Raw genomic sequence first — 538,575 nt, 5'->3', positions numbered from 1 at the left:
GTCATTAACAAGTATTACACGACATCTGCAACAGCTCCATGGTCACTAGCCGCATTCTTGGTTGACGGTAAAAGTGATGTATACGACTACTTTACCTCGAATTCGCGAGCCCGATACACGACGCCCAACGCGTCATCAGGAGACATCAGCCGATAACTGTGCAGGAGTGTGCTGTGCCGAACACCAGTGTGCGTTGCCCGCCACGGGAATTGGTTGTATCCTTTGTGGATCTCGTCGGCGAGTTTATCTGCTTTTGTTTGGCTGGCTGGAGTGTTGGACCAAAACCCCCCAATTGGTGTGTTGATATCCCTGCAGCGTGAGGTATCGCGTCTATTGTTGATTGGCTCTACTTCCGCAGTTGCTGTGTTCTGCGAAAAGTCCCAAGTGCCAAGGGTTCATGGCGGCCTCAATGTCAAACCTCTGCTAAGGACTAACTCTGGCTCAATGATCACTAATCAAATGGCACAAGAACATCTTCTAGTAGTGGGATCCTTATTATTATTCTGACTGTATTGATGAGCTTACTGCACCAAGATATTGATTCAAGTTGTGCATTACATATGAAACAAGCCAGCTTGGTAAGATCCAAACAATAATGCTGAAAAATCATGTGCACATGAGTGTGTTTTGTCAATAGACTCAAGGTAATTAATTAAAGGCTCCCAGATGCAGGGCTCATTGGTTTCACGAATGCTGTATAGCCCATTCTATTGCCGATGCGACGGCCTTCAAGTCAACGGGCGTGGTGGGCATGCGATGTCCACCATTGAGCTGCACGACCTTTGTCCTCTTCTTCTCGCAGAGTTTCACAGCTATCTCGCCCTGGCGACAAAGAGGATCGGCCCGGGCAATGACATGAACCGTCGGGATCGATACTCGTTCCTTGACCGTCAAGGGATGGAATAATCGCGGGAAATCATCTTCCGTCCCATTGTCCTTCCATGCGTGGCTCACGCCGTCTGTCTGGCCCGGCGTGTGACGTGAGATATCCTGCACAAGATTGACAAGCTCATCGACCAATGCTACTCTCTGGCTAGGGAGCACGAGCAACGCACGATGCTTTGGAGCCGACTTCGGCTTCTTGGACTTTTGTGGTTTGCCATTGCTCTTGCCATTCATTTCCGGGACTTCGGCAACCTCGTCATCACCGACACCATTGGCACCGTTGGTCACTTGGTTTGGCTCGCTTTCCGGCTTCTTGTAGTAACGGCTGTATTTGTGAACCGCATCGGCATTGAACTGGGCATCGGGTGAGATGACGAGGTTAGAACAGAGAAAGACCCCGAATTTGAAGCGAGGCGGTTGTCCAGGGCGGTTGATCTCGTCGTGCAACAAGATCGAAAGAGCCAGGGATGCACCCTGGCTGAAACCCACAACGCCATCGAAGGGGCCCTCGTCCTCGATTGTCTCGAGAATCAGATCGTGGGCCTCCTGGCACTGGGGCGAGGACAGACCCTCATACCAGCAGAAGAATGGCCCCTTCACAAAGTCGGGGAGATCTAGCAACGACCCGGTCAGCACGTCAACCCCGTACGCTGTTGCCACTAGCGAGTTCAGCTGGAACAGAGTGGAGTGGATCGACAATTGCTTACCCCGAGCACCCACACAAGGGACAGGGCCATTGATGTACACGAATTCGTGATTACTGCCCAGCAGAGCTGCCAAGCCCGCCATTTGTCTCTCAAAGATGGCCCCCGAAGTGCCCCTAAATGGATTAACGAAGCCCGCATGAGTAGCGATCCTGAAAGTATCGGTCTTGGCTTACGTACCATGGGTGAAGTGCCAGAATCTTCATCGTCTCGGCCAGTGATACGGAAGTGCATGCGTGAAGGACACTATCCCAGCTTCATGCCCAAGGTGAGGTTGAGATGCTGAGCAGAAGCAGAATTTGACAGACGTGACGAGACTCTTCGTATGGTCAGAAGTTTGATGCGCATACCGGTTTGGTATACGATTAATGAATCAGCGACCTACGTTGCCGTCTCCGACTCGGGACATTTTCCAATTCAAGTTTCCACGCCAAAACAAAACATGCCGTCTAGGCGCCAAGGGCTGTGACAGGCACCAGGGATAGGTAACGCGAGGAGACTTCCGTGAACTACGGCAACATACCCGTAATATCGGCCGAGATGCCTGCGCAGTATCATCGTTCCATAGTCTCTAGTCTAGTCTAGACCACCCCGGCGGCCGTTGAGACCAAACGGCCAGCCACCAAAAGTACCTCCCATGCGGCCCTCACCTACCTATCCCGGGTCAATCTTATCCGCGCAGACACACTCAAGCAGAATAAAGACAGTACTCTGGTCCAGGGACCAGGATCTCATGATGGCCTAGCCTTTTATGGGCTGATTATTCCCCGTTTGTCACCTTGCCGCTGAGCTCGAACACCGGTACAATTCTTAGCTAGCCTTGCTACCCCGAGGTGACATCGTTCGTGGGGGGCTGGGTATTGGATGTCAGCTGAAGAAGGGCCAGGGCTCTTGCTCTCATCGATGCGGTGGACTTTACAATAACCATGTGCTTTTGGTGACCGATAACATCTATTTGGTAGTTTACTGTGATGAAGATAGAGAGAAAGTGATAAGAGCTGGAGGAGACTATCTTGGCCCCTTACATATCCATTCATTCTTGCATTAGGTCCCGCGGGCATCGCGGATGGATAGTGACGACTGAGGATTGCGAGCAAGGGCCATGTGCGATGTGCTCGGGCCAGGGGTCGGCAGTCGATGCAACCCTGTAAGCTGCAACCGCGCGGATACCTTGATTGATCAGATGGAAAATGCGGCACAGCTCGTAGGCATTGTCGGGGAAGCAAGCGGAGGCCAACATGCCGTACTGTGGGAGACATATTGGCTTTCTCACGGTTTTGAAATCATGGGCCATTGCAGGCCAAACTGGCTTCAGGGAATATCTCGACCAGGGCTCCAAATGACTTTCGAGCAACGTACGCAAGTGTGCTAATCTTAGGATGCTAGGCGGGCGAGCTGGTGTGTAGCAACGCGCTGCTTACTCTCGACTTTCGCACTGTCACATCGCATAATATTACCGAAAGCACGATGCTATCCTGCACTCGTGCCAAGTAACACCAGCCATATCTCTTGTCCGATAGCTGCGGGACAGCAGGGGATTGAACCAGGGGTCGAATCCTTCCTTTCTCCTCGGCCACTAGCAGTTCTTTGAGCGCGCCTGGGTGTGCTGTTGATGGCAAGGTTTGGTTCCGGATCTGAGCGACCCGCATCAGCATCAGAGGCTTTTTGCCATCTTGCACGACCCAAAATGCCATCTGCTCATCTAGCTAGACCGCGCGGATATCTTCCTTCTCGAAATGGCATGCACACCGATGCACACGTTGCTCGTGTTTGGTAAGAGGGGGGGACCGTGTTACTCATGGTTCGCCATGTCCGGGGCCCCGGGCAAAGACCAGTGGGCCAATTGCCGCAGTGGCTGTGCCTCACTCCTGCTGTGAATGGCTCATTATACGTATTATTGGACGCAATAAGCTTATTGTCTTGCCTGTGGGCCGACTCGATTCAAGGTACATTGGCTCTGAGCGAAGCAAGAGTGCTCTGTTTGTCCCGTTTCCAGTCGATGCTCCCACTTTTCTCCAAGAGAAAATGGAGCCCGGAATCTTGATTTCGCCAACTGCCTGGCTGGTCCTGGTCCAGTTGCACAGCTGTGACCCCAGGAATGGGTACCTAAGTGCTGTGAACCACACCCTAATCGACTGCACAGACTGTTGTCTGCATAGGCGTTCCCCGGGTATTGGAGATAGCAAACAGAGCGAGAGGCCGGAGAACATGCCCCTTCCAATCATACCGATGCGTCTACTGTACCACGTGGATCAGGTTATGTTACCTCTGTGCGTCGTATATCTTTAAGAGAGGCTATTGCCTCCGCAGGTCTTGCGAGGCCCCGCGCTTCTTAGGTCCCAGCTGGACGGTTCAATACACTCAGCTTAACGCGCGGATAGGACGAAGCATGGCCAGAGAATGGCCAACACTCTCTTCAGACACTGGCCACCACAGACTTCGGAGTTCCGCCTCGCATGCGAAGAATGCCACAAACGCAAGATCAGATGCGAACCCGCCTCCGACGGCAATAGGGTGTCGTGCGAGGCATGCCAGACCAACCAGCGGTTGTGCCTCTTTTCGCTAAGGAGCAAAACCGGACGACCGAGAAAGGCCGGCCCCGAAGCTGGCGGCAGTAGTCGACAACGGCAGAGGCCATTAAGTGGTCCCAGCGCGGGCACCAGCGCCGTTGTCAAGAATGCCGAACCACCAGACGCCTTTCAGCCGCTGCCACCAACTCCGAAAACAACTACGACCGCTCGGCCAGAGCTATTGATTGGTTGCCTTAATGATGGGGATCAGCCTCCGGTAACTAATGAGGAGGGGCAGCCACCACCATGGGTGCCCCGACCGCAAACTGCATTGGCACTGTCCCTGCATAGCCCTCCAGCGACCAGCGACGAGCCGGTGTTCCAAGACTTCGACATGCAGGATGACGATCTTTTCACTGACATGCTCAACTCGGCCTACACCCTCTCAACCCTGCACGAGTCATCCTGCGAGCCCGGCTACACTACCGAGCCCACCACGACTGCCGCCAGCAGCAGCAACAGCAGCAGCATGCTGCAGGCCCAGATTGCATCGTACGCGTCACCGCAGCCCGGGAATTTGGAACTTGGCGACAGTATGAGGGGGATGAATCAGGACATTGACCCACAGTTGATGGCTCAAGCAGGCGGCACAGACTTCTCAGACGCACTGCGGCTATGCAGTGAGATCTACGAGCGATGCCAGAGCAGACCCCTCGATTTACTGGCCGAGAGCGACAAGGATCAGGTTGACTACACCCTGGGCACGATTGAGGAGCTCGGACGCGAGTTAGTGGCCGAACAGCAGCGTCAGAGTGATCTGTCTTCGCCCATCAGCGCCACGGCCCATGGACGGCAGTCTCACTACAAGTCGCAGATCCTGCACATTGTCGTGGCCGAGGCCATTGAGATCGCATCAAGCCTAGTTGAGTGCACTCTGCAGCGCCACTGTGCCAGCGCCGTCCTGACCCCTCAGGACTATTTCGGTGCGACCGAGCCCGACTCTGCCAATCAGAACCCTGCTCTCGCAAGGAATACGGGCATTGCGAGCCCGCGGGTCACTCCGGGGCAGCGCAACACGCAGCTCGATGGCTGCGTGGCGCTTTTCCGTTTAGATTACTCACTGTCTCAACTGCGTCTGTTTATTTCAGGACAAGACGCCTGCCACAAGTCAAAGCCCTGTTCAGGCGGTAGTGTTCACGGTTTGGATGGCGTTCAGGTCTCTTGTCAGTGCCACGGGTCGACCATGCTCCGGGTTGGGCAGGTGCGCGAAAGAGTCTGGACTTTGATCGAGAAGTTGCGCGGGGATTGGAGATGATTCTTTTGATGACTTCGAGATAAGAGCTAACTGTCGCTACTCGGTTTTGCAACAATTACAAACTCTCCTGCATTTGGCCTTTCTTATAGGAGAAAATTGAGTCTCTTTTGGCAATCTTATTAAGTCTAAGTACACAGATGAAAGTTCTTTAGCTCGGCATCTCTCTGGTCTGCATTACATGTGAAGCTCCGTGACAATTCCCGCCGAGGCACAATCAGAATGATGCCAAATTTCACGTGGTTGATTTGTAGACCAAGTGGTGTTTCACTAATGAAGGCCGTTAGGCCCAGAAGTCTGTCATCATACTGTAACAATAGTTCTGCTGGACCGAAAGGAGACAATCCAGCGATTGAATGGCCTGTCTATTCCATGTTCTTCGAGCCGATTAATCGAGTCCATCAGAGTCAGTAGAAATGACCAACCCCTCCGGCCCATTTTCTCCTCAGCCCTTGACTCCTTGGTAAAACCGCCGAACTGCGGGGAGTTGCAAGGGTTGGGCTTAAGGTCGCGTCTGCATGACGAAAAGGCGCCGTAGCCGCGATCATACCAGGACAACAAGGGTATCTCGAACGATCCGGTCGCCGTTACATTCGGTTTCTTTTGGCGTCCATGCCAAGTCAACGGGAGGGACGGAACACGCGGTCTGGAGCTGGGGTATTGCGGCCGGACCCGATCGCCTCGTTGAGACTTCGGTTACATCATGCAGTATGTGAGTTGATGCCTCTGACCGACGTACTTACAAGTAGCAGCTGTATGCAGCCAATTGATCGAACTGCCCCCTATCAACCAAAGAGAGGCATCCATCAAAAAACGTCGGCGTAGGATCTACCCAAGTGAAGCGCGTCCACACCAAACCATACGCAAGACAACATGTATCTCAAACACGCCATTGCTGCTGCCGCGCTCGTCCTCACTGCGAGTGCGCAGAACTACCTCACCGACCTCCCATCTTGCTCTCTTCTATGTTTGCACGATGGCATTCTTAAGGCCACCAATTGTGAAGTTCTCGACTACGCATGCCACTGCACTGATGAGAACTACCCCAAGATCCAGGCCGCGTCGATCGACTGCCTCAAGGAAACCTGTGGCAGCGAAGAAGCTCTGAGTAAGTCACGATGACACTACCCAACTCCCTTTGTGAATTATGTGTCACGTAGCTGAACATGAATGCACAGATGTTGTTGTTCCTGCTACCAAAGCCGTGTGTGCCGTGGCCCGCGCCGCGGCGAGCGCCTCGGCTGCCATCTCGAGGGCCAATGCCACCGCTACCAAGTCTACTGCCGGAGGCTCTGCCACCGCGCCGCCTGCATCTATTACTGGCGACGGAAAGGGTAGCAAGACTCCTACTGTCAGTGGAACGCCTGGCCCAACGACGAGCGCGGCGGTCGTCAGTGGCAATGGTGCAGTGGCCAAGAGCGCCTCCCTGGGTCTGGCTTCACTGCTCTTCCTTGCTGCCTTCATTGTTTAGAAGGGAAAAAAGGAGCATTATTTGGAATATTTGAGGTCTCTCAGAACCGATGGGGAACGAAATTGCACCCTCAATCTGGAGTGATCCATTAATGTCAATCTATACGCTTTCTGGAAATACTGTCGGGTCTTATGTATTACTTAGAAAGATGAATGAGTCTCTGTTTCATCACATGTGGGAGAGTCAAAGTTTTGAGTGAAGTCCCAGATGCAATACGAAGATATTTGAGTTAGTATTGCGCCACCGCATCATATGGGGCACGCACAAAACACCAGCCCGGGGCTGATATTTATGCTTTAGACAGATTTCTTGTTATGATTAATAAGATTGTCTTTATTTAGCTGCTTGACTTTGGCCATGGCATCGACTGTTCCTATGATACCGCTTATTGCCGCTGTCATATCATAGGCCCTAGCATGAGGTCGACACACAAGCCGAGCTGAAGAAAATGGTGAACCTTCGGGTTATGAGTCCCATGCAGGCCCAGACGAGTGCCCGGATCGATATTCTTGTCAAGGCCCTCGTTGCTTGATTCTATAGTCGCTCATTCTTTGAAAGTCAATAGACACGATGTGATAGTGTGGTCGTAATGTATGCTTGTTACCTCTGAGCAGCGCAGGCCGCTTTCGGCACGAAGCAGGACGTCATAAAGGGCTGCTTCAGAAGTATTGACAATCAGTTGAACTTATGTTGTTCCTAATTCTGGGCTGTCTTAATCGAACGACGCGATCAGGTTTCATCTGAATAATCACGCCGAACGTGCAGAAAGTCGCCGCCTGCATGTGCATGGACCAATGGGTGACGGCAGGTCGCCCATACACACCCTACCCGCAGGCACCAGAGTGATGTAGTGAGTCGGTCAGCTTATGTAAAGCTGGAGGCGGGAGACATTCAACGACTGTCACCAGCGTCCTCGCCTTCTTCTCTACAGCTCATGAACTACTAATTGCAGCATTCGATTGGCCCAGTGTCACTGATACAGGCTCGCCATGAACGCGCATCACTCCACGACCACATTTACCCAAACCGACGAAGAGGAGGATGCTAGAATTCTGCGAGAGAACCTAGCCAGAGAGGCATTTCGAGAATGGCCGAACGACGCTGGTGTAAGTAAAGCATCTGTTTGGGTTGGATCTAGCCCCCTCTTCTCACTCTTCATACTGAAATAAGGTCATGCATACATAGTTCGACGGGTTGACAGAGCATCGCGGCCCCATTGAGCTACAGGTGGAAGGCAACATTCCGGCCTGGGCGACGGGCTCCCTTTACCGGACGGGACCCGGGGCGTGCAAGATTGAAGACACCAAATCCGGAACCATTCACGTCTCGCACTGGTTCGACGGGCTTGCTCACACTCACCGCTTCGACATTATGCCCGCTGCGGATGGAAATGGGGTGCGCGTGATGTATTCGTCCCGCCGGCAGTCTGAAGCATTCGAGAAGGAAATCAGAGCCATGGGTGTGATACGTGCCTTGACCTTTGGCCAGCGAAGCGACCCATGCGTGGGCATCTACTCCAAGTTCATGTCCATGTTTCGCCGGCCGGAGCACCTGGACAACATCTGCGTCACAGTCAATGCCAACATGCCTGGCTTCCCAAGTGTGGTGGCCGCTGATGCCAGTTCCGAGGGCCACCGAGCTGGGCCAAAGAATGTCTTCTTGGCCACGGACACGTCCTGGTTCTCCGAGATAGACCCCAAGACTATGGAGCCCATGGCGGCGGTCAGTCAGAAGCAGCTGCATCCCGACCTCAGAGGACCAGTTGGTCCGGCCCATGTGCTGCAGGACCCAGAGACTGGCGACTTCTTCAGCTTCAATGCCGACTATGGCATGCAAGCGACTTATCGCGTATTCCAGATCACAGCAAGAGGAGAGGTCAAGATCCTGGCCACATTCGCTTCAAAGGCTGGCTACATTCACAGCTTTTTTCTGAGTAGGAGCTATGTCATCGTATGTGTACCAGTGGCGCATTACAAACTCGGCGGAATCCAGATCCTCTGGGAGGGCAGCGCCTTGGAAGCGTGGAAACCGTTCGATCCGAGCGAGCCGTGCAGGTGGTTTGTCGTCGACCGAGTGAACGGAGAAGGGGTCGTAGCAGAATTCACCTCGCCGGCCGGCTTCTTCTTTCATTCGGCCAATGCCTTTGAGGACACAGATGGGGACATCCTCTGCGACCTGATCGCGTATCCCAATAGCAACATCGTATCTGGGATGTACTACGACGTGCTGCTCAATCGTAACGAGGCCGCCAAGGCGTTTTGGACCGAAGGCCAAAAACAAGCTCCGTGCCACCCAAGCTTGGTCAGGTACCGTTTCTCCGGCCGAGACTTCGGGAAGCACAGTGGAAAAGGTGAGCTGCCGTCACCAGCACTGGAACTGCAGATCCCGGCGCCCCACGCGGGCGACATGCCGACCATCAACCCGGCTTTCGCATGTCGTCAGCATCGCTATGTGTACTGCCTGACAAGTCGAGGCCTCAGTACCATATTCGACAGTATCGCCAGGGTCGACACCCAGACGCGCGAGGTGCTCATGTGGAAGGGTCCGATAGGCCATACCCCGAGCGAGGCGCTCTTCGTGTCGCGAAAGGAGAAAGGCGGTGCTGTGGCGCCTGCTGATGAGCTCGACGGTGTGTTGCTCACCGTAGTCTTGGACGGCGAGAACAGGAAGAGCTACCTTCTGTGCCTAGATCCGAAGACTATGACAGAAATGGGCAGAGCGGAATGTGAGTTTGCGGTGGGACTAGGGTTCCATGGCCAGCATGTCGTCGACATTTGATGGCAATAATATGCGTCAGAAACCTGGCCTTTTGCAATGATTCTATCTTCCCTTCTCCGGAACGGCTGTAGGCGATAAAGAATAGTTCCAGTCTCTCCACTTGTATGCCATTCTCTTTGGTACATAGTCGGGTATGTTCTAGGCTGGTCGAATGGAGTGTACATGATGCATCCTCTGATTGTTGTATATCAACCATTGTATGTAGACTGATCACTCCATACTCGAGACCGTTCCATACAGCAAAGACCCTTCTACTGGTGATCGGTAGAAGAAGCAATAACCTCCCAATCATCCAATAATTTCTTCGCTTCCGCCATTTTCTCACGAATTGCTTTCACAATGTCGCTTCCCAGGACCAAGCGAAGAGGAATATCCTTTTCCTCAGCAACACCGCTCTTGGTGAACACGTCGACGATGACTTTGGCCCCCTTGACTACGTCTCCTAGCTGCTGGTTGTCCACCATATCCAAAGCCTTGTTACTTTCATGGGCAGGAGTTCCGTCATACACCTCTAGAGTCTTGCTCGCCTGAATTCGGTGTACCGATTCAGCACTAGTATTAAGCAACCCCGTGCGAAAGTACCCAGGCTCGATGGAGCAGACCGTGATACCAAACGGTGCCAATTCCGCGGCCATTCCGTCGCTGAAGACTGATACCGCCGCTTTGGTCGCGCAGTAGGCTGCGACGCCGGGGAGAGACGAGTACCCAGCAAGGCTGCCAAAGTTGGCTAGGACCACTGGGTGGCGACCTTGAGCTTTGGCCGCAGCATCCCGCAAGTACGGGATGGCGGTGCGAGACACGCTCGCAGCGCCAATCATGTTGGTAGTAAACTGCGCGGCGATGTCGGCGGTGCTGGACTCCTCGACAGCCCCATTGAGGACGTAGCCGGCGCAGTTCACGAGGTGGGTGATGCGGCCGTAGACTGCGTGGGAAGCGGCGAAGGCCTTTTCGACCGCGTCGTCGCCGGCCGAGACGTCGAGGTCCAAGATGGTGGCACCGGCGGCCTGGAGGGATGACAGGCGCGAGGCGCGTCGGGCCGTGGCAATGACCTTGTAGCCACGCCCTAGTACTTCCTTGGCGATAGCTTCGCCAAAGCCGGAGGTGCAGCCGGTGATAAGCCAGACAGGTTGAGACATTCTTGTTGACTATGAAGGATGTGGACTCTGATGCGGTTCTGTCGTCTTGTAAGTTATTGGATTTTAGATTCCAGTGTTTACTGAATTAGCATCTGTGATATTGCAAAGGCTATTGAACGTGCGACGAAAGCTGATCGCATATTTATAGCCATTTTAGACATAATAAGGTCAGAGAAGGTCTCAATATTGGACGAGTTAATGCCGATGGCATTATCTCGCTTTTCGTTTAATCAGCTCTATGCCCGAAAGATGTCGTTTTCCAGGCGATGTAAATGGACTGCCACACGGCGCTAAACACCGAAGGGAAGGCGAAAGTTGATCTGAGTGATCAACGTAATATCGGCGTTAAGGTACGGGGATCTGCAGTGGGCTGACCTGCGGACAACCCCGGCCTGTCAAACCTGACTGTAGGAGGCGGCACCAATACAACCTGGCACTAACATGTTACCCCAGTCTCTGTGAAGATGCGCCTCTATCACGCACGTATTCTTGGACAAGTCAGTACCTTAGAGAAGTCGAAGTCACACAAATCTGAGTCTCTCGTACCCAGGGTCCATCAAGGTTGTTGATCGGTCATCCCATTAGAATGTAGTACATGAGCCTATCTAGTCAATGTACCGCAAGTGTTCAATCCCCTCGGCATCCGCCCTCCTCTTCATCAAGATATCACCACCCAAAATCGTACCCCCGACCTTGGGCACGGCAATGATCTCCGCCGCCACCAGGTCTTGCGCCAACTTAACCAGCATGCCATCGCAGCCCTTCGCCGCCAAGATATCCACGCCGACGGGGAAGTACTCGTTGTGTGCCGTGATCGCGCTGCGGCTCGCCACCTGGCCCAGAGGGAAGACAAAATCCGGGCACTCGGACATGACGCTGATGCGGCCCGATGACCAGCCAAAAGGCGGCCTCGGCGCGTTGATGTACTGGTTACGCGGGTTCTGACCTCCGTTAGAGGCTGGATAGAGCATGATGCCAGATGAGCACTGCGCCGGGTCGTCCACGGGCGGGAGGACCTTGTCGTTGAACCAATTCATGAAGATTGTCTTGTTGCGAATGGCGTCGTCGTGTGCCGAAGCGGGCAGGCTGTCGCCGTAGGCCCAGCGAGCAAGAGGCGCCGGGTCTACGAAGGGAAGACGTCCATCGTGGGCGGCTGTGATTAGGGTTGGGCTTAGTAATTGGGGCGCGTCTAAAGGGGGTTTTACTGCGAACTCACCAGCATAGTCCTTGTAGAAGGGTTCGCGCACGAGATCAATCTGCTCCTTGGCGATCAACACCGCATACGTGGTGTTCTGAAGCTGCATGAGGGTCGCGGATCCGGCCTCAGCGGGCTTGCTAGACATCCACTCGTCCGCCAAAGAGATTGTCTGGATCGAGCCGCCCACGAATGTGGCCAGGGCATTGGCAAAGCCGTTGAGAATCTTGGCGGATGCGGCTGAGCTATTGCTGGAGGGGAAACCAGCGGTGATGATCTTCTTGGGGTAGCTGGGAGTTTTCCTCACAAGTGACTTGTAGTTGCTTCCATAAAGAACTGCCTGGGCAGTATCCCACAGCATGGGGTCGCGTATCAGGTATCCAACTGTGTCAAGTGTCGGGGACAGCGGCATGGCGTGATCGAGCGACACCAGACCATGGGACGGCCGGTTACCGAACAGGCCTTGCACACCTGCCGGTCCGCGGATACTGCCACCCGTGTCGCTGCCCACCGCGATGTCCAGCCAGTCGTACGATGCAATGCTAGCGCCGGCCCCCGAGGACGACGAGGACGGGTCTTGGTACCCATCACCTCTGGGGTTGAACGGCGAGTGGTAGTCGACCCAGTCCGCGGTCGCAGTCTCGCCGTTCGCAAACTGCGAAGGCTTCTGGAGTCCTACTATCTGAGCACCGGCATCGATCAGCCGCTGCATGGCTGTGCCGGTCTCGTTACTGGGAGGGTAGAGATTGTACCAAGCGCGGTTGCCATTGGAACCCTTGGTACCGGCCAGCCGGAAGATATCCTTGACAGCGATGCGCACGCCAGCAAGGGGCTTCTCAGCTGTAGGAGTATAGTAAATCCTTGAAGGCACACCGATCGTGACGGAGGCCGAGCCGGAGATTTTAGCGGATAGCGGGTGGAACGTGCCTTTAGGGGTCTGGATCAGGGACTCGGTGAAGGAGCCGGAAAAGTCATCGTAGAGTCTGTAGACGGGGTAGACGAGCCCGGAGGCCGAGTCAAGGAAGTACGGACCCGAGGGGATGGTCTTGGCCTCGAGGGGTAGAATCAGTGTTGATCCTCCTTCAGTGATGTTCCTCTTGCTGATGCAGGATCCGCCAGCGCCGGATAAGAAGACAGCACCGAGAAATCCGGACTGGAAGACATCATCGACTCCTGTCCAGTTGGCGAAGAGGCTAGGCAGAGCCGATCTGGCCACTGCATCCTGCACAACCGTGACTGGAACAAAGCCGTAGATCTTGGGCACCGTAGAAAGCGCCGAGGGTGCGACGGTGATGTTACCAGACGAGAATGGTGAGATATAGTAGTCGATGCTGTTCAGCGTGACTGACAGGCCGGTTGACACGAGACTTGCCGTTGACGCATGGATGAGACTGAAGAACACGCCCAGCTTGCGGCTGGACCGAGTGCTGCTGAAGAACATGTCCGGCGGCAACTTTGGAAAGACTGTACCAATCAACGCAAGTAGGGTGGAAATAGAGTAGATTAATCTGTATGCTGCTACCAAGCCGGCTCTATGCAAGCTTTAAACAAGGCCAGCTGTAAACTCAACCCGGTACCAAGGAACCGGGACGTCCGGTCCAGTATCTCTTGATAGCTTCGCCAAGACTATTTACGTGCGCAATAGAGCCAAGGCTTATCTCCTACATCGCACCAAGCTTCCCCGTTGTAACTGCGTATCACGTCCGACATTACACTGGTCCCGCTCAAAATCGTCATGGCTGGATGTTGGTCCGACCTCACCACCTCTCTTATTGGTTCAGGTTTGAGGGGAACCGCATCGAGAGTGCGGGATTGATAAGCTGCTGACATCTCCAGATTAGAGCCCCTGGTGAAGATAAGGAACTGTGGGTAGGCTAGACTGGTCAGGGAAGGCAGCCCAACCCACCCTTGTCACTGTTCCTGGCTATTGAATGGCGAATTGCGGGATCGATCCTAGCGTCTGCGTGTTGGCCGTGTTCTTATCAGCATTTGCCCGTTAGTATCGGAGAACAGAGCGGGGTGATGCATCAGGCAAAGCTGGAGTAGATATATCTGAGCATTTGCGTTAAATCAACAGGCTAGACTCGCCACTTGAAGGCGCAGATGGTGGCTAATGAGGAAGATCTTATCCCAATAGAAAGTATTGTTCGCTTAACGTTTCTCTCAGTCTGGAGACGCGGTAATTAGCATCTAAGTACAAGGCTTGAATTAAAAAATCGAACTCAAAGAAGGCGTTTAGCTCCTGGAGCATACCTTTCACATAAAGAGTACAGTTTCTATAACTTCACTTACGATAAATAGAACTCTTTCTCAGCTAGCATCTATGGACTATAAATACAACTCATTCAGCATTCAAGTTGACCAGTCTTAGGTCTAGAAACCTACGGAGAGCTAATATGCAGGTGAAGTCGAAATACAAGGCAACAAGTCCAATAACAAGCCCTCCTCTGACAACGGGTTTCAGCACGACGAGCAACTGATCTACTATCACGAGAAACCCGATATATGCATGAACAATATGACTCAACGCCTATCACCTTGAGTGGCCATGTCACACCCGCGTTCATTTGTTCATGTGCTATGCGCGAAGCGGGAATGTTACACTACCCACCGAAACTCGTCACCTTTGACACCAAGGAGCAGCCGAGAGGGCCATCAGTGACTTTCTACCAAAGTTCAATTCGTCCCGGATTCAAGTCTCTATTTATCTGCATGTTTGTTCATGGTGCCACGTCCTCAAGAAATTTGGTTCTGGTCTAGAAGCACAAAGTATCTCGTCACCCAGACTCATTTGGATTTCTTCACCCAGCGCGGATTGTGACTATTATTGAGTTGCCTCAGGAGGTCACGCTGGCTGCCTCATCAATGAACTCCATGAGCTGTCGAACCCCAGCGTCCGTCAGAAATGGGCTATGGCTCAAGGAGAGATGAATAGTCTTGGCCTTGCATGCCTCGGCAAGTGCTTTCTGTCCAGCCGGAGGGACTAGCTGATCTTCGTCGCACACTACATAGAACAGCGGAGCCTTGACTTCGGGAGCTGAGTACATATTTGGCGTTCGGAAACTCTCAATGCTTTGTCTAACAAGTGCAGACGTGCACGCCGCTTTTGTTACGCTGTCGACGTCAGAATAGAGCTTGTCGAAGCCGTCCTGATTTGGGAAGCCAAATGTCCCCTACCAGGTGGTCGTCAGTACGGATTGTTTTCTATTTAGAAGAGGACTATATCGCCGGGTGCTCTTAGATTTAGACTCACGTCAGAATCCCACCAGGGCTCTGGGCCTCCCCCCACCATGTCGAATATGCACATGCCTCGTTGTGGCAAGGCGGATGAAGCAATGTGCACGACGCTCTTGACTCCGCCCTTCAGTCCTTTGGCAGCCCGCTCCTGGACAGTGTTTCCCTCTACGGCATCAGTGCCTGGAATGCCGCCGTAGCTGTGGCAGACGAGCACGATATCTTCGCCAGATTCAAGAAACGGTCTCATGGCATCACGAATGACTTTCGTATCGTCCTGGCAAGTCTTTCCTGCCGATGAGCCTTTCAAGTCCAGTGTCGCGTTCACCGGGCTGACGACGGTATGGCCCTTCGCTTGGATCGAGCGCAAGAGGCTCAGATAGTGGAGAGGTTGGTGCCATGCGCCATGGGCGAAGACTATGACCGGTTTCACCATTCTTGATCAGAGTGATGTTGATGTTGACGATTTCTGCAGCGACGAGCGAACAGTGGTTGAGGGCCGCGGGGAATGAATGCGGCTATTATACATCATGAAGACCAGCTCATGTAGCAGCCAGTTCCATCCTTCTCCTGTGGTCTTGGCTAATGAGCTCTGAATTGTATGTCCAGACCTTGTGAAGCCACTAAGCCACTCTGTTCTAGTCAACTTATTGGTTGCTGTTGAAGCTGACAGTAAGCTCTAGCTGAATCCTCTACTAGTTGATGCATGAGACCGAACCTCGGACTTAGGTCCCCAGCCGCTCGCTACTGACTCATTATCGAACTGTGCCTTGGTTCTAAGTGCTATCGTCATTGGACTAGGATGCTGGCCGTGAAGCATCTGTAGGCTCCTGATACCTGAGTTCGAGGCTTTGATATATAGCTCCTCTCCAAATACTGTCTTTGCTTGCTCGTAGGTATCCTTATGTGTTATCTGAGGCCGACAAATCCCAGGCAATCAACGCGCGCAACCTGGAAAGCATCAGTGAACTGTGTCCCGCTCTAGCGCTTTTTAGCGTAGCAACGGCGCAGCATGGCGCACTGAAAGCGGGGGCGGTGATCAATTCGCTCCCAAGGCCCGTTCCCTGCACGCGGAGCTTCTCATCCTGGCTGCCGACATGAAGTGAGCTCGTCGATCTCGTATGGCGTATGGACCAGATAATCCTAGATGATAAGATCGCACCGGAAATCGCGGCGCGGATGCGCACAGTGCAAGACGCGACGGGTCAAGGTATGTCTATCTCTAGCGCTGCCGGTCTGCGCTGGACTTTGACGCGGGTCACCTCCAATGCCGCATGCATTGATCGCCAGCTGAACGGCATTTAGTGCGACGAGACACTTCCATCTTGCCTTCGCTGCATGCGTCGCGGCGACAGATGTTCATACATAGATGAGTACGGCCTCCCTACGCCCGTTCCGCAATCTCCGGCCGCCTCCGCGCCACAGACCGGGCCATCCCCGGAGCCCCCGGCACCTTCGCCACCTTCGTCGGATCGCCTGGACGACATCGAGCTCACGCACATCTTCCTTACCAAGACCTACAAGACCCTCTGGTACCGCGAACCAGTGCCGTCATTATGGAAGGGCGTCGCCTTCGAGGAGGCTCTGAAGGAGCCCGCACTCCTCGGCGGTATCCTCGCCATCTCGGCCATGCACGTCATCGCCACCAGCGACCGGCCCGAGAAGCGGTACCAGGTCATGGCGCTTCGCAACCAGGCCGTCGCGCTGGAGGGATTCGTCAAACTCCTGCCTAGAATCACAGAGGAGACGGCCGACGCCGCCTTCCTCCTGTCGGTCCTCGTCACCCACTGGGCCTTCGCCTCGAGGAGTCTCCCGGCCGAGCTGGGCATCTTCTCTACCACGCACGACTACTCAGCGTGGACGTTCCACGAGGCCAGGCATGACAAGGTCTCCGAGGTGCAAGACTTTGTCGACATCATCCGCAAGACCCAGCCCGTTCGGCAGCTCGTCTTCCATGGCAGGCCATGGCTCCTGGGTGGCAAGCTTGCGGAGATGATGAAGATTCCCAAAAGCCACGAGCTCCCGGTCCTTCCGCCGTTTGTGGACCAAGCACTAGACAAGTTACTGCTACGCGCGGAGCAGGAGAGTTGCGTGCTCTTACCCCTGGAGAAGAACGGGCGGCCCCTCCTCTCTCTGAAGCTCATATACAGGATCTCTATGCGCGCCGAGTGGGCAGAAGGCCTCATGGGCTGGATTACTTGTTTGCCTCCGGAGTTCGTCGCCCAGCTCGAGACTGGGGAGAACATGGCTATGATCATGTTGAGCTACTGGGCGGTGTGTATGTCTGTCCTTGATGAGCGCTGGTGGGCTACCGGGTGGGGCCATGCACTGGTCTCGGAGATCGCCATCAGAGTTGGCCCCGAGTGGGCTGAGCTGGCGGACTGGCCTGTCAAGAACTACCACTGGTTGAAGCAGGGTGTGGATTAACAAGCTGCTCGAGATGAAGACCGAGGAAGTCACTGTATTGTATGTACTTTGATGGCTGCTGTAGATCTGTGTTTCTTAGAAAGCCCAACTTGCTTGGTAGCACTGAGATCAAGATCCTGTTGAGTCATTAAGTCATGCGACGGAGTCTGAACCGTGATAGAAAGGAGAATGCTTGATGAGACGAGCAGGGTTGTGTTCTAGGCAGGCATCAGTTGTCAGTAGGATCCCGCGTTTTCCCGGTCGAATTGCTGACAACGGACAATACAAATACCCCGCATCTCCGCGCCGCACAGGTGTCTGTCTACATGAATATTTCGGAAGAGCTCGCCTTTTTCATACTTATGTAGCTGCTGTGGACAATACCTTCTTACTGAAAGTCAGTCTAAATCATAAAAAAAAGGGCTCAGGACTATGGATCAGGACCTCGCGACCCCCGAGGAGGTGCAGAGCCTCGTGGCGGAGCTGACAGCCGCCGCTCAAAATTACTCCTCCGCACCTGGATACGAAGGGCACATGGCCAGAGCCGAAATCATATCTAGAGCTGAGAACCTGAAAAGAGCTTTGATCGGTCCATTCCAGGCCCCTACCTATCATGGATTGAATGTAGGCATTCGCCCCAGAACCTCCTGATGCTGTCAAAGTCTAATACTGACAGCAAATGCAGATCGCAGAGCTTGTGGCTATCCGGACCTTCATGAAGCTTGGCGTGCTCCAGGCTATCCCTCATGAGGGATCTATACTTCTGGACGAGCTCTCAGAAGCGACAGGAGTACAAGAATCTCTACTTGGTATGATGCCTGATCCTTTTTGCTTGCTTGGGCAATGCAGCTCTAACTTTACGATCTAGAGCGGATGGGACGGTTGTTAGGTAAGCTCATGTAGAACTAGCAATATGACTGTTTACTCACAGGAGACCTTTCGACTAGTTGTTGCTGGTTTCCTCGGCCAGACTCGATCTGACGGTCGTGACTTTGCACACACAAAGTTCTCTCGAGGTTACATCACCACCTCTCCCAGTCCCGGTCATCTTTTCCAGGTCATGTAAGTTACCAAACGGCTCTTGTGGACATGCATACTCACTTCAAACAGGTACGACGAGTGGTTCAAAAACATGCACAACTTCGATGAATATGTCGTTACTCATGGCCCGCGAGAGCCCCATGACCCGCTCTCTAATCCTTACACATCATACCACAAGCAGGAAGGTACCCCTGTCTGGTCCATAATGGAGCAGAACCCGGAAAACATGCGGGCTTTCCAGATCAGCATGGCAGGGCTCGACCCGGAGATACCAGTGACGGGACATTTTAATTTCTCGACGCTTCGAAACAACTCTGAGGAGTCTGAGAATGGGATCGTCGAGCTTGTTGACGTCGGAGGAGGCCACGGTGTGGTCCTGAAGAAGATCCTGGACGCGCATCCTGAGCTTTCACCAAAGCATTGCATCCTGCAGGATCGTCCAGAGGTGATTGAGCTAGCCAAATCAAGTGGAATATTGCCAAAGGAGACGACGATGATGGCTCATGACTTTATGACCACCCAGCCGGTCAAAGGTATGACATTTCTTGCCCACCAATACACCTGGCACGAACTGATCACTTCGTTGAACAGGAGCCAAGGCATACTTCATGCGTATGATCCTTCACGACTACGGTGACAAGGTTGCTACGCAGATCTTGTCGCGCTTGGTAGAGTCAATGTCGGCCGAGTCGCGCGTGCTTATCTGCGAGATGGTACTTCCTCCGCGGGTGGACCAAGGCACGTTTCCATATGCTGTGCTGGATCAGATCGTGATGACCATGGGCGGGAAGGAGAGGAAGGAGTCAGACTTTGCTAACATTCTTGATGCTTCGGGACTCGAGCTGGTTCATATCTGGAGGGTGTTTGGGGTGCCCGGGGCTTGCATTGAAGCTCGGCTCAAGACGTGATGCGATGAAGACATTCATGTCACAGCAAATTTAAGGTTTCATCGTCCATGGATTCTTGTACCTGTATGATTGAAGAAATCACTACTCCTTTACACACATTTGTACATTAAAAGTCCTCACTCAATAGGCTAGACGAGGTCTGTTGGTGTTGTCGGTTTTGAGAAAGTAGGCCTCAACCAACTTACGACTTCTGCCACTCTTTATTTAGTCGCGGGACAGGACATAAGCTTTCCCGCGGTGCGATATCCTGTGTAAGTGGCCTTGTGTAAAGATGTCTTTTTTCTGTGTTGGTATTGTAGTATCTACCAGCGGCTTAGAGTGGCTGGCTCCTACACTTGTTATCGCTTATCTTATACCCTTCTTTGAGGGTATGGTAGCTTGAATTGCAACAGTATTGAATGGAAAGAAATTCCACTATAACAAACTAAGCGAGCGAGTGACCCTTGACTCATCAGCATCCTCTTGTGCTCTCTGATCCTCAGACAAAAAAAACAAAACTTGCTCCACCCAGTAGTGTCCTCCTCCAAAGGCAGCCAAGATTCGTCTCAAGTCATTCGTTAAATGCAAATACAAATACATAGACAATGTTAACCATCGGCTCTCAAAACCTCGTCTCGATATCAAGAGGCAGCAGCAGCAGCAGCAGCAGCGAGTAAGTTCCGCTCCACAAGGATTTCAAGGGCATTTCTCGATACCCTCGGCCTTGGCGGCCTTCTTGCAGGTCTCGTCTTTGCAAGGCTTTGCCAGGCAAATCTTGAAGTTCTGCACGGCAGACTGGTCCTTGTTCTTGCCGCCGCCCTTCTCGACGGGTGCATAGATCTTGAAGGGGTGCTTCTCTTTGCGGTCGCAGCCGCCGCGCATCTCGAATATGTACGTGCCCGTGATCTTGACCAGCTGGGGCGATACCTGCAGGCCGCAAGTGAGGCCGCCGGGCGGGCACTGGTTGGTGTCGGTAAAGGTGGTCGAGTCCGAGGTCGACCAGCTGTAAGAGAAGCCGGCGTCAATGCCGAGGCTGTTGATCTTGCCAAGGTCGATTCCAGCGCTGCCACCGCCGCTTACTGTCTTGGTGACACCACTGTTTAGTGCCGGTGCGGGTTAGCTATTAATTTTCTTCACCTCGTACTTTCCCGATAGGCGCGTCCCTGTTCTCAGACTTACACGGTGTGCGAAGCACTCTTGCTGATGGAGCATCCCGACTTCTTGAGGGAGGTGCACTCATATCCGCCGACGCGCTGCCACTTGTCGTAGTAGGGCTTGCTTTGTTTGAGGTCTTTGTATTCTTCCCACTTGTAGCAGGAAGGGATGGTCATTTGCCTCTTGGCCATTTCGCTCTCGGAGGGGCTTACTGCAGGGGCAGCGACGGTGGAACCGGCGAGGAGACTGAAGATGAGGCATTTGATAGTGGAAGGCATTTTCAAAGTTTTAGGGGATGCAAAGATCTTGGGGTGGAAGCTGTGGCCTGAATCGCGGCTGCTGAGCTGACTGCTGTAGTGATGAAGGTGTTGCTGGTTCTTGGAGTGGTCGAGGGTTGATGCTCTGAAGACATTTTCAGATTGTTTGACCAAGGGAATCTACATCCCTTATATACACATCTCTTCAGTACTCAGACTCCCTTTTTAGGTGTTGATTACAGAAATGTCTCCAACTTCCGATGACCATGCTCGCGATCGCCAGTGTGGAGAGACTGCAGGACGGTCGTGTTGGAGGTCAAGATTCGGATTTAGGGTTTATGAATGACTTTGGTGATCATCGAGAGGCACTCCTGGCTTCCACATGTTGATGATAGGCTGCTCACCTAGCCAGGGCATGGACTTGACCCATCTGGTGCAGTTGGAACATGCGATCAACAGCGTATTGGATCTAATCTTAGACATTTATTTTGAGTTCTGATATCATTTCAACGTCCCTAATCACAAAAGTGTGTGCACCGTAATAGCTGGGGAGCTGATTGATGGTTGGTGACGGTCCGGCGATCAGTTTGTATGATCAGTGAAACATCAGTCAATACAATTAGGTTGTCCTGTACGCGATGTTGAAGCTCATTGGCCCGCCAGCCGTGCCTCCTTGAAATACCCATTGGAACATGACGCTGTAGTCGGGTCGGGAGCACGCGACTCGCGCCAACTAGTCCCACAAACTACAGAGGAGAACTGCGCCGTAGGGAGTGGGTTGTCAAGATGCGCTGAACGCAGATGAGGGTGAATGTGATCGCGTGCGCATCTGGGCAGCGATCCACAGTGCACCAGGATCAGCGTAGTATCCGGGCGGCTTTAGGTATGCTTAAAGCGCGCTTAAAGATAGAAAAGACTCCACATGTTCGTCATTTCACATGATGCAGGGAGATATTGCCTGCGAGAGAGCACCTGACGAGCGAAAGAAGAGAGTTAATCAAGCATTCGAAACACTTGCCCCCGCTCATCACAGCTGTCAGGACTGCATCGCGAATCGGAGGCAGCGTTCTACCGGGTCGATCAACCTTGGAAGTCTTCAATCCTCTTGCCCTCGTCCCCACAAAGGTTGACATATATGTTGGGGGTGGGCCCTTGAGCTATATTTAGACGATCAGTCCAGGGACTTCCAAGTCCCAAGCTGTTCTGTGCCGCAGATAGCTTCATCCCAAAGCCAAACCATCGCTGATGTGACTATGATCTCATCAAGATTTGCTGGGTCAGGTTAATCTACACGGAATATTCTAGGTGTGCTCCATGTGTCGGCACGAGCTTACCCTCTGTGACAAGTGCCACTGCCATCTCCGAGAACACCATGCTTCTTGATCCAGAGCTGCCCACTCGCTTCTCTGTCACTAGTATCACAGCCGTAATATCCTGGAAACCAAGTCTAATAAATATTGTGTCGGCCCTGTCTCAGCTTACTCAGTCTTGGTAAATTAGAGGCCCTCAGTTTGTCTTTGTGGAAAGGTTGTCAACAACATTGAAGGTGCAACAACATGCTCGCCGCAGTTGGTGTGTAATCAGGTTCACCAGTGGTGAGTCTTGGCATAATTCTATTTTTACAGCAAATTGTTGTGCTTTCTGCAAGATCAATGGTCTTGTTTCAGAGAGCTTCGATCGCAGTGCATCAGATCAATCATGCTATCCACCGCACTTTCCCAGTCGATCCCTTCCATCTCCTTCTTGATTCTTGCTCGGCTCTCTAATAACCTGGCGACGACATCATTCCAGGAAAACTTCCGACCTTCTTCAACGCCGCTCACCTGCGTCGTCTGGCGCCCCACCGCCGGCGTCGCCGTGATGTCCAACAGCTTGCCGCCCTGCTTTCTCACCACGCCGTCGACAATCACCGTTCCAACGTCTCGCTCACTCGAGTGTAGCACTATTGCTGCGACAGGATCGTCCAGTGCGGCAGCACACATGCTCGGCGTGTCCGTGTCGAAGATGACCATGTCCGCCTTGTACCCTTCCTTGATTTGCCCGACTTGATCACCCATCCCAATGGCCCTAGCACCCAGCGCCGTCCCCAGGTTGAAAACCTTTTCGACATCAACTCCAGTGCCAAGACTCCATTGCCCCTTTTCTTTGAGCAGGCGTCCTGCCCTGTCGCACCGGGCCCACTGCAACAGCAACCTCATCTGTCCTGGCATGAAGCTGCTGCCCCAAGAATGACAGTCCACGCCGAGGCTCGCTAGCTCGTAATAATCGTCCTCCAGCGCGACAGGCGGCTGTCCCATCTGCAGCTCGGTCAACGGCGTGGTGCACACTGCCGCTCCCGCCTTCCTCAGCAGCTCCACGTCGCCATCGTGCGGGAAAGTCGCATGACTGAGCAGGATATCAGGGCCAAGCAGGCCATGCTGGTACAAGATCTGTGCAGCGGAGGGTCCGTTGTGTAGCATGACCCCGCCGCAAGAGTGCGTCGTGATCACTGCCGTGCCTGCGCTGCGGATTCGCTTGTACAGCTTCTGGAGCGGCTCGGAGGGGCCGAAGATGGCGTCGACGGCAAAGCCAGGGCGGACGCGGCCGTTGTCGCCAAGATCTGAGCACGGTGCAAATAGTTGCTCATATGTGTCCATAACCCAGGGTGAAGTCGAGTCGTCGGCGTACTTGAGCGGGTTCCACGAGGTGACGATGCGAGGGTGGCAGTATGCGTAGGTGGCGCGTAGGCCTGACGTTGCCAGGGCCCGGAGAATTGTTTTCGCTGTATACCTTGCTAAGTGACGGCGAGTAACATATTGAGAGGGTATTTGACTCACGGTAATCCGGCCCTTGGTTCAGACTGGAATGGTCCACCACGGTTGTGGTCCCGCAGTCGATGGACTCCATGGCACCACTTAACTCGCCCCAGAACGCATCTTCGAGAGTGTAGAGCGCTGACGTCAAGTTGCCCGTTGGCATGTACGGAACGAGGGTGTCATTGGCGTGTTGGCCCTTGAGCGCCGTCTGCCAGATGTGCTGATGGCCGTTGACGAAACCTGGGCATAGTAGCTTGCCAATGCAGTCAATTACCTCCGTGCCGACGGGCACAGACAGGTCCTCGCTGATCTTGACGATGGTGTTTCCTTTGATAAGAACATCGGCTCTCAGCGGTCTGACATGCATGTCTTCATCGTGGGCTAAGACAGTGCCGCCGCGCAAAAGGATACCAGATTCTTGTTTAGTCGCCATGGTCGCAGAATACGTTGGAGACCCTTCTCACACTACCCACCTTCTCTCCATAGGACTGCATCAGCGTTTCTTATTGCATTTTGAGTCCATTGATTACGAAGCCGGCATTCGGAGTTTGCCTTATTTCCTGTCTGGGGGAGATTTGTGGGGTGAGTAGCAGTGGGGGTCCCGGTTCGGGGCAACTCATCAGTAATAAGAGTAAACTATCCGTACGGCCGAGCAATCTCTACCCAGGTCTGTGTGCTCGGAAGGAACTGACAAGACTTGCTTGTAGGGGTTGACGTACATACAGTCAGAGATACGTTCGGGCCGAGCAAGTGTCTCGCATTGGCCCGATACAACCCTCTCTTATTCATGATTCAGAGGTGCGGACTGCAATCGTGTTGCAGTGTGTGAGCATGGATCTGATATCATCTTGTCCGTTGATATCCTAGTCTAGTTCCTCTCCCAGCCTTGCGCGATGAGGTATCTGATATCATGCCAAAACTTGTAGCCTCTCTGGTGACGCCAAAGCTAGGGGTGACGTCACATGCTCGGATACATACCATCTATCTTTGGCCCTTTTCTCGCCTTGCCTTGTTCTTCTGGTAAGCCTCTAGAATGACCTTCTTTATCACAGGTTCTGCGGCTTTGAAATTCGCGATGCACACTTTGATCAACGTTTCGACCTGGTCCGGAGTCCAGATGAGGTTGTACGAGCTCGAAAACGTCGAGTTGGCTGGATTGAACCCCGGAACCGCATCCTCATTCTTCAGCAGCGGCATGTACACAACCGTAGACTCTTGATGAACGACAGGCGCCGGAGGGGTCGTAGTAGTCTTGCCATACGAGTCGATAACCGTCTCTGGCCTGTCGCAAAGCTTGCCGTCAAAGACCTGTGCGTATGGGGTTTCATCCGGCTGCCTCCTCGTGAACTTGATGCCTTTGCGACTGCCTATCTGGTCGATCCTCCCCTGTTGGTCCTTCTCCACGTCGCTGGACGCGTCCATGGTGATCAGGACGTCCACGTTCCTGCTCGGGTGGAGGAGCGTGTACGTCGGGCAGTTGTTGTCCATGCCGCTATCGACCAGGTGGATCCTGGGCGAGTTCTGAATCCCGGGAGCCCTGTCCTCCGTCAGGTGGAAGAGATAGTTGTGCTCATTGCAGGCGTGCAAGGGATGATGACCCTCGAACACGGCTGTGCCGTGTGCTCCCCACAGACGGGATATTCCCTTGGCAAGATCGTGTACCTGGGCGCCGAGAAAGTTTCCCGGCAGGTTCCTCTTGATCGTCGCGATGTACGAGCTCATGTGTCCGGCCGGAGCACTCACAGTGAGACCCAGTAGCAAGGCCAAGGACTGCTCGGGCAGTCCCGTGGTCGACTTGCCCGCCGCAAATGGCCTTCCAAATCCCCACGTCGGCACCCACGCCTCGAGCTCGTCGGATCCGATTTCAAACGGCGTCATCTCAAACCATTGCCACCATGCATGCGACTCAGCATGCTCTTTCTCGTCGATCACGTCGCTCTTGAAGGGGTGTTCCTTGTCGGTCCACTCCTTCCACGGCCGCTCGTGCCGGATCGCCGTGAGAATGGGCAGCGGCTCCGCGCCGTTGGCGATGTGCTGCTTGGCGTTGGTGAATTTGAACCACTCCGGCTTGAAGCCGACGACGCTAGGCTCGGTGCTGGCCGTGGGGCGCTGCTCTTTGTCATGCAGAAAGATGTGTCCCGTGGTCAGGACGGAGTAGTAGTCCATGGGCACTACGCTGAGGCCAGACTCTGATTTGATCTCGAGCGGCCCGAGGAGGAGGTCCATGCCTCCCGAGGCTGACAGCATTGCTCTGATGGCATCGTCCGAGAGAGGGTGATGAGGCGAGAATCTGCGTTTGCAGTGCTCTATCACTTCGTCGAAATTGAGGTTGCCAAACGTGTAGTACGATGCGATTGACCAGCAGGAGCCGGACACGCCGGCGATGTACATCAGTAGGTCCCATAGGCCACTCTCCTTCATCGCGGCTGAGTAAGCAAGAAGTCCCAGCATGGCTCTATAGCCTCCTCCGCTGCCACCGAGGCCAATACAGGGCACGTCGTCCAGGTGCACCGTAGCTGGATCCAGCCCGAGATACTTGGCAAAGTGGTCTCTCATCCGGGCTTTTCGCTTTGCAACGAACTCGACCTCTTCCACGCACAGTCCCAGACCTGTTCGCACCTCGGCGACTCGGTCAATCTCGGGATGCTTGCTCGTATCTTTCATTTCTGCTCTGGCACGGTCGTCCGTCTTGAAGTACTCTTTGATGATGCGCAAGTCGCCCTTGGCACGAGCCGACACCGGGTTCATCTTGTGGAGAAACCAGCGGAAGCCCGTCTTGGCATTCCGCACCGCGCCCTCTTCGGCATCGCGATCTTCCGGTGCCTGCATGGGTGCATGGAATCCTTGATCTTAGGCCCGGGGCACTGACTTTTGTATCGTGGAGAAGACTACACAGAGATCCTCCTTGGTGAACGCATATCCGATAGCAAGCGAGGGGGAACGAACCCATGAGTGTGATTTTATGTATTTCAATGATGGCAAAGGACGATCTTGGGCCAGCTCAAAGCAGGTACCGACTCAGCTTGATCGCAAGAGCATCGTGGCGCCACGGCTCGTGCTCATTGGCTAGACTGGTTTGTTACCATCAACCGCTCCGAAGCTACTGCCACTTGGTAGCTCAGGAACCGCTTCTCGCCTGTTTGGAAACAGAAGAACAGCCCTGCGCATTGTAAAATCTTGTAATCACCTTGCCAGTACACGACAATCTGAGTAAAGAGCCGTCATTCTTCATGGGCAAATAACTGTGGTGCAAAGTCATGTTCCTCCTAGCCGCTGCTATGGTGATTATTCGATGCTATGGGTTAACCCCCTAGAATACTTGCAGGGATCATGAGGGCAGATGAAGAACCAGGAACTTGCCGATTGTCTTCTATCTATAGGCGCACTGGATGGCGATCGCGTTGACTCCGACGTAGTCTCTATAGTTCTCAATGCCAACAGAAGATGCGCTCCTCCTCTCGGCCGCCGTCACTGCAGCGCGATTCAAACTGTTGCGCACACACCAAAGCTTAACTCCCAAGCCTTGCGAAATGCTATATTCAATTTCACCCAGAGTAGCCATCCACATGTCAGCGTCCTCCATCAAAGTCCCCGGACCGATTTGGAAGCCGTCTCTCGTCATTTTCTCGGCATGCCATGTAAGCCCCTCGACGACGGTGTGGGAGTGTGTCGCGATGACAAGGGTCTTGAAGCCATCCCCTTGCCAGGAACGATAGCGGAGAGCGGCGAGGATGGCGCGCAGATGGGCTCGAACAACTGTTGGCGGCGCCAGCTGACCGAACGGGCCCTTCTCTTCGACGGGGCCGCTGATGGTGCGCAGAGCTTCGGGGATAAACTGTTGGGTCGAAAGACCAGTGAGGGCGGCGGGACCGTAGATGAAGGCCCAGGCTGCAGGTCTAGGTTTGTCCACAGTGCTCGGTGAGAAGAACCCGGAGGTGTAGACCAGGCATGTGTCCGTGGTACCCTCGCGAGGGACGAAGCGGATGTCGCGGCCGCAGCTGAATGGGAACTCCAGCATGGTGGGGGGGAATTCGTCCCCGGGAGGAGCCTGCGAGTGGTACGGTGCAGCCCAGAACTTGCCTACGTTGGGTCTTGGCAGATACTTGCTCTCTTCCAGGGTCTCCGAAGTGTTGCCAGGCAGAACCGTAGGAATTATTGGCGTACACTCGACCACTGTTGCGTCGCAGCGGTAATTGACCGGCAAATACTTCACCATCGTGTCAATGTTGCAAGGTAAGGTATGTCCGGTCCGCCACGGTGTAGGTGGCGACCAGTTCGGCACTGCGGCGCTGGCTATGTGTTGCGAATAGTTTCGCTGAGAAGATGCTGTTTGTTTCTGCGAATGTCGTGGTAGAGTTCTGATAAGAGGGTCTAAGGCCTGCTCAGTCTTGTGGTAAGAAGAGTGAAAAGGACCACGCGGGATGATACGAATGTCCAGAGTTCAAACTCCAAAGTAGAAAATAGACGGCTCTTTGAGCCGTGAATCACATCACCTGCTATGGGCCAGATGCTGGAAGAGGTTCGATGCTGGAAGAGGTTCAGTGGTAGCGTCATGTCCATGACACTCCCTGGAGTCCGATTTGGCAAGAGTGCGACTTCTTCAACGCCGACGGCTCCATGGTTTCGGGACTGTTGTGCTTTTCTCTGCAGGCACCATCTGCGCTGTGCAAGAATAGAGGGCAAGCGGCCAGCCAGCCTTGGATCAAGAAGGAACTGTCCAAGAGCTCAGCCCTGAGGCCTTGCAGGACCTGTCAACCGTCCGAGCACACTTGGCTGAGCAGGCAGGATCAAACCTGGCTGGCTACAGGACTTATGAGCTTCTGCATTGAGCTCGAGCGACAGGGACTGATTCGTGCAGCAGGGTTTACTCGTCATGATGCCAGATGCAGAGGCGAGGATCGTGTGAGTTTGGGTGCCTCGATCTGCGAATAGCTTCATTTCCCAAGTCGACCATCGTGGAGCCAGCTCTGAGGTTCCCGACGTTCACTCCAGTGCTGGCTGGTTCAGGTGTGGCAGCGAGCTCAAATTAGAGGGGCTCGGTGGCTGGCTTTAGCGTCCTAACGGGCAGCTCCGTGCTGTGGGAACCCTGTAGCGACCCCCGGGGCCACTAGGTACTCCGTAGATGGGGCCACTAGACGGAGATCCACGCGGGAACCAAGATTAGGGCTCTCTGAGCAAAAACACGAACCTTGACCCGACACGACAAAAAGGTGTCACCTTGCATGTGGTTGGATCGAAATCCCGATGGCCTGCAGCCCGTCTGTGGAAATCAAATTGCAGTGGAACGCCACAGGGAGAGGCCCAGACGGATAGCGGCCGCAGCTGAGGGCTGATGATGTGTGTGCTGCCGTGGGATGACATCATGAAACGCCTCGCCCATTTCGCTGCTTCGCCGTTTCGCTGTTTCGCAGCACATCCATCCACCAACCAACCGTGTCTGCCCACGCTGGTCCCATGACCGTCATTTACGTCTGTCCCAAAACTTGGATTGGCAGGTCTTGGCCCCCCCCATTGGACCCATTGGTCTGCTTTGTGTCCGGAGCTCACGCTCCTTGCCTCCTCACCCTCCTGTGCTTTGGATCTCCTTGGAGGCTACATTCTCTCGGGTTCGGCACTCTGTCGCTACACTACCAGCGACTACCACGTCGGATCGGCACTCGAATGCATGGGCTGCATCGCAGAATCCGACCTCACCCCACCGACCTTGGGGCAGGTGGTGTTCTCTCCAGCCACAGGGGCGACGAAGGAAGGGCACAGGGCACCCGGCGAGCAAGGCCATTGGGCCGCGGTGTGGCTCTTTCTACAAGTACGCATTCCCCGTGGCCAGGATCGAGAGGATTCTCTTGTCGCTGCTGTGTGGAGATCGAGACGCCTGGTCGCAAAGAGTTGACATGACGTTAGTGGCTCCATCTCCCTTGGCCATTGCGAAACACCGCAGGGCTGTCATGTGGTGTTGCTCCCGTGCAGGTTCATCTCTCGTTTCCCTCTTGCTTTCTTTTTGATGCCACCGCGTTTGATGCTCCATTCTCGCCGCCTCCTCATTGGCTGGGACATTGCAGGAATGCACATACCCTGGTCCTGCCTGAGTGTGCTTCGGAGCGAGAAAAGGGAACAAGGCCTTGGAGAAGAGAAGAGAGGCAGGGGATCGCGATCTCCAGCAAGGGGGTCCCCTCTCTCGCCCCAAATACATGCCCGACGCTGCAAGAACCGGCACATGGGTGCGCGTGCGTGCCGTGCATGATGCCGCTGACCTCACCTATGAGAGCATCGCCGGGCGGTTTGACGTGGATGCCATGCAATGGTGATGCTGGGCCGTACTTCCAACCTCCCAGCATCAGACACAGTTTCCTGCACTTTTCTTTCTTTTCCCCTTCCGAGGCAGACGGCCTGCCCCCGGTCCAGTCATTGCTTCTGTCCAGCTGCCCTACCTACCTTGCCTACCTGCATGTCTCTCGTCAAGCAGACAAAGGCAAGATCAAACCATTTAAACCCCTCCCTCCCACCCAGAGCTTGTCTCCCGCACCCATCCTGACCATCGTGTTTCCTCTCCGTCGTCCATCCAAGACACCAATACCACACACACACACACACCTCGTCGCCCTGCGAAAGCATCTTTACACAGCTCTCAAGACATCACCAACCCTTGCAAAGACCTAGACGCCTCCATCTTTATTCGCTCCTCTTGTTCTCTACAGTGCAGTCAGTCAACATGCCTCTGACCGCCCACCGCCGCACCGGGCTCTCGCCCTTCTTCCTCGTCACCAACCTGCTCATCTGGATCTCGGCCGTCATCGTTATGGGCATCGTCTCGTATTGGATCTCCCAGGGCGCTGGAGGTGACCACATCATCTACGAGGAAGTCATTGTACGTGCTTGCTGTCTACCCTCTCTGGCCCATGTGATCGGTGTCCCTATGGTTCCTCTCGAATACTGACCATTCCCGCACTGCTGCAGTCTGTCCTGACGGTTGCCTTCTTCCTCGTCTCGTTCATCCTGGGCACCTACCCCGGCTACATCCTCATGTTCAACCTCATCTTCTCGTACCTATGGCTCGTGGCCGTCGCGTTCACTGCTAGCGACTTTTCCAACTCGAAGAGCAACCTGGCACTGACGGTGGAGGCCTTTAGCTTCATTGCCTTGTGAGTGATGATTTGACACTGGCATCTTTGGCCCCGGTGCGCACTGACACGATGATTCAGCTTCCTGCTCTTCTTCAACGTCGCTTATGACTGGTACATGGGCTACCACGGCGGCGCCGCTGGCACCCGCACCACCACGACCTCGCGTGTCTAAGCCTTTCCACTCGGGCAGCAGCGTGATTTTCACGACTGAGAGGGTACACCAGTACGACAACTAATGTTATGGCAATGGCAAACGGCTTCCAATGATTCAATACCCCACTTGTTTTGATACCACGGGACAGGCAGGTGGACGGAGCGCATGACTTCTGACGAGGATTTGATGACTGGTCCGCGGTGATGCTGTAATACTCGAGGGGGGTTGGGCAAGATGGGCATCTCTCGCTGGACAGGACAAAGTGCAAGACTGAGACCAGATGAAATTTGAAAGCTTTTCTTTGGTTACAAGAGCATCTCTCTCCCTTGCAACCCTGTTTTCCCATTGACTCCCGCTGTTGTGTTTCCAGATGTCGTGATATGTCTGCCTGGAGAGTGAAGGTAATCAGCATGTGCCAACCTTCTGGCAAGCTGCAGGATACCACACCCTCCTTTCGTCGTCAGAAACTGCGGGGATGGTGGGGGAGCTGTTCCCGCAGCGAAGCTACGCCTTGGCGAAGACACACATGCATTGACGGATGCCGTCATGCTGCCCTAACTGCCGGCCGACCCCGCAATGCCCTCGAGGAATTGCAGGCCATGATCACGGAAGGCCGGAAGGGCGCAAGACCCACGCCAGATCTTCATTGACATATGTCCAACTTGGTCACTAAAAGGCCATATCTGTTGACTCGAGCTGATCCTCTTTATCACACTTGCTCTACGAGTCACGTTAGAGCGCGCCCTTTTCGTGTCTGCCAAGTCGTGAGATTGGTAATCCATCGCGTCACTGCTCAAGATTGCCGGGTGGTGGTGTTTCAATCCCATCAGACAGTACCAAATGATGCTATAAATTTGATCTTCATCTTCATCCACGCATCTTATCGGCTCAAATCAAGGCCTATACACACTAACTTTAATCAATTTGATTGCCATCATCCCTTGAAGCGCTACCAGCTTACACTCAAGACAAGTCAGCACACTGATCCGGATCACACATCACACTTTCCTCCCCAGCATGGCGGATATCAAGCCCTTCAAGATCGCCGTTCCAGACGCGCAGCTCGACCGCTTGAAGCAAAAGCTCAGCCTCGCCGAGTTCCCCGATGAAGCCGACTTCTCCGACGACTGGCACTACGGCGTCCCCCTCGCCGACATCAAACGCCTCGCCGCGCGATGGCGCGACGGCTTCGACTGGCGCAAGGCCGAGGCCGAGCTCAACCAGCTCCCGCACTTCATCACGTCCATCCCCGTCTCCGGCCACGGCGACCTGCAGATCCACTTCGTCCACCAGCGGGGCTCCCGCGAGGAGGGCAGCATCCCCCTGCTCTTCTGCCACGGCTGGCCGGGGAGCTACCACGAGGCCACGAAGATCCTGCCCCTCCTGACGAACCCGTCCGCACCCGGCCAGCCGTCCTTCCACGTCGTGGCCCCCTCGTTGCCCAACTTTGGGTTCTCGCAGCGCGCGGCGCGCAGGGGCTTCGGCATCCCGCAGTACGCAGAGGTCTGCCACAACCTCATGCGCAAGCTCGGGTACGAGCGGTACGTGACGCAGGGCGGCGACTGGGGCACCCCCGTGACGCGCATGCTGGGCCTGCTGTACCCCAAGAGCGTGGCGGCCTCGCACCTGAACTTTGTGCGCGTCGAGTCGCCGCCCAAGTTCACCAAGGCGCCCGGGTCCAGCATCGCCGACAAGCTGGTGCCGCACACGGCGCAGGAGGAGGAAGGGCTCGAGCGCACGCGCTGGTTCGCCGAGGAAGGCTTCGGGTACAACCTGCTGCAGAGCACGCGGCCCCTGACCATCGGGTACGCGCTTCGCGACTCGCCCGTCGCGCTGCTGGCGTGGGTGTACGAGAAGCTGAGGGACTGGACGGACCGGTATCCCTGGACCGACGACGAGGTGCTGACCTGGGTGGGCATCTACGCCTTCAGCACGGCCGGGCCCGACGCCGCGTCGCAGATCTACTGGGAGAACAAGCACACTGCCCAGGAGCTGACGGCCAGGACCAAGGAGTGGATTGGGGATGTGCCGCTGGGGCTGAGCTACTTCCCCCGGGACCTGATCGTGCCGCCGAGCAGCTGGGGCAGGACGCTGGGCCCGGTCGTGTTCGAGAGGAGGCATGCTGCCGGTGGGCACTTCGCGGCATGGGAGAGGCCGGAGGAGTTGGTGGGCGACTTGCGAGAGATGTTTGGTGCTGGAGGAGGCGCCGAGGGAGTTGGGAGGGAGTTCGGGGCTATTTGATCCTCGATTGAACAATTATTTCAAGTGTTTCTCCATTGTCTAAGGCATTTCAAGAAGTTCTCACGGCCATATAACCTAGCATAAGAGACCCCAGCGTCACCCAAGCGCCGGTAATAGTGAATGCACTCTGGATGTCCTTCTCAAACACCGACCAACATACTCCAAACACCATGCTCCCTATACCGATGACGAAAACAATTATGAAGTAGATAGATCTCCAGTGCCAGTCCTCCTCGAAATAAATACCCCAGCCTAAAGTCGGCTCGTCATCAGACGCTGCGAGACTGCCACAAGTGCGCTTTGGGAGTTGTCGGAATATCGACATTTGCCCTTCTCTGAGGCAACCCGGTTTTTTGAAATAGTGCGTCAAATAGTTCTCTCCCCAGATGGGTACTTTGGTCGGCGCTTTTTCCGGCGATGGTCCGCAGCGGTATTCAATGTGGATGCGGTTGAGGTCGGGGAGGCAGACGCATGGCCCGGGTTGACAAGTCCGGTTGTGCGGATGGACTTCGACGTTCGAGCTAAAGTCGAGTTCAAACTGTTGTCACACCGTCAATGCCTGACGTCAAACAAGGGGAATGTGTTATTTGGAAAGGGAGGTACATACTCGACTCAAGAGTAGTTTCGAGACTTGTCGCGGGCCATTTGCATGGTGAGGGTCAAGATGAAGCGGGAGGGATAGGTCCTCGGTTGCACTGGCCTTCCGGGTCGATTTCAGCATAGTCAGAGACTGATTAAAGACGTTCGTGACTCGTTTCATAAACGACTGTGGCTGGTTGTGCTGAGAGGCTTGTGGATCACTGCTGTTCATTCCGTATAGCTCGGTTTGCAAGTCTTTCAAGGAGCCGGGATCAAGCTCAGTGTAGTCATCGTACAGTCTTGCGCCACATCTCTGCTGTACGGTCAACCGTGAAACCACAAGGAGAACGGAGGAAACATACACATGTCCATCGTACCCGGCTTTTCCCGGGTGGAATTGGCGGTTCCATAGAGGTCAAGTGGCAGAGATCAAATACCCGGTCAACCAGCTCTGGCAGAGAACCTGGAAAGACACTCGCAAAGTATGTATCGGGCAGAGACGGCCGGCCCGTAAGGTCGTCCTCAGACTTGATTAGCTGATGAGGCATGACAAATGTCCTTAGTTTCTTTCGCAGATTCTGAATGGGATACCCGGAGATCAAGAACTCTTTTATCTTGTCTGCCGGTGGTGGTTGGATCATCTCATCATCTGCCGGCTCCAAATCCTCCTGGGATACGTCGCCGACATCTTGCACAGGTTCTGTTCCTCCAGTGAGTGGAATACTTGATGGTCTTGGACGGCTGATCTCAAGCCTTTCGTTGAAATCCTGCTTCGCTTCATCAGTGTCTACTTTGCTTGAGCGTGTCGTCTCTGATGAGGAAGGTCCCAATGTTTCTGGCTTGGGTTCGAACTTGTACCGGATTTCTTGTGAGATGGAATGCGCATTCTGTTGGAGAAAATCTGCCGTGTCGTGATACATCGGAACGTCCGTGGCTGCGCGCAGGTCCTTCGAGAATTCTTGAAGTAGTCTCCTGAAGACCGTTTCAAACTTTGAACCTCCAATCTCCTGGCTTTCTATTGCGGCTTGAAAGAGAGGTCGAAGTTCTTGATCGTCAAGAAATATCCCCACCATTTCCTCACGGGCTCTGTTTCTGATTGTGATAGACAATGTGGTCAACGCCGGCACCTTTGGCAGAACCCCGGTAGCAAAGATTGAGCCGGAATGTGTCTGATCCACGGATGGCTCGGCGTCAAAATCGTCGAGTTCAGAACCAAGTTTCTTTTTGGCACCCGTCTCGCATTGGAGGGCTGGCAGGTCTGAGTCTTGCTCCGCAAAAGGTTCTGAGTGCCGGGTGATCTTCATCTCAATCTCAGCCGCTCTGTTAGGGTCTCCAGCTGACCTACACGACGTTGCGAGAGCTTGCGCTATCGGCAACCAGATTGTGGTGCCGTCTAAGGCAGTATGCTTCCTAATCCACCTCGCGGTGAGCCACGCGTGTTCTAGTATGTTCATCGCCTGCAGGTGCTGTCCTGTACCTTCATATGACAATGCAAGCTCATGCATAGCCCTCAGTTGATAGGGGTGCTGCTCTTTCAATGAGGGGTCGAGTCTATCTACCTGCTGCTTCAACAGGTGGATGGAACGGCCGACCTGTCCACGAGCCCTGTAGGCAGTTGCGAGCTCGCACTGGGCTGACAGAAAAAAAGGATGATCCGAAGCCAGGGTTCGTTCTTGAATAGCCGTAACATACTCCAGGAGCTCGACTGCTCGGGCGATTTGACCATTGGACCGGTATCCTACCGCCAGCTCGTAAAGCGACCTCAGTCGGGGACTGTCGCTCGTGGCCGGGATTCTCGCTTCGAGCGCCACTACACTCTCCAGTGTTTCTATTGACTTTCTGATCTGTCCATTCGCCCTGTATGCTACTGCACGCAATCGTGTTGACTTTAACCGGGTGGGGTGGTGTTCTGGCAGAGACTTTTCTTCGAGTTGTATAAGATCATCCAATAGTCTGATTGCCTTCTTGACTTGATCATCGCAAATGTACGCCCTCGCCAGTTCACGCTGAGGTTCTTGTCGATCAGGATGGTCTTCACCGTATTGAGTTTTGCTCCATTCAAAACATTCTTCCAGCCAGCGCACCGACTCTCTCTCCCACCCATCAAAGGCCAGGCCGAGGCCGACCCAGTAAGCTAGTTCAGACCTCTCCTTCAGCTCTGGCCCTCCACCTGCCCTCAGCAAGCGCAATGCATGGGGTATATATGCTTTCCGCCTCTCATAGTCAGCATAATCAGCTGTCGGGAACACCTTGGCAAGGTGCCGAATCGCTCGCTCTGTGACTCCACCCGCACCATTCTCGTGTTCTTCCTCTCGTTTCACCCACGCCTTTGTTGCAATGTGGACAAGTGGATGCATATGCAGCATGTCCATCTCGTCTTTTGAGAGAAAAGAGTATGCACGTAATGTCCCGATCGCGTTGATCATCTGCAGTTCGGAGCTTGGCCGGGGGAGAAGCGACTGAGGAATCGAACCTGCCTCGATTTGCGATATGAATCTTAGCAGCTCAGCCGCATGGCTATCGGTCTCTTGTATTTGTTCGAAGCTCATATGCATTGTGGAGGCTACTGCGTTGTGTGAGCCCTGGTACCGTGTCTTGTCAGGCAACCCAAGACTGAGTAAGTCAATCCGATCATCTTCGGTGTTGTGAAATAGCCTCAAGTACTCTCTGGTTGTGATACGATTCCTCGCCATGTAAGATATTGCCTGTGTGATTGCCAGAGGATGAAAGACAAGACGGCGCAACAGCTCTTCCGCTATTCTTTCGTCACTCATTGGATGTTGTCGAGTCAAAGATGTTTCTAGCAGCCATTTCGCCTCTTCCAAGGCCATTTCGGTTAGACTGACAACCTCCTCGGCCACTGTGTGCGCCACGTCATATGAACGCGAGGTGAAAAGAGTCCGGCCCTGGTCGCTCGTTGGCAAGAAGCTGTCAAGATGATCAGGCATCCCGTATGTACTAGAGACGATCCGCATGTCGTCCGCGTTGTCGACAATCAGAAGCCATCGGCCCGCCGCCTCGGAGCTTAGATGGTCTTTAACCGAGTCCCTGATATCCTGTCCCTCGCCCGTCCGGAGTCCGAATTTGTTAGCAATCTCGCCAAACGCAATTCCGAAAGCAGCTTCGCTCAGTGCAGACACCCAGAAAATAGAGAAGTCGGGCAAGTTCCCTTTCACCCAGTATGCAAGCTCGAGAGCGGCTTGGCTCTTGCCTATGCCACCAAGTCCCACAAGGGCAACTGTTTGGATGCCTTGGAAAAAAAGCAAGTCTCTCAGTCTCATGAGGATGTCTTCTCTTCCGACAAATCGCTTATTTCTTGGAAACGGGAGATGGTAAACTGGGTGCCGAGCGACTGGTTGAGTAGCGGTAAGGTGACCAGCCTGGGGATGTGACGATGATTTTACTGAAGGGGAGAATAGCATTAGTGCTAATGTCAAAGCAGTCGTGGGGAGCCGACCTAGCAACTATGTTCACCACTTTGACCTCGCTGAGGCCAGTCTTTTGTTGTAAAATATAATGAGACTCCTCACTTACCTTCCATCAACACTGCTCCGAGAGACCTTAGACTGTTTGCTCGAGTTCCCAACGGAGAGGACCACACCACCTTCTCGTACAAGGCTTGGATGTTCTTTCGTACAATGTCGAGATTGTGAATATCGATTGGGCTAAAGCCAAATTTGCAGATCGTGTTGTGATTCCCATCGAGCTCTACCACACGCTCACGACCATCAGGCAGCCCAAGTCGAGCGCTTGAAAAGAATTCGCTTCGGAGGTCGCTTACACCATCTTGGGACCCCAAGAACGACACAACCTCACATCTAGGTGTCAAAATTTGATTGTCCCAATGCTCTTCCACATATCCCGAAAATAGTGTTTCGAGCGCCAATCTCTTATCGAACAGTGTTTCCGTCCTAGAGTGGGGTGTGGCAAAAAAGACTAAACCTGTCGTCGCTTCTTTGATAGATGAAAACTTCGGTTCTCTGCTGGCTCTAATCAGAGCTTTTTTGACCAGCAAGCCACCTATATGGTGTCCCAAGAATAGCAGGGGACGTGTGTCGAAGTCGGCTCTTGCAAGGATGATCTCTTCTAGCAATGTGATCGCATCCTGCGCGAATTTCATGCGGCCTTTTCCAGGCCCAACCCTGGCATCATACTCGTAAAGGAGTATTCGCGCATCGGGAGTGCACACTGGAAGATCATCACGGAGCCAGAATCGGTCATTGGGACGATCTGTCGGGCGCCAGGTATCCCAAGCGTGCTCTAGAAGTGCTTTGCCTTGGGTGTTCAGACCAGGCACGGCGATAATGCTGCACCCACTGTCAGTGAGTGCAATGGACTATGGATTGTGCACGTACTCGACCCTGCACGATCCGCCGGGTTTATGAGGGTCTGGGAATAGCTGTCGCAGTGGCTGAATCCCTGTTGTCAGCTTCAGAATCATGTCATATGCATTCTTCGACTAACCATGATGTCCAAATATTTGCCGGTAATGGCTCCAGCAACAAGTTATCGCGAGTGCTGGGCGACAGCAGTCAAGAGCGTTGTCATGATGACAGAGGAAGCCTAGGCACCAGACTGCCTGCGGCCGGAATCATGTAGAGGCTGCGTCTCTCCCAACCGCAATACTGTTTCGCCGTTTACTGATGGCCCTCGACTGCAGCCGTCGGTGACGCGACGCGCGCAAACATCCATCATGAAAGAGAGGTCATCATAGCTATGCTGTCTGACAGGGCCGATCACCTCGACCGGCTCGGTCCAATAACAGCCCAACCAAAGCGCCGAGTTCAGGACAGGGATGTCCGACAAGGCAGACTTAGCATCTGGTTTATCTCAAGTTTTCGCACCGATGGAGTGCACATGGGTCTCTTCTCGTAGCCTCTGGTGGAATTATTCATTTGAATACATGATATATACATTTGAATGAGAGACATATACATTCAAATACATGACATGGCTGGCATGCAATCACACACATCCTGGAACATTCTGCACATTTTTGTGTACCATGATCCTCAGGCTACTCGACAAGCACGGCAAAGGCCCTCTGATATGGTTCAGCCTGATGTGACGTGGCAGTCGCCTAGCAGAGGGAAGTGCAGTTTTCATGATACATATTGGCAGGATGTGCCCACTCTTTCGCTACACGCTATGCCAAGAAGTCGTTGTCCAACGGCTACATCCTAGGTACCCTCTACATGCATATGGTGCTGGTACCGGTACATGTGGTGTAGCGGGAGCAACTACAAGGAGTGCTGCCAGAAAGTGGTGCCAGATTTTGGATTTTGCTGCCGGATCTTGTCGCCAGATTTGCTCGCCTTTCCTGCCAGAATTTGTCGTCAAATCCTGCCGCCCCACCACCTCAACAATGAAGCTGCACAGTACCTCCGCCCTGCTTCTATTGGATATTGGTGGCCGAAGTCAGACTGGAAGTCTGTCAGCCTGCAAGAAACGTATCCGGTGCCAGTTCCAAGTCAGGATATAAAATGGCCTACATATGCATGCTAGAGAATCCACGCTCAACTTCTTCCTTCCCAACTCTACATTGCGGTTTGTTCAGACCTAATTCTTCGACCACGCCAAATCAAATTGTCACCTCGCTTGCTTCCCCTTACAAGTGCCATGGCTCCAAAACCCGCATCCATTCCCCAGGAGGAGTGGGAACGCCACAAACAAACCATCGCCAGGCTCTATCGCACAAGCACACTCAGAAGTGTAATTTCAGAAATGCAAAGGGAACATGGCTTCCAGGCCACGTAAGTTCACCTCCATTCCGTGTGTGAGGGGCCGAATGAACTAATTAATGTAGCCCATGGCAATTCGAAAAACAGCTCAAACTATGGAATATCCGCAAGAACACGACCCGAAAGGAATGGGAAAACTTCTTTGATCCATCTCAAACTCCTCAGAACAGCATTGTTCAGCCATCAGTGACGCCTGCAGGTCATAGCAAATCCATGGCCTCGATTCAACGGTCTCAACGATACCTTCGACAACTTCGAAAGCAGGATAAACTGCATGTGGGTTCAAGTCAACGACCAACGCTGCATAGCAACACCAACACCATCCAGCAAAAGTGCGATGACGGAACAAACACCAATCTTGAAACGGGACTGGCAGAACTAAGTACTATCATATCTGCCAGCAGTGTGGACGTTTCTCGCGAGCCTGATTCAATGAGTGTATCGCCTTACATAATCGACACATGGGAGCCTAGTCAGAATGATCACCTGGGACCTGACATGGACTGGGTCGGCCAATTCAGCCTCAACATGTCTACGCCTAGATTGGCCCCGTCGCCGATATACGGACCCTCCCTTGCAATGGATTCCGCCTTCATGCAAAGACAAATCCTGACGCCCGAAAACGCACCATTTGCCAGGAGCCCGAAGTACTACCATGGAATGCAAGTGAACTGGGGCTCGCACTTTCTAGAGTTCGAGAAGTTTTTGCTATCAAAAGGAGTCAACTTCGGCCCCTCTGCGAATGCTATTTTGACTAGGGCTACAGAGTCCACCCGTAGTGGCGCTACAGTGGACCTTTTCACGAACTTCGTTACCTCACGGCTCGAAAGGGGGACTCTGCAAGCTTCGAAGCTTTCAGATACCCAACAGTCATTCTTGAGAGTCATAAGTCTCTTGCCAGGCCAGGGCACGGCGCCTGGTCTAGTCCATCAATATTCCCGAACTCAGCTCATCCGGGCCCTGCTTTTCTCGTTCTTGAATGGGTTTGCCGGTCTTGGAGAATTACGCGGCGAAAATATCATCGAGCTGCTGGGACAGCTGGGGGCATTGACTCCATCATTGTTGAAGGTCCTCAAAGAGGGGCCACCACATACCACGAAGATATTTCTCGACAGCATGTTGATCGCAGCAATCAACACCAAGAACCGGCATCTTTTGGAGCAATTGCTTGAAAGCCCAAGGGTAAACGTCAATGGTATTGTTATTGATTTGGAAGGGGAATCGTTGACACCAATCGAGCGAGCTGCGGTGTATGCAGATCTCGATATCATCCGGCTCTTGGTGGAGGCTGGGGCGGATGTGAATGCAACCCACCGCAACTACAACCATGGAGGCGGCGCATTAATGAGGTTGCTAAAAGCTCAACAAAAAGACCAAGCTGGTGCGCACCATGCAGGGTCAGTGCCTATGCATACGCTCTTCAAGGTTGTGGAAATCCTACGAGTGGCTGGTGCTAAGATATGGCCAGTGCACGTGAAAGTTGCCTCGCAACTTTGTGACAATGCAGTTGCCAATTACATCGCACTGAATGTCACAGCTGCCGAGCATGGATTGTTCTTCGGTGACCGCCATATGAAGCACCTAGAGACTCTTGTTGAGGTTCTGGGAGAGCACCACGGGTTACTTGCCATTCAACATCTCATAACAACTTGCGAAAGAAGCAATTGCAATACCTGTCGCTTCGCACGCGGCAAATGGACATTTCAACGACTGGCAAGGTTTGCGGCCCGCCGGGGTTACGCAGACTTGCTGCAATTTCTGTCTGGCTTTATCGCTCTGTCAGCAGATACTCTGTGCGCGGCTATCAAATCTGGCTCGAGACGCACCATAGATCTGGTGCTCTCACAGAATCCGACGCTCGATTCAAGAGCTCGGTACACAGAGCAGTATCCTATCACTCCACTCTCATGTGCTGTGAGAGCCGGCAATATTGACCTGATCGATTTGTTGCACAAGGCTGGCGCTCTGGGACGGCTTGAGGAAGGTCTTCGGTTCGGAGCCTTGATCAGGGCGGCTGCGAAATGGGGAGACTACGGATATCTGAGCATGCTTCTGGACCGACTTGACGACTGGTTCAACCTTGATGGAGTTCCTATTGAAGTGGCACTTGCTGCTGCGAGAAGTGGTCACAAGTCTATTGCACGACTTCTTTTGCAATACTCGCCGTCCAGAAGGTCTTACAGGAGTGATGGCGACCGCAGTGTTGAGAACGTTTCCATGCTCTATTTTGCACTGCAGCACCAGGATATCGAACTGGTCGAATTTATGGTGCATGACACGATTGAGCTGGTTGGAAAACATCACCTCAACGCAGCCTTTGAATGGGGCGATTACTCAGTGATCTCGAGCCTCTTTCGCCTTGCTTATGGTGACCAGTACTACAGAAGCTTCACATGCGGATCGGAGCAAGCTTGGGAATCTCTTTCCATCAGTTGCATGGAGGATCAAGACATAGCGACCTTCCACAAGATTGTCAACTCTTCACTGGAACGGCCTCCATCTCTGGTCGGTTGTTTTATTAAAGCAGTCCAGGCGGGTCATTACGATATGGTCAACTATCTGCTTGATATTGGTGAAAGTCCCTATGAAAGCGATATTCTGGCAGCCATCATTCAATATCATCCGAGTATGCTGGAGTTGGTCGCTGACAAGCAGAGGAAACGACAATACCTTAGACAGTGTATTGGAGCTCGAGTCATCCAAGATGTCATGGCCGCGACAGGAAATGACCCTAGCGCACAGAGCCGCGCACTCAATACCCTACTAGGGACTGGGGTTGTGAACTTGGTAGTTCCTGAGACGATACCGGTAGGGTCGAATTTCATGTGTCTCACACCACTCGGATTAGCGATTGTTCGACTATCACAAAAGGTCGATGGCAGCCTGTGGATGGTGGAAGCACTTCTCAGCGCGGGAGCTGACCCGAATTCTTTTGCATATCAAGAGTCTTCGCCTTTTCAGCCACCTAAGCAATTCACCGGGCTTTTGCTAGGCATTCAGGCTGGCGAGAAGGCCCTTGTCCAAGCGTTGCTCGACCGGGGGGCGAATGTCAACCAAGAGCCACACCTTAGCATCTCAAAAGCGCCGCTACAATATGCAGCTGAGTTGGGAGACATTGAGATGGTTCGCCTTTTACTTCGAAGGGGCGCAGATGCTAATGGACGCCCTGCGGCGAGGGGAGGTGGTACGGCACTGCAGTTCGCCTGTGTCGCAGGAAATTGCAACATAGCTGCCATGCTATTGGAAGACGGGGCGGACTTGGGGGCGCGACCCTCGCAAATCCATGGACGGTGGCCGCTGGAAGCAGCGGCTGAGCACGGCCGTCTGGAGATGATACAACTTCTATGGGATGCAAAGGAACAGACTATTGGAGAGGTGGAAGGATTTCAACGGCGGCAATGTCTAAAGGCCATGGCTTTCGCCCATCAAAGCGGCCACATGGCTTGCAGGGATCTCGTATCGGAGTTATCAGGCATACCCATTGAGGCTCTCGACAGTGAACGTGTTGGCGCCCAGTGGCTGGCTTTCATCGACCTGGAAAGAGAGGCTTTTGAACAAGCCTGGCCATCTGCCGTAGGGGAACTTCGGTTCAAACCCCACAGGACCGGAATCCTCAGCGGAAGAAGACCGCAGAGTTGGTGGTCTGGAATTGACCGTCATAATTGGGACAAATATTTCTCTGGTAGGGATGACGATTCATCCAGTGAGGATGAAGATTCCTTCAGTGAGGACGAGGATTTTTTCAGGGACGACCATGAGTTCTCTAGTGATGTCGACGACTATGGTGGATCTTCAGACTGAATGATATAGCAATGGAATGGGTGGGAGTAAACGGGAGACGCCCGGTCCGGTCTTTTGTCGTTGTTGAAGTCAGCTAGTATCAATGTGCCTAATTGTTTGCAAAACGCTAGGATTTTATCGTCAGTCTGTTTTTTATTAATGCATGCGATGCTCCAGGGCACCTTCGGACGCTCCGATAGACTCCCACAAAGGCTGTGGGCGCGTACAAATCATGAGACCATACAACTTTCCAAGCACGTCGCCCTTATCACAAGCGTGATGGTTTCAGCCACCCTCCCCAGCTCTGAGCATCCCCTTCTCGACAGCCAACCGAGTCATCTCCGAGTCTGTATTGGAATTTCGACCTGTATCTAACCAAGATGGACACGTCCATGATTCGCTGCCCAGACATAAGGCCTGTCGCGCCCCAATCTACAATGACAGCCGAGACCAGTCTGATGGGCTGTCGGGGTTGCCCAAGACGATCGGCAGCTAATGTCGAATGACAGTAGTGCACAACAAGTTTCTGCATCCAAGCACTTCTGAGTGTGGCGTCGGAGTTGCGAACTCGGTGAGTTGGACTTTCACAGTAAAGGAGAAGGGAGCGCGGGTCAGGTAATTAACCATTAGCGCCGCCTTGTGCTGGTCTCGCCTCATCCAAGGTTCGTGCTGTCCTCCCCAAGGAAAAACAAGACGACAAAGTCCCACTTTTCTGGGTGAATGGGACGACGTCACCTTTGAGTGGGCGAGAACAAGTCGTCTCGTGTCATCTGCATCCTTCCATCCTTCATCCTCCGTGGTCCTCTTCATCATTATCATCACAACGATCCGTCGGGTTCATCAACAGCGCCGGCTCTCCATCATTGCCACCATCCAGGGACTCGCCTCTCGTTCGCATCGCATACGTCTTGTCTGCCTGCCATCGGGTGGCCGCATTGGCATTGGACACGGGCAAACACACATCCCCAGTCGTCATCCGATTACCTGTCCTTGTCGCCTTTCCACGTGTGCAACCCAGATCGCCCAGCCAGACAGAGTTGTGAGGAAGGCAAACAGTCCCTCACCCGAGAAACTGCCGATAGTCTCGGCTCCAGTGCAGTGCACGTACGGGTCCGGAACTAAGAAAGTCCAGTCTTAGTCGGGATTGATCAGATTGCGGCTTTTGGCCAGAGACGCGCGCGCCCAGTTCCGAGACGCGTCTGGCACATTCCCCGCAAGAACCTTGCACCCGCTGCCAAGCCAAGCACGTCCATTTGTGTGCAGTGAGCAGGGTGTGTGGACCGACCAGGCCAGTTGCAGAATACACACACACCTTGCCCGTCGGTCGCGATACCAAACAAGATCGCCAGCTGCCTCGCCAGTGTCGCCCCCTGCAGCAGTGTGAGTTGCCATCGCCGCAGCTACACCAGCGCACAAGCAGTCATGGACGCCCCGGAGCAGAAGCGCAGCGTCTATGACGACTACGAGGCCGACGATGGCTCACCGCGTCCCGCCAAGGTGCCGCGCACTTCCGGCTTCTTCGGCACCGCTCTGAGAGGTAAGGCAGCACGACTCTGTTTGCGATTCACTCAATTGCCCTTTGTGCGATGAGTCGCCTCAATTGCGCATTCATCCGTTGGATCCTATCTCCAGGGTAGGCGCGTAAGCACAGTTAGTGACTGCGCTGTCCTCTCAGCCGCACCTGTTGTGTTGCGCATGCATTACCCCCCCAATGAACTCACACCACATAACACACCCCATCTCGATCCGTGCGCGATTTCTTCATTACATCACCATATCCATCAGAAACCGCCCTTTGCTGACGTGCACACGAAAATGAAAGGCGTGGGCCATCTCCTGTCCACCCCGCAGAGGGCCCTCAACGACATTGCGGCGCGCGCATCCAGCATGTCACCATCGCGGCAGGTCGCCTCTAAGCAAGAAGACGGCGCGACGGCGGCCCAGGACGCGGCGCAGCAGCCCGAGCCTTCGCCCGTCAAGAAGCTCTTCGCGGCCGCCGTCCCTTCCTTCTCGCCCGCGGCCGCCGGTGCCGCGTCCTCGTCGGCCGCTGCTAAGCCCAGCCCCAGGGCGCGCACGCCCAAGCAGGTCGCCATCGCCAGCCCCGTCAGCCAGCAGCCGCCCAAGAGCAGCGCGCGCAAGGGCGGCAAGACGCCCACCGCTCAGGCCAAGACTTCGCCCGCCAAGTCCGCCGGCGGCGGCACGCACCCCATCGCCTACATGTCCGAGGTCGAGGACGGCGCGTCGTCGTCGTCGGTCTCGCCGGGCAAGCAGCCGCCTGCCCGCAAGAGCCTGTCCGCCGAGCAGGTCTTTTCCATTGCGCGCATTCAGAATCACCGCACCGAGGCCGGCCTCGAGCCCGAAGTCCACGTCATCTGGGAGGGGCCCGACGCCGGCAGCCCCAGCTGGGAGCCCGAGGCTGTCATCCAGCAGGACGCGCCCGACGCGCTCCTGGAGTACTGGGCGAGCATGGAAGGTGGCCGCGGCGCGTATCCCCCCTACGCCGGTCCGGACCCCACCGATGTCGTCTTTGCCATCATCGGCCACGAGTGGGTGAAGCGCCAGGGCACCAAGCGCAAGCGCGGCGTCGCGACGGCCAAGGGCAGAGGCAAGCGAGCGGCCAAGGAGCTGTGCCTGCGGGTGCAGTGGCTCGGTTTCCCCGAGTCCGAGGCGACGCTCGAGGCCGAGGAGCGGTTCCGCAAGGACCAGCCCAAGCTCGTGCAGCTCTACTGGAGCAAGGTTGGCGGTCGTCCGCTGCAGCCCGACGCGTGAGGTGGTGGTCGGTTGTGAATAAGCTGTCGATTCAGGAAATGGACCGGAATGGAACGGGACGGAACGGAAGGGTTTACTGCATTTTGGCAACGCTTACTGGGTTCATTGTTTTTTTTTATTGCGGTGGGCCACCTCTCCATGGTGCCACCAGTGTATCGCTTAGAACTTCATGTATTTACTTGGGGCTTTGATTTACCTTTCAACGGCAATACATCAGCATTTTCTGCCTTGTCCAAGAAGCGCGCCCTAAGATTATTTGCCTGCTAGTCGTAACACAGAGTTTGCGCTATATCGACCTTGAGCAATGCACACGCTACCTGGACAACAATGGATGGATTCCCTTGATCCTTGAATGCAGTGATGGACAGCAAACAAAACCTTGGTTATCACTACTCTCACTACTCACACTCCATTGAGTTGCCCGCAGGTGAGAGCACGTCGAGCATGCGGCGGGCGAGGTCGAGGTAGGCGCGTCGGGATTGGTGAGGACACAAGTGTAGAAGGGCCGGAAGCCGTAATCATCCCACGTTATTCGAGTTTGGGTAGAATTGAGGCTCGCAAGCGGGTTCAGCAGTGGTTGCATCGCAAAGAGGCGTCGACCTGCTACCCAGCTTCATCATTCTCGTCGTCTCGCTTCCGCAAGAGTGTACGCTTTGAAGCAGTCATACATGAACAAACGACAATGCTGACACTCTCGTGTTCATCCTTTGCCTCTCCGGTCACACTAACAAGTAGAGAAAGCAAGCAGAGAAAGCCACAATATCTTCAGTCTGAGAGGGTAAAGCTAAAAATCATTTCATCTAATCGTGCTATTAAGTGACGTTCCTTCGTCATAACAATCTCCATGAACCACCTTGGTGAAATACACGACTTCTCTGCCAGCCTCTAACCCTCAACTAATCCCTGATAACAACAGCCTGTTTAACAAACAGTCCCTCAACCGCGCACTTGACCAGGAACCGCGCGGCGCTGGCAACGCTCACGCTATCCGTCATGCGCAGCCCCGCGCCGGAGCTGCCCAGCGTTTCAACATCCTTTGCCTCGGTCGCCTTCTTGGGGTCGTCGAATTCCAGCCTGGAGCCGCGCACGAGCGTCCAGTCGAGGTTGGTAGAGCGGATCTCCTGGTCCAGCAGGCTGTGGTCCTCGAGCGCGTACTTGATGTTGGTCCACCCCATGAAGGCCTTGGAGACCCACGGCATGGGCGCCCACGAGTCGCCGACGCCGGCCGTGGACAGGACGACGATGCGGTGGATGCCGGCCTGCTCCAGCACCTCGCAGACGTTGGCGCACGAGTCAGCCAGCAGGCGGGGAGGCGAGACGGGCTGTGCGAAGGGGCTGTCCGTCTTGCGCGCACAGTTGAGTGTGAAGATGGCAGCTGAGGGTGTCAGGGACGGTGCGGCGGTGAGGGTTTTCCTGATGTCCGCTTTTGACAGCGGCGAGCCGGTAACGAGCGTGAGACCGGGATGAGGAGAGAGAGTACCGGGAGTGCGGACGAGCGCGACTGCCGTGTGGCCTTGGGAGAGAAGTTCTGATACGACATGCTTGCCGGTGCGGCCAGTGGCGCCCAGGAGGAGGAAATGCATGGCAAATTGGGTTTGGCGAGGTTAAGCGGAGGAATAGATGTCGTCTTCTTGCAATGTTGTAGGGACTAAGTGAGAGAGTGAGAAGCTTGCGAGAATAATGGGAAGGTAGAGCCAAGTATGATCCACGACCGCAACGAGGTCCATGAAGAAGGTATTTATCAGATGCCGGTGGCTCTTCGGGCACCCTAAAGAGCGAAAAGCGCGAGAACTGCTGACATATCTATCCGTCTTTCCTTCGAGAAAAAAAACAGATTACAAACAATCTTATCGACGGAGGGCTCGTGTATGTCGTCGTCGGCATTCTTGCGGTTTTCTTCAGGCTGAGACGAGTCCCTGACTCCCATCTCGAGATGCTGATTGGGCCGTTCGCTCCTCTTTCCTAAAAGGGAAGCCCCACCCACTCCCAGTCGGAACCTTTGCAGGGAAGTGGCTACGGCGATTGGACCCATCCGGAAAGCATGACTCTCCTCGCCTGGAGCTCTTTCTTTAGATAATGAAAGTGATGTAAGCACACCACGTCACGTCTGCATAAGCAGGGCTCAGATGTATGCACGCACTGAATTGCACCTTCAATCCTGCATGCAGCCTCTCGTTCTTTTACAAGAACTGCGCTCGGGTCTGGGAGAGGAGAGCAATCGAACTTTTGGATCGAAGGCCAAGTTCAGAACTAATCTGCATGCGACTTTCAAGTCCTCAAGGGTCATTTCAACAGGATCCTGCTCGACAATATTTCTCAAGCCCACGCCACTACCGCTTGTTGCTCGGTATAATTGGAACCAAGATATGAGATGCATGCTCGCCGCCTGTCCAGAGCCGATGATAACCTTCATTCACTTGTAGGCTTTCATGGCGAGTGAAGATCTTGCGCCCCTTTGTCTGGCTTGTTTGTCTCTGGGAGGAAGAGTTAGCCGAGTTGCAACGCGCGCGCTTTAGTGCATACCATCAAGACATACGGCAATATCGGTTCCTTGAACGACGAATCGGAGCTTCTCGCCAGATCGATAACACATCGAGCTAGCCCAAAGCTCAATGTCCAGCTGGTACACCTTCCGCGGTGATAGCTTTTCTTCGTGCGTATGCGCCGCGACAGGCTGACCAGGTGAAGATTGAGCGGGATCGATCTTGCGGCGCGAAGCTCGAAGCCACCCGAGAGACACCGGCCCGTCCGAGTACCTTGTTTAAGGTCAGTATTTTCAATCCCATGAGACAGAACTTTAAATGGAAGGACAAACTGTGCGTAAAAGGCTTGGCCCACAAGGCGGTCTTGGCTGTCCAGCTTGTAAATAGCCACAAAGACGTCCATGTCATCGCCCTCGCTGGTTTCCATAAACAGAGTAGCAGAAATGTGTCCGGTGATCTCTGTATCGCTGGAGAACTCTCTGTCGAACACAGCGCGAGTCGCCGTCGGACCGCCCGACAAGGAGTGATACTCAACGCAAGACGCCTCCGTGGCAGTTGCGTCTGATATGGCCGACGACCTGCCATCGAGGTACCAAGGCGTGTGTATTTGCCTTCTCAGCGGCCACTCCATCTCGTCTCTCCACTGTCCTTCGTACCAGCGATCACTGATCTCGAGCCTGACGGGAGGCCAAGACTCTACCTCGTTGTCGGCCCGGCCCTTTAGGAACTTGTCGTAGAACTGGCGTTGCTTCTCTACAATATCAGGGCGGTAGTAGAACTCCCACTTCCTGCGTCGGTGCACGATCAACCACTTCTCGCGGCTGGCGATCTTCTTGTATCCTTCCAGAGTCCCGCGCGTGTGCAGGCCCTGGTCCGAAAAGCTGGCGATGACCAGGGCAGGAACCTGGATCTTCTCCAGCTTGGCCCTCTTCGACTCCCATAGCTCGTCCCACAGCGGATGGTCGAGAGACTCCTCCATGAGATCCTCCACAGAGCTGACAGCGGCGCCCCAGCGCTCAGCGATGTAGGGGAAGAAGCTCGTGTCGGGGATCCCCCCGTGGCGAAGAACTTCTCGGTAAAAGTCGGACCAGCCTTCGACGGGCACGATGCACTTCAGGCTCGGCGGGTTCAGAGCTGCTACGTGCCACTGGCTGACCGCGAGGTACGACACGCCGCTCAGCCCGACGTTTCCATTGCTCCAGGGTCTCGCAGCGATCCACTCGATGGTGTCATAGAAGCTTTCGGCTTCCTCTAGACCCGAGGAGAATGTGGCTACACCTTCCCCGTGCCAAGTCCCGGCTACGTCGGCGATGACCACAGCATAGCCCCTTTGAGTCCAGTAGATGGGGTCCGGCGCCTCGAAGCATGTGTAGTCCGAGTACCACTCGCGGTTTGCCCCTGACTGTGGGTATATCTTCCATAACGGTGCTGGGTTGTGCTTTCCGTATGGCTGCCATAACCGGAGTGTCAACACCTGGTGATAAAGGACATGGAGTTAGCCATACTTACCGTCCATGAAATAATCACTGGCACTGCCTCAGACTCGTTCTCCGGTCGATAGACGTCAGCAAATGCGTGATAACCTGTTCGGAGAGGCACGGCCACATGTGTCTCAATGATCATTCCATCCACAGACCGTCTCAAGTACTCCTGAGGCACTGCGCCGCGCGAAGACGGGTGGCTCAACGGCGAAGTCAAGGTATGGCGCAGCCGTGTCTCGGACATGATGCTGGTGATACCCGCTAGTTATAAACCAGAAATGCCAAGATTGAGCTTTGGACGAGGCCAGTGTAGTGGGATGACAACATATAGGCGGCCAAGCAGTCTTGGTTTGTCATGTCCACCAACATCGGTAGCATATTCCCCTAAAGTTCCCCATAGCCTACGCAATAGTCAACTTCATTGCTTCCCCGCATTCAGATTTGGTTCGGCACTTGTGAGAGAGTATGAACCCCACAGGCCGCGCACCATTTTATTCAATGCTCGAACTGGGATTATTTTTCAAGATGCGCAAGCCAAAAAGTGAGAAGCTGACCAAGGGCATCTAGCTACCATTCATTCTATTATAGGAGTCACTTATTGCCACTATGATCAGCAGCACTGGTAGAGAACGTCGGTTGTGTTCGTAATCAACCATACAAAATGTTTCCGACTCGTTGAAACTTAACAAGCAGGTGATGTAGTATCCTAACCATTGAGTTTACTACTGAGAACAAAGCCTGGCCTCCGTTGTCTGTCCATTCAGATGAGCAGCGAGGACAGTCTTCGCTTCGCTGATCACATCATACGAGAACATGACTTTGATAATGTCATCCTGGTTCTCCAATTTGGTGCCTTCGGGCAAATACTTGAGAGCAGTATCGCGGACACTCTGGGGCATTGGGGGTGCAGAGTTGGACAATGTCTGAATTGCCGAACCACGACCTTTTCTGATCATCTCATAGAGGTCGAGGCGTGCATCCAGAGTAGCTTTGTCATGGACCTGATCCAATAGAATGCCGAGCACTGCGGCATCTTCGATAGCTTGGCCACCACCTTGTGCTTGGACTGTTGAGAAGCATTGTCAGCATAGTGCTTTCAGATGCGTTGTGAGCCATACTCACAGGTAAGCATGGGATGAGCGGCATCGCCAATGAGAACCAGGGAATCCTTGCGCCATGAAGGCAGTGGGCCTCTAGCAACCAGCTTCCAGAATCGGACGTCTCTTGCCTTCCTGTCTGAGGTTGTCAGCAGATATTCCACAGCCAGCGGGCAATATATGATGATGGTGCTCACGCAAGAACTGCTTGTAAAGCTGGGCTGTACTCATTCTTCGCATAGTCCATCACCATCGTCGGCTCAATACCGGCCTGGTAGTCTGTATTGTGGTGATATCAGCATTCCGATTCTTTCCCCAGCGCCACAGTTCGGAGCTACAGACCTTCGGTAATATTCTCGCTCGCAAAGGACTGCGACAGATACAGAAAGTTCTGCACCTCGTTACTGAATCGATGTCAGCGGGTATTTGTGATAGGTAATATGAGAGAGTAAACGTTGCGCATACTTCCTGCAGGGGTACCACACCAAGCCTCCCCCTCGAGCTCCAATGAAGTATCTCTGGGTAGAGTCTTCCACCAGGGGTGCGGTCTCCGGGTCTGCAAGCAGCTCCTCTGTCGGCACTAGCCACCTCATTGATGCCCAACCGGTGTCATTGACATCGGACTTGTCTGTGATTACAACGTGCTCTCTGGCCGTCGAGTGTACGCCATTCGCAGCAATGATCAGGTCTGCCTGCCGGACGGTGCCATCTGCAGTTGTAACTTTGGCGTGCTCTGCATCCTACTCGTGGCTCATCAGAATTGAAACATGAAAAAGGCCGGCAAGACTAAGACGCACATAATCAACCACCGGGGCCCGAACATGCAGCTTGCAAGGTTGACCCGAGCCACTCTCGCCAGTTGCCAGCGCCTTAAGCTGGTCGTGGAGATCGACGCGGTGCACGGAATAGATGGGGGCGCCGTAATTCTCTTCAATGTGGACATAGTAGTTGGGCACCACCATCTGCATTGAAGTTCCATTCAGGATACTTCCAGTCTTGATGCCGACCATGCGCGAGTGCGCAATATCGAAACCCCAGCTCTGGAGGACCGGCGATGCATTTGGTGCTATGGAGATGGCGGCCCCGGTTTCTTGCAGTAGGGCGGATTGCTCCAGAATCTTGAGACGAAAGTAGTGTTAGCAGGTCATCATCGCACGGGCTCGTTGGTTATGGGGCGGAACAGACTGTGACTTTGTGTCCTGCTCTACGCAGGGCGATGCCAGCACTGAGGCCGGCGATGCCGGCGCCGACTATGATGATATCCATTCTGCCGCTAGTGGTTACACTCAATATTGCGTCTGGAACCGACTTGTGATTAATGTGTCTTTTATAATGGCGACTCGGCGACTTTATATGACCATGACGTGAGATGGATCGTTGGATTGGCCTATTCTCGGGTTATTATCCACGCCTGATGGTGTGCTCGGCGTCTAATCAGTCAACAATCATCGCTTGCTCTCCAATGAGACTAGCTGGTGCCTGAATTCTCTAATTCAGCTCGAACTTGCATTGAAAACAGCAAATTTTTTATTTAGCTACCGGTGTTTATCTATTGAGTAAGGGACCGAAAGAGAGCAAGTCGTTTCAGCCTGATCCTTTTGAAGATCAAGACAATTCTCCGATACGAAGTACCCGAACAAATCGCACAATGTAAAAATGCGAACTGGCATATATAACTATGGAATCAAGAGAACGTCCATGTTCCCTAGGGTCTCAGTCCTGGGTAACTTATGCCTTCCAGGCACACAGACAAGAGGGGTTAATCCTTAAAGTCGTGGCCCATTTCAGTCACTGTATTATCCAAAAAGCCACTGTTACAAAGTCTAGAATGCTTTTTTCCTGACGATGAAGAGTAGGCGAGATGTGAAACCTCGACCGATGGCCCAATGCGGGGGAGACTGACACGGGGAGGACTCATCAGGCTAGGATCCTGCTCGCATAAGCTATCCGAATGATGATGATACGCTTTGCAGGGATGGCCCTGTCGATTAGCGCCAAAAGACCAGGCAGCAGGTGCCGGCACTAAGCCTGGTCGGGTACTGTGAGCGAACCGACCAATCAGACCCTGTGTTAGTTTGATGGAAGCGCGATCCGTCAAAGCTTCGTTGATGTGAGCTTTGTCACGACTGCGTCGTCCGTCGAGACAAGTCCTTCTATAAAGTTGAGCTTGGGGTGATCTCGGTCACTCGAATATCTTGCAACGCCAGACTCTCCTCGTCAACTCTTCACACCCTCGCACCAAGCTTGAGAAGTCAAGTCCTGTTCCCAGCATTGGTTGCATATGTCGAAGCTCATCATCACCCTCACCAGCAAACCCAGATTCCTGTCCACAGTCGCGCAGCGCTCCAAAATGCCGGCCTTCACTCTCTACGGTGGTCGCGGCTCGTCCAACACGGACCGTGTGCGCCTGACCCTCGCCGAGGGCGGCTTCACCGACTTTGACCTCGAGATCCTCGACATGCGCAATGGCGAGCAAAAGGTGCGTGATCCGCATGCTCTCTTCTATCTCTCAGCTCAGTCAGAGATGGCAACAACATGCAGCTAATGCACCATCAGTCTCCAGAGAACATGAAGCGCCACCCCTGGGGCAAGATCCCCTCTCTCATCTTCCCAGACGGCTTCACTCTCTACGAGAGCCGCGCCATCTGCACGTACCTCGCCAGGAAGTACTCCTTCCCGCTGCTGCCGCCGGTCGCGGACCTCGAGGCCACGGCGCTCTTCGAGCAGGCCCAGTCCGAGGAGATGCTCTACTTTGCCGACCCGGCGGGCAAGATCAGCTTCGAGAAGTTCGCCAAGAAGTTTATCGGCCTGCCCACTGACGAGGGCGTCGTGGCGGGCGCGGTCAAGGCGCTCGAGGGCTTCTTCGACGTGGCCGAGCGCATGCTGCAGGGCAGGGACTACATGGCTGGGAAGGAGTTCACCCTGGTGGATATCTATTACATCCCGCTGATCCAGAGGCTGTTTGCGTGCGGCTATGGAGAAATGGTGACGGGTCGCAAGGCAGTGAGCGCGTGGTGGGCGCGCATCACCGGTCGGCCTGCTATTGCGAAGCTGTTGGCTGCCGATAGGGAGGCCATGGCTGCGGCTCAGGCTGCGGGCGCGAAAAAATAGGGAAGTCAGAATAAGATGGCGACGAATTGAATAAGGAAATGAGATGAGCCATTACTCACCTCGTGTAATAACAAGGCGACGCGAACAAATGGGGATAGCGATGTGCACTGTGTACTGCATTTCAGGGTCGCCGCAGCCAGAGGTACATATATTACCAAGCACTATCGGCTGGGTTGCAAGATCAGTGAGGTACAGACGTATAACAGACGTATTCAGATGCAGAATCATCCAGTTGACGATCCTGGACTGCTCTTGGCACCACTCCATGCCGTTCTGTAAGACTTGACTCTCTCGTGGATGTCATCAGCCACCGCCTGCAGTCGACCATTTTCGATCTCCAGCTCGGAATCAGACGCAGAATCCAATGCACCCAAGAGCACAACTCTTAGTACTCGATGAAATAAGCGCAGGAAAGCGACTGAAAGAAGATCGGTATCAGCATGTTGTGCATCCACCTCACTGAGCCAGGATTCTAGGGAGTCGAGCAAAGACGCCTTCTCGGGAAGTAGTTGTACGGCAGCTCGGCCTGACTTGATTTGCGACAGGTTGTCGAGGAACTCGAGCGTCAAGGAGGAGATCCTGGCCAGCTCCGTGCGCATGTCGGGGACGATGGTCCGGAAGTTGCTGGGTAAGGCCGACTGCACAGGAGCATCTGCGAATTTGCATGGCGCAGCAAAGAATTTGATGACGAAGGCGTCGAGCAGCGGTAGCTGGTCATGATTTGCTGGGACAAACTTGTTTGGGTCTGCGGTAACGATGGAGGGCCTCGCGCGGTACTCGTGCTGGATGGCGAGGCCTTGAATGATGTGCTGGGCCATGGTGGTGAAGTTCCACCGGACTTGTTCGATGCTGATGAAAATCTGGCAGCAAAGCAGCGCTGACTTGAGCCCCTTTGAGCCTAGGGGCGATGCCAGGTTGGATGCGAGACCCTTGAGAGCAGCACAGTACTGCTGGAGGCCATAGTCGTAGCCGGAGTCGGGGGGCTGCTGTTGCAGGCTTGAAACGGAATCTTCGGAAACCACGATGTCCCCCGTGATCTCGAGGTGTTCCCGCAAGGCCCTCAGAGATGAAACCGCAAGCCGTATAGGCTCATCGGTCAAGCTAGCTCGTAGGATCTGCTTGGCGGCGTCTTCGCAGCCTATGTTGACGTCGAATATGGTCTTGGTGGAGAAGTACCGGTTGAGCAGGTCGATATCCTGGGGGGTGATCTCTGTGGCACTAGGTGGCGTGACGAACTCTGGCCCGCTTGGACCGGGTCGTGAGCCGGCGATGTCTGACCTGATGCCGGCACCACCGGCAGCGGCAGAAACACTGCCCCTAGATGGGCGGGCAGAGACCAGTCTGAAGGGAGAGTCATAGCCATCGCAAGTACGGCCAGTGGAGACGCATTTCTGGCAGGAGGGCTTGGCCTCGTCGCACTTGACTTTCCTTATCCTGCTCGGAGGGCATAGCGAGTAAGTACGTGGTCTCATTCATTCTCAACTTGAGCCAAAACGGTCTAGGGCGCTCACCGGCACGTCGCACAACCAGTCTTCACCTTGGTCCGGGTTGGGGGGTGCCGCTGGCGAGCAGCAATGCTTCCGGGCATCGTGGTCCTGCACGCGCGCTCGCGCGTGTTGGGTGGCCTTGGGTGACGTGGGCGCCCGGTTCTGTCGCGCGCACGCAATAATCTGCAGATCTTCAGCAAGAAGTTGGTCCCCGATCAATTGATGCGAACATGAAGCGGTGCAATTAGGCGCGCCGGGTGTCTCCGTGTCGAGTCCACCGGCGCTCGCTCATTTCGGCGTTCCGTGTGCTGGACGTTGCAGAATCCGCGATTGCAGTGGCTGAGCAGGGTCGCGCCAGTCGACATTTTGCACGGCGGTATGCGTGGGGGCGGGGCGCCACAATTAGTCAGACCACCTCACCGGCAGTTTGAGTCAAGCTGCCCCTGCCAAATTACGTAGGTAACTCCGCAGGCTGAGTCGCTCGCAGCCCTACAGATGGAATCGCCTCATGAGGGCCCTCTCCGGTCTATTACTACACACGCGTACACGGGGTTTTGGAGGAAATTCCCCACTGATCAGTGGGGAGAAAGAGATGCTAAGCTCGCCGATACCAGCACAAAGCCTTCTCAGGCGCGAGATCAGATCCACAGGGATGCGGCTAGAGGCCCTCGGGAGAGAAGCAGGCGTTTGTTGGTTCGAGATAGCTGGAAGCCAATCCAATCACTCAAAGATCCCAAGAGAAGTTGATGGGCTTACTCCGACATACGATACGTACACAAACAAGCTAACCACCAGACACTACTAGAGACGAGAGCCGCGGTTTTCAGTGACAGTATTGCAGAAGTCGCTTTCAGATCTATATAGGTCTCGTCTATGATGCCGCTATGTGTACAAGGATTCAACATGGTATCTATCCAGACAAAAGAAAAAAAAATAGTATGCAGATCCTCCGTTTCAATAGACTCAAAGAAATGCTCCCACAAGCTCCAGTCTGTTGACATGCAAGCAAATCACAAAGGAATACTCAAGTGCAACCACCTGTATCCTTACTACTAACCAGCACCCTCGATCTCGCTCAGTCAGTCGAGGACTCGGAAGTCATCTTCTCCCTGGCATCCTGGTCCTTGAAGAAGAACCCGGGATGGCTGACGTTGAAGCAGAACACCGCCACTGCCATGACGCTGCGAAAGCACACTTGTTAGCGTTGACCACAGTATGCATCAAGCGAGACAGGATTATGATTCGTCCTTACCTAGACTCGAGCCCAATAAACAAACCCTCATTCCGGAACGTCGCGCTAAAGTACCCGCCTTGGAGCTCGATGATCCGGTAGACGCAGCGGATCAGGATCAGCACGACCGACAGGAACAAGAAGCGCAAAAAGACCGACGTCCTGCGCGAGACGCGCCCGCCGCTGCGCCTCTGCGCGCGCCTGTACCTGAACAGGTAGTCGATGAAGATGATGGTAAAAGTGCCCAGGGCGATGACCTGGAAGATGAGGCCCGCCAACGAGATGTGCTCGCCGGACTCGACACCAGACCGCGTGGAGGCGACGACGGACAGCGCGCCGCCGACGGCCTGCAGGATGAGTGAGATGATGTCGCAGGGGATGAAGATGATGTACAGCAGCTTGGGCTTGATGCGCGAGAGGGAGGCGTCGAGGTGGTTGATGCTGCGAGGGGGAGGTGTCAGTGTATATCGCGAGGGGGGAGAAGAAGAAGAAGAAGAAGCAGTGCAGGGCCTACATTTGCGCAAAGATGACATAGATGGCCGCGCAGTAGAAGACGGGCGCAATGGTGATGCAGACTAAGAAAAGGGGAACACCACGGTCAGCACCGCCCACGCAATTATCACCACATTCGCCCGCCAGGGAAAAACTTACTGACTTGCATCATGAAGCCATCGAAGCTAAACGGGTTGTCGTGCAGCATGATGCGCCCCCCGTACCCGACGATCTCGAGGATGCTCCCGGCCGCCATGGCCGCCAGGAAACCCCACGTCTTGGTCCATACTCCCTGCACCACGTGGATGAGCAGGCTCGAGCCAAAGGCGGCGATGAAGACGGCATTGGCCGCAATCGACGGCTGCGCGCGCAGGATACTCCATTCGACCGGGCACGTGGCGAGTGTGCAGTTCTGGTCCGAGCCGAAGACGACGATCCCGTCGGGGTACAGGCTCGGGTCGTAGCCGGGCGGCGCCGTCATTTCCGCCATTGTTTATTGTGCTTTCCTTTGTGATTTACTTGGTCCTCTCTCTCTGATGGCACGCCTAGCTGAAGAGTGAACAGGAATGAGGGATTATCGTGTGCGTGCGGCAAGGGAGCAGGGAGCTGAGTCAGTCACTGGGGTAGCGAGCAACTTGCTACGGATTCGAGTGAGGGCGAAACCGAAAGAGATGAGACTGGTGATAAGTTGTACAAAGTTATATGGATATATAATATCTAAAGACTCAACTCGCACGATATAACTACGGAGAAGGGAAGGCCTACCAATTATTTATCTCGTCCCCTGCCCAGCCCTGTGCCGGGAAAGTCGGTGCGGGAGCGCCGGCAGTGACCGACAGGACGAAAAAAGCTTACGTGTTTGAGTCGCCGAGTGGGGAAAGTTAATACGGAGCGACCAGTGAGCTGGGTTGAGGCTGTGTCCACAGTCCGTGCCGCGGGCTTGGTTCTAGGTAGGTATCATCTTTCGTCAACTGGTGTCATAGCTGAAGATAAAGCAGCCGCACCAGCAGACCCCTTGAGAAGGGGGCCCAGTGAAAGTGTACATGGTGAAAGGTCTTGGCACATGGGCAATTTTACTTCCGTCTTACGCATGCAGCACCCACTGGCATCGTTGCCCTGGCCCCGACACTCCCTGTCGGAGACATCTGCTAGGTATTTAGCGCGTGGGGACGAATGTAATAGACTCGGGCTAATCATGCATGGCACTCCGGGCGCGAGGCTAGTAGAGGCGAGTTGGGTTAGGCGAACACTGCACTCGCTTCGAGATGGATACGGAGCCCTCAAGACGTCCTCCTACCTATGCCTCAAGCAACGCCTTGAAGGAACATCCTGGGGGGAAGCGCGGGCTTTGGTTGGCTGTCGATTGGCTCCTCTTATTACAGCGCTATCCTTCTATCGAAATTATCCGTCCTCCTTCGTTGGTACTCCAGGAAGGCCTTGATGAACTGCACGCTCCGGTTCGTCGGCGCGATGCAAGGCAGGCCCAGGGCGAGCAGGTCCCTCATCACAAGCAGCGTGCCGCCGGGGACGTGTTCCAGCTTGGACTCCTGCCTCCTCGCCACCAGGAGGGCCTCAAAAATTTCCGACAGGTCCTTGCTGTCCCATCCGCCCTCTCGCCTGTCCATCGTCCTCAGGACGTCCACCACTTTCTGCAAGAGGTTCGTGTCCTCCGTAAGCCAGCCCACATACGCCAGGGGTGGTATGATCAACCCGTCTAGTGTGAATACGGGATGCTCCGAGGGCGGAATGGACTGCATCAGCAACTGCACGCAATCAAATATCGCCTCGAGGTCCTCCGGTGCAATCCCGTCGGCCAACCCAAACACCCAGCTGTCGCCCTTGAAAGTAGAGGTCCACACCTTCTGCAGGACCAGCATCCTCAGGTACTCCGTGTTCTCTACTGCGTTGCCCGTCGCATTCAGCATATGGCTGCTGGCGAACGCGTCCAGCTTGGTGCTCCAGTCCCAGAACCTCTGGCACAGGCGTTTCCAGTTGGCTGTGTGGTGATCCTCGATCTGCAGGGCGATGGATCTCCTGAACTGCAACCCCGCCGAGCGATTCCTTGGCAGTCCCGACTCCGAGGTATTCTCGATGGCGATCTGGTCGTACCACGTCTCATATGCGGTCTCGATCGCCCGCAGCTCGTCCTCAGCGTCGCTAAGTGATGCAAAAGAGTCACTTTCCACATGGCTCCCCAGCAGAGGTGTCGTCCCAAAGAGCGCCAGGTGCGACACAACATTCTCGTCAAGCGCTCCCGATAGGTTCGTCCCAAGCCGTGAGAAGAGCTCGATCACTGCCAGCATCTGGTCCGGTTGGATACCGTGGTCGCGCACAAGCTCGTGCCATTTCCGCCTGTCAACCGGGACCTTACTGCTGGAGAGCTTGATGGCGTCCAGAAACGACACGAGCACCTGGGACCCGGCGCGCAGGTGGCGCACCGCCGAATCGTACTGGCCCCGCGTGAAGTCGATGCAGACAAAGACGAGGCAGCACACCAGAACCGTCTGGAGGTCCTTGGGCTTGGGGTCCGTCATGAGCGGCCGGATCTCCTGGATGGCGAGGTTGTAGTGCTGCAGTACAAGCGACTTTCCGCCTGCGCAGGAACCTGACGGCGGCGGCGGCGGCAACGATGATGATGACGACTTCGGCAGCATGCTGTCGACTAGGAAGGACTCGTGCGCCGCGCCGAGGGCGATGAGCGTGTGGTGCACGGCGCCAAGGTGGTGGCCGAGGAGGGGGACGTCGTGCAGCCAGAAGGCGCGCAGGGCCTTGGAGCCGCCCGCCATCTGCCACAGCGTGCACTGCAGCGCGTGGTGGAGGGACCGCTTATCTGCTGGGGACAGGAGGGCTTGGCTGCCGCCGTACTCGAGCGCCGGGGACAGCACGCTGCATGAGGGCGTGGCGCTTGATGCAGCGGTAGACGCACTCGAGCTCGCACTCGCGCTGGCGCTCACGGCGGAGATTTGCCTCCTGGGCGGCACCGGGTCCAAGTAGCCATCACACTTCCACTGGTCCTTCTGACACCGCAGGCATACCGGCTTGGCCTCGTCACACTTGAGATGGCGTTTTCTGATCTGGTCAGCATTTCTTGCCTGGAACAAAGCCCCTGCGCAAGGAGCTAACCACCTACTTGCTGTGCGAAAAAAGAAAACAAATCAGCACACAATGTCTCTCGTTCTGGCAATGGACTGGAACCGAAGGCTCGAATACGACACGACGTATCGCAGGTCGGCACGACTGCGTGCGATGGGAAGCTTGGGCAATGTAGCTTACCAAGTCAGACAGCCAGTCCTTACCCTGGAGGCGCTAGCACGGGTCCGCTTCTGCGGGCGTGGCTCGCCGCCATCACTTCTGTCCATGGCGGGTCGGGCTCGCCAGCTCTTCAGGGTGTGTTGGGGGTTTGGACGATTACGGGTCTTGGCCAGGCGGGCTGGACTTGAAGGTACGGAAACGGTCAAAGCGGAGAGCGATATGCTTATTTGCTTGTTTCCTTGCTTGCTGGCTTGCTTGCTGGCCTAAGTGAGTGGCGGCTGGCAGCGGGTAGCAAGCTGGATGGCCGTCTGCATGTGGAAAGCGAGGGAGAAAGCTTATAACAAGGGTGAGAGTGAAGCTCGAAACACACCAGTTGACACGACGGGGGGTTCGCACCGTCGGACGGCGACGTAATCCACACCTCCACCGTTGGGACGCTTCTCATTGGCGTCACCGTAATAGACTAACCGCATCTCGCCGTTCTCCACCCAGAGCCCAGACAACCAGGCCCGCATCTTCCTATTGGTGGGGAGACAAATATGCTAAAGCCAACGTCGAGGAGGGGCGCTGGCTCAGCCTCATCCCCGATCTGGCTGTTTTTTCCACCGATGATGTGTCCCTTGCAGCGTCGACCGTTCCGGTTCCCATCGCTGCGACGGGCCGCGTACACATCAATGCGTTGCAGTCTCTTGGCAAATGAACCAACGCGCGGCTCAGAGAAGGAGACAAGGAAAAGAAAGACCTCAACGCCGACACGTGGGCACGGGGTTAGGTCCGCTCGGTGTATTTGCTCTGCTTCCAGATGCCAAGACTCGACCCGGCGAGCGATCGGGCCCGAGCTGGACGTCCAGACGGGAAATAAGGTCACGCAACTGTTCTTTGTCACCAGCTACTTTTGCTGTTGTTGTCATTAGTTGGCGTGATTGTCACCTCTCAGCATAGAATCATCTGTTTTGAATCATGTCAAACGTGCTCGAAAGGTTCAGTCACTGCACAGGCGACACAGCTGCTGGGCAGAACCAAGAGTGGAATGTTAGGCTCTGAGATTCCAATATTGAATGCTTCACTCTGTAAAACCTATGCTCTCCTGTTCAACTGGCCGCGGAGACAGATGCAATCAATACGCTATGGCCAAAGAGCGAATACACTTATGCAATCACAGCGAGTGTCGGTCTTGCACAGCCACATTATTTACTGCGCGTGTGGGCTTATGTCAATGAAGTTTGTGCTTCAGATTGACTGCCGCTATTGTCAAGTCCTTTGTGAGAAGAACAGCTATAACATACAGGGCTCAATGTAGTACTTGAACTTCCCATATAAAATACTACATTTGGTTGATAGTTGCTTCGCTCGTATGAGAACTTGTTTTCTTTATATGCAGTCTGAACTTACTGCTTTGATAATCAAGGGGAACACCTAGAGTGCTACTCTTCAATGTTCCGGGCAAGCTTCACTCACTTTCCTGTCAAAGCTGCTGTGCGCTTTGCTTGCTTTGATGGTTTCTTATCGCAACTGTGAATAGCCAATTGCCCAGCTCCTTGGAGCACACGGGCCACCAAAGCTTGAATCACTGCCCACGTCAGGCAACATTGAATTCAGCGACGCGTCTTCGCTACCTACTTGATAAACAATCTCTCACGCGATAGTCCTCTTCCAGGCACTTTCAATTCGCACAAATGCACGTCGCCAGGCAGCATTCATCCTCGAACCCCAAGTCCCATCGCCGCTGCCAATCCACCATCACCAACCACACAGCTTACAAAGACCTGGTTTCAATAAGATGCAGTTCGGCGCATATTATTGCAAGCTGACAACATAGCAATATACCAGTCTCAACATGGCGTCCAGTATTGCCAGGTTTGCAGCAACCCCGGAGCTGTTGATGTGTCTGGCAGACCAGGTTCTGTCCTCCCCCAAGAACGAACTCGATCTCTGGCTGAAAACTAACAGTGGAAGCAGATCCACAACCGAAAGACCCTCCTCAGTCTCTCACAAACAAGCAGACTCTTCAACACCGTATTCGCGGTCTTCTTGTACAAGGAGCTCACTCTCAAGGTCCCCAACACCGGGAAATTCTACACCCTCCTCACGCCATCCAACCTCGAGCATGTGCGGAGCCTGATTACACACCCCGTCGAGCTGTACAGCGGCGGGGTGGAATCTGGAAAGCGCAACAGTCTCCTGCAACTGCTTCTCCCTCATCTCCCACAACTTACTACTCTAAGGTATGTTTCCAGGCTGTGTCCACCTTATCTGCTCCTCACTTTAGTCTGACTGGACTTCTTTTTCTAGGTGGGAGGGTCTGAACCTGACGGCAGATACTGTACGCATGATACACCGTCATTGTCCCCAGCTGGAATCTCTTCATGTCAAATATACCGGAAAAGAGATCGGCCGGTTCAAGATGCCCTCAAGGCCATTCAATGGTTTTAACCATTGGGCGTGGTCGGACTCGTCCAGCAACCATATTCAAGAACACCATCCGGTGTTTCATAATCCAGGCTTTGAGTCTTTTACAGGGCTGAAAGAACTATGCCTTTACGGGCTCTTTGGGGATCTGGAATCCTGGTGTCACAAGATCGTGGCGATTGCTGTCAGCTGCCCCCAGCTCGAGACGCTGGGGCTGTCGCACAGCTGCGACACCCAGAAACTCACGGGCTATTATGACACGATGGAGCCGGTCGGTTTCTTCGACGACATATGTAGCCAATACGGAGAGACAGGAGCGGCACCACTACGCCTCAAGACACTTCACATTGGCGACGGAGGTTTGCTCAGAGGAGGCATCGAAATTATGAACAAGCTGACAGACGTTGCCTTCCTCGAGGAGCTAGGAGCCTACGACGACTCCGAGGCTTGGTGCAACGATCAAACCGTTGAGGCTTTCACCAAGACGAAGCTGCCACGGCTTCGTCGCCTCATCATGAAGTGGATGCCCCTTGAGCTGATTACCCACCTCAAGTCTGACAGGGCGGAGGACTTCTCACAGCAACTGGCCCTCCTCGCTTTGGATTTCCCTCAGGGGGCGCTGGGAGGGGTCAACCCCGCCAAGCTCAGAATGACCTCTGTCATGCTCCTTCCCAGTCCTGCTGTCCCCGATGACATGGCCTCGCGGCTGGGTGAGCTTGCCGACAGGTGTGGAGACGTACTCGAGGGGATAGCCTTCTATGTAGGCAATAGTCCATGCCCAGCACGCGTGACCAAGCTCGTCCTGGATAACCTCGTGGAGGTCGCGACCAGGCTGGTCAAGCTGACCCAGATCTACATCTGCTTCCCAGATGGAAGAGACCAGAAATACAGCCCCAGCGACACGTATCTCGAATTTGACTCTGCGTACTGCGCGGACCTGGCGTGTCGGTTAGTCAGGGCGGCGCCGCGCCTTCGCTACCTCTGTATCCGAGGGGTCTTCTGGGAGGCGCAAAAGAGTGTCGACGGTACGGTGAAGCTGATCGAGCTCGAGAGGCAAGATTGGAGGCATGTCGAGCTGTTCAAGATGGCGACAGAGGGTGAGGGACTGGTATGGGATGATCGTGATATCCAGAAATACTAGGGGCTTAAGGAACTGCTACCGCCATGACGCGGATCCTTTAATTGGCATGCATGTATTTTAGTTGAGGTTGAGGAAAATGACAGACCTGATCCCCATTTTTGTCGGCCCAAGGGCGGTTGGAGGGGTGGATGAGTCTTCTTTTGACCGCCACTGAGGCGGGAGTGGTCGATACTTGATTTTGTTGGATTTGATAGATGAGAGCTTCAATCTGTTTCCAAGGCAATGAAAGGTGAACACATGGAATGCTGACCGAGAAGGAGCACGAGAAAGACAATTTCCTGTTTGATGTGTACCTTCCGATCGGAGGAGAGTGTGGCAAATGATATCACAAATGAATTTGGTCCCAGGATGACGACCTTCTGAAATGATTGGGGGAAGATCACGTTGAACAATCTGCTTGCTACTGCCAGGTTACACAATAACGCGTTTCGCCCAGAGACCTGAATCAAGTGTTCGAGTTGTCTTGAGCATGCATCTCTGGGGGCTCATGATAACTTCTCCACCCTGCAAGGTGAGTGAGTCTTCTCTACATGGATCACAATTCAAGCATATGTGTGTCCAGCACAAGCTATATAGTACACTGCACACGTTTCTCCTTCGTCCTGCCATCTGCTAGTAACATCGACCATATCACGATCAATGAGGTCCCACTGTGCCTCTCCTCTCGCCTTCTCCTCATACCCAACTTGCCTCCCAGGCGAAATCTCGGTCAAATGACCCGCCCACTTACTCATAATCACAGATCCCTTCCAAGAAGCTAATTTCTGGCAACCCTCCCACGCCAGATTCCCAGCCCGACGTACCAGGCACAAGCGCGCCCAGCGCGGCTGTCGAGCATCGTCCCCCAGAAAGCCAGCGCCAGCACGGCAGGCAACCATCTGGTAGGTTGGATTACAATTTTAATGTTGACAAGATATCAAGCTGGTCAATGCCCAGGCTAGCCAAGATGCCTTCCAGTGCGGCAAAATTCGCCGCTCTTCCAGAGCTGTTGATGCCTTTGGGTGAGGTGAGTAGCCTTCCTTTTTTACTCGGCCTAGTTTGAAACTCACACCCCGCCAGGCGTGCAACCGAGCGACTATCCTCGAACTCTCAACAGTAAACGAACTACGAACTTTTCTGTCAGATTTTCACACCTTTTCTCTACCGCCAGGTGGTCATCATACTCGATAGCAGAGAGCAAATCGACATCCCGACCACACGGTGTCTAAAACATGCAAGAAGCCTGGTCATAGATGATGGGGAGTGTGTTGCAGATGACGATCCTCATGATAAAAACAATCATGCCGTCCAACGCATTCTGCATCTCATGCCACGCCTACGAAAGTTGAGGTTTGTTTTGCCCCCTTGTTATCCTGGGCGATGGCCGTGCGTGGGACAGAGCCCAGACCTAACACAACACATCATCAATTCCAGATCGAGCGGATTGAAAATTAGCAGTGACACGGTGAAAATGCTGCATCATCATTGCCCCGACTTGAGGGCTCTCTACGTCGAATACCCTCCGACAAGAAGGCATCCGACCGGAAATGAACATGCCAACAAGCTTCACAATGCTCACCCAACGTGTCGAACCCTTGACTTCGAGCTCTTTGTGAACCTGACTGAGCTCAGCCTACTGAGGCTCTCTGGCGACTTGCGTCTATGGCGGCAGAAAATCTTGAAGATTATACTCCACTCCCCCAACCTTACAAAACTCGGTCTGTCAATTGGCTATGCCACAACGGTCCACCTGGGAGACAATACATCGCCATCATCTGAGGCGCGTATTGAGACCGGATTCTTTGACGATCTTTGTGGTGACTATCACGCCTCCGGCACCAGACGGCTGCACCTGAAGACATTTCATTTCGGCAGTGGAATACCGATCCGAGATGCCATGTCTTTAGGTAACCTGACTGATCCTACGTTTCTGGAAGAGATAATAGTTGATCAGGGGAGGCTTGATGTCTCGGCTCTCTTGCAAAATGTTATCTTGCGAGAGATGACTCCACGTTTGCGACGCCTTCTCATTGTCAACTCTTGCGAACACAAAGCCAAGAAGGAGATTCTGAGGCTTCTAGAAGCTGGAGGACTATTACCTCAGCTCGCGCTCTACCTCTACACTGGCCTAACCCGAGATATTATTGAATTTCCTGGACGACAAGACGGCAGTGTACTTCGCTCAAGAATGGTAAAGGTAGAAGTCGATGGCCTGCCTGATGGCTTGGATGGCATTGCTGCAGACCTGGATGGGCAGGTCCCTGAGGGCCTTTGCCTGCTTGCCATACTAGACCGAGACCCAGCACCAGCACTCGAATCGGTCACAGGATTTATCAACAAGTTTTCAGAGGTTGCACAACAATTTCCAAAACTGAACCAAGTCCTTATTGAATTATCGTTTGGAAGTGAGACACCGAGTCTCTCACGCCATGATCTGACTCGCACAGCGGAGCTACTAGCTAGCAACGTGCCGCAACTTTGCTACATCCATCTATGTGGCGTGTTCTGGAAGGTATGCACAAGCCTTGACGAAGGACCAGAAGTTGTCGAGCTGGACTTCAGTGATCTAGAGGAGATCGAGCTGTTCAAGATGATATGTGACGGTCTACACTAATCCCACACGATAGATTGTTAGTCGTGGCTATAGCACTCAGGTTAACGGACAGTCACACACTTCGACAAGAAAGGGTGCAGCCCGCGACTTCTATAGCTGCCAAACAACACTCTGGCGTTAGCTACACGAATTGCATGCGTTGTCTTCATTACATGGCCTTCAAGTCCCAGAACTAGAGTTCGCTAATAGAGAAATCTCTTGTCTAATTGCCTTCTACCCATCTCTCTCGATTCCGGCACGAGCCATCGCAAGTAGCAACTCCCCTCATATCCACGCCGTTAATCTCAGTAATATCCGGTCCTTGCAGAATGTCGACAATGTTCGCAACGTGAGCGAGAGACTCGTCGCCTTGCACGCGCTGAATATCCAGCCATGGAGAGTCGAGACTCTCGAGGCGGCGCCTGAAGGCATCCCTCATTAAGGCCCTATGCGATGGGCCCTCCTCGGCACTGGCGGAGCGTGAGCTGCGGCTCTCCGAATAAGACTCCACGGACCGTCCACCGCCGAGACAGCCCAGGGCACACATAGGCAAAGCCTTCGAAAGGTAGTCCCTAGCTACGGCTCGAAGGCGAAGCGGGAGCTTGGCTCGACGCCGAGGAATGCCGTCTTCGTCATCGGTCCGGCAGTCAGGGCTGGCCTGCCACGACGAGTGCGAGTACTCGCTTGCAGAAGTAGAACAGCAGCCGCAGTCTTCGCTCATGAGGCGTGGAAAGAAACACGCGTGTAGATGAGGGGCTGTGTGGATTTGCTCCCAGTCGAGCAGGGCGACTGCCACCCCGTGCTCGTCGACCAAGATGTTCTGCGTGTCAATGTCCCAGTGCTCAATGATAGATGTCACTGGCTCCCTATCGTTCTCTATGTGGTTCTTCCAGGCCTGAATGACCTTCCGCAGTGAAGACCGTGCGGAAGCGATGTCATCCTTGTCGACGACGCTGAAGCGGGTGGCCTCCATGTCCACCACTCTCTCGCGATAGCTGCTTAGCTCGGCGCGGTAATAGTCGACTCTGGACTGCGCGTCGTCAATTGCCTCCTGCAAGGCCGAGGAGACCCTCCCGTGTCGCCTACCGAACAGCAGACGCAGGCCTGAGATGAGGGAGAAGTGTGACTCCTCCCGGGACTCAAGTAGATCGTCAAGCTGGGTCTTGGCCTCATCGAGGTCAGCTCGCACGGAATGTCTCGTATCCTTGAGCTCGGCGTCCCACACGCGGATGAGGGCGTTGGTGAAGTCGCGAATTGTGGAGTATGCTTGACGAGGGTACTCGTACTCGAGGCGCCAGTCTCCGAGGAGGCACTGCAAGACGGGCGGGCCGAAGCGGAAAGACTGCGGAACCTGGCAAAGTCCGGCCTCGATGCCATAATAGTCAAAGTAGATGCTGCCGATGCCCTTGAACTCGAGCTGGCCCAGCTCGTCGAGCCAGTCGGCCAGCTGCTCAGCGAGCCGACATTTCTGGACAGCATCCATCCTCTGTTCGATCTTCTCGTACGGCGTTCCGGGCATCTTCTCCATCACGAGCCACTCGAATCCGACGGCATTGTCGGGAGAAGAGTCGAAGATCACGACGCGCGGTACTGGGATCCTCGTGTGCAGACGGACAAAGTGCATGGTGGCAACTTCGGCTTCTGTCTTGTACCAGGGCATGACTGGCATCGTCACTCGAAAGAGGTACTTATCCGGATGCCTTGCGTCGCCGATGGAGTACAGCTTGTTCCAGTTACCATGCTGGAACTCCTTGATGCGGAAGCTGGGAGCGCTGAGGCCGAGCAGGCCCAAGTACGGCGCAAGGACGGCGCGGATTGCTCGAGGCTTTATACCGGGTCCCGTCCAGGAGGCTTCCGGGAGGTCGCCGGGCTCCGCCGACCACTTGGTTCCATCACGCTTGAGGACTGCGGGAGGCGCGTTGCTCGGATGCACAGACACGGGACAGGGGCAGCGGCTCGATGAGATGGGCTGACCAGGATTTAGTGGCTTGAAGGTCGGCTTGTAGGTCGGGTTGAGCGGCGCTCTAGCGCCGGGGTTGAGGAGTGGGGTGGTGATGTTCGCAGCCATCTCGGGTCTCGGGGGTGTAGCGAGAAGGGAATCGGGACTGCCGGGCTGGCACATGCGGAATTGAAAAGGTCTGGATTCTGAAACCTGTCTGCAAAACTGTGAGAAGGCGCCCTTTTATTGCCCGGGAGAGCATTCGGCCAGTTCATGTTTTGCAGTGGCGAACAAGGGTGCTATTTCCAGCATCGGTAACTCCTCCAGCGGGTTTTTTTCAGTGAAGGAGGATGAGCCGTGTAGGGGTCAATTGCTTTGTACTGCTACTCGTTCCACGCGTGAATAGTGGCAGGTCATATTCTCACCCGTTGGTGAACAAAGGATGGGGGCACTGTATCACCATATCCACGTGTGTCACGCCTCGTAGGTTATTCACATCTCACAGTGAATGCTTCGGGCTCACCAAGCCTCCATCGAATGTTGACAACAACTTTTTCGCTTGAAATGCAAGCAATGCCAAGGATCCGTTGACCTTCAGTAGCTTTGTGTTTTCTGAACCTGCCTTGCTGCAAGGTGGTTCGTCCGTCGTGTATTGTGCCGGACGCTCCACTGGGGACGGACTATGGGCCATTTTACTCAATGACGTTTCTTTGTGTGTGGGAGGTGACTGGTTGGGTAACTCTGAGGGAGATACATCTAGGCTCTTCGCGGTATCTTGCTCGAGGTTGTTGCGATCCTCCTCCACGCCACCCCGTGCCTTCGTATGCCACATCGAGAGTTTGACGACCAATCCGATCCATCGCTGGACCAAAACTAGGCCTGGTATCAGCTTCACGCTCATGGAAGTCTTCTTGCCGTCGTTTGGAGATCAGATTGATGAAATAGAGCACGGAATTAAGGTCTACCTATTACTGCTGGACCTCATAGTGCTCATCTTGCTTCAGAACAAGCTCAAATGATCTCAGGAATTACCTCCGCAACCCCCCTTGCCGTCAGATTGGTCCTGCTTGCGCTACTTCGGGTCCTGGCGTTTCTTAAACACTTTAGCCCATCCCACGTTCGCTTCCTCATATTCAGCTTGGGCGAGTTGGAAAACTTCCTTGTTGCAGCTGAGGTCGATGTTGAGGCGCGGGGACGGGTTGCACGGGTCGCGCAAAAGGACCTCCGGTTTCCCTAAGATATTGTAGCAGTAGCCCACCCTGTCCTAGTGACTCTAGTGAAAAATTTGTTAGTGCCGAGAGGTTACCGAAGAAGAAGCGGATGGGAGGGAGAATTGGGTGGGGGTGAGAGGAAGTGATAACCTTCGTATTTTCTCTGTTCACTTCCTTCCCACAGTGGAACTATTGCATGCGAGGAACACCTTGTTTGTTCAGTTCCAAACTTGCATATCGAATCCGGAGACTGACTGTCGTTCTCTGAAGACTTGTTCTCCCTCTGGGCAGAATGTTGGCCCTTTTGAGGCTGCTCGCTCTTATCAGTCATTGTATTAAGTGTGAAGTGAGATAACTGTCTAAGGGCGACCGCTTGTGCTTCACAATGCTCCGGGATAAAGCGACATGAAAGATGTAAGGTATCACAATTTTTGGTCTTGGCCGCAAGGCCGCTTTATTTATGCCAAATTGGCGGCCATGACGAGGTAGTTAGTGACAGGTGATGTGAACCCTGATACTCCATGCAAGTTCATGTCCTCAATGATAAGGTATGGCGTTTCTTTGTGTTTGTCTCAGAGACTTGACACTCCTTTGTTGAAATAGCATCATCTGATCATCTACTCATCTGAGCTACAGTTCTAGGATTTCTGTGCTCGAAGGCGGAGGAGACCAAGCAAAAATGAATCTCTGTTTCGAGCCCGTGAGACTATTCTCGGCCCCATCACTCCCTAAAACCTACTCGCCATCTAGTACTATTCAGAAGATTCTTTTCTTCAACGATGTGGTTAGACAGTGTCGGCTGCATTTAGTCACATCGATCGCTTTCAGATAACACACTCAAAGCATTGGAGTGGCATGGACAACAGGAGATGTACCCAAGGACGAACATACCCCGGTGACATCTCGCTGATTGGTGGGCAAGGTGGAACACTAGGCCGCCGATGGTGACTCGCAGCTTGGAACCGATCAGAACCCCAAGAACTTAGACAAGCATGCTCCAGTCTAAGCTGACTGGGTTGTTATTTGGAAAGAGTGCCCATGACATTGAAGCGGCTCAGAAGGCTGTACGGCTGGAGGAAGATATGGGTCCACACGTGGTCTGTAGGTTCTGGTAGGGAGGCGTATAGACACAGCAGGGAAGTAAACTCTCAAGATATCTCTACTCAAATTGATTATGCTTCTTATTCTCTTTAGGACAGCAAGTCGTCAAAGTGCTATTCATTTATTTTAAGACCGCAGTATGATTCTCAGCCTAGTCAAAGCCGAGAGCTGTTAAGCGAAACCATATTATGAAATTGGCTTTTCACAAGGCATCCCAGGCAGACCAAAGCCCATTCTTCTCTAAGGCATAAAGCTATGTCGAATTGCAGGCACTCTGAAGCAGGACGTCCTCCATCAATCAATTGAAGCCGCTGCCGGACGCGAAAGGCACTATTATCGATGCCGTGAAGCGCATGTGATTCATGAAAGGAGGGAAATAATCGACATCATACAAAGTAATGTCCACCAAAGCAAATCTATTAGATCCTAGATAATGCCTATGGCAGCCAAGATATAGAAGAATATGTTGCCAGTATATACAGAATAGAAAGGTATTAGGACCGTGTTTTAGCTCCCCATTTGATATTCCTACTCCTCCGGAAGCACTCCGTTGTAGCTTTTGCTCATATCCAGGCCTCGAGCTTCCTATATCCGTCCTTAGGCCTTGATGGCAATAAGCTTGACCGACTCACATCCCAAGATGGCAGAGCTCGCGATGATGAACTGCTTGTTGAGAGAACAGTACTGGAAGGAGGTCTGCTGGGGGGTAGTGCAGGTGAACTCGAGGGTGGTAGCCGAGATACCACAAGAGAGCGGGTTCCAGGCCGAGGTTAGGGTCGCGGGAACGGTGTCGAAATACACGCTAGACGTAGGGTTGCGGCCGGTGTTGGCAACGAGGCTGTCGGTACTGCGGATCCACTTTGTGCCATCAAGCTTGAAGACGTAGGCGGTACTGGCGCTCTGCACGGTGACTATTGAGATTTTGTAAGCATTTTGGATCGGAGAGAAGCGGCGGGGAAATAGAAAGGCTTACCAGGGTTGCCGGAGGCGAGGTACTTGCCATCTTGGCCGGCACCGACCATCTTGAGCTTCTGTTAAATGCCCTTTGTCAGCATTGCGATAAGATATGGACGTGCATGGGGTACTTACGAAGAGGGAGGGAATAGGGTAGACAGTCGCCGCGGCGGCAATGATGGAGGTCTGAGACGCGGTCTCCGTGATAGTCTGGGAGATCGTAGTCGTAACAGTCTGAACCGAACCGATGGTGGCCTGACCGGTGGCAGTCGAGGTGGAAGTCACGACGATAGTGGGAGTCTCGGCAGTGATGGTGGTCGCTGTGACGCCAATGCAAGAGCAGGCTGAGGCGTAGGCACCCAGGGTGCTACAGGCGGTGGCATATGTGGGCTGTACCAAGGCCGCGACGGTGACCTGACGCTTCTCCTGGGGAGCAGTGCGGATGACAAGATCGGTAATGTCGAGAGTGGCCTCGGTACCGCGCTTTTGGAGGATCGGCGCAGCGGTGACAGTGGCGGTAACGGTCTTGGTCTGAACGAAGAGAGTCGTAGACGCCGTGGCAGTGGTGAGCAAGGTATCTACCTGGGTGCTTAGGCTAGTCGACGTCAGGGTGACGGGGGTGATAGTTTCCCAGACAGTCGAAGTGCTAGAGGTATCCATCTTGGTCAGCAAAGGTCGTGTAAAACGACAGAGCATAGATCTTCATACTAGACAGCTGGAGTGACAGTCTTGAGCTGGAAGGACAAGCAATCCGAGACAGTAGGGCGATTAGGGAACGAACCCGCGACGATCTAGCTAGTGTCAGTACTGATACTTTCGGAGATAATCGGAAGAGAGTTGTGCTTACAGCGCGCAGGCAGTTATTTATCGTACACTTAGGGTCAACAACCGCAGCAGGACTGGCCGCAGCACGGCCGAGAACCAGGCCAAGAGCTACAGCAAGGGGGTTGGAGATCCTCATGTTGTCAGGCACAAGAATATCACCTCTCGTTATTGGGCAGTCGCTGAGAGTGGAAGTTGAGAAAGAATTGAAGATGAACTAAAGGGCGAAGCTTATAGCGATGATGAAGACTGGATATTCTCGTCTGTGTCAGAAACTCGCGGACTGCTCGTCCTTTTATATGTCTTCTGGAGACCATTCTTGGGAGACTGGCCCATGGAGTTGGGAGATGCCGTGACCGCAATTCAGAGAAGCCATACGTGGTCGCCGACTAGTGATATCATCGCCGAGGACGAAAGCTGAGCGCAAAGGCCTGTTTTGGGCAATGAAGAAGGGAACCGGGTTTCTGGGACCGGCCACGGGCTGAGCTGAATAGAGTCTACCGTGGGGCCTGGTGCCAATCAGGGTCGACTCTTTCGAGCACTATCGAAAATGAGCGTGCCACGTCCAGGTAGGCCTGAGCCCAGAGCGGCTCTGGAGGTATTTTGTCTGGTCATCACGGCGATCGTAGCCAGGGGGGGAAATCCAAATTGGGTTTTAGTGCGGTGAGGCGGCCGGCAACTGGCAGCGCTAGAGAGACAACATCCTGGACTGAGCCCGGTCCCGGATCTTGACGTGAAATTGCAGTCACGATCAGGGGTTTCGAACTTTGGCTATACAAGGCCTTCTGCACCTCTTTATCGCCAGTGCTGTTCTCCTGCCCCAGCAAAAGTCTCGTAACAGTAGCAGAAATTATCAGCATGGGATTTCTGACTGATCCATGGATGATGAGCGGTTCCAAAGCCATGTTCGGTAAGCAATGTAGTAAGATTTGCTTGTGTGACGTTCCCGGTAAACGGCATGCACTAGGGTTGGTGGCGGCGGTAATCTTTTCAATCGCTTCTTGAACGCGGTTTTCAGCTCTCCCAACCCTGTCGGTGACAGCACAGCCCTGCCCATCTTGCTTTTCTTTCTCATTGATATGCTAACCGAACGAGTCCAAACCTTGCCTTCTTGGTGGCGCAGCGGTCAAAGGTAATAAGTAGATTGAATCAGCAAGCCTAATCAGGCGCTGGCAGAGGACATCTGGATTGAGCGTTGCTCTTCAGAGGCGTGACAGACTTGAATCCGAACTATTGATTTTCTGGATCTAAAAAAAATTGAATGATCTTCAGATTGGTAAATTGTGCGTCTCGATGATTTCACGAAAGGCGATCTTCGGTGAGAGTTTGGTACATCTAAATCACGAAAGAAGGTTCATTAGAACGAAGGGTGAGTCGCAAAGCACTGAATAACCCGATCCCAAGGTCGGAGGTCCAACAGCCAACGCTTTCTGAATGAAGTCTAGTTTTCCAAAAGTCCCCACGTACATGAAGGCCTTACGAATATTTTGCGGAATTTCTATTGCTAAACTCAACCTGGGCCACTCCTGCATCTGGAGTGTTGAGATACTGCAAAATCGGACTACTTTTGTTGGAAGTAATTGTGCTTGCTTGGTGTGTCCTCAGTTCAGTTGGTGGGCACAGACACGCATTGTCCTTTTCCACACCGCCACACCGCCACACCGCATTTGGCACGGTAAAATTCCACGTACGTCAGGAGCAATACAAAAAATGACTAATTCAAATCACCACTACCAACATTATGAGGCTGGAGATGAGGGTCTTCCTAGGTTTCTTAAAATACCTCTAGAGATGTTGAATCAAAATGAATTCCAATCCAGAGACGCTTTCTGAATCTGAATCGTGAAGTGTCCATGAGGGCCTGTCTGAGCCTCCTTTCCCCGATCCGACCACCGCGCCTTTACCGTGATCCAGCCAGCCTTCTATCAAGACCCTGTTGAGCAATCTGGATACCCAGGCATGTATTAACGGCGTTGCTTTTTGTCAAGAGGAGGTCTTCTAACAAGGACAGAGGGATGGGCTAGGAGGGTGAAGGTCAAGGACTTGACGGCGATATGGCCTTGGGTCTTGCTTGACAGCTATGTTGAGCCCCAAATCAACTCTCCCCGGCCCTAAAAGACCGCTGCTTCTCACTGGTTACATAAGAGTAGTTTTATCATAGGTGTCGATTGTGTTGTGTTGATATTTTATATGCTGTGTTATCGTAACAGACATTTCAGCTTCAGTTATCAGTGGCTTTTGGTAACAACAGGTTCAAGGGTGGCATGACGAAAAGGCAGAGATGTTAGCTTTGTGCAATTGAGCTTAGCGCAACACATATGCAGTGAAGAAAGCTACCAGCTTGATAATTTCATCTGAGATCTCAATAAGACAACGTGGTGATCCTTTTGAAGAGGGATTATCATCTCCCGACGTCCAAGTAGGATGCTGTGTTGGTTTCAAAAAACTATCTGTTCTTTGCCATTAATAGCTATAGATCCCTTCTCTTTCTAAATTGCTCGAGAATCAAGTGTTCTGTGAGACTTTGAGTCCCAATGGCAGGCATTCTCATGACTTGGATTGTCTCCGATACGGGAATCTCCTCCAGAAGACATCCAGAACGGCCCGAAGTTGTGAACATGATCTTCATCGTTGAGTTCCTGAGTACTTCGACGAAAGCCCGCAGATATTTGTCCGCTCTCTGACTGTCCAGCCAATGAATCCCATCAATCACACAAAATGCTGTCCCCGGAACCAAGCTCAGCAAGTCTGCCAATACTTCCATGGAGACATCCCAGGACTGGAATGTTCCATTGAGCTGTTCGAATCGCGGTCTACTCAGATCGAAATTGGTATCAAACTTGGGGAGGAGTACCTCGACTGTTTGTCGTATCAGGGCAGATGCTAAAGCCACAGCGGCTTGCTCCTCTGGGAAACTCGCTGGGTAGTACTGGAGTTGCACGCTTCTGAGGAGTTCGCAGAAATACGATATGACCGGGACCTCGGCGAGCGAAGCTGAAGCAACTAACCTTGCTGCTACCATTGATATAGACCTCTCAGAGTCCGTGACATCGGTTCCGGGCCCCTCTATCCAGAGAAATTGCGCCTTTGAATCGCCTCGCGACCACTCCATTATGGCTGAGACATGCTCAGTGGCAAGATACAGCTGGCTATTTATATCGAATGAAAGACGCAGCCTCTCACGGTCAAAGAGACTCTCCAAGTATGCCGAGTTCAATGCAAGGCCGTCCACCGTCATCGAGGTGCACAATGAACGATTCGTGGGGCCGACGAGCCTCGTTGGATAGAAATTTTCCGGGCAGCGGTGCTTCGAATGCGAATCTGCCAGAAATTAGCATACTTTGTGATAGGTCTGTGGCAGTTCAGCTTCACCATTCATGGATATTCTGTCATGAACAGACCCTGTTCCCACATGCTGGAGCATGAACTGAGTATAGTCAAGCAATCTTTCGAAACGTTTCCCTTGTTCCCTCAAGTCCTTTCTAGCCTCCCTGAGCTCGTGTTCTAGCTTCCTGTCATAATATTCTTTTTCTCGTAGATGTCGAGCCTCACCCTCAAACCCCATTCTCAGATCCCTTCCCATTTCCTCGACTGACAGCCTGGTCGCTCTGAGTTCAGCTCGGGAGCTTTGAGCTGCAGAGTTTCGTAGTGCAGCAGACTTTGATTTGATCAAAACGATGTCTTCTTCAAATCGCTTTGCCACATTTTCATTGAATGAATTAAGTATCCTTACTATGCGTTTCTTCATGAGCCAATCCAGGACAGTAGAGAAGAATAAGAAGATGTGGCTGTATAAGTCGGCTACTTGCGCCTGAATGCTGTCGATCGGAAACAGCTGGAGCTCAGTGCTAGCCTCCTCAATATTCTCACTAATCAAGCAAAGAGAATCGACCAGGCTATCAGCTATCCTTTCATGATTGACACTCGCCTAGCAGTTGCAAAGGATTGGTTGGTCAGCTGAGTCACAGCTTTCAGTAGAGCAGCCTAGCTTACCTGCACCAGGGATGTGAGAGCACCAGTGAACAATGAAACGTACTCATTTCCTTCTGGGAGGAGTTTCAACAACGAGCGGTGGCCGTTCAGCGTGTTGCAGAATCTGTGGAATTTGGTAGCTAGGCTCCCGCCAATGCCGCGTGTGCGTTTGCCTTGCCAGCTTGAGAGCATGTCTTTTATCATTTGCGAGACGCTCTCGATGGACGGCTCGTACTTTCCCAGATCTGCCTTCTCTTCTTTTGTTGATTGATGATAGTGCTCGAGCCACTTGTTTCGTAACTTTGTGGCCTCCACAGAGAGGATAGTAATAGTGGGTTCACTTCACAGATCAGCTTGAAGCACAATTTTTGCAGGCCGTTGGGATTACCTGGCTATGGCTGCTTGTTGTGGCTCAAAGAACCTCCTCCACGGCTGTGCAATATCCTCTCTGGCAGTACCATCAACACGGCTGTTCAAGACTTCACCAAGGACAATGCCATGACTATCAAGGGACGACCTTGCTGGGGCCTCCATACTGTAAGCCCGTACCAAACTCTTGGTTTCTCGTGTTTTTGTTTGGTCCGTCATCATGAAGTTGTTTACTGCCGTTTCTGTTGCGTTGTATTTGGATGAGAGACATGACTCTCGATGTGCCAGAAAAGAATGGCCTACTTCATATCTGTGTTTGACAAGGAGGGGGTGGTTGAGGTGGCAATGCTCCCGTTCCGACCAGGCGTTACACCTGGGATATTCATTGGCTAAAGTTAATGAATACTCGCTTAACAAGTCGAAATCATTGGCTAGTACACCAGTTGGATGTGAACTTCAATTTCAAATGTGCATTTCTTGTTCGACAGGGCCACAAACACTTAAGTAGTTGTGCCTGAGGCACAAGGTCTGTCCAAGCCGCACCTCCCAACACTGGCTTCTCTCGCTTGTCTTCATGAGTTTATTCATATGGATACCCTTTCCAGAGTGGCGAAGATTCAATATGACGCCAAAGACCAACCTTGAGAAACAAGCTGCAATGATGAAACCCGAGGGAGCCACTCCGCTGCCGAAAGCTATCCACAGTTTGAGCCCAGAAAGCTGCGGCGATGTACCTTCAAAGAAGCCCCCTCGAGTCAGGTACCGAACTGACCTGCGCCACCGAGACTCCAAGAAACTGCTTACTCGGATGTTCTCGGACTCTCCTGGGAGTCTACAAGGTGAAGACCAAGGTGATGAGCCAACATTCGACCTAGTGACGACCTACTATACAGCGGTCCAGGCCCCTCAACCTGATCTGGGACTTCAAGCTAATGTTCTTCTGGAATCTCCAACCTACCAATTGAACATCTATTCCCCAGCAATCATCCACGCCCTGCGAAGTATCGTCGAATACTATCCTGCTCAGGATCTAACAGCCGAGGTACTCGAGATACAATGGCCTTATTCGATTTTGGCCCATCATTACGACGAGTTATCTGCGTATCGCGACGGCCATAAAGACAAAAGCCCAGAGACCGTATGTAGGCGAAAGCGAAATACTGTGGAAGACCTCGCACTGCTGCTCGAGTTTTTGGACGAGAATATCATGAAGGAGGTGAGGGCCGAACAGGAACGAAATCGGAGAGGTGCTTACACTTGGGAGCATGCATGGGTTATGCATAGGCCAGGAGCCACAATGTTGGTCAAATCGAGGGAGGAGACTGACTTCGCCATCAGAGTGGTGAGGTCCATAGAGCGGGGGCCACATGCTTGGACTCTACGATCGTGGTCACTGGACTATGATGGCATACACCTCGGCCGTACCGAGACTGTGAGCACTGTGCCAAGGTTTGGTGGCGAGGGGGGTATGGGGAAAATCTTCTTCATTGATGAGAATGCTGAGGAAGACGAGATCAAGAGCCTTGATGAGGAACTACAACATCACCTGGAAGAGGGTAAAAAGTTCTGGAATCTTATGCACAAGCAGTGCCAGTACTATAAAGGAGAGAGCGCACAATTTCCCTTTAACGAAGTAAGGCCTTCACCGCTCTTGTCATTGCTTACGCAGAGATTAGCTGATGATTGCAGATGGATGGACTCGTAATGTCTGATTTGAAAACCTACTACGAGCAAGAGCCCGACAAAGCACCTGACCTCCTCGGTCACGATGACCTGCGTAACTGGACGTCAAACTGTGATTGTCTGGCTTGCAGAAACCAACATAGCGATCTCCGGGTAAAGGATGGTGTTATGTTCGATGAGTACCAAAAGTTGACGATCGAGGTGAATTCCAGGTTGACTCCGCACCAATACCTGGTGTGTCCACGAGTCATTAAGGCTTACGTCTTCCGTACCCGGAGATGGGGTATGATTGCAGCCGTACAATAGTTTATCGAAGAGTCTGCTTACTGTCTTTAGAACCGCTCCATATACGCCACTTTCGGAAGCCTCAATGGAATCAGGACCTGATGAACAGCCTAGTGATGGATGAGGGCAAGAAGACGACTCTCAAGGCACTCTCAAAAAGCTATGCTCGCTTGAACAAGCGAGACGAACGACTCGAGCAAGATCTCTGGTCAGCTGATTTCGTCAAAGGGAAAGGAGCTGGTCTCGTGTTCCTGCTTCACGGACGACCCGGCGTCGGGAAAACTTGCACGGCAGGTGTGTATTCTTCGCAAATATCACGTTGAGGGAAGACACGCTGACGGGAAAAACAAAGAATGCATTGCACAGTTCACCAAGAGCCCGCTTATGGTCATCACCCCGAGTGATATCGGCACGGAGCTTGGATTCGTCGAGTGGATTTTGGCTCGGCATTTTCGTACCGCCAAGAGCTGGGGCGCAGTTTTGCTTATTGACGAGGCCGACGTGTTCATGGAGCAACGTACCACGACAGATTTGGCGAGAAATGGCCTGGTAGCTGGCAAGTCTTAACTCATCCGACGCCCATATAGCAGTGCGGCTGATAGTGTTCTGCATGTGGATAGGATTTCTCCGAGCGTTGGAAAGCTATGATGGCATTTTGTTCCTCACGACCAACCGGGTTGGTTCATTCGATGACGCGTTCATCTCGCGTGTCCACATCCAGATCTATTATCCGGATTTCGATGATGACCAGAGAAAACAAGTCTGGAAAACGTTCATGGACAAGTTGTCCAAGGAGCGCGGAAGCACGATGAGGCTGAACATTGACGCGAAAGAGTACATTGCTAGTAAGCCAGTGGCCGAGCTAAAGTGGAACGGGCGAGAGATCCGAAACGGTATGTCATATATTGTTTGCGCTCATGTCGGAATCGCTGACCATTGTTACCTTTGCAGCCTTCCAGACTGCCGTCGCCCTAGCCGAGTACGACAACGAGAAGGACGAGGAGGGTCGGGTCTTAATTACGGATAGCCACTTTAAAGCCGTGACAGAGCTCTCCCGCGACTTCAAAAACTACCTGCACGAGCTGAAGAAGGGTGATGAAAGCAAGCGGGCGGAACGGAGGATGGAGAGGCTGGATACATACGGGACTCTTGTCAAAGGCAAGTGAGTGTGGTTTGGACCGCATGTTGGTCAGCATATGCCTAATCTTCAACAGGATAGATTCCTTTGAGTTTCTTCTCTCCTTGAATATCATTCTTTTCTTGGCTTCATTTTCCTCGAGTCATTCCATAAGTAATAAACTTTCATTTTCTTTCTTCTCTTTCTTCTTTTTGTAATGACTTCCTAGGACCCAAGTTTGAAGGTTCATCATGATAAGCTTGAAAAAGACTGCGACTGTAACGACGAATCGCAACTCTTCCACTGCAATACACACTCGATCATCTCAAATGCGAAGAGGTATCAGTATTCAATACGCTGATTAATGCAAAGGCTGTCACTAAAAAAAGACATCCCATCTCTGTCTATCGATGAAAAAGGCCACTGGGAGGAACAATCCTCACATCGCCCTCTAACCCAAAACCGAATCTCGTGTACGAGAGGTCACCGCCGTCGACCGCATCAGGCCCCTTGTTCCCATCAGGCACAACGCTGCTCCGTCCGCTCCTCTCCCCGCCCTTCCAGTACACCTCCTCCGCCCGATCTCCGCCGCGGTCGAGGTTCTCATCCAGCCCGTCCAGGTAGCCGTAACCGATCCTCGCGGCGCGGTCCCCGCGCGAGACCTCGACCTCCTCCCTCCGCCCGTCCGGCCAGGCCAGCTTGTCGAGCGCGGGGCCCCTCGTAGCGGCGACGATGCTGCTGAACTTGGTGTCCCGCACGACGCCCCCGTTCTCCCGCAGCGCGTACCAGCCGGCAAGGACGCACCCGAGGGCCACCGAGACGGCGATGCCGTACACGATCCACAGGTCCCGGCGGTGGTAGCTGTACACGTTGACCGTCCTGCTCCGCTCGCACTCGTAGCCGAGCTCGGGCTGGTCCCCCCGGAGCGTGCCGCTCTGCGTCTTGGGGTCGGCGGCCCAGACCACGGCGGCGAACTGGGGGTTGCCAAACATGGACAAAATCAGGTCCTCGTAGAGGCCCTGGACGAGATCCATGACGTTGGGGTAGGGGAAGTAGCTGTTGCGCTTGTCGAGCAGCTTGGTCTGGATGGCGTGGGTGTTCTGGATGATCTTGTTGAGGTCGCCATCGATCTCGACGGTGCCGTTGATCAGGTCGCGCAGCAGGTAGCCCATCGAGTGGTAGGCGGCGACGCGCCGGTAGCGGAGCACGTCGGGCAGCGGCAGGACGTAGTTGCTCTCGGGCACGGCGGTGGTGTTATCGCCGGTGCCGTCGCGGGCGTCCTTGCCGGGCACGTAGGTGGTGTTGATGACGGGCGCCAGGAAGGCGCGGTTCGTGATGAGGGCGGTCTGGATGCCGTCGGTGTAGTTGAAGCGCGCCGTGTAGGCCGTCTCGTAGTGCTCGCAGGCGAACATCTTGGGGACGAAGGCCTCGCCCCACCCGGGCTGGGTCTTGTCCTGCGGCGTGTCGGGCGAGTCGGTGCCGTGGGCGTAGGTGGCGTGCGCGACCCAGATGACGGGCTCGGTGCGCAGGGCGCCGAAGCTGCGCGGCCAGGGCGGGTCGGTGGTGGGCACGCCGCCGGTTCCCGTGTCCTTCATCTGCATGGGCGAGTAGTCGCCGCCGGAGGCGTGGACGTAGTAGGCGTATTTTCCCTTGGGCAGCAGGATGTCCATGTCGATGGGCGACGCGATGCTCCCGGACTCCTGCTGCAGCTTGGCAGGCTTGGCGCCGACGCCCGACGCCAGCTCGGTGCACTTGTAACCCGGGGCCGTGAAGCTGACGTCAAAGGTGCAGTTCCATCCGGAGCCGCAGGTGTCGAGGGAGGCGTTCTTGCGGGTGACGACCTGCTCGAGGTAGGCGCCGATGGTGGCCTGCTGGGTCCAGGCGGGCGAGGGCCCCGTGTAGTAGTCGAACCACCCTTTGGGCGGGGGGTCGGCATCGGCGGGCCGGGTGGTGTTCCAGATGGAGACGGAGATCTCGTAGAGGCGGTCGATGCGGAAACCGTTGCGCCAGTCGGTGGTGGCCTCAAAGTCAAAGTTGAGGGTGCGCACGCCGGGGCACTTGCCAACCTCGTTGATGGTGCGGGACTCGACGAGGAGGGTGTTGGCCGTCAAGATGACGACGAGGGGGGCGAGCCTTTTTTTGTTTGGTATCAGTCCTGGCCAAGCAGTTGCTATTTGAGACTAGGTACATATATATATATGAATATGACTGAAAGGAACATGAACTCACCAGACGAAAAAGGCAAGCGCGGCAGCCGTCTTGGCTTCGCCGAGAAACTCCCAGTTGAACATGCTCAGGATGTCCTCGGTGGCGGAGAAGAGCGCATCGACGGCGGCGACACTCATGAGGCGCGTGCGCACTGTGGTCCAGACGCGCTGCTTGAGGGCCGAGATGGCGGCGGCGGCGAGGCCGGCCTTGGAGGCGTAGGCCAGGACGGTGCCGTAGCGCAGCATGGTGATCTGGTTGTCGGTGCCCGAGGGCCGGCCGTCGAGGACGGTGTAGAAGATGTGGTGGCCGATGGCGCAGAGCAGGCCGAAGAGGAAGAAGAGGTACATGTTCCACGAGTCGTGCCAGCGCCAGCGCCAACCCGGGGCGCAACAGGAGAGGCAGCCATGGAATGCGCGACGAGGACGCTTTGGTCCTCGCTGCTGATGCTGTGCCTGTTGGTACTGCTGCTGTTGCTGCTCAAAGGTGTGGTTGTTTTCGTTGTAGTAGTAGGGCGAGGGCGCCGAGCCGGGCGTGTACATGAAACCCGGCGAGTCCTGGGCGTACTCTAGCAGGCCGGCGTGGGAGTCCTGGCGACGGAAATGCGCGACCCGGCCCGACGGGTCCTGGTCATACGCCGCTGATGCGTCAATGTACTGGTAACCGGCGTGGTGATGCGGATTGGTCATGGGCTCGACGTAGTGCTGCTGCTGCTGCTGCTGCTGCTGTGCTGCACCAGGGCCGACAGGGTAAGAGGCCAGATGCACGCCGTCGGTGTCCTCCGCGGCCGACTTGGCAGCAGGAGTAGGGTAGGCGACGTCGTAAGCGTATTGCGAGTACGAGTACTGATTCTTGGAATCGACCATACCGGCAGGGTCTGGGGCCGGCTCGTAGTACCAGCTCTGGGATTTGGACATGCCTGAGACGCTGGAGGGATTGCGTGACGGTTCCGTGCAAGAGTCGGGCGATGGGCCGCGAGGACTCGCGTCGACTCCAGGATCCTGGCTTTGCCGATGGAGGCCATCGTGGCCCTGGTTGTGCTGCAGATAAGAAGCAGCTGGAGCCATGATGGACAAGTCGAAACGTCGCCCGGTCTCTCTTTTCAGAACTGGCCTGCACCTCCCCTACTTGAGCCGGCTCTGGTCTGTTGGACTGAGACCTCGAGACGAGCCCGAACTGTCTGTCGTTGGAGCCAGATGGAGATGCGGCCACGAACAGTGCGGGTTGGCGGCGCGTGCGCTCGCTCGGCAGCCGAAATGCAAACAGCACTCAATCCTCCAGCTCTACTTTTTTCCCTGTTTTCCCCTGTCGCCTTTGGAGATTGATGTCACCTCGTTGATGTGGGGTGGTTACACTGAGGGGGCATATTGTTGTTGTTCGTTGTTCTTGTTGCCGCACAGTCGACGCCGTCCGTCCAGGACTGGAGGTGGTGAATATCTGGAGCGAAGGGAAATCGTCGTGACGGGGAGGGGGGAGAAGACCAGAAGAAAGAAAAGAAGAAACCAAGCTGGACAATCCTTGTCAGATCCAATTCCTCCATCATGACAAAATGGCATGCATGCACATCAATTTGAAATACCCTGCAATCGGCCCCCTGCAATCCGACCACACCACGCTACACCCCGCTTACCGTAACCGTTCTTCTTGCTTCTTGGCTTCCCTTCCACCTCGTCGCTATTCTTTATCACTGGGCTGGGCTGGCTGGCAAGCTGGCCTGTGGATGCTGGAGGGCGCCCCGAAAACGGGTCTCTGGATGCAGATCCGTCTGACAGGCTCGCCGCGGCGGACCCCTTGATTTGCCGTTTGCTCTCTGCCAAGACCGATAATGCATACACACATGCATACACACATGCATGCGCAAGCACAAGCACAAGCAACAGCAGACGGGACGGCGGCGTTTGGCGGACGGCAGTGTTGGCTCATGGCGATATGGCCGTGCCGAAAGCAGCTGCTCCGTAGTCAATAAATCTGACAGATCAACTGCCAGACAGAGGCTGCCCAAGACCGAGAGAGGAGAGCTCGATGGCGCGGAAACGAGAACGCTCTGGAGATGAGGTCCACGGGTACGTTTGGCGTTTGCGCTGGCGACAAGCAACCCGTATAGGTAGTTAGTTAATGATCCATGGATCCATGGTTGAGATGATGATGGGCGCCCCCCTGCCGGTTCGCCCCAGCTGTCACTGTCAGACCGCTACCTAGCCGTTTAGGTTGGATTCTCTGGGTTGGATTCTCAGGGCTGGATCCATGGATCAATAACAGGTAGCTACATGATGTTCTTTCTATTCCTGGGACAGCCAGCCCCGGAAGGTCCTGAACTTCCCCGTCAGCTCGGACTGCACGGAGCTGGAGGAGCACCTGGGCAGCCCTAGAGGGGGCCAGTCCAGGCCCTAAAAACGGAGAGGCCATCCGCTGTTGCACCGCCCCCAACCCACTACCTCTAGGTACCTGCCCCGAGCCTCTAGCCCGACCCTCAGCGGCCGCTATCCCCGCAAAGCTGACGCGCGACAGTCACCCTCTCTCTGTCTGGTTTGACACTTCATCCATGACATAGGTACATGACATGACATGACATTCGATGTTCATTGACGACGACCTTTCCACCCCGCTCGAAGCGAAGCCTTCGGCTCCGACCCGTTCAGCTGAAGATACTCATCTTGGTCCAGACCTGGACAAGGCGGATTCTTCCCTCCCAGGCTGTCCAAGCGAACAGCGGTCCAACCAAGCCACCTCCCAAACCCCATGCATGGACACACGGACAACTGGTTTGGATTGCCTGGAGAGCTGGATATGCACTGTACTCCGTAGGTGTCTCTCATAAACTACCTACGGAGTACCTACAGAGTACCTACCTGCTGCACCTAGGTCAGCGGTGGGTGCTGCCCCTTCCCTCGCTTTTCTGGTGAGATCAACTCGGACTCTGCGTACACCAGCCACCAGCCACCATCCAGCGTCAGCTTTAGATCCCCAAGTCCACGTCGCCCACCCACAGACTCGGCATCAAGCGCGATTGCTTCATCTCGAACGCATGGCAGAATGCTTCCCATCCATAGCATTCAGATGGAATACTTCACTATCTTATAGCGTTCGTCATCCGAGAGGTTCCTGCTAATGTGGCTTGCTGTATCATGAAAGACCAAACCTGCCACCGATTCGCGTCTTCCAGTTGCTGGCAGGGCTGAAAATAGCCGCCGTATCAAAGCGCTCGAGGCGCTTTTGCCCTGGCAAAGGGCCCTAATCTCTCCGTGTAACCGCTCATTTCAAACAAGAGGCGCAGCAGTCTGGCCGTGGTTGGTCAGATGGGTTGCAGGGACAGCATGATAGCAGCACCCTTGACCGGATGTGGAATTGGGCTCATCCCCAAGTCCGTTATTAATACTGCCCTCCCCTAAGGACGCCTGCCCCGACTGTAGACCAGCCCAGTCGCCCCAACCAGAAGACGGTGCAGGCTCGCGGCATTGGGCCGGGAGAATGGTCGCCAGGGGCCAAGGGCCGAGGATACTGCCCTGCTTGTCGTGGGGGCGATGGCAGCAGCCGCTATAGAAGCGTTGAACCTGCCCAGTCTATTAGCTGCATCTGTAGACGCATTTTCCGCCTTCCACTTCTCACACCTGGAGCAGGCCGCTTGGAGAGGAGCTTGATACTGATGGATGCGCCCCCGCCAGACCAGTTTTACAGGCGTGCAAAGGCAGCTGGTAAGAGAGAGATCATGACTTCCCGCATGTCGCCACGTCTTTCTGAAGACGCATCTATCCTAGTTGCCGTTGTGAACGACCGATTATACATCGAGGGTGGAGAGATCGTCGTAGCGGGGGAAGAGAATCCGAGACCAGGTAAACAGATCGCTAGCTTTTTCTCATGCTGTCTTTACTAAAGGTTACTCTTTGATGTAGTAAACGCAACCCTCTCTATATCTCTAGCCACCCCCTGGAAGCCCTCGACTCTTATTTTGAGACACATTGCCAAAAGGTCAGTCCCGGCGGTCAACAGCCCTCAATTATGGGTTCACTCAGAATCGAACACACTGCTCAGTTGGGGAGGAGAGGGTCCAGAAGGTGACGTAGCTGGAGCAAAGGCAAAGAAGCTCTGGGCGCTGAATCCAGACGCCAACGGCGAGGGGGCATGGAAGGAGCAGGACCCCGCCAACCCGAGCGACTTTGCCTCGATACGCCGCGTTGTGTATGGCTCCTCGACGACCTGCGCGAATGTCGCCCTCCACCAGGGAGGATTTGGTACCTATACGACCGACAGCTATTTCCAAGGCACGAGTCGCTATCCGGTCTCCGGACTAGCTCTATTCGACATGGCTTCGAAGACTTGGTCGAATAGAACGGACCCTATCCCTCCTCAGGTGGGCCAGTTCTGGGGTTCAGCTGTGTGCATGCCCCCTGGGGTTGCTTCGAAACACCTCGCCTTCTTCATGGGCGGGCAGAGGCAGCTGGATACTGCAAACTTTGCGTCGTTCAGCAACGTCACCTTCTACGACCCGCAAGCGGACAAGTGGCGCTGGCAGATGGCCTCGGGGTCGATTCCACCACCCCGGTCCATGTTTTGTTCTGTCGGTGTGGCTAGTCGGAACGGAACTTATGAGATGTAAGTCAAGTACTCGTACATGGCATCAGACGATGTACCGAATTAACCTGGCTCCTAGCTTCATGTATGGGGGCATCAATGAGTCTGCCCGGAAGGAAGGCGCATATGGAGACATCTACGTGCTAACCATCCCGGGATTTCGATGGTTCAAGGCCAATGTTGACAGTCCCGGGCGATGGCTCCACGGTTGCGCGGTGGCTGGGAATCGTCAGATGATTTCTGTCGGCGGGCTGGAGACACCCGGTCCCTTCTGGACCGGTGCTGGTCCGGACCCATGGTCTCAGGGCATCGGCGTGCTCGATCTATCGACTCTAGCCTGGAGCGATGGGTATGATCCTCAAGCTGCGGCTTATGAGAGTCCGATTGACGTAAACCAGTGGTATTCGAGCGGGTGAGCCGGCCTTCCAAGAGTATTGACCCAATTGACAGAATTTCTGAGACTAAATAATTGCAGCGGGCTTGACACAGTGTCTTGGGACTCGAAAGAAGTCCGAGATCTATTTCTTACCAACTTGGCGCCAGACAGAAGTTCCCACCCATCAAACAGTTCGGCATCAACAAACAACCCCCTCAAGTCACAAGAAAAAAGGCCTGTCGCTACAATAGTAGGCGGCATAATCGGAGGTGTCGCCACCCTGGCTTTGGTTGGAGTTCTGCTATGGTGGTATTTGAGACGGCAGCGCCAAGCACGAGCCGCTCTGGCTCTTGAAGAACAATGCGTTAGCCTCCCCAACGAGCTGGAAACCAAAGATGAGGTCCATTACCTGGATGATGGAAACAAGTCTCCCTTCGCAGAGCTGTCCAGTGCCACCCGGCAAGAACTACACGCCGAGTGTAGACATGAACTACCTAGCAAGAGCAATAGTCACGAGATGCTCGGCGAATGGCATAGGGCGGAGCTGCCGTAAGCTAAGAGGCTATTGTCATTGTTCTCAGCGAGATGTTCATCTTCAAGCAATTAGCGATAAATCAGGTTTAAGCCCGGGGCTGAGTTGGTTCCCCCTAGTACAAAAAGGAAATTTCATGTTGATAACAAGCGCCTAGAACTTTGATTAACACGGATGCGCCATTATCTATTCTATAGCGCCTGTCAGAAATGCAACCATCTATGTGATAGACCCATCAAATAAGTCTGAAATCATTGGTGAATTTTCTTAGACATGTTGATAAAGCCTTGACCATGGTTTGGGTAGTACCGCTCTGTCTCCTCAAAACCGAGTGACCTGTAAAGTGAGATGGCTGCGGTCATTGACTCGAGCGTGTCGAGGAGTGCCTCGTTGTAACCTTGGTCCTTCGCGGCTCGGAGAGCTTCAACCACCAACCGCCTCGCAATATTCCGTCCTCTGGCAGAGGGATAGACGTAGAGCCGCTTCAACTCGCAGTATTTAGCATCGGCCCGTCTTTTGGTTCGGAACTCCGGCTGCAAATCGAGCGGTCTCATAGCAATGCAGCCAAGCACTTCCTGTGAGCAAGGATCGCACGCGAGCAAGAGGGCGCCTTTGGGAGCGGCATATTTGCCGGGCAAGGTGCTGATCTCGGTCCCAAAATCTTGGAAGGCCAGGTCCATGTTCAGCCACTCCGTGTATGCGCGGAAGCAACTCGTGGCCGCATCAATGTCCGATACTGAGATGGCCTGTCGAATCACCAAGTCTTGGGGGGGAGGGTTCGGCATGGTCTTCTGTGGTGACGCTACAGCGTTATCAAGGGTGTCTCAGCTAACATGGCACTCTCTTAAAATGAAACTGTGAGAGTTCACTGTACACAGTCTGAATATGACTGAGAAGCTGAGGGCCGTTGTCGGCGTGAGCTGGAAACGGCCGAAGATGACTCAGCAATGGACTTCTAGAATTACTAGAATTCCGGGCGGTCACTCGGGGCAGAATCAAAAGGCCGATCAGGGGCCGGATGACCACTGCTCCTTCAAGCTCTATCCTGCGAACAGGTCTCGGCCGTTGTTGTGATTGCTGACGAGGCCAATGGCAACGGGGCCAGGCATTCATCCGAATTCCAGTACCGGCTTTGGCTTGCTCCGCTGCCCGGTACCTCCAGACCTCCCTGACACCATGTCGGTTCTCACCACCTCTGACGTCGAACTTCCGCCCTCAGTGGGAAAGGCAAAATCTGTAGCGTAAGTGCAGTGCTTCATTAGCATGGCCGGTACTGATCTAACACTCAGTCAAGTTGTCGCAAATGCCATTCTCGAAAAGTCAAATGCCCAGGAGGCCAGCCCTGCATGACCTGTGTACAAATGGCCTGTCAAGACGAGTGTGTCTACCCCAAACGTGATAGACAGATCAGAGTCAGTGAAAGGTTTGCTTGGCTTCTCTCCCTAAACGGTGTAGTTGTAGAGTCTCATGTTGACAGCCCATAGCTATCTCAACTCTATCGTGCAACAGAATCACGCTCTGCGAACGACCATTCGCTCGTTACAGGCCAGGGAGACTGCCCCCCTATTATTTCATACCGTCTCAAAACCCGAGGAGCATGCAACCACCCCAGATGAAGACTCAAGCCAAAACCCGGTCCTCGGCGATAATCCGTGGTTCGTTCAGCAGGTTTCATTCAGTGTTCCTCTTCGAGTCGGCGAAGGAGCAGACACAGCATTCGCTACCCGATTTCGTCAATCGGTCTTGAACGTTCCTACCAGACATCCTCCTCGCATTCAATACCCTACTGAGACGCAAATCGCAATCCTATCTGAGACTGGGGTCTCAACCCCAAGTGCGACAAGAGCACATTTCCTTGTGCAAGCGGCGTTGGCCAACATTGACAACGGCTACCACATTGTGCGCAGCCGCTCTGTCTGGGCTCTCCTGGACCGGTTCCTCGAAGGAAATAAAACTTTAGATTCCCTTTCGCAGAGCAAGATCTTTGCACTATTTGCTATGGGTGAGCTATACTCAAGTCACTGCCGAGCATCGGACGCCCATCCGCCCGGCCTTCAGTACTTTAGTCTCGCCTTCAAGTCATATGGATGTCTCCTCGAACGTCCGTCCGTGGACAGTATTGAGGTTACGCTGCTTCTGGTAAGCTTTTGTTCGCGCCTTCTAGAAGCTTCGACTGATCAAATCCTGTAGTCCTTGTATTCTCTCTGCATCAATAGGTGGCATTCGGCATATTTTCTAGCGAGCTCCGCACTTCGTCATTGTGCTGTAATGGGCCTGCATTTCAACATCCCAGAGGCAAGCATTCCGGACGCTGCGACTAGGGAACACCTGCGTCGGGTATGGTGGACCTCATACATACTGGAAATCATCTGCGCCGTCAACGCGGGGCAGATGCTTCGGATAGAAGATGACGAGGTTTTGGTAGATCCTCCAACCAACGCTGGTCTTGCCGAGGCGGATCAAGCCGACTTTGCAGATCCCGGTTGTATGTGTGCGACGATCCGATTAGTAAAACTATTAAGGGGAATCAGAAGCTCTCTTTATGGTCGGGGAAGACACGACGAGCCCTTTTTACGGCGGGTCCAGGCTGCGCTGCGAGACCTCAAGCACTGGCATCAAAGTCTACCAGAGAACCTGCTAGTGGACACTACATCGAGCCATTGTCGGCGCGAGGATGTCAAGTCTTTACATTTACTTTTTAACCAAGTAAGCAATTCCCCGATTAGATTCAGGCGGGCTGAGGATGTTCTAACACTGGTAGTGCGTGATCATCACCACTCGTCCAGTTCTCCTGGACATGGTCCGACTGCGCCAAAGAGGAAGTCCTGTTGGACAAGTAAAGATGAGCACGGGTACTTCAGATGCTTTAGGTGCACTGTCACAAGCGTGCGTAAGCTCAGCAAGACACACTTACTCAATCCTAACGCAGTCGTGGATTGACGGGTCATTCAAGACATTCGACTATACTCAGACCCAGTATCTGTTTTCCGTAGCCACGATACACGCCGTATCTAACTTTCTGCATGGCCCCGGTGGTTCAAAAGACCAAGATGCTTTCGAGTTCGCTCAGCAGTTGATGCAGGAACTGGTCAGATCTGGAAGCGTAGTGGCGGCAGAGTTCTCACAACATCTTGAAGCGATCAAGGGAGACATGCAGGGTGTCCTGTCACAGGCTTCCAACGCAGACTCTAGACCGACCGACGTTCAGCATGCGTCCAGGCTTCCCGCAAATTCCATACGCACAGACGTTGACTCTTTCACTGCCCAAATCTCGGATGCAGTTCTAAATGAACCTAATCTGGAGGCTTTCTTATCGCAACGTGGACCTGGGTCAGACGAAGGCAAGTACTTGGATTCATCGCAGCTGGAAGATCTTTACTGGCCGATAATGGACTTTACTTGATCAAGCATGCCATGAACAACATTCATTACATTTTGTGATGAAGCTCACGACTGAGGCCCATGGAATTCAATCTATAGGATATCATAGGAAACAATACTCGTTTTATTTATACTAGCTTCCTATCCCTCAACGACCTTCCATGTCAACTTACCATCGTTACCACTAACTTCGACAACTTTTTGCACACCCGGCACGATATCAAACCCATTGTCACTCAACTTAAGGCCAGGAACCTCGTCGAACACAAAGCCTTTGACGGGCTTCTTGGCCGAAATCTCCACCTTGCCGCTCTTAACTTCCGACACCTCCAGTCCTCTATCGGACAAGTCGAGGTACTTGATCGGGTCCGGCCAGGACATATCCTCGTGCAGGACAGTCTTCCCATCCTCGCCCAGAAGCGTAGCATGGATGACTATGGCGGACGACTCACTCTTGCCGTTTTCAGCAGGTACGTCGAGCTTCTGCTTGGCCACGACGTCCGTCGTAGCATTGGCCAGGATGTTAATCTCCTTGGTCAACGGCTCCAGCAAGTCCCTCCCGGTGTCAACGCTGATGAACCTGACCACGATGGTACCCTTTCTGCCTTGAGGCCTCGAGTTGGCAGTCCAGACATCATACACCACGTCCTCGTTGGCGAGCCGAGGATTGACATGGGCGGTGTTTCTCTTCCACGTCTCGTCCATTGGCCGCGTCGTGCAGTCAAAGAACTTGCGGCTCACGCCAACCGCAATCGGGGCCATGAGTCGCTTCACAGCGTAATGTGACGGCTTCGGCACGAGGTTGTAATCAGCCAGTGACCAACTGATCCCAGGCCAGCTATCATTCAGCATCCACACAAGCACGCCTCCGCATTGTCTCTGGCCTGGGACCCCCCACATCTTGCGCCACATCTTGTACGCCCAGGTCACACCATCCGACTGCATTACCTGCGTCAGGTGCGCCAAGGCGGCCAAGTCAAACTTGAGGCGGAAATTCACGCCTGTATAGCCTAGGAGATGGCGTTCGTGACCAATGTCCTTGTTGTGAAAGTCCATCGTGCGCGATCCAACATGGCGCTGCGTCGGGTCCGTGATGAACTTTTCGAGCGTGTGCATGTGCGGGTAGGCCTCGAGCCCGAACTCGGACACAAAGCGGCCCCCTAATTGCGGCAGGTGCTGGTAAGGGGCTATCACCCCGTGCCAGATATTCCACTGATGCACGTCGCCTACCGTCGGATCGACAACCTGGGTAGTAGAAAGGCCGTTGCCCCAGGGGCAGCTGGGGCGGTATATTGTGCCCTTGGTCTCTTCATCAATGACTTTAGGGAGCAGATGTTCGTAGATGTAGCGTGCAGGAAAGTTTGTCTTGAGCCATGACTCCGGGTCCTTGTCATTGAACGTGTACTCGAGATTGTATCTCTCGATGAGCTGGTAGTCTTCGTTGTTGCCGGCCCAGATGATCAGCGACGGGTGGTGTCTGAGGCGACGTACATTCTGCCGGGCCTCAAGTTCGATACTCTTCAGGAACTCAGGGTAGGTCGGGTAGCTGGCACAGGCAAAGCCGAAGTCTTGCATAGACAGTACTCCAAATTCGTCGCAGGCAGCAAAGAACGCGTTGGACTCGTAGATACCACCACCCCAGACCCGGATTAGTGTCTGATTGCCTTCGGCCGCCAGTTTAACCCACTCGCGGTACTTGTCGTCGGTAATGCGAGTAGGGAAGCTGTCGCCAGGGATCCAGCAAGAGCCACCAGCGAAAATATCGACTTTGTTGACTCGGAAGTAGAATGAGGTCCCGCACTTGTCTTCCTCCTGGATCAACTCCGCCTTACGGAAGCCGATGCGCTTCTCTACTGCGTCAAGGGTCTGTGTGCCCTCTTGAGATTGGAGCGTTACTTTCAAGGTGTACAGCGGCTGCTCGCCGTAATTTCGCGGCCACCAGAGCTTAAAATGATCGAGACTGAACGACACGTCGTAAATTGATTCGTCCGGGTCTGGTCCAGGAGTAGCAGACTCCAGCTTCTTGCTGTAGACAACCTTGCCATCAAGCGCGAGCTCAATTTCTGCGGCCCCAGCTTGTTTCCCAGCTGTTGCGATGGCTATCTTGATATCGGCGGTCTTGAGATCCTTGCCGAGAGTATAATCAATTGCAACGTCCTCGATACGAGTGGAGTAGACCTCTAGTGACACGGGCTTCCAGATACCGCAACCCAGTGTGATCGGGCCCCAATCCCAGCCCCAGTGGTACTGCGCTTTGCGCACGGGGCCTCTGCTAAGCTCGGTCTGATGCACAATCCATCTGTGCTCCGGGTGATCCTTGAGTAGTTGCAAGCCTTTCTGGCGTGCCGACTCGAACCGGACCTCCAGGGTGTTCTTGTCGCCGACAAGGTGGCCGTCCACGTTGATGCGGTGGGACACAAACATATTGTCCGATTTCAGGACCTCTTTGCCGTTGATAAGAACAGTAGCAAATGTGTCGAGACCCTCGAATATGAGATCAGTGGTCCTACCCTCGTCGCCATAGCCAGCTGGAGCGGCGAAGGTGGTGTGGTAGATCCAGCCACACTCGCCGATCCACCGGGCGTCCAGCTCGTTGAGGTCCAGGTACGGATCAGCAATCTTTCCGTTTTCCAAGAGGTCCAGATAAACCTCGGAAGGGAGTTGACGCGCCGGTAGGACACCGAGATCGCGCGTCTCGGGAATATGGTCGGAGTTGACTGGGGAGAACTCCCAGCCGGAGCGAAGAGTGGTCACCGCCTTGGCCATTGTCGACAGCCGGAGCAACAACAGGAAGCAAATGAAAGGGAGGGAAACAGAAAGAAACTTCGAGTTCGAGCTCGACGAAGCAAATAAAGGCTAGCGGTGATGAATTAAGAATAGGTACTGAGGCAGAAACGCGGGGTTCGAAAGATCGACGGACTGGAAGTCGCTCCTCACTCTCACCCCGATTTGCGGACCCGGCATGGGCGTCGCCTTTGCGGGCCACAACGCCGAGAGCGGAAAAGCTCCACTCGTGGATGTCAAAACCTGCGGATAAAGGGACCATGGGCGGAAAAGAATTCACCATGGGCGCAGTGACTGGCTTTATACAACAGTCTGATCTTTGTGTATTCTATCGGCAAACACGCCGACCTACCCACCAGAGAGTGCAGGACTAGGAACAAACCACATAAATAAAAAAGCAAGAGAAATAAACTCCAACAAGTGTGAATACTCGTAACAGCACAACCTAACGTATCCGAAATATACCCAGCTCGGTCTCCAAGTCTATGTGGCGCTTCTGAATGAACCCGACACCGACTCTGGCATAAGCAACATCCCCAGAGACAGGCATGCAGCGACAGACGAGTAACACCCAGTATATCTGGGGCTGTTCCAGGGTCAGAGGTGCCTCGCTGTTCCCGAGCACCACACATCTGAGGGGCTCCTCGAACTCTTTGCTAGGCTCATCTATAGCCAGCTCCCAATCCCTAGCGCCCGCGAGATTCCAAACTGGCGCTTCTAACTCTAGCGAAACGTCGGAACCAATTTGACTATCTGATCTCTGCTTCTCCGTGTCGTCCCGGTCAGCATTCTTGACAAACGGAGATTTGACATCCTTGAACCAATCAACCTTGCCAAAAGGGATGTCCAGGTAGTCAATGGCACCCTCGTACGCCATCCATGACCAAGAAGGTACGGGCATGCCACGGAAATCGGTGATAGGTTTAAGTCTATCGCCAGCCCGTCTCCATAGCAAAGACCTATGCAGGTACTCGTCGAATATACCCACGCCGCCCGTGGTGTCAAATGCAGTGATGAGTCTGCTCTCGAGGCCTCGAATGGCAATGGGCCGGTCAGACGGAAATGACAAGCCCAGTCGAGAGTATCGCTGGTACAAGTCCTGAAAAATCTCGATCTTCTGCCCCTTGACATATTTGTCGACAGACTGTGGGAAGTTGGGGTCGCCGAGAAAGGATGCCTTGCGACTGTAAATGTCGCCAACCTCGTTAAATTTGGGCCCCATGTACTCGATGCTGGGAGATGTCTGTACTTACTTTTTCATTCTGGTCATGGTCTCGCATCGGACGCCACCTCCGCACTCCCAGTATGACTGCCTTTCGGCAAAGTAGATGGTCCGCCGCGATAAAGCGCGCTCCTGCAGAACCCAACCCCGCTGGTTGAGCTCGCTCTGGTCCACATCCCGAAAGAAGTCGTCGATGGCCTCGCACGCAAAGTAATTCGGGCCGCCACTGTTGGGTCCAGGCAGTGTCGCAATTCGTCTTGCGGGCCGCTTTTTGAGAAAGCCGTCGGCGCTGCCAGTCGAGCAGCTCGCTGCGATCGTGCAGTACGCGGAGCTGAAAACTTGTTCCATGAGCCTGGACTCTCGGTTCCAGTCGTCGGCATCGTCTTGAACGATACAAACAGAGTCAATCCACAGGAAATAGAGGCCTAGGCCACGGGCGATGCGTACGGCGTTCTGGAATGTTGTCGGGAGATCCGTTACTGGGAATCCTTCTCTCAATTGCTCGATATTGGAATTCAGAGTGCGGAACTCAGTCACTGTTGGTGATGGGTTCCATCTGTGTGATAGCGCAATATACTCGAGTGGCTGGACCGGACCCTCCTGGTGCGTCACGAGTCTCACACTGTCATTGGTTTCGTCTCGAAGATCCAACAGGCGTGTTGGCACAAAATTTCCTGTGTCACGATAACATTGGTGGTGCTTGTCGCAGTCTTGCATCCATGCCCGCATAATACTCAAGTGCACCTCGCTCCCAGCATTGGATAACTCTGGAAGCCCTATCTGAACATGCTGCAGCGAAATATCATGGTCTCCTAAGCGTGTCAACGGGGTATACCGCAGATAGCAAGGCACTCAGCGCTTGAAGAACTTACCAGGCAATCTGTAAAGATTGATGACAGGCTTCTTCCGGTCACTCTCAAGAGTGAGGTAAGAGCCTGATCGTATGAATCGAATATGGCGTTTGTCTTGATCACCAACTCGCCCCTCGAGTCCTCCGAGAAGTAGGGTACAGAGACCACAGCCTTGACCAACGCTCTCTGCTAATTCAGCCCGTGAGTATTGAAAACCGCAAACAGGTGACCAAAGTGGTAGATTGTGGCATCGCCCACAGAGCCTGGAGGGATTGGCCCAGGATCCGGAATGGGGACGGACATCCAAGCCTATAAAGACTAATTTTGCAAGTTTCTCATCGGGTGTGTAATCCCACAGATCGTTCAGCTGAATCGATATTAACGCAAAGCACCGGGACCTGGAGCAATCGAGTCTTTCTATGCTTACTGGCTGAGCAAAAGCCCATGTCAGGGGGTCATCCATTACCATGACATGGGAGGTGAAACTCACTGACTGTGAGTTTCTGTCAGCCACAATCAACGCCAAACAAAATTACTCACACATGTTGGAACAGAGGCTTGGGGGACGAACAAACTATTCCAATTTTTTATCAGTCTCCAGCAGCCCCAAAGCAGTAAAGATCTGGAATTTCACCTTCTTGAAATTGGTATCCAGAGCATGGTTAGTTGAGGCGCGGTCGCATCTCACCGGATTTATATGCATCCACTCACGGTATACTTGCCATACAGTGCCATCAGATTTATCGTCCTCGAGTGTTTAACAGTGGGGACTTACATCCTTGAGAAACAGACATTGTAAGCCTGTGAATGGATTTCATCTTCAGCCCGGAGAACCCACATTGCGCTATGGCACACAATGTCAGCAACGTTCATGATAGTTGGAAGTGCATAGAATTGAAAATAAAAAGAATACCCATACTTTCAAAGTGCGAACAGCAAGATTCATGCCTGTGCCCTTAGGAGAGGATGGATGGAGTGCAGTGCGCGACTGGTCCAAGTATTCTCGTGCAATAGGATCGATGAGTTCGTGCTCAAGGTCGGCAAAAATACTGTCCAAGGCACGCCTTATGGGTCGTGCATAGCGGCGACCGGGCCTGGTGGGATTCATCTGGAGATCTTGATCAGTTGTTGTCGGTGCCCGATGAATAGTCGCTGGACGGATGAGCACTTTGGGCACTGCCGTACTCTGACCCTCGTCCCCTGCAGCTCCCAACTGAGCTGCTGGGTTGGGCGCTTGCTGTACTGAACCAAACGGTCCCGAAGGGCTGCTGCCACTCTCTGCCTGGTGACGCATACATCGACAATTCGAGGCTTCCTTGGCTGCAGGTCTCTCATAATTTTCGCTGCTTAGGTCGATAACTAACATGTCGTTAGAAATCAAATCGACAAACCTACGAATAGCTGTGTTATTCGAGCAACGAGCATCTCCTCTAATTTTGGCGATAATCTTGTCCACTCTCGGATGACGTTCGATGATCTGTGAGGGCTGTCTTGACGGTTGAAGCTTCGGATCTGTTCTAGTAGTGTAGAACTTATCCTTCTCCGACTGCTCTTGAGGGCTTGTGGTGAACTCCGTCAGACCTGACACCCCATAGAGAAGCCAGATGACGAATTCCAGATAGATGCATCCCAAGGACCAGACGTCAAAACGCCACGATCTAGCTTTATTCGTATCAATCTCGGGCGCTGCGTATCTTCGAGTTGAAACCATTGTGTCGGTCGTGCCGCGCTGCTGAGTGAGTTCAGCATGGGACTTGGCTAAGCCGACGTCGATGATGACGAGTCTGATAACTGCGTCGGGTTCCGTCTTGTCTCCAGCAGGGAGGCCATCGTCTGCACTGAAACACACAATGTTTTCAGGCTTCAGGTCACCATGTCGCAGGTTGACATCCGAAAGCTCGTTGATGGCGTCGGCCAAACAGACCAGTTGTCTAAAGACACTCACAAAGTAGCCTCGAGTCCTTGGCACTGTCTCTTGGCGGGTCCAAAAGTCCCACAGATTCCCATGTTCAGCCCAGGGAAACAAGAACGAGTGGTTAGTCCCGCTCTCGTCGAAGATGTAAGCGATGGCTTTGACCAAGTGCACACTTGAAAGGCGCTTGATTTCCTCGAGTGCTGAGGCCTCCTTGCCGGCGTCGTCAGCCTTCTCGGACATCAACTTCTTGAAAGCAACTCGGGGGTTGCCCTTCTGGTCTCTCGCAGTTTGCTAGAACCACGTCAGTTTTGTTGAAACGTTTCAGCTGCCGTTGCATTCATATGTAGGGATATTCTCACAATAGTCGCTGGGAAACAGTCCCGATGGATGGTTCTCTCCTCTACACAGCTGTAATTTGTATCGCCGTCCTTTAGTTTCCGGCGGACCTCGGTGAATGGCAGAGGTGTTTTCCCTAGTATTTGGTATCGAAATTGATTCTCGACGAATATTTGCGGTAAGAATAGCCACTGGTAATCACAGAACATCTCGGCGTCGCGGCGTCGCCTCCAGACTTTGTCACAGAACTTTTTTTCCAGGGCGTTGGAGTTGCCAGCCACAGGACGATATGGTTTGACAACAAAATCTCTTCCCAGCCCATTGATCTTAACGGGAAGATAGCCGTCGTCGATCTTCTCCTCATAGAATAACTCGATCAAGTCAGGCTCTTCCAGCATGATAAGTGTGGCGAAGATCGCGAGCGCATGCTCTGTGACGTAATTGGCGATTTTCCCTTCAAGCCCGCGACAACATTCTGCACCCTCAATGATTGCACGCACAACGCCGACATTCAGGTGGGCCTTCAGTTCAGAGTGTGCTATGAAACGTTCTTGGGGCTTCTCTGGTTCTCTTTCCCGAACTCCAGTGAATATTGTGCGAAGTTTATTGAGTTCGCCAGCCATGGTAGGGCCCTTCCCAGTCTTCTTCTGCTTGGTACGTGCCTTCTTTTCGAGAAACGATGGCGGTTCAGTATTGGATTCAAAAGTCTGGAAGGGATGGTACTCTTCATGACATCCTTCGGGCTGTTCGCAAGTGCTCTGAAAGATGTGGCCTGCAAGATCAAGCTGCTCGTTGTTGCCCGACTTGAGACACAAGGGGCGGAATACCCTTTGAATGATATGCAATTGTCTCTCCAAGAACTGCCTCAAAGTCTGCGGCGATTTGAACAAGGATCAGGACTCCGCATACCGCATTTCCTGCAGAAGAAACAACACACACCTTGAACACAAAGCCGGACCAATAACAAATGCTTCGCTTTCTTCTCATCGGGAACGAATATGCCTGTATCTAACCGGCCGTATCATAAAAAGGCGCAAGGCAGAATTGTATGTTCTGACGTGGACTCATGTGGGGGGCGTTGGCCGAAACAGGCCTTCTTATTTGGCAAAGCAGAGCATAAACCCGCCTCGGAATGCAGGATCGTGCCGCCATGAAGCCCCTCATCTAGGGGAAAGTATGACTGGACCGGATGGCAGCTGTAAGCTCCGAAGCATGGAGATATGCAGAACCACAAGAAGCAAGTCACTAAGACTCATGGAGCGTCTCCGTGGTGGGGACCCAACGCAGTCTCAGCAGTGTGACGCCACAAGCGACAAGCCAGCACCCATGACACAGCAGTTCGCGAGTGGCAAAAAGATGTGCAGCACAAAATCCTTCTGGTGTAGCATCAAACCACCATGTGCACACCGAAATTAGTCTCCTCCCTTCCGATTGTAGCAAATTCTCTGTCATGCTCGTCCGATACCGTCGACTATCGGGCTCTGATTCATTTGTCTCATCGACCGGTCGAAGGAAAACTCATCCACTGATTTCTTGACAGAGGTTTCTCTCGCTGCATGCTCAACACATTCCTCTTTGTCCGTCGTTGTACCTGCAAAAGCACGGCCAGACGGTGGAGAAGCGGGTACATGGTCACGCATGAGCGGAGGAACCCTACACATACATGTATGCATGTCTGCCCAAACATGCATTTTCGCTCAGAGTGGTGTCCATCAGGCGTGGGCTGCCATCAAATCAGTTTGAACGGGCTCCACAGCTAAGCTCGGTGGCCGTCAGAACATCGAAGTACGTACAATCGCGGTCGATTTGTTTCACCAATGGTCGGTTGAGCACACTGGCCCAGTCCCTGATTTGATGATGACGTGCAGCTGCGGGCACAGCTCATGCACTGTCGCTCTCCGAGCATGGGCTAGACGGATGATACGCGTGTCCGAGCGAACATTGAAGAAAACTTGAGTGGAACAGGAGCTTGAGCTTCCCATGTCCGGGTACCGAAGACTTCTTTCTGACCGGAAGATACCTTGGAAATGGGGGTTTGTGAAGCCAACAACCCTACCCACTTGATTGCGTCGTGACCCAATGGTTCGCGGCGTCCTTATCAGCTTTATCATTCACTCACCTCACCCCTGCAATGAGGAAAGTCGATACCACAGCTAACCGTCATCATGTGGGAGACTGGACTTCTGAATAATTCTATCCTGTACGGCGACTTTTTCTAATGCGTGCGTCGAGCACAGCCTCCAATTTATTGCTATGTTGCAAAGACCCTTGGAAGGATTCAAGGCATGCTACTAGTTCTGTCACGACGAAGGGGCTCAGAGGCACCCCCGATGCGTCAATCGGTAAGACGGAATGGTGGAGTAATGGGGGCCGGAGTGACGACTGACCACGGATATTTTGTTCCAAGGTGACCTGAGATAGATGACATCTGCCGTATGCCCCTCTGGGAATCCTTGATTGGATCAATCTACAACGGAAACTGACCTGTGAGATGGTGACCTGAAAGCCGGAATGCGATTGAATGCTTGTTTAGGTGCTTCTCTCTCGAGAAACTGGTCCCCACTCAATAGATGGCAGATGGGCATGGCGTCAGAAAGAACAAGATTCGGAATTGCCGACCTTTCCCAGATGACAATGCCGCTGTGTATCATCTACAGCATCAGACGGCAGTTCAAGGCATGGTCTCGTTGTAAGATATACCGGCTTTTGTCGCAGCCTTCTCTTTCTGGGTGTGAAAGAATCACACAAGACCGTTAGCCAACCAGCAGGAATGGAATGCAGCCGGCAGTACGGTTCTGCCTAAGTGGCGCCTGCATGGGGAGCAGCTTATCACATCGCCAAGAGGCTGATTGGTACGCGAACTGCCATACATGCCCGGATTCAGAGAGGAATGGATGGTCAGAGAGAGGCTGTGCGGGGTATGAGCATCAGCTGCTACCTGCGCAGTCCCAACATATATCTCAGTCTGGACTCGCATTGCGGCCCTTGCCAGATCCACGGGATGTCCCAACAGAACCTTCTACCTCATTCCATCATGGGCCTTCACGAGAGCACAGCTTCCATTCCTGAGCATAGTCTCTTGGATGACCTCATCAAGGCCAAAAAGAGATGTTTGATCACCGAGCACGAGTACATCCCCCCAGATGCGATACGTGTCTACATCACGCCTGAAAGGGTTAAGAAGGAGCTGCCAAACACCTGGGGTCGATGGCTGCTGCCGTGCTGGGATTGGAACCTTGAGGACACAGTCCAGCAAGCGAGCAAGGTCATCGCAATCCTGGTTCTTCTTGACAGGCTGGATTGTATTGACACGCTGCTGGCCGACGGGCTATGTGACAACGATCTTCCTTTATCAAAGAAAGGTGATGTCATTTACTCCGCATGCAACGACAAAGGGCCAATTTGGGCATTCAAGAGATGTCAGGGAATCAACTTTCCAAATAGGTTTCTACGGAATCAGTGGATGGTCTGGGTGCCGCAGGTGGGCGTCAACCCCGATCAGACTATTAAGCTCCCCATTTCTGGGCCACATGGCCTGCCCTTTGACTGCACCGAGGCGGATGCGACGAAGTACAGCATCGTTTACAAGGCAGAACTCTGGCCGTCACATCAGGTGGAACACAATGACGACAGGGTGAGTTCATATTGACTTGATTTGGTCACACCTACTCACATGGAGACAGGAGGTCAAGTCCCCTGCAATGAAGGTACGCCCTGCCTGCTTTGCCATCAAACAATTCAAGGATGGGAAGACAGGACAGAAGAAACCGTTTGAGGACGAACTGCGCAACCTGATTAAGTTCACGAACTCCAACAATGATCACCTGATCAAAGTATCGGCTACGGTTGAGAAAGCGTACTGCATATTCTTCCCATGGGCTCAGGGCGGAAACCTCCACGACTTTTGGGAGAAACATGGTCCATTAAACCTGCCACGGTCAACGGATGTTTTCTTGTGGGCGCTGGAACAGCTGACAGGTCTGTCGCACGCATTAGAAGCAATTCACACTCAGAACTGTCGACATGGAGATCTAAAGCCGTCCAATATCCTCCATTTTATGGAGGGGCCTTCCCTCGGTACCTTGAAGATCGCCGATTTCGGCGTCTCCAGGATTCACAAGAATGCAACCGGCTTGAGGCACGAAGCAACTGATACCAAGGCTTCGACCAAAATTTACGAAGCTCCGGAGGCGATCGAGCGTATTCGCAGCCTAGCACCTCGGTCGCGGAAATATGACTGCTGGTCAATGGGCTGCGTCATGCTGGAATGCGTCATATGGCTTCTCTACGACTTCAAAGCCGTGGCTAGCTGCCAGATAGCACGAGGGGGTTACCAAACCTACTACCAAGAGCTTGACGACGCCAATCGAACCAGGAATGACATCGAAGATCGCGTTCAGGTCCATCCCGTGGTGTTGCATACAATTCAGGCTCTATCACACCACCCCAGATTCCCTCATTCCCCTCTACAGACTATCATCAGAATTGTGGAACGCAAGTTGCTTAAGGTCAAGCCTGAGGAGCGCGTGTCGGCGGAATTATTGCACGGGAAGCTAGTGGCCATATCTGCAGACGCCCGGCGAGATTCGTCTTCTTTCGAACGACCAGTACCTCCAACATTGGATGTACCTGATATATTCTGCTACGAAGCATCTTCGGAACAGAGGCCCAAGCCGACGTATGAAGTTACACGGGGGAGTAGCGGATGATGAGGGTGGGCCTAAGTCTAACAAACCACGTGAGGCTGTCAGAAAAACATGCCATTTGCCAAGGAGGGAGTTCTCTAAACAATATCATGACTTGTTTTGCCATTTTGTTTTGTTTTGCCACATGGATTCCGGAGTTTTGGACTGATTTGGGACATCGATACCCCAAAGGAAGTCAGGAAGGAGGTTGAACACCGCTCAACTTGGAGCATAGGGAGTTTTCAGTGTTCACCATTGATTGCCGGGGTGCACCACGTCTACCAAGCTGATTTGTTCCCACTGTATGTATGATCATCTCTATCTCATCAATATTGCAATATGCAACTATCACAATGGAGCTGAAGTGTTGAAGAGACTGCATTGCTCGGCCAGACACGTTTTCCGAAGATTAAGGGACTAGGCGCTATCCTCCTAGATGTAGTGATATCACGGCTAATGCGCTATCGGGAAACCCTTTGGGTAGTTTCGGCAGACTTTGGTCTCCACCTATCTTCCCTAGTCGGGAAACTTCATGCCTTCATATCGTGATATTGAGATAAGGCGTTCTAGTGCTATTGGAAATGCGGTCGTTTTAGGGTAAAATACGGACTGCCCTCAGGCGATGCGCATCCTCTCTCACTGGGTACCAACGGCTATTCCCGGCGAGCGATCTCGTTCTCGGTGTCAATAATGGAGCCTTTCAGATATTTTCAACTCTGGTGGGTCCATAATGATATACAAGAGAATGGCTTTATAAGTGACGCCTGTGGCTGTTTCAAGAGAGGTGTTCAAGATGATAGCGTTCAAAGCCATCGTACACTCAAAGTGGCCTCTTGCCGAGCATTATGGCGTCCTCTCGTTCGTCCTCACCTCCTCCCTGGCTGCCCGATGGCTTCAGGAACAAGGAATACATAACAGAAACACCTTCCGACTCGTCCATATTCGAACAATCCCGGCCCATCGACACTGAAAAGAACGAGGCCCCGATAGAAGCCGGAACAAAAAGAGGCTCGGCCGTTGAAATCGACTCGCCCCCGCCGGACGGTGGCAGGGCAGCTTGGCTGCAGGCCTTGTCTGCCCATCTAGTCATCATCAATACATGGGGGACAATCAACTCCTTTGGCATCTTCCAATCATACTACATAGAGTCTCTGCCCAACTCTGCTTCTGACATTAGTTGGATTGGCTCGATGCAAGTCTTCATCTTGTTTGTGGTCGGCATCTTTACCGGCCGCTTGACGGACGCGGGATACTTCCGCACTGTCCTGGCTGTAGGCTCGGCGTTTGTAGTGCTTGGGAGCCTGATGGCATCCTTCTCCACCGCGTACTGGCAGCTGTTCCTCTCCCAGGGCATCTGCATTGGCCTTGGCATGGGTGGCCTCTTTTGTCCTGTGATGGCTGTTTTGTCGACTTACTTTAGTCGCAAAAGAAATCTGGCTATTGGCATCGCCATCAGCGGCTCGGCCACCGGAGGCATGATCTACCCAGTTATGGCACGCCAGCTCCTCTCTAAGATTGGATTTGCGTGGACTATGAGGTCGATGGCTGTGGTACAACTGACTACGCTGCTTGTCGCGAACATTTTGATGCGTTCCAGGATTCGCCCACGGCGTTCCGGACCATTGGTCGAATTGTCAGCGTTCAAGGAAACGCCATATACTTTGTTTACCATCGGCATGTTCTTTGTAAGTCATAGTGTCTCTATCCAGTGCCGGGCTATTTCATTTCTCACGCTGTCTAGAACTTTTGGGGCGTTTACTTCGCCTTTTATTAGTAAGCAGCCGATATTCTCCTTTCATGACTGCGCGGCTTACAGACGGTAGCATTGGCACTTTCAGCCGAGACGTCTTGTCTTTCCAGTACAACACTTCGGTTGATCTTCTTATGATCATGAATGGTGTAGGAGCGATCGGACGCGTTGTTCCAGGGTTTCTTGCCGATATCTATCTAGGCCCTCTCAACGTCGTCACACCAGCAGCGCTCATTTGCATGGTTCTCCTGTACTGCTGGAATGCCATCAACAGTCGAGCCGCATTGTACTGCTGGGCTGTACTCTACGGTGCGTATAATGTGACATACAACGAAAGCTTGATCACCAGATGCTAACGTTCTATACTTTACAAACAGGCATATTTGGCGCAACCGTTCAGGGCCTTTTTCCCGCCGCGCTATCTTCGCTGACAACGGATCTCCGAAAGGCTGGGACGAGAATGGGCATGGTGTACTCAATCATCAGTTTTGCAAATCTAACTGGCCCTCCCATCGCAGGCATGCTCATAAAGCAAGGGAATGGCGAGTATAAGTATGCCTTTGCATTCGGCGGCACATGTATGTGCCTTGGGACGCTCTTCCTGATTGCATGTCGAGTCTTCAAGGGAGGATTTGGCTTAGCAAAAGTTTAAGATCTTTATAAAGCATGCTTTTAAACAATTTTGTTACGCTGGGGGGCAACAGAAGGTCCCCTACAAAAAGAGCTGGAGGCGAATTGATCTTGGCCATTGTGGATAGTGTGTCATTGGATAACACTCAATCACAGTCTTAGCCAGCACAATGTTCTCTCTGTCTGATGCACTAGTGGGTCGTTTCTTTTGCAGATATTTGAATGAACGTCGTCAATCATGATAGAGATGTGGCGTGGAAACAAAGTCTCGGGAAACTCTGCGCCCATCGGGAAACTGATATCTTCGTCCCCACTGAACAAGCCCGACGACGAGATAACGCCAAATCCACGAGCCCCAAAGCCCTGGCGGGACCCAGAAATGGGAACCGAGCGAGGTAGTCACAATCTTGACGGAGATCGACTCTTGAGGAGCAGTGTTCTCTACTGAGATATACAAGACATCATAAACTCCTTGGTAATTTCTTTGTCCCTATCCCGTTCTGTAAGAATCATGTCTAAAAGTTTGTTTACATCGTGAATGACACTCTTTTCCAGGTTTCAATGAACGCCTCTACGTCGTCAAGCAGTTCCTTTGGCTTTTCCATCGGCTGGAGGCTATTAGTACAGATCGCTAGCCACAGAATCGGGAGCTTTTTACGTACCGCAAAATGACCACCTCCATCATGCTGATTGAACGAAATCAAGTTGCAGATCTTCATGGCCCAACTCTTCGGGCCGGGCACAATCTCGTTCAGAAACAAGGAATACCCGCACGGTTTCTCGATAAAAGGGAGCTTCATAGGCTGAAACCCAGTGATCTGTATTTCAAATTTAGCTTCAATGATCCCTGCATTGGGGCATGAACGTCAACTCACCACACTGAGCCTTGCAATTCTGGGGTCATCGGTCGCACGGCCCCCTAGCTATTTTTGTCCAAGTAAGCTTTTGGTCTACTCAAGATGAAGGCGAAGTGGCGGGGGAGGCCTACCGCACGATTGTGGTAGAATGACCGCGAGATCGTATCGGTGAGATAGTACAACGTCACCCCTTCGAGGATCTTTTCCAAGGGCGGATCCTCATCGGTCCATTCGAGTTTCTTCTCTCCAACCCTACACACAAATCAGCACTCAGATCACTTTGTGAAAACGATATACGTGAACACCACTTACCAGCTAAGCAGTGCCAAGGGGCTAGAGCTCAGGACCAGACCGAGTGTGGATGGCCTCGTGCCCTGCTCCAAGAAGAAGCCAAACGATGTATCGGTGAATTCATTCGCCTTCTGTAATGCCCGCTCCTCCTGTTTGTCTGTCGAATGCCCCTCTAAATCGTCCGGCGAAGGAGGCACCATCGTATTCAAATGCATGCCTTTGCACTCGTCGTGGGTCATGACGAGAATCCTGCTGATGAAGCTGCCCAGATCTCCACCCTGGACGAGATAGCCGGAGCCAAATCCCAAGCCCATCATGAGACTGTGCATGGCACTAGCAGCCACATCTATGCCGTAGTCCTTGTCGAGCGGGAGGCCTGACGAGTAGGCATAGCCTGGAAGCGAGGGCACAATGACATGGTACGGCAACTCGGCCGGGGAATATCGCTGCTTTAGCAGATCCAGGATATCCATAAACTCGCAAATGGAGCTCGGCCATCCGTGGAAGAAGGCAAGCGGGACGGCGTCGGCCCTCTCAGAGAAGAGCGCCAGGAATTGGACATCGATAGTGTTGCCCTGGGAGTCCTTGACTTCGGCCTTGAAGTTGGGGTATGAATTTATGCGGTCTTCATGCTTGCGCCAGTCGAAATCGTTTAGCCAGACATCCTTGGCATGGACCAGCCAATCCCTGGTAATGCCATAAGTGCGACCAACGCTGGTGTTCTCGTAGACGGCGGGTCCGATGGGCGAGAGCTCCAGTAGTTTCTTGAATTCCTCGAGCTTCTCGTCTGAGATGTAGGCTTTGAAAGGCCGAATGCTGAGAGTTGCAGCGGTGGGAACTCTTGCATAATCAGCCATGACGACGGTGGAGTCGGATGAGATGGAAACGAGTCTTGGGATGAGGCTTCCGAATTTGGTTGCTTGACGATTTGGTCATGTCCTCGCGATGATTGTTCATGTCCTGCATCTATCTGCAATATACAATGCTGATTTTATAGGAAACGCCTCCCTGCCTGGGAGTTTGGCCATCTTAGGCAAAACGATGTTATTCAGGACTTAAGTGCTCCTAAGTCCAGTGGTACAACCTCGGCCGGCAGAAGCCAGCTATGATTTACATTGGACCCGGCCGCCCTGATCCCAAAGCAGGAATGCTTGAACACCTCCACGTCGATAATACTGGTCTCTTCCATAGATTTCCACAGCGCGGCTGAGTGTATTCCATATATTCTTTGCACATCTTGTTGCATTGTCGAGTCCCAACTTTTTTATCTACCAAAACACAACTAGTCTGTCTGCGTCCCAGATGTGTACGGATCAGGCTGATGGTAGACAGTGATCAGTGATGAAGGCTGGTCCCCGTGAAAACAATGCCTGATTGGCTGTCGAGGCTGATCTCCATATTTCCTCCCGTCGATCAAGCTTATCTAACGACGCACTTTGCACTGTTACGCCCTGGCCTAGCCGGAGATTGCGGACATTGCCTGCACGGACTTAATTATTGCTTGCTGGCGGCATGCCCATATGGCAGGTTATGTCCGCATACGACTCAAAGCTCATGGTGAACAGCTCAATACAAGGTGAGACCCCTAAGCCTGAACTCCGGGTGCTGAAGGAAACCTTGATGCATGATTCCGTGCACATACGCCATGCCGACGAGCTGGTACATGCCTGCCCGGCCCCGTCCCGATCCGGGCCTCAGAATGGCCGGGATGTGGCATCCGCCCAGAATCCACACCTCATCGCCGGGCTGCGTGTAGATTGGCGCGGCACAAAACAAGCCCTCTGTTGTGGTCTTGGCGTATCTCACACGCAGAATATCCAACGGGCCCCATTTGGTCGAACCGACATCAGTGACTGGAGGAGCCGCCTCCCATTCCTATCTTGACTTGCCGCTGAACGCCTTAAAGAATACCGATTGAGCCTGTAGGTCGTCCGGATTTTGTGCTTCTGGGACGCTTTTGCTTTTCTTTCCTGTGCTTGCTAGCAGCGAGCGATGAAAATACCGAAATCCTCGATCCAAGCTTGAAGTCAGATCAGCACTGGCTGTTCCCGGGCTACCATGGTGGCAGATGGTCTGCCATGCTGCATCGATCTTGGGCTGTCTCGTATACGGATACCTCATATTTCGCGAGTCCGGATCATCAGTACAGAGAAAGAACTCGATTGCCTCTCTGCACATGGTCACTGGGTTTGGCAGGTCATCATCATCGCTAACGAGGACGTTGGTGACCCTGTCCACATACGCCCCAATGAGGCGGAGATGATCTCCTCGATGATCGATTTGAAGCCGGGCTGAAACTGGACCACAGGCAAGGAACCTGTCATCCATCAACAACGGATGTCTCCTGAAACCTACCCTTGTAAAATTCGGCATCCAGCTCGGGAGACAGTTATCGCATTTGCCCTGCGAGCAGTTGTCGCAAGTCACTCCATGTATCCCAGCGACACATAACGCCTTGATGCCTTCCGAAGCGGTAAGAAAGTGCCGTCCGAAGCGCCGAATGATGACGGATATTGGACTTCTGTAGTCTGGCGCCAGTTCCCCAAGAAATGCATCTGAAGACATGGCTAGGAGGGCAAAGTACCGATCTCTCGGATTGCCCACCTTGCGGTAGGAGTATCTCTGGATATTGGTGATCAGAGGTTCCCTCGTGAACTCCTGGTCGTGCTTGTAGCGCTGCGTGCAGAGGCTTAGATACGGCCAGTTCTGCATCACGGTGCCGGCATTGGTCCTGTCCGTGGTACGAAGGAGCGCAGTCATGAGTGACTTCCAGTCAAAACACTCTCGGCCCAGGAGCAGGGCAACCCGGCTAGCCAGGAAGAACTCCTGCACAACCCAGAGGCGGCCGAACCAGGGCCGCGTCAGGAGCTGGAGAAGGGCCACGCGACACTCGGCACGAGCCTCGATGGTCCAGGCCCAGTCGGTCCTGGCGCTCTTCATCACTTTCATCGCCTCAAAATCACCGTCATCAGTAGCTTCTCCGAGGTCACAGATTACCCGGGCAGCAAGAGAATAGATGTCCGCCATCATCCCGATCTGACTCTCTTTCTCTTCCAAGTCCACCTGGTTAATACAGATCGCATCAGCCCATATGAATCGCTCCACGTCCGTCTTTCTTAAGCGCGTGAGGCCAGAGAAGAGCGATTCAGTGATGGCGATGGTGCCTGATGAGGTGCTCAGGACTCTCGGCTTGTCTTCCTTGCCCCAGGCGTACGACAGGGCCTCGTAGTTCGCTGGTGAGCGACTAGGAGGGCGATCGTCCACCTCATTGGCCTTGACTCTCGTCACATAGTGCAGATTGAGCAGCGTGAAATCACCCCACAGCACGGAGCCATGGTCGACAGCTGGAAGCAAGCGGAAGACTCGAATGTATCCAAAGCGCAGAGGGCTGTACTCGTACAGAGTCATGTAGTTGAAGGGGAATCTTCACTTGGCCTAAAACTTTTGCGTCTGACTCGTGATCGTGAGAAACCGTCATTCATGCGACAATTTCGACTTGTCTCGAGGAGTCAGCTGAGGCGATTTCGGCTCGAATTTACCGTTGAATGTGCCTTGCAGTCAGCCAATGGCGGCGCAGCCATGGCAACATGTTGAGTGGCATTGTTCTAGCGCGTGCCGATTGGGAGTAGACCCAGTCATTTTCCGTGCTTCAAGACCTCGGCCATTACTTCTCCAAGCTGAGGCATCGGCCATCTCCAAGACCATCGAATAGGCCGCTTAGCAGGTAGCGATAATACCAAGAATCTGACGCTCCATGCCATGTTTCAAGCGCTCGTCACTCGGCTTGAGCGTTTTCCAAGCTGGCCTCAAGCCCAAAGCATGGAACAATCGAAGTGAGGGTCTGCCGATCTTCACAGGGCAATGTGTACACTCCCTGTTGATGTTTGTCTCTCGGTTCCACGCGGCTACCGTTCGTTCAAAAAGCCGACATCTTGTCGCTTTTTTGACTCATTTTAGCACTACCAAATGTCACACTTGGCGCAACCCATCCTTCGCCGACTCCTCATCATATCAAGATCCCTCCCAACACCAAGCTGAAAGCCAATAAAGTCATAATGCGCCTATAAACGAGCCCCGGTAGCCAATGCTTCAATAGAGACTCCAATATTCTAGTCCTTGTGATATTTCCTCACAAGGTGCCATTACCGACAACAACACATGTAAATGGCAACAATTGTGCCAATCACCGTCGCAACACCGGCAACAATACCAACTATCGCCTCGACGCTCAGCCCCGACCTGCCACTTCCCCCGCTATTCCCGCTGCTCGAAGGTGGTGTGTCGTCGTTGTTTCCAGGAGTCGGCCCTATGATCAAAGAATAGCAGTGTCAGTAACGGAAAAGGGCATCACTACTCGCTCTGCGAGGCCACACACCAGGGAACCCACCTCCAGTCACCAATGGCGACGACACATTAGTCTTGGCAGCCCCGGGCGTCGAGGTTGCCGCCGCGTACGCCTTTGTGTACGTGACGCTTTGGGTCATAACCGCCTTGAACTGGGCCTGGAAGCCACACTCAGTCCCGTAAAAGGCCATGATGCCGTTGTATGTGTCGGTGCTGTACATGCCGTCGTAGTATTTCCCCTGCTGGATGAGGCATTTGTCGGTGTTGTCGGCGATGAACTGTGGACCGTTGCAGAAACACGCCTTGTCCTTGCAGTCGGAAGCCCAGGCGGCTGAGTAGACGGTCGTGACAGCGCACTTTTGCTGATTTAAGTTGAGCCCCTTGAAACTGTCCGCATTCTGGAAGATGACTTGGAGATCACTCTTGCTGTGGACGCCAATGGACCACATAAGGATCGTGACGGCCCAGAGGTGGAGTAGCATGATATCAAGCGTCGCTCTTGGGAGTCGGCCGTGGAAGAGAACAAGATGGGGATTTCCAGCCGCGGGGAGATGAGCGCGACTTGGTGTTTCTCTTGTGGGTGCACAGGAAGAACAGCAACCTGGGCGGCAAGGGCGTTATCAAGCGAGAGCTGCGCATTGGATATGTTGTTCAGCCACCGAGACTAGCTTCGCGCTCCACCAATCCGATGTGCCCAGACCCTGTTCTTCACCTGCAGGGGGGTTTTCAGCTGTCAACCAGACATGGGATTTTGGGGTTGCAAAAATAGAGAATGGGCTGAAGAGGCGCGATGACCCAACTTTCCCAGAGGCGCTGGCTCAGTTTCAGCGCTGACCGTCCCCGAATCCGGACTCGTCCCAGGTCAGACCTCATACGGGCTTGGCGGCTCCAGCAGTTGTCGTCTTCGTCCAGAGTTGCGACTCTAGGAGAACCTATTGTTCTTCAGAAGCATCAGCTGTATTTCGCATGTGCGTATGTGCCGATACATACTGGCCCTTCATCCCTCACCGGCCTGCAGTGGTTGCTTGAGACAATGAGCTCGCTGCAGTTCGCCACTACCCATGGACACACCTGAAAGAAAGTGGGAGTGGCCTCCCAATTCTCGGCAAGATGAGGTTCTCCCCATACGATGAGGCCCTCTTCACTCGTGCCTGCGCTTCGAATGTCCGTCCTTGCTGTTTTAGCTGTAGATGGCGTCGACAGGAATATGTGCAAGTCGATCAAATCTCTAACCGAGTCACGGATAAATTCACTTGCGATCAACATGTCGCGCATTGCCGGAAAGGGCAGGGTGTCGATCCAAGTGGAATAGATGATGTTCATTTGAGACCAGGTTGGGGCGAGGCAGTCGAGCAAATATGGCATCGTGGGCAAGGTGATTGAGTGACTAGGGAATACGGCATGGTCGCAGTAATATGCGGATCCAAGGTGAGCGGCGTGTGACTGCACTACAAGGCGGTCGAGCCTGGCGTTTATCCTGTACAATCCCCGAAAGACATTGAATGTGATGAGGTGTAGTAGGTGATCTGCGGGCAGAGGGAACTATCTGTCGGATGCGCAGTCTGTCTGCTGGATCTCCGAGTTCTGGTATGGTAGCCAACCCAATCTATGCTCTTGGGTTTGTGTAATTACGATGTCACAATGGAAATTGGATGGCCAGCCCCATCCTCTCGCCAGCAGTCGACCTGGGACTGTCGCATCTTGGCTCATGACTTGGGTACAGAGCTGCCCCCTTTCTCCCGAATACGACGCCCTAGCCAACACAGACCAGTCCGGTCTCCCCAGACGGGTTGATCAGGGAGACTTACTTCGAGCTCTTTGGTTGAGCCGATTCTGGATCCTCTTTTGGTGCCTCCACTCGTCGTCCACCTCCGGCGCCGTATCGGGCTCCGACACCAAACTCATGGACAGAGGCTGCGACATGCGTATGCTCGACTTGAAGGATCAAGGGTCCGCGGAGGACAAACATGACAGCAGACAATGGGTGGTCTGTCTGAAGGTGAGGAGAAGATGTTAGATATGCGACCATAACACGTGTTGGAATTCGACCTCAAGCCGAACGAGTGGCTGGGACCGCTGTAATTACATGTAGTTCAGGAAGGCCTACGCCTTCCCAACTCTCTCCTACTCTATTCCAATCAAGCAACCATACCACCATTTCTGACAACACGGACGGCTTGGAGTTGGCATGCGTACCAAATACCCACATTAGACCTAAGATGGCCAAACTGTCACTCCAATGATCCACTACTCCTCCAGGCTAGACGAGAATGGTCAAATTGTCGCCTTAATGTCACAGCACGAAAGGTAAGCTCTGCTTTCTACAGCGAGGAATGCCCCGGCGAGGACACTGACATTGCCAACACTTACCTTTTCAGTAATGCTCGACAACCACTCCATCGACGCCGTCTACATCGCACTGCCTCCCGCCTTACACTACGAATGGGTTCTGAAGGCTATCGATGAAGGTAAGCACGTCTTGTTGGAGAAGCCCGCTGTCGTCAACACTACTGAAGCCGAGGCCCTATTTAGATCGCCACTGTTGCAAGGGCCCAAAGCTCCGGTGGTTTTGGAAGCTATCCACTTTCGGTTCCAGCCGACGTGGTGTTACTTTGCCTCATTGGTTGATCGCGCAAACTTGCAGAGCATCACTTGCACGACAACATTGCCATTATATATTATATGATACCTCGGGAGAGAATCCGTTTCGACGACGAGCTTGGCGGCGGTAAGATGCTTGGTTTGGGAACATGCTCCATGTACGTGCTACGGTACCTCGCTGGCGCGGAGCCAGAAGAGTGCATCGAGTGCAAGATCCGGACCCGCCTCCTCCCCACGAGCTTTGTGACGAAGCCGCCGGTCTTTCCTTCCGCTTTCCCGGCGCAATGTGACATCCGTTAGACCTTTTGAGGTTACATTAATTCTGAAGACGAAAGATGTACACGGGAAAGGTCGTCGTATTAGTTTAGATCGATCACAACTTGGCTTTCGCTTCAGACAACCGCTCTATGAGAACAGATCAACGTTGCCAGGCCAGCCCAGAGCCCAAACATCCTACCATCTCCATGCTGGAGGGTCCGGGAGGTCGAGGTACCTGCCTGCATGGATAAATTCAAATAGAATAGAAGTCTGCGCAGTAATTATCCAACGGAACCTCGAAGCGTGACTCGCGGGGCTGAGATGTGTGGGTCTTCGGCCCCACGGCCATGACATAACTTGACTTCGCCTTATCTCTGACTGAAGATGCGCATGGCCATCAAACCCCTCTCCCGGACTCTTGTTCCCTCATCATCACTCTGTCGAAATGCGCAAGTTCTTCTCGCGTGCCACAGGCTCAGGGCCATCCTCAACAAGGCACTCGAGTAGGAGCAGCAGCATTGGTGGACAGACATGGAGCAGCGCCATCCCCGATGCCGCCTGTCCGCCGTCACCAGCGCCATCATACCACACCATTGACCCATCTCTACCTGACGCAATCAAGACCGAGACATCGGTTCTGGCACAAGCGGAGAAAGGCCCGTTACATGATCAGAAAACCCAGGAAGCGTCCCCCCCAACACGGCCCGCTCAAGCTAGGTCTTCGGGACCCACGGGATTCTCAGTGCTCTACGCAGCGGCGGTTCACGGACACCTAGGGACAGTCAAACTACTCCTTGGAGAAGGAGGCGTAGATCTGGAGGGGCGCACCAAGGCTGGTGCTACACCACTCATAGGAGCATGCTCTGGTGATAACGCTCCGGTGGTCAAGCTATTACTTGACCACGGCGCCGACATCGCTACTAAGGACAGGAGTGGGTGGACGCCCATTGGCGCAGCGGCGAGCAACGGGCGCCTCGAGATCGTACGGTTGCTCCTGGACAGGGGCGCAGACCCCAACCCTCAGATGAGGGGAGGATGGACGCCTTTGCATCTGGCAGCGAGGAAAGGGCATGCTGAGGTCGTGGACCTGTTGATGAGCAGAGGAGCGGACTCTACGCATTACAATTTTGAGGGCGAGACGCCATTGCATGTCGCGGCGATGACGGGGCAGACGGAGGTCGTCAGGGCACTGCTGAAGCACGGGGCGCGCATAACTGCGCTGGATAAGAGGAACCAGACGCCAATAGACCTTGCCTCTCCCAAGGGTCATTGGGATGCCGTCGAGTTGTTGATGGCTGAAAGGGAGAGGCAAGCTGGCAGGGCCAAGGGAAAGAAGAGCTAGGAATAGCGTGTTATGTCCAGGGGCAGTAGACAATTCAAGGAATAGAGCAGCCTGTTCTCCAGGAAACAGATGATTGGCGGGAAAAGCGTGTGTCGTCCGAGTTCGGGGGTTCAACCGAGCGCCGAGCACCGAGCAAGAACCCGGATCTGATAAGATTGATAAGCTCACTGCAACCCCGGATGCATCTTACAAAGGTTTGCATCTCGCTTCAGACTTCTTCTCTCTACTGCCTCCTCCAGCTATCGAACTTTCCCGTATATCCATAAGAATCTGCCGGACGCACTGCATGCAACCATGAGCCCGGAGGACCACCCCGATGCCATCACCACAGTGCCGGAGCCGGCAGAGGTTGAACTAGGCGCAATGCCAAGGCCATCGGCCGCCAGGAAAGATCCCGACACGGATCCTTTTCTCGTGGAGTTTGATCCGACCTACGACGCCGAGAACCCACTCGACTGGCCCAAAGGGCGCAAGTGGATGGTGACCGATGTCCTCTCTGCCACCGGCTTCAACCGCATCATGGTTTCGACAATCATGGCGCCCGCCCTGTCGACCATCGCCGACGAGCTCAGCATGAGCCCCACCGAGGCGGCCATGTCCCTGTCTATCTATCTCCTGGCGACTGCCTTTGGTCCTCTATTCATCGGGCCTCTCTCGGAAATTTACGGCCGGACTGTCATCCTCCACGGCTCCAACGTCTGGTTTCTTGTCTGGAATATTGTCTGCGGATTTGCCAAGACCAAAGAGACGCTCATCGCATCTCGCTTCCTCGCTGGCTTCGGCGCCAGCGCCATTTATGCGCTGGCCGGTGGCGTGCTAGGCGATGTTTGGAGACCTGAGCAGCGCGGCCGATCCTTGGGAATGTACCTCCTTATTCCTCTGCTTGGTGCCGCAGTCGGTAAGCCCATCCTACCTACCAGCCTCTGCCCCCGTCTCACACGCGCTGCATCCGCGCAGGGCCCATCATCGGCGGCTTCATGGCCGGCCGCACCACCTGGCGGTGGATGTTCTGGGCCACCTCCATCTTCCAGGGCGCCATGATCGCTGTATCCTTCCTCAGCTTCCGCGAGACCTACGCTCCGCTCATCCTGCGCCGGCGCGCCGAGCGCCTGCGCGAACAGCACAGCGAGCCACGGTACCACACGCTGGCCGAGCGGCGCGACAGGGGCCACTCGAGGCCCGGGGCAGTGCTAGCACTTGCGTTGTCGCGGCCGGTGCGCCTACTGCTTCGGCACCCAATCATACAGGTCTCGGCATTGCTGTCAGGCTTTGACTATGGTATCATGTATGTCACTCTGTCAACTTTTTCGGAGATCTGGACGCGACAGTACGGGCAGTCGGTCGAGATCAGTGGACTGCACTACATCGGAGTCTCGCTGGGCGAGGTCGTGGCGTCGCTGGTTGGGGGACGAGTGATGGATTGCTTGTACAAGCGCAAGGCCCTTGATCCGCAACCCGAGTCGCGCTTGCCAGTCGTCATCCCTGCCTTTACGGTGGCGTGGGCCGGTGTGCTGATGTACGGATGGACTGCGCAGTATAGGTTGTCCTGGCTGGTCGTTGATCTTGGTGTCTTTATCATGATGTTTGGGATGCAGCTGGGCGGCATGCCCAGTAAGTGACGCCTCTGAACCTTTTTTTTTTTCTCTTTTGGCTCGGTACGGAAGCTGACGCACACGAAGCGACTGCATATGTGATTGATGCATACGGGGAGCACACAAGCAGTGCCATGGCCTCCCAGCAATTTGTCAGAAGTCTCATGGCGTTTTGCTTTCCCTTATTCGCCCCGAGTCTCTACGACACACTGGGATACGGCTGGGGCAACAGCGTCATGGCATTTGCAGGCTTCGCACTGGCTGTTCCCATCCCCCTATATCTATACAGATACGGGCCCAGCTTGAGGGCTCGGGCGAAGTCGACCTACTGAGCAGCCCACAGTGGCACGAGGTTGCTGTGTATGCGCTTATCTCGTTCCACCCTGCAAGCCAGCGAGTGGCAACCACTGGTAACTAATCATTGTAGGTAGGCCACTGGCAATTCCCCGCACGCCACACGGTGGCTGTTGTTCATTCACCTTGGGCCGGGAGACACTGTCGACAATGCGTACTAAACATGAAGGCTGAAGCCGCCACGGGGCTGATCCATCTGTATCCGTAGGGATTTCGCTTTCGGCCTTTGCCCAAGCGATTCCCTAGCCTCTTTTTTCCCCCTCTATTTCTTTCTGGCTACTGTACTTTTTTTTTTCATTGACGCGTGCCGGGACCCGTAGCCGTAGTTAGCCCAGGGTGAAAGACAGCTCTTGATTGGGTTCCCAAAGGACGCGATGATCCGCACCGGGGAAGCCGTGATTTGCAGCAATAGTGGTGTGGATCCGCCGCGACTAGGGAGGCACTGGGCGGCGGTGCTTTGCAAAGGAGCAAGCCAGTGCTGACATGCCGATCTGCACCAGTATTCAATCTAGCGAGAGCTCTTGCTGGGGAACATTTGTGTGGCAGATTCTGCTTAACCCTTTCGAGGACAAGTCCGCTCCCACAACCGGGGCCCAGACTCTCTCGGCATGCAACGCTGCAAAAGTGATTTTTGACAGCTTCAGTGGCCGGGTGGGGGAAATGACAGGCTCGAGGGAGATTCAGTACAGGGACAAGTGGTTGTCAGACGTGCCAACGGTTGGCTGACCGCGCCCGGTGTGTGTGGGAGGAAAGTTGGTGGTCGGTCCGCCACCAGACATCTCGCCTCGTCCCGAAGGACAGACGAATCTTCTCGAGAAGGGAACAAACAGGCCTGCCGTCGGTATCTCCCTCTCTGGCGGCACCCATAGAGCAATGGCCCCCACTGCTGTGAGAGTGCAGTCGCCTTCAGGAACGCACACACCACACCGAGGCAGGTGGCGTGCGAGGCAGCCCATCCGCAGTAAGGAGTAGCACGGAGGACGGAGTAGATGTTGGATCGGGTGGCCGGTGGAGTCGCACGGGGCCAGCTGAATCCAGGGTCTTAGAGGCAATCCGGCTAGCGATCTACGCAGAGTGGCCGCCCCTTGGCCTGTCGTGCCTGTCACCCTCTTCGCCCAGGATTTGATTTGACCTAACGCCCCTGGTCTGGCGCAGATCATTGAATACCTAGACCTACCCAGTCAAGCCAGTCTACCTCCCATTCATCTCTTGTCTCCGTAGGTAACACTCGATACCCGCCACGTCGTGCCTCGCTGCCCCTGGATTGCAGTGACTGGACTGGAGTGGACGGAGGGGATCCCGACGGCCGCATCCGACGTGCATCAAATCGTCGATTCCACCAACAACTCTGCTCTTGAGGACGACGCTTTCAATCTCATTCAGCTGGTCTCATCCCATACTGTCCGTCCCTCTTGACCGATTCTTTTCTCTCTCCCCACGCCGTCCATTCTCCCTCACCTCGACACAGATTCTCGTCCAGTCTGCTGTGCTGCTGTCGCTTGTTTCCCCCTCTTTTTTTTTCGAGACAGCCCAGCCCATTTTCAGCTTGCTTGGTCGACCGCATGATCTGATTGCCAGCGCACGCAAGGCACGTACTCACCGCCCGTGGGCGCTTGGGGGCGACGCTGTATTAGCAGCTCTCACGTAGACTATCGACACGACAAGCTTCGTTGGCGACGTATGCATCCCCAGCTACCCTGAAGCGGCCAGCACCATGGACTGGACTCCAGTCGAGCTGCTAGAGCTGCCGGTAAGTACCTATCTATGGACAGACTTTTCTATGTGAACTAGAATGACCTGCAGCGTGGCATTCATCCAGTTCATTCCCCTCATTTCAGCCCGTCCCGTCCCGTTTCGTCTGTGTTCTCCGCAAAGCTTTTAGGCCTGCCCATCAAAGCATGTATTGGCCATGAAAACAAGGTTCAATTACTCACGCACCGCCTGTCCGCTGTCTAGAATCAATCGCAAGACCCGAGGATTGGGTCGGGCCGTGAAAATGCCACCGGCGGCACCCTGAGCCACGCCTCAAACAACGCCGGGGACGGGAACTCGTCATCGGTCGAGTCGCTGGGCAGCACTTTTGTGCCCGTCCTCGTCTTCGCCGGCGTCTGCCTGCTCATCTTCTTCACGCTGCGCCGGAAATGCCCCCGCGTCTACACTGTAAGGACGTTCCTCGGTGCCGAAACGCCAGAGTAAGTCTTATCATGCCCACTGCAGTCAGCCTGAGAGAGAGAGAGAGAGAGAGAGAGAGAGAGAGAAAGGCCTTGCATCTTTGATGGCATCCTGGCGTACCAGACCTTGCCCTCGGCTCATGCATGCCCTTGACTCGTATGGTTGCGGAATACCTGTCTGACATCGAGTGCCCTCCAGAGGACTGAGCCCGCCGCTCCCCAACGGCTGGTTCAATTGGATACCAGTCTTTTACAGGATACCAGACGATTTCATCCTCAAGAACTGCTCCCTCGACGGCTTCTTCTTCCTACGCTTCATCCGTGTCCTTATCACCATTTCCTTCGTTGGCTGCTTGATGACATGGCCCATCCTGCTGCCCATCCACGCTACCGGCGGACGCGACCTGACCGGCCTCGACATGCTCACCATCGGGAACGTCGAGAGCAAGAACAAGAGCTATGCCCATGTTGTCGTGTCCTGGATCTTCTTTGGTAAGTCCTACGATCTGCCACGTCTACGAGGCGTACATGGGTTCCTGACGCGTCTCTCCAGGCTTCATCCTCTACACCGTCTCCCGTGAGACCATCTTCTACATTAACCTCCGCCAGGCCTACTTCCTCTCCCCTCGCCAGGCGCACAGGCTGTCGTCGCGCACCGTGCTCTTCACGTGCGTGCCGCACCGGTTTCTAGACGAGCGGCGGATCCGCAAGCTCTTTGGAGACACCGTCAAGGACGTCTTCATCCCGAGAAATACAAAGATCCTGAGTAATCTGGTGGAGGAGAGGGAGCAAACCGCCATCCGGCTCGAAAACGCCGAGATCGAACTTATCAAGAAGGCCAACTGGGCCCGCAACAAGTATCTCGCTGCCCACCCGGAGGAAGCTGCCGCGATTGCAGCCGCGGAGCAAGCCGCTGCAGACGCAGCACGCGAGCAGACCGAGCCCATCAGCTCCCAGTCTTCGACCGGATCCCCGGCCGACTCGGGCATCGGCAATGACGACGAGGACAACAGCGAGCGATCGGCGCCGCCCAAGAAGAAGGGCTTCCTGCCGGGGACAAAGATCCGCATCCTACCCCGCTCCTTGACCGGGTCGACCTCGTCCGCCGACTCCCAGGGCGACAACCAGCAGCAGTCCAAGAACCCGTTCGCGTCACCGCTATCCCCCTCGTTCTGGACGTCCCGCATCAAGAGGGCCTCGAGCAGCGCGCCCGTCGAGGACTCGGGCGCGTACGAAAAGTACGACGAAGACGAGTACAAGCACCCCTACGGCTTGTCCGCAGACCTTGCCGACCTGCGCGGCTCCGTAGCGGCGCAGTACATCAAGGCCGAGGACCGCCCCCACCACCGGCCCATTGCCAACTTTGGGCGCCGCGTCGACACGATACGCTGGTGCCGCCGTCGCATCCGCGAGCTCAACGTGCAGATCGGCAAGCTGCGGCACAAGCACCGCAACGGCAAGGGCAACCCGGTCAACGCCGTCTTCATCGAGTTCGACGACCAGGCCGCGGCGCAGGCGGCCTACCAGCTCCTCTCGCACCACCAGCCCTTGCACATGTCGCCGCGGTTCATCGGCATCCGGCCCCGCGACGTGGTCTGGCCCGTGTTGCGCATGCGCTGGTGGGAGCGCATCATGAGGCGCTTCGGCATCATGGGTCTGATCGCCGCCGCCGTCATCTTCTGGTCCATCCCCTCGGCCTTTGTGGGCATCGTGTCCAAGGTCAGCTTCCTGACGTCGCACGTCCCCTTCCTGAAGTGGATCGACCAGCTGCCCAAGGTCATCGTCGGCGTCATCGAGGGCCTGCTGCCCGCCGTCGCCCTGTCGCTGTGGATGGCGGCCGTGCCCTTCATGCTGCGCTTCTGCGCCCGCAGCTCGGGCGTACCGTCGAGGCCCATGGTCGAGCTCTTCACGCAGTCGGCCTACTTTGTCTTCCAGGTCGTCCAGGTCTTCCTCGTCACGACGCTGACCTCGGCCGCCTCGGCCGCCCTGACCGACATCCTCGCCAACCCGCTGTCCATCAAGGACATGCTGTCGCAGAACCTGCCCAAGGCCTCCAACTTCTACCTGTCCTACATCCTCGTGCAGTGCCTCGCCGGCGGCGCGCAAAACCTGGTTCATACCTTTGAGCTGATCCGGCACCAGGTCATCGGCCGGTTCGTCGACAACCCGCGCAAGCGGTGGAACACGTGGATCCGCCTCAAGCCCGTCCACTGGGGGAGCATCTTCCCCGTCTTTACCAACCTGGGCGTCATTGGTAAGAGCCTCTTTACCGAATAGAAGACAGTATGGCAAGACAAAAGGAACAGTGCTGACTATGTCGCCAGCAATCTCGTACTCGTGCATCGCCCCCCTCATCCTGGGCTTCGCCGGCCTGGGCATGTGCGTCACCTACATCGTCTACCGCTACAACCTCATTTACAACCTCGACTCGGACCTCGACACCAAGGGGCTCGTCTACCCGCGCGCCCTCATGCACCTGCTCGTCGGACTCTACCTCGCCGAGATCTGCATGATCGGCCTCTTCGCCCTCAACTCGTCCTTTGTACCACTCGTCCTCATGGCTATGTTCACCGTCTTCACGGCACTGGTGCACATCTCCCTCAACGAGGCGCTCGGCCCGCTCATGTACAACCTGCCGCGCTCGCTGGCCCTCGAGGACGAGGACCTCATCGGAGAATGGCGCGAGGACGAGAACGCGACTGCGCCTGCCGCTACCGACGACGACGGGGTCACAGGTGGTGGCGGCGCGGCGGACTACTACAACATGGAGGAAGGCTTCGGCATGGAGGACGACGAAGATGGCGACGGCGTCGTGCACGGCCCCAGCACGTCGCGCGGCGGGATGCCCGAGGGCGCAAAGGGCTTAATGGGCTCCGTGACGGACTGGGTCAAGGGGGCGGCGAGCAAGAAGTTCCAGGAGGAGGCCGACGAGTCCGGGCTGTCGAGGATTTCGGCCAAGCTCAGCAAGTGGATGACGCCGGACCGGAACAAAAAGCCCAACTTTATGACACGCTGGCTGCACCCAGAGATCTACGAGGACTTCCTGTTCCTACGGGAGAAATATTTTGCCGTCCCCAAGGAGGAGGACGAGAAGGACGCTGGCGGCCAAGCTGGCGGCGATGGGGAGGAGGACAACAATGAGTCCAACGACAAGGCGAACGTTGTGGACGAGGGCCTCAGGAAGGCTATGGAGGAGCAGCACTTTCGGCGGAGGGGGTACTACCCGCCCGAGATGTGGCTGCCAGCGCCCAAGATCTGGGTGCCCCGCGACCCGGCGAGGGTGAGCAGGCAGGAGGTCGGGCACTCGCGGGGCATCGTCGAGGCGACGGACCGGGGCATTTGGATCAACCCCAAGGCGGATCGGGTGGTGATTGGCGACCTGGCCCAGGCGCCGTACGAGGACCCCCGGCTATATACCCATTTGATATGATTTGATCTGGTTTTTGAGATAATGGAACCCCCGTGCATTGGGAGGCAGGTAGCCTGTAATGTAGTAATGAAACATACATACTTGGATGGCCACCTCATGTTCTGAAACGCCTTACACACGTGTTGCAAATGGACAGGCCGAAACCCTTTCCTTTCTCAACCTCTCTTCATCCGCACCCATCTCCAGAGCCCCTCTACCCATCCTGTTCCAAGGCCCGATATCTTCCGTCAAGAAGCCCTTCGCCATGTCGCCATGGGCGCCGGGCAGGGTCCCTCCCACCAGCCTCGTCATCAGTCCCATCGGACCCCATTGGCTCCACAGCGTCGGCTTGTAGTACCAGGGGTGCACGAGATAGTCCCAGTGGTAGATCCTGCCGGTCGTCGGATCAGGCTCGGAGAAGTACTCGAAGTTCTTGAAGCGAGGTGGCAGAAGGAAACGCAGGACCAAACGGCGTGCGTTGAGTCCCAGGAAGGCAACCAGCGCGGCCACGATTCCGGGCTCCGGGTACCTGTTCACTGCGTCAGCCAACTCCCAACGCCAGGTCCACATGATGAACCAAACCCACAGAAACGCCTCTCGAACGCGGTCGCCCATCAGCACCGTCAGGACCTCGAGCAAGAATGGCTTCATGACGGCCGGGTAGTGGAACAGCAGCAGCTCGACCAGCTGCTCCGCCGGCTTGGTGTTGGACACGGCCGGCTTCATGCACTCGACCTCGTACCCCTTCGCCCACGCCGTGATATCCTCTGCAAAGTCCAATCCGTCCCTCCATCCGGTCTCCGCGCGCGACAGATACCCCTTGTACTCGATCTGCATGGCGTCGCCGATCGACTTCCAAAAGGTGCCGATGGCGCAGGCCTCCATGTCGTTGAGCGGGCGCCACTCGTACAGACGCATGAAGCGGATGGGCTCCATGATGCAGACGGCTAGAGTGTAGAGGAAGTCGGCGTTGGAGATGCGGCCAGCGGCCTTGTAGGTGCTATGGAGGTAATTCATGCGGGCGATAGCCTTGAGGCAGCGCGGGGAGGTCGGCGGGTTGAGGGAGAACCTGTAGGGCAAGGGGTTTAGTCGGTATGGTCCAGTCCAGTGGGGATTAGTGCCTCGAGGCATGGGATCTGGACAAGGCCTGCTTACTCGCCAAAGATCACGACGGTGTCTTCATAACTGAGATTGCACTGGCGTCAGTGGCCATATCGCCGCCAGCCGTCTTTCATGTATGTGTGATTACTCACCGCTTCGGCGCTGTGACGGGGTTGGTAAAGTTCTTTGTCGAGACCATCAGCTGCGACATGGTCTCGAACGCGTAGGTCTGCGGCATCCCAAGGCGCAACCATCAGCAACGTACTGCCAGTCCTCTCGCCAGTTCTCTCCCTCGGCCTGGCAGCGTACCTTGAAGATGGCAAACTGCAGCGCCAGCTTGTATAGGTATGGAAACTCTCTAGTCACAATGTACTCGAGGATGCTTTGCGCATCGTCGTTCGTCATGCGTGACAGCGATTCTCGGTCCGGGTAGTTGAACTTCTTGCGCATCGCCCTTTCAAAGTGGAAGCGCAGCGCCGAGCAGATCCCCACGTACACCGCGAGGGCTGCGAGCAGGACTGTCGTCGTCGTGGATGGCATCGCGATGGGCGTGTCTCGCTACGTTCTGAGTCTCGCGGTCCTGCTTTTCGGAGGCCCGAGATGAAGGGAAATGGAAGGTTTCGGTCACGCAAAGACCAAAGTGGGCAGCCATCGGGAATCACGACAGTTCAAGCTCAAACAAGGATGGGTCGCACAAGGCCATGATAGGCTCCTCTGGAGCCCCCGCATCAAGCCACTCAGCGCTTGTAGGTCTAGCATTCCCGGCCTTGCATTAGCTTTCGGGGCGCGTCTTGGGGAAGTAGGTATTAGCTAAGCTCGGTCGAGTAAGACGCTCTTCCTCACAGGCTGAATAGAGAATGATGCTCCTTGAGTAGCTGCATTAAACTGAACGCTGTTGAGCTCTTACCGAGTGATGGTGATGAACCATGATAGTGAACTGCGGTCGGGTAGAGCCTTGGCCTGTCTAACAAGCACCTGTTGTATCGCCAGCGTTCGGGGTGTGAATCAGACGGTTTTAGGCATGGATTACCATTCAAACAATCTCAGCACCAAATCAGGCCTTAGGCTCAACAGCCCGCAGTCAGGACCGCGCCGCCGAGGATGACAACTCTTCAAAGGTGCAGGCGATTCTGTACAGCTTCCAGTACTCCAGCCGCTGAGGAGAGCCTGATTCTCGAAACTGCTCCGGGTATCTCAGTTGCAGCAACCCTAGCTGCCGTGATGCAGTGGCAGCTAGCATATAGAAGGCCGGCGCCTTCGACAGATTTCGTGCAAGCATAGCCATTGCAAGCAGCGCGCGCACCGAAAGGAGTGTCGGCTCACTTGATATCATGTCCGGAATCGTCAAAGCAGCATTCCTGTAAAAATCTTGCGATGTGGCTGCGACGGCATCGACCGCTAGCTCGCCCGCATGGATGGCCAGGGCGATGACAGCATTGACCGCCGCGAAGCTGGACACTTCTCTCATCAGGCCAGAAGCTGCCACGCCGTACTGAGCATCTAGAAGCGCGAGAATTGTAGACTTGTCAACTATTGGATAATCTCCCATGACGTTTTCGAATTGTTGCTGGACCAGGGGCCTGATGATGTCGCGAGGAGGAATGGGTGCAAAGGAGCAGCCTCCTGAAAGGACACTATCCGCCGCAGACTTCCGATTGCTTCGGTCCAGCTTTTTCCTAATTCTCTATGCGTGAGTAAGTCCTCTAGAACTTGTAACAGGAGACATTCTCACCTCTTGTTCGGACCTCTCATCCTCCGGGTCGCTGCATAGCTGCACTCGACCTCGCGGGAGGTGCAGCTCGAACACCTGGGCTTGAGGCCATCGCATCTGCTCTTGGTTGTCTTGCAACGCTCACAGGCCTGCAAAATTGTCAAATCGATAACCCGCAACGTGTTTCCTTTCTTTTTTCTCGCAGCTCACAATCAAGATTCTGGACGATTTTGCGTTCGGTGCATGGCGTGCCGCTGCTTCCAGACGATCCATCGGAAGAAGGATTCAATGGCGCAACGTGCAAAGCTGTTTGCATCCGGACTACATCTGCTGACACTAGGGCAATGGGCCTTAGAAGATATACCCAGTATCTCCTTGTCGCAAAGGGTTATGGCTCTGGCGAGTTTGATGAGCTGTCAGCACTGGAAGCAAATTTGCATCCACGAGTGGGTCGATCCTTTGGCCATTTGTCAACAGTCACGGTATTGCCTCGAGTCATCAATCCTACGCAGGCTCAAAGCTGTGGGGCTTCCGGATGCAAATGGCCTCCAGTATTATTCAACGAGAAGATCATTCTTGCCCTGCCTTGTATATTTGTCTCTATATAAAGATGGCGGTCTTCACAAGCCAGGAACCATTCCGTCTTTACGATGCGGACATTTACTGAGCCATCAACGACACTACCTTGATTACCTACCTTTGTTCTCATTTCTTTGCGATAATGGATCTCCTCGCCCGTGGCAACGATGCCCTGATCGTCAACCCTGCAGTGGGCGTGGATAACACACTCTCCCTGGGGGGCTCTGACTGGCTTTGGGCCGTTACAGCCGTCTATCTCATGGCCTTTGTGAGCGCATTCCCCTACTGACGAGTCCTTTGAATCCTCACCAACAAGTTTTGATACGCAGATCGGTTTGCTTTGCTTCTGTTTCGCTTCCCCCGAAAGCCAGAGAGTGTTCCACTACACCTTCACCATCGCCCTGCTCGTTGGATCCGTGACCTACTTTGCCCAGGCCTCCAATCTGGGATGGAGCGCCCAAGCCAGCGGACAGATGTTTTGGGCCAAATACGTGAACTGGAGCATTACCTTCCCGTCTGTGGTGCTCTCTCTCGGTTTACTTTCGGGTGTCTCCTGGACCACGATCGTGTGCAATATTTTCATCGCTTTTATCTGGACCTTCACCTACCTCGCCGCCGCCTACACTCCTACCAGCTACAAGTGGGGGTTCTTCACTTTTGGCACCTTCTCCTATGTCGTCCTCGCCATGAGTACCCTCAACGAAAGCCGAGAGGAAGCTGCCCGCCGGGGTATTGGCCGCGACTACATTCTACTGGCTGCGTGGGCAAATCTGCTCTGGCTTCTGTACCCTGTCGGATTTGGCTTGACTGATGGCGGCCATGTCCTTGGAGTCACTAGTGGCGCCATCTTCTTTGGCGTGCTAGATATCCTGATGGTGCCTGTTCTCGGCTTCGGATATGTCCTGCTCGGAAGACATTGGGACTGGGACAGGCTTGAGCTGGCCTTCAGCGAGTATCGTGGGTTTGGGCATGGTCGGCAAGTCGAAGCCAAGACTGTCCCCGCCGAGATGACGCGCGCTGACGACGCCTCTCCCGACACCGCTTGAAGCTACCAGGAGCCAGTGCCGCCCACACCTGGACGCGATGCCGGTTCTCACCCATTCATTCTCATGGGTGCGGATGTACATGAAGAAATGGTGCGCTACCTATACTGTATGTAAGATAGGAAGGAGAAAGCTGAAAGATAACTGAGTTGGTATTGAAGACCCGTGGCGAGGGGTTCATAGTTCAGTGTTGAGCATTAGTATTTCATTATTGCGGTAAAAGGATCAGATTCTCTTTGTAACGTAGTATTGCTAGATAGACAAGCACTTGCATGGCGCGCAAGCCAAGCCCTGGCCCAATGTTCCGTGCGGTGTATTCTCGGAGCTGGACACGATAATTACAGAGTGTGGGTATTGTCCAAGAATGGCAATCAAGGACAAAAGGTAATATTTTGCGGTTAATTGGATCGACACAGCGTTGTGTTGACGCGAGGCAGGCATGATGGCTAATAAAGAGTAGCCGGGTAATACCATACGGTATATATTAAGTAATGAAACCCTGTATCTACGTGCCTTGAGTGTGGAGTCGTATGTAACTCTTTTGTACGCCTTTTGAAAGACTGGGACCATGTCATCGATTGAGCGAAATTGGATATTGGAGTTGCTGAAATCAAGGCGTTGCCCGAGATCCGGGTTGGGGACAAAACTGTCATCCAAAAGGACTCAACAACGAAGTGGTGCTCACAGCGCCTGGATGGCGGGAATGGCTTTCAAATCGATTTTTGCCCTTGTAGCTCTTGCGATTGTCTCTTCTTTTGCACAGAATCTTGCCACGTGGGTGAGCACCAGCTTTATCACGGAGAAGTATAGCAGCTGGAGCACAATCAAATACGGCAGCGAAGCCGTGACACCCGTCGCAAAGTCTACAAGCCTCAGCATCACGACACTGTACACCAACGAGGCGCCCACGACTAGTGACAAGACCGTCACAACGTGGTTCATCGGCGAGGTGACCGTACCTACTTCAACTTACACCCCTACAACGATTTTGTCAACCCCGCTCACAGTGACAAGCAATGGAACTTCTACGATCACGAAAATGGTCAGCCCGTGCTTGGCAACTGTCACACTCTCGCCGACTTCCTGTGCCAGCAGCAAGCAATCCCTAACCGAGAGCACATCTGAAGCCAAAAAAGCCTCACTATCCAGTGTCGTGACAGTGTACACGGGCACGTACACTCCCTCCTCGGGACAGGTCATGACCACGCCGACAGCCTGGGCAACCGCAGTGACCACCTACATCGACATCACTGCATCCTACCGCGTCGTCACGCAGGTCGGATACGTGGTCACCACCACTATCACCGCGACAGGGTACAAATACCTCGCCACAGGAACACTGTCCGCAAACAAGACCATCACCTACGCGCCGTTCAAGTATACAAGCGTCGTCTACCTCCATACCGCCACCGTCACCAGCAGCGACTGGTACCTGGCCTATACCACCAAAGCGCCCGCCGCCAGCCCCGGAGCCTCCTGCAGCGAGAGCGCGCCGACCGTGACCCGCGTGGCGCCGTGCGCCCCCTCCAACCTCATCTCGCAGCGCGACGGCCATGGCGTCGCGGTGCGCTTCCTGCCGCGGGACTGGCGCGTACCGGTCGAGTTCTTCCCGCCTGCGCTGCTCGGCATCCCGGGCATGGACGCCAGCGCCTGCTGCCAGCTGTGCTTCGATAACGCCGGATGCGCGGCGAGCGAGTGGAGCGGTGCCTCAACGAGCGACGGGTGCAAACTGTACTACTACGGGCACGGCGACGACACGTGCGGCGTGGGGGAGGGCGTCGAGCTCGAGTACTACGCCGACACGAATTCATTCCCGGGGCAGGCGAGCTATCTGCAGCTGGGCTGTGGACAGTTCAAGTACATCGGGCGTATGAACCCGTTTTGCCCAGACTGCGAAGTGACTGAGTAGCCGGCCGTGCCAAGGAGGAGTCCACCAGCGAGAGCCTCGGCAAGCAACTTCATACCCGTCTCCGCAAGACGTCTAATTCGCTCGTCGCTCAGGGCAAATCCCACCAATGAATCCTAGATATGGTGAATTATGTCGCCATGGGGTGGCTCATACATGACCGAAGGAGACAGAGGTCGGTCTGGAAAGCGAAATGGGCGCTGGGTTTGACTGGACGTCACGACGTTGGGAGCTTGCCATCAGCAAGCCTCCAAACATGGAGGAGAGAAACAGTCTGAGGATTCGTTTCGGCGTAGGCATTGCGTCATTCAATGTTCAATGTTGACCCTGCCTCGCTCACGGCAGTTGGCACAACGTGGCATACTGCCGCGGCGGAGTCTCACGGGGCTGACGGGGTTTCATTAAGTGCTGCAACGGTGCCTTAAGGTTGAGCTGTCGGCACGTCGAGTTTCATCCTCTTTCTCGACCCCAAAGACAGGCGTTTCGGTGAGTCTGTACGTGATAGTTGCTCGAGCGCACGGGAGCAGTGATAGGTTTTGTTACGAGATCCGGAACGAGGATCCACACAGGAAAGCTTAATCCAGGATATTGGCCGTCTCCGCGGGTCGGGGTCCCATCGGAAAGATCCCTGTCTGTACGGTCCAGCCAATCATACAGGGCGATTCCGGCTCCGCTTGAGACTGAAGCTGTGGGCTCCTGGTCGAGACCGGCCGGTCTGACTCCCCCCCGGTCCTCTCAGGCCCTTCTTCCACCATCCTACCCTTCCGTGCCTTTCCTAACAGAACCAGCAAAACATTTAGGCAGCTACATTTCTCGATCGAGTCGATACCAATACAAATATATCGACGGGACTCAAGTACCGGGCTGCTTCCCTCGCGCGGCATCGCCACCCCGAGGACTGGATTGGCCCCTTGCCCTCGATGACACATGCCATGGACCCCACGCAGACCCAGCTGGTGGTCCGCCCCAAGTTCACCAGGGCGTTTGCGCCCAAGGTGAGGACCGGATGTCGAACCTGGTACGTACGAGCCCACCACTCATCTTGCCCTGCCGTGCGCCTGACCTGCCCGTGTCTTGGCTGCATCTCGCATTCTAACACTGTCCTCCTCCAGCAAGTGAGTGTGACCATGGCCCGGAACAAGCTTTGCCCTTCGGCAGCACGCATCTATTAACGCCACAGTCCAGAACGCGCCACATCAAGTGCGATGAGGAGAAGCCGGAATGCCGCCGCTGTAGAACTGCTGGCTTCAAGTGCGACGGCTACGAGCCTGTCCAGCTGGAGAAGAAGCCGAAGCGCAAGCGCAAGGCCAAGCAGCAGGCCGCAGAGGAGCCGACGTCTTCCTCAGCGTCGTCGTCGCTCGTAGGCACCGCTTCTCCAAGCCCGAGTGAAGGCATACCTCTTCCCCACGACCATGACTACTTTTTCCACCACTTCCTCCAGTCCGCCCTCCAGGACATCTGCCTGTCCGACTCGGGGGAGTTCTGGTCGCGCCAAGTCCTGCCCATGAGCCATACCGTCGAGCCGATCAGATGTGTAGTGCGCGCGTTGGGTGCGGCGCACAGGTTCTTCATCGCGCAGCACGAGTCCTCCGAGAGCCCAAAGCAGCTGTCGCTGGCGCCGTCGCACTTCGAGACGCTGGCGATTCGACACTACAATCAAGCCATACGGACTGTAGTCTCATCCCCGGCCTACGATGCACAGACATCCCTCATCTGCTGCATACTCTTCGTCTGCCTAGAGAACATGATGGGTCGGTACGGAGAGGCGATCAAGCACTTTCAGGCCGGGCTACGCATCCTCAACGCCGAGCCCTTCCCCCGCAACGAGAGCGGTGCGGGCGGCGATGCGGTCCGCGAGATCGCCGAGGTCTTTCACAGCATTGGTATGGAGATTGGCGATTTTATCGACAAGTATTACATGCCTGATCCAAAGTTTGTCATGTCTGACAGCGAAGATGAGTCGGATCCTCAGCCGTTTCGGAGCTATCAGGAAGCTCGCCAAGTTCTCCGATCGATCGACTATATCTTTGCCGAGTACTGCGAGCTGGAGGACACCCACTTTGGTGATTGTCTGAAGGAAGCTGAAAATACAACTCCCGAGGCGCTCAAGGCTCTTTGGCTCAACAGGAAAGACTGCCAGCTGACCAAAAAGATATACGACGTGTGGGATGTCATGCACTCGCGCTTCCAAGCATGGAACCACAGCTTCAACGGGTATGCGGAGAGGGTTCGAAACTCCAAAGTCACAACCTACGAGTGGCAGCAGATGCTCCTTCTTACCATACGCCAAGCAATTTGGCTTGCCATGCTCGAGGCAGGGAGGGATTGGGACCAGAACGTCAACCTGGATCATTACGACAACGCGCTGCGCTGTGCAGATCTCTACCTGCAGTCCCTCGGGGCCTCGGGACGCGCTACATTTGCATCCGAAGGTGATTTTGTCTCTTCGCTATCCCACATTGCTCTCTTTTGTGAGGATGCTCCCACAACCCGGCGTGCCATCAACATGCTCCGGTCGATGCGCAGGAGAGAAGGGGTTTGGGACAGCGAAGAGCTGGCAGAGTTGCACGAGGCCATTGTCGCCCGCACAGAGGCACAGCACTCCATCGACGAACTCATCATGTCTCGCGGAGGGAGACCCGGCATTGCTCAACTGTTGTCAGGGATCGGGCAGGTGTCTTTCAGCCCGACCAACGGCATCGTACTACTCTCCCACTTATTGCCCCCCACCTCACCAGATCAGAACGAACTGGCACGCATGATTTACGAGTTGTAAATTAAGTTATATTTGGAAGAACACCGGTTGTACATTATCGAGGAGCTGCTCTCCCCCCCACCTTTACCACCACTACTGCCCCTGGTCGATCCTCAACGAGATAGTCGACCACCAATCAATGGCTCTTCTGACGGATTTCGAGATTCTCTCGTGCCGAGATATCCTGTGCTTTGGCCTGGAATTTAGCGATGAGTGAACGGAAGCGCAAGCCGGAGGCAAAAAGGCAGATGAAGAGGACTGTACACGGTGAGGAGATTTGCATTTCGGTGCTGCTTCCTCTTGGACCGCACCGACGCCAAGACCGCAAAGAAGAAAGAGGAGGCCGCGACCAGGCAGAGTACTATCGAGCCGGCACTGACTATGGCCGCGGTCTCGTGCAGCAAGGATAGAGTGACGCGGATGAGTTCGTGCCCATGATTGCTCAACAGCGCGATCTGGAGAGACGACTGTGGCCCTTTGTGCGGGACGTGGGAAGCTGCATCAGACAACTGGATGTCTTGTATTGCAAGCGGCGCGGCACCAACAATGGCTGCTGCCATGATCAACACAAGGACGATGGAACAAACGGCCATGGTGACGTTGAACTCTGTTGGTAGTGATGGCGTGTGCATGAATTACTGGTGAGAACAAAACGTCGAATGCTACAGTCTATGAAGAGCATCGCAGTCGAGTCGGGTCCTAATTGATATCCCTCGCAGCATCCTGATTTGGAGTGGAGGCATCCGCGCCCAGCCTTGGGGAGGCGGGTGGATCGACGGATCGTCAAGAAGGCATTCATTGGTCCTGGCGTACCACCAAGGGGCCTCGCAAAAGAATGCCTTAGCTTGGACAGTCCAGTGAAGTCTTTGGAACCAAGCTAGCTTGTGACAGCCACATACTCCGTACAAGGAGACTTACTCCGTAATTATGCAACAGCACAAACAGAAACATTTACCCCTTTCAGTCTAGCAACAGGCACCCTCGTTCCGTACCCGTGACGCGACCGCCCAGACACTCGCCCCCTAAACCTGGCCCACTACATGCCTCGAGATGACACCGAACACCTGGGCAAGGGGCTCAGTCAACGATGCAGTATCCACCGTAGGCTACAATCGAACATGAAGGCCGTAGTGCCGATTGGGCTGCCCATTTTGAGGTCAGCCAAGACCCTGACAATCTCCACTATGATGAGGCGCTTCCAGCTTGCAAAAGAATCCCCCTACTAATAGCAGGATGATCAGGCACCTGATCAGCCTGACTAATCGGCCGGTCCCCTGTCTGCGGGTCTTTAGCTCATCAAGGCTCCCTGTAAAAAGATCTTAGCATCCCACTGCTCTACCTAGACGATGGCCACGCCGTTTGGAATCCAAACGAATGGCACGTAGCCCTATCGGTCTCGCCGCGGTACTTCCGTGTGTACGGAGTACAAGTACGGCCCTTCGGCCTGCTTTTCTTCTCTCGACACAATTTGTTGGTAGAATCAACATATAGTATTGCGTGTGCTCTGGTAGCTGCGTCGAAGCGCTCTTGAGATGGCGACCGAGGAGTACAGGCTGGAGCCGATGGGCGACGACATACAGAGACCTCTCCTGGCCACAACTTGCAAGCGAATTCACTTTGGAAAGCAGATGAGGCAACTCCTCCTGGCCGGAGCGAGGAGATGGCTCGTGACGGCGGCCTGCATCGGCGCCATCTATGTGACACTCGCCCACTACTCTGACAAGGTCGTCATGAGCACAGTCAAGAAGCGTATGTTCAACGGCGCCATCACGGGCTTATCGATCGCGCTCGGTCTCAGCATCGCCAGCAGTCTGAAATGGATGGCCTCTGAGCTCAAGTGGTGGGTGCTGAGCTGCAAAGGGTGGACGCTGCAAGAGGTACGCTGGCCATGCCTCCAGGTCAATCGTCTTTGAGGCGCACAAGCTAATCCGGACTGTAGGTCGATCTCATCCTCCACGGAGAGAGCATATCTCATCTCATCAAGCTCTCTCACGTATCGCGCGCCTGGTCAACCCATGTCTACGTCAGTCTTTGGATTCTCTTGAATATTGTAAGTTTCGACCCGGCATGTCGCCCATTCTCCTCGCTCGACCTTTCTGACGCCGGCACCATAGGCGTCGCAAGTGGCTGTGGCCATGCTCGGCCTGACCTACTCGGTAGGACAGAATGACGAGACGGCTCTGACGAAGCCGGGCGACGTTCGCATCCCCGACATGACCACCATTAAGGGCGAGCGTCTCATCACTTCAACGCAGGTTGGCACACCTTCTGAGCTGCAGTACACCGCAAACAGGTAAAAAGGATATCCTAGAGCAGAGCGGGAGCCCTACCTCAGACTAATTCCTCATGACCTTAGCTATGGATTCATCGCCGTCGCGTATGGCGTTGGAACTCTGGATGACGTGCCCCCGCCGCGGACCTTGACGGATGCAATAAGCTATTTATACTATTGCGGCACTGACCGATGCGAGTACTACTTCTCCGAAATGTCCCCGCGCGAAGACTCGCGCAGCCACATCTCGGTCACGACATCCCGCAGCGTCGCATCCAGTGGCTCCTGCATGAGTTGGCCAGTGATCGAGGGCGGCGGCGGCAATTCAACCTCGATCACCGTATCGGGCGGCCCAAATGGTAGCACTTTGAAGAAGGATATTCCAATTGCGGGCGGAGTGGATCAGACAACCTTCATGGTCAACACATCGCAGGCCTGTGGCCCGGCCTGTAGCCAGATATCGGCCTTTGAGGCATCTGCGACGGCGCCCTGGTATTATGAGTGCAGTGTCACCATCGCCAAGGTCGCCAACGCTACCCTTCCTGAGCACCAACTTGGCCAGAACCTGACAACTCTCGCGTCGGCGGCAATCGCGCTGCAGGGAGTTGGGACGTCATCTCTGTCGCGCGACCAGACTGCGCAGTTTCAGAGCTATCCTGCCGAGGCCATCTTCGGTGCCCCTCAGAACGGCTCCACGGGCGGCATGGGCCGGCTGATGGCACAGTTTGCAATGGGTGTCGTTGCTGTCACAGCACAGTACAATCCCAAGATCACCACGCGGGGGGGACAGCCTATCGTGGGCACGAAGCTGGATGTCAATTGGAACAATGTCCATCTCGTCCTTCTGATCACTGGCTGCGTACAGCTGTGCCTCACACTGGCTGCCGTCATGATAGCTAATCGCGTGGTCGCGAGGGACGACGGTCCGCTGGCGACTGCTCGGTTGCTCAAATCAGCGATCACGTATCCCGATGACAGAGCATCCACTGCTAGTGGGAAGGAGATTGCAAAGGCCTGCGGCGGTAAGACGCGCTTTGTCTACGGAGTACAGACACAGAGAACAAAAGCCGGAGATGTGTATCACGTCCAGATCCGCGAAGGAGCTCCTACACCGAAGCCTTTCCCGCCCGGGTTGTATGATTAAGTTCTGACCCAAGTCGTCTCCCATTGTCTATCATTTCAAACAGCCATAATTGAGCCCAAGCGCTACGGTGACGCATTGAGCTAGATTCATTCCCCCCGGGGAATAATCACAAAACAATTTCTGGCTCAACCTTCCAAGTTGAAAGAACGCCAAGGTACACATCATCATGACACAACATAAGACATTTCTCTATGTTCTTGTCTTTGATGTACTCTGTTTCTCACCAGCTAGTTACCAGCAGTGCATTCTTGCCACGAAATAAATCTCTGGACGCGCCGGACCGTTACCGAAACTGCGATAAAGTCGTCGTGTTCGGCGCCCGAGTCCCTTCGACGTATCCAGAGATCCACCGTTGCCATCTAGAACTGCAATGGAAGCTAGCACTAAGAACCCAGAAGGAGACTCCCGGGTCCGGGCGAGGCATTCATTTTATGGTGTTGATGTCGATGAGGAAGTCGGCATCGGAGGGAACCAAGACATGCCAGGCGGAAGGCCTCCGGTAGGAAAGCCAGACGGAAATGGACCTCCCGGAAACATGCCACCATTTTGGTTCGGCTCGCCGCCTGTCTCAAAATGCGTCGCAGCAGGTCTGATTTCATGCACGTAGGTCCTGTTGATCCCAATGCTAAGCCAGGCCAACAGTCCATCCTCCAAACCTTCGCCTAGGCGTGTGTACTCCATGATCGGATCCGAGTCGCCGTGCACACCGTTGAGAACCAGGTCCTGCGCATTCGTGGTGAAGCGTTGCTTGTTGCCGGTGTAGGGGGCGAGCTTGTTGACCTCTGCGATCAGGTCTTGGTCAAAGTACATCTGGCCCACGTGCGCGGCGGTCGTGTCAATGAGGGTGCCGTTTGCTAGCGGTGTGGCATTGAGGTGCACTGCCACGTGGATATGGGTTGCGCGGCCTTGATAGAAGCCCGGGAAGAGAGTCGAGAATTGCACGGCGCCGTCTTTGTCGGTCTTCTGGGCACCGCGCAGCCAGGTGTTGTTGAGGTTCGATTTGTCCGAGCTACCGACTCCGTTGCCAAAAACAGCGACACCTCCATAGACTCCGGTGGAGTTGCAGTCTGTCATCATGGTAGGTCTTGTTAGCCACTCTCAGGTCGCTCATTGATAATATTGGGCAATACACTTACGCCAAATGTCTAGATATGCGCCAGTGACTGGCTCGCAAGTGTCCATGTCGACAATCTGAATGTCGAGCGCGAGAGGTACTCCCTTCTGGTCCTCGACCACGTCTTGGCGGATGGCCTCACCTGCCACATCTGAATATCTTGTTAGTGAGAAGCTCGTTCCAGGAGCTGGTGTCGACGCATACAATAAGGTCCATCTATCTGCTCCGGGCTCAAGATGCAAGACTTGTTGCTGGCAAAGATGACCGACATGTCTGTTGCTGCTGTGTAGGCCTGCGTCGACTCGTGTGACTTGTTCAGACTCGGAGGTGCCTCTAGGGTTCACGGTCAGCTCAGCCTCTTCAGGACTTTCAAAACATCACCCACGGATGCCCCGCTTCTTCAGCAACCCTTTGACGAGGTCAGATCGTCGTTGAATGTTGCGAGTCTCCAGGCCACGAGCCTTGAGCTTATCAGCGCAATGGCTGAGGTCGTTCTTGTTGCTGGCGAGAAAGTCACGACGTTCAGTAATCTCCTGGGTGACATCATGGCCTGGGTGCGCAACCGCAAGGCCTACGGCCATCAGAGTTGAGAGAATGTTGCTCAACTGCATGGTTAGAGGCTACCGAGAGAGCATATATGCCTGTGCTAATACTGAGTTCCAAAAATTGGCCCATCCTTGTGGATATGGAGGATTTATGTAAAGTTCCCCTATTCCTCTGTCGGACTCCGCGTCGTTGTTCACTCATCAAGAGTCGGCCCACGTTTTTCGAAATACCGATCAGACGTAATTGCTTGTTTGGGTTCCATCTCCGCGATCAGTGCCAAGACTTAGATTGCTGCCGCGATAGATGAGGCCCTCGCCAGACGTCTATGTCGCAAGCAAGGATAGGAAATTAGCGTGGTCGTCAGCATATGGTAGAAGAACGGAGAGCTACATGGCCGTTAGAGCATCATCCGCCCAATCAGAGACGGCTCAATGTATCTTACCACACGAGATCAAGGGAGCTTGCGGCGGATAAGGGACGGGTATTTAACAAGTGCCATTTTAGCCGGCAGTCGGTCGAAGGCGTAACGCTGCGGACCCAAACGCACAATTGCCGTGTTGAGAAGCCTTGGCTTCGGGCTGACGTGGAGGAGAAATAACCTGGGCTCGTGAGCTCGCCAGCTTGGGTGCTACAGAATCTACCCTCCATATCAAGATATCGATGAGAGCGCAGCTTATCTTTCCGTTTTACCCTGGACCCCACTGCCCCAGACTGATATGTTCGAGTTCGTACTCATATTCATCTGTAAGCTAGAGTCACCAGTCCACAGTCCAGTTGAGCAACGTTCAGCTTGCGTACTCGTCACACACTTGAGAACACGATATTGTTTGCACGCGAGATCGACGTGAACGTATCTTGCGTAGTCCAAGCTCAGGAAGAGCTACTAAGTCGTCTAGGGGGCAATTCCTTATCTAGAGCACTCAGAATAGATGGTCATGGTCAGTGTTACTTATAAGCAACAGTTGCCCGTTTCACACCTGGTCAACCAATCCGAGGGAGCCATTAGTACCTGGTTGTTGAAACATCCTTCAGCTAACTCATATCAAAAAGCTAACACTTGAGGATGTACGTCCGCTTTTTTGTAACAGATGAACGTGATATGAATCCTTCTCGTCAGTGTTCAACAATTTGCATTTTTTGCAGGCACGTTCAAGTCCCAGGACCTTGGATTATCTGAAGTTCAGTATGGTCTAAGACACGCACCTTGCTTTAGTCTTTACGCTGAAGATGTATAATCTGTTGGTAGGTCTACTTTGCTCACTGGTTGGCTGTTGTAGACCGTTAACAAAGTTAGTGGCCTGTAGAAATATGTACTCCGTAAGACAGCATGTTTCGAGGCTTAGATTTTGTGGCGCGTGTGAGGTTAGCTGCAATCTAAGCTGGGTTTCAAGTCTCCACAATGCCCACACAAAAGACGGATCTGATGTTCGAATTGCCTCTACTGTCATAGTAAACTCCTCGCCTCGACGCTTAGCTTCCGACCGCCCTCAGCAAAATGCAAGAAGCGGTATCCGGAAATAAAGTCTGGAGACTGGGCAGTGGGTACCAAGATAAGGCCCCCTGATGACGTCCTGCCCAAGCAAGTGGGTTCAGCGAGCAAACTACGTCCGAAAAGAATTGTAGGGCAGTTGTGGAAGAGCACGATATCATACCCCGCGCCGCCGCCACTTGTGCTCGGTCGAGATCTGCATGGAGAACTCCCCGACTGACCGGTGGCTCCTCCCTCCCTCCCTTCTCCATTCCCAATCCGATGTTCTGTTGACCTCTTTCGCAGTCTTGCAACGAAGAGACTTGGTGAACGCCTCTCCCTTGGAGTACTGCACAGGGTTACACACGGGACTGTTGCACATCTCCAGGAAGTGTGAGCGGGATCATTCGTCAAAATGGCTAAGCTTAGCAAGCACACCTTTCGGATCAGCAGACCCTTCAACCAGAACCTGCTGTGTGCTCTGATCCTCTTTTGCTTGCCAGGCATCTACACGGCGCTCACAGGCCTGGGTGCTGGTGGCGGCAAGCCTACTTCCCTTGTTGTCGCCAATCAGACGAATGCAATCCTCTATGGCCTCTATGCGCTGTTCGCCTGCCTCGGCGGCAGCATCGTCAACCTGCTCCGGCCCAAGCTCTCGCTCATCATCGGTGCAGTCGGGTACCCTCTATATGTCGGGAGCCTGTGGTACTACGACCGCACGGGTGCGACGTGGTTCCCCTTGTTCGCGGGAGCGATCCTCGGCGTCACCTGTGGCATCCTGTGGACGTGTGTGAGCATGGTCGCCTTCTCGTACCCGCAGGAGCAGCACAAGGGCCTGTACTTGTCTATCCAGTGGGCCATGCGCTCGCTCGGTGCGTCCGTCGGCAGTGCAATATCGTTCGCTGCGAACTTCAACCAGAAGAAGGCGGTGGGCGTGACCGACCCAGTGTACATCACTTTCATCTGCATCCACTGCCTGGCGTTTGTTTTAGCCGGGCTTTTCGCCCTCGACCCGAAGGACGTCACCCGCGACGACGGCACGCATCTCGCCATCTTCAAGCAGCCGACGGTCGTGTCTGAGATCAAGGCACTTGGGCGCTGCTTTCGAGACAAGCGCATGCTGCTGCTGACTCCTGCCATGATAGTCTGCGAGATGGCACTTGGAATGACCTCGACTATCAATGGTGAGCAGCCGTTACACGCTGCATTATCGAAGCCCGCTGTGTACTAACTCTGGGTCCCTGCGCAGGCTTCTACTTCAACCTCCGTACACGATCCCTCGCCAACCTCGCCTTTCAACTCGTCCAAATAATTTCTCCCATGGTGCTCGTGGCTATCCTCGACACGAAGCGCATTAAGTCTCGCCGGCGTCGCGGGACTATTGGCGCAGTGCTTATGGGAGTCGTTGCTATCGGCGCCTGCTGCGGTCTCTATGGGTGGATGTACAAGGTCGACTACGCCGGGCTCAAGACTGCGCCGGGGACGGACTGGACGGATAGCGGGTTTGGCGGATTGTTTGCCGTGTACGTCTTGTTTGGCTGGGTCTACGCAGGCTTCCAGATGAGCGTCGAGTGGTGCTCATCATCGCTATCGAACGATCCAACCAAGTCGGCCCAGTCGGCTGGGTACATGCGCGGCATGGCGTCGCTGGGTATGTGCATCGGGTTTGTCATGGCGGCGCAGCAGGTGCCCCTGGTCGGGCAGCTGAGTCTGCAGTTCGCGTAAGAATATGCCCCTGTCCATTGCGCAAGTTCTGAATGTGACACTGACCGGCGTGAGATAGGCTGTACATCATTGGTCTAGTGGGCATGCTGTGGGTGCTGCGGTTCCATATCAAGGAAACCAACTACTTTGACGAGGACAACGTCATTGCGCCCCAGAAAATCGCGGAGCAGATTATCGACGACCAAGGCGGGCTTTCAGATGATCAGGCCAGGAACATTGAGAAGACCCCCAGTAAGGACGCAGGGAACGGATTGCTCCAGGCGGCTTAGAGAGTCAGACCACGGCCCAGTCTTCCTACTGCTTGTCTATTTCTGTGCCCGATCGTGTTGTTTGGCCTGCGTGAACCAGGGTCGGCCCCCTCCGGCGGGTATCCTCTAAGGACCCTACACTGGTCCATGGACGAGAAGCCGACTATGGAATTAGACGTGCTCCCCGGCAGCGATTTACGAAACTAATGCAGGGCCAAGTGACATGACTTCGTTGGCTCTATGAAAGTTTGGTTATAGAGGCCAGCTTCTTGTGTTGCTGTCCCGCAACTTCTATTCCGTCAGACTGTCATCGAAGTATAAAATGATATGACGAGACAAAACAATCTGCATGTCTGCAGTCCACCTGAATGACAGTGATATGCCCCGCATACATAGCAAAGGCCACTTCTCTGAGAGAACAGCTACTCCTCTCGGCTTAATTCTTCATGTGCCGTGGTCTAATTGCGAGCGTCTTCCGCCGAGGGAAGCGGATGGTGACAGCATAGCTCCTCTCCAAGCTGAGATCCTCAATCAAGAAACCACCTAACCTGAAAGGGTCGTCGGGGATGTCGATAATGGACTGGAGACCCGCGATAGTAACATCAACACGGGTAGCGTCACCACAGTTGTGGGGGCTGTAGTTGTTGCTCGACTCCTTCAGGTACATGTACGCAGATCTGATTCTAATTGCTCAATGGTCTGGAGCTGTATCAACCAGCCCAAAGCCGCGCTTGGAGGGTCCACTTCAGCTCGAATGGACTGTGCTGGCTCTGGCTTGCGTCGCTTGGTAGGAGGCTGTTGCCGAATGCTGCCGCCATCCCGGTCTGCGGCCGGCGTGCCGTGCTGGCGGGGCGACTGGTGCAGTAGCAGTGTTCGTTCGCCTTCGGTCATTCGTAAATGATCACACAGGCGGCTCTCCCAGTTTAGGCACCAAGCCGCGGCGTTTCGATCAGGCACTCGTGATCCCGATGACGAGTGGGACAGGGACGAGTCGCGCCTCACTTGTTTGTCTGCGGATTGCCGTATCGCCTCGACGTAGACCGTCTGTAGAGCCTCAACATCCATCTTCCAGTGGGGCGTGTGCACAGCGGTGTACGTCTGTTCAGAGGTACGGAGAGACGCCATGACGAGGATGCACCGGATGAGATGATGCTTGTGAAAGCACAGCAGACGTGATGATGATCAAGCCGGACGGTCACCCTCACTCTCGGATAGGGCAGCAGGCTGCACAAGAGGCTCTCAAAGTAGAAGGTGTGGATGCTTTAGTCTTCCTGGCAAGTCCCTGGGGTTGTGATTGTGGATGTGCAAAGTTGGACGTACGTATTTTTTTGCAAGTCTGTGCTCGATGCTGATCATCACGTGTCCGCTGTTCTCCGCCAATCGGCAGCTTTACGGAGGCGGGGTTGGACTGCATGGGACTGGGGAACAACCTCGGTCTTCCGTTTCGGGATAAGCGGGCTGTGGAGAACTACGGAGTAGCTGTGGCTGGCCCCGACACCGGCGGGTCTCGAAAGCTACGGAGTTAAACCCCGGTCAAAACCCCAGCCCTTCGAAAGAGTGTAGTCTCTTGACGACGGGATCATGCGTGCTGCAAAGATAATACCGCCGTCGAAATATTCTTGGGCCTCTACGTTCTCGCCTTGCCGAATACTTGACAATCTCGACTCTTTGTTCCTCTTTGAGCACGTTCAGCTTTGTATGCCTGGCTCCAACGGAGGTTCACTGATGGCTATCTATCTCTTGCGGCCAGGATACCATGATCACTATGTCAGACATCAGTCTTCAGCCAGATTGCTTTTGATCCAGTGACCTTGGCCGCCGACACTTCGGCATCAACTAAATGGCCAAGAAGTTCACTCCCTTCTGTGATAATCATCTGGTTATAATTAGTCTTCACGGAGTCGCTGTGATCGGATTAGCCTGGACCAGAACAAGTCTCTTCGTCCTGAGCATGCTAGCCCTGATCACTTTGGGGCTCTCTGCGCACTCATAATTTGTAGGCGCAAGCGTTGACGTGGCCATTAACCAGTCGCTTCTTACCCTACAAGTCTGTAACATCCTGCCAAGCTCCAGGATCTGAGCGGGTCTCTCCAGGCGGATCAGAAACCTAGCCAAGCCTCTCACGCTGGCCATACCCAGCATTTCACGCCCGGAATCCGAGGTGTTTTGGTGGTTATACCATGAAGGCGGGAATATTATCTGCTCAACACAAAGGCGAGCCAATTGTCTACACTTGTCCGGGCCGGTTTCGATCCAAAGCCCTGAAAATGGGGAGGGCTCCACGGGAGGAAACAGTCGATCTCTGAATATATTCCGGCTAGTGATTCAACGCTGCTCGCCATATGTACACATTCTCATCATAGCTCTATCTTTCACTGATCATATATAGGGACCACCTGCCTATTTTACGATCACGGACTCTTGGCAGTGACCACCGAAAGGAAGACTATGATCAGGTTAACCAGGAGCGCATGCGGCGGTTCCTCGAGCCAGAACAACGCGACGAGGAGAAGGGAACGTTCTATCCCCTACCGTTCCCATCAAAGTAGAGTCTGCTTGAGGGACAGAACATAGACATGAAGTTTCTGAAAGCACCGGTTCTGTTATTTGACGATGCAAGGTCACGTTACTCGGGCCTGAGCAGGAATAGGGGGGAGATGGAGAGACCTAGAGTCAAGCTTCAAGAGTGGCTGTGATATGTTCTGCGGGCGCAGATTGCCTCAATCAGAATCCCCATTCCGTATGAACTAAATAACAAGTCAGACTATAGACTGCCATATATGTAACCCTGGCCTTGCGTTTCAGGGCATTAGCTTCCACAGAAAGATGGAGGAGGTTGCCCACATTTGATACAGATGTGTCATCGCTCCGGACCGGCAACTTTAAAACTAAGCATATTCAACAAGACGCATGTGCCCTCTGATCAGCATCCTGAAGGCAATGGGCGGGTCAGTGGTCATTTCTGTGGGCCAGTCTTTGCAGTTACAACTCCGCGTGGTCTTCTTCGCATGGTGTTCTCTGATCACGTTGCCAAGGTCATTTTGTTTTGGGGGCTCGGTCGCAATTGTCCAGAGCAGAACCCAGCTGTCAGACTAGGTGCAACACAACGCGATTTGCCATGTGGATATTGCTGTTGCCTACTGTGTTTGCTCGCACTATCTGCTCGGGAAGATGGTCTCTTTCTTGGTGCTTGCTTGGTCTATAAACAGACCCAAACGCTGCCGAACTTGGAATCGTGAAAATAAGCACCCTCGTACTCCAACGACCTCTGTCGGTCCGGTCTGACCTTCATCACTAGTTATCGACGACATGGTCACTGCCAAGGCTGCTGTTGCCCTGTCCGCCTGTTTCTGGTTTAGCGTAACTTTCTCTGAGCATGCGCTTCCTGCCTTCGGGTGAGCTAACCGGATCGCCGTTCTAGGGCCGGGCAGTTGAGGCGCGCATCGCCGGGTACCGCGTTGAGGACTTCACCTAGGATATCGAGGGCACCAGCGTTACTGGCACCCTCGAAGACAGCACCGCCCACCTAGAGATGGTTCACCCGGACTTTTTTCCCAACACGACCGATGTTTTCCAACGAGACTTCGACCCCGAGGTCGCCGGCTTCGTCAAACGCAAGCACACTCTATTCAACACACACCCTCCACCCACCCCGGCGCCAACTGTTGTCGTTTCTTTCTCATTCATCACAATACTGTGCCCAAACTCTGCGACATAAATTGGCGATGAGAGTAGTTTTACTTCATAAAGATACCGCGCTGGAGTACATTAAACTTGGCTGTAAACGACAGTAGAGCAATTGACCTTGTCGTTAACGGGCCAATCGGGTGCATCTCTAGTGTCAAGACCCGCACGCCCGACAAGCTCGGCCGGCCTCGGTCCGGCCTGATTGACGCGATCTTGTCAGAGTCAATGTATTGCGGTCTACGTCCATCACTTTCTAATCGCCACTCATTGTCCGCCGGAAGGTATCTCTCAGCATCCAACGCAATGGCTGTCTATCACATCGGCAAGTAATTGCATCACCTGCATGTGTAGGCGAGTAGTAGTTTCGTGACTAATGGCGGCGTTTGCCGTGTAGTCCTTTTCAAGCTGAAGCCGGGCGTAACCGCAGAGCAATTGGCCGAATGGCGTGCTCGAGGGCGCGCCTTGGTTGGCCGGGTTCCAGGCTAGTCTTTTTGATTGATTGAGCCACAGGGGCAATGTTGACATAGGTATACTACTAGGGCTCCTCAAATTCGACGTGGGCGCGCCCGTCGCCACAACCGCGCACCGAGCACAAGGTTTCGACATGGCTGCTGTTGCCATACTAGAGAAACCAGAGGACATCCAGCCTTATGCAGAGCATCCCGAACACCATGAGTAAGTATCTCATGTCTCCTCATCAACCTGTCTGATTGGACGACAAAGACTGAAACCAGGTCAGGGTTCACCTCTTGCGGCAGGCTCTTGCTTCGGAAACGTTGGCATACGACTTGGAATTTTGAATGCCGCGGGATTACGCTTTTTTGGGAGACATGCCCAAAAGGCATTTCTTACCATTGGATGTGGAAGATTGCGTGTCAGCACTGATTTGGTATTTGCAGGTGTCGGCAGTGTCCACCAGCGTCAATCTCGACCTAGGCTCGAGGTGTACAGAATAGCCAACTCTCCGATTTGACGAACTACTCGCCGCGGATCAACAAGTTACGGGGAAATTCCGAATGACCCCCTCAAAAATCAAGCATTAGACATACAGAGTAATTAGAGACGAGCGAGAGCAGGCGTTTCAGGATCCCCTATACACTTGGCTACTTTTCTTGTCGGCCTCTATTTACAAGCCAAGTAGTATCGATACTTCATGGCTTTCCCTCAATACTCATTCTTGGACCTCCTTGTGACCCCAGCCAGATCCGTCCACTACTTGAATCTCAACACCCATCCATCAGACTCCGTCTCACCCTTCTCATTCAACCCACCCCAGAGCACAGCCGACGTCTCTGCTGGGAATGCATCCGCGCCAAAGAAACCCCTGGGACCGGGATGAGCCTTGCCCTGGCACGCCGTCTCCTCCTCCGCCGGCACCACCTCCACCTCGGCCCAGTCGAATAAACCCGAGTCGAACGAGCCCGGCAGGTTGTCGCGCACCACATCCTTCAGATTCGCGGCACTATAGGGCTCAGGAAAGATCTGCAGCGTCCAGATGTCCGAATGAGCAGGCTCGCGCGCTGCCTCAGCTGCGGGGACCTGGGTCGTGGCGTCCTTGTGTCTGCCAGGCAGATAGACGAGATATTTGCGCCCGAATCCCGTGCCCATAGGGAGCAGGACGCCTCCAGGGCGAGCTGTGGGTCCCGGGGCAATCGGGTTGATGGGAAAGTAAATGTTCGTCCAGGGGGCCTCCTTGTCCGCCTCTTCGATTCGCATGAAGTGAACATAGCCGTGGACGCCCGTCTCCATGCCAATGCTGTACAGCACACCGTCCACAAATGCAGCCGCAGCTGGCTGCTCGGGCGATGGAGGCAGAATCGACCAGCTGCTGGCCTTGAAGTCGAATTTCCACGTTGCTCCCGAGGCATTCGTACCGCCGTGCAGGTACAGTACGTCCGCCCTTTCGTCGACAAAGATGTAGTGCCCATGCACAGCCTGGGGGCCATCTTTGGACGAGGGCTTGATTTGGGTCCACCCGTACGTCTCGGTGTCCCACAGCCACAAACAGGCATCCTCGGCGATGGACCTGCCGCCCGCATTGGCACCGCCGTGCACGACGAGAAATCTGTCGCGACGAGCAGCGGCATGGCCCCATCGGGGCGAGGGAGCCAGAGTTTCGCCAGCAGATCCGTCTTCTGCGGGGAGAGACGGGTAGCACGCATAGGGCGGACCGGGATCCTCGGGGCTCAGCGACAGCGAGTGAACGTCAGCAGCGCAGAGCTGGCCGTCGGGATTCTTGCCTCCGAGGAGGTGTGCTCTCTTGCCTATCACGGTGAGAGTGTGGTGGGATCTCGCTAGGGCGAGCCTGGATCATCGCAGTCAGCGGGTTGCGCTCCACAATTACGAGCTACGACATCAGAATGGGATGCCTCACGATGTGTCCTGCGCCGCGATGGTCGCTATCTTCTGCAGCGTCGCCTTCAGTGGTTGCGTCGGGCGGGCGACGGCGGCAGCGGCACCGACCTCGACGCCAGTCGAGACTATCTGTTCGGCTACGACAGCTCCGGCTACAGCTTCGGCCATGTTGTCGTTTTGTCTGAGACGAGATGCTTTGATCCAAGGGCTGAGTGATGATGTGTGGCACGCGACCCGACCTGGGATTCAATGTTCCATGGCGGGCTGTCGTGACGTCAGGGCAAAGGGGCAGAGTGGTACCTCCCACCTCAATTTACTAGGGAAGGAACTTTCAACCTTATCAGCCTCATCAGTCTTATCAGACAGCCTCGACGACACCAAACCGCAAATTCATCTCCAGACCAACTGTCGGGTTGATCATCACAGCAGACAGAAATGGTCAACATATCAGTGCGGAGCGTCTTGCTCGAACCCAGAAAGCAGCCAACTCCCAGCCTCGTCGATGGGTTGGGAATGACCACTCCATCTCTTGCTAGCTTTTTTTCATCTAGGAGGCTGACGTCTCACTGTGTTTCATGATCCAACACGAGATCCTCACAACGCTAGGTCTCAACAACTGCCAACCTCGAAATCTCATCGTTCGTGACGCCTAAACTGGTAGAGGGGACAGACACGTATCTCAACACAATCACCTTTTGACTGCACTGGTCCAGCCTGAGATTCGGCTCCGCAGCTGGCAATGGACAGACTGGGTGATGGCCGATGATGAAGACAGCGAAGCGGAATAAACAGGACACTGAAAACTTCCAGCATACACAAATCCGAGCATGTCCGATCCTCAATAAGAGCGCCCGGAGCTGACTGGCAAAGATAGTGGGGCTGCTTCCCATCTATTTCGATCCTGTCTAGTGTTCACACGTCTTATTACGGCGTGCAGCGTACCGTAATGACCAATTACCCAATGGAAGTCACCACCGAGGCACCTCGGAGTAGCCTCGCGTTCTCGGTACAGGTGCACGGAGATGAGCCTCGTAAAACCATCACTAGTTCCTCCCAGTGGAAGGACGTACTCGGGCCGGACCTCGCAAACGAGACCCAGATTTCGGGTCCGGCAGCAGGTCTCAGTAGATGGAGGCCGCTTGTTCGCAGGCAAGTGAAGGCACACGGAGCGCAAAGATTGTTTTTTTTTAGTTCCGGGTACACAGCATCAGGAAGACCAGCTAGCTGGCAGACATGCCGCTGTCCAGAGCTTGCAAGCTACTGTCCATGCACGAATGACGTCTGCCAAACTCGCCGCACAGGTCGGATTTCCCTCACACGACAGGGGTTCCACCTCCAGCCACCACTTTCATATCATGTCGAGACAAATCTCGATCACGAACATGACTGTACGGCAGGCAGGTCGTGGTGTACACCCACCCGCTAGAGCAAATCAGTCAGCGAATACACATCTACCCACTCGTGCGAGTAGGCATTGATGGAAGAGCCGAGACTGCCGTACGGTGACATCACAAATGCGTGAACGCTACTGCACGGGCGGAGGCTATTATTTCCTTGGGTCTTTGTGCATCGTGTGCGTGTGGGAGGCGAACACGACCGGAGCCCCATTTCTTGTTTCTAAATCAAGAAACGTCTGCGGGCAATCGGCCACTCACCGGCGTTCGGAACATTGGCGGCGTGCCGGCGCACACCCATCCACAATTCGGAGCCGGGGGTGTGGATCGAGTAAACGAGGAGGCTAGTGCGGTGCTTCCATGCTCGTCACATCAGCAAGCTTTGGTGCCGCATCGACAACGAGACCGGACGAAAGCTCCAGTGCAAGCCATCGACGCCAAACAACGCCAGGCCCCAGGAAACAGTGCCAAGCGGAGTAGCCTCTGTCGACGCCAAAAGAAGCAAGTATCGCTTGGCCCCAACCGTTCTTGACAGCTTGTGTGAGGAGACAGGGCGATGATCTCACGCTGACGACCCCTGTCGACGAGAGGCCGATCGATGGGGGATGGGTGTGTACACATTACCAAGGCTGCTCTAGTTATATGTAGAAAAGCACTAGGCAACTCAATCCGACAAAGCAAAGAAGGGAAAAGGACCAGGCCCCGGCAGACCGTGCCTGTGATGATATGATGTTGCATTGGAGAAACACCGCAGAATGCCGAACTGATGAGCAGGGGATCCACGAGGCGGGTCAGGGCAAGACGGGGGGGTTCCTAAGCAGGACGGAGGAGCTGAGAGTTCGCATCCCAAGTGCAAGGAGCTTTTGTAAAGGTGATAAACAGTAGACACCACTCGGTATGCTTGCACGGCGTCCACCTTGTGGCACGGCGTGGCACCTTGTGGGCGCTGTTGCACTGTGCGAACCAAGGCCAAGATCAGGTCGTCTCGTCAGGTCGGACCCAGTATCTGGCCGATTGAGCTACCTACCTCAGTAGGTAGCTCTGGCGAGTACAAGTACGACGGCAACCACCAGCAGCCTTGATACAACCGTCGGCCTGGTAGGCAATCCCAGAAAAGTGTGAGTCTAACACCCTCGGGGCGTGGAGGCTTTGCTGGTGGGGGGTGCAGCAAGAGAGACACGCCTCTAGCTAGCGGCAGCAAGAGAGCAGTTCAGGTAGGTAGGTACACCTACCCACCGGCAACAACGGCTTTTCGCAAGAGTGTACTTCAACTGTTGTACTCCGTAACCAAGCTAAGTTACTCCTTGCGGTAGGCGTGCCGTGCTGACGGAGTAGGTCGTTGGGAGACCAGGATGTGCGGAGCCGCGGTTTGTGGTGGAGGTGGCATGTCACCTCGGGGGCTCCATCGAAATGCAAATCCGAGGCTTCCATTGCTCTTCGGTGTGAGTGTAGGTAAACCTGGTTGAGGCGAATTGGATCGGGCGATGGCTGGCTGGCCGGACGGGCCAACTGTCCGGCTTCCTGCACGCACACTTCCAGCCGTGCAAGCCAAGCCAAGCTCACCAGTCACCAGGCTTGACCGGGGGGGACCCTTGAGGCTGGGCTGGTTTGGCCGGGGCCAGCCACCGCCCAAGTTTGCCAGCCAACGGGCCACCGTGCCACTGAGCGATCACGTAACCCCCCCTATTAACCCTGTTCGCAACGACCACGCAAGCGTGCAGACAGCTGGAGCACTGTACGTACAACAGCTGCAGCTTGTGCTCTTAGCTGCTGCGCTGGAGCTGCTGGAGCACACCACCTCGCAGTGAATACGAAGATCGACCGCACCACACATGCACAAGCGATCGAATCGAGAAGAGAAAGAAGGAAAAGGGGAAAAAAAAGGACCATCAGACACTTGCATGGCCCAGCGGCTAGAGAGAGAGAGAGAGAGAGAGAGAGAGAGAAATTTGCGCGCTGGCAAGGAGCACTGACGAAACCTGATCCGCACGCAGCTTTACCCTGTTTGGCAATTCCCCAAAGCGGAAAGAGGAGAACGGCGAAGGTGCAAAAAAAAAGGGGGAAAAAATAGACCGAAAAAAAATACAGCATTGGGGCTTTTACCTACCTAGGTACCTAGCTAGGTACCTACACTCCGTAAGGTTACCTACTTGTACTTATGTAAGTATGGTAGGTCAGGTGTTTGCTCTCTGTCTCTCGCCGCCGAGGCTTGTGGTGTTCTCGGTTTGGGCACTAAGGGCGATAGACGATAAGGAAAAGCAAATAGTTTGTGAAATGTGGCTTTGTTTCAGTGGGATTCTGTTTTAGCACAGCTCTTTGTGCTGATGTCGGTCGCGTCAAAGGCTGTATGAGGCGGTCAGTTGGGCGACTGGGGTAATAAGATACCGATGTCCCATACCTTGTCAAGGTAAGCACTGTAGGTACCTCTTTAGCTGTACCTACAGCTGTACAAAGGCTGAGTGAGGCCCCCTGACCCATGCCCAAAGAGGAGGCTCAAAACTCTGGGCGATCTGATGATGATGATCGCAGGTGGGTGACGAGTTCGGACGAGTGCACGAGCCAATAGCACCAAACCTAAAAATAAAATAAAAAAATATCCAACTCACCGATTGATCAAAGAGCGCCTTTCATCACTGCAGCGCGTCCATGAATGAATGGAGGAAGGACGATTACGGCCTACGGCTATTGGGTGCCGGATGCGGGTTTTCCTGTTGCCTTTGCACACGTCATGACATTTGAGGGTTCGACACAGAGAGGTATAAAAAAAAAATCAGGAATTCCAAGAAATCCATGGATCCAGATACCTACCAAGTGGAGTCACCCTCGACAAAGGAAGCCGTCGGGTGCAAAGAGCGCCTTTGATTTGAGCGAGCCTTGCGAGCCTCGGCCACTTGTGCTGTGTGCAAAGTGGGTTCGGTGCTCGAAATCCGGGTTCAGCGTTTGCCTACGGGGTACAGGCAAGATTTTCCAGGGGCTGCGCGGTGTGCTCGGGTGCTGGTGGGCTGTGTTTCAGGGGAGGAGCCGGCAAACGTGGTCGGTGGGCGTGTGGGGTGGCTGGCCGGGCTAGCGAACGATAGTGGGGTTGTAGTGGGCGCCCACCCTGCTGTTTCCGGGTTAGCCGGGGGCCTGGGAGCCGCCCAAACAGCAAAGCAAAACGGTACTATTGGAAATTAGACTACGTGACCATCGCAAACCAAGGCCGGCGGCCGTCTGGGGCTTCCTCAGCTGCTGGGCCTCCGGCCTCTCCAGTCAGACCTTTATTTCGAGGCTTCTTTGACGGACGGTGGGAATTGGCGAAACCGGGGGCAAGAGAACCATGGGAAAAGGGGGCGGCGGTACGCCGGTATCGAATACCTTGGGCTGGTGGTCCCCGTGCCGTCCAGCCGTTTGTCCTTTGTCGGTGTTCTCTTTTTTTTTCGTTTTTTCTCTCTCTCTCGTTTGTTTGGTGGCCAGATTTGCCAGATCAGATGGCTGGAAACCGTGGACAGTCGATGCAAGTACCTGGCTGGGCTGCAGCACAGGTGCATGACGCACCCGCCACTCATGTACTTCCCTTTATGCAGGTCGGGCGCGACCTGCATGTAACTCGTACTTACAATACGAGCTGAGCGCTGGGATGGCTGCAAATCGACTGGCTGCCGCTGGCTTGTGCGTCTGCGCCTGGCCCTGGTCCTGGCCTTCTCTTGCTCGCCTGTCCAACCAACCTCTTCCCCCCCTCCACACCCCTGCATCCATCCACTCGAGCCGCGTTTTTTTTTTGGACTTTATTTTTGTTTCCCTGTTGACTGACTGACTGGCTGGCTGGCTAGGTAGCTGACTGCATGCATGCATGTGTGGATTTGCTTGTACGTACGAGGCTTTCTTCCCAACCTCACCACCGCCCGTTGGCGCCAGAGTTGCAGCGGCCCACGGAGCCCGCAAGCAGAAGCGAGACTTGTACCCATCGGCGTCTTCCGCCCAACTAACGGCGTTCTTGCACAAACCTTTTCCACTCTAGACACAAAAAGAAAGAGACCCGCGTGATGCTGTCATTGGTGCCAATCTCTCTCCTGACTACTGACAACTAGGGCGCTTTGGCCGAGTCCACTCTGGGAAAAAAGTAATTCTGGAACCCCGGACTGGGCGAACTAGAAGCGACCCAATGCTTCTCTCTCTCTCTCTCTCTCTCTCCTTTCGTGTTGACGATGGCTGGCCAAGCTGGCCAAGCTGGTCTGGCAGCGTAGCTACCATGCATCCAGACGTCCATGATGGGGTTGGGCCCAGATGCCAACCTCGCAGGTTCTCTCGTCTGCTTATCCCAGATACGACCTGGCTTGCCCGGGCTAGTGCCAGCCATGATGGCTGGGCCGTGGACCGTGGTGTTGTCTCCCCCATCTTGCAGTGAATCCACATCGTATTCCAGCTTTGGATCTTGGTCATCGTATCGCTTGTCTGCTCCGTTCGTTGCTTGCTTGCGCTTGCTGGGGGACCAAAGCTCCATCAGCCGTTCCCATCCATCCATCCACACCCCCCATCCACCCTTCTCCCTCCTCGTCGTCGTCGTCGTCCTCCTCCTCCTCTTTTTTTTTACCTTTCTCATCCACTCACACCCGGCCTGTCTTTTTCCCAAGATCAGCAAACTTTCTGCTTCCGTCATGCTCACCTCCAGCCAGTAGTCGCTGTGCATGACCGTTTGACGCCGCACTTGTCGATCTGGCGTGGCGTTGTGGGCTCCAGACCACCTTGACGTCGTTGTCGTCTGGTCTTTGACCGTTGCGTCTCTTTCACTCCCCATGCCCCATGCCATGTCAAGCTCGATCCAACCACCCACCCCGTTCTCTTTGATAAAAGCCCGTCCTGATCCCATCCCGGGATACACACCCTCCTTGGAACTCCCTTCATTCCTCATCACAGCCAACATACCCGTGTGAGAGCCATTCACTTGTGTGTAGATCTCGTAACAAAGATCTCACCCCGACATTCGCTGCTTCTGGACACTGGACACACTCGCTGTCGCCAGAAACAAAGGTCATTCGCTTTCTTGGGACGGCAAGGATCCCCAACGACTGGCCGTCATATCAAACATACGAAACTGCCTAATCCCTAATCGACACCACACTCCTGCGCCGAAGAGGACCAGCAAGCAACATGCGCTCTCTCTTGGTCGCGGCCCTGGCAGTGGGCGCTGCCACGGCATGGAAGTATCCCGACTGTGTAAGTTGTGCTCTCTCCGTGCTCCTCGTTATGCGCGCGCTTGGGCCTGCATGCCTGCCTTTTTTTTTTGTGTCTCGCCTTGGCACCACCCCCATGTCTTGTGTGTCTGTCTCTCTCTCGGCCGGTCCGGGCTCTTCGCTTGATCGGGAATCGGGAGACCGGGGGTCGGGGTCCCGGCTGTGCACCCTTGCGTCCGATCCTCAACCCGGCAGCGGATCTTGGGGTTTGTCACTTTTTGGGAGGTTCCGACTTTTTTTGGTCCCAACCCAGAGCACTGGTTCTGGTTGGAATGGTGCCCTTGCGACGGCCCGCGCTGAGACAGGCCCCAATGAAAAAGGGCTCCGACTCCCACTAAGGTAGTTAACAGGTACTGGAATGCTGGGAGAAGGGGGAGGGAGGGGAGAGGGGAGAGGACCGGGCCCCCGGACACCATTCAACCAAGCGAAAGTCAAAAAAAAAAAACTGGATCAGAAGACAGCGGGCAATCACCAAAAATCCAGGGACCCCTCCCAAGCCATTGCCCGAGACATTTCAATGGAGACCGAGACTGGGCGGGCGGACAGGCAACAGAGAGCAGAGAGGCGCATCGGCGCCCACACGCGCGTGCACACACACACACACCAAAGCATTGCAAGACGGGAGAACTAGCGTCGCTGACATTTGACCCCCTCCCCTCATTAGGAACAAGACAACTGCTACCGCAACCTGATCGACGAGCGCTTCAAGCAGGAGGCGCCGGCGGCCTGCGTCAAGTGGCTCGCCGGGACGTACACCAACTCGAGCCAGATCCCCCACGACTTCCACAACTGCAAGGACGTCAACAAGTTCTCGTCGGCCTGCTCGTGCGTCACCTACACGGCTACCCACACGACTGGGCCCTCGACCACGAGCACGCCCTACCCGACCACCACCCCGTCGACCAGCAGCAGCAGTAGCAGCACCACCCCCTACCCGACCACCACCCCGTCGACCAGCAGCACCCCTTACCCTACTTCCACCCCGTCGACGAGCTCGCCGTGCACGACGAGCACCGCCAGCACCAGCACCAGCACCTCGGAGACGAGCTCGCCATGCACGACGAGCACCAGCACGTCCGAGACGAGCCCGTACCCGACTACGACTCCCTCGACGAGCTCGCCATGCACCACCAGCACGAGCACCAGCACCAGCACCTCGGAGACGAGCTCGCCGTGCACCACCAGCACGAGCACTTCGGAGACGAGCACGAGCTCCTATCCCACCACCACGCCGTCGACCAGCAGCACGCCTTACCCCACTACGACGTCGTCGACCACCTCGCCGTGCACCACTAGCACGAGCACGTCCGAGACGAGCCCGTATCCTACCACGACGCCGTCGACCAGCAGCCCGTGCACCACCAGCACCAGCACCAGCACCTCGGAGACGAGCCCGTACCCCACTACAACGCCGTCCACGAGCAGCACGCCCTACCCCACGACGACTCCCTCCACCAGCAGCCCGTGCACCACCAGCACCAGCACCTCGGAGACGAGCCCGTATCCCACCACCAGCCCCACCACCAGCCCGACGTCGAGCTCCCCTACGACCTCGCCGTCGTCGCCGAGCTCGAGCTACCCCACGACTGTGCCCACGTCGCCCAGCAGCAGCTACCCCACGACCTCGCCCACGTCGCCCACCTCGAGCAAGCCGCAACCGACGTCGCCCTACCCTACGACGCTGACCACCATCACGCAGACGACGTCTTGGACCACGTCGACCATCTACACCACCACGACGCGCACCATCACCTCGTGCGGCCCCGAGGTCACCAGCTGCCCGGCCGAGTCCACCACCTGCATCACCGAGACCATCCCGGTCACCACCACTGTCTGCCCGGTCACCACCGAGGCTCCGCCGCCGCCGCAGCAGCAGACTACGCAGTACACCACCTCGACCATCTACACGACCAAGACCCGCACCATCACCTCGTGCGGCCCCGAGGTCGTCAACTGCCCCGCCGAGTCGACCGTGTGCATCACCGAGACCATCCCCGTCACCACGACGGTCTGCCCGGTCACCACCGAGGTTCCCCCACCACCCGTTGTGCACACCAGCTACCCGGCCCCTCCCCCGCCGGCCCAGAGCTCCCAGCCCGCGCCTCCCCCTCCGGCCCAGAGCTCCCAGCCCGCGCCGCCTCCGCCAGCCCAGAGCACCTACCCTGCTCCCCCTCCGCCAGCCCAGAGCACCAAGCCTGCTGCTCCTCCCCCGGCCCAGAGCAGCTACCCCGCTCAGCCGCCTCCTCCGGCCCAGAGCACGCCCGCCTTCGTCACGACGACCAAGGCGCCCGCCACCGTGCCCAGCCCGACCGTCAGCACGCCCGCGCAGGTCCCCACTGCCGCCGCCGGTACCGCCCGCGTCGGCCTCGAGGTCCTGGCTGCCGCTGCTGCGGCCATGTTTGCGCTGTTCTAAGCTCTCTTGTGTGAAGGACAAGCGACGTTGAAAATACGGCTTGGGAGACGCGAAGGCAGACAAAATCACACCAACCATCGTTTTGGTCTAATTTGTTCCTTTTCCCCTCTCCGAGTTTGATGAAAGTAATGCACCTTTTCTTTACTGCCATCTCTTCACTCATTTATTCTGGGATATACAACATGGAGGGCACATTTATTTCTTATTCATTCGCGACCTCTCCCCATCCTCAGGAGACACGACCAAACAGAAACAAAATTTGCCTTTGACATATTGGCAAACATAGCGCAAGCTATCACCACGACCCTTTTTTTTGCACATTCTTCTCCATTCCTTTGAACATACCTTTCTCGACCCTTTTTTATATTACAATTTGTATTTATTTATTTATTTTTATCTCTGCCGACGTGGGAAGGAAGAGTACCACCTGTCGAAGAAGCTCCCGTGAAGGGTGTCTTTTGGGAGGAATCATAGGCATCAATTGTGGCATATAGGACTTTATTTCCAGGGTAGAATGGTGAAATATGGAAAATACTTAGCTATAATTCCGTTGATGAGTTGTCCCGTGTGACTTGTGTGGCTGCTCCCGTTGCAGGCGAACGATCCATGGATGTGATCAATTTAGGTAATTCATTTGGTGATGATACAGCCACCTAGCTACCTAATGAAGTACCTACCTTGGGTAACTCAGAGGTAAGGTGGGCGCCTGAAAAGGCTCCAGCTGCCTGCAGCGGCGCCCGCCCGTGGGTGCTTGAGCAACCATTTGGCCTACAACGCGGCCTGAAAGGCGTCCACTATTACACACACACACAGCGCATTCCCCTGGGCAGCCCACGGAGGGCCATCGCTGAGCAATCCATTGGTGCCAAACAGGGAGGCATGCATTCGTTTGCCTACTCGTCTAGTACCTGAATACACGTACGTCAAGCGTGGATTTAGCTGATGATCCCCGCTGGGGTGGCTGTCTCCTGCAGATTGGCGGTGGCTGGCTGTTGATTCGAAGCGCGCGCCTCCCTCGCATCTTCTGGCCAAAGGCAAGGAAAGGCAGTCAAGTTGACACCGAGAGAGCGCGCGCCAAGGGAATAGTTTAACGACAGGGAAGGTAGCTGGTCCGGGCCATGGAGGCGGCAGCTTTTATCGCCCGCTGATGATTGGCTTGCCGTCTCGGTGTCTCGGCGACTGGGGTGTAGACGCCGACGATTGACGGCAGGGCAGAGCCGCCGGGGGAGACGAGATCACGCGAATTACTCATTTTAACAGACGGGCAGGATGTTCCATGTTGTTTCCTACTGGGAGGGATGCCTACCGACGGTTCCGTGGAATGGTACACGTCCGCCGAGCAGGGTCGAGTTTCCGGCTAGCTAACCTGCATCTTGAGAGGAGAGAGGAGAGAGGAGAGAGGAGAGAGGAGAGAGAGAGAGACGCCTTTGACGTACTCCGTCCGTACTTGGGCAAGCCACGCGAAAGCGAGGAATCGATCGCGCCAGGCAGCCCTGGGACGCGTGCGGCGTGGGGTTATGAACTGCCAGCAACATGGGTTGGCGATCTGTCATGTTTTCCGAAGCCACGACCGTTATCTCTGACATCCGCCGGGACCAACTGCTTACGAAGCATTTACCGACTTAGTGAGTAATACATTGATAGCTCGAGCTACCTATCTCTCGCCCTCGCTCGGCCGGGATCCGCCCCGCACTCTTCCTTATCGCATTGGCGCGGTCCTCTTCTCTTACTGACATGGCTCGGCTGTCCAACTCCGCTCCGGGGTGCGGTCCGACCTGTCAAATCCATGACTGTTGTTGGGTTGAGGTCCCGGTCTGGGTCTGTGTCCCGGTTATCGAGACGCCAAGAACGTCGAGTGAATATGTTGAATCTTCAGAAGTCCTTATCGATATCGATGGTTTCTCCAGAAAGTCCCTGCATGCCATGTCTGAGAGAAAGCCGGTTGCTCCTATAGAGCACACACCTTTCTTTTCTCATCTCCATTGAATCAATTTAGAGTTGCCCGTCTACCCCGTGCCCGTCAACATCCCCCGTTATCAAACTACCCAGCCAAGATAGATCCCTCTTCGCTGCCGCCGCCATAGGTAATCAGCCTTCGCATCGAGTTGCCCCAGATAGTCTCCTAGACACCCGTGGCCATGGCCACAGACGTAGCCTCGGCGCCCACCGTGGTCGACGCCGCTGCTGCAGATACGCTGACCGTGGATCCTGGCACCACGACCGCCGGCCGCAGGTATCGCTCCAAGAAGCAGCGGCCCTGCGACCTCTGCCGCTACCGCAAGATCCAGTGCAAGATCCACTCTCCCGACGCCGCCTGCGAGCTGTGCCGGAAGCTCGACCGCGCCTGCACCTTTGTCCTGGGTCCCCTGACGCGCACCCGCGCCCCCTCCGGAGTCGGCGACGCAGGCGCCGGCATCGCCGTGGCTGGGCGCCACCGCCAGCAGAGGAGGCGGGAGAGGAGCAGCTACCCGCCGCCGCCGGACGACGACCTGCTCTTGGAGAGCCTGCTGGCTGCCTCGGGAAGGGACGTCGGTGGCGGGGGCGGTGGTGGTCCTGGTGGTGTGGAGGTGCCGCCCTTGCCCATGGATGTCGATTCTTTCTGGCTGCCGAGCTTGAGCCCTCTTGACGGGCGGTGGGGAGTCATGGAGTTTGGTGTTGGTCAGCGGCCCTTCCCTCGTCGTCGTGGACACGGCTCTGACTCTTGTTGTTGTAGATCCCTCTCTCGGCGACGCTCAGTATCGCCATGCCTCGCCTCAGTCACACACCAGCCACGAAAGCGGCGGGCGGTCAGACGCTCTCGCCCTCTCGAGCACGCACGACTTCCAACCCCGGGTTGGTGTCTCGCCTGTAGCTGCTTCACATCGGTCACCGACGACGTCCAACGAGATCGGCTCCCAGTCTTCTCCCCACCAAGTCATCGTCATAGGCTCCGCCAATCATGCCTCGCCTCAGCTGTCCAGTCCCGGGATGCCGAGCGCCGGCATGCACCATCCATCATCCACTTGGCCGCCCGATCTGTCGCTCGACGGACACGGAGGCTACTCGCACGAACTACTCGGTCTATCCAGCGAGTCGGACCCGTACTTCCTGCGACACTATGTCTACAATGCCAACGACACCTATCCCATGTACCGCTTACACTTCCGGCAGGTCGTCGAGTATGATGGGATGCCGCACCGACGGGAGGGGATTCCCCACGGTCCGATGCCGGTGCATATCAACCTCGAGGATGAGGAGATCTGGAAGGACCATGTTGATGCGGTGGAGGGGCTATTCTTTGACGGGATGACGGAAGAGGGCGACGGGGTGATGCTCGACAAGTTGGTCTCGGCCGACCTCGGTGCGCGGCTGCTCAGGCTGTAAGCGCACACCAACACATCGAATCCGACGGGGCATGGGCAGCTGACACACTAACCGACTCTCAGATACGTCGAGCACGTCCATCCGCGCTACCCGGTCCTCTCCCTCGCAGACCTGAATGTCCTCTCACGCCCGCCCAAGCCCGCCGCGCCGACAATCGCCACATCCGTCGGCATCCGCAGCACCGTCTACGCCCTTGCCACGCCCTTCACCTTTCTCGACGACGAACTTAGCGTGTCAAAGGGCTACCTTCAGGTCTCGGCCGACAACCTCTGGGCCATCGCCCACCGCAGCTTCCACCGCGCCCTGCGCTCCACGTCGCGCCTGTCGCTGCTACAGCTGTGCCTGTTGCTGCTGCAGATGCCGCCCGAGAGCCACGTCGCCGCCGACCCGCCCTCTCTGTGGTCTCTGTCATGCACCGCCCTGGGCCTGGCCGAGACGCTGGGGCTCAACATCGACCCCGCGGCGTGGAAGGTGCCGCGGACAGAGGTCATGCTGCGCCGCAGGCTGTGGTGGTTCACCTACACGGCGCACACCTGGACGGCGCTCGTCTGCTCGCGGCCATCGCACCTGCATGAGGATAGCTGGGATGTCGGGGAGCTGACAGCCGGCGACTTTGAAGGAGAGGAGTACCCCGAGGGTAGGGTGCGGGACGCGATCTTGGGACAGGTGCCCATCTGTCTTGCGCAGTGCGGGCTGGCCGTCATTGCGGCGGGCGTGTTGAAGGAGTTTTAGTGAGTATCCGACCGCTCCTTTGCTGGGAGTCCCCAAACCCAAGTTGAGGGGGCACTAACCGCGGCGAAATAGTACCCTGAAGGGAAGCCGCATGTCCCTCACCCTGCCCGCCCTGCTCGCGCGTGCGCAGCTCCTCCGGACCCGGATCGAAGGATGGCGTCAGACACTGCCCCTGCTGGCGAAGCCGGCCTCGGACCTGACGGCAGAGGAGTTCGAGGTCGGCGCATCGCTGCGCATCTCGCACCTGACGCTCGAGATCCTCATCTTCCGCGCGCTCCTGCGGCCGCTCATGCACGGCACCTTCTCGCCTACCGAGACTTCGAGGGAGCCCATCTCGACCATCTTCGAGAACTGCTATACCTGCGCCAGGGTGGTGACGGAGATTGTGTCGTCGCTCAAGGCGCAGCATTTTGCCGCGTTCTGGCATCCGTGTAAGTGACTACCCGGAGCACACGTGACTCCTTTGTCCGAGATCTATATCTGTTGGCTGACGTGTGCTGGACAGACGTCCGGTATCAACTCTGCTACGTGTCGACGTTCATCCTCATGAACCTGGCGCAGTCGACAACGCGCGAGATGGCGGCGCGGCACCTGACGCTGCTGAACAAGTGGCGCGATACGCTGCGGATACAGGCGAGGGCGTGGCCGCTGGCCAAGCTGGCGGCCATGAGGCTCGACGCCATATTCTGGAAGGGCCTGCTCACGGTGGTGGCGGGCACGGGTGAAGAGACGCCGGCGGTGGTCTTGCTGAGGGAGCAAGGAGCAAGGGGGGAGTGATAAAACCCCGAGATTGCTAGGCACTCATTCTCCGGCGTGGCTGTTGGAGCTGTGAGACAGTATGTGAACGACTTGGTACATTATCCGGGGAGGGGCCCTGGCGGGAGGGAAGTTGTGTGCATGATGTGCGGCAGTGAGACAATAAGCAACTCTCGACAATGCAATGTCATCCAGATATAAAATACGAATCTTGCTATCGAGTATTTCCTATCTCCTGAGTGGACCGACCGGTGCAGCTGGAGCTGAACCGGGTGCGACAAACAGGGGCGGGTGGGCTCGTCCGCACGCGCGCCGCTGACAACAAAGCACCATCAATTTCAACGTTTCAACGTCACACAAACTTTGTCGCTTTGCCGTTAATTACTCTGCTTCGAGCATGCCGACCCATGGCTCAAGTAGCAATCGAAAAGCTCGCAAGGTCCAAAGTGTCACATGTAGCAAGAGCCAGGCATAAAGGGAACCCAGGCAGGCTCTGGGTAAAGCAGCAATCACAGACAGATTTAGGATAAAAATTAAATAGGAATACATCTTTTGCAGACGTGGCCAATACCATGCCTAATATCATGTCGTATTTAGAGGAGCATCGAGAAGAAGGAAGCACCACAGTAGCAAGCAAACTTGCTAGGAGCTGCTCCAGTAAATATAGATAGGCGAAACTCTTTCTCTCTCCTCTTTCTCTTTATAATGATGGACCTGCTTAATATTAGGTGATAAAGTATAATATCTATCTATCTATTTTGATCCTTAGTCTATCTATTAGATATAAGCTAAGTTATACTATTAATATAATATAGTTAAAGAGATATAATAAATATAATACCTATATTTTAAAGACTTAATAATAAGAATATAATTATTATTATAGATTAATTAAGTATAGTTCTTTAATTATAAAGGTTCTTAAGTTTAATAGTTATCTTTAATATAGATTTAAGATTCTCTCTTAAAGAGTTTATAATAATAATATCTATTTATTTTATTTTCTTTTAATATATCTATTAGATATAAGCTAAGTTATACTATTAATATAATATAGTTAAAAGAGATTTAATAAATATAATATCTATATTCTAAAGATATTATAATAGTTTTTAATAATAAGAATATAATTATTATTATAGATTAATTAAATATAATCTTCTAATTATAAAGGCTTTTAAGTCTAATAGCTATCTTTAATATAGATCTAAGGCTTAGAATTAGTTCTAAACTTTTAGATCTCTTAATTATAATTAAGATCTAGAATTAGTTCTAGACTTTTTAATCTCTTAATTATAATTTAATTTATAATTAACTAATAAGTTAACTTATTTAAATATCTATATATATAAGTTTATAAGTCTATATATATAAGTTAGTTAATAATAATAGATATAATTAAATTATTATAATAAATAGTCTCTTAATAATAAGTAATTTATTTTATAAGCTTTAATATAATAATAATATACTTTAAGATTATTACTAAGAGATTATCTTAAATATATATAAAATAGTCTATTCTTTTACTACTCTTTTAAGTCTATCTCTTATACTTATTTATATTAAGACTCTTAAGTATATTCTCTATTAAATAACTTAATATAAGATTAATATATATATTTAAGACTATTAAAGAGATATTATTCTTTCTTATTTTTATAATATTTAATAAGAAGAATAAGTAACTCTTTAATAAAGTTAAGAAGTTTATCTTTTTTAAGCTCTATTTAAGTAGACTTTAAAATATTATTAATAAAATTAATATTATTAATATCTATAGTCTTCTAGTCTTTAAATATAGGTTTCTATAGATTATTAATATAATAAAGCTACTTTAAAGTCTATATATTCTTAATAAGAATTCTAATAATCTAAATTTTAATTAACTCTTCTATATTAATAAATATTAGCTATAGTTAGAGTATCTAAGAAAGATAGTTAAATATCTTTAGAAAAGAAAGAAGAAATAAAATTAATATTATATTATATCTATCTATCTATCTATTTTATTTATTTTTAGTATATCTATTAGATATAAGCTAAGTTATACTATTAATATAATATAGTTAAAAGAGATATAATAAATATAATATCTATATTCTGGAGATACTATAATAATATCTAATAATAAGAATATAATTATTATTATAGATTGATTAAGTATAGTTCTCTAATTATAAAGGCTCTTAAGTCTAATAGCTACTAACTGTCTTTAATATAGGTCTAAGACCTAGAATTAGTTCTAGACTTTTAAATCTCTTAACTATAATTAAGATCTAGAATCAGTTCTAAACTTTTTAATCTCTTAACTATAGTTTAATAGATTTCTTACCCTATAGCTAGCTAATAAGTTAACTTATCTAGATATCTATATATATAAGTTTATATCTAAACCCTAAAAGACTGTAGTTATTAGTATAATTAATTATCTTAACAGTCTTATATAGTTTATCTAGATTAAACTTAGAGAAGGTAAACTTCTTAACTTTATTAAAGAGTTACCTATTCTTCTTATTAGATATTATAGAAATAAGAAAGAATAGTATCTCTTTAATAGCCTTAGATATATATATTAATATTATATAAGTATATATAGATATAGATTAGATTATTTAATAGAGAATATAATTAAGAGTGTTAATATAGATAAGTATAAGAGATAGACTTAAGAGAGTAAAAGGATAGATCATTTTATATATATTTAAGACAACCTCTTAGCAATAGCCTTAAAGTATATTATTATAGCTTATAGAGTAGATTGCTTATTATTAAAGGACTATTTATTATAATAATTTAGTTATATTTATTATTAAGTAGATGGCTTATATATCTAGGCTTATAGCCTATTAAAGACTATTAATATTATAGAGCTACTTAAGAGTATAATTATTCTTATAGATATAGAATCTAATAATCTAAATCTTAACTAACTCTTTAATATTAAGAAATACTAGTTATAGTTAGAATATATAAGAAAGATAGTTAAGTATCTTTAGAGAAGGAAGGAGGAATAGAACTAATAATAGTTTTACTATATTAATAGTTATTCTAATAGGGTTATAAATTAAATAGAGTTGATAAAAGCTATTTAAATAACTTATATATAAGGTTCTAATTAATTAATTAATCTAATATTATAGATTTATATTATAGTTATAAATCTTTTAAGAGAGAATATTATATTATATAGTAGTTTTATTATATTAATAGTTATTTTAATAGAGTTATAAATTAAATAAAGTTAATAAAAGCTATTTAAAAAACTTATATATAAGATCTTAATTAATTAATTAATCTAATATTATAGATTTATATTATAGTTATAAACTTTTTAAAAGAGTTATAATAATAATATAACTTTATAATCTTTTTTAAAGAATTTATAACTATAATATAATTCTATAATATTAGATTAATTAATTAATTAAGATCTTATATATAAGTTATTTAAGTAGTTTCTATTAACTCTATTTAATTTATAATTCTATTAAAATAACTATTAATATAATAAAATTATTATTATTTCTATTTCTTCTTTCTTCTTTAAAGATATTTAACTATCTTTCTTAAATACTCTAACTATAATTAATATTTATTAATATAAAAGAGCTAATTAAGATTTAGATTATTAGATATCTTCTTATTAAGAATATATAGACTTTTAAATAGCTTTATTATATTAATAGTCTATAGAAGTTTATATTTAAAGATTAGAAGACTATAGATATTAATAATATTAATTTTATTAGTAATATTATAAAGTCTATTTAAATAGAGCTTAAAGAAAGTAAACTCTTTAATCTTATTAAAGAGATATCTATTCTTCTTATTAAATATTATAAGAATAAGAAAGATTAATATCTTATTAATAGTTTTAAATATATAGATTAGATTATTTAATAGAGAAGAGGCTTAAAAGTCTTAATAGAGAATATAATTAAGAGTTTTAATATAGATAAGTATAAGAGATAAACTTAAGAGAGCTAGTAATAAAAGAATAAATTATTTTATATATATTTAAAATAATCTCTTAATAATAGTCTTAAAGTATATTATTATATTAAAGCTTATAGAATAAATTACTTATTACTAAGAGATTATTAATTATAATAATTTAATTATATCTATTATTATTAACTAACTTATATATCTAGTCTTATAAACTTATATATATAGATATTTAGATAAGTTAATTTATTAGCTTATTATAGGCTAAACTATAATTAAGAGATTAAAAAGTCTAGAATTAATTCTAGATCTTAATTATAGTTAAGAGATCTAAAAGTTTAGAACTAATTCTAAATCTTAGATCTATATTAAAGATAATTAGTAGTTATTAGACTTAAAGATCTTTAGAGTTAGAGAATTATATTTAATTAATCTATAATAATAATTATATTCTTATTATTAGAAATTATTATAATATCTCTAGAATATAGATATTATATTTATTATATCTCTTTTAATTATATTATATTAATAATATAACTTAGCTTATATCTAATAGATATATTAAAATTAAATAAAATAAATAGATAGATATCTAATTAAGTTAACTTATTAGTTAGTTTTAGGTTAAATTATAATTAAGAGATTAAAAAGTCTAGAATTAATTTTAAATCTTAATTATAATTAAGAGATTTAAAAGTCTAGAATTAATTTATAATCTTAAATCTATATTAAAGATAGTAGTTATTAAGCTTAAAGATCTTTATAACTAGAGAACTATACTTAATTAATCTATAATAATAAGTATATTCTTATTATTAAAAACTATTATAATATCTTTAAATCTCTTTTAAAGAGTTTATTTTTTCTTAAAAAGTTTATAACTATAATATAATTCTATAGTATTAAATTAATTAATTAATTAAGATCTTATCTATCTATTTATTTTATTTATTTTTAGTATATTTATTAGATATAAGCTAAGTTATACTATTAATATAATATAGTTAAAAAAGATATAATAAATATAATATCTATATTCTAGAGATATTATAATAATATCTAATAATAAGAATATAATTATTATTATAGATTAATTAAGTATAATCCTCTAACTATAAAGGCTCTTAAGCCTAATAACTACTAACTATCTTTAATATAGATTTAAGGCCTAGAATTAGTCCTAGACTTTTAAACCTCTTAACTATAATTAAGATCTAGAATTAGTTCTAAACTTTTTAATCTCTTAATTATAGTTTAGTCTATAGCTAATTAATAAGTTAATTTATCTAGATATCTATATATATAAGTTTATAAGCCTAGATATATAAGCTATTTACTTAATAATAATAGATATAATTAAATTATTATAATAAACAGTCTCTTAATAATAAGTAATCTACTCTATAAGCTTTAATATAATAATAATATATTTTAAGACTATTACTAAGAGATTATCTTAAAGGGAATTGCTAGCTGGGCATGACAGTTTTGCTAGCCGGGCATGACCTTAGCCGGGCATGACTTTTTGAGCCCTCTGATTGGTTTAAAATCTTGCTAGCTGCCAGTCCTACCTGCCAGAATTTTTACCTTAACAGCTTATCAGGGCCGGCCGGCCTGATTCAATTGATGAAGCCGTCAAGGCCGGCCACCAGGCCTGATTCAATTGATGAAGCCGTCAATTGACGGGCCCGATTCAAGGCCGGCCACCAGGCCTGATTTTGACAAAGCCGTTAAGGCCGGCCACCAGGCCCGATTCGATTGACGAAGCCGTCAATTGACGGGCCTGATTCAAGGCCGGCCATCAGGCCTGATTCGATTGACGAAGCCGTCAATTGACAGGCCTGATTCAAGGCCGGCCACTAAAGGCCAGTACAGACTGCTAACTGTATGGGCTTGCTAACTATACAGGCTGCTAAATGCACGGGCTTGCTAAATACACGGGCTGCTAAATACACGGGCTTGCTAACTGTACGGGCTTGCTAACTGCACGGGCTGCTGGCCCTGATGGCCCTTGACGGCCGGCTTTGAATCAGGCCTGGTGGCCGGCCTTGAATCGGGCCCGTCAATTGACGGCTTCGTCAATCGAATCAGGCCTGGTGGCCGGCCTTGAATCGGGCCCGTCAATTGACGGCTTCGTCAATCGAATCAGGCCTGGTGGCCGGCCTTGAATCGGGCCCGTCAATTGACGGCTTCGTCAATCGAATCGGGCCTGGTGGCCGGCCTTGACGGCTTCGTCAAAATCGGGCCTGGTGGCCGGCCTTGACGGCTTCGTCAAAATCAGGCCTGGTGGCCGGCCTTGAATCGGGCCCGTCAATTGACGGCTTCGTCAATTGAATCGGGCCTGGCTGGCCTCTAACCCCATGGGCTTAAGGGCTCTAGGGCTGCCAGCTGGTAAGATTTAGTGGGATCAAGGCCCTTAACAGATAAGAATGCAGCCAATCAGAGGGCTTAAAAAGTCATGCCTGGTTAAGGTCATGCCCGGCTAGTAAAACAGTCATGCCCGGCTAGTAATTGCCATCTTAAATATATATAAAATAATCTATCCTCCTACTACTAACTCTTTTAAGTCTATCTCTTATACTTATCTATATTAAGACTCTTAAGTATATTCTCTATTAAATAATCCTACTTATATATATATATACTTATATAATATTAATATATATATCTAAGACTAAAGAGATATTATTCTTTCTTATTTCTATAGTATTTAATAAGAAGAATAGATAACTCTTTAATAAAGTTAAGAAGTTTATCTTTTCTAAGTCTAATCTAGATAAATTATATAGAACTACTAGAAGAATTAATAATATTAATAACTATAGTCTTCTAGGCTTTAAATACAGCCTACTAGAGACTATTAATATTATAAAGCTACTTAAGAGCCTAATTATTCTTAAAGAGATATAATCTAATAATCTAAATCTTAACTATCTCTTTAGTATTAAGAAATACTAATTATAGCTAGAATATCTAAGAAAGATAGTTAAGTGTCTTTAGAGAAGGAAGAAGGAATAGGACTGGTGCTATACTGTATAATAGTTTTATTATATTAATAGTTGTCTTAATAGGGTTATAAATTAAATAGAGTTGATAGAAGCTATTTAAATAACTTATATATAAGGTTCTAATTAATTAATTAATCTGATACTATAGAATTATATTATGGTTATAAACCCTCTAAGAGGGAATTAAGATCTTATATATTAACTATTTAAATAGCTTCTATTAACTCTATTTAATTTATAATTCTATTAAGATAACTATTAATATAATAAAATTACTACTAGTCTTATTTCTTCTTTCTTCTTTAAAGATACTTAACTATTTTTCTTAAGTATTCTAACTCTAACTAATATTTCTTAATATTAAAGAGATAATTAAGATTTAGATTATTAGATTATATCTCTTTAAGAATAATTAGACTCTTAAATAACTCTATAATATTAATAGTCTTTAATAAGCTATATCTAAAGCTTAAAAGACTATAGTTATTAGTATAGATAATTCTATTAATAGTTTTATATAGTTTATCTAGATTAGACTTAAAGAAGATAAATTCTTTAACTTTATTAAAGAGCTATTTATTCTTCTTATTAGATATTATAAAGATAAGAAAGATTAATATCTCTTTAAATATATAAATTAATTTTATATAAGTATATATATATATATATAGATATCTATCTATCTATCTATTTTATTTATTTTTAATATATTTATTAGATATAAGCTAAGTTATATTATTAATATAATATAATTATAAGAGATATAATAAATATTATATTTATATTTTAAAGATATTATAATAATATCTAATAATAAGAATATAATTATTATTATAGATTAATTAAATATAGTTCTCTAATTATAAAGACTCTTAAGTTTAATAATTAATAATTATTTTTAATATAAGTTTAAGACTTAAAATTAATTCTAAACTTTTAGACTTCTTAACTATAATTAATATTTAAAATTAGTCTTAAACTTTTTAATCTCTTAACTATAGTTTAATCTATAGTTAGTTAATAAGTTAATTTATCTAGATATCTATATATATAAGTTTATAAGTCTAAATATATAAGTTATTTAATAATTAATATAATTAAGTTATTATAATAAATAGTCTTTTAATAATAAGTAATCTATTCTATTAATCTTAATATAATAATAATATACTTTAAGATTATTATTAAGAATTTATCTTAAATATATATAAAATAATCTATTATTCTCTTAAGTCTATCTTTTATACTTATTTATATTAAAACTCTTAAATATATTCTTTACTAAGACTTCTAAGTCTCTTCTTTATTAAATAATCTAATATAAAACTAATTTATATATCTAAGACTATTAAAAAAATACTAATCTTTTTTATCTCTATAGTATTTAATAAGAAGAATAAATAGCTCTTTAATAAAGTTAAAGAATTTACTTTCTTTAAGTTTAATCTAGATAAATTATATAAGACTATTAATAAAATTATCTATATTAATAACTATAGCCTTTTAAACTTTAGATATAGCCTATTAAAGACTATTAATATTATAAAGTTACTTAAGAGTCTAATTATTCTTAAAGAGATATAATCTAATAATCTAAATCTTAACTATCTCTTTAATATTAAGAAATATTAACTATAATTAGAATATCTAAAAAAGATAGTTAAGTGTCTTTAGAGAAGAAAGGAGGAATAGAACTAGTATATATATAATTTTGCTATATTAATAGTTGTTTTAGTAGGGTTGTAAATTAAATAGAGTTAATAGAAGCTATTTAAATAACTTATATATAAGGTTCTAATTAATTAATTAATCTGATACTATAGAATTATACTATAGTTATAAATCCTTTAAGAGGGATATCTTATTTATATTAATTAAGTAAATAATCTTAAATAAATTATATTCTTTATTTTAATAGATTTTAAAGGTTATTTTAAGTAATTAAATATTTTAAAAGCTTACTTTTATTTTTAAATTATTTTCTTATTATTTAAATATTTAATTAAGTTTTTTTTTTAAAATAAACTTTTATTAATATCTATTTATAGATTAGTTAATTAGTTATTTTATAATTAGTTAATAATTTATAGTTATTAGTTAGTTAACTTTATTATATTAACTAATTATACTATAATTTATTAAATTTACTTAACTAACTAAACTAATTAACTAATTTTATAACTTTAATATATAGATATCTAGATAAGTTAACTTATTAGCTAGCTATAGAAGCCTAATTAAATTATAATTAAGAGCTTAAAAAGTCTAGAACTAATTTTAGATCTTAAACTATAGTTAAGAGATCTAAAAATCTAGAACTAATTCTAGATCTTAAACCTATAGTAAAGATAGTTAGTAACTTATTATAAAGTAAGAACCTAGTTAGCTATAGACTATAGTATAAGTGATTTTTAAGATATATAAAGTGCTATTAGCTTAAGAGGGTTTTATCTTCTAAAAGAGGATGTTTTAAATAAGAAGCTCTAGAGATAACTTCTAAATCTCTAAGATTTAATCTTAATTAAATACTACTACTACTTATATCCTAAAAGCTATTATTATATCTATCTAACCTATCTATCTATTATAATTCTATATCTTCTAAAAAGGTTATTTAGAATAAAATAGCTCTAAAACAATCTAGAAAACAGACTAAGTCTATATAGACTATAAGATAATCTATAAATAAGATAGATATAATCTAAACCTCTATAAAGATACTATCTATTAATAATAAAAATCTAATTAATACCTCTATTAATACTAATCTAGCTATAATTTAAGTATAAATTATCTAGTTAGAATAATTAAAAGCTTTATAAGAATAAAAGACTAAGCTAATCTATAAACTTATACTTTAACTTTACTATTACTAATATATATTTAAATTAAGCTTAAATTATAGGAAAATTAAGATTAAGAATCTTTTAATATTTAACTTAAACTATATCTTAAAATAATAAGATAATTAACTTTTAAACTTAAAGTAGATCTTTAAAGAGGTCTATAAGAAATATAAGAGGGATAAATATAAAATTCTTAAAGCCTTAATAGAGATAGAACCTAAATATAAGACTAGATAGAACTAATATACTATTAATTTAGGTCTAGAATAAGCTTAGACTGCTTAAAGTATCTAGAGTGTCTTTAAAGAATAGACTAAGATCCTATTATACTATATATATAATAAAGAGATAGAGATAATAAAGTATTTAAATAATATTATTTAATTTATAAATTAGATCTCTAAGGATTTCTATATATATCTTAATTCTCTTAAGAAAAAGTGTATATTTAAATCTAATAAAAAGTAGGTCCTATTCTTCTATTTAAAGCTATAATCTAAAGTTTAAAAGAATATTAATTTATAAATCTTCTAACTTTCTAAAGACTATCTTAATATAGTATTACTTATATCTTAGTATTAATATACACTCTAATTAGAATAAAACTAAATCTACTTATAGATAGATCCTATAATAAAAGTTAATAAAAAGTTCTCTAAGTAATTTATATATAATTCCTCTTAAAATTAATAATACTATAATTTAAAGCCTAAAGAGCCAACTCTTTAGGCTACTAACTTAACTTTATATTAGCTATATAAAGACCCTTCTAGAAATTCTATTAAAATAGATAGAATCTAACTTATCTACTTTTTATATAGTAGTTAGAACTATCTTATAAATAAGAAAGATTAGAAGATAGAAGTTATATAAATAACTTAGAGAGATAATTAGATAAAAAAAGAATAAGTATTAAGATAATTATTACTAACTTAATACTATATTTAATAATAAAGATTAGAATAAGATTTTATATTTCTCTTTAAGTTTAAATAAAAGTAGGGCTAATTATTATTAATATTAATCTTAATATATATATAGAGACTGATTTAATTAGTATTAGATTTATAAGAGAATATAATCTAAGAAGAGCCTAGCTATAGGCTTCTACTCTAAATATAGTTAATTTAATAGTAATTTTAATCTATAGAGTCTAGAAGATTTCTTTAAAAATATAAGACTTCTAGAATAGATACTAAAAGTTTCTTTAAAATTATATAATAATTAATAAAGACCTCTATCTAAATAATAGCTCTCTTTTATTATTCTAAACTATCCTCTATAATAAGAGGATTTATCTCTCTATCTATTAGAGATATTAGTAGTTTAAGACTAAATTAGATAAACTTATAATAAAACTAATATATTAATTTAGAAAGAAGATATATAATTATATAGTTATCTTTATTATAGTAGAAGTATTTAAAAAGATTATTCTTAAAAAGAAATTAGATCTATCTTAAAGTATTATTAATATAATATCTTTAGAACTTTATTAATTTAAAAGGGTCTTCTTTATAGATAATACTAATATTTTATCTATCTATTAATTAGAGAACTATACTATTAATTTAGTAGAAGAGAGGATTCTTTTAATAGGGCTAATCTATCCTCTAAGCCAGACTAAATTATAGACACTTTAGAAGTATATTAATAATAATTTAACTAAAAGAAGAATCTATCCTTCTAAGAGCCTAGCTAATATATCTATTCTATTTATCTCTAAGAAGAATAGAGGTCTATAGCTATATATTAATTACTATAGGCTTAATACTATAATAATTAAGAATTACTACCCTCTCTTTCTTATATTAAATTATATATTAAGATCTAAGTTTTTCTTAAAGATTAATATTAAGAATACCTATTACTAGATCTATATTAAGTAGAATAATAAGTAGAAGACAGTATTTTAAATCTAATATAGTTATTATAAGTACTTAGTTATATTATTTAGACTAACTAATATCTCTACTATATTTTAAAGCTATATATATAATATACTCTATAACCTACTTAATATCTTTTATATAGTATATTTAGATAATATCTTAATCTTTTTAGAATTTAAAGAAGAATATACTAAATATATTAAATAGATATTATTCTAACTTAAGAAGATAGAGCTTTATACTAATCCTACTAAATATTTATTTTACTAAAATTAAGTAGAGTTCTTAGGATTTATTCTTAATAATAAGAGTGTTTTAATAGATAATTAAAGGATAGAAGTAATTAATTCTTAGTCTAAGCTATAATTATATTATAAGATCTAATAATTTCTAGAATTCTATGATTTCTATTATTACTTTATTAAGAGGAATTTCTTAATTATTATATCTCTTACTACCCTATTAAAGAGTAGTTAAAAGAGAAGAAAGCTAGAAGTAATAAAGTTAGTTAGAGCTAAAATAGATATATTTCACTATCTTAAAGAAGTATTTTATATTACTTCTCTACTCTAATACTTTAATCTAAAAAGATCTCTATAGCTAGAGATAGATATCTTTAAATTTACTCTTATAGAAATCCTATTCTAAAGTGATTTAAAGAGAAATTAATATCTAATTATCTTTTATTTATAGAAATTCTATAGCTATAAGTATAATTAGAGGACTTTAAATAAGAAAATAATTATAATAATAAAGTTCTTTAAATATTAGTAATATTATCTTAAAGAGACTTTAATTTAGATTAAGATCTTATTAAATTATACTAATCTATAGAGCTTTATAAAATAGTAGAAGCTTAATAAGAAGTAGGTATATTAATATATATATCTTACTCTCTTTAACTTTATTATTAACTACTAGTCTAAGATATAAAACCCTATTAATATATTATTAAGATAGCTAGACTATTAAGATAAAAAGACTATCTATAAGAAGTATCTATCTATATTTTAGTAGAAGATTACTATAGTATAAGAAGTTTATACTAATCTAAATTATATCTAAAGGCCTAGTAAAATATCTTTATAAAAAGAAGTTATCTAAGTCTTTTAGATTCTAAATATTTAAGAACTAATAATCTTAGACTATCTAGAATAAAGCTAAGATCTAGAGGAACTATATTAAAAGAGATAATAGTTTATTCTTTATAAATAGATGATTTTAAGATAATTTATTTATAAATATCTAGCTTAGAAAGTTAGTATTAGCTCTAAAGTAAGTATAAACTTCTAGTCTCTATTAAAATGCTTATAAAATATAGAGATATTAATTTAAAAGTAAAAAGATATTATTCTAGTTAGAAAGGCCTCTTAAGAGTAGTCTATTAGTAATAATAGCCTTCTTCTATATAAAAACTAAGTAATAGTACTAGATAAAAAGTCTATATTATAGAAGATTCTCTACTAATACTATAATAATCTACTTATAGGCTACTTTAAGGTTAAATATATCTTAGAGCTTATCTAATAGAAATTCTATTAGAATAAGATTAATTAGGATATAAAAGAATATATTTAAAGATATCTTATATTTTAGTATATTATAGTTAAGAGGTATTACCTATATAGCAAGCTTGAATTACTACTGATTTTTAGCTAGCTTTAGAAATAGATTAGTATAGATTTTATTATAGGCCTTCTTATAATCTAAATAAGAATCTAAGAAGTTAATAATATCTTAGTAATTATAGATTGATATATAAAGTACTATAAATTCTTACCTATAAGATATAATCTAAATATTACTAAATTAATCTAGATACTATATAACTAGATAGATTTAAAATTCAATCTATTTAAGGATATAATATCTAATAGAGAGGCTCTATTTATATTCGTCTTTTAGTTTAATCTATATTACTATATAAATATTAAATAGAAGCTATTAACTATATTTTATCTATAAACTAATAGCTAAATAGAATAGATAAATTAGACTCTAGAATAATATCTTAGAAGCTTTTACTTTAGTTAGAAAGAGTAGGACTACTAGCTCTATCTTTTAAATATAGCTAAAATAGTATATAACTAGATATAAAATACTACTATTAAAATAGTATTATTTAGAGTACTATATAGCTATAATCTAGAATTTAAATATTATATTAAGAGTGATATAATAATAAGAAGAATACTAGCTACTATTAAAAGAGTTATAAAGCTACTTATATTAAGAGATAAGCTTATAGAATATTAGTTATAGACTAGTATAATAAGAGAAAAGTACTATAACTTTAAGTATTATAAGAAGATGTTAAAATAAGAGAGTTTTATAGTCTTATTAATATAAAATCTTTATCTTAAGAAAGATAATATAAAACTCTAGTTTTAGATTTATTAGTCTATTTTATATAATTAATAAAGTTAGTTTATAGATATATTAGTTAGCTCTTTCTATTAAATATAACTAACTTTATAATATATTTCTAATCTTTTTTTTTAAGCTTTAAATAATATAGAAAAAGAAAAAGAAGATATCTTCTATCTTTAATCTAGCTAAGAAAGAAGAGAAATAAGAAGTAGAAGAGATAAAAGATTAAAGGTAAATTAATAATAAATTATACTATTTAATTAAGTAGAAGGACTAGTCTTTAAAATATAATTAATAGTTTTCTATATTAAGTATAGAGAATATTATAAAGATAGTTTAAAAGTTTAAGAGAGCTTAAATTATAAAGATAAATCTAAGAGGATAGTTAGAGCCTAAAGTTTAAAGATAGATAAGTAATTTAATTCTAAAAAGATCTTAAAATTAATCTAAGAAGTATATAAAGATAAATTAATTACTAAGAAATAATATAGAACTAAGATAGTTAAAATTAAAATATTATTTATATATTTAATATCTTAAGTAGCTAGCTTTAAAACTTAATAAAAATCTTTCTACTATAATAAAATAAAGTAAATTAAGTATAAAGCCTCTTTAATTTAATTCTAAAACTAGTTTAGATACTCTACTTTTAAAAGATCTTTATAGATAGAAATCTTATAGACTTAATAGTATTTCTTATAAATTATAGCTAAATTATAGATAAGATAATAGTAAGCTATAATTAAGATACTATAAAAAAGATCTTTTAAAAGAAGATAAGATTAGAGAATATTATAAGAATCTATTATCTATATAACTTATATATTAATTATCTATTAATTATAAGAATATTAATCTCTTTAAAATATTTTACTTACTTTCTATATTATATAGAGAGGCTAGTAGATAGTAGCTAAGAACTAATAATAGACTAATATATAAGTATAATAAGAAATATTATAGTTTTAAGAAAGAATTATTAAAACTATAGAATAAAATAGTAGTAATTTACTTATAAAAGTATCCTTCTTTATATCTAAGATATTAAAGATTAAGATTACTTCTTTCTTAATATTCTTTATAATATAAAGAAAGTTATAAAGAGATATTATAATATAGATATAAATCTTATTTAAAATATAGATAGATAGCTTAATATCCTCTAAAAGATTAGTATTCTCTTTATATAAGATATTTAAAGTTATATATTAACTATAAAATAAAGATAAAGAGAGACTAAAAAGAGTATAATATATATCTTTATAGATACTTATCTTAAAAAGAGTTAAGTACTATTTAATAATAGTTTAGAGATTATTCTAATTATCTATTATAATTATAATAACTTAAAAAGTTTTAGATTAATAATATAATATTAATTTAAGAGGAAAATAAGAATAAACTAAAATATAAAAGATCTTAAACTTATTATAATACTTATAATAAGTAGAAATATTAGTAATAAACTATAACTTAATTAAAAAGATATTATTCTAAATTATATTATTCTCTTTTAAAATATAATAGAAATAATATATATATCTATCTATTTTATTTATTTTTAATATACCTATTAGATATAAGCTAAGTTATACTATTAATATAATATAGTTAAAAGAGATATAATAAATATAATACCTATATTCTAGAGATATTATAATAATATCTAATAATAAGAATATAATTATTATTATAGATTAATTAAGTATAGTTCTCTAATTATAAAGGCTCTTAAGTCTAATAGCTATTAACTATCTTTAATATAGGTTTAAGGCCTAGACTTAGTTCTAGACTTTTAAACCTCTTAACTATAGTTAAGGCCTAGAATTAGTTTTAGACTTTTTAATCTCTTAACTATAATTTAGCCTATAGTTAGCTAATAAGTTAATTTATTTAGATATCTATATATATAAGTTTATAAGTCTAGATATATAAGCTATCTACTTAATAATAATAGATATAATTAAATTATTATAATAAATAGTCTCTTAGTAATAAGTAATTTATTCTATAAGTTATAATAATATACTTTAAGACTATTACTAAGAGATTATCTTAAATATATATAAAATAGTCTATTCTTTTATTACTAGCTCTTTTAAATCTATCTCTTATACTTATTTATATTAAGACTCTTAAGTATATTCTCTATTAAATAATCTTATCTATATATATATATACTTATATAATATTAATATATATATTTAAGACTATTAAAGAGATATTATTCTTTTTTATTTCTATAATATCTAATAAAGAGAATAGATAACTCTTTAATAAAGTTAAGAAGTTTATCTTTTCTAAGTTTAATCTAGATAAATTATATAAAACTATTAAAGGAATTAATAATATTAATAATAATAGTCTTCTAAGCTTTAAATATAGTTTATTAAAGATTATTAATATTATAGAGCTACTTAAAAGTCTAATTATTCTTAAAGATATATAATCTAATAATCTAAATCTTAACTATCTCTTTAATATTAAGAAATATTAACTATAGCTAGAATATCTAAGAAAGATAGTTAAGTATCTTTAGAGAAGAAAGAAGGAATAGAACTGATATTATACTATATAGTAGTTTTACTATATTAATAGTTATTTTAGTAGGGTTATAACTTAAATAAAGTTAATAGAAGTTACTTAAATAACTTATATATAAGGTTCTAATTAATTGATTAATTTAATATTATAGAATTATATTATAGTTATAAACCCTTTAAGAGGGAATAATATATATATATTATATATATAGAAACTAAAACTTTTAATATAATAATAATTTAATAAAGAGATAAGAATAAAAAAAAAGTATTTTAATCTAACTATATTAAGAGAGGAAAAGAAGAAGAAAAGAGAGACTAGATAGAAAGGCTTAGAAGAAAAGAAGAGAAGAAGTTAGAAAATAGATTTTAATAATATATATAATTAAAAGGTAGTATTAAATAACAATTAAAAGTTTATAGGCTTATTAAATCAACTAATTAAGAATAAGTATTAGCTAAAAAGCTATTAACTTAAGTAGTAGAAGAAAGAGAAAAATATCTTAGAATAATTTAAAGATAAATTAATAGTAGTATTAATATAAATTAAATTTAAAATAAAGAAGATAGATTTTAAAAACTTTTAAACTATTAAAGATATAGGCTTAAGATAAGTATTATCTTAAAAAGAGCAGAATTATTATAAGATAAGAATCTAGTTAGCTATAGATTATAATATAAGTGATTTTTAGGATATATAAAGTACTATTAGCTTAGAGAGATTTTATCTTCTAAAAGAGGGTGTCTTAAATAAGAAGCTCTAGAGATAACTTCTAAATCTCTAAGATTTAGTCTTAATTAAATACTACTACTACTTATATCTTAAAAGCTATTATTATATCTATCTAACCTATCTATTTATTATATAACTATTAAACTTAAAAATCATTATAGTTAAAGAACTATACTTAATTAATCTATAATAATTATATTCTTATTATTAGAAACTATTATAATATCTTTAAAATATAGATATTATATTTATTATATCTCTTTTAACTATATTATATTAATAATATAACTTAACTTATATTTAATAAATATATTAAAAATAAATAAAATATATAGATAGATAGATATAAAGATATCTTAAGATAGTTATAATACTTATTTAACATATAAATAGATAGTTTTATCTTATAAACTTATATATATAGATATCTAGATAAGTTAACTTATTAGCTAGCTATAGACTAAACTATAGTTAAGAGATTAAAAGATTTATATTAATTCTAGGTCTTAAACTATAATCAAGAGGTCTAAAAGTCTAAGACTAATTCTAGATCTTAAACCTATATTAAAGACAGTAGCTATTAGACTTAAGAGTCTTTATAATTAAAGAACTATACTTACTTAATCTATAATAATAATTATATTCTTATTATTAAAAATTATTATAATATCTCTAGAATATAAATATTATATTTATTATATCATTTTTATCTATATTATATTAATAGTATAACTTAACTTATATCTAATAAATATATTAAAAATAAATAAAATAGATAGATAGATAGATAGTTTTATATTCTTTAAAGTATTATTAGAAAGTTTATTATTCTTAGAATAAAGTTTATTTATATTTATATTAATTATAAAATAAAGATAAAGAGAGATTAATAAGAGTATAATTAGAGTTATAATTAGTTTGATTAAAGTTAGTCTATATCTTAACTAAGACTAACTAAAGTCTAATTTAATTAGATTAAATTAGTCTTTATTAGTCTTTAGTTCTTAAGACTTTAACTAAGACTAATAACTTAAAGACTAAACTAGTCTAATTAAGATTAAAGACTAATCTATTTTTAGAAATTATTTTAAATTATTAAATAAATAATTTAATTAATTCTTAAATAAATATCTTTATATATAGCTTAATATTTAGATAAACAAATAGTTATTTTAAAGACTAAACTATTAAATAACTAAATAACTAAATAACTAACTAATTAATCTTCTTGATTTTTATCTTCTTCTTTTTCTTCTTCTTCTTCTATATTCTTTACTAAAGCCTTTAAATCTTTAAACTACTAGCTTTTTAGTAATAATATTATTCTAACTATTTCTAAATTAAGTGAATTTTTTAACTTAATAATAATATTACTACTAATTAAAAATATACTTTTAACTATAATAGAGGTAGTTAGAATAGCTAAATATCTTCTTATAATTATACTTAAAATAAGATATTTATAAGTATCTATCTATTTATTTTATTTATTTTTAGTATACCTATTAGATATAAGCTAAGTTATATTATTAATATAGTATAGTTAAAAGAGATATAATAAATATAATATCTATATTCTAAAGATATTATAATAGTATTTAATAATAAGAATATAATTATTATTATAGATTAATTAAGTATAGTCTTCTAATTATAAAGACTCTTAAGCCTAATAGCTATTATCTTTAATATAGATCTAAGATCTAAAATTAGTTCTAGATTTTTAGACCTTTTAACTATAGTTAAGGCCTAGAATTAGTTCTAGACTTTTTAACCTATTAACTATAGTTTAACTAGACCTATAACTAACTAATAAGTTAACTTATCTAGATATCTATATATATAAGTTTATAAGTTTAGATATATAAATTATTTAATAATAAATATAACTAAATTATTATAATAAATAGTCTCTTAATAATAAGTAATCTATTCTATAAGCTTTAATATAATAATAATATCCTTTAAGGCTATTATTAAAAGGTTGTTTTAAATATATATAAAATAGTCTGTCCTTCTATTACTAGCTCTCTTAAGTCTGTCTCTTATACTTATCTATATTAAGACTCTTAAGTATATTCTCTATTAAATAATCTAATCTATAAAATCAGTAGCTATAGATTATCTATACTAATATATATATATATATATATATCTATACCTATACATACTTATATAATACTAATATATATATCTAAAGCTATTAAAGAGATATTATCCTTTCTTATTTCTATAGTATTTAATAAGAAGAATAGATAACTCTTTAATAAAGTTAAGAAGTTTATCTTCTTTAAGCCTAATCTAAATAAATTATATAAGACTATTAAGATAATTAATTATACTAATAATTATAGTCTTTTAGGATTTAGATATAGTCTACTAAAGATTATTAATATTATAGAGCTACTTAAAAGTATGATTATTCTTATAGGTATAGAATCTAATAATCTAAATCTTAACTAACTCTTTAATATTAAGAAATATTAGCTATAGCTAGAATATCTAAGAAAGACAGTTAAATATCTTTAGAGAAGGAAGAAGGAATAAGACTAATAGTAGTTTTACTATATTAATAGTTGTTTTAATAAGATTATAAATTAAATAAAGTTAATAGAAGCTATTTAAATAATATATATATAAGACTCTCTTAGAGAGTTTATAACTATAATGTAATTCTATAGTATTAGATTAATTAATTAATTAGAATCTTATATATAAGTTATTTAAGTAACTTCTATCAACTCTATTTAATTTATAACCCTATTAGAATAACTATTAATATAATAAAACCATTACTAATTCTATTCCTTCTTCCTTCTCTAAAGATATTTAACTGTCTTTCTTAGATATTCTAGCTATAGCTAGTATTTCTTAATATTAAAGAGTTAGTTAAGATTTAGATTATTAGATTCTATACCTATAAGAATAATCATACTTTTAAGTAGCTCTATAATATTAATAATCTTTAGTAGACTATATCTAAATCCTAAAAGACTATAATTATTAGTATAATTAATTATCTTAATAGTCTTATATAATTTATTTAGATTAGGCTTAAAGAAGATAAACTTCTTAACTTTATTAAAGAGTTATCTATTCTTCTTATTAAATACTATAGAAATAAGAAAGGATAATATCTCTTTAATAGCTTTAGATATATATATTAGTATTATATAAGTATGTATAGGTATAGATATATATATATATATATATATTAGTATAGATAATCTATAGCTACTGATTTTATAGATTAGATTATTTAATAGAGAATATACTTAAGAGTCTTAATATAGATAAGTATAAGAGACAGACTTAAGAGAGCTAGTAATAGAAGGACAGACTATTTTATATATATTTAAAACAACCTTTTAATAATAGCCTTAAAGGATATTATTATTATATTAAAGCTTATAGAATAGATTACTTATTATTAAGAGACTATTTATTATAATAATTTAGTTATATTTATTATTAAATAATTTATATATCTAAACTTATAAACTTATATATATAGATATCTAGATAAGTTAACTTATTAGTTAGTTATAGGTCTAGTTAAACTATAGTTAATAGGTTAAAAAGTCTAGAACTAATTCTAGGCCTTAACTATAGTTAAAAGGTCTAAAAATCTAGAACTAATTTTAGATCTTAGATCTATATTAAAGATAATAGCTATTAGGCTTAAGAGTCTTTATAATTAGAAGACTATACTTAATTAATCTATAATAATAATTATATTCTTATTATTAAATACTATTATAATATCTTTAGAATATAGATATTATATTTATTATATCTCTTTTAACTATACTATATTAATAATATAACTTAGCTTATATTTAATAGATATACTAAAAATAAATAAAATAAATAGATAGATACTTATAAATATCTTATTTTAAGTATAATTATAAGAAGATATTTAGCTATTCTAACTACCTCTATTATAGTTAAAAGTATATTTTTAATTAGTAGTAATATTATTATTAAGTTAAAAAATTCACTTAATTTAGAAATAGTTAGAATAATATTATTACTAAAAAGCTAGTAGTTTAAAGATTTAAAGGCTTTAGTAAAGAATATAGAAGAAGAAGAAGAAAAAGAAGAAGATAAAAATCAAGAAGATTAATTAGTTAGTTATTTAGTTATTTAGTTATTTAATAGTTTAGTCTTTAAAATAACTATTTGTTTATCTAAATATTAAGCTATATATAAAGATATTTATTTAAGAATTAATTAAATTATTTATTTAATAATTTAAAATAATTTCTAAAAATAGATTAGTCTTTAATCTTAATTAGACTAGTTTAGTCTTTAAGTTATTAGTCTTAGTTAAAGTCTTAAGAACTAAAGACTAATAAAGACTAATTTAATCTAATTAAATTAGACTTTAGTTAGTCTTAGTTAAGATATAGACTAACTTTAATCAAACTAATTATAACTCTAATTATACTCTTATTAATCTCTCTTTATCTTTATTTTATAATTAATATAAATATAAATAAACTTTATTCTAAGAATAATAAACTTTCTAATAATACTTTAAAGAATATAAAACTATCTATCTATCTATCTATTTTATTTATTTTTAATATATTTATTAGATATAAGTTAAGTTATACTATTAATATAATATAGATAAAAATGATATAATAAATATAATATTTATATTCTAGAGATATTATAATAATTTTTAATAATAAGAATATAATTATTATTATAGATTAAGTAAGTATAGTTCTTTAATTATAAAGACTCTTAAGTCTAATAGCTACTGTCTTTAATATAGGTTTAAGATCTAGAATTAGTCTTAGACTTTTAGACCTCTTGATTATAGTTTAAGACCTAGAATTAATATAAATCTTTTAATCTCTTAACTATAGTTTAGTCTATAGCTAGCTAATAAGTTAACTTATCTAGATATCTATATATATAAGTTTATAAGATAAAACTATCTATTTATATGTTAAATAAGTATTATAACTATCTTAAGATATCTTTATATCTATCTATCTATATATTTTATTTATTTTTAATATATTTATTAAATATAAGTTAAGTTATATTATTAATATAATATAGTTAAAAGAGATATAATAAATATAATATCTATATTTTAAAGATATTATAATAGTTTCTAATAATAAGAATATAATTATTATAGATTAATTAAGTATAGTTCTTTAACTATAATGATTTTTAAGTTTAATAGTTATATAATAAATAGATAGGTTAGATAGATATAATAATAGCTTTTAAGATATAAGTAGTAGTAGTATTTAATTAAGACTAAATCTTAGAGATTTAGAAGTTATCTCTAGAGCTTCTTATTTAAGACACCCTCTTTTAGAAGATAAAATCTCTCTAAGCTAATAGTACTTTATATATCCTAAAAATCACTTATATTATAATCTATAGCTAACTAGATTCTTATCTTATAATAATTCTGCTCTTTTTAAGATAATACTTATCTTAAGCCTATATCTTTAATAGTTTAAAAGTTTTTAAAATCTATCTTCTTTATTTTAAATTTAATTTATATTAATACTACTATTAATTTATCTTTAAATTATTCTAAGATATTTTTCTCTTTCTTCTACTACTTAAGTTAATAGCTTTTTAGCTAATACTTATTCTTAATTAGTTGATTTAATAAGCCTATAAACTTTTAATTGTTATTTAATACTACCTTTTAATTATATATATTATTAAAATCTATTTTCTAACTTCTTCTCTTCTTTTCTTCTAAGCCTTTCTATCTAGTCTCTCTTTTCTTCTTCTTTTCCTCTCTTAATATAGTTAGATTAAAATACTTTTTTTTTATTCTTATCTCTTTATTAAATTATTATTATATTAAAAGTTTTAGTTTCTATATATATAATATATATATATTATTCCCTCTTAAAGGGTTTATAACTATAATATAATTCTATAATATTAAATTAATCAATTAATTAGAACCTTATATATAAGTTATTTAAGTAACTTCTATTAACTTTATTTAAGTTATAACCCTACTAAAATAACTATTAATATAGTAAAACTACTATATAGTATAATATCAGTTCTATTCCTTCTTTCTTCTCTAAAGATACTTAACTATCTTTCTTAGATATTCTAGCTATAGTTAATATTTCTTAATATTAAAGAGATAGTTAAGATTTAGATTATTAGATTATATATCTTTAAGAATAATTAGACTTTTAAGTAGCTCTATAATATTAATAATCTTTAATAAACTATATTTAAAGCTTAGAAGACTATTATTATTAATATTATTAATTCCTTTAATAGTTTTATATAATTTATCTAGATTAAACTTAGAAAAGATAAACTTCTTAACTTTATTAAAGAGTTATCTATTCTCTTTATTAGATATTATAGAAATAAAAAAGAATAATATCTCTTTAATAGTCTTAAATATATATATTAATATTATATAAGTATATATATATATAGATAAGATTATTTAATAGAGAATATACTTAAGAGTCTTAATATAAATAAGTATAAGAGATAGATTTAAAAGAGCTAGTAATAAAAGAATAGACTATTTTATATATATTTAAGATAATCTCTTAGTAATAGTCTTAAAGTATATTATTATAACTTATAGAATAAATTACTTATTACTAAGAGACTATTTATTATAATAATTTAATTATATCTATTATTATTAAGTAGATAGCTTATATATCTAGACTTATAAACTTATATATATAGATATCTAAATAAATTAACTTATTAGCTAACTATAGGCTAAATTATAGTTAAGAGATTAAAAAGTCTAAAACTAATTCTAGGCCTTAACTATAGTTAAGAGGTTTAAAAGTCTAGAACTAAGTCTAGGCCTTAAACCTATATTAAAGATAGTTAATAGCTATTAGACTTAAGAGCCTTTATAATTAGAGAACTATACTTAATTAATCTATAATAATAATTATATTCTTATTATTAGATATTATTATAATATCTCTAGAATATAGGTATTATATTTATTATATCTCTTTTAACTATATTATATTAATAGTATAACTTAGCTTATATCTAATAGGTATATTAAAAATAAATAAAATAGATAGATATATATATTATTTCTATTATATTTTAAAAGAGAATAATATAATTTAGAATAATATCTTTTTAATTAAGTTATAGTTTATTACTAATATTTCTACTTATTATAAGTATTATAATAAGTTTAAGATCTTTTATATTTTAGTTTATTCTTATTTTCCTCTTAAATTAATATTATATTATTAATCTAAAACTTTTTAAGTTATTATAATTATAATAGATAATTAGAATAATCTCTAAACTATTATTAAATAGTACTTAACTCTTTTTAAGATAAGTATCTATAAAGATATATATTATACTCTTTTTAGTCTCTCTTTATCTTTATTTTATAGTTAATATATAACTTTAAATATCTTATATAAAGAGAATACTAATCTTTTAGAGGATATTAAGCTATCTATCTATATTTTAAATAAGATTTATATCTATATTATAATATCTCTTTATAACTTTCTTTATATTATAAAGAATATTAAGAAAGAAGTAATCTTAATCTTTAATATCTTAGATATAAAGAAGGATACTTTTATAAGTAAATTACTACTATTTTATTCTATAGTTTTAATAATTCTTTCTTAAAACTATAATATTTCTTATTATACTTATATATTAGTCTATTATTAGTTCTTAGCTACTATCTACTAGCCTCTCTATATAATATAGAAAGTAAGTAAAATATTTTAAAGAGATTAATATTCTTATAATTAATAGATAATTAATATATAAGTTATATAGATAATAGATTCTTATAATATTCTCTAATCTTATCTTCTTTTAAAAGATCTTTTTTATAGTATCTTAATTATAGCTTACTATTATCTTATCTATAATTTAGCTATAATTTATAAGAAATACTATTAAGTCTATAAGATTTCTATCTATAAAGATCTTTTAAAAGTAGAGTATCTAAACTAGTTTTAGAATTAAATTAAAGAGGCTTTATACTTAATTTACTTTATTTTATTATAGTAGAAAGATTTTTATTAAGTTTTAAAGCTAGCTACTTAAGATATTAAATATATAAATAATATTTTAATTTTAACTATCTTAGTTCTATATTATTTCTTAGTAATTAATTTATCTTTATATACTTCTTAGATTAATTTTAAGATCTTTTTAGAATTAAATTACTTATCTATCTTTAAACTTTAGGCTCTAACTATCCTCTTAGATTTATCTTTATAATTTAAGCTCTCTTAAACTTTTAAACTATCTTTATAATATTCTCTATACTTAATATAGAAAACTATTAATTATATTTTAAAGACTAGTCCTTCTACTTAATTAAATAGTATAATTTATTATTAATTTACCTTTAATCTTTTATCTCTTCTACTTCTTATTTCTCTTCTTTCTTAGCTAGATTAAAGATAGAAGATATCTTCTTTTTCTTTTTCTATATTATTTAAAGCTTAAAAAAAAAGATTAGAAATATATTATAAAGTTAGTTATATTTAATAGAAAGAGCTAACTAATATATCTATAAACTAACTTTATTAATTATATAAAATAGACTAATAAATCTAAAACTAGAGTTTTATATTATCTTTCTTAAGATAAAGATTTTATATTAATAAGACTATAAAACTCTCTTATTTTAACATCTTCTTATAATACTTAAAGTTATAGTACTTTTCTCTTATTATACTAGTCTATAACTAATATTCTATAAGCTTATCTCTTAATATAAGTAGCTTTATAACTCTTTTAATAGTAGCTAGTATTCTTCTTATTATTATATCACTCTTAATATAATATTTAAATTCTAGATTATAGCTATATAGTACTCTAAATAATACTATTTTAATAGTAGTATTTTATATCTAGTTATATACTATTTTAGCTATATTTAAAAGATAGAGCTAGTAGTCCTACTCTTTCTAACTAAAGTAAAAGCTTCTAAGATATTATTCTAGAGTCTAATTTATCTATTCTATTTAGCTATTAGTTTATAGATAAAATATAGTTAATAGCTTCTATTTAATATTTATATAGTAATATAGATTAAACTAAAAGACGAATATAAATAGAGCCTCTCTATTAGATATTATATCCTTAAATAGATTGAATTTTAAATCTATCTAGTTATATAGTATCTAGATTAATTTAGTAATATTTAGATTATATCTTATAGGTAAGAATTTATAGTACTTTATATATCAATCTATAATTACTAAGATATTATTAACTTCTTAGATTCTTATTTAGATTATAAGAAGGCCTATAATAAAATCTATACTAATCTATTTCTAAAGCTAGCTAAAAATCAGTAGTAATTCAAGCTTGCTATATAGGTAATACCTCTTAACTATAATATACTAAAATATAAGATATCTTTAAATATATTCTTTTATATCCTAATTAATCTTATTCTAATAGAATTTCTATTAGATAAGCTCTAAGATATATTTAACCTTAAAGTAGCCTATAAGTAGATTATTATAGTATTAGTAGAGAATCTTCTATAATATAGACTTTTTATCTAGTACTATTACTTAGTTTTTATATAGAAGAAGGCTATTATTACTAATAGACTACTCTTAAGAGGCCTTTCTAACTAGAATAATATCTTTTTACTTTTAAATTAATATCTCTATATTTTATAAGCATTTTAATAGAGACTAGAAGTTTATACTTACTTTAGAGCTAATACTAACTTTCTAAGCTAGATATTTATAAATAAATTATCTTAAAATCATCTATTTATAAAGAATAAACTATTATCTCTTTTAATATAGTTCCTCTAGATCTTAGCTTTATTCTAGATAGTCTAAGATTATTAGTTCTTAAATATTTAGAATCTAAAAGACTTAGATAACTTCTTTTTATAAAGATATTTTACTAGGCCTTTAGATATAATTTAGATTAGTATAAACTTCTTATACTATAGTAATCTTCTACTAAAATATAGATAGATACTTCTTATAGATAGTCTTTTTATCTTAATAGTCTAGCTATCTTAATAATATATTAATAGGGTTTTATATCTTAGACTAGTAGTTAATAATAAAGTTAAAGAGAGTAAGATATATATATTAATATACCTACTTCTTATTAAGCTTCTACTATTTTATAAAGCTCTATAGATTAGTATAATTTAATAAGATCTTAATCTAAATTAAAGTCTCTTTAAGATAATATTACTAATATTTAAAGAACTTTATTATTATAATTATTTTCTTATTTAAAGTCCTCTAATTATACTTATAGCTATAGAATTTCTATAAATAAAAGATAATTAGATATTAATTTCTCTTTAAATCACTTTAGAATAGGATTTCTATAAGAGTAAATTTAAAGATATCTATCTCTAGCTATAGAGATCTTTTTAGATTAAAGTATTAGAGTAGAGAAGTAATATAAAATACTTCTTTAAGATAGTGAAATATATCTATTTTAGCTCTAACTAACTTTATTACTTCTAGCTTTCTTCTCTTTTAACTACTCTTTAATAGGGTAGTAAGAGATATAATAATTAAGAAATTCCTCTTAATAAAGTAATAATAGAAATCATAGAATTCTAGAAATTATTAGATCTTATAATATAATTATAGCTTAGACTAAGAATTAATTACTTCTATCCTTTAATTATCTATTAAAACACTCTTATTATTAAGAATAAATCCTAAGAACTCTACTTAATTTTAGTAAAATAAATATTTAGTAGGATTAGTATAAAGCTCTATCTTCTTAAGTTAGAATAATATCTATTTAATATATTTAGTATATTCTTCTTTAAATTCTAAAAAGATTAAGATATTATCTAAATATACTATATAAAAGATATTAAGTAGGTTATAGAGTATATTATATATATAGCTTTAAAATATAGTAGAGATATTAGTTAGTCTAAATAATATAACTAAGTACTTATAATAACTATATTAGATTTAAAATACTGTCTTCTACTTATTATTCTACTTAATATAGATCTAGTAATAGGTATTCTTAATATTAATCTTTAAGAAAAACTTAGATCTTAATATATAATTTAATATAAGAAAGAGAGGGTAGTAATTCTTAATTATTATAGTATTAAGCCTATAGTAATTAATATATAGCTATAGACCTCTATTCTTCTTAGAGATAAATAGAATAGATATATTAGCTAGGCTCTTAGAAGGATAGATTCTTCTTTTAGTTAAATTATTATTAATATACTTCTAAAGTGTCTATAATTTAGTCTGGCTTAGAGGATAGATTAGCCCTATTAAAAGAATCCTCTCTTCTACTAAATTAATAGTATAGTTCTCTAATTAATAGATAGATAAAATATTAGTATTATCTATAAAGAAGACCCTTTTAAATTAATAAAGTTCTAAAGATATTATATTAATAATACTTTAAGATAGATCTAATTTCTTTTTAAGAATAATCTTTTTAAATACTTCTACTATAATAAAGATAACTATATAATTATATATCTTCTTTCTAAATTAATATATTAGTTTTATTATAAGTTTATCTAATTTAGTCTTAAACTACTAATATCTCTAATAGATAGAGAGATAAATCCTCTTATTATAGAGGATAGTTTAGAATAATAAAAGAGAGCTATTATTTAGATAGAGGTCTTTATTAATTATTATATAATTTTAAAGAAACTTTTAGTATCTATTCTAGAAGTCTTATATTTTTAAAGAAATCTTCTAGACTCTATAGATTAAAATTACTATTAAATTAACTATATTTAGAGTAGAAGCCTATAGCTAGGCTCTTCTTAGATTATATTCTCTTATAAATCTAATACTAATTAAATCAGTCTCTATATATATATTAAGATTAATATTAATAATAATTAGCCCTACTTTTATTTAAACTTAAAGAGAAATATAAAATCTTATTCTAATCTTTATTATTAAATATAGTATTAAGTTAGTAATAATTATCTTAATACTTATTCTTTTTTTATCTAATTATCTCTCTAAGTTATTTATATAACTTCTATCTTCTAATCTTTCTTATTTATAAGATAGTTCTAACTACTATATAAAAAGTAGATAAGTTAGATTCTATCTATTTTAATAGAATTTCTAGAAGGGTCTTTATATAGCTAATATAAAGTTAAGTTAGTAGCCTAAAGAGTTGGCTCTTTAGGCTTTAAATTATAGTATTATTAATTTTAAGAGGAATTATATATAAATTACTTAGAGAACTTTTTATTAACTTTTATTATAGGATCTATCTATAAGTAGATTTAGTTTTATTCTAATTAGAGTGTATATTAATACTAAGATATAAGTAATACTATATTAAGATAGTCTTTAGAAAGTTAGAAGATTTATAAATTAATATTCTTTTAAACTTTAGATTATAGCTTTAAATAGAAGAATAGGACCTACTTTTTATTAGATTTAAATATACACTTTTTCTTAAGAGAATTAAGATATATATAGAAATCCTTAGAGATCTAATTTATAAATTAAATAATATTATTTAAATACTTTATTATCTCTATCTCTTTATTATATATATAGTATAATAGGATCTTAGTCTATTCTTTAAAGACACTCTAGATACTTTAAGCAGTCTAAGCTTATTCTAGACCTAAATTAATAGTATATTAGTTCTATCTAGTCTTATATTTAGGTTCTATCTCTATTAAGGCTTTAAGAATTTTATATTTATCCCTCTTATATTTCTTATAGACCTCTTTAAAGATCTACTTTAAGTTTAAAAGTTAATTATCTTATTATTTTAAGATATAGTTTAAGTTAAATATTAAAAGATTCTTAATCTTAATTTTCCTATAATTTAAGCTTAATTTAAATATATATTAGTAATAGTAAAGTTAAAGTATAAGTTTATAGATTAGCTTAGTCTTTTATTCTTATAAAGCTTTTAATTATTCTAACTAGATAATTTATACTTAAATTATAGCTAGATTAGTATTAATAGAGGTATTAATTAGATTTTTATTATTAATAGATAGTATCTTTATAGAGGTTTAGATTATATCTATCTTATTTATAGATTATCTTATAGTCTATATAGACTTAGTCTGTTTTCTAGATTGTTTTAGAGCTATTTTATTCTAAATAACCTTTTTAGAAGATATAGAATTATAATAGATAGATAGGTTAGATAGATATAATAATAGCTTTTAGGATATAAGTAGTAGTAGTATTTAATTAAGATTAAATCTTAGAGATTTAGAAGTTATCTCTAGAGCTTCTTATTTAAAACATCCTCTTTTAGAAGATAAAACCCTCTTAAGCTAATAGCACTTTATATATCTTAAAAATCACTTATACTATAGTCTATAGCTAACTAGGTTCTTACTTTATAATAAGTTACTAACTATCTTTACTATAGGTTTAAGATCTAGAATTAGTTCTAGATTTTTAGATCTCTTAACTATAGTTTAAGATCTAAAATTAGTTCTAGACTTTTTAAGCTCTTAATTATAATTTAATTAGGCTTCTATAGCTAGCTAATAAGTTAACTTATCTAGATATCTATATATTAAAGTTATAAAATTAGTTAATTAGTTTAGTTAGTTAAGTAAATTTAATAAATTATAGTATAATTAGTTAATATAATAAAGTTAACTAACTAATAACTATAAATTATTAACTAATTATAAAATAACTAATTAACTAATCTATAAATAGATATTAATAAAAGTTTATTTTAAAAAAAAAACTTAATTAAATATTTAAATAATAAGAAAATAATTTAAAAATAAAAGTAAGCTTTTAAAATATTTAATTACTTAAAATAACCTTTAAAATCTATTAAAATAAAGAATATAATTTATTTAAGATTATTTACTTAATTAATATAAATAAGATATCCCTCTTAAAGGATTTATAACTATAGTATAATTCTATAGTATCAGATTAATTAATTAATTAGAACCTTATATATAAGTTATTTAAATAGCTTCTATTAACTCTATTTAATTTACAACCCTACTAAAACAACTATTAATATAGCAAAATTATATATATACTAGTTCTATTCCTCCTTTCTTCTCTAAAGACACTTAACTATCTTTTTTAGATATTCTAATTATAGTTAATATTTCTTAATATTAAAGAGATAGTTAAGATTTAGATTATTAGATTATATCTCTTTAAGAATAATTAGACTCTTAAGTAACTTTATAATATTAATAGTCTTTAATAGGCTATATCTAAAGTTTAAAAGGCTATAGTTATTAATATAGATAATTTTATTAATAGTCTTATATAATTTATCTAGATTAAACTTAAAGAAAGTAAATTCTTTAACTTTATTAAAGAGCTATTTATTCTTCTTATTAAATACTATAGAGATAAAAAAGATTAGTATTTTTTTAATAGTCTTAGATATATAAATTAGTTTTATATTAGATTATTTAATAAAGAAGAGACTTAGAAGTCTTAGTAAAGAATATATTTAAGAGTTTTAATATAAATAAGTATAAAAGATAGACTTAAGAGAATAATAGATTATTTTATATATATTTAAGATAAATTCTTAATAATAATCTTAAAGTATATTATTATTATATTAAGATTAATAGAATAGATTACTTATTATTAAAAGACTATTTATTATAATAACTTAATTATATTAATTATTAAATAACTTATATATTTAGACTTATAAACTTATATATATAGATATCTAGATAAATTAACTTATTAACTAACTATAGATTAAACTATAGTTAAGAGATTAAAAAGTTTAAGACTAATTTTAAATATTAATTATAGTTAAGAAGTCTAAAAGTTTAGAATTAATTTTAAGTCTTAAACTTATATTAAAAATAATTATTAATTATTAAACTTAAGAGTCTTTATAATTAGAGAACTATATTTAATTAATCTATAATAATAATTATATTCTTATTATTAGATATTATTATAATATCTTTAAAATATAAATATAATATTTATTATATCTCTTATAATTATATTATATTAATAATATAACTTAGCTTATATCTAATAAATATATTAAAAATAAATAAAATAGATAGATAGATAGATATCTATATATATATATATATACTTATATAAAATTAATTTATATATTTAAAGAGATATTAATCTTTCTTATCTTTATAATATCTAATAAGAAGAATAAATAGCTCTTTAATAAAGTTAAAGAATTTATCTTCTTTAAGTCTAATCTAGATAAACTATATAAAACTATTAATAGAATTATCTATACTAATAACTATAGTCTTTTAAGCTTTAGATATAGCTTATTAAAGACTATTAATATTATAGAGTTATTTAAGAGTCTAATTATTCTTAAAGAGATATAATCTAATAATCTAAATCTTAATTATCTCTTTAATATTAAGAAATATTAGTTAGAGTTAGAATACTTAAGAAAAATAGTTAAGTATCTTTAAAGAAGAAAGAAGAAATAAGACTAGTAGTAATTTTATTATATTAATAGTTATCTTAATAGAATTATAAATTAAATAGAGTTAATAGAAGCTATTTAAATAGTTAATATATAAGATCTTAATTCCCTCTTAGAGGGTTTATAACCATAATATAATTCTATAGTATCAGATTAATTAATTAATTAGAACCTTATATATAAGTTATTTAAATAGCTTCTATCAACTCTATTTAATTTATAACCCTATTAAGACAACTATTAATATAATAAAACTATTATACAGTATAGCACCAGTCCTATTCCTTCTTCCTTCTCTAAAGACACTTAACTATCTTTCTTAGATATTCTAGCTATAATTAGTATTTCTTAATACTAAAGAGATAGTTAAGATTTAGATTATTAGATTATATCTCTTTAAGAATAATTAGGCTCTTAAGTAGCTTTATAATATTAATAGTCTCTAGTAGGCTGTATTTAAAGCCTAGAAGACTATAGTTATTAATATTATTAATTCTTCTAGTAGTTCTATATAATTTATCTAGATTAGACTTAGAAAAGATAAACTTCTTAACTTTATTAAAGAGTTATCTATTCTTCTTATTAAATACTATAGAAATAAGAAAGAATAATATCTCTTTAGTCTTAGATATATATATTAATATTATATAAGTATATATATATATAAGTAGGATTATTTAATAGAGAATATACTTAAGAGTCTTAATATAGATAAGTATAAGAGATAGACTTAAAAGAGTTAGTAGTAGGAGGATAGATTATTTTATATATATTTAAGATGGCAATTACTAGCCGGGCATGACTGTTTTACTAGCCGGGCATGACCTTAACCAGGCATGACTTTTTAAGCCCTCTGATTGGCTGCATTCTTATCTGTTAAGGGCCTTGATCCCACTAAATCTTACCAGCTGGCAGCCCTAGAGCCCTTAAGCCCATGGGGTTAGAGGCCAGCCAGGCCCGATTCAATTGACGAAGCCGTCAATTGACGGGCCCGATTCAAGGCCGGCCACCAGGCCTGATTTTGACGAAGCCGTCAAGGCCGGCCACCAGGCCCGATTTTGACGAAGCCGTCAAGGCCGGCCACCAGGCCCGATTCGATTGACGAAGCCGTCAATTGACGGGCCCGATTCAAGGCCGGCCACCAGGCCTGATTCGATTGACGAAGCCGTCAATTGACGGGCCCGATTCAAGGCCGGCCACCAGGCCTGATTCGATTGACGAAGCCGTCAATTGACGGGCCCGATTCAAGGCCGGCCACCAGGCCTGATTCAAAGCCGGCCGTCAAGGGCCATCAGGGCCAGCAGCCCGTGCAGTTAGCAAGCCCGTACAGTTAGCAAGCCCGTGTATTTAGCAGCCCGTGTATTTAGCAAGCCCGTGCATTTAGCAGCCTGTATAGTTAGCAAGCCCATACAGTTAGCAGTCTGTACTGGCCTTTAGTGGCCGGCCTTGAATCAGGCCTGTCAATTGACGGCTTCGTCAATCGAATCAGGCCTGATGGCCGGCCTTGAATCAGGCCCGTCAATTGACGGCTTCGTCAATCGAATCGGGCCTGGTGGCCGGCCTTAACGGCTTTGTCAAAATCAGGCCTGGTGGCCGGCCTTGAATCGGGCCCGTCAATTGACGGCTTCATCAATTGAATCAGGCCTGGTGGCCGGCCTTGACGGCTTCATCAATTGAATCAGGCCGGCCGGCCCTGATAAGCTGTTAAGGTAAAAATTCTGGCAGGTAGGACTGGCAGCTAGCAAGATTTTAAACCAATCAGAGGGCTCAAAAAGTCATGCCCGGCTAAGGTCATGCCCGGCTAGCAAAACTGTCATGCCCAGCTAGCAATTCCCTTTAAGATAATCTCTTAGTAATAGTCTTAAAATATATTATTATTATATTAAAGCTTATAGAGTAGATTACTTATTATTAAGAGACTGTTTATTATAATAATTTAATTATATCTATTATTATTAAGTAAATAGCTTATATATCTAGGCTTATAAACTTATATATATAGATATCTAGATAAATTAACTTATTAATTAGCTATAGACTAAACTATAATTAAGAGATTAAAAAGTTTAGAACTAATTCTAGATCTTAATTATAGTTAAGAGGTTTAAAAGTCTAGGACTAATTCTAGGCCTTAAATCTATATTAAAGATAGTTAGTAGTTATTAGGCTTAAGAGCCTTTATAGTTAGAGGATTATACTTAATTAATCTATAATAATAATTATATTCTTATTATTAGATATTATTATAATATCTCTAGAATATAGATATTATATTTATTATATCTTTTTTAACTATATTATATTAATAGTATAACTTAGCTTATATCTAATAAATATACTAAAAATAAATAAAATAAATAGATAGATAAGATCTTAATTAATTAATTAATTTAATACTATAGAATTATATTATAGTTATAAACTTTTTAAGAAAAAATAAACTCTTTAAAAGAGATTTAAAGATATTATAATAGTTTTTAATAATAAGAATATACTTATTATTATAGATTAATTAAGTATAGTTCTCTAGTTATAAAGATCTTTAAGCTTAATAACTACTATCTTTAATATAGATTTAAGATTATAAATTAATTCTAGACTTTTAAATCTCTTAATTATAATTAAGATTTAAAATTAATTCTAGACTTTTTAATCTCTTAATTATAATTTAACCTAAAACTAACTAATAAGTTAACTTAATTAGATATCTATCTATTTATTTTATTTAATTTTAATATATCTATTAGATATAAGCTAAGTTATATTATTAATATAATATAATTAAAAGAGATATAATAAATATAATATCTATATTCTAGAGATATTATAATAATTTCTAATAATAAGAATATAATTATTATTATAGATTAATTAAATATAATTCTCTAACTCTAAAGATCTTTAAGTCTAATAACTACTAATTATCTTTAATATAGATCTAAGATTTAGAATTAGTTCTAAACTTTTAGATCTCTTAACTATAATTAAGATCTAGAATTAATTCTAGACTTTTTAATCTCTTAATTATAGTTTAGCCTATAATAAGCTAATAAATTAACTTATCTAAATATCTATATATATAAGTTTATAAGACTAGATATATAAGTTAGTTAATAATAATAGATATAATTAAATTATTATAATTAATAATCTCTTAGTAATAAGTAATTTATTCTATAAGCTTTAATATAATAATATACTTTAAGACTATTATTAAGAGATTATTTTAAATATATATAAAATAATTTATTCTTTTATTACTAGCTCTCTTAAGTTTATCTCTTATACTTATCTATATTAAAACTCTTAATTATATTCTCTATTAAGACTTTTAAGCCTCTTCTCTATTAAATAATCTAATCTATATATTTAAAACTATTAATAAGATATTAATCTTTCTTATTCTTATAATATTTAATAAGAAGAATAGATATCTCTTTAATAAGATTAAAGAGTTTACTTTCTTTAAGCTCTATTTAAATAGACTTTATAATATTACTAATAAAATTAATATTATTAATATCTATAGTCTTCTAATCTTTAAATATAAACTTCTATAGACTATTAATATAATAAAGCTATTTAAAAGTCTATATATTCTTAATAAGAAGATATCTAATAATCTAAATCTTAATTAGCTCTTTTATATTAATAAATATTAATTATAGTTAGAGTATTTAAGAAAGATAGTTAAATATCTTTAAAGAAGAAAGAAGAAATAGAAATAATAATAATTTTATTATATTAATAGTTATTTTAATAGAATTATAAATTAAATAGAGTTAATAGAAACTACTTAAATAACTTATATATAAGATCTTAATTAATTAATTAATCTAATATTATAGAATTATATTATAGTTATAAATTCTTTAAAAAAGATTATAAAGTTATATTATTATTATAACTCTTTTAAAAAGTTTATAACTATAATATAAATCTATAATATTAGATTAATTAATTAATTAAGATCTTATATATAAGTTTTTTAAATAGCTTTTATTAACTTTATTTAATTTATAACTCTATTAAAATAACTATTAATATAATAAAACTACTATATAATATAATATTCTCTCTTAAAAGATTTATAACTATAATATAAATCTATAATATTAGATTAATTAATTAATTAGAACCTTATATATAAGTTATTTAAATAGCTTTTATCAACTCTATTTAATTTATAACCCTATTAGAATAACTATTAATATAGTAAAACTATTATTAGTTCTATTCCTCCTTCCTTCTCTAAAGATACTTAACTATCTTTCTTATATATTCTAACTATAACTAGTATTTCTTAATATTAAAGAGTTAGTTAAGATTTAGATTATTAGATTCTATATCTATAAGAATAATTATACTCTTAAGTAGCTCTATAATATTAATAGTCTTTAATAGGCTATAAGCCTAGATATATAAGCCATCTACTTAATAATAAATATAACTAAATTATTATAATAAATAGTCCTTTAATAATAAGCAATCTACTCTATAAGCTATAATAATATACTTTAAGGCTATTGCTAAGAGGTTGTCTTAAATATATATAAAATGATCTATCCTTTTACTCTCTTAAGTCTATCTCTTATACTTATCTATATTAACACTCTTAATTATATTCTCTATTAAATAATCTAATCTATATCTATATATACTTATATAATATTAATATATATATCTAAGGCTATTAAAGAGATACTATTCTTTCTTATTTCTATAATATCTAATAAGAAGAATAGGTAACTCTTTAATAAAGTTAAGAAGTTTACCTTCTCTAAGTTTAATCTAGATAAACTATATAAGACTGTTAAGATAATTAATTATACTAATAACTACAGTCTTTTAGGGTTTAGATATAAACTTATATATATAGATATCTAGATAAGTTAACTTATTAGCTAGCTATAGGGTAAGAAATCTATTAAACTATAGTTAAGAGATTAAAAAGTTTAGAACTGATTCTAGATCTTAATTATAGTTAAGAGATTTAAAAGTCTAGAACTAATTCTAGGTCTTAGACCTATATTAAAGACAGTTAGTAGCTATTAGACTTAAGAGCCTTTATAATTAGAGAACTATACTTAATCAATCTATAATAATAATTATATTCTTATTATTAGATATTATTATAGTATCTCCAGAATATAGATATTATATTTATTATATCTCTTTTAACTATATTATATTAATAGTATAACTTAGCTTATATCTAATAGATATACTAAAAATAAATAAAATAGATAGATAGATAGATATAATATAATATTAATTTTATTTCTTCTTTCTTTTCTAAAGATATTTAACTATCTTTCTTAGATACTCTAACTATAGCTAATATTTATTAATATAGAAGAGTTAATTAAAATTTAGATTATTAGAATTCTTATTAAGAATATATAGACTTTAAAGTAGCTTTATTATATTAATAATTTATAGAAGATTATATTTAAAGACTAGAAGACTATAGATATTAATAATATTAATTTTATTAATAATATTTTAAAGTCTACTTAAATAGAGCTTAAAAAAGATAAACTTCTTAACTTTATTAAAGAGTTACTTATTCTTCTTATTAAATATTATAAAAATAAGAAAGAATAATATCTCTTTAATAGTCTTAAATATATATATTAATCTTATATTAAGTTATTTAATAGAGAATATACTTAAGAGTCTTAATATAAATAAGTATAAGAGATAGACTTAAAAGAGTAGTAAAAGAATAGACTATTTTATATATATTTAAGATAATCTCTTAGTAATAATCTTAAAGTATATTATTATTATATTAAAGCTTATAAAATAAATTACTTATTATTAAGAGACTATTTATTATAATAATTTAATTATATCTATTATTATTAACTAACTTATATATATAGACTTATAAACTTATATATATAGATATTTAAATAAGTTAACTTATTAGTTAATTATAAATTAAATTATAATTAAGAGATTAAAAAGTCTAGAACTAATTCTAGATCTTAATTATAATTAAGAGATCTAAAAGTTTAGAACTAATTCTAAGCCTTAGATCTATATTAAAGATAGCTATTAGACTTAAAAGCCTTTATAATTAGAAGATTATATTTAATTAATCTATAATAATAATTATATTCTTATTATTAAAAACTATTATAATATCTTTAGAATATAGATATTATATTTATTAAATCTCTTTTAACTATATTATATTAATAGTATAACTTAGCTTATATCTAATAGATATATTAAAAGAAAATAAAATAAATAGATATTATTATTATAAACTCTTTAAGAGAGAATCTTAAATCTATATTAAAGATAACTATTAAACTTAAGAACCTTTATAATTAAAGAACTATACTTAATTAATCTATAATAATAATTATATTCTTATTATTAAGTCTTTAAAATATAGGTATTATATTTATTATATCTCTTTAACTATATTATATTAATAGTATAACTTAGCTTATATCTAATAGATAGACTAAGGATCAAAATAGATAGATAGATATTATACTTTATCACCTAATATTAAGCAGGTCCATCATTATAAAGAGAAAGAGGAGAGAGAAAGAGTTTCGCCTATCTATATTTACTGGAGCAGCTCCTAGCAAGTTTGCTTGCTACTGTGGTGCTTCCTTCTTCTCGATGCTCCTCTAAATACGACATGATATTAGGCATGGTATTGGCCACGTCTGCAAAAGATGTATTCCTATTTAATTTTTATCCTAAATCTGTCTGTGATTGCTGCTTTACCCAGAGCCTGCCTGGGTTCCCTTTATGCCTGGCTCTTGCTACATGTGACACTTTGGACCTTGCGAGCTTTTCGATTGCTACTTGAGCCATGGGTCGGCATGCTCGAAGCAGAGTAATTAACGGCAAAGCGACAAAGTTTGTGTGACGTTGAAACGTTGAAATTGATGGTGCTTTGTTGTCAGCGGCGCGCGTGCGGACGAGCCCACCCGCCCCTGTTTGTCGCACCCGGTTCAGCTCCAGCTGCACCGGTCGGTCCACTCAGGAGATAGGAAATACTCGATAGCAAGATTCGTATTTTATATCTGGATGACATTGCATTGTCGAGAGTTGCTTATTGTCTCACTGCCGCACATCATGCACACAACTTCCCTCCCGCCAGGGCCCCTCCCCGGATAATGTACCAAGTCGTTCACATACTGTCTCACAGCTCCAACAGCCACGCCGGAGAATGAGTGCCTAGCAATCTCGGGGTTTTATCACTCCCCCCTTGCTCCTTGCTCCCTCAGCAAGACCACCGCCGGCGTCTCTTCACCCGTGCCCGCCACCACCGTGAGCAGGCCCTTCCAGAATATGGCGTCGAGCCTCATGGCCGCCAGCTTGGCCAGCGGCCACGCCCTCGCCTGTATCCGCAGCGTATCGCGCCACTTGTTCAGCAGCGTCAGGTGCCGCGCCGCCATCTCGCGCGTTGTCGACTGCGCCAGGTTCATGAGGATGAACGTCGACACGTAGCAGAGTTGATACCGGACGTCTGTCCAGCACACGTCAGCCAACAGATATAGATCTCGGACAAAGGAGTCACGTGTGCTCCGGGTAGTCACTTACACGGATGCCAGAACGCGGCAAAATGCTGCGCCTTGAGCGACGACACAATCTCCGTCACCACCCTGGCGCAGGTATAGCAGTTCTCGAAGATGGTCGAGATGGGCTCCCTCGAAGTCTCGGTAGGCGAGAAGGTGCCGTGCATGAGCGGCCGCAGGAGCGCGCGGAAGATGAGGATCTCGAGCGTCAGGTGCGAGATGCGCAGCGATGCGCCGACCTCGAACTCCTCTGCCGTCAGGTCCGAGGCCGGCTTCGCCAGCAGGGGCAGTGTCTGACGCCATCCTTCGATCCGGGTCCGGAGGAGCTGCGCACGCGCGAGCAGGGCGGGCAGGGTGAGGGACATGCGGCTTCCCTTCAGGGTACTATTTCGCCGCGGTTAGTGCCCCCTCAACTTGGGTTTGGGGACTCCCAGCAAAGGAGCGGTCGGATACTCACTAAAACTCCTTCAACACGCCCGCCGCAATGACGGCCAGCCCGCACTGCGCAAGACAGATGGGCACCTGTCCCAAGATCGCGTCCCGCACCCTACCCTCGGGGTACTCCTCTCCTTCAAAGTCGCCGGCTGTCAGCTCCCCGACATCCCAGCTATCCTCATGCAGGTGCGATGGCCGCGAGCAGACGAGCGCCGTCCAGGTGTGCGCCGTGTAGGTGAACCACCACAGCCTGCGGCGCAGCATGACCTCTGTCCGCGGCACCTTCCACGCCGCGGGGTCGATGTTGAGCCCCAGCGTCTCGGCCAGGCCCAGGGCGGTGCATGACAGAGACCACAGAGAGGGCGGGTCGGCGGCGACGTGGCTCTCGGGCGGCATCTGCAGCAGCAACAGGCACAGCTGTAGCAGCGACAGGCGCGACGTGGAGCGCAGGGCGCGGTGGAAGCTGCGGTGGGCGATGGCCCAGAGGTTGTCGGCCGAGACCTGAAGGTAGCCCTTTGACACGCTAAGTTCGTCGTCGAGAAAGGTGAAGGGCGTGGCAAGGGCGTAGACGGTGCTGCGGATGCCGACGGATGTGGCGATTGTCGGCGCGGCGGGCTTGGGCGGGCGTGAGAGGACATTCAGGTCTGCGAGGGAGAGGACCGGGTAGCGCGGATGGACGTGCTCGACGTATCTGAGAGTCGGTTAGTGTGTCAGCTGCCCATGCCCCGTCGGATTCGATGTGTTGGTGTGCGCTTACAGCCTGAGCAGCCGCGCACCGAGGTCGGCCGAGACCAACTTGTCGAGCATCACCCCGTCGCCCTCTTCCGTCATCCCGTCAAAGAATAGCCCCTCCACCGCATCAACATGGTCCTTCCAGATCTCCTCATCCTCGAGGTTGATATGCACCGGCATCGGACCGTGGGGAATCCCCTCCCGTCGGTGCGGCATCCCATCATACTCGACGACCTGCCGGAAGTGTAAGCGGTACATGGGATAGGTGTCGTTGGCATTGTAGACATAGTGTCGCAGGAAGTACGGGTCCGACTCGCTGGATAGACCGAGTAGTTCGTGCGAGTAGCCTCCGTGTCCGTCGAGCGACAGATCGGGCGGCCAAGTGGATGATGGATGGTGCATGCCGGCGCTCGGCATCCCGGGACTGGACAGCTGAGGCGAGGCATGATTGGCGGAGCCTATGACGATGACTTGGTGGGGAGAAGACTGGGAGCCGATCTCGTTGGACGTCGTCGGTGACCGATGTGAAGCAGCTACAGGCGAGACACCAACCCGGGGTTGGAAGTCGTGCGTGCTCGAGAGGGCGAGAGCGTCTGACCGCCCGCCGCTTTCGTGGCTGGTGTGTGACTGAGGCGAGGCATGGCGATACTGAGCGTCGCCGAGAGAGGGATCTACAACAACAAGAGTCAGAGCCGTGTCCACGACGACGAGGGAAGGGCCGCTGACCAACACCAAACTCCATGACTCCCCACCGCCCGTCAAGAGGGCTCAAGCTCGGCAGCCAGAAAGAATCGACATCCATGGGCAAGGGCGGCACCTCCACACCACCAGGACCACCACCGCCCCCGCCACCGACGTCCCTTCCCGAGGCAGCCAGCAGGCTCTCCAAGAGCAGGTCGTCGTCCGGCGGCGGCGGGTAGCTGCTCCTCTCCCGCCTCCTCTGCTGGCGGTGGCGCCCAGCCACGGCGATGCCGGCGCCTGCGTCGCCGACTCCGGAGGGGGCGCGGGTGCGCGTCAGGGGACCCAGGACAAAGGTGCAGGCGCGGTCGAGCTTCCGGCACAGCTCGCAGGCGGCGTCGGGAGAGTGGATCTTGCACTGGATCTTGCGGTAGCGGCAGAGGTCGCAGGGCCGCTGCTTCTTGGAGCGATACCTGCGGCCGGCGGTCGTGGTGCCAGGATCCACGGTCAGCGTATCTGCAGCAGCGGCGTCGACCACGGTGGGCGCCGAGGCTACGTCTGTGGCCATGGCCACGGGTGTCTAGGAGACTATCTGGGGCAACTCGATGCGAAGGCTGATTACCTATGGCGGCGGCAGCGAAGAGGGATCTATCTTGGCTGGGTAGTTTGATAACGGGGGATGTTGACGGGCACGGGGTAGACGGGCAACTCTAAATTGATTCAATGGAGATGAGAAAAGAAAGGTGTGTGCTCTATAGGAGCAACCGGCTTTCTCTCAGACATGGCATGCAGGGACTTTCTGGAGAAACCATCGATATCGATAAGGACTTCTGAAGATTCAACATATTCACTCGACGTTCTTGGCGTCTCGATAACCGGGACACAGACCCAGACCGGGACCTCAACCCAACAACAGTCATGGATTTGACAGGTCGGACCGCACCCCGGAGCGGAGTTGGACAGCCGAGCCATGTCAGTAAGAGAAGAGGACCGCGCCAATGCGATAAGGAAGAGTGCGGGGCGGATCCCGGCCGAGCGAGGGCGAGAGATAGGTAGCTCGAGCTATCAATGTATTACTCACTAAGTCGGTAAATGCTTCGTAAGCAGTTGGTCCCGGCGGATGTCAGAGATAACGGTCGTGGCTTCGGAAAACATGACAGATCGCCAACCCATGTTGCTGGCAGTTCATAACCCCACGCCGCACGCGTCCCAGGGCTGCCTGGCGCGATCGATTCCTCGCTTTCGCGTGGCTTGCCCAAGTACGGACGGAGTACGTCAAAGGCGTCTCTCTCTCTCTCCTCTCTCCTCTCTCCTCTCTCCTCTCTCCTCTCAAGATGCAGGTTAGCTAGCCGGAAACTCGACCCTGCTCGGCGGACGTGTACCATTCCACGGAACCGTCGGTAGGCATCCCTCCCAGTAGGAAACAACATGGAACATCCTGCCCGTCTGTTAAAATGAGTAATTCGCGTGATCTCGTCTCCCCCGGCGGCTCTGCCCTGCCGTCAATCGTCGGCGTCTACACCCCAGTCGCCGAGACACCGAGACGGCAAGCCAATCATCAGCGGGCGATAAAAGCTGCCGCCTCCATGGCCCGGACCAGCTACCTTCCCTGTCGTTAAACTATTCCCTTGGCGCGCGCTCTCTCGGTGTCAACTTGACTGCCTTTCCTTGCCTTTGGCCAGAAGATGCGAGGGAGGCGCGCGCTTCGAATCAACAGCCAGCCACCGCCAATCTGCAGGAGACAGCCACCCCAGCGGGGATCATCAGCTAAATCCACGCTTGACGTACGTGTATTCAGGTACTAGACGAGTAGGCAAACGAATGCATGCCTCCCTGTTTGGCACCAATGGATTGCTCAGCGATGGCCCTCCGTGGGCTGCCCAGGGGAATGCGCTGTGTGTGTGTGTAATAGTGGACGCCTTTCAGGCCGCGTTGTAGGCCAAATGGTTGCTCAAGCACCCACGGGCGGGCGCCGCTGCAGGCAGCTGGAGCCTTTTCAGGCGCCCACCTTACCTCTGAGTTACCCAAGGTAGGTACTTCATTAGGTAGCTAGGTGGCTGTATCATCACCAAATGAATTACCTAAATTGATCACATCCATGGATCGTTCGCCTGCAACGGGAGCAGCCACACAAGTCACACGGGACAACTCATCAACGGAATTATAGCTAAGTATTTTCCATATTTCACCATTCTACCCTGGAAATAAAGTCCTATATGCCACAATTGATGCCTATGATTCCTCCCAAAAGACACCCTTCACGGGAGCTTCTTCGACAGGTGGTACTCTTCCTTCCCACGTCGGCAGAGATAAAAATAAATAAATAAATACAAATTGTAATATAAAAAAGGGTCGAGAAAGGTATGTTCAAAGGAATGGAGAAGAATGTGCAAAAAAAAGGGTCGTGGTGATAGCTTGCGCTATGTTTGCCAATATGTCAAAGGCAAATTTTGTTTCTGTTTGGTCGTGTCTCCTGAGGATGGGGAGAGGTCGCGAATGAATAAGAAATAAATGTGCCCTCCATGTTGTATATCCCAGAATAAATGAGTGAAGAGATGGCAGTAAAGAAAAGGTGCATTACTTTCATCAAACTCGGAGAGGGGAAAAGGAACAAATTAGACCAAAACGATGGTTGGTGTGATTTTGTCTGCCTTCGCGTCTCCCAAGCCGTATTTTCAACGTCGCTTGTCCTTCACACAAGAGAGCTTAGAACAGCGCAAACATGGCCGCAGCAGCGGCAGCCAGGACCTCGAGGCCGACGCGGGCGGTACCGGCGGCGGCAGTGGGGACCTGCGCGGGCGTGCTGACGGTCGGGCTGGGCACGGTGGCGGGCGCCTTGGTCGTCGTGACGAAGGCGGGCGTGCTCTGGGCCGGAGGAGGCGGCTGAGCGGGGTAGCTGCTCTGGGCCGGGGGAGGAGCAGCAGGCTTGGTGCTCTGGGCTGGCGGAGGGGGAGCAGGGTAGGTGCTCTGGGCTGGCGGAGGCGGCGCGGGCTGGGAGCTCTGGGCCGGAGGGGGAGGCGCGGGCTGGGAGCTCTGGGCCGGCGGGGGAGGGGCCGGGTAGCTGGTGTGCACAACGGGTGGTGGGGGAACCTCGGTGGTGACCGGGCAGACCGTCGTGGTGACGGGGATGGTCTCGGTGATGCACACGGTCGACTCGGCGGGGCAGTTGACGACCTCGGGGCCGCACGAGGTGATGGTGCGGGTCTTGGTCGTGTAGATGGTCGAGGTGGTGTACTGCGTAGTCTGCTGCTGCGGCGGCGGCGGAGCCTCGGTGGTGACCGGGCAGACAGTGGTGGTGACCGGGATGGTCTCGGTGATGCAGGTGGTGGACTCGGCCGGGCAGCTGGTGACCTCGGGGCCGCACGAGGTGATGGTGCGCGTCGTGGTGGTGTAGATGGTCGACGTGGTCCAAGACGTCGTCTGCGTGATGGTGGTCAGCGTCGTAGGGTAGGGCGACGTCGGTTGCGGCTTGCTCGAGGTGGGCGACGTGGGCGAGGTCGTGGGGTAGCTGCTGCTGGGCGACGTGGGCACAGTCGTGGGGTAGCTCGAGCTCGGCGACGACGGCGAGGTCGTAGGGGAGCTCGACGTCGGGCTGGTGGTGGGGCTGGTGGTGGGATACGGGCTCGTCTCCGAGGTGCTGGTGCTGGTGGTGCACGGGCTGCTGGTGGAGGGAGTCGTCGTGGGGTAGGGCGTGCTGCTCGTGGACGGCGTTGTAGTGGGGTACGGGCTCGTCTCCGAGGTGCTGGTGCTGGTGCTGGTGGTGCACGGGCTGCTGGTCGACGGCGTCGTGGTAGGATACGGGCTCGTCTCGGACGTGCTCGTGCTAGTGGTGCACGGCGAGGTGGTCGACGACGTCGTAGTGGGGTAAGGCGTGCTGCTGGTCGACGGCGTGGTGGTGGGATAGGAGCTCGTGCTCGTCTCCGAAGTGCTCGTGCTGGTGGTGCACGGCGAGCTCGTCTCCGAGGTGCTGGTGCTGGTGCTCGTGCTGGTGGTGCATGGCGAGCTCGTCGAGGGAGTCGTAGTCGGGTACGGGCTCGTCTCGGACGTGCTGGTGCTCGTCGTGCATGGCGAGCTCGTCTCCGAGGTGCTGGTGCTGGTGCTGGCGGTGCTCGTCGTGCACGGCGAGCTCGTCGACGGGGTGGAAGTAGGGTAAGGGGTGCTGCTGGTCGACGGGGTGGTGGTCGGGTAGGGGGTGGTGCTGCTACTGCTGCTGCTGGTCGACGGGGTGGTGGTCGGGTAGGGCGTGCTCGTGGTCGAGGGCCCAGTCGTGTGGGTAGCCGTGTAGGTGACGCACGAGCAGGCCGACGAGAACTTGTTGACGTCCTTGCAGTTGTGGAAGTCGTGGGGGATCTGGCTCGAGTTGGTGTACGTCCCGGCGAGCCACTTGACGCAGGCCGCCGGCGCCTCCTGCTTGAAGCGCTCGTCGATCAGGTTGCGGTAGCAGTTGTCTTGTTCCTAATGAGGGGAGGGGGTCAAATGTCAGCGACGCTAGTTCTCCCGTCTTGCAATGCTTTGGTGTGTGTGTGTGTGCACGCGCGTGTGGGCGCCGATGCGCCTCTCTGCTCTCTGTTGCCTGTCCGCCCGCCCAGTCTCGGTCTCCATTGAAATGTCTCGGGCAATGGCTTGGGAGGGGTCCCTGGATTTTTGGTGATTGCCCGCTGTCTTCTGATCCAGTTTTTTTTTTTTGACTTTCGCTTGGTTGAATGGTGTCCGGGGGCCCGGTCCTCTCCCCTCTCCCCTCCCTCCCCCTTCTCCCAGCATTCCAGTACCTGTTAACTACCTTAGTGGGAGTCGGAGCCCTTTTTCATTGGGGCCTGTCTCAGCGCGGGCCGTCGCAAGGGCACCATTCCAACCAGAACCAGTGCTCTGGGTTGGGACCAAAAAAAGTCGGAACCTCCCAAAAAGTGACAAACCCCAAGATCCGCTGCCGGGTTGAGGATCGGACGCAAGGGTGCACAGCCGGGACCCCGACCCCCGGTCTCCCGATTCCCGATCAAGCGAAGAGCCCGGACCGGCCGAGAGAGAGACAGACACACAAGACATGGGGGTGGTGCCAAGGCGAGACACAAAAAAAAAAGGCAGGCATGCAGGCCCAAGCGCGCGCATAACGAGGAGCACGGAGAGAGCACAACTTACACAGTCGGGATACTTCCATGCCGTGGCAGCGCCCACTGCCAGGGCCGCGACCAAGAGAGAGCGCATGTTGCTTGCTGGTCCTCTTCGGCGCAGGAGTGTGGTGTCGATTAGGGATTAGGCAGTTTCGTATGTTTGATATGACGGCCAGTCGTTGGGGATCCTTGCCGTCCCAAGAAAGCGAATGACCTTTGTTTCTGGCGACAGCGAGTGTGTCCAGTGTCCAGAAGCAGCGAATGTCGGGGTGAGATCTTTGTTACGAGATCTACACACAAGTGAATGGCTCTCACACGGGTATGTTGGCTGTGATGAGGAATGAAGGGAGTTCCAAGGAGGGTGTGTATCCCGGGATGGGATCAGGACGGGCTTTTATCAAAGAGAACGGGGTGGGTGGTTGGATCGAGCTTGACATGGCATGGGGCATGGGGAGTGAAAGAGACGCAACGGTCAAAGACCAGACGACAACGACGTCAAGGTGGTCTGGAGCCCACAACGCCACGCCAGATCGACAAGTGCGGCGTCAAACGGTCATGCACAGCGACTACTGGCTGGAGGTGAGCATGACGGAAGCAGAAAGTTTGCTGATCTTGGGAAAAAGACAGGCCGGGTGTGAGTGGATGAGAAAGGTAAAAAAAAAGAGGAGGAGGAGGACGACGACGACGACGAGGAGGGAGAAGGGTGGATGGGGGGTGTGGATGGATGGATGGGAACGGCTGATGGAGCTTTGGTCCCCCAGCAAGCGCAAGCAAGCAACGAACGGAGCAGACAAGCGATACGATGACCAAGATCCAAAGCTGGAATACGATGTGGATTCACTGCAAGATGGGGGAGACAACACCACGGTCCACGGCCCAGCCATCATGGCTGGCACTAGCCCGGGCAAGCCAGGTCGTATCTGGGATAAGCAGACGAGAGAACCTGCGAGGTTGGCATCTGGGCCCAACCCCATCATGGACGTCTGGATGCATGGTAGCTACGCTGCCAGACCAGCTTGGCCAGCTTGGCCAGCCATCGTCAACACGAAAGGAGAGAGAGAGAGAGAGAGAGAGAAGCATTGGGTCGCTTCTAGTTCGCCCAGTCCGGGGTTCCAGAATTACTTTTTTCCCAGAGTGGACTCGGCCAAAGCGCCCTAGTTGTCAGTAGTCAGGAGAGAGATTGGCACCAATGACAGCATCACGCGGGTCTCTTTCTTTTTGTGTCTAGAGTGGAAAAGGTTTGTGCAAGAACGCCGTTAGTTGGGCGGAAGACGCCGATGGGTACAAGTCTCGCTTCTGCTTGCGGGCTCCGTGGGCCGCTGCAACTCTGGCGCCAACGGGCGGTGGTGAGGTTGGGAAGAAAGCCTCGTACGTACAAGCAAATCCACACATGCATGCATGCAGTCAGCTACCTAGCCAGCCAGCCAGTCAGTCAGTCAACAGGGAAACAAAAATAAAGTCCAAAAAAAAAACGCGGCTCGAGTGGATGGATGCAGGGGTGTGGAGGGGGGGAAGAGGTTGGTTGGACAGGCGAGCAAGAGAAGGCCAGGACCAGGGCCAGGCGCAGACGCACAAGCCAGCGGCAGCCAGTCGATTTGCAGCCATCCCAGCGCTCAGCTCGTATTGTAAGTACGAGTTACATGCAGGTCGCGCCCGACCTGCATAAAGGGAAGTACATGAGTGGCGGGTGCGTCATGCACCTGTGCTGCAGCCCAGCCAGGTACTTGCATCGACTGTCCACGGTTTCCAGCCATCTGATCTGGCAAATCTGGCCACCAAACAAACGAGAGAGAGAGAAAAAACGAAAAAAAAAGAGAACACCGACAAAGGACAAACGGCTGGACGGCACGGGGACCACCAGCCCAAGGTATTCGATACCGGCGTACCGCCGCCCCCTTTTCCCATGGTTCTCTTGCCCCCGGTTTCGCCAATTCCCACCGTCCGTCAAAGAAGCCTCGAAATAAAGGTCTGACTGGAGAGGCCGGAGGCCCAGCAGCTGAGGAAGCCCCAGACGGCCGCCGGCCTTGGTTTGCGATGGTCACGTAGTCTAATTTCCAATAGTACCGTTTTGCTTTGCTGTTTGGGCGGCTCCCAGGCCCCCGGCTAACCCGGAAACAGCAGGGTGGGCGCCCACTACAACCCCACTATCGTTCGCTAGCCCGGCCAGCCACCCCACACGCCCACCGACCACGTTTGCCGGCTCCTCCCCTGAAACACAGCCCACCAGCACCCGAGCACACCGCGCAGCCCCTGGAAAATCTTGCCTGTACCCCGTAGGCAAACGCTGAACCCGGATTTCGAGCACCGAACCCACTTTGCACACAGCACAAGTGGCCGAGGCTCGCAAGGCTCGCTCAAATCAAAGGCGCTCTTTGCACCCGACGGCTTCCTTTGTCGAGGGTGACTCCACTTGGTAGGTATCTGGATCCATGGATTTCTTGGAATTCCTGATTTTTTTTTTATACCTCTCTGTGTCGAACCCTCAAATGTCATGACGTGTGCAAAGGCAACAGGAAAACCCGCATCCGGCACCCAATAGCCGTAGGCCGTAATCGTCCTTCCTCCATTCATTCATGGACGCGCTGCAGTGATGAAAGGCGCTCTTTGATCAATCGGTGAGTTGGATATTTTTTTATTTTATTTTTAGGTTTGGTGCTATTGGCTCGTGCACTCGTCCGAACTCGTCACCCACCTGCGATCATCATCATCAGATCGCCCAGAGTTTTGAGCCTCCTCTTTGGGCATGGGTCAGGGGGCCTCACTCAGCCTTTGTACAGCTGTAGGTACAGCTAAAGAGGTACCTACAGTGCTTACCTTGACAAGGTATGGGACATCGGTATCTTATTACCCCAGTCGCCCAACTGACCGCCTCATACAGCCTTTGACGCGACCGACATCAGCACAAAGAGCTGTGCTAAAACAGAATCCCACTGAAACAAAGCCACATTTCACAAACTATTTGCTTTTCCTTATCGTCTATCGCCCTTAGTGCCCAAACCGAGAACACCACAAGCCTCGGCGGCGAGAGACAGAGAGCAAACACCTGACCTACCATACTTACATAAGTACAAGTAGGTAACCTTACGGAGTGTAGGTACCTAGCTAGGTACCTAGGTAGGTAAAAGCCCCAATGCTGTATTTTTTTTCGGTCTATTTTTTCCCCCTTTTTTTTTGCACCTTCGCCGTTCTCCTCTTTCCGCTTTGGGGAATTGCCAAACAGGGTAAAGCTGCGTGCGGATCAGGTTTCGTCAGTGCTCCTTGCCAGCGCGCAAATTTCTCTCTCTCTCTCTCTCTCTCTCTCTCTCTAGCCGCTGGGCCATGCAAGTGTCTGATGGTCCTTTTTTTTCCCCTTTTCCTTCTTTCTCTTCTCGATTCGATCGCTTGTGCATGTGTGGTGCGGTCGATCTTCGTATTCACTGCGAGGTGGTGTGCTCCAGCAGCTCCAGCGCAGCAGCTAAGAGCACAAGCTGCAGCTGTTGTACGTACAGTGCTCCAGCTGTCTGCACGCTTGCGTGGTCGTTGCGAACAGGGTTAATAGGGGGGGTTACGTGATCGCTCAGTGGCACGGTGGCCCGTTGGCTGGCAAACTTGGGCGGTGGCTGGCCCCGGCCAAACCAGCCCAGCCTCAAGGGTCCCCCCCGGTCAAGCCTGGTGACTGGTGAGCTTGGCTTGGCTTGCACGGCTGGAAGTGTGCGTGCAGGAAGCCGGACAGTTGGCCCGTCCGGCCAGCCAGCCATCGCCCGATCCAATTCGCCTCAACCAGGTTTACCTACACTCACACCGAAGAGCAATGGAAGCCTCGGATTTGCATTTCGATGGAGCCCCCGAGGTGACATGCCACCTCCACCACAAACCGCGGCTCCGCACATCCTGGTCTCCCAACGACCTACTCCGTCAGCACGGCACGCCTACCGCAAGGAGTAACTTAGCTTGGTTACGGAGTACAACAGTTGAAGTACACTCTTGCGAAAAGCCGTTGTTGCCGGTGGGTAGGTGTACCTACCTACCTGAACTGCTCTCTTGCTGCCGCTAGCTAGAGGCGTGTCTCTCTTGCTGCACCCCCCACCAGCAAAGCCTCCACGCCCCGAGGGTGTTAGACTCACACTTTTCTGGGATTGCCTACCAGGCCGACGGTTGTATCAAGGCTGCTGGTGGTTGCCGTCGTACTTGTACTCGCCAGAGCTACCTACTGAGGTAGGTAGCTCAATCGGCCAGATACTGGGTCCGACCTGACGAGACGACCTGATCTTGGCCTTGGTTCGCACAGTGCAACAGCGCCCACAAGGTGCCACGCCGTGCCACAAGGTGGACGCCGTGCAAGCATACCGAGTGGTGTCTACTGTTTATCACCTTTACAAAAGCTCCTTGCACTTGGGATGCGAACTCTCAGCTCCTCCGTCCTGCTTAGGAACCCCCCCGTCTTGCCCTGACCCGCCTCGTGGATCCCCTGCTCATCAGTTCGGCATTCTGCGGTGTTTCTCCAATGCAACATCATATCATCACAGGCACGGTCTGCCGGGGCCTGGTCCTTTTCCCTTCTTTGCTTTGTCGGATTGAGTTGCCTAGTGCTTTTCTACATATAACTAGAGCAGCCTTGGTAATGTGTACACACCCATCCCCCATCGATCGGCCTCTCGTCGACAGGGGTCGTCAGCGTGAGATCATCGCCCTGTCTCCTCACACAAGCTGTCAAGAACGGTTGGGGCCAAGCGATACTTGCTTCTTTTGGCGTCGACAGAGGCTACTCCGCTTGGCACTGTTTCCTGGGGCCTGGCGTTGTTTGGCGTCGATGGCTTGCACTGGAGCTTTCGTCCGGTCTCGTTGTCGATGCGGCACCAAAGCTTGCTGATGTGACGAGCATGGAAGCACCGCACTAGCCTCCTCGTTTACTCGATCCACACCCCCGGCTCCGAATTGTGGATGGGTGTGCGCCGGCACGCCGCCAATGTTCCGAACGCCGGTGAGTGGCCGATTGCCCGCAGACGTTTCTTGATTTAGAAACAAGAAATGGGGCTCCGGTCGTGTTCGCCTCCCACACGCACACGATGCACAAAGACCCAAGGAAATAATAGCCTCCGCCCGTGCAGTAGCGTTCACGCATTTGTGATGTCACCGTACGGCAGTCTCGGCTCTTCCATCAATGCCTACTCGCACGAGTGGGTAGATGTGTATTCGCTGACTGATTTGCTCTAGCGGGTGGGTGTACACCACGACCTGCCTGCCGTACAGTCATGTTCGTGATCGAGATTTGTCTCGACATGATATGAAAGTGGTGGCTGGAGGTGGAACCCCTGTCGTGTGAGGGAAATCCGACCTGTGCGGCGAGTTTGGCAGACGTCATTCGTGCATGGACAGTAGCTTGCAAGCTCTGGACAGCGGCATGTCTGCCAGCTAGCTGGTCTTCCTGATGCTGTGTACCCGGAACTAAAAAAAAACAATCTTTGCGCTCCGTGTGCCTTCACTTGCCTGCGAACAAGCGGCCTCCATCTACTGAGACCTGCTGCCGGACCCGAAATCTGGGTCTCGTTTGCGAGGTCCGGCCCGAGTACGTCCTTCCACTGGGAGGAACTAGTGATGGTTTTACGAGGCTCATCTCCGTGCACCTGTACCGAGAACGCGAGGCTACTCCGAGGTGCCTCGGTGGTGACTTCCATTGGGTAATTGGTCATTACGGTACGCTGCACGCCGTAATAAGACGTGTGAACACTAGACAGGATCGAAATAGATGGGAAGCAGCCCCACTATCTTTGCCAGTCAGCTCCGGGCGCTCTTATTGAGGATCGGACATGCTCGGATTTGTGTATGCTGGAAGTTTTCAGTGTCCTGTTTATTCCGCTTCGCTGTCTTCATCATCGGCCATCACCCAGTCTGTCCATTGCCAGCTGCGGAGCCGAATCTCAGGCTGGACCAGTGCAGTCAAAAGGTGATTGTGTTGAGATACGTGTCTGTCCCCTCTACCAGTTTAGGCGTCACGAACGATGAGATTTCGAGGTTGGCAGTTGTTGAGACCTAGCGTTGTGAGGATCTCGTGTTGGATCATGAAACACAGTGAGACGTCAGCCTCCTAGATGAAAAAAAGCTAGCAAGAGATGGAGTGGTCATTCCCAACCCATCGACGAGGCTGGGAGTTGGCTGCTTTCTGGGTTCGAGCAAGACGCTCCGCACTGATATGTTGACCATTTCTGTCTGCTGTGATGATCAACCCGACAGTTGGTCTGGAGATGAATTTGCGGTTTGGTGTCGTCGAGGCTGTCTGATAAGACTGATGAGGCTGATAAGGTTGAAAGTTCCTTCCCTAGTAAATTGAGGTGGGAGGTACCACTCTGCCCCTTTGCCCTGACGTCACGACAGCCCGCCATGGAACATTGAATCCCAGGTCGGGTCGCGTGCCACACATCATCACTCAGCCCTTGGATCAAAGCATCTCGTCTCAGACAAAACGACAACATGGCCGAAGCTGTAGCCGGAGCTGTCGTAGCCGAACAGATAGTCTCGACTGGCGTCGAGGTCGGTGCCGCTGCCGCCGTCGCCCGCCCGACGCAACCACTGAAGGCGACGCTGCAGAAGATAGCGACCATCGCGGCGCAGGACACATCGTGAGGCATCCCATTCTGATGTCGTAGCTCGTAATTGTGGAGCGCAACCCGCTGACTGCGATGATCCAGGCTCGCCCTAGCGAGATCCCACCACACTCTCACCGTGATAGGCAAGAGAGCACACCTCCTCGGAGGCAAGAATCCCGACGGCCAGCTCTGCGCTGCTGACGTTCACTCGCTGTCGCTGAGCCCCGAGGATCCCGGTCCGCCCTATGCGTGCTACCCGTCTCTCCCCGCAGAAGACGGATCTGCTGGCGAAACTCTGGCTCCCTCGCCCCGATGGGGCCATGCCGCTGCTCGTCGCGACAGATTTCTCGTCGTGCACGGCGGTGCCAATGCGGGCGGCAGGTCCATCGCCGAGGATGCCTGTTTGTGGCTGTGGGACACCGAGACGTACGGGTGGACCCAAATCAAGCCCTCGTCCAAAGATGGCCCCCAGGCTGTGCATGGGCACTACATCTTTGTCGACGAAAGGGCGGACGTACTGTACCTGCACGGCGGTACGAATGCCTCGGGAGCAACGTGGAAATTCGACTTCAAGGCCAGCAGCTGGTCGATTCTGCCTCCATCGCCCGAGCAGCCAGCTGCGGCTGCATTTGTGGACGGTGTGCTGTACAGCATTGGCATGGAGACGGGCGTCCACGGCTATGTTCACTTCATGCGAATCGAAGAGGCGGACAAGGAGGCCCCCTGGACGAACATTTACTTTCCCATCAACCCGATTGCCCCGGGACCCACAGCTCGCCCTGGAGGCGTCCTGCTCCCTATGGGCACGGGATTCGGGCGCAAATATCTCGTCTATCTGCCTGGCAGACACAAGGACGCCACGACCCAGGTCCCCGCAGCTGAGGCAGCGCGCGAGCCTGCTCATTCGGACATCTGGACGCTGCAGATCTTTCCTGAGCCCTATAGTGCCGCGAATCTGAAGGATGTGGTGCGCGACAACCTGCCGGGCTCGTTCGACTCGGGTTTATTCGACTGGGCCGAGGTGGAGGTGGTGCCGGCGGAGGAGGAGACGGCGTGCCAGGGCAAGGCTCATCCCGGTCCCAGGGGTTTCTTTGGCGCGGATGCATTCCCAGCAGAGACGTCGGCTGTGCTCTGGGGTGGGTTGAATGAGAAGGGTGAGACGGAGTCTGATGGATGGGTGTTGAGATTCAAGTAGTGGACGGATCTGGCTGGGGTCACAAGGAGGTCCAAGAATGAGTATTGAGGGAAAGCCATGAAGTATCGATACTACTTGGCTTGTAAATAGAGGCCGACAAGAAAAGTAGCCAAGTGTATAGGGGATCCTGAAACGCCTGCTCTCGCTCGTCTCTAATTACTCTGTATGTCTAATGCTTGATTTTTGAGGGGGTCATTCGGAATTTCCCCGTAACTTGTTGATCCGCGGCGAGTAGTTCGTCAAATCGGAGAGTTGGCTATTCTGTACACCTCGAGCCTAGGTCGAGATTGACGCTGGTGGACACTGCCGACACCTGCAAATACCAAATCAGTGCTGACACGCAATCTTCCACATCCAATGGTAAGAAATGCCTTTTGGGCATGTCTCCCAAAAAAGCGTAATCCCGCGGCATTCAAAATTCCAAGTCGTATGCCAACGTTTCCGAAGCAAGAGCCTGCCGCAAGAGGTGAACCCTGACCTGGTTTCAGTCTTTGTCGTCCAATCAGACAGGTTGATGAGGAGACATGAGATACTTACTCATGGTGTTCGGGATGCTCTGCATAAGGCTGGATGTCCTCTGGTTTCTCTAGTATGGCAACAGCAGCCATGTCGAAACCTTGTGCTCGGTGCGCGGTTGTGGCGACGGGCGCGCCCACGTCGAATTTGAGGAGCCCTAGTAGTATACCTATGTCAACATTGCCCCTGTGGCTCAATCAATCAAAAAGACTAGCCTGGAACCCGGCCAACCAAGGCGCGCCCTCGAGCACGCCATTCGGCCAATTGCTCTGCGGTTACGCCCGGCTTCAGCTTGAAAAGGACTACACGGCAAACGCCGCCATTAGTCACGAAACTACTACTCGCCTACACATGCAGGTGATGCAATTACTTGCCGATGTGATAGACAGCCATTGCGTTGGATGCTGAGAGATACCTTCCGGCGGACAATGAGTGGCGATTAGAAAGTGATGGACGTAGACCGCAATACATTGACTCTGACAAGATCGCGTCAATCAGGCCGGACCGAGGCCGGCCGAGCTTGTCGGGCGTGCGGGTCTTGACACTAGAGATGCACCCGATTGGCCCGTTAACGACAAGGTCAATTGCTCTACTGTCGTTTACAGCCAAGTTTAATGTACTCCAGCGCGGTATCTTTATGAAGTAAAACTACTCTCATCGCCAATTTATGTCGCAGAGTTTGGGCACAGTATTGTGATGAATGAGAAAGAAACGACAACAGTTGGCGCCGGGGTGGGTGGAGGGTGTGTGTTGAATAGAGTGTGCTTGCGTTTGACGAAGCCGGCGACCTCGGGGTCGAAGTCTCGTTGGAAAACATCGGTCGTGTTGGGAAAAAAGTCCGGGTGAACCATCTCTAGGTGGGCGGTGCTGTCTTCGAGGGTGCCAGTAACGCTGGTGCCCTCGATATCCTAGGTGAAGTCCTCAACGCGGTACCCGGCGATGCGCGCCTCAACTGCCCGGCCCTAGAACGGCGATCCGGTTAGCTCACCCGAAGGCAGGAAGCGCATGCTCAGAGAAAGTTACGCTAAACCAGAAACAGGCGGACAGGGCAACAGCAGCCTTGGCAGTGACCATGTCGTCGATAACTAGTGATGAAGGTCAGACCGGACCGACAGAGGTCGTTGGAGTACGAGGGTGCTTATTTTCACGATTCCAAGTTCGGCAGCGTTTGGGTCTGTTTATAGACCAAGCAAGCACCAAGAAAGAGACCATCTTCCCGAGCAGATAGTGCGAGCAAACACAGTAGGCAACAGCAATATCCACATGGCAAATCGCGTTGTGTTGCACCTAGTCTGACAGCTGGGTTCTGCTCTGGACAATTGCGACCGAGCCCCCAAAACAAAATGACCTTGGCAACGTGATCAGAGAACACCATGCGAAGAAGACCACGCGGAGTTGTAACTGCAAAGACTGGCCCACAGAAATGACCACTGACCCGCCCATTGCCTTCAGGATGCTGATCAGAGGGCACATGCGTCTTGTTGAATATGCTTAGTTTTAAAGTTGCCGGTCCGGAGCGATGACACATCTGTATCAAATGTGGGCAACCTCCTCCATCTTTCTGTGGAAGCTAATGCCCTGAAACGCAAGGCCAGGGTTACATATATGGCAGTCTATAGTCTGACTTGTTATTTAGTTCATACGGAATGGGGATTCTGATTGAGGCAATCTGCGCCCGCAGAACATATCACAGCCACTCTTGAAGCTTGACTCTAGGTCTCTCCATCTCCCCCCTATTCCTGCTCAGGCCCGAGTAACGTGACCTTGCATCGTCAAATAACAGAACCGGTGCTTTCAGAAACTTCATGTCTATGTTCTGTCCCTCAAGCAGACTCTACTTTGATGGGAACGGTAGGGGATAGAACGTTCCCTTCTCCTCGTCGCGTTGTTCTGGCTCGAGGAACCGCCGCATGCGCTCCTGGTTAACCTGATCATAGTCTTCCTTTCGGTGGTCACTGCCAAGAGTCCGTGATCGTAAAATAGGCAGGTGGTCCCTATATATGATCAGTGAAAGATAGAGCTATGATGAGAATGTGTACATATGGCGAGCAGCGTTGAATCACTAGCCGGAATATATTCAGAGATCGACTGTTTCCTCCCGTGGAGCCCTCCCCATTTTCAGGGCTTTGGATCGAAACCGGCCCGGACAAGTGTAGACAATTGGCTCGCCTTTGTGTTGAGCAGATAATATTCCCGCCTTCATGGTATAACCACCAAAACACCTCGGATTCCGGGCGTGAAATGCTGGGTATGGCCAGCGTGAGAGGCTTGGCTAGGTTTCTGATCCGCCTGGAGAGACCCGCTCAGATCCTGGAGCTTGGCAGGATGTTACAGACTTGTAGGGTAAGAAGCGACTGGTTAATGGCCACGTCAACGCTTGCGCCTACAAATTATGAGTGCGCAGAGAGCCCCAAAGTGATCAGGGCTAGCATGCTCAGGACGAAGAGACTTGTTCTGGTCCAGGCTAATCCGATCACAGCGACTCCGTGAAGACTAATTATAACCAGATGATTATCACAGAAGGGAGTGAACTTCTTGGCCATTTAGTTGATGCCGAAGTGTCGGCGGCCAAGGTCACTGGATCAAAAGCAATCTGGCTGAAGACTGATGTCTGACATAGTGATCATGGTATCCTGGCCGCAAGAGATAGATAGCCATCAGTGAACCTCCGTTGGAGCCAGGCATACAAAGCTGAACGTGCTCAAAGAGGAACAAAGAGTCGAGATTGTCAAGTATTCGGCAAGGCGAGAACGTAGAGGCCCAAGAATATTTCGACGGCGGTATTATCTTTGCAGCACGCATGATCCCGTCGTCAAGAGACTACACTCTTTCGAAGGGCTGGGGTTTTGACCGGGGTTTAACTCCGTAGCTTTCGAGACCCGCCGGTGTCGGGGCCAGCCACAGCTACTCCGTAGTTCTCCACAGCCCGCTTATCCCGAAACGGAAGACCGAGGTTGTTCCCCAGTCCCATGCAGTCCAACCCCGCCTCCGTAAAGCTGCCGATTGGCGGAGAACAGCGGACACGTGATGATCAGCATCGAGCACAGACTTGCAAAAAAATACGTACGTCCAACTTTGCACATCCACAATCACAACCCCAGGGACTTGCCAGGAAGACTAAAGCATCCACACCTTCTACTTTGAGAGCCTCTTGTGCAGCCTGCTGCCCTATCCGAGAGTGAGGGTGACCGTCCGGCTTGATCATCATCACGTCTGCTGTGCTTTCACAAGCATCATCTCATCCGGTGCATCCTCGTCATGGCGTCTCTCCGTACCTCTGAACAGACGTACACCGCTGTGCACACGCCCCACTGGAAGATGGATGTTGAGGCTCTACAGACGGTCTACGTCGAGGCGATACGGCAATCCGCAGACAAACAAGTGAGGCGCGACTCGTCCCTGTCCCACTCGTCATCGGGATCACGAGTGCCTGATCGAAACGCCGCGGCTTGGTGCCTAAACTGGGAGAGCCGCCTGTGTGATCATTTACGAATGACCGAAGGCGAACGAACACTGCTACTGCACCAGTCGCCCCGCCAGCACGGCACGCCGGCCGCAGACCGGGATGGCGGCAGCATTCGGCAACAGCCTCCTACCAAGCGACGCAAGCCAGAGCCAGCACAGTCCATTCGAGCTGAAGTGGACCCTCCAAGCGCGGCTTTGGGCTGGTTGATACAGCTCCAGACCATTGAGCAATTAGAATCAGATCTGCGTACATGTACCTGAAGGAGTCGAGCAACAACTACAGCCCCCACAACTGTGGTGACGCTACCCGTGTTGATGTTACTATCGCGGGTCTCCAGTCCATTATCGACATCCCCGACGACCCTTTCAGGTTAGGTGGTTTCTTGATTGAGGATCTCAGCTTGGAGAGGAGCTATGCTGTCACCATCCGCTTCCCTCGGCGGAAGACGCTCGCAATTAGACCACGGCACATGAAGAATTAAGCCGAGAGGAGTAGCTGTTCTCTCAGAGAAGTGGCCTTTGCTATGTATGCGGGGCATATCACTGTCATTCAGGTGGACTGCAGACATGCAGATTGTTTTGTCTCGTCATATCATTTTATACTTCGATGACAGTCTGACGGAATAGAAGTTGCGGGACAGCAACACAAGAAGCTGGCCTCTATAACCAAACTTTCATAGAGCCAACGAAGTCATGTCACTTGGCCCTGCATTAGTTTCGTAAATCGCTGCCGGGGAGCACGTCTAATTCCATAGTCGGCTTCTCGTCCATGGACCAGTGTAGGGTCCTTAGAGGATACCCGCCGGAGGGGGCCGACCCTGGTTCACGCAGGCCAAACAACACGATCGGGCACAGAAATAGACAAGCAGTAGGAAGACTGGGCCGTGGTCTGACTCTCTAAGCCGCCTGGAGCAATCCGTTCCCTGCGTCCTTACTGGGGGTCTTCTCAATGTTCCTGGCCTGATCATCTGAAAGCCCGCCTTGGTCGTCGATAATCTGCTCCGCGATTTTCTGGGGCGCAATGACGTTGTCCTCGTCAAAGTAGTTGGTTTCCTTGATATGGAACCGCAGCACCCACAGCATGCCCACTAGACCAATGATGTACAGCCTATCTCACGCCGGTCAGTGTCACATTCAGAACTTGCGCAATGGACAGGGGCATATTCTTACGCGAACTGCAGACTCAGCTGCCCGACCAGGGGCACCTGCTGCGCCGCCATGACAAACCCGATGCACATACCCAGCGACGCCATGCCGCGCATGTACCCAGCCGACTGGGCCGACTTGGTTGGATCGTTCGATAGCGATGATGAGCACCACTCGACGCTCATCTGGAAGCCTGCGTAGACCCAGCCAAACAAGACGTACACGGCAAACAATCCGCCAAACCCGCTATCCGTCCAGTCCGTCCCCGGCGCAGTCTTGAGCCCGGCGTAGTCGACCTTGTACATCCACCCATAGAGACCGCAGCAGGCGCCGATAGCAACGACTCCCATAAGCACTGCGCCAATAGTCCCGCGACGCCGGCGAGACTTAATGCGCTTCGTGTCGAGGATAGCCACGAGCACCATGGGAGAAATTATTTGGACGAGTTGAAAGGCGAGGTTGGCGAGGGATCGTGTACGGAGGTTGAAGTAGAAGCCTGCGCAGGGACCCAGAGTTAGTACACAGCGGGCTTCGATAATGCAGCGTGTAACGGCTGCTCACCATTGATAGTCGAGGTCATTCCAAGTGCCATCTCGCAGACTATCATGGCAGGAGTCAGCAGCAGCATGCGCTTGTCTCGAAAGCAGCGCCCAAGTGCCTTGATCTCAGACACGACCGTCGGCTGCTTGAAGATGGCGAGATGCGTGCCGTCGTCGCGGGTGACGTCCTTCGGGTCGAGGGCGAAAAGCCCGGCTAAAACAAACGCCAGGCAGTGGATGCAGATGAAAGTGATGTACACTGGGTCGGTCACGCCCACCGCCTTCTTCTGGTTGAAGTTCGCAGCGAACGATATTGCACTGCCGACGGACGCACCGAGCGAGCGCATGGCCCACTGGATAGACAAGTACAGGCCCTTGTGCTGCTCCTGCGGGTACGAGAAGGCGACCATGCTCACACACGTCCACAGGATGCCACAGGTGACGCCGAGGATCGCTCCCGCGAACAAGGGGAACCACGTCGCACCCGTGCGGTCGTAGTACCACAGGCTCCCGACATATAGAGGGTACCCGACTGCACCGATGATGAGCGAGAGCTTGGGCCGGAGCAGGTTGACGATGCTGCCGCCGAGGCAGGCGAACAGCGCATAGAGGCCATAGAGGATTGCATTCGTCTGATTGGCGACAACAAGGGAAGTAGGCTTGCCGCCACCAGCACCCAGGCCTGTGAGCGCCGTGTAGATGCCTGGCAAGCAAAAGAGGATCAGAGCACACAGCAGGTTCTGGTTGAAGGGTCTGCTGATCCGAAAGGTGTGCTTGCTAAGCTTAGCCATTTTGACGAATGATCCCGCTCACACTTCCTGGAGATGTGCAACAGTCCCGTGTGTAACCCTGTGCAGTACTCCAAGGGAGAGGCGTTCACCAAGTCTCTTCGTTGCAAGACTGCGAAAGAGGTCAACAGAACATCGGATTGGGAATGGAGAAGGGAGGGAGGGAGGAGCCACCGGTCAGTCGGGGAGTTCTCCATGCAGATCTCGACCGAGCACAAGTGGCGGCGGCGCGGGGTATGATATCGTGCTCTTCCACAACTGCCCTACAATTCTTTTCGGACGTAGTTTGCTCGCTGAACCCACTTGCTTGGGCAGGACGTCATCAGGGGGCCTTATCTTGGTACCCACTGCCCAGTCTCCAGACTTTATTTCCGGATACCGCTTCTTGCATTTTGCTGAGGGCGGTCGGAAGCTAAGCGTCGAGGCGAGGAGTTTACTATGACAGTAGAGGCAATTCGAACATCAGATCCGTCTTTTGTGTGGGCATTGTGGAGACTTGAAACCCAGCTTAGATTGCAGCTAACCTCACACGCGCCACAAAATCTAAGCCTCGAAACATGCTGTCTTACGGAGTACATATTTCTACAGGCCACTAACTTTGTTAACGGTCTACAACAGCCAACCAGTGAGCAAAGTAGACCTACCAACAGATTATACATCTTCAGCGTAAAGACTAAAGCAAGGTGCGTGTCTTAGACCATACTGAACTTCAGATAATCCAAGGTCCTGGGACTTGAACGTGCCTGCAAAAAATGCAAATTGTTGAACACTGACGAGAAGGATTCATATCACGTTCATCTGTTACAAAAAAGCGGACGTACATCCTCAAGTGTTAGCTTTTTGATATGAGTTAGCTGAAGGATGTTTCAACAACCAGGTACTAATGGCTCCCTCGGATTGGTTGACCAGGTGTGAAACGGGCAACTGTTGCTTATAAGTAACACTGACCATGACCATCTATTCTGAGTGCTCTAGATAAGGAATTGCCCCCTAGACGACTTAGTAGCTCTTCCTGAGCTTGGACTACGCAAGATACGTTCACGTCGATCTCGCGTGCAAACAATATCGTGTTCTCAAGTGTGTGACGAGTACGCAAGCTGAACGTTGCTCAACTGGACTGTGGACTGGTGACTCTAGCTTACAGATGAATATGAGTACGAACTCGAACATATCAGTCTGGGGCAGTGGGGTCCAGGGTAAAACGGAAAGATAAGCTGCGCTCTCATCGATATCTTGATATGGAGGGTAGATTCTGTAGCACCCAAGCTGGCGAGCTCACGAGCCCAGGTTATTTCTCCTCCACGTCAGCCCGAAGCCAAGGCTTCTCAACACGGCAATTGTGCGTTTGGGTCCGCAGCGTTACGCCTTCGACCGACTGCCGGCTAAAATGGCACTTGTTAAATACCCGTCCCTTATCCGCCGCAAGCTCCCTTGATCTCGTGTGGTAAGATACATTGAGCCGTCTCTGATTGGGCGGATGATGCTCTAACGGCCATGTAGCTCTCCGTTCTTCTACCATATGCTGACGACCACGCTAATTTCCTATCCTTGCTTGCGACATAGACGTCTGGCGAGGGCCTCATCTATCGCGGCAGCAATCTAAGTCTTGGCACTGATCGCGGAGATGGAACCCAAACAAGCAATTACGTCTGATCGGTATTTCGAAAAACGTGGGCCGACTCTTGATGAGTGAACAACGACGCGGAGTCCGACAGAGGAATAGGGGAACTTTACATAAATCCTCCATATCCACAAGGATGGGCCAATTTTTGGAACTCAGTATTAGCACAGGCATATATGCTCTCTCGGTAGCCTCTAACCATGCAGTTGAGCAACATTCTCTCAACTCTGATGGCCGTAGGCCTTGCGGTTGCGCACCCAGGCCATGATGTCACCCAGGAGATTACTGAACGTCGTGACTTTCTCGCCAGCAACAAGAACGACCTCAGCCATTGCGCTGATAAGCTCAAGGCTCGTGGCCTGGAGACTCGCAACATTCAACGACGATCTGACCTCGTCAAAGGGTTGCTGAAGAAGCGGGGCATCCGTGGGTGATGTTTTGAAAGTCCTGAAGAGGCTGAGCTGACCGTGAACCCTAGAGGCACCTCCGAGTCTGAACAAGTCACACGAGTCGACGCAGGCCTACACAGCAGCAACAGACATGTCGGTCATCTTTGCCAGCAACAAGTCTTGCATCTTGAGCCCGGAGCAGATAGATGGACCTTATTGTATGCGTCGACACCAGCTCCTGGAACGAGCTTCTCACTAACAAGATATTCAGATGTGGCAGGTGAGGCCATCCGCCAAGACGTGGTCGAGGACCAGAAGGGAGTACCTCTCGCGCTCGACATTCAGATTGTCGACATGGACACTTGCGAGCCAGTCACTGGCGCATATCTAGACATTTGGCGTAAGTGTATTGCCCAATATTATCAATGAGCGACCTGAGAGTGGCTAACAAGACCTACCATGATGACAGACTGCAACTCCACCGGAGTCTATGGAGGTGTCGCTGTTTTTGGCAACGGAGTCGGTAGCTCGGACAAATCGAACCTCAACAACACCTGGCTGCGCGGTGCCCAGAAGACCGACAAAGACGGCGCCGTGCAATTCTCGACTCTCTTCCCGGGCTTCTATCAAGGCCGCGCAACCCATATCCACGTGGCAGTGCACCTCAATGCCACACCGCTAGCAAACGGCACCCTCATTGACACGACCGCCGCGCACGTGGGCCAGATGTACTTTGACCAAGACCTGATCGCAGAGGTCAACAAGCTCGCCCCCTACACCGGCAACAAGCAACGCTTCACCACGAATGCGCAGGACCTGGTTCTCAACGGTGTGCACGGCGACTCGGATCCGATCATGGAGTACACACGCCTAGGCGAAGGTTTGGAGGATGGACTGTTGGCCTGGCTTAGCATTGGGATCAACAGGACCTACGTGCATGAAATCAGACCTGCTGCGACGCATTTTGAGACAGGCGGCGAGCCGAACCAAAATGGTGGCATGTTTCCGGGAGGTCCATTTCCGTCTGGCTTTCCTACCGGAGGCCTTCCGCCTGGCATGTCTTGGTTCCCTCCGATGCCGACTTCCTCATCGACATCAACACCATAAAATGAATGCCTCGCCCGGACCCGGGAGTCTCCTTCTGGGTTCTTAGTGCTAGCTTCCATTGCAGTTCTAGATGGCAACGGTGGATCTCTGGATACGTCGAAGGGACTCGGGCGCCGAACACGACGACTTTATCGCAGTTTCGGTAACGGTCCGGCGCGTCCAGAGATTTATTTCGTGGCAAGAATGCACTGCTGGTAACTAGCTGGTGAGAAACAGAGTACATCAAAGACAAGAACATAGAGAAATGTCTTATGTTGTGTCATGATGATGTGTACCTTGGCGTTCTTTCAACTTGGAAGGTTGAGCCAGAAATTGTTTTGTGATTATTCCCCGGGGGGAATGAATCTAGCTCAATGCGTCACCGTAGCGCTTGGGCTCAATTATGGCTGTTTGAAATGATAGACAATGGGAGACGACTTGGGTCAGAACTTAATCATACAACCCGGGCGGGAAAGGCTTCGGTGTAGGAGCTCCTTCGCGGATCTGGACGTGATACACATCTCCGGCTTTTGTTCTCTGTGTCTGTACTCCGTAGACAAAGCGCGTCTTACCGCCGCAGGCCTTTGCAATCTCCTTCCCACTAGCAGTGGATGCTCTGTCATCGGGATACGTGATCGCTGATTTGAGCAACCGAGCAGTCGCCAGCGGACCGTCGTCCCTCGCGACCACGCGATTAGCTATCATGACGGCAGCCAGTGTGAGGCACAGCTGTACGCAGCCAGTGATCAGAAGGACGAGATGGACATTGTTCCAATTGACATCCAGCTTCGTGCCCACGATAGGCTGTCCCCCCCGCGTGGTGATCTTGGGATTGTACTGTGCTGTGACAGCAACGACACCCATTGCAAACTGTGCCATCAGCCGGCCCATGCCGCCCGTGGAGCCGTTCTGAGGGGCACCGAAGATGGCCTCGGCAGGATAGCTCTGAAACTGCGCAGTCTGGTCGCGCGACAGAGATGACGTCCCAACTCCCTGCAGCGCGATTGCCGCCGACGCGAGAGTTGTCAGGTTCTGGCCAAGTTGGTGCTCAGGAAGGGTAGCGTTGGCGACCTTGGCGATGGTGACACTGCACTCATAATACCAGGGCGCCGTCGCAGATGCCTCAAAGGCCGATATCTGGCTACAGGCCGGGCCACAGGCCTGCGATGTGTTGACCATGAAGGTTGTCTGATCCACTCCGCCCGCAATTGGAATATCCTTCTTCAAAGTGCTACCATTTGGGCCGCCCGATACGGTGATCGAGGTTGAATTGCCGCCGCCGCCCTCGATCACTGGCCAACTCATGCAGGAGCCACTGGATGCGACGCTGCGGGATGTCGTGACCGAGATGTGGCTGCGCGAGTCTTCGCGCGGGGACATTTCGGAGAAGTAGTACTCGCATCGGTCAGTGCCGCAATAGTATAAATAGCTTATTGCATCCGTCAAGGTCCGCGGCGGGGGCACGTCATCCAGAGTTCCAACGCCATACGCGACGGCGATGAATCCATAGCTAAGGTCATGAGGAATTAGTCTGAGGTAGGGCTCCCGCTCTGCTCTAGGATATCCTTTTTACCTGTTTGCGGTGTACTGCAGCTCAGAAGGTGTGCCAACCTGCGTTGAAGTGATGAGACGCTCGCCCTTAATGGTGGTCATGTCGGGGATGCGAACGTCGCCCGGCTTCGTCAGAGCCGTCTCGTCATTCTGTCCTACCGAGTAGGTCAGGCCGAGCATGGCCACAGCCACTTGCGACGCCTATGGTGCCGGCGTCAGAAAGGTCGAGCGAGGAGAATGGGCGACATGCCGGGTCGAAACTTACAATATTCAAGAGAATCCAAAGACTGACGTAGACATGGGTTGACCAGGCGCGCGATACGTGAGAGAGCTTGATGAGATGAGATATGCTCTCTCCGTGGAGGATGAGATCGACCTACAGTCCGGATTAGCTTGTGCGCCTCAAAGACGATTGACCTGGAGGCATGGCCAGCGTACCTCTTGCAGCGTCCACCCTTTGCAGCTCAGCACCCACCACTTGAGCTCAGAGGCCATCCATTTCAGACTGCTGGCGATGCTGAGACCGAGCGCGATCGATAAGCCCGTGATGGCGCCGTTGAACATACGCTTCTTGACTGTGCTCATGACGACCTTGTCAGAGTAGTGGGCGAGTGTCACATAGATGGCGCCGATGCAGGCCGCCGTCACGAGCCATCTCCTCGCTCCGGCCAGGAGGAGTTGCCTCATCTGCTTTCCAAAGTGAATTCGCTTGCAAGTTGTGGCCAGGAGAGGTCTCTGTATGTCGTCGCCCATCGGCTCCAGCCTGTACTCCTCGGTCGCCATCTCAAGAGCGCTTCGACGCAGCTACCAGAGCACACGCAATACTATATGTTGATTCTACCAACAAATTGTGTCGAGAGAAGAAAAGCAGGCCGAAGGGCCGTACTTGTACTCCGTACACACGGAAGTACCGCGGCGAGACCGATAGGGCTACGTGCCATTCGTTTGGATTCCAAACGGCGTGGCCATCGTCTAGGTAGAGCAGTGGGATGCTAAGATCTTTTTACAGGGAGCCTTGATGAGCTAAAGACCCGCAGACAGGGGACCGGCCGATTAGTCAGGCTGATCAGGTGCCTGATCATCCTGCTATTAGTAGGGGGATTCTTTTGCAAGCTGGAAGCGCCTCATCATAGTGGAGATTGTCAGGGTCTTGGCTGACCTCAAAATGGGCAGCCCAATCGGCACTACGGCCTTCATGTTCGATTGTAGCCTACGGTGGATACTGCATCGTTGACTGAGCCCCTTGCCCAGGTGTTCGGTGTCATCTCGAGGCATGTAGTGGGCCAGGTTTAGGGGGCGAGTGTCTGGGCGGTCGCGTCACGGGTACGGAACGAGGGTGCCTGTTGCTAGACTGAAAGGGGTAAATGTTTCTGTTTGTGCTGTTGCATAATTACGGAGTAAGTCTCCTTGTACGGAGTATGTGGCTGTCACAAGCTAGCTTGGTTCCAAAGACTTCACTGGACTGTCCAAGCTAAGGCATTCTTTTGCGAGGCCCCTTGGTGGTACGCCAGGACCAATGAATGCCTTCTTGACGATCCGTCGATCCACCCGCCTCCCCAAGGCTGGGCGCGGATGCCTCCACTCCAAATCAGGATGCTGCGAGGGATATCAATTAGGACCCGACTCGACTGCGATGCTCTTCATAGACTGTAGCATTCGACGTTTTGTTCTCACCAGTAATTCATGCACACGCCATCACTACCAACAGAGTTCAACGTCACCATGGCCGTTTGTTCCATCGTCCTTGTGTTGATCATGGCAGCAGCCATTGTTGGTGCCGCGCCGCTTGCAATACAAGACATCCAGTTGTCTGATGCAGCTTCCCACGTCCCGCACAAAGGGCCACAGTCGTCTCTCCAGATCGCGCTGTTGAGCAATCATGGGCACGAACTCATCCGCGTCACTCTATCCTTGCTGCACGAGACCGCGGCCATAGTCAGTGCCGGCTCGATAGTACTCTGCCTGGTCGCGGCCTCCTCTTTCTTCTTTGCGGTCTTGGCGTCGGTGCGGTCCAAGAGGAAGCAGCACCGAAATGCAAATCTCCTCACCGTGTACAGTCCTCTTCATCTGCCTTTTTGCCTCCGGCTTGCGCTTCCGTTCACTCATCGCTAAATTCCAGGCCAAAGCACAGGATATCTCGGCACGAGAGAATCTCGAAATCCGTCAGAAGAGCCATTGATTGGTGGTCGACTATCTCGTTGAGGATCGACCAGGGGCAGTAGTGGTGGTAAAGGTGGGGGGGAGAGCAGCTCCTCGATAATGTACAACCGGTGTTCTTCCAAATATAACTTAATTTACAACTCGTAAATCATGCGTGCCAGTTCGTTCTGATCTGGTGAGGTGGGGGGCAATAAGTGGGAGAGTAGTACGATGCCGTTGGTCGGGCTGAAAGACACCTGCCCGATCCCTGACAACAGTTGAGCAATGCCGGGTCTCCCTCCGCGAGACATGATGAGTTCGTCGATGGAGTGCTGTGCCTCTGTGCGGGCGACAATGGCCTCGTGCAACTCTGCCAGCTCTTCGCTGTCCCAAACCCCTTCTCTCCTGCGCATCGACCGGAGCATGTTGATGGCACGCCGGGTTGTGGGAGCATCCTCACAAAAGAGAGCAATGTGGGATAGCGAAGAGACAAAATCACCTTCGGATGCAAATGTAGCGCGTCCCGAGGCCCCGAGGGACTGCAGGTAGAGATCTGCACAGCGCAGCGCGTTGTCGTAATGATCCAGGTTGACGTTCTGGTCCCAATCCCTCCCTGCCTCGAGCATGGCAAGCCAAATTGCTTGGCGTATGGTAAGAAGGAGCATCTGCTGCCACTCGTAGGTTGTGACTTTGGAGTTTCGAACCCTCTCCGCATACCCGTTGAAGCTGTGGTTCCATGCTTGGAAGCGCGAGTGCATGACATCCCACACGTCGTATATCTTTTTGGTCAGCTGGCAGTCTTTCCTGTTGAGCCAAAGAGCCTTGAGCGCCTCGGGAGTTGTATTTTCAGCTTCCTTCAGACAATCACCAAAGTGGGTGTCCTCCAGCTCGCAGTACTCGGCAAAGATATAGTCGATCGATCGGAGAACTTGGCGAGCTTCCTGATAGCTCCGAAACGGCTGAGGATCCGACTCATCTTCGCTGTCAGACATGACAAACTTTGGATCAGGCATGTAATACTTGTCGATAAAATCGCCAATCTCCATACCAATGCTGTGAAAGACCTCGGCGATCTCGCGGACCGCATCGCCGCCCGCACCGCTCTCGTTGCGGGGGAAGGGCTCGGCGTTGAGGATGCGTAGCCCGGCCTGAAAGTGCTTGATCGCCTCTCCGTACCGACCCATCATGTTCTCTAGGCAGACGAAGAGTATGCAGCAGATGAGGGATGTCTGTGCATCGTAGGCCGGGGATGAGACTACAGTCCGTATGGCTTGATTGTAGTGTCGAATCGCCAGCGTCTCGAAGTGCGACGGCGCCAGCGACAGCTGCTTTGGGCTCTCGGAGGACTCGTGCTGCGCGATGAAGAACCTGTGCGCCGCACCCAACGCGCGCACTACACATCTGATCGGCTCGACGGTATGGCTCATGGGCAGGACTTGGCGCGACCAGAACTCCCCCGAGTCGGACAGGCAGATGTCCTGGAGGGCGGACTGGAGGAAGTGGTGGAAAAAGTAGTCATGGTCGTGGGGAAGAGGTATGCCTTCACTCGGGCTTGGAGAAGCGGTGCCTACGAGCGACGACGACGCTGAGGAAGACGTCGGCTCCTCTGCGGCCTGCTGCTTGGCCTTGCGCTTGCGCTTCGGCTTCTTCTCCAGCTGGACAGGCTCGTAGCCGTCGCACTTGAAGCCAGCAGTTCTACAGCGGCGGCATTCCGGCTTCTCCTCATCGCACTTGATGTGGCGCGTTCTGGACTGTGGCGTTAATAGATGCGTGCTGCCGAAGGGCAAAGCTTGTTCCGGGCCATGGTCACACTCACTTGCTGGAGGAGGACAGTGTTAGAATGCGAGATGCAGCCAAGACACGGGCAGGTCAGGCGCACGGCAGGGCAAGATGAGTGGTGGGCTCGTACGTACCAGGTTCGACATCCGGTCCTCACCTTGGGCGCAAACGCCCTGGTGAACTTGGGGCGGACCACCAGCTGGGTCTGCGTGGGGTCCATGGCATGTGTCATCGAGGGCAAGGGGCCAATCCAGTCCTCGGGGTGGCGATGCCGCGCGAGGGAAGCAGCCCGGTACTTGAGTCCCGTCGATATATTTGTATTGGTATCGACTCGATCGAGAAATGTAGCTGCCTAAATGTTTTGCTGGTTCTGTTAGGAAAGGCACGGAAGGGTAGGATGGTGGAAGAAGGGCCTGAGAGGACCGGGGGGGAGTCAGACCGGCCGGTCTCGACCAGGAGCCCACAGCTTCAGTCTCAAGCGGAGCCGGAATCGCCCTGTATGATTGGCTGGACCGTACAGACAGGGATCTTTCCGATGGGACCCCGACCCGCGGAGACGGCCAATATCCTGGATTAAGCTTTCCTGTGTGGATCCTCGTTCCGGATCTCGTAACAAAACCTATCACTGCTCCCGTGCGCTCGAGCAACTATCACGTACAGACTCACCGAAACGCCTGTCTTTGGGGTCGAGAAAGAGGATGAAACTCGACGTGCCGACAGCTCAACCTTAAGGCACCGTTGCAGCACTTAATGAAACCCCGTCAGCCCCGTGAGACTCCGCCGCGGCAGTATGCCACGTTGTGCCAACTGCCGTGAGCGAGGCAGGGTCAACATTGAACATTGAATGACGCAATGCCTACGCCGAAACGAATCCTCAGACTGTTTCTCTCCTCCATGTTTGGAGGCTTGCTGATGGCAAGCTCCCAACGTCGTGACGTCCAGTCAAACCCAGCGCCCATTTCGCTTTCCAGACCGACCTCTGTCTCCTTCGGTCATGTATGAGCCACCCCATGGCGACATAATTCACCATATCTAGGATTCATTGGTGGGATTTGCCCTGAGCGACGAGCGAATTAGACGTCTTGCGGAGACGGGTATGAAGTTGCTTGCCGAGGCTCTCGCTGGTGGACTCCTCCTTGGCACGGCCGGCTACTCAGTCACTTCGCAGTCTGGGCAAAACGGGTTCATACGCCCGATGTACTTGAACTGTCCACAGCCCAGCTGCAGATAGCTCGCCTGCCCCGGGAATGAATTCGTGTCGGCGTAGTACTCGAGCTCGACGCCCTCCCCCACGCCGCACGTGTCGTCGCCGTGCCCGTAGTAGTACAGTTTGCACCCGTCGCTCGTTGAGGCACCGCTCCACTCGCTCGCCGCGCATCCGGCGTTATCGAAGCACAGCTGGCAGCAGGCGCTGGCGTCCATGCCCGGGATGCCGAGCAGCGCAGGCGGGAAGAACTCGACCGGTACGCGCCAGTCCCGCGGCAGGAAGCGCACCGCGACGCCATGGCCGTCGCGCTGCGAGATGAGGTTGGAGGGGGCGCACGGCGCCACGCGGGTCACGGTCGGCGCGCTCTCGCTGCAGGAGGCTCCGGGGCTGGCGGCGGGCGCTTTGGTGGTATAGGCCAGGTACCAGTCGCTGCTGGTGACGGTGGCGGTATGGAGGTAGACGACGCTTGTATACTTGAACGGCGCGTAGGTGATGGTCTTGTTTGCGGACAGTGTTCCTGTGGCGAGGTATTTGTACCCTGTCGCGGTGATAGTGGTGGTGACCACGTATCCGACCTGCGTGACGACGCGGTAGGATGCAGTGATGTCGATGTAGGTGGTCACTGCGGTTGCCCAGGCTGTCGGCGTGGTCATGACCTGTCCCGAGGAGGGAGTGTACGTGCCCGTGTACACTGTCACGACACTGGATAGTGAGGCTTTTTTGGCTTCAGATGTGCTCTCGGTTAGGGATTGCTTGCTGCTGGCACAGGAAGTCGGCGAGAGTGTGACAGTTGCCAAGCACGGGCTGACCATTTTCGTGATCGTAGAAGTTCCATTGCTTGTCACTGTGAGCGGGGTTGACAAAATCGTTGTAGGGGTGTAAGTTGAAGTAGGTACGGTCACCTCGCCGATGAACCACGTTGTGACGGTCTTGTCACTAGTCGTGGGCGCCTCGTTGGTGTACAGTGTCGTGATGCTGAGGCTTGTAGACTTTGCGACGGGTGTCACGGCTTCGCTGCCGTATTTGATTGTGCTCCAGCTGCTATACTTCTCCGTGATAAAGCTGGTGCTCACCCACGTGGCAAGATTCTGTGCAAAAGAAGAGACAATCGCAAGAGCTACAAGGGCAAAAATCGATTTGAAAGCCATTCCCGCCATCCAGGCGCTGTGAGCACCACTTCGTTGTTGAGTCCTTTTGGATGACAGTTTTGTCCCCAACCCGGATCTCGGGCAACGCCTTGATTTCAGCAACTCCAATATCCAATTTCGCTCAATCGATGACATGGTCCCAGTCTTTCAAAAGGCGTACAAAAGAGTTACATACGACTCCACACTCAAGGCACGTAGATACAGGGTTTCATTACTTAATATATACCGTATGGTATTACCCGGCTACTCTTTATTAGCCATCATGCCTGCCTCGCGTCAACACAACGCTGTGTCGATCCAATTAACCGCAAAATATTACCTTTTGTCCTTGATTGCCATTCTTGGACAATACCCACACTCTGTAATTATCGTGTCCAGCTCCGAGAATACACCGCACGGAACATTGGGCCAGGGCTTGGCTTGCGCGCCATGCAAGTGCTTGTCTATCTAGCAATACTACGTTACAAAGAGAATCTGATCCTTTTACCGCAATAATGAAATACTAATGCTCAACACTGAACTATGAACCCCTCGCCACGGGTCTTCAATACCAACTCAGTTATCTTTCAGCTTTCTCCTTCCTATCTTACATACAGTATAGGTAGCGCACCATTTCTTCATGTACATCCGCACCCATGAGAATGAATGGGTGAGAACCGGCATCGCGTCCAGGTGTGGGCGGCACTGGCTCCTGGTAGCTTCAAGCGGTGTCGGGAGAGGCGTCGTCAGCGCGCGTCATCTCGGCGGGGACAGTCTTGGCTTCGACTTGCCGACCATGCCCAAACCCACGATACTCGCTGAAGGCCAGCTCAAGCCTGTCCCAGTCCCAATGTCTTCCGAGCAGGACATATCCGAAGCCGAGAACAGGCACCATCAGGATATCTAGCACGCCAAAGAAGATGGCGCCACTAGTGACTCCAAGGACATGGCCGCCATCAGTCAAGCCAAATCCGACAGGGTACAGAAGCCAGAGCAGATTTGCCCACGCAGCCAGTAGAATGTAGTCGCGGCCAATACCCCGGCGGGCAGCTTCCTCTCGGCTTTCGTTGAGGGTACTCATGGCGAGGACGACATAGGAGAAGGTGCCAAAAGTGAAGAACCCCCACTTGTAGCTGGTAGGAGTGTAGGCGGCGGCGAGGTAGGTGAAGGTCCAGATAAAAGCGATGAAAATATTGCACACGATCGTGGTCCAGGAGACACCCGAAAGTAAACCGAGAGAGAGCACCACAGACGGGAAGGTAATGCTCCAGTTCACGTATTTGGCCCAAAACATCTGTCCGCTGGCTTGGGCGCTCCATCCCAGATTGGAGGCCTGGGCAAAGTAGGTCACGGATCCAACGAGCAGGGCGATGGTGAAGGTGTAGTGGAACACTCTCTGGCTTTCGGGGGAAGCGAAACAGAAGCAAAGCAAACCGATCTGCGTATCAAAACTTGTTGGTGAGGATTCAAAGGACTCGTCAGTAGGGGAATGCGCTCACAAAGGCCATGAGATAGACGGCTGTAACGGCCCAAAGCCAGTCAGAGCCCCCCAGGGAGAGTGTGTTATCCACGCCCACTGCAGGGTTGACGATCAGGGCATCGTTGCCACGGGCGAGGAGATCCATTATCGCAAAGAAATGAGAACAAAGGTAGGTAATCAAGGTAGTGTCGTTGATGGCTCAGTAAATGTCCGCATCGTAAAGACGGAATGGTTCCTGGCTTGTGAAGACCGCCATCTTTATATAGAGACAAATATACAAGGCAGGGCAAGAATGATCTTCTCGTTGAATAATACTGGAGGCCATTTGCATCCGGAAGCCCCACAGCTTTGAGCCTGCGTAGGATTGATGACTCGAGGCAATACCGTGACTGTTGACAAATGGCCAAAGGATCGACCCACTCGTGGATGCAAATTTGCTTCCAGTGCTGACAGCTCATCAAACTCGCCAGAGCCATAACCCTTTGCGACAAGGAGATACTGGGTATATCTTCTAAGGCCCATTGCCCTAGTGTCAGCAGATGTAGTCCGGATGCAAACAGCTTTGCACGTTGCGCCATTGAATCCTTCTTCCGATGGATCGTCTGGAAGCAGCGGCACGCCATGCACCGAACGCAAAATCGTCCAGAATCTTGATTGTGAGCTGCGAGAAAAAAGAAAGGAAACACGTTGCGGGTTATCGATTTGACAATTTTGCAGGCCTGTGAGCGTTGCAAGACAACCAAGAGCAGATGCGATGGCCTCAAGCCCAGGTGTTCGAGCTGCACCTCCCGCGAGGTCGAGTGCAGCTATGCAGCGACCCGGAGGATGAGAGGTCCGAACAAGAGGTGAGAATGTCTCCTGTTACAAGTTCTAGAGGACTTACTCACGCATAGAGAATTAGGAAAAAGCTGGACCGAAGCAATCGGAAGTCTGCGGCGGATAGTGTCCTTTCAGGAGGCTGCTCCTTTGCACCCATTCCTCCTCGCGACATCATCAGGCCCCTGGTCCAGCAACAATTCGAAAACGTCATGGGAGATTATCCAATAGTTGACAAGTCTACAATTCTCGCGCTTCTAGATGCTCAGTACGGCGTGGCAGCTTCTGGCCTGATGAGAGAAGTGTCCAGCTTCGCGGCGGTCAATGCTGTCATCGCCCTGGCCATCCATGCGGGCGAGCTAGCGGTCGATGCCGTCGCAGCCACATCGCAAGATTTTTACAGGAATGCTGCTTTGACGATTCCGGACATGATATCAAGTGAGCCGACACTCCTTTCGGTGCGCGCGCTGCTTGCAATGGCTATGCTTGCACGAAATCTGTCGAAGGCGCCGGCCTTCTATATGCTAGCTGCCACTGCATCACGGCAGCTAGGGTTGCTGCAACTGAGATACCCGGAGCAGTTTCGAGAATCAGGCTCTCCTCAGCGGCTGGAGTACTGGAAGCTGTACAGAATCGCCTGCACCTTTGAAGAGTTGTCATCCTCGGCGGCGCGGTCCTGACTGCGGGCTGTTGAGCCTAAGGCCTGATTTGGTGCTGAGATTGTTTGAATGGTAATCCATGCCTAAAACCGTCTGATTCACACCCCGAACGCTGGCGATACAACAGGTGCTTGTTAGACAGGCCAAGGCTCTACCCGACCGCAGTTCACTATCATGGTTCATCACCATCACTCGGTAAGAGCTCAACAGCGTTCAGTTTAATGCAGCTACTCAAGGAGCATCATTCTCTATTCAGCCTGTGAGGAAGAGCGTCTTACTCGACCGAGCTTAGCTAATACCTACTTCCCCAAGACGCGCCCCGAAAGCTAATGCAAGGCCGGGAATGCTAGACCTACAAGCGCTGAGTGGCTTGATGCGGGGGCTCCAGAGGAGCCTATCATGGCCTTGTGCGACCCATCCTTGTTTGAGCTTGAACTGTCGTGATTCCCGATGGCTGCCCACTTTGGTCTTTGCGTGACCGAAACCTTCCATTTCCCTTCATCTCGGGCCTCCGAAAAGCAGGACCGCGAGACTCAGAACGTAGCGAGACACGCCCATCGCGATGCCATCCACGACGACGACAGTCCTGCTCGCAGCCCTCGCGGTGTACGTGGGGATCTGCTCGGCGCTGCGCTTCCACTTTGAAAGGGCGATGCGCAAGAAGTTCAACTACCCGGACCGAGAATCGCTGTCACGCATGACGAACGACGATGCGCAAAGCATCCTCGAGTACATTGTGACTAGAGAGTTTCCATACCTATACAAGCTGGCGCTGCAGTTTGCCATCTTCAAGGTACGCTGCCAGGCCGAGGGAGAGAACTGGCGAGAGGACTGGCAGTACGTTGCTGATGGTTGCGCCTTGGGATGCCGCAGACCTACGCGTTCGAGACCATGTCGCAGCTGATGGTCTCGACAAAGAACTTTACCAACCCCGTCACAGCGCCGAAGCGGTGAGTAATCACACATACATGAAAGACGGCTGGCGGCGATATGGCCACTGACGCCAGTGCAATCTCAGTTATGAAGACACCGTCGTGATCTTTGGCGAGTAAGCAGGCCTTGTCCAGATCCCATGCCTCGAGGCACTAATCCCCACTGGACTGGACCATACCGACTAAACCCCTTGCCCTACAGGTTCTCCCTCAACCCGCCGACCTCCCCGCGCTGCCTCAAGGCTATCGCCCGCATGAATTACCTCCATAGCACCTACAAGGCCGCTGGCCGCATCTCCAACGCCGACTTCCTCTACACTCTAGCCGTCTGCATCATGGAGCCCATCCGCTTCATGCGTCTGTACGAGTGGCGCCCGCTCAACGACATGGAGGCCTGCGCCATCGGCACCTTTTGGAAGTCGATCGGCGACGCCATGCAGATCGAGTACAAGGGGTATCTGTCGCGCGCGGAGACCGGATGGAGGGACGGATTGGACTTTGCAGAGGATATCACGGCGTGGGCGAAGGGGTACGAGGTCGAGTGCATGAAGCCGGCCGTGTCCAACACCAAGCCGGCGGAGCAGCTGGTCGAGCTGCTGCTGTTCCACTACCCGGCCGTCATGAAGCCATTCTTGCTCGAGGTCCTGACGGTGCTGATGGGCGACCGCGTTCGAGAGGCGTTTCTGTGGGTTTGGTTCATCATGTGGACCTGGCGTTGGGAGTTGGCTGACGCAGTGAACAGGTACCCGGAGCCCGGAATCGTGGCCGCGCTGGTTGCCTTCCTGGGACTCAACGCACGCCGTTTGGTCCTGCGTTTCCTTCTGCCACCTCGCTTCAAGAACTTCGAGTACTTCTCCGAGCCTGATCCGACGACCGGCAGGATCTACCACTGGGACTATCTCGTGCACCCCTGGTACTACAAGCCGACGCTGTGGAGCCAATGGGGTCCGATGGGACTGATGACGAGGCTGGTGGGAGGGACCCTGCCCGGCGCCCATGGCGACATGGCGAAGGGCTTCTTGACGGAAGATATCGGGCCTTGGAACAGGATGGGTAGAGGGGCTCTGGAGATGGGTGCGGATGAAGAGAGGTTGAGAAAGGAAAGGGTTTCGGCCTGTCCATTTGCAACACGTGTGTAAGGCGTTTCAGAACATGAGGTGGCCATCCAAGTATGTATGTTTCATTACTACATTACAGGCTACCTGCCTCCCAATGCACGGGGGTTCCATTATCTCAAAAACCAGATCAAATCATATCAAATGGGTATATAGCCGGGGGTCCTCGTACGGCGCCTGGGCCAGGTCGCCAATCACCACCCGATCCGCCTTGGGGTTGATCCAAATGCCCCGGTCCGTCGCCTCGACGATGCCCCGCGAGTGCCCGACCTCCTGCCTGCTCACCCTCGCCGGGTCGCGGGGCACCCAGATCTTGGGCGCTGGCAGCCACATCTCGGGCGGGTAGTACCCCCTCCGCCGAAAGTGCTGCTCCTCCATAGCCTTCCTGAGGCCCTCGTCCACAACGTTCGCCTTGTCGTTGGACTCATTGTTGTCCTCCTCCCCATCGCCGCCAGCTTGGCCGCCAGCGTCCTTCTCGTCCTCCTCCTTGGGGACGGCAAAATATTTCTCCCGTAGGAACAGGAAGTCCTCGTAGATCTCTGGGTGCAGCCAGCGTGTCATAAAGTTGGGCTTTTTGTTCCGGTCCGGCGTCATCCACTTGCTGAGCTTGGCCGAAATCCTCGACAGCCCGGACTCGTCGGCCTCCTCCTGGAACTTCTTGCTCGCCGCCCCCTTGACCCAGTCCGTCACGGAGCCCATTAAGCCCTTTGCGCCCTCGGGCATCCCGCCGCGCGACGTGCTGGGGCCGTGCACGACGCCGTCGCCATCTTCGTCGTCCTCCATGCCGAAGCCTTCCTCCATGTTGTAGTAGTCCGCCGCGCCGCCACCACCTGTGACCCCGTCGTCGTCGGTAGCGGCAGGCGCAGTCGCGTTCTCGTCCTCGCGCCATTCTCCGATGAGGTCCTCGTCCTCGAGGGCCAGCGAGCGCGGCAGGTTGTACATGAGCGGGCCGAGCGCCTCGTTGAGGGAGATGTGCACCAGTGCCGTGAAGACGGTGAACATAGCCATGAGGACGAGTGGTACAAAGGACGAGTTGAGGGCGAAGAGGCCGATCATGCAGATCTCGGCGAGGTAGAGTCCGACGAGCAGGTGCATGAGGGCGCGCGGGTAGACGAGCCCCTTGGTGTCGAGGTCCGAGTCGAGGTTGTAAATGAGGTTGTAGCGGTAGACGATGTAGGTGACGCACATGCCCAGGCCGGCGAAGCCCAGGATGAGGGGGGCGATGCACGAGTACGAGATTGCTGGCGACATAGTCAGCACTGTTCCTTTTGTCTTGCCATACTGTCTTCTATTCGGTAAAGAGGCTCTTACCAATGACGCCCAGGTTGGTAAAGACGGGGAAGATGCTCCCCCAGTGGACGGGCTTGAGGCGGATCCACGTGTTCCACCGCTTGCGCGGGTTGTCGACGAACCGGCCGATGACCTGGTGCCGGATCAGCTCAAAGGTATGAACCAGGTTTTGCGCGCCGCCGGCGAGGCACTGCACGAGGATGTAGGACAGGTAGAAGTTGGAGGCCTTGGGCAGGTTCTGCGACAGCATGTCCTTGATGGACAGCGGGTTGGCGAGGATGTCGGTCAGGGCGGCCGAGGCGGCCGAGGTCAGCGTCGTGACGAGGAAGACCTGGACGACCTGGAAGACAAAGTAGGCCGACTGCGTGAAGAGCTCGACCATGGGCCTCGACGGTACGCCCGAGCTGCGGGCGCAGAAGCGCAGCATGAAGGGCACGGCCGCCATCCACAGCGACAGGGCGACGGCGGGCAGCAGGCCCTCGATGACGCCGACGATGACCTTGGGCAGCTGGTCGATCCACTTCAGGAAGGGGACGTGCGACGTCAGGAAGCTGACCTTGGACACGATGCCCACAAAGGCCGAGGGGATGGACCAGAAGATGACGGCGGCGGCGATCAGACCCATGATGCCGAAGCGCCTCATGATGCGCTCCCACCAGCGCATGCGCAACACGGGCCAGACCACGTCGCGGGGCCGGATGCCGATGAACCGCGGCGACATGTGCAAGGGCTGGTGGTGCGAGAGGAGCTGGTAGGCCGCCTGCGCCGCGGCCTGGTCGTCGAACTCGATGAAGACGGCGTTGACCGGGTTGCCCTTGCCGTTGCGGTGCTTGTGCCGCAGCTTGCCGATCTGCACGTTGAGCTCGCGGATGCGACGGCGGCACCAGCGTATCGTGTCGACGCGGCGCCCAAAGTTGGCAATGGGCCGGTGGTGGGGGCGGTCCTCGGCCTTGATGTACTGCGCCGCTACGGAGCCGCGCAGGTCGGCAAGGTCTGCGGACAAGCCGTAGGGGTGCTTGTACTCGTCTTCGTCGTACTTTTCGTACGCGCCCGAGTCCTCGACGGGCGCGCTGCTCGAGGCCCTCTTGATGCGGGACGTCCAGAACGAGGGGGATAGCGGTGACGCGAACGGGTTCTTGGACTGCTGCTGGTTGTCGCCCTGGGAGTCGGCGGACGAGGTCGACCCGGTCAAGGAGCGGGGTAGGATGCGGATCTTTGTCCCCGGCAGGAAGCCCTTCTTCTTGGGCGGCGCCGATCGCTCGCTGTTGTCCTCGTCGTCATTGCCGATGCCCGAGTCGGCCGGGGATCCGGTCGAAGACTGGGAGCTGATGGGCTCGGTCTGCTCGCGTGCTGCGTCTGCAGCGGCTTGCTCCGCGGCTGCAATCGCGGCAGCTTCCTCCGGGTGGGCAGCGAGATACTTGTTGCGGGCCCAGTTGGCCTTCTTGATAAGTTCGATCTCGGCGTTTTCGAGCCGGATGGCGGTTTGCTCCCTCTCCTCCACCAGATTACTCAGGATCTTTGTATTTCTCGGGATGAAGACGTCCTTGACGGTGTCTCCAAAGAGCTTGCGGATCCGCCGCTCGTCTAGAAACCGGTGCGGCACGCACGTGAAGAGCACGGTGCGCGACGACAGCCTGTGCGCCTGGCGAGGGGAGAGGAAGTAGGCCTGGCGGAGGTTAATGTAGAAGATGGTCTCACGGGAGACGGTGTAGAGGATGAAGCCTGGAGAGACGCGTCAGGAACCCATGTACGCCTCGTAGACGTGGCAGATCGTAGGACTTACCAAAGAAGATCCAGGACACGACAACATGGGCATAGCTCTTGTTCTTGCTCTCGACGTTCCCGATGGTGAGCATGTCGAGGCCGGTCAGGTCGCGTCCGCCGGTAGCGTGGATGGGCAGCAGGATGGGCCATGTCATCAAGCAGCCAACGAAGGAAATGGTGATAAGGACACGGATGAAGCGTAGGAAGAAGAAGCCGTCGAGGGAGCAGTTCTTGAGGATGAAATCGTCTGGTATCCTGTAAAAGACTGGTATCCAATTGAACCAGCCGTTGGGGAGCGGCGGGCTCAGTCCTCTGGAGGGCACTCGATGTCAGACAGGTATTCCGCAACCATACGAGTCAAGGGCATGCATGAGCCGAGGGCAAGGTCTGGTACGCCAGGATGCCATCAAAGATGCAAGGCCTTTCTCTCTCTCTCTCTCTCTCTCTCTCTCTCTCTCAGGCTGACTGCAGTGGGCATGATAAGACTTACTCTGGCGTTTCGGCACCGAGGAACGTCCTTACAGTGTAGACGCGGGGGCATTTCCGGCGCAGCGTGAAGAAGATGAGCAGGCAGACGCCGGCGAAGACGAGGACGGGCACAAAAGTGCTGCCCAGCGACTCGACCGATGACGAGTTCCCGTCCCCGGCGTTGTTTGAGGCGTGGCTCAGGGTGCCGCCGGTGGCATTTTCACGGCCCGACCCAATCCTCGGGTCTTGCGATTGATTCTAGACAGCGGACAGGCGGTGCGTGAGTAATTGAACCTTGTTTTCATGGCCAATACATGCTTTGATGGGCAGGCCTAAAAGCTTTGCGGAGAACACAGACGAAACGGGACGGGACGGGCTGAAATGAGGGGAATGAACTGGATGAATGCCACGCTGCAGGTCATTCTAGTTCACATAGAAAAGTCTGTCCATAGATAGGTACTTACCGGCAGCTCTAGCAGCTCGACTGGAGTCCAGTCCATGGTGCTGGCCGCTTCAGGGTAGCTGGGGATGCATACGTCGCCAACGAAGCTTGTCGTGTCGATAGTCTACGTGAGAGCTGCTAATACAGCGTCGCCCCCAAGCGCCCACGGGCGGTGAGTACGTGCCTTGCGTGCGCTGGCAATCAGATCATGCGGTCGACCAAGCAAGCTGAAAATGGGCTGGGCTGTCTCGAAAAAAAAAGAGGGGGAAACAAGCGACAGCAGCACAGCAGACTGGACGAGAATCTGTGTCGAGGTGAGGGAGAATGGACGGCGTGGGGAGAGAGAAAAGAATCGGTCAAGAGGGACGGACAGTATGGGATGAGACCAGCTGAATGAGATTGAAAGCGTCGTCCTCAAGAGCAGAGTTGTTGGTGGAATCGACGATTTGATGCACGTCGGATGCGGCCGTCGGGATCCCCTCCGTCCACTCCAGTCCAGTCACTGCAATCCAGGGGCAGCGAGGCACGACGTGGCGGGTATCGAGTGTTACCTACGGAGACAAGAGATGAATGGGAGGTAGACTGGCTTGACTGGGTAGGTCTAGGTATTCAATGATCTGCGCCAGACCAGGGGCGTTAGGTCAAATCAAATCCTGGGCGAAGAGGGTGACAGGCACGACAGGCCAAGGGGCGGCCACTCTGCGTAGATCGCTAGCCGGATTGCCTCTAAGACCCTGGATTCAGCTGGCCCCGTGCGACTCCACCGGCCACCCGATCCAACATCTACTCCGTCCTCCGTGCTACTCCTTACTGCGGATGGGCTGCCTCGCACGCCACCTGCCTCGGTGTGGTGTGTGCGTTCCTGAAGGCGACTGCACTCTCACAGCAGTGGGGGCCATTGCTCTATGGGTGCCGCCAGAGAGGGAGATACCGACGGCAGGCCTGTTTGTTCCCTTCTCGAGAAGATTCGTCTGTCCTTCGGGACGAGGCGAGATGTCTGGTGGCGGACCGACCACCAACTTTCCTCCCACACACACCGGGCGCGGTCAGCCAACCGTTGGCACGTCTGACAACCACTTGTCCCTGTACTGAATCTCCCTCGAGCCTGTCATTTCCCCCACCCGGCCACTGAAGCTGTCAAAAATCACTTTTGCAGCGTTGCATGCCGAGAGAGTCTGGGCCCCGGTTGTGGGAGCGGACTTGTCCTCGAAAGGGTTAAGCAGAATCTGCCACACAAATGTTCCCCAGCAAGAGCTCTCGCTAGATTGAATACTGGTGCAGATCGGCATGTCAGCACTGGCTTGCTCCTTTGCAAAGCACCGCCGCCCAGTGCCTCCCTAGTCGCGGCGGATCCACACCACTATTGCTGCAAATCACGGCTTCCCCGGTGCGGATCATCGCGTCCTTTGGGAACCCAATCAAGAGCTGTCTTTCACCCTGGGCTAACTACGGCTACGGGTCCCGGCACGCGTCAATGAAAAAAAAAAGTACAGTAGCCAGAAAGAAATAGAGGGGGAAAAAAGAGGCTAGGGAATCGCTTGGGCAAAGGCCGAAAGCGAAATCCCTACGGATACAGATGGATCAGCCCCGTGGCGGCTTCAGCCTTCATGTTTAGTACGCATTGTCGACAGTGTCTCCCGGCCCAAGGTGAATGAACAACAGCCACCGTGTGGCGTGCGGGGAATTGCCAGTGGCCTACCTACAATGATTAGTTACCAGTGGTTGCCACTCGCTGGCTTGCAGGGTGGAACGAGATAAGCGCATACACAGCAACCTCGTGCCACTGTGGGCTGCTCAGTAGGTCGACTTCGCCCGAGCCCTCAAGCTGGGCCCGTATCTGTATAGATATAGGGGGATGGGAACAGCCAGTGCGAAGCCTGCAAATGCCATGACGCTGTTGCCCCAGCCGTATCCCAGTGTGTCGTAGAGACTCGGGGCGAATAAGGGAAAGCAAAACGCCATGAGACTTCTGACAAATTGCTGGGAGGCCATGGCACTGCTTGTGTGCTCCCCGTATGCATCAATCACATATGCAGTCGCTTCGTGTGCGTCAGCTTCCGTACCGAGCCAAAAGAGAAAAAAAAAAAGGTTCAGAGGCGTCACTTACTGGGCATGCCGCCCAGCTGCATCCCAAACATCATGATAAAGACACCAAGATCAACGACCAGCCAGGACAACCTATACTGCGCAGTCCATCCGTACATCAGCACACCGGCCCACGCCACCGTAAAGGCAGGGATGACGACTGGCAAGCGCGACTCGGGTTGCGGATCAAGGGCCTTGCGCTTGTACAAGCAATCCATCACTCGTCCCCCAACCAGCGACGCCACGACCTCGCCCAGCGAGACTCCGATGTAGTGCAGTCCACTGATCTCGACCGACTGCCCGTACTGTCGCGTCCAGATCTCCGAAAAAGTTGACAGAGTGACATACATGATACCATAGTCAAAGCCTGACAGCAATGCCGAGACCTGTATGATTGGGTGCCGAAGCAGTAGGCGCACCGGCCGCGACAACGCAAGTGCTAGCACTGCCCCGGGCCTCGAGTGGCCCCTGTCGCGCCGCTCGGCCAGCGTGTGGTACCGTGGCTCGCTGTGCTGTTCGCGCAGGCGCTCGGCGCGCCGGCGCAGGATGAGCGGAGCGTAGGTCTCGCGGAAGCTGAGGAAGGATACAGCGATCATGGCGCCCTGGAAGATGGAGGTGGCCCAGAACATCCACCGCCAGGTGGTGCGGCCGGCCATGAAGCCGCCGATGATGGGCCCTGCGCGGATGCAGCGCGTGTGAGACGGGGGCAGAGGCTGGTAGGTAGGATGGGCTTACCGACTGCGGCACCAAGCAGAGGAATAAGGAGGTACATTCCCAAGGATCGGCCGCGCTGCTCAGGTCTCCAAACATCGCCTAGCACGCCACCGGCCAGCGCATAAATGGCGCTGGCGCCGAAGCCAGCGAGGAAGCGAGATGCGATGAGCGTCTCTTTGGTCTTGGCAAATCCGCAGACAATATTCCAGACAAGAAACCAGACGTTGGAGCCGTGGAGGATGACAGTCCGGCCGTAAATTTCCGAGAGAGGCCCGATGAATAGAGGACCAAAGGCAGTCGCCAGGAGATAGATAGACAGGGACATGGCCGCCTCGGTGGGGCTCATGCTGAGCTCGTCGGCGATGGTCGACAGGGCGGGCGCCATGATTGTCGAAACCATGATGCGGTTGAAGCCGGTGGCAGAGAGGACATCGGTCACCATCCACTTGCGCCCTTTGGGCCAGTCGAGTGGGTTCTCGGCGTCGTAGGTCGGATCAAACTCCACGAGAAAAGGATCCGTGTCGGGATCTTTCCTGGCGGCCGATGGCCTTGGCATTGCGCCTAGTTCAACCTCTGCCGGCTCCGGCACTGTGGTGATGGCATCGGGGTGGTCCTCCGGGCTCATGGTTGCATGCAGTGCGTCCGGCAGATTCTTATGGATATACGGGAAAGTTCGATAGCTGGAGGAGGCAGTAGAGAGAAGAAGTCTGAAGCGAGATGCAAACCTTTGTAAGATGCATCCGGGGTTGCAGTGAGCTTATCAATCTTATCAGATCCGGGTTCTTGCTCGGTGCTCGGCGCTCGGTTGAACCCCCGAACTCGGACGACACACGCTTTTCCCGCCAATCATCTGTTTCCTGGAGAACAGGCTGCTCTATTCCTTGAATTGTCTACTGCCCCTGGACATAACACGCTATTCCTAGCTCTTCTTTCCCTTGGCCCTGCCAGCTTGCCTCTCCCTTTCAGCCATCAACAACTCGACGGCATCCCAATGACCCTTGGGAGAGGCAAGGTCTATTGGCGTCTGGTTCCTCTTATCCAGCGCAGTTATGCGCGCCCCGTGCTTCAGCAGTGCCCTGACGACCTCCGTCTGCCCCGTCATCGCCGCGACATGCAATGGCGTCTCGCCCTCAAAATTGTAATGCGTAGAGTCCGCTCCTCTGCTCATCAACAGGTCCACGACCTCAGCATGCCCTTTCCTCGCTGCCAGATGCAAAGGCGTCCATCCTCCCCTCATCTGAGGGTTGGGGTCTGCGCCCCTGTCCAGGAGCAACCGTACGATCTCGAGGCGCCCGTTGCTCGCCGCTGCGCCAATGGGCGTCCACCCACTCCTGTCCTTAGTAGCGATGTCGGCGCCGTGGTCAAGTAATAGCTTGACCACCGGAGCGTTATCACCAGAGCATGCTCCTATGAGTGGTGTAGCACCAGCCTTGGTGCGCCCCTCCAGATCTACGCCTCCTTCTCCAAGGAGTAGTTTGACTGTCCCTAGGTGTCCGTGAACCGCCGCTGCGTAGAGCACTGAGAATCCCGTGGGTCCCGAAGACCTAGCTTGAGCGGGCCGTGTTGGGGGGGACGCTTCCTGGGTTTTCTGATCATGTAACGGGCCTTTCTCCGCTTGTGCCAGAACCGATGTCTCGGTCTTGATTGCGTCAGGTAGAGATGGGTCAATGGTGTGGTATGATGGCGCTGGTGACGGCGGACAGGCGGCATCGGGGATGGCGCTGCTCCATGTCTGTCCACCAATGCTGCTGCTCCTACTCGAGTGCCTTGTTGAGGATGGCCCTGAGCCTGTGGCACGCGAGAAGAACTTGCGCATTTCGACAGAGTGATGATGAGGGAACAAGAGTCCGGGAGAGGGGTTTGATGGCCATGCGCATCTTCAGTCAGAGATAAGGCGAAGTCAAGTTATGTCATGGCCGTGGGGCCGAAGACCCACACATCTCAGCCCCGCGAGTCACGCTTCGAGGTTCCGTTGGATAATTACTGCGCAGACTTCTATTCTATTTGAATTTATCCATGCAGGCAGGTACCTCGACCTCCCGGACCCTCCAGCATGGAGATGGTAGGATGTTTGGGCTCTGGGCTGGCCTGGCAACGTTGATCTGTTCTCATAGAGCGGTTGTCTGAAGCGAAAGCCAAGTTGTGATCGATCTAAACTAATACGACGACCTTTCCCGTGTACATCTTTCGTCTTCAGAATTAATGTAACCTCAAAAGGTCTAACGGATGTCACATTGCGCCGGGAAAGCGGAAGGAAAGACCGGCGGCTTCGTCACAAAGCTCGTGGGGAGGAGGCGGGTCCGGATCTTGCACTCGATGCACTCTTCTGGCTCCGCGCCAGCGAGGTACCGTAGCACGTACATGGAGCATGTTCCCAAACCAAGCATCTTACCGCCGCCAAGCTCGTCGTCGAAACGGATTCTCTCCCGAGGTATCATATAATATATAATGGCAATGTTGTCGTGCAAGTGATGCTCTGCAAGTTTGCGCGATCAACCAATGAGGCAAAGTAACACCACGTCGGCTGGAACCGAAAGTGGATAGCTTCCAAAACCACCGGAGCTTTGGGCCCTTGCAACAGTGGCGATCTAAATAGGGCCTCGGCTTCAGTAGTGTTGACGACAGCGGGCTTCTCCAACAAGACGTGCTTACCTTCATCGATAGCCTTCAGAACCCATTCGTAGTGTAAGGCGGGAGGCAGTGCGATGTAGACGGCGTCGATGGAGTGGTTGTCGAGCATTACTGAAAAGGTAAGTGTTGGCAATGTCAGTGTCCTCGCCGGGGCATTCCTCGCTGTAGAAAGCAGAGCTTACCTTTCGTGCTGTGACATTAAGGCGACAATTTGACCATTCTCGTCTAGCCTGGAGGAGTAGTGGATCATTGGAGTGACAGTTTGGCCATCTTAGGTCTAATGTGGGTATTTGGTACGCATGCCAACTCCAAGCCGTCCGTGTTGTCAGAAATGGTGGTATGGTTGCTTGATTGGAATAGAGTAGGAGAGAGTTGGGAAGGCGTAGGCCTTCCTGAACTACATGTAATTACAGCGGTCCCAGCCACTCGTTCGGCTTGAGGTCGAATTCCAACACGTGTTATGGTCGCATATCTAACATCTTCTCCTCACCTTCAGACAGACCACCCATTGTCTGCTGTCATGTTTGTCCTCCGCGGACCCTTGATCCTTCAAGTCGAGCATACGCATGTCGCAGCCTCTGTCCATGAGTTTGGTGTCGGAGCCCGATACGGCGCCGGAGGTGGACGACGAGTGGAGGCACCAAAAGAGGATCCAGAATCGGCTCAACCAAAGAGCTCGAAGTAAGTCTCCCTGATCAACCCGTCTGGGGAGACCGGACTGGTCTGTGTTGGCTAGGGCGTCGTATTCGGGAGAAAGGGGGCAGCTCTGTACCCAAGTCATGAGCCAAGATGCGACAGTCCCAGGTCGACTGCTGGCGAGAGGATGGGGCTGGCCATCCAATTTCCATTGTGACATCGTAATTACACAAACCCAAGAGCATAGATTGGGTTGGCTACCATACCAGAACTCGGAGATCCAGCAGACAGACTGCGCATCCGACAGATAGTTCCCTCTGCCCGCAGATCACCTACTACACCTCATCACATTCAATGTCTTTCGGGGATTGTACAGGATAAACGCCAGGCTCGACCGCCTTGTAGTGCAGTCACACGCCGCTCACCTTGGATCCGCATATTACTGCGACCATGCCGTATTCCCTAGTCACTCAATCACCTTGCCCACGATGCCATATTTGCTCGACTGCCTCGCCCCAACCTGGTCTCAAATGAACATCATCTATTCCACTTGGATCGACACCCTGCCCTTTCCGGCAATGCGCGACATGTTGATCGCAAGTGAATTTATCCGTGACTCGGTTAGAGATTTGATCGACTTGCACATATTCCTGTCGACGCCATCTACAGCTAAAACAGCAAGGACGGACATTCGAAGCGCAGGCACGAGTGAAGAGGGCCTCATCGTATGGGGAGAACCTCATCTTGCCGAGAATTGGGAGGCCACTCCCACTTTCTTTCAGGTGTGTCCATGGGTAGTGGCGAACTGCAGCGAGCTCATTGTCTCAAGCAACCACTGCAGGCCGGTGAGGGATGAAGGGCCAGTATGTATCGGCACATACGCACATGCGAAATACAGCTGATGCTTCTGAAGAACAATAGGTTCTCCTAGAGTCGCAACTCTGGACGAAGACGACAACTGCTGGAGCCGCCAAGCCCGTATGAGGTCTGACCTGGGACGAGTCCGGATTCGGGGACGGTCAGCGCTGAAACTGAGCCAGCGCCTCTGGGAAAGTTGGGTCATCGCGCCTCTTCAGCCCATTCTCTATTTTTGCAACCCCAAAATCCCATGTCTGGTTGACAGCTGAAAACCCCCCTGCAGGTGAAGAACAGGGTCTGGGCACATCGGATTGGTGGAGCGCGAAGCTAGTCTCGGTGGCTGAACAACATATCCAATGCGCAGCTCTCGCTTGATAACGCCCTTGCCGCCCAGGTTGCTGTTCTTCCTGTGCACCCACAAGAGAAACACCAAGTCGCGCTCATCTCCCCGCGGCTGGAAATCCCCATCTTGTTCTCTTCCACGGCCGACTCCCAAGAGCGACGCTTGATATCATGCTACTCCACCTCTGGGCCGTCACGATCCTTATGTGGTCCATTGGCGTCCACAGCAAGAGTGATCTCCAAGTCATCTTCCAGAATGCGGACAGTTTCAAGGGGCTCAACTTAAATCAGCAAAAGTGCGCTGTCACGACCGTCTACTCAGCCGCCTGGGCTTCCGACTGCAAGGACAAGGCGTGTTTCTGCAACGGTCCACAGTTCATCGCCGACAACACCGACAAATGCCTCATCCAGCAGGGGAAATACTACGACGGCATGTACAGCACCGACACATACAACGGCATCATGGCCTTTTACGGGACTGAGTGTGGCTTCCAGGCCCAGTTCAAGGCGGTTATGACCCAAAGCGTCACGTACACAAAGGCGTACGCGGCGGCAACCTCGACGCCCGGGGCTGCCAAGACTAATGTGTCGTCGCCATTGGTGACTGGAGGTGGGTTCCCTGGTGTGTGGCCTCGCAGAGCGAGTAGTGATGCCCTTTTCCGTTACTGACACTGCTATTCTTTGATCATAGGGCCGACTCCTGGAAACAACGACGACACACCACCTTCGAGCAGCGGGAATAGCGGGGGAAGTGGCAGGTCGGGGCTGAGCGTCGAGGCGATAGTTGGTATTGTTGCCGGTGTTGCGACGGTGATTGGCACAATTGTTGCCATTTACATGTGTTGTTGTCGGTAATGGCACCTTGTGAGGAAATATCACAAGGACTAGAATATTGGAGTCTCTATTGAAGCATTGGCTACCGGGGCTCGTTTATAGGCGCATTATGACTTTATTGGCTTTCAGCTTGGTGTTGGGAGGGATCTTGATATGATGAGGAGTCGGCGAAGGATGGGTTGCGCCAAGTGTGACATTTGGTAGTGCTAAAATGAGTCAAAAAAGCGACAAGATGTCGGCTTTTTGAACGAACGGTAGCCGCGTGGAACCGAGAGACAAACATCAACAGGGAGTGTACACATTGCCCTGTGAAGATCGGCAGACCCTCACTTCGATTGTTCCATGCTTTGGGCTTGAGGCCAGCTTGGAAAACGCTCAAGCCGAGTGACGAGCGCTTGAAACATGGCATGGAGCGTCAGATTCTTGGTATTATCGCTACCTGCTAAGCGGCCTATTCGATGGTCTTGGAGATGGCCGATGCCTCAGCTTGGAGAAGTAATGGCCGAGGTCTTGAAGCACGGAAAATGACTGGGTCTACTCCCAATCGGCACGCGCTAGAACAATGCCACTCAACATGTTGCCATGGCTGCGCCGCCATTGGCTGACTGCAAGGCACATTCAACGGTAAATTCGAGCCGAAATCGCCTCAGCTGACTCCTCGAGACAAGTCGAAATTGTCGCATGAATGACGGTTTCTCACGATCACGAGTCAGACGCAAAAGTTTTAGGCCAAGTGAAGATTCCCCTTCAACTACATGACTCTGTACGAGTACAGCCCTCTGCGCTTTGGATACATTCGAGTCTTCCGCTTGCTTCCAGCTGTCGACCATGGCTCCGTGCTGTGGGGTGATTTCACGCTGCTCAATCTGCACTATGTGACGAGAGTCAAGGCCAATGAGGTGGACGATCGCCCTCCTAGTCGCTCACCAGCGAACTACGAGGCCCTGTCGTACGCCTGGGGCAAGGAAGACAAGCCGAGAGTCCTGAGCACCTCATCAGGCACCATCGCCATCACTGAATCGCTCTTCTCTGGCCTCACGCGCTTAAGAAAGACGGACGTGGAGCGATTCATATGGGCTGATGCGATCTGTATTAACCAGGTGGACTTGGAAGAGAAAGAGAGTCAGATCGGGATGATGGCGGACATCTATTCTCTTGCTGCCCGGGTAATCTGTGACCTCGGAGAAGCTACTGATGACGGTGATTTTGAGGCGATGAAAGTGATGAAGAGCGCCAGGACCGACTGGGCCTGGACCATCGAGGCTCGTGCCGAGTGTCGCGTGGCCCTTCTCCAGCTCCTGACGCGGCCCTGGTTCGGCCGCCTCTGGGTTGTGCAGGAGTTCTTCCTGGCTAGCCGGGTTGCCCTGCTCCTGGGCCGAGAGTGTTTTGACTGGAAGTCACTCATGACTGCGCTCCTTCGTACCACGGACAGGACCAATGCCGGCACCGTGATGCAGAACTGGCCGTATCTAAGCCTCTGCACGCAGCGCTACAAGCACGACCAGGAGTTCACGAGGGAACCTCTGATCACCAATATCCAGAGATACTCCTACCGCAAGGTGGGCAATCCGAGAGATCGGTACTTTGCCCTCCTAGCCATGTCTTCAGATGCATTTCTTGGGGAACTGGCGCCAGACTACAGAAGTCCAATATCCGTCATCATTCGGCGCTTCGGACGGCACTTTCTTACCGCTTCGGAAGGCATCAAGGCGTTATGTGTCGCTGGGATACATGGAGTGACTTGCGACAACTGCTCGCAGGGCAAATGCGATAACTGTCTCCCGAGCTGGATGCCGAATTTTACAAGGGTAGGTTTCAGGAGACATCCGTTGTTGATGGATGACAGGTTCCTTGCCTGTGGTCCAGTTTCAGCCCGGCTTCAAATCGATCATCGAGGAGATCATCTCCGCCTCATTGGGGCGTATGTGGACAGGGTCACCAACGTCCTCGTTAGCGATGATGATGACCTGCCAAACCCAGTGACCATGTGCAGAGAGGCAATCGAGTTCTTTCTCTGTACTGATGATCCGGACTCGCGAAATATGAGGTATCCGTATACGAGACAGCCCAAGATCGATGCAGCATGGCAGACCATCTGCCACCATGGTAGCCCGGGAACAGCCAGTGCTGATCTGACTTCAAGCTTGGATCGAGGATTTCGGTATTTTCATCGCTCGCTGCTAGCAAGCACAGGAAAGAAAAGCAAAAGCGTCCCAGAAGCACAAAATCCGGACGACCTACAGGCTCAATCGGTATTCTTTAAGGCGTTCAGCGGCAAGTCAAGATAGGAATGGGAGGCGGCTCCTCCAGTCACTGATGTCGGTTCGACCAAATGGGGCCCGTTGGATATTCTGCGTGTGAGATACGCCAAGACCACAACAGAGGGCTTGTTTTGTGCCGCGCCAATCTACACGCAGCCCGGCGATGAGGTGTGGATTCTGGGCGGATGCCACATCCCGGCCATTCTGAGGCCCGGATCGGGACGGGGCCGGGCAGGCATGTACCAGCTCGTCGGCATGGCGTATGTGCACGGAATCATGCATCAAGGTTTCCTTCAGCACCCGGAGTTCAGGCTTAGGGGTCTCACCTTGTATTGAGCTGTTCACCATGAGCTTTGAGTCGTATGCGGACATAACCTGCCATATGGGCATGCCGCCAGCAAGCAATAATTAAGTCCGTGCAGGCAATGTCCGCAATCTCCGGCTAGGCCAGGGCGTAACAGTGCAAAGTGCGTCGTTAGATAAGCTTGATCGACGGGAGGAAATATGGAGATCAGCCTCGACAGCCAATCAGGCATTGTTTTCACGGGGACCAGCCTTCATCACTGATCACTGTCTACCATCAGCCTGATCCGTACACATCTGGGACGCAGACAGACTAGTTGTGTTTTGGTAGATAAAAAAGTTGGGACTCGACAATGCAACAAGATGTGCAAAGAATATATGGAATACACTCAGCCGCGCTGTGGAAATCTATGGAAGAGACCAGTATTATCGACGTGGAGGTGTTCAAGCATTCCTGCTTTGGGATCAGGGCGGCCGGGTCCAATGTAAATCATAGCTGGCTTCTGCCGGCCGAGGTTGTACCACTGGACTTAGGAGCACTTAAGTCCTGAATAACATCGTTTTGCCTAAGATGGCCAAACTCCCAGGCAGGGAGGCGTTTCCTATAAAATCAGCATTGTATATTGCAGATAGATGCAGGACATGAACAATCATCGCGAGGACATGACCAAATCGTCAAGCAACCAAATTCGGAAGCCTCATCCCAAGACTCGTTTCCATCTCATCCGACTCCACCGTCGTCATGGCTGATTATGCAAGAGTTCCCACCGCTGCAACTCTCAGCATTCGGCCTTTCAAAGCCTACATCTCAGACGAGAAGCTCGAGGAATTCAAGAAACTACTGGAGCTCTCGCCCATCGGACCCGCCGTCTACGAGAACACCAGCGTTGGTCGCACTTATGGCATTACCAGGGATTGGCTGGTCCATGCCAAGGATGTCTGGCTAAACGATTTCGACTGGCGCAAGCATGAAGACCGCATAAATTCATACCCCAACTTCAAGGCCGAAGTCAAGGACTCCCAGGGCAACACTATCGATGTCCAATTCCTGGCGCTCTTCTCTGAGAGGGCCGACGCCGTCCCGCTTGCCTTCTTCCACGGATGGCCGAGCTCCATTTGCGAGTTTATGGATATCCTGGATCTGCTAAAGCAGCGATATTCCCCGGCCGAGTTGCCGTACCATGTCATTGTGCCCTCGCTTCCAGGCTATGCCTACTCGTCAGGCCTCCCGCTCGACAAGGACTACGGCATAGATGTGGCTGCTAGTGCCATGCACAGTCTCATGATGGGCTTGGGATTTGGCTCCGGCTATCTCGTCCAGGGTGGAGATCTGGGCAGCTTCATCAGCAGGATTCTCGTCATGACCCACGACGAGTGCAAAGGCATGCATTTGAATACGATGGTGCCTCCTTCGCCGGACGATTTAGAGGGGCATTCGACAGACAAACAGGAGGAGCGGGCATTACAGAAGGCGAATGAATTCACCGATACATCGTTTGGCTTCTTCTTGGAGCAGGGCACGAGGCCATCCACACTCGGTCTGGTCCTGAGCTCTAGCCCCTTGGCACTGCTTAGCTGGTAAGTGGTGTTCACGTATATCGTTTTCACAAAGTGATCTGAGTGCTGATTTGTGTGTAGGGTTGGAGAGAAGAAACTCGAATGGACCGATGAGGATCCGCCCTTGGAAAAGATCCTCGAAGGGGTGACGTTGTACTATCTCACCGATACGATCTCGCGGTCATTCTACCACAATCGTGCGGTAGGCCTCCCCCGCCACTTCGCCTTCATCTTGAGTAGACCAAAAGCTTACTTGGACAAAAATAGCTAGGGGGCCGTGCGACCGATGACCCCAGAATTGCAAGGCTCAGTGTGGTGAGTTGACGTTCATGCCCCAATGCAGGGATCATTGAAGCTAAATTTGAAATACAGATCACTGGGTTTCAGCCTATGAAGCTCCCTTTTATCGAGAAACCGTGCGGGTATTCCTTGTTTCTGAACGAGATTGTGCCCGGCCCGAAGAGTTGGGCCATGAAGATCTGCAACTTGATTTCGTTCAATCAGCATGATGGAGGTGGTCATTTTGCGGTACGTAAAAAGCTCCCGATTCTGTGGCTAGCGATCTGTACTAATAGCCTCCAGCCGATGGAAAAGCCAAAGGAACTGCTTGACGACGTAGAGGCGTTCATTGAAACCTGGAAAAGAGTGTCATTCACGATGTAAACAAACTTTTAGACATGATTCTTACAGAACGGGATAGGGACAAAGAAATTACCAAGGAGTTTATGATGTCTTGTATATCTCAGTAGAGAACACTGCTCCTCAAGAGTCGATCTCCGTCAAGATTGTGACTACCTCGCTCGGTTCCCATTTCTGGGTCCCGCCAGGGCTTTGGGGCTCGTGGATTTGGCGTTATCTCGTCGTCGGGCTTGTTCAGTGGGGACGAAGATATCAGTTTCCCGATGGGCGCAGAGTTTCCCGAGACTTTGTTTCCACGCCACATCTCTATCATGATTGACGACGTTCATTCAAATATCTGCAAAAGAAACGACCCACTAGTGCATCAGACAGAGAGAACATTGTGCTGGCTAAGACTGTGATTGAGTGTTATCCAATGACACACTATCCACAATGGCCAAGATCAATTCGCCTCCAGCTCTTTTTGTAGGGGACCTTCTGTTGCCCCCCAGCGTAACAAAATTGTTTAAAAGCATGCTTTATAAAGATCTTAAACTTTTGCTAAGCCAAATCCTCCCTTGAAGACTCGACATGCAATCAGGAAGAGCGTCCCAAGGCACATACATGTGCCGCCGAATGCAAAGGCATACTTATACTCGCCATTCCCTTGCTTTATGAGCATGCCTGCGATGGGAGGGCCAGTTAGATTTGCAAAACTGATGATTGAGTACACCATGCCCATTCTCGTCCCAGCCTTTCGGAGATCCGTTGTCAGCGAAGATAGCGCGGCGGGAAAAAGGCCCTGAACGGTTGCGCCAAATATGCCTGTTTGTAAAGTATAGAACGTTAGCATCTGGTGATCAAGCTTTCGTTGTATGTCACATTATACGCACCGTAGAGTACAGCCCAGCAGTACAATGCGGCTCGACTGTTGATGGCATTCCAGCAGTACAGGAGAACCATGCAAATGAGCGCTGCTGGTGTGACGACGTTGAGAGGGCCTAGATAGATATCGGCAAGAAACCCTGGAACAACGCGTCCGATCGCTCCTACACCATTCATGATCATAAGAAGATCAACCGAAGTGTTGTACTGGAAAGACAAGACGTCTCGGCTGAAAGTGCCAATGCTACCGTCTGTAAGCCGCGCAGTCATGAAAGGAGAATATCGGCTGCTTACTAATAAAAGGCGAAGTAAACGCCCCAAAAGTTCTAGACAGCGTGAGAAATGAAATAGCCCGGCACTGGATAGAGACACTATGACTTACAAAGAACATGCCGATGGTAAACAAAGTATATGGCGTTTCCTTGAACGCTGACAATTCGACCAATGGTCCGGAACGCCGTGGGCGAATCCTGGAACGCATCAAAATGTTCGCGACAAGCAGCGTAGTCAGTTGTACCACAGCCATCGACCTCATAGTCCACGCAAATCCAATCTTAGAGAGGAGCTGGCGTGCCATAACTGGGTAGATCATGCCTCCGGTGGCCGAGCCGCTGATGGCGATGCCAATAGCCAGATTTCTTTTGCGACTAAAGTAAGTCGACAAAACAGCCATCACAGGACAAAAGAGGCCACCCATGCCAAGGCCAATGCAGATGCCCTGGGAGAGGAACAGCTGCCAGTACGCGGTGGAGAAGGATGCCATCAGGCTCCCAAGCACTACAAACGCCGAGCCTACAGCCAGGACAGTGCGGAAGTATCCCGCGTCCGTCAAGCGGCCGGTAAAGATGCCGACCACAAACAAGATGAAGACTTGCATCGAGCCAATCCAACTAATGTCAGAAGCAGAGTTGGGCAGAGACTCTATGTAGTATGATTGGAAGATGCCAAAGGAGTTGATTGTCCCCCATGTATTGATGATGACTAGATGGGCAGACAAGGCCTGCAGCCAAGCTGCCCTGCCACCGTCCGGCGGGGGCGAGTCGATTTCAACGGCCGAGCCTCTTTTTGTTCCGGCTTCTATCGGGGCCTCGTTCTTTTCAGTGTCGATGGGCCGGGATTGTTCGAATATGGACGAGTCGGAAGGTGTTTCTGTTATGTATTCCTTGTTCCTGAAGCCATCGGGCAGCCAGGGAGGAGGTGAGGACGAACGAGAGGACGCCATAATGCTCGGCAAGAGGCCACTTTGAGTGTACGATGGCTTTGAACGCTATCATCTTGAACACCTCTCTTGAAACAGCCACAGGCGTCACTTATAAAGCCATTCTCTTGTATATCATTATGGACCCACCAGAGTTGAAAATATCTGAAAGGCTCCATTATTGACACCGAGAACGAGATCGCTCGCCGGGAATAGCCGTTGGTACCCAGTGAGAGAGGATGCGCATCGCCTGAGGGCAGTCCGTATTTTACCCTAAAACGACCGCATTTCCAATAGCACTAGAACGCCTTATCTCAATATCACGATATGAAGGCATGAAGTTTCCCGACTAGGGAAGATAGGTGGAGACCAAAGTCTGCCGAAACTACCCAAAGGGTTTCCCGATAGCGCATTAGCCGTGATATCACTACATCTAGGAGGATAGCGCCTAGTCCCTTAATCTTCGGAAAACGTGTCTGGCCGAGCAATGCAGTCTCTTCAACACTTCAGCTCCATTGTGATAGTTGCATATTGCAATATTGATGAGATAGAGATGATCATACATACAGTGGGAACAAATCAGCTTGGTAGACGTGGTGCACCCCGGCAATCAATGGTGAACACTGAAAACTCCCTATGCTCCAAGTTGAGCGGTGTTCAACCTCCTTCCTGACTTCCTTTGGGGTATCGATGTCCCAAATCAGTCCAAAACTCCGGAATCCATGTGGCAAAACAAAACAAAATGGCAAAACAAGTCATGATATTGTTTAGAGAACTCCCTCCTTGGCAAATGGCATGTTTTTCTGACAGCCTCACGTGGTTTGTTAGACTTAGGCCCACCCTCATCATCCGCTACTCCCCCGTGTAACTTCATACGTCGGCTTGGGCCTCTGTTCCGAAGATGCTTCGTAGCAGAATATATCAGGTACATCCAATGTTGGAGGTACTGGTCGTTCGAAAGAAGACGAATCTCGCCGGGCGTCTGCAGATATGGCCACTAGCTTCCCGTGCAATAATTCCGCCGACACGCGCTCCTCAGGCTTGACCTTAAGCAACTTGCGTTCCACAATTCTGATGATAGTCTGTAGAGGGGAATGAGGGAATCTGGGGTGGTGTGATAGAGCCTGAATTGTATGCAACACCACGGGATGGACCTGAACGCGATCTTCGATGTCATTCCTGGTTCGATTGGCGTCGTCAAGCTCTTGGTAGTAGGTTTGGTAACCCCCTCGTGCTATCTGGCAGCTAGCCACGGCTTTGAAGTCGTAGAGAAGCCATATGACGCATTCCAGCATGACGCAGCCCATTGACCAGCAGTCATATTTCCGCGACCGAGGTGCTAGGCTGCGAATACGCTCGATCGCCTCCGGAGCTTCGTAAATTTTGGTCGAAGCCTTGGTATCAGTTGCTTCGTGCCTCAAGCCGGTTGCATTCTTGTGAATCCTGGAGACGCCGAAATCGGCGATCTTCAAGGTACCGAGGGAAGGCCCCTCCATAAAATGGAGGATATTGGACGGCTTTAGATCTCCATGTCGACAGTTCTGAGTGTGAATTGCTTCTAATGCGTGCGACAGACCTGTCAGCTGTTCCAGCGCCCACAAGAAAACATCCGTTGACCGTGGCAGGTTTAATGGACCATGTTTCTCCCAAAAGTCGTGGAGGTTTCCGCCCTGAGCCCATGGGAAGAATATGCAGTACGCTTTCTCAACCGTAGCCGATACTTTGATCAGGTGATCATTGTTGGAGTTCGTGAACTTAATCAGGTTGCGCAGTTCGTCCTCAAACGGTTTCTTCTGTCCTGTCTTCCCATCCTTGAATTGTTTGATGGCAAAGCAGGCAGGGCGTACCTTCATTGCAGGGGACTTGACCTCCTGTCTCCATGTGAGTAGGTGTGACCAAATCAAGTCAATATGAACTCACCCTGTCGTCATTGTGTTCCACCTGATGTGACGGCCAGAGTTCTGCCTTGTAAACGATGCTGTACTTCGTCGCATCCGCCTCGGTGCAGTCAAAGGGCAGGCCATGTGGCCCAGAAATGGGGAGCTTAATAGTCTGATCGGGGTTGACGCCCACCTGCGGCACCCAGACCATCCACTGATTCCGTAGAAACCTATTTGGAAAGTTGATTCCCTGACATCTCTTGAATGCCCAAATTGGCCCTTTGTCGTTGCATGCGGAGTAAATGACATCACCTTTCTTTGATAAAGGAAGATCGTTGTCACATAGCCCGTCGGCCAGCAGCGTGTCAATACAATCCAGCCTGTCAAGAAGAACCAGGATTGCGATGACCTTGCTCGCTTGCTGGACTGTGTCCTCAAGGTTCCAATCCCAGCACGGCAGCAGCCATCGACCCCAGGTGTTTGGCAGCTCCTTCTTAACCCTTTCAGGCGTGATGTAGACACGTATCGCATCTGGGGGGATGTACTCGTGCTCGGTGATCAAACATCTCTTTTTGGCCTTGATGAGGTCATCCAAGAGACTATGCTCAGGAATGGAAGCTGTGCTCTCGTGAAGGCCCATGATGGAATGAGGTAGAAGGTTCTGTTGGGACATCCCGTGGATCTGGCAAGGGCCGCAATGCGAGTCCAGACTGAGATATATGTTGGGACTGCGCAGGTAGCAGCTGATGCTCATACCCCGCACAGCCTCTCTCTGACCATCCATTCCTCTCTGAATCCGGGCATGTATGGCAGTTCGCGTACCAATCAGCCTCTTGGCGATGTGATAAGCTGCTCCCCATGCAGGCGCCACTTAGGCAGAACCGTACTGCCGGCTGCATTCCATTCCTGCTGGTTGGCTAACGGTCTTGTGTGATTCTTTCACACCCAGAAAGAGAAGGCTGCGACAAAAGCCGGTATATCTTACAACGAGACCATGCCTTGAACTGCCGTCTGATGCTGTAGATGATACACAGCGGCATTGTCATCTGGGAAAGGTCGGCAATTCCGAATCTTGTTCTTTCTGACGCCATGCCCATCTGCCATCTATTGAGTGGGGACCAGTTTCTCGAGAGAGAAGCACCTAAACAAGCATTCAATCGCATTCCGGCTTTCAGGTCACCATCTCACAGGTCAGTTTCCGTTGTAGATTGATCCAATCAAGGATTCCCAGAGGGGCATACGGCAGATGTCATCTATCTCAGGTCACCTTGGAACAAAATATCCGTGGTCAGTCGTCACTCCGGCCCCCATTACTCCACCATTCCGTCTTACCGATTGACGCATCGGGGGTGCCTCTGAGCCCCTTCGTCGTGACAGAACTAGTAGCATGCCTTGAATCCTTCCAAGGGTCTTTGCAACATAGCAATAAATTGGAGGCTGTGCTCGACGCACGCATTAGAAAAAGTCGCCGTACAGGATAGAATTATTCAGAAGTCCAGTCTCCCACATGATGACGGTTAGCTGTGGTATCGACTTTCCTCATTGCAGGGGTGAGGTGAGTGAATGATAAAGCTGATAAGGACGCCGCGAACCATTGGGTCACGACGCAATCAAGTGGGTAGGGTTGTTGGCTTCACAAACCCCCATTTCCAAGGTATCTTCCGGTCAGAAAGAAGTCTTCGGTACCCGGACATGGGAAGCTCAAGCTCCTGTTCCACTCAAGTTTTCTTCAATGTTCGCTCGGACACGCGTATCATCCGTCTAGCCCATGCTCGGAGAGCGACAGTGCATGAGCTGTGCCCGCAGCTGCACGTCATCATCAAATCAGGGACTGGGCCAGTGTGCTCAACCGACCATTGGTGAAACAAATCGACCGCGATTGTACGTACTTCGATGTTCTGACGGCCACCGAGCTTAGCTGTGGAGCCCGTTCAAACTGATTTGATGGCAGCCCACGCCTGATGGACACCACTCTGAGCGAAAATGCATGTTTGGGCAGACATGCATACATGTATGTGTAGGGTTCCTCCGCTCATGCGTGACCATGTACCCGCTTCTCCACCGTCTGGCCGTGCTTTTGCAGGTACAACGACGGACAAAGAGGAATGTGTTGAGCATGCAGCGAGAGAAACCTCTGTCAAGAAATCAGTGGATGAGTTTTCCTTCGACCGGTCGATGAGACAAATGAATCAGAGCCCGATAGTCGACGGTATCGGACGAGCATGACAGAGAATTTGCTACAATCGGAAGGGAGGAGACTAATTTCGGTGTGCACATGGTGGTTTGATGCTACACCAGAAGGATTTTGTGCTGCACATCTTTTTGCCACTCGCGAACTGCTGTGTCATGGGTGCTGGCTTGTCGCTTGTGGCGTCACACTGCTGAGACTGCGTTGGGTCCCCACCACGGAGACGCTCCATGAGTCTTAGTGACTTGCTTCTTGTGGTTCTGCATATCTCCATGCTTCGGAGCTTACAGCTGCCATCCGGTCCAGTCATACTTTCCCCTAGATGAGGGGCTTCATGGCGGCACGATCCTGCATTCCGAGGCGGGTTTATGCTCTGCTTTGCCAAATAAGAAGGCCTGTTTCGGCCAACGCCCCCCACATGAGTCCACGTCAGAACATACAATTCTGCCTTGCGCCTTTTTATGATACGGCCGGTTAGATACAGGCATATTCGTTCCCGATGAGAAGAAAGCGAAGCATTTGTTATTGGTCCGGCTTTGTGTTCAAGGTGTGTGTTGTTTCTTCTGCAGGAAATGCGGTATGCGGAGTCCTGATCCTTGTTCAAATCGCCGCAGACTTTGAGGCAGTTCTTGGAGAGACAATTGCATATCATTCAAAGGGTATTCCGCCCCTTGTGTCTCAAGTCGGGCAACAACGAGCAGCTTGATCTTGCAGGCCACATCTTTCAGAGCACTTGCGAACAGCCCGAAGGATGTCATGAAGAGTACCATCCCTTCCAGACTTTTGAATCCAATACTGAACCGCCATCGTTTCTCGAAAAGAAGGCACGTACCAAGCAGAAGAAGACTGGGAAGGGCCCTACCATGGCTGGCGAACTCAATAAACTTCGCACAATATTCACTGGAGTTCGGGAAAGAGAACCAGAGAAGCCCCAAGAACGTTTCATAGCACACTCTGAACTGAAGGCCCACCTGAATGTCGGCGTTGTGCGTGCAATCATTGAGGGTGCAGAATGTTGTCGCGGGCTTGAAGGGAAAATCGCCAATTACGTCACAGAGCATGCGCTCGCGATCTTCGCCACACTTATCATGCTGGAAGAGCCTGACTTGATCGAGTTATTCTATGAGGAGAAGATCGACGACGGCTATCTTCCCGTTAAGATCAATGGGCTGGGAAGAGATTTTGTTGTCAAACCATATCGTCCTGTGGCTGGCAACTCCAACGCCCTGGAAAAAAAGTTCTGTGACAAAGTCTGGAGGCGACGCCGCGACGCCGAGATGTTCTGTGATTACCAGTGGCTATTCTTACCGCAAATATTCGTCGAGAATCAATTTCGATACCAAATACTAGGGAAAACACCTCTGCCATTCACCGAGGTCCGCCGGAAACTAAAGGACGGCGATACAAATTACAGCTGTGTAGAGGAGAGAACCATCCATCGGGACTGTTTCCCAGCGACTATTGTGAGAATATCCCTACATATGAATGCAACGGCAGCTGAAACGTTTCAACAAAACTGACGTGGTTCTAGCAAACTGCGAGAGACCAGAAGGGCAACCCCCGAGTTGCTTTCAAGAAGTTGATGTCCGAGAAGGCTGACGACGCCGGCAAGGAGGCCTCAGCACTCGAGGAAATCAAGCGCCTTTCAAGTGTGCACTTGGTCAAAGCCATCGCTTACATCTTCGACGAGAGCGGGACTAACCACTCGTTCTTGTTTCCCTGGGCTGAACATGGGAATCTGTGGGACTTTTGGACCCGCCAAGAGACAGTGCCAAGGACTCGAGGCTACTTTGTGAGTGTCTTTAGACAACTGGTCTGTTTGGCCGACGCCATCAACGAGCTTTCGGATGTCAACCTGCGACATGGTGACCTGAAGCCTGAAAACATTGTGTGTTTCAGTGCAGACGATGGCCTCCCTGCTGGAGACAAGACGGAACCCGACGCAGTTATCAGACTCGTCATCATCGACGTCGGCTTAGCCAAGTCCCATGCTGAACTCACTCAGCAGCGCGGCACGACCGACACAATGGTTTCAACTCGAAGATACGCAGCGCCCGAGATTGATACGAATAAAGCTAGATCGTGGCGTTTTGACGTCTGGTCCTTGGGATGCATCTATCTGGAATTCGTCATCTGGCTTCTCTATGGGGTGTCAGGTCTGACGGAGTTCACCACAAGCCCTCAAGAGCAGTCGGAGAAGGATAAGTTCTACACTACTAGAACAGATCCGAAGCTTCAACCGTCAAGACAGCCCTCACAGATCATCGAACGTCATCCGAGAGTGGACAAGATTATCGCCAAAATTAGAGGAGATGCTCGTTGCTCGAATAACACAGCTATTCGTAGGTTTGTCGATTTGATTTCTAACGACATGTTAGTTATCGACCTAAGCAGCGAAAATTATGAGAGACCTGCAGCCAAGGAAGCCTCGAATTGTCGATGTATGCGTCACCAGGCAGAGAGTGGCAGCAGCCCTTCGGGACCGTTTGGTTCAGTACAGCAAGCGCCCAACCCAGCAGCTCAGTTGGGAGCTGCAGGGGACGAGGGTCAGAGTACGGCAGTGCCCAAAGTGCTCATCCGTCCAGCGACTATTCATCGGGCACCGACAACAACTGATCAAGATCTCCAGATGAATCCCACCAGGCCCGGTCGCCGCTATGCACGACCCATAAGGCGTGCCTTGGACAGTATTTTTGCCGACCTTGAGCACGAACTCATCGATCCTATTGCACGAGAATACTTGGACCAGTCGCGCACTGCACTCCATCCATCCTCTCCTAAGGGCACAGGCATGAATCTTGCTGTTCGCACTTTGAAAGTATGGGTATTCTTTTTATTTTCAATTCTATGCACTTCCAACTATCATGAACGTTGCTGACATTGTGTGCCATAGCGCAATGTGGGTTCTCCGGGCTGAAGATGAAATCCATTCACAGGCTTACAATGTCTGTTTCTCAAGGATGTAAGTCCCCACTGTTAAACACTCGAGGACGATAAATCTGATGGCACTGTATGGCAAGTATACCGTGAGTGGATGCATATAAATCCGGTGAGATGCGACCGCGCCTCAACTAACCATGCTCTGGATACCAATTTCAAGAAGGTGAAATTCCAGATCTTTACTGCTTTGGGGCTGCTGGAGACTGATAAAAAATTGGAATAGTTTGTTCGTCCCCCAAGCCTCTGTTCCAACATGTGTGAGTAATTTTGTTTGGCGTTGATTGTGGCTGACAGAAACTCACAGTCAGTGAGTTTCACCTCCCATGTCATGGTAATGGATGACCCCCTGACATGGGCTTTTGCTCAGCCAGTAAGCATAGAAAGACTCGATTGCTCCAGGTCCCGGTGCTTTGCGTTAATATCGATTCAGCTGAACGATCTGTGGGATTACACACCCGATGAGAAACTTGCAAAATTAGTCTTTATAGGCTTGGATGTCCGTCCCCATTCCGGATCCTGGGCCAATCCCTCCAGGCTCTGTGGGCGATGCCACAATCTACCACTTTGGTCACCTGTTTGCGGTTTTCAATACTCACGGGCTGAATTAGCAGAGAGCGTTGGTCAAGGCTGTGGTCTCTGTACCCTACTTCTCGGAGGACTCGAGGGGCGAGTTGGTGATCAAGACAAACGCCATATTCGATTCATACGATCAGGCTCTTACCTCACTCTTGAGAGTGACCGGAAGAAGCCTGTCATCAATCTTTACAGATTGCCTGGTAAGTTCTTCAAGCGCTGAGTGCCTTGCTATCTGCGGTATACCCCGTTGACACGCTTAGGAGACCATGATATTTCGCTGCAGCATGTTCAGATAGGGCTTCCAGAGTTATCCAATGCTGGGAGCGAGGTGCACTTGAGTATTATGCGGGCATGGATGCAAGACTGCGACAAGCACCACCAATGTTATCGTGACACAGGAAATTTTGTGCCAACACGCCTGTTGGATCTTCGAGACGAAACCAATGACAGTGTGAGACTCGTGACGCACCAGGAGGGTCCGGTCCAGCCACTCGAGTATATTGCGCTATCACACAGATGGAACCCATCACCAACAGTGACTGAGTTCCGCACTCTGAATTCCAATATCGAGCAATTGAGAGAAGGATTCCCAGTAACGGATCTCCCGACAACATTCCAGAACGCCGTACGCATCGCCCGTGGCCTAGGCCTCTATTTCCTGTGGATTGACTCTGTTTGTATCGTTCAAGACGATGCCGACGACTGGAACCGAGAGTCCAGGCTCATGGAACAAGTTTTCAGCTCCGCGTACTGCACGATCGCAGCGAGCTGCTCGACTGGCAGCGCCGACGGCTTTCTCAAAAAGCGGCCCGCAAGACGAATTGCGACACTGCCTGGACCCAACAGTGGCGGCCCGAATTACTTTGCGTGCGAGGCCATCGACGACTTCTTTCGGGATGTGGACCAGAGCGAGCTCAACCAGCGGGGTTGGGTTCTGCAGGAGCGCGCTTTATCGCGGCGGACCATCTACTTTGCCGAAAGGCAGTCATACTGGGAGTGCGGAGGTGGCGTCCGATGCGAGACCATGACCAGAATGAAAAAGTAAGTACAGACATCTCCCAGCATCGAGTACATGGGGCCCAAATTTAACGAGGTTGGCGACATTTACAGTCGCAAGGCATCCTTTCTCGGCGACCCCAACTTCCCACAGTCTGTCGACAAATATGTCAAGGGGCAGAAGATCGAGATTTTTCAGGACTTGTACCAGCGATACTCTCGACTGGGCTTGTCATTTCCGTCTGACCGGCCCATTGCCATTCGAGGCCTCGAGAGCAGACTCATCACTGCATTTGACACCACGGGCGGCGTGGGTATATTCGACGAGTACCTGCATAGGTCTTTGCTATGGAGACGGGCTGGCGATAGACTTAAACCTATCACCGATTTCCGTGGCATGCCCGTACCTTCTTGGTCATGGATGGCGTACGAGGGTGCCATTGACTACCTGGACATCCCTTTTGGCAAGGTTGATTGGTTCAAGGATGTCAAATCTCCGTTTGTCAAGAATGCTGACCGGGACGACACGGAGAAGCAGAGATCAGATAGTCAAATTGGTTCCGACGTTTCGCTAGAGTTAGAAGCGCCAGTTTGGAATCTCGCGGGCGCTAGGGATTGGGAGCTGGCTATAGATGAGCCTAGCAAAGAGTTCGAGGAGCCCCTCAGATGTGTGGTGCTCGGGAACAGCGAGGCACCTCTGACCCTGGAACAGCCCCAGATATACTGGGTGTTACTCGTCTGTCGCTGCATGCCTGTCTCTGGGGATGTTGCTTATGCCAGAGTCGGTGTCGGGTTCATTCAGAAGCGCCACATAGACTTGGAGACCGAGCTGGGTATATTTCGGATACGTTAGGTTGTGCTGTTACGAGTATTCACACTTGTTGGAGTTTATTTCTCTTGCTTTTTTATTTATGTGGTTTGTTCCTAGTCCTGCACTCTCTGGTGGGTAGGTCGGCGTGTTTGCCGATAGAATACACAAAGATCAGACTGTTGTATAAAGCCAGTCACTGCGCCCATGGTGAATTCTTTTCCGCCCATGGTCCCTTTATCCGCAGGTTTTGACATCCACGAGTGGAGCTTTTCCGCTCTCGGCGTTGTGGCCCGCAAAGGCGACGCCCATGCCGGGTCCGCAAATCGGGGTGAGAGTGAGGAGCGACTTCCAGTCCGTCGATCTTTCGAACCCCGCGTTTCTGCCTCAGTACCTATTCTTAATTCATCACCGCTAGCCTTTATTTGCTTCGTCGAGCTCGAACTCGAAGTTTCTTTCTGTTTCCCTCCCTTTCATTTGCTTCCTGTTGTTGCTCCGGCTGTCGACAATGGCCAAGGCGGTGACCACTCTTCGCTCCGGCTGGGAGTTCTCCCCAGTCAACTCCGACCATATTCCCGAGACGCGCGATCTCGGTGTCCTACCGGCGCGTCAACTCCCTTCCGAGGTTTATCTGGACCTCTTGGAAAACGGAAAGATTGCTGATCCGTACCTGGACCTCAACGAGCTGGACGCCCGGTGGATCGGCGAGTGTGGCTGGATCTACCACACCACCTTCGCCGCTCCAGCTGGCTATGGCGACGAGGGTAGGACCACTGATCTCATATTCGAGGGTCTCGACACATTTGCTACTGTTCTTATCAACGGCAAAGAGGTCCTGAAATCGGACAATATGTTTGTGTCCCACCGCATCAACGTGGACGGCCACCTTGTCGGCGACAAGAACACCCTGGAGGTCCGGTTCGAGTCGGCACGCCAGAAAGGCTTGCAACTACTCAAGGATCACCCGGAGCACAGATGGATTGTGCATCAGACCGAGCTTAGCAGAGGCCCCGTGCGCAAAGCGCAGTACCACTGGGGCTGGGATTGGGGCCCGATCACACTGGGTTGCGGTATCTGGAAGCCCGTGTCACTAGAGGTCTACTCCACTCGTATCGAGGACGTTGCAATTGATTATACTCTCGGCAAGGATCTCAAGACCGCCGATATCAAGATAGCCATCGCAACAGCTGGGAAACAAGCTGGGGCCGCAGAAATTGAGCTCGCGCTTGATGGCAAGGTTGTCTACAGCAAGAAGCTGGAGTCTGCTACTCCTGGACCAGACCCGGACGAATCAATTTACGACGTGTCGTTCAGTCTCGATCATTTTAAGCTCTGGTGGCCGCGAAATTACGGCGAGCAGCCGCTGTACACCTTGAAAGTAACGCTCCAATCTCAAGAGGGCACACAGACCCTTGACGCAGTAGAGAAGCGCATCGGCTTCCGTAAGGCGGAGTTGATCCAGGAGGAAGACAAGTGCGGGACCTCATTCTACTTCCGAGTCAACAAAGTCGATATTTTCGCTGGTGGCTCTTGCTGGATCCCTGGCGACAGCTTCCCTACTCGCATTACCGACGACAAGTACCGCGAGTGGGTTAAACTGGCGGCCGAAGGCAATCAGACACTAATCCGGGTCTGGGGTGGTGGTATCTACGAGTCCAACGCGTTCTTTGCTGCCTGCGACGAATTTGGAGTACTGTCTATGCAAGACTTCGGCTTTGCCTGTGCCAGCTACCCGACCTACCCTGAGTTCCTGAAGAGTATCGAACTTGAGGCCCGGCAGAATGTACGTCGCCTCAGACACCACCCGTCGCTGATCATCTGGGCCGGCAACAACGAAGACTACCAGCTCATCGAGAGATACAATCTCGAGTACACGTTCAATGACAAGGACCCGGAGTCATGGCTCAAGACAAACTTTCCTGCACGCTACATCTACGAACATCTGCTCCCTAAAGTCATTGATGAAGAGACCAAGGGCACAATATACCGCCCCAGCTGCCCCTGGGGCAACGGCCTTTCTACTACCCAGGTTGTCGATCCGACGGTAGGCGACGTGCATCAGTGGAATATCTGGCACGGGGTGATAGCCCCTTACCAGCACCTGCCGCAATTAGGGGGCCGCTTTGTGTCCGAGTTCGGGCTCGAGGCCTACCCGCACATGCACACGCTCGAAAAGTTCATCACGGACCCGACGCAGCGCCATGTTGGATCGCGCACGATGGACTTTCACAACAAGGACATTGGTCACGAACGCCATCTCCTAGGCTATACAGGCGTGAATTTCCGCCTCAAGTTTGACTTGGCCGCCTTGGCGCACCTGACGCAGGTAATGCAGTCGGATGGTGTGACCTGGGCGTACAAGATGTGGCGCAAGATGTGGGGGGTCCCAGGCCAGAGACAATGCGGAGGCGTGCTTGTGTGGATGCTGAATGATAGCTGGCCTGGGATCAGTTGGTCACTGGCTGATTACAACCTCGTGCCGAAGCCGTCACATTACGCTGTGAAGCGACTCATGGCCCCGATTGCGGTTGGCGTGAGCCGCAAGTTCTTTGACTGCACGACGCGGCCAATGGACGAGACGTGGAAGAGAAACACCGCCCATGTCAATCCTCGGCTCGCCAACGAGGACGTGGTGTATGATGTCTGGACTGCCAACTCGAGGCCTCAAGGCAGAAAGGGTACCATCGTGGTCAGGTTCATCAGCGTTGACACCGGGAGGGACTTGCTGGAGCCGTTGACCAAGGAGATTAACATCCTGGCCAATGCTACGACGGACGTCGTGGCCAAGCAGAAGCTCGACGTACCTGCTGAAAACGGCAAGAGTGAGTCGTCCGCCATAGTCATCCATGCTACGCTTCTGGGCGAGGATGGGAAGACTGTCCTGCACGAGGATATGTCCTGGCCGGACCCGATCAAGTACCTCGACTTGTCCGATAGAGGACTGGAGGTGTCGGAAGTTAAGAGCGGCAAGGTGGAGATTTCGGCCAAGAAGCCCGTCAAAGGCTTTGTGTTCGACGAGGTTCCTGGCCTTAAGTTGAGTGACAATGGGTTTGATATCGTGCCGGGTGTGCAAAAAGTTGTCGAAGTTAGTGGTAACGATGGTAAGTTGACATGGAAGGTCGTTGAGGGATAGGAAGCTAGTATAAATAAAACGAGTATTGTTTCCTATGATATCCTATAGATTGAATTCCATGGGCCTCAGTCGTGAGCTTCATCACAAAATGTAATGAATGTTGTTCATGGCATGCTTGATCAAGTAAAGTCCATTATCGGCCAGTAAAGATCTTCCAGCTGCGATGAATCCAAGTACTTGCCTTCGTCTGACCCAGGTCCACGTTGCGATAAGAAAGCCTCCAGATTAGGTTCATTTAGAACTGCATCCGAGATTTGGGCAGTGAAAGAGTCAACGTCTGTGCGTATGGAATTTGCGGGAAGCCTGGACGCATGCTGAACGTCGGTCGGTCTAGAGTCTGCGTTGGAAGCCTGTGACAGGACACCCTGCATGTCTCCCTTGATCGCTTCAAGATGTTGTGAGAACTCTGCCGCCACTACGCTTCCAGATCTGACCAGTTCCTGCATCAACTGCTGAGCGAACTCGAAAGCATCTTGGTCTTTTGAACCACCGGGGCCATGCAGAAAGTTAGATACGGCGTGTATCGTGGCTACGGAAAACAGATACTGGGTCTGAGTATAGTCGAATGTCTTGAATGACCCGTCAATCCACGACTGCGTTAGGATTGAGTAAGTGTGTCTTGCTGAGCTTACGCACGCTTGTGACAGTGCACCTAAAGCATCTGAAGTACCCGTGCTCATCTTTACTTGTCCAACAGGACTTCCTCTTTGGCGCAGTCGGACCATGTCCAGGAGAACTGGACGAGTGGTGATGATCACGCACTACCAGTGTTAGAACATCCTCAGCCCGCCTGAATCTAATCGGGGAATTGCTTACTTGGTTAAAAAGTAAATGTAAAGACTTGACATCCTCGCGCCGACAATGGCTCGATGTAGTGTCCACTAGCAGGTTCTCTGGTAGACTTTGATGCCAGTGCTTGAGGTCTCGCAGCGCAGCCTGGACCCGCCGTAAAAAGGGCTCGTCGTGTCTTCCCCGACCATAAAGAGAGCTTCTGATTCCCCTTAATAGTTTTACTAATCGGATCGTCGCACACATACAACCGGGATCTGCAAAGTCGGCTTGATCCGCCTCGGCAAGACCAGCGTTGGTTGGAGGATCTACCAAAACCTCGTCATCTTCTATCCGAAGCATCTGCCCCGCGTTGACGGCGCAGATGATTTCCAGTATGTATGAGGTCCACCATACCCGACGCAGGTGTTCCCTAGTCGCAGCGTCCGGAATGCTTGCCTCTGGGATGTTGAAATGCAGGCCCATTACAGCACAATGACGAAGTGCGGAGCTCGCTAGAAAATATGCCGAATGCCACCTATTGATGCAGAGAGAATACAAGGACTACAGGATTTGATCAGTCGAAGCTTCTAGAAGGCGCGAACAAAAGCTTACCAGAAGCAGCGTAACCTCAATACTGTCCACGGACGGACGTTCGAGGAGACATCCATATGACTTGAAGGCGAGACTAAAGTACTGAAGGCCGGGCGGATGGGCGTCCGATGCTCGGCAGTGACTTGAGTATAGCTCACCCATAGCAAATAGTGCAAAGATCTTGCTCTGCGAAAGGGAATCTAAAGTTTTATTTCCTTCGAGGAACCGGTCCAGGAGAGCCCAGACAGAGCGGCTGCGCACAATGTGGTAGCCGTTGTCAATGTTGGCCAACGCCGCTTGCACAAGGAAATGTGCTCTTGTCGCACTTGGGGTTGAGACCCCAGTCTCAGATAGGATTGCGATTTGCGTCTCAGTAGGGTATTGAATGCGAGGAGGATGTCTGGTAGGAACGTTCAAGACCGATTGACGAAATCGGGTAGCGAATGCTGTGTCTGCTCCTTCGCCGACTCGAAGAGGAACACTGAATGAAACCTGCTGAACGAACCACGGATTATCGCCGAGGACCGGGTTTTGGCTTGAGTCTTCATCTGGGGTGGTTGCATGCTCCTCGGGTTTTGAGACGGTATGAAATAATAGGGGGGCAGTCTCCCTGGCCTGTAACGAGCGAATGGTCGTTCGCAGAGCGTGATTCTGTTGCACGATAGAGTTGAGATAGCTATGGGCTGTCAACATGAGACTCTACAACTACACCGTTTAGGGAGAGAAGCCAAGCAAACCTTTCACTGACTCTGATCTGTCTATCACGTTTGGGGTAGACACACTCGTCTTGACAGGCCATTTGTACACAGGTCATGCAGGGCTGGCCTCCTGGGCATTTGACTTTTCGAGAATGGCATTTGCGACAACTTGACTGAGTGTTAGATCAGTACCGGCCATGCTAATGAAGCACTGCACTTACGCTACAGATTTTGCCTTTCCCACTGAGGGCGGAAGTTCGACGTCAGAGGTGGTGAGAACCGACATGGTGTCAGGGAGGTCTGGAGGTACCGGGCAGCGGAGCAAGCCAAAGCCGGTACTGGAATTCGGATGAATGCCTGGCCCCGTTGCCATTGGCCTCGTCAGCAATCACAACAACGGCCGAGACCTGTTCGCAGGATAGAGCTTGAAGGAGCAGTGGTCATCCGGCCCCTGATCGGCCTTTTGATTCTGCCCCGAGTGACCGCCCGGAATTCTAGTAATTCTAGAAGTCCATTGCTGAGTCATCTTCGGCCGTTTCCAGCTCACGCCGACAACGGCCCTCAGCTTCTCAGTCATATTCAGACTGTGTACAGTGAACTCTCACAGTTTCATTTTAAGAGAGTGCCATGTTAGCTGAGACACCCTTGATAACGCTGTAGCGTCACCACAGAAGACCATGCCGAACCCTCCCCCCCAAGACTTGGTGATTCGACAGGCCATCTCAGTATCGGACATTGATGCGGCCACGAGTTGCTTCCGCGCATACACGGAGTGGCTGAACATGGACCTGGCCTTCCAAGATTTTGGGACCGAGATCAGCACCTTGCCCGGCAAATATGCCGCTCCCAAAGGCGCCCTCTTGCTCGCGTGCGATCCTTGCTCACAGGAAGTGCTTGGCTGCATTGCTATGAGACCGCTCGATTTGCAGCCGGAGTTCCGAACCAAAAGACGGGCCGATGCTAAATACTGCGAGTTGAAGCGGCTCTACGTCTATCCCTCTGCCAGAGGACGGAATATTGCGAGGCGGTTGGTGGTTGAAGCTCTCCGAGCCGCGAAGGACCAAGGTTACAACGAGGCACTCCTCGACACGCTCGAGTCAATGACCGCAGCCATCTCACTTTACAGGTCACTCGGTTTTGAGGAGACAGAGCGGTACTACCCAAACCATGGTCAAGGCTTTATCAACATGTCTAAGAAAATTCACCAATGATTTCAGACTTATTTGATGGGTCTATCACATAGATGGTTGCATTTCTGACAGGCGCTATAGAATAGATAATGGCGCATCCGTGTTAATCAAAGTTCTAGGCGCTTGTTATCAACATGAAATTTCCTTTTTGTACTAGGGGGAACCAACTCAGCCCCGGGCTTAAACCTGATTTATCGCTAATTGCTTGAAGATGAACATCTCGCTGAGAACAATGACAATAGCCTCTTAGCTTACGGCAGCTCCGCCCTATGCCATTCGCCGAGCATCTCGTGACTATTGCTCTTGCTAGGTAGTTCATGTCTACACTCGGCGTGTAGTTCTTGCCGGGTGGCACTGGACAGCTCTGCGAAGGGAGACTTGTTTCCATCATCCAGGTAATGGACCTCATCTTTGGTTTCCAGCTCGTTGGGGAGGCTAACGCATTGTTCTTCAAGAGCCAGAGCGGCTCGTGCTTGGCGCTGCCGTCTCAAATACCACCATAGCAGAACTCCAACCAAAGCCAGGGTGGCGACACCTCCGATTATGCCGCCTACTATTGTAGCGACAGGCCTTTTTTCTTGTGACTTGAGGGGGTTGTTTGTTGATGCCGAACTGTTTGATGGGTGGGAACTTCTGTCTGGCGCCAAGTTGGTAAGAAATAGATCTCGGACTTCTTTCGAGTCCCAAGACACTGTGTCAAGCCCGCTGCAATTATTTAGTCTCAGAAATTCTGTCAATTGGGTCAATACTCTTGGAAGGCCGGCTCACCCGCTCGAATACCACTGGTTTACGTCAATCGGACTCTCATAAGCCGCAGCTTGAGGATCATACCCATCGCTCCAGGCTAGAGTCGATAGATCGAGCACGCCGATGCCCTGAGACCATGGGTCCGGACCAGCACCGGTCCAGAAGGGACCGGGTGTCTCCAGCCCGCCGACAGAAATCATCTGACGATTCCCAGCCACCGCGCAACCGTGGAGCCATCGCCCGGGACTGTCAACATTGGCCTTGAACCATCGAAATCCCGGGATGGTTAGCACGTAGATGTCTCCATATGCGCCTTCCTTCCGGGCAGACTCATTGATGCCCCCATACATGAAGCTAGGAGCCAGGTTAATTCGGTACATCGTCTGATGCCATGTACGAGTACTTGACTTACATCTCATAAGTTCCGTTCCGACTAGCCACACCGACAGAACAAAACATGGACCGGGGTGGTGGAATCGACCCCGAGGCCATCTGCCAGCGCCACTTGTCCGCTTGCGGGTCGTAGAAGGTGACGTTGCTGAACGACGCAAAGTTTGCAGTATCCAGCTGCCTCTGCCCGCCCATGAAGAAGGCGAGGTGTTTCGAAGCAACCCCAGGGGGCATGCACACAGCTGAACCCCAGAACTGGCCCACCTGAGGAGGGATAGGGTCCGTTCTATTCGACCAAGTCTTCGAAGCCATGTCGAATAGAGCTAGTCCGGAGACCGGATAGCGACTCGTGCCTTGGAAATAGCTGTCGGTCGTATAGGTACCAAATCCTCCCTGGTGGAGGGCGACATTCGCGCAGGTCGTCGAGGAGCCATACACAACGCGGCGTATCGAGGCAAAGTCGCTCGGGTTGGCGGGGTCCTGCTCCTTCCATGCCCCCTCGCCGTTGGCGTCTGGATTCAGCGCCCAGAGCTTCTTTGCCTTTGCTCCAGCTACGTCACCTTCTGGACCCTCTCCTCCCCAACTGAGCAGTGTGTTCGATTCTGAGTGAACCCATAATTGAGGGCTGTTGACCGCCGGGACTGACCTTTTGGCAATGTGTCTCAAAATAAGAGTCGAGGGCTTCCAGGGGGTGGCTAGAGATATAGAGAGGGTTGCGTTTACTACATCAAAGAGTAACCTTTAGTAAAGACAGCATGAGAAAAAGCTAGCGATCTGTTTACCTGGTCTCGGATTCTCTTCCCCCGCTACGACGATCTCTCCACCCTCGATGTATAATCGGTCGTTCACAACGGCAACTAGGATAGATGCGTCTTCAGAAAGACGTGGCGACATGCGGGAAGTCATGATCTCTCTCTTACCAGCTGCCTTTGCACGCCTGTAAAACTGGTCTGGCGGGGGCGCATCCATCAGTATCAAGCTCCTCTCCAAGCGGCCTGCTCCAGGTGTGAGAAGTGGAAGGCGGAAAATGCGTCTACAGATGCAGCTAATAGACTGGGCAGGTTCAACGCTTCTATAGCGGCTGCTGCCATCGCCCCCACGACAAGCAGGGCAGTATCCTCGGCCCTTGGCCCCTGGCGACCATTCTCCCGGCCCAATGCCGCGAGCCTGCACCGTCTTCTGGTTGGGGCGACTGGGCTGGTCTACAGTCGGGGCAGGCGTCCTTAGGGGAGGGCAGTATTAATAACGGACTTGGGGATGAGCCCAATTCCACATCCGGTCAAGGGTGCTGCTATCATGCTGTCCCTGCAACCCATCTGACCAACCACGGCCAGACTGCTGCGCCTCTTGTTTGAAATGAGCGGTTACACGGAGAGATTAGGGCCCTTTGCCAGGGCAAAAGCGCCTCGAGCGCTTTGATACGGCGGCTATTTTCAGCCCTGCCAGCAACTGGAAGACGCGAATCGGTGGCAGGTTTGGTCTTTCATGATACAGCAAGCCACATTAGCAGGAACCTCTCGGATGACGAACGCTATAAGATAGTGAAGTATTCCATCTGAATGCTATGGATGGGAAGCATTCTGCCATGCGTTCGAGATGAAGCAATCGCGCTTGATGCCGAGTCTGTGGGTGGGCGACGTGGACTTGGGGATCTAAAGCTGACGCTGGATGGTGGCTGGTGGCTGGTGTACGCAGAGTCCGAGTTGATCTCACCAGAAAAGCGAGGGAAGGGGCAGCACCCACCGCTGACCTAGGTGCAGCAGGTAGGTACTCTGTAGGTACTCCGTAGGTAGTTTATGAGAGACACCTACGGAGTACAGTGCATATCCAGCTCTCCAGGCAATCCAAACCAGTTGTCCGTGTGTCCATGCATGGGGTTTGGGAGGTGGCTTGGTTGGACCGCTGTTCGCTTGGACAGCCTGGGAGGGAAGAATCCGCCTTGTCCAGGTCTGGACCAAGATGAGTATCTTCAGCTGAACGGGTCGGAGCCGAAGGCTTCGCTTCGAGCGGGGTGGAAAGGTCGTCGTCAATGAACATCGAATGTCATGTCATGTCATGTACCTATGTCATGGATGAAGTGTCAAACCAGACAGAGAGAGGGTGACTGTCGCGCGTCAGCTTTGCGGGGATAGCGGCCGCTGAGGGTCGGGCTAGAGGCTCGGGGCAGGTACCTAGAGGTAGTGGGTTGGGGGCGGTGCAACAGCGGATGGCCTCTCCGTTTTTAGGGCCTGGACTGGCCCCCTCTAGGGCTGCCCAGGTGCTCCTCCAGCTCCGTGCAGTCCGAGCTGACGGGGAAGTTCAGGACCTTCCGGGGCTGGCTGTCCCAGGAATAGAAAGAACATCATGTAGCTACCTGTTATTGATCCATGGATCCAGCCCTGAGAATCCAACCCAGAGAATCCAACCTAAACGGCTAGGTAGCGGTCTGACAGTGACAGCTGGGGCGAACCGGCAGGGGGGCGCCCATCATCATCTCAACCATGGATCCATGGATCATTAACTAACTACCTATACGGGTTGCTTGTCGCCAGCGCAAACGCCAAACGTACCCGTGGACCTCATCTCCAGAGCGTTCTCGTTTCCGCGCCATCGAGCTCTCCTCTCTCGGTCTTGGGCAGCCTCTGTCTGGCAGTTGATCTGTCAGATTTATTGACTACGGAGCAGCTGCTTTCGGCACGGCCATATCGCCATGAGCCAACACTGCCGTCCGCCAAACGCCGCCGTCCCGTCTGCTGTTGCTTGTGCTTGTGCTTGCGCATGCATGTGTGTATGCATGTGTGTATGCATTATCGGTCTTGGCAGAGAGCAAACGGCAAATCAAGGGGTCCGCCGCGGCGAGCCTGTCAGACGGATCTGCATCCAGAGACCCGTTTTCGGGGCGCCCTCCAGCATCCACAGGCCAGCTTGCCAGCCAGCCCAGCCCAGTGATAAAGAATAGCGACGAGGTGGAAGGGAAGCCAAGAAGCAAGAAGAACGGTTACGGTAAGCGGGGTGTAGCGTGGTGTGGTCGGATTGCAGGGGGCCGATTGCAGGGTATTTCAAATTGATGTGCATGCATGCCATTTTGTCATGATGGAGGAATTGGATCTGACAAGGATTGTCCAGCTTGGTTTCTTCTTTTCTTTCTTCTGGTCTTCTCCCCCCTCCCCGTCACGACGATTTCCCTTCGCTCCAGATATTCACCACCTCCAGTCCTGGACGGACGGCGTCGACTGTGCGGCAACAAGAACAACGAACAACAACAATATGCCCCCTCAGTGTAACCACCCCACATCAACGAGGTGACATCAATCTCCAAAGGCGACAGGGGAAAACAGGGAAAAAAGTAGAGCTGGAGGATTGAGTGCTGTTTGCATTTCGGCTGCCGAGCGAGCGCACGCGCCGCCAACCCGCACTGTTCGTGGCCGCATCTCCATCTGGCTCCAACGACAGACAGTTCGGGCTCGTCTCGAGGTCTCAGTCCAACAGACCAGAGCCGGCTCAAGTAGGGGAGGTGCAGGCCAGTTCTGAAAAGAGAGACCGGGCGACGTTTCGACTTGTCCATCATGGCTCCAGCTGCTTCTTATCTGCAGCACAACCAGGGCCACGATGGCCTCCATCGGCAAAGCCAGGATCCTGGAGTCGACGCGAGTCCTCGCGGCCCATCGCCCGACTCTTGCACGGAACCGTCACGCAATCCCTCCAGCGTCTCAGGCATGTCCAAATCCCAGAGCTGGTACTACGAGCCGGCCCCAGACCCTGCCGGTATGGTCGATTCCAAGAATCAGTACTCGTACTCGCAATACGCTTACGACGTCGCCTACCCTACTCCTGCTGCCAAGTCGGCCGCGGAGGACACCGACGGCGTGCATCTGGCCTCTTACCCTGTCGGCCCTGGTGCAGCACAGCAGCAGCAGCAGCAGCAGCAGCACTACGTCGAGCCCATGACCAATCCGCATCACCACGCCGGTTACCAGTACATTGACGCATCAGCGGCGTATGACCAGGACCCGTCGGGCCGGGTCGCGCATTTCCGTCGCCAGGACTCCCACGCCGGCCTGCTAGAGTACGCCCAGGACTCGCCGGGTTTCATGTACACGCCCGGCTCGGCGCCCTCGCCCTACTACTACAACGAAAACAACCACACCTTTGAGCAGCAACAGCAGCAGTACCAACAGGCACAGCATCAGCAGCGAGGACCAAAGCGTCCTCGTCGCGCATTCCATGGCTGCCTCTCCTGTTGCGCCCCGGGTTGGCGCTGGCGCTGGCACGACTCGTGGAACATGTACCTCTTCTTCCTCTTCGGCCTGCTCTGCGCCATCGGCCACCACATCTTCTACACCGTCCTCGACGGCCGGCCCTCGGGCACCGACAACCAGATCACCATGCTGCGCTACGGCACCGTCCTGGCCTACGCCTCCAAGGCCGGCCTCGCCGCCGCCGCCATCTCGGCCCTCAAGCAGCGCGTCTGGACCACAGTGCGCACGCGCCTCATGAGTGTCGCCGCCGTCGATGCGCTCTTCTCCGCCACCGAGGACATCCTGAGCATGTTCAACTGGGAGTTTCTCGGCGAAGCCAAGACGGCTGCCGCGCTTGCCTTTTTCGTCTGGTGAGTTCATGTTCCTTTCAGTCATATTCATATATATATATGTACCTAGTCTCAAATAGCAACTGCTTGGCCAGGACTGATACCAAACAAAAAAAGGCTCGCCCCCCTCGTCGTCATCTTGACGGCCAACACCCTCCTCGTCGAGTCCCGCACCATCAACGAGGTTGGCAAGTGCCCCGGCGTGCGCACCCTCAACTTTGACTTTGAGGCCACCACCGACTGGCGCAACGGTTTCCGCATCGACCGCCTCTACGAGATCTCCGTCTCCATCTGGAACACCACCCGGCCCGCCGATGCCGACCCCCCGCCCAAAGGGTGGTTCGACTACTACACGGGGCCCTCGCCCGCCTGGACCCAGCAGGCCACCATCGGCGCCTACCTCGAGCAGGTCGTCACCCGCAAGAACGCCTCCCTCGACACCTGCGGCTCCGGATGGAACTGCACCTTTGACGTCAGCTTCACGGCCCCGGGTTACAAGTGCACCGAGCTGGCGTCGGGCGTCGGCGCCAAGCCTGCCAAGCTGCAGCAGGAGTCCGGGAGCATCGCGTCGCCCATCGACATGGACATCCTGCTGCCCAAGGGAAAATACGCCTACTACGTCCACGCCTCCGGCGGCGACTACTCGCCCATGCAGATGAAGGACACGGGAACCGGCGGCGTGCCCACCACCGACCCGCCCTGGCCGCGCAGCTTCGGCGCCCTGCGCACCGAGCCCGTCATCTGGGTCGCGCACGCCACCTACGCCCACGGCACCGACTCGCCCGACACGCCGCAGGACAAGACCCAGCCCGGGTGGGGCGAGGCCTTCGTCCCCAAGATGTTCGCCTGCGAGCACTACGAGACGGCCTACACGGCGCGCTTCAACTACACCGACGGCATCCAGACCGCCCTCATCACGAACCGCGCCTTCCTGGCGCCCGTCATCAACACCACCTACGTGCCCGGCAAGGACGCCCGCGACGGCACCGGCGATAACACCACCGCCGTGCCCGAGAGCAACTACGTCCTGCCGCTGCCCGACGTGCTCCGCTACCGGCGCGTCGCCGCCTACCACTCGATGGGCTACCTGCTGCGCGACCTGATCAACGGCACCGTCGAGATCGATGGCGACCTCAACAAGATCATCCAGAACACCCACGCCATCCAGACCAAGCTGCTCGACAAGCGCAACAGCTACTTCCCCTACCCCAACGTCATGGATCTCGTCCAGGGCCTCTACGAGGACCTGATTTTGTCCATGTTTGGCAACCCCCAGTTCGCCGCCGTGGTCTGGGCCGCCGACCCCAAGACGCAGAGCGGCACGCTCCGGGGGGACCAGCCCGAGCTCGGCTACGAGTGCGAGCGGAGCAGGACGGTCAACGTGTACAGCTACCACCGCCGGGACCTGTGGATCGTGTACGGCATCGCCGTCTCGGTGGCCCTCGGGTGCGTCCTTGCCGGCTGGTACGCGCTGCGGGAGAACGGGGGCGTCGTGCGGGACACCAAGTTCAGCAGCATCGTCGCCGCTACGAGGGGCCCCGCGCTCGACAAGCTGGCCTGGCCGGACGGGCGGAGGGAGGAGGTCGAGGTCTCGCGCGGGGACCGCGCCGCGAGGATCGGTTACGGCTACCTGGACGGGCTGGATGAGAACCTCGACCGCGGCGGAGATCGGGCGGAGGAGGTGTACTGGAAGGGCGGGGAGAGGAGCGGACGGAGCAGCGTTGTGCCTGATGGGAACAAGGGGCCTGATGCGGTCGACGGCGGTGACCTCTCGTACACGAGATTCGGTTTTGGGTTAGAGGGCGATGTGAGGATTGTTCCTCCCAGTGGCCTTTTTCATCGATAGACAGAGATGGGATGTCTTTTTTTAGTGACAGCCTTTGCATTAATCAGCGTATTGAATACTGATACCTCTTCGCATTTGAGATGATCGAGTGTGTATTGCAGTGGAAGAGTTGCGATTCGTCGTTACAGTCGCAGTCTTTTTCAAGCTTATCATGATGAACCTTCAAACTTGGGTCCTAGGAAGTCATTACAAAAAGAAGAAAGAGAAGAAAGAAAATGAAAGTTTATTACTTATGGAATGACTCGAGGAAAATGAAGCCAAGAAAAGAATGATATTCAAGGAGAGAAGAAACTCAAAGGAATCTATCCTGTTGAAGATTAGGCATATGCTGACCAACATGCGGTCCAAACCACACTCACTTGCCTTTGACAAGAGTCCCGTATGTATCCAGCCTCTCCATCCTCCGTTCCGCCCGCTTGCTTTCATCACCCTTCTTCAGCTCGTGCAGGTAGTTTTTGAAGTCGCGGGAGAGCTCTGTCACGGCTTTAAAGTGGCTATCCGTAATTAAGACCCGACCCTCCTCGTCCTTCTCGTTGTCGTACTCGGCTAGGGCGACGGCAGTCTGGAAGGCTGCAAAGGTAACAATGGTCAGCGATTCCGACATGAGCGCAAACAATATATGACATACCGTTTCGGATCTCTCGCCCGTTCCACTTTAGCTCGGCCACTGGCTTACTAGCAATGTACTCTTTCGCGTCAATGTTCAGCCTCATCGTGCTTCCGCGCTCCTTGGACAACTTGTCCATGAACGTTTTCCAGACTTGTTTTCTCTGGTCATCATCGAAATCCGGATAATAGATCTGGATGTGGACACGCGAGATGAACGCGTCATCGAATGAACCAACCCGGTTGGTCGTGAGGAACAAAATGCCATCATAGCTTTCCAACGCTCGGAGAAATCCTATCCACATGCAGAACACTATCAGCCGCACTGCTATATGGGCGTCGGATGAGTTAAGACTTGCCAGCTACCAGGCCATTTCTCGCCAAATCTGTCGTGGTACGTTGCTCCATGAACACGTCGGCCTCGTCAATAAGCAAAACTGCGCCCCAGCTCTTGGCGGTACGAAAATGCCGAGCCAAAATCCACTCGACGAATCCAAGCTCCGTGCCGATATCACTCGGGGTGATGACCATAAGCGGGCTCTTGGTGAACTGTGCAATGCATTCTTTGTTTTTCCCGTCAGCGTGTCTTCCCTCAACGTGATATTTGCGAAGAATACACACCTGCCGTGCAAGTTTTCCCGACGCCGGGTCGTCCGTGAAGCAGGAACACGAGACCAGCTCCTTTCCCTTTGACGAAATCAGCTGACCAGAGATCTTGCTCGAGTCGTTCGTCTCGCTTGTTCAAGCGAGCATAGCTTTTTGAGAGTGCCTTGAGAGTCGTCTTCTTGCCCTCATCCATCACTAGGCTGTTCATCAGGTCCTGATTCCATTGAGGCTTCCGAAAGTGGCGTATATGGAGCGGTTCTAAAGACAGTAAGCAGACTCTTCGATAAACTATTGTACGGCTGCAATCATACCCCATCTCCGGGTACGGAAGACGTAAGCCTTAATGACTCGTGGACACACCAGGTATTGGTGCGGAGTCAACCTGGAATTCACCTCGATCGTCAACTTTTGGTACTCATCGAACATAACACCATCCTTTACCCGGAGATCGCTATGTTGGTTTCTGCAAGCCAGACAATCACAGTTTGACGTCCAGTTACGCAGGTCATCGTGACCGAGGAGGTCAGGTGCTTTGTCGGGCTCTTGCTCGTAGTAGGTTTTCAAATCAGACATTACGAGTCCATCCATCTGCAATCATCAGCTAATCTCTGCGTAAGCAATGACAAGAGCGGTGAAGGCCTTACTTCGTTAAAGGGAAATTGTGCGCTCTCTCCTTTATAGTACTGGCACTGCTTGTGCATAAGATTCCAGAACTTTTTACCCTCTTCCAGGTGATGTTGTAGTTCCTCATCAAGGCTCTTGATCTCGTCTTCCTCAGCATTCTCATCAATGAAGAAGATTTTCCCCATACCCCCCTCGCCACCAAACCTTGGCACAGTGCTCACAGTCTCGGTACGGCCGAGGTGTATGCCATCATAGTCCAGTGACCACGATCGTAGAGTCCAAGCATGTGGCCCCCGCTCTATGGACCTCACCACTCTGATGGCGAAGTCAGTCTCCTCCCTCGATTTGACCAACATTGTGGCTCCTGGCCTATGCATAACCCATGCATGCTCCCAAGTGTAAGCACCTCTCCGATTTCGTTCCTGTTCGGCCCTCACCTCCTTCATGATATTCTCGTCCAAAAACTCGAGCAGCAGTGCGAGGTCTTCCACAGTATTTCGCTTTCGCCTACATACGGTCTCTGGGCTTTTGTCTTTATGGCCGTCGCGATACGCAGATAACTCGTCGTAATGATGGGCCAAAATCGAATAAGGCCATTGTATCTCGAGTACCTCGGCTGTTAGATCCTGAGCAGGATAGTATTCGACGATACTTCGCAGGGCGTGGATGATTGCTGGGGAATAGATGTTCAATTGGTAGGTTGGAGATTCCAGAAGAACATTAGCTTGAAGTCCCAGATCAGGTTGAGGGGCCTGGACCGCTGTATAGTAGGTCGTCACTAGGTCGAATGTTGGCTCATCACCTTGGTCTTCACCTTGTAGACTCCCAGGAGAGTCCGAGAACATCCGAGTAAGCAGTTTCTTGGAGTCTCGGTGGCGCAGGTCAGTTCGGTACCTGACTCGAGGGGGCTTCTTTGAAGGTACATCGCCGCAGCTTTCTGGGCTCAAACTGTGGATAGCTTTCGGCAGCGGAGTGGCTCCCTCGGGTTTCATCATTGCAGCTTGTTTCTCAAGGTTGGTCTTTGGCGTCATATTGAATCTTCGCCACTCTGGAAAGGGTATCCATATGAATAAACTCATGAAGACAAGCGAGAGAAGCCAGTGTTGGGAGGTGCGGCTTGGACAGACCTTGTGCCTCAGGCACAACTACTTAAGTGTTTGTGGCCCTGTCGAACAAGAAATGCACATTTGAAATTGAAGTTCACATCCAACTGGTGTACTAGCCAATGATTTCGACTTGTTAAGCGAGTATTCATTAACTTTAGCCAATGAATATCCCAGGTGTAACGCCTGGTCGGAACGGGAGCATTGCCACCTCAACCACCCCCTCCTTGTCAAACACAGATATGAAGTAGGCCATTCTTTTCTGGCACATCGAGAGTCATGTCTCTCATCCAAATACAACGCAACAGAAACGGCAGTAAACAACTTCATGATGACGGACCAAACAAAAACACGAGAAACCAAGAGTTTGGTACGGGCTTACAGTATGGAGGCCCCAGCAAGGTCGTCCCTTGATAGTCATGGCATTGTCCTTGGTGAAGTCTTGAACAGCCGTGTTGATGGTACTGCCAGAGAGGATATTGCACAGCCGTGGAGGAGGTTCTTTGAGCCACAACAAGCAGCCATAGCCAGGTAATCCCAACGGCCTGCAAAAATTGTGCTTCAAGCTGATCTGTGAAGTGAACCCACTATTACTATCCTCTCTGTGGAGGCCACAAAGTTACGAAACAAGTGGCTCGAGCACTATCATCAATCAACAAAAGAAGAGAAGGCAGATCTGGGAAAGTACGAGCCGTCCATCGAGAGCGTCTCGCAAATGATAAAAGACATGCTCTCAAGCTGGCAAGGCAAACGCACACGCGGCATTGGCGGGAGCCTAGCTACCAAATTCCACAGATTCTGCAACACGCTGAACGGCCACCGCTCGTTGTTGAAACTCCTCCCAGAAGGAAATGAGTACGTTTCATTGTTCACTGGTGCTCTCACATCCCTGGTGCAGGTAAGCTAGGCTGCTCTACTGAAAGCTGTGACTCAGCTGACCAACCAATCCTTTGCAACTGCTAGGCGAGTGTCAATCATGAAAGGATAGCTGATAGCCTGGTCGATTCTCTTTGCTTGATTAGTGAGAATATTGAGGAGGCTAGCACTGAGCTCCAGCTGTTTCCGATCGACAGCATTCAGGCGCAAGTAGCCGACTTATACAGCCACATCTTCTTATTCTTCTCTACTGTCCTGGATTGGCTCATGAAGAAACGCATAGTAAGGATACTTAATTCATTCAATGAAAATGTGGCAAAGCGATTTGAAGAAGACATCGTTTTGATCAAATCAAAGTCTGCTGCACTACGAAACTCTGCAGCTCAAAGCTCCCGAGCTGAACTCAGAGCGACCAGGCTGTCAGTCGAGGAAATGGGAAGGGATCTGAGAATGGGGTTTGAGGGTGAGGCTCGACATCTACGAGAAAAAGAATATTATGACAGGAAGCTAGAACACGAGCTCAGGGAGGCTAGAAAGGACTTGAGGGAACAAGGGAAACGTTTCGAAAGATTGCTTGACTATACTCAGTTCATGCTCCAGCATGTGGGAACAGGGTCTGTTCATGACAGAATATCCATGAATGGTGAAGCTGAACTGCCACAGACCTATCACAAAGTATGCTAATTTCTGGCAGATTCGCATTCGAAGCACCGCTGCCCGGAAAATTTCTATCCAACGAGGCTCGTCGGCCCCACGAATCGTTCATTGTGCACCTCGATGACGGTGGACGGCCTTGCATTGAACTCGGCATACTTGGAGAGTCTCTTTGACCGTGAGAGGCTGCGTCTTTCATTCGATATAAATAGCCAGCTGTATCTTGCCACTGAGCATGTCTCAGCCATAATGGAGTGGTCGCGAGGCGATTCAAAGGCGCAATTTCTCTGGATAGAGGGGCCCGGAACCGATGTCACGGACTCTGAGAGGTCTATATCAATGGTAGCAGCAAGGTTAGTTGCTTCAGCTTCGCTCGCCGAGGTCCCGGTCATATCGTATTTCTGCGAACTCCTCAGAAGCGTGCAACTCCAGTACTACCCAGCGAGTTTCCCAGAGGAGCAAGCCGCTGTGGCTTTAGCATCTGCCCTGATACGACAAACAGTCGAGGTACTCCTCCCCAAGTTTGATACCAATTTCGATCTGAGTAGACCGCGATTCGAACAGCTCAATGGAACATTCCAGTCCTGGGATGTCTCCATGGAAGTATTGGCAGACTTGCTGAGCTTGGTTCCGGGGACAGCATTTTGTGTGATTGATGGGATTCATTGGCTGGACAGTCAGAGAGCGGACAAATATCTGCGGGCTTTCGTCGAAGTACTCAGGAACTCAACGATGAAGATCATGTTCACAACTTCGGGCCGTTCTGGATGTCTTCTGGAGGAGATTCCCGTATCGGAGACAATCCAAGTCATGAGAATGCCTGCCATTGGGACTCAAAGTCTCACAGAACACTTGATTCTCGAGCAATTTAGAAAGAGAAGGGATCTATAGCTATTAATGGCAAAGAACAGATAGTTTTTTGAAACCAACACAGCATCCTACTTGGACGTCGGGAGATGATAATCCCTCTTCAAAAGGATCACCACGTTGTCTTATTGAGATCTCAGATGAAATTATCAAGCTGGTAGCTTTCTTCACTGCATATGTGTTGCGCTAAGCTCAATTGCACAAAGCTAACATCTCTGCCTTTTCGTCATGCCACCCTTGAACCTGTTGTTACCAAAAGCCACTGATAACTGAAGCTGAAATGTCTGTTACGATAACACAGCATATAAAATATCAACACAACACAATCGACACCTATGATAAAACTACTCTTATGTAACCAGTGAGAAGCAGCGGTCTTTTAGGGCCGGGGAGAGTTGATTTGGGGCTCAACATAGCTGTCAAGCAAGACCCAAGGCCATATCGCCGTCAAGTCCTTGACCTTCACCCTCCTAGCCCATCCCTCTGTCCTTGTTAGAAGACCTCCTCTTGACAAAAAGCAACGCCGTTAATACATGCCTGGGTATCCAGATTGCTCAACAGGGTCTTGATAGAAGGCTGGCTGGATCACGGTAAAGGCGCGGTGGTCGGATCGGGGAAAGGAGGCTCAGACAGGCCCTCATGGACACTTCACGATTCAGATTCAGAAAGCGTCTCTGGATTGGAATTCATTTTGATTCAACATCTCTAGAGGTATTTTAAGAAACCTAGGAAGACCCTCATCTCCAGCCTCATAATGTTGGTAGTGGTGATTTGAATTAGTCATTTTTTGTATTGCTCCTGACGTACGTGGAATTTTACCGTGCCAAATGCGGTGTGGCGGTGTGGCGGTGTGGAAAAGGACAATGCGTGTCTGTGCCCACCAACTGAACTGAGGACACACCAAGCAAGCACAATTACTTCCAACAAAAGTAGTCCGATTTTGCAGTATCTCAACACTCCAGATGCAGGAGTGGCCCAGGTTGAGTTTAGCAATAGAAATTCCGCAAAATATTCGTAAGGCCTTCATGTACGTGGGGACTTTTGGAAAACTAGACTTCATTCAGAAAGCGTTGGCTGTTGGACCTCCGACCTTGGGATCGGGTTATTCAGTGCTTTGCGACTCACCCTTCGTTCTAATGAACCTTCTTTCGTGATTTAGATGTACCAAACTCTCACCGAAGATCGCCTTTCGTGAAATCATCGAGACGCACAATTTACCAATCTGAAGATCATTCAATTTTTTTTAGATCCAGAAAATCAATAGTTCGGATTCAAGTCTGTCACGCCTCTGAAGAGCAACGCTCAATCCAGATGTCCTCTGCCAGCGCCTGATTAGGCTTGCTGATTCAATCTACTTATTACCTTTGACCGCTGCGCCACCAAGAAGGCAAGGTTTGGACTCGTTCGGTTAGCATATCAATGAGAAAGAAAAGCAAGATGGGCAGGGCTGTGCTGTCACCGACAGGGTTGGGAGAGCTGAAAACCGCGTTCAAGAAGCGATTGAAAAGATTACCGCCGCCACCAACCCTAGTGCATGCCGTTTACCGGGAACGTCACACAAGCAAATCTTACTACATTGCTTACCGAACATGGCTTTGGAACCGCTCATCATCCATGGATCAGTCAGAAATCCCATGCTGATAATTTCTGCTACTGTTACGAGACTTTTGCTGGGGCAGGAGAACAGCACTGGCGATAAAGAGGTGCAGAAGGCCTTGTATAGCCAAAGTTCGAAACCCCTGATCGTGACTGCAATTTCACGTCAAGATCCGGGACCGGGCTCAGTCCAGGATGTTGTCTCTCTAGCGCTGCCAGTTGCCGGCCGCCTCACCGCACTAAAACCCAATTTGGATTTCCCCCCCTGGCTACGATCGCCGTGATGACCAGACAAAATACCTCCAGAGCCGCTCTGGGCTCAGGCCTACCTGGACGTGGCACGCTCATTTTCGATAGTGCTCGAAAGAGTCGACCCTGATTGGCACCAGGCCCCACGGTAGACTCTATTCAGCTCAGCCCGTGGCCGGTCCCAGAAACCCGGTTCCCTTCTTCATTGCCCAAAACAGGCCTTTGCGCTCAGCTTTCGTCCTCGGCGATGATATCACTAGTCGGCGACCACGTATGGCTTCTCTGAATTGCGGTCACGGCATCTCCCAACTCCATGGGCCAGTCTCCCAAGAATGGTCTCCAGAAGACATATAAAAGGACGAGCAGTCCGCGAGTTTCTGACACAGACGAGAATATCCAGTCTTCATCATCGCTATAAGCTTCGCCCTTTAGTTCATCTTCAATTCTTTCTCAACTTCCACTCTCAGCGACTGCCCAATAACGAGAGGTGATATTCTTGTGCCTGACAACATGAGGATCTCCAACCCCCTTGCTGTAGCTCTTGGCCTGGTTCTCGGCCGTGCTGCGGCCAGTCCTGCTGCGGTTGTTGACCCTAAGTGTACGATAAATAACTGCCTGCGCGCTGTAAGCACAACTCTCTTCCGATTATCTCCGAAAGTATCAGTACTGACACTAGCTAGATCGTCGCGGGTTCGTTCCCTAATCGCCCTACTGTCTCGGATTGCTTGTCCTTCCAGCTCAAGACTGTCACTCCAGCTGTCTAGTATGAAGATCTATGCTCTGTCGTTTTACACGACCTTTGCTGACCAAGATGGATACCTCTAGCACTTCGACTGTCTGGGAAACTATCACCCCCGTCACCCTGACGTCGACTAGCCTAAGCACCCAGGTAGATACCTTGCTCACCACTGCCACGGCGTCTACGACTCTCTTCGTTCAGACCAAGACCGTTACCGCCACTGTCACCGCTGCGCCGATCCTCCAAAAGCGCGGTACCGAGGCCACTCTCGACATTACCGATCTTGTCATCCGCACTGCTCCCCAGGAGAAGCGTCAGGTCACCGTCGCGGCCTTGGTACAGCCCACATATGCCACCGCCTGTAGCACCCTGGGTGCCTACGCCTCAGCCTGCTCTTGCATTGGCGTCACAGCGACCACCATCACTGCCGAGACTCCCACTATCGTCGTGACTTCCACCTCGACTGCCACCGGTCAGGCCACCATCGGTTCGGTTCAGACTGTTACGACTACGATCTCCCAGACTATCACGGAGACCGCGTCTCAGACCTCCATCATTGCCGCCGCGGCGACTGTCTACCCTATTCCCTCCCTCTTCGTAAGTACCCCATGCACGTCCATATCTTATCGCAATGCTGACAAAGGGCATTTAACAGAAGCTCAAGATGGTCGGTGCCGGCCAAGATGGCAAGTACCTCGCCTCCGGCAACCCTGGTAAGCCTTTCTATTTCCCCGCCGCTTCTCTCCGATCCAAAATGCTTACAAAATCTCAATAGTCACCGTGCAGAGCGCCAGTACCGCCTACGTCTTCAAGCTTGATGGCACAAAGTGGATCCGCAGTACCGACAGCCTCGTTGCCAACACCGGCCGCAACCCTACGTCTAGCGTGTATTTCGACACCGTTCCCGCGACCCTAACCTCGGCCTGGAACCCGCTCTCTTGTGGTATCTCGGCTACCACCCTCGAGTTCACCTGCACTACCCCCCAGCAGACCTCCTTCCAGTACTGTTCTCTCAACAAGCAGTTCATCATCGCGAGCTCTGCCATCTTGGGATGTGAGTCGGTCAAGCTTATTGCCATCAAGGCCTAAGGACGGATATAGGAAGCTCGAGGCCTGGATATGAGCAAAAGCTACAACGGAGTGCTTCCGGAGGAGTAGGAATATCAAATGGGGAGCTAAAACACGGTCCTAATACCTTTCTATTCTGTATATACTGGCAACATATTCTTCTATATCTTGGCTGCCATAGGCATTATCTAGGATCTAATAGATTTGCTTTGGTGGACATTACTTTGTATGATGTCGATTATTTCCCTCCTTTCATGAATCACATGCGCTTCACGGCATCGATAATAGTGCCTTTCGCGTCCGGCAGCGGCTTCAATTGATTGATGGAGGACGTCCTGCTTCAGAGTGCCTGCAATTCGACATAGCTTTATGCCTTAGAGAAGAATGGGCTTTGGTCTGCCTGGGATGCCTTGTGAAAAGCCAATTTCATAATATGGTTTCGCTTAACAGCTCTCGGCTTTGACTAGGCTGAGAATCATACTGCGGTCTTAAAATAAATGAATAGCACTTTGACGACTTGCTGTCCTAAAGAGAATAAGAAGCATAATCAATTTGAGTAGAGATATCTTGAGAGTTTACTTCCCTGCTGTGTCTATACGCCTCCCTACCAGAACCTACAGACCACGTGTGGACCCATATCTTCCTCCAGCCGTACAGCCTTCTGAGCCGCTTCAATGTCATGGGCACTCTTTCCAAATAACAACCCAGTCAGCTTAGACTGGAGCATGCTTGTCTAAGTTCTTGGGGTTCTGATCGGTTCCAAGCTGCGAGTCACCATCGGCGGCCTAGTGTTCCACCTTGCCCACCAATCAGCGAGATGTCACCGGGGTATGTTCGTCCTTGGGTACATCTCCTGTTGTCCATGCCACTCCAATGCTTTGAGTGTGTTATCTGAAAGCGATCGATGTGACTAAATGCAGCCGACACTGTCTAACCACATCGTTGAAGAAAAGAATCTTCTGAATAGTACTAGATGGCGAGTAGGTTTTAGGGAGTGATGGGGCCGAGAATAGTCTCACGGGCTCGAAACAGAGATTCATTTTTGCTTGGTCTCCTCCGCCTTCGAGCACAGAAATCCTAGAACTGTAGCTCAGATGAGTAGATGATCAGATGATGCTATTTCAACAAAGGAGTGTCAAGTCTCTGAGACAAACACAAAGAAACGCCATACCTTATCATTGAGGACATGAACTTGCATGGAGTATCAGGGTTCACATCACCTGTCACTAACTACCTCGTCATGGCCGCCAATTTGGCATAAATAAAGCGGCCTTGCGGCCAAGACCAAAAATTGTGATACCTTACATCTTTCATGTCGCTTTATCCCGGAGCATTGTGAAGCACAAGCGGTCGCCCTTAGACAGTTATCTCACTTCACACTTAATACAATGACTGATAAGAGCGAGCAGCCTCAAAAGGGCCAACATTCTGCCCAGAGGGAGAACAAGTCTTCAGAGAACGACAGTCAGTCTCCGGATTCGATATGCAAGTTTGGAACTGAACAAACAAGGTGTTCCTCGCATGCAATAGTTCCACTGTGGGAAGGAAGTGAACAGAGAAAATACGAAGGTTATCACTTCCTCTCACCCCCACCCAATTCTCCCTCCCATCCGCTTCTTCTTCGGTAACCTCTCGGCACTAACAAATTTTTCACTAGAGTCACTAGGACAGGGTGGGCTACTGCTACAATATCTTAGGGAAACCGGAGGTCCTTTTGCGCGACCCGTGCAACCCGTCCCCGCGCCTCAACATCGACCTCAGCTGCAACAAGGAAGTTTTCCAACTCGCCCAAGCTGAATATGAGGAAGCGAACGTGGGATGGGCTAAAGTGTTTAAGAAACGCCAGGACCCGAAGTAGCGCAAGCAGGACCAATCTGACGGCAAGGGGGGTTGCGGAGGTAATTCCTGAGATCATTTGAGCTTGTTCTGAAGCAAGATGAGCACTATGAGGTCCAGCAGTAATAGGTAGACCTTAATTCCGTGCTCTATTTCATCAATCTGATCTCCAAACGACGGCAAGAAGACTTCCATGAGCGTGAAGCTGATACCAGGCCTAGTTTTGGTCCAGCGATGGATCGGATTGGTCGTCAAACTCTCGATGTGGCATACGAAGGCACGGGGTGGCGTGGAGGAGGATCGCAACAACCTCGAGCAAGATACCGCGAAGAGCCTAGATGTATCTCCCTCAGAGTTACCCAACCAGTCACCTCCCACACACAAAGAAACGTCATTGAGTAAAATGGCCCATAGTCCGTCCCCAGTGGAGCGTCCGGCACAATACACGACGGACGAACCACCTTGCAGCAAGGCAGGTTCAGAAAACACAAAGCTACTGAAGGTCAACGGATCCTTGGCATTGCTTGCATTTCAAGCGAAAAAGTTGTTGTCAACATTCGATGGAGGCTTGGTGAGCCCGAAGCATTCACTGTGAGATGTGAATAACCTACGAGGCGTGACACACGTGGATATGGTGATACAGTGCCCCCATCCTTTGTTCACCAACGGGTGAGAATATGACCTGCCACTATTCACGCGTGGAACGAGTAGCAGTACAAAGCAATTGACCCCTACACGGCTCATCCTCCTTCACTGAAAAAAACCCGCTGGAGGAGTTACCGATGCTGGAAATAGCACCCTTGTTCGCCACTGCAAAACATGAACTGGCCGAATGCTCTCCCGGGCAATAAAAGGGCGCCTTCTCACAGTTTTGCAGACAGGTTTCAGAATCCAGACCTTTTCAATTCCGCATGTGCCAGCCCGGCAGTCCCGATTCCCTTCTCGCTACACCCCCGAGACCCGAGATGGCTGCGAACATCACCACCCCACTCCTCAACCCCGGCGCTAGAGCGCCGCTCAACCCGACCTACAAGCCGACCTTCAAGCCACTAAATCCTGGTCAGCCCATCTCATCGAGCCGCTGCCCCTGTCCCGTGTCTGTGCATCCGAGCAACGCGCCTCCCGCAGTCCTCAAGCGTGATGGAACCAAGTGGTCGGCGGAGCCCGGCGACCTCCCGGAAGCCTCCTGGACGGGACCCGGTATAAAGCCTCGAGCAATCCGCGCCGTCCTTGCGCCGTACTTGGGCCTGCTCGGCCTCAGCGCTCCCAGCTTCCGCATCAAGGAGTTCCAGCATGGTAACTGGAACAAGCTGTACTCCATCGGCGACGCAAGGCATCCGGATAAGTACCTCTTTCGAGTGACGATGCCAGTCATGCCCTGGTACAAGACAGAAGCCGAAGTTGCCACCATGCACTTTGTCCGTCTGCACACGAGGATCCCAGTACCGCGCGTCGTGATCTTCGACTCTTCTCCCGACAATGCCGTCGGATTCGAGTGGCTCGTGATGGAGAAGATGCCCGGAACGCCGTACGAGAAGATCGAACAGAGGATGGATGCTGTCCAGAAATGTCGGCTCGCTGAGCAGCTGGCCGACTGGCTCGACGAGCTGGGCCAGCTCGAGTTCAAGGGCATCGGCAGCATCTACTTTGACTATTATGGCATCGAGGCCGGACTTTGCCAGGTTCCGCAGTCTTTCCGCTTCGGCCCGCCCGTCTTGCAGTGCCTCCTCGGAGACTGGCGCCTCGAGTACGAGTACCCTCGTCAAGCATACTCCACAATTCGCGACTTCACCAACGCCCTCATCCGCGTGTGGGACGCCGAGCTCAAGGATACGAGACATTCCGTGCGAGCTGACCTCGATGAGGCCAAGACCCAGCTTGACGATCTACTTGAGTCCCGGGAGGAGTCACACTTCTCCCTCATCTCAGGCCTGCGTCTGCTGTTCGGTAGGCGACACGGGAGGGTCTCCTCGGCCTTGCAGGAGGCAATTGACGACGCGCAGTCCAGAGTCGACTATTACCGCGCCGAGCTAAGCAGCTATCGCGAGAGAGTGGTGGACATGGAGGCCACCCGCTTCAGCGTCGTCGACAAGGATGACATCGCTTCCGCACGGTCTTCACTGCGGAAGGTCATTCAGGCCTGGAAGAACCACATAGAGAACGATAGGGAGCCAGTGACATCTATCATTGAGCACTGGGACATTGACACGCAGAACATCTTGGTCGACGAGCACGGGGTGGCAGTCGCCCTGCTCGACTGGGAGCAAATCCACACAGCCCCTCATCTACACGCGTGTTTCTTTCCACGCCTCATGAGCGAAGACTGCGGCTGCTGTTCTACTTCTGCAAGCGAGTACTCGCACTCGTCGTGGCAGGCCAGCCCTGACTGCCGGACCGATGACGAAGACGGCATTCCTCGGCGTCGAGCCAAGCTCCCGCTTCGCCTTCGAGCCGTAGCTAGGGACTACCTTTCGAAGGCTTTGCCTATGTGTGCCCTGGGCTGTCTCGGCGGTGGACGGTCCGTGGAGTCTTATTCGGAGAGCCGCAGCTCACGCTCCGCCAGTGCCGAGGAGGGCCCATCGCATAGGGCCTTAATGAGGGATGCCTTCAGGCGCCGCCTCGAGAGTCTCGACTCTCCATGGCTGGATATTCAGCGCGTGCAAGGCGACGAGTCTCTCGCTCACGTTGCGAACATTGTCGACATTCTGCAAGGACCGGATATTACTGAGATTAACGGCGTGGATATGAGGGGAGTTGCTACTTGCGATGGCTCGTGCCGGAATCGAGAGAGATGGGTAGAAGGCAATTAGACAAGAGATTTCTCTATTAGCGAACTCTAGTTCTGGGACTTGAAGGCCATGTAATGAAGACAACGCATGCAATTCGTGTAGCTAACGCCAGAGTGTTGTTTGGCAGCTATAGAAGTCGCGGGCTGCACCCTTTCTTGTCGAAGTGTGTGACTGTCCGTTAACCTGAGTGCTATAGCCACGACTAACAATCTATCGTGTGGGATTAGTGTAGACCGTCACATATCATCTTGAACAGCTCGATCTCCTCTAGATCACTGAAGTCCAGCTCGACAACTTCTGGTCCTTCGTCAAGGCTTGTGCATACCTTCCAGAACACGCCACATAGATGGATGTAGCAAAGTTGCGGCACGTTGCTAGCTAGTAGCTCCGCTGTGCGAGTCAGATCATGGCGTGAGAGACTCGGTGTCTCACTTCCAAACGATAATTCAATAAGGACTTGGTTCAGTTTTGGAAATTGTTGTGCAACCTCTGAAAACTTGTTGATAAATCCTGTGACCGATTCGAGTGCTGGTGCTGGGTCTCGGTCTAGTATGGCAAGCAGGCAAAGGCCCTCAGGGACCTGCCCATCCAGGTCTGCAGCAATGCCATCCAAGCCATCAGGCAGGCCATCGACTTCTACCTTTACCATTCTTGAGCGAAGTACACTGCCGTCTTGTCGTCCAGGAAATTCAATAATATCTCGGGTTAGGCCAGTGTAGAGGTAGAGCGCGAGCTGAGGTAATAGTCCTCCAGCTTCTAGAAGCCTCAGAATCTCCTTCTTGGCTTTGTGTTCGCAAGAGTTGACAATGAGAAGGCGTCGCAAACGTGGAGTCATCTCTCGCAAGATAACATTTTGCAAGAGAGCCGAGACATCAAGCCTCCCCTGATCAACTATTATCTCTTCCAGAAACGTAGGATCAGTCAGGTTACCTAAAGACATGGCATCTCGGATCGGTATTCCACTGCCGAAATGAAATGTCTTCAGGTGCAGCCGTCTGGTGCCGGAGGCGTGATAGTCACCACAAAGATCGTCAAAGAATCCGGTCTCAATACGCGCCTCAGATGATGGCGATGTATTGTCTCCCAGGTGGACCGTTGTGGCATAGCCAATTGACAGACCGAGTTTTGTAAGGTTGGGGGAGTGGAGTATAATCTTCAAGATTTTCTGCCGCCATAGACGCAAGTCGCCAGAGAGCCTCAGTAGGCTGAGCTCAGTCAGGTTCACAAAGAGCTCGAAGTCAAGGGTTCGACACGTTGGGTGAGCATTGTGAAGCTTGTTGGCATGTTCATTTCCGGTCGGATGCCTTCTTGTCGGAGGGTATTCGACGTAGAGAGCCCTCAAGTCGGGGCAATGATGATGCAGCATTTTCACCGTGTCACTGCTAATTTTCAATCCGCTCGATCTGGAATTGATGATGTGTTGTGTTAGGTCTGGGCTCTGTCCCACGCACGGCCATCGCCCAGGATAACAAGGGGGCAAAACAAACCTCAACTTTCGTAGGCGTGGCATGAGATGCAGAATGCGTTGGACGGCATGATTGTTTTTATCATGAGGATCGTCATCTGCAACACACTCCCCATCATCTATGACCAGGCTTCTTGCATGTTTTAGACACCGTGTGGTCGGGATGTCGATTTGCTCTCTGCTATCGAGTATGATGACCACCTGGCGGTAGAGAAAAGGTGTGAAAATCTGACAGAAAAGTTCGTAGTTCGTTTACTGTTGAGAGTTCGAGGATAGTCGCTCGGTTGCACGCCTGGCGGGGTGTGAGTTTCAAACTAGGCCGAGTAAAAAAGGAAGGCTACTCACCTCACCCAAAGGCATCAACAGCTCTGGAAGAGCGGCGAATTTTGCCGCACTGGAAGGCATCTTGGCTAGCCTGGGCATTGACCAGCTTGATATCTTGTCAACATTAAAATTGTAATCCAACCTACCAGATGGTTGCCTGCCGTGCTGGCGCTGGCTTTCTGGGGGACGATGCTCGACAGCCGCGCTGGGCGCGCTTGTGCCTGGTACGTCGGGCTGGGAATCTGGCGTGGGAGGGTTGCCAGAAATTAGCTTCTTGGAAGGGATCTGTGATTATGAGTAAGTGGGCGGGTCATTTGACCGAGATTTCGCCTGGGAGGCAAGTTGGGTATGAGGAGAAGGCGAGAGGAGAGGCACAGTGGGACCTCATTGATCGTGATATGGTCGATGTTACTAGCAGATGGCAGGACGAAGGAGAAACGTGTGCAGTGTACTATATAGCTTGTGCTGGACACACATATGCTTGAATTGTGATCCATGTAGAGAAGACTCACTCACCTTGCAGGGTGGAGAAGTTATCATGAGCCCCCAGAGATGCATGCTCAAGACAACTCGAACACTTGATTCAGGTCTCTGGGCGAAACGCGTTATTGTGTAACCTGGCAGTAGCAAGCAGATTGTTCAACGTGATCTTCCCCCAATCATTTCAGAAGGTCGTCATCCTGGGACCAAATTCATTTGTGATATCATTTGCCACACTCTCCTCCGATCGGAAGGTACACATCAAACAGGAAATTGTCTTTCTCGTGCTCCTTCTCGGTCAGCATTCCATGTGTTCACCTTTCATTGCCTTGGAAACAGATTGAAGCTCTCATCTATCAAATCCAACAAAATCAAGTATCGACCACTCCCGCCTCAGTGGCGGTCAAAAGAAGACTCATCCACCCCTCCAACCGCCCTTGGGCCGACAAAAATGGGGATCAGGTCTGTCATTTTCCTCAACCTCAACTAAAATACATGCATGCCAATTAAAGGATCCGCGTCATGGCGGTAGCAGTTCCTTAAGCCCCTAGTATTTCTGGATATCACGATCATCCCATACCAGTCCCTCACCCTCTGTCGCCATCTTGAACAGCTCGACATGCCTCCAATCTTGCCTCTCGAGCTCGATCAGCTTCACCGTACCGTCGACACTCTTTTGCGCCTCCCAGAAGACCCCTCGGATACAGAGGTAGCGAAGGCGCGGCGCCGCCCTGACTAACCGACACGCCAGGTCCGCGCAGTACGCAGAGTCAAATTCGAGATACGTGTCGCTGGGGCTGTATTTCTGGTCTCTTCCATCTGGGAAGCAGATGTAGATCTGGGTCAGCTTGACCAGCCTGGTCGCGACCTCCACGAGGTTATCCAGGACGAGCTTGGTCACGCGTGCTGGGCATGGACTATTGCCTACATAGAAGGCTATCCCCTCGAGTACGTCTCCACACCTGTCGGCAAGCTCACCCAGCCGCGAGGCCATGTCATCGGGGACAGCAGGACTGGGAAGGAGCATGACAGAGGTCATTCTGAGCTTGGCGGGGTTGACCCCTCCCAGCGCCCCCTGAGGGAAATCCAAAGCGAGGAGGGCCAGTTGCTGTGAGAAGTCCTCCGCCCTGTCAGACTTGAGGTGGGTAATCAGCTCAAGGGGCATCCACTTCATGATGAGGCGACGAAGCCGTGGCAGCTTCGTCTTGGTGAAAGCCTCAACGGTTTGATCGTTGCACCAAGCCTCGGAGTCGTCGTAGGCTCCTAGCTCCTCGAGGAAGGCAACGTCTGTCAGCTTGTTCATAATTTCGATGCCTCCTCTGAGCAAACCTCCGTCGCCAATGTGAAGTGTCTTGAGGCGTAGTGGTGCCGCTCCTGTCTCTCCGTATTGGCTACATATGTCGTCGAAGAAACCGACCGGCTCCATCGTGTCATAATAGCCCGTGAGTTTCTGGGTGTCGCAGCTGTGCGACAGCCCCAGCGTCTCGAGCTGGGGGCAGCTGACAGCAATCGCCACGATCTTGTGACACCAGGATTCCAGATCCCCAAAGAGCCCGTAAAGGCATAGTTCTTTCAGCCCTGTAAAAGACTCAAAGCCTGGATTATGAAACACCGGATGGTGTTCTTGAATATGGTTGCTGGACGAGTCCGACCACGCCCAATGGTTAAAACCATTGAATGGCCTTGAGGGCATCTTGAACCGGCCGATCTCTTTTCCGGTATATTTGACATGAAGAGATTCCAGCTGGGGACAATGACGGTGTATCATGCGTACAGTATCTGCCGTCAGGTTCAGACCCTCCCACCTAGAAAAAGAAGTCCAGTCAGACTAAAGTGAGGAGCAGATAAGGTGGACACAGCCTGGAAACATACCTTAGAGTAGTAAGTTGTGGGAGATGAGGGAGAAGCAGTTGCAGGAGACTGTTGCGCTTTCCAGATTCCACCCCGCCGCTGTACAGCTCGACGGGGTGTGTAATCAGGCTCCGCACATGCTCGAGGTTGGATGGCGTGAGGAGGGTGTAGAATTTCCCGGTGTTGGGGACCTTGAGAGTGAGCTCCTTGTACAAGAAGACCGCGAATACGGTGTTGAAGAGTCTGCTTGTTTGTGAGAGACTGAGGAGGGTCTTTCGGTTGTGGATCTGCTTCCACTGTTAGTTTTCAGCCAGAGATCGAGTTCGTTCTTGGGGGAGGACAGAACCTGGTCTGCCAGACACATCAACAGCTCCGGGGTTGCTGCAAACCTGGCAATACTGGACGCCATGTTGAGACTGGTATATTGCTATGTTGTCAGCTTGCAATAATATGCGCCGAACTGCATCTTATTGAAACCAGGTCTTTGTAAGCTGTGTGGTTGGTGATGGTGGATTGGCAGCGGCGATGGGACTTGGGGTTCGAGGATGAATGCTGCCTGGCGACGTGCATTTGTGCGAATTGAAAGTGCCTGGAAGAGGACTATCGCGTGAGAGATTGTTTATCAAGTAGGTAGCGAAGACGCGTCGCTGAATTCAATGTTGCCTGACGTGGGCAGTGATTCAAGCTTTGGTGGCCCGTGTGCTCCAAGGAGCTGGGCAATTGGCTATTCACAGTTGCGATAAGAAACCATCAAAGCAAGCAAAGCGCACAGCAGCTTTGACAGGAAAGTGAGTGAAGCTTGCCCGGAACATTGAAGAGTAGCACTCTAGGTGTTCCCCTTGATTATCAAAGCAGTAAGTTCAGACTGCATATAAAGAAAACAAGTTCTCATACGAGCGAAGCAACTATCAACCAAATGTAGTATTTTATATGGGAAGTTCAAGTACTACATTGAGCCCTGTATGTTATAGCTGTTCTTCTCACAAAGGACTTGACAATAGCGGCAGTCAATCTGAAGCACAAACTTCATTGACATAAGCCCACACGCGCAGTAAATAATGTGGCTGTGCAAGACCGACACTCGCTGTGATTGCATAAGTGTATTCGCTCTTTGGCCATAGCGTATTGATTGCATCTGTCTCCGCGGCCAGTTGAACAGGAGAGCATAGGTTTTACAGAGTGAAGCATTCAATATTGGAATCTCAGAGCCTAACATTCCACTCTTGGTTCTGCCCAGCAGCTGTGTCGCCTGTGCAGTGACTGAACCTTTCGAGCACGTTTGACATGATTCAAAACAGATGATTCTATGCTGAGAGGTGACAATCACGCCAACTAATGACAACAACAGCAAAAGTAGCTGGTGACAAAGAACAGTTGCGTGACCTTATTTCCCGTCTGGACGTCCAGCTCGGGCCCGATCGCTCGCCGGGTCGAGTCTTGGCATCTGGAAGCAGAGCAAATACACCGAGCGGACCTAACCCCGTGCCCACGTGTCGGCGTTGAGGTCTTTCTTTTCCTTGTCTCCTTCTCTGAGCCGCGCGTTGGTTCATTTGCCAAGAGACTGCAACGCATTGATGTGTACGCGGCCCGTCGCAGCGATGGGAACCGGAACGGTCGACGCTGCAAGGGACACATCATCGGTGGAAAAAACAGCCAGATCGGGGATGAGGCTGAGCCAGCGCCCCTCCTCGACGTTGGCTTTAGCATATTTGTCTCCCCACCAATAGGAAGATGCGGGCCTGGTTGTCTGGGCTCTGGGTGGAGAACGGCGAGATGCGGTTAGTCTATTACGGTGACGCCAATGAGAAGCGTCCCAACGGTGGAGGTGTGGATTACGTCGCCGTCCGACGGTGCGAACCCCCCGTCGTGTCAACTGGTGTGTTTCGAGCTTCACTCTCACCCTTGTTATAAGCTTTCTCCCTCGCTTTCCACATGCAGACGGCCATCCAGCTTGCTACCCGCTGCCAGCCGCCACTCACTTAGGCCAGCAAGCAAGCCAGCAAGCAAGGAAACAAGCAAATAAGCATATCGCTCTCCGCTTTGACCGTTTCCGTACCTTCAAGTCCAGCCCGCCTGGCCAAGACCCGTAATCGTCCAAACCCCCAACACACCCTGAAGAGCTGGCGAGCCCGACCCGCCATGGACAGAAGTGATGGCGGCGAGCCACGCCCGCAGAAGCGGACCCGTGCTAGCGCCTCCAGGGTAAGGACTGGCTGTCTGACTTGGTAAGCTACATTGCCCAAGCTTCCCATCGCACGCAGTCGTGCCGACCTGCGATACGTCGTGTCGTATTCGAGCCTTCGGTTCCAGTCCATTGCCAGAACGAGAGACATTGTGTGCTGATTTGTTTTCTTTTTTCGCACAGCAAGTAGGTGGTTAGCTCCTTGCGCAGGGGCTTTGTTCCAGGCAAGAAATGCTGACCAGATCAGAAAACGCCATCTCAAGTGTGACGAGGCCAAGCCGGTATGCCTGCGGTGTCAGAAGGACCAGTGGAAGTGTGATGGCTACTTGGACCCGGTGCCGCCCAGGAGGCAAATCTCCGCCGTGAGCGCCAGCGCGAGTGCGAGCTCGAGTGCGTCTACCGCTGCATCAAGCGCCACGCCCTCATGCAGCGTGCTGTCCCCGGCGCTCGAGTACGGCGGCAGCCAAGCCCTCCTGTCCCCAGCAGATAAGCGGTCCCTCCACCACGCGCTGCAGTGCACGCTGTGGCAGATGGCGGGCGGCTCCAAGGCCCTGCGCGCCTTCTGGCTGCACGACGTCCCCCTCCTCGGCCACCACCTTGGCGCCGTGCACCACACGCTCATCGCCCTCGGCGCGGCGCACGAGTCCTTCCTAGTCGACAGCATGCTGCCGAAGTCGTCATCATCATCGTTGCCGCCGCCGCCGCCGTCAGGTTCCTGCGCAGGCGGAAAGTCGCTTGTACTGCAGCACTACAACCTCGCCATCCAGGAGATCCGGCCGCTCATGACGGACCCCAAGCCCAAGGACCTCCAGACGGTTCTGGTGTGCTGCCTCGTCTTTGTCTGCATCGACTTCACGCGGGGCCAGTACGATTCGGCGGTGCGCCACCTGCGCGCCGGGTCCCAGGTGCTCGTGTCGTTTCTGGACGCCATCAAGCTCTCCAGCAGTAAGGTCCCGGTTGACAGGCGGAAATGGCACGAGCTTGTGCGCGACCACGGTATCCAACCGGACCAGATGCTGGCAGTGATCGAGCTCTTCTCACGGCTTGGGACGAACCTATCGGGAGCGCTTGACGAGAATGTTGTGTCGCACCTGGCGCTCTTTGGGACGACACCTCTGCTGGGGAGCCATGTGGAAAGTGACTCTTTTGCATCACTTAGCGACGCTGAGGACGAGCTGCGGGCGATCGAGACCGCATATGAGACGTGGTACGACCAGATCGCCATCGAGAATACCTCGGAGTCGGGACTGCCAAGGAATCGCTCGGCGGGGTTGCAGTTCAGGAGATCCATCGCCCTGCAGATCGAGGATCACCACACAGCCAACTGGAAACGCCTGTGCCAGAGGTTCTGGGACTGGAGCACCAAGCTGGACGCGTTCGCCAGCAGCCATATGCTGAATGCGACGGGCAACGCAGTAGAGAACACGGAGTACCTGAGGATGCTGGTCCTGCAGAAGGTGTGGACCTCTACTTTCAAGGGCGACAGCTGGGTGTTTGGGTTGGCCGACGGGATTGCACCGGAGGACCTCGAGGCGATATTTGATTGCGTGCAGTTGCTGATGCAGTCCATTCCGCCCTCGGAGCATCCCGTATTCACACTAGACGGGTTGATCATACCACCCCTGGCGTATGTGGGCTGGCTTACGGAGGACACGAACCTCTTGCAGAAAGTGGTGGACGTCCTGAGGACGATGGACAGGCGAGAGGGCGGATGGGACAGCAAGGACCTGTCGGAAATTTTTGAGGCCCTCCTGGTGGCGAGGAGGCAGGAGTCCAAGCTGGAACACGTCCCCGGCGGCACGCTGCTTGTGATGAGGGACCTGCTCGCCCTGGGCCTGCCTTGCATCGCGCCGACGAACCGGAGCGTGCAGTTCATCAAGGCCTTCCTGGAGTACCAACGAAGGAGGACGGATAATTTCGATAGAAGGATAGCGCTGTAATAAGAGGAGCCAATCGACAGCCAACCAAAGCCCGCGCTTCCCCCCAGGATGTTCCTTCAAGGCGTTGCTTGAGGCATAGGTAGGAGGACGTCTTGAGGGCTCCGTATCCATCTCGAAGCGAGTGCAGTGTTCGCCTAACCCAACTCGCCTCTACTAGCCTCGCGCCCGGAGTGCCATGCATGATTAGCCCGAGTCTATTACATTCGTCCCCACGCGCTAAATACCTAGCAGATGTCTCCGACAGGGAGTGTCGGGGCCAGGGCAACGATGCCAGTGGGTGCTGCATGCGTAAGACGGAAGTAAAATTGCCCATGTGCCAAGACCTTTCACCATGTACACTTTCACTGGGCCCCCTTCTCAAGGGGTCTGCTGGTGCGGCTGCTTTATCTTCAGCTATGACACCAGTTGACGAAAGATGATACCTACCTAGAACCAAGCCCGCGGCACGGACTGTGGACACAGCCTCAACCCAGCTCACTGGTCGCTCCGTATTAACTTTCCCCACTCGGCGACTCAAACACGTAAGCTTTTTTCGTCCTGTCGGTCACTGCCGGCGCTCCCGCACCGACTTTCCCGGCACAGGGCTGGGCAGGGGACGAGATAAATAATTGGTAGGCCTTCCCTTCTCCGTAGTTATATCGTGCGAGTTGAGTCTTTAGATATTATATATCCATATAACTTTGTACAACTTATCACCAGTCTCATCTCTTTCGGTTTCGCCCTCACTCGAATCCGTAGCAAGTTGCTCGCTACCCCAGTGACTGACTCAGCTCCCTGCTCCCTTGCCGCACGCACACGATAATCCCTCATTCCTGTTCACTCTTCAGCTAGGCGTGCCATCAGAGAGAGAGGACCAAGTAAATCACAAAGGAAAGCACAATAAACAATGGCGGAAATGACGGCGCCGCCCGGCTACGACCCGAGCCTGTACCCCGACGGGATCGTCGTCTTCGGCTCGGACCAGAACTGCACACTCGCCACGTGCCCGGTCGAATGGAGTATCCTGCGCGCGCAGCCGTCGATTGCGGCCAATGCCGTCTTCATCGCCGCCTTTGGCTCGAGCCTGCTCATCCACGTGGTGCAGGGAGTATGGACCAAGACGTGGGGTTTCCTGGCGGCCATGGCGGCCGGGAGCATCCTCGAGATCGTCGGGTACGGGGGGCGCATCATGCTGCACGACAACCCGTTTAGCTTCGATGGCTTCATGATGCAAGTCAGTAAGTTTTTCCCTGGCGGGCGAATGTGGTGATAATTGCGTGGGCGGTGCTGACCGTGGTGTTCCCCTTTTCTTAGTCTGCATCACCATTGCGCCCGTCTTCTACTGCGCGGCCATCTATGTCATCTTTGCGCAAATGTAGGCCCTGCACTGCTTCTTCTTCTTCTTCTTCTCCCCCCTCGCGATATACACTGACACCTCCCCCTCGCAGCATCAACCACCTCGACGCCTCCCTCTCGCGCATCAAGCCCAAGCTGCTGTACATCATCTTCATCCCCTGCGACATCATCTCACTCATCCTGCAGGCCGTCGGCGGCGCGCTGTCCGTCGTCGCCTCCACGCGGTCTGGTGTCGAGTCCGGCGAGCACATCTCGTTGGCGGGCCTCATCTTCCAGGTCATCGCCCTGGGCACTTTTACCATCATCTTCATCGACTACCTGTTCAGGTACAGGCGCGCGCAGAGGCGCAGCGGCGGGCGCGTCTCGCGCAGGACGTCGGTCTTTTTGCGCTTCTTGTTCCTGTCGGTCGTGCTGATCCTGATCCGCTGCGTCTACCGGATCATCGAGCTCCAAGGCGGGTACTTTAGCGCGACGTTCCGGAATGAGGGTTTGTTTATTGGGCTCGAGTCTAGGTAAGGACGAATCATAATCCTGTCTCGCTTGATGCATACTGTGGTCAACGCTAACAAGTGTGCTTTCGCAGCGTCATGGCAGTGGCGGTGTTCTGCTTCAACGTCAGCCATCCCGGGTTCTTCTTCAAGGACCAGGATGCCAGGGAGAAGATGACTTCCGAGTCCTCGACTGACTGAGCGAGATCGAGGGTGCTGGTTAGTAGTAAGGATACAGGTGGTTGCACTTGAGTATTCCTTTGTGATTTGCTTGCATGTCAACAGACTGGAGCTTGTGGGAGCATTTCTTTGAGTCTATTGAAACGGAGGATCTGCATACTATTTTTTTTTCTTTTGTCTGGATAGATACCATGTTGAATCCTTGTACACATAGCGGCATCATAGACGAGACCTATATAGATCTGAAAGCGACTTCTGCAATACTGTCACTGAAAACCGCGGCTCTCGTCTCTAGTAGTGTCTGGTGGTTAGCTTGTTTGTGTACGTATCGTATGTCGGAGTAAGCCCATCAACTTCTCTTGGGATCTTTGAGTGATTGGATTGGCTTCCAGCTATCTCGAACCAACAAACGCCTGCTTCTCTCCCGAGGGCCTCTAGCCGCATCCCTGTGGATCTGATCTCGCGCCTGAGAAGGCTTTGTGCTGGTATCGGCGAGCTTAGCATCTCTTTCTCCCCACTGATCAGTGGGGAATTTCCTCCAAAACCCCGTGTACGCGTGTGTAGTAATAGACCGGAGAGGGCCCTCATGAGGCGATTCCATCTGTAGGGCTGCGAGCGACTCAGCCTGCGGAGTTACCTACGTAATTTGGCAGGGGCAGCTTGACTCAAACTGCCGGTGAGGTGGTCTGACTAATTGTGGCGCCCCGCCCCCACGCATACCGCCGTGCAAAATGTCGACTGGCGCGACCCTGCTCAGCCACTGCAATCGCGGATTCTGCAACGTCCAGCACACGGAACGCCGAAATGAGCGAGCGCCGGTGGACTCGACACGGAGACACCCGGCGCGCCTAATTGCACCGCTTCATGTTCGCATCAATTGATCGGGGACCAACTTCTTGCTGAAGATCTGCAGATTATTGCGTGCGCGCGACAGAACCGGGCGCCCACGTCACCCAAGGCCACCCAACACGCGCGAGCGCGCGTGCAGGACCACGATGCCCGGAAGCATTGCTGCTCGCCAGCGGCACCCCCCAACCCGGACCAAGGTGAAGACTGGTTGTGCGACGTGCCGGTGAGCGCCCTAGACCGTTTTGGCTCAAGTTGAGAATGAATGAGACCACGTACTTACTCGCTATGCCCTCCGAGCAGGATAAGGAAAGTCAAGTGCGACGAGGCCAAGCCCTCCTGCCAGAAATGCGTCTCCACTGGCCGTACTTGCGATGGCTATGACTCTCCCTTCAGACTGGTCTCTGCCCGCCCATCTAGGGGCAGTGTTTCTGCCGCTGCCGGTGGTGCCGGCATCAGGTCAGACATCGCCGGCTCACGACCCGGTCCAAGCGGGCCAGAGTTCGTCACGCCACCTAGTGCCACAGAGATCACCCCCCAGGATATCGACCTGCTCAACCGGTACTTCTCCACCAAGACCATATTCGACGTCAACATAGGCTGCGAAGACGCCGCCAAGCAGATCCTACGAGCTAGCTTGACCGATGAGCCTATACGGCTTGCGGTTTCATCTCTGAGGGCCTTGCGGGAACACCTCGAGATCACGGGGGACATCGTGGTTTCCGAAGATTCCGTTTCAAGCCTGCAACAGCAGCCCCCCGACTCCGGCTACGACTATGGCCTCCAGCAGTACTGTGCTGCTCTCAAGGGTCTCGCATCCAACCTGGCATCGCCCCTAGGCTCAAAGGGGCTCAAGTCAGCGCTGCTTTGCTGCCAGATTTTCATCAGCATCGAACAAGTCCGGTGGAACTTCACCACCATGGCCCAGCACATCATTCAAGGCCTCGCCATCCAGCACGAGTACCGCGCGAGGCCCTCCATCGTTACCGCAGACCCAAACAAGTTTGTCCCAGCAAATCATGACCAGCTACCGCTGCTCGACGCCTTCGTCATCAAATTCTTTGCTGCGCCATGCAAATTCGCAGATGCTCCTGTGCAGTCGGCCTTACCCAGCAACTTCCGGACCATCGTCCCCGACATGCGCACGGAGCTGGCCAGGATCTCCTCCTTGACGCTCGAGTTCCTCGACAACCTGTCGCAAATCAAGTCAGGCCGAGCTGCCGTACAACTACTTCCCGAGAAGGCGTCTTTGCTCGACTCCCTAGAATCCTGGCTCAGTGAGGTGGATGCACAACATGCTGATACCGATCTTCTTTCAGTCGCTTTCCTGCGCTTATTTCATCGAGTACTAAGAGTTGTGCTCTTGGGTGCATTGGATTCTGCGTCTGATTCCGAGCTGGAGATCGAAAATGGTCGACTGCAGGCGGTGGCTGATGACATCCACGAGAGAGTCAAGTCTTACAGAACGGCATGGAGTGGTGCCAAGAGCAGTCCAGGATCGTCAACTGGATGATTCTGCATCTGAATACGTCTGTTATACGTCTGTACCTCACTGATCTTGCAACCCAGCCGATAGTGCTTGGTAATATATGTACCTCTGGCTGCGGCGACCCTGAAATGCAGTACACAGTGCACATCGCTATCCCCATTTGTTCGCGTCGCCTTGTTATTACACGAGGTGAGTAATGGCTCATCTCATTTCCTTATTCAATTCGTCGCCATCTTATTCTGACTTCCCTATTTTTTCGCGCCCGCAGCCTGAGCCGCAGCCATGGCCTCCCTATCGGCAGCCAACAGCTTCGCAATAGCAGGCCGACCGGTGATGCGCGCCCACCACGCGCTCACTGCCTTGCGACCCGTCACCATTTCTCCATAGCCGCACGCAAACAGCCTCTGGATCAGCGGGATGTAATAGATATCCACCAGGGTGAACTCCTTCCCAGCCATGTAGTCCCTGCCCTGCAGCATGCGCTCGGCCACGTCGAAGAAGCCCTCGAGCGCCTTGACCGCGCCCGCCACGACGCCCTCGTCAGTGGGCAGGCCGATAAACTTCTTGGCGAACTTCTCGAAGCTGATCTTGCCCGCCGGGTCGGCAAAGTAGAGCATCTCCTCGGACTGGGCCTGCTCGAAGAGCGCCGTGGCCTCGAGGTCCGCGACCGGCGGCAGCAGCGGGAAGGAGTACTTCCTGGCGAGGTACGTGCAGATGGCGCGGCTCTCGTAGAGAGTGAAGCCGTCTGGGAAGATGAGAGAGGGGATCTTGCCCCAGGGGTGGCGCTTCATGTTCTCTGGAGACTGATGGTGCATTAGCTGCATGTTGTTGCCATCTCTGACTGAGCTGAGAGATAGAAGAGAGCATGCGGATCACGCACCTTTTGCTCGCCATTGCGCATGTCGAGGATCTCGAGGTCAAAGTCGGTGAAGCCGCCCTCGGCGAGGGTCAGGCGCACACGGTCCGTGTTGGACGAGCCGCGACCACCGTAGAGAGTGAAGGCCGGCATTTTGGAGCGCTGCGCGACTGTGGACAGGAATCTGGGTTTGCTGGTGAGGGTGATGATGAGCTTCGACATATGCAACCAATGCTGGGAACAGGACTTGACTTCTCAAGCTTGGTGCGAGGGTGTGAAGAGTTGACGAGGAGAGTCTGGCGTTGCAAGATATTCGAGTGACCGAGATCACCCCAAGCTCAACTTTATAGAAGGACTTGTCTCGACGGACGACGCAGTCGTGACAAAGCTCACATCAACGAAGCTTTGACGGATCGCGCTTCCATCAAACTAACACAGGGTCTGATTGGTCGGTTCGCTCACAGTACCCGACCAGGCTTAGTGCCGGCACCTGCTGCCTGGTCTTTTGGCGCTAATCGACAGGGCCATCCCTGCAAAGCGTATCATCATCATTCGGATAGCTTATGCGAGCAGGATCCTAGCCTGATGAGTCCTCCCCGTGTCAGTCTCCCCCGCATTGGGCCATCGGTCGAGGTTTCACATCTCGCCTACTCTTCATCGTCAGGAAAAAAGCATTCTAGACTTTGTAACAGTGGCTTTTTGGATAATACAGTGACTGAAATGGGCCACGACTTTAAGGATTAACCCCTCTTGTCTGTGTGCCTGGAAGGCATAAGTTACCCAGGACTGAGACCCTAGGGAACATGGACGTTCTCTTGATTCCATAGTTATATATGCCAGTTCGCATTTTTACATTGTGCGATTTGTTCGGGTACTTCGTATCGGAGAATTGTCTTGATCTTCAAAAGGATCAGGCTGAAACGACTTGCTCTCTTTCGGTCCCTTACTCAATAGATAAACACCGGTAGCTAAATAAAAAATTTGCTGTTTTCAATGCAAGTTCGAGCTGAATTAGAGAATTCAGGCACCAGCTAGTCTCATTGGAGAGCAAGCGATGATTGTTGACTGATTAGACGCCGAGCACACCATCAGGCGTGGATAATAACCCGAGAATAGGCCAATCCAACGATCCATCTCACGTCATGGTCATATAAAGTCGCCGAGTCGCCATTATAAAAGACACATTAATCACAAGTCGGTTCCAGACGCAATATTGAGTGTAACCACTAGCGGCAGAATGGATATCATCATAGTCGGCGCCGGCATCGCCGGCCTCAGTGCTGGCATCGCCCTGCGTAGAGCAGGACACAAAGTCACAGTCTGTTCCGCCCCATAACCAACGAGCCCGTGCGATGATGACCTGCTAACACTACTTTCGTCTCAAGATTCTGGAGCAATCCGCCCTACTGCAAGAAACCGGGGCCGCCATCTCCATAGCACCAAATGCATCGCCGGTCCTCCAGAGCTGGGGTTTCGATATTGCGCACTCGCGCATGGTCGGCATCAAGACTGGAAGTATCCTGAATGGAACTTCAATGCAGATGGTGGTGCCCAACTACTATGTCCACATTGAAGAGAATTACGGCGCCCCCATCTATTCCGTGCACCGCGTCGATCTCCACGACCAGCTTAAGGCGCTGGCAACTGGCGAGAGTGGCTCGGGTCAACCTTGCAAGCTGCATGTTCGGGCCCCGGTGGTTGATTATGTGCGTCTTAGTCTTGCCGGCCTTTTTCATGTTTCAATTCTGATGAGCCACGAGTAGGATGCAGAGCACGCCAAAGTTACAACTGCAGATGGCACCGTCCGGCAGGCAGACCTGATCATTGCTGCGAATGGCGTACACTCGACGGCCAGAGAGCACGTTGTAATCACAGACAAGTCCGATGTCAATGACACCGGTTGGGCATCAATGAGGTGGCTAGTGCCGACAGAGGAGCTGCTTGCAGACCCGGAGACCGCACCCCTGGTGGAAGACTCTACCCAGAGATACTTCATTGGAGCTCGAGGGGGAGGCTTGGTGTGGTACCCCTGCAGGAAGTATGCGCAACGTTTACTCTCTCATATTACCTATCACAAATACCCGCTGACATCGATTCAGTAACGAGGTGCAGAACTTTCTGTATCTGTCGCAGTCCTTTGCGAGCGAGAATATTACCGAAGGTCTGTAGCTCCGAACTGTGGCGCTGGGGAAAGAATCGGAATGCTGATATCACCACAATACAGACTACCAGGCCGGTATTGAGCCGACGATGGTGATGGACTATGCGAAGAATGAGTACAGCCCAGCTTTACAAGCAGTTCTTGCGTGAGCACCATCATCATATATTGCCCGCTGGCTGTGGAATATCTGCTGACAACCTCAGACAGGAAGGCAAGAGACGTCCGATTCTGGAAGCTGGTTGCTAGAGGCCCACTGCCTTCATGGCGCAAGGATTCCCTGGTTCTCATTGGCGATGCCGCTCATCCCATGCTTACCTGTGAGTATGGCTCACAACGCATCTGAAAGCACTATGCTGACAATGCTTCTCAACAGTCCAAGCACAAGGTGGTGGCCAAGCTATCGAAGATGCCGCAGTGCTCGGCATTCTATTGGATCAGGTCCATGACAAAGCTACTCTGGATGCACGCCTCGACCTCTATGAGATGATCAGAAAAGGTCGTGGTTCGGCAATTCAGACATTGTCCAACTCTGCACCCCCAATGCCCCAGAGTGTCCGCGATACTGCTCTCAAGTATTTGCCCGAAGGCACCAAATTGGAGAACCAGGATGACATTATCAAAGTCATGTTCTCGTATGATGTGATCAGCGAAGCGAAGACTGTCCTCGCTGCTCATCTGAATGGACAGACAACGGAGGCCAGGCTTTGTTCTCAGTAGTAAACTCAATGGTTAGGATACTACATCACCTGCTTGTTAAGTTTCAACGAGTCGGAAACATTTTGTATGGTTGATTACGAACACAACCGACGTTCTCTACCAGTGCTGCTGATCATAGTGGCAATAAGTGACTCCTATAATAGAATGAATGGTAGCTAGATGCCCTTGGTCAGCTTCTCACTTTTTGGCTTGCGCATCTTGAAAAATAATCCCAGTTCGAGCATTGAATAAAATGGTGCGCGGCCTGTGGGGTTCATACTCTCTCACAAGTGCCGAACCAAATCTGAATGCGGGGAAGCAATGAAGTTGACTATTGCGTAGGCTATGGGGAACTTTAGGGGAATATGCTACCGATGTTGGTGGACATGACAAACCAAGACTGCTTGGCCGCCTATATGTTGTCATCCCACTACACTGGCCTCGTCCAAAGCTCAATCTTGGCATTTCTGGTTTATAACTAGCGGGTATCACCAGCATCATGTCCGAGACACGGCTGCGCCATACCTTGACTTCGCCGTTGAGCCACCCGTCTTCGCGCGGCGCAGTGCCTCAGGAGTACTTGAGACGGTCTGTGGATGGAATGATCATTGAGACACATGTGGCCGTGCCTCTCCGAACAGGTTATCACGCATTTGCTGACGTCTATCGACCGGAGAACGAGTCTGAGGCAGTGCCAGTGATTATTTCATGGACGGTAAGTATGGCTAACTCCATGTCCTTTATCACCAGGTGTTGACACTCCGGTTATGGCAGCCATACGGAAAGCACAACCCAGCACCGTTATGGAAGATATACCCACAGTCAGGGGCAAACCGCGAGTGGTACTCGGACTACACATGCTTCGAGGCGCCGGACCCCATCTACTGGACTCAAAGGGGCTATGCTGTGGTCATCGCCGACGTAGCCGGGACTTGGCACGGGGAAGGTGTAGCCACATTCTCCTCGGGTCTAGAGGAAGCCGAAAGCTTCTATGACACCATCGAGTGGATCGCTGCGAGACCCTGGAGCAATGGAAACGTCGGGCTGAGCGGCGTGTCGTACCTCGCGGTCAGCCAGTGGCACGTAGCAGCTCTGAACCCGCCGAGCCTGAAGTGCATCGTGCCCGTCGAAGGCTGGTCCGACTTTTACCGAGAAGTTCTTCGCCACGGGGGGATCCCCGACACGAGCTTCTTCCCCTACATCGCTGAGCGCTGGGGCGCCGCTGTCAGCTCTGTGGAGGATCTCATGGAGGAGTCTCTCGACCATCCGCTGTGGGACGAGCTATGGGAGTCGAAGAGGGCCAAGCTGGAGAAGATCCAGGTTCCTGCCCTGGTCATCGCCAGCTTTTCGGACCAGGGCCTGCACACGCGCGGGACTCTGGAAGGATACAAGAAGATCGCCAGCCGCGAGAAGTGGTTGATCGTGCACCGACGCAGGAAGTGGGAGTTCTACTACCGCCCTGATATTGTAGAGAAGCAACGCCAGTTCTACGACAAGTTCCTAAAGGGCCGGGCCGACAACGAGGTAGAGTCTTGGCCTCCCGTCAGGCTCGAGATCAGTGATCGCTGGTACGAAGGACAGTGGAGAGACGAGATGGAGTGGCCGCTGAGAAGGCAAATACACACGCCTTGGTACCTCGATGGCAGGTCGTCGGCCATATCAGACGCAACTGCCACGGAGGCGTCTTGCGTTGAGTATCACTCCTTGTCGGGCGGTCCGACGGCGACTCGCGCTGTGTTCGACAGAGAGTTCTCCAGCGATACAGAGATCACCGGACACATTTCTGCTACTCTGTTTATGGAAACCAGCGAGGGCGATGACATGGACGTCTTTGTGGCTATTTACAAGCTGGACAGCCAAGACCGCCTTGTGGGCCAAGCCTTTTACGCACAGTTTGTCCTTCCATTTAAAGTTCTGTCTCATGGGATTGAAAATACTGACCTTAAACAAGGTACTCGGACGGGCCGGTGTCTCTCGGGTGGCTTCGAGCTTCGCGCCGCAAGATCGATCCCGCTCAATCTTCACCTGGTCAGCCTGTCGCGGCGCATACGCACGAAGAAAAGCTATCACCGCGGAAGGTGTACCAGCTGGACATTGAGCTTTGGGCTAGCTCGATGTGTTATCGATCTGGCGAGAAGCTCCGATTCGTCGTTCAAGGAACCGATATTGCCGTATGTCTTGATGGTATGCACTAAAGCGCGCGCGTTGCAACTCGGCTAACTCTTCCTCCCAGAGACAAACAAGCCAGACAAAGGGGCGCAAGATCTTCACTCGCCATGAAAGCCTACAAGTGAATGAAGGTTATCATCGGCTCTGGACAGGCGGCGAGCATGCATCTCATATCTTGGTTCCAATTATACCGAGCAACAAGCGGTAGTGGCGTGGGCTTGAGAAATATTGTCGAGCAGGATCCTGTTGAAATGACCCTTGAGGACTTGAAAGTCGCATGCAGATTAGTTCTGAACTTGGCCTTCGATCCAAAAGTTCGATTGCTCTCCTCTCCCAGACCCGAGCGCAGTTCTTGTAAAAGAACGAGAGGCTGCATGCAGGATTGAAGGTGCAATTCAGTGCGTGCATACATCTGAGCCCTGCTTATGCAGACGTGACGTGGTGTGCTTACATCACTTTCATTATCTAAAGAAAGAGCTCCAGGCGAGGAGAGTCATGCTTTCCGGATGGGTCCAATCGCCGTAGCCACTTCCCTGCAAAGGTTCCGACTGGGAGTGGGTGGGGCTTCCCTTTTAGGAAAGAGGAGCGAACGGCCCAATCAGCATCTCGAGATGGGAGTCAGGGACTCGTCTCAGCCTGAAGAAAACCGCAAGAATGCCGACGACGACATACACGAGCCCTCCGTCGATAAGATTGTTTGTAATCTGTTTTTTTTCTCGAAGGAAAGACGGATAGATATGTCAGCAGTTCTCGCGCTTTTCGCTCTTTAGGGTGCCCGAAGAGCCACCGGCATCTGATAAATACCTTCTTCATGGACCTCGTTGCGGTCGTGGATCATACTTGGCTCTACCTTCCCATTATTCTCGCAAGCTTCTCACTCTCTCACTTAGTCCCTACAACATTGCAAGAAGACGACATCTATTCCTCCGCTTAACCTCGCCAAACCCAATTTGCCATGCATTTCCTCCTCCTGGGCGCCACTGGCCGCACCGGCAAGCATGTCGTATCAGAACTTCTCTCCCAAGGCCACACGGCAGTCGCGCTCGTCCGCACTCCCGGTACTCTCTCTCCTCATCCCGGTCTCACGCTCGTTACCGGCTCGCCGCTGTCAAAAGCGGACATCAGGAAAACCCTCACCGCCGCACCGTCCCTGACACCCTCAGCTGCCATCTTCACACTCAACTGTGCGCGCAAGACGGACAGCCCCTTCGCACAGCCCGTCTCGCCTCCCCGCCTGCTGGCTGACTCGTGCGCCAACGTCTGCGAGGTGCTGGAGCAGGCCGGCATCCACCGCATCGTCGTCCTGTCCACGGCCGGCGTCGGCGACTCGTGGGCGCCCATGCCGTGGGTCTCCAAGGCCTTCATGGGGTGGACCAACATCAAGTACGCGCTCGAGGACCACAGCCTGCTGGACCAGGAGATCCGCTCTACCAACCTCGACTGGACGCTCGTGCGCGGCTCCAGGCTGGAATTCGACGACCCCAAGAAGGCGACCGAGGCAAAGGATGTTGAAACGCTGGGCAGCTCCGGCGCGGGGCTGCGCATGACGGATAGCGTGAGCGTTGCCAGCGCCGCGCGGTTCCTGGTCAAGTGCGCGGTTGAGGGACTGTTTGTTAAACAGGCTGTTGTTATCAGGGATTAGTTGAGGGTTAGAGGCTGGCAGAGAAGTCGTGTATTTCACCAAGGTGGTTCATGGAGATTGTTATGACGAAGGAACGTCACTTAATAGCACGATTAGATGAAATGATTTTTAGCTTTACCCTCTCAGACTGAAGATATTGTGGCTTTCTCTGCTTGCTTTCTCTACTTGTTAGTGTGACCGGAGAGGCAAAGGATGAACACGAGAGTGTCAGCATTGTCGTTTGTTCATGTATGACTGCTTCAAAGCGTACACTCTTGCGGAAGCGAGACGACGAGAATGATGAAGCTGGGTAGCAGGTCGACGCCTCTTTGCGATGCAACCACTGCTGAACCCGCTTGCGAGCCTCAATTCTACCCAAACTCGAATAACGTGGGATGATTACGGCTTCCGGCCCTTCTACACTTGTGTCCTCACCAATCCCGACGCGCCTACCTCGACCTCGCCCGCCGCATGCTCGACGTGCTCTCACCTGCGGGCAACTCAATGGAGTGTGAGTAGTGAGAGTAGTGATAACCAAGGTTTTGTTTGCTGTCCATCACTGCATTCAAGGATCAAGGGAATCCATCCATTGTTGTCCAGGTAGCGTGTGCATTGCTCAAGGTCGATATAGCGCAAACTCTGTGTTACGACTAGCAGGCAAATAATCTTAGGGCGCGCTTCTTGGACAAGGCAGAAAATGCTGATGTATTGCCGTTGAAAGGTAAATCAAAGCCCCAAGTAAATACATGAAGTTCTAAGCGATACACTGGTGGCACCATGGAGAGGTGGCCCACCGCAATAAAAAAAAACAATGAACCCAGTAAGCGTTGCCAAAATGCAGTAAACCCTTCCGTTCCGTCCCGTTCCATTCCGGTCCATTTCCTGAATCGACAGCTTATTCACAACCGACCACCACCTCACGCGTCGGGCTGCAGCGGACGACCGCCAACCTTGCTCCAGTAGAGCTGCACGAGCTTGGGCTGGTCCTTGCGGAACCGCTCCTCGGCCTCGAGCGTCGCCTCGGACTCGGGGAAACCGAGCCACTGCACCCGCAGGCACAGCTCCTTGGCCGCTCGCTTGCCTCTGCCCTTGGCCGTCGCGACGCCGCGCTTGCGCTTGGTGCCCTGGCGCTTCACCCACTCGTGGCCGATGATGGCAAAGACGACATCGGTGGGGTCCGGACCGGCGTAGGGGGGATACGCGCCGCGGCCACCTTCCATGCTCGCCCAGTACTCCAGGAGCGCGTCGGGCGCGTCCTGCTGGATGACAGCCTCGGGCTCCCAGCTGGGGCTGCCGGCGTCGGGCCCCTCCCAGATGACGTGGACTTCGGGCTCGAGGCCGGCCTCGGTGCGGTGATTCTGAATGCGCGCAATGGAAAAGACCTGCTCGGCGGACAGGCTCTTGCGGGCAGGCGGCTGCTTGCCCGGCGAGACCGACGACGACGACGCGCCGTCCTCGACCTCGGACATGTAGGCGATGGGGTGCGTGCCGCCGCCGGCGGACTTGGCGGGCGAAGTCTTGGCCTGAGCGGTGGGCGTCTTGCCGCCCTTGCGCGCGCTGCTCTTGGGCGGCTGCTGGCTGACGGGGCTGGCGATGGCGACCTGCTTGGGCGTGCGCGCCCTGGGGCTGGGCTTAGCAGCGGCCGACGAGGACGCGGCACCGGCGGCCGCGGGCGAGAAGGAAGGGACGGCGGCCGCGAAGAGCTTCTTGACGGGCGAAGGCTCGGGCTGCTGCGCCGCGTCCTGGGCCGCCGTCGCGCCGTCTTCTTGCTTAGAGGCGACCTGCCGCGATGGTGACATGCTGGATGCGCGCGCCGCAATGTCGTTGAGGGCCCTCTGCGGGGTGGACAGGAGATGGCCCACGCCTTTCATTTTCGTGTGCACGTCAGCAAAGGGCGGTTTCTGATGGATATGGTGATGTAATGAAGAAATCGCGCACGGATCGAGATGGGGTGTGTTATGTGGTGTGAGTTCATTGGGGGGGTAATGCATGCGCAACACAACAGGTGCGGCTGAGAGGACAGCGCAGTCACTAACTGTGCTTACGCGCCTACCCTGGAGATAGGATCCAACGGATGAATGCGCAATTGAGGCGACTCATCGCACAAAGGGCAATTGAGTGAATCGCAAACAGAGTCGTGCTGCCTTACCTCTCAGAGCGGTGCCGAAGAAGCCGGAAGTGCGCGGCACCTTGGCGGGACGCGGTGAGCCATCGTCGGCCTCGTAGTCGTCATAGACGCTGCGCTTCTGCTCCGGGGCGTCCATGACTGCTTGTGCGCTGGTGTAGCTGCGGCGATGGCAACTCACACTGCTGCAGGGGGCGACACTGGCGAGGCAGCTGGCGATCTTGTTTGGTATCGCGACCGACGGGCAAGGTGTGTGTGTATTCTGCAACTGGCCTGGTCGGTCCACACACCCTGCTCACTGCACACAAATGGACGTGCTTGGCTTGGCAGCGGGTGCAAGGTTCTTGCGGGGAATGTGCCAGACGCGTCTCGGAACTGGGCGCGCGCGTCTCTGGCCAAAAGCCGCAATCTGATCAATCCCGACTAAGACTGGACTTTCTTAGTTCCGGACCCGTACGTGCACTGCACTGGAGCCGAGACTATCGGCAGTTTCTCGGGTGAGGGACTGTTTGCCTTCCTCACAACTCTGTCTGGCTGGGCGATCTGGGTTGCACACGTGGAAAGGCGACAAGGACAGGTAATCGGATGACGACTGGGGATGTGTGTTTGCCCGTGTCCAATGCCAATGCGGCCACCCGATGGCAGGCAGACAAGACGTATGCGATGCGAACGAGAGGCGAGTCCCTGGATGGTGGCAATGATGGAGAGCCGGCGCTGTTGATGAACCCGACGGATCGTTGTGATGATAATGATGAAGAGGACCACGGAGGATGAAGGATGGAAGGATGCAGATGACACGAGACGACTTGTTCTCGCCCACTCAAAGGTGACGTCGTCCCATTCACCCAGAAAAGTGGGACTTTGTCGTCTTGTTTTTCCTTGGGGAGGACAGCACGAACCTTGGATGAGGCGAGACCAGCACAAGGCGGCGCTAATGGTTAATTACCTGACCCGCGCTCCCTTCTCCTTTACTGTGAAAGTCCAACTCACCGAGTTCGCAACTCCGACGCCACACTCAGAAGTGCTTGGATGCAGAAACTTGTTGTGCACTACTGTCATTCGACATTAGCTGCCGATCGTCTTGGGCAACCCCGACAGCCCATCAGACTGGTCTCGGCTGTCATTGTAGATTGGGGCGCGACAGGCCTTATGTCTGGGCAGCGAATCATGGACGTGTCCATCTTGGTTAGATACAGGTCGAAATTCCAATACAGACTCGGAGATGACTCGGTTGGCTGTCGAGAAGGGGATGCTCAGAGCTGGGGAGGGTGGCTGAAACCATCACGCTTGTGATAAGGGCGACGTGCTTGGAAAGTTGTATGGTCTCATGATTTGTACGCGCCCACAGCCTTTGTGGGAGTCTATCGGAGCGTCCGAAGGTGCCCTGGAGCATCGCATGCATTAATAAAAAACAGACTGACGATAAAATCCTAGCGTTTTGCAAACAATTAGGCACATTGATACTAGCTGACTTCAACAACGACAAAAGACCGGACCGGGCGTCTCCCGTTTACTCCCACCCATTCCATTGCTATATCATTCAGTCTGAAGATCCACCATAGTCGTCGACATCACTAGAGAACTCATGGTCGTCCCTGAAAAAATCCTCGTCCTCACTGAAGGAATCTTCATCCTCACTGGATGAATCGTCATCCCTACCAGAGAAATATTTGTCCCAATTATGACGGTCAATTCCAGACCACCAACTCTGCGGTCTTCTTCCGCTGAGGATTCCGGTCCTGTGGGGTTTGAACCGAAGTTCCCCTACGGCAGATGGCCAGGCTTGTTCAAAAGCCTCTCTTTCCAGGTCGATGAAAGCCAGCCACTGGGCGCCAACACGTTCACTGTCGAGAGCCTCAATGGGTATGCCTGATAACTCCGATACGAGATCCCTGCAAGCCATGTGGCCGCTTTGATGGGCGAAAGCCATGGCCTTTAGACATTGCCGCCGTTGAAATCCTTCCACCTCTCCAATAGTCTGTTCCTTTGCATCCCATAGAAGTTGTATCATCTCCAGACGGCCGTGCTCAGCCGCTGCTTCCAGCGGCCACCGTCCATGGATTTGCGAGGGTCGCGCCCCCAAGTCCGCCCCGTCTTCCAATAGCATGGCAGCTATGTTGCAATTTCCTGCGACACAGGCGAACTGCAGTGCCGTACCACCTCCCCTCGCCGCAGGGCGTCCATTAGCATCTGCGCCCCTTCGAAGTAAAAGGCGAACCATCTCAATGTCTCCCAACTCAGCTGCATATTGTAGCGGCGCTTTTGAGATGCTAAGGTGTGGCTCTTGGTTGACATTCGCCCCCCGGTCGAGCAACGCTTGGACAAGGGCCTTCTCGCCAGCCTGAATGCCTAGCAAAAGCCCGGTGAATTGCTTAGGTGGCTGAAAAGGCGAAGACTCTTGATATGCAAAAGAATTCGGGTCAGCTCCCGCGCTGAGAAGTGCTTCCACCATCCACAGGCTGCCATCGACCTTTTGTGATAGTCGAACAATCGCTAATCCGAGTGGTGTGAGACACATGAAATTCGACCCTACCGGTATCGTCTCAGGAACTACCAAGTTCACAACCCCAGTCCCTAGTAGGGTATTGAGTGCGCGGCTCTGTGCGCTAGGGTCATTTCCTGTCGCGGCCATGACATCTTGGATGACTCGAGCTCCAATACACTGTCTAAGGTATTGTCGTTTCCTCTGCTTGTCAGCGACCAACTCCAGCATACTCGGATGATATTGAATGATGGCTGCCAGAATATCGCTTTCATAGGGACTTTCACCAATATCAAGCAGATAGTTGACCATATCGTAATGACCCGCCTGGACTGCTTTAATAAAACAACCGACCAGAGATGGAGGCCGTTCCAGTGAAGAGTTGACAATCTTGTGGAAGGTCGCTATGTCTTGATCCTCCATGCAACTGATGGAAAGAGATTCCCAAGCTTGCTCCGATCCGCATGTGAAGCTTCTGTAGTACTGGTCACCATAAGCAAGGCGAAAGAGGCTCGAGATCACTGAGTAATCGCCCCATTCAAAGGCTGCGTTGAGGTGATGTTTTCCAACCAGCTCAATCGTGTCATGCACCATAAATTCGACCAGTTCGATATCCTGGTGCTGCAGTGCAAAATAGAGCATGGAAACGTTCTCAACACTGCGGTCGCCATCACTCCTGTAAGACCTTCTGGACGGCGAGTATTGCAAAAGAAGTCGTGCAATAGACTTGTGACCACTTCTCGCAGCAGCAAGTGCCACTTCAATAGGAACTCCATCAAGGTTGAACCAGTCGTCAAGTCGGTCCAGAAGCATGCTCAGATATCCGTAGTCTCCCCATTTCGCAGCCGCCCTGATCAAGGCTCCGAACCGAAGACCTTCCTCAAGCCGTCCCAGAGCGCCAGCCTTGTGCAACAAATCGATCAGGTCAATATTGCCGGCTCTCACAGCACATGAGAGTGGAGTGATAGGATACTGCTCTGTGTACCGAGCTCTTGAATCGAGCGTCGGATTCTGTGAGAGCACCAGATCTATGGTGCGTCTCGAGCCAGATTTGATAGCCGCGCACAGAGTATCTGCTGACAGAGCGATAAAGCCAGACAGAAATTGCAGCAAGTCTGCGTAACCCCGGCGGGCCGCAAACCTTGCCAGTCGTTGAAATGTCCATTTGCCGCGTGCGAAGCGACAGGTATTGCAATTGCTTCTTTCGCAAGTTGTTATGAGATGTTGAATGGCAAGTAACCCGTGGTGCTCTCCCAGAACCTCAACAAGAGTCTCTAGGTGCTTCATATGGCGGTCACCGAAGAACAATCCATGCTCGGCAGCTGTGACATTCAGTGCGATGTAATTGGCAACTGCATTGTCACAAAGTTGCGAGGCAACTTTCACGTGCACTGGCCATATCTTAGCACCAGCCACTCGTAGGATTTCCACAACCTTGAAGAGCGTATGCATAGGCACTGACCCTGCATGGTGCGCACCAGCTTGGTCTTTTTGTTGAGCTTTTAGCAACCTCATTAATGCGCCGCCTCCATGGTTGTAGTTGCGGTGGGTTGCATTCACATCCGCCCCAGCCTCCACCAAGAGCCGGATGATATCGAGATCTGCATACACCGCAGCTCGCTCGATTGGTGTCAACGATTCCCCTTCCAAATCAATAACAATACCATTGACGTTTACCCTTGGGCTTTCAAGCAATTGCTCCAAAAGATGCCGGTTCTTGGTGTTGATTGCTGCGATCAACATGCTGTCGAGAAATATCTTCGTGGTATGTGGTGGCCCCTCTTTGAGGACCTTCAACAATGATGGAGTCAATGCCCCCAGCTGTCCCAGCAGCTCGATGATATTTTCGCCGCGTAATTCTCCAAGACCGGCAAACCCATTCAAGAACGAGAAAAGCAGGGCCCGGATGAGCTGAGTTCGGGAATATTGATGGACTAGACCAGGCGCCGTGCCCTGGCCTGGCAAGAGACTTATGACTCTCAAGAATGACTGTTGGGTATCTGAAAGCTTCGAAGCTTGCAGAGTCCCCCTTTCGAGCCGTGAGGTAACGAAGTTCGTGAAAAGGTCCACTGTAGCGCCACTACGGGTGGACTCTGTAGCCCTAGTCAAAATAGCATTCGCAGAGGGGCCGAAGTTGACTCCTTTTGATAGCAAAAACTTCTCGAACTCTAGAAAGTGCGAGCCCCAGTTCACTTGCATTCCATGGTAGTACTTCGGGCTCCTGGCAAATGGTGCGTTTTCGGGCGTCAGGATTTGTCTTTGCATGAAGGCGGAATCCATTGCAAGGGAGGGTCCGTATATCGGCGACGGGGCCAATCTAGGCGTAGACATGTTGAGGCTGAATTGGCCGACCCAGTCCATGTCAGGTCCCAGGTGATCATTCTGACTAGGCTCCCATGTGTCGATTATGTAAGGCGATACACTCATTGAATCAGGCTCGCGAGAAACGTCCACACTGCTGGCAGATATGATAGTACTTAGTTCTGCCAGTCCCGTTTCAAGATTGGTGTTTGTTCCGTCATCGCACTTTTGCTGGATGGTGTTGGTGTTGCTATGCAGCGTTGGTCGTTGACTTGAACCCACATGCAGTTTATCCTGCTTTCGAAGTTGTCGAAGGTATCGTTGAGACCGTTGAATCGAGGCCATGGATTTGCTATGACCTGCAGGCGTCACTGATGGCTGAACAATGCTGTTCTGAGGAGTTTGAGATGGATCAAAGAAGTTTTCCCATTCCTTTCGGGTCGTGTTCTTGCGGATATTCCATAGTTTGAGCTGTTTTTCGAATTGCCATGGGCTACATTAATTAGTTCATTCGGCCCCTCACACACGGAATGGAGGTGAACTTACGTGGCCTGGAAGCCATGTTCCCTTTGCATTTCTGAAATTACACTTCTGAGTGTGCTTGTGCGATAGAGCCTGGCGATGGTTTGTTTGTGGCGTTCCCACTCCTCCTGGGGAATGGATGCGGGTTTTGGAGCCATGGCACTTGTAAGGGGAAGCAAGCGAGGTGACAATTTGATTTGGCGTGGTCGAAGAATTAGGTCTGAACAAACCGCAATGTAGAGTTGGGAAGGAAGAAGTTGAGCGTGGATTCTCTAGCATGCATATGTAGGCCATTTTATATCCTGACTTGGAACTGGCACCGGATACGTTTCTTGCAGGCTGACAGACTTCCAGTCTGACTTCGGCCACCAATATCCAATAGAAGCAGGGCGGAGGTACTGTGCAGCTTCATTGTTGAGGTGGTGGGGCGGCAGGATTTGACGACAAATTCTGGCAGGAAAGGCGAGCAAATCTGGCGACAAGATCCGGCAGCAAAATCCAAAATCTGGCACCACTTTCTGGCAGCACTCCTTGTAGTTGCTCCCGCTACACCACATGTACCGGTACCAGCACCATATGCATGTAGAGGGTACCTAGGATGTAGCCGTTGGACAACGACTTCTTGGCATAGCGTGTAGCGAAAGAGTGGGCACATCCTGCCAATATGTATCATGAAAACTGCACTTCCCTCTGCTAGGCGACTGCCACGTCACATCAGGCTGAACCATATCAGAGGGCCTTTGCCGTGCTTGTCGAGTAGCCTGAGGATCATGGTACACAAAAATGTGCAGAATGTTCCAGGATGTGTGTGATTGCATGCCAGCCATGTCATGTATTTGAATGTATATGTCTCTCATTCAAATGTATATATCATGTATTCAAATGAATAATTCCACCAGAGGCTACGAGAAGAGACCCATGTGCACTCCATCGGTGCGAAAACTTGAGATAAACCAGATGCTAAGTCTGCCTTGTCGGACATCCCTGTCCTGAACTCGGCGCTTTGGTTGGGCTGTTATTGGACCGAGCCGGTCGAGGTGATCGGCCCTGTCAGACAGCATAGCTATGATGACCTCTCTTTCATGATGGATGTTTGCGCGCGTCGCGTCACCGACGGCTGCAGTCGAGGGCCATCAGTAAACGGCGAAACAGTATTGCGGTTGGGAGAGACGCAGCCTCTACATGATTCCGGCCGCAGGCAGTCTGGTGCCTAGGCTTCCTCTGTCATCATGACAACGCTCTTGACTGCTGTCGCCCAGCACTCGCGATAACTTGTTGCTGGAGCCATTACCGGCAAATATTTGGACATCATGGTTAGTCGAAGAATGCATATGACATGATTCTGAAGCTGACAACAGGGATTCAGCCACTGCGACAGCTATTCCCAGACCCTCATAAACCCGGCGGATCGTGCAGGGTCGAGTACGTGCACAATCCATAGTCCATTGCACTCACTGACAGTGGGTGCAGCATTATCGCCGTGCCTGGTCTGAACACCCAAGGCAAAGCACTTCTAGAGCACGCTTGGGATACCTGGCGCCCGACAGATCGTCCCAATGACCGATTCTGGCTCCGTGATGATCTTCCAGTGTGCACTCCCGATGCGCGAATACTCCTTTACGAGTATGATGCCAGGGTTGGGCCTGGAAAAGGCCGCATGAAATTCGCGCAGGATGCGATCACATTGCTAGAAGAGATCATCCTTGCAAGAGCCGACTTCGACACACGTCCCCTGCTATTCTTGGGACACCATATAGGTGGCTTGCTGGTCAAAAAAGCTCTGATTAGAGCCAGCAGAGAACCGAAGTTTTCATCTATCAAAGAAGCGACGACAGGTTTAGTCTTTTTTGCCACACCCCACTCTAGGACGGAAACACTGTTCGATAAGAGATTGGCGCTCGAAACACTATTTTCGGGATATGTGGAAGAGCATTGGGACAATCAAATTTTGACACCTAGATGTGAGGTTGTGTCGTTCTTGGGGTCCCAAGATGGTGTAAGCGACCTCCGAAGCGAATTCTTTTCAAGCGCTCGACTTGGGCTGCCTGATGGTCGTGAGCGTGTGGTAGAGCTCGATGGGAATCACAACACGATCTGCAAATTTGGCTTTAGCCCAATCGATATTCACAATCTCGACATTGTACGAAAGAACATCCAAGCCTTGTACGAGAAGGTGGTGTGGTCCTCTCCGTTGGGAACTCGAGCAAACAGTCTAAGGTCTCTCGGAGCAGTGTTGATGGAAGGTAAGTGAGGAGTCTCATTATATTTTACAACAAAAGACTGGCCTCAGCGAGGTCAAAGTGGTGAACATAGTTGCTAGGTCGGCTCCCCACGACTGCTTTGACATTAGCACTAATGCTATTCTCCCCTTCAGTAAAATCATCGTCACATCCCCAGGCTGGTCACCTTACCGCTACTCAACCAGTCGCTCGGCACCCAGTTTACCATCTCCCGTTTCCAAGAAATAAGCGATTTGTCGGAAGAGAAGACATCCTCATGAGACTGAGAGACTTGCTTTTTTTCCAAGGCATCCAAACAGTTGCCCTTGTGGGACTTGGTGGCATAGGCAAGAGCCAAGCCGCTCTCGAGCTTGCATACTGGGTGAAAGGGAACTTGCCCGACTTCTCTATTTTCTGGGTGTCTGCACTGAGCGAAGCTGCTTTCGGAATTGCGTTTGGCGAGATTGCTAACAAATTCGGACTCCGGACGGGCGAGGGACAGGATATCAGGGACTCGGTTAAAGACCATCTAAGCTCCGAGGCGGCGGGCCGATGGCTTCTGATTGTCGACAACGCGGACGACATGCGGATCGTCTCTAGTACATACGGGATGCCTGATCATCTTGACAGCTTCTTGCCAACGAGCGACCAGGGCCGGACTCTTTTCACCTCGCGTTCATATGACGTGGCGCACACAGTGGCCGAGGAGGTTGTCAGTCTAACCGAAATGGCCTTGGAAGAGGCGAAATGGCTGCTAGAAACATCTTTGACTCGACAACATCCAATGAGTGACGAAAGAATAGCGGAAGAGCTGTTGCGCCGTCTTGTCTTTCATCCTCTGGCAATCACACAGGCAATATCTTACATGGCGAGGAATCGTATCACAACCAGAGAGTACTTGAGGCTATTTCACAACACCGAAGATGATCGGATTGACTTACTCAGTCTTGGGTTGCCTGACAAGACACGGTACCAGGGCTCACACAACGCAGTAGCCTCCACAATGCATATGAGCTTCGAACAAATACAAGAGACCGATAGCCATGCGGCTGAGCTGCTAAGATTCATATCGCAAATCGAGGCAGGTTCGATTCCTCAGTCGCTTCTCCCCCGGCCAAGCTCCGAACTGCAGATGATCAACGCGATCGGGACATTACGTGCATACTCTTTTCTCTCAAAAGACGAGATGGACATGCTGCATATGCATCCACTTGTCCACATTGCAACAAAGGCGTGGGTGAAACGAGAGGAAGAACACGAGAATGGTGCGGGTGGAGTCACAGAGCGAGCGATTCGGCACCTTGCCAAGGTGTTCCCGACAGCTGATTATGCTGACTATGAGAGGCGGAAAGCATATATACCCCATGCATTGCGCTTGCTGAGGGCAGGTGGAGGGCCAGAGCTGAAGGAGAGGTCTGAACTAGCTTACTGGGTCGGCCTCGGCCTGGCCTTTGATGGGTGGGAGAGAGAGTCGGTGCGCTGGCTGGAAGAATGTTTTGAATGGAGCAAAACTCAATACGGTGAAGACCATCCTGATCGACAAGAACCTCAGCGTGAACTGGCGAGGGCGTACATTTGCGATGATCAAGTCAAGAAGGCAATCAGACTATTGGATGATCTTATACAACTCGAAGAAAAGTCTCTGCCAGAACACCACCCCACCCGGTTAAAGTCAACACGATTGCGTGCAGTAGCATACAGGGCGAATGGACAGATCAGAAAGTCAATAGAAACACTGGAGAGTGTAGTGGCGCTCGAAGCGAGAATCCCGGCCACGAGCGACAGTCCCCGACTGAGGTCGCTTTACGAGCTGGCGGTAGGATACCGGTCCAATGGTCAAATCGCCCGAGCAGTCGAGCTCCTGGAGTATGTTACGGCTATTCAAGAACGAACCCTGGCTTCGGATCATCCTTTTTTTCTGTCAGCCCAGTGCGAGCTCGCAACTGCCTACAGGGCTCGTGGACAGGTCGGCCGTTCCATCCACCTGTTGAAGCAGCAGGTAGATAGACTCGACCCCTCATTGAAAGAGCAGCACCCCTATCAACTGAGGGCTATGCATGAGCTTGCATTGTCATATGAAGGTACAGGACAGCACCTGCAGGCGATGAACATACTAGAACACGCGTGGCTCACCGCGAGGTGGATTAGGAAGCATACTGCCTTAGACGGCACCACAATCTGGTTGCCGATAGCGCAAGCTCTCGCAACGTCGTGTAGGTCAGCTGGAGACCCTAACAGAGCGGCTGAGATTGAGATGAAGATCACCCGGCACTCAGAACCTTTTGCGGAGCAAGACTCAGACCTGCCAGCCCTCCAATGCGAGACGGGTGCCAAAAAGAAACTTGGTTCTGAACTCGACGATTTTGACGCCGAGCCATCCGTGGATCAGACACATTCCGGCTCAATCTTTGCTACCGGGGTTCTGCCAAAGGTGCCGGCGTTGACCACATTGTCTATCACAATCAGAAACAGAGCCCGTGAGGAAATGGTGGGGATATTTCTTGACGATCAAGAACTTCGACCTCTCTTTCAAGCCGCAATAGAAAGCCAGGAGATTGGAGGTTCAAAGTTTGAAACGGTCTTCAGGAGACTACTTCAAGAATTCTCGAAGGACCTGCGCGCAGCCACGGACGTTCCGATGTATCACGACACGGCAGATTTTCTCCAACAGAATGCGCATTCCATCTCACAAGAAATCCGGTACAAGTTCGAACCCAAGCCAGAAACATTGGGACCTTCCTCATCAGAGACGACACGCTCAAGCAAAGTAGACACTGATGAAGCGAAGCAGGATTTCAACGAAAGGCTTGAGATCAGCCGTCCAAGACCATCAAGTATTCCACTCACTGGAGGAACAGAACCTGTGCAAGATGTCGGCGACGTATCCCAGGAGGATTTGGAGCCGGCAGATGATGAGATGATCCAACCACCACCGGCAGACAAGATAAAAGAGTTCTTGATCTCCGGGTATCCCATTCAGAATCTGCGAAAGAAACTAAGGACATTTGTCATGCCTCATCAGCTAATCAAGTCTGAGGACGACCTTACGGGCCGGCCGTCTCTGCCCGATACATACTTTGCGAGTGTCTTTCCAGGTTCTCTGCCAGAGCTGGTTGACCGGGTATTTGATCTCTGCCACTTGACCTCTATGGAACCGCCAATTCCACCCGGGAAAAGCCGGGTACGATGGACATGTGTATGTTTCCTCCGTTCTCCTTGTGGTTTCACGGTTGACCGTACAGCAGAGATGTGGCGCAAGACTGTACGATGACTACACTGAGCTTGATCCCGGCTCCTTGAAAGACTTGCAAACCGAGCTATACGGAATGAACAGCAGTGATCCACAAGCCTCTCAGCACAACCAGCCACAGTCGTTTATGAAACGAGTCACGAACGTCTTTAATCAGTCTCTGACTATGCTGAAATCGACCCGGAAGGCCAGTGCAACCGAGGACCTATCCCTCCCGCTTCATCTTGACCCTCACCATGCAAATGGCCCGCGACAAGTCTCGAAACTACTCTTGAGTCGAGTATGTACCTCCCTTTCCAAATAACACATTCCCCTTGTTTGACGTCAGGCATTGACGGTGTGACAACAGTTTGAACTCGACTTTAGCTCGAACGTCGAAGTCCATCCGCACAACCGGACTTGTCAACCCGGGCCATGCGTCTGCCTCCCCGACCTCAACCGCATCCACATTGAATACCGCTGCGGACCATCGCCGGAAAAAGCGCCGACCAAAGTACCCATCTGGGGAGAGAACTATTTGACGCACTATTTCAAAAAACCGGGTTGCCTCAGAGAAGGGCAAATGTCGATATTCCGACAACTCCCAAAGCGCACTTGTGGCAGTCTCGCAGCGTCTGATGACGAGCCGACTTTAGGCTGGGGTATTTATTTCGAGGAGGACTGGCACTGGAGATCTATCTACTTCATAATTGTTTTCGTCATCGGTATAGGGAGCATGGTGTTTGGAGTATGTTGGTCGGTGTTTGAGAAGGACATCCAGAGTGCATTCACTATTACCGGCGCTTGGGTGACGCTGGGGTCTCTTATGCTAGGTTATATGGCCGTGAGAACTTCTTGAAATGCCTTAGACAATGGAGAAACACTTGAAATAATTGTTCAATCGAGGATCAAATAGCCCCGAACTCCCTCCCAACTCCCTCGGCGCCTCCTCCAGCACCAAACATCTCTCGCAAGTCGCCCACCAACTCCTCCGGCCTCTCCCATGCCGCGAAGTGCCCACCGGCAGCATGCCTCCTCTCGAACACGACCGGGCCCAGCGTCCTGCCCCAGCTGCTCGGCGGCACGATCAGGTCCCGGGGGAAGTAGCTCAGCCCCAGCGGCACATCCCCAATCCACTCCTTGGTCCTGGCCGTCAGCTCCTGGGCAGTGTGCTTGTTCTCCCAGTAGATCTGCGACGCGGCGTCGGGCCCGGCCGTGCTGAAGGCGTAGATGCCCACCCAGGTCAGCACCTCGTCGTCGGTCCAGGGATACCGGTCCGTCCAGTCCCTCAGCTTCTCGTACACCCACGCCAGCAGCGCGACGGGCGAGTCGCGAAGCGCGTACCCGATGGTCAGGGGCCGCGTGCTCTGCAGCAGGTTGTACCCGAAGCCTTCCTCGGCGAACCAGCGCGTGCGCTCGAGCCCTTCCTCCTCCTGCGCCGTGTGCGGCACCAGCTTGTCGGCGATGCTGGACCCGGGCGCCTTGGTGAACTTGGGCGGCGACTCGACGCGCACAAAGTTCAGGTGCGAGGCCGCCACGCTCTTGGGGTACAGCAGGCCCAGCATGCGCGTCACGGGGGTGCCCCAGTCGCCGCCCTGCGTCACGTACCGCTCGTACCCGAGCTTGCGCATGAGGTTGTGGCAGACCTCTGCGTACTGCGGGATGCCGAAGCCCCTGCGCGCCGCGCGCTGCGAGAACCCAAAGTTGGGCAACGAGGGGGCCACGACGTGGAAGGACGGCTGGCCGGGTGCGGACGGGTTCGTCAGGAGGGGCAGGATCTTCGTGGCCTCGTGGTAGCTCCCCGGCCAGCCGTGGCAGAAGAGCAGGGGGATGCTGCCCTCCTCGCGGGAGCCCCGCTGGTGGACGAAGTGGATCTGCAGGTCGCCGTGGCCGGAGACGGGGATGGACGTGATGAAGTGCGGGAGCTGGTTGAGCTCGGCCTCGGCCTTGCGCCAGTCGAAGCCGTCGCGCCATCGCGCGGCGAGGCGTTTGATGTCGGCGAGGGGGACGCCGTAGTGCCAGTCGTCGGAGAAGTCGGCTTCATCGGGGAACTCGGCGAGGCTGAGCTTTTGCTTCAAGCGGTCGAGCTGCGCGTCTGGAACGGCGATCTTGAAGGGCTTGATATCCGCCATGCTGGGGAGGAAAGTGTGATGTGTGATCCGGATCAGTGTGCTGACTTGTCTTGAGTGTAAGCTGGTAGCGCTTCAAGGGATGATGGCAATCAAATTGATTAAAGTTAGTGTGTATAGGCCTTGATTTGAGCCGATAAGATGCGTGGATGAAGATGAAGATCAAATTTATAGCATCATTTGGTACTGTCTGATGGGATTGAAACACCACCACCCGGCAATCTTGAGCAGTGACGCGATGGATTACCAATCTCACGACTTGGCAGACACGAAAAGGGCGCGCTCTAACGTGACTCGTAGAGCAAGTGTGATAAAGAGGATCAGCTCGAGTCAACAGATATGGCCTTTTAGTGACCAAGTTGGACATATGTCAATGAAGATCTGGCGTGGGTCTTGCGCCCTTCCGGCCTTCCGTGATCATGGCCTGCAATTCCTCGAGGGCATTGCGGGGTCGGCCGGCAGTTAGGGCAGCATGACGGCATCCGTCAATGCATGTGTGTCTTCGCCAAGGCGTAGCTTCGCTGCGGGAACAGCTCCCCCACCATCCCCGCAGTTTCTGACGACGAAAGGAGGGTGTGGTATCCTGCAGCTTGCCAGAAGGTTGGCACATGCTGATTACCTTCACTCTCCAGGCAGACATATCACGACATCTGGAAACACAACAGCGGGAGTCAATGGGAAAACAGGGTTGCAAGGGAGAGAGATGCTCTTGTAACCAAAGAAAAGCTTTCAAATTTCATCTGGTCTCAGTCTTGCACTTTGTCCTGTCCAGCGAGAGATGCCCATCTTGCCCAACCCCCCTCGAGTATTACAGCATCACCGCGGACCAGTCATCAAATCCTCGTCAGAAGTCATGCGCTCCGTCCACCTGCCTGTCCCGTGGTATCAAAACAAGTGGGGTATTGAATCATTGGAAGCCGTTTGCCATTGCCATAACATTAGTTGTCGTACTGGTGTACCCTCTCAGTCGTGAAAATCACGCTGCTGCCCGAGTGGAAAGGCTTAGACACGCGAGGTCGTGGTGGTGCGGGTGCCAGCGGCGCCGCCGTGGTAGCCCATGTACCAGTCATAAGCGACGTTGAAGAAGAGCAGGAAGCTGAATCATCGTGTCAGTGCGCACCGGGGCCAAAGATGCCAGTGTCAAATCATCACTCACAAGGCAATGAAGCTAAAGGCCTCCACCGTCAGTGCCAGGTTGCTCTTCGAGTTGGAAAAGTCGCTAGCAGTGAACGCGACGGCCACGAGCCATAGGTACGAGAAGATGAGGTTGAACATGAGGATGTAGCCGGGGTAGGTGCCCAGGATGAACGAGACGAGGAAGAAGGCAACCGTCAGGACAGACTGCAGCAGTGCGGGAATGGTCAGTATTCGAGAGGAACCATAGGGACACCGATCACATGGGCCAGAGAGGGTAGACAGCAAGCACGTACAATGACTTCCTCGTAGATGATGTGGTCACCTCCAGCGCCCTGGGAGATCCAATACGAGACGATGCCCATAACGATGACGGCCGAGATCCAGATGAGCAGGTTGGTGACGAGGAAGAAGGGCGAGAGCCCGGTGCGGCGGTGGGCGGTCAGAGGCATGTTGACTGACTGCACTGTAGAGAACAAGAGGAGCGAATAAAGATGGAGGCGTCTAGGTCTTTGCAAGGGTTGGTGATGTCTTGAGAGCTGTGTAAAGATGCTTTCGCAGGGCGACGAGGTGTGTGTGTGTGTGTGGTATTGGTGTCTTGGATGGACGACGGAGAGGAAACACGATGGTCAGGATGGGTGCGGGAGACAAGCTCTGGGTGGGAGGGAGGGGTTTAAATGGTTTGATCTTGCCTTTGTCTGCTTGACGAGAGACATGCAGGTAGGCAAGGTAGGTAGGGCAGCTGGACAGAAGCAATGACTGGACCGGGGGCAGGCCGTCTGCCTCGGAAGGGGAAAAGAAAGAAAAGTGCAGGAAACTGTGTCTGATGCTGGGAGGTTGGAAGTACGGCCCAGCATCACCATTGCATGGCATCCACGTCAAACCGCCCGGCGATGCTCTCATAGGTGAGGTCAGCGGCATCATGCACGGCACGCACGCGCACCCATGTGCCGGTTCTTGCAGCGTCGGGCATGTATTTGGGGCGAGAGAGGGGACCCCCTTGCTGGAGATCGCGATCCCCTGCCTCTCTTCTCTTCTCCAAGGCCTTGTTCCCTTTTCTCGCTCCGAAGCACACTCAGGCAGGACCAGGGTATGTGCATTCCTGCAATGTCCCAGCCAATGAGGAGGCGGCGAGAATGGAGCATCAAACGCGGTGGCATCAAAAAGAAAGCAAGAGGGAAACGAGAGATGAACCTGCACGGGAGCAACACCACATGACAGCCCTGCGGTGTTTCGCAATGGCCAAGGGAGATGGAGCCACTAACGTCATGTCAACTCTTTGCGACCAGGCGTCTCGATCTCCACACAGCAGCGACAAGAGAATCCTCTCGATCCTGGCCACGGGGAATGCGTACTTGTAGAAAGAGCCACACCGCGGCCCAATGGCCTTGCTCGCCGGGTGCCCTGTGCCCTTCCTTCGTCGCCCCTGTGGCTGGAGAGAACACCACCTGCCCCAAGGTCGGTGGGGTGAGGTCGGATTCTGCGATGCAGCCCATGCATTCGAGTGCCGATCCGACGTGGTAGTCGCTGGTAGTGTAGCGACAGAGTGCCGAACCCGAGAGAATGTAGCCTCCAAGGAGATCCAAAGCACAGGAGGGTGAGGAGGCAAGGAGCGTGAGCTCCGGACACAAAGCAGACCAATGGGTCCAATGGGGGGGGCCAAGACCTGCCAATCCAAGTTTTGGGACAGACGTAAATGACGGTCATGGGACCAGCGTGGGCAGACACGGTTGGTTGGTGGATGGATGTGCTGCGAAACAGCGAAACGGCGAAGCAGCGAAATGGGCGAGGCGTTTCATGATGTCATCCCACGGCAGCACACACATCATCAGCCCTCAGCTGCGGCCGCTATCCGTCTGGGCCTCTCCCTGTGGCGTTCCACTGCAATTTGATTTCCACAGACGGGCTGCAGGCCATCGGGATTTCGATCCAACCACATGCAAGGTGACACCTTTTTGTCGTGTCGGGTCAAGGTTCGTGTTTTTGCTCAGAGAGCCCTAATCTTGGTTCCCGCGTGGATCTCCGTCTAGTGGCCCCATCTACGGAGTACCTAGTGGCCCCGGGGGTCGCTACAGGGTTCCCACAGCACGGAGCTGCCCGTTAGGACGCTAAAGCCAGCCACCGAGCCCCTCTAATTTGAGCTCGCTGCCACACCTGAACCAGCCAGCACTGGAGTGAACGTCGGGAACCTCAGAGCTGGCTCCACGATGGTCGACTTGGGAAATGAAGCTATTCGCAGATCGAGGCACCCAAACTCACACGATCCTCGCCTCTGCATCTGGCATCATGACGAGTAAACCCTGCTGCACGAATCAGTCCCTGTCGCTCGAGCTCAATGCAGAAGCTCATAAGTCCTGTAGCCAGCCAGGTTTGATCCTGCCTGCTCAGCCAAGTGTGCTCGGACGGTTGACAGGTCCTGCAAGGCCTCAGGGCTGAGCTCTTGGACAGTTCCTTCTTGATCCAAGGCTGGCTGGCCGCTTGCCCTCTATTCTTGCACAGCGCAGATGGTGCCTGCAGAGAAAAGCACAACAGTCCCGAAACCATGGAGCCGTCGGCGTTGAAGAAGTCGCACTCTTGCCAAATCGGACTCCAGGGAGTGTCATGGACATGACGCTACCACTGAACCTCTTCCAGCATCGAACCTCTTCCAGCATCTGGCCCATAGCAGGTGATGTGATTCACGGCTCAAAGAGCCGTCTATTTTCTACTTTGGAGTTTGAACTCTGGACATTCGTATCATCCCGCGTGGTCCTTTTCACTCTTCTTACCACAAGACTGAGCAGGCCTTAGACCCTCTTATCAGAACTCTACCACGACATTCGCAGAAACAAACAGCATCTTCTCAGCGAAACTATTCGCAACACATAGCCAGCGCCGCAGTGCCGAACTGGTCGCCACCTACACCGTGGCGGACCGGACATACCTTACCTTGCAACATTGACACGATGGTGAAGTATTTGCCGGTCAATTACCGCTGCGACGCAACAGTGGTCGAGTGTACGCCAATAATTCCTACGGTTCTGCCTGGCAACACTTCGGAGACCCTGGAAGAGAGCAAGTATCTGCCAAGACCCAACGTAGGCAAGTTCTGGGCTGCACCGTACCACTCGCAGGCTCCTCCCGGGGACGAATTCCCCCCCACCATGCTGGAGTTCCCATTCAGCTGCGGCCGCGACATCCGCTTCGTCCCTCGCGAGGGTACCACGGACACATGCCTGGTCTACACCTCCGGGTTCTTCTCACCGAGCACTGTGGACAAACCTAGACCTGCAGCCTGGGCCTTCATCTACGGTCCCGCCGCCCTCACTGGTCTTTCGACCCAACAGTTTATCCCCGAAGCTCTGCGCACCATCAGCGGCCCCGTCGAAGAGAAGGGCCCGTTCGGTCAGCTGGCGCCGCCAACAGTTGTTCGAGCCCATCTGCGCGCCATCCTCGCCGCTCTCCGCTATCGTTCCTGGCAAGGGGATGGCTTCAAGACCCTTGTCATCGCGACACACTCCCACACCGTCGTCGAGGGGCTTACATGGCATGCCGAGAAAATGACGAGAGACGGCTTCCAAATCGGTCCGGGGACTTTGATGGAGGACGCTGACATGTGGATGGCTACTCTGGGTGAAATTGAATATAGCATTTCGCAAGGCTTGGGAGTTAAGCTTTGGTGTGTGCGCAACAGTTTGAATCGCGCTGCAGTGACGGCGGCCGAGAGGAGGAGCGCATCTTCTGTTGGCATTGAGAACTATAGAGACTACGTCGGAGTCAACGCGATCGCCATCCAGTGCGCCTATAGATAGAAGACAATCGGCAAGTTCCTGGTTCTTCATCTGCCCTCATGATCCCTGCAAGTATTCTAGGGGGTTAACCCATAGCATCGAATAATCACCATAGCAGCGGCTAGGAGGAACATGACTTTGCACCACAGTTATTTGCCCATGAAGAATGACGGCTCTTTACTCAGATTGTCGTGTACTGGCAAGGTGATTACAAGATTTTACAATGCGCAGGGCTGTTCTTCTGTTTCCAAACAGGCGAGAAGCGGTTCCTGAGCTACCAAGTGGCAGTAGCTTCGGAGCGGTTGATGGTAACAAACCAGTCTAGCCAATGAGCACGAGCCGTGGCGCCACGATGCTCTTGCGATCAAGCTGAGTCGGTACCTGCTTTGAGCTGGCCCAAGATCGTCCTTTGCCATCATTGAAATACATAAAATCACACTCATGGGTTCGTTCCCCCTCGCTTGCTATCGGATATGCGTTCACCAAGGAGGATCTCTGTGTAGTCTTCTCCACGATACAAAAGTCAGTGCCCCGGGCCTAAGATCAAGGATTCCATGCACCCATGCAGGCACCGGAAGATCGCGATGCCGAAGAGGGCGCGGTGCGGAATGCCAAGACGGGCTTCCGCTGGTTTCTCCACAAGATGAACCCGGTGTCGGCTCGTGCCAAGGGCGACTTGCGCATCATCAAAGAGTACTTCAAGACGGACGACCGTGCCAGAGCAGAAATGAAAGATACGAGCAAGCATCCCGAGATTGACCGAGTCGCCGAGGTGCGAACAGGTCTGGGACTGTGCGTGGAAGAGGTCGAGTTCGTTGCAAAGCGAAAAGCCCGGATGAGAGACCACTTTGCCAAGTATCTCGGGCTGGATCCAGCTACGGTGCACCTGGACGACGTGCCCTGTATTGGCCTCGGTGGCAGCGGAGGAGGCTATAGAGCCATGCTGGGACTTCTTGCTTACTCAGCCGCGATGAAGGAGAGTGGCCTATGGGACCTACTGATGTACATCGCCGGCGTGTCCGGCTCCTGCTGGTCAATCGCATCGTACTACACGTTTGGCAACCTCAATTTCGACGAAGTGATAGAGCACTGCAAACGCAGATTCTCGCCTCATCACCCTCTCTCGGACGATGCCATCAGAGCAATGCTGTCAGCCTCGGGAGGCATGGACCTCCTCCTCGGGCCGCTCGAGATCAAATCAGAGTCTGGCCTCAGCGTAGTGCCCATGGACTACTACTCCGTCCTGACCACGGGACACATCTTTCTGCATGACAAAGAGCAGCGCCCCACGGCCAGCACCGAGCCTAGCGTCGTCGGCTTCAAGCCGGAGTGGTTCAAATTCACCAACGCCAAGCAGCACATCGCCAACGGCGCGGAGCCGCTGCCCATTCTCACGGCGATCCGGCACGAGCGGCCGTGGAAGGAGTGGACCGACAAGGAACACCCCTTCAAGAGCGACGTGATCGACGAGAAAGAGCATGCTGAGTCGCATGCATGGTGGCAATGGTTTGAGATGACGCCGTTTGAAATCGGATCCGACGAGCTCGAGGCGTGGGTGCCGACGTGGGGATTTGGAAGGCCATTTGCGGCGGGCAAGTCGACCACGGGACTGCCCGAGCAGTCCTTGGCCTTGCTACTGGGTCTCACTGTGAGTGCTCCGGCCGGACACATGAGCTCGTACATCGCGACGATCAAGAGGAACCTGCCGGGAAACTTTCTCGGCGCCCAGGTACACGATCTTGCCAAGGGAATATCCCGTCTGTGGGGAGCACACGGCACAGCCGTGTTCGAGGGTCATCATCCCTTGCACGCCTGCAATGAGCACAACTATCTCTTCCACCTGACGGAGGACAGGGCTCCCGGGATTCAGAACTCGCCCAGGATCCACCTGGTCGATAGCGGCATGGACAACAACTGCCCGACGTACACGCTCCTCCACCCGAGCAGGAACGTGGACGTCCTGATCACCATGGACGCGTCCAGCGACGTGGAGAAGGACCAACAGGGGAGGATCGACCAGATAGGCAGTCGCAAAGGCATCAAGTTCACGAGGAGGCAGCCGGATGAAACCCCATACGCACAGGTCTTTGACGGCAAGCTTTGCGACAGGCCAGAGACGGTTATCGACTCGTATGGCAAGACTACTACGACCCCTCCGGCGCCTGTCGTTCATCAAGAGTCTACGGTTGTGTACATGCCGCTGCTGAAGAATGAGGATGCGGTTCCGGGGTTCAATCCAGCCAACTCGACGTTTTCGAGCTCGTACAACCTCATCTGGACTCCGGACCAGGTCGAAACGTTGATCAAAGTGTGCATCGCGAATTTCAAAGCCGCAGAACCTGTGATAAAGAAGGTCATTCTAGAGGCTTACCAGAAGAACAAGGCAAGGCGAGAAAAGGGCCAAAGATAGATGGTATGTATCCGAGCATGTGACGTCACCCCTAGCTTTGGCGTCACCAGAGAGGCTACAAGTTTTGGCATGATATCAGATACCTCATCGCGCAAGGCTGGGAGAGGAACTAGACTAGGATATCAACGGACAAGATGATATCAGATCCATGCTCACACACTGCAACACGATTGCAGTCCGCACCTCTGAATCATGAATAAGAGAGGGTTGTATCGGGCCAATGCGAGACACTTGCTCGGCCCGAACGTATCTCTGACTGTATGTACGTCAACCCCTACAAGCAAGTCTTGTCAGTTCCTTCCGAGCACACAGACCTGGGTAGAGATTGCTCGGCCGTACGGATAGTTTACTCTTATTACTGATGAGTTGCCCCGAACCGGGACCCCCACTGCTACTCACCCCACAAATCTCCCCCAGACAGGAAATAAGGCAAACTCCGAATGCCGGCTTCGTAATCAATGGACTCAAAATGCAATAAGAAACGCTGATGCAGTCCTATGGAGAGAAGGTGGGTAGTGTGAGAAGGGTCTCCAACGTATTCTGCGACCATGGCGACTAAACAAGAATCTGGTATCCTTTTGCGCGGCGGCACTGTCTTAGCCCACGATGAAGACATGCATGTCAGACCGCTGAGAGCCGATGTTCTTATCAAAGGAAACACCATCGTCAAGATCAGCGAGGACCTGTCTGTGCCCGTCGGCACGGAGGTAATTGACTGCATTGGCAAGCTACTATGCCCAGGTTTCGTCAACGGCCATCAGCACATCTGGCAGACGGCGCTCAAGGGCCAACACGCCAATGACACCCTCGTTCCGTACATGCCAACGGGCAACTTGACGTCAGCGCTCTACACTCTCGAAGATGCGTTCTGGGGCGAGTTAAGTGGTGCCATGGAGTCCATCGACTGCGGGACCACAACCGTGGTGGACCATTCCAGTCTGAACCAAGGGCCGGATTACCGTGAGTCAAATACCCTCTCAATATGTTACTCGCCGTCACTTAGCAAGGTATACAGCGAAAACAATTCTCCGGGCCCTGGCAACGTCAGGCCTACGCGCCACCTACGCATACTGCCACCCTCGCATCGTCACCTCGTGGAACCCGCTCAAGTACGCCGACGACTCGACTTCACCCTGGGTTATGGACACATATGAGCAACTATTTGCACCGTGCTCAGATCTTGGCGACAACGGCCGCGTCCGCCCTGGCTTTGCCGTCGACGCCATCTTCGGCCCCTCCGAGCCGCTCCAGAAGCTGTACAAGCGAATCCGCAGCGCAGGCACGGCAGTGATCACGACGCACTCTTGCGGCGGGGTCATGCTACACAACGGACCCTCCGCTGCACAGATCTTGTACCAGCATGGCCTGCTTGGCCCTGATATCCTGCTCAGTCATGCGACTTTCCCGCACGATGGCGACGTGGAGCTGCTGAGGAAGGCGGGAGCGGCAGTGTGCACCACGCCGTTGACCGAGCTGCAGATGGGACAGCCGCCTGTCGCGCTGGAGGACGATTATTACGAGCTAGCGAGCCTCGGCGTGGACTGTCATTCTTGGGGCAGCAGCTTCATGCCAGGACAGATGAGGTTGCTGTTGCAGTGGGCCCGGTGCGACAGGGCAGGACGCCTGCTCAAAGAAAAGGGGCAATGGAGTCTTGGCACTGGAGTTGATGTCGAAAAGGTTTTCAACCTGGGGACGGCGCTGGGTGCTAGGGCCATTGGGATGGGTGATCAAGTCGGGCAAATCAAGGAAGGGTACAAGGCGGACATGGTCATCTTCGACACGGACACGCCGAGCATGTGTGCTGCCGCACTGGACGATCCTGTCGCAGCAATAGTGCTACACTCGAGTGAGCGAGACGTTGGAACGGTGATTGTCGACGGCGTGGTGAGAAAGCAGGGCGGCAAGCTGTTGGACATCACGGCGACGCCGGCGGTGGGGCGCCAGACGACGCAGGTGAGCGGCGTTGAAGAAGGTCGGAAGTTTTCCTGGAATGATGTCGTCGCCAGGTTATTAGAGAGCCGAGCAAGAATCAAGAAGGAGATGGAAGGGATCGACTGGGAAAGTGCGGTGGATAGCATGATTGATCTGATGCACTGCGATCGAAGCTCTCTGAAACAAGACCATTGATCTTGCAGAAAGCACAACAATTTGCTGTAAAAATAGAATTATGCCAAGACTCACCACTGGTGAACCTGATTACACACCAACTGCGGCGAGCATGTTGTTGCACCTTCAATGTTGTTGACAACCTTTCCACAAAGACAAACTGAGGGCCTCTAATTTACCAAGACTGAGTAAGCTGAGACAGGGCCGACACAATATTTATTAGACTTGGTTTCCAGGATATTACGGCTGTGATACTAGTGACAGAGAAGCGAGTGGGCAGCTCTGGATCAAGAAGCATGGTGTTCTCGGAGATGGCAGTGGCACTTGTCACAGAGGGTAAGCTCGTGCCGACACATGGAGCACACCTAGAATATTCCGTGTAGATTAACCTGACCCAGCAAATCTTGATGAGATCATAGTCACATCAGCGATGGTTTGGCTTTGGGATGAAGCTATCTGCGGCACAGAACAGCTTGGGACTTGGAAGTCCCTGGACTGATCGTCTAAATATAGCTCAAGGGCCCACCCCCAACATATATGTCAACCTTTGTGGGGACGAGGGCAAGAGGATTGAAGACTTCCAAGGTTGATCGACCCGGTAGAACGCTGCCTCCGATTCGCGATGCAGTCCTGACAGCTGTGATGAGCGGGGGCAAGTGTTTCGAATGCTTGATTAACTCTCTTCTTTCGCTCGTCAGGTGCTCTCTCGCAGGCAATATCTCCCTGCATCATGTGAAATGACGAACATGTGGAGTCTTTTCTATCTTTAAGCGCGCTTTAAGCATACCTAAAGCCGCCCGGATACTACGCTGATCCTGGTGCACTGTGGATCGCTGCCCAGATGCGCACGCGATCACATTCACCCTCATCTGCGTTCAGCGCATCTTGACAACCCACTCCCTACGGCGCAGTTCTCCTCTGTAGTTTGTGGGACTAGTTGGCGCGAGTCGCGTGCTCCCGACCCGACTACAGCGTCATGTTCCAATGGGTATTTCAAGGAGGCACGGCTGGCGGGCCAATGAGCTTCAACATCGCGTACAGGACAACCTAATTGTATTGACTGATGTTTCACTGATCATACAAACTGATCGCCGGACCGTCACCAACCATCAATCAGCTCCCCAGCTATTACGGTGCACACACTTTTGTGATTAGGGACGTTGAAATGATATCAGAACTCAAAATAAATGTCTAAGATTAGATCCAATACGCTGTTGATCGCATGTTCCAACTGCACCAGATGGGTCAAGTCCATGCCCTGGCTAGGTGAGCAGCCTATCATCAACATGTGGAAGCCAGGAGTGCCTCTCGATGATCACCAAAGTCATTCATAAACCCTAAATCCGAATCTTGACCTCCAACACGACCGTCCTGCAGTCTCTCCACACTGGCGATCGCGAGCATGGTCATCGGAAGTTGGAGACATTTCTGTAATCAACACCTAAAAAGGGAGTCTGAGTACTGAAGAGATGTGTATATAAGGGATGTAGATTCCCTTGGTCAAACAATCTGAAAATGTCTTCAGAGCATCAACCCTCGACCACTCCAAGAACCAGCAACACCTTCATCACTACAGCAGTCAGCTCAGCAGCCGCGATTCAGGCCACAGCTTCCACCCCAAGATCTTTGCATCCCCTAAAACTTTGAAAATGCCTTCCACTATCAAATGCCTCATCTTCAGTCTCCTCGCCGGTTCCACCGTCGCTGCCCCTGCAGTAAGCCCCTCCGAGAGCGAAATGGCCAAGAGGCAAATGACCATCCCTTCCTGCTACAAGTGGGAAGAATACAAAGACCTCAAACAAAGCAAGCCCTACTACGACAAGTGGCAGCGCGTCGGCGGATATGAGTGCACCTCCCTCAAGAAGTCGGGATGCTCCATCAGCAAGAGTGCTTCGCACACCGTGTAAGTCTGAGAACAGGGACGCGCCTATCGGGAAAGTACGAGGTGAAGAAAATTAATAGCTAACCCGCACCGGCACTAAACAGTGGTGTCACCAAGACAGTAAGCGGCGGTGGCAGCGCTGGAATCGACCTTGGCAAGATCAACAGCCTCGGCATTGACGCCGGCTTCTCTTACAGCTGGTCGACCTCGGACTCGACCACCTTTACCGACACCAACCAGTGCCCGCCCGGCGGCCTCACTTGCGGCCTGCAGGTATCGCCCCAGCTGGTCAAGATCACGGGCACGTACATATTCGAGATGCGCGGCGGCTGCGACCGCAAAGAGAAGCACCCCTTCAAGATCTATGCACCCGTCGAGAAGGGCGGCGGCAAGAACAAGGACCAGTCTGCCGTGCAGAACTTCAAGATTTGCCTGGCAAAGCCTTGCAAAGACGAGACCTGCAAGAAGGCCGCCAAGGCCGAGGGTATCGAGAAATGCCCTTGAAATCCTTGTGGAGCGGAACTTACTCGCTGCTGCTGCTGCTGCTGCTGCCTCTTGATATCGAGACGAGGTTTTGAGAGCCGATGGTTAACATTGTCTATGTATTTGTATTTGCATTTAACGAATGACTTGAGACGAATCTTGGCTGCCTTTGGAGGAGGACACTACTGGGTGGAGCAAGTTTTGTTTTTTTTGTCTGAGGATCAGAGAGCACAAGAGGATGCTGATGAGTCAAGGGTCACTCGCTCGCTTAGTTTGTTATAGTGGAATTTCTTTCCATTCAATACTGTTGCAATTCAAGCTACCATACCCTCAAAGAAGGGTATAAGATAAGCGATAACAAGTGTAGGAGCCAGCCACTCTAAGCCGCTGGTAGATACTACAATACCAACACAGAAAAAAGACATCTTTACACAAGGCCACTTACACAGGATATCGCACCGCGGGAAAGCTTATGTCCTGTCCCGCGACTAAATAAAGAGTGGCAGAAGTCGTAAGTTGGTTGAGGCCTACTTTCTCAAAACCGACAACACCAACAGACCTCGTCTAGCCTATTGAGTGAGGACTTTTAATGTACAAATGTGTGTAAAGGAGTAGTGATTTCTTCAATCATACAGGTACAAGAATCCATGGACGATGAAACCTTAAATTTGCTGTGACATGAATGTCTTCATCGCATCACGTCTTGAGCCGAGCTTCAATGCAAGCCCCGGGCACCCCAAACACCCTCCAGATATGAACCAGCTCGAGTCCCGAAGCATCAAGAATGTTAGCAAAGTCTGACTCCTTCCTCTCCTTCCCGCCCATGGTCATCACGATCTGATCCAGCACAGCATATGGAAACGTGCCTTGGTCCACCCGCGGAGGAAGTACCATCTCGCAGATAAGCACGCGCGACTCGGCCGACATTGACTCTACCAAGCGCGACAAGATCTGCGTAGCAACCTTGTCACCGTAGTCGTGAAGGATCATACGCATGAAGTATGCCTTGGCTCCTGTTCAACGAAGTGATCAGTTCGTGCCAGGTGTATTGGTGGGCAAGAAATGTCATACCTTTGACCGGCTGGGTGGTCATAAAGTCATGAGCCATCATCGTCGTCTCCTTTGGCAATATTCCACTTGATTTGGCTAGCTCAATCACCTCTGGACGATCCTGCAGGATGCAATGCTTTGGTGAAAGCTCAGGATGCGCGTCCAGGATCTTCTTCAGGACCACACCGTGGCCTCCTCCGACGTCAACAAGCTCGACGATCCCATTCTCAGACTCCTCAGAGTTGTTTCGAAGCGTCGAGAAATTAAAATGTCCCGTCACTGGTATCTCCGGGTCGAGCCCTGCCATGCTGATCTGGAAAGCCCGCATGTTTTCCGGGTTCTGCTCCATTATGGACCAGACAGGGGTACCTTCCTGCTTGTGGTATGATGTGTAAGGATTAGAGAGCGGGTCATGGGGCTCTCGCGGGCCATGAGTAACGACATATTCATCGAAGTTGTGCATGTTTTTGAACCACTCGTCGTACCTGTTTGAAGTGAGTATGCATGTCCACAAGAGCCGTTTGGTAACTTACATGACCTGGAAAAGATGACCGGGACTGGGAGAGGTGGTGATGTAACCTCGAGAGAACTTTGTGTGTGCAAAGTCACGACCGTCAGATCGAGTCTGGCCGAGGAAACCAGCAACAACTAGTCGAAAGGTCTCCTGTGAGTAAACAGTCATATTGCTAGTTCTACATGAGCTTACCTAACAACCGTCCCATCCGCTCTAGATCGTAAAGTTAGAGCTGCATTGCCCAAGCAAGCAAAAAGGATCAGGCATCATACCAAGTAGAGATTCTTGTACTCCTGTCGCTTCTGAGAGCTCGTCCAGAAGTATAGATCCCTCATGAGGGATAGCCTGGAGCACGCCAAGCTTCATGAAGGTCCGGATAGCCACAAGCTCTGCGATCTGCATTTGCTGTCAGTATTAGACTTTGACAGCATCAGGAGGTTCTGGGGCGAATGCCTACATTCAATCCATGATAGGTAGGGGCCTGGAATGGACCGATCAAAGCTCTTTTCAGGTTCTCAGCTCTAGATATGATTTCGGCTCTGGCCATGTGCCCTTCGTATCCAGGTGCGGAGGAGTAATTTTGAGCGGCGGCTGTCAGCTCCGCCACGAGGCTCTGCACCTCCTCGGGGGTCGCGAGGTCCTGATCCATAGTCCTGAGCCCTTTTTTTTATGATTTAGACTGACTTTCAGTAAGAAGGTATTGTCCACAGCAGCTACATAAGTATGAAAAAGGCGAGCTCTTCCGAAATATTCATGTAGACAGACACCTGTGCGGCGCGGAGATGCGGGGTATTTGTATTGTCCGTTGTCAGCAATTCGACCGGGAAAACGCGGGATCCTACTGACAACTGATGCCTGCCTAGAACACAACCCTGCTCGTCTCATCAAGCATTCTCCTTTCTATCACGGTTCAGACTCCGTCGCATGACTTAATGACTCAACAGGATCTTGATCTCAGTGCTACCAAGCAAGTTGGGCTTTCTAAGAAACACAGATCTACAGCAGCCATCAAAGTACATACAATACAGTGACTTCCTCGGTCTTCATCTCGAGCAGCTTGTTAATCCACACCCTGCTTCAACCAGTGGTAGTTCTTGACAGGCCAGTCCGCCAGCTCAGCCCACTCGGGGCCAACTCTGATGGCGATCTCCGAGACCAGTGCATGGCCCCACCCGGTAGCCCACCAGCGCTCATCAAGGACAGACATACACACCGCCCAGTAGCTCAACATGATCATAGCCATGTTCTCCCCAGTCTCGAGCTGGGCGACGAACTCCGGAGGCAAACAAGTAATCCAGCCCATGAGGCCTTCTGCCCACTCGGCGCGCATAGAGATCCTGTATATGAGCTTCAGAGAGAGGAGGGGCCGCCCGTTCTTCTCCAGGGGTAAGAGCACGCAACTCTCCTGCTCCGCGCGTAGCAGTAACTTGTCTAGTGCTTGGTCCACAAACGGCGGAAGGACCGGGAGCTCGTGGCTTTTGGGAATCTTCATCATCTCCGCAAGCTTGCCACCCAGGAGCCATGGCCTGCCATGGAAGACGAGCTGCCGAACGGGCTGGGTCTTGCGGATGATGTCGACAAAGTCTTGCACCTCGGAGACCTTGTCATGCCTGGCCTCGTGGAACGTCCACGCTGAGTAGTCGTGCGTGGTAGAGAAGATGCCCAGCTCGGCCGGGAGACTCCTCGAGGCGAAGGCCCAGTGGGTGACGAGGACCGACAGGAGGAAGGCGGCGTCGGCCGTCTCCTCTGTGATTCTAGGCAGGAGTTTGACGAATCCCTCCAGCGCGACGGCCTGGTTGCGAAGCGCCATGACCTGGTACCGCTTCTCGGGCCGGTCGCTGGTGGCGATGACGTGCATGGCCGAGATGGCGAGGATACCGCCGAGGAGTGCGGGCTCCTTCAGAGCCTCCTCGAAGGCGACGCCCTTCCATAATGACGGCACTGGTTCGCGGTACCAGAGGGTCTTGTAGGTCTTGGTAAGGAAGATGTGCGTGAGCTCGATGTCGTCCAGGCGATCCGACGAAGGTGGCGAAGGTGCCGGGGGCTCCGGGGATGGCCCGGTCTGTGGCGCGGAGGCGGCCGGAGATTGCGGAACGGGCGTAGGGAGGCCGTACTCATCTATGTATGAACATCTGTCGCCGCGACGCATGCAGCGAAGGCAAGATGGAAGTGTCTCGTCGCACTAAATGCCGTTCAGCTGGCGATCAATGCATGCGGCATTGGAGGTGACCCGCGTCAAAGTCCAGCGCAGACCGGCAGCGCTAGAGATAGACATACCTTGACCCGTCGCGTCTTGCACTGTGCGCATCCGCGCCGCGATTTCCGGTGCGATCTTATCATCTAGGATTATCTGGTCCATACGCCATACGAGATCGACGAGCTCACTTCATGTCGGCAGCCAGGATGAGAAGCTCCGCGTGCAGGGAACGGGCCTTGGGAGCGAATTGATCACCGCCCCCGCTTTCAGTGCGCCATGCTGCGCCGTTGCTACGCTAAAAAGCGCTAGAGCGGGACACAGTTCACTGATGCTTTCCAGGTTGCGCGCGTTGATTGCCTGGGATTTGTCGGCCTCAGATAACACATAAGGATACCTACGAGCAAGCAAAGACAGTATTTGGAGAGGAGCTATATATCAAAGCCTCGAACTCAGGTATCAGGAGCCTACAGATGCTTCACGGCCAGCATCCTAGTCCAATGACGATAGCACTTAGAACCAAGGCACAGTTCGATAATGAGTCAGTAGCGAGCGGCTGGGGACCTAAGTCCGAGGTTCGGTCTCATGCATCAACTAGTAGAGGATTCAGCTAGAGCTTACTGTCAGCTTCAACAGCAACCAATAAGTTGACTAGAACAGAGTGGCTTAGTGGCTTCACAAGGTCTGGACATACAATTCAGAGCTCATTAGCCAAGACCACAGGAGAAGGATGGAACTGGCTGCTACATGAGCTGGTCTTCATGATGTATAATAGCCGCATTCATTCCCCGCGGCCCTCAACCACTGTTCGCTCGTCGCTGCAGAAATCGTCAACATCAACATCACTCTGATCAAGAATGGTGAAACCGGTCATAGTCTTCGCCCATGGCGCATGGCACCAACCTCTCCACTATCTGAGCCTCTTGCGCTCGATCCAAGCGAAGGGCCATACCGTCGTCAGCCCGGTGAACGCGACACTGGACTTGAAAGGCTCATCGGCAGGAAAGACTTGCCAGGACGATACGAAAGTCATTCGTGATGCCATGAGACCGTTTCTTGAATCTGGCGAAGATATCGTGCTCGTCTGCCACAGCTACGGCGGCATTCCAGGCACTGATGCCGTAGAGGGAAACACTGTCCAGGAGCGGGCTGCCAAAGGACTGAAGGGCGGAGTCAAGAGCGTCGTGCACATTGCTTCATCCGCCTTGCCACAACGAGGCATGTGCATATTCGACATGGTGGGGGGAGGCCCAGAGCCCTGGTGGGATTCTGACGTGAGTCTAAATCTAAGAGCACCCGGCGATATAGTCCTCTTCTAAATAGAAAACAATCCGTACTGACGACCACCTGGTAGGGGACATTTGGCTTCCCAAATCAGGACGGCTTCGACAAGCTCTATTCTGACGTCGACAGCGTAACAAAAGCGGCGTGCACGTCTGCACTTGTTAGACAAAGCATTGAGAGTTTCCGAACGCCAAATATGTACTCAGCTCCCGAAGTCAAGGCTCCGCTGTTCTATGTAGTGTGCGACGAAGATCAGCTAGTCCCTCCGGCTGGACAGAAAGCACTTGCCGAGGCATGCAAGGCCAAGACTATTCATCTCTCCTTGAGCCATAGCCCATTTCTGACGGACGCTGGGGTTCGACAGCTCATGGAGTTCATTGATGAGGCAGCCAGCGTGACCTCCTGAGGCAACTCAATAATAGTCACAATCCGCGCTGGGTGAAGAAATCCAAATGAGTCTGGGTGACGAGATACTTTGTGCTTCTAGACCAGAACCAAATTTCTTGAGGACGTGGCACCATGAACAAACATGCAGATAAATAGAGACTTGAATCCGGGACGAATTGAACTTTGGTAGAAAGTCACTGATGGCCCTCTCGGCTGCTCCTTGGTGTCAAAGGTGACGAGTTTCGGTGGGTAGTGTAACATTCCCGCTTCGCGCATAGCACATGAACAAATGAACGCGGGTGTGACATGGCCACTCAAGGTGATAGGCGTTGAGTCATATTGTTCATGCATATATCGGGTTTCTCGTGATAGTAGATCAGTTGCTCGTCGTGCTGAAACCCGTTGTCAGAGGAGGGCTTGTTATTGGACTTGTTGCCTTGTATTTCGACTTCACCTGCATATTAGCTCTCCGTAGGTTTCTAGACCTAAGACTGGTCAACTTGAATGCTGAATGAGTTGTATTTATAGTCCATAGATGCTAGCTGAGAAAGAGTTCTATTTATCGTAAGTGAAGTTATAGAAACTGTACTCTTTATGTGAAAGGTATGCTCCAGGAGCTAAACGCCTTCTTTGAGTTCGATTTTTTAATTCAAGCCTTGTACTTAGATGCTAATTACCGCGTCTCCAGACTGAGAGAAACGTTAAGCGAACAATACTTTCTATTGGGATAAGATCTTCCTCATTAGCCACCATCTGCGCCTTCAAGTGGCGAGTCTAGCCTGTTGATTTAACGCAAATGCTCAGATATATCTACTCCAGCTTTGCCTGATGCATCACCCCGCTCTGTTCTCCGATACTAACGGGCAAATGCTGATAAGAACACGGCCAACACGCAGACGCTAGGATCGATCCCGCAATTCGCCATTCAATAGCCAGGAACAGTGACAAGGGTGGGTTGGGCTGCCTTCCCTGACCAGTCTAGCCTACCCACAGTTCCTTATCTTCACCAGGGGCTCTAATCTGGAGATGTCAGCAGCTTATCAATCCCGCACTCTCGATGCGGTTCCCCTCAAACCTGAACCAATAAGAGAGGTGGTGAGGTCGGACCAACATCCAGCCATGACGATTTTGAGCGGGACCAGTGTAATGTCGGACGTGATACGCAGTTACAACGGGGAAGCTTGGTGCGATGTAGGAGATAAGCCTTGGCTCTATTGCGCACGTAAATAGTCTTGGCGAAGCTATCAAGAGATACTGGACCGGACGTCCCGGTTCCTTGGTACCGGGTTGAGTTTACAGCTGGCCTTGTTTAAAGCTTGCATAGAGCCGGCTTGGTAGCAGCATACAGATTAATCTACTCTATTTCCACCCTACTTGCGTTGATTGGTACAGTCTTTCCAAAGTTGCCGCCGGACATGTTCTTCAGCAGCACTCGGTCCAGCCGCAAGCTGGGCGTGTTCTTCAGTCTCATCCATGCGTCAACGGCAAGTCTCGTGTCAACCGGCCTGTCAGTCACGCTGAACAGCATCGACTACTATATCTCACCATTCTCGTCTGGTAACATCACCGTCGCACCCTCGGCGCTTTCTACGGTGCCCAAGATCTACGGCTTTGTTCCAGTCACGGTTGTGCAGGATGCAGTGGCCAGATCGGCTCTGCCTAGCCTCTTCGCCAACTGGACAGGAGTCGATGATGTCTTCCAGTCCGGATTTCTCGGTGCTGTCTTCTTATCCGGCGCTGGCGGATCCTGCATCAGCAAGAGGAACATCACTGAAGGAGGATCAACACTGATTCTACCCCTCGAGGCCAAGACCATCCCCTCGGGTCCGTACTTCCTTGACTCGGCCTCCGGGCTCGTCTACCCCGTCTACAGACTCTACGATGACTTTTCCGGCTCCTTCACCGAGTCCCTGATCCAGACCCCTAAAGGCACGTTCCACCCGCTATCCGCTAAAATCTCCGGCTCGGCCTCCGTCACGATCGGTGTGCCTTCAAGGATTTACTATACTCCTACAGCTGAGAAGCCCCTTGCTGGCGTGCGCATCGCTGTCAAGGATATCTTCCGGCTGGCCGGTACCAAGGGTTCCAATGGCAACCGCGCTTGGTACAATCTCTACCCTCCCAGTAACGAGACCGGCACAGCCATGCAGCGGCTGATCGATGCCGGTGCTCAGATAGTAGGACTCCAGAAGCCTTCGCAGTTTGCGAACGGCGAGACTGCGACCGCGGACTGGGTCGACTACCACTCGCCGTTCAACCCCAGAGGTGATGGGTACCAAGACCCGTCCTCGTCGTCCTCGGGGGCCGGCGCTAGCATTGCATCGTACGACTGGCTGGACATCGCGGTGGGCAGCGACACGGGTGGCAGTATCCGCGGACCGGCAGGTGTGCAAGGCCTGTTCGGTAACCGGCCGTCCCATGGTCTGGTGTCGCTCGATCACGCCATGCCGCTGTCCCCGACACTTGACACAGTTGGATACCTGATACGCGACCCCATGCTGTGGGATACTGCCCAGGCAGTTCTTTATGGAAGCAACTACAAGTCACTTGTGAGGAAAACTCCCAGCTACCCCAAGAAGATCATCACCGCTGGTTTCCCCTCCAGCAATAGCTCAGCCGCATCCGCCAAGATTCTCAACGGCTTTGCCAATGCCCTGGCCACATTCGTGGGCGGCTCGATCCAGACAATCTCTTTGGCGGACGAGTGGATGTCTAGCAAGCCCGCTGAGGCCGGATCCGCGACCCTCATGCAGCTTCAGAACACCACGTATGCGGTGTTGATCGCCAAGGAGCAGATTGATCTCGTGCGCGAACCCTTCTACAAGGACTATGCTGGTGAGTTCGCAGTAAAACCCCCTTTAGACGCGCCCCAATTACTAAGCCCAACCCTAATCACAGCCGCCCACGATGGACGTCTTCCCTTCGTAGACCCGGCGCCTCTTGCTCGCTGGGCCTACGGCGACAGCCTGCCCGCTTCGGCACACGACGACGCCATTCGCAACAAGACAATCTTCATGAATTGGTTCAACGACAAGGTCCTCCCGCCCGTGGACGACCCGGCGCAGTGCTCATCTGGCATCATGCTCTATCCAGCCTCTAACGGAGGTCAGAACCCGCGTAACCAGTACATCAACGCGCCGAGGCCGCCTTTTGGCTGGTCATCGGGCCGCATCAGCGTCATGTCCGAGTGCCCGGATTTTGTCTTCCCTCTGGGCCAGGTGGCGAGCCGCAGCGCGATCACGGCACACAACGAGTACTTCCCCGTCGGCGTGGATATCTTGGCGGCGAAGGGCTGCGATGGCATGCTGGTTAAGTTGGCGCAAGACCTGGTGGCGGCGGAGATCATTGCCGTGCCCAAGGTCGGGGGTACGATTTTGGGTGGTGATATCTTGATGAAGAGGAGGGCGGATGCCGAGGGGATTGAACACTTGCGGTACATTGACTAGATAGGCTCATGTACTACATTCTAATGGGATGACCGATCAACAACCTTGATGGACCCTGGGTACGAGAGACTCAGATTTGTGTGACTTCGACTTCTCTAAGGTACTGACTTGTCCAAGAATACGTGCGTGATAGAGGCGCATCTTCACAGAGACTGGGGTAACATGTTAGTGCCAGGTTGTATTGGTGCCGCCTCCTACAGTCAGGTTTGACAGGCCGGGGTTGTCCGCAGGTCAGCCCACTGCAGATCCCCGTACCTTAACGCCGATATTACGTTGATCACTCAGATCAACTTTCGCCTTCCCTTCGGTGTTTAGCGCCGTGTGGCAGTCCATTTACATCGCCTGGAAAACGACATCTTTCGGGCATAGAGCTGATTAAACGAAAAGCGAGATAATGCCATCGGCATTAACTCGTCCAATATTGAGACCTTCTCTGACCTTATTATGTCTAAAATGGCTATAAATATGCGATCAGCTTTCGTCGCACGTTCAATAGCCTTTGCAATATCACAGATGCTAATTCAGTAAACACTGGAATCTAAAATCCAATAACTTACAAGACGACAGAACCGCATCAGAGTCCACATCCTTCATAGTCAACAAGAATGTCTCAACCTGTCTGGCTTATCACCGGCTGCACCTCCGGCTTTGGCGAAGCTATCGCCAAGGAAGTACTAGGGCGTGGCTACAAGGTCATTGCCACGGCCCGACGCGCCTCGCGCCTGTCATCCCTCCAGGCCGCCGGTGCCACCATCTTGGACCTCGACGTCTCGGCCGGCGACGACGCGGTCGAAAAGGCCTTCGCCGCTTCCCACGCAGTCTACGGCCGCATCACCCACCTCGTGAACTGCGCCGGCTACGTCCTCAATGGGGCTGTCGAGGAGTCCAGCACCGCCGACATCGCCGCGCAGTTTACTACCAACATGATTGGCGCTGCGAGCGTGTCTCGCACCGCCATCCCGTACTTGCGGGATGCTGCGGCCAAAGCTCAAGGTCGCCACCCAGTGGTCCTAGCCAACTTTGGCAGCCTTGCTGGGTACTCGTCTCTCCCCGGCGTCGCAGCCTACTGCGCGACCAAAGCGGCGGTATCAGTCTTCAGCGACGGAATGGCCGCGGAATTGGCACCGTTTGGTATCACGGTCTGCTCCATCGAGCCTGGGTACTTTCGCACGGGGTTGCTTAATACTAGTGCTGAATCGGTACACCGAATTCAGGCGAGCAAGACTCTAGAGGTGTATGACGGAACTCCTGCCCATGAAAGTAACAAGGCTTTGGATATGGTGGACAACCAGCAGCTAGGAGACGTAGTCAAGGGGGCCAAAGTCATCGTCGACGTGTTCACCAAGAGCGGTGTTGCTGAGGAAAAGGATATTCCTCTTCGCTTGGTCCTGGGAAGCGACATTGTGAAAGCAATTCGTGAGAAAATGGCGGAAGCGAAGAAATTATTGGATGATTGGGAGGTTATTGCTTCTTCTACCGATCACCAGTAGAAGGGTCTTTGCTGTATGGAACGGTCTCGAGTATGGAGTGATCAGTCTACATACAATGGTTGATATACAACAATCAGAGGATGCATCATGTACACTCCATTCGACCAGCCTAGAACATACCCGACTATGTACCAAAGAGAATGGCATACAAGTGGAGAGACTGGAACTATTCTTTATCGCCTACAGCCGTTCCGGAGAAGGGAAGATAGAATCATTGCAAAAGGCCAGGTTTCTGACGCATATTATTGCCATCAAATGTCGACGACATGCTGGCCATGGAACCCTAGTCCCACCGCAAACTCACATTCCGCTCTGCCCATTTCTGTCATAGTCTTCGGATCTAGGCACAGAAGGTAGCTCTTCCTGTTCTCGCCGTCCAAGACTACGGTGAGCAACACACCGTCGAGCTCATCAGCAGGCGCCACAGCACCGCCTTTCTCCTTTCGCGACACGAAGAGCGCCTCGCTCGGGGTATGGCCTATCGGACCCTTCCACATGAGCACCTCGCGCGTCTGGGTGTCGACCCTGGCGATACTGTCGAATATGGTACTGAGGCCTCGACTTGTCAGGCAGTACACATAGCGATGCTGACGACATGCGAAAGCCGGGTTGATGGTCGGCATGTCGCCCGCGTGGGGCGCCGGGATCTGCAGTTCCAGTGCTGGTGACGGCAGCTCACCTTTTCCACTGTGCTTCCCGAAGTCTCGGCCGGAGAAACGGTACCTGACCAAGCTTGGGTGGCACGGAGCTTGTTTTTGGCCTTCGGTCCAAAACGCCTTGGCGGCCTCGTTACGATTGAGCAGCACGTCGTAGTACATCCCAGATACGATGTTGCTATTGGGATACGCGATCAGGTCGCAGAGGATGTCCCCATCTGTGTCCTCAAAGGCATTGGCCGAATGAAAGAAGAAGCCGGCCGGCGAGGTGAATTCTGCTACGACCCCTTCTCCGTTCACTCGGTCGACGACAAACCACCTGCACGGCTCGCTCGGATCGAACGGTTTCCACGCTTCCAAGGCGCTGCCCTCCCAGAGGATCTGGATTCCGCCGAGTTTGTAATGCGCCACTGGTACACATACGATGACATAGCTCCTACTCAGAAAAAAGCTGTGAATGTAGCCAGCCTTTGAAGCGAATGTGGCCAGGATCTTGACCTCTCCTCTTGCTGTGATCTGGAATACGCGATAAGTCGCTTGCATGCCATAGTCGGCATTGAAGCTGAAGAAGTCGCCAGTCTCTGGGTCCTGCAGCACATGGGCCGGACCAACTGGTCCTCTGAGGTCGGGATGCAGCTGCTTCTGACTGACCGCCGCCATGGGCTCCATAGTCTTGGGGTCTATCTCGGAGAACCAGGACGTGTCCGTGGCCAAGAAGACATTCTTTGGCCCAGCTCGGTGGCCCTCGGAACTGGCATCAGCGGCCACCACACTTGGGAAGCCAGGCATGTTGGCATTGACTGTGACGCAGATGTTGTCCAGGTGCTCCGGCCGGCGAAACATGGACATGAACTTGGAGTAGATGCCCACGCATGGGTCGCTTCGCTGGCCAAAGGTCAAGGCACGTATCACACCCATGGCTCTGATTTCCTTCTCGAATGCTTCAGACTGCCGGCGGGACGAATACATCACGCGCACCCCATTTCCATCCGCAGCGGGCATAATGTCGAAGCGGTGAGTGTGAGCAAGCCCGTCGAACCAGTGCGAGACGTGAATGGTTCCGGATTTGGTGTCTTCAATCTTGCACGCCCCGGGTCCCGTCCGGTAAAGGGAGCCCGTCGCCCAGGCCGGAATGTTGCCTTCCACCTGTAGCTCAATGGGGCCGCGATGCTCTGTCAACCCGTCGAACTATGTATGCATGACCTTATTTCAGTATGAAGAGTGAGAAGAGGGGGCTAGATCCAACCCAAACAGATGCTTTACTTACACCAGCGTCGTTCGGCCATTCTCGAAATGCCTCTCTGGCTAGGTTCTCTCGCAGAATTCTAGCATCCTCCTCTTCGTCGGTTTGGGTAAATGTGGTCGTGGAGTGATGCGCGTTCATGGCGAGCCTGTATCAGTGACACTGGGCCAATCGAATGCTGCAATTAGTAGTTCATGAGCTGTAGAGAAGAAGGCGAGGACGCTGGTGACAGTCGTTGAATGTCTCCCGCCTCCAGCTTTACATAAGCTGACCGACTCACTACATCACTCTGGTGCCTGCGGGTAGGGTGTGTATGGGCGACCTGCCGTCACCCATTGGTCCATGCACATGCAGGCGGCGACTTTCTGCACGTTCGGCGTGATTATTCAGATGAAACCTGATCGCGTCGTTCGATTAAGACAGCCCAGAATTAGGAACAACATAAGTTCAACTGATTGTCAATACTTCTGAAGCAGCCCTTTATGACGTCCTGCTTCGTGCCGAAAGCGGCCTGCGCTGCTCAGAGGTAACAAGCATACATTACGACCACACTATCACATCGTGTCTATTGACTTTCAAAGAATGAGCGACTATAGAATCAAGCAACGAGGGCCTTGACAAGAATATCGATCCGGGCACTCGTCTGGGCCTGCATGGGACTCATAACCCGAAGGTTCACCATTTTCTTCAGCTCGGCTTGTGTGTCGACCTCATGCTAGGGCCTATGATATGACAGCGGCAATAAGCGGTATCATAGGAACAGTCGATGCCATGGCCAAAGTCAAGCAGCTAAATAAAGACAATCTTATTAATCATAACAAGAAATCTGTCTAAAGCATAAATATCAGCCCCGGGCTGGTGTTTTGTGCGTGCCCCATATGATGCGGTGGCGCAATACTAACTCAAATATCTTCGTATTGCATCTGGGACTTCACTCAAAACTTTGACTCTCCCACATGTGATGAAACAGAGACTCATTCATCTTTCTAAGTAATACATAAGACCCGACAGTATTTCCAGAAAGCGTATAGATTGACATTAATGGATCACTCCAGATTGAGGGTGCAATTTCGTTCCCCATCGGTTCTGAGAGACCTCAAATATTCCAAATAATGCTCCTTTTTTCCCTTCTAAACAATGAAGGCAGCAAGGAAGAGCAGTGAAGCCAGACCCAGGGAGGCGCTCTTGGCCACTGCACCATTGCCACTGACGACCGCCGCGCTCGTCGTTGGGCCAGGCGTTCCACTGACAGTAGGAGTCTTGCTACCCTTTCCGTCGCCAGTAATAGATGCAGGCGGCGCGGTGGCAGAGCCTCCGGCAGTAGACTTGGTAGCGGTGGCATTGGCCCTCGAGATGGCAGCCGAGGCGCTCGCCGCGGCGCGGGCCACGGCACACACGGCTTTGGTAGCAGGAACAACAACATCTGTGCATTCATGTTCAGCTACGTGACACATAATTCACAAAGGGAGTTGGGTAGTGTCATCGTGACTTACTCAGAGCTTCTTCGCTGCCACAGGTTTCCTTGAGGCAGTCGATCGACGCGGCCTGGATCTTGGGGTAGTTCTCATCAGTGCAGTGGCATGCGTAGTCGAGAACTTCACAATTGGTGGCCTTAAGAATGCCATCGTGCAAACATAGAAGAGAGCAAGATGGGAGGTCGGTGAGGTAGTTCTGCGCACTCGCAGTGAGGACGAGCGCGGCAGCAGCAATGGCGTGTTTGAGATACATGTTGTCTTGCGTATGGTTTGGTGTGGACGCGCTTCACTTGGGTAGATCCTACGCCGACGTTTTTTGATGGATGCCTCTCTTTGGTTGATAGGGGGCAGTTCGATCAATTGGCTGCATACAGCTGCTACTTGTAAGTACGTCGGTCAGAGGCATCAACTCACATACTGCATGATGTAACCGAAGTCTCAACGAGGCGATCGGGTCCGGCCGCAATACCCCAGCTCCAGACCGCGTGTTCCGTCCCTCCCGTTGACTTGGCATGGACGCCAAAAGAAACCGAATGTAACGGCGACCGGATCGTTCGAGATACCCTTGTTGTCCTGGTATGATCGCGGCTACGGCGCCTTTTCGTCATGCAGACGCGACCTTAAGCCCAACCCTTGCAACTCCCCGCAGTTCGGCGGTTTTACCAAGGAGTCAAGGGCTGAGGAGAAAATGGGCCGGAGGGGTTGGTCATTTCTACTGACTCTGATGGACTCGATTAATCGGCTCGAAGAACATGGAATAGACAGGCCATTCAATCGCTGGATTGTCTCCTTTCGGTCCAGCAGAACTATTGTTACAGTATGATGACAGACTTCTGGGCCTAACGGCCTTCATTAGTGAAACACCACTTGGTCTACAAATCAACCACGTGAAATTTGGCATCATTCTGATTGTGCCTCGGCGGGAATTGTCACGGAGCTTCACATGTAATGCAGACCAGAGAGATGCCGAGCTAAAGAACTTTCATCTGTGTACTTAGACTTAATAAGATTGCCAAAAGAGACTCAATTTTCTCCTATAAGAAAGGCCAAATGCAGGAGAGTTTGTAATTGTTGCAAAACCGAGTAGCGACAGTTAGCTCTTATCTCGAAGTCATCAAAAGAATCATCTCCAATCCCCGCGCAACTTCTCGATCAAAGTCCAGACTCTTTCGCGCACCTGCCCAACCCGGAGCATGGTCGACCCGTGGCACTGACAAGAGACCTGAACGCCATCCAAACCGTGAACACTACCGCCTGAACAGGGCTTTGACTTGTGGCAGGCGTCTTGTCCTGAAATAAACAGACGCAGTTGAGACAGTGAGTAATCTAAACGGAAAAGCGCCACGCAGCCATCGAGCTGCGTGTTGCGCTGCCCCGGAGTGACCCGCGGGCTCGCAATGCCCGTATTCCTTGCGAGAGCAGGGTTCTGATTGGCAGAGTCGGGCTCGGTCGCACCGAAATAGTCCTGAGGGGTCAGGACGGCGCTGGCACAGTGGCGCTGCAGAGTGCACTCAACTAGGCTTGATGCGATCTCAATGGCCTCGGCCACGACAATGTGCAGGATCTGCGACTTGTAGTGAGACTGCCGTCCATGGGCCGTGGCGCTGATGGGCGAAGACAGATCACTCTGACGCTGCTGTTCGGCCACTAACTCGCGTCCGAGCTCCTCAATCGTGCCCAGGGTGTAGTCAACCTGATCCTTGTCGCTCTCGGCCAGTAAATCGAGGGGTCTGCTCTGGCATCGCTCGTAGATCTCACTGCATAGCCGCAGTGCGTCTGAGAAGTCTGTGCCGCCTGCTTGAGCCATCAACTGTGGGTCAATGTCCTGATTCATCCCCCTCATACTGTCGCCAAGTTCCAAATTCCCGGGCTGCGGTGACGCGTACGATGCAATCTGGGCCTGCAGCATGCTGCTGCTGTTGCTGCTGCTGGCGGCAGTCGTGGTGGGCTCGGTAGTGTAGCCGGGCTCGCAGGATGACTCGTGCAGGGTTGAGAGGGTGTAGGCCGAGTTGAGCATGTCAGTGAAAAGATCGTCATCCTGCATGTCGAAGTCTTGGAACACCGGCTCGTCGCTGGTCGCTGGAGGGCTATGCAGGGACAGTGCCAATGCAGTTTGCGGTCGGGGCACCCATGGTGGTGGCTGCCCCTCCTCATTAGTTACCGGAGGCTGATCCCCATCATTAAGGCAACCAATCAATAGCTCTGGCCGAGCGGTCGTAGTTGTTTTCGGAGTTGGTGGCAGCGGCTGAAAGGCGTCTGGTGGTTCGGCATTCTTGACAACGGCGCTGGTGCCCGCGCTGGGACCACTTAATGGCCTCTGCCGTTGTCGACTACTGCCGCCAGCTTCGGGGCCGGCCTTTCTCGGTCGTCCGGTTTTGCTCCTTAGCGAAAAGAGGCACAACCGCTGGTTGGTCTGGCATGCCTCGCACGACACCCTATTGCCGTCGGAGGCGGGTTCGCATCTGATCTTGCGTTTGTGGCATTCTTCGCATGCGAGGCGGAACTCCGAAGTCTGTGGTGGCCAGTGTCTGAAGAGAGTGTTGGCCATTCTCTGGCCATGCTTCGTCCTATCCGCGCGTTAAGCTGAGTGTATTGAACCGTCCAGCTGGGACCTAAGAAGCGCGGGGCCTCGCAAGACCTGCGGAGGCAATAGCCTCTCTTAAAGATATACGACGCACAGAGGTAACATAACCTGATCCACGTGGTACAGTAGACGCATCGGTATGATTGGAAGGGGCATGTTCTCCGGCCTCTCGCTCTGTTTGCTATCTCCAATACCCGGGGAACGCCTATGCAGACAACAGTCTGTGCAGTCGATTAGGGTGTGGTTCACAGCACTTAGGTACCCATTCCTGGGGTCACAGCTGTGCAACTGGACCAGGACCAGCCAGGCAGTTGGCGAAATCAAGATTCCGGGCTCCATTTTCTCTTGGAGAAAAGTGGGAGCATCGACTGGAAACGGGACAAACAGAGCACTCTTGCTTCGCTCAGAGCCAATGTACCTTGAATCGAGTCGGCCCACAGGCAAGACAATAAGCTTATTGCGTCCAATAATACGTATAATGAGCCATTCACAGCAGGAGTGAGGCACAGCCACTGCGGCAATTGGCCCACTGGTCTTTGCCCGGGGCCCCGGACATGGCGAACCATGAGTAACACGGTCCCCCCCTCTTACCAAACACGAGCAACGTGTGCATCGGTGTGCATGCCATTTCGAGAAGGAAGATATCCGCGCGGTCTAGCTAGATGAGCAGATGGCATTTTGGGTCGTGCAAGATGGCAAAAAGCCTCTGATGCTGATGCGGGTCGCTCAGATCCGGAACCAAACCTTGCCATCAACAGCACACCCAGGCGCGCTCAAAGAACTGCTAGTGGCCGAGGAGAAAGGAAGGATTCGACCCCTGGTTCAATCCCCTGCTGTCCCGCAGCTATCGGACAAGAGATATGGCTGGTGTTACTTGGCACGAGTGCAGGATAGCATCGTGCTTTCGGTAATATTATGCGATGTGACAGTGCGAAAGTCGAGAGTAAGCAGCGCGTTGCTACACACCAGCTCGCCCGCCTAGCATCCTAAGATTAGCACACTTGCGTACGTTGCTCGAAAGTCATTTGGAGCCCTGGTCGAGATATTCCCTGAAGCCAGTTTGGCCTGCAATGGCCCATGATTTCAAAACCGTGAGAAAGCCAATATGTCTCCCACAGTACGGCATGTTGGCCTCCGCTTGCTTCCCCGACAATGCCTACGAGCTGTGCCGCATTTTCCATCTGATCAATCAAGGTATCCGCGCGGTTGCAGCTTACAGGGTTGCATCGACTGCCGACCCCTGGCCCGAGCACATCGCACATGGCCCTTGCTCGCAATCCTCAGTCGTCACTATCCATCCGCGATGCCCGCGGGACCTAATGCAAGAATGAATGGATATGTAAGGGGCCAAGATAGTCTCCTCCAGCTCTTATCACTTTCTCTCTATCTTCATCACAGTAAACTACCAAATAGATGTTATCGGTCACCAAAAGCACATGGTTATTGTAAAGTCCACCGCATCGATGAGAGCAAGAGCCCTGGCCCTTCTTCAGCTGACATCCAATACCCAGCCCCCCACGAACGATGTCACCTCGGGGTAGCAAGGCTAGCTAAGAATTGTACCGGTGTTCGAGCTCAGCGGCAAGGTGACAAACGGGGAATAATCAGCCCATAAAAGGCTAGGCCATCATGAGATCCTGGTCCCTGGACCAGAGTACTGTCTTTATTCTGCTTGAGTGTGTCTGCGCGGATAAGATTGACCCGGGATAGGTAGGTGAGGGCCGCATGGGAGGTACTTTTGGTGGCTGGCCGTTTGGTCTCAACGGCCGCCGGGGTGGTCTAGACTAGACTAGAGACTATGGAACGATGATACTGCGCAGGCATCTCGGCCGATATTACGGGTATGTTGCCGTAGTTCACGGAAGTCTCCTCGCGTTACCTATCCCTGGTGCCTGTCACAGCCCTTGGCGCCTAGACGGCATGTTTTGTTTTGGCGTGGAAACTTGAATTGGAAAATGTCCCGAGTCGGAGACGGCAACGTAGGTCGCTGATTCATTAATCGTATACCAAACCGGTATGCGCATCAAACTTCTGACCATACGAAGAGTCTCGTCACGTCTGTCAAATTCTGCTTCTGCTCAGCATCTCAACCTCACCTTGGGCATGAAGCTGGGATAGTGTCCTTCACGCATGCACTTCCGTATCACTGGCCGAGACGATGAAGATTCTGGCACTTCACCCATGGTACGTAAGCCAAGACCGATACTTTCAGGATCGCTACTCATGCGGGCTTCGTTAATCCATTTAGGGGCACTTCGGGGGCCATCTTTGAGAGACAAATGGCGGGCTTGGCAGCTCTGCTGGGCAGTAATCACGAATTCGTGTACATCAATGGCCCTGTCCCTTGTGTGGGTGCTCGGGGTAAGCAATTGTCGATCCACTCCACTCTGTTCCAGCTGAACTCGCTAGTGGCAACAGCGTACGGGGTTGACGTGCTGACCGGGTCGTTGCTAGATCTCCCCGACTTTGTGAAGGGGCCATTCTTCTGCTGGTATGAGGGTCTGTCCTCGCCCCAGTGCCAGGAGGCCCACGATCTGATTCTCGAGACAATCGAGGACGAGGGCCCCTTCGATGGCGTTGTGGGTTTCAGCCAGGGTGCATCCCTGGCTCTTTCGATCTTGTTGCACGACGAGATCAACCGCCCTGGACAACCGCCTCGCTTCAAATTCGGGGTCTTTCTCTGTTCTAACCTCGTCATCTCACCCGATGCCCAGTTCAATGCCGATGCGGTTCACAAATACAGCCGTTACTACAAGAAGCCGGAAAGCGAGCCAAACCAAGTGACCAACGGTGCCAATGGTGTCGGTGATGACGAGGTTGCCGAAGTCCCGGAAATGAATGGCAAGAGCAATGGCAAACCACAAAAGTCCAAGAAGCCGAAGTCGGCTCCAAAGCATCGTGCGTTGCTCGTGCTCCCTAGCCAGAGAGTAGCATTGGTCGATGAGCTTGTCAATCTTGTGCAGGATATCTCACGTCACACGCCGGGCCAGACAGACGGCGTGAGCCACGCATGGAAGGACAATGGGACGGAAGATGATTTCCCGCGATTATTCCATCCCTTGACGGTCAAGGAACGAGTATCGATCCCGACGGTTCATGTCATTGCCCGGGCCGATCCTCTTTGTCGCCAGGGCGAGATAGCTGTGAAACTCTGCGAGAAGAAGAGGACAAAGGTCGTGCAGCTCAATGGTGGACATCGCATGCCCACCACGCCCGTTGACTTGAAGGCCGTCGCATCGGCAATAGAATGGGCTATACAGCATTCGTGAAACCAATGAGCCCTGCATCTGGGAGCCTTTAATTAATTACCTTGAGTCTATTGACAAAACACACTCATGTGCACATGATTTTTCAGCATTATTGTTTGGATCTTACCAAGCTGGCTTGTTTCATATGTAATGCACAACTTGAATCAATATCTTGGTGCAGTAAGCTCATCAATACAGTCAGAATAATAATAAGGATCCCACTACTAGAAGATGTTCTTGTGCCATTTGATTAGTGATCATTGAGCCAGAGTTAGTCCTTAGCAGAGGTTTGACATTGAGGCCGCCATGAACCCTTGGCACTTGGGACTTTTCGCAGAACACAGCAACTGCGGAAGTAGAGCCAATCAACAATAGACGCGATACCTCACGCTGCAGGGATATCAACACACCAATTGGGGGGTTTTGGTCCAACACTCCAGCCAGCCAAACAAAAGCAGATAAACTCGCCGACGAGATCCACAAAGGATACAACCAATTCCCGTGGCGGGCAACGCACACTGGTGTTCGGCACAGCACACTCCTGCACAGTTATCGGCTGATGTCTCCTGATGACGCGTTGGGCGTCGTGTATCGGGCTCGCGAATTCGAGGTAAAGTAGTCGTATACATCACTTTTACCGTCAACCAAGAATGCGGCTAGTGACCATGGAGCTGTTGCAGATGTCGTGTAATACTTGTTAATGACTAAGAAATCCGAAGGAGAGCAGATCTTCAACACCATTGACATTGTTCGTTTTCCCCAGTTACTTCACAAAACCTACATGTACGACAATGGGCGACGAAAGCACCATACCCATGACAACCGTGTCCATAGCCGCCTCACCTGAGAGCGATGCGCGGTCTGCATCGGATCACGGAAATGATTTGGTCCTGAAGAAAGTTCACATCGCCAGGTGGCGACTTGTGACAATTCTTGCCTGGTACAGCCTCCTTGGATCCGAGTCAAACCATCCGTGCAACATCGTGTTAATGCAGAAGCTATACAGCATCGGGATGGGCTTGTTTCTCTCGCTCATGGACACAACGATCGTTGCCACCATGCTACTGAGCATCTCTGAAGAGTTTGGCGGTTTCAGGCTATCTTCGTGGGTGGTCTTATCCTATACCTTAGCATATGTCGGTAAGTCAATCAACACTGCCACATGCTCTCATGGAACTGAGTCTCACGGCATATTAGCATGCGCTGTTCTCATTGCGAGGTTGTCGGACGCCATGGGTAGGAAGAGCGTGTTGTGCATATCATTCACCATCTTTCTGGCCGCGTCAATGGCCTGCGGAGCATCTCAGAATCTTGACCAATTGATCGGGTTCCGGGCTGCTCAAGGTGTCGGTGGCGCAGGCCTTTACTCCATGACAATGATTATCTACCCCGAGATATGCCCTCCAGCTATGGTTCCGTTGATATCTTCGATCTTGGGCATCATTGTTGCTCTGGCTGGCGTGAGTGGGCCTGTGATCGGTGGTCTCCTGACAACTTATCGGGACTGGCGATATGTCTTCTGGATCAAGTGAGTTGTCCCGGCATTTCCCAAACGACTTGCGATATGTAATTAATTCCCAACTACAGTGGACCTTGCGCATTCGTGCCAGGTATCGTCCTGTTCTTTGTCTGGCCCAGTAACTTCCAGTCATACACGAAAGTGCGATTCCGGCATCTGGACTACCTAGGAACACTTTTCATTCTCGTCGGGACAGTTCTTCTCGTGTTCATCATCAACCAAGGTGCCGTCCGGGAATATGCTTGGTCCAGTGCGCCGACGATCGCTGTGTTTGTCCTATCTGGCCTATCCTGGATTGGACTGGTATTTTGGCAGTGGGAGATGTCGCGACGCACGAAGCTACGACATATCCGACCGCAATTTCCGTTCCGAATCTTGTCTAACAGGGTGATGATGGCAACGATTATGTATGTTTCCACATACAATTATCCACTCTGCCGAGACTAACAAGAACATAGTTGCACGATTCTGAACGGCTTCGTCATGTTCCTGGTCATCATCAACATTCCAATGCGAGCACAAATTGTGCATATCTACGATGCAATAAAGTCCGGAGTTTTGCTTCTCCCGCTGATGGGAAGTACAGCCGTGGGATCAATGTTAGGTGGCGCTCTGTCCTCGAAGAAGAACCGTACCTTCTGGACCCTCAATGCCGCTAGCAGTTTCATGCTGATCGGAACTGGGCTTTTGTCCACGTTACCCACGTCGGTTTTACCAACCAAGAGCCAATACGGATATCAAGTTCTGCTAGGCCTTGGCCTGGGCTTGAATCTATCTACCAGTACATTCATGACGTCGCTCAACGTTGAGTTCGAGGATCATGGTGAGTCTTGCCCCCCAGAGTGACGCAGAGCATGACTTTTCTCACCGCGTCTCGCCACAGCCGTTGCCCAGGGGATCGTAGCTCAAATGCGAGTTTTCGGCGGCAGTATCGGTGTTGCCGCTGGATTCATCGTTCTGAATTCCCTGATCCAACAAAAGCTCACAGGTGTGCTCTCGCCGCAGCAGCTTGATGACTTTTACAGGACACCGATAGTAATCACGTCTTTCAATATTCTCCAGCAGCTGGAGGTGAGGCGGACGTACATCCAAGCATTCACGGTCAACATGCGTATGTGCATGGGAATTTCGGCGGGATGCCTTCTTGCGTCTCTGTTTACTTACCAGAGAAACCCACCCTCAATCAAAAAGCGCCTGGACGATCTGGAGGCGGTGTATGCGAGGAGCGCTGCGATTTCCGCGCCAGCTAGCTAAACAGCAACTAGTAGTTGATATTTAGATTGTAACTCTACGAGCACGGCTCTTTACCAGATAGCATAATTGAACTACTGAGTCAACGATCTGCACGATCCACCGCATCAGTATCTAATGGTACAACTTGGGTGGATAGAGACAACAATGAATTGAAAATTGCATGATTTTTCCCTAGAGTCAGATCATCCGTGACCTGCGTCTGATTACCGGTTCTGTCCTCAGCTTGCACTTTCGTTGTTTGTCCGTGGTCTCTCGGTATCGAAAACAGAAGTTGAGTTCGGCGTCGGCGAGGCCGAGCTTGCGTACCGTACAAGTCACAGGAACTTCTTCGGCAGGTTTGTACAGCAAGAAAACCACCGACGAGACTCTCCACAGGAGTTGTTAACTTTCCGGGCATCGATGGTGTTCCCACCAAACAGCCTGTCAGATCATTCCAGGGGTTGTTGCCATGGTATGCGCCGTTCAGGGCTTGCCCATCGATTGCGCCCCAAGATTCGACCTTCCCAAAACTCACATGGACCATTGTACACCTCTTTGATGACAACTGAGCCGAGTGCTGTGTTGTGCCACTCGGTGAGTTATATCGAAACGGGTTAGCGTTTGATCTATCTCTGACCTCGATCTCAGCCGTGTCCGCGTAATGCAGATAATACGGGCATTCTCCCATTACGTGGCTTGCATGAAGGGGAATTCTTGGGTCTGTACCATCATCTTTGTCACTTCCATTAGGCTGTGAAAATCGGTCAAGCCTCATGTCACAAGTGAGTGCCTAGCCTGACGCCCAAGTGAGTGTGTACCTGCACATCATGGAGGAGGACAAGCTTCAGCCGCTGGCCATCGTTGGTCTGAGTCTTCGTTTCCCTGGAGAGGCCAAGGACACTAGCGGTTTCTGGGAAGTGTTGAGCAACGCAAAGTCGACGCGTACCAAGATTCCCAACAGTCGCTTCAACCCAGATGCGTTCTATCACCCCTCCCCTGATCGCCAAGGCGCGGTAAGTTTCCATGGTAGACCCACAGCGCTGATAACTTGATTGACCCCCATACGAAGATCATCACCAAAGAGGGATGCTTCATGGCAGAGGATCCTGGCTACTTTGATTCCTCCTTCTTTGGTATGACTGCCTCTGAAGCAGATGGCACCGACCCTCAACATCGTATACTTTTGGAAGTTACCTATGAAGCTTTTGAGAACGGCAAGTCAACGACAACAAACGTCGAGCTAGTCTATGCACTAACAATCATATCTAGCTGGGATATCAATCAAGGATGTTGCCGGCACTCAGACTGCCTGGTAAGTGTTGAAGCTTCTTGAGGTATTGACCAGAACTGACTGTGCCTGAAGCTACGTCGGCGGGTTCAGCAGCGACTATGACATGATCAGTGGCAGCGAGATCAATCAGCAGTCAATGTACCAAGCTACGGGTTGCGGTAATGCCATGCTTTCAAACCGTATATCCTGGTTCTACGATTTGCGTGGGCCATCATTCTCCATTGATACGGCATGTTCGTCCAGCATGGTGGCCCTTCACGAGGCTTGTCGTGAGCTTCAACTGGGAGAGAGTGGCATGGTAAGCTCGCCCATCCGACACGACTTGTTTTCCACACCTTGCAATATCTAACTCCGGATTTAGGCAGTGGTAGCGGGCACTAGTCTCATGCTCAAACCCGAGGTCTGGAGAGGACTGTCAGCCCAACGATTCTTGAGCCCTGATGGCTGCTCGCATTGTTTCGATAGTCGGGCCAATGGCTACGGGCGTGGTGAAGGTGTTGGAGTCATTATCATCAAGCCGCTTACCGATGCCCTTCGCGATAATGATGTGATCCGGGCAGTAATTCGAGTAAGAGCCTACAAAGTCTCTGCTTTAGAGAAACTGTTGACCTCTGACAAACCCGCAGGGTAGTGGTATCAACCAGGACGGAAAGACTCCCGCTATCACCGTACCAAGTGCCACGGCTCAGATGTCTCTGATCAAATCGACCTATGAAAAGGCTGGTCTCGAACTTGGCCATACATCGTACTTTGAGGCACACGGAACTGGCACACCGGTATGTCTTGAATCACATGAGGAATCGTGGAAATAATCCCTTAGCCTGGGAAATGCTAATCAGACTTCTGACTTAGGTGGGTGACCCGCTTGAGCTCCTCGCGATTGGCCAAACTATTGGAGCTGCTAGAGCCGAGGATGATCACCCTGTGATTGTGGGATCAGTCAAGAGCAACTTGGGCCATCTCGAGGGTGCTTCTGGCATTGCCGGTGTCATCAAGACAATTCTTACTCTCGAGAATGGTGCTATCCCCGCCGTTGCTGAGTTTGAAACTCCTAACCCAAGACTCCGCCTCGATGAGTGGAGGCTACAAATTCCTAGCACACTAACTCCATGGCCTACTGACGGCCTGCGCCGTGCCAGTGTTAACTCGTTTGGCTATGGAGGAACTAATGCTCATGTAGGTTTTCAAAAGATCATAGATCAACTGATGCTGTTCTCCTTTGTGCTTACTGATAACGGACCAAGGTTATTCTTGACGACGCCATGAACTACTTGAGAGGTAAGCAAGTGTCTATCGCTCCAATCTACCCTCCACGCCAACTAACGTGCCATCGTTGCGAATTGTAGCAAGGAACCTTGCAGGTAATCATAACACGTCGGCCGCTCTCGAGCCCCCGGGCACGCCAGACTCCGAGCCAAGTGTTGACTCCGGCATTTCACTGCCGCCAAGTCCCTTTGAAAAGAGCAAAGGCGGTCAGCAAATGCGGCTCTTTGCTTTCACTTCCCCCGAACAAGATGGTGTTGCTAGACTTGCCGAGACATACGCACGGTTCATTCAACAAGAGTTTGCTCCAGAGACTGCTATTCCTGGCGATGAGCTCGAGTCAGATGACAAATTGAACAGTCTTGCATACACTCTCGCGCAACGAAGAACAATATTCGACTACAGGAGTTTTGCTATCGCTGACTCCAGCACTGGGCTCCTTCAGGTTCTTGACAAGGGTCTCCCATCTCTCGGACGCGCTACCAAGAAGGCGTCCTGTGCCTTTGTATTCACAGGACAGGGCGCTCAATGGTTTGCAATGGGCCGCGAGCTGCAGCGCCACGTCGTGTTCCGGAGCAGTCTCACCGACGCAGATGAATACTTCACGTCGTCCATGGGAAGCAGCTGGTCGCTCCTTGAAGAACTTAGCAAAGACAAGAGCACCAGCCGCATCAACGAGCCCGAATTATCGCAGCCCCTCTGCACTGCGCTGCAAGTTGCTCTGGTAGATCTGCTGGAGCACTGGGGCGTCCGAGCCAAGGCTGTCGTCGGGCATTCCAGCGGTGAGATCGGCGCTGCATACGCTGCGGGTGTCCTGAGCCGAGAGGACGCTTGGAAGGTTGCCTACTGCAGAGGCCAGCGGTCTTCGGAAATCAAAAGTCTCCTTCCCGACCGTATCGGGTCCATGCTGGCGGCCGCGATGTCAGCGGAGGATGCGCAGACATACATTGCCAAGATCGAGAAGGGCGATATTGTCGTTGCTTGCATCAACAGCCCGAGCAGCGTTACCATTTCTGGTGACGACTTTGCTGTATCTGAGATGGAAGGATTGCTCAAAGTTAGCAATGTCTGGTGCCGTAAGCTGCTCGTCAAGACTGCTTATCATTCGCCACATATGAGGGTCATTGCCGAGCAGTACCTTCATGACATCGAGGACGTTGTGCCTCGCAAGTCAGTCTCTGAAACAGCTGTTTTCTCTTCCGTCACAGGAGCCGAGATTAGCTACGACCAGATGGGACCTGAATACTGGGTGAAGAACCTTGTCAGCCCAGTCCGGTTCTCCGAGGCAGTGTCCGACCTTCTTCAGCCGCGCGACAGCCGGAGCCGACGCAAGGGTAATGCCAACGTCGAAGCTCTGGTTGAGATCGGACCCCACGCCGCACTCCAAGGGCCGCTCAAGGACACCCTCGCAAGCCTTAACCAGTCCTGGGTCATGTCAGTGGCCTACATGTCGCTCCTGCAGCGGAACGCAAATGCCGTTGAGACATCCATGACAGCAGCAGGCAAGTTGTGGAGCCTGGGTTTTCAGGTAGACTTGGGTCTGGTCAACTCTATGGATGGGACGGCCGTACCAGCTAAGCCCCTGGTGAACCTCCCTAGCTATCCCTTCAACCACAAGAAGCGATACTGGTTCGAATCGCGACCGATGCGCTTTGCCCAGGAAAACGGTGGTCCGAGGACTGACCTTCTTGGCGCACCAACGAAAGACTACCAAAACATTGCGCCGACTTGGAGAAACTTCCTTAGCCCTTCTGAAGTTCCGTGGCTCTTAGACCATCGGGTCCACAGGCTGCTCATCATGCCTGGAGCTGTCTATATAGTGATGGTCATGGAGGCATGCAAACAGACAGCAGACCCTGCCAAGACGATGCTGGGATACGAATTCCGCGACATCTTCTGGCATAAGCCTATCATCTTTGAGTCGCAAGACTCCTTCATTGAGATTGGATTGCAGCTCTCGCCGCACCGTATCGGCACGAAGCAGCCTTCGGCAAACTGGATGCACTTCTCCGTAGTGACCTTTGGCGACAACAACGAAGCGTCGGAGCACTGCACCGGCCTTGTCAAGGTCGAGTATGCCACCAAGCCAGGCGAGATCGAGAACGGCACAGAGGCCGTCAAAGAATGGGAGATATACCAAGCGAAATATGCATCGCTTCAGGCCAAGCCGACAATTGAGCAAAACGCCAACCGGATGTATCAGACATTGAACGGCTACGGCCTAGAGTTTGGCCCCACGTTCCAGAACTTGACCAACATCCAAGGAGGCGACGGCTTTGGTCTGTGCAACATCGAAACTCCCGACACCGCGGCCACCATGTTTGAGAATATCGAGTATCCTCTCCCGATACACCCGACGGTGCTTGATGCAACTTTCCAGATGTTGGCCACCACCAATTACAATGCTGCTGGCCTGGGCATTGCTATGTTGCCGCACTCAATCGAGAGTTTATTCGTGTCTTCCTCAGTGCCGACAGAGGCGGGCTCGGTTCTCAAGGGCTACTGCACCCGGACGCCCAAGACACATACCAAGCACTTAGGTACCTCTATTCTCTCCGACAAAAGCTGGGAGAAGCCCATGGTTATCCTAAAGAACTTGACCGTCGTCGCTGTGGCATCTTCTGCCCCGGGAAGCGGACCGAACTCAGCCGCTAGCGCACGTCTTGACTGGGTCCTTGATACAAGGCTCTCCCCTCTGCCTCCACACGAGCCTAGAGCTGTCGAGGACAAGGCTATCATGTGCGCTGATATGTGCGACCAAGCTGCACTTGTCGCTGTGCAGCAGGCACTGGCAAACTCAACCTCGCTCATCGCTGAAACTCAGAGCGGCGATGCAGCATCATTGAGCACTTATCAGCAATGGATGCAGTCTCTGTCATTCACGTCTCTCCGGGAGAATGCCGTCAATGAAACAACAGTGGACGATGCCGCAGCTGCCGTGTTAAAGGCCATCCAGGCAGTCGGTACAAATATAGGGGCCTCCGAAAACAGCATTTTGACTCCGCAGTTCGTGTACGAGTTTATTCAGAATGAGCTCGATCTGTCTTTCACCGACTCTGTCGTGACGGATATTATTGACTGTGCGGCCTATGTCAACCCCAATCTCGAAATTTTAGAGATAAGCTGTGGTTCTACAACATGCGCCTCGATGATCCTTGAACGTCTTGGGGGCAAGACAAATCGCATCAACCACTACACCCTCACTAGTTCGAGCGCTGGGGCTGTCGAAACCATGACTTCGTCCCTTGGCACAATGTCTGCAGATACTCTTACCTGCAAAGAGTTTGACATTGAGTGTGACTTCGAGGCACAAGAATTCGAAGCAGCAAAGTTCGACTACGTGATCTTTGATGACCTGTCACTCTCGACAGCTAACCTTGGCTTGGCCTTGCAGAACATCAAAAAGTTGCTCAAGCCGAGCGGCAGTGCGATCGTCAAGTCTGTTACCCAGTCCCAGATCAGAACTGCTTTCGTTCTGGGCGCGCTTCCGAGCTGGTGGCGTGACCACAACAGCGAGAAGGATAGCACGTATTCTTCTGTGCGACTCGACGAGCAGGCCTGGCACGCTCTCCTGACTGAAGCTGGGTTTGAGGGCGTGGGCCAACTATTCCGCGACTCGGAGAACGCCAACATGCATCAGGTCTCCGTGATGGCGTCTCGGGTCAAGCGTGAACCGTCCTTTGAGAACTCGGACGTTATCATCGTTTGCTCTCCGAAGCGGTCGCCCGAAGTCTCGCAGCTTGTCGCGAATTGTGCTTCCGGCCTGTTCCAGCTCGGCTTATCAACCACAATGACGTCTTGGGATACGGTCGGAGATGTTTCAGGCAAGCTGATTATCTCGTTCATCGAGACTGAGGAGCCAGTTATGGAAGATCTGTCGAGTGACCTATTCACTGCGATCAAGTCCATGGCCCTGGACTGCACTGGTATGTTGTGGATTACGCACGCTGGTCACATCTCCGGTCCTTCTGTTCCCTGGTTCAACATCTCGTCTGGTCTCTTCCGGTCCATTCGGTCAGAGTACGAAAACAAGCCTTTGGCAACCTTGGACCTGTCCGCAGAACTTGACTTAGCATCTACGGATGGATTGGACATTGTCATGCGGATCTTCACTTACCTCTTCGGTTTGAACGAGCGCGATTATCCGGATAAGGAGTGGGCTGAGTCAAATGGCCTTCTCTACGTACAGCGGCTCATGGACGACAAAGAGCTGAGTGCGGCGGAGATGCGCGACAGCTCTAGCCCAGTACCTGTTCATGAGCCATTATTCCAGGAGGATCGATATCTGAAGATGAACCTGGGACAACTCGGCTCACTTGATACTCTTCAATTCGTTGACAGAGAAGAATTTGCTAAGCCTATCAAGCGCGATTATCTTAGGGTCAAGATTCTGTACACAGGTAAGTCGCCGCTATTTCGCGTCTTGCACGAATGACTTCACTAACCGTGCACGTAAAAGGCCTTAACTTTGTCGACATCATGGCTGCCCTTGGCGAAGTCCAGACCGCTACTCTTGGCTGTGAGGTTGGCGGTGTTGTTGTGGAGATGGGAGAGGATACCAAGGGATTCGAGATCGGAGACACTGGTGAGTCTTATCTCTATTATCCATCCCATTGCTACCAGATCGTATTTCCTAATCACTTCCGTCGTGATAAAAGTCGTCGCTTCATGCACCTCAGGCTTCGGTAGTCATGTTGGCATGAAGTACACGGTCGCGCACAAGGTTCCTTCGACCATGACGCTCGAGGAAGCCGTCGGTGTTCCTATCGCCTACATGACAGCCTGGCAGAGTCTGGTCGACGAGGCAAGAATCAAGAAAGGAGAGAGCATTCTGATCCACTCAGCCGCTGGTGGCGTCGGGCAGGCTTCTATCCAGCTTTGCCAGCACTTTGGGCTTGAGATCTTTGCCACAGTAGGTTCCTTACCCAAGAAGAAGCTCCTGATGGAGAGATATGGGATCCCTGAGGAGAACATCTTCTCTTCCCGAGATCTGTCATTTGTGCAGGGCATCAGGCGTGTGACACAGGGCCGCGGTGTGGATGTCGTCCTCAACTCTGTCGCCGGTGAACTTCTCCGACAGTCGTGGCACCTCGTCGCAGACTTTGGCCGATTCGTCGAGATTGGCAAGAGGGATATTCTCGGCAATACCGCCTTGGACATGGAGCCTTTCCACAGGAGCGTTAGTTTCATCGGCTTCAACCTTGACAAGTTCCACGACCACTTGCCGGAGTTTGTCGAGAGTGAGATTGCCCAGGAAAAGGTCTTTGAGCTTCTTGAGGCTGGGAAGCTCCGAGGCATTGGACCTGTCACTGTATATGATTACAAGGATGTTGCCAACGCCTTCCGCGCTCTCCAATCCGGCAAGGTCATGGGCAAGGTGATCGTCAAGGCCAACCCTGACGAGATTGTCCCCGTCATTCCTCGCATCAAGCACCCGCTGACTCTGGACCCTAATGCAACCTACCTACTTGCTGGAGGTTTGGGGGGCATCGGACGAAGCATCGCACACATGCTCTTCGCCAACGGGGCCAAGAATCTGGCCTTCTTCTCCAAGTCGGGTGATACCAAAGAGGCGTCCAAAACTTGCTTGAACCAGCTTCGAACTCTTGGATGTAACGCTAACGCTTATGCGTGCGACATCTCCGACCGCGACCAGCTTGTGAAGGCAGTCGAGAAGTGCAATGCTGAGATGCCTCCGCCGAAGGGTCTCATCCAGTGTGCCATGTCACTGAGAGTAAGCCACAAATGACGCCACTCAGGTGCTAATCAGTAGCTAACTGTTTGATTCAGGATACGATTTTCGAAAACATGACCCATGATGACTGGGTGCATTGCACCAGGCCCAAGATCCAAGGAAGTTGGAATCTCCACGACGTCCTCCCGAAAGACCTTGACTTTTTCGTGATGCTCGCATCCACTTCAGGCGTCATCGGTAATCCGGGCCAGGCCAATTATGCAGCTGGAAACACGTTTGAGGATGCACTTGCCCATTGGCGCCGTCGCCAAGGACTCAAGGCGACGGCCCTCGATGTTGCCGCTGTCAGGGATGTTGGCTATCTCGCTGAGTCGGGCGACACCAAGTACACGACAATGTCGCATCTGCTGGCCCTTACCCTGTGCGAAGCGGACGTCCACTTCTTGGTCAAGACCGCTATCAAGGGCTACACAATCGGAGACGAGGTTATCTCTGCGCAGGTCGTATCCGGGCTAGGTGGTGGCCAGATCGACAGCCAGCACATCGACCGCAACGCGTGGGCTCGAGACGGCAAGCTGTGCGTGGTGTGGAAGTCGGCCCTCTCAAAAACGAAAGACTCTAGCCCCTTGGCCGGGCTAGAGGCCTTGGCCAAAGTTGAGACTGTCGAAGCCGCCGTTGCCATTGTGGAGGACGTAATGGTCAAGCGCGTCGCAGATGCAGTCATGGTCCGTGAGGAGGACATCAGCCTTTCGGAGCCATTGCAATCCTATGGAGGTAAGATCACCGCTATTCCCTGTGACTATCGCAGAAGACATTTACTGACAGCAATCACAGTAAACTCTCTTGTTGCTGTCGAGATCAGGACCTGGTTGACCAAAGAATTCCAAGCCGAGATCTCTGTTGGAGAAATCAGTCCCTCACCTATCTCCACCTTGGCGTCAAAGATTGTGGGCAGTAGCAGACTGCTCCAGAACAGATTCAAAGAGAAGCCGCAGGAGTCGACTTGATTTGCTTTTTTTTTGGAGACTGGTGAAGATTCCATATCTTTCTCAAATCCCTCATGTCCATTACTGCTTTTGTTCATTTTCATCCAGCATCTTGTATCTAGTATCGCCTGTCATTCCCGTTATTCCAAATTCGACATAAGACGTTCCAATTAAATCCAACTATTTCAGTCTTCATTAGCCAAGGGAATCGCTTCTATCGTAGATATCATTCGCTTGAAATGTCTGTTGCAAACTATTCAATTGCCCTCATCTGTTGGAACTCCACAAACATGCTTCTCCTGCCAATGTGTTAGATGGGGAGAAAGCATCATACAATTAAAAATAATCATGAATGTATGAATGCGACAGGGTCTGACTCCCACCTTCTTACGTACCTAAATTCCATACTGACGTTCGATGTTTGAAGCCGTTTCATTGTCCCAGCTGGCTCCCCCCAGAGATGCGTTCCCGAAGTGCCATGTAAACCTTCATCTAGACCACACGTCTGTCTACGATGCCATACTGCGGCACAGGATCAAAGTCGAACCTGGGAAGCCCTGCTTCTTCTGGTCCTCTCTCCAAATTTCCAGAACATCAACGGGACTGGAAGGAAAGCAATCGAGATGAATCCCAAAAGCGACGTTCCCCAGCCAATACCAAGTGCATTATACATGCTGTTCCCAGCAAGTGGAAGAATTGCTCCAAGCAGCGATCGAGATATGATAGCAGCCGCAGTTGCTGAAGCAGCGTATGGGGTGTATGCGTCAATTATATAAGCCAGGGATGGCATCTAGCCGCATGTCAACCTCAGAACCTTTCATATAACGAGAACGAAGACTCACAATGACAGTGAATGAGGCGGCGCCAAGGAATGCAGAGCCAATAATGGGCACTATCCAATGCAGTCTCTGCTGTGCAGACCAGCCGTACAGGAACAACCCGATCGGGGCAAGAACTGCGCCCACAAACATGATAGGGAGCCGATACTCAGGTTTAGCCACATCACCGTTGCGTTTCGTCAATCGCACGACGAGCCGGTCGGAGAGGATGCCGGTGAAGCCCAAGGCGATCAAGAACCCTACCCCAATTCCGAGGTACACTAGCCCGACATCGCTGTTCGAGAATCCGTATTGGCCCGTAAAGACGCGGGGAAACGTGGTGAACATCAGGTATTGGTAGCCGTATAATGTTGCCATGTAAAGAGATAGGAAGAGAACGATTGGCAAAAGGACCAGCATCTTGAGGGGACAAATAATGGACGTCTTCCAAGAATGGGAACGCTTTGGCTCTTATCCAAGGCTGATTGTAGCTCTGGATTGCCAAGTTCCTTTCGCAGCCGTCTGGCTTTCCGTCTCAAGAGTGTTGGGGCATGAGACTCCCGCATAAGGATGAGGTTGGCGAGGAAGACCACAGCAGCCTACATTACATGAAATTGTCAGTGGTAAGTAGATCATCGTAAGAAAAACTCTGTGATGACTTACGAGAATGGATAGAAACCACACAGTTGTAATTAACGAATGCCTCAACGCAGAAGGCCCGGCACACTTACTTAGAGGGCCCACTGTCGGACCGAGCACAGGCCCTAGAATCCAGCCAGTCATGGCCAGACCTCGTTTCTCCAAAGGAATCATGTCTGCGATTGTCCCCGCCCCAATCGTCATTCACGTGAAGACATAAACAGAAAGAAATGTTCTTCCTGCAGACTCTTTCAGATTGAAGCAGCATGCATATATGAGACAAAGGTACCATTCGAGTATACCTTGCATCAAAGCCGACAGGACCTGGACAATTCTGCGAAAAGCGGATGTCGACTGTGTTGCGTACTTGCCGACGCCCTTGATCGTAGGGAAGGCCGTGATAACAACACACAGAAGAACTCCACCAATATTCCCTTAAAGATCGAGGGGACCTCAACGAATCCCGTATTGCTATCAACGGACCTGGTTTTCTCAGACACAAATAGCGTCCAGCTTTGGTTTCTCATGGTCTCGCACGGTGATCTCCGAGTGAGGCTGGATATCAAATCTGTCGATGAGTCTTGGGCTCGCTTCTTCGAAGACAATGAGGGCCCAGATAGTACCACTGGATCAGCAAGGGCGTTGAACCTATCAAAGAGATGGCTTCAAATCTGCCCAGCCGGGAGAGAACATAATGAGTGTCAAGAGGCTAACGACGACCGGCAGGAAAGGAAGATCTTACCGAGGAGACTGGTCCATGTTGGAGCACCAGACAGTGAACCACGCATCGTCGAAGTACACGATACCCCTGTGCCTTACTGTGTCCTATCGTACTGCTCGAGCAGCAAGGACTCGCTCACCACAACGGGAGACAACCTCCAGCGTCACATGGCCGGGATTCCACCAGACAACCTGCCCATCCTGATGCAAGATGCTGTTCATGTGACTCGATCACTGGGCTTCGAGCATCTCTGTACCGACGTCCTGTGCATTGTTCAAGACGATGAGGATGACAGGGCTCATGAAGCTGCGGTGATGGACGCCATCTATTCCAATGCTGAACTGACAATCTCCGCTCTCGTGTTGGGCGACTGTCACACAAGCTTGTTCACTCCTAGATCAGGCCGGATTGTACTCCCCGTCCCTTTGCCTATCTGGACACCTAAACCCCAACGTGCACCTCACAGATGCAGAGTTGTGTGTACCGAGTGGTTGCAGAGGGACGTGGACCTACCCGACTCTGTGCTCTCCCAGGGCTGGGCGTTCCAAGAGCAGCTCCTAAGCAAAAGAATTCTCCACTTCGGTGACGGAATACTGTATTGGGAATGTCTCCACCACTACACGATTGGGGCGGATCCTGGTGGCGAGGATGGACGAATCTGGAGGAATCGCATTAGGAGACATGATACGAAGCTGGCCATTCATGCTCCCGCATCAATAGGTGCAGATCCCGAGTTGAAACCAAAGAGATTTTATCAAGAGCCATTCGAGATATGGAAGAAGCAAGTCGAGGGTTTCACAAAACGAGACCTTGAAAAGCCCCACGACAAACTGCCCGTCATCGCTGCCGTTTCCACACGCCTAGCTGCCGCCGCCCACAGTAGCATTCTCTGCGGGATCTGGAATGGAGATCAATTACTGGAGAGCTTGTGTTAGACTGTCGTCAAACCCTCTTCAATACCGCCAATAACTACTGTCAATATGCCTTCGTGGACTTGGATAGCTGCTAGAGGTGAGATCTCCTTCGGATTGACCAGACGATGGGGAAGGGAGGGCGTCGATCCGGCCGGGCCCTACTATCGTATCTATCGACGCTCCTGCCCAGGAATGCCGGTCTCTGACGCTGAGGAGCGATTTGTATAAGAAAAGGCCAGCTCCCTCCTCCCTCTTCACAGATGAGTCCAAGCAAGAGGCGGAAGGCCTGCATCTGCGTTACCTATGCGACACGGACAGGTCCGTCTACCTGGACCATGTCATGGACATCACGGATGGCATCTACACATTCGACATCTGTTGCTTTCCACCAGGGCCACCGTACGAAGGGTACGGATACCCTAGGTGGCCCAATGGTCGATGCTCCACGACTATCAGAATGCTGGTGCAGAGAGTGGAAGTCGGGTCAAACCTATTTCGCCGAATCGGTGTTGGCGTTGTCCCTGGGATGTTTCTTCATCCAGAAGAACTGGAGGAGGATGAGAGCGAGGATGTTAACGGGGAAGAATATTTGCCGTTCACGTGGCTAGTGACTGATCAAGACGTGCTTCACGATCAAGTCTTTTCGTTGATCTAATAGATCATCTGGGAGACCATACGCCATTGTTCGCTTCAATTAGCAAAATGCACGACGAAGGTCTGGTACAGGAGGGTGTAATCAGGAGTACTGTATACACATTGTCAAGGAAACAACCAGGCATGGACACTAATTGGCTTAGGAAAGGATATCAATCTTCTAATTTAGCATTTATTGCTCCCCAGAGTCGGTGAATGTTCACGCAATAGATGCAAATGCTGCGTGCATCTCTTCAACCAGTAGATTTACACATTTAGATGATGGCCTAACAGCCGAAGCAGCATCAATGAGCCCCCACGTATGATCCGCTATCTTTTTTAATTGCTCATCATTCCAGATAGCCTTCTTCATGATGATACGACCCTTGCTATCGATGTTACTCCAATACAGCTCCTCTTTTTCTCTGGGCGGTGCATTCTCTGCTACTCCTTCGAGCAGATAATTGGCACACGTAGCCGGTGACACGCCGAGTAAGCCCATCGAAACCCGTCCGACTGCTCGTAGATACCAAGGAAGCTCTCTCCACAATCCAGAGCTGACACCTCCCGGATACGCATGTACGAAGTGTCTCCTGGCTCCCGAGACCCCATCTGCCTGCTGTTGTCGCTGCTGCGCCGCAAACCACTGAACCATGGCGTCGTTCATGCTCTGACAGTGTGCAGCTGCATTGCCTAAGCTATAGCGCGATTTGAGGTCCAGGTCGTCCCAGTGGAGCTTGTCCGGGCTGCCTAGCCAGGCATCAAACACGATAATGATCTTGTCGTGGTCCTGCATCACAGGCAGCAATTCGCGTATTAGTAACTGTTTTCCGTAGTAGTGGATTGCCATCTTTCTATCGACACCCTCTGGAGTCTCAGTCCTGCCTGCCGTGGTCATCACGCCCTGCGTCATGATCAGGAGGTCCAGTTTCTGATTTAGCAACTGTAAGATGTCGGACCTGTAAGCGTCTGCGAACTGATTTATCTGGCACATCAATGACGCGTCGAGGGGCCGAAAATCGATGTTTGAGTAGGGGATGTTTTGAGGTTTTGTGCGCCCTGCAATGGTGACGGCTGCGGAGCTGGCCTCGGCAGCGACGCGACAGGCCATCGCAAAGCCGATGCCACTTGTACCGCCCACTACCAATGCTCGCATAACCATGATGTTTCTTCTAGTTGCTTTGGATTTTCGTTTTTCGAAAGCTAGGAGCTGCTGCACGAAGCAAAGTGATTCAGAAGAAAAGTTCTGTTGATTCAAGGGCAGACTTTGGCGTGTGATTTCCGCCAGGCACCGGGGCGGCGGAATCAGCGGAGAAACACGGTCTGACATTCCTTCCGGCGCCCGACACTGAACAGGCTCCAAGGGTTCCGAATGAATAAGGTGTAAATACTGTATCAGATACCGACGTGTCTTCTATTTTCTATAAAGTATCTCGAGTGTTTCCTCTGCTGGGCATGGGCTCTATCCAATTTTGCCATGACGTAGCAAGCAAGTCATTCACGAATCGACCTCGCAATACTGGGGGCAGAATCAAAAGAGGAATAATGTTGAAATAAGGTACTGCATTTGATGATTGCAGCTATGCCATAGTTATCACGATCCAGTTCCAGCCATTCATTCATCCAATATTGAAGCCAACAACCGACACCACTTGAAGTATCTGGCGTGCCGCAACGGTGTGCCTGTTTCTCTCATCGCAATGGGTCTGGTCTCGTAAAGCATGGCGGAGACTTTAGCTGGGATATTCTTCAAAATGTCTCTGGACCAGCAGCCCAGTACAGGACGCAGCTCTTGATATTGATATATCGACCACACTTCAATCACACGAACCACTCAAATTCAATCTTCCATCGGCTACAGACATGAATCGACAACATCTTCAATGTAAGTAAGCTGCTCTCCAGGTGGTTTTCTGAAGAGTTTCGTCTTGTATTATATGAAGCAGAACTCAAGGATCCGTGAGCACGGATCGCGGATGGCCTTCAAACCGATGCAGATTCATGTCAATTCCATCGTGGTGAAAAAGAAGCCCACCTCTCCCACGGCCCAGGCGAGTTTGGCCATGAAACTGAGTCTGCGATCTTGGCATCTGGCCTTATTACTGACGTAGATCCTCGTTGCCAAGAGATGTTTTACCAATTCCAATCTCAGTGGCCAATAGACGATTGTAACTACAAGGATTTATGTTGTTCTTCGACCAAGCTTGACACATTCGATGTTAGTCTTGATATTGATGATGATTGGAACTGATTATGGAGATTTGACTTAACTTCGCGCTTTCTAGACTATGGAGCACTCATCCCTTAATCCAATCATACTAGTCGGATAACAATACACATGCCGTTCCTAGTCTCCGTGGCTACCAAGATCGGGTTATATGTGGTGATAGGTAGCACTTCGTTTGATCGGTAAACCCCCTTTCCTCCTAGCACAGTACTAAAAGCACGTAGAGAGCCGAGCCCTGGCTGCTCTACTTTTCTGTTTACTGAGCTCCCAGTGCATATTTCTGCTCACTTAGCCGCACTGGCATCGCTCACCACATGCGTTAAACCCGGCCTGGCCGCTGTCGTATGATTGGACACATCAGCACGGAAACCCGGTTATGGGAAGAGGGCCAAGAGACTCGCCCCCGATTTTATCTCTTCGTCAGAAGCAGACGCACCAAGAGGTCGGAAGTGGTGTGAATGGCGGTGATCCCTTCCCCAAACAATGCTACCTACCCCATCTGCTCGCCGCGTATCGGGGCGAAGGAAAGGAAGAAAAGGTTCCACATTCAGTGTGCCTTGCCCCGTGTTCGGAAGCGCTACGGCACTTGAAACGGCAAAACCGTGCGGAGATGATGAGCAGCACCGTGTCGGCGTTGCCGACAGACCCCAGACCTTTTGCCCCGGATTCGGCGCGAGTCATGACGTCAGGAGATCAGAGACCCAATTCGAGCGTATCAACACCTACCTACTGATCGCCATCGTCGCCGGCATGCCCATCGTGGTTTAAGGGTGTCAAGTCCAACAGAAGGGCCATAGCAACTCGAGACCGGTGATGGTCTTTTTGCAAAGAAAGAAGAAAGAAAAAGACTTTTTAATAACATCCAGTTTTCGCCCCCGGAAATCCCCACATAAACCCCACTGTGCTCGGTCAGATTCCATGCTCTTGGCCATATGTACTGTCCACATTATGATGTAGATCTCCACATTGTTTACTGTCTGCAGCATTACTCAGACCAGGGATTGTCCCTCGGGTTACCCCAAACGGCAATCCGGCCCTCGTCCTTCACAGGCGAACGCACACACAACTCTCGGCCGACTGACCTGCCTTGCTTGCCAATATATCATCGTCGTCCATGGCGTGTTTTTTCGCGATATATATATATATCAGTTGCGTGTTTCGTGTCGACTAGTCACCTATCACGGACTTGTTCCATGTCACCTTTGACTTGGGAGAAACGAATTCCTTATATGTCAAGATGAAGAAGTTCTATGGTCTCACGGGCCACAAGCTCAACTGGGCTGTTGGTCTCATCGCAGGATGTGACTTTCTCCTTTTTGGCTATGGTGAGTGTCTTGATATGTTGCAAGTCATCGAGAATCAGGACGAACACTAACAGTCTCTAGACCAAGGTGTCATGGGCGGCATCTTGACATTGCCCATTTTCCTGGATTATTTCCCATCAATCAATGCCGAGGCCAAGAACATCTCTGCGGCAGAGGCTTCTCAGCGTTCTACCAATCAAGGTTTGTTTAGATCTCTTCTCTTCGCCCACGGTTTGGGGATTAGCTCGTGCTGAAAAAGCTGCCTAGGAATCTCGGTTGCCTCGTACAACTTGGGATGCTTCTTCGGCGCCGTCATTACCATCTTCATCAGCAATCCCCTCGGCCGCAAACGGATGATCATGCTAGGCACGTCCATCATGATTATTGGAGCTATCCTGCAAGCGAGTGCTACAACTCTACCACACTTCATCGTCGGCCGCATTATCACCGGCCTCGGTAACGGCGGCAATACATCTACTGTGCCAACATGGCAGTCAGAAACATCGCATGCACACAAGAGAGGCAAGCTCGTCATGATCGAAGGTGCACTGATCACCTGTGGCATCATGATCAGTTACTGGGTTGACCTTGGCCTGTCCTTCGCCCCTGGCTCCGTCGCTTGGCGGTTTCCGCTCGCCTTCCAAATTGTCTTCTGTATCTTTATTTTGGCCTTGATCTGGGGGCTGCCCGAGTCTCCCAGGTGGCTCATCCTGAAGAACCGTGATGATGAGGCCAAGGAGGTCCTGGCTGCCCTAGCTGGCACCGACGTCAATGACCAATACGTCCAAGCCGAGTTCGCTGAAATCAAGGATACTGTCATTGAGATGAGCAAGGGCACCTTCGCGGACCTGTTCACCATGGACAAGGATCGGAACCTGCACCGCACACTGCTGGCCTACACCAATCAGGTAAGCATATTTCAAAGGATGATGCCCATACTACCTTTCTAACATGAACCCTAAACACAGATGTTCCAACAAATCTCGGGTATCAACCTCATCACCTACTATGCTGCCGTCATCTACCATGGTCTAGGCATGTCGGACTTCATGGCTCGTCTGCTGGCTGCACTGAACGGAACCGAGTACTTCATCGCGTCGTGGCCGGCCGTCTTCCTTGTGGAGCGAGTGGGTAGGCGAAACCTGATGCTGTTTGGTGCGGTCGGACAGGCCGCCACCATGGCTATCCTCGCCGGCGTCAATTCTCGCTCAGAGACCGGCAACCAGATCGCTGGTGTGGTCTTCCTCTTTGTCTTCAACACCTTCTTTGCTGTCGGCTGGCTCGGCATGACCTGGCTCTACCCTGCCGAGATTGTGAACCTGCGCACCCGAGCACCCGCCAACGCCCTTTCCACTAGCGGCAACTGGTAAGTTGAAGGCATCAGCATTCCCTAATTATCTAGTTCTTGGCTAACAGTTGTTCATAAAGGATCTTCAATTTCTTGGTCGTTATGATCACTCCCATTGCCTTCAACAGCATCAAGAACCACACGTACACCGTCTTTGCCGTCATCAACGCCTTCATGGTCCCCTGCGTCTATTTCTTCTACCCCGAGACGGCGTACCGCTCGCTTGAGGAGATGGACAGCATTTTCCACAAGGTCAAAGGTTGGCAGGGTGTGTTCACCGTCGTGCACCAGGCCAAGATCGAGCCCCGAAGATATGGCAAGAACGGCGAGCTGCTCATCGACTACAATGAGACCGAAGAACATCGTGGCCATATTCATCCGCACGGGAGCGATCTTGAGAAGCCGCAGGGCGAACAGTCTGGATTCTCTCACGCCGAGGGCGCAGACCAGACTAACTCTGCCAGTGGCAGTGCCTCGCCCCCGGAGGGCGGAGTATGGACTCACGATGAGGAAAGTGGCAGGCGGAAGGATTGAGACGATATAGAGATACAAGAGAAGGGCCGCGTACCAGCGCAACGTTTGTATACCAGGAGCAGTGACTCAAATAGGATTACTCTCCGCTAGCACTATCTTATGAATACTTAGGCTACCTTAACTCTCTCTAACTCTCTAGACCTCCATTCTCCAAAGATTTACTCGAGAACTACTGTGAGACTGTCCTGGCCTTGATTCGTGTACGAACGTTACTTGGTTTATGGAACCAGTAGTTGTGGCAACTCCATTGTTGGTCTGGCTCAGCCAGCTCTAAATGATAAGAACGTAGAAGCTGGGGTATCATCTTGTACATCTCGCACAAGGAGATCTGGTGTCTTAGTCAGCAAACCTGATGGTGACCACCCTTGACGGTTGAGCGAACTTACATTCTTGCCTATACAAGTCCGAGAGCCTCCGCCAAACTGAACAGTCTGCTTAGTATGGTTCACACTCTCTGAACACTGAAGTCATACCTGAAACATATATCGGTCCATCTTAACAGCTTCAGGCCGAAACCACCTCTCCGGTCGAAATTCATCAGCGTCTTCGCCAAAGATGCTCCGGTCAAAGTGGATCACGGCTGCGTTGACGCCTACCCTGCTGCCTTCGGGGAACCACTCGCCCAAGATACTGCATCCGCCTTGTGGTACAGTTCTGGGCAAGTGGTATCCCACACTGGGATGCAGCCGCATACCCTCTTTGCAACAAGCATCCAGGTAAGGCAGCTTTATGGCCTCCTGATACCGAATGGCAGGCACGCTCAAATCGCCAGCTCGAGTCGCGTTGTCAATCTCCTCAACTAGGGTGTTGTAAGCGCTCGGGTTCTTCATCAGATGGTAGAGAATCGATGACACGGCCGCGGCAGTGGTGTCAGACCCTGCAAATCTGAGTCTGGAAATTAGTCTTCCGGCCGGCAATAATACTCAGCACAGTAGGGTAGGACTTACAAGGCTGCATAAACTTCAACCTTCACTTCGGATAGTTTAAAGTCAACCTTTTCACCCTTGTCGTGCATCACCTGGAATAGACTGGAAAGAATATCCTTCTTCTCCCCGTCCTCACCCTTCTCAACAAGATCTTGTCGCTCGGCGATGCAGAGGTCTGCAGCCTTGTCGACTTCACCGAGGCTCTGCAAGGCTTTGAGCACCCTTGGGAAAATAGCCCCGCCGAGAAGGAAGAAAGACCGGACGTATGTCGGCATGACGCTCGACACCGTGAGAATGGGAAGCAGCAGGTCCAGCGAGCGGATATAACCCAAGTGGTCATGTTCAGCTTTCAGGAAACCAAACATTCGACTGAAGAAGAGTTGCCCTATAACGTCGAAGGCGTACCTGTTCAGAAATGGTCAGCGTCTGACCGACCGTTAGGGAAAGTGACAGGTGATGACCCACATCTGAGCCCACTGTGCCATATCAATGATCTCGCCAGACTCTGAAAAGCTATTCATCTTATCTAGCAGCGTATCTGTGCAGAGGTCGATGCTGTCTTCGGAGCGAGAGATGCTCGACATGGAGTAGAGGTTATTGACGATCTTCCGCCGGCTCGCGTGTTCTTTCTCATCTAGCGAAGTAAACGAGTCGGGATATTTGCCTATGCCAAGCGTCAGCGAGCTCTTGTAAGACTTGCAACAATCATCTGGGTCATCATACAGCATTGCGGCCGCCAAGGAAGATAGAAATCCGTCTAGAAATATGTTCTTAGCAAAGATTTATGAAAAGTAGGTCTCAAACAGATATTACCTTGGTGAACCCCGAGTTGATACCATAAATGACTCTTACAGCCTCAGGGTCAGAAATGACAACCTCATTTGGAGCAACCCTCACAAAGGGCCCTAGGTAGCAGATATCAGTCGATGACCAGCATGACCATGATAGTCAATAGTCTAACCATATTTCTCATGTAACTTTCTCTGCGTCTTGTCGATATTCGCCTTCGTTATTTGGATGACGAGCCACAGTCGCGAGATAGAGGCGAGAAAGGGGCCGGGATATTTGGCTAGAGGATGGAAGTACCGAGTGTAAATGACCCAGGCTGCGAAGTAAAGAACCAAAGACAGAAGGAAAACAACATAGAGAGGACACGGTAATGCGGCCGTCGCCTGTGTAAGTGCGGAAATCATTTTGAAGAAGATGCGCCTGCAGAATTTGACTCGTACTGGTACCGATCCGCAGTCTAGCACTTGTGTTGATACCACTGCCTTCTTATCTTCCTCTGCCTTCGATGTCAAAGGGCAAATGGGTCTTACCCAGATCTTGGCGCCCCCGACCCCGCGATTTGTCGACCTGTCAGAAGCTGGGGTAAACCCAATTTGATGTCTCAAGCTGAAAGGCTTGGGGCTAGAGGTCCTGGTGAGACTGGATTAGCCTCCTCAAGCATAGTGTGTGGTAAATGCCCGCTCCCTCAAAAGTGGCACAGCGAAGGTCGGGCTCAAGAGAAACCGCAACAGTCTGTAGACAGCGACTCGAAGTCCCTAGAGGCATGTCAGCCCCAATGTGGTCATAGACCGGCCTCGAAGAAGACCACGAGACTTATCCCCCTCTCCTTGGCCAACTTTTTGCGGATTGGAGGATGAAGATCATGTCACTGGGGAAGATGATCGTTGAGCGGCAGTTGAAATTCTATGAATTACAGGAATCTTAACATTCCGAGAAAATGCCGACATCATACAGTAAAGCTCTGTAGCATCTTATGCAGTTGTTCCATATCCGTATCTTCGCACTTTGCTACGCCCACCTTATCCTCCACCTTTCCACTGCGGATACGATCCAACATCAGGCGGGCAAAGAGCCAGTATTCCGGGGCGTACTTCATAAACCCCACTTCATGTCCCGGGGGGTATTCAAGCGAGGACCTCTTGGTCAGTTCTTCGTCTCTATCAGCTGAAGGCCAGAGTTCTCTCCACCTTTCAAGCCCTGCTTGGACGCGAGATACCTCTTCGCCGTACATCATAGAGGTTTCGAGCCTGAAGCTCATGCCATAGAGGCCTATATGCAGTGATTAGTTTCCAAGAGCCGAAAAAAAAAGTAGCACGGAGAGGAGACCATACCGGAAACCATTGTGAACATGTTGAGAACACTGAGTTTCGGGAAGAGCCTCAAAGCCCCAGGTGTGGGCTTTTCGGTACAGATTGCCGCCAACGCCGAAGAGATAGTTGTGGGCTCAGTCCCGTCAAGTCCATCTCGCCACACCTTCAAAGCCACAAAGCATTCTTCGGCCGACTGAGCCTCGAAGCACTGCTCTGGAGAGGCAAGTTCCATGACAGCTTCTGACAGGACCATGCGGGGAGGGTGTCGGTAAAATAATGCGAGGCCAGAGTCGAGAGCGAATACGTAGTGGAACACTCTGGAAGCACACAAGTCAGGGTTACTGGCATACAAAAGGGTCTGGCAAATGAACGCACCTGATCAATGATTCCCTAAGAACATATTCTTCCCAGTCAAAAGTTGTAATACTTGAAGTATCAACAGTCCTGAGGCTGCCCGAAGAGAACCCTATGTCTCTGGCAAGCTTTAATTGGGAGTTGTTAGCAACAAGAGGTTCACACCTAGCATGCCCCAAGACTGCAAATATGGGTCGGTCACACTCACAGATACAACTGCGCTGAACCTAAATCGACGGATGCGGCGCTTGCTCTCCTTGGATCCTTCCCATGTTTGGTACAAGGCAACACAAAATCCAGCCTGCAGGATTTCTAGCTGAGCTTTCCGAAGCGGCCCAGTATGTGGTTCATCCCAAGCCAAACACGACTCCTGCCAGAATAGCTCATCATCAAAGACCAGCTGCTCCACGGGGTTGAGCCAGAGGTGGGCCATGGCGCGGTCTCGGGTATCGGGAGACAGAGAAGCACCCAGTATGGCCATGGCCGCCAGAAGCTTGGCGGAGACAGAGCTAATATCGAAACCGGCTTTGTGAATTGCCGGCCAGTTCGGTTTCCAGAAGGTCCAGAATAAATCAAGGAATTTCTCGATGTTGTCGGGGCCGAAGAATTCGGAACACATAGCCTCGAGCGACTCTGACCATGGCGTGGAAATGATATTTGGGCTGTGCTTTGTAGCAATGGTGTCATGCAGGAGGCTCACAATCTCGCTGCCTCTGGTCATAAAAAGCGTGGAATCTTCGTTGAGGCACGAGATCGCAGCAGTAGCAGACTGTGCCCCGTGTGAGTCGACCAGATACTCTGCAGGGGACCACAGGTCATGCGATTGAAGAGGATCAAACCCTGTCAAGAAATTGAACGAGTTATCCGAGGCGCAGTTCAAGTCCAGGGGCGGATGGGCATCGAGGTAAGGAATATGGCGATGCTCTGTCCACAAAAGTTGAGCCATGACAGAATTGGTGCTTGTGCGTCGGGCGCGCCACGTAATGGATATCCTTTGCCGTTGCTCCAAAGTCCCGCACTCGAATGTGTTGGCGATCCCGATGTCGTCGGCTATTCGCTGTAGAAAGGGGAATTGCTTCAGGGATACGATGTCCAAATGGGTCGGTCGTCGATATTTCTCTGCCGGACGAAGCTGTCGAGAGAGTGTAGGCATAAAGCTCCAGTTATTCGTACTGATATCCTCGGCGATATCCACTCCGGGCTCCTGCCACGTCAGAAGCAAGTCGTCGGGGCCACCGTCGATTGCCGTTTCCTCCAAAAAGTCAAAATCGATCTGATCCAGCGCCTGCCCGGGTGTTGCTCCGGAGGACACAGTCTGATTATCAACAGACATGGCTTGTTGATCGCTCTGAGGACTCGTATCCTCGCCCGTCGAGGCCTCGTCTCCCTGTTGAATCCGACTGTACGTGCACGGCTGTCGGTGGCGAGTGCAGGCTCTGCATGGAAGAGTCAAGTTGCAAGCTTTCTTGAGGCGGCAGCACCGATCGCAGGCCTTGGGCTTCCGGCCCCGTTGTTTCAGTTCCACATGCGGCACGTCGAGCGCCCGGCTCTGCCGGAGTTTACAGGTCGTCCAATGGCGCTTGAGCGCGTCACTAAGGCAAGGTCAGCCACGTCGCACCGAAGAGACAGGGGCCAGTTGACGGGGATATCTTACTGTCTGTTGAACGCCCTGTCGCAGAAGACACAATTGAAAGGGCCGGCCATGGTATTAGATGTTTGCGGAGCGAGTCGCCGGAAGTTTCGAGGTTCAAAGTTTGGCCCGACAGAACGGATGTCGTTGAATCCATTTTACCGAGATTCTCCCCCCGCCAGCCAATGCGGGGAAGCGAGGAGGCCCACATGCAGACATCGCGCGAGCCTTTCTTTCCCCGGATTAGTGGCATCAGGTGTCATCCATTTGTCATAGCGTGCTATGCCCTATCAGACAATCTATTTGTAAACAGCTTGATAACAGGCCTGCCCAAGCCACTCCGCTTCCTAGCAGCGTTCCAGGTCCACGGGCGTGGACCCAGTCAGCCAGCTCGCACTTGGTGGCTTATAACTTCCCCTTCCCCGCTGCTCCAGTTCAGGAAGAGGGTACTAGGGAGCACCTAGGACAGAGTTGCTCTCAAAAATTAGACTCTGTTTGCCTTGTATGGACGTTCCGACGGCAGTGGGCTTGATGAAAGGCCCCATGTCATGGGCCCATCTCTCCACAGCACACATGCAACCCCGTAACCCTCCGGCTTGCTCTCCACAACAGACCCTTGATGATATCATCCTGCATATTGTATACTTGTACAAGTAGAATGTTGCCGTAGAGTGAACAAAAGCCAGACGCAGATGTATTTAAAAACTCCCCCGAGGCCCCGTACCCGCTTCCAAAAATGCTCCAGCACCAGCCAGTGGCTACGCTTGCCAGCAAACGAGAGCAAGCAGAGATCACTGAAGCCGAGAATGACTACGCAGAGATCTAATTGGCCTATAGGGCTCTACCTAAAGAAGAAAAGATAACACTCAGAGCTTCCACTCCTCCTTGTTGTACTGCTTTGGCCACACTCCAGACTTGCCAGGAGCAATAATCCCGTTCGGGTCCACCGCGTTCTTGATCACCTCGTTGAACTTCAAGAAGCTGTTCTTGTTCCACGAGAACGTGCCCATGATCTGGTCCATAACCGCCAGGTGAGTGCGGTACTCGCCCCATCCCTTCGCTGCGCAGTCGTCGATGAGCGTCTTGATGAGCCAGTGCGCCTTCTTCTTCTGCTCCGGCGACTTCTTGTCGAAGACGATGCAGACGATGTGGTCTTAAAAGTCTCAGTGTTAACAACAGTGTCTGTCTGGGGACTTGGCAAGAAGCATGTAGACTTACGCATTTCTCGGAGGCCCACGGTGAAAGTGCCGATGAAGTCCAGGCCTGCCTCTTGGCATCGTTTCTTGGTGATGGTGTACTGCTCCATCGCATCGTCTCCTACAACCCTAGCAATAGGAGAGAAGAAAAGGTGAGCTCCGTTGGGCAGCCAGCTCACCCACTTCAGCTCGTCAAATGTCGGGATCCCCTGCAGCGTCTTGTCTCGAATGTGCAGAACAGTCTTGCCTGGGACGTCCTCGGGGAAGAAGAATTTGGCCCCGGGAATGGCAGAGAATGCCTCCTTGATCACTGCCCACATGGCGTTTCGGATCGGCTCAGGTCCCTTGCTTTTGGTCAGCTAGAGTCCCAGGTTATTTCAAGATTCCACAAGGCGAACTTACGTATAGCGCTCCGTAGAAGTTCCATCGCCCGAGGTTGAGCTTCTTGGCGATCTCATCCAGCTCAGCGTCTGTGAGCGGCCCCGTCTTGGAGGTGTAGTCCGTCTTCGGTCCCATGCACGCCGCATCCATTAGGATGTGACGGATTGTGGGAACGTTCTGCAGAACCATGCTCAGACGCAGAGGACGGATGATGTCGACAGCCTGCTTCAGATCCTCGTCCTTGGGGATCGTGATGAGGTACGATTGATAACCTCCAGGGTCGGGCATGAGCCACATGCCCATCTTGGTGACGATGCCAAGGTTGGACTGGCTGAAGAGCCCGTCTACATAAGGGCCGAAGCCATATGGAAAGAGGTGGGCCGTCTTGTTCCAGGGCTGATCCTCCGGCGCAAGTCCCATGGTCTCTGGCCGTTTAGGGTCGGGGAGGGCCCCCATTCCAGTCCGCATTAGCTCGCCGTTGGGCAGAACGATTTCCATGCCGCAGTGCATCATCCAGTGGTCTAGGTCAAGTCAGCATCGCAGCACAAACTTCCGCGAAGTATCTCTCGAACTCACCTCCATAAGGTGTGTAGCCAACACCGCGATCCAGGGTGTTGCCGAGGACGGAACCGCCGCCGAGGTCCGGAACATCAACCCAGAGCTTGTCTCTCAGGTTGTGCTCCACAAGGTACTCGTGCAGACTTTGGAAGGTAACACCTAATAAGAAAGGGTTAATCCACTGGAGCCTGGTACAGCAAAGCGCGATGGGCAATTAACATACCTGGCTCTAGCAAGCAGTACGCGCCCTCGACATTCACTTCCAGGACCTTGCTCATATTCTTTCCCATGTTGAGCACAATGCTGCCTCTCACACGGGGCCCTGCTCCTCCATACCCCGAATTCCTTCCAATTGAAATTGGCCATAGGGGAAGCGATATCTTGTTTGCCGCCCGGACAATAGCTCTGTATCAGGCTGTCAGCGCTATTCGCTGGTTGTGCTTTCAAAGCTTTAGTAACGTACTGAACATCTGGGACATTGCGAGGCGCCACAACCGCCGACGCTAAGAAATAGTCTTGGTCAAGGATGTGATGAGGGTCATGGGTGTGTGTCGGATCTTCATAGGATTTGTCGTCGATTTGGTCATGAGACGTAATCACATCGACATTATCGTTTCCGACAATGGCGATGATCTCGTGGATGAAAGCATTAAAAGATTCGAGGTTGATCTTGGGTGGAAGGGCAAGGGGCCCGCGCTCACTGCCACTGTAAGAGGCACCGGACGGTTGGGGCACCACACGATTGTTAGGAGACATAGTGAATGCTTGAAAGACGCTGACGCGCAATGCTATGATGTGTCGATAATGCAAATGACGGGAGGGAACGACTCAAGCTGCCGAGATAAGTCCATAGGAGTAGTTTCCATAGTCCAAGGATCGCAGCAATTTATTTCATCTTGTAACAAGAGCAAGTTCAGCAACACTGCATGCCAAGCTCTCCCCATGGGGTTTGGAGTGGAGATCTCGGCTTCATTTCTGGGGAGTTGTGGACAAAAGCCGCCTTGATGGATGGATAGTGTGGAGTTTCCCCGACCGGGGATGCCACACCTCCTCTCCCCTACATGACGTCCCGTATATCCGGGCTTAGGGAATGTTGCAGATCGCACCTCGAAGCGGATCTGAGGCAAGCAACAGTGCTCAGACTCGCCTCAGGGGTGGAGCGGGTTTGCCTGAGTGGAGTGGAGGGGATAGAAGAAAGCAAGATGTCAAGATGTGGTACTGGCAAGAAGCAGACACCGCCAGATCGGAAACATGACAAGGGTCAGGGATTTGATGAAGCCGAGAACATGCAGGAACAACAGCAGGTTGCACCCCTGGAGAATGAATTCATGTGGTCTTTTCCCGGGCTAGGAGTCTCGTCACATAATAGTTGTGAGTCTAATGACAAAGGACTGTAGATCTCTCTTTGGACTTGCGCTCCCAAGGCGGAATCGATCCTGGTCTGCAAGAAGTCCAACTGAACTCCCCTTTCTAGAAATATCTTCAGCTTCTCTTGCATCGCTTTCCTCCTCTCGCATTCAATACGCGATGCTAAAGACAATGTTGAGCCTCGGACGATGAACAAGGAATTCATTAACTAATCCCCAACTCTCTACATTCCTTCACATGGATATTTTCAAGAGCTAAAGCACTTCTACCAGCTCTTCTTTAAGCCACCTGCACCGCTCAAAACCCCAACCCCTTCTCAAATTCTTTCCACTTCTCCCCAATAGGCTGCACAAGCGTGTAACTCGCCTTGCTCCCCAGATCCTGCACCCCGTTCACAAGATACAGCGGCGTCATCTCCCTGTCCGAACTGAAGAACAACTTGGGCCTCTCCCTCCTATTGAGCGTCTGCGCGGTGCCGTCCGTGAAGCTGACCGTCGAGTTGTACGCCTCGTGCTGGTGGAAGTGCCACGGGCCCCGGAGGTGCCGGGCAAACATGTGCGCGCCCACGCGCGGGTACTTGCGCCCGCCGTGCTCGACGATGTCGATCATGTAGTGCGCCAACGCGTGCCAGTGCCCGCGCTTGTCGCGCCAGAGGAAGGGGTCCTCGGCCCAGGTGGGCGAGTAGTCTGACGTGTTCCAGGGGGCCTGGCTGATCTGGGTGTAGGGGCCCTGGTAGCGGGGTGCGGTGTAGATGGTGAGGTCCTCGGTCGCGAGGATGATCTCCGACGTTCGGTGGTGTGGTGTGTAAGCCGGCCAGGGGGCCGGATTGGTCCCGTTGATGAGCAGCTGGAAGGGCGACCAGGGGCCTTGAAGAGTTGGTGCTACGGACACGGAGATGTTGTTTGGCCTGCAACGTTTTCACTCACATAAGCCTTCGACTCTTAACAAGAAGAGTGGATTCAAGGATACATGTGCTCACCATTTAACACCCTTGCAATTATCCGGTGCCTCCACATCCACCCCGATAGTGTACATCAAATACTTGCCATCCGCCTCGCTCCAAAACGCATACGGGTTATGCCGAAACGTCCCGCTGAGCTTCTGCGCGAAGCGGTATGGGCCCCTCGGCCCCGTCCTCGACTCGGCCCGGACGACAAAGCTCTGCGGCCGCCACGCGCCGAGGCCGCACCCGTGCCCGAACTGCGCCGTCACGAGGTGGAACAGCCGCGGGTCCGACCGGTCCTGCAGGATCGTGCCGCCCCAGGACGAGTTGCCCTGCGTGCCGTAGTAGTCTGCCGGCTGCGGGACCACGTCGGAGGTGTGGTTGTACCCGTCGCCCCTCCTGGCGGGCGCGAGGTCGAGTCGGCCACAGTCTTCACCCCACCAGCCCGGGTCGCATTTGCACACGCGGGCAGCGGGACGAGCGCGGCAGTCGCGGACGCAGCGGCCGTTGAGGGAGCAGTCCTCGTCGGTGGTGCAGGGCCCGGTTGCGAGGGAGTGTGGCAGGGCAGCTAGTGCCAGAGTCAAGAGGGCGATGCTGAGGTGCATCTTGCACTATGTTACCTGTTATGGCACTTGTGAATAATGTGGACATTGTCATGGCTGAGTATGTCAAGGACTGCCGCTGAGAGCGTATCTGCTATATAGAAACCTCATGCGTGCATGAAGGCACTCTCAATGAGACTGCAAGCCAGAGGAAAGATCTCGGGGTTTCGCCCCAATGATGCCCGTGTCAGTGGTACGGAGTTGCTGTCCCGATCGTTGAGTTAAGGCCGGGCTTCTCCACCTTCCCCGCAAACTACCCCAGATGTGGAAGTCTGCACAATCCTTACAGCTCTTTTGAATAGTTCGGGTTCGTTATTTTCCGTCTCGAACTTGTAGATGTGAAGTGCGAGATTCGTAGATCAGATATAAACCAACGACTTCTCAGATATGTTCCCGACGGGTGATATAGAGTTGGCCGAAATGGTAGTTGTTTGTGCACTGCCGGGAGATAGAATCAAGCTCATCCCGAGGATGGCATCCACAATGGGTGTACGCTGTTCATGTATGAGCTAGTTTCTGAGAAGAACCCTTCAAGACCTTAGATACCATACACAACATCAGAGTTACGATACCATACAAAGTTCAGCGTTACCAGTTATGTGGAGCCCTGCTCCAAGTCAATCTCGAAGAAGGACTTCGTTGCTTCGTTGGCTTTTACAGGACATTCGTTGCCTTGATCCCGGACTTTACTATTATGCGAGCAACTCCATGCTTTTCGACTTCAGGATGGACTTGCATACACAACCTACGTCTTTGGTGTATCCCCAACGAGCAAACTGTCAACTGTAGAAGAAGCGGGGAGGCTAATTACCATTGAAGTATGTTATCACCAAGTCTCATTGAATCGCCCATACCATGCCATGCCCCTCACCCACAAAACCCGAGCAAATGCGTCTAATGTACACCCTATCTTGACGCCCTTCAAATGCCGATCTAGCACCTCCACTCATTTTGCAAACCCCAGCAATGCAGATACTCCTGTAAACATCCCGAGACAGCCCAAACACCCCGCTCAGGTCTCGCCGTTCTCCTTTGCCTCAACAGCCTCCGATTTGTCTCCATTCTCCTTTTCGCCGCTCTCCTTCTTCTCCTCCTCACGGCCCGTCATCTCGCCATTCTCCGCCTCGCCTTTCTTCTCGCCATTGACCTTGCACTCCTTCGTCCCATTAATCTCACCCTGACCCTCTTCCTCTCCCTCCGCCTCCTCGTTCGCCTCCTCGTTATCGCCGCCACCAGCACCAGCACCCTTGCGCTTCCGCCTCTCCGCCAGAGCCAAAGCCCTCTCCGCATCCTCCGCCTTCCTCGCCCGCCTCCTCTCCTTCCGTCGCTCCTTCCTCCGCGCCCTCGCCTCCGCCACCCTCCGGCTCTTGGCCCTCGCTTCCTCCATAACCCGACCCTCCTCCTCCGCCCAGCGGCGCACCTCCCTCGCCGCCCCGACCGCATCGCCGCGATACCGCAAGAGGAAACCCTGCACCTGCGCGGGCGTAAAGTACCGCTCCGCGATGCCCGCCGCAAACTCGGAAGCCAGCGCGGCGAGCTCGGCGCCCGACTTGTCGCGCACGACGCTCACGCCGTCCTCCTCGCCGTCGTACATGCGCAGGAACATGAGGCGGGCGCTCTCGCGCGAGATCTCGCCCAGGTAGATGATGCGGTCGATGCGGCCGGGCCGCACGAGCGCCGGGTCGAGGCTGTCGGCGACGTTGCTCGTCATGAGCACGATGCGGCCCTCCTGCGCCGCCACACCGTCGAGGATGTTGAGCAGGCCCGACAGCGTGCACCGGCAGTGCGTCAGGCGCTCCGCGACGTCGTCGTCGTCGCCGTCCGAGTCCGAGTCGTCGGCCTCGTCTGCGTCCTTCAGGGCGCGGCGCTTCATGCCCACGGCGTCGATGTCCTCGAGCAGGATGAGGCACTGCGGAGGGAGGGCCGTGAAGAGTTTTTCGACCTCGCGGTCCTCACGGACGCTTGGGATGTGCAGGATGTACAGATCCAGGCCGAAGTGGCCGGCTAATGCGAGCGACAGGCTCGTCTTGCCCGTGCCGGGAGGGCCGTGGAGCAGGTAGCCGCGGCGGTAGGGGATGCCGCGGGCGTTGTAGAACTTGCGCGTCGACACGTCGAGATAGCTGCGGATGTCGGAGACCAGCTCGGCCTTGAGCTTCTCATCAAAGTGGACCGTCTCGATGGGCCGTATGGGCCGCAGGATGGTGGTGTCCCAGCACTCCATGTTGTACTCTGAGCGGGCGGCGCGGACAGTGGTGAACGACTCGCGCTGGGCGTCGGCGAAAGAGCGACAGGTGTCGAGGAAGCCCTTGATGGGGTCCACAGAGCGGCCCAAACACATGATAACCAGCGGCTCGTCGCCGCGCGGGGCGGAGGCGAATTCTTCGGGCATGTCAGCCCGGTAGGCCGAAGTCTTGGGAATGCGCTTCACCATGAAGAGGCGGTACTTGTGGATGAACCACGTGGTTCCAAAGGTGGGCAGGTAAGTGACGGGGAGCCGCTTCTCATGGTGGTAGTCGGTCCGCTCGACGGGACGATACCGCCAGGACCACGAGTCGTTGTTGATAGTTTCGGACGAGGCCGTCAGGATGCGGGTGCCCTGGCGCGTAAGGACGTTGGCGCCGAGCCAGTTGATAACCTCGCGGTTGAGGCGGTCATTGCCGTTGATGCTGATGGAGGCGGTGAAGAAGGTGGTGATCCACCAGTAGAGCTTGAGGGAGACGTCGCGCAAATCGCGAACGGCTGACCCAACGGTTCCGAACACAGTAAGAACGGCGGCGAGGGTGGTCAGGTCGAGATTGAGCCAGCTCGAGTAGAAGGCATCGATGGCAGCCCAGCCCGGGATGATGCGCTTGAGGATGTCCTGGATGGAGGAGCGGGCCTCTTCGCCGAGGATCGGGGTGCCGTTGAGCTGGGGTAAGAGATTGGCGATCCCTGGAGAGGGCATGGCTCTCGGTGCAAAGTCGGTGGTGTTGCTGTTGTTGTTCTTGGTGGTGGTGGTGGTGGTGGTGGTGGTGGTGGTGAGAGTAAGCTGATGCTGCAGCAGCAGAGGTCATGCCCGAGCCTGTGCTGTTGGTGGGTGCAGTCGTTTCTTGTGGTGGTTGAGGTCAGACGAGAGCACCTATAGAGCGGGACAGAGTTGGAGAGATGACATGGAAGATGAGAAGAGGGTGTTTGACGGTGATGACTCCTTGGGGGGTCACAGACCCGGCTGATTGACGGAAAAACGCCCTTTTGAGCTGAGCGGGCCGAGATGAGGGAGTGTTGCGAGGCCCGGCGGTTGCGGGGTTGTGTCTCTGCGTGCTGCCGCAGATCGCGGGAATTTGATGGGAGCACGACAGGTGGTGGCGCGTCGGCGGGTTCTTGTACTTGCTACCTGTGGTGATCTTGTTGTCGTCACTCCCGAGAACTGGGTCAGGGAGGCCACTCGGTCAGGGCGAGAGGGAGCAGACGATGTCCATCAGTCTCAGGCGGATGCTGCCTGAAATGACGGCGTCTGCACCCAAGCGCGGGCCAATGTGCACAAGTGCGTAGATCAGATGAAAAGGCGTGGGAATGCTGTGAGATACCTGCATCCCGAGCAGGGCAGGCCAGAGCAGGCCAGAGCAGAGCAGAAGCCAGCCACTCAGAGCGCGCACGGCTGGGCCTGCAGAGGACAAATGGGCTTACGGCTGCAGGAGGCCCGGAAGATTGGCCAGTGCTGCCTGCACGGGATGCATCGCAAGCCGCGGTGGGCGAATCATGTCGGCCAGCGCCGCCGGAGACTGACTCCGTGATCGCGATTGCGCAGGCCAGACGTGGTCATCGTGGAGCCGTCCCGGTTTGCTGGGTCAGGCGCGCGCGCAATGCATCTCGCTCGGTAAACGTTCATCAGCAAAGGCAGATTTTGACAGGCCAGGGCGGGCGCCTAGACTGGGTGACAGGGGTCAGAGGTGGCCCGATCAGCTCACGCGAATACAGCGAGAGAAACAGGGAAAAAGATCAAGGATGGGAAGTCTGTTGGAAGACTTGGTTCAGCCTAGGCAGGACAGGGGAGCCGCTCTGATTGGGTTGGACACGACAGGAAGACGCCGTGAGAGCCGAATCCGGGATAACGTCGACTGGGGCACAAGGTGTTGCTACCTGGGTAGTCAGGGCACACACGGAAGGACAGGACCGGGGCGTAGGCGGACGCCGTGTCGCCGCCGCCGGAGGACATGGTGGCAGCGAGATGATCAGCATCGACATGATGGGCCCGGGTGTGTGTGAGAGATGTGTGAGAGAACATTGCGTGCCGAGTTGCGAAGAGTGACCGAGTGGCTGCACGACTGGACTGGGGGGATGGATGGATGACCAGAGTGGGGGGAGGCCTGTTCCGTGGGAGCCCTGGAGGGAGGGACGACCAGCCAGCAGTTTGCCAGTTACAGAGGCTTGGTGGGCGCTAATGCGGCCTTGTCGTGGCTGCAGGGCTGCCTAAATCCACTGCACTGACTGGCTTGACGGCTAGCCCGACCAGCTGGAGGACTGCCCGGAGGAATTGAAGAGGTAGCCTGACTCGTGGCTGTGCGTGTCGCGGCTGCCATCACCAACCAGAATGAATCATCGGACGGTGCGTGTCTTTGAGGTACATGATGCATGAATACATGTACTGGATGAAAGCAGAAGACTAAGCGGCGCTGACATCAGATGCCCAAAATCTGGTCAGGATACAGTCAAGTGCTTTGAGCGAAGCTAGATACCTTACCTACCTCGGTGATGACCCCGACCGCCTCTTTTGACTGACAGACGGACGGACAGCTGAATGGACGGGGGGAGGATGACACACACTCGACTTTCCCGCCATCCCTTGTTGTGCATGACGGGGTCGCAAGCAATCAACACACGTTTGCATGCAGGGAGAGCAGACGTGCAGACCAACATCACCAACGGACACGGTCACCGTGGCAAAGGAGGGCCGTAGATGTGTCGTGCTGCTGTTGGTGCCGGGCGCTAACTAAAACAGTGGGAGCAAAGGAGTGCTATTTCTGTCGGCAGGCAGGCAAAGACAAGACAGACAGTGTTGATCACGTCCGGGAGAGCGAACGGGGAGCAACGCCGGATTGTCGGGATGGCCGTCACTTTGAATGAGAAAAGAACTAGAGCAGTTTTGGCCAGGGCGACAGACAACAGAACAGACCAGACAGACAGAATCAACAGCCAAGGTTACTTTTACTTGGGGACCGGTGCCAGACTGGCGCGAGCTACTTGTCATTTACCTGCATATGCACACCACCAGTCATTCGCTGCAGCGGTGACATGCAACGCACTGCGGACTTGCTGCGTCCGGACGTGTACCAGAAGCACACGAGACAGGTGGTGCTCCTGGGTCCGATTCCCGAGCCTTGCATGTGTGTGGTCGGCAATGGACTGAACCTGTTTCCACGGATATACCGCTCGAATGCAGTCAGTCAGTCTGTCATTTGTCTGCGAACAGAGTTTGGTGTCTCGGCCTTTGAACCCACGAGAGAGGTCGAGGGAGGTCGAGACCAAGAGACGGGTGCCAACAAAAAGCATATGATTACTCACGGGCAAGAGAGAAAGAGAGAGAGGGCTGAGATCTGGCGTGCCGCATCCCTATGGATAGACATCCCGCATCATCAGACCCTCTCTCCAGCTCGCATGACCCCCCAGAGTGGGTGAGTGGCTCCCCCGATGACCCCGCGAACCACCCCAAAAAGAGAAACACACAGCGCACCTCGGCGGGACCCACCCCTCCAGCTCACCCACTAATTCCCCGATTCCACCCACTGAGCCACCAATCAGACGCCCGCCATTCGTCGGGTCTTGCTTGTTTTTCGGCACCTGCAGTGCCCCCCAAACCCCAAGCAGCAGCCCTGGAGTTGTCCAGCGGTGTCCACATGTCATTCCCTTCAGCTACATCATCGTTGATCACGATGATGACCCCTGCGCCCGCCCTTTCCGCCGCCATGGCGCTCTGCTAGTCTCCTTCCTGAATGTATGTGCTCAACAACTTCGTGATTGTCATGCCCTGGAATCAATCACGTCCTCTCTCGCGACAAACCGAATGCATGTGGTCCAGTCCTTTTATCTTCCACACCGCTTCTGTCATTCCTTGGTGATTTTCCGTCTTCGACTCCTCAGTCGCCTCGTCTCCATCGCGGGTCCCGCTCGAGCGCCCACCGGTTTCCCCGGCCTTCTTACCGTGCATTCCAGTTGGAACTCAACCACTCAACCCGGCGACATTCAGCCTCAACCGACCATTCTCGCCCCGTGTCTTCCTTCTCTGCCTCATCGCCAATCCCGAATCCAAACTTGAGCGCATCCTGTCCGCCGCATCCGGCGCAAGACGAACGACCGTGACGACTTCCCTCCTCCACACCGCCCTTCCCATGCCGCCGCGTCTTCACCATGTTAGACACCCTCGAGTTGTTTCCCACGTCGAAACACCTGCACGATGACCTGACTTCCAACTCGTCCCTCCTCGCCTCCCTCCAGCCCTCCAAACCCGCCAACAAATCCACAAGTGTCGTCAAGCGGGTAACACAGGTCCTGCGCAAATGCCAGGATGGCCTCGACGATGCGGAGCGACACGCCAAACAGAAGAAGGAGGAGAGGATACATATATTGCGGCTGCTCATGGAAAATGTAGGCCACAATACCCAAGCAAGCGCATGGCGATCTAGCAGCTAACATTGCCCCTCTCGCATAGGCCGAGTCGAGACAAGTCTGGGAGGACGCCGCGCGAGAACTAGACATCCTCGAGGGCAACGAGGCCTGGAAGAACGACCCTTCGACCGGCTACCTCAACGTGCCCCTCATCGAGTCCTTCACCCAGCACCTACAAGAAGCCGCCGCCAATTGCGACATCCCGGCCATGGTCCACTTCATCCGCACCGCCCTCTCCAGAGACACGGGCGGCATGGCCGACCCGGAGCTGTACGCCCACTCCCACCTGGGCACCAAGAAGCTCGTCGAGCGGTACGTCGAGTCGTCCGTCTACCTCATCGAGGCCCTGCTGCGCCTCACGGCCAGCCCCAGTCGCATGCCCGACGGCCTCACTGACCGCGACCTGCTCGACGTCATGTACCTCGCCCGTACCAGCTTTGGCCGCAGCGCCCTCGTCCTCAGCGGCGGCGCCACCTTTGGCATGGCCCACATCGGCGTGCTCAAGGCCCTCTTTGACGCGCGCCTGCTGCCGCGCATAATCTCGGGCACGTCGGCGGGGTCCATCGTCGCCGCCGTCGCCTGCGTCAAGACGGACGAGGAGCTACCTATGGTCCTAAAGAAGTTCCCCTTTGGCGACCTGGCTGTGTTTCAAGCCCAGGACCGCGAAGACACGTGGGGCGAGCAGTTCCACCGGCTCATGTCGGACCACTGCCTGCTGGACAACAAGCATCTCGTGCGGGTCATGAGCGAGTGGCTCGGCGACATGACCTTCCAGGAGGCGCACCACCGGACGCGGAGGATTCTCAACATTACCGTGTCCCCCGCGTCGGATTTCGAGGTGCCGTTGCTGCTCAACTACATCACGGCGCCGAATGTGGTCATCTGGTCGGCTGTGACGGCATCCTGCTCCGTCCCCTGTGTATTTCCCGCCTCGGAACTGCTCAGGAAAGATCCTAAGACGGGCAAGGTCGCTCCGTGGCACCCTTCACCTCGGCGCTGGATTGATGGGTCTATGGACAGCGATATCCCCCTGTCCAGGATAGCGGAGCTCTTTCAGGTCAACCACTTCATCGTGTCACAGGCTAATCCCCATATCGTACCCTTTGTGGATGACGATGACAGTCCGCATACCGTCGACGATCCGGATGCTGGGCAACTAGCGCACGTTTCGGCCTTTGTTAAGAATCAGCTCCGTCTAGGTCTTTCCCTTGGTGTGTTCGAAGCCGTCTGGTGGCTTGACACAGTTGTACGAACGGGTGTACTGCCCGACATTGCAGGGCGGCTGATCGGCATGCTCAGCCAGAAATACACAGGTGACATCACCATCCTGCCGCGCATCGACCTGCGCAAATGGGGCCACCGTCTCGTCAAGAACCCGACCGTCGAGTTCATGCTCGAGGCCTGCCTCGTCGGCGAGCGGGCCACGTGGCCCAAGTTAGCTCGCATCCGACACCGCTGCGCCGTGGAACTCGCCATCGACCGCGCGATCCTCGTACTGCAAGAGCGCGTCGCGTTCAGCAGCAGCCAGGTGAACCTGCGGAGGCTAGCTACCGGGTCCGCTGAGCTGGGCCTGACGAGGGAGAGCATTCGGGCCGCGAGGCAGACGCCCGGTCTGGGCCAGGGCAGCGGGCACTTTTCGCACCGGCACCGCAGGGGCTCGGGAGGCAACATCGAACTCGGCGCGCGGAGACAGAAGAACCTACAGGAGCTGGAGACGCTGCTTACCGAGGACGAGTCGGGCGTCGAGACGACGTTCCACCCCGCCAGCATCGCCGCGCGTAGGGGCGCTCCGGATCTCAACCTCGGCAGGTTGGCCGGCGGCGTTGGTGCCGGCGCGGGATCGCAGTACACTAAGGGACACCCTATCCGCCGCAACTCGAAGAGCCTGAGCACCCTGCCGCTGCGGCGCATGAGTCCCGTGCAGACGTCCAAGATCACCGCGGGGGTAGGTGCTTACGTCCCGACGGGCATGATGAACATGACGCGCATACGGCGGGAGTATGACGACGATGGTGATGGCGATGAGTACGACGACGAGTATGAAGGGGAGGAGCTGGGTTTCTCGGACGAGGAGGAGGACGAGGTGTCGGACGCTGGGACCGAGTCACCTGTCCTGTCGATGAAGTTCCGCCGGGGTAGGACGCCGCTTGAGGGGTTGCAGCTCGGGCACCACGATGTCATGGGGCAGGTGGGGCTGAGTCCGCCTGAGGCTGACGATGGCCAGGTTGGCGGTCTGGGTTCCGGGAGTTACGGCGGGACCGTCACGTCTGACGAGGCGGCGAGGGATGGGGATGTGGATGCAGGTGGGATGACGAGCAATGGGGAGGACGATGGGGGTGGGTTCTCGTCGGATCCGGAGCCGTATTCTGGGGTTGGAGTTGGGGTTGAAAGTGGGATGATGGAGGATCCGTTTGTTGATTCGCCTGGGAGGCAGGGGACGGATGTTGAGGGGTGATGGAGAGCAGGAGGTGGTGGGAGGTGTGAGCATTTGCATATCATATCATACATATATTGGGCGCTGACGGGGTCTGGCTAGCATTTGTTTGGTGTAGGGTCACGTTGGAGCATATGGGAGTGGGCATAGCATAGTTCTTGTTCTGTAGAGGAGGGGCGAGGATGCAATTCAATACCCTTGCATTTGATGTATGCTTAGCTATACGCAAGCTTGCTGAATTTGAGATGGTCTGTCCTGCTGAAATATTTCTGATGAAGTCAGGGGGGAAAGGAGATAGAAGAAAGGAGGGAAAGAGTAGAAAGAGCAGAAGGGGAAAGAGAGGAGGGAAAAGGACATGAGAAGAAACAGAAAAAAAAAAAGAGAGAAAGAAGGGGAGGTGGGAAGAGAAAAGATAAGAGAACAGCAGGAAACCGACGAGGGAAAAAGAGAAGTCGCTTAAAAAGACATAAAATCCAAGCCCCCAAGCCCTACTCATAGACAGACCTCACTATTTCATAGTTAAGGAGGGCCTCGTTGACGACCATGTCCCAAGACTCGGGGCTTTGTTGCATGTGATCAACACCTCCTGTTCCTGCCTGGAGGGTGATACTCTCGCCAGATGCGACGCCGACGGGGACATTGGAAGTATCGATGTCCATATGTTGACTGCTCTCAAGGTCACTCACGTCAGGATTGTCCAAATCATCGGCTTGCAACTCCTCCACACCGGTGACTTCCATGATCGAGTTTTCCAAACGGGCATCCTCCATATCCGATTCCTCCATGTCCGAAGCTTCCATGTCCGAATCTTCCATGTCTGAACCTTCTAATTCGTCAGGTTCCCAAATTTCCCGGTTCAGCTCATAATACTCCACCTCATCGTCATCAAACCAATCCTCCGACCATTCAGCCCAACACAGATAGCTCAAGTCATAAGCCTCCACATTGCCGTAGTCAAAGTCACCGAAGTGCTCCATGATCAGATCTCGCACGGCAAAATGTCCAAAGTATTCGGCTCTTCGGCACGCCCTCCGACAATCCTGCTCAATCCACTCTCGATGGTCCACAAGGTACTTGTTTAATTCGCCTAGCAACAGGTACACAAGGTCGATTCTGCCGCCTTCTGCAGCTGCTTCAAGCGCCGTTATTCCGTGATTTGCAGCCGGCTCTGCCATTACATTGGCGCCATGGCGGAGCAGGTATTCGGCAATTCCGGTCCCGCCTTCTGTAGCTGCGTATTGTAAAGCAGTAGCGCCAGCGAATGGACCCGCCTCGAGATTTATGTCTGCGTCGTGCTCGACCAGGTATCGCACCACGTCCAAGGAACCACTTCTGACTGCGTGCTGGAGCGCGCTTACAGCGCCCGACTTCCACACTGAACTCCTCCGCTGTGGAGGCTTTGCGTTGACGTCTGCGCCTTTCCGGACCAGAAGCTTGACCATGTCCAGGTCCCCGGTCGCGGCAGCAATCTGCAAGCAGGTTCTCCCCGCAGTCGAGCAATGAGGCGCGTTGATGTCGGCGCCATGGCTAATCAGAAGTCTAGCAACTTCATTATTGCGCCGCAAAAGGGTCAATTGCAGTGCTGTGGCCCCATTGGCGGTGTTTCCTGGCCTGTCAGCCATAGCTCCGTTCATCAGCAAGATTTTGACAACCTCAATATTCCCTTGCAATGCGGCCATCTGAACCGCATCCTCAACAACCAGAGCCACATTGGACGAGATTTGATGGCCGTGCCCACTCCATATCGAATCAAGAACGTCGAGGAATTTGGTCGGTCGTCTCTGCGGTTCAAGGCCTTTCTCATATAGAGATTGGACCGCTTTAGATGTTGAGTCGACTGTTGCGCTAATGAATAGGCATTGCTTGAGATCCTGATCCATGGGACTCTTCATTCGGTCAAGCAATACATGAAACATATCTCGTCCTTGATTCGAGATCTTCAAATCCTGCTCTACCTTTCCTGAAAGCCCCAAAGCGTGGGATAGTAGAAGTATTTTCTTGCCTCCCCATCCCAGTGAGACTGGGTTCGGAACATTTCCGTGATCTGAGAGGAGCGACACTATCGTAGTCCGTACCGTAGGCAATGGTTCCCCTACTAGCAGTAACCGATCTGAAACTGCCAAAAAGAAGGGACAGGGAAATGTGCTCTTAGAAGTCGAAGTGACGCCTGACATTTGTCTCTCGAGAAGTCTACCAACAAGACCTGGATTCATCAAGCGGATTGCCTGCACAAGAGCTGCAGCTGCAGCATAGTCTGACCGCGGAGTAGAGGCTGCAGATACCGCGGTCGAGGCTGATCTCTCCAGCAGTAATAGGAGTGCTGATAAATCGCTCTCAGAGACATCCGCGACATTACTCATAATCGCAGGGGCATCTCGAGGGTCAGCCCCAGCGTCAAGAAGCAACCTTGCCGCTTGCAGCTTAAAAGGCTCCCCATCAGTGAATGTACAGAACAGAGCTGCCAGAGGTGACAAGTGATGAGTCGAAGCGTGCGCTGGCTCTGGGGGGTTGTTCGGGTTGGCACCTAAGCCTACCACGGCCTGCACAAATTGCCAGTCCTCAGAGACCAGAGCTACCGCAAGAGGTGTAGTACAACATTGGCACGGGTCGCCACCGAGACCAGCGAGGGTAGAAGTAAGATACCCTTGATTGCGCAGTTTCCATGAGAATCTTGGATGTCGACGAAACACTCCAAAACTGTTGATGTTTGCACCATTCTGAACGAGCTTTCCCATCAGCGCCATGTCATGACATTCAGCCGCCGCCACCAACGCGTTGACCTGACGCACATGGCCGCAAGCACAGCTCCCAGCTTCGACTTCAGTTTTAGCACCTCTGATAAGCAGCTTGTTCACGACTTCAGTCGCGCCATTTCGTATGGCAGCACAAAGGGCTGTGTCGGGGATCCCGCCGACTTCAACTACCTCGTCCATGCCAAACCCATACTCTATGAGCCGATGCGCCAGCTGTTCGTTTTCATTCATTACCGACATATGAATGAAACTGGGCTGTATCGGACACAGGCTGCGATCGCTTTCTGTGAGCACACCGAAGAGTCTTTGTAGGATCTCGACAGGAATGGAACTCAGAATTTTGGCGTCTGAAAGCTTGTTATGGTCAAATAAAATTCGAACAGCGTCATGCCTAAGGGAGAGGAGTTCTTTCCAGACCAAGGGGTGACATGTCTTGGAGATTAGTGCCAGAACCTCGGCTTTCACTTCCAAGCATTGAATATCATACAGAGAACAAAGAAGCCAATTCAGAGCTCTTCTGTCGACAAGTCGCAACACGATGGCGAACTTGGGATGATATATCCAATGCCGTGGGTTTAGCGACACAAGACGCGAGAACAGTTCGTAGTCCCCGATTCTGAGACACGTTGTGAGTGCGTCGATTGTTGGTTTGGCACCCAAGCTCAGGAGGGTATCAATTGCTTCCTTAGCCCAGGCGGTCTCGTGTACCAGGATCTCCAGGGCACTCATCGTTTGCCCATCTGCAACATCCGCTCTCCGGTTCACATCTCCCCCTGACCTCCAGAGTGAAGACAATGTTGCCAAGGGGAATTGGGTCCTTAGATCATCCGAATGGGAAATGATATGATTGGTCCACCAGCCTCGAAGTGTACCGTCAAGTGCCTTGTTCACCTCCTCTGCTGAAAAGCTTTGCGTACTCAGAAACACATTGACCAGCTCATGTAAATGGTATCTGGCGCAGATTTGAAGAGGCGATTGCGAATCAGGCAATGGATAATGAAGCAGATCAGTATCGTCAGTGGTCTCCAGTTTGATACCTAGTTTGCAGATATCGAGACTGGCACCACGGGTTATGAGGAGCTTCACAGCTCTGTAAATGCGGCGTTTGTCCCATTGATGTTGAGGCCGCAACCTGGAAACCAAGGACTGTCTCTTAGCCCAGCCGGCAACAGCCAGTACAATGGAACTGCTCATCCAGCCGCTGTATGGTTGATCGACTCGCTCCACAAAATCTAGCAGAAGGTTTGTCATAGACAAATTGCCGGAAAGGAGGGAGAACTGGAAGGGAGTGACAGGCACACGACATGGCGGGTAGATGCAGACTCTTCCATTCGGATTGACCCCTCCTAGCAGAAGAGAGCGAGTGGCCTTCGTAAACCTTGATGTGAAAGCAAGGTTCCACATCGATTCAACAAGAGCCCTGGCTGTCATATGTTGGAACTCCAGGAGCAAAGGAAGGATGCCAAGTCGTTCCATCTCTTGGAAACCCTCCAGGAAAGGCTCAGGGTCAAGTGATCCCTTCCAAATGTGCACTTTGTTCACAAGCAGGGAAAGCAAAACCTGGTCTCGATGCTCTCCATCAGTCTTTTCGAGCATGATTTCACTCCGAGAACGGTGGAGGCCAGTGGATTGGGATAACCACATCCAGCTCGACCTTTCCAAGTCTCGGAAGCGAACTAGACCCGGTCTGAAAAGGTCTAGTTTCCGACCTGTGATTTTTAGCTTTGTTTGTCCATTCTAATTGTTGATAGTTGATAGGGAGCACCTACGGGTTGAGCCTATTGCTCGTGTATTCAACAACCTCCGAAAGTCGTCGGAGGGCAAAGTTATATGACCACTCAATAAGGGTGACGAAACGTCATAGGTGAAGCTTGGAGGTGTCTGAGGTGACGAGCCTTCGATGAGTTAGTCTCGCTGGATCTTGACTAGAACCTCCCGGTGTTGCTTACCTCTAACCCTGTTCCATTGAACCGTATCGATATATCCGCGGTCTTGTAGAACTCTCCCTTGTATGAGACTTCCATTCTGGAAAACCTGCATTCTCTGGTTCCTCAACTTTGCCTTTCGGACCTTGGAGTTCATCACTTGCAGCTCTTGAGAGCTGGATTGTTTCTTCTTCTTCAACCCCCATCTTCGGCACTGCGTGCTATACTGGGAGGTCCTGTTTTCCACCACTAGTTAGCTAACAGAACGCCATAAGGACCCAGGACGACGTACGATCTCCGAAAATTGTATGTCTTGCTCATGAATTCAATGAGCCCATTGTCACCCTGCAGCGGGAGGTCATGGAACTTTGCGCGTATGATATGCTCGAATTTTACCCAAGGGTCGGCGACAAGTAGTCGATTCTCCCTTTGAGACGAATCGCTCGCCATCTTGAATGCATTGTGAGGGATAATGAAGAGCAAACCAGACTGAACATCAGGAGAGCTTCGCCCTTTTATCTTCGCGTGGCCTCAACGTTCAACCAGGCTGCCAAGCTGAATAGACCTGGGCTCTGGTTGGGCACTTTCCAAATTCGGCCCCACCCGAGTGAGCAGCTGTGGTGCCTAAGGCTCTGTGCAGGGAAGACATGCATAACATGGGATCCCTGCAAACTGGTGCAGCTCGGGCAAATGCCAGAGGGGGGCCAGCAAAGCTATGTATCAAGCCTCATTGGTTGGGTTCCAAATTCGGTGCGGGCGGATTGCAGATTGGGCTTGGATGAAGGTGTGGAAGTGACGCTGGTCTCATGCCAGCTGTAAGCTCTTTATTTCCACAGGGGTGATGATTGGTTGTCTCCCAAATGCGGTATTCGAGCTTCGCCTCGCCCTGCTCAGAATCTCGTGCAAGACACCGATCCAGGGTTGTTGGACGCCGGACAGGTCGAGCCTGTCTCCCAGTCCCAAACAAATCAAATACGGTGTATGATATCCATGGCGTAATGGCAGATGCTCATGTGAGTAACTGATGCCCAAAGATGCTTTGCAAGTGGTGGATTCCGGAATTCTGAGTCGACTGGAGGCAAATATCGCGGCCTTGGGGCGCTTTCCTCTTCATCGAGGTGCTGGGTTTTATCGGCGTACACTCCTGTCTACCGGGGAACAATGAGGAGGTTGGCATGATTAGGGTTACGGTTTTCTCTATATAAAGACACTTCTCCCTGTTGATCAGAAAGTTTTGGATATGTTCGCCCTCAATAGACCCGCCTCTTTATCTCTTGCCTCAAGCACCTCGACTGAGTTCAATTAAATCGCTTCTTACCTCCTCGTGCTGTGACAACGATCATGCCTTCCTCTCTGGAGAAGAGTACATCCTTCTCGCCGAAAAAGCAAGTTAATCACAGGTATACAACTCTCTGACTTCTATCGTCAGAGTTCATACTTGCCATTACGGAACAGTTGATGAGCTAACAAGGTTCCACTATAGTTCGAAGAAGAACCAAGGCAGGGCCAAAGCCCAGCCCGCTTCCCGTGTCAGCGACTACAAGCCCGACAATGTCTTCATGAATATTCCGCAGAACAGTACAAGCAACCCAGCGCAGAGGATTGCCCATTATCAGGCTCAAGCTACCGCGGCCCTGGACGAGCTCCTGCCCAAGATCCAGGGCAGCGATCCCGCAACCGCTGGCAACAGGGATAATAACAACAGTAGCAACAACACAGCCACAGACGTGTAGCCAGTGGTCGTTACATGAGCTCAATAAAGCTGGCGTTGTTCGGACTTTATGGTTCACATTGGACATCTGGAAGAAGCAGAAGTTGTTGGTTATTGTGTAGGATGACAGAATATTTTTTTATTGTTTAAGTGGTGCCAACGTTGTGTTATCCACTACTCGGAGAACCGAGTTAGCATTTCCCTTCTTTCATCCCCTTCCCAACCACATTTGACTCCCCAATGGATCACTATCTTCTTTTTTTTTCTTTCCTTTCACTCACCCCTTCTGCTTCTGTTTCTTGGGCTGCGGTGATGAGATGATCTTTAAGGTTTACGAACATCTTTTCGTTAAGAAGTCCGTCTCCTTCTCCATCGCTTCCAACTACAAACCGTCGCGAAACCCTTAGTGCTGCCAAATTGACCGACGTGATTAATGCCAAATGCTATGTTCCGAGCTTTCCTCACCAGTTGGGATACCATATATATTGGTGGCTGACCCAGATGCTGCAATTTGCGACCTCTCACTAGCTGTATAAAATGAACACTGTGATTGACCTACGTAGCTTTGTAGAGAGCACGTTTGGAGCCCCGGTGGCTTGTGACAGTTTACTGTAAGTTTTCGATAAACTCGCCATCTATGTAGAAACAAATAAAAAACGAGTGACCAAACGAATACGGAGACCCGATCGGATCCCAATGTCGGGATCTTAGGGTGAAGGCTGACTGGATTCTTGAATTCTCAAGCCATATTATCTCAGTGGATTCTTGCATGACGGGCAAGCGGGAAAGTATGTGCACTAACAGTAAAGCCGTAGAGACCTAGGTTTGACTGTTCTCTAGACAATTATTACCCCCTTGATAGCAGGCAATGGTCGAAAAAAACCCATCCTGCCGGCCTCTCAAAAGATGGAGGGATTGCATCGGCCCCACCCCCAAATTATCCCGCGTGGGCGTGGGCATCCCACAGATTGTTGGCGCCAAAGTTATGGGTCCACAAAGCCGCCGTCGAAGCAGTTCAGGTCGTCGTGCTCCTCGAGCTCGCAGGGCGCCGCGGACCGCTGGTGGGCGGTCAGGGCCGCGTGGGTGGCGAAGGCCTGGATGGGAGGTGGGTTTTGAGACAGGGAAAAGAATTTTTATTTTTATTTTCTCGGTCGTACCTTGCGAGATCTGCTGCCGGCATGTCTGCTTGGCGCCGAAGCCGTCGGCCCGGAAGATGTGCGTGTATTGGCCAATGCCTTCAGGAGTGATGCCGATATCGCTGAAGAAGCATTGGTGGGAGGAGACAATACAATTATCTCCTCTTTATTCCCTTTACTCCACGTACCGTCATGCCTCAAGTCTTGCAGTTCGCCAATGCACCAAGACGACTGTAATACGCTTGATCACCATGATTGTCGTAAAGCGTGGTGCGCGGATGTTGGGGCCAGGGTTTCGAGGGAACGGTGCCCCAGGTAGCTTGTCTAGTGGTAGATGCTTGCATAGAGCTGCTAGAGGATCTACCATGAGGAGCCAACATACTCAGTCACGAAGGGCCGAGGAGCCGGCGGCGTCGAGCAGGAAAGCTAGCTTTGGAGGGCCACCGGCGTACGGAGCGCTGTTTACGGCGGTAGGACAGTCCCTCAGTAACGGGATATAGCTACGGCTGACACCATGATATCTACAGGTTGCAGCTACAGTTGCTGGTCTTGCGTACTACACCCAGCAACGGCCAGAACATGCACTGCCAGCCCCAGCCCAAAGAGCACGAGAAGCACGGCCCGGGACAATATCCTACGATGAGGTGCAACAACATACCTCAGCAGACGACTGCTGGGTGATAATTGATGTAAGTGACGACACGCCAGCCAGCCATAGATCGAAAGAGAGCCGCAGCCCGCTCACCATTGTCTCGGTCTAAACAGGGCCAAGTCTACGACGTGACCGCATTCCTCGCCCTGCACCCCGGCGGCGCGCAAGCCATCCTCCTCCACGCGGGCCGCGACGCCACGCAGGTCTTCATCACGCTGCACCCATCCGACGCGCTCGGCACGCTCCCTCCTGAAGCCTGCCTGGGCCCGCTCGACCTGGCGACGCTGCCCGAAGCAGGCGATGCGGAAGAAGAGGAGGCGCTGCGGATCAGCGCCGCGAGGGCCGAGATGCCTGACGCGCAGGACATGCTCATGCTGCAGGACTTTGAATTATGGGCTGAGAAGGTGCTGAGCCGGACAGCGTGGGCGTACTACCGGAGTGCGTCGGATGAAGGGAAGGGTAAGTTGGCTCTTTCTTGGCACACATGTCTGGTATGGGTGATGGCGCATTTGCTGAAACTGAGGAACAGCATTCGACGAGAACCGGAATGCCTTTGGGCGGTACTTCTTCCGCCCGCGGATACTGACGGGCGACATGAACCAGGGGTCCACAGAAACGACGTTCATGGGCATCGAGACGAGCCTGCCGGTGTTCATCAGCCCGGCTGCGATGGCGAAGCTGGGGCATCCGCTGGGAGAACTGAACCTGACCAAGGCTGCAGGAGACTGCGGCATCGCGCAGGCAATATCAGCCAATGCGAGTTGCGCTGTCGAGGAGCTCTTTGAGGCAAGGAAGGACGAGACTCAGCCTTTGATATTCCAGGTTCGTCTTCCACCAATGTTGCTTCCATTTGCCACTTTGAAGTCCTGGCGTCTGACAATCTCAAAGATCTATCTCAACAAAGACCGCTCTGCTTCGGAAGCACTCCTCCGCAAGGTCGAGAAGCTCGGCGCCCGCGCCATCATGTTCACCGTCGATACCTCGTGGGACTCAAAGCGCACGCTCGATGAGCAGACCAAGAGGCTCGCCAACAGTGCCATCATGGCTGCCAAGCCTACAAACTCGGATACCGCTCCTGCTCAAGGGCTGCCCGTCGGCAAGGCCATCAGCGGATATCAGGATCACAATCTGTCATGGAGCGACATCGCGTTCATCAGGAAGAACACTACGCTCCCCATAATCGTCAAGGGCGTCCAGTGTGTTGAAGATGTGCAGCTGGCCGTCGAGCACGGAGTCGATGGCGTGTTACTGGTAAGAGATTCCAATCGTTACGCACCTGACCGCGATGCTTATCAACTGACACGCCACAAGTCCAACCACGGCGGCCGCCAAGCAGACTACGCACCGGCCCCCATCGACATACTGTACGAGCTGCGCGTCCTGCGGCCCGACATCTTCTCCAAGATCGATGTCATGATCGATGGCGGTGTGCGCTCCGGCGCCGATGTCGTCAAGGCTCTGGCATTAGGTGCCAAGGCTGTGGGACTCGGCAGGCCGTTCCTGTATGCCAACGGCACCCATGGGCAAGAGGGCGTCACAAGAGCTATACAGAGTAAGTCGTCCATGCTGTTATGTACGAAAGGCGGTTGGGTTGACACTTAATGAATAGTCCTGCACGAGGAGATCACCAACACGATGCGGAACATTGGAGCGAAGAAGGTTAGTGATCTCAAGCCGGAGATGGTTGGGCCGGCTGGGCCGTGGGTTGGGAGGAACCGGCCACCGTACTTGCAGGGATGAGATAGTTGAAGAGCAAAATGAGAGGAGCGAAGGCGTTCTTTGTCGAGCTGGCGTTACTATGACAGAATGGCGGGCTTAGACGCGGACCACTCATTACATAGACGCGACCTAGCACGAGTAAGAAGATCAGAAGTAGAAATAGACATCAACAGAGGGGTATCATTCAATCATTACAAAGTCCAAAGTCCCAAGATCCACCAGCTCGCCCGGGATCATACCCGCCGTGCACACATTCCGCCACCATTATCAGCCTACTGTTTCTCTCCCTGGAGCAGCTCCTTGGCAAAGGCATCGACAGCATCCCGCAAGACGTAAAGAGTCTTACCCTCCGTCCAGAAGTGACCAGCCGTCGAGACCTCGTGCGATCGGAATTGAGACCGTCCCTTCTCGGCCTCCGACAGCTGCTTGCACCAGGCGCGCATCTTCTTGGCCGTCAGAAACTTGTCAGCGTCGCCATAGATCACCATCGACGGGTTTCGAACGAGCTTGCGGTCCGGGTCGACATCCGTATCGGGGTCGGACAGCGACTTGTCGCTGTCATGTCCTTCGTGGCCCGGGGCGCGACGATCCTTATGGTGGCTGTGAGACCTGAGGAAAGGCAGCGAGAAGGACATGGTCGCCAGGTTGGTCATCATGCCTACGGGCGGAGACACCATCAGATACGCCACGCGCGGGGCATACAGATCTGGAATCGCAGGAAGATGATGCTCTGAATCCTTGGCCTCGCTGCCCTCTCCGGCCGCCTCCTCAGGTATATCCTCCACCGACGCTGACGACGCCTTGCTGCTGCTGTCCCCGGCACTGCCGCCATGCCTATGCCTCGACCGCCAGCTCAGACTCCGCGCGTGGTGGCCATGCTTTGGCCTCGTGCGCGCCACCAGCTCCGCAACGCCCTTGCGTATCCTGTCCTCAGCATCCTCAAGAGAAAAGGACCTGCGCCCGCCGCCGCCGTCGTGACTCTTGCGCACGTGCAGCAGGTCCTCGTCGCCGCCGACGCGCACGCCGAGCGAGTTGCGGCTCGCGTGCGATCTGGACCGCGCGGCGCGCACGGCGGCGTGGATGGCTGCGTTCTGCGACTCGGCGAGGTGCTGCGCGCGCAGGCGGATCTCGGCGGCGGGAGTGCCGGTCAGGGGCCCCGCGAAGGGCTCGAGGATGGGGTGCAGGGCAGGCAGCTGGGAGGTGACCATCGCGCCGTAGGAGTAGCCTGCGAAGAGGAGGACGGGGGGTTCTTTGCTTGTCTGAGGGATCGTCGGTGTGGTAGGAATCGCGGCGGGAGATGGAGGAGGGCCGGTAGGTGATGTCGGTCTATCGTGGGTCAGGTCGCGAGGGAAGGGGTCGAGGAAGTGCGCGTAGTGGAAGAGGAAGCCGGCGAAGGATGCGTAGTCGGCGCGTTCGGCCTTGGCGGTCCACGATGTCCGGCCTGCGGATCCGCGGGCACCTCTGTTTACATACGTGTCAGCCCGTCTCGCATGTCTACAGTAGAACTTGATCCAAGCGTCCAGCTCAACGTACCGAAAGTTGAATGTGCCCACGACAAAGCCCGTCTTCAGCAGAGTCCCCGCCACCAAGTCCACCACCGGATCGTCCTGGCTACCGCCGAGGGGCGCGTATGGGTGCGCAACGATAGCAACGTTCTTGCGCCATGATCCGGGCGACCGAGAGCTGGAGCTGGAGCTGGAGCCGGAGATGGTCAGCGAGCGCGGATGGAAGACGCGACAATCGAGGGTGATGCCGTCGTGGAGGCTGGGGATGGTGAAGCTGAGGGTCGGCGTGGAGGGGAGCATCTTCCACGGCACATGGGACAGCGACTCCGCGTGGAGCTTGGTCGCGGCTGTCATGGAGATCAGCCTTGTCAGAGACGAGGCGACATTGGCTTCGTCGAGGTGTCGCGTAGTCCTGGCTGTCTGTTTTCAGAGTTCACTACAAGCAGTGAAAGGACCTAGGTACCTACCTGAAGCAGCGGACACTTCCTAGTGGGTCATCACATGCGACAAGTTGCATTTCGTCATAACCCCGCTACTTGCATAATTTCAACTTTGCATATCCATTAGTGAGTTATGCAGAGAATCACAAATTGTGGTTAACTAGTTATCCTCTCACCTCATTCTAGGTACTTTACATACTGAATGAATTCGATCGAGTTTCAAGTATTTCAGTGTGGAGTAGTCAAATGCAATATAATATTGCCTTGTAGTTGCTTTTGAGTTTGTGACTATCCTCTCTCTTTGAAAATGCCATCGATAAATTCACACGCAAGTGAGATAACAGCCTCGTCCGGAGCTTTCATTACCTATGTCAGCTCTGGAACTGTAACTGGCTTCGCAACACTGCATACAACCTCTACTGCTTTTGGGTAGTCGGCATTTGGGAGAGCCTTCCGAATCCACTCCACATCCGTATCAATGGCATACGTCAGGCACCGCCAGTACATCGCCCTCACCAGTAGTTGAATCGAATTGTCGTTCGCTTTGTATAGATCGACCAGTCCCCGGTCTTCACCAGCCCAAGCGAGGCCATCCGCAACCACGATGGCATTGGCATATTCGGCCGGCCTCCAGTAGAAGGTATGGTCGAGGATGACGGGTGGCATGTTTTCCTCGAAGAGCAGGTTGCCAGTCAAGTCGCCATGAATCAGTTGACATGGAATATCGTCGGGGAGAGGCCGCCAAACTTGGCAAAGCTTGTCAAGCAAGGGTTGAAATTGCGCCAATGTCGCCTTGTGAAGCCCTTCAATCTCGTCCACATCGACACCATCCCAAACCACGCTCTCTGCCTTGGTCCATCTGTTCGACTGTCTTCCGATCTCGTCAGGCTTGCTCAGCACAAGAACTGCTAAATCGGCATGGAATGCTCGGCTAGCTCCGAATATGTCCGCAAAGCGCCCCCTTGGCGATGCGGACCCAGGCATGAAGGCAGACGCAGTCCAGCCCTTGAAGAGGAATGTTCCAGGCCGGCTCACAGTGGAGATGGGGGCTGCGAGGCGATATAATGTTTGTGAGCTGATGTGGAGATCCGCGACTAGTTTCGAGATCCACTGTGCCTCTACATCATCGTCTGACGGCTTGAAGACAACCTGATCAACAATGTAACAGAGGCCTCTCCCGCCAGGCATTGGTTCAGGAGACCCGTTCAAACCAAAGGCCTCGATGACATCTGGCGGAGGCGGCGTCATTGTTGTAGATACTGCGAGACGCGATCGTTGGGGCAATAGCGCTGGAACATTGTCTGAGACAAAAGCCATCAAGCGATGTTGGTGTTGACCTAGTTAAATCGGGCGGTTCTCCCATTACTCGCGCTCGATTCCCCGCTGGACACGCCCTGTCGTTGACAATCTGACCGCAAGAGCGTCAGCAACATCATCTTGACGACCAGACTATTAACAATTCTTTTTTTTACGCGCGAATCACAGTCAACAGCCGTACGAATCATTTCAGATTTGCTCTGCTCCCATGCAAGGAAGAGCAGCTTGTGCATCCAATTGGCGGCTGAGGATGCCCAAGCCGGACTTTGCAGTGTTGAAGTGTCTCCAAACCATCCAAATCATCTACACAAGAAGGAAACAAGCCCCTCATGATAGCTTTTCCGTGAACGAACCTTGGCATCACGATTGACATAGGCCATCGCACAGTTCACATCTGTCAAAAGAGAGTCAGCCGAACCGTGACTCCACTTGAATCGAAGCCACGTTTTACGTCCAAGACAAGTGCTTCGGCTGATGCGGAGCTAGGCCTCAACGAGCTTCGGCCGTGCCCCTGACAATTTAGTGAAGAAAGATCTCGCAGAGACCAACAGTCGTACAACACCACGGGTCATCCTCCTCTTATTGCAAGAAGCAAATGCAGGCGCAGAACCGATCTGGATTGGCCTCGCCTCGTGGTCAGACCCTCATCCCCTCATCTATCCGAAATCCCGGCGAATTAAGGTCCGCGAGGTAGCATCTGATGATCGAGTACGACCCTGGGACTGCCCTTCTCCACAGCGTACAACCTGGTAAGGGGGTGAGTTTCGGCCCACCCAGCCGGAAACAGGCCAGCACGGCGCGGCCTCGTCCCCAACAACTAATCCATGTCTGGTCGTGCCGGCCGCCTCCTCCGTCATTGTTCCTTTCGGGTTGGGCCATTGGCCGTGGTGCCACTGCTGGGGTTCACCATGAGGCCCCCTTCATTTCGCTGCTGATCGTGCTGTGTCCACACGCGTGCGGAGCTCGAGGGCCGCGAATGCCTGATTCTTTCTGCTTGTGCTACGGATGTCCACGATGACAGCCCCGGGACTAGGTAGGCCCATGTCGAAATAAGGCTTGCTAGCATGTGTGTCGAGGGTTTATAAATGCGTCCTCGCCCATCTCCGTTGCTTGGTCTCGAGATGCTCTGCAACCAGCGGTTCAACCGAGCAGCAAGCCACAGAGTAGATTCCCGTTCAAACTCTCCAGACAGGTCTCGTCCTCCAAGTCAAGATGCGTAGCGCCACTACCCTCCTGTCCCTCGGCCTCGCGGTCGCCCTCCCTCTCGGAGCCCACGCCGCTTCCGGGTCAGGCCACTCCACCCGGTACGCTCTCTCCAGCCCCCATCTGTGCTGATGAAGGAATGCGCCATCCCGCTGACACTGCGCCAAAAAACCAACAGGTACTGGGACTGCTGCAAGCCCTCGTGCGCCTGGTCCAAAAAGGCCGCCGTGAGCAAGCCCGTCGGCACCTGCGACAAGAACGACAACCCCCTCGCCGACCCGGACGCCAAGTCCGGCTGCGACGGCGGCGGCGCCTTCATGTGCTCCAACCAACAGCCGTGGGCCGTCAACGACAAGCTGGCCTACGGCTTCGCTGCCACGGCCATCACCGGCGGCAGCGAGGCTTCCTGGTGCTGCGCATGCTACGCGTGAGTTCCACCTTGACTTCCAAACTCACGCATCTCACACCCATGTTCCTAACAGCAAGCTTCTTCACACACACCAGCCTGACCTTCACATCCGGCCCCGTCACCGGCAAGACCATGGTCGTCCAGTCCATCAACACGGGCGGCGACTTGTCAAACAACCACTTCGACCTGCAGATGCCCGGCGGCGGGCAGGGCATCTTCTCGGGCTGCAACGCCCAGTACGGCAGCTTCCCGGGCGCGCAGTACGGCGGCGTCTCGTCGCGCTCCGAGTGCGCCAGCATGCCCGCCCGCCTGCGCTCCGGCTGCGAGTGGCGCTTCGACTGGTTCCAGAACGCAGACAACCCCAACTTTGACTTTGTGCAGGTCCAGTGCCCGAGTGAGATCACGGCCATCTCCGGGTGCAAGCGCAACGACGACGGCAACTTCCCCGTCTTCAACCCGCCGTCTGGTGGAAACGGTGGCGGCAACGGCGGCGGCGCTACTACGTCCAGCACTCCCAGCACCCCCACCGGCGGCAGTGGCTCCGGCTCCGGATCCGGTACTGCTGCTCACTGGGCCCAATGCGGAGGTAACGGCTACACTGGCCCTACCAACTGCGAGAGCCCGTACAAGTGTGTCGCTCAGAACGAATGTGAGTGCTGTTCTCTCCTTCCGAGATATGGCCAAGGCTGACTCTTCTCCCCAGGGTACTCGCAATGTCTGTAGAAAGGCAGGATGCGGGGTATGGCAAGGTGCACTGAAGCTAGGCGAAAAGGCTTGACCAAGTGCCCAAATGGCATGGTGCAGACCTCGCAGGCGAGCGGGCGTCACTTTCTTCATGATGTATATATACTTTAGACAAATCAGACTCAGATACGGCCCATCCCAGGTGGCACTCGTTGCTTTCACCGCACCACAGCGCTACTGAAAGCACCAATTGTTATACGATCTGGCCACTCGCGTTGGAGGAAACTGCTGTGACAGCAAGCTGGCATCCCACCCTGGCTCTCATCCTCCAATTCCTCAGCTGTAGGCACTACTGCAACAATACCTACCCTGGGCTGGAGCTGAGACTCTTGGGTGGGTAACGGAGGGGCATTTTACCACTTCGAGTTCCTCTCCTCGCCATATTGTCTCGCCTCTTTAGGACCACTTTACCTTCTTTCCTTCCATTTCTTTGTCTATCGTTACCAGCATCTACAGTGCAGCATGATTTGTGCGGTATGTCTGCATATGCTTCAGCGCACATTGAGAGAAGGTTTCCATCACCAAAGCTTCGAGGATGTGGAGAAGGCAGCAGTCAATGCGTGCCGAATCTGTACGTTACTTGTCGAGCAAGCCAAGACGGGCCCCAGACCTCTGGAAGGCCTTTTCTATCGAACAAGTGGACTATCCGACCGCATAGTAATCTCTGGGTTTCATTACAAGTTCCAATTGAACCTCCGATGGATTTATTTTGAGCACCCAGCGGGATATGGAGACTGTGTCGCCCAGGCCAATCGTGATATTGAGCAGGGGAAGCCATGCCAAGTCCGACCTGATCCCTTCACACACGTCAAGAGACCCCAAAACACCGGCCACGACGACAACGTACAGACGGCTCTCAGTTGGCTTCATCAATGCGTGTCCGACCACACATGTTGTCGCAGCAAATCAGAATCGATAGATAACTTTCAGCCCAAGCGGCTCGTGGATGTCAGCGCCCCCGATGGGCGCCTCAAGCTAGTCATTCGGAATGCCGACATCGTCACTGAACCATATGCTACCCTAAGTCACTGCTGGGGAAAAGCAAAATTCTTCACGCTGACTGAAGCCAACTACAGCGCGGTCTTGCAAGGCAGGGGCTCCTTGCGTGAGCTACCGAGGAGCTTCCAGGAAGTCATCAACTTCTGCCATAGAATGGGTATCAGATATCTCTGGGTTGACAGCCTCTGTATCCTGCAGTCTGGGTCCGGCTCGGCAGATGACTGGCATGGGCATATCGGGGAGATGAGGAGCATATATTCCCAGTGCATCCTCAACATTTCAGTCAGCTGCTCTTCGAACCCTGAAGAGGGTGCCTTTCCCGATAGGGATCCCGGACTCTTAGATCCGATCTATGTCCCCCCCTCTCCCCCTCCTCCCCCCCCCCCCCCCCCCCCCAGCTTCGCACCCTGGGCTTTAATCACTTTTGAGGACGACATGATATCGCATTTACTCAACCATCCGTTAGCAAACCGTGGATGGGTTGTTCAGGAACGATTTCTATCGCCTAGGGTCTTGTACTTCGGACGGGACCGCATATATTGGCAATGCCTGCGACACACAGCAAGTGAGAATTATCCCACGCATTGCCGGGAAAAGCCGTTCTATAAACAAGCATCCAGTAAGCCCCGCGGTGTCAATGTTGAAACGACCTTCCAGCATGAATCTTTCTCTCTCTCTCCAAGATTGTTGTGGGTGGACCGCACACGTACATTGTATCAGATGGACCATGAAGATGTCCCTCTCTCTCCAAGATTACTAGCGATGGACCACACACATTCATCCTATCAGATGGAATGCACTCGCGCCTGGCTTCAATTTGTCGAGCTCTACACTACCACAGCACTCTCTTTCCCAGACGAAGACAAACTCGCTGCCATAGAAGGTGTTGCACAGCATTTTCATAATCTAGTACCTGGTAGTGGGTATATTCAAGGAGTATTCACACACAACTTACCATTCGGCCTTCTTTGGGGGATCAGACAGGATCACCACGTCCCGGCGTCCCTGTCCCGAGCACCTAGTTGGAGTTGGGTGAACTCAAACTCCGGCGTTGAATTCTATAAACGGATTTATAAAACGACTTTTGATGTCTTACTTTCGACTTCCCGTTTCGTGTTGGTCGACGACGTCAACATCAAAGGCCCATTTCATCAACTTCACTTGCGAGGCTTCGTGGAACCTCTGGAAGACGCATATGCCTCAGGTGGGCAGCTCCTCTTGCGTTTCGATGATGGGAGTTTTCAGTACCAGTTCGAGAGCGAAGAGCTTCAGCTATTCAACGAGAGAAAATATTCGATCCTCCCTATCATGCTTGTCTGCGAAAAGATAGAACCTAGTGTAGTGGTCTCTGGGGTCATCGCAGGCTGAATCGTACAAAAGACAAAGCTGAATCACTAGCGACGGGTGGGAATGTACACAGTTCCTATTCCTCAAGAGCCTTCTGCCTCAAGACCAGATATTGATCCGGAGGATATTGTTATCATTTAGGCAGCTTTCTCTAGTCATCAAGAATAGATGCATCATGTAGAGAAACTTTGGGGGGTCCAGAAGAAGAGGCCAATTGATTCATCAGTCTTATACCATGTCCTCAAGGGCAAGGCCAGGGCAGGCATAAACTTCCTTGTAGCTTTAACCCCCCCCAAACACTGTCAAGGTGCTCAGGTACTTCAAATACTTGAACACATCGGTCCAGGTAAATAGCCTTGCAATCCTAGCTACGTATTCAAGGTTAGCTGACTGGCCAGAATTAGAGACGCCTGAAGAGCTGCACAGTCGGGCCGCGCTTGTGAGGCGTTGATGAGCTTGAATGCCGTGGTTCTTCTGGACGGTCTGGGCGTAGCTGATTACAACTTGCCGCAATATGTACTGTAGGTACGTAAGTACTGATACTTAGAGCTCTTCCTAGTGATATACTTGGATTTCGCAATTCCACCTGCCTAGATAGGGTCTAACATCTGAGGAATACGAGTAGTCTTGCACTATTTCAATACAACTGAAATTGATTTACCTATAAAGACTGTGTTATTGCTATCTTCATGGGAAAAGCTAGACGGGCATCCAAAGTAAGAACTACCCTAATATGCCTATGGTGCCGGAGGACGTGAAGACACATATGGGGTTTCTTGAAGGCAGTCACTTTTGCATCTTGTACAGAAGCCGTACAGAAAGAACTCTTGAATTACTCGTTCCATTACTTGACAGGATCACAAGATGATATTTCCGTCCATGCCCCCTGTTGATTGAACTAGCTCTGCTATGACCCGTATTCGTTCTCCGAGCATCTCCTTTCGCTATCTCCTCATCAACTTCTCATCCTTTATCCAACGCGTCCCATCTGACAAGGCTATCAGGGTCGGAGACTGTCACTTTGACATCTTGTAATTACTGTTCGGACCGGCACTGGACCTCCTGCCAGATGAACGGCTGGCAACTGTTAGGGTTGCTGGCCACGCCCAAGTGCGACTGCCCCGGGTTGAGGGGGCAGGGCGCGTGCGCACCACCAGGCGGGAAAGTGATGCAGACGGAGCACTTGCCGCCGAAGCACAGGGGCGAGCCGCCGACCACCAAAGCCGTGGTCGAGCTGTCCTGGACGGAGAGGTCGCCGCTGCCGCCGAGCCAGCCGAAGCCGGTGCCGGTGGGGTCGCCCATCTGGTCCTGCATCCACCAGGTGCCGTTGGTGCCGACGACGGTGCCGGCGTCCTTGTCGCAGGCCGGGTTGTCGACGTGGCACACGCGGAAGACGACACCCGGGTTCTCGCCGTCGACTTCGTACTTGGTGGCGGAGTCGTGGCCCAGGTAGAGGCCGTTGAGCGCCTGGAGCACGTAGCAGTGGCCGTACTCGATGCCGAGGTCGCTACCGGCCTTTTGGGGGCACACGGGGTCCCCGCTGCAGACGGTGGAGTTCTTCGTCGGGGGCGGCTTCTGGGGGACGCAGACGAAGCCCTGGAGGATGCTGCCCAGCAGACAGCAGATGCCGAGTCCCAGAGGTTTGTCGATCCAGAAGAGCTCATTGACGGTCTCGTCACAGCACTCCGTGAGGTGAGTGACGGCCGAGGTGAAAGAGGTGCAGCCGCGAGGTGCAAGAGCCGATGCGGCCGAGGCCGACGCAGCCTGGAACACCAGGGGCAGCAGAGCGGCAAGGGAAAGCTTCATATTGATTAAAGTTGTTTGGGAGTACTTGAAAGAGGACTGAAGATGTTGTTGCGAGTGTAGACAAGTTGTCAACATTGAAGAAAATGATGGGGATCTCAACACCGCTCTTATACTTTTTGTCCTTGGAAGACTTCGTCAACTTACCCCCTTTCTTGACTCCAAATTGCACTAAAATTTTCCCTATCACGAATCCTCTCAGTAGTTGCCATGCCCAGAGTGACAATGAAGATCACTGAAAATATTGCATGACAAAAGGACAATATCGGTTTCCAACGAAGCTGAGACCTCATCAACCACCGTATCTGGCAAAGGCGTTGTGACAAGTACGCATGGGAAAAGCTGAATATGGACTAGGGCCGCTCACCATCAACAGCTGAGCCGAAAAGGGAGTCAACGACCCCGGTGATGTGATAGCACTCATCAAAGTGCAGGAGTAGGCTGGCTGCGCGGTGTAACGTCAGTCAGATTATCGCTCGGGTGCCATGATTATGATCGCCCTCGTCTTCAAGTCTTGTTGACAAAGGGCCACTGCCCCAAACAAATCCCCAATAACCATTGCTCACAGCTCACTGGATAGTTACGTTGTTCGGAAGAACCCGTTGAGAGCTTTCAAACATATTACTGGGCTTGCCATGACCCTCGTGATGTTTCCGTGCCTTCCGAGCTAGTTGATTTGGAAGCTGGAATTAGGATCACATGTATGTCATGCGCGGTTTATGGGCTCTTGACGCAACCCCAGAATCTCGAGTCTTTCAGCTGGTCTTACTCTTCGTCAAGTTCCCGGCTGAGTTTGTCGGTGAACGGGCCTGTGCCGGCACTAAACGGCAAACCTAACCTGTTCCAGCTGACCCTGCATATTAGCCCTAGGGAAGACCGAGTTGACCTCGCGGTTGACGCGGCGCGTGCCGGAAGACTAGTCGAGGTTCTGTGCAGAAATGCAACATGGGTCCACATGAGCGCGCTCTTGATTCAAGGCAGAACCCGTGTCGATCAATGGGGGAGATCACAAAAGGCCTCCACGGCTCGGACCCCAACTGTCAGTCGTAAGAAAAGCACGAAGAGCTGATGCGGGCCGAGAAGGGAGGTGAGGGAGGTTCGCGTGTCGAGCGGACACCCTTGTTCGTGTGCCGGGCCTCGAGCCAATGAATGGGTGGTGATCGGCATCGCAGACGGCACAGCGCGTCCAAGGCCCACCTCTACGGGAGGCCTAACAAAGCTTAGCACATCCACATCTGCTCCAACGAGGCCCACAAACCCAGGATCGTCAACGTTGGGTCATTGAGAGGAGATTCCGTCGTGTCCTTCTTCAAAATGTTGGTCATTCTCATTGGTCCACGAGAGTTGGCATTGCTGAGGCACAAGCTGGCAGAGAACTCCCTCGTTCCACTCGAGAGGACGTCCGAGGTCAGAGTGAGGGCTCGAGGATATGTGTGTGATATGTGTGTGATAGGTGTTGTGCGGAGTAGAGGGGAAAGGAGGCAGGAGTAGGGGAGTAAGCACAGCAGACAAGCAAATCTGAACGTTCTTGCCACAGTGACATACGCATCAGTGATACGATCCACACCGCCGACGAGCCCAAATTTGCTTGCACCACGGTCAATCTGCAGAGGGCGGCCCTGGCTGAGAGCCCATCTGATACCCGGATCAAAAGAAGGTTGGTCTTCTAGCGTACTGCGGCTATGAGAAGTGAAGATCAGGGACCGGGTGTGAGCTATTCCCCAACACAACCACGTTCTCAATACGCACACCCGCGTGCCTCAGCTTCAGCTCCGGACCAAGCCCAGAAGCGAGGAGGTTGTCAGGGCCAGCTGATTCCATGATGTGCACATGGAACGATCCCGGCCGATACGTGAAGTCCAGCCAGATCCTGTGCTCGCCCCCATCAAGCGTCATCCCGTCATCCACATACAACGAGCCCTTCGCCGTCCCGTCCAGCCCCGGCGCAACCATGATGTGGAACGCCTTCTTGCGCAGTTCAGTCGTGGTGTTTGCGCTCTCAGCACGCGTGGGTACCACACAGCCTCCCCGCACATGGAGAGGTATCCTGTCAAAAGGCACATCCTGAATCCTGACCACCTTCCCCTCGCCACGGATCTTCTTCCCCGTATCAAACTCGTAGAACACATCTTCGGGCAGGTACACGTCCACATCCTTACCATCGTCTTCCGTCACCGGCGAGACGAGCAGGCAGTCCCCGTAAAAGTACTGCAGATCAAGAGCGTACGTCTCGGCGTCGCGTGGGTAAAGGAACCACAGCGGGTTGAGCGCCGGCGTGCCGTCCCGCGACTGCAGCCGCAGCGCGGTGTAGAAGTAGTCGAGCAGCCGGTACCGCGTCGATATGGCGTACTTTGCGGCGTCGGCGACGAGGGGCCAGCGGTAAAACTCCTGCGGCGGGGTGCCCTCGTCTGCGTGGTTGCGGAAGAACGGGGTGAAGGCGCCGAGGGTGGCCCAGCGGGCGCAGAGTTTCTCTGTTGTGGTAGACTGGAAGCCGCATACCTGTGCCGTGGGGTTTAGTGTGAGAGGGCACGGAGCATAGAGGGAGATGGCAGATGGGATGGGATTACGTACATCGCTGCCCACCATGGGAATCTGAAAGATGGAAGCGTAGTTTAGCATTCCCGCTATCGACCTTCGGCTGCAATGGTGTTAGCATTGAATCTGGGAAGGAGTTCATGGAGCTCACTAGTGATCCCATCGCGACGCATTGTCGCCGAGCCATCGTTGGACGTATCTACCGGCCCCAGCGAAGGAGCTCCGAGTGATGATAAAAGGTCTGAGATTCGGCCGCCTCTTGAGCATGGCATGTCGGGTGATCAAGCCCATCACTGGCTATTATCAGCTTTTTAAGCAAGCCATAGAGGTTCAGGATGCTCACTCGTCCCATAGAGACTATGCGTATTGTATTCCAAGAGTCCATTGGCATGCACAACGTCGGGCCTGATTGTCTTATCTCGGATGTCACCGCCAGCATTGTGAATCTTGTAAGGAGGGTTGAGAACGTCATCCCCATCTGTATGGTCCGTTCTCCTTCGCAGGTGCATCAGCTTTTGATCGAAGGTAGGGCCAGGCTCCACCTCTTGGGCATCCTGTATATCTGCTGCGGATATATTAAAGCCCGGTAGAGGTCGCGGCGGATCTCGAATCGGAGGTGGTGTTGGCGGGTTGCCCATTCGTTTAGCCTCGCCCTCTGGATCATCACACGGGAAGTGGCAGAAGTTTGTTGGTTCATTCATGTCAATCCTGACAACGTCAGTAGTGTTTCGGCTCAGAGACATATGGCTAGGGCCGACGGGCTTACCAAACGCCATCAATGTCCACACCAGTCTCCGGGTTGAAGGTCTCTTGAAAGCGGCCGTACCAATACTCCAACGCTTTGGGATGAAACCAGTCGGGATACACAGTCACACCCTGCACGTGTCAGAATACCGTCAGTTGCAGTCGGCAGAGTAGTCTACTTACTGGCCAGACAACACCCTTGAAGTCATCGCCATCGGTGGTCTTGACAAAGATGTCCAGTTGTTTTCCTGCATTATATGCTGGGTAGTCCACCTTGCCAACAGCCGGATCGACCATGAGGATGTATTGCTGTTGATGAGCGTGGAGATAGTGGGCGATCTGCCTCATCCTAGACACTGGAAAACGTTCTGGGTCAAATGAGAAGACGCGTCTGCGATCCATGTAGTCGATATCTGTCCACATAGTCCTGATGGAAGTAAGCATATTGCAATAAAGACCTGCGGACATTGCGCAGCTTACTCTAGAGGAATGCCGGCAGCCGAATAGTTGGTGATGACTTCTGCGACCTCGAACCAGTCTTGATATCCGAACTTACACTGATGGAACTAGTCAGGAATGAATTAGCATCATCAGCAGGGGAGAAACTAAGAGATCGATGACTTACTCCGAGACTCCAATATGGGATCATTGCGGGAGTGCCAACGACTTCGCCGTACTGTCTTGCAACCTCCACAGGCGAGGGCCCAGCCATGAAATAGAAATCGAATATACCGCCAATAGCGATGATCTCCATTGAGTATTTATCACTATCGTCTCTGTCCATTTTAATGTCCATGCCATTTGAATTCAACAGCAAGACACCGTGGGTGCCTGACTTTCGATGCTCAAAGAAGGCCGGATGCACGCCATAGAGATTCTGGTTACGCGGAATGCCGGCCGAGTCCCGCGCCCATAGCGTCCGAGTGTAGTTCGTGTTGGATAGGCGGAAGGGGTCAGCGTGTTCCCCGAGACCATAGATGTTGGGATCGGGCGGCAGGGATGTCTTGAGCCGCAAGAACTGGGACTCGAAGACTAGAGCATCGCCAGACGTGTCAAATAAAACCTCGCCTGTGGACTTTCTAGCGATTTTGAAAGTGAATGGGGATTCCGTAAAGGTGAAGCGCAGCTCCGTAGTCTCCGCCGTTGTCGCTAGAGAAGAGGCCGGACGCGGAACCACTTCCTCTGGCACCTGGTATCTGCACTGCGCCCAGTCTTGAATGACGACGTGCAACCGTGAATCTGATATCTCTTAGCATGCAGTTTAATGTTGGACCATATCAGCCAAGCTTACCCGTCTCGTAGGTCGCTTTGAGTTTCAAGTGTGTGATATCATCCCCGAACAAGGCGCATCCTGGTCCAATGACATCAAGATCGGCTTGGATGGAGCTTGCTGTCGTCTCAATGTTGCTAGCAGTATAGCCTTTGCACTCGCCATAATCGACCGCCTTGCAGGTCTGAGCGTACAGCGCAAGACACGTCGATAGTAGGGCGCATTTCATAGTGCCAGGCTTGGAATGGGATGATGGGAAGTGAGATGCTGGATGATTCTTGGTCCGGGTTTAATGGTATCGACAGCTGTCCCAGCGAAACCCCGCGTCACATGACAAACCTGGCAACTGATCAACAGTTGAAAACGACCTTCCTAATCGATGCCCCATCCTGTCTCGAACCAATATCACCCAAATCTGTTGGATATGGAGTACTATCGACATCATACCGTTGAGATTACTACTTGCTCCTTTCGTACGGGGTCGGCAGTGGCTGATGTTACAATGATAGAGAACCCGTGCCAAGACTCGGAGTTAGCCAGTGTGAAGCAATCTGTGATTTGAGGATACGACAAATGACAAAACCGAGGATCGCCCATTGCTCAAATTGAATCATGAAAGGAAGGGATCTCCCGGGCCACTCATTCCGTGTACTCCGGACTTTTGGCAAAGGTGTCAAAGTAGCTCTGCTCATGACCCAGTAGGATACGCGCCTTCTTTGCCTTCACCAGATGTCTCACATAGTCCAAGCTTCGATGCCACGCGACGTAGTCCCGCATCAGTGGGCCCTGAGGACGCCCATTCTCCCAGTTCTCCTTGACATGGAAGAGATCCCCGGTCATAACGATGCAGCCGGCCTGTGGCATCCTTACCTCCATGATGATGGACCCACATGTGTGGCCCGGCGTGAGGTGCAAGCTGACCCCGGTCCAGATATCAAAGACCTCTCTGTTGAAGGTCTTCCAGTTGAAGCGCTCCGGCTGCAGGTAGTGCGGATTGTAAAAGTCACGATCGACGCCCGTGGCGCATCCCCAAAAGGCGTACTTTAGCTCATCTTCATGGCACCAGATCTCCACATCTATGCGAGGATGTTAGTCGCGTTCCTTCGTTCTGTCACTCCCATCCTTACCTGTGTCAATAAAGTGCTCGAGTCCTCCTGCATGGTCGTGGTGGAGGTGGCTCAACACGACCGCTTTGACATCCTTAATGGTACCAGCGCCGGTGGCAGCAATCGCTTCTGGCAGGCCGTGGACGCTCTTCTCCCAGGTTCGAGGCGCACACTCGTTGATCGAGGGATACCAGTGCGCGGCCACATCTTCACAGCTGCCCGAGTCGAAGAGGATCAGGCCGACGTCGGGATGGTAGACCAGCGCCGCGATCATGATCAAGTCGCGACGTTCATGTTTCTGTGGCGGAAGGTGCGGCGGCCAGACGTTTGCTCCAGCCAAGACCGACGAGGCATCGCAGTCGAGATAGCCCAAGTTGAGCAGCTTTGCTACATCGTTAGTGATTTCTGGTGTACGGAGCAGAAAGAAGCGTATGTACCCAAAGCTTCGACCCCTGCGGGAGGGCGTCTGGAATGGTCCCCGACATCAGTGAACAGGCAGATCGAATAGCAAGTGACTGGCGAACTTGACGAGGCAAGAAGACCGGTCGAACCGGGCTTAGGAATAGCTAAGGACCCTACGATCTCAAGACATTCGGTCATTTCAATGAATGCGAGTGGGAACCCGAGACGCGCACAGCCGCCCAAGCAATGCACATTCCCAGGCAGTCGCAGCAGGCTAACCTAGGGCATCGGATGTACCAGATTCCTTACGGAGGTAAATCTTCTGCCGCGCTCGAGCAGCATCTTTTCGCAGAGAATGCTCTGTCAGCCAATGGCTGCAATTGCTTCTCCCCCCGCGACAATACCCGAATGAGTTAGAGGGCGCATGTAGAGCTTGAAGCTCGGATTTGTTGGTGTCTTGGCACGGGCTTCGGAACCAACTTGCCGATGCAATTACCTGCTGATTGTTCTGCAAATATCCCTTTGCAGACGTATCAAAGCGCTCGAGTAGCCGAGTTGTTAGAGTCAGGTACATTATGGGCTGGGCATTTCCCAGCCCATCAACTACCTATGCCTCCAGTACTAATACACATACCTCTCGTCAAATGCGCCCAATGCATGCAAGTCTGCATTATCTCGACGCACTAGCAGGCCTCTGGAAAGACTAGGGCTCTTGACCAAGTATGATTTGGGGCACCGAATCAGGTAATCAGGATTACACATTGCAGATGGACAGAAACATACCCGTGGCCAGTCAGCCTCGAAGTGGCCCTAATCCAATCATGCAGTGACAGCCAAGTCTGCCTTGGATGAGGGCCTTCTGTTCTTCTTTTCTTCTTTCTTTGCTCGGGGAGATCAGTTCCTAACACCATGAGCTCTCGCCGTTTTCTTTGAGACGAATAGCCTCTGCCTTTCGGACGAATCTCCATAATACCATCCCCTGGCTGATATGGCCGAGATAGCTGGGCTCGCCCTCGGCGCTGTGGGACTGGTGACCATGATTGGTGCCTTCAAAGATGCCATCGATCTGTTCACACTCCTCTCAGACACCCGCGATCACGGTCGTGATTACGAAATTCCAGTTGCGAAGCTCGATATTGAAAAGACTATGCTTCTGCAATGGGCCGATCGAGTCAGACTTGTGAGCGAGGAGTACGACAGGCGCTTGGACGACCCGGATACCCAAAAGCTTGTTACTGAGATATTGTCATGTATCTCGCTACTACTTGGTGATTCTACGAAACTTCAACAGCGCTATGGCATGAGTGAGGTCTCACCAAACGATCAGGAGCTCCCACGTACTGAGGCCAAACGCCTTCCGCGCATTGGAGAGGATCGAACGACTAGGTTCATCAATGATTTCAAGAGAATGAACCTACGAATTAATGCGCAGTCGTCGACCACTTCGACGCGCAAAAAGTTCACCTGGGCCATTAGGGACAAGCAAAAGTTTGCCACGCTTATCGACGACTTATCCTATTTCACATTGAAGATCAACGCTATCACGCCGGTTCTACCCCACGAAGACTTTTGTCAACAAGAAGCAATTGATGCAGACCTAGCGAATATTACTGTGCTCAGTAGTGGTGATCTCCGCCCACTCAGTATTCTTCTATCTGCGTCCGCCGACAACCAGCATAACCTTGCTGAATCAATACGTCATTCTTACACCCAGGCTTGTCAGAATCGCATATTGTCTTTGCTTTGGTTTAGAAAAATTGATGATCGTCGGGAGAGCATCGCTGTGGCCCACGAGAAGACTTTCTGCTGGGCTCTCGAACCTCCAGGGCAGACTGATCAGAAGTGGGATAGCCTATTAGAATGGCTCCAGTATGATTTCGGAATGTATTGGATCTCTGGCAAGGCTAGAAGCGGCAAGTCGACCTTGTTGAAATATCTTCACTCAGAAGTTCAAAAAAGGCAACTACTATCGCCATGCGCGGATGGACATCGGTACCAGCTGTATAGCTTCTTCTTCTACCATCTCGGCACCATGCAGCAGAAGTCACAGGACGGTCTCCTCAGGGCGCTCCTATACCAGATCTTGGAAACCCATAGGTCTTTGATACCTGACATCCGCACATGTGGAAAGAAATCCATGATTCCCATCATTCCTTTTGATGTCAAAGATAAGGCACGTAAAGTAGTAGGGCTGATTCAAGAACTGAGGGACATGGAAGGAGCATCAACCACGCCAAGCGGTTGTGATATCGATGGAATGGAGAGCGACGAGGAGTACGACTCTGATAATGGCGAAGACGGGAATGGAGATAGTGATGAAAACGAGGATGAAGCACATGTTGGAGAGGATCCGGAAGAAGGCGACAGTGCCATCAGACTCGATGTGAGAGAGCAATGTGCCGAGGGGTCTCGAACTCCTCCACACGGTCTCTCAATTCACGGAGGGAGTCATCGCCTGACCTCGACTATCCCCCAATTACTGAAAAGACGTAGAAGCGCATCTCCTATGTCAGAAGGTTTGCACAAGGCTAAGAAGTCGAGTCTTGCAGTTGAATGGTTGTCTGAGATGACGCTCCGCAGTATTGTGAGTCAAGCAAACGACAGCGACAGAGCACCGATACATGTGTACTGTCATATATACGAGTTTTATAAACCGAACCTAAGAATATGCACGCTTTGCTATGCTATTATATACAAAGAGGGTATCGATAATGACAGCGTAGAATTGAACGCACACGACTCCGGGTCCCTAGTTGGCGTTGGCTCTTGATCATCTCGCCGAACGTATATATTACACTCCCCTGTTTTCCTGCCTGATGGAGCGCGGATGATCCCCGGGCCCGGTGAGGATGATGTCCTCGCTGCCGCCATCGGACGACAGGCGCGTTCCCTTGATCTCCTTGTTCCGCCCCGCGACCGGCCACTTGCTCGGGCCCTGGGACCCGAAGCTGATGGCCTGGCCCCCGCTTCCGCCGATGGTGCGCAGCTCGTTGCCCTGGCTGCCGTAGCGGTACCCGTCGCCGGTCCCGGACCGGCTGCGGAACCAGTTGGAGCGGCTGAAGATGGGCTTTATACCAGGGATACTGACGGCGACTGCGGCGACAAACGTCTCACGCGAGGTCCAGCCCGCGGCGACGGGGAGCAGCGTCAGGTCCTGCAGGGAGTAGTAGGCGCGGAGGATGGTGGCGATGGCGGTGAAGGCGCCCGAACTCAGCAGGGCGAGCAGTAGGAGGCGGCGCCAGAGCGGGATCTTGGCCTTGAAGATGATGGGCGTGGGCAGGGCGATGATGGCCAGGTCGGTGCTCGCGTTGAAGTAGGTGATGAGGTAGTAGTTGAGGTTACGCAAAGCGCACTGGTCTGTTCCGAGGGGGACGAATTGGGTTAGTAGGTACGCTCTTGCTTCTCACAGCTTCAGACCGCCAGATTCAACCAATGCTCGCTCACCTCCAGGATAAGGTACCACCTGCCACGACTTGTGAACTGGGAGGCACACGCATATATTTGGTCAAAATGGCCCCGAAGAACGACACGGCAGTGTAGCCGGCGACAATCTTCCAGATAAGCTCCGGCCCGCGCAGACCTTTAGACAGTCTGTGCATCAGAGAAAGGACGGCGGACTTGAGTGACCAGACATAGATAAGATAAAGCATCCAGTCGGCAAAGGTGATCTTCTGGCCGATGACGAAGCTCTCGATGACCTCGGGCGGTAGCAGCTTAACCGACTCGGGGGTCTGGCCGATGGTCACTCCATATCGGGTGATGAAGTGAATCATGGTAGTGATGCAAGTGTAAGCAGCGAGGGCGACCGCCATGAAGATATCCTCGAGGCCAAAATTGCTCAAGCCGATGACTTGCCACCGACAGACAAATCGCAAAACGATGACAAAGGCTCCAACGGCGTACTCCCCCCAGAGCTCTGGGTCAGGCTTGGCGCCTGCATTGGCGGGAGTTACCATTGTTCTCTGGCCAAGTGGGAAAAGACACACAGACACAACCCTCGCGGCACTTTTCTGCAACTCATTTGTCCACGGGAGATGGCGAGACTGCCGCAGACATATATTTCCCCGAACCGCCAACCTAACGACGCCACTTCAGGGGGATAGCGCCTTTTTCTCGCCGTGAGGTGATCGGCACTTCCTGCGTTGGGCCAAACTGTCGCATCTGGGTCCCAAGTGGGAGCATTTGCCGTTGGAGCAATTCGCTTTGTACAGGGGACAGGGTTCAGGGATCATCACAGGGCGGCGGGCCGTTGTCGCGGACCGGAGCCGGTGGAACTCTTGGCAGACGAAGAGGAGCAAATACGCCGGCCTCAGGGGGCTAGACTCTGCTGGTGAAACGCTTTGGGTTAAAAGTGGACATCCTTTACGACGATGGTGAGTTGATTCATGCTATCCCAAATTGCACCCTCCCAGCACCCTGACTACTGCTTACTGCGAAGGTGTACATACTCGGACTCTCTTCTACGTACCAGAGAGACTCCTTGCGGCGTCTCTCAATTCGAAGAACAGGAGACAGATTTTCATCTCAAGATACGTCAGTGCAAGCAAAAAGCCCGGCATCAAAAGTGAACAGTGTTAGTCTTGCTGAACTTTTTGTTAGCAATCCGTCTACCTTTCGTCGGGCCACTTGTTTTGCCCTACGGACTCATCTCTGTATCTCCCTGAACGGTGTAATATCACCGACTTCAAGTTGGCATGCCAATCGACGGAAGGTGGTAAGTCTCTTGTTAGAGTGCTGCCGAGTCATTGAGGCAGGGGCCAGGGGAGGGAACAGACTCATTCATCAGTGCATATGCCAAGTTTCTCACCTTCGATACTTACTGTACAAGTACTGTGCCGCTTCCATTGTCGTGATCAACTGGTCTGGCTCCGTTTCGACAGCCTTGTCCTCATCAGCCCAGTGAATGGAGATCGGCAGGTTTGCAGTCCTCATCTGGGTAGCTCTTCGTGCGGCAAAGTCAAAATACGCGGGTCCTCACCCCGGCCGGAGCCAAAAGGCCTGCAACGGGCGCGCGTGCGGCGCAGAACCGAGTTAACTCCAAAAAAGCTAGTGTCACTGTTATCGACCCATGCTTACCGGGGAAAAGGACCTGGCTGCAGGGAACTCCACAGCGAAGTGCAATTTCCAGGAGTCAACCAACGTCGAGATACCCTTGCCAGGCTAAGAGTTTATCACATGTACTTGTACGAGCTCACTAAGGCTTTGGTAAAACCCTCGCTGCGTTGGGTCTTAGTTGGCTGTCAATAACCCGGATGCTGCTCGCTCCACTCCCTCGCATTTGGCCTCGGGTACCAGTCTGGTCACCCCAATTACGAATTTCCGACTCTGGCATGCTGGATGTTTCTTCACCTCCTGTTTTTCCAAATGCCCGCATTCTAAATGGCCATGCAGATCAAGAAGTTGCTGGGCCTCAAGAGCGAGGTGCCGGTCGTGCCTACGGACCAGGTCATCCCTCTCCATTGGTTCGAGGATGGCTTCATGTGGAAGACGGTCATCGTCTACACCCTCCTTGCCTTTGACGAAGCACTAGATCCAGAGACGCTGCGCGACTCGTTGACGAGGCTGATCCAGCGTGATGGCTACAAGAAACTTGGAGCTCGCATCAGGAAAAACGTACGTTCTCCCAACACTTGGTTGCACTTTGTTGCACTGTCTTGGTCTGACTCTTTCAACTGACGTTTGATTTTAGGCCCAAGGCGGAGTGGAGTACCATGTGCCGGCCGAGTTCACCGCTGACCGTCCGGCACTGGCCTTCACGCACGTCCACCACGACATGCTGATGTCGGACCACCCCGTGGCCTCCAAGATCCCCAAACCGACGGGGCTGTCCGGCCCCACCGTCGTCGGCGACCCGGAAGAGCTTTCGGAGCTCTCACGCGCCGGCAACGCGGCTCTCTCGCTCGACGCCTGGCTCACGACGGACCGGCCGACGCTGGGCCTGCACGTCACCACCTTCCGCGACGCCACCACCGTGTCGCTGTGCTGGCCGCACCTGGCCTTCGACGCCATGGGCAAGAAGGCGATCCTCGAGGGCTGGATGCTCGCGCTGCAGGGCCGCGAGGACGAGATCCCGACGCCGATAGGCTACGACACCGACCCGCTGGCCGAGCTCGGCAAGCACGCCAAGGAGAAGCACCTGCTGGCGGACCGGCGCGTGGGCAATGTCGGCATGGCGGGCTACGTCGCGCGCAACGTCGTGGGCCTGCTGGGCCCCAAGGAGATCCGCATGGTCTGCATCCCCGCCGCCTTCTGGCAGAAGATGGTCGCCGACGTGCGCGCCGAGCTGGCCGGCCTCGGCGCCGCGGCCGGCGAGGAGCCGCCCTTCGTCACCGAGGGCGACGTCCTGGTCGCGTGGTGGACGCGCGTCTGCTGCTCCCACATGGGCGAGTCGTCGACGGCGCTCGTCGCCGCGCAGAACGCCATGTCCCTGCGCCGCGTGCTGGCCGACGACCTGCTCAGCCCGGCCGACCGGCCCTTCATCTCCATGGCCCTGACCTTCCCGACCGTGCTGCTCCCCGCGGGCGAGATCCTGACCAAGCCGCTGAGCTGGCTCGCGCTGCAGTTCCGCAACGCGATCAAGGAGCAGGGCGCGCGGGAGCAGGTCGAGGCGTACGCGGCGCTGCAGCGCGAGTTCAACGCGTCGATGCGCACGCCCGTCTTCTTTGGCGACAGTGGCATGTACAACCTGTTCTACTCCAACTGGCAGCGTGCGGGCCTGTTCGACTTTGACTTCAGGCTGGCGGCCAAGACGCCGACGGAGAAGCCGCTGCGCGCGTCGTACATCCATTGTGTGCAGGACCCAGCGTTCCCCGAGGGGTGGCCCATCAGTGGGAAGGATGAGAAGGGGAACTACTGGATCTCCGGGTTCAGACAGAAGGGTCTTTGGGCGAAAGTGGAGGCGGAGTTGAAGGCCCAGTCGAACGGGAAGGCGGCTTAGGCTGTGGCTCTGACTGATGACCATTGACCAGACATTGGAACGGGCCTGGTCAAATGGTCATCTTGTGTGAGTTGTGACATGAATCTGCAACTTTACTTCATTCAGCGATATCATTCAGCGATACTAGCGTGCATCTGTAGGACCATTCCCCAGCGTTAATTTTAATAGAGCAGCGATACTGCAATTGTGATCATACAGGTGGATTCTTCAATCTGTGTAAGACAACTCCCAAGCCTATCTCATGCGTAACGTAGACCCCGATTCATGCAGCCGATCCATACCGGCTTGCTTTGATCCCACCTTCACCTAGATCACGATGTTTCCCTTCATCACAACGACCGCAGTTCCGCCCAGCATGACCTGCTCGATGATATCATCCCCATCGCTGTCCCAGCCCAACTTGACCTCGACGTCGATCACGCTCTCCCGTCCCATCTCGACACCCTGGGTGATCTGGTACTTGGTCGATCCGCCAGATTTGCCACCCTCGCCGGCCTTCAGCATAGTCAGGTAGCACGCCAGTGCAGAGGCCGCACTGCCCGTCGCGGGATCCTCGATAACCTCCTCCACCATGCGGGCGCGAATCGGCACGATGCCGTCCTTCTCCTCGCCGGGGACGTAGTAGTACCTACCGACGAATCCCTGGCCCCAGTCACCCTCGTCGAGTAGACCCGACGACACCAGCTGCGTGGTCGCGGGACGCACCTTGGCCAGCTGGTCCAGTGTCTCGAGCTCGACCAGGAGAAAAGCCATACCCTGGACAATGGAAACAAGGGGCGCGAAGCGCTCCGCGGTACGGATGTTAGCATCCGCGGAGAGCCACTGCGGCTCGGGCTGCAAGTCTCCCACCGTGCCGGCGTGGACGTGGACATCATGGGGGATCTCGGCGTTGACGGCGCCGACCTCGCTCAGAGCCTGCGGCTCAATGGGGATCTCGCCAGCCTTGGTGCGCAGGGCGCGGATGTGGCCCAGCCTGCGCTCGCGGAGGAGGAGATACGCGCTGCCGATGGTGGGGTGGCCGGCGAAGGGGATCTCGGCGTCGGTGACGAAGATGTCGATGTCGATGGTGTCGGTCTCGGTGGTGTCGGGCTCGTGCAGGAAGACCGTCTCGGAGAGGTTGAACTCGCGCGCGATGCGCTGCTTCATGGCCTGTGTCAGGGCATGCTTGCCCATCGAGGCCGGCACGGAGACGACGGCGAGGGGATTGCCGAGGTAGCGTGTGCTGGTGAAGACGTCGAGGGTCGTGAAGGGCAGAGTGGTGATGCCGGGGCCGCGGATCTTGATTGAGGTAGCGACCGGGGACGACGACGGCCTCGGCGAGGGCGAGAGCGATGCTCTGCCTCGGATGGGCAGCTTTGCGGGTGTGGAAGCCATTTTTCTGCGCACTAGGAATGAGTGAAAGTGAGGTTGTCGTGAGCTTCCTGCTGGCGGTGGTGGTGTTTCTTGTGGCTCTCGCTTTCAGCTGTTCAGCTCGGCGGGGTTGTTAGTTTGCCTCGCTGACATAATATACGCTTGGCAGGCGGACGAACCTTGGGCATATCTCAGTGTGACTGCTTCCTAAATGCTTCTTTTTGTTTTGGTGAAAAGGATATCAATCGTGCAGTGAGTTTGAAGACGAGCTGTCTGTTGTTTTTGTGGCTCAAAAAAGGCGAAGAACCCTGGTGGGTCCTGTTTTCGCTGTTGAATGTGTCTCAAGATCCGTTCACATCCCCAGTCATCGATCCTGGCTAATAAATCAGCGGTCCGGTGATTCGATGCCTGCTTTTGTTTGCTTTACTAGTCAATCAGCCTTTTGACGTGGTTGTGAAGCGTTCATTGATCTCATTCTGAAGAGGATGGAATCCTGGAGCGTGGGTATCATCCACAGATGTCTCAGATCTCTCTTACCGCCCTATTGGGAGATACTCTGGGGTTCGGTAGGCATATATTGTCTTGAATGAGGCATCAATTTCACCTTCGGTCTATTATTGTTCTTGCTAGAGTTATCGCCACGTTATCCGGAAGAGCAATAATCATCAACGGATGAAGCCCAGAAAATATAAAGGCTTATTAGATGAGGAGCCACATCGATGCTAACAACTCATATCCTTCAAGGGCTCTGGAGCTCGCAAGGGTTATCCCACTGTCTAAAATAGACAGGTTGTATGAAAAAGGCATTCCTTGAGATGCCTTTGCTGAAGAGTGATTATGTGTCCCCCTCGAATCAGCAGCTCCAACGACAATCCATTTGCCGATCCTGCCAAGGAGTAATTATCGTCAGCACAGAGTAGCAGGTGGTATCATCCCCGAACCTCGCAAACTTACTGGAATAGGGTAGGAACCATCGCTTCCAAAGATGTCATCCAAGGGGTGATCGTGCGTATCCCAACCTCCAACCTGGCAGTGCGGAAGCTTGGAAGTATCTCTATCTCATGTCGACCAAGTCGTTGCTGGATCTGCTGTGACGCGAATGTCAAAAGGCAGCCCCGCAGGAAGCTTTTCCTGGCGCTTCTTCTTCGCCTCCCCGTCCAAGAACTCGAATTTCACATCGTACCGCAACGGATTCTTGGGCACAGTGAGAGGCGTTCGGTAAGGCTTCCAATCCTTGGTGTCAAGCTCGTGGAGGAGCGCACCGCCCCCATCATAGACTGTAATCTTTGCAGCGAAGACAGGACCATCCATTCTGACGCCGGCATATTCGTGAATGTGCGCGTTGCAAGTCCCAGTGGCATAGGGTGGCGGTTTGGTGCAACTCAGTGGCAACAAGGCCGGCCACGTGGATGGTCGATACGGACGTGCAAACCTTCACATTACCGGCCAAATCCGTCGTGGTGAAATGCAGGGCCGGCCCGTCTGTGCGAGTCGGAGTAGGCTCTGGAGTGACGGTCTTCCACTCGGGCCCGGGCGAGGTGCTGGGGCACTGATGGCCATCGCTCAGCGCGAACGGGGAGACTGTTATGCCTTGCGAGCAGGTGCACTGATAGAGTTTCTTATCTGGATGGTTGTCCGGCAAACAGAAGGGCTCGGCGTCCGTCCCGGATGTTGTGGCAGGTGGAGCTGGAAGTGTCGTCGAAGGATGAGACGTACTCGCTGTCGATGTTGGCCCATTGTGGCTCGTTGTTGCAGGTGAAGCTGGTGATGGTGTCGTTGCCGGAAGGGTAGTTCTAACTTGTGTGGATGTTGATACTTGCGTGCTGGTACTTGTAGCTGTGGTTGGGCTGCTGCTTGTTCTATTTGATCCAGGGGCGGACTTGGCAGGGCACACGTCGCGTCGCTGGTTTGAGCCTCCTATTTGAGAACCTAGAAATATCTGGCCCGGAAGTGGTTTCCATGCCTTCTCGCTGCTGGAGCCGTCCCCATTTGACATCGTCTTCCCCTCGAACCACACCCGATACCTGGCCTGGCCTTGGCAATCCGGAGCTGGCTGATATTGCACAAGCAGCTTTCCATTCGAGACCTTGTAGTCAGGATCACCTCTTGGGTACGCTGGAGGGGGAACGTAAGGAGAGTATTTGACCTGGCGGACTGGGATACCATAAGTCGACCCGAATATCTTCCTCAACTCGCCGCCCTTATACCTCTGTCAAGAGTCCTAGCCACAAGCCATATCTCACCAACTTCTCTTCGAGCCGATTCTGCACTAATCCCAGCGAATTTATTCTAATTTAAGCAACCGCCCTCACAGGGTGGGTTGTGTCGATTTGAACAGGCAAAAGCAACTCGGGAACGGCAGGGCTCCAGCGGCAGTGCACATGTATTGGGCAAATTGGCCAAACTCACAGCAGAAATACACCCCCAACTGTGAATCCTGCATGTCTGTTGGGTTTCGACTCGACGCCCTGTTGGAGATGGGCGGAACAGTCCATTGGCGGAGGAGGAACCAACAGCGCGCGCGCGGGATTCAGCCCGCCCCCAATGCCACCGCCATCGAAGGGACACGGATCCTTCGGGGAGAGCCACTGCCCTGAAGGCTCTAGAGCTATAGGGGGCTACTGCCCTGATACCGCTACTGGGCGGCTGGTGGATCTATTTGTAGAGAGTCTCGAGAGTCTCTCGAGTGGTGGGGAGAGGTATCACGCTATCAGGGGAGGGCCAAACGGGGGTTGCGGCCGAATAGCCTCCCGGCTGACCTGGGGCGGTCGGGGCAAGGGGGCCATTTGTAGGCCGTAGCCCGCAGGATACCTAGGTAGGCCTACCTTAGTCATCTCCACTACAACACAACCTGGAACCAAGAAATCCCTCCAGCTACCACTGCTCCTTCGTCGGAATGGATATGGGCATGTTCATTGATGGGCTCAACTGTTAACACAAGTACTTCGCTAACCGTCGAATGCATCGTTTTGACTAGTCAAATAGTACCCGAGCAAGGATATACATTGCTGGAATCGAGGTGCGAGTTGGTCTCTCTCTCGGAGGAACTTTCGCCAACCATTCTGACCACAGCTTGTTTTTAGTATTGGCCAGTTCTTCTGTCAGTGCAGTCAGTGCCTCCTCCCCTCAGGTCATCCAGTTCTCCGCGCGCTCATCTCGTTCAGCGTTCGCTGTTGCTTCCATCTGGCCGTCGCTGCGGTGCCGGTGCAATATCCCAATCGACTCTACTCATGTGCGGGCTTGTCAGCGTCACGCAAGGTCAAGCGCAGGGCTTGCATGCCACTGTCATAAACTGCTGACCAAAGACACCTCGCCATACAACCCGGAAGGCCGCGGCTTCTGTCTCTCGTTCGTTTATCGCTGTTTCACCATGGCATGTTCATCGCTGGATGGGCAGACAAGCAAGCGCAAGCTCCCAGAGTTGCTAGAGGCGCCTGACGACCTCGAACCACACGATGAACAGTCCGCGGGTTCTCTCGAGGCGCAACGCACCTTACGCACCAACCAAACACTGAAAGAGAACCAGCAACGCCACATCGCCGATATCAATCGGCACGATGTAACGAGATGTCAAAAATGATCAAATCTCTCCCGCCCAGGACGCGTTTCTCCCATGTCTTGAGAACTGCGGGGTTGCTGTGCAGAAAAGTCTCAATCTCCCGGCACAGTATTGCCCATTCCTGCTCGTCACGGTTGTCTTGAGGCCATAGTCGTTCTGCCTCCCGAACGTGATATGGCCAATGTGTAAGCTCGTATCGCAGGTTCGGTTTTATAGTGTCGTTGCTAGAATTGACGGTCTTGAGGTAGGGGTTCAGACGAGCAGACCACGCAGACCTAGCGACAGAGGCAGCGAAAGAGGTAGCGACAGAGGTCACTGATTCCCAGTCGTCATTATCTTTATCACCAACCTGAGCATGCTCTGGTGAGTGATCGTCCTCGCTATTAGTCGGTGGCTGGTTTTCAACTGAGGGCGCGCCATTTGTCCCTTGTTCATTTGTAGGCCTCGAATCTTGTGGGAGGTCCTCACTTGATTTACCGGGTAGGGGGGCGGACTGCTGCAGATCATCAGGGCCCTCATCCTCCGCGGGCTCTTCAGCTTTCTCAACCGCATTTGCTTGGTCGGCCACGAACTGTCCATGAGCCTCCAATACTTTTGTCCTTAAAAATGCCCTTTGAAAGGAGGGGCAGTTGAGCTTTCTCACGCAGTAAATTGCCAAGGATAAGTGCCCCTGCTTTGGGCTTGCCTCGGTAGCAGACAAAGCACCAATGCGTTCTCGACATCTCGGGCATAGCGCCTGGGCATAGCGCCTCCCCAAGCTGGTGATACTTCGACTCATTAAGAACAAAGTCTCGGACTGAGGTGTGTTGAATGGATATGTGGTTTTCTTGGTCGAACTTTAGAAAGTTTCGACCCGCAACTTTGAGAATGTTGATCGAGTCCCTGCCTAGCTGAGCTGTATCATCAGAAGCTTGACTGTTGACGTCAACTTCCACCATGCTTTCAAGATCTTCAACAAGCTGAGTAGATGCTCTAGCGGTGACGTTAATCGAAGCAGCGATGGACTCACTGTCACCACCACCCTCTTCCTCCTCCTCATCCGTGTCCAAATCGAAGTCATACTTTTGTTCAAGTTCGTCGGCAACTGTCTCAGTGGATATGAGTCCTTCGCCACATACAACCCATCTAAGCGCGACTAGGAGCATGTGGCGAAGATCGGAATCGAGGCTGTCTAATTCCTGCCTGTATAGCCCAGCCATGCCGTCGGGAAACTGCTGCATGAGCTTCTGGAAACTCGTCATTACAGCCTTGGGTTGTCTGAGGCTCTCCACTGCAAGACCCGCATCTGTCATTGCGCATTAAGACCCATGTAAGACTATCTTGGAGCTGATTGACTTACAACGGAACATGCCATCGGCCTTCGTCGCAATAATCGAGCCGGCTATAGTCTTTTCAGACTTGCTGAAGCGCTTGATCCGCTTCAGCGAACTCAATATGTACGACTCGACGTCTTTAGCTGTGGCATCCTTGGTAAGAGTAACAGATGGGCACCTGTCCAGTTTCTCTCTTATCCTATCCTCCGGTCGGCTCGAAATCAGGATCCGAATGTCAGCGCCTGGTGCGACTGTCTGTTCAAACGCACCAAGAAGGCCTTCATTCCAGTCATTGCACTCGTCCAGCGCGTCTAACAATATGTACACTGGCCGTTCTAATACGCGAGCCAACGCGATAAGAAGTGGTTGCATAGAGTCCCCGATCTGAAAGTCTTTGACCTCTTTAGTGCGAGCCTGCTTTGCTGCCTCGACACATCTTTGCATGCGAGCTTTAAATGATTTTTCGGGCTCTTTGCTGTCCTGGGGCGGTTCTTTGCTGACATTGAGCAACTGCATAAGGAGATGTAGCATGATCCTGTGGCCCTTCTGCGTTGAGTCGTTTCCAGTCTTGCAAAAGAAGTAGAGGAAAATAGGTCTCTCGCTTCCGTCGGGGGTTCCTTGACTTTGAATCCAATCAACAATTGAGGACATGAGCACCGATTTACCGAAGCCCGCATCGCCCATGATCCATAGAAGATGATGAGGATTTCTCTCAGCGGGCGGCCAGTAGAACTGCTTGAATTTCTCGTCCTCTTGAATCCATTTGCAGGTGCCGGGATGTCGTCTCTCAAGGTTGTCCTGGAGCAACTTCTGTGGTAGCTCGAGTTCAGCCGAGGTCCCCATTTTGAGCCATCGCATTAGCTCATCCAGCTCTCTCTCGAGCTCCATCCTCACTTGTGCCTCCTTCTGCTGGCTCTGCTCGTTCTGGATGGCTCTGACTGCAGGAAAGAACTCCTCTTTTGTGGCCTGGAGAAAATCAAGGGCGGCTGTGGAATCTTGCTGTGCCTCCACCAAGATCTCCATCGCCGCTTCGCGAAAGGAGATATCTGCAATCTTGTGCAGCTCGTCGACTTTAGTCTTGGTGTCACGAAGGATATCGCGCAGCTCTTCCGAGCCGCCGAACATAACAGAGAGCGTTCGTCCTGCCCCCGCTGTTAGCCAGGTGTCCATATTCTCATTTCGGGTCTGTGGCTTACTGAAGCTAGAATGATCCAGTACCAGCTTCCTCGTTTCATAGGCAAACTTCAAAACAAGCGATAAGAGCACGGGAATCTTGTCGAGAATCTTGTCCGCCAATAGCTGCACCTCCTCCATACCGATGGGGAGCTTCTGCAGCTGGCGCTTCGCGTAAATCTCGCACACAAAGATGACGTTGGACATGGTGTCGACCGAGTCGACGAGCGAGCGGCAGGCCTCGAAGTCCTTGAGGAGGCCGGCAAAGATCATGCGAAAGGCCGACCACGCGTACGACGCCGTCTCGGGCGAGTAGCGCATCGCCTCGTCGCCGATCTTGACAAGGTACTCTAGGCGCTGCAGCACGCGGCCCAACTTAAACTCGATGAGGGTGCCAGCAAATTTCGCGCCGTAGGCGGCCGAGGCCTTCTCCTGCGCCTGCTTGAGGGACTTGATGGTGTCCTCGAGCGTCGCCTCGTCGCGAAGGGCTTCCTTGCGGGACTCGCGGGCGGAGAGAGAGGTTTCGAAGAGGACGCGCGCCTCGTGCCAGAGCTTAGAGAGAGAGAGCTTTGCTCGGCTGGGAAATGTTGCGTCGGAAGGTCCATCTTTGTGGTCATAGGTTGTAGCTGAGCATAAAAATGCCGCGACATATAGTTAGACTTGTCCGTTGCCTTACCCTCGTCGTCTTGCTCCGGCTGCGAGAGGTCAACTTATGCAAATCTCGCAACGTGCATGCGGATTTTAACTAGAGAAAGGCTTGGCGTTTAGGACGGCAGGCTTGGACACATCTCAGCGCATATGACCTAATCAACATTGACATGGGGCATCCTGTGGGCACCGAATCGAGAGTCCAGTTTGTGACTTATTCAATGCTCACATGCATTATTATAAAGCACACTTTTACTCGATTCGGGAAGGCAGTGTTTAGGGGCTGCGCACCATCGGCCCCCCACCAGCCTGGTGATGTCTGCTTAACTACGGATCGCTTCGCCTTGGAGCATTCATCTGAATCAAGGGCGTCAAATCAATCCCTGAATCACAACAGGGATGAAGGGTGAATAGAATCGGCAAGCACAAGCGCGACATGCGAATGTGTTTCTTGGTATGGGTTGCTTGGGGAAAAGCCCGGAGACCCAATCGCAATAAACGACAAGAATTAAAGCCATGAGTAGCACTTGTCGGCAATGGGAACAGTCACACTACATCAGTTAGCCACAAAGACTGACCTTATGGACCAGAAGGACTTGCCTGTAAACCGTGTTCTTCCAGAACTGGGTTGCGAAAGCAATGACACTGAACTGAAACTCGGACTCAACCCGGACACCCTGGTCACAAGTGCCACCAGGCTGCTTGACACCGCCAGTGGTAGGGTCGACCTCCTGGCTCGCCGTGAGGGTAAACTCGTTGTTGAAGCGCGGTTGGGCAGTGACACCACCACTAAGATCCAGCTTACCCCCCAGGAGCTCAAACTCGAGCTCGACAGTCAGGTCCAGGAATGGGTCGACGCTGACGGCAGCCTTCTCGGAGAGCTTCAGGCCGGCGTTGTACTTGGGCGTCCAGCCGCTGGTAGAAGTTTTCTTGGCGTCGACAAAGTCGAGGTGCACGTTGCCGTCCTCGATGGCAGCGCCGACCTCGCCGGTCACGACGACGGCGCCAGAAGCGCCGAGCGCCACTCCAATGTCAAACTCCAGCGCGGGGCCGATGTTGATGATGCCGGGGATATTGATGAGGCTATATCCGAGCTTGCCGGCCTGGTAGCTGAAGGTCTGGTTGTAGGCAGCCGATACATCCAGCTCCAGGACTAGATCCGCGGCGACTCTGGTGTCAATGTCGACGTAAAATGCGGTAAGCTTGCCCTGGAGGACCATGTACTCGACGTAACCGGACAGGGTGACGGAGGCACCAAAGTCGGCGGACTTGGCGATAGCCTTGACGTATGGTTTGTACTCGTACAGGGTCACGGGTCCGGGGAGCTTGAGGTCGCCGTTGATGGTCAGGCTCTTGTTCAGCACAACTTCACGCCTGGAGGGAACGGAGTCGATGGGAACCCCGGAGAAAGAGATGGAGGTCTTAGCTAAAGGGCGAATTAGTAGCGTGCCTCAGTACACAGAGTTCGGTCAGAGTTGGGGGAAAAGTACCCGCCGTGTTGGCAATGTCCGTCTTCTCGGCGGTGACATTGGCGATCAGACGCTGAGCATCAACAGCGACGCTCCCACCCAGGAAGAAGCCGCGCTCGAGCTCGGCATCGCAGTCACCCATGTGGTTGGTGATGAGCACGAAAGTGCCAGCGGCCCGCCACTCGGCGACAGCAGCGTCGAGACCCTCAGACGAGCTGAAAGAGATGGCAACAGACGCAGCGTCGCAGTCAACCTCCTTGACGGCGACGAGGCTCTCGAGGACCACAGTCGGGTGCGTCATGTCCAGAGTGACATTGACAAAGCTGGAATCCTGAGCGCCCCAGCCAAGAGTCACGTTCTCGGAGAGACATGGTTTGGCCGGCGTGAGAGGCACGGCTGGGACCGAGGCGGGAGCAAAGACCAGTGAGGGCGGGCCCGGGGCGATGCGGGCCGAAGCCGCCAGGGGCAGAAGTGTAAGAACGGGCTTCATCGTGATGACAGTGGTCTTGCGGTCGCTTTCTCTGCCCCGGTCTGCGGTACTGACCTCTGCTGGATGAAGAGACGGACAGGATCGGCATCCGCTGGGCTGACATCATGGGGGTTTAAGTATTCAAAGCGATCACATCGCCGCATGCCCTTGGACTATGAAAAGGAGCTTTATCGAGCGGGTCGGGTATCGCGGGCTGCCTTTACTCGGTCCACAAGTCAGACTATGGTACCGCCAAGGTAGCATCGCGGGGCGTCTCGGGGGAGAGAATTACACAGAAGTCGCATTTCCGAAGGATCGCGCCGAGAGAATGTCGCCGTCTCCATCCCGCTCCGTCTGTTCGATATCGACATGACTTCAGGGTCCTCAATGCCTGCGCCTGGGCTCCTGTATTTGCATACCAGCCGTCTGATAAGCGAGAGGGGTAGGGGCACAGATCGGGAAGTCGATCCGATCACGTTCCTGCGCTGATACTGTATGGTTCCCTTCATGAGGTTTTGGCCTTAAGGATTCTGCATCGAGCTGGGGTCTGGCTTTAAAGCATGTTTGGGAGTAGTATTTTGGGTGGAGTGCTATCCGAAAAGGTAGCTTAATCCGTGAAATTTACAGGTTTAGGTGCCATCTTGATAGGCGCGCTAGGTACGTGCCCAGATAAGTGAAGTGAACTTGCCCCTCGTGGTCGTGGACCTCGTTGATGATTGGACATCATCGTGTGTCGCGACACATGTCGCCGAGGTTGTCAGTCCTGTCACCGCTTCGCTCACTGTTATGTGTAGCAACAGTCTGCAATCTGGGATGAGATGAAAAGTACAGTAATATCCACAGAGCTTTCATCTGCCAAGACTTCAGCCAAGGCGTATGATGGGCGGCCACTGCACCATCCGGCAGTCCATCTAATCAGCCTACAACAACAACGCCATACCCTGGGCATTCTTGCTCAGACCCGCGTCCTTCAGCTGGAGGTGTTGAACCTGAGCCTTGCTCGTCACATCTACTACCGTCACCGCTGCAGGTGTCGTGCCGTTCCCAGGGCTGAGCGCGTAGACGAACTTGCCAGCCGCTTCAAGGTCGATCAGCCCCGGATCTCCGTTGGCGGCCAGGTCAATGATTGACACGATGCGTGCATCCGTCAATGACATCTCGACCAGGCGATTGAGGGCGACATCGGTGACGAACGCCGTGTTTGAAGCCGGCGAGATGGTCGACCAGCAGGTGGCTTTCTGACCCTCGATTACTCCTTTGCCTTTGGCAGTCGCAACTTCGGTCTTGGGGTCAATCGCCAGCACCACAGCGCCAAAAGATGCGTCTGTGACGAAGAGGTCGGTTGACTTGGGGATGGGCGAGGATCCGAACAGCACGACGGTGCCTTCCGGCGAGGACATGACACCCTCCCGGCTGACGGACGCCTTCGCCATGCAAGCACTCTTGCCTTGCACCGGGAACGCTCCCAAGAAGCCAGTGCTGTTCTTGCTGGGGTCGCCCTTGACTGTCACATACAATGTGTCCTGGTCATTGGAGAAGAAGACCTGCGACACCGTGTTGGTCGGTCCCACGGGTGGCGTCGTCTGCTTGAGGTCGATGGGCCGGAGATCGTCCATGGCGCCGATGCCGCAGGAGGAGAAGGAACCGCACGAGACTCCAGCCACGGCACCAGTGGACGCGACACAAACGATTTTGTGCTTCTCTGAAGCGGCAACCGTGTTGGGGAATTCGCCCTTGACGGACATGGGGTTGCCGACCATCTTGAGCTTGGTTGGGTCCGCCCTGTCGATCGCAAACATGGTGACGGTGTTCGACCCGGCATTCACGGCAAACAGGGACTGAAAGGAACATTAGCGACGATTTCCCGGGTAGTCTTTCCGAGGGCTACGTACATTGCCCGCCACGGTCAGGGCGGATTGCGATAGAAGCGCGTCCGGTCCGGCCGGCTGTTTCGTCATGCCGTCGATGGCGTTCGACCCTGCTCCTCCGGTCGGAGTGTTTGATCCGGCTGATAACATTCCGTTGCCGGCCATGGGCAGAGCGACAACACTGTTCTGCTGCTCGTTGCTGAGGATGTATATCGCCCGGCCATTGGAACGACCCGCTTCAGCTCTGGCATTTGGTCGCGCGAGTGCTGTTGGAACCAGGCCAAGAGATAGGAGGAAAGGGAAGGATCTTGTAAGATGCATTGTGCGATGAAAGTGGCCCAGTCGGTCCAATGAAAGGAGCAAAGCAGTGTGAGCGAGTGATATATCCGAATCCAAGTGAACTATGTAGCTGTCAAAATAGCATCCAGAGGAGAACTTGCTGGGAAGGAATTTGGAACCTCCCTTCTCAGGAAGAAATCTAGCTTTATACCGTCTTGTTCTCTTTTATCTACATGTTCTCTGTTATCTCACGGCGACTGCTAAGACTTTCGTTGAACATATCAATATTTCCTGTTTGGGCAATGGTGCTCAACCCTGTCTAGGGGTTCAGCTGAGCGGCTCCTCAAACGCCTAGCGAGTGTTGTGGGAATCCGTAACATGGAACTGGTCGACGCCGACCCCGCCGTTTCCACAGCGGAGGGTAATCAGAACTTCCAGAACAGGAAGTGGGTAATCAAGGAGTGGAGACAGACTCTGCGACACGACCCCGGGATCTTCGGACATGGGCATGTTAGGAGCAATTCTAAGGTCTAAGCTTTACTCATGAGGAGGGAAGGAAGAGGGTCAATGTTATTTGCGCGGAAAAGTGCTCTCACCTCGTTTACACAAGTAGTGCCCGGGCGGCTGTCAGAGCAGTTCTGTGGGTTCCAGGGATATCGATTGTCCCGAGTAACCGAGGATCCCGTGGTTGAAGGCGAACAGCCATCATTCGGTCGGTGTAGTAAAAGATTGATACTCATAGTAGCAAAATCAATTGTGCATATTCATTGTTCCCGCATTTAAGATTGATTATTTGCATTGTTACAATGCACATAGGAATACATTGAACTTACACACCACTAATTCCCTTGTTGTCTAGCTAGCCATCAAGCTAACCCCCGTTCACAGCTCCCTCTCAGCCCACGATTGAATGATACCTTCATTGCTCTCATCATACACCTTGAGCTCGACTTCCTCGCCTCTCAGGAAGGTGTTTGCCTGCGCAAACTTCCAGCGGGGCTTGGGCTTGGATGCCACGATCTTCCTCCACTCCTCGTACCTCCCCTCGACTGCAGAAAGGATCTTGTAGTACTTGGTGCAAGGCTTGACATCTGCAGTGCAACGCCAGATATGCAGGCAAGTGAGCAGTTGTCCCAAGGCTGGTTTACCGTGAGACAACAACTTGCCGCGGTCAACTCTGACGGTCAGGCTCCCAAGTGCCTCATCATGCTCGACAGTCAAGACGCCATGGCCCTCAAGAAGCAGGTGCTTCAAGATCGCGAATTGGCCCTGTGTCAGAACTCTAGTCAGCGCTAAGATAGCAAGAGGTTCGGAACTAGAGAGAATGGCTGCTACATACACTACGATGAGCCTCACCCCATGCCTGTTCGTCGATGTTGTAGAAGTCCAATGCCTGAAGTCCAGCTACACCGATGGAAATATATGTGTTGTAAATAACTGTGTTTCGTCAGCATGTTCGAGATTGCCTCAACAGTCCAGTCATGGTATACGAACTTTCGTCGGCTGTTATCGGTGTCGTGTCATCGTGTCCAAAGAGAGAAAGGAGCTCTTTGTTGTCGATGAGGTACATCGCCATGGCTTCAGCTCGGCATTCCTCTACCGCACCAGCAATCTCCCCAAATAAACGGTCCCAGGTTAGACCAGTGAGGTACCAGGTTCTCACTGGCTTGCCGGTAAGAGGATTGAGGGGAGGATTGGCCATGTCGAAGTTATAAACCCACGGATGCGTCTCACTCAGGAGTTTGCCAGTCCCGTGGCCGAACAGTTCATGAACTGCGGTTGTGATGTTTTTGACGCTGGGCATGCAATCCTTGTAGCGCCCTACCTCTTGTGGGTGGACATAATGGCAAGGGCTGGCTCTGTCGTTCTCAGCAGCAACTCGATTCGCCACTATGACATTCTTTGAGCCGCATGTCTCCCTGATGTCGTTGTATTTCGGTAGATTGATCCCATTCCAGACGATGCTTGAACATGATGCAAGTGCTAAAGGGAATGGTTAGAACATACAAATGCGGTGAAACACTATATAGAAGTCCAGCACTGACCATGCACGCTTGAAAAGTCTGGCGCTTCAAAAACTTCCTTCTCGAAAGGCCCTTTGCCATTGTTCACGCCGGGTACGGCCCAAGGTAGTAACCGGATGAAGGTGTCCGACATCTCGACGAGCTGCCTCAGACTGGAGCTCTCATTCGGGTCGGAGATGCAGACGATCCCCTCCCACTCACCTCTGACGCCGTACGGGTCTCTGTATGGCTCGACGAATCCGAACACTGATTCGATGGCAGGAGACTTGTCCGTGACCCACACCCTCTGGGCATCGCGAAATGCGTCTAGGCTTCCCGTCAGGAAGCTAGCGATGTAGTGGTCGATGACTTGTCGTTGTTTCTCGTTGCCGGCATACTCCTTTGCCCTCCCCAAAGATTGGCAAATATTTGCCATCGCTTCACGATGGTCCTCGCCGCAAACGCGGATAACCATGCCGAGCTCGTCCACATCGTCCAACAGGTCGAGGTATCCTGCAACAGCGGAAGCCTGCAAGACGTCAAAAACAGTCTGTCCCTGGTCTCCCTGCTTCTTGAGGATTCGAGTGTTCTCCGGCTTGATGGCACGTGCTTCCATGGCTTCGGAGACTAAGTCCAGCTCGTCTGGTGTGATTCGATCTCCCAGGTAGTAATTGGCCTGGGCGGTGTCGCTGGGATATCCGATGCTGGAAGGGGAGGTTGATAGCATAGGGTCAATAACACCCTTGAGCAGAGAGAGGGCTTCGGGCGAGCATGTGGCCAGCCTCTCGAGTGCATGTCGAGAGAGGTTCGTGATGATCTTCCTTCCCCCGTCGGCCTAAAGGAACTTCAATGAGTAGCTGTTCTCTTCAGAAATTCAGGTTCAATGAAAATAACATACAAAATAGTTGCCGATATTGCTCAGGAACAATGCAGCGTAGTCGAGAAATGCCGACAACTCTACTTCGGTGACTTTGCCTTCCTCCACAAAGTGATTCCAATCACCGCCACATGATTTGTGCAGTTCCATGATGAGATCGAAGATGGAGTTGGACTCTGGAGAGGTCTGGCTCATGATCACCCTGGCCCCGTGCCAGGCCGCCTTGGACAGATGATGTGCATAGAGCTGCTCACGCTCTGACAAGCGGTTGAAGACATCTTTGATGGCTAGCTGGTGCGTGAGAGCACCTTGGGGCTGGACGCACTTGCTGGCCATGTTCAAAAGTCCTGTTGAGGTCGATGCGAGAAGTGGATGGATGAGATGATATTGAAATATGAGGCCGAGATGCTGAACATTTCAGAACCCCCAAGGCAGAGCCGCAGAGATGGCGAGACATTCAAGTGCTCGATCAAGTTAAAGGCCACGTACAACATTTCATGAAAAGGCAACAGGCGTCGCTTCCCCAGGAAAGTACATGGCAAAGCATCAGATGGCAAAGAGCATCCTCCAGTTAGGTGATTTAGCAACAGTGCTGTGGCACAACTTCGTTCCGGCTTGGGAAGGACCCTACAATCAGGTAGTTACTTGCAGCCAAGGTAGCTGCAATCCGCTCAGGCTCTCAGCGCCGTCACCACCTCGCCTCACCCCACCCGCCATCAACAACTTCATTCCAGGCTGGGATGTGGTTGCATTCCGAAAGCTGTCCATGCGAGCGTGGGCTGTTCAATGACCGTTTTCCGGCACCCCAAGCTGCTGCCTCGTCGCTCGGTCGCCTCGGCACCTCAAGGCTGTCTTCACATGTCACTTTTTCTTCCCAGTGACAGCACCCAAGACGCCAGGATGGACACCAAGGAACTGTGAGTTACTGAGCCCACCCTCAGTCGGCCGTTCTTTCACGGTCTTGATAGCAAGAGGGCTAAGCCAGGACAAAGTGGAGAATTCTGTTCCAGGCATTGGCAGGCAACGACGGAGAAGTGCAAGAACTTGTTGGAGGCCAACGATCTAAAAGTGATCGAAGAGCTGGACTCTTGGGAAATTTTGCGAACGTCATTCATGGATCAAGCGAATCCTCGCGTCGCTGTGGCTGAACCTGCCTTAAGCCACCTTTGCACGTTCGTCGCCGTCTTTGAGTCGAAGCTGGGTCCCAGCCTGAGCTCAGAGTTCTTCTGGCGCTCGCTGGGAATCTTGATGTGAAACCTGTAGGCTAATGATCTATCGTTCCATGCTAAGACTCAACCCCAACTCTGGCATCCCAGGAATCCAATGCAAATGCGCAAGCAACTCGAATAATTTAACGAGAACTCAAGAGCATTGGTTACACAGCCGACTCGTTCAATACTTTTATGACCGTAGCCCAATCCTTTTCTGACCAACTGAGGGAGTTCTGTTTTTAGATGCAACTGCTTACGGATGCTGAACCTTACCTGAAAACGGTAGGCTATGTAGATGCGACCGAATTACAGCTCGATCTCGACCAGAAAGCCGATAATCTCCTGATCATCTTGTATGGCTTTCAAGCGCTGGAATTCGACTTCTTCGAAACGTGCTTCGCTGTTGGGTTGCATCTCTCAGTGCTGCGGACATTGTGGCCGCTTGCTGCGCCTCCACAGGCTGGATCGTGGGCTGCATGCAAGTGACTGTGGCCAGGCACCGACCCAGCTTTGCCAATCGCAAGAAAATTCGCCCATTAGCTCAGCTTCTGTATAGAGACGTGCACGCACGGCCATAAGTGCAGCCATCTGATCAAGTTTTGGCTCTCTGGCGTGTTCTCTTTCCGTTCATGCGAACATTGAACAGGTCGGGGCTTGTTCTCAAACTTACGATCATGGATATGAGCACCATCGCCAAATTGCCCCTCGCGGACGGCAGCTGGCTGAGCTCCCCAGGTTCATATCAGCGCTTGATCAGCCAGCTGGTTTCCTCAGATCCTCGACTCCGGCAGCGAGACCCAAAAACGGTGCGCCAAGGGTCGTCATGGCCGAACAAACATGCGAAGCTCATCATGCTGAAGCTTCAATCTGACGGAAGCTTTGACGCGCCGGCGGAATTCACGCCGCAGTCATTACAGCAGCATTTTCGGACAGCAGGGGTGTCCGGCGCTAGCAACTACAGCAGAGTCTACATCCTCGAAGGGCTTCATCCAGATTTCGTTTCCGTGCTTGGCGAGCATTTCGGCATGCATCCTTCCTTCTTCGTCGACCACGAGCGGGTGGTCGTCAATGCCGACGTCGCAGCAAAAGAAGCCGACACCCTGGTTCTGCCATCCTTGCTCAAATCAAGACAGCACTGTACGATGAAGTATTTCCAGCTGTTTGTCTTGCCACACAACGTGCGGGGCTGCTTCAAGATGTGCTGCCAAATGACGGGACGGCATATTGGGATCACCAGGGTCAAAGGCACGTTTTCCAGCGTCGGCATTCTCCGTCGGAAATGCTCCTTTTGGACGCGGCAAGCACAGCCTGGGCAGTCCTGGGAATGTAAGCACTTTTGCAGCTCCTTCGAAGCGGAAGCAATGCAACTAACGTTGAGAAGGCCTCATCATTACGGATCCACCGTTGCAAGTGGTGCGGCTCGCTCCGGATGAAAAGACAAACACAGTGGTGCCGATCGCGCTCACGCATTTCCAGGGCGGCTATCTCGACTTCATGCCGCACGAGATGCAAATGAGAACCCAGTCAGGGCCACCTCGCACATCAATGCTCGATGACATATGCTTCTACATCCGGACTTACGCCAACCTCATCAATACAGGCACCCCTGAGGGTATCTTGCTGTTTGCGAAGAAAATTGTAGCGTCGCACTACCTGCAGCATGCCCAATTCATGCGGTCGATCATCTCCACAACCCAGTTCCACATGTCCCGCAAGGCTGCTATCCGCTTGGAGCAGTTCAGCGGAGAGTTTGTAGAGGCTCAGTGGAGCGACGGGCAAGCCCTGGAGAGGCGCATGTGCGAGTACTGTGAAGACCTGGAGGGTATCATGCTGTAATGCAGAGTGCCGTTTGACCCACTGCATCTAGACTACATCAAGTCCTGGCAGGACATTATGATAGATTTCCAGTTCCTCTACAGGTGACTATACGACCTAAGGCATCATATTAAATCGCTCAACTTAGTAACAATAGGGCTGGCTGGTATAGCAGGCAATTAATAATCCTAATAGAAGTAGGCATTATTACTAAGGGAGGTGAAGAATATAAAGATATTAATCCTCTTAAGGCTAATATTTATTCTAATAGCTCTAATCTCCTCTATCTTTAGCATATCATAGCCATATAGGCTAGGTAATAACTAATTTTAGGTTTACTTTATCATCTTATATCCTCTTATTCTACTTATACTAGAGATATTTTATCTAATAAACATTAAGTTTAAACTTAGATTTTTTAATAAGGTCAGCTTAGAAAAGTAGAAGTACCTTTATTTACACTTAGAAATCTTATATTCAATTTTATAGCTATACAATCTAGCTTAGTTATACACCTTCTAAGTATTTAAAGAATATAAACCAGAAGACTATAGATCCTCTAAAAGTATAAATTATATCTATAAGAATAGCAAACTATTATAGATCATTTAAGCTTAGATAAAAGAGACTGTCTAATCATCTACTGCTAGCAGGAAAATAACAGCATATTTAGATTTACCTGCCTTATTAATTATATGTTATTCAAGCTATTTATTACTTAATTTCAGCAGTTCCTTTTATGCTTAACTAAACTAGAACTATAGGTCAGTCAATTATCTCTATAAATAGTATAAGATAATTAATAGATTATCTCTCTTTTACTTTAGATCTCTAACTTCTATGCTTCTAATAACTATTTAGCTAACTATGCCTAGTACCACCTAAAACAAGCAAACTATACTAGTAATAGAGTTAATAATAATAGATAGAGGATAGTTTAAAGGGAATAATCCTACTGCTTTACTTTCTTTAATATAGAGGCCTGATCATATTTACTGCTCTATCTTACCTATAAGCCAATGCTATCTCTTAGTTATAGAATCCCTACTATCTATAATTAAGAACTAGTTATAATACTAAAGCTTTACTTTTTAAATACATACTACATCACCCTCTTAAGTGCCAGCATCTATTTCTATTTCTTCTTCTTTCTAAAAGCTTTTAGATTAGAGCTAAAGCTTAGAGAAATCTAATTATAATATCATTCTAATATCCTCTTATAATATAAGTATCCTATTATTATATATCTTTCTCTAAACCTATTATCTATTTTATTGCTGAGGTATAGAAGCAATATTATCAGCCATCCTAGTTCTTTAGCCTGTCTATTAAGCCCTAGTCATCATTATTACTAAAGTATAAATAGCTGGTAACTATAGCTAAGATAGCTAAGGCGGCTAAGACAGCCAAGGCAATCAAGACGGCTGAGGAGTACATAGAGGCAGTTATAGTCACAGCAGTCACAACAGACCGGGTCCAGCTCAGGGTAGTTACAGCAGCAGACATAGCAGAGACAGTAGACAAGAACCAGGACAAGGCGGTCGCAGTCCAGCTCAAGGCAGTCATAGTAGACACAGCAGATAAGGACCAAGACAAGACAGTCCTCAATTCAACAGCAGAGGCTCAGCCTTCTTCAGCAGATTTAATCAGCCTAGTCATAATAGCAGTCAGCCCTAAAGCAGTAGATTCTAAGATGGTAGATTTTAAGATGGCTAGTAGGGTGATGATAGTTAGTGCCTAGAATCTAAGCTATATAAGTAAGAATGCCCAACCTCTAATAGAACATTACTCTTACTAATATAATCAGCTAGGCCACTAGAAGGCAAACCAGCACTCAACCTTTATATATAGAAGGCTAAGGATAGTATCTTTACTAAGGATAATTCTTAGGGAATAGGCAAGTTAATATTAACAGCCAGCCATCCTAAGAGATCTAGATATAGCATACTTAATAATAAGATTACCCTTTTTACCAACTATATCAAACTTATTAAGCCTCCTAAGTCTCTTACCCTCTACTGCTATAATATCTCTTATATACCTAAGGTTAAAGATAAGAAGTAGGCTTAGGTTATCAGACTTCTCCTAGAGTTAGATTAACTGGCTGATTTCATAAGTTAAATTATATTAGATTTTAGCAGTATCCTTCTATTATATGTCAAGCTAGTAAAGGATAACTAGACTATTTAGATGATATACTATACTAAGGCAGAAGATACCTCTCTTAATAATACTACTATATATAATATCACTCTTTAGTTTATTAATACCCTAAGAATATTACTACTATTAGATTATCTAAACTCTACTACCTCTCTAGTTCTATATACTAATAAGAATTAGATGCTATAAGCTCTTAATATCTTCTTAAAGTATTATATCTAGTGCTCTAGAGGTCTTATTACTATCAGCTTAAGTAAGATCTTCTCTATTAATCTAGGTAGTAGAGAGGTAAATCTAAGGGCCAGTCTTATTATTATCTATAGATTCTTCTCTAGTGTCTATATAGCTACTATATAACTACTAGTCAATATCAATATAAGCTATAGAGCTTTCTATAAGGCTAGAGACTTAAAGACTCTTATTAGCAACTACTATAAGAAGTATAACAGTCTGATAAGCCTTAATAAATTTCTTAAGAGGCTGCATCTAACTACAACCTATCTGCCTAAATATATAAATAAATAAGATAAGGTGATCCTGCTATAGCTAAAGACTATATTCAGCCTGATAACCTCTAATAATAGTTATAGAAATAAATATCCTCTAAGAGTTTAGAGACCTTATAGTCTGAAAGATATTAAGTTCTAGAAGGGTTCTAAGACCTCTAACCCGACAACAGTAACTAGTGGTGGAAAGAAGAAGAACAAGCAGCTAAAGACTGCTGCCCTATCATCTAGGCAGGATGAATATATCAGTGTTTATAAATATTTTTATAATAAGAAGTCTAGAAACATTACTTATATCAGGAACAGAACTAACTAGTATTATAGGCTATAGTATAGTAATAGATCTAGACTTACCTATTATTAATATTAGCACCTAAAAGTATCCCTTATATCTCCCTCTTAAGATTTACCAAGTCATTCTAGGCTAGCCAGTAGTAGTAAAGCTAGATCCTAAATAGATGTAAAATATAATTAAATTTACTATTTATCATCTATATCTAAATACATCCTCTATTACTAGTAATAGACTTAAGGCTATAGGGCTTATAAGTAAAAATGATCTCCTAGGTTAATTTATATTCTCTCCTACAACCAGTCTGATCATAATACTAGGATGTGTTCTATTTATATCTATATTAAAATACCTATAGAGGAAGAAGAAGAAGGTATTAGTACTAAGATATAGTTCTTAGAATCTAACTAATATCAACTTTATAGAGGCTAAGCAGCTTAATAAATGGTCCTCCCTACTAATTAAGCTAAAATCGCCCTACTTAAACAATCTAGTAAGAAGTTAATATTCTAAGTTTCTTAGTAATTTCTACTAGATAATAGAAGTAAGTAGCATAAACCTACCTAAAGTATTAGAGTGTTAAGAGAGATTATTTAATAATATAGGTGACCCTAAGTTAGACCTATTTTTTAAAGCATAAGTCACTAAGGGATAAAAGCTCCTGCTTATAATCATACCTAATATTAACATCATATTATACAACTAGATTAAGTATCTTAGTGATATTAAGTATGGCATTCATACAGTCTATATAGTCAGCAGTAAGATTGTTAAATAGAATAAGAAGCTTGACTAATATCTTAGCAATATATCACTTAAGGTCAATCTTAAGCTTAGCAGCTAGAACCACTATATTAAATCACATAAGTTACACCTCTTATATAACCTATTTAAGAACAATAAGATTATAGTTGTTAGTATTAACATTATATATCTATTATTAAGGTCTACTAAGTCTATACCTAGTATCACTAGTATAGTTATAAGTATAGATAGGGCCCTAATATAGTGGCTAGTAGTACTTAGCATTTAGAGTAAAGCTTGTAAGAAGATAGTTTCCGACCTTACTATCATATTAAAGTTATATCTCCTTCTTTAGAGGTTATAGTATAAGGAATATTCTAATAATATCCTTATCTATTAAGATAGTGTCTTAGAAGGCTAGTATGATATTATTCTCTAAGAAGAACTGCCTCTTCTTTATAAGATATGCTAGGAATTATACCCTTATTCTAGCCCTATAAAGTTAAAGGCAGACCTTCTGTAAATCTCTATTATTATTATCAGCAAGCGCCACTACACCTACTTCTATCTAATATTAGAGCCTAGTATTAAGAAATCAGGCAACCTATATCTAGGTACTGTTATCAATCATAGTATCACTAAAGCACACAACTAAGACTTTTTCCTATAGATATATACTACTATCTAAAGCACTGCCCAGCCTGTCTACTACTATATTATCTATAATAAGATCTTTTACTTATAGTTCAGCAAAACTAGTATAAGGAAGGTCGCTAAGATTATTTAAGACGTCATATAGAATATATACTATACCTTTAGCTAGGCTACTAAGGCTATAAGTATCTACACCCTAGTATACTACACCGATATTATCTATAAGTAGGCCAGGCGCTACTTAAGCAATCAGTTTGATCTACTTAGTGACTTATCTATAGTATTAACAATAGATAATAATACCTCCTAGAACACTCTACTCAACTCTAACTAGATCTAAATTTATAAGAGGCTTAAGAATATAATATTCTATATTTAAGGCCCTTAATAGGGAGGTATTAGAGGAGGATATTTTAAAATTCTAAGATTAATATATAAAGTACACTTCCCTCTTTATTATTTAAAATATAGATTGCCTTAGTTATTATATATAATATATATAAATTCTTCCTAAAAGCTAGATTTTTAAGCTTTAGATTCATCTTATATAGTTATATATAGTAGAGATTAAGGCTGGCATATTATTCAGATATAGACAGATATAGAATTAGAAAAGAGAAGAACACTAGAATAGTAGTGTAATATTATAAAAGAAAAGCCATTTAAGCACTACCTTTTAGTACCTATACTGGCTATAGTAGCCATAAGAATCTGTAGAACATACTGTAAAGTTAGGATCAGACTACTAAATATTATCTAGAGCCGTCTTATCTTTTCACACACCTATTCTCTGCTCTACATCATCCTTACCACTAGCTATATCAGAATACCTATTATACCCCCAGAACCACATAGCCTTAGTCTCAGCCGACAGCACCTTTTTAGTCGATATCTCCTAGATATAGAATTTTAGTGTCCTATCGCCTAAGTAGAAAAGCTCCAGCTGCTAATAGCTGTTAGCAAGTATCTTATAAATATAATAGAGAAGGGCTGTAAGATAGGACAGCTTATCAGCATGTATTTCCTCCTACCACTTAATATTATCAACAATATCTTAAACTTAGATATTCTTAAACACACCCTAATTATAGAAGGCGAGGATAAACTTAGGGATCTATATCAATCAGACATAAGACAGCTCCTTACTAAGCATATCATGGTCTTTCTTCTACAGACCTCTGGTTTTAAGATCAAATATAAATGCCTGGTCCACAAGACACCCTCCCTTTCTAACCTTAAGTTCTTTTGAATTGTTCATTGTAGTCAATACCTTCAGGTCGTGGATAGCATTGCTGATCTCATCACCAGGATCCTCCAGGGTGTTCGATGATGTCGTAGGTGCAACATTCAATGCCGCTTCACTATCATCAGCGGCGATATATCCATCAGCCTCAAACCGAGTCATAATGTTCAGGCCACCAAAGCTATAGCGCATGATACGCTGGTGCGAACAGGAGCCCTTCACGTCAGATCCCCATGTTGTGTATGCCTCCGGGAATGTATGACCGTAACCGCGGACGTTGGGGATGATCTCCCTCGGCGAGTTCTCCCTGCGGATCAAGAACACCGTATTTCCAACAATCTCCAGAGACATGCGAAAGGCCTGCTCCTGCCCGCGCACAAAGCGGAGCAGATTTCCCAGTGTGCTGCTGCAGCAAACGATGTCGACTGTCGAGGGAAGCTTGGGCTCTTCAGCAAGACTGGCAAGAACGGCAGGCTCCGTCGGGTGGTCTGGGTATCGGGCGCCGTTGGGGTCGCGGAAGTACTCTTCGCTGTCCTCGTCAAGCTTGGTCGGCGTTGGCAGAGGTGTCCACTTGGGAGGTTTTCCTTCAGGAGAGTCAGCGACAGCTACTTGCGTAGGGTGTCCATAGACTTATACCAGGAATCAGAATGGTGGGTGTTGGCGTGTCAAGCCAGCTGTAAGAGGCGACCAGACGACTACCAGTGATGACGGCTTGCCCTTTGAGCATCTGGGCTTCCGTGGTCAGGTCTGGTTTGCAGAGCGACTGTGAGACTGCTCCTGCAGGATGGTCTGGCCCAGGTCGGGTCGGCTCCAGTGTCGAGGAGCGCCAAGGTTGTTGTGCGAGGCCTCCGCGGCCGCGGCCACGACCCCGACCAAGGTGGTAGTTTGGGCGTACTCTATCCCGGTATGCCATAATTGCCTAGCTTCTGGGAGGGGAAATTAGTTTTCAAAGAGGAAGTTCTGGTATGCGGAAATGCCTTGCTCAAGTATTTGGGCTGGCTCGGTTTTGTGCCAACAGAGCAATCATGCCTTGCAAGCCACTATCTTCTGCTGACTGGTCAGTACTCTGCATACTGCATATGTGGAATGCAAGCATTTGCTGGCCTCTGGGCTCCGCGGCATGATTGTCGCCCACATCCGGAGTCGATTGGACAGTCTTTGTACCACAGGGAAAAGTTGGTCGGCCTCCAGCATATCCGTTTGTTGATTGGCCACTCGTGAGCATCTAGACTTTTCTAAGTGCTGTTTGTCTTGCTCTATGACTGGTCTGTGTCATTCGCCCTTCAATCCCAAGTTCTTGAATCCCTCAGCTTATAAAAGCGCATGGCCAGCTTTCTCTAACCTGGCCATTTAATGCTTCCTCATCATCCATCCTGAACTACATTGAACATTGAATGATACTGAATCCCTCACAACCATGGTGTCGTCGAATGACAAGCGCAAGACAGACCTTCTACCGGGTCTCTTTCGAGCGACAATCTATGGCAAGCGTCAAATCGCGACCATAAAGGATGCCAAGTTGTTCCTGGAGTCTCTCCAGAACGAAGATCCCCCCAGCCTCTGCATCGAAAAGCTTCTATCTAGCCCCTCGGGGCTCAACTGCGTCGCCCAGTCCGTGCGAATAGACCTTTCGGCTTCTTTTGCCCGCGATCACACATTGAAGCTGCTTGCCTACTTGTCGGACCCTGGAGTTGAAGCCCTTGCGGATGGTCTCTTGCTCAAACAAGTTCTTGAGGCTCTCGCGCAGCCACCGACAATGTGGAGGCGTCTCGTGGATCTCTGTCTGCAGCAAGAGATCCAGGGAGATGACCTCGCCCCATTCGCCTGGATCCTTGTCCAACTTGTCTCGTCTTCTTTGACACTGGCAGAGAAGAGCATCCTTGATGATGCGCGCTCTGTAATCGCCAGCGGCATTCTCAGCCAGTCGTCTTCCCATGTCGTCCGTGAATTTGGGTACAAACTTGTCAAGCTGGTCCAGTTGACAAGCTCCGCCACCCACATCCATTCTTCTCAATGCGCCACCCCAGGCGGACGGCATGACAATGACTTCGCCAACTTCCGCGACATTGCAATCTACCCCACCACCGACGAGTTGCTATCGACTAAAACGCCATTCTATCGAACTGCCGACGAGGTGTTCGAAGTTGGGGAGGACGCTCGCGAAGGTGTTCTCATTGACAATCAGTTCCGCTTACTGAGAGAGGACATGCTTGCTGAGCTGCGTGAGGATATGCAAATTGCCACCGGGCGAAAGAAGAGCAAGAGGAAGCCCTTGGTTCTCGGAGGGCTTGTTCCGGTTGGCCTCGATCTTGAGGCCAAAGGTCGCAACAAGCCATGTACTCTGGCCGTTAGGTGCCACGCTGGACTCGAGCAACTCAAGAAGTTGGAGACCGGTCGACGGAAGAAATATTTGTCGGACCACCCCAGTCTTCTTAAACACCAGGCCTTTGGGGTTCTATACCGTGGAGATGAGGTCTACGGATTCGCTTTCGTGGAGCGAGATGTCGACAGACTCTGCAAATCTCCACCAGAGGTGCTCCTTCAATTCACGGAAGAAGTGTCTTTCCGAAAAGCCCTTTCGGCTTTGAAAGTACCGCAAGACATCCGATTCACCCTGGTGGGCACTCCTGTGTTTGCGTACGAACCAGTCTTGCGGGGTCTCAAGGAGATCAGAGAACTTCCGCTTGAGGATGTCCTACTCAACCTTGAAGATCGGACGACGGACTTCACACCAGCATCCGGGGTCCTTACTATCATCAGAAGGCTTGAATCGGGTTCCAAGACTGTTTACCTCGGTGCTCAATGCTCTGCTGATGGGCTTCACCGATCTGGCCGACAGCAGGTCGAGTTTGACGACTCGCAGCGTGTCTCTTTGATCAATGCACTCTCCAGTCCTGTATCAATCATCCAGGGACCTCCCGGAACTGGCAAATCCTTTATTGGCGCCCAGATCGCCAAGTGCCTGTATCAATCGTCCGAGTCGAGGATTCTTGTCATCACGTACACGAATCATGCTCTGGACCAGTTTCTTGAGGATCTGATCAAGACTGGAATACCCGAATTTGCGATAGTACGCCTAGGATCCCGCTCCAAATGCACGGACGCCACAAGACCTCTTATTCTGTACGATCAAATGCACAACTATCGTCGTCCAAAGTCTGCATGGGACCTGATCAACCTGGCCAAAGAGGAGCTGAGAGAACTGAGCGAACGCCTTGAGCAGTCATTCAAAGAATATCGAAATTTCTCGCTCGCATGGCCTGTCATTGAGGAGCACCTAGAGTTCTCAGAAAACGATTTTGTTTTCCTCGAAGCACTTCAAATACCAGAGCAGGATGGCAATTGGAAGGTAGCTGGAAACAAAGGGAAGGGCAATGTCAAGCCTTCATACCTGTTCAATCGGTGGATGCTGGGTCAAGATGCTGGTGCTTTCCGGACTAGGCTTCCCCAGAGATCTGGATTCATATGGACAATGGACAAGGCCTTGCGACACGCTCATGTGGATAGATGGAAGCAAGAAATTTTGGGTAAGCGCCTTGATACGCTCCAGGAGCTGTTCCGCCAGTACAAGGAAACGCACGAGAAGCTTGAGACGATGTTCAAGGAGGGAGACGTGCATACCTTGAAGAACAAACGCATCATTGGGTGTACAACGACCGCGGCCTCGAAATATGCTGGTATCATCCGTCAGGCAGCAGCTGATGTCGTCCTCGCGGAAGAGGCCGGCGAGATTCTGGAGAGCCATATCTTGACAAGTGTGTCCAGTTCAGTCAAGCAGCTTATTCTCATTGGCGACCACAAGCAACTGCGGCCCAAGATCAACAATTATGCCTTGAGTGTCGAGAAGGGAGCTGGTTTTGACCTCAACCGATCGCTCTTTGAGCGACTGATTCGGCAAGATGCTCCATTCTGGACATTGCACAAGCAGCATCGCATGGTTCCAGAGATATCTCGGCTCCCAAGAGAAATGACCTATCCGGACTTGGTCGATGGACCGAAAACGGGGAGTCGAGCACCACTTCGCGGAGTCCGGGATCGAGTCATCTTCATTCACCACGACAAATTAGAAGCTGAGGATAGCGACTTGATCGACCGGAGGGACCCAGACGCGAAGTCAAGCAAGATGAACGCTTTTGAGGGTCAGATGGTCCTCAAGTGTGTTCGCTACCTTGCGCAACAGGGCTACAAGACCGAGCACATGGTCGTACTGACTCCGTACTTGGGCCAACTGCGACTTCTACTTGATATGCTCAAATCCGAACATGACCCTATCCTGAATGATCTGGACTCGTTCGAGATGATTCGAGCAGGCCTTCAAACAGAAGCGGGGGCAAAAGTCGACAAGAAGCCGCTCAGGATATCCACCATTGGTACGATTCCAATACCTGATTATCTTTGGATTATTACTAATGTCGAGTAGATAACTATCAGGGAGAGGAGAGCGATATTGTCATTGCATCTCTCACAAGAAGTAACAAAGACGCGAATATTGGGTTCATGCAAGCTCCCGAACGTCTTAACGTCCTGGTCTCACGAGCCCGAGATTGCCTCATCATGATCGGTAACTCGGAGACCTTCATGAAGAGCAAGCGCGGCAAGGAAACCTGGTGTCGATTCTTTGAGCTTCTCAAAGCCAAAAGTCAGTTGTACGACGGACTGCCAGTACGCTGTGAGCGTCATCCAGAGAGGACAGCGGTCCTGAGTGACCCCAGTGACTTTGATAAATTCTGCCCGGATGGAGGATGTGCCGAGCCATGCAACATGCCCTTCAAGTGCGGTCAGCACAAGTGCGAACTCCGATGTCACCGAGTTTCCGACCACTCCAAAATCGAGTGCACGCGGTTGGTGAAGAGAACGTGCAAACGAGGACACCAGACCAGCATCCGATGTAGCCAGACAGGCGCAAAATGCGCCAAATGTGTACAGGAAGACATTGCGCAGGAGCGCAGACTCAAGAGAGATCTCCAACTTGAGGAAGTTCGCCTCAGACGCGAGACTGCCTACCGATCAGAGCTAGAGAAGCTGCAAGATGAGGCCTATCATCTGCGTCTTACTATCAAGTGTGAGATGGAAGCGGAAGAGCAGAAGAAGACACTACAGCAACAGCGGGCAGATATTGATGGTTTGAAGGCAACAGCTCTCAGGACCCGTCAGCAGAAGCAAAAAGAGGCACAAATCCAAGCGACCAAAGCAAGTATCCCAACAAATCGTCCGAGTGAAGACTGCCTCGAACATCCGAGCGGTGCAAGGCAGGAATGGGAAGAGATAAAACGGACGGATTTGGCGGTCTGCAAGGCGCTTGACAGTCTGATGGAAATGATTGGGCTTGAAGGCGTCAAAGAATCATTCCTCGGTGTGAAGAACCGAGTCGACACAGCCATACGTCAGAATATCTCCCTGAAGAAAGATCGGTTCAACTGTTCCCTCCTCGGCAATCCAGGCACCGGCAAAACAACCGTCGCACGTCTATACGCCGAATTGCTCACTTCCGTCGGCGCCATACCGGGTAGTTGCTTCAAAGAAACCACTGGCTCGAGTCTCGCAAATGGGGGTATTACTGGATGCGAAAAGCTCATTGATGAGATCCTCACGGATGGAGGCGGTGTCTTGTTCATCGACGAAGCGTATCAGCTCACATCCGGCAACTCCTATGGCGGTGCTGGTGTTCTTGATTATCTCCTACCCAAGATTGAGGAGCTAGTTGGCCAGGTTGTTTTCGTCCTTGCCGGGTACAACAAGCAGATGGAGTCCTTCTTCGCCCATAACCCGGGCTTGCCGAGTCGTTTCCCGATCGACATGAAGTTTGATGATTATAGCAATGAAGAGCTCCTCTCCATTCTCGGGCTCAAGATCGGACAGAGATTCTCGAACCGAATGCAGTGTGAAGATGGCCTCCGGGGTCTCTACTGCCGCATCGCTTCGCAAAGAATCGGGCGAGGTCGCGGTCGTGAAGGGTTCGGGAACGCTAGGGCTGTGGAGAATGTGCTGACGCGAATCCTGAACCGTCAAGCGATGCGGTTGCGGCGAGAGCGCAAAGCTGGTAAGAAGCCGGATGACATGTGGCTGACAAAAGAGGACCTGATCGGGCCAGAACCTTCCGGCGCACTATCCACCTGTACGGCCTGGAAGAAGCTCCAGAGCCTGATCGGACTGGGTACTGTGAAGGAGGCTGTCAGAGCTCTTTTAGACAGCGTACAGCACAATTATGACCGGGAGCTTGCCGAGCAGCCCCTTGTCGAATACTCGTTGAACAAGATATTCCTGGGATCTCCAGGCACCGGCAAGACCACGGTCGCAAAGCTGTACGGGGAAATTCTTTCGCATCTCGGCTTGCTGTCAAGATCGGAAGGTAGGAAATCCCCGGACTGGATGCAATTCTCATGGAAACTAATGCGGTGTTAGTTGTGGTGAAAAACCCGTCGGACTTCGTTGGGGGAGCTCTGGGGCAGTCTGAGCAGCAGACAAAGGGGATTCTTGCTGCATCGGTTGGCAAGGTGCTCGTGATCGACGAGGCTTATGGTCTGTATGGTGGCAGCGGAGGACAGTCTGGTTCGGTCAGTGACCCGTACAAGTCAGCGGTCATCGACACGATTGTGGCCGAAGTACAGAGCGTCCCAGGCGATGATCGCTGTGTCCTCCTGCTTGGATACAAGGACCAGATGGAAGACATGCTCCAGAATGTCAACCCAGGTCTTGCTAGGCGATTTCCCTTGGCCTCTGCGTTCGTCTTTGAGGATTTTACCGACGATGAGCTTCGAGAAATACTGGACCTCAAGCTTAAACATCAAGGGTTTGGTGCCACGAACCAGGCTAAGCAGGTCGCAATGGAGATGCTTCAGCGTGCTCGAAATCGACCTAATTTTGGCAACGCTGGCGAGATTGACATCATCTTGGACACTGCCAAAGCGCGACAACAGCGACGAATCTCGGGCAAACGACCAGCTTCTTCGACAACGTTCGAGGCAGTAGACTTTGATCCAAACTTCGATCGCGCGATGAGGTCTGAGACGAACATCAAGAAGCTTTTCGAAGGTGATGTCGGACGCGAACAGGTTATTGAGATACTTGAGGACTACCAGAGCATCGTCCGCAAGGTCAAGGATCTTGATATGGACCCAAAAGAGAACATACCTTTCAACTTCTTATTCCGGGGCCCCCCGGGTACTGGCAAGACAACCACAGCTAAGAAGATGGGCAAGTTCTTTTACGACCTGGGGTTTCTCGCCACAGCAGAGGTTATCGAGTGCTCCGCCTCTGATCTTGTCGCACAATATGTTGGCCAAACAGGGCCTAAAGTGCGGAACCGTCTCGACAATGCTCTAGGTCGTGTTCTTTTCATTGATGAGGCCTACCGTCTAGGGGAGGGTCATTTCGCAAAAGAAGCAGTCGATGAGCTTGTTGATTCAATCACCAAGTCCAAGTACAAAAAGAAGCTAGTGATTATCCTCGCCGGCTACGAAAAGGATATCAACCAGCTCATATCAACAAACACTGGTCTGAGCTCTAGATTCCCGGAGGTTATAGATTTCCGAGGTCTTTCACCCTCTGAATGTATTGACCTATTGACATCCTTGCTCCAAGCCCACAAGAAACGCCTTGCTGCAAAGGGCAAGACACTGGACTTGAGCGTGCTGGAGGAGCCCGATCCGACATTCACGGCCAAATTGTCCGGATATTTCTCTGAGCTTGCAAAGCAAGAAAGCTGGGGCAGCGCCCGAGACGTCAACACACTTGCCAAGGAAATCTTCAACAAGACCATCCTAGCCAAAGCTCCCGGAGCGGCTGGAAATATCTTGAAGGCAGAAGAGTCAACGGTCTATGCCGAGTTGGAGCGGATGTTTTCTGAGCGCACATTGCGCGAGCAGTCTTCGTCTTCAACCACTTCAATCTCCAACCGAGTGGAGCATCAGCTATTCCTTCCGAGACAGGTTGCCCCTACCATCACTGCTAAACCGCAGGCGGCCCACCGTAATGCTTGCGCGGCTCGTACTACCATAACTGCGGAGAACAGGAGTTCTGTAGAGCAGCCAGCTCCAGAGCATTCAAAGCCTCTTCTAGAGACTGGATGTGATGTCGCTCACGCCAAGTCTGTCCTAGACGCCAAACGCGACGCTGGGGTGAGCGACGCCGTGTGGGAGCAGCTGGAGAGGGACAAGCGGGCTCAGATTGCAAGGGAACAAGAATACGAGCGCCTGCTCGTGGCGCAACGAGAGGCTTCCGAAACCGACAGACGAGCGATTCTGGAGCGTCTATTGGAGGAAAAGAAGAGGCGAGAGGAGGAGAAAGCCATGCAAAAGAAGCTCATGATGATGGGACGATGCCCAATGGGATACGAGTGGATCAAGCAATCAGGCGGGTACAGATGTGCGGGTGGAAGTCATTTCGTGAGCGATAAGGATCTTGCCGCCAATTGTTGAAGGTGTGCCAAAGAAAGGGAGGAGAGAATTGATCATGTCACATACACCCAAAGCAGTCCTGTCTCTGCGGAGTGGGTGGTGCCACGCCCCATTACACTCTGAATATTTCCTCGTAACCATCATGCATGACTTGTTTAAGAATACATTCAATTCGATGGAAGAAGATTTCTGTTGTGACGCTGTGCCCATTCGCGAGAAGGCAACTTGGACCTTGAGCCTGCGACAACTGCAGATGAGACAAATGCGTCAGCGATTTATCGAGCCGAAGAAACTATTAGCAGCGAAGGACAGCACGAGGATTGGTAACGAGAGGGACGTAGACAAGCGCACTGACCGAGACGAGCATACTGACAGATCATGTCCTTTTCGTCAGAAAACTTTAGGCCACAGAGCCGGAGATGTACCATTCCACTCTCGTTCCTCAGAGGATCCGTGGTGAAGGTAGGCGATTTGCAGCTTTCATTGGGGCATCGAAGTGTAAAGAGCCCACGAAACCGATCCATCTCGTACTCGAACACCCATAAATGCCGCCGTTCGACGTCGATCTGGGTTATACAGGGTTGGGCAGTAGGTCTGTTTTCACTTGGGTGTGGCGATAATGGCGGAGGCTCGGAGACAGCCGTCGTAGACTCGCGGCCAAATCTCACGTAGGCGTCGTCAAAGACATATATGTCCACTGTATTGAGCTGGAACTCGGGCTTCGTGCAAAGGCGCTCGCCGATGGCCGGGGTGGACTCCGCAGCCTTCTTGATCAAAGCTTCGCGGCGTCGGTGGGCATTTTCAAGCCGGGTACTGCGCTCCTTGAGCAGTCTGCGTATGCCGGCCTCGAACTTGTCCTCTGTGGCTTGGTGAAAGGCTTGGATTCGAGCCCATTCCGCCTTAATAGTGCTTGGTATTTCCATTGGTGGAGGTGACGTGGTCCGAGTTTGCCGAGTCTTCATTTCTGAAAGGTTCGAAGATAAGAGAGAAAGAGCTTTTGTCTTCAAGGTAGCGCCAGCACTGAGATTTGAAGCTTGATATTGTTAGGGAGTGGTGGTCTGTTACGCAGGGATTAGTTGATTAATCAATGGTCAAGTACCAGCGTAGGAGGACAAATAGAAGTAACACCAACAGGTAAATGCCCTTTGGTCTCCTTGAGCACCGTCTGGCATGTTCAGCAGATGAAAATGTATCCGGCGTCCATGTTAGTCAACAAGAGTAGTCAGCGAAAATCGTCCTGGAAAAGGGTGCTTCAGACGAGAAGAATGGCCATTATTTGCCTCTGGTGTGTGGATGAAAGGCACGCGAAGAAACGGTGGCTGGTCCACAGAGGCCTGGCGAGTACCTAGCGACCGAAACTCCTGCATCGAGATTCAAGTTGTTGGGCCCAGCAGCTGCTTGCAAGGGTTTGGCGCCACTTTGTGTTCATTGGCTGCCTCCGGGTTGCCTATCCTTCATTACCAGTCAGGGTGGTAGAACTAATTCCTGCTCATACTTCATTACGGAATAGTTAGTGGTGGCATCCCGCATGTGAAAAATTTGCTTCGTACTAGGGTCTGGGGATGCGAACCAACAGCACTCATGACCGGGAATGGATTGGCTGGTAATTTTGTAGGCCGCATGGCTCACACTGAACAGCTGCACAGCTCCCAAAAAAGGAGGACGGCAAAAAGACGAACGAAACGAGGAGCTCAGAGACCAAAGCACCATGCAGTGGGGCATGTCTCAAAACCTGGACCGCGTACTGCAATCGTGATGAGCCCTGGGCTGCTCTGTCGTGATTTGGTCTTTTTGGATGTGAGAAGAAGTTTCCCAACAGGTATCCTTTGGGAATCGAGTCTCTCTGTCCTCTTCAAGTCCTCTGTCTAGTGTGGGACTAGATGCATTCAACTTTTGGCCTCGTTTTACTGCCCACAGATCCAACCTTGTCGCAAGATGTCACGCCGAAGGGTAGCACGGTCCAAGCCTGCTGCCACCGTGTGCCCCCCAAGAGATGTGTAAGTCTTTCTATCGAACATGTTTACAGAGAGACTCAAGCTATCTGATACTGACAAGAATCTTCTAAATTAGTGTTCTAGGTGTAGATACGGGCAGCACAAGCCTTAGAGCGACTTTTATAGATCCCATTGACCCGAGCTTCATCTACCACCTTCAGAACAACGAATCCTCCAGCCGTGACAAACGCTATAACACTGGAGACTTCGCTACGGATATCTATCCCTTTGACGATGGCCCTCTGTATCCAAGCCACGACACCAGGCCCTTCAAGGATCGCAGATCAACCCCAGCGAAATCCGCTCTCTACATCGTGGCCGGGGCCGAGGAGAATGTTCTCGATCAGTACCCGATGCTGGATGCGCTCAGGACGAGAGCACAGGAAGATCCATCTTTCCGCACACGTCTTGAGGAAGGATTAGTCCTCATGTTTTCCGAATTGTGGAGGAAGTTGCAGGCCACCTGCCATCGGCGCAACTTTCGCATCTCGACAGTTGCATTGTCCGTTCCAACACAGTGGAGAGAAAATTTCGAGATCAAGTACAGGGAGATAATCGTACGAGCATTCGGCTTAGCCCCAGAGAAGGTAATATTTGAAACAGAGGCACTGTCCATCGCCCATTATCTACTCCGGCAATATTCCGACTTGATGATCCTCCACGGGGAACCGGCCTACGTTCTGTTCCTGGACTTCGGCGGCCAGAGCATGGTTAGTCAACGACACGCAGCTGGAAATCTTATCTCCAGCGATGAAGCTCACTGCTGTCTCTATGCAGAATCACTGTACGTTCTACGTCGTAGCCAACTCGGACAACCCTGACGATCGCGTCATCTACCGTGTTGGGGACGCTGGAGGTGAGTAGCATACACTCTTTATCTCTCTGACGAAGTGATCCTCTTTCTTCAGACCGCTTTATATCCTTTTCATTACGTTATACTGTACTCTCTAATGCAACCGATTGCAGGTGTTGCCGGGGGCAGTGAGCACTGGGAATACCGGATCTGTGACTGGTGGCTGGGACAGCAACGAAACCTACACTTATTTCCTGACACCCCACGGGCTGTCAATGACCTGCGCGACAGGTTGAACGAGTTGAAGAGAGAAGTCGACGTCAATGGCAGAATGGATTTCTTGCTCAATGAAGGGGATGCACTCCACGGCACTGTCTACAGAGTTTCGATTGCCAGCAACATTGTCAGGGACAAATTTGACGAGGCACTCGGCCCCCCGCTCGAAGTGGCCGAGGAGCAGATCAGATGTCTTGCCGAGTTCAACAAGGCAGTCACGAGGGTGATCGTGTCTGGCGGGACATCTCATATCAAACATCTACAGGGCATCCTACGACAGGCCTGCAGGTCCAATGGTATTCCGGACCCGCATTTTGTGCGGCCAGAGTGGAATGTCAATTACGAGTAGGTTTGGGGCGTGATGGAAGATGGCTGACCGGATGAAGCACCCTTACTGACAGACTCCAACCATCACAGGTCGTCCATGATTGCGGCGGGCGCTGCGTACATTCAGGAGAACACATTGACGGTTAAGAGTTTCATGGATCGAGGAGCGGCGTTCGGATTCCAGCCGGTGAGGAATGGTGTGGCGGAGAATAACGCATACATTGCCCTGGACGCGGTTCGCAGCCCCTCCACCTCCGTTGTCAATCAGTGCCAATAACAACTGACGCGTGACTATTCGATGACAGTCAAGCAAGAGCTACAAGTACAGGTTCGACTCATCACAAGAAATTAGCGAAATCCGAATCGTCTGCAACCCGTTCTGCGGCTTGGATCACACTCGAATCCAAAAGCGTCGTGGAGCTGCGAGAGCATCCCGACCGCGAAGACCTACATTCCCAGTGCAGGGTTGCTACGATGTCATGATCATACCCGTCGACAAAACCCAAGGTCGCTGGCAATATAGCTTACAGTGGACAGGCGAATTGGACAGTCTCAGCTCAGTGCGTTTAATGGTGCTAAGGACCGGAACATTGGGGGTGGAGGTGGTTGGGAACAAGGCGTTCCCAGTCTACGTTGACAAAGCGCAGGGCTGCGTTCACTTCGGGGGAATGTTCACTGATCCGGACAACCCTCATCTACCCCTGCCAAATGAGCAACAACGCCTCGAGATACTCTCGGATTCTGAGAGCGACCAGGAGAGCCAGGATGGCCTCGAGGATGGCTTCGAGGATGGGTTTGTTGGTTCCGACACGACGAGCGTGGGCTTTGGGAGTGCATGATTAGCGGCAAATGGATGCCGAATGATACAAGAATTCTTATCATTCACAAGACATGCATTACATTGACGCACGATCCTTGGCCGCTGAATGGGCACGGAATGGTCCCCGGACCACCCAGCGACGCACAGACAGTGATCTGCCAGCGAACAGGGATCCTGGCCGTATTTGCTTTTTTTCCGAACCAGTCATTTACTGGGTTAAATGAAAACAAGGCTCTCACCGAAAATGACAAGGGTGACCGCGCCGCAAGTCGTAGAGGGCTCTCCCTTTGCTCCCCATCCCAGTAGTTGACCCAAAAACTTTCAAAAGCATGATGAGCATGTTGCACCAGTCGCAGACAGCGCTGCCTCCCCATGTCAGGAGCACCTGTGAGACCGGCGGGTTCGTTCCCCGACCGCCCCCCTGCATATCCATTGAATCAAAACCAATCAGCACAAGAGAGCGATAACAAATAGCTGGAAGCATTCAATGCTGGGCAATCTCGGATGAAACTTATTGCAACGGTGGCTTGCATTAGACAGGTGTTGTGCAACCACGGCCCAGGACGCCCAACATGGCCGCAAAGTTTTTCTGACTCACGCTGCTCAAACCGGGACACCTGCTGCACATCCCGTAAAGCACGCCAGCTACGAACGAGCCTATCGGATCGTTCCGTGAGGGTGAGACAAATGCAGTTCTTTTCCATTCGAGTTACTACAATATTGCGATAGCATTGGGAGGCGTCGCGACCCCGCCATAGACATGCAGGGGGGCGCTGGTGAGCATGAATGACCACTTCCCAGCCTCTCGACAGGCATCGGCCAGCTTCTCCAAGTTCCAGAGCTCCCCAAGCGGTGAGCCCCAGTGACCAAGCAACCAGTCATGCAGGCGCACCTTGCCAGGAGTGGAAAACGGGATGGGCGTCAGCTCGAACCCAAGGGTGTCGGTGGCCACAGCAGCAAAGTGGTGGTTCCACAGCCACCGTACCGAGTCCATCGACGCTTCTACACCGATGAAAGCGGCCCTCTCGTTGGACCTGGCAAGTTCTTCCTCGCTTGCTGCCGCGTGCCATGCAGTGTACCCTGTGCGGAGGAGCAGGATGTCGCCTGGCCGGAAGTTGGTCCCCTGGTGTGCGGCCACCGCATCCAGTTCCTCGATGGTAATGGCGAACTCCGTGTTCACAGGTGCAGGAGGCTGGCCAGTCTCCCTGCGCCAAGCCTCGTAATCCAGCAGGACGCCACGACCAACAATGCCGCCTCTCTCGACCCAATCTATTGTCAGACAACGGAGTTAACATCCGTCCCCAACACTGTTGCCTATCAGACAATTATGACTTACTCTGCGTGCCGAGCCTTCCGGTCCTGTCATTGAGAATTTCTTGGTGTTTCATCCCTCCGTAGTATGTCGCAGAGTCCTGCAGCCCTCCGTGCCTGAGCCCATCCCATTGGGAGCTACTCTGTGTGTTGAACGACAGCAGGTCATCGTGCAGGTGACACTCGTAATACGATCCACGAAGCTTCTCCTTGAAGTCGACAATCTTTTGCTGGAATTGTTCACGGCCACAGCCGAGATGTTTGAAGTAGTCCAGTCGGAGGTCCAGTTGCACAGAGATGCCCTTCTGGACTTCCTTGGCCGCTTCTCGGACCACGTCCGGCGTGAGGAAGTTGAGTGCTATTCCACCCGGTCAGTATCACGTCAATAACCAGACCAATGGTCCCCAGGAGATCGTACTGCCTAATTGATCATCTTTCCCCCACAAGCCCCAAGCACAGCCTTGCGGCTGCCCCTCGACCTTGGGCAGGGAGTCAAAGTCAGGATAAGCCATCTATACAGTTGCACAGTCGTTTACTTGCCTAGGGTTCAACAACTTCCGTACACAGCATTCCCTTTGTCTGCCCATTCGACTTTTCCGACGCCCTGACTGCCTCCCGGGCGGGGTAGTCTTCTACCTAGGCTAACGTGGTCTCCCGATCACCAGATGGGTTAGTTTTCGCAGCCATCTCCACACGACTAGCCGGCTTTTTGCGGCCTTTTATTTCCGATCTTCGGCCGCAAAGTAATCTAGCGTCGGACAACATCCACCGACAGCACAGACAAACGTTGTACGAATACAGCAAGACATCTGAACTTTTGTCTCTTGGTTCGACACTGGTGTTAAGTTTGTTCAGAGCAAAAGGGCAGATGAGATCGGTCTAGAAAGCATGCGCGCACCAGGAACCGGTGCCTTTAGCGCTAGATCTTATCTGATCATCTTGCGGAGAAACGAACGATCGGCGGAAACCCGTCTCTCCCCAAAGAACATGATCATCTCGACAGTTGATCCCCTGCTCCAAACCCCTCTTGCTTCCCCACAATGTCAGAATCCTCTCTGTAGCTCTATTTCATGACTAGTCTAGAATTCTTCCCTCCAGGAAATCTCGCATCTTCTGCACATTACAGGGAGTCAAACCTTGTTCCACTTTGATCGCCCCCGTTGATCGCCCCCGTTGAGCTTCTCTGCCAGCATCTGAAAGACTTGCAACATGGTGACCTTGTTCCAACTCGGTGTAGGTTCGGTTTGAGTTGAAACGCGTACAGCATAGAGAGTGCTGACCCCACGTGCAGTTGATATTATTTATCTGTCTGGGCAGCTTGACCTACGGGTACGGCAGCAGCATCATTGCGACCACGCTCGGGCAGCCGACGTTCATTGACTACTTTGATCTCGACAAGCGCTCAAACGCAAATGCCTTGATCGGGGCGATCAACGGCCTGTTCCAGGCTGGTGGCCTGTTTGGCGCCATCTCCGTGCTTTGGATCCCAGACAGATTCGGCCGCCGAATGGCGATCTTCGTCGGCGGTGTGTTTTGTGTCGTTGGAGGAGCTCTCCAGGCTGGTAGCGTCCACATCGGCATGTTCCTCGTGGCGAGATTCTTGTCTGGCTATGGGATCGGTAAGCTCATCGTGCTCACTCTCTGCTTCGCCTGGGATTAATCATTGTGATGATTCGGTCTCGTACTAACCTTATCTACAGGCTCACTAGTCACTCTGACACCACTCTACCAGAGCGAGGTGTCGCCGACCAACATCAGAGGTCTGCTTGTAGGAATGCACGGCGTCATGCTCTGCGTCGGCTACACGCTTGCCAGCTGGGTTGGTCTCGGCTTCTACTTCGTTCAGGGAACTTACAGCCAATGGCGGGGACCCCTGGCCATCCAGGTCCTCTTTCCCTTGCTGCTCTGTATGGGTGTCTTCTTTGTCCCCGAATCACCTCGCTGGCGTAAGTCTACGTGCAACCCCACTACATAGATATGCCAGTAACGATTATTGTTTTCTAGTGCTCGTGCAAGACGACCACGGCAAGGCCCAAACTGAGTTCAACAAAATCCATTCCGATCTGAAGAACCCCACTCAACAAAAGGTCCTCCAAGACGAGTTCCTCCTTCTTCGAGCCCAGGTCTCTCAGGAACTCAAGAACCGGGTTCCGTTATTGGACTTCTTTCGGCAAAAGTCTCTCCGCAAGCGATGCATAATTGGGTGGCTCACCTTTTTCGCGGGCCAGGGCACAGCGACATTGGTCATAAACAGTAAGGGGATCCCGCTGCGTGCTTTTCCGGGCTTTGAGCTGATTCACTCAACAGACTACGGACCATCTCTTTACGCCAGCTTAGGCTTTAATACTGTGCAGCAGCTTCTAATCCAGTGCGGATGGATTAGTGTTTGTCCTTTTGCCAACTTTGTCAACTCTCTTATCGTAGACCGAGTCGGCCGCACCAGGCTCCTGAGTAAGCCTCATATAGTCGTCGTACTTTCAAGTCATCATTTACTAATTGATCCCACGTAGTGTTCGGTCTCGGTGGATCTGTCGTAGCACTGATCGGCGAGTGCATTACAGTGGACATCTTCCAGAAGAATGGGAGCCGGAGTGTCGCTGGTGCTGCCGTCTTCTTCCTATTCCTGCACATCCTCTGCTTCGGATTGTCGTACGACGCAACAAGCTATGTCTACGGCAGCGAGATCTTCCCGAATCCGGTTCGAGCACGTGGACTCGGCATCTCGGTCACAGGCTTGTTTGTGGCTACCATTATCTTCCTCCAGTGCGCCCCGACCGCTTTTGCAGATATCGGCTGGAAATACTATACCGTGTTTATTGCCCTGAGCACGGTCATGATATTTGTTGTTGGCTTCTATTTCCCAGAGGTATGTTGTTCGCTCAGGAAGCATGGTACCCTGACGGCTTGGCATTGCTGACGGACTGGTGTGCCAGACCAACGGAAAATCCCTTGAGGACATAGCCGAGGTCTTTGGCGACGAGATTGCTCTGGAAGATGAGAACCTGGAGAACATCCATCGGCAATTCAAGATGACCAACTACAATGAGGGCTTGCTGGTTGATTTGATGGATAGGGAGAAGGTTGCTGGCACGAATGAGGCTTAAGAGAATGGCTGCAGCTGATCTGAAGACTGAACGAGCATTGCTCATGTAAGTTGGGTGAGGTCGGATGAGGATTATCGAGAAGCAGCTCTTGAGGTAGTTCGTTTCCATTGCTTGAAGCCCATGCTGCAAAAGCCGCAACGACCACTGTTTGACCCAACTTTATTTCTTACAAACTCATGGGGCAGTTCCATCTAATTAGCTAGTATTTCACATTGCTGCCCTCAACCTTTGGCCCAGCCTGCCATTCAAGAAATCCCTTCTTACACCACTATCTTCAATATCGTCACCCAAAAGCGGTATGCCCTCCCTTGGTCTAGTGCAGAGAACCTCAGTGATATTCATCCCGACAAATCTCATTTGATTTCATTCATTTCTTCGACAGAGGTATTTCGCATCCACTCCATACCCGCGAAGCTTCTCCGACAAAGCCGGCCCGACAGGACCAGGTACGAACCCGAACCGGGCCCAAAATGACGTCGTCCCGTAGACGGAAATCAGGCAGGTCTCGGGAAACTGCCGAGCGACTTTGAGGAGCCTGTCTACGCACTCGGCTGCGTGGCCCTGGCCCCGGAGTCTTTTCGAGACGGCGACGTCGTGAATGTAGTAAGCGTCCGCGTTGGCATCTATCGCTCCCAGTAAAGTGTCTAGAGTGGGCGGCTGGCCGCTGCGGATGGGGTGCGAGATTGTGTAGCCGCAGACCTTTTGCCCATCGACGAGGACCATGCAGCCTTGGGGGAAAAGCCTGATGCGTTCCGCGAACACGTCTTTGCTCTCCGGCAGATCGGTGTGGATCTCGTTGGAGACAAGTGCGATACCGTCGATATCGTTGATTGATGCATTACGCCAGGAAGCCATGGCAGGCCTGTGTTTCAGCGCGTCTCGCTCTGGTTCGCTGCAGATTAAGTGCAACTGTTCTCTTTTAGTTGAGAAGAGGAGTGAAACCATGAACCCACCTTCGCTGGTGGAAGAATCTAGCGTCTTGGTGCACGTGACAGTTTCGGCTCTCTGGCTTCACAGTCCCGCATTCCACGGGTCAAGTTGAGAGGTGGCTAACTTGGATCTCCCAATGAAGCTCAGCTATAGACACAAGAATGGCTACTTGAAAATGATTCGTTTTCTGGAAGGTCAGCTCCGACCCCCAGCCATGGAGTCAGGGAAGCCACCACATTGGCCTGAAGCATGATGCAGAGAAAGTTTTACTCTTGCAATTCCAGAAGACCGAGACCAAGTCTCGAGAAAGCTGGTTTTCTTGCTCAACCGCGCTTGTTCTCCCGGAGGGGGTCAACAGCTACAAGGAAGGGTGGGTTAATTCACTCGGGCTGTGCGAGCACGAGAAACAAACAATTCCATGAAAGATTCTACACCGCACGGGTGCCCTGCTTTTGCTGTTTATTTTATCACCATGACTTGGATCAAATTATGTTGATACTGCAAAGGTGTAACCCAGGGGCTTTGGCATCCACAAGGTCTCAACAGTGAAACTTTGCCGGAACACATATGTTGAATAAAAGCTCGCTGCTCTGGTCGACGTGTCAAGTTCAAGCCTAGACATTGTAGATTTAACTCGATGAAAGAGACAGTGCCTGCCGAACAATAGCATTACTAAAATAGCTCTAGATGAATCTACCCAGCCAACCCAAACATCCCTTCTTACATTGGACCCGTACCCTTCCCCAGAGATGGTCTAGCATCCCGACCTCAGTTAGTCAGGCTAATTCGGCTCTGTGATATTGTGTTTCCAGCTCCTGTGGTTCTCGCATCGGGTACTTTGCACCGCGATCCATGTTCCAAGCACTGTCGTGCTCTTGCGGTGTCTTCGACACATTTCCATACTCTTTGGAGGCGTAGTATTCGTCACCAGGGAGTTCTAAGCCTGGATAATGCGGGCTTTCATACTCCCTTTCTTTGGTGGGCGAAGCTTTGGCAGCGGCCTTGCGGCGCTTCCAGAGGAAGTAGAACAGGCCAATCAAGGCCAGCAGAGCTACACCGCCGATCGTGCCGCCGACAATGGTACCAGTCGACGAGCTTTTCTGTTCTTTTGGGGTGTTGGAGCTGCTAGGAATGCCTGAATTATCTTGGACATGAATGCCAGTTAGAGATGGCTCTGTAAAAGTCCAGGGGGCGAGAAGGTCTCACCTTGAACAAACAGCCCCTTCACTGCATTTGAGCTCCATTCCACCGACTTTAGCCCTCTGAGGAAGTCCCAATGTTAGCATCGACCCAAATCTAGTTGTGAAAGGGGAATGAGGTCATCATCGCTTACCCTCCCGCATACCACCGCTGAATGTCATCTGGCGTGTCATAGTCTGCCGCATTCGCATCATACGAGTCTCTCCAAGATAGTTGCTTCATGTCGAACACACCAATCCCAAGTGGCCACTGATCCGGGCCGGGCGGCCAGTTGAATGCCGCGCTCTCCCAGCCTCCTACTACAATCATCTGGCTGTTCCCGGCATGAGCGCAGGAATGTAGCTGGCGCGGTGGGCTAATCACGTTCGCCTGAGTCCAGTGGAACCCAGGTATCGTCAAGATGAAGAGGTCGTTGTACGCGTCTACGCTGTTGACTGCCGTATTTGTCCCACCGTAGACGAAGATCTCGTGCGTATCGTTCTTACCCGAGACACCGACTGCACAATGCAGGGTACGACCTCGCGGCACCGTCCCCGTCGTTGTCTGCCAGTACCACCTGTCGGCCTTGGGGTCATAAAATGTGATGTTGCTGAAGTCTGCCAGCTTCGGGAAGTCTATTGAAGTCGACGAGGTCTTTGCTCCGCCGAGGAAGAAGGCGAGATGATCTGTCTTGTTTCTGGGAGGCATGCATGTTCCTGCACCCCAGAGCCATCCGTACTGGGGCTGCAAAGCGGGGACGGCAGTCTTGTTTGACCATGTTCTCGAGTCCATCTCATAAGTGATCAGCCCCGACACCGGTATCTCTTTGCGGGGATCCGGAAAAAATTCATCAGTGTTCGATACGCCAAACCCACTAACAGACAATCCTATCTGCCCACAGCTTGTGTATAGCGCTCGTCCCGTGCGGTGAATTGCAGCGAAACTGTTCGCGCTGGCAGGCTGCTGCACACCCCATGTTCCGCCACCAAAGGAGTCGGGCGTGAAGGCCCATAATGATCGGTTCTTTGCTCCAGCTTCGTCTGCCCATGGCCCCTCGCCTCCCCAGCTGTAGATGGTCTTTCCATCTGGGCTGGGCCAAAGTGCGGGCTGCTTGACGGTTGGCGCTGAGCCCTTGTTGATGCTATTGAGCGGCGCGCTAGAGGTCTTCCAGGAGGATTTCAAGGGGAGAGATAGCGTCGAGTTGACTGACGGGATGGCAGAGGTTACCACACAAAGCGTGAACTGCGTTGAGCTAGAGTGAAGACTTACCCGGTCTTGAGATCACCTCGTCGCCCGCGATCTTGATCTCGCCCCCTTCGATGTACAAATAATCCCCCAACGCGGCCACTTCCAACAGCTATTAGCGATCATGGCCCGTCCCCAAACGACCACCCTGGGATACTTACCCGACGTGAATGCACGATAGAGAAACTTGTCTGCTGGAGGCGCATCCATCTTCAAAGACTGAAGTCGACTTGAACTAGCAGTCCTTGATCCTCACGAACATGAAGCTAACTGGGCTTGGAAAAGGTGCTGCTGTTCACAATATGGGCCATATCGCCGAGCTGAGTGAGGCAGAGAGAGCAGAGGGTGGTTTTGCATGATACAGAAGAATCCAGCGCTTGGACTGTCTGCTGTGTCACATTGGTCTGTTGGTTGTAAGATGCTATTCCATTCAATCCAGCCCCCAGGACCCCCTTTTCTAGCGTCTCGCGTCTCATGACACGACCGATGCAACTCTACCAGTTGTGCCCAATCACTGTCCCCGGGTTGCGGTCGTCAGTGCAGACAAGCGCCGGCTGTGCTTCGCTGAAAAAGAAGGTCTAGCGGGCACATTGCCAAATTTAGCCCCATTGCTCTCAGCGATCTGCCAGATGAAACACGAGTTAGTGCTGACTTTGACGACCTGGGGTAAGACTCTGGCCCCCGAGTCCTGTGACACACCATACGCATAGCGATTCTCTGCGCGCCGGTCCTCGAGTTCATCCTCTAAACCCGAGTCCTCGGCTCTAGGGTAGCTCCCAGGCCCGAGTTCGCGGGAGTTTCTGACATAGCCTTATTAGGTGATTGGTGCAACATGCATGACATATCGAGGACAAGGTAGAGAAACAAGGCAAGAATGATAAGTAATCATGTTTGACAATTGACGCTACAGTGAACCATCCTCAATAGGATCCGCTCGTACAGAAAACCGGAGTTGGACTACTATTCAATAGGCGGAAGAATGACCAGAAAGTACAAACATCCAGATTGTTCCTCCACGACTTCTGGTCATCTCCTTTCGCAACTCGTCCATCCAATAACCTTCGCACGCGGGTCCCATTTATGCTTAGGCCTCAAAAGGCTGTGCAGCCTTCTCGTCCCTCTTCTTGGTACCTTTTCCATTCAGCCAGATCTTCCAGCTCTCGACTTTCTTGTTGAAGATGTTGTTGGTGCATGACTTGTCGATGACCTGCCCAGCAGGGCAGGTATGAGTGTGGTTGAGCGGGCATTGACAGCTCCCATCTTGAAACATGTCAATGGTATCGTATTGTACGTCATCATAGTCCATCTTGATGCTCATGATATTGACGCTATTCAGCTTCAAGGATGCAAACAGCTTCGCCCCCTTGATCATTTTGGGCAGAGAAGGATGACGCCAAGTAGCCAGGCGTGATGTTACCTTCACAGAACATCAGAAGAAGCACCGTTGGGTACGTCACTGCACCTCGACCAAGATGCATGTTGTTTTCTGCCTACTAAACATCATCCCTGTTTTCAAGGATCAGCAAGGCGAAGTCAAACCACCAGGTCCAGGCCCTGTCCTGTTTATTAAAGGATGCCGATCACAGGTAGATGAATTAGATTGGGTCTGAGAGATGTATATAGGCAACTACTGTGTTGTGGAGCTGATAACTCGATGTTCACTTTCCACTGCCTCGTTTCGAAGCTCAAGGTGAAGCGATTACGTTGCAAGGTTTGCTTCCCCCATTTCTGCCGCATCTTCGTCAGCGACAAAGCTCCCATTCACAATTGTCCCATTGATAACCTCCCGAATCGGGAGCGTCGTGTTCATCCGGTTAGGCCCAGAGTCTCGGTTGTCGCACCCATAGTAGTAGTCGATGGAGACAAGGCAGCCGTCGCCAAAGTGCTTGGACCCGCACTTGCTGCAGCCGCCGACCTTGCGGATGTCCTGGTAGGAGTTCCACATGTCATCACCCGTGATCTGGCAGTTCTTGCCGCCGTCGTGGGTGCCGCGGATGGTGACCTTGCAGCCGAACTGCTCGTAGTTGGCCCAACAGTTGCCCTCGAGCGCGAGCGCCGCCTGGTTCGACGTGTAGATCTTGCTGCCGCGCTGCATGCGGTTCACGGCCTCGTCGCACCATTTAACGTTGGTGGTGCTGCACAGCGTCTCTCCCTCGCAGTCGTAGTAGGGCGAAGGAGTCGGCTTGACGGTCGGGCTGGTGCTCGTTGGCTTGGGCTTTGTGGAGGTAGGCTTGTCGGTGGACGTGATGCCGTAGCCGGGGTAGATGGTGACGGCTCCGCCGCCGCCAGGTGGGTTGACGGTGGTGGGCAAACCGTTGGTGGGAATGGGGTAGGTGTTTCCGCCGATCACGACAGATCCGCCCGAAGCAGTGACAGTGTTCCCGCCCTGTACGGCAGAAGGAGGCGCCGGGGTGATTGCCGGTGGATCGCCATTTGAGTCTCTGTTCGAACTGTCGTCTGCTTGTTCGTCGGAGGGATCGGCGCCAGAGTCCGCAACGCAGTAGCCGGACCCTGTGGTAGTAGCCGTGGCAGAAACATGACAGCCCGTGATGACTTCGGATTTTGTGGTAGTGCACGACCTACTGCTGCACGAGACCCAGTAGTCGGTGGCTGTCGACGTGCGGCACTCACAACCGACATAAGTGACGCAGCCGCCATTCTCACACCGCGTGCGTGTCTCCGTGGCACACGTCTCTGTCGAGTCGTTGTCGTCGCTCTGGTCCAGGGTGCCACAGTTGCTATGGCATGTCGGTTGTGGTTTGCCCGAAGTGTAGTGTGTTGTAGGATTGCCCTTATTGGGGGGACAGTTGATGGAGAAGATGCCAAAGAGCTTGAAGCATGGGGGCTTTGGTAACGGGGGTGGGCCCGGGAGGGGCGGAAGCGGGAATGGCGTCGGCCCTGGGAGAGGAATCGGCGACCAGGCGAAGCCGCCTGTCTGGATCCAGATCAACACCGGTGTTGTGGTTGTTGTACTCGAATCCGACCCAGTCCAGCTAGTTGTGAGCTGTACCGTTCGTGAAAGCTTACTCAGCTCGGTGATTTGTATCTCTGTGAAGGTTTGGGTAATCGACCCCGACGTCACAACCGTAGTTGGAAGCACAGGAAATGGCCAGACACTTGTGGTGCTTGATGATGATTTGGTCATGGTGACGGTTGATATACCCGAGTACGGAATGAACGGGTAAGGAACTCGTGGCGCAGGGTATGTGGTCCCTCCAACCGTGACGGGTGGCGGGCGGAAGCTCGGAACAACGGCAAAGGTTGAGGACGTTGTCCCGTCCGGTATGAGTACAGGTGAGAAGCTGATAATGCTCGTCGTGACTAGTAGCGCAGACGAATTGTTAGTTCACAACCTGGAGTCAAGCTCTAGTCGATGGGCATCGTGAAGACTTACTCGTCGTCACAGTGACTGTGACAGTTTTGACAGAGCCTCCACCAACAGTCACGGTCACGGTCTGAGGAGGAATGACAATCGTTACTGGGGACGGGAGCGTAGACGGCGGCAGCACCATGGTGCAGGGGTCGAAGCAATGCAGAGTGGGACTCGGCTCAAACCAGATGATGGGGTCAATGTAGACAATACCAGAGCCGCCGCTGGAGCCCCCATCGCCTCCTAGATCGCCACCAGAGATAGCAAGAGCCAGCCACGCGCTGATCTCGGTTGAAAAGCCCATCTGCGTGTCCTGCTGCAACACAGGGACCAACCCACCTCGAGGCGTGACAGCTTGCACAGCCCCAATCGTGAAGAGGTTGTAAATCCACAGCCCCTGGGAGTAACTGGTCTCGATAAGCCCCATTTGACAAGTTTCGGTCTTTAGGCAGTCCTGTGTATAGCTGCTAAAGAAGCTGTACAGGCCGGCACTGTAGATGAATATGTCCAGAGAGCTCAGTACTCGAAGCGCCCATGCCATCTCGCAACTTTTGTCGTCATCCGCACAATCTGGGAAGGTCGGGTCGCCGAGAGATTTGCTGGGTGTAAACGGCTGGAGCGCGCCTGGAGTCGGCTGCATGTACGGCGTCTCAGTCTGCATGTGGCCAAAGAAGATGTCCTTTGCATTGCGCAACTGATACTGGTAGAACACATTGTGCTCCGACGCCGTGCCATAGAACCAGCACGGACCCTCTGACTCGATTAGAACGCCGCGAGCCGAGTAGATGTTGATTTGCGTAAATGTCGTGTCCGTGTGTTTGCCACCATCAACAGGCTGGTCAATGTCACTGATTGAGGTGAGAACTATCAACACTGGCATCTTCTCGTTCAGGAAGTTCCGGACCACTTACTGGTCGGCTGTCCAGGCCCAGATGTTCTCAAAGTAGCCTGATGCCGTTGCTGTGACGTGAAGCAACATGCTGGCCGCAATACACTTTGGATTGATTGAGGTTCCTTTGGGGCAGTCCTCAAGCCCCAGGTTGGTGCCCGCCGCACCACCGACTCGGAAGTGTGAGTCCCACATACAAGCTGGGTATTGTGCATTCCTTAGCCATCAGGCGGGCTGGGCAAAGTCATTTGAGGCGGCAACCACTCACCACTACCCTGCGATTTCTCCCGCACATTCCATTCCATTAGAACGGCGCCAGCGGTTGGGCCTTTGACAGTGAAGAGCATGTCGGATATCTCCATGCTACCGACGTCGCCTCGGTTCCCGACCCTGCGTAATGAAAGATCAACATTAGTCAACAATTTCTCAGAATTATAGATAAGAACGACTATGGAAGGGAAAAGAACTTGATAATCGAGTACTCACTGCACCATCACACGGGTATTGTTCATGTCCTGGAACTTTGGCCCCGTTCCCATGATCTGCGACCAGCCCTCGCCGACAATAATTGAGTTTACGGGGACCTTGACAGTGTCCTGAACCTGATAGATGCCGGCGGGGAAGAAGATGGGCGTCCCGACATTACTAGATAACAAGCTATTGATAGCTCCCGCCTGGTCGCCAGTCCCGTCGTTGGCAATCCCATGGGCTGTTGCCACGACGAAGTTCCCCACGTGCTCATACTGTGGTCGAGAACGTGTGTAGAAGTTGCTAGTTCCATCGAGGAGATTCTTAGACTTGTTGGGTGCTGGATTCAGTAGACCCGTCACCTTTGTGCCATTGCCGTGCAAGGTCGTATAGCGCATCCCCATGGCCCATGACGTGAAATAGACTCGACCGGAGGAGCCGGTAAAGATGGTATCACCGCCAGTATAAGCGACGACATTTACAGAGTTGTCTACAAGTAAGTTATCCAACACAAGATTGGGGGTAAAGCCTTTGGACAGGGTGATCCCGTATGGGACTCCCTTGAAAGTGGAGTCTACAAGGAGAAGCAACCACATCTCACTGTCAGCAGTGCTTGCGCTCAGGAACTGAAGTACTACTTACCGAGAACCACCATAGAGCCCGTACCCTGTTTGTCCTTACCCCCGACGAAGCTGCAGTCAATTCCGACATGGCATGAGTCGATATTGAGGTTCTTCCATGTGAAACCCCAGTTCCAGATCATAGAAATGGCGGTTTGACACGACTTGAAGCTCAGATTGCGCGCTGTGTATTGTTGGGAGCCAGAACGGAAACCAATGCTGCCTCCGGTGAAGGTCAAGTCGCTTACGAAGCCACCCGAGCCGTTTTCCATGAAAATTCCCACCTGTGTGGTGTTGGCATCTTGTCTCATGACAAAGTCGATGTTCTGCATCGAGGTCGCCTGCGCAACCTGCCAATGAATACCAGTGGGCGCATAAGTCTGTTCGCCGTCTGTGATATTTCCCGCTGGCATTCCTGTGAGGTCTATCTTGAAGTTGCGAATTTGTCGGAAGAATTGATTCTGGTTGATATACCACTCCAGGCCGGACCTGCCCCAGGTCAGCATAGACTCACTCTCCCGCAGAGCATGGAGAGAAATGGCTCCCTACAGCTTAGGTATGTAGTAGTCTGTGTCGATCAATGCAATGCCCACAAAGTCCTTGGTGCCCTTGATTGTGGGCTTGTTGTTGGGATCCCCGACGAACTGCGTAAAATAGTATTGCATAATGGGTGCGCTGATAACGTACTCGCCCTTCTACATGTGAAGGTAAATTGGTTAAATATTTTCTAGGTGCTTTTAATAAAGGCTATTGTTCAACGATTCTTACCGGAAAGTACACTAATGCGCTGAGTATCGTAGTTGAGCCGCATTCTTGCCCGCAACGTAAGGTGGTCCGGTCACTCTGGCTGAAAGATGCTACCGCCTGATTGATAGCAACTGTGTCGTCAGTCTTTCCGTCCCCTTTGGCACCGAAGTCGCGAACGTTGCGGAAGAATTGATACCCGCTCGGTGCTAAGGGACTCTTTGAGGCGGCGTTCAAAGCTTCTGTCAGTGCCAGCCAATGCTCATTCAAGGTTGCAGGTCAGAGCTGGAAGGTAGGAGACCTACATGACCGTGAGAGATAGTCTCCATCCAAAAGTTTCCATCGCGCTTCCTGGTAGGCGTCATGAACTCGGGGGTCGGTGGTGGCGTTGTCTCGTTGTTGTGTGCTCTAGTTAGACTCTCTGGGTCGAGGATCGGGCCCATTAAAGACCCTTTATCTGGAGCAGCGTGGTAAGTGTTTCCCTCATTGTCAACCATGTAGGCCAGTGGTGCCTGGAAATCTGTCAGTCCCCATAGCTTGTTCCACAAGTGCTCAGATTGTGAGAGCATCACCTACCAAAGGTTTCCCCGGAGGCAGATCAGGCGAGTTGTACGAAGGTGGCAGATCAGGTACGTTGAGGTATTGCGAAGCGGCCATGACTGCTGTTGGCAAAGACACCAGCATCAACCACAGATTGTGGCCCATGATGAATTTCATGATGCCCTACAGCGGCGCTGTCGTATGCGTGTTTCGGGGAATGGACGACAGTCCAAAGTACAGATGCACCAGAGCACTCGAGATGCCTCCCAGAATGCTGTGTGCTTTGACGTTTACACACGCCCATAGGCTTAGTAACGACACAACACCAACACAGAAGACTGATCACTAAATCTTCTAGGTAGCAGAGGATACATCTGAAAAAGGAGCAAATGGAGATTCTATCTTGAGGGGAATGGCAAGAGCTAAGCTTTGCTGTAAACTACCTAGTAATGCGATAATCATATCAGTCAATTGCCGTCTAACACAAAGAGCAGCCCATCAAAGACGCTGTTTCGCGTCGATCTGAGGGTCCTATGACTCTGTCTTGTGACAGTCCGCTCAGACACCTGGCTCACTAATGGAGACTTAGAGTCTACATCGATGTGATACCTGTGTGCCCCTTGCATTCTAGCGGTGATTCATTTACCAGCCGGTAGACGCAGGTCGGGATCTTCGTGCCAATGCCTATATCTAAAGCAGGTGTTGATGAAATTCGTTCATTCGGTGTACTAGTCTGACAGGTTAAAGTTGACTGTGCCTGGCGATATATTGCTGTTAGAGAGATATTATACAAGACAATGAATGTGCTGACCACCCTCGATGGCAACGTGATAAGCTTCCCAGGGCCACATTTCATATTTAGCGGGGATTGTACAACTCAAAGGGCCGCTAATGACAACCGCGCGCATACCCGGCGGATAAAATGAGAAGGACAGCTTTAACAGCCAAATTATGCACGTGGCACATTGCTGACATGCCGAAGACTCACAGGCAACAGCTTAAATTTTGGAATGAGAAACGAGGGTAAGATCCTAAACGCCATGAACTGTTCTTCGCCATATTTATCGATTTCTACAGCAGACAGCTCTCAGAGAGCGTATCAAGAAATGGATCGCTTCGCCGCCCTACCACCAGAGATTCTCTGCGAAGTCCTCAAGTCGCTGCCTAACCTGCACTCACTCCAAAACCTGCGCCGCGCATCGCCGGCTGTGAACAGTCTGCTGCATGAGGAGGATTCTCCCGTTACATCGGACATCGTGGAGAGTATCATCTCATCCAACCTCGTGCACTCCACTCGGCTGACAGTGCGCCTTGTCATCTTACTGGCCTGGGGCGTGGATGGGCATCACGTCCTTTTCGAGGCTCCGGATGATCTCCGAGACATCCTTTGGGGACCACACAGGGAAGCTCCGCCGGCGCGAGAAAGGCACCGAGACACAGTGGGACACCGGCCCCTGACACGTTACACTGGTCTTCCCTCGGCCGTTCTTGTCCGGGTCATCGCTCTCTCGGAGCGAGTCCACGAGCTTGGACATCGCTGTTTCCACGTCATGCTTGCTCGTGTGCTGGCATCACAGCCTCGGCGGCCAAAAGACCCATCCCTCAACTACGTGGCCTATTTGCGCCAAGTCCAAGCCGCCAGGCGAGAGCGGGCGCCGTCTCGCCCGCCCACACCAGAGCCAGAGTCGGAGCCGGTGCCGTTCCCTCCTGCCGCAACAGCCCCGCCTTCTTGGGGAGAGACACAGCGTCTGGAGGCTGTGTCATGGGAGTATGCCCTAGAAGCCATGAAGCTTTACCTGCCGCCGTCATCAGACCCCGTAACAACAGCATGGCAGGCCTCGATCCGCGAAGTGTTCCAGCCGCCCGCTGAGTACTATGTTCCTCAGTGGACGAGCTACAGCGCCCTGGAAGAATGCCTTCCGGAGCAGGTGATGCGCCTATCGGAAGCGATCAACGTACTGCCAGCATTACAACAATCATGCTGCCAGGGGGGCCCACTTATGGATGACCACGAGGAATGGAAGCCGCCTGCGTATCTTAATACTAAGCAAGACAGGCTCGACCTTGAACCTGATTGGGGCATCTATCCGACCTGGCTGGTCTCACCTACGAAGCGAGAGGAATGGAGTCCCATCTTCCAGGCAGAGCTGCACGATTTTTTCCCTCTCGGCTTCGCGCTATGGTGCAGAAAGCGGATGGCCGCACTGGGGTTCCTGGCGCAAAAGGACGCCAAGACACAAAGGAAACGGGTTGCCGACTGGCCAAAGTTGAACGGGAAATGGCCGGCTCATAATGTAGAGTACTCAGATCAGTTTGCCTGCAGAAGTGTGATGTCTCCTAGTCAGGTGGAAGCCATGCACGAGCGGTTGGCAAGCTGGTGGGCTGACAACGTTGTGAATCAGCCACCTCGCGGTAGGTAAGCCCGGTAAGCATCCTTGAATTATCAAGTTTAATATACACGCCGCTTTCCTGTAGTTGTGAGATTACGAAGGACTGGATGGACCTCGGTTGATTCGCCAGAATGCCCTGGGCTGCTACCACCGTCTTTTTGGCCCCCACGCCGGCCCAGTCCCGCTGCTGCATCTCCGGGGCCATTAGCCGCCGGGTGAGTGGCCTGTGTAACCCCAACCGGTCAAGATGAGTCGACTGTGCACTGATCCCAACTCCTGGTCGCTCATCGGGATATCAAAAAAACGGCGATAGTCGCGCAAATTGGTGTACATGACGGCCCACTCATTGCCCACTTGAAGGATGGGTCAGTACCTGCATGACAGGGGAGTAGTAAAGACATATTCAGACGCCCGTTCCTCCTGAGGTAATGATGAGAGCTAGGTAGTACTCCAACCGTCTATGCAACTCCTACGTTACTTTCATTAGTTGTTGATAGGAATTAATCTATCACATTTTCACTTGCACCCGCCGTGATCCCCGGACCCCCTCCCGAAATACGAGAAGAGGAAGTCCCCCCCAGAACTTGTATGTATTATCTGATCCGATGCAACAACCTTACTAGTTTACTAATGACTGCAACTTCATATCACAGGCGTCGCAAAGTAACTCCTTATGATATGTTCAGCACCCGAAAGAATGTAAAATCGATAATATGATTGTTCAAGTTCTCCCATAGCTAAGACGCTCTCGTGAAGCGATACATGCTGAGTCTTTCAGCCGATAATTGACCTCTGCTGATGCTTGATTAACTTCCTCAATTCCCGGAACTCACAATCTTGATCAAGATCCCATCCGGCTCGGCACCCGATGCTAGGTAATCCAGTGAATTGTACGCCGGATTCGAGGTGTTAGCCAAAACGCCCAGGGAGCCGCCTTTGTCGAGGCAGGTTATTATGCCTTGCTTGCTTTTGCCCCCACCGTCGATGGTGGTGGCAATGTCCTCGAACAGGACAGACGAGTCGATCTTCTCGTTGAGATGTTTTGCAACCGCAAGGGTCGACCCGTTGCTGAAAAGCGACCACTCGGCGCAGTCGGGTGTGTCGGCCGCGGTCATGGTGAAGAACCGACCGCCTGTGACCTCGCGCCCGTAAGAACGCAGGTAGTCGGCCACCCCCTGAACGTCGGCTACCTTGACTTTCTGCGGCGTAGCGCCGTTCTCGACTGTATAACACAGCAGGGTGGACTTCTCGCCTGAGTAGCAGACTTCAGCGCTTCGGACCGCCGGCATGTTTGTGGCTCTCGTGATGAGGACTGCGATTGGAAGTAGGGCAATGGAATAGTGGGGCATTGTGGCTGCTGGATGGTTGGTACTGAAGATGATCGATGTTTGTGTGATAATTGAAATTACTGTGGTGCGAGAGCGTAGTTATGATAGAGACAACTAGAGAAAGAGAAGACCCAACGGCTTCAGTACATTTTCAGAAAGGTAAGACGTAACTGTGGGCAATATATGTTGCAGAGAACTTACAAAAACACAAAGTATCTATTGCCAACTGTTGTTATGGTCCAGTGTGGAAGATGATCATTTGCGAGACCTTCAACGCCAGCCGCGTTCCTAGCTCACAAACAGAATATTAAATCCATAGGGTGGTCTTCCAATCTGCAAGTTGGCGGCGTAGTCTGACAGCAATTTCTTTCAGTCATACAAGCACAAAGGCACTCTAAGTTCAATATGTTGCATAGAAAGCTCGCTTACTATTTAGCCAAGATGGTAAGGGTCGTGCATGCGGCCTGCGATGGCGCCCGCGGCTCTCCAAGTAACATTCTTCACTGATTAGGAACCATGTAACTCGTCCCGTTGCATGAGAGTTGGCTTCAGCGCCTGCATGAGAATGATCAATCACCGCACACACCATGTACATTCTGTGTGGATAAGCTGTACCTATACTAGACGCCGATGATGCAGTGGATATTGCAATGGTTTCCCAACTTGTGCCATACGATTTACCTCCCAGGAGAGGCCACTAGAGCGTGCCGCCTACTCATTGCACTCTACTGTTCGAGATACATCTCTCTCTTCGGCCTCTCAAGGACTTGCGGTCTTGACAGGCCTCAAGAATGGTGCTCCTCGTGCGATTCAGCCTTTTGGCTGGACTCTGTGCCGTGTTGCCAGCAGCAGTGAGGGGTTCGTTGCCTATCTTCAATGGACTCGAGCCACAACCACAGAGTGGCTCGCGTCATGAGACAATCGCAAGGCGCGATCTCGGTCTCGACGACTTTCTCGAGAAAGGCCGCATGATGAACTGCCTTATGCAATCCACCCAGGAAGACGCCGATAGAGCCTATCCAGGAAAGGCACATTCAAGAAATAACGACTTCGCCGCGATAGCCGAGTCGGGTTGGTTCTACGATGACGACTACAGTCCGGCCATCGCCAACGAACACTATGCAGATGCGTACCAGGACCTTGGCCTTGAGGCTGGAGATTTTAAGGGTGTCTCGTTGAAATGGCGAAGTCAAGAGAGATATAAGCCCCGGAAAGGCAGGGCAACTGTGCGTCAAAGTTTCTATTTGTGCCAAGTGACACACTCTTGCAGGTGCCAAAGCTTCTCGACCTCGAAAGATCCTTGATCTCCGCACTTTGCGCGGGTCCAACATCTACATGGCATGCGTGAAATGTGGTATTGTAATTCCACTAGGGATCTCAATCAGTCAAGACTCACATTTTTGGGATTCACAGATCTTGTGGGGAGAATACGACAACGCATTCGCGACGCGTGCGATTATCGCAGCCCACAACACCAGCCCCCAGGCACAGGCTGAGGAAGACGACATCGACAGAAGCGTCTATCTCCCTCACATGCCGGCCTTCTATAACTGGGCGGACATGATCTTCCTCGAGTATAGAAACGACGCCGAGTCGTCAGGGGGCACCGTGCGCGCCCTCGAGCACGTCTTCCGCCACAACATTAGGAACGGGGATACGGCGAGGTGCATGCAGGAAGCATACGAGGTGGCCGGGGTCGATGAACCGGAATCGTGGGGGGAGCGTCTTGTCCTGACCCCGCCGCGAGCAGGTGAGGAAGAGACGGCATTACACAGGGCGTTCTTCTCAATGCTATATACACCAAACCTACGAGGCATCTGCTGGATGCTTGCCCAGCGCAAAGGCGAGATGGGTGTCAAGTTCATCGACAAGATTGCGCTCTGGGATAATTTGGGACTTCCTCAGATTTACGTCCACATTGCGCCTTGGAACCCACCGGCTAGTTGAGGTTCCCTGCATTTTCTAGGAAAGGGAAGGATCTATGCTGGATCATTTTATGCATTTAAAACAGATAGTGAGGAGACTACGATTGTAGACTCAAGTTAAGAATTCCATAAGTAAAGTGAATATAACTCAGATATCTAGTGCTATACGTGCCTAGGCTAGGTCCACTACAATATCAACGATGGCTGGCAACTAAATTCATGCTGAAACCCTACATTCCATGCATATCCAGATATCCGGACATACTGATGGTGCCACCATCAAGGTTGTCTCTTGAGCGGATGTCGTCCTTGCTAAAGTATATGGCCGGAATCACGAATGACCCTTTCAGGTGCTCCACATTTGTTGCATCACATAGCAACAAGAAGCCTGCCAGGAAGACTGGAAGCGATGATGAAAGGCCTCGAGAAGAACGGAAGCCTAAGACTACTGGAGGAGAGAGGACTGAAACAGAGCTGCGGCCTCCTCTGCGTTGGACACCGACCACTTCCCAAGCAGCACGTGTTTGCCCCGTTCGAGAGCCTTGAGAGCCCACTCCAGGTGCAATTCGCTTGGAAGCGGGATGTATAGTGCGTCGATGACAGGATCATTCATAAGAGCTGGAGAGGTCTTGGCCCGTGATAACGTCATATTCTTTCAGATCTGGGTTCCAATTTAGCTTCTTCCCTCTGAGTCGTGTAGCTTATCTTACCCATTTGATCTCGAGCCCAAAGTCTGGTTTCTCTTGACGAGCATATGGCTTGTGCATAACAAGCATCTTGCCGTCGAAAGCTTCATACACCCTCAACGGCGGTGGCTTTTGGCCCTGCTCAACCAGTTTTCCGCCATCCTTCTTCAGCCATCTTTCCCTTCTTTCGATGTTCTCCTGATTCAGTTGCTGGATGTACTTTCGGGCCTGCTGCTCGGCTGCAGGATACACCACCTCCTTAACCCAGCGGCTGAGAAATTCGTCTCCAGTCTGGCGCCTCCCACACTTTGCCCAATTGGTTGATGAATACCTGTCAGTTTTGTTCTTTGTTGCGGTATTTTCCAGTCTTTGTTGGAAGCCGTCACGCCCCGCGGCGATGGGTTCTTCAACGCTCCAGCTAGCGTTGTAATACCACTCAATAACAGCATAACCATCTTTGAAGTGTGTTTGGCCCATGTTTGGTGGCTTGGATACAATTTGTAGAGTTTTCAAGGGGGCTCGAATATACGTGAGAGTTTTGTTGGAGCATCGCTGAAACCCGACAACTATATTCGTTGTCGCGGAGTAAAACGGCGAGAGGAAATGCCTAGTCTTTATATTGTTGTAGTGAAAATAACTAAGGAGATTGGGCATTAAGCTGACCACCCAGATCTGTACCCAATGTGCCTTTCTACAAAAAACAGGCATAGTTAGGTCAGGTTTGTTACACACAATGTGCAACTTCCGTACACCACCCCCCAAACACCTTGAACGCTACACGCTACGTCATTTACACCAAGCAGTCAGTTGTAAGAGACTAGCCCATTTGTATACCTGCAGCCTGTAATGCGCAGCAAGTCTACCCGAGTACCGGACCCGGACTAGGTACCGAGGGGCTCGCTCATACTCAGCCCCAACATCATACGTAAATTTAATGAATTGAGACTTCAGTGATAATTGCTCGGGGAGGCGTGGTATATGAGTAGTCGATTTAGAGGTTGATTGATTAGAGTTCTAAATATATAATTAAGCTACAAATAGAAGAGAAGTCTCAGATAGGCAGTCAGACTAGAAAAAAATTATTTAACACTGCCTTTTACTTTTGATATTCGGACCCATATTGAGAGCTGTAGTCAGGCTTGAAGGCACTCGCAATCGGGAGTAGTTGATCAACCCATGACAACAATTATGTCCATATCACTGGGAACCTTCATAGTGTCTCTGGAACCCTGGAAATGTTGTTCATTATGTCTCTTCAATTCAATTGTGTTTAATTTATGGTGTCACTCGGCTTGTACCTGACCGGTTGACCGAGCACTGCGATTTGTTTAACAGAAATTACTTTTAACAAGTACTTGGAAGACGCGGGGTTTGAGCCCTGATGGCCAATGAAATGAGTGGTGACCTTCATTAAGGGGTGGGGTGGTTGGTTGTTGCCACTTATTATGCGGTCGCCGCAGACACACCGCATCCGGGCAAAGGACCCGTGCCGAATGCCTACATTTCCCACAGTTACAGGGCTGAGTATAATTAAGGATATAATGTGGCCAGCAGGCGCGAGCTCATATACGGCGGCAATCCTACAACCCTTATGGGTACGCTAGCCCTCGAGAAACTCACGCGAGAGAACCTGCGCCTGAGCGCCTTGCATTGGTTCCCGGGGCCAGTGGAAATGGCCGGTCTAGCGCGGGCCCGCAAGTTCGGCATAGGCGGCGAAGGAGCGATGATTCAGGACGAGTCCGGCCAGCGTGGACTTTTCCGGGCCACGAGTGACCGGTATGCCGCCGGGGGAAGTAGTGGCAGTCTCGTGTCTGTGCTGGAGGGTCTTGACATGGCGGCACGGTCTGGCGGCGGCATCTGTCTGGTCGATCTTTTTTTGCTTGTTGTACCGAGCAAAGTGTAGTTAATAACCAGCTCCTGAGCATAGAAGTAAAGACGATGAGAATCAACCAGCAGGCTCCAGTACTTGCATGAGGACCATTCCTCATTCAAAGAATCCCCTTGCCTCTTTGAGACCGTTGGTGCAGAGTGGCCGGTCTAGCTCCAGTTGTAAAGCCTGAATTCGATGTTTAGGTCTCTGATTCGGCCCACTTGGGGGGGGGGGGGGGGGGGGCCAAGGAGATGGCCAAGAGTTGCACGGAGAAGTGCCACGAAGCTGCAGATGGCATCGAGAAGTGCGGATGACCTAATCGGAGGACACGGAGTGCAGAGTCCACTCTTTCTCATCCCCTCGAATCCTTCGTTGAAACATTCTGCCCAGCTTCCCCAGATGCCTTGCTGAATTGCCAGCCTCTCACACGCAAAATGCCTTACATGAAAACCGATTTCGCCGAGAGCGATGTCGGCTAGCAGGACTTGGCCGCAGACTAAGCAAACCCTACCGTCATTGGAGCTCAGCTTGTGGACCCTGGCACACACACCTTTCTCCCGTTTTCCCACCAAATGCTACCGCATGGTTCGGATCTGATAAGATTTGATTCTGCGGTGTCTGTGGATCCTCGGTTTTCGTTACGTGGACAGAGTCGGGTACATGGAGCAGAGAACAGTTTTCGCCTGCAATCTCCTATCACCGCGGGCGGGATAATCGTGACGGATCGCGACTTTGTGCTGCTCGGAGTATTGACATCACACACTGTCAAGAGACTCTCTGGCTACTTCAAAATGGCATGCTCCCGCACGCCTCCCCTTTCCTTCCGACCTTCGAGCCGTTGGGAAACATCTGCCCATGTGATTATCTCGGATCAGATAAAACCGTCCGTTAGCCCTGTGGATCCGGATCCCACATCCACGTCCAGTGTGCAGTCGACTTGACCCTCCCAGCCAAGACCATGCAGCCGGCGGTCCACGCTGCTGTCCGTCTCGGAGCTGCCTGTCCAGCCAGCCCAGTGGCGCGGTTTGGCACCGTTCTGCTGATCAGTGGTCGCGATTTCCTCAAAAGGTCGTTCTCATCCACGACTTCTCTCCGTCGCAAACAGCACATGTCCAGCCCTTCTCTTCTTCCCACCGCTTTGTCGCAAACGGCCCTCCGCTCCAATACTGTCCTGCGAACCACTGCACGTTGGCTCTCTTTCTCTCCAACGACTTCCTCCTCCTCCCCTGTCACGCCACTGGACGACAGCGTCGCAAATATGGGCTCCCTCGGTGAATCTGCGCCCTACAGGGTTCTCGTCATTGGAGGCGCGTACGCCGGCCTCTCCGCTGCTCTGAGCATCTGCGACATGGCCGCCGGCAGGCCGGCGCGCACGAGCGGCGAGCCGATCAAGGCCAAGACTCCGCTCGCCAACGGCGTCGATGTGACGATTGTCGACGAGCGCGACGGCTATTGTACGAACCCGGTTTTTCTTTTTGCATTCACACCCTCTCCGGTAATAGCAATGCTAACGCAGCGCCCAATCTCTCTTTCACAGACCACCTTATTGGCACCCCGCTTGCCCTCGCCTCCAACGAATACGCAGAGAAGGCCTGGGTACGCTACGCCGACGTCGGTGCCCTGCAGCGGCCCAACATCCGCGTCGTCCAGGGCAGCGCCCAGAGCGTCGACCCGACCGCCAGGAAGGCTCTCATTCTCAAGAGTGGTTGCGACAAGCCCGTCGAGACCGAGTACGATTACCTCATCGCCGCGTCGGGACTGCGGCGCGTCTGGCCAGTCGTTCCGCAGGCCCTCACACGCAAGCAGTACCTCGTCGAGGCAGCCGACCACATCAAGAAGGTCAGCGAGGGGAAACATGGTGTTGTTGTCGTCGGTGGTGGTGAGTAGTGGTTTACCTCTCCATGCTACCTCTTTGGAGGAATATGTCGAGAAGCTGACAAGTGTCACCGCACAAATCGTAGGCGCCGTCGGCATTGAGATGGCCACCGAGCTCAAGGTCGTGCACCCGCACCTCAAGGTCACCCTGGTTCACTCGCGCGACCGCCTGCTCTCGGCCGAGGACCTGCCCGACGAGATGAAGGTGCGCACGCTCGCCCTCGTGCAGGAGCAAGGCGTCGAGGTGCTGCTCGAGCGCAGGCTCGACTCCGCCGTCACTGTCAAGACCGAAGACGGCTCTGAGGCCGAGGAGATCACCTTCACCAACGGCGAGAAGCTGCTCACCAGCAATGTCATCATGGCCATCTCACGGAGTGTTCCCACAGGCAGCGGGTACCTGCCCAAGGCAGCGCTGGACAAGGAAGGCCTGGTCAAGGTCTCGGGGAGGTATGCCTATTTCCGTCCCGACTTGTTCTTGTCGTATGTGTTAGGTATGGATCGCTAACTGGACGGTCGTAGCATGAACTTCCCTGCCGAAGTCCCCAACTCGGACCGCCACTTCGCCTGCGGCGACATGGTCAGCTGGTCTGGCATCAAGCGCTGCGGTGGTGCCATGCACATGGGCTGGGCGGCGGCCAACAACCTCTACGAGGCGATGCTGAAGGAGAGCGACCCCACGCACGAGAAGGACGTCGTCGTGCTCGAGCGGTGGCCTTCGATGATTGGCCTGGCGGTCGGTAAGACGGCCATTGCTAGCGGCCCAACGGGTACGCGCGACGGTGACGAGACGGCCAAAATGTTCTTTGAGGATGATCTTGGGTTTGGAAGTGAGTGGTTCAATTTGACTAGCGATTTGGTGACGTTTGACTGACTTGTGACACAGTTTGCTGGAGGCACATGGCTCTGTTCGGTGACAAGGATCTTAAGCCGACTGCTGCTTGAGCGACTGAGGGACATGGACAGACATGCTTGGTGGCTTTTCGCTCTTGGACATGGGATCTTCACAAAACATATAGGCGTACGGGAAGGTTTTTGAACCAATCTTTATAGAATTATATACATCGCTGAACACATCAATCAAGACAGTATTTACTCAGATATAGGGACAGTGCCCTCTTCGTTTGGTGAACCATGTCTGCTTGACATCTCCCCCTCCCCTTTTTCTCCTCATTCCATCACAGCTTCGGTACCAAGCCGACATTCGTCCCGCCCACCACCTTATCGTTCTCGGCCAGAGGGCACAGTTGGAAGAAGCGCTCGCGGCTGCACCGCATGAAGCCGCTACGCTTGTGCGGCAGGTCGACGAACTTGTCGACGCCGAAGCCGTGGATGAAGTCGTACGCCAGCACCGACGTGTTGGTGTACTTGGGCTCGCCGACGATGGCCATGGTGCGCGGGTCGTCAAGGAAGAGGTAGTGCATCTGGCTGCTCCACCACGCCGACACGCGGTGCGGCCCGCGGAAGCGCACATCGCCGACGAGCGAGTGGCGGCCGCGATCGAAGTCGTGCGCCGCGTAGTACGCGCCCAGGCGGTCCTCCTAATAGCAAGTCCTCGGGGTCAGTTTTCCATCCCATCTACAGTGCTGCAACCAGCAGTCCGCATAGAGAACGAGGGGAGATAGTTACTCACCTTGCCCCAGTACATCTCAAAGTACGCAAAGTACACGTCGTCAAACCGCGCCAGCACCGTGAACTGGTGGGGGTCCTCGTGCGCGCGCCGTAGGTACTCGCGGTGCTGCTCGAGCGTGCCCGTCTCGTTCCACCCCTGCGACACGCGCGGGTCGTTCTGCCACGCGTGGAAGTAGCCCAGGTGCTCCGCGTTGGTGTAGTCGAGCGCCACCATGCTGAAGTTCTCGCCGAGGTGCGGCACGTACCGGCTGTAGATGACGGCGCCGGGCCGGGGCTTGGCCGCGCGCCGTGGGTGCCAGCACAGCGCGGTGCCGGGCTCGTCGGCCATGGTGTAGTCGAGCGTCAGGGACGGGTACCGCGCCAGCCCGCCTTCCTCGCCGCCGTCGTCGGCGTACGTGTCGGGCGTCCAGACGGGGCGGGGGCCGAAGGGTGAGCCGGCGCCCTGCCAGAAGGTGCTGCGGAGGACGACGAGCTCGTCCTGCTGCCCGGGGAAGATCTTGCTCGAAGGGCCGCGGGGTTCGGGGTGAGCGATGGCAAGGCCGACGTTTTTAAGCTGCTGGGCCAGCTTGGTAGTCGAGTTGCTGCCGCCGCCGTTGAGGCGCAGGCGGAAGAGCTCCTCTTGGGGCCGGACGGTGACGACGATGTACACAACGAGCCAGAGCTGTGCGAGCGTCGGCGCCGCTGCTGACGCAGGCCACGAGACGGTGACGGCGGGAGAGCGGCGGGCGCGGGCCCAGGCTGTGTTGTTGGAGTCGACGGGGCGGTCGCTGGACTTGACGTCCTCGGGCTCGGAGAAGAAGAGGTTGTCGTTCTGTAGCTGGACGTGCGGCTTTTGCGCCTTGCCCGCCTTGAGCTGGTAGACCGGATCAGAGGTGCCTGGTCTCGTGGTCTTCGTGAGGAAGTAGGGCGTTAGGTACGGGTGCGGTAGCACCATGATGGGATCACTGGGCTTGTGATCGGCAAGGCGAGCCATGATGGGCTTTTTTGAGGGGGTTCAAGGAGTGGAAGGAGGTTGTCGAGATGAGAGGGGGAAGGGTGCAGAGATCAAATCAAGGCCGATCAATGGGAATACCACACAAGATTCAACCACTTTCTCTGTCAAGTGAAGCTGTTGATACTGCAGATCATATCCAGAATGAAAAAGAGTATGAAATCCCAAGGCAAGTAGGCTCGTGGCACAGAGAGTGGACCGGAATCCGGCGGGTTAGAGTCACAGCTGGGGATATGTGGACATTGACAGGATGCCAAGATTTGTTGATGCAGGACCGCAGGGCGCAACACGAGAAAGACACTGCAGAGCCGAGGCATCCAGTTGAGTGAAAGGATCCCTGATTTTGTCCAATTTGCCCCTCTCACCGTGCCCGCCATGCAAGAGACCCATGCCATGGCGTTGGCGCCGTCTCATCACCAAGGGAAGTGCAGCAAATGAGTGGACGCAGACGCGGCCACCTCCCCGCTAGGTACAGAGGACGGATCTGATAACTTCTCTCGGCAAGCTACCGGATCAGATAATTTTTGTTACGAGTCCCACTGCGTAGTGAGCTGGGTGTGGGTGTGTGTGTGGGGTGCGTCTCCTCTCGCTTCATATCATAGCGGGCGTTGGCTTTGGTTTGGGCCGGTCGTCGCTTGGAAAGCTAGAGCGAGCTCGGAGAGTCACGGCACGCACACTCGGATCAGATAAGTATTTCACGTACGTACACCCGTGGACCCGGGAGGGGAGGGGGGGCATCCCTGCTCATCGTGGGGACCAGATGGCGAAATACTTTCCCAAAATGCCGCTTCACCCTTTGTCTGAGTGCTCAGGATAGATGTACTGGTACCGCCAGTCTCACACCTTGGCATCTCTGGGCAGTATTCAGGTCTGCATTGGCCTCGACTAGCTTACGGCTATCTCGGGAAGAAACGGCTCAGTTCTTACGTTCTCTGCATGTGCCAAAATGTCGTCTGTGTGGCAAGCATTGGGATGGCTTCATTCCCAGCTATGATGCGGCTTATACAGCTGCAAAAGCAACAGCCAATGTACTTTCTATTCGCCCTTCCGTTTTATCTACCCAATATACTATGAAAGTTCTATCTATATCTTACTCGCTGCGTAATATGTCATGATGATAGCTGATCCCAAGTAACCCCCCTCTATGTAGTCTTACAACTTGGCCCTGCCAGCCCTCTCGGCGAGGATCTTGTCGCCCAGCTGGGCCATCTCAAACTTGCGCACCTTGCCGCTGCCCGTCAGCGGCACGTCGGCCGGCACGCCGTCGCGGCCCAGCCAGAAGATGTGTGTCGGCGACTTGTGCTTGCCGAGCTGCCGCATCACCCACTCGCGCATCTCGGCGTCCGAGGGCAGCGATGCGTTGCCCTGGTCCGGCGCCGGACCGAGGAACGCGCCGACAACTTCGCCGTAGTGATGGTCCTTGAGGCCAACCACGACGGCGGTGGCGACGGCCGGGTGCGCGACGAGTCGCTCTTCGATCTCGAGAGGATAGATATTCTCGCCGCCTGTAGTGATGAGTGTACCATGTCAGTGAAATAGCCCCATGTTATATCGGTCCTTTGGTGGCAAAACCAGAAGAAGAAGGAGCAGCGTCAATCTCACCTCGAATGATGATATCCTTGAACCGCCCAGTGATACTGCAGTACCCCTCGTGGTCAAACACGGCCTCGTCGCCTGTGTGCAGCCACAGCTGCCCGTGTTCGTCGCGCACCATTACCTCGGCCGTCTTCTCCGAGTTGTTCCAGTAGCCGGCCTGCAGCTGGTACCCGCCGATGCACAGCTCGCCCTTCTCGCCGACGGGCACGATCCGCCCCTCGCGGTCGACGATCTTGGCCTGCGCGTGCGGCATCAGCGTGCCCACCGTCGTCAGGCGCCGCTGCACGGCGTCGTCCGTAAAGGCGTTGAAGCACGTCGGGCTCGCCTCGGTGAGCCCGTAGCTCGACGTGAACTCGCGCATGCCGAGCCGCGACACCATGAGCTCCATGAGCCAGCGCGGCACGGGCGCGCCCGCGACGATGCCCGTCCGCAGGCGCAGGCGCGCGGCGTCGAGCCCCGCGGCCTCGGGCAGCGCGAGCAGGCTGTCGAACATGGCCGGGACGCCGTGCAGCGCCGTGCAGCGCTCGTCGACGACGGCGCGCAGCGTCGCGCGCGTGTCGAACACCTCGGCCGGGTAGACGACCTTGGAGCCGTGGGTCACGCAGGCGAGTAGGCCGAGGACGAGGCCGAAGCAGTGGAAGAGCGGCGGCGGGCAGCAGAGGACGTCGTCTGGGCCGAGGCGCATGCGGTCGCCGATGAAGCGGGAGTTGTTGACGAGGTTGCTGCAGTCGGGAGTCAGTACAATACAGATAGGTATTGGATGAAAGAAATCGATAAAGTGGGTGGTGCAACTGACTGGTGTGTCAACATGGCGGCCTTGGGAAGACCAGTTGTACCGCTCGTGAATTGCAGGTTCACTACACTGTACGGCAGAACGCGAGACTCGACGCGGGCGAGCTTGCAAGGGTCTTCTTTGGTGCTGCTGGCAATCAGGTCGTCGTATGTCTCGTAGCCGGTCGAGTCGCCGCGGATGATGACGACCTTGGGCGACGGAGGCTGGCCGGCCAGCTCCATGAGCAAGCGAGTGTTGTCGAGGCGGCCGATCTGCTTGGTCGTGAAGAGCACCTTGCACTCGGAGAAGCGGAGCGCGTACTGCGCCTCGGTGGGCGTGTAGGTGTTGTTGAGGATCACGAGGATGGCGCCGAGCCGGGCCACGGCGAAGAAGACGGCGGCGTATTGCTCGCAGTTGCCTGCCATGATGCCGACGCGGTCACCGGGGCTGATGCCCATCGACAGTAGCGACCGCGCCAGCAGCCGGCTCTGGTGGTTGAGCTCATTGTAGGTCCACCGCGCGCCCGTCCAGGGGATCACGATGGCCTCCTGTGTGCCGTAGTGCTGGCACTGTAGATCGAGCAGTTCGCCGAGGGTGAGGTCGACAAGGGGCGGGTCGACGGGCCCGTAGAGCAGGGAGAGCTTCTCTGTTTGCGGCAGTGGCTCACCCAGAGCCGGGATGGTCTGCTGGAGAGCCATGGTGCGTCGCTGTGTCGTCGAAAGGTCTCAAAGCTCAGTGCTGCTTAATCCGAATGCGATGGTCGAATCGTGATGATGGTCTTATCGATGGCTGAAGCAGGGATTCTTCTCTCGAAAGACGCAGAGGCACAACTGACTGAATCCATCCTCCTTTCATCTTTAATGATTCTTCACCCAGCACACACTGCAGCCCAACCAAGTCTGCCCTCGGCAGACCTGTTCCCGGCCACCATCGTTCCCGCACACCAAAGTCCGCCTCAAGCCACGCTCGGCACCATGACCCAAAGCGACACAAGGGCAATGCATCTAGAGGATATTGCGGGCTTGTAGCGGTACTTTGACCAGGAGTGTGGGTAGTGGATGACGTTGTCGTAGCCAATGGGAGCATCTAATCTGATCTGATGCATCTGATAAGATTTTTTTTCTCGTGCCATCAGGACCGGGTGCAGGGGTGGGAGGCAGGGATGGCGTCGTTCCATGGTCTCCGAATCGCCCGATACCGGGTGCGTGATTTTGGTCCACTTGGGGTTTTTTTACTCCATTCTAGCTCCTTCTTAGTAGCAGAGCAGGGCTGGGCACTTCAAAGTGAAGAGCATCTTCGTGATCACCGGGCGAGACGTGATGGCGAGCGCAAAACCAATGGTAGGCAGAAGGATGATGGATGATGACCTTCCCCAGTGGCCACGAGACGTCAAGAACTGATGTGCGTTCCACCACACGATTGGCGAAGGATCATCAAGCATAAAAATTGGATCCTCGACGACTTTTTGCGGCGCAGTACATGTTGACAGATGTGACGTGCGATGTTTATTTTGACAACCTCTTGGCAGAGAACTAAGTGCATTCTGCCGCACGCCTATGTTCAGGATAACACGAGCTTGGGGCTTCTTTTGTAGGCAATCATGGTAGAGCATATATTGTTTCGTAAATGGCCCATTCCGGTCCCAATGTCGTAGCGCTGGGCTGAACTCGTCGATGAGTCGGGTTTTGAAGCCCACGATGAGGACGCGTGGGTTTGTCTCCGCTGCTCCCCGGACATTAGATTGGGCTAGAGAGAGGGAAGGCTTGAATGAGAATTTCCCAGATGAAAGGGGCTAACCCGTTCTCCTCTCCCGAGACAAGCATCGGCATTTCCTGCCCGCCACACCTTGTGTGTTTGCTTGTTTGGGGCCTCAAGCACACACTATCCCACATCGAGCTGTTGTCCCGATCCAAGTGCCGTTGAAAGGTACATTCAGCCGCACTTCTGAGATGCCCAAACAAGCCTCCCAAGCATTTGTCGGACTGTGTATCCTCGCTAGGCACGGCGAATGGTATTCATTCGCCTTCGTGAATCCACTCCCGTCGAGTAACCCCAACTCTCCAGAGTATCTCACTACGTTTCTCCCTCTACTCTGCTTAGGTGTCTCCCCTGCTCGCGGCTTCGGATGATGCAGCAGCGCATATTCCATGGTCCTGGAGGCTCTTAGTCGAGTGCCCAAACAGCCCATGCCAAGCCAAAGTTGACCAGCGGCAACCAGTACTTGAGCCCGGCTCTCATCTGGCTCCAAGCCCCAGCCACGGTCAGAAAGCAGCCCAGCCCGAGAGTGCCAGACATCGCTCGCGTAGCCGGGCTGAGCAGCAGGATGCCCTCGGTGATCATGAGGGCACCGACTACCAGCATGTGCAGCCGCACCGTCTTGGGGCTCTGAACGTCAGTGAAGGGAAACACCGGGCTAGGATGAGGCGCTGTCTTGATGCTCTTTTGGAAGATGCGCTCGTTTAGGGCCGAGAAGGGCACGGCAGACACTCGTCCGAGGCCGCCGAGGACGTATTCGGATGCGAGCACGAGTGCTAGTATCGTGTGGCCAGTACTGGGCATAACGATTACTAGAGCTGGGGGCTTGGTTGTGTGTGTCTGTGGGAACAACTTCGTCTGCCGCGATGTGTCTGTGTTGTGATCTGGCAAGAGGTTTAACTAGCAGAGGTGGCACGCGCGTAACGTCATCAACTTAGGTAGCTTCTTCTGCTGTGTCCAGCTAATTAGCGTGTGTCTGTCTCACCCAGCGTCACATGCACCGCCGAAGTCAACAGTTATGCGCGGCGGCGTGCTTCTGTAGCATGATGACTTGTGCATACACAATATTTGTCACTGGTATCATGTTGAAACTGAACTGGAACCCATGCTAGGATCTTTGTGAGTCATAGCAATTTCAGTTGGCAAGCGTTGGAAGAGTGAAAGCTAGCAACACAACTCCTCACATGCAGTAGGTGACCACGGTACTGAGTCGATATAAATATCCAATTGACAATCGACAGTAAGTGAGTTATCAGCAGAGTTATCAAGGGAACCCCTTGAAGAGTCATAGAATGGCGCGGTCGAACAACTGCGCATTGTTATCTCCGAATACGGGATTTTGGCTCCACCTGTCGAGTCGAGTCATCATTTAGATCCCGCCGACGAACATGTCAATAAAAAGGCGCACGCATCGTGTCCCTTGATAGCGCCAAGCGATTCTTCACGGATCTCTTGTCTTGAATTGAATCGTTGCATAGACAAGACAAGACAAGACAAGGAAGCGCACCAAGCAAGATCGTTCGCCATGTCAGCGTTTCCAACACCTCACTCGTCTTCCCAAGGTCCGAGCATCACAAGGGCCAAGACGGAAGATGTGCCGGCGATCAAGGAGCTGATCACGGCCGCTTATACCAAATACGTTGAACGCATGAACCAGTTACCGGGACCGATGCTGGCGGACTACGTCAAGCTCATCGAGGAAGGCAAGCAAGACGTGTTCGTGCTCACGCGAGAAGAGACGGTCGTGGCGGCCGAGGGCGAAGGCGCCGACACCAAGTCGAGCCGGATTGTGGGCTCGGTCGTGCTGTCGAATCTCCCGGACGAAGACGCGATTGAAGTGAACAAGCTGGTCGTGGACCCCAAGGTGCAGCGCTCCGGGTACGGCAGGATCCTGATGGACTACTCGGAGGAAGTGGCCAAGGCGCGCGGGTTCAAGGCCGTGGTCCTGTTCACCAACGTCAAGATGTACGAGAACATTGCCTACTACTCCAAGCTCGGGTATCAGGAGACGGGCAGGCGGAGGGCAGGCGGCTACGATCGGGTGTATTTCAGGAAGGATCTGCAATAACGGCGGCGCAGAGGGATTTATCCTTTCCTTCTCGCTAGAGTCTCGGGAGGAATATTATAGATTAATAGAGGACATAATAGAGGACATAATAGAGACTGTTATAATGACGATCTCCCGTCGGCGCGCGGCATCACTTTTAATGCCCGTGTGGCTTCCATTTGCTGAGGATGGAATTCGGGAAGCGATTGAGGGCGCTGGCTGATGGCTGTCATGGCGATAATAGCCGGACGAGACAGAGCATTATTGAGAACCAGTCAATAGACGAGAGATCCGAAGCCACCTGCGTGATGGAAGGACAGTAATTGGGTCCTTTCTTGGCCTCTACCCGGTGAGAGAACATTGTATCGCGATGGACTGGACCTTTCCCTCCTCGGGCTCTCTCGGCCGGCTGTGCCGAGGTGATCGTCACGTGTCGAAAGCGCGGAATGGGAGATGGAAGGCTCAGGCCACTCACCGCCTTCCTCTTAGGGACGCGGGTTCCATGCGGGGGCGGGGCGGATAATGACAGGCAGGCCGAATAGCGCTGATAGACAGCCCTGATTCTTGCTTTAGCTGCTTCTCCAGCGCGGTGGATGGAACCGCTTCGAATCCTGTGCCATCGATCCTTTCGGGTCCCTCCCAACAACAACAAAACTGTCCCAGACCTTTGCTCTGTCTCTGTCAACCCCCCACGTCGCGACCCGGACCCAATTGCTATGTTCACTACTGCTACCTGTGCATAGATCTAGACGGACACTCGGCGACATGATAGAGGAACAGGACCGCCAGACTGGCCCCGCGCCGCCGCGGCTCAATGGCGGGGGTTCCATCCCCGACGCCGCCGCCGCCGCCGCCAGCCGCTCCCTCGAGCACGTCTGCCTCGAGCTGCGTGACAAGGTCGACGCCTTCCTCAACCAAAAGGCCAGCACGCCGCTGCTGTCGCAGGTGCAGGACCAGCTGCGCATATCAATAGGCGTTGTGGAGGACGCTCTCAACCGTTACGAGTGCGTCAATGGCCGCGTTCGCATTCCCTCCCCACGAACCGCTGTGCTGACCCCCATGCAGGCCGGAACAGCTCGCGATAAGCTACAACGGCGGCAAAGACTGGTTCGCACACAGCCCATTCCGATAGATTGCACCTGCCCGGAGAATCCTGACTGACTTCGAATATATTCTTGTGCTACTGATTCTCGTTCTCGCGTGCATCGGCCGCCACTTCTCCTCCTCCTCCCCTTCCTCCGCGAACTCGACGTCGACCTCACCCAACAATATCGACACGAAACACAAGAGCAGATTCCCCTCCTCGCTACAGGCCGTCTACGTCGTCGCCGACCACTCCTTCCCCCAGGTCGACGAGTTCACCGAGTCCACCGCGCGACAGTACCGCCTCGACCTGTGTCGCTTCGCCCTGCCCATGCGCCAGGCCCTCGACGCCTACCTCGCCGAGCGGCCCTCCGTGCGCGCCATCTTTGTCGGCACCCGCCGGACCGACCCCCACGGCGCGAACCTCAAGCACTTCGACCCCACCTCGGCCGGCTGGCCCGACTTTATGCGCGTGCACCCCGTGATCGACTGGCACTACGCCGAGATATGGGCTGTGAGTTGGAGCACCATTGAGAACAGACGGAGTATATACTGATTGTGGGATATGTATATGCAGTTTATACGCCAGCTAGGCATACCATACTGCTCGCTTTATGACGAAGTACGTTTCTGGACTATGGTTAGGTTGTGAGGAGAGTGCAGACAGCTGACGACAGCAAATTAGGGCTACACCTCCCTCGGGGGAACGACCGACACACATCCCAACCCCCAGCTCGCCAAGGCCGGCGCCGGCGGAAAGTTCCGGCCCGCTTACGAGCTGGTTGCCGACGATGAAGAGAGGCTGGGCAGAGATGCCTAGGTATGGAGGGTTGGAGTGCCTCTATTTATAATCTCTTTGCATAGAACGATAGACATTGTCAATGGCATTTGCATGATGGTCTCTGATTACACCAACGCAAGAAGGGGATCTTCTCGAATCAGAAATGTGCAGCTGACAGCCAACTATCGGTGGTATCCACAACTGGCCTTGACTGCGGATCGGCATCTTCGTCTGAGACATAGCATATCTACCTCCTGACAGGTCTCTGTCATAGAATTTAACCAGCACCATCTCAAAGAATAGTTCATGGCAGCTGCAACAGATCATGTATATACATATAAGATTCTAAATCAGTTCATTCAATGCAGACCTGATAAGTATCTCCGTCTAGCTTGAGATGTTTGAACATGTCCTCGGACCATGTCTCCAAGTGGCAAGCGATAAAGTAGTCCTCCTCCGTTGGTCCTGCTCGCAGCCTTGCCTCCACTTCTTGGCTAGTTGTCCCAATCTTGCCAGAGTTGTACAGTCCGTAGAAATCAAGCTTGTCCTTTAGTTTAGACCATATTCCGAAAGTGCTGTCGAACAGTTCTTGAACTTGGCATCGAAGAACAAGTCTCTGTGCGTAATGTTCCCAAGACACCACTGGTCGAATTATGGTAATGTCACGCCAATGCCGAGTTTTGCCCTCAAGGCACCACTCCCACACCAATAATGGCCCTGTTGACCCGGTGTACAAAGTGCTGCACGTCTCCCAGTCACGCTGACGAAACCTGAGCTCAACATAGCGCTTAATATCATCTTCCCCACTGCGGGACCTGTCGTCGACAATCTTCGGTTCGAGTTTAGGATCAATCATGCTCAGATAAAGATCCTCGGCTGCGCTATCATAAACATCAGCATATCGATCTTCCTTGCGTGCCTTTGCGCCCTCGATCATTGCCGGCAGGAAAGTCCATGTTTCTTCGCCACCCATGTTTCGGCCAAGGGCTTGTTTCATGCTGAGCCCGGGTGGCTGACTAAAGAATTCCCCAGCATGTTGAAGAGGTTCGTAGAGCCCAGAACTCTGCAAACAGTCGAGCGCCAAGGCCCAGTCACAGTCACGTATCTTGTACAATGATACGAAACAAACAACGTGAGAGGAGGCCAATAATTTGAAACGTCGGGAGCAGCCTATCCTTCGAAGAATCAAGTAGATCAGAGGTTGTGATTGTCCCGTATCCAAGACAAAAGCCTCATCTTGCCCCGGTCTGACAACCCCGCATATGGAGTTCTTGGTTGCCATGTACATTGCCCTCCTTGCATGCGAATCCTTGTCGACAATCGGTATCTCGAAAAGTCCAAAAGCCCCGGAATAGCCGAGCAATTTGGGACGAGAACTAATGGTGGTTACTTTGGTGAGGTTGATCGAGAGTGCTCCGGTCTCGGAGTTGACAGTTGCTCCTAGGTGCCACGGACGTGTTTGGCGAACTTTCAACCGATATGCCCTGATTTCCTTTCCATCATCGGTTTCATAGGTGTGCTCAGGATCATCCATGTCACAGCGTGGGTCATCGTGTCTTACAAACTGAACGATGTTAGCATCTCTTGTCCATGATCGAGCCTCCCGTACGGCTACAAGGAGTCGATTCATAGTTAGTTGACTGTTGAACAAGTCAACCGTCTCTCCGCTCTTTCCAGGAAAGGTACACTCCCAAGAGGCTTGTGTCCGCCACCCGGGTACCCATGACGGCTCACTCCCTATAGGACCGCAAGCATTCAACAAGACCTCGGTCTGATGCTGAATGAGGATACAATAAGCAAAAAAGCCAATGAATATGTGTTGATGAGAAAGGTCATAGCCTGGTCGGAGGTCGATCTGATTAGATTTGTCCTGGCAAAGACCAAGAACAGCGTGCAGTCGATCTCTTAAATCGCTGGCTTGAGACTGAGACGTAAGGGCCATGAGGCTACAGAGATTTCCGCTTGGTAATAAGCTTCGAGAGTATGTAGATTTAGCAATTGACGGCTACAACATAACAGTGAATATAGGGTGGGGTCTGAACTCTCTCAGATGACATTGTCTGCTCCTTGATGACAGTCTGCGCAAGTGGAGAAGGTCAAAGGGAAGGCTAAACCCGAATTGAAATAGGAGAAACAGGACTCACCCTCTGGATATATGGGGCAGCCGTCCGGTCCCACTTCAAGCCGTATTCCTCGAGACGAGTGAACATGGCAGTGTCAGCCCAAAAGAGCTTGTCTCCAATCGGTATGATGGCGCGGGGGGGTAAAATGAGCTCTTGAATGACCCAGAGCCGGCTGAAGTATCGCCGTTCAAGCAGCTGCCGAATGTCAAGCCTTCCTGTTGTCGAGGATACATGAAGGTGGGCTGAGGTGCTAATCTCAAGCTCTTCGAGACGATGGCGAGGAGGATATCTGTCCTTGGGTTGCGCAACTAGGTCCTGACCTAGCCACACAAAAACCCTAGAACATCCCTTGTATATCTGACCCATGATCGAGACCTGGCTGTCTCGTTCTTGAATGTCGTCCTGATTGATGCAAATGGCATCGACCCAGACTAGACGAAGACCTCGTGTTGGGCGCATGTACCGCAACATGGCCCAGCAGTTCTGGGTTTGGAGGATCAAATCCCAGTATGTTCCTACGTAGACAGGCTGACAGCTTTGAGAGAATCAGTATGTATGAACACTGGTATTACTGAGGGCAGCATGCAGTCGATAGCAATGGCGGCAAGTGTAACAGAGGGAAAAAGAAATCCACAAGGCACAGTTAAGATGCCTCGACGAAAGTAAGCGGAACTCACGGAGTAGAGACATTATTTTCACCGCCCCATGTGTACGAACTTGCCTCATACTCAGGGCAGTCGTCGTGGACATAGGTCTCGAGAGAGATGTGTATTGCGTTATCATGGTCCACAGCAGGAGAAATGCAAGCTAGGCGAAACTGTTTAAGGTCAAGAGACTCGGGGTATATAGCGCATTTCTCCATCGGGCTGAGGCCGTGAACCGGAGCAGATGCAATACTGGACGTCTCCCGCTCTGTGGAGTGTTCTTTGGGGCGACCATCGCCTGACGTCTTCACGCCTGTAGTCATAGCTTCCGATTTGATATATGGAACTGCCTCTGGCCAGCTAAGATTGAGCCGTCCAGGTGGCTCATCGGGTATTGCAGGTGTGAACGAATTTTTGGCGGCGGCCGTGGCTTTCAGTGTTTCAAAGAGCTTTGCTGACGAGGCTCCGCACGACTTGCAAGCAGGTTGTCCTCCAGGCCCCGTAGATACATCTGGCTCCAGGCAGGTATCGACATGCCAACGATTCATACTGCTATGTGCTCACCCAAGGTCTGGGACTCAGAACAAAGTGCTATGCAGCAGTCATGATCTTGCCCAACCCCGGAGGAACATTCGGCAGCGAAGGCCTTGAGGCAACCAACATGCACTATCACGTGCACCTGCAGGGCATCTCCATTTCATCCAATCAGCTGACGCAGTTATCTGGCCTATCACAGAGGAAATCGCGTGTCCTACAATAGTAGCATTTTTTTGCCTACAATATGCTCTTAAGAATGTGTGGATCTGGTTGTCAGAAATGGTGGTGGGGTTGCTTCAATTAAGAATAGCGGTAGGATTGTATTTGCACTTACGGTGACGATGTAAGCGAAGCAACTTCTCCGCCCACAGACGTTTACGGCCGCCTCGCAGTTTGATCCTGGTCAGTAATGGTTGCGTTAAGGGAACGGTTTTGCATCAGGCGCTCATATTAACCACAGAGCGCTTGGTGAGAAGGTTAGCACTCGAGATCCAATCAAATGCTCCCAACACACCATGGCAAGCAGGCACATCAAAGTGCTGAGACACTTCTTGTAGCACTCGCTCAGTGTCTGCACAATACAATTCAGTAGGTGTTAACTACTATATCGATCAATGGACCCTACATCTATGTGCAACTTCCCCCACTAGGCACATGGTGCGCCCACGAATATAGCACATTAACCTTCACTGTTCTTGCAAACGAGAGGTGGTAATAAGCTACCGCATTGATACAACATGGATCTGTTGACGCCGACCCCATCACAGCTCCCAGCATGGCATATCTGGAGAATCGCCTCCCCATGCCATCTCCATTCTCTCATACTAATATCCATCATAGCGCCAACACATGTCGACTTGCTCTTGAGAAACATGGTGCTTGCGCATGACATCTGCCTGCTGAACCGCCGTCCCGGCGAGTTTCTTGTTGAGCCGGCGGACCCAGAACTTGTAGCCCGTGATGGAGAAGAGGAAGACGATACCGCAGGCCAGAAGAGTCCCAAACGCCTTGTAGTACTGTGGGCCACCATCCTTCCACAGGTACGAGGTCCACACGTTGGACAGGCCGCCCAGACCGTTGATCAGAGCCATGCCCAGCGCGCGCTTCGTGGCCGGTCGTGCCATGTGAATGCCGTTGGTCTTGTACAGCATGACCTGAGGAGCGACTGTGTTTTCAAAAGGATCAGTCCAATGTTGCGAGGACTGATGAAGATGTCAGTAGCAACTCACCAGAGACAACTGGCATCAAGCACATGGCAAAGTAGCGAGAGCCCACATTGGGGGCCAGCATGCCGAGGATGTAGACCGGGGTCGAGGCAATGAGGTTAACAACAATGATGATGTAAATCTTGTTGTAGCGCTGGAAGAGGACTTAGCATCAGGCAAGGATAAAGCACAACGGTAGGACTCACGTCTGACAGAAATGAACAAATGTAATATCCAACCATGGCGACGACATACGGTGGAACTGTCAGCAGCAAGCTCTCGTACTTTCCGAACTTGAGCGAGGCGATGATAGAAGGGAAGAAGTTGAAGACCGAGCCCATGGCCTGTCCCATACCACCGCACCAGACAAGCAGCCAGAGCTTCTTGTCCGAGACAGCAGCCTTGAGACCATCCCAGGCAGTGGCCTCTTCGTGCACCTCGGCAGATCCGCGTTCGTTCTCAAGCCGCCAGACAGCAAGGTCGCGCTGCTGAGGGTTGAGCAGGCGCGCATTGTGAGGAAACTCGGGCATGACCACGGCGAAAGCCATGCCCAGGCCGACCGTCACAACACCTTCGACGATGAAGAGCCATCGCCAGCCGGCGATGCCGTGTCTGCCCTCAAGCGTCAGGCAGGCGGCGGCGATGAAACCGCCGAGAGCTTGCCCGAGAGCTTGGAACATGAACACACCACCGATGCGCTTGGCCAGCTCTTCCTTTTTGTACCATGCTGAGAGGAAGTAGAGCTATCAAGGTGTCTGTTAGCATTTCTTAGATGTCTCTCTGCCTTTTTTCTGAACATCACTCACGGCACCAGGGAAGTATGCAGCCTCGGCGATACCGAGAACAACTCGAACGGCGTAGAGTGCTTCTTTCGTCTTCACGGCGGCAGTGCAAGCCGACACAGCGCCCCAGATGACAGCCATACAGCAAATGTCTGACCCTTGATCAGTATTGGATCCAATGGCTTGGGGCTTTTGTCCCAGAGGGTATGAATTGGCTTACAGAGGCCCGGACGAGGGATACGCGAGACCAAGATGTTACTCGGAAATTGCATCGGAATATAACTGACTGTGTCAAGGGCATCAGCAGGCTATCAAGGTTGAGGGCTAAGGAGCGTGGACGTACCAAACAAGATGGAAATAGCGGTAGCGAAATCTGTCTCAGACATGTTGAGATCCTCAGTAATGCCGTAGACGTGGGTAGCAGCCAGACCAGAGCGGTCGACATCTACAATCGATTAGCTTCACATGTACTCCCCGCAAGATAATAGACAGAGTAACTCACAGTTCAGAATGTAGAGAATGCCAATGATTGGCCTGTGCCGCACCAATTAGCATTGCTTTCAGCTGAGTAAGTGTTGACCCTTGTTGAACTGACATAACCACAAGGTCGACCTTGCGGACCATCTTTTTCTCCATCGCGGCCAGTTCCTCATCGCTCAGGTTGGCGATGCTCTCAGGCTTAGGCTTGGTAATTCTCGGCTTGTCGAAACATTCGCCCTTGGCCGTGTTGTCCTCACTATCAAAACAGAAGCCTAAGAGTCAGCAACTTGGGCTTTGTCTGTGCATTATACTGTGACGGCCACTCACAGGTGGACGACAGGAGAGATTTGGTCACCATCTTTACTCGGCATTCCGGACGCAACTTGAGGGGCCATGGCGGGGAGGCGAGAGGGCGTGTAGTTGTAGCAGCAACTAAGGAAGCAGAAAAGCGGCCATGTGTTGGGACGGAGGTGATGTTATATCTCTTGTCGTGTATCCTCCATCTGGGCAAACGCGCGGGCTATCAGTGTCATGGCTGACTGTCGCGTATCCGATGGCAGATTAGCGGAGCCGATAGATCATTTCGTGCATATCTACCCCCAGTTTCCCCAGCTTCAACCCCCGGTGGTCCCATGTATCACCAGGTCATGGGATCAACCCGGCCTGCGGACGCCGCCATTGCGGTACAGTGACAGGAGGCGGAGGGTGTCGGCCGGTTACGGTCGGCTACGCTAATATGAATTCGATACAACAAAAGTACGGGGCCCCGCGGGGTTTCCCCATTGTCATCGGCTACGCTAGAGGCACTCGCTCTTGATGTTGGGCGGTAGCCTATGGCAGGTTGCCTCAGGGTCAGCGACGTGCCGGGATGCCGCTATGCGAACCAATCGCTTACTAGGGCATGTGATCTACATCATAATAACCCCAGGATTGGCCAGACGGACCCATGTTTATGACAACGACAACGAATGCTTGTGAGCAGGTTGCACAGCGATGGGCCGATGATCGGGACGGATCCTTCATGCGATTGCGTATAATATCTTGTTCCGGTGTCGAACACCATGCCCGAGCGTGAGGGGGCCCTCGTCTATCATATCCCCATGTTAGCACCGGATACTGGCCCATCTTGCACAGCATAGATCAAACACCATGGCCGTCACCATCACCAACACCGTTACGCCTCTGCCCAAGCTCAAGCTCAACACTGCTGGCAAGGATCCCATTCCCAAGTGGGTACCACCGCCAGAGACCCAGGAGGACCTCGAGTGGCAGGACCTGCGCGTCCTTGACCTCGCGCTCCTCGATGGCACGCCCGAGCAGCAGAAGCAAGTTGAGCAGACATGCAAGGATGCTGTCACCAACGAAGGGTTCTTGCTGATCGTCAATCATGGCGTCGACGATAACACCATGCAGCGCGTCTTTGACCTTGCCAATTGGATCTGCAACGGGGACGCCATGAGCGATGAGGATAAGAAGGAGTACGAATGGGACCGTGAGAATGGAGACTGGATGGGCTACAAGCCCCCCAAGGGTTGGGGTGAGGTAAGCGAAGGATCCAGAAAGTTTGTTTTGACTGGTGTTAAGAATCCCATAACTAATGTCCGAGTAGAAAGGGCGGGAGGACTACGACCATATCGAGGCGTACAACTTCTACGGCGCATGCTGGGAGAAGAACCGCCTCCCACCGAAGATCAGGCCCTATGCCGACGAAATCCTGGCGTACGCCGATGTAAGTTCAAGCCACCCTCGTCACAACAATCATTCAAGGAGGCTTTTAAGGCTATGGCTAACGTACTCTCTCTAGCACATGCATAACCACGTGGGTCGTCGACTATACCTCCTCCTTTCACGCATTCTCGGTCTGTCCGACGAGGCCCTATGGCAGAAAGTTCCAGGCAAAAATTCCATCTTACCGCACTCGTCCTACTGTCGCTTCCAAGTGTACCACCCGCTGAAGGACGAGGACAGAGCGACAGCTGATAACATCTTGCCCAACCACACCGACCACGGCGCTACGACGTTCCTGCCTAGCCAGCCGGTCAGCTGTCTCCAGATCCTGGGCAAGGACCAGAAGTGGCGTTGGGTGCCTTACCGGAAGGGTGCACTCGTCTGTAACTTGGGCGATGTGATGGAGATCCTGTCGGGAGGGATCTTGAAGGCGACGAGGCACAGGGGTGAGTTTGAGTTGAATGCCTGCAGCAACACAGAAGATTGCTGTCCAGAGTGTCATTTCGGCATTGCTAATCCATCAAATTCTACCACAGTGTGCAAGCCTCCTGCCGATCAGCAAGGCTATGAGCGAGTCTCGGTCTGCTCATTCAACCACGCCGACCAGGATCTTGCCTTGGAACCACTTGAAAGTATATTAATTCATCCCAAGTCATTCTTTTGTGGAACCTTCGCGATTGCTGACCTCTATCCTCGTCATTAGATGCCCCCCTCATCAAGCAACTTGGAGTACAGCGCGACTCTGAGGTGTACGGCGCGTTCTGTAAAGCGATGGAACGCGGGGAGAAGGTATGTCACATAACTCTGTGTCCTAAGAGAAGGAAAGACAGAGAACAGATGACTGACGATGTTCCACAGATTCCCAAGTTTGGCGAGTGGAAGACACTGCGCAACAAGAATGCCCAGGAACCCACATCCAAGTTCGTAGAGATAAATGGTGTGCCGCACAGAGAACACATTGTTGGTGGCGTCAAAGTATATCGCCAGATCTAGACTATGACCTCGAGGTCAGAAAAATTCTCCATTCGGGTGTGTTAATAATTGTGAACGAAGCCGGAGGAGAGGCTGAAAATGTGCTCCATGTGTCCTTGACCAGATGATATCCTTTAGGATTTCCGTATAACATATCAAATAGTTACTTAGTCAGATTGAGCAAATGCTACTGCACGCGATTCTAATGCTCTGATCGGTCCAACTTGAAATCTGTGCCAGTCTGTATCCTAAATATCGGGTGCTCACTGGCAAATAAGCTGGATGCTATGCCATACGCTGCAAATAACCAGAAAAGACAATCTGCATGCTCTACACAATCTTGAAAGTCTCAGGCTCTTTCACTCCCTGTAGAAATTGGCCCTCCATCACCCCATCGCAATAGGCCTCGCCCAGATACGCCCATACAGTATCCTCCATCGAGTCGTCAGGGAGGACTCGGGGTGACAGAATATGCGGGACCGTCGCACCAAACAGGACGACCGCGACGTCGCCTTTTTGAATGCTTGCGGGACCTACACCGACGTAGCCTCCCTCAGTGATGAATAGATGGCGGTCGCGGTTCCGGAACACAAAGTCCAGGTAGTCTGACAAGTGTCTAGCAACGGCGCGGTCCGGATTAAGTCCCGTGCGCTCGAGGACCTCCTCCCGATTTGGTGGGTGGAATCGCAGTCCGCCATATCGTCTCTTGAGATACAGCCACTTGGCCGTCAAGGATACTCTGGCTGAGCTGAAGAACAATATGACCATCTCCCGAGCGAATTCATAGCACCCTCTCAACCATCGCATGGAACCGGTCACGGGGTCGGTAGCGCATAGGTGAAGGACATCCGTTTCGCTAGCGTGGGCCCAAGAGTTGATGTTTCGAAAGATATTCGAGAGGGAATGATCTCGGAGGAATTCATCGGAAGTAATGAGTCTTTGTCCCAGTGTGGAGGCTTGCTCATAAGCTCCTTCGAGATTCTCATACGCCGTGGTGCTGTCGTACCCATACCGTGTGGCCATGTCCTTCGCCGTCAAGTCAAAATCGGCAAGTCGAATAGCTGCCAGTCGGCGCAACCTATGATCTGTTGCGTACGGGAATGGGCAGCTCGGTATGTTGCTTGCTCGGAGCAGCATATCATCTGCTTCAGAGTAGAACCTTTTGAGAGACTGATACTGGACATTGTCGAAGTACGGCCTTTCAAAGTCTTGCAAGATAGTCGTGCTTCCGATTTGCATTATCTTGCCGATGACAAGGCCAGATACAGATAGCTGCCTTCTTTCTCGATCGACAAGTGGTAGAATGGTAGGCATCGGCCCTCCCGCTGAGTATACGGGCTTCTTGAGATTGAGATAACCGCGAGACATGCTCAAGTCGGTCGACCAGTCCGGTACCCACGTAGGCAGCCCATCCCGACTCTTCGGGAATTGAGAAAGCGACAAAAAGTCCAGGTTCTGACACACCGCCAGCGAAGCAAAATCGGTGAACACGCCATTGCTGTGGCTCGTGTCGCCATCGTTATCATCATACCGCACCGCGACAGTGTTGTAGACTTCTTCGTCAGCCGCCAGCCCCAACACTCCGAACAAGCGGTCTTCCGCCTTGGTGCAGTTGATCTTGTCGCTGTCGACGTTGACGTTGTACTTGAGCATGATGTCGTAGTAAGTCTGCTTCTGGCCGAGCTCATGGATGGCCTTTCGCTCATGGAAGATGCGGTTGAACCTCTGCAGCAGCTTAAAGACGAGGTTTGCACGGTTGACCTCGTGCTGTGAGACTGTTCCCCTTTGCGTGCGAATCCAGTTGCCGTTGTAGAATGTGAAAAATGCGCATGAGCTGCGAAGACACTCGAAACACAGTATCCTAGAGCCACACAGGAAGGTCACGTTGGGTGCAAGGCAAGCTTCCTGGATGACCCAAAGACGGTTGAACCATGATCTTTCGAGGACGTGGATCATGGCCTCTTGCGAGAAGCGGCGCTCGAACTTGGCGATCAACGCCAGAAGGTCGTCCCTATCCTCTTTCTTCACGCCCGTCAACTCGATGCTGGGATCGGGATCCAGCACGGCGTCATATATCTCCATAAAGTGGCCTTTGTTGGGACCTATCAGCCGACTCATGACACCTTCCTCGTTCATCTCCCTGGCCATGTCGAAGAAGAGATCGGAGAGGGCGGTGGACGGGCCCAGCCAGACCACCACGCGCTGGCCCCGTGAGTAGATCTCCCCCATCAAGTGAACCTGGACCGCCTTCTCGTCTCCGTCGGACTGATTGATACATATCTGGTCGACGAATATGGGGCGGTCCGTCACGCGATTCGCGACGATGGAGCGCAGCGCTGCTTCGAGCGGTCTGTGAATCCACATCACCCGCTTCTGTTGACCTGCTGTCTCAACGATGACCCGCCGATCCGGCCGCGCCTTGGCACCGACACCCCAGCTGTATGAAAGCGTGTCATACTCGATGGGGACCGCTGCGCCGAGGTCGGCCTCGATGATCTCGACGCGCAAGGTGTCGGAGCAGATGGGGAAGAATGAGCGCGCGGGCGGCAGAAGTCTGATGAGCCGGAAGACCCGAGGCTTTGCTGCCAGACTGGGATACTGGAACTCCTCAGAGTCCCAGCAGCCTGGGAATGGCGCCAGAGCCATGTTGCGTGCGGCTAATGCATTGCTACGTACTGCGAATTGCACGTCGTGACAAGTTGAGGCATCTGTCCTTCAGGCGACAAGTCCTCGGATGGGCAGCAACATCTTTGGGCGGCAAAGGAACGTGCCTGTCACGTGACGGGTCTTGGCCTTTGAGGCCCATGCGAGATCTCGAGATCCAGAAGTCCAGGGATGATATTACGGCACGTTAACAGACTTGGACTTGTGTTGATGATTTGAATCGAATTTGGAATTCTGGATCAGATTACCTTCGAGCGTGCATATGAGAGCGACTGATTGCCCGTTCTGGTTGGATCGACTTACCCATATCGTCTGCAGGAAGAAACCATGTTGAGGCTTTATGAAGCTGTCAGTTAGTCCTCAGATTCAAAAGAAGCAAAACATCTCGACTCGAGCGGAAGGATTGAGAAAAACTAACGTTGAAATGCTGCACCTAGTGGTCCGGCTGAAACAATGATCTTGAAAACGTTGGGCTCCGGTTTTGACGGGCTCCTAGGCCGATATCATTTCCATGGGACAATAAAATCATGCTACTAGCTACATTCAAGCAGCAGATTTCCCCATCATTATTTTTGTTGGAACCTGTTTTTGCTATTCCGACTACTCAAATCTGAGTGCAAGTTCAAAGTCAGGGATGTGTTTCTTTCCGCGCCTCCCATTCTTTTAAGCGTGGGCCTGTTTTCCTCTTAGTCCCATCTCGGTCGGCCCAAACTTGCCAATGACACATCCTGGAAAAGAACATTATTATTTGAATGCTGGAGCAGAGACACATCCCGATGGTGCGGTGTGCTGAGCGTGGCTTGCAGGGGTAGGGCCAATGCCAAGCTGGGTAATTGCTTAAACTTGCTCAAATCCACTCTCGCCAACATCCCATCATAGCATAAGAAACGGGGAAAACAGTTGTGGAGGGCACAACGACTGACCAGGACTCGCTTGTGACTGGGTCGCAACGCCGACCAAGGCGCCACTGCTTGCTTCTGACACTTCGTTTCTCAGAGGGGTGGATCGGACCGTGCCAATACAAGACAAATGATATCCCTAATGGTAATCAGCTCAACCGAAAGCCAATCGGAAGGGATGTAGATGCAAGTCTGCTTCCAAAAGCGCAGCCCACAGAGCAAGATTGGTGACCCTGGATCCTTGCCATGGCCTTTCAATTCTGTCTGGGGCCTATAAGACCAGTGCCTATCCGCGTGCGTCTCGACGGTCTGCAAATCCGGTCTCACCATTGAGTGCTGACAGATCAGTACCCTCGCCGTCAACATGAGAAGGCAAGCTTTGTCTGTTGCCCTCCAGGTATCGGGCCTATTCCTGCAGACGACAGAGGCCACAGAGACTAAAAGTCGTTCTGGGCACGGCTTGATCGGCTATGGCATCTCCATGTACCCTCCGCCCTGCGCCTTCGCGTGCAAGGATGCCGTGAGTGCGCCGCTGAACTGCACCGCCGACACGGCTATGGACATGAGCGGCCACGGCGGCATGTCCATGAAGCTTAAAAGCAGACACCACGGTGAACATGATGAGCTTGAGTTTCCCTCTGGAGATGGCTGGAAAGTTGTCAAAACAGCACCTGCCGCCTGCAAGGCGATCAACGACTTCTGGCTCCAGACCGTGGCACACTGTGTCCGCACTCGATGCCCCGACAGCTCGATCAGCCAGCTGGAGAAGTTCTGGGAAACCGAAGCACTAGGACATCTTGTCGAGCAACCAGTGCCCAAGATGTCGTACTCGCAAGCTCTAGCCTCCATCGCCGTTGAGCCTTCCCGAGCGATGAACAAGAGCGTTCTTCTCGACTACGTCGGCGCCGTCTCCGACAAGGACTGGACGCCCATCTACAACGCCGACGTCAACTTCGAGGAGCACGAGGCAGGACACTCAATGTTCGGGCTCATCGTCCTGCTCGCGACCGCCGTGCTCCCAATCGCCATGTCCCTCCTGCGATTCCTCCCCTGGCCGACGGCGCTGGTCTCCCGTTTCCACGCCTACTTGATCGACCCTCCGCTCTTCGGGCCCCACCACTCGACACCCGTCTTCTTCGGCCTGGGCATCATGCCCACACGCGGCCAGGCGCTCTTCATAGTCTACATCTGGGCCGTCAACATAGCCTGCTCCGCCGCCGGGTACCACCCCATCTGGCCGCACAGCTGGTACGCGAGCACCTACGTCGAGGTGACGACCTACGTCAGCAACCGCGTCGGCATCCTGAGCTTCGCCAACCTGCCCGTCACTATCCTCTTCTCGGGCCGCAACAACCCGCTGCTGTGGGTCACCGACTGGTCGCACTCGACCTTCCTGCTCGTGCACCGCTGGGTCGCCTTCATCTGCATGGCGCAGGCCGTCATCCACAGCATCGCGTACCTCTACCTCTACCTCGAGCCCGACCGCGACCACACCGCCGAGAGCCAGAAGCCGTACTGGTACTGGGGCATCATCGGCACCCTCGGCCTGTCGCTCATGGTCCCCTTGTCGCTGCAGCCGATCCGGGCGAGGATGTACGAGGCCTTCCTCGCGAGCCACATCGTGCTGGCGATCCTGGCCCTCATAGGCTGCTTCCTGCACATCTTCTACCGGTACGAGTGGCAGTGGGGGTACGAGAACTGGGTGTACACGGCGGCGGGCGTCTGGATCTTCGACCGCCTCGTCCGGCTCGCGAGGACCGCGCGCAACGGCGCCAGGCGGGCCTTCGTCACGCCCATCGACAACGAGTACCTGCGCGTCGACATCCCCGGCGTCGTGGCGACGGGCCATGCGTACCTGCACTTCCCCGGCGTCAGCCGCTGGAAGTTCTGGGAGAACCACCCCTTCTCCGTGGCTGGGGTGTCGCTGGGCATGGACGTGGAGTCCGGGTCCACCGCGCCCAAGACAATGTCCGACGACGCGGCTGACGAGGAGAAGAAGACGCACCAAGTTGCCGAAGCTCCAGCTCCACAGAGCTCCCGCGGGTCGTCGAGCTCCGTGGCCCCTCCGGCCTCTTCGGCTAGGCTACGTCCAATTGGGTCGACCTTTTTCATCCGCAAGAGCGAGGGAATCACGGATCTACTAAGCCGATCTGCATCGGGTTCAAAGGGCGTTTCCGTGCTGGTCGAGTCGTCCTACGGACCTGGGGCGACGGTCTTGCAGGAGGACCCCGTGATGCCGACACCCGAGTTCCCCAATGTATTGTGTATCGCCGGAGGCGTGGGCATAGCCGCCATCCTGCCGATCCTTGACACGGCGACGACTGGACTGGGTCGCGGTAGCGGAAGCATCAAGCTCTACTGGGGAGTACGGACGATGCCTCTCGTGCATGCTGTCGAAGACATGCTCCGCCTTGGGGATCTAGGCGACCAGGGCGTGACGGACCGATGCTGGGGTGCCGTGCCCGTGAAGCTGTCGGTAGGAGAGAGACTGGATTTGAAGGCCGTTATCGAGTCGGAGGTGGCGTCCAACACTGGCGGCACAACGGTCGTGGTCTGTGGGCCCGCGGGCATGGCGGATGAAGTTCGCTGCATTGTGTCTGCAGTTTCTCGGCACGGTCCGGTGACGAGGCTGGTCGTTCACAGTTTCATGTGGTAAATAAGCAGAATGTAGCAGAGAGCAACAAAATGAGCCCAGAGTGTTTGATTGTTTCATGAAGCAGATGAGATGGCCATTTCTTTGATCCGATGCCTAGCATGGACACCCCCCCTCCCCCCCCAGCAGTTAACCTTTTGATCTATTTGGAAATAAGGGTGCTACATGATGTTTTGGGGGAAATTAAGATCAGTCACTCTTAATCATGCAAACCCGGGATTGAATGCCATCACGATCATGCGGTCTTTGTCTCCCATTCTCCTTTCACAGCCTGCACTCTGCCGCCTTGACCCTCGCCATCGTCTCCTCGGTCGAGATGACCTCGCCGTACGCATACTCAAAGACGGCCAGCCCCCGCTTGTGCTGCGTCTCGTTGGCGGTGCCGCACGCGTCGGCGACCATCCACGTCTCCCAGCCCCGGTTGAAGCTACCCCTGCCCGTCGTGTCGCAGCAGCAGTCGGTCATGACGCCGCACACGACCACACGCTCCACGCCTTCCTCCTTCAGGATCTTCTCGAGGTCGGTGCCCAGGAAGGCATCGTACGTGTTCTTGGGGATGACGGGGAAGCGGCCCTGCTTGAAGAGGGCGTCGATCTCGGGCAGCAGCTCCCAGGCCTTGCTGCCGTAGTGGACCGAGTTGTCGATGCCCCACTTGCGGACGAGCTGGCTCTTGGAGTCGGCGACCAGCTCCTCCTTCTTGTGGCCGTGCTGGGTGAAGATGACGGGGAGGTCGAGGGAGCGGAAGTGCTTGATGAGTGTGACGACGTTGGGGAGCGAATCGACGACCATGGGGCCGAAGAAGTTTTGCATGTCTACTACCAGCAGCGCGGTCTTCATTGTGTGGTGTGATGTGTGTCTGGTGTCTTGAGATGTGGTTATTGTAGGCGCTGTTAATATCGGATCTACTCCAATGTAAGGCTCGGTTCGGACTGATCATCAAAACCGTAGACAAGAGGAAGCAGTACATGTACTTGTAGTGGTGTGCTTTTATTTAGTGAGGGGTGACATCACGGAAGACACAGACCCCACAGCCCGGATCCCGTTCGGCAACATCCATCATTGATGATCTGCCCCTGATCTGACGACATCTTTCGAGAAGCGGCATCCAACTCCAAGCGATAAGCGAGGAGTTTGGTAATTGTGAGTATGGCAAGATTGGCCATGTATCATCTCTGCCAGTCCGAGGTGAGTCCCTAATCCATGCCGTCAAATTATCTCCCCATGAAGCATCCGGCCCCAACATCCCGGATCAGACAGTCCGGATAGTTGTCAATAGCCTGCATTCCTCAATTAGTACTGCACTCTCCACCTCTGACAGGCCGGATAGAAATCAGATCAGCGGCTCTCAGGTACGATGGTTCCGCGGCGCTTGTGCATGCGGCCACTCCCCGTATCCGGCTGGGCACCAATCCCAACGTCTAGATAAAACTAGGTAGGAGCTGCAGCAAAGTCGAGAAATTTGCTCATGGCTGTACCTCCAACCTTGATACCCGACTTTCTCAACCCGACTTGAAGGTTGTTCTTTCTTCCTCATGGGCTAACATCGCTGCCGGAGACTCAATGCGCAAGGCCTTGTCGCCAATCCTCTTGCCTCGAGCACGCCCAGCACCGCTCACAAATCGTGCTCAATCCAGACACAACACCTGGCAGGCACGAGACGCTAGCTCTAGGAAGAGTTACGAAGGAATGCCGTGCTAAATCAAGCATGCAGCTAATCTTGCTAGCTCAGCCCAACACAACATTAAGCTTCCCGACCCCGGATCTGCAGGCCGCGTTATGCTTTCCGGCGACTCGTGCTCTGTGCTCCAGACCAGTCGCATTTTGCCCTAAATGAATCGAAGTGCAGCCGCAATATGAAGTACCGCATGCCGCATTCCAGTCCTCGCAGTGCGGGAGGAATAAGTGGCTGTCAAGATTATACCTAGTCCAAAACAATCGAGTCAGGTCGCTCGAAGAAGATATAGGGGAAGGGAAAAGGCGGTAGTATTTAAATACATACTAGCCAAGCACAGCCTGGATGGTCTCACTCCCCGCCTTCATCCACTCTCGCTACTGCACCGTCGGCACCATGATCCTCTCCGTCTCCGTGCTCGCCGTCATGATCGGCGTCGTGGCCGGCTACAGCCCGAACCGCCTCTGGAGCACCAACCGCTACCCCTACAACGTCCCCTACGACCAGTCCTTCCAGGAGGGCTACTCGCTCCTCAAGCACACCGGCAGCTACGGCCCTTACTCGAACCGCGCATCCTACGGCATCGGGCGTGACCCGCCCGCCGGCTGCGCGGTCGACCAGGTCATGATGCTCCGGCGCCACGGCGAGCGCTTCCCGCAGGCCTCGGCTGGCAAGGCTATGATGGACGTGGTGCAGCAGATGTACAAGAACAAGACGGGCGGCGGCGCGTGGACCGACGACCTCGAATTCCTGAACCGCTGGCAGTTCTTCGTGCCGGAGCAGGGCTACTTTGAGCTAGAGTCGTTTATGGGCCCTTACGCCGGCTTGCTCGAGTCGTACCGCCACGGCGCCGAGTACCGCACGCGGTACGGGCATCTATGGGATCAGTCGCCGGGGAAGAGGGTGCCGATCTTCGTGGCCGACATGGAGAGGGTAACGCAGACGGCGAGGAAGTTTGGTGAGTTCCTTTTTCAATCTTACTTGTGCATGTCTGGATAGTGACGAGGTGCTGATAGACAGTGCCTTCAGGGGAGGGCTTCTTTGCATGGAACTACACCACCTCGGCCGCCATCAACATCATCTCGGAGAGCGGCAAGATGGGCGCCAACAGCCTCACGCCGCGCTGCCAGAGCAACTCCACGGGGAACAGCGTTTGTGCAAACTTGACCAACTACCACCCCCAGTTCGATATCGCGGCCGCGAGGCTGAATGGCATGAGCCCAGGTCTCAAGCTGAGCTGGATCGACATTTTCGCTCTGATGGGTAAGCCATCCTACCTCAGTGCGTGTGTGTGTGAACCGAGGAGTCTTGGCTAAACATGGACCGCTTGAACTAGAAATGTCTGCCTTTGAGCTCAACGTGCGCGGTTACTCGGACTGGGCCAATGTGTTCACTCTCGATGAGTGGGTGGCCTTTGGCTATCAAAATGACTTGGACTTCTACTACTGCAATGGGTCAGTTTTCTCCCTACCCTATCTACAAAGTCAATCATCTACTGACCTCCTCTGCAGTCCTGGCAACGCGGATAACAAGGCCGTCGGTGGTGTGTACATCAATGCGACCCTGACGCTCATGAACCAAGGCCCCGAAAAAGCAGGCACCCTCTTCTTCAGCTTGTATGTTCAGAACACGGTTCACTTCCTCGCACTCTATTATATGCTCCATACTAACAAACAGCCACAAAAGCTCCCATGACACAAATATCACTCCTGTGCTCGCCGCCCTCGGCATCCCCTACGTGGAAAAAGACCTGCCAACGGACCGCATCGCCTTCCCCAACCCCTACACCATCAGCGACATAATGCCCATGGGCGGCCACCTCACCATCGAGCGCCTGGCCTGCAACGCCACCGCCGCCGCCCCCAAAGACACCTACGTGCGCCTCGTGCTCAACGAGGCCGTCGTGCCCTTCGGCGCCTGCCAGGACGGGCCAGGTTACAGCTGCTCGCTGGGCAACTACACCAGGCTCGTGCAGGCCATGCTTCTGGACTACGTCAGCACCTGCAACGTCCCCGCGAGCCAGCCGCAGTACCTCAAGTTCTTTTGGGAGTACAGCAACAGCACCGACTGGAACTACCAGAGGGGGGAGTACATCCCATGGCAGGGGTCGAGTGATGTGTGATCTTGCGGTGTAACGTTTCCTGGTGTTTATACAAACGGCGTTTAATGGTAGCAGGAGAGGGGCATACTCAGGGAGAAACAGGAACCAGATCAGCAGCAACTCCTATATTACTTGTGCATTCCAAAAATAGGGTCAAGTAGTAAAGATCGAAGTTGGCAGTAACTACATCACCATGCTGGGTAACACAACTCAGTCAACTAGAAGAATTTACGGCGAAAGAGCAGCAGGCGTAGACAACGCTCCATCAATGTACCAAGACTGCCTTCGTCGGCCTCGCGGATAGAGGTACCAACTTCACCGTAGTTTTATCAGGGCATTCTTTGGAGAAGGGCAATCGTATGCACCTGAGTGCATTTGCTTTGTGACAAGACGCCTGGATTACCAGGCCTTAAGCTCGAACTAGAACCAAGTCAGTCAATCAAAGGCAATCTAAGAGTCAATCGGCCAAGCGTCCTGTGTCCATTCGTCAAAAGTTGTCGGAGCGACTCTTTGCAGTCAATGGGTCAATTGCGCAGTTGACGAATCATAATTCAGCCATCAAAAAGTTCACCCGAAATGGAGGGCCGAACCCACCTCTAGCGCCAATAGCGATGAAGAGATGCAGAGTTCATACATGCTTCCAACCCTACTTAGTGTGGAGGCGGAGAGTTGAGAACCCTTTGATGCGGTTCACCCGAGAATGGTAAGCCAGAACCTCAGTAAGTGGTGAAACGCCGCCAGGGAGAAAGAGGGGAAAGGGAAGACCTCGAAAGAACGATAACTTTAAGAGAACCGGTGCAGACACATACTTGACCACCGTTGACACTGACCGCTAGTCGCATTCTCCAACGGTGGCAGATATCATCCAGCTTTGCCAACAGACCATATACTGATACCTTGAACGACTTCGGCAGAAAAAATGACTCTCTCCGTTGCCCCTTCAAAGAAGTGGTGGAAGGATGCCGTGGTTTACCAGATCTACCCTGCGAGCTTTCTGGACTCCGATGGAGATGGCTTGGGTGACCTCCAGGGAATCATATCCAAGTTGGACTACATACAATCACTCGGCGTCAGTGCTATATGGCTGTCTCCTATCTACAAAAGCCCGCAGAATGATATGGGCTACGACGTGGCAGACTACCGGAATATTCATCAGCCCTACGGCTCCATGGAGGACATGGATCTGCTCATTCACCAATGCCACGAAAGGCAAATCAAGGTGCTTTTGGACCTCGTTGTTAACCACACCAGCAACGAGCATCCTTGGTTTCTTGAGTCTCGGAGCAGCCGAACGGCTACCAAGCGCGACTGGTACATTTGGCGCGACCCCAAGTATGGACTCGACGGGTCTCGTAAGCCGCCAAACAATTGGGCGTCCATCTTCGGTGGCAGTGCTTGGACCTGGGACGAGATGACGGGCCAGTACTATCTCTCGCTTTTCTTGCCTTCCCAGCCCCACCTGAACTGGGAGAATGAAAGCATGCGACAGGCGACACATGCCGACATGATCTTCTGGCTCGACAAGGGTGTCGACGGTTTCAGGATTGATTCTATGAATCTCATGTCCAAGCACTCGGACCTCCCGGACGCGCCGATTGTCAATCCCAACTCGGACTTCCAGCCTGGCGATAAGTACTTCGCGAGCGGACCCCGTATGCACGAGTACATCAGAGAGATGCGCGCACGACTGCATGACTGTCGGCGAGCTCGGCTTCACAAAGGACGAGCAGAGCGTCGCGGAATACGTCGCCCACGACCGAAAAGAGCTCAACATGGTCTTTACGGGCGACATTGTCGACATGGATTTCGGACCCGGCGGCAAGTACGAGCGCAATGACTTCCAGGTGTCTCGACTCCGCGCCATCACCAGCAAGTGGCAGAACGCCATGCCCAAATTTGGGGGCTGGAATGCCGTCTATCTCGACAACCACGACTCGGGCCGCTCGCTGTCGCGGTATGCCTCGGACCTGCCGCAGCATCGTGTCAACGCTGCCAAGATGCTGGCGACGTACATGGGAACATTGAGTGGTACCCTGTTTCTGCTCCAGGGACAGGAAATAGGCATGACCAACATCCCGGACACGTGGGGAGTTGAGGACTACATTGACGTCGAGGGAAGCAACTACTACAACAGCGTCCTTGAAAGACGAGGGGAAGGTGCGGACATGACCGATTTGTTGAGGGAGATGAGACTGAAGGCTCGAGACAACGGCCGCCTCCCAATGCAGTGGAACAGCAACAAGAATGCAGGTTTCACAGAGGGAGGCAAGCCCTGGATGAGGGTCAATGATGACTACAAGGAGTGGAATGTGGAAAAACAGGTAGGAGACAAAAACAGCGTTTTGGAATACTGGAGAGAGGTTCTGGCCTTGCGAAAGAGCGAGAGTGAGGTGTTCACATACGGTCACTACGAGGAGTTGGATGTGGCGAGGACCGGGGAGAATGTCTTTGCCTACACAATGACGAGCTTCGATGAGCAGAAGAAGGCTCTAGTCTTGCTGAACTTCTCCGATATGGACCAAAGGTTCGATACATGTGGATTTGAGGGATGGAGCACATTGCTTGGAAGGAAGACAGAAGGTGAGGCAGACAGTACTGGCATCTATCTGACCCCTTATGAGGGCATGGTCCTCTGCAATTGGCGTTGATAAAATGGACTTGGTATTGGCACTACATTATCCACTTGATTCAAGAAGTTCATGCACTACTGTGCCAATGCTCATATCCGCCATCAAACGTTTTCTCTTGGGCCACGCCTTTTTAAACTATCCCTAGTAACGAAATTCTACATGGTTTTCATCGAACACTCCTAGGTCGTAGAATGCATCAACGGAGACGTCGGTGGAGGGGTAGATGCGAGAGGTCATGGCAAATATGTTGTTGACAGGGCTTAGTAGTTCGAACGCGTGTCGAGGGCCGCAGTGTGGTGTGGGGGATGCATGTGTGCATCAGGGTGTGTGCTAGTGTCCCCCCATACATCCCCTCCATCAGTCGGAGTCGGAGTTGGAAGATCCATCAATGGCTATGGTTGTTACGAGGTGCGTCCCCCACAACAACAACCTTCTCTCGATCGCTGGATATTGGCACGACATTGGGACGACAGGGATAACCGCCACACCAAGAGTATGACCTCTAGATGCAGGGCCAAAACCGTTAAAGTGAAGCAAGCCTGCGATAGCTGTCGTCTGCGTAAGATCCGTTGTGATGGCGCCTGGCCCTGCGCCAACTGCGCAGCCGCGGCCCTGTCATGCACCTTTCTCGCTGTACACAAGAAAACAGGCCCCAAGGGTGGCCGTCGGCGGCCACGCTCGTTTGCATCGCCTGTGTCAGATTCCGTGCGAGCTGGACCGTCGAATCTCCATCACATAGGCAGCTCTTTGCCAGGTTTCTCGTCGATCCTTGCAAGCGTTTCTGTGCACAACGGTATCGAAACGCCAGCCCCCGTCGGTACCTTTTCCCTCGATCCTGTCCTCGACGATGTCTTTGCTAAGGGCGAGTGTGGCTTCCAGCCGTCTCCGGCACTGACTACTGAAGTGGTATCGCTATGTTTGGATGCCTTCTTCGAGCATAAATCTCCGATTACACCCATACTGGATCAGAAGCAAATGAAGGATGCCCTTCTGTCCTACACAACAACACCCGAGCTGTACAGCCTGCTCGCAGCGTGTTGCTCCGTCATGGTCTTGTCGCCCGGGCTACTTGGGCAAACGTCACCGCATTTGTCTCAGCCATTTCATACTTTGTCTACGCCCTTGCCATCACCTATATTATCACCAACAGGAGCCAGCAACAGCCCTGTAGCAATGCCTCCACCACGTCTCCTCATCTCAGAGGTCATCCGCGCTCGGTCTTTCTCCGGATATATTGAGAAGCCATCGTTAAACAGCGTGCAGACATCCTTCTTTCTATTCTCCGCCTATTTCTGCCTGGGCGAGGACAATTCGGCGTGGTTCTACCTCCGAGAAGCCATCACGTTGCTTCAACTCTTGCGGTTTCACGAAGAAAGCACCTACGCTGTACTTTATGCCACCAATCCTCTGACAGCCACCTACGCTCGCCGCACTTTCTGGGTCCTGTTCGTCACGGAGAGGGCATACGCCCTCCAGCGAAACAGGGTACTCACGCTACAAGCGAGCATCGACCTACCATCGGCCAAGTCGGACAGGGATGCGCTGATCCTCATGGGGTTTGTCAACCTCATATCCCTGTTCCGCGACTTTGACGACGAGTTTGTCAACCTGTGGAACCAGCCATTCGGCACCTCGCCCTCGGAGAAGCCGCTGGTCAAGCTGCAGAACAGGCTGGCGTACGCGCTGCCGACCGTGTCCGGGTGTACCAAGGGCCAGCTGGCCGACCTCTTGGTGTCGCGCGAGTGGCTCAAGACCATTGTGTGGCAGCTGTGCGTCTCCAGGGCCATGCTCTCGAGCTCGAGCAGCGAGGAGAGCATGTCCTTCCGGTACCCCGTCGCCATCGCCCGCGACATCGTGCTCGTCTCGCGCCTCTTGCCCCCAGAGGCCTTCGCGGCCAACGGCATGGGCATCCTCGAGAAGATCACCGACATCGGGTGCTCGCTCTCCGACGTCTTGTCGCTGGAGCCGGGCTTCGCGGGCCCGTCGACGCTCGAGATCGGGCCGCGGGATTCCTTGGCCGAGCTCGTGCGCATTGTCAGCTCTTTTGGCAGCGGATACAAGAAGCTGCAGATCCTGGCGAGCAAAGCGGCCGGTTGCCTACGGACGAGTATTGAGAGGCCCTTAAACGATGTGGCTGACGAAATCGATGAGACTGGGCAAATCTACGGATGCGAATGAAAGCGAGGGTTCCCATGACCTAATATGGACTTTTCGGCTACGAATAATATTCATACCGAACATTAATGCTCTGTCTTAGCGAGCGACCATCCAGTAATAAGTCCAAATCCGGGGTTCAACTCGGTAAATCTTGTCAAACATGGTTGCCATCAAAACAAGCAAGGCTATCTAGCAAGACACGGGGTATTGATATCGCTTTCAGGCGATCTTCCTCACCGTCATCATGCCACCTCCCCTTGGCTTGGGCTCCATAGCCAGCTCCTGGAAAATCACATCGCCATAGATCATATCCAGGCGCGTGTGCGTCAGCCTAGGCTGCGCGTTGGGCTTGAGCCCCGCGCACTCAAAGTCGTAATCCCGAACCGTCGCCATGAGGATGATCTTTATCTCATTGAGTGCCAGGTTCTGGCCCAAGCACGCCCGCGCGCCCTTGCCGAAGGTACGGAAGTAGGCCCGCGGCGCCTCGTTCTCGCCGATCCAGCGCTCCGGCCGGAACTCTTCCGGGTCCGGGAAGTACTTGGAGTTCCACTGCACACCGTGCGCATTGCTCGAGAGAACAAGTCCGTTGTCGATAGGGTAGTTGCCACCCTTGTACGAGATGGTCATGCCGGCCTCGGCCTGGCGGACGCCAAAGCCGGCAGGGAACAGCCGAAGGGTCTCTTTGATCGCGCCTTCGGTGTAGGGCAGGTTCTGCAACTTCTCCGGGTACTCAACGACGTGCTCCATGGCGGCGAGGGAGTCTGGCCCGAAGACGTCGATGAGCTCTTGGCGGATCTTCTGGACGACCTCGGGGTGCTTTGAGAGGAGCATATATAGGAACTGGAGACGGGTTTTAAGGCAAGAAGTCACGCAAAAGCGGGAGCATGAGTCCAGGAGGACTTACTGTTAGCGTGTCGGTCGTGGTTCCGTGTCCACCGAGAAGAAGGCCCTTGATCCTGTTTGGTGTCAGCGGTTATCGCAACAAATGTTTCCAGTGCTTGCACAGTGCACTTACTGCGTAAGTAATAGCTCCTCGTCCGCCTTGGAGATCTTGGCATTCCTCGTCCGTCCCTTCTCTGGGCTCTGCTCGACGTGCTCGCGCAGCATGAGGTCCAGGATACTGTACGGGTTTCTCCTCGACGGCACCATCTCCTCGTTGATCAGCAACTTAAAGCGCTCGTAGACATGGCTAAGCAGCTTCGGGTCTAGCCGGCCGACCACCTCCCTCTTGCGCCACCACACCCGCACCATGTTGAAGGGATTGAGCCTGGTAAAGATGTCCAGCTGGCCCTCAGCGAGCTTGATGAGCTCCCGAATATCCAAGAGCTCCTGGCCAGAGGCAGTCTGCGCGTGAAGGGGAAAAGCAAAGACAATCCTCGAGATGACGTCAAAGACGAGCCGGGCCGACGTCTCCTCGAAAGAGAAGACCTCGCCAGTGGCGGCCTTGCGGTCGAGGATGTCGCGGAAGATCATGCACTCGTCGACCATCATGCCCGTCAGGTGGCGGATGTGCGACCAGGAGAAGGCAGGCAGCATGGCGTTGTGCAGGCGCTTCCAGACGGCGCCGTTGGCGGCGGCGATGACGTTGTCGCCGACCATGGGCTTGAGCAGGTCGTTGGCGAGCCTGTGCTGGGGCAGGGGCTTGGTGACCTGGATCTGGTCCATGAGCTCCGGGTCGTGCAGGACGAGGCTGCCCTCGGCAAAGGGCCATAGGTCCATGTAGAACATGCCCTCGAGGCCGTGCTTTTTGGCGATCTCGGTGTACATCTGCTGCGGGTGCATGTTGGGCGGCAGCAGGGCCGCCACCTCGCCCATGATCTTGAGGTGGCCCCAGAGCCAGCTGTGCGGGGGTCCGGGCTATGGTGATGGTGAGAGGGAAGGTTAGCTGTGTGTGCGGAAGCGAGTTGAGGACCTTGACAGTAGTGGCATCGCGTGTGTAAGAGCGCGCAGCTCGTGGTGACATACCAGGTTACGATAGAAGCGTCGCTGCTGGTATCCCCGCCAGAAGAACCTGGCGACAAATGCCACGACGATTGTCCATGTCAGCACTGCGATAGGATACTGGAGGACAGCGTCCGCCAGTGACTTGACGCCTGTCATCTCAAGCTGCTAGTGCCGATGATGCCGGTAATGTTGTTGGGGAGGGTAGCAGAAGCTCGATTCTCGCAAGGTTCTGGCATGCGTCTGCATTAACTAGCCTGCCTTCGCTCGATCACTTCATGGACTGCGTAACACGGCGATGTCCAACGTCAAAGGGCAGCAGGTCGGTTATGAGATGACGAGTCGCACTCCTGGGCATCTCACCCTCGCCATGGTCCCGCCATACTAGCGGATGGACGCAGTGCCAGACAAAATGCATGGCCAATCGCCGCCGCTAAATTGGTCATGGCCCTACTAGCAGGATTTGCTTTTGAAAAGGAGGTGAAATACCCTACAACAAGGTTAGTGCTGACTCTGCTGGAATCAACGATCCTCCTGGACGAGACGCTGGATTATCAAGCCGGGCTAAGAACAAGCGAAGGATTTGTCCGTTCGGACTTAAATATGGGTCTCATAACAGCAAAGTAAGAAATGGAATAAGCTGTGGCATCAAATCATGCTTCAAGGGCACTCCGTGTTAGCCCCTATCACCCGCACGGGCTTGCGCTTGTCGCTTCAATGTTGCCAATCCGGTCCTCGCAACCGCATACCAGCCTTCCAAGGTGAGAGCAGTGGGTCACCCGATTCCTCTTTAAGAAGTTGAGGCTCTGTGTCTCGTTTAAGATCCCCCTTGATAATGACCGTCGAGATTCGCTGCATGCTGTTGACTAATGTTGTCCATCTGGAACGTAGACTGCAGGCAAACACCCACTCAATAAGTGTTATGATAAGAGGCAAATCGCTAGAGTATCCTTCGTAAACAAAGGCATGTTGAAGACCCTGCAAACGAGGTCTCTCGATCGAATAGATCCATCTATGAACTTCCCCCATACTGTTCGGCAGATCCTGGCCATCCTGGTCACAGATGGGCGAAGTAAAAGGCATTTAAGCGAATCGAAACTTTTGCAGATGAGTACCGTACGAGAGTCTAAGATTGATGACCACAGAACTCAGTCCACCAAGAGAATGTAAAATTTGAGTCGAGCACCACAGAAGAGTCGTATGAGAAGTCTTATCACGCGTATAATCAAGTCTTGTTACCCCCCTCCATACTTGACCAAGAGATTAACTATCCAACGCAAGCATTACTTCTCTGCCTTGTGGGCTACGCAGTGTCTCCCATGACAGTACTCGGTCTGAAAGGCCTTGTGCCAGGGAAGTGGTTGGTCTACCATGACAACAGCTCTGTCCTCATGGCCAGGAACTACAAGAGTGTCTCTGGAACGCAGCTATTGTGTTCGTTATATCTGTTCTACTGTGTCTAATTTAGAGTGTTGAACTCGGTTTGTAATTACCGGACAGGCTGACCTCGCAACTAGGTTCATATTGAGTAGACAAAACAATCAATGGTATGGCCGTACAACACAGAGTTTTATCAGACATGTCCACTCGTCCTTGAGGCTCTTCGTACCACAAACTAGTGATCCTTCCCAGTCACTCCCTTACGACTCACTACTGCCCTTCCACCCTCTCCTCAAACTCCACCACCAAACTCAACCATGCACAACAGCCTTCAACGCATCTGCCAAACAAACCACCAAATATGACACACCAAATAAAACCACAAAAGTAATGCAATGCAAAAGTATGTTCTGTAATAAGCAAATAAAAAAAGAGAGGGATCCTTCAGATTCCCCCCCCCTTCGGCCGTATCTTCATATCAAAGTAGTATGTATCATGTAACCTTTTTTCCTTCCCCTCCTTTCTTTCCTTCCTTTCCCTCCACCATGCAACACTCTCATCCTCTCTAGTCACTCAGTCACTCCTTCTCCCCACTAACTCTCCATCTTCAAATCATTGTCTCCCCATATCCCACACTCCCTCCAACTCCTCGGTGGCTCTCCCACTTGTCCCACCCCTCAAAGGCAGACTCCTCAGTCTACGCACCCCCGGCAATCCCCAACCCAACCCTCTGTCCCTGTCCCTGTCCCGGTCCTTGCCCTCCCTGCCCCGACACACTCCCGCCACCACCACCACTCGGCCCTCCCATGCCCATGCCCATGCCCCCAAGACCAGGCGTCCCCGGCGTCGCCGTGCCGCCGGTCCCCGTCCCTGTCCTCTCCCTCATCCTCCTCCCCTCCATCAGGCCCCGGAGCCCCCTCTTCTGCAGGCCGATGACGCTGCTGAGCTCCCCGCTCCAGACCTCGCGGCTCGCCCGCTCGCTCCCGTCCGTCACCTCGCTCGAGCTCCACTCGCTGCCACTCACGCTCGTCGTGGCCGACAGCTCGTCGCTCGGCGGCCGACCGCCCGGCTGGCCCGGCACGGCCGTGTTGATGCGCAGGTTGCCCATGCGCGCCGCCGCCCCGTTCGGCCCGCCCGCCTCGCCGTTGACGCCGCCGTCGTACGGGCTCAGCGCGTCCAGACCGACGGGGACGAAAAAGTTGGGGTTCAGCGAGCCGTCGATGCCCCTACCTCCGCCAGCCGCCATGGCCGTGGCGTTAAACACGGCCGCTGCGTTACGGTTGTCCAAGAAGGTATGCAGGCGCTCCACCACCGCCTCGAGAAGCCCGTCGATCCGGTAAGGTCGCGCAATCTGCAGCAGGCTGCAGAGAACCTGCGGCGTGCAAAGATTCGAGGTGGGTGGTGGCAGCGACGAAGTGTACAGGTAGTGCAGCAGCGCCTGTACGGTTATGTACATGTGAGGCAAGTACAAGCAGCGCGGCCGGCTATTGGGCGGCAGCGTGCGAGGTGTCGGCGCCGTGTTGACGGTGGCCGGGTCAACTGGTGGACTGAGGGCGCCTCCGCCGAGGGAGCCGCCAGACACACTCGTCCCAGCCGTGCTGGGTGCCTTGCCACCAGCGCTCGAACCGGCGGAGCTGGGCACAGTCGAGCCCATGGAGCGGTCACTCTCCATAGTGTTGCGGCTCGACGGCGTGATGGTGATGATCGAGTTGCGCATGTTGGCGCCTGGAGCAGACCGCAGCGTTGTAGCATCGGACCCATCCTGTGTCGCCGTCCCCTCGCGCAACAACTGCACAAAGTACGGTCCCCACCTCCGAGCCACGATACGGCTGTTGATGGGGATGCGCTCGCCATAGAGGCACAGTATGTCCATATCCGCCAGCTCCCTCATGCCCATGACCTTCTCGCCCAGCTCCTCCGACGCGCGCGAATGGTACCGCCCACCCGCGGTGCTGCCGGCCTTTCTCGCAAGACTCAGGCCGGGACTCGTGTAGGGGCTGCTGGCGCTTACAAACCCGGACATGGGGCTCGTCTTTCGCGGGTTGTCGTAGAAACCAAACGCCTCGAGCTCGACCATACATACGTTGGAAAAGTTGATGCGGCGGTGATTGTAGTCGTCGACCAGACTGCGCTTGCGATTGCCCAGCACGACAAAGGTATTGCGGCGATTCCACAAGACACCCCTATTCCAACTGCCCTGGCTGAACACCACCCCACCTGCGTCGATACGCGACCACGACAGGTTGCGCAGGTCCAGCGCCCACAGCGCGTACTCTTGCTTGGAAGACGTGAGGTAGGTGCCGCTAACGACGAAAAAGGTGTCGATGATGCCGCCGTTGGGAAATCGCAGACCGGGGGGCGTGTGCGAGCCCGACATGGGCTTTTCTGATAACGTGCCGTCGTTGGAGCGGATCTGCAGCTCCAGCTTGACGTCTAAAAAGTTGTAATTTGAGTATATAAGCATGGACGAGCCGGGCTCCCTAGCCTCCTGGCTGATACCGCCGCTCTGGGCAGCCCCGGCATTGGGCGCCGACTTGCCGATGCGAGCCGTGACAGAAGGAGGCAGCGGCGCGACCACACTACGGTACGCACCGCAGCTCTTGCCGAGCGGCTGTGTCGACGTCCATTTCAAGCTGCGCAGGTTGAAGACGCTGATCTGCTCAATGTAGTGGTTGTTGCCGTCCTGACCTCCGACCACTATCATCTCCGCGCCGCCCGTGCCGTCAATGTTGACGCCTATCCTGCCTTCGTTGAGTCCCGTCGACGGGTTGTTCTGCAGTGCTGAAAGAGGTGCCTTGTGCGAGGAGAAAGTGGCCGCGGACGGCAGGATGCAGGCGCAGTGGGCGTAGCGGCCCTGGGGAGTATCGTGGGTAGGGATGTATGTCCAACGTTTCGTGGGAGCATCGTATATGTGGATGTCGGACATGACGGCAATCTCGCCCTGGGGCTCCTGCTGAGGCGAGTTGTTGCTCTGCGTCGGCAGCGGGGACATGCCGCCGTAGCATACGAGCTTGGTGTCGCCGAGGGCGCAGACAGAGTGAAAGTAGCGTGGCGGCGGGATATCTCCGGTCGCAGCCACCTTGGTCCAATGCCTCCGTATCAGATCCAGCTCGTACAGGTCCGACGTCAGCGACGCGGGCCTACTTCTCGATAGTATTCTGCCTCCAAACACGTATAGCTTATCGCCCAAGATCGTCGTCGTAGCTCCAACGAGCGGATGCGGCTCTCGCCCTGTTGTCCGGTGAACATTACACATCAGCCCCGAGAGGTGCGCTGAAGAACCCGTTGTCGTCGAGGTACCAACAGCAGGGCCAGGCGTCCTAGACTGTGGTATTTGTGGAGACGGACTCGCTGACAGAGGTCCGTTGCTCCGTGGAGTGAGGTTGTCCCGCCCATCATCTATCGTCTCTTGCCGCGTCAGGCTCGCCAGGCTGCTCTGGCTGCTGCTCATGCTCAGACCCGCACCGTAGCCGCCGTACCCTTGGCCCTGGTCGATCGAGGAGCTCGAGTCCATGGTGCCCAACCGGCTGTCCATCTCCGACTCCGAGTCGACAATGGCACTCAGGCTTGTCACGGCTTGGGGTTGCCTGCCTACCGGAGTGAGAGGACTGTTGGGCGAACCGGGCGGTGGAGGCTCAGGCAAGGGTTTCTCGAGACTGTTCTGCAGGCTCAGACTGCGGGCATGGCTACCGAGGGGAGTCGCGGATCGGGAGGAGGGCAGAGGCGCAGAGTTGGCGGCCTTCTCGACGGTGGAGGGGAAGACTCGGAGGGCGAGCTGGGAGGGTTGCCTTGCCAGCTGCGAGGGCTGTCGCGTGATCCTGGCAAGGTCTTCGCGGGCGGGGGTTATCTTCTTGATACCGCGGTAGACACCGGAGAGGAGGTCGGAGGATTTGGAGGGCTGAGGTGGCGGTGGCGGTGGACGATCGTCGGGCTCGGAGTCCGAGAATCGGGAGGCGTCTCGGCCGCCCTCGGAGCCTGCATGGTTTGAGGTCAGTCCATAGCCCGACATGGTGGCGCCTCATGCAGGTGGTAGTGCTCTCTCGGCAAAGACAAAGGAAGCCACATGCGCGGTCTAGGTCGTGCTGGGCGCGGGTGTATGCATCGAGCTGATCGCCAAGCAGCAGGAGAAAGGGTATGAAAAGGGTTTGCCAGGCGGGTAAAGATGGATGTGGAAAGAAGATATTTTGGGGTCAACGATGTGCAGTAAGCATCAGAGAAGCAGCGGACGCCAGAGCCAAGTAGGTCACCATGTGTCAAGGTTCCTAGCGGCAGGCGGGCTGCAGGTCCCTGTCGGTAGTAGCAACGGGCAAAGTTGAGATCGCCGGGGAGCGGATGTCGACAAGGGACGAGGCGAAGGGTGTCCAGGCTCCGGACTGCGGCTACTGGGGAGTGGGTCGGCGGAGTGTGGGCTTGCTGCCTGGTGGGAGGGAAGAAGGAGAGGAAGAGGCAGTGAACGGGTCTGTCCGTGGCTAGCAGCGGCGGGTGATGCGCGTCGCGGTGAGGCGGTGATGGAGTGGAGGAGACGGCGTGGATCGCGAGGCGAGGCCAAGCTGGGACCCGGTCAAGTCCGGAGACAGGGTAGACCAGACCGAGAAGGGCTTGTCGAGCCGACTACCAAGTACCAAGCAGACGGGATGGGAAGGGGAGAGGGATGCAGCAGCCACAGACCGGGAGGCAGGAGGCGCGATGAGAAGGGGAGGAGGAGGAATCAGGCCATGGGACATGTGGTGAGTGGACGGTGAGATCGATGATGATGGCGATGTGGGCTGGTGTGTCAAACCGGGTCCTCCTACCCTAAACCCTGCCTGGCTCTCTCGCTTGATGACGACGGGGACGGGCACGATGGACGGTAGAAGAGGCAGAGAAGGTGATGAAGAAGCCCTGGGATGGGGCAGCAGTTGGAGACCAAGATACGTACCTGGTGTGTCGTGGCTGGCCTTGCTGGCCGTGTCAAGCTACCTAGTTCTCCGGAGCAGAAAAAAGTGGTGCAAAACGTGGAATCAGCGTTGCAGCGATTAATTTCGCAAGCGGACTTGTCAGGATGATCGTGCGGACCTGGCGCCGTTGTCGATGTGGGCGAGCAAGCGCAGTACTTGCTCCGTAGTCTGGGCTGGTCTGGTCTGGTCTGCCGGCAGGGCAAGGAGGTAAGGAGGGGGGGTGAGGAGAAGAGGAGACGAGACAGCAGCACAAAGACAAGAGAGCGCCGGTCTGGCTGGCTCGCAAGAAGAGAGAGATGAGGTCTGTTCGTCTGGATGCGGGAGACGGGAGGTGGATTGACCAGGTTTGAGGCAGGGGGTGTGGGATCGGGCACTGTACGCACAGACGCTTGCTTCTACCGCGCGCGGTGATGCTTGGTGCTGCTATTGCTGTCTCTGTGTCTTGTCTGACGCTGATGGGGGCGTGAGATGGACGCCGATGCTGATGCTACGATGGCTGCTGGCCTGGTGGACAGAGTACCTAGGTAGGTAAAATAGGTAGTCTAGATAGGGAGAGTGTGTGCATGCGCGACAAAAGACAGGTAAGGTAGGTACAGATGCGAGCCAAGATGCCGCTATGTCGGTATCACGGAATGGGAAACGAGGCAGTCCCTGTAACGAGGGTTCGCGGGTCCAGTAGGTAGGCGTGCCACTGTGCGTGCGTGTGTGCGTGCGTCTGTCGCAGAACAAAGGAGGGTCCGTCCGTTCTGGTTTGTTTCTTTGTGCGTAGGTCTGGTGTTTCGAGATGTCTGAAATGCGAGGTCGCACGTTGAAGCGCTGGTGCGGGCTCGGCCCAATGCACCAATGCGGAAAGGCTGGTCCTGGGCCCTTTCCCCTTTCTCCTTTCTCGTCTTTCTCGTTAGCAAGGGGGGGGGGGGATTAGTGGGAGAGGTGGGCGTTTACTCCTTATTTTTGTAATTTTTTAGTGGGGGTTAGAGCGGGGAAGACAGCCCTGGAGCTTCACAGTGAGTGCTGTGGGCTGCAATGTCGAATCATTTGGTTTGGCGGGACCCAATCTGGTGAGAGTGCGTGAGTGCCGATCACTTGAAACAAATCCATCCCGACTGACTGACTGACTGACTGACTGGCTGTTACAGAGTAGGAAGAACACAAAATAAGAGAGGAGCTTTGACTCGGAGGTGCCCCATGCTCCCAGAGGCACGACAGGCACCACGACATGGCATCTGCGAGGCAAGGCCAGGCGAGTGCTGGACAGAGTTGCTGTGCCTCAACGTCTTCCTGTCTCGAGCCGCCCGGCTGGTACCATGTTGGACGCCTTCATTTCCTGTGGCCGGATTGGGAACGCTGAAGCAGGACCTGCAGCCCAATTGAGCAATCAGAAACAGGCTCGGCTGGGACAAAAGCGGCATGGTTGAGGTACCTATCTGCAGGAGAGAGAGTGCGTGTGTATAAAGGTCACCACAAGCCGCAATGCATGCTGCCCTGCCCTGCCTGCCTTGCCGCATCGCACGCCTTCTGCACGGTCGAGTCCAAGGTGAAACCACGTGCATGCGGAGCAGCTGCTTGTACATCTGGAAGTACTCACAGAGGGATCAGTCAATACATTGGCGCACTCTGTCTGATTGTGCAGCGTAGAACACCCTTCGAGATTCTACGAGTATTTCCTCCCATCCACTTCCTACTCATCAAGCTCTTCTTATCAGATGTCAAAGCGCCGATTAGACAGATCATTACCATCCTGCCCGACCGAGGCGCAAGACCCATTACCCCTACCTGGGTACCTGGCACAGGATTGATAATTCCCCAAATGAACGCCAATCTGAACTGCGGTCCTTTCATCCTCTTCCGCTTCGGACTCGGGGCCCGGGAAGGATAAGATAAAATCCAGCGCCATCTCATCTCGCCTACCAACTCGCCTACGTACAAGACTGTTGTAGACAGAGGACGGACAGAGAACGACGCTGGACTGAACCCCTTTGGCGCCGTTTCAGGTCTGGCCTTTCTGGGATTGTAGAAGAAATCCGTCGCCCGCTAGAAGGCCCCTAAAAGAGGGGCCCCCGCTAGGCGACGGCAACTAGGCCAACTCGTTCCGCTCCCGCTACAGGCAGCCCTGAAAGGTACCATCGCTGGGGCTCATCATTTGGCTTCAGGGGGACTTTTAGGGGACGCGGGTAACGGCGGGCAAAGAAAACTCGCCCGGATAGTTGCGTCATTTAAGAGGCAAGGTACTTTTACCACAAGAACTTGCTTACCGAACACTGGAAAGGAAGGAAGAAAGAAAAAAAAGAAAGCAAAGGGATGACTTGCGGAAAGGTGATGAAACATTAACTATAGCATTCTATGGCAAACATGTTTCTGGCAAGACACAATACCTAACTACCCAGCTACTACTCGTCGAGGGATAAAAACGGCCTGCCATTCTGCAGCGGGAACCCCTGAAGGCCCCTGGCCCGGCAAGCTGGTTGCTGGGATCGCCTCGTGTCGCTCCCTCTCTCCCCTCTCCCCTGTCTCCTGTCCTGTAGCGTATCCTTACGATGTACAGTTTCTTGAGATGCTTTACAGCCATTTGGGGTTCGTAAAACAAGCCAGTCGGGTTCGCTCGCTTGGCGCTGAGCCGGCCAGTGCTCAAGGAACAAACTCCAATCTCGGGGAGGATACAGATCAACTGACACATGACCCGGTGGGTCGCCTGCCACACCAGGTGGGTATTTAGGTGACCTGACACACCAGGTGGGCCTAAATTTCAACCAATTAAATTCTATACCTTTAAATTTAT

The 538,575-nt window shown here is 51.7% G+C and overlaps 177 protein-coding genes across 177 annotated transcripts; 82 read left to right on the top strand and 95 right to left on the bottom strand.

Annotated features, from left to right (window-relative positions):
- Positions 1–684: 684 nt before the first annotated feature.
- On the bottom strand, positions 685–1,795 carry E0L32_002126 (uncharacterized protein; the record flags this gene model as incomplete). The annotated part of the gene is made up of 3 exons (XM_031136282.1): positions 685–1,535; positions 1,593–1,705; positions 1,770–1,795. The coding sequence occupies 3 exons, from the start codon at positions 1,793–1,795 to the stop codon at positions 685–687; spliced, it is 990 nt and encodes a 329-aa protein (XP_030989234.1).
- A 1,481-nt stretch (positions 1,796–3,276) lies between these two features.
- Positions 3,277–5,414, top strand: E0L32_002125 (uncharacterized protein; the record flags this gene model as incomplete). Its single annotated transcript, XM_031136281.1, has 2 exons — positions 3,277–3,362; positions 3,971–5,414. The coding sequence occupies 2 exons, from the start codon at positions 3,277–3,279 to the stop codon at positions 5,412–5,414; spliced, it is 1,530 nt and encodes a 509-aa protein (XP_030989233.1).
- Positions 5,415–6,284: 870 nt separating this feature from the next.
- E0L32_002124 (uncharacterized protein) lies at positions 6,285–6,882 on the top strand (the record flags this gene model as incomplete). The annotated part of the gene is made up of 2 exons (XM_031136280.1): positions 6,285–6,519; positions 6,590–6,882. 2 exons carry the CDS (start codon positions 6,285–6,287, stop codon positions 6,880–6,882), a joined length of 528 nt encoding a protein of 175 aa, XP_030989232.1.
- A 989-nt stretch (positions 6,883–7,871) lies between these two features.
- On the top strand, positions 7,872–9,660 carry E0L32_002123 (uncharacterized protein; the record flags this gene model as incomplete). The annotated part of the gene is made up of 2 exons (XM_031136279.1): positions 7,872–7,988; positions 8,068–9,660. The coding sequence occupies 2 exons, from the start codon at positions 7,872–7,874 to the stop codon at positions 9,658–9,660; spliced, it is 1,710 nt and encodes a 569-aa protein (XP_030989231.1).
- A 251-nt stretch (positions 9,661–9,911) lies between these two features.
- Positions 9,912–10,796, bottom strand: E0L32_002122 (uncharacterized protein; the record flags this gene model as incomplete). The annotated part of the gene is made up of 1 exon (XM_031136278.1): positions 9,912–10,796. The coding sequence occupies one exon, from the start codon at positions 10,794–10,796 to the stop codon at positions 9,912–9,914; it is 885 nt and encodes a 294-aa protein (XP_030989230.1).
- Positions 10,797–11,401: 605 nt separating this feature from the next.
- On the bottom strand, positions 11,402–13,432 carry E0L32_002121 (uncharacterized protein; the record flags this gene model as incomplete). The annotated part of the gene is made up of 1 exon (XM_031136277.1): positions 11,402–13,432. One exon carries the CDS (start codon positions 13,430–13,432, stop codon positions 11,402–11,404), a length of 2,031 nt encoding a protein of 676 aa, XP_030989229.1.
- A 1,396-nt stretch (positions 13,433–14,828) lies between these two features.
- On the bottom strand, positions 14,829–15,661 carry E0L32_002120 (uncharacterized protein; the record flags this gene model as incomplete). The annotated part of the gene is made up of 2 exons (XM_031136275.1): positions 14,829–15,164; positions 15,245–15,661. 2 exons carry the CDS (start codon positions 15,659–15,661, stop codon positions 14,829–14,831), a joined length of 753 nt encoding a protein of 250 aa, XP_030989228.1.
- A 902-nt stretch (positions 15,662–16,563) lies between these two features.
- E0L32_002119 (uncharacterized protein) lies at positions 16,564–17,652 on the top strand (the record flags this gene model as incomplete). The annotated part of the gene is made up of 1 exon (XM_031136274.1): positions 16,564–17,652. One exon carries the CDS (start codon positions 16,564–16,566, stop codon positions 17,650–17,652), a length of 1,089 nt encoding a protein of 362 aa, XP_030989227.1.
- Positions 17,653–18,063: 411 nt separating this feature from the next.
- E0L32_002118 (uncharacterized protein) lies at positions 18,064–19,580 on the top strand (the record flags this gene model as incomplete). The annotated part of the gene is made up of 6 exons (XM_031136273.1): positions 18,064–18,255; positions 18,317–18,440; positions 18,500–18,520; positions 18,579–18,693; positions 18,742–19,205; positions 19,264–19,580. 6 exons carry the CDS (start codon positions 18,064–18,066, stop codon positions 19,578–19,580), a joined length of 1,233 nt encoding a protein of 410 aa, XP_030989226.1.
- Positions 19,581–20,255: 675 nt separating this feature from the next.
- Positions 20,256–20,992, bottom strand: E0L32_002117 (uncharacterized protein; the record flags this gene model as incomplete). Its single annotated transcript, XM_031136272.1, has 2 exons — positions 20,256–20,655; positions 20,739–20,992. 2 exons carry the CDS (start codon positions 20,990–20,992, stop codon positions 20,256–20,258), a joined length of 654 nt encoding a protein of 217 aa, XP_030989225.1.
- Positions 20,993–22,620: 1,628 nt separating this feature from the next.
- Positions 22,621–24,199, bottom strand: E0L32_002116 (uncharacterized protein; the record flags this gene model as incomplete). Its single annotated transcript, XM_031136271.1, has 2 exons — positions 22,621–23,732; positions 23,788–24,199. 2 exons carry the CDS (start codon positions 24,197–24,199, stop codon positions 22,621–22,623), a joined length of 1,524 nt encoding a protein of 507 aa, XP_030989224.1.
- A 548-nt stretch (positions 24,200–24,747) lies between these two features.
- On the bottom strand, positions 24,748–26,595 carry E0L32_002115 (uncharacterized protein; the record flags this gene model as incomplete). Its single annotated transcript, XM_031136270.1, has 1 exon — positions 24,748–26,595. The coding sequence occupies one exon, from the start codon at positions 26,593–26,595 to the stop codon at positions 24,748–24,750; it is 1,848 nt and encodes a 615-aa protein (XP_030989223.1).
- Positions 26,596–27,136: 541 nt separating this feature from the next.
- Positions 27,137–27,982, bottom strand: E0L32_002114 (uncharacterized protein; the record flags this gene model as incomplete). Its single annotated transcript, XM_031136269.1, has 1 exon — positions 27,137–27,982. One exon carries the CDS (start codon positions 27,980–27,982, stop codon positions 27,137–27,139), a length of 846 nt encoding a protein of 281 aa, XP_030989222.1.
- Positions 27,983–30,475: 2,493 nt separating this feature from the next.
- On the top strand, positions 30,476–31,059 carry E0L32_002113 (uncharacterized protein; the record flags this gene model as incomplete). The annotated part of the gene is made up of 3 exons (XM_031136268.1): positions 30,476–30,631; positions 30,721–30,905; positions 30,966–31,059. The coding sequence occupies 3 exons, from the start codon at positions 30,476–30,478 to the stop codon at positions 31,057–31,059; spliced, it is 435 nt and encodes a 144-aa protein (XP_030989221.1).
- Positions 31,060–32,058: 999 nt separating this feature from the next.
- E0L32_002112 (uncharacterized protein) lies at positions 32,059–33,282 on the top strand (the record flags this gene model as incomplete). The annotated part of the gene is made up of 1 exon (XM_031136267.1): positions 32,059–33,282. One exon carries the CDS (start codon positions 32,059–32,061, stop codon positions 33,280–33,282), a length of 1,224 nt encoding a protein of 407 aa, XP_030989220.1.
- A 49-nt stretch (positions 33,283–33,331) lies between these two features.
- Positions 33,332–38,328, bottom strand: E0L32_002111 (uncharacterized protein; the record flags this gene model as incomplete). The annotated part of the gene is made up of 6 exons (XM_031136266.1): positions 33,332–33,820; positions 33,890–34,177; positions 34,224–37,264; positions 37,396–38,168; positions 38,217–38,272; positions 38,326–38,328. 6 exons carry the CDS (start codon positions 38,326–38,328, stop codon positions 33,332–33,334), a joined length of 4,650 nt encoding a protein of 1,549 aa, XP_030989219.1.
- Positions 38,329–39,226: 898 nt separating this feature from the next.
- On the top strand, positions 39,227–43,403 carry E0L32_002110 (uncharacterized protein; the record flags this gene model as incomplete). The annotated part of the gene is made up of 4 exons (XM_031136264.1): positions 39,227–39,318; positions 39,367–39,408; positions 39,477–39,614; positions 39,668–43,403. The coding sequence occupies 4 exons, from the start codon at positions 39,227–39,229 to the stop codon at positions 43,401–43,403; spliced, it is 4,008 nt and encodes a 1,335-aa protein (XP_030989218.1).
- A 1,401-nt stretch (positions 43,404–44,804) lies between these two features.
- Positions 44,805–46,151, top strand: E0L32_002109 (uncharacterized protein; the record flags this gene model as incomplete). The annotated part of the gene is made up of 2 exons (XM_031136263.1): positions 44,805–44,919; positions 45,058–46,151. 2 exons carry the CDS (start codon positions 44,805–44,807, stop codon positions 46,149–46,151), a joined length of 1,209 nt encoding a protein of 402 aa, XP_030989217.1.
- Positions 46,152–47,047: 896 nt separating this feature from the next.
- E0L32_002108 (uncharacterized protein) lies at positions 47,048–47,734 on the bottom strand (the record flags this gene model as incomplete). Its single annotated transcript, XM_031136262.1, has 1 exon — positions 47,048–47,734. The coding sequence occupies one exon, from the start codon at positions 47,732–47,734 to the stop codon at positions 47,048–47,050; it is 687 nt and encodes a 228-aa protein (XP_030989216.1).
- An 844-nt stretch (positions 47,735–48,578) lies between these two features.
- E0L32_002107 (uncharacterized protein) lies at positions 48,579–50,359 on the bottom strand (the record flags this gene model as incomplete). The annotated part of the gene is made up of 4 exons (XM_031136261.1): positions 48,579–48,625; positions 48,675–48,907; positions 48,967–50,084; positions 50,144–50,359. The coding sequence occupies 4 exons, from the start codon at positions 50,357–50,359 to the stop codon at positions 48,579–48,581; spliced, it is 1,614 nt and encodes a 537-aa protein (XP_030989215.1).
- A 478-nt stretch (positions 50,360–50,837) lies between these two features.
- E0L32_002106 (uncharacterized protein) lies at positions 50,838–52,478 on the bottom strand (the record flags this gene model as incomplete). Its single annotated transcript, XM_031136260.1, has 7 exons — positions 50,838–51,181; positions 51,238–51,347; positions 51,410–51,491; positions 51,555–51,616; positions 51,678–51,952; positions 52,010–52,330; positions 52,398–52,478. The coding sequence occupies 7 exons, from the start codon at positions 52,476–52,478 to the stop codon at positions 50,838–50,840; spliced, it is 1,275 nt and encodes a 424-aa protein (XP_030989214.1).
- Positions 52,479–53,562: 1,084 nt separating this feature from the next.
- On the top strand, positions 53,563–54,323 carry E0L32_002105 (uncharacterized protein; the record flags this gene model as incomplete). Its single annotated transcript, XM_031136259.1, has 2 exons — positions 53,563–53,691; positions 53,769–54,323. 2 exons carry the CDS (start codon positions 53,563–53,565, stop codon positions 54,321–54,323), a joined length of 684 nt encoding a protein of 227 aa, XP_030989213.1.
- A 224-nt stretch (positions 54,324–54,547) lies between these two features.
- E0L32_002104 (uncharacterized protein) lies at positions 54,548–55,911 on the bottom strand (the record flags this gene model as incomplete). The annotated part of the gene is made up of 2 exons (XM_031136258.1): positions 54,548–55,757; positions 55,835–55,911. 2 exons carry the CDS (start codon positions 55,909–55,911, stop codon positions 54,548–54,550), a joined length of 1,287 nt encoding a protein of 428 aa, XP_030989212.1.
- Positions 55,912–56,885: 974 nt separating this feature from the next.
- On the bottom strand, positions 56,886–58,014 carry E0L32_002103 (uncharacterized protein; the record flags this gene model as incomplete). Its single annotated transcript, XM_031136257.1, has 4 exons — positions 56,886–56,991; positions 57,063–57,482; positions 57,556–57,616; positions 57,693–58,014. The coding sequence occupies 4 exons, from the start codon at positions 58,012–58,014 to the stop codon at positions 56,886–56,888; spliced, it is 909 nt and encodes a 302-aa protein (XP_030989211.1).
- An 895-nt stretch (positions 58,015–58,909) lies between these two features.
- Positions 58,910–61,300, bottom strand: E0L32_002102 (uncharacterized protein; the record flags this gene model as incomplete). Its single annotated transcript, XM_031136256.1, has 4 exons — positions 58,910–60,625; positions 60,698–60,787; positions 60,830–60,963; positions 61,156–61,300. 4 exons carry the CDS (start codon positions 61,298–61,300, stop codon positions 58,910–58,912), a joined length of 2,085 nt encoding a protein of 694 aa, XP_030989210.1.
- Positions 61,301–62,622: 1,322 nt separating this feature from the next.
- Positions 62,623–64,335, top strand: E0L32_002101 (uncharacterized protein; the record flags this gene model as incomplete). The annotated part of the gene is made up of 3 exons (XM_031136255.1): positions 62,623–62,685; positions 62,736–63,010; positions 63,078–64,335. The coding sequence occupies 3 exons, from the start codon at positions 62,623–62,625 to the stop codon at positions 64,333–64,335; spliced, it is 1,596 nt and encodes a 531-aa protein (XP_030989209.1).
- A 1,450-nt stretch (positions 64,336–65,785) lies between these two features.
- On the top strand, positions 65,786–66,928 carry E0L32_002100 (uncharacterized protein; the record flags this gene model as incomplete). The annotated part of the gene is made up of 1 exon (XM_031136253.1): positions 65,786–66,928. One exon carries the CDS (start codon positions 65,786–65,788, stop codon positions 66,926–66,928), a length of 1,143 nt encoding a protein of 380 aa, XP_030989208.1.
- A 202-nt stretch (positions 66,929–67,130) lies between these two features.
- Positions 67,131–69,029, bottom strand: E0L32_002099 (uncharacterized protein; the record flags this gene model as incomplete). The annotated part of the gene is made up of 1 exon (XM_031136252.1): positions 67,131–69,029. One exon carries the CDS (start codon positions 69,027–69,029, stop codon positions 67,131–67,133), a length of 1,899 nt encoding a protein of 632 aa, XP_030989207.1.
- An 889-nt stretch (positions 69,030–69,918) lies between these two features.
- On the bottom strand, positions 69,919–70,388 carry E0L32_002098 (uncharacterized protein; the record flags this gene model as incomplete). Its single annotated transcript, XM_031136251.1, has 2 exons — positions 69,919–70,079; positions 70,313–70,388. The coding sequence occupies 2 exons, from the start codon at positions 70,386–70,388 to the stop codon at positions 69,919–69,921; spliced, it is 237 nt and encodes a 78-aa protein (XP_030989206.1).
- Positions 70,389–71,755: 1,367 nt separating this feature from the next.
- E0L32_002097 (uncharacterized protein) lies at positions 71,756–72,772 on the bottom strand (the record flags this gene model as incomplete). The annotated part of the gene is made up of 3 exons (XM_031136250.1): positions 71,756–72,069; positions 72,132–72,189; positions 72,248–72,772. 3 exons carry the CDS (start codon positions 72,770–72,772, stop codon positions 71,756–71,758), a joined length of 897 nt encoding a protein of 298 aa, XP_030989205.1.
- A 2,632-nt stretch (positions 72,773–75,404) lies between these two features.
- On the bottom strand, positions 75,405–76,046 carry E0L32_002096 (uncharacterized protein; the record flags this gene model as incomplete). Its single annotated transcript, XM_031136249.1, has 1 exon — positions 75,405–76,046. One exon carries the CDS (start codon positions 76,044–76,046, stop codon positions 75,405–75,407), a length of 642 nt encoding a protein of 213 aa, XP_030989204.1.
- Positions 76,047–76,119: 73 nt separating this feature from the next.
- E0L32_002095 (uncharacterized protein) lies at positions 76,120–77,494 on the bottom strand (the record flags this gene model as incomplete). Its single annotated transcript, XM_031136248.1, has 4 exons — positions 76,120–76,255; positions 76,336–76,862; positions 76,928–77,246; positions 77,295–77,494. 4 exons carry the CDS (start codon positions 77,492–77,494, stop codon positions 76,120–76,122), a joined length of 1,182 nt encoding a protein of 393 aa, XP_030989203.1.
- Positions 77,495–77,897: 403 nt separating this feature from the next.
- Positions 77,898–80,409, top strand: E0L32_002094 (uncharacterized protein; the record flags this gene model as incomplete). The annotated part of the gene is made up of 5 exons (XM_031136247.1): positions 77,898–78,908; positions 78,965–79,241; positions 79,295–79,537; positions 79,831–80,136; positions 80,195–80,409. The coding sequence occupies 5 exons, from the start codon at positions 77,898–77,900 to the stop codon at positions 80,407–80,409; spliced, it is 2,052 nt and encodes a 683-aa protein (XP_030989202.1).
- Positions 80,410–80,764: 355 nt separating this feature from the next.
- E0L32_002093 (uncharacterized protein) lies at positions 80,765–83,632 on the bottom strand (the record flags this gene model as incomplete). The annotated part of the gene is made up of 2 exons (XM_031136246.1): positions 80,765–82,493; positions 82,590–83,632. 2 exons carry the CDS (start codon positions 83,630–83,632, stop codon positions 80,765–80,767), a joined length of 2,772 nt encoding a protein of 923 aa, XP_030989201.1.
- Positions 83,633–86,208: 2,576 nt separating this feature from the next.
- Positions 86,209–88,063, top strand: E0L32_002092 (uncharacterized protein; the record flags this gene model as incomplete). Its single annotated transcript, XM_031136245.1, has 4 exons — positions 86,209–86,395; positions 86,483–87,155; positions 87,214–87,546; positions 87,610–88,063. 4 exons carry the CDS (start codon positions 86,209–86,211, stop codon positions 88,061–88,063), a joined length of 1,647 nt encoding a protein of 548 aa, XP_030989200.1.
- A 230-nt stretch (positions 88,064–88,293) lies between these two features.
- On the bottom strand, positions 88,294–88,827 carry E0L32_002091 (uncharacterized protein; the record flags this gene model as incomplete). Its single annotated transcript, XM_031136244.1, has 1 exon — positions 88,294–88,827. The coding sequence occupies one exon, from the start codon at positions 88,825–88,827 to the stop codon at positions 88,294–88,296; it is 534 nt and encodes a 177-aa protein (XP_030989199.1).
- A 391-nt stretch (positions 88,828–89,218) lies between these two features.
- E0L32_002090 (uncharacterized protein) lies at positions 89,219–91,445 on the top strand (the record flags this gene model as incomplete). The annotated part of the gene is made up of 6 exons (XM_031136241.1): positions 89,219–89,283; positions 89,337–89,454; positions 89,504–90,181; positions 90,233–90,527; positions 90,829–90,932; positions 90,972–91,445. 6 exons carry the CDS (start codon positions 89,219–89,221, stop codon positions 91,443–91,445), a joined length of 1,734 nt encoding a protein of 577 aa, XP_030989198.1.
- A 119-nt stretch (positions 91,446–91,564) lies between these two features.
- Positions 91,565–94,189, bottom strand: E0L32_002089 (uncharacterized protein; the record flags this gene model as incomplete). The annotated part of the gene is made up of 1 exon (XM_031136240.1): positions 91,565–94,189. The coding sequence occupies one exon, from the start codon at positions 94,187–94,189 to the stop codon at positions 91,565–91,567; it is 2,625 nt and encodes an 874-aa protein (XP_030989197.1).
- Positions 94,190–94,652: 463 nt separating this feature from the next.
- Positions 94,653–99,518, bottom strand: E0L32_002088 (uncharacterized protein; the record flags this gene model as incomplete). The annotated part of the gene is made up of 8 exons (XM_031136239.1): positions 94,653–95,391; positions 95,461–96,241; positions 96,302–96,647; positions 96,708–96,773; positions 97,200–97,623; positions 97,672–98,486; positions 98,555–99,391; positions 99,441–99,518. 8 exons carry the CDS (start codon positions 99,516–99,518, stop codon positions 94,653–94,655), a joined length of 4,086 nt encoding a protein of 1,361 aa, XP_030989196.1.
- Positions 99,519–101,565: 2,047 nt separating this feature from the next.
- Positions 101,566–103,240, top strand: E0L32_002087 (uncharacterized protein; the record flags this gene model as incomplete). The annotated part of the gene is made up of 2 exons (XM_031136238.1): positions 101,566–102,165; positions 102,215–103,240. 2 exons carry the CDS (start codon positions 101,566–101,568, stop codon positions 103,238–103,240), a joined length of 1,626 nt encoding a protein of 541 aa, XP_030989195.1.
- An 821-nt stretch (positions 103,241–104,061) lies between these two features.
- E0L32_002086 (uncharacterized protein) lies at positions 104,062–105,618 on the top strand (the record flags this gene model as incomplete). Its single annotated transcript, XM_031136237.1, has 4 exons — positions 104,062–104,766; positions 104,814–104,901; positions 105,033–105,275; positions 105,344–105,618. 4 exons carry the CDS (start codon positions 104,062–104,064, stop codon positions 105,616–105,618), a joined length of 1,311 nt encoding a protein of 436 aa, XP_030989194.1.
- A 557-nt stretch (positions 105,619–106,175) lies between these two features.
- E0L32_002085 (uncharacterized protein) lies at positions 106,176–107,601 on the bottom strand (the record flags this gene model as incomplete). The annotated part of the gene is made up of 5 exons (XM_031136236.1): positions 106,176–106,211; positions 106,259–106,414; positions 106,472–106,519; positions 106,585–106,705; positions 106,766–107,601. 5 exons carry the CDS (start codon positions 107,599–107,601, stop codon positions 106,176–106,178), a joined length of 1,197 nt encoding a protein of 398 aa, XP_030989193.1.
- A 1,018-nt stretch (positions 107,602–108,619) lies between these two features.
- On the bottom strand, positions 108,620–110,152 carry E0L32_002084 (uncharacterized protein; the record flags this gene model as incomplete). Its single annotated transcript, XM_031136235.1, has 1 exon — positions 108,620–110,152. One exon carries the CDS (start codon positions 110,150–110,152, stop codon positions 108,620–108,622), a length of 1,533 nt encoding a protein of 510 aa, XP_030989192.1.
- Positions 110,153–111,072: 920 nt separating this feature from the next.
- On the bottom strand, positions 111,073–111,570 carry E0L32_002083 (uncharacterized protein; the record flags this gene model as incomplete). The annotated part of the gene is made up of 1 exon (XM_031136234.1): positions 111,073–111,570. The coding sequence occupies one exon, from the start codon at positions 111,568–111,570 to the stop codon at positions 111,073–111,075; it is 498 nt and encodes a 165-aa protein (XP_030989191.1).
- A 1,898-nt stretch (positions 111,571–113,468) lies between these two features.
- Positions 113,469–113,989, top strand: E0L32_002082 (uncharacterized protein; the record flags this gene model as incomplete). The annotated part of the gene is made up of 2 exons (XM_031136233.1): positions 113,469–113,556; positions 113,733–113,989. The coding sequence occupies 2 exons, from the start codon at positions 113,469–113,471 to the stop codon at positions 113,987–113,989; spliced, it is 345 nt and encodes a 114-aa protein (XP_030989190.1).
- Positions 113,990–114,392: 403 nt separating this feature from the next.
- E0L32_002081 (uncharacterized protein) lies at positions 114,393–115,289 on the top strand (the record flags this gene model as incomplete). Its single annotated transcript, XM_031136232.1, has 1 exon — positions 114,393–115,289. The coding sequence occupies one exon, from the start codon at positions 114,393–114,395 to the stop codon at positions 115,287–115,289; it is 897 nt and encodes a 298-aa protein (XP_030989189.1).
- Positions 115,290–115,583: 294 nt separating this feature from the next.
- Positions 115,584–117,213, top strand: E0L32_002080 (uncharacterized protein; the record flags this gene model as incomplete). The annotated part of the gene is made up of 3 exons (XM_031136230.1): positions 115,584–116,187; positions 116,247–116,900; positions 116,969–117,213. The coding sequence occupies 3 exons, from the start codon at positions 115,584–115,586 to the stop codon at positions 117,211–117,213; spliced, it is 1,503 nt and encodes a 500-aa protein (XP_030989188.1).
- Positions 117,214–118,949: 1,736 nt separating this feature from the next.
- Positions 118,950–122,836, top strand: E0L32_002079 (uncharacterized protein; the record flags this gene model as incomplete). Its single annotated transcript, XM_031136229.1, has 5 exons — positions 118,950–118,985; positions 119,192–119,427; positions 119,663–119,898; positions 119,960–121,660; positions 121,731–122,836. 5 exons carry the CDS (start codon positions 118,950–118,952, stop codon positions 122,834–122,836), a joined length of 3,315 nt encoding a protein of 1,104 aa, XP_030989187.1.
- A 111-nt stretch (positions 122,837–122,947) lies between these two features.
- Positions 122,948–124,456, bottom strand: E0L32_002078 (uncharacterized protein; the record flags this gene model as incomplete). The annotated part of the gene is made up of 2 exons (XM_031136228.1): positions 122,948–123,884; positions 124,182–124,456. The coding sequence occupies 2 exons, from the start codon at positions 124,454–124,456 to the stop codon at positions 122,948–122,950; spliced, it is 1,212 nt and encodes a 403-aa protein (XP_030989186.1).
- Positions 124,457–124,997: 541 nt separating this feature from the next.
- Positions 124,998–125,744, bottom strand: E0L32_002077 (uncharacterized protein; the record flags this gene model as incomplete). Its single annotated transcript, XM_031136227.1, has 2 exons — positions 124,998–125,600; positions 125,649–125,744. 2 exons carry the CDS (start codon positions 125,742–125,744, stop codon positions 124,998–125,000), a joined length of 699 nt encoding a protein of 232 aa, XP_030989185.1.
- A 604-nt stretch (positions 125,745–126,348) lies between these two features.
- E0L32_002076 (uncharacterized protein) lies at positions 126,349–127,252 on the top strand (the record flags this gene model as incomplete). Its single annotated transcript, XM_031136226.1, has 2 exons — positions 126,349–126,474; positions 126,536–127,252. 2 exons carry the CDS (start codon positions 126,349–126,351, stop codon positions 127,250–127,252), a joined length of 843 nt encoding a protein of 280 aa, XP_030989184.1.
- Positions 127,253–127,952: 700 nt separating this feature from the next.
- Positions 127,953–129,158, top strand: E0L32_002075 (uncharacterized protein; the record flags this gene model as incomplete). Its single annotated transcript, XM_031136225.1, has 1 exon — positions 127,953–129,158. The coding sequence occupies one exon, from the start codon at positions 127,953–127,955 to the stop codon at positions 129,156–129,158; it is 1,206 nt and encodes a 401-aa protein (XP_030989183.1).
- Positions 129,159–130,087: 929 nt separating this feature from the next.
- Positions 130,088–131,931, top strand: E0L32_002074 (uncharacterized protein; the record flags this gene model as incomplete). Its single annotated transcript, XM_031136224.1, has 3 exons — positions 130,088–130,173; positions 130,268–130,270; positions 130,341–131,931. The coding sequence occupies 3 exons, from the start codon at positions 130,088–130,090 to the stop codon at positions 131,929–131,931; spliced, it is 1,680 nt and encodes a 559-aa protein (XP_030989182.1).
- A 1,511-nt stretch (positions 131,932–133,442) lies between these two features.
- E0L32_002073 (uncharacterized protein) lies at positions 133,443–135,326 on the top strand (the record flags this gene model as incomplete). Its single annotated transcript, XM_031136223.1, has 4 exons — positions 133,443–133,787; positions 133,850–133,960; positions 134,025–134,203; positions 134,267–135,326. The coding sequence occupies 4 exons, from the start codon at positions 133,443–133,445 to the stop codon at positions 135,324–135,326; spliced, it is 1,695 nt and encodes a 564-aa protein (XP_030989181.1).
- A 429-nt stretch (positions 135,327–135,755) lies between these two features.
- On the bottom strand, positions 135,756–137,051 carry E0L32_002072 (uncharacterized protein; the record flags this gene model as incomplete). The annotated part of the gene is made up of 4 exons (XM_031136222.1): positions 135,756–136,393; positions 136,463–136,591; positions 136,645–136,773; positions 136,826–137,051. 4 exons carry the CDS (start codon positions 137,049–137,051, stop codon positions 135,756–135,758), a joined length of 1,122 nt encoding a protein of 373 aa, XP_030989180.1.
- A 1,818-nt stretch (positions 137,052–138,869) lies between these two features.
- E0L32_002071 (uncharacterized protein) lies at positions 138,870–140,448 on the top strand (the record flags this gene model as incomplete). The annotated part of the gene is made up of 3 exons (XM_031136221.1): positions 138,870–139,638; positions 139,704–140,175; positions 140,238–140,448. 3 exons carry the CDS (start codon positions 138,870–138,872, stop codon positions 140,446–140,448), a joined length of 1,452 nt encoding a protein of 483 aa, XP_030989179.1.
- A 636-nt stretch (positions 140,449–141,084) lies between these two features.
- Positions 141,085–141,552, bottom strand: E0L32_002070 (uncharacterized protein; the record flags this gene model as incomplete). Its single annotated transcript, XM_031136219.1, has 1 exon — positions 141,085–141,552. One exon carries the CDS (start codon positions 141,550–141,552, stop codon positions 141,085–141,087), a length of 468 nt encoding a protein of 155 aa, XP_030989178.1.
- Positions 141,553–145,326: 3,774 nt separating this feature from the next.
- On the bottom strand, positions 145,327–146,637 carry E0L32_002069 (uncharacterized protein; the record flags this gene model as incomplete). The annotated part of the gene is made up of 2 exons (XM_031136218.1): positions 145,327–146,419; positions 146,489–146,637. 2 exons carry the CDS (start codon positions 146,635–146,637, stop codon positions 145,327–145,329), a joined length of 1,242 nt encoding a protein of 413 aa, XP_030989177.1.
- A 6,353-nt stretch (positions 146,638–152,990) lies between these two features.
- On the top strand, positions 152,991–155,486 carry E0L32_002068 (uncharacterized protein; the record flags this gene model as incomplete). Its single annotated transcript, XM_031136217.1, has 5 exons — positions 152,991–153,056; positions 153,738–153,902; positions 154,031–154,357; positions 154,421–154,735; positions 154,773–155,486. 5 exons carry the CDS (start codon positions 152,991–152,993, stop codon positions 155,484–155,486), a joined length of 1,587 nt encoding a protein of 528 aa, XP_030989176.1.
- Positions 155,487–157,624: 2,138 nt separating this feature from the next.
- On the top strand, positions 157,625–160,306 carry E0L32_002067 (uncharacterized protein; the record flags this gene model as incomplete). Its single annotated transcript, XM_031136216.1, has 5 exons — positions 157,625–158,144; positions 158,200–158,845; positions 158,912–159,580; positions 159,654–160,012; positions 160,143–160,306. The coding sequence occupies 5 exons, from the start codon at positions 157,625–157,627 to the stop codon at positions 160,304–160,306; spliced, it is 2,358 nt and encodes a 785-aa protein (XP_030989175.1).
- A 40,102-nt stretch (positions 160,307–200,408) lies between these two features.
- Positions 200,409–203,090, bottom strand: E0L32_002066 (uncharacterized protein; the record flags this gene model as incomplete). Its single annotated transcript, XM_031136215.1, has 5 exons — positions 200,409–200,572; positions 200,703–201,061; positions 201,135–201,803; positions 201,870–202,515; positions 202,571–203,090. The coding sequence occupies 5 exons, from the start codon at positions 203,088–203,090 to the stop codon at positions 200,409–200,411; spliced, it is 2,358 nt and encodes a 785-aa protein (XP_030989174.1).
- A 2,138-nt stretch (positions 203,091–205,228) lies between these two features.
- On the bottom strand, positions 205,229–207,724 carry E0L32_002065 (uncharacterized protein; the record flags this gene model as incomplete). The annotated part of the gene is made up of 5 exons (XM_031136214.1): positions 205,229–205,942; positions 205,980–206,294; positions 206,358–206,684; positions 206,817–207,032; positions 207,659–207,724. The coding sequence occupies 5 exons, from the start codon at positions 207,722–207,724 to the stop codon at positions 205,229–205,231; spliced, it is 1,638 nt and encodes a 545-aa protein (XP_030989173.1).
- Positions 207,725–214,077: 6,353 nt separating this feature from the next.
- On the top strand, positions 214,078–215,388 carry E0L32_002064 (uncharacterized protein; the record flags this gene model as incomplete). The annotated part of the gene is made up of 2 exons (XM_031136213.1): positions 214,078–214,226; positions 214,296–215,388. The coding sequence occupies 2 exons, from the start codon at positions 214,078–214,080 to the stop codon at positions 215,386–215,388; spliced, it is 1,242 nt and encodes a 413-aa protein (XP_030989172.1).
- Positions 215,389–219,162: 3,774 nt separating this feature from the next.
- E0L32_002063 (uncharacterized protein) lies at positions 219,163–219,630 on the top strand (the record flags this gene model as incomplete). Its single annotated transcript, XM_031136212.1, has 1 exon — positions 219,163–219,630. One exon carries the CDS (start codon positions 219,163–219,165, stop codon positions 219,628–219,630), a length of 468 nt encoding a protein of 155 aa, XP_030989171.1.
- A 636-nt stretch (positions 219,631–220,266) lies between these two features.
- Positions 220,267–221,845, bottom strand: E0L32_002062 (uncharacterized protein; the record flags this gene model as incomplete). The annotated part of the gene is made up of 3 exons (XM_031136211.1): positions 220,267–220,477; positions 220,540–221,011; positions 221,077–221,845. 3 exons carry the CDS (start codon positions 221,843–221,845, stop codon positions 220,267–220,269), a joined length of 1,452 nt encoding a protein of 483 aa, XP_030989170.1.
- Positions 221,846–223,663: 1,818 nt separating this feature from the next.
- Positions 223,664–224,959, top strand: E0L32_002061 (uncharacterized protein; the record flags this gene model as incomplete). The annotated part of the gene is made up of 4 exons (XM_031136210.1): positions 223,664–223,889; positions 223,942–224,070; positions 224,124–224,252; positions 224,322–224,959. 4 exons carry the CDS (start codon positions 223,664–223,666, stop codon positions 224,957–224,959), a joined length of 1,122 nt encoding a protein of 373 aa, XP_030989169.1.
- Positions 224,960–225,388: 429 nt separating this feature from the next.
- On the bottom strand, positions 225,389–227,272 carry E0L32_002060 (uncharacterized protein; the record flags this gene model as incomplete). Its single annotated transcript, XM_031136208.1, has 4 exons — positions 225,389–226,448; positions 226,512–226,690; positions 226,755–226,865; positions 226,928–227,272. 4 exons carry the CDS (start codon positions 227,270–227,272, stop codon positions 225,389–225,391), a joined length of 1,695 nt encoding a protein of 564 aa, XP_030989168.1.
- Positions 227,273–228,783: 1,511 nt separating this feature from the next.
- E0L32_002059 (uncharacterized protein) lies at positions 228,784–230,627 on the bottom strand (the record flags this gene model as incomplete). Its single annotated transcript, XM_031136207.1, has 3 exons — positions 228,784–230,374; positions 230,445–230,447; positions 230,542–230,627. The coding sequence occupies 3 exons, from the start codon at positions 230,625–230,627 to the stop codon at positions 228,784–228,786; spliced, it is 1,680 nt and encodes a 559-aa protein (XP_030989167.1).
- A 929-nt stretch (positions 230,628–231,556) lies between these two features.
- Positions 231,557–232,762, bottom strand: E0L32_002058 (uncharacterized protein; the record flags this gene model as incomplete). Its single annotated transcript, XM_031136206.1, has 1 exon — positions 231,557–232,762. The coding sequence occupies one exon, from the start codon at positions 232,760–232,762 to the stop codon at positions 231,557–231,559; it is 1,206 nt and encodes a 401-aa protein (XP_030989166.1).
- A 700-nt stretch (positions 232,763–233,462) lies between these two features.
- Positions 233,463–234,366, bottom strand: E0L32_002057 (uncharacterized protein; the record flags this gene model as incomplete). The annotated part of the gene is made up of 2 exons (XM_031136205.1): positions 233,463–234,179; positions 234,241–234,366. 2 exons carry the CDS (start codon positions 234,364–234,366, stop codon positions 233,463–233,465), a joined length of 843 nt encoding a protein of 280 aa, XP_030989165.1.
- A 604-nt stretch (positions 234,367–234,970) lies between these two features.
- E0L32_002056 (uncharacterized protein) lies at positions 234,971–235,717 on the top strand (the record flags this gene model as incomplete). The annotated part of the gene is made up of 2 exons (XM_031136204.1): positions 234,971–235,066; positions 235,115–235,717. The coding sequence occupies 2 exons, from the start codon at positions 234,971–234,973 to the stop codon at positions 235,715–235,717; spliced, it is 699 nt and encodes a 232-aa protein (XP_030989164.1).
- Positions 235,718–236,258: 541 nt separating this feature from the next.
- Positions 236,259–237,767, top strand: E0L32_002055 (uncharacterized protein; the record flags this gene model as incomplete). The annotated part of the gene is made up of 2 exons (XM_031136203.1): positions 236,259–236,533; positions 236,831–237,767. 2 exons carry the CDS (start codon positions 236,259–236,261, stop codon positions 237,765–237,767), a joined length of 1,212 nt encoding a protein of 403 aa, XP_030989163.1.
- A 111-nt stretch (positions 237,768–237,878) lies between these two features.
- Positions 237,879–241,765, bottom strand: E0L32_002054 (uncharacterized protein; the record flags this gene model as incomplete). Its single annotated transcript, XM_031136202.1, has 5 exons — positions 237,879–238,984; positions 239,055–240,755; positions 240,817–241,052; positions 241,288–241,523; positions 241,730–241,765. The coding sequence occupies 5 exons, from the start codon at positions 241,763–241,765 to the stop codon at positions 237,879–237,881; spliced, it is 3,315 nt and encodes a 1,104-aa protein (XP_030989162.1).
- A 1,736-nt stretch (positions 241,766–243,501) lies between these two features.
- Positions 243,502–245,131, bottom strand: E0L32_002053 (uncharacterized protein; the record flags this gene model as incomplete). The annotated part of the gene is made up of 3 exons (XM_031136201.1): positions 243,502–243,746; positions 243,815–244,468; positions 244,528–245,131. The coding sequence occupies 3 exons, from the start codon at positions 245,129–245,131 to the stop codon at positions 243,502–243,504; spliced, it is 1,503 nt and encodes a 500-aa protein (XP_030989161.1).
- Positions 245,132–245,425: 294 nt separating this feature from the next.
- On the bottom strand, positions 245,426–246,322 carry E0L32_002052 (uncharacterized protein; the record flags this gene model as incomplete). The annotated part of the gene is made up of 1 exon (XM_031136200.1): positions 245,426–246,322. One exon carries the CDS (start codon positions 246,320–246,322, stop codon positions 245,426–245,428), a length of 897 nt encoding a protein of 298 aa, XP_030989160.1.
- A 403-nt stretch (positions 246,323–246,725) lies between these two features.
- E0L32_002051 (uncharacterized protein) lies at positions 246,726–247,246 on the bottom strand (the record flags this gene model as incomplete). Its single annotated transcript, XM_031136199.1, has 2 exons — positions 246,726–246,982; positions 247,159–247,246. 2 exons carry the CDS (start codon positions 247,244–247,246, stop codon positions 246,726–246,728), a joined length of 345 nt encoding a protein of 114 aa, XP_030989159.1.
- Positions 247,247–249,144: 1,898 nt separating this feature from the next.
- On the top strand, positions 249,145–249,642 carry E0L32_002050 (uncharacterized protein; the record flags this gene model as incomplete). The annotated part of the gene is made up of 1 exon (XM_031136197.1): positions 249,145–249,642. The coding sequence occupies one exon, from the start codon at positions 249,145–249,147 to the stop codon at positions 249,640–249,642; it is 498 nt and encodes a 165-aa protein (XP_030989158.1).
- A 920-nt stretch (positions 249,643–250,562) lies between these two features.
- Positions 250,563–252,095, top strand: E0L32_002049 (uncharacterized protein; the record flags this gene model as incomplete). Its single annotated transcript, XM_031136196.1, has 1 exon — positions 250,563–252,095. The coding sequence occupies one exon, from the start codon at positions 250,563–250,565 to the stop codon at positions 252,093–252,095; it is 1,533 nt and encodes a 510-aa protein (XP_030989157.1).
- A 1,018-nt stretch (positions 252,096–253,113) lies between these two features.
- E0L32_002048 (uncharacterized protein) lies at positions 253,114–254,539 on the top strand (the record flags this gene model as incomplete). Its single annotated transcript, XM_031136195.1, has 5 exons — positions 253,114–253,949; positions 254,010–254,130; positions 254,196–254,243; positions 254,301–254,456; positions 254,504–254,539. 5 exons carry the CDS (start codon positions 253,114–253,116, stop codon positions 254,537–254,539), a joined length of 1,197 nt encoding a protein of 398 aa, XP_030989156.1.
- A 392-nt stretch (positions 254,540–254,931) lies between these two features.
- E0L32_002047 (uncharacterized protein) lies at positions 254,932–256,653 on the bottom strand (the record flags this gene model as incomplete). The annotated part of the gene is made up of 5 exons (XM_031136194.1): positions 254,932–254,962; positions 255,197–255,371; positions 255,440–255,682; positions 255,814–255,901; positions 255,949–256,653. 5 exons carry the CDS (start codon positions 256,651–256,653, stop codon positions 254,932–254,934), a joined length of 1,242 nt encoding a protein of 413 aa, XP_030989155.1.
- Positions 256,654–257,474: 821 nt separating this feature from the next.
- Positions 257,475–259,149, bottom strand: E0L32_002046 (uncharacterized protein; the record flags this gene model as incomplete). Its single annotated transcript, XM_031136193.1, has 2 exons — positions 257,475–258,500; positions 258,550–259,149. The coding sequence occupies 2 exons, from the start codon at positions 259,147–259,149 to the stop codon at positions 257,475–257,477; spliced, it is 1,626 nt and encodes a 541-aa protein (XP_030989154.1).
- Positions 259,150–261,196: 2,047 nt separating this feature from the next.
- E0L32_002045 (uncharacterized protein) lies at positions 261,197–266,062 on the top strand (the record flags this gene model as incomplete). Its single annotated transcript, XM_031136192.1, has 8 exons — positions 261,197–261,274; positions 261,324–262,160; positions 262,229–263,043; positions 263,092–263,515; positions 263,942–264,007; positions 264,068–264,413; positions 264,474–265,254; positions 265,324–266,062. 8 exons carry the CDS (start codon positions 261,197–261,199, stop codon positions 266,060–266,062), a joined length of 4,086 nt encoding a protein of 1,361 aa, XP_030989153.1.
- A 463-nt stretch (positions 266,063–266,525) lies between these two features.
- Positions 266,526–269,150, top strand: E0L32_002044 (uncharacterized protein; the record flags this gene model as incomplete). Its single annotated transcript, XM_031136191.1, has 1 exon — positions 266,526–269,150. The coding sequence occupies one exon, from the start codon at positions 266,526–266,528 to the stop codon at positions 269,148–269,150; it is 2,625 nt and encodes an 874-aa protein (XP_030989152.1).
- A 119-nt stretch (positions 269,151–269,269) lies between these two features.
- On the bottom strand, positions 269,270–271,496 carry E0L32_002043 (uncharacterized protein; the record flags this gene model as incomplete). The annotated part of the gene is made up of 6 exons (XM_031136190.1): positions 269,270–269,743; positions 269,783–269,886; positions 270,188–270,482; positions 270,534–271,211; positions 271,261–271,378; positions 271,432–271,496. 6 exons carry the CDS (start codon positions 271,494–271,496, stop codon positions 269,270–269,272), a joined length of 1,734 nt encoding a protein of 577 aa, XP_030989151.1.
- Positions 271,497–271,887: 391 nt separating this feature from the next.
- Positions 271,888–272,421, top strand: E0L32_002042 (uncharacterized protein; the record flags this gene model as incomplete). Its single annotated transcript, XM_031136189.1, has 1 exon — positions 271,888–272,421. One exon carries the CDS (start codon positions 271,888–271,890, stop codon positions 272,419–272,421), a length of 534 nt encoding a protein of 177 aa, XP_030989150.1.
- A 230-nt stretch (positions 272,422–272,651) lies between these two features.
- Positions 272,652–274,506, bottom strand: E0L32_002041 (uncharacterized protein; the record flags this gene model as incomplete). Its single annotated transcript, XM_031136188.1, has 4 exons — positions 272,652–273,105; positions 273,169–273,501; positions 273,560–274,232; positions 274,320–274,506. The coding sequence occupies 4 exons, from the start codon at positions 274,504–274,506 to the stop codon at positions 272,652–272,654; spliced, it is 1,647 nt and encodes a 548-aa protein (XP_030989149.1).
- A 2,576-nt stretch (positions 274,507–277,082) lies between these two features.
- On the top strand, positions 277,083–279,950 carry E0L32_002040 (uncharacterized protein; the record flags this gene model as incomplete). Its single annotated transcript, XM_031136186.1, has 2 exons — positions 277,083–278,125; positions 278,222–279,950. 2 exons carry the CDS (start codon positions 277,083–277,085, stop codon positions 279,948–279,950), a joined length of 2,772 nt encoding a protein of 923 aa, XP_030989148.1.
- Positions 279,951–280,305: 355 nt separating this feature from the next.
- E0L32_002039 (uncharacterized protein) lies at positions 280,306–282,817 on the bottom strand (the record flags this gene model as incomplete). The annotated part of the gene is made up of 5 exons (XM_031136185.1): positions 280,306–280,520; positions 280,579–280,884; positions 281,178–281,420; positions 281,474–281,750; positions 281,807–282,817. 5 exons carry the CDS (start codon positions 282,815–282,817, stop codon positions 280,306–280,308), a joined length of 2,052 nt encoding a protein of 683 aa, XP_030989147.1.
- A 403-nt stretch (positions 282,818–283,220) lies between these two features.
- On the top strand, positions 283,221–284,595 carry E0L32_002038 (uncharacterized protein; the record flags this gene model as incomplete). The annotated part of the gene is made up of 4 exons (XM_031136184.1): positions 283,221–283,420; positions 283,469–283,787; positions 283,853–284,379; positions 284,460–284,595. The coding sequence occupies 4 exons, from the start codon at positions 283,221–283,223 to the stop codon at positions 284,593–284,595; spliced, it is 1,182 nt and encodes a 393-aa protein (XP_030989146.1).
- Positions 284,596–284,668: 73 nt separating this feature from the next.
- On the top strand, positions 284,669–285,310 carry E0L32_002037 (uncharacterized protein; the record flags this gene model as incomplete). The annotated part of the gene is made up of 1 exon (XM_031136183.1): positions 284,669–285,310. One exon carries the CDS (start codon positions 284,669–284,671, stop codon positions 285,308–285,310), a length of 642 nt encoding a protein of 213 aa, XP_030989145.1.
- A 2,632-nt stretch (positions 285,311–287,942) lies between these two features.
- On the top strand, positions 287,943–288,959 carry E0L32_002036 (uncharacterized protein; the record flags this gene model as incomplete). The annotated part of the gene is made up of 3 exons (XM_031136182.1): positions 287,943–288,467; positions 288,526–288,583; positions 288,646–288,959. 3 exons carry the CDS (start codon positions 287,943–287,945, stop codon positions 288,957–288,959), a joined length of 897 nt encoding a protein of 298 aa, XP_030989144.1.
- A 1,367-nt stretch (positions 288,960–290,326) lies between these two features.
- E0L32_002035 (uncharacterized protein) lies at positions 290,327–290,796 on the top strand (the record flags this gene model as incomplete). The annotated part of the gene is made up of 2 exons (XM_031136181.1): positions 290,327–290,402; positions 290,636–290,796. The coding sequence occupies 2 exons, from the start codon at positions 290,327–290,329 to the stop codon at positions 290,794–290,796; spliced, it is 237 nt and encodes a 78-aa protein (XP_030989143.1).
- An 889-nt stretch (positions 290,797–291,685) lies between these two features.
- E0L32_002034 (uncharacterized protein) lies at positions 291,686–293,584 on the top strand (the record flags this gene model as incomplete). The annotated part of the gene is made up of 1 exon (XM_031136180.1): positions 291,686–293,584. One exon carries the CDS (start codon positions 291,686–291,688, stop codon positions 293,582–293,584), a length of 1,899 nt encoding a protein of 632 aa, XP_030989142.1.
- A 202-nt stretch (positions 293,585–293,786) lies between these two features.
- E0L32_002033 (uncharacterized protein) lies at positions 293,787–294,929 on the bottom strand (the record flags this gene model as incomplete). The annotated part of the gene is made up of 1 exon (XM_031136179.1): positions 293,787–294,929. One exon carries the CDS (start codon positions 294,927–294,929, stop codon positions 293,787–293,789), a length of 1,143 nt encoding a protein of 380 aa, XP_030989141.1.
- Positions 294,930–296,379: 1,450 nt separating this feature from the next.
- E0L32_002032 (uncharacterized protein) lies at positions 296,380–298,092 on the bottom strand (the record flags this gene model as incomplete). Its single annotated transcript, XM_031136178.1, has 3 exons — positions 296,380–297,637; positions 297,705–297,979; positions 298,030–298,092. 3 exons carry the CDS (start codon positions 298,090–298,092, stop codon positions 296,380–296,382), a joined length of 1,596 nt encoding a protein of 531 aa, XP_030989140.1.
- A 1,322-nt stretch (positions 298,093–299,414) lies between these two features.
- E0L32_002031 (uncharacterized protein) lies at positions 299,415–301,805 on the top strand (the record flags this gene model as incomplete). Its single annotated transcript, XM_031136177.1, has 4 exons — positions 299,415–299,559; positions 299,752–299,885; positions 299,928–300,017; positions 300,090–301,805. The coding sequence occupies 4 exons, from the start codon at positions 299,415–299,417 to the stop codon at positions 301,803–301,805; spliced, it is 2,085 nt and encodes a 694-aa protein (XP_030989139.1).
- An 895-nt stretch (positions 301,806–302,700) lies between these two features.
- E0L32_002030 (uncharacterized protein) lies at positions 302,701–303,829 on the top strand (the record flags this gene model as incomplete). Its single annotated transcript, XM_031136175.1, has 4 exons — positions 302,701–303,022; positions 303,099–303,159; positions 303,233–303,652; positions 303,724–303,829. The coding sequence occupies 4 exons, from the start codon at positions 302,701–302,703 to the stop codon at positions 303,827–303,829; spliced, it is 909 nt and encodes a 302-aa protein (XP_030989138.1).
- Positions 303,830–304,803: 974 nt separating this feature from the next.
- Positions 304,804–306,167, top strand: E0L32_002029 (uncharacterized protein; the record flags this gene model as incomplete). The annotated part of the gene is made up of 2 exons (XM_031136174.1): positions 304,804–304,880; positions 304,958–306,167. 2 exons carry the CDS (start codon positions 304,804–304,806, stop codon positions 306,165–306,167), a joined length of 1,287 nt encoding a protein of 428 aa, XP_030989137.1.
- A 224-nt stretch (positions 306,168–306,391) lies between these two features.
- E0L32_002028 (uncharacterized protein) lies at positions 306,392–307,152 on the bottom strand (the record flags this gene model as incomplete). The annotated part of the gene is made up of 2 exons (XM_031136173.1): positions 306,392–306,946; positions 307,024–307,152. The coding sequence occupies 2 exons, from the start codon at positions 307,150–307,152 to the stop codon at positions 306,392–306,394; spliced, it is 684 nt and encodes a 227-aa protein (XP_030989136.1).
- Positions 307,153–308,236: 1,084 nt separating this feature from the next.
- E0L32_002027 (uncharacterized protein) lies at positions 308,237–309,877 on the top strand (the record flags this gene model as incomplete). The annotated part of the gene is made up of 7 exons (XM_031136172.1): positions 308,237–308,317; positions 308,385–308,705; positions 308,763–309,037; positions 309,099–309,160; positions 309,224–309,305; positions 309,368–309,477; positions 309,534–309,877. 7 exons carry the CDS (start codon positions 308,237–308,239, stop codon positions 309,875–309,877), a joined length of 1,275 nt encoding a protein of 424 aa, XP_030989135.1.
- Positions 309,878–310,355: 478 nt separating this feature from the next.
- E0L32_002026 (uncharacterized protein) lies at positions 310,356–312,136 on the top strand (the record flags this gene model as incomplete). Its single annotated transcript, XM_031136171.1, has 4 exons — positions 310,356–310,571; positions 310,631–311,748; positions 311,808–312,040; positions 312,090–312,136. 4 exons carry the CDS (start codon positions 310,356–310,358, stop codon positions 312,134–312,136), a joined length of 1,614 nt encoding a protein of 537 aa, XP_030989134.1.
- Positions 312,137–312,980: 844 nt separating this feature from the next.
- E0L32_002025 (uncharacterized protein) lies at positions 312,981–313,667 on the top strand (the record flags this gene model as incomplete). Its single annotated transcript, XM_031136170.1, has 1 exon — positions 312,981–313,667. One exon carries the CDS (start codon positions 312,981–312,983, stop codon positions 313,665–313,667), a length of 687 nt encoding a protein of 228 aa, XP_030989133.1.
- Positions 313,668–314,563: 896 nt separating this feature from the next.
- On the bottom strand, positions 314,564–315,910 carry E0L32_002024 (uncharacterized protein; the record flags this gene model as incomplete). Its single annotated transcript, XM_031136169.1, has 2 exons — positions 314,564–315,657; positions 315,796–315,910. The coding sequence occupies 2 exons, from the start codon at positions 315,908–315,910 to the stop codon at positions 314,564–314,566; spliced, it is 1,209 nt and encodes a 402-aa protein (XP_030989132.1).
- Positions 315,911–317,311: 1,401 nt separating this feature from the next.
- Positions 317,312–321,488, bottom strand: E0L32_002023 (uncharacterized protein; the record flags this gene model as incomplete). Its single annotated transcript, XM_031136168.1, has 4 exons — positions 317,312–321,047; positions 321,101–321,238; positions 321,307–321,348; positions 321,397–321,488. 4 exons carry the CDS (start codon positions 321,486–321,488, stop codon positions 317,312–317,314), a joined length of 4,008 nt encoding a protein of 1,335 aa, XP_030989131.1.
- Positions 321,489–322,386: 898 nt separating this feature from the next.
- Positions 322,387–327,383, top strand: E0L32_002022 (uncharacterized protein; the record flags this gene model as incomplete). Its single annotated transcript, XM_031136167.1, has 6 exons — positions 322,387–322,389; positions 322,443–322,498; positions 322,547–323,319; positions 323,451–326,491; positions 326,538–326,825; positions 326,895–327,383. 6 exons carry the CDS (start codon positions 322,387–322,389, stop codon positions 327,381–327,383), a joined length of 4,650 nt encoding a protein of 1,549 aa, XP_030989130.1.
- Positions 327,384–327,432: 49 nt separating this feature from the next.
- On the bottom strand, positions 327,433–328,656 carry E0L32_002021 (uncharacterized protein; the record flags this gene model as incomplete). The annotated part of the gene is made up of 1 exon (XM_031136166.1): positions 327,433–328,656. One exon carries the CDS (start codon positions 328,654–328,656, stop codon positions 327,433–327,435), a length of 1,224 nt encoding a protein of 407 aa, XP_030989129.1.
- A 999-nt stretch (positions 328,657–329,655) lies between these two features.
- E0L32_002020 (uncharacterized protein) lies at positions 329,656–330,239 on the bottom strand (the record flags this gene model as incomplete). Its single annotated transcript, XM_031136164.1, has 3 exons — positions 329,656–329,749; positions 329,810–329,994; positions 330,084–330,239. The coding sequence occupies 3 exons, from the start codon at positions 330,237–330,239 to the stop codon at positions 329,656–329,658; spliced, it is 435 nt and encodes a 144-aa protein (XP_030989128.1).
- Positions 330,240–332,732: 2,493 nt separating this feature from the next.
- On the top strand, positions 332,733–333,578 carry E0L32_002019 (uncharacterized protein; the record flags this gene model as incomplete). Its single annotated transcript, XM_031136163.1, has 1 exon — positions 332,733–333,578. The coding sequence occupies one exon, from the start codon at positions 332,733–332,735 to the stop codon at positions 333,576–333,578; it is 846 nt and encodes a 281-aa protein (XP_030989127.1).
- A 541-nt stretch (positions 333,579–334,119) lies between these two features.
- E0L32_002018 (uncharacterized protein) lies at positions 334,120–335,967 on the top strand (the record flags this gene model as incomplete). The annotated part of the gene is made up of 1 exon (XM_031136162.1): positions 334,120–335,967. One exon carries the CDS (start codon positions 334,120–334,122, stop codon positions 335,965–335,967), a length of 1,848 nt encoding a protein of 615 aa, XP_030989126.1.
- Positions 335,968–336,515: 548 nt separating this feature from the next.
- Positions 336,516–338,094, top strand: E0L32_002017 (uncharacterized protein; the record flags this gene model as incomplete). Its single annotated transcript, XM_031136161.1, has 2 exons — positions 336,516–336,927; positions 336,983–338,094. The coding sequence occupies 2 exons, from the start codon at positions 336,516–336,518 to the stop codon at positions 338,092–338,094; spliced, it is 1,524 nt and encodes a 507-aa protein (XP_030989125.1).
- Positions 338,095–339,722: 1,628 nt separating this feature from the next.
- E0L32_002016 (uncharacterized protein) lies at positions 339,723–340,459 on the top strand (the record flags this gene model as incomplete). The annotated part of the gene is made up of 2 exons (XM_031136160.1): positions 339,723–339,976; positions 340,060–340,459. 2 exons carry the CDS (start codon positions 339,723–339,725, stop codon positions 340,457–340,459), a joined length of 654 nt encoding a protein of 217 aa, XP_030989124.1.
- Positions 340,460–341,134: 675 nt separating this feature from the next.
- On the bottom strand, positions 341,135–342,651 carry E0L32_002015 (uncharacterized protein; the record flags this gene model as incomplete). Its single annotated transcript, XM_031136159.1, has 6 exons — positions 341,135–341,451; positions 341,510–341,973; positions 342,022–342,136; positions 342,195–342,215; positions 342,275–342,398; positions 342,460–342,651. The coding sequence occupies 6 exons, from the start codon at positions 342,649–342,651 to the stop codon at positions 341,135–341,137; spliced, it is 1,233 nt and encodes a 410-aa protein (XP_030989123.1).
- Positions 342,652–343,062: 411 nt separating this feature from the next.
- On the bottom strand, positions 343,063–344,151 carry E0L32_002014 (uncharacterized protein; the record flags this gene model as incomplete). Its single annotated transcript, XM_031136158.1, has 1 exon — positions 343,063–344,151. The coding sequence occupies one exon, from the start codon at positions 344,149–344,151 to the stop codon at positions 343,063–343,065; it is 1,089 nt and encodes a 362-aa protein (XP_030989122.1).
- A 902-nt stretch (positions 344,152–345,053) lies between these two features.
- Positions 345,054–345,886, top strand: E0L32_002013 (uncharacterized protein; the record flags this gene model as incomplete). The annotated part of the gene is made up of 2 exons (XM_031136157.1): positions 345,054–345,470; positions 345,551–345,886. The coding sequence occupies 2 exons, from the start codon at positions 345,054–345,056 to the stop codon at positions 345,884–345,886; spliced, it is 753 nt and encodes a 250-aa protein (XP_030989121.1).
- A 1,396-nt stretch (positions 345,887–347,282) lies between these two features.
- Positions 347,283–349,313, top strand: E0L32_002012 (uncharacterized protein; the record flags this gene model as incomplete). Its single annotated transcript, XM_031136156.1, has 1 exon — positions 347,283–349,313. One exon carries the CDS (start codon positions 347,283–347,285, stop codon positions 349,311–349,313), a length of 2,031 nt encoding a protein of 676 aa, XP_030989120.1.
- A 605-nt stretch (positions 349,314–349,918) lies between these two features.
- Positions 349,919–350,803, top strand: E0L32_002011 (uncharacterized protein; the record flags this gene model as incomplete). The annotated part of the gene is made up of 1 exon (XM_031136155.1): positions 349,919–350,803. The coding sequence occupies one exon, from the start codon at positions 349,919–349,921 to the stop codon at positions 350,801–350,803; it is 885 nt and encodes a 294-aa protein (XP_030989119.1).
- A 251-nt stretch (positions 350,804–351,054) lies between these two features.
- Positions 351,055–352,843, bottom strand: E0L32_002010 (uncharacterized protein; the record flags this gene model as incomplete). The annotated part of the gene is made up of 2 exons (XM_031136153.1): positions 351,055–352,647; positions 352,727–352,843. 2 exons carry the CDS (start codon positions 352,841–352,843, stop codon positions 351,055–351,057), a joined length of 1,710 nt encoding a protein of 569 aa, XP_030989118.1.
- A 989-nt stretch (positions 352,844–353,832) lies between these two features.
- E0L32_002009 (uncharacterized protein) lies at positions 353,833–354,430 on the bottom strand (the record flags this gene model as incomplete). The annotated part of the gene is made up of 2 exons (XM_031136152.1): positions 353,833–354,125; positions 354,196–354,430. 2 exons carry the CDS (start codon positions 354,428–354,430, stop codon positions 353,833–353,835), a joined length of 528 nt encoding a protein of 175 aa, XP_030989117.1.
- An 870-nt stretch (positions 354,431–355,300) lies between these two features.
- On the bottom strand, positions 355,301–357,438 carry E0L32_002008 (uncharacterized protein; the record flags this gene model as incomplete). Its single annotated transcript, XM_031136151.1, has 2 exons — positions 355,301–356,744; positions 357,353–357,438. 2 exons carry the CDS (start codon positions 357,436–357,438, stop codon positions 355,301–355,303), a joined length of 1,530 nt encoding a protein of 509 aa, XP_030989116.1.
- Positions 357,439–358,919: 1,481 nt separating this feature from the next.
- Positions 358,920–360,030, top strand: E0L32_002007 (uncharacterized protein; the record flags this gene model as incomplete). The annotated part of the gene is made up of 3 exons (XM_031136150.1): positions 358,920–358,945; positions 359,010–359,122; positions 359,180–360,030. 3 exons carry the CDS (start codon positions 358,920–358,922, stop codon positions 360,028–360,030), a joined length of 990 nt encoding a protein of 329 aa, XP_030989115.1.
- Positions 360,031–360,800: 770 nt separating this feature from the next.
- On the top strand, positions 360,801–362,778 carry E0L32_002006 (uncharacterized protein; the record flags this gene model as incomplete). The annotated part of the gene is made up of 6 exons (XM_031136149.1): positions 360,801–361,149; positions 361,207–361,537; positions 361,597–361,935; positions 361,987–362,351; positions 362,412–362,639; positions 362,696–362,778. 6 exons carry the CDS (start codon positions 360,801–360,803, stop codon positions 362,776–362,778), a joined length of 1,695 nt encoding a protein of 564 aa, XP_030989114.1.
- Positions 362,779–363,588: 810 nt separating this feature from the next.
- E0L32_002005 (uncharacterized protein) lies at positions 363,589–372,017 on the top strand (the record flags this gene model as incomplete). Its single annotated transcript, XM_031136148.1, has 13 exons — positions 363,589–363,774; positions 363,831–363,894; positions 364,031–364,073; positions 364,125–364,350; positions 364,414–364,620; positions 364,679–364,828; positions 364,905–365,228; positions 365,297–365,330; positions 365,399–369,715; positions 369,775–369,900; positions 369,974–371,049; positions 371,106–371,784; positions 371,845–372,017. 13 exons carry the CDS (start codon positions 363,589–363,591, stop codon positions 372,015–372,017), a joined length of 7,605 nt encoding a protein of 2,534 aa, XP_030989113.1.
- Positions 372,018–372,531: 514 nt separating this feature from the next.
- Positions 372,532–373,234, bottom strand: E0L32_002004 (uncharacterized protein; the record flags this gene model as incomplete). Its single annotated transcript, XM_031136147.1, has 2 exons — positions 372,532–372,786; positions 372,839–373,234. The coding sequence occupies 2 exons, from the start codon at positions 373,232–373,234 to the stop codon at positions 372,532–372,534; spliced, it is 651 nt and encodes a 216-aa protein (XP_030989112.1).
- A 744-nt stretch (positions 373,235–373,978) lies between these two features.
- On the top strand, positions 373,979–375,109 carry E0L32_002003 (uncharacterized protein; the record flags this gene model as incomplete). The annotated part of the gene is made up of 1 exon (XM_031136146.1): positions 373,979–375,109. One exon carries the CDS (start codon positions 373,979–373,981, stop codon positions 375,107–375,109), a length of 1,131 nt encoding a protein of 376 aa, XP_030989111.1.
- Positions 375,110–375,941: 832 nt separating this feature from the next.
- E0L32_002002 (uncharacterized protein) lies at positions 375,942–376,883 on the bottom strand (the record flags this gene model as incomplete). Its single annotated transcript, XM_031136145.1, has 1 exon — positions 375,942–376,883. The coding sequence occupies one exon, from the start codon at positions 376,881–376,883 to the stop codon at positions 375,942–375,944; it is 942 nt and encodes a 313-aa protein (XP_030989110.1).
- A 2,302-nt stretch (positions 376,884–379,185) lies between these two features.
- Positions 379,186–381,134, top strand: E0L32_002001 (uncharacterized protein; the record flags this gene model as incomplete). The annotated part of the gene is made up of 5 exons (XM_031136144.1): positions 379,186–379,273; positions 379,334–379,453; positions 379,520–380,160; positions 380,221–380,618; positions 380,681–381,134. 5 exons carry the CDS (start codon positions 379,186–379,188, stop codon positions 381,132–381,134), a joined length of 1,701 nt encoding a protein of 566 aa, XP_030989109.1.
- Positions 381,135–381,303: 169 nt separating this feature from the next.
- E0L32_002000 (uncharacterized protein) lies at positions 381,304–386,217 on the bottom strand (the record flags this gene model as incomplete). Its single annotated transcript, XM_031136142.1, has 13 exons — positions 381,304–381,462; positions 381,521–381,556; positions 381,608–382,025; positions 382,082–382,465; positions 382,526–382,724; positions 382,784–382,817; positions 382,874–382,965; positions 383,022–383,349; positions 383,802–384,118; positions 384,181–384,476; positions 384,535–384,641; positions 384,722–386,105; positions 386,168–386,217. The coding sequence occupies 13 exons, from the start codon at positions 386,215–386,217 to the stop codon at positions 381,304–381,306; spliced, it is 3,804 nt and encodes a 1,267-aa protein (XP_030989108.1).
- A 792-nt stretch (positions 386,218–387,009) lies between these two features.
- Positions 387,010–389,034, bottom strand: E0L32_001999 (uncharacterized protein; the record flags this gene model as incomplete). The annotated part of the gene is made up of 6 exons (XM_031136141.1): positions 387,010–387,296; positions 387,362–387,698; positions 387,742–388,241; positions 388,297–388,437; positions 388,502–388,683; positions 388,742–389,034. 6 exons carry the CDS (start codon positions 389,032–389,034, stop codon positions 387,010–387,012), a joined length of 1,740 nt encoding a protein of 579 aa, XP_030989107.1.
- A 909-nt stretch (positions 389,035–389,943) lies between these two features.
- On the bottom strand, positions 389,944–391,194 carry E0L32_001998 (uncharacterized protein; the record flags this gene model as incomplete). Its single annotated transcript, XM_031136140.1, has 2 exons — positions 389,944–390,553; positions 390,626–391,194. The coding sequence occupies 2 exons, from the start codon at positions 391,192–391,194 to the stop codon at positions 389,944–389,946; spliced, it is 1,179 nt and encodes a 392-aa protein (XP_030989106.1).
- A 1,009-nt stretch (positions 391,195–392,203) lies between these two features.
- Positions 392,204–394,993, bottom strand: E0L32_001997 (uncharacterized protein; the record flags this gene model as incomplete). The annotated part of the gene is made up of 2 exons (XM_031136139.1): positions 392,204–394,219; positions 394,958–394,993. 2 exons carry the CDS (start codon positions 394,991–394,993, stop codon positions 392,204–392,206), a joined length of 2,052 nt encoding a protein of 683 aa, XP_030989105.1.
- A 2,582-nt stretch (positions 394,994–397,575) lies between these two features.
- On the top strand, positions 397,576–400,288 carry E0L32_001996 (uncharacterized protein; the record flags this gene model as incomplete). The annotated part of the gene is made up of 2 exons (XM_031136138.1): positions 397,576–397,812; positions 397,877–400,288. 2 exons carry the CDS (start codon positions 397,576–397,578, stop codon positions 400,286–400,288), a joined length of 2,649 nt encoding a protein of 882 aa, XP_030989104.1.
- Positions 400,289–400,755: 467 nt separating this feature from the next.
- On the bottom strand, positions 400,756–404,616 carry E0L32_001995 (uncharacterized protein; the record flags this gene model as incomplete). The annotated part of the gene is made up of 1 exon (XM_031136137.1): positions 400,756–404,616. One exon carries the CDS (start codon positions 404,614–404,616, stop codon positions 400,756–400,758), a length of 3,861 nt encoding a protein of 1,286 aa, XP_030989103.1.
- A 1,670-nt stretch (positions 404,617–406,286) lies between these two features.
- On the top strand, positions 406,287–406,678 carry E0L32_001994 (uncharacterized protein; the record flags this gene model as incomplete). Its single annotated transcript, XM_031136136.1, has 2 exons — positions 406,287–406,345; positions 406,429–406,678. 2 exons carry the CDS (start codon positions 406,287–406,289, stop codon positions 406,676–406,678), a joined length of 309 nt encoding a protein of 102 aa, XP_030989102.1.
- Positions 406,679–408,157: 1,479 nt separating this feature from the next.
- Positions 408,158–410,184, top strand: E0L32_001993 (uncharacterized protein; the record flags this gene model as incomplete). Its single annotated transcript, XM_031136135.1, has 5 exons — positions 408,158–408,262; positions 408,320–408,481; positions 408,558–408,903; positions 408,974–409,996; positions 410,054–410,184. 5 exons carry the CDS (start codon positions 408,158–408,160, stop codon positions 410,182–410,184), a joined length of 1,767 nt encoding a protein of 588 aa, XP_030989101.1.
- Positions 410,185–410,435: 251 nt separating this feature from the next.
- On the bottom strand, positions 410,436–413,356 carry E0L32_001992 (uncharacterized protein; the record flags this gene model as incomplete). Its single annotated transcript, XM_031136134.1, has 4 exons — positions 410,436–411,624; positions 411,697–412,084; positions 412,136–412,154; positions 412,520–413,356. The coding sequence occupies 4 exons, from the start codon at positions 413,354–413,356 to the stop codon at positions 410,436–410,438; spliced, it is 2,433 nt and encodes an 810-aa protein (XP_030989100.1).
- A 1,281-nt stretch (positions 413,357–414,637) lies between these two features.
- E0L32_001991 (uncharacterized protein) lies at positions 414,638–415,760 on the top strand (the record flags this gene model as incomplete). The annotated part of the gene is made up of 4 exons (XM_031136133.1): positions 414,638–414,729; positions 414,807–415,055; positions 415,115–415,686; positions 415,741–415,760. The coding sequence occupies 4 exons, from the start codon at positions 414,638–414,640 to the stop codon at positions 415,758–415,760; spliced, it is 933 nt and encodes a 310-aa protein (XP_030989099.1).
- A 3,402-nt stretch (positions 415,761–419,162) lies between these two features.
- E0L32_001990 (uncharacterized protein) lies at positions 419,163–419,933 on the bottom strand (the record flags this gene model as incomplete). Its single annotated transcript, XM_031136129.1, has 1 exon — positions 419,163–419,933. One exon carries the CDS (start codon positions 419,931–419,933, stop codon positions 419,163–419,165), a length of 771 nt encoding a protein of 256 aa, XP_030989098.1.
- A 1,677-nt stretch (positions 419,934–421,610) lies between these two features.
- On the bottom strand, positions 421,611–424,708 carry E0L32_001989 (uncharacterized protein; the record flags this gene model as incomplete). The annotated part of the gene is made up of 8 exons (XM_031136128.1): positions 421,611–422,568; positions 422,617–422,758; positions 422,809–423,173; positions 423,232–423,341; positions 423,393–423,636; positions 423,690–423,775; positions 423,835–424,448; positions 424,501–424,708. The coding sequence occupies 8 exons, from the start codon at positions 424,706–424,708 to the stop codon at positions 421,611–421,613; spliced, it is 2,727 nt and encodes a 908-aa protein (XP_030989097.1).
- A 410-nt stretch (positions 424,709–425,118) lies between these two features.
- E0L32_001988 (uncharacterized protein) lies at positions 425,119–426,185 on the bottom strand (the record flags this gene model as incomplete). The annotated part of the gene is made up of 3 exons (XM_031136127.1): positions 425,119–425,555; positions 425,607–425,972; positions 426,023–426,185. The coding sequence occupies 3 exons, from the start codon at positions 426,183–426,185 to the stop codon at positions 425,119–425,121; spliced, it is 966 nt and encodes a 321-aa protein (XP_030989096.1).
- Positions 426,186–426,975: 790 nt separating this feature from the next.
- E0L32_001987 (uncharacterized protein) lies at positions 426,976–428,757 on the top strand (the record flags this gene model as incomplete). The annotated part of the gene is made up of 1 exon (XM_031136126.1): positions 426,976–428,757. The coding sequence occupies one exon, from the start codon at positions 426,976–426,978 to the stop codon at positions 428,755–428,757; it is 1,782 nt and encodes a 593-aa protein (XP_030989095.1).
- A 21-nt stretch (positions 428,758–428,778) lies between these two features.
- On the bottom strand, positions 428,779–429,943 carry E0L32_001986 (uncharacterized protein; the record flags this gene model as incomplete). Its single annotated transcript, XM_031136125.1, has 2 exons — positions 428,779–429,382; positions 429,432–429,943. The coding sequence occupies 2 exons, from the start codon at positions 429,941–429,943 to the stop codon at positions 428,779–428,781; spliced, it is 1,116 nt and encodes a 371-aa protein (XP_030989094.1).
- A 1,423-nt stretch (positions 429,944–431,366) lies between these two features.
- Positions 431,367–432,924, top strand: E0L32_001985 (uncharacterized protein; the record flags this gene model as incomplete). Its single annotated transcript, XM_031136124.1, has 2 exons — positions 431,367–431,600; positions 431,677–432,924. 2 exons carry the CDS (start codon positions 431,367–431,369, stop codon positions 432,922–432,924), a joined length of 1,482 nt encoding a protein of 493 aa, XP_030989093.1.
- Positions 432,925–433,230: 306 nt separating this feature from the next.
- E0L32_001984 (uncharacterized protein) lies at positions 433,231–434,298 on the bottom strand (the record flags this gene model as incomplete). Its single annotated transcript, XM_031136123.1, has 1 exon — positions 433,231–434,298. One exon carries the CDS (start codon positions 434,296–434,298, stop codon positions 433,231–433,233), a length of 1,068 nt encoding a protein of 355 aa, XP_030989092.1.
- A 1,035-nt stretch (positions 434,299–435,333) lies between these two features.
- E0L32_001983 (uncharacterized protein) lies at positions 435,334–435,585 on the bottom strand (the record flags this gene model as incomplete). The annotated part of the gene is made up of 1 exon (XM_031136122.1): positions 435,334–435,585. The coding sequence occupies one exon, from the start codon at positions 435,583–435,585 to the stop codon at positions 435,334–435,336; it is 252 nt and encodes an 83-aa protein (XP_030989091.1).
- Positions 435,586–437,819: 2,234 nt separating this feature from the next.
- Positions 437,820–442,926, bottom strand: E0L32_001982 (uncharacterized protein; the record flags this gene model as incomplete). Its single annotated transcript, XM_031136121.1, has 6 exons — positions 437,820–438,424; positions 438,477–439,118; positions 439,173–440,924; positions 440,996–441,014; positions 441,546–442,393; positions 442,458–442,926. 6 exons carry the CDS (start codon positions 442,924–442,926, stop codon positions 437,820–437,822), a joined length of 4,335 nt encoding a protein of 1,444 aa, XP_030989090.1.
- A 702-nt stretch (positions 442,927–443,628) lies between these two features.
- Positions 443,629–445,094, bottom strand: E0L32_001981 (uncharacterized protein; the record flags this gene model as incomplete). Its single annotated transcript, XM_031136120.1, has 3 exons — positions 443,629–443,686; positions 443,830–444,743; positions 444,798–445,094. 3 exons carry the CDS (start codon positions 445,092–445,094, stop codon positions 443,629–443,631), a joined length of 1,269 nt encoding a protein of 422 aa, XP_030989089.1.
- Positions 445,095–445,934: 840 nt separating this feature from the next.
- Positions 445,935–448,268, bottom strand: E0L32_001980 (uncharacterized protein; the record flags this gene model as incomplete). Its single annotated transcript, XM_031136118.1, has 5 exons — positions 445,935–446,321; positions 446,392–446,489; positions 446,547–447,035; positions 447,098–447,890; positions 447,954–448,268. 5 exons carry the CDS (start codon positions 448,266–448,268, stop codon positions 445,935–445,937), a joined length of 2,082 nt encoding a protein of 693 aa, XP_030989088.1.
- A 1,726-nt stretch (positions 448,269–449,994) lies between these two features.
- Positions 449,995–450,979, top strand: E0L32_001979 (uncharacterized protein; the record flags this gene model as incomplete). Its single annotated transcript, XM_031136117.1, has 2 exons — positions 449,995–450,280; positions 450,525–450,979. 2 exons carry the CDS (start codon positions 449,995–449,997, stop codon positions 450,977–450,979), a joined length of 741 nt encoding a protein of 246 aa, XP_030989087.1.
- Positions 450,980–456,485: 5,506 nt separating this feature from the next.
- E0L32_001978 (uncharacterized protein) lies at positions 456,486–457,473 on the bottom strand (the record flags this gene model as incomplete). Its single annotated transcript, XM_031136116.1, has 2 exons — positions 456,486–457,144; positions 457,197–457,473. 2 exons carry the CDS (start codon positions 457,471–457,473, stop codon positions 456,486–456,488), a joined length of 936 nt encoding a protein of 311 aa, XP_030989086.1.
- Positions 457,474–457,977: 504 nt separating this feature from the next.
- On the top strand, positions 457,978–464,977 carry E0L32_001977 (uncharacterized protein; the record flags this gene model as incomplete). The annotated part of the gene is made up of 3 exons (XM_031136115.1): positions 457,978–460,930; positions 460,981–462,909; positions 462,963–464,977. The coding sequence occupies 3 exons, from the start codon at positions 457,978–457,980 to the stop codon at positions 464,975–464,977; spliced, it is 6,897 nt and encodes a 2,298-aa protein (XP_030989085.1).
- A 254-nt stretch (positions 464,978–465,231) lies between these two features.
- E0L32_001976 (uncharacterized protein) lies at positions 465,232–465,918 on the bottom strand (the record flags this gene model as incomplete). Its single annotated transcript, XM_031136114.1, has 1 exon — positions 465,232–465,918. The coding sequence occupies one exon, from the start codon at positions 465,916–465,918 to the stop codon at positions 465,232–465,234; it is 687 nt and encodes a 228-aa protein (XP_030989084.1).
- Positions 465,919–466,891: 973 nt separating this feature from the next.
- E0L32_001975 (uncharacterized protein) lies at positions 466,892–469,185 on the top strand (the record flags this gene model as incomplete). The annotated part of the gene is made up of 6 exons (XM_031136113.1): positions 466,892–466,953; positions 467,027–467,660; positions 467,728–467,806; positions 467,917–468,364; positions 468,437–468,581; positions 468,652–469,185. The coding sequence occupies 6 exons, from the start codon at positions 466,892–466,894 to the stop codon at positions 469,183–469,185; spliced, it is 1,902 nt and encodes a 633-aa protein (XP_030989083.1).
- Positions 469,186–469,878: 693 nt separating this feature from the next.
- Positions 469,879–470,989, bottom strand: E0L32_001974 (uncharacterized protein; the record flags this gene model as incomplete). Its single annotated transcript, XM_031136112.1, has 3 exons — positions 469,879–470,435; positions 470,503–470,835; positions 470,896–470,989. 3 exons carry the CDS (start codon positions 470,987–470,989, stop codon positions 469,879–469,881), a joined length of 984 nt encoding a protein of 327 aa, XP_030989082.1.
- A 697-nt stretch (positions 470,990–471,686) lies between these two features.
- Positions 471,687–473,581, top strand: E0L32_001973 (uncharacterized protein; the record flags this gene model as incomplete). The annotated part of the gene is made up of 7 exons (XM_031136111.1): positions 471,687–471,710; positions 471,769–472,096; positions 472,178–472,423; positions 472,482–472,730; positions 472,785–472,928; positions 472,988–473,343; positions 473,411–473,581. The coding sequence occupies 7 exons, from the start codon at positions 471,687–471,689 to the stop codon at positions 473,579–473,581; spliced, it is 1,518 nt and encodes a 505-aa protein (XP_030989081.1).
- Positions 473,582–473,944: 363 nt separating this feature from the next.
- On the bottom strand, positions 473,945–474,436 carry E0L32_001972 (uncharacterized protein; the record flags this gene model as incomplete). The annotated part of the gene is made up of 1 exon (XM_031136110.1): positions 473,945–474,436. One exon carries the CDS (start codon positions 474,434–474,436, stop codon positions 473,945–473,947), a length of 492 nt encoding a protein of 163 aa, XP_030989080.1.
- Positions 474,437–475,287: 851 nt separating this feature from the next.
- On the bottom strand, positions 475,288–477,145 carry E0L32_001971 (uncharacterized protein; the record flags this gene model as incomplete). Its single annotated transcript, XM_031136109.1, has 4 exons — positions 475,288–475,636; positions 475,845–476,895; positions 476,960–477,037; positions 477,097–477,145. 4 exons carry the CDS (start codon positions 477,143–477,145, stop codon positions 475,288–475,290), a joined length of 1,527 nt encoding a protein of 508 aa, XP_030989079.1.
- Positions 477,146–478,019: 874 nt separating this feature from the next.
- E0L32_001970 (uncharacterized protein) lies at positions 478,020–478,307 on the bottom strand (the record flags this gene model as incomplete). The annotated part of the gene is made up of 1 exon (XM_031136107.1): positions 478,020–478,307. One exon carries the CDS (start codon positions 478,305–478,307, stop codon positions 478,020–478,022), a length of 288 nt encoding a protein of 95 aa, XP_030989078.1.
- Positions 478,308–478,634: 327 nt separating this feature from the next.
- Positions 478,635–483,731, bottom strand: E0L32_001969 (uncharacterized protein; the record flags this gene model as incomplete). The annotated part of the gene is made up of 10 exons (XM_031136106.1): positions 478,635–480,256; positions 480,330–481,153; positions 481,217–481,394; positions 481,463–481,584; positions 481,681–482,152; positions 482,305–482,771; positions 482,832–482,977; positions 483,051–483,268; positions 483,328–483,538; positions 483,603–483,731. The coding sequence occupies 10 exons, from the start codon at positions 483,729–483,731 to the stop codon at positions 478,635–478,637; spliced, it is 4,389 nt and encodes a 1,462-aa protein (XP_030989077.1).
- Positions 483,732–484,606: 875 nt separating this feature from the next.
- Positions 484,607–485,986, top strand: E0L32_001968 (uncharacterized protein; the record flags this gene model as incomplete). Its single annotated transcript, XM_031136105.1, has 1 exon — positions 484,607–485,986. The coding sequence occupies one exon, from the start codon at positions 484,607–484,609 to the stop codon at positions 485,984–485,986; it is 1,380 nt and encodes a 459-aa protein (XP_030989076.1).
- A 785-nt stretch (positions 485,987–486,771) lies between these two features.
- E0L32_001967 (uncharacterized protein) lies at positions 486,772–487,305 on the bottom strand (the record flags this gene model as incomplete). The annotated part of the gene is made up of 1 exon (XM_031136104.1): positions 486,772–487,305. One exon carries the CDS (start codon positions 487,303–487,305, stop codon positions 486,772–486,774), a length of 534 nt encoding a protein of 177 aa, XP_030989075.1.
- A 770-nt stretch (positions 487,306–488,075) lies between these two features.
- Positions 488,076–489,231, top strand: E0L32_001966 (uncharacterized protein; the record flags this gene model as incomplete). Its single annotated transcript, XM_031136103.1, has 3 exons — positions 488,076–488,472; positions 488,555–488,643; positions 488,698–489,231. 3 exons carry the CDS (start codon positions 488,076–488,078, stop codon positions 489,229–489,231), a joined length of 1,020 nt encoding a protein of 339 aa, XP_030989074.1.
- A 423-nt stretch (positions 489,232–489,654) lies between these two features.
- E0L32_001965 (uncharacterized protein) lies at positions 489,655–490,372 on the bottom strand (the record flags this gene model as incomplete). The annotated part of the gene is made up of 2 exons (XM_031136102.1): positions 489,655–489,861; positions 489,920–490,372. The coding sequence occupies 2 exons, from the start codon at positions 490,370–490,372 to the stop codon at positions 489,655–489,657; spliced, it is 660 nt and encodes a 219-aa protein (XP_030989073.1).
- A 2,351-nt stretch (positions 490,373–492,723) lies between these two features.
- On the top strand, positions 492,724–494,582 carry E0L32_001964 (uncharacterized protein; the record flags this gene model as incomplete). The annotated part of the gene is made up of 5 exons (XM_031136101.1): positions 492,724–493,219; positions 493,303–493,644; positions 493,727–494,087; positions 494,160–494,467; positions 494,524–494,582. 5 exons carry the CDS (start codon positions 492,724–492,726, stop codon positions 494,580–494,582), a joined length of 1,566 nt encoding a protein of 521 aa, XP_030989072.1.
- Positions 494,583–494,815: 233 nt separating this feature from the next.
- E0L32_001963 (uncharacterized protein) lies at positions 494,816–496,242 on the bottom strand (the record flags this gene model as incomplete). Its single annotated transcript, XM_031136100.1, has 2 exons — positions 494,816–495,178; positions 495,271–496,242. 2 exons carry the CDS (start codon positions 496,240–496,242, stop codon positions 494,816–494,818), a joined length of 1,335 nt encoding a protein of 444 aa, XP_030989071.1.
- Positions 496,243–497,350: 1,108 nt separating this feature from the next.
- On the bottom strand, positions 497,351–499,326 carry E0L32_001962 (uncharacterized protein; the record flags this gene model as incomplete). The annotated part of the gene is made up of 4 exons (XM_031136099.1): positions 497,351–497,357; positions 497,417–497,765; positions 497,863–498,578; positions 498,653–499,326. The coding sequence occupies 4 exons, from the start codon at positions 499,324–499,326 to the stop codon at positions 497,351–497,353; spliced, it is 1,746 nt and encodes a 581-aa protein (XP_030989070.1).
- Positions 499,327–500,791: 1,465 nt separating this feature from the next.
- E0L32_001961 (uncharacterized protein) lies at positions 500,792–501,187 on the bottom strand (the record flags this gene model as incomplete). Its single annotated transcript, XM_031136098.1, has 1 exon — positions 500,792–501,187. The coding sequence occupies one exon, from the start codon at positions 501,185–501,187 to the stop codon at positions 500,792–500,794; it is 396 nt and encodes a 131-aa protein (XP_030989069.1).
- A 721-nt stretch (positions 501,188–501,908) lies between these two features.
- Positions 501,909–504,333, top strand: E0L32_001960 (uncharacterized protein; the record flags this gene model as incomplete). Its single annotated transcript, XM_031136096.1, has 4 exons — positions 501,909–502,381; positions 503,174–503,537; positions 503,743–504,027; positions 504,199–504,333. The coding sequence occupies 4 exons, from the start codon at positions 501,909–501,911 to the stop codon at positions 504,331–504,333; spliced, it is 1,257 nt and encodes a 418-aa protein (XP_030989068.1).
- A 316-nt stretch (positions 504,334–504,649) lies between these two features.
- Positions 504,650–507,384, bottom strand: E0L32_001959 (uncharacterized protein; the record flags this gene model as incomplete). The annotated part of the gene is made up of 3 exons (XM_031136095.1): positions 504,650–506,299; positions 506,439–506,952; positions 507,095–507,384. The coding sequence occupies 3 exons, from the start codon at positions 507,382–507,384 to the stop codon at positions 504,650–504,652; spliced, it is 2,454 nt and encodes an 817-aa protein (XP_030989067.1).
- A 1,038-nt stretch (positions 507,385–508,422) lies between these two features.
- E0L32_001958 (uncharacterized protein) lies at positions 508,423–510,460 on the bottom strand (the record flags this gene model as incomplete). Its single annotated transcript, XM_031136094.1, has 8 exons — positions 508,423–508,763; positions 508,828–508,957; positions 509,010–509,546; positions 509,610–509,737; positions 509,929–510,030; positions 510,088–510,119; positions 510,181–510,321; positions 510,393–510,460. 8 exons carry the CDS (start codon positions 510,458–510,460, stop codon positions 508,423–508,425), a joined length of 1,479 nt encoding a protein of 492 aa, XP_030989066.1.
- A 754-nt stretch (positions 510,461–511,214) lies between these two features.
- E0L32_001957 (uncharacterized protein) lies at positions 511,215–512,786 on the top strand (the record flags this gene model as incomplete). The annotated part of the gene is made up of 6 exons (XM_031136093.1): positions 511,215–511,607; positions 511,675–511,794; positions 511,870–512,239; positions 512,330–512,425; positions 512,497–512,582; positions 512,652–512,786. 6 exons carry the CDS (start codon positions 511,215–511,217, stop codon positions 512,784–512,786), a joined length of 1,200 nt encoding a protein of 399 aa, XP_030989065.1.
- Positions 512,787–513,095: 309 nt separating this feature from the next.
- Positions 513,096–515,411, bottom strand: E0L32_001956 (uncharacterized protein; the record flags this gene model as incomplete). Its single annotated transcript, XM_031136092.1, has 1 exon — positions 513,096–515,411. The coding sequence occupies one exon, from the start codon at positions 515,409–515,411 to the stop codon at positions 513,096–513,098; it is 2,316 nt and encodes a 771-aa protein (XP_030989064.1).
- Positions 515,412–516,692: 1,281 nt separating this feature from the next.
- On the top strand, positions 516,693–518,984 carry E0L32_001955 (uncharacterized protein; the record flags this gene model as incomplete). The annotated part of the gene is made up of 1 exon (XM_031136091.1): positions 516,693–518,984. The coding sequence occupies one exon, from the start codon at positions 516,693–516,695 to the stop codon at positions 518,982–518,984; it is 2,292 nt and encodes a 763-aa protein (XP_030989063.1).
- A 261-nt stretch (positions 518,985–519,245) lies between these two features.
- E0L32_001954 (uncharacterized protein) lies at positions 519,246–519,818 on the bottom strand (the record flags this gene model as incomplete). The annotated part of the gene is made up of 1 exon (XM_031136090.1): positions 519,246–519,818. The coding sequence occupies one exon, from the start codon at positions 519,816–519,818 to the stop codon at positions 519,246–519,248; it is 573 nt and encodes a 190-aa protein (XP_030989062.1).
- Positions 519,819–521,049: 1,231 nt separating this feature from the next.
- On the top strand, positions 521,050–522,775 carry E0L32_001953 (uncharacterized protein; the record flags this gene model as incomplete). Its single annotated transcript, XM_031136089.1, has 5 exons — positions 521,050–521,611; positions 521,683–521,934; positions 521,990–522,107; positions 522,165–522,269; positions 522,331–522,775. 5 exons carry the CDS (start codon positions 521,050–521,052, stop codon positions 522,773–522,775), a joined length of 1,482 nt encoding a protein of 493 aa, XP_030989061.1.
- An 898-nt stretch (positions 522,776–523,673) lies between these two features.
- E0L32_001952 (uncharacterized protein) lies at positions 523,674–527,562 on the top strand (the record flags this gene model as incomplete). The annotated part of the gene is made up of 3 exons (XM_031136088.1): positions 523,674–524,406; positions 524,519–525,334; positions 525,746–527,562. 3 exons carry the CDS (start codon positions 523,674–523,676, stop codon positions 527,560–527,562), a joined length of 3,366 nt encoding a protein of 1,121 aa, XP_030989060.1.
- A 198-nt stretch (positions 527,563–527,760) lies between these two features.
- Positions 527,761–529,641, bottom strand: E0L32_001951 (uncharacterized protein; the record flags this gene model as incomplete). The annotated part of the gene is made up of 4 exons (XM_031136087.1): positions 527,761–528,381; positions 528,446–528,497; positions 528,557–529,398; positions 529,507–529,641. The coding sequence occupies 4 exons, from the start codon at positions 529,639–529,641 to the stop codon at positions 527,761–527,763; spliced, it is 1,650 nt and encodes a 549-aa protein (XP_030989059.1).
- Positions 529,642–531,559: 1,918 nt separating this feature from the next.
- On the bottom strand, positions 531,560–534,871 carry E0L32_001950 (uncharacterized protein; the record flags this gene model as incomplete). Its single annotated transcript, XM_031136085.1, has 1 exon — positions 531,560–534,871. One exon carries the CDS (start codon positions 534,869–534,871, stop codon positions 531,560–531,562), a length of 3,312 nt encoding a protein of 1,103 aa, XP_030989058.1.
- Between the last annotated feature and the right edge of the window lie 3,704 nt (positions 534,872–538,575).

The sequence above is a fragment of the Thyridium curvatum genome, assembly GCF_004353045.1.
Source record: "Thyridium curvatum strain D216 chromosome Unknown NODE_8_length_716436_cov_74.480370, whole genome shotgun sequence".
Classification (NCBI taxonomy): domain Eukaryota; kingdom Fungi; phylum Ascomycota; class Sordariomycetes; order Thyridiales; family Thyridiaceae; genus Thyridium; species Thyridium curvatum.
The sequence above is the reverse complement of the archived record's forward strand: the minus strand, read 5'-3'. Positions and strand labels throughout refer to the sequence as shown.